Source organism: Pseudopipra pipra, chromosome 3 (genome assembly GCF_036250125.1).
Source record: "Pseudopipra pipra isolate bDixPip1 chromosome 3, bDixPip1.hap1, whole genome shotgun sequence".
Classification (NCBI taxonomy): Eukaryota; Metazoa; Chordata; class Aves; order Passeriformes; family Pipridae; genus Pseudopipra; species Pseudopipra pipra.
Genome location: NC_087551.1, coordinates 51,613,989 through 52,101,575, shown reverse-complemented (window position 1 = coordinate 52,101,575; position 487,587 = coordinate 51,613,989). Strand labels below are relative to the sequence as shown.

Here is a 487,587-nt window from a genome sequence, read left to right as displayed (position 1 = left end):
CCCCCCGATTCCCCGGCACGGCGGTCAGTGCGTCCGCCCCCGGAGAAGCTGCCCCGGCTTTGCTGCTGCTGCAGCGGCGGCGGGGCGTGGCGGGGCGCGGCCCCCCCGCGATGCGCGCAAGGACAGCGGGCTCCGGGGCACGGCGGGGGGGCTGGGCTGCAGCCTGGAGGCGGCGGTGGCGGAGCGGGCTGGGGAGCGCCGCAAGGATACGGCAACGCAACCCCCGCACACGCACCCGCGCTCCCGCCCTCTCCCCACCCCCGCACCTGCTTCCTCGCCGTGGGCCGGCGGGGCGGGGCGGTGTGTTGTGCTCGGTAACCAGGGAGCTGCGCCGGGCGCGCCGAGGTGCGGTGCGGTGCGGTGTTGCGCGGCGGGCGGAGGTAGGGGCGCGGCGGGGGCGCGCGGCTGGGGCGAGGGGGTCCTGGGGCTGCGGGTGTTCGGCGGGGGCCGCCGCCTCGGTGAGCCCAGGGTGAGCCCACGAGCCGCTGGACCGCGGCCGGGAAGGAGGGAGCCCCATGGGGCAGCTTCTGCCGGCTGCCCACCAGCCGCCTTCTCCTCCCCCCCAACGCCGAACTGTCTTGAGGTGAATTCGAAACTCGGTGCCGTGGTTTCGGAGTTTGTCCGTTTTCCGCGGTGGGTTTGAGGTTTTACCCTTTCGGAGTAGAGAACCCCGGCGGAGGGCTGTGGTGGTTCGCCTCCTGAAGTGAACGTACGTGTGTTTTGCAGAGCTACCCGGTTTTATGCTCAGTCACACACTGCAGGCCAAAACGTAGTTAATCAAGGGAGCTGTGACTATTCATGTGCGCTCCCGTGAAGCCAGTTTCAGGCTGGGTTGCTTTCAGTGATGATGCAAAAAGGACAAGTGCATCGCGACAGAGATGCATAGAGCCCATATGTTCCCTGGTTTGTGTGGTAACTTCCTAGAGGTAAGACCTGCTGAAATACTCACAGTCAAGGTTGTTACTAGGATTTTCACAACCATATTCATGAGGAAAAGTGCTTTTAAGGAATATTAGTAACTTGCCACAGAAGACTGAATTTTGCAAATTGATGAGGGAATACTTATGTAAATCATCTATGTGATGCTGAGGGAAACTCCAGTGCTCCTCACTGTAAGGGATTTATACCTATGTGACTTGTAGGAAAATAGCGTGTGGTGTTTCTGGCTGCTTGCCAGTACTTTTCAAGTGCGGAGCCTGTTGAACGACTCTTAACAGGCACGCGCTTTCTTGTAGTAGTACTAGTGATGGACTGTCTGCTCTCTATGATCTCTGATAACTAGTTCTGTGATTCCTGTGTGTACTTTTACATTTAAACAGATCCCAAGCTATAAATGCTGATGAGCTATGTTAAAATGTTGCCACTAGATAGAAAAAATCAGGGTGCTGTGTCATTAAACTGGTAAGCAGAAATTCTTTTTTGTTTGTTGTGTGCTGAATGGCATTAAAAAAACCCCTGATTTATGAGGTGCAGTGTTAAAATTTTGGAGTTACTCACTTTTTTTTTTCTCGTGGGAGTCAGGTAGTGTCATTTGGGATGTTTAACATACTCCTTTAGGCACCAATGTTTTCCCTTGGAAAAGGAGCTCTCCAGAATGAGCATGGTGCTGCATGTTGGAATAATTAAATTCTCATCTTGGAAAACTCTGCTAAATGTGAAAGCAGAAGGAATAATCCTTACACTTCCCTCCTGTTCTTTTAATTTCTGTTAATAATGTCTGCTTTAGTTTGTTTGTTTTATATTACCTTCAAGGATAATATATGTCAATAGCAATTCTGTGTTGCTGAGTATGAAATACCAATGGATAGGTATTAATAACAAATGAACCCTAATACATTTTTTCTTTTTTTTTGCAATTTTATTCTATTTTTACTTTGAGTTATTGTGATAAGTGTCAGTAGTGATTTGGACTGCTGCACATAATACAGACACAAGAATCTCATAATGACTATATACCTCCATGCAGCATTACTTTCTCTTTATTGAATATGAAAGTCCTCCAAGATATTTTTTTTTTGTGTGTGTACTTGACACCTTAGAAGCATCTTCCTGTGAACTTCACTAGAGCCATACTGAGTTACACAGTGTATCAGTGAGTACACTGCTCAAAGAAACTAACGCTTCCATACCAGGTCAGGGAGAGCAGAGGTGCTCAGGGAAAGAGGAACAACATCCTGTTAGTGTTTAAATGCATTTGGGGAGAGGGTAAGAGTTCCCGGCCCCGAGGAGGATCTTGCTGGGTGAAGCAGTGAACAAAGCATGAATCCCCGGAGAACTTCCAATGTCAACACAGTTAGAGTGATTGTTGGAGGTCTACAGAGCTTCGGTGGATCAAGCCCCAAGAGGCATACACATACATTCAACCTTCAGACAGATACCCCATTGATCCATCTCAGTTATGCTTTTTTAAAGGAAGTCAGTTGTGGCTCATTTTTTTTCTTATCAAGTAGCGTCTGTAGTTATTGCGAAAGTACGTATATCAAACATAAACATTTTTTTCCATACTTACTTGTTATCATGGTTAGTGACAAAACTTTAGAGTTTTTGTGTCTCCTTAGAGGTCACAAAACTTGTGTCTTCTTAGAGGTGCAGTGGTGTGCCTCTGTAGCAACTGGACTTTTGCCTTTGTTTCACCCAAAGGCACAGATGTAATGGGGAAGACAGTGGTGTTTCTGTCTCCATTCGTATGGCAGTTGTCTGCCCCGTGCTCACAAGTTATACTTAAGCTAGGTTTCTTGCTTGGGAAATGCGCGGGAATACCAAAGAATTGACGCTTACTTGCTTATCTCAAACTCGGTTTGACCCACCCTTTCCTGAGATGCCTCGGTGTTTTCTATTTTAGTGGGGGTTTTTTGTTTTGTTTTGTTTTGTTTTTTTTCTCCTACAGATGTACCTCTGCAAGGGTCTTTTGCTAAAGGTCATATTATGCCACAGAAATCCTAGGTGCCATATCAGTATTAAAACAGAAAAATCAGAATGATTCTCCTCCTGTTAACCAGCTTACACGTTAGATCTGGACTTCACTCTGTCCTATTCGCTTGTGTTTTGTGACCTCTGATCTTAATCGTGGCCTGTCTTTGTCTGTGAAGATCGTAAGCTCTCTGAGGCAAGGATTATATCCTGTGTTTGTAGAAGGTAATGAGCTACTGATCCCAGTCTGCTGCTATTACCAACAGCTATATAACTATAATATATTCCCACAGAACTTCAATAACAGGATTACTAAATTGTAGTATAAGAGGTCTAACTCTTTGTATCAGTGAGACTGAATGACCTTTCTTTGAATGTATCTAACAATGTATGTTCTGCCAATTCTTCTAAAAAATAGCAAGTCTCTGCCTTTTATTTTCTCCTAGAACACTTTGCATTTTCTGTTCAAATGACATTAAAGCTTTCAAGACAAGAATCACACCACTGGATTTTTGCCCATTCTCCCAAAAAACTAATAAAAACCAGACAATAAAATTCTCACTTGCTGAAATGCAAATACCTACATAGGTGTGTGCATTACTAGGATTCTGCAAATAATTTTTAAATACTAGAGTACAATTATAGGTAAAACATAGAAGATTGTTTTATTGTGCCATATATGCTGCAGATTTAAATGTCAGATGTGTAAATTTTCTTGATCTTCCAAAGTATTAATTGCTGTTGCAAGACCTTCAAACTTCTGGAGAATAAAAAACTTTTGTTCAGCTTCAAAACATGCTGAAGGATAACTAGATGAACCAAAATAATCTGGAGTTCCAGAAAGGATCCAGACGTCACTCTCTTCTTCCCCACACTTCCCAAAAAAAACAAATTTCAATACCCCCAGGTAGCTACTGCACATTTGAGTCAGTGTGGGGTTGAATGGTCTGTGAGAACACTGTGTTTCGGTGTTCCTGTTTCAATGCATTCTTTGTCAGAGGTCGTAATTTGTCTCTTCTTCCATCTTTTTCTATTCAAAAGCAATCCACATAGTAGAGAAAGGAAGCACAGAGTGATAATATGGGGATTCAACTATCGAAAACACCTTTCAGAGCCAAAATCACATTTTCCATGATCTTATGTGGTGCACACTTATGTCCTATTGGACTTGGGAAAGTTCCAGTATCCACTGAATTCTGCTGCATTGGGTTTAAGTGAACAACTACAGATTTGCAGTTCAACCATCAGAAACAATTACCAAAGAGACTCCTCTGTTGGCCTAGATTTTGGAAGATCAGTGAGGAGATACCACATTTTCTCTGAGGATAATATTAAGAATCATTTTGGATCACTCTACTCCATTTCTTTGTCCTAGCTCCTAATTTTAGTATATCCAGGAGGTGTTAACTGCATCTTGATAGATTATTCAAATAAGTTTACAAATGGATTCTCAATTCATAATCTACAAGTTATGTATATGCTGGAATGGATTTTATTGAGGTTTTTTTTCCACTTTTAACTTTTATTTTCACATGGTGCTGCTTCCACTTTTTATTGTGCCTTTGTCTATCAGAAATGTCTTCAGTGGAAAAATCAGTATAATATTAACTGAGGCAAATTAATCTCTTCTTGATTTTATTTTATACTTTCTTTTTACTTACTTGGCTAAGAACCATTTGCTTGCTGTCTTTATTTCTCAGATGGTCTTTCAGTAAGTCTTTCTTCATCCAGGTAGACAGCAAACACTATGGCAGTGCTCTTCACTTCTCATCCTTTGTTTCTGCCTGCTTATTTCTAAGTGATGGCTTTTCCAATTATGTCTGGAGCAGTTTTATTCTGCCCTGCATAGGTGTACAGCTGCTAGACCTTGGGAAAAAACTAGACTTTAAAGAAAACCCCAGCCTACTTCACTGTGCTTTTCAGTCTAATTGAGTTCTGTACTGATTTCTCTTTTATTTATTTTTTAAGCACTGTCTCTTTAGATCATCTTCTGACCTGCTTACATTGAATTATTCTTGCAATATTTTGGACTACATAAATCACTTCCTTAATCAGAGCTCCTTTCTATGATTAGCATTTTTTCCCACTATTAACTAAACCCCAACCTAAAATAACTGGTTCTGTGACTATTTGATATTTAAAAATGCAGTTATGACCTCCAGAATATTCTGGTTCCTACCTTTATGTGAATCATTTATTCCTGACTGGCATGAGGCTCACGCTGTCTCATAGGATTGCATCCGTTCTAGGAGCGTCTATCAACCTGGCTGCATTTCCAAGACCTTTTACATTTTGCAAACTAAACCTGTGCATTAAGTGGACTTCTTGCACTACAGTGATAAACCATGCTCAGAAATTCTTTTCCTGGAGTTTTTTTTTTTTTTGCTTGGTCAGTTCCATGCAACTGTTGCTTGCCAGGGAAGTCTGCCTCTTTGTTCACCCCAGCACTTGACCTTATTTCTGCTGTTCCTGAGATTTTGTAGTTATTGTAGTTATTCCACTGTATTTCTTATATCTATGTAACATCTGATTTGAAAATGACTTCTAGCTGCAGGAGTTCCTTGAATTTATTACTCTGCTTATCATCCTCTCAAATATCTCTTTTTGAAATGTCCTAGATTAGAAACAATCCTTTCACTGCCTGCCACCATTTCTTACTCTCATCAATATCTTATTATCTGTGTTTATTATTGTTTGTCTGGAGTTTCTTTATCTATTGTTGCTATAATGGGAGTTTATAGAAGTGTAAAATTGTATTTTCAGGTACAACCATGCTTTTACATCAGTAGCTTCTTCTCCTGGCTGCTATATGTGACATTAACCCAGTGTACTGGGAATCAAAGAATGGTTACAGTTGGAAGGGACCACTGGTGAGGTCATCTGGAATCTGCAGTTTGTACCAACATGAAGTACAGTTGGAGAATTGTTTACCCTTCTTTTGGTCAGGTTTACCTTCAGCCATGTTGTACGTCTTATATGTTGCCTGCACCTAGCAGATGTCTCTGTTTTTCTGGAACCATGCTGCTGACAGGCAGGTCTGTTTTTCTTTAGTATGTTTTATAAACTTTAAGAAATAAAAGATAAAATACAACCTGGTCTTGCCAGTGGTATTCTAGTTTTACCAACAAAAGAAAAATATATTAACTTTTTTAATTCAAAGTGCTCCTGAGCACAGTGTGAAAAAGAGGGATTACATGAGGAACTCAGAAAAGTTAACCCACAATAGATGTAGTGTTTTTCTTATCTCTTCTATAGAAGAGAAGAATCCCACTTTTCTGGCATTTGAAGAGAATTTGAAGCCAAATGGCTCTTATATGAGAGAAGAAGTTCACATTTCCTCTTTTCATCCTAAAACCAGAGTACCAGGTTATTAATATAAGAAAATGTTATCAGTGTATACTTTATCTGTTAAATCCAGATAAGTGGCAAATGTAATAAAAGATTTATCTAATTTATGTGCAAAACCATTCCATTTCACTCTCATGAAACTCATCTTCATTCCATGTATGTTTAGACCAAAAAAATTAGTAATTTATAATGTTGAATGCTAAAACGGGGAATAGCTTATGTAGTCCTTCAGGTTTATTTCAGGCTAAGATTTATTGAATTTAAGCCATGCACTTTTTAAAAGCTTGTGTATTTTGAAAACATATCCATCTGAAGACACATCTTTGTGTCTGACACTGAAACGGAAAAGTCATTCCATTTATTAAAAACTATTTTGTGTAGCAGCTATGCACATATTTAAAGATTTTAATGCTGTAGTCTCTCAGAAAAAAAACCCACGACTTTGTTGAAGGCTTTAACTACTTGTAGAAGTCATGAAAAATTTCCTCTCTGCATTACATTGAACACTTGACTATCCATGTAGGATTTTTTTTGTTCTGTGGAGCTGTAGATGTTGGCTGAAGACACATGGGAAGGGTGTATGAAGATTTGTTTCATCTATTCTGTTGATGTGTTGCTGTGCTGTCGCTGTGGTTTTCTGCCTGTGCACAGGAGAATCTTTCTTTCCTAACTTAGTGTCATCTTTAAAGGAGTTAATTTCCACTGCTTGCAAAGGAGATTTTGAATGAGGAGATATATTTAGAAATGCACGTTCTTCCTATGAAGCATATAATTTAATATCAGCTAAATAAATTATTAATTGCATGTCTTCCATTTATTGCTGCACAGTGACTCAGCCTGCTGTATGAGTAGATTGAACATATATCTTCATAACAATTTCTGAGATGCTTTTAACTTGGAGTTGGATCAGGATCTTCCACAGCTCCTCTAAATCTGCTCATGTGCAGCTCATTTACACCAGCTCCGTCAAGGTGTGAGTGGGCTGGTATTCTGATATTGTTTTTGCTATTAGCCAAAAACAATCAGACAAGGCATTTATAATACCCCTTATCCCTGCCCGAAAGTTAGTCTAGCAGCTTGCTATTAGAAGTTGCTGTACCTTCACAAGAGTGAGGTTCCTGCCTGTCAGAGTGCCTTTCCATGCTTGGGAAGTGGTGACTGATATGCATAGTCTCTGTGCACCCTGAGAAGGGTGTGGGGCAGAGCCTGGAAGGTGGGAAGGAGTAGGAAGGGAAGGAGGCCCCTGAAGGAGAGAGAAGACACACGTGGGAAGAGAGTGAGGATATGAGCATCCAGGTGTCATGTAAAGTGCAGGCATATGCAAAAAGAACAGTGTGTCTGGAGTAGGTATTAGTACCACTGTGGCCATGGCACGAAAGAGCACAGCCCAAGGACATGGATGGACTTTGTGGTCTGTTCTACACTGTCGTCCATGACAAGCGTGCTTCCCTCAGCTCCACCGATTTAAAGCCAACTTTGGTCTGTTAAGCTGAACAGCATTTACACATCCAAAATACAATGTAAATGTACAGTAAAAACATCAGTAAGAGGGAAAGCAGGAAGTTCCTTGGGTCAGGCATGGTTTGAAGGGTCAGAAAAGGAAATGTTGAAATGTAATTTCCTCTGGAAGCCCTTACATGTTGACACAGCTCCTTTGGGATATTTCATAGGGCCTAAAGCTATGTGACCTAAAGGCTTGTCTGCCTAATAATGGAAGATTATTCTTTGACGGACCTTGGGGCCAGGAAAAGAGGAATTTCACTCACATTTGTGATATTGATCAGCTGCCTAGCCTCTTGAATTTGGGATGGGCCCAGTGTGTGTGGTATGAATGCAACTATTCTTGGTGTGTATATACTCAGGTATTTCTTATCAGGGAAGCTGGTGCATACATACTCAACATGTACTTGTTCTTCAGAAGATAAGATGTTATTGATAAGTTATCTGAAGAATCTAATTTGATTTTTTTTTTTAGACCAACTTTATAGTCACGTAGTTACAAAAGTGTTATGTACGTGTAGCAGTTCTAGTTCACAGCTTTTGATGTTAAGTGACCCAAAATACAGCATCATCACACACTGGAAAAATTAATTTAAATACAATTTTATTTAATAATGAAATATGTGAATCTCAGTCTTTCAGATTAGACCACACTGGCCAGTGGAGTTAGGAATTATCCTGATCAATGAGTTTCTGTTATGTGTGCCTTCCTAGCATGGTGAAATAGAATGAGAGTTTTACAGCTTTTGCGTTTTACAAGTGGTTTAATTTTTCCTCTTTTATACTTAATATTATTTATGTTAAGAAGTATTATGGTATTGCTTTTAATAAGTGTAACATTATTGTTATTTCTAAAACAACATCCATGAGCATCCTCAGGAAAGGATTTATGTCTGGTGCATTGCCAATTGTGTTTAATGATTTGTTTTTGCAGCTTCATTCTGCTTGATGATTGCCAAGCAAGCTTTCAGCATTAATTGTATCTCTGGCTGGGGTGTACACTATGGGCAAAACATACCACTCTTTACCTGTTAAGATAACTATTAAGACTCAGACTTCTTAGTTTTGCAGAGCTGGTAAGTTTCCTCTAAACCCTGGTACTTTTCGTTCTCAGGTGCTGAGGTTGTTTGCCAGTGTTTTGCCCCGACCCTATGAGGGCCAGCATTGGACTGGAGGCGTCTGACTGCCCCAGGGATGCTGTGCCATGGCTGAGGGTTGAATGCTAAAAGGAAGCGGTCCAAGATCCTCATCTCACCGAGCTCCACAGCTGGGAGGGAGACTTCTCTCAGGGGAACTGGACTCGTGGCAAAGAGATCATGGCTTCATCCCGACTAGTGGCAAGATCTAGAGACATTGCCAATGTCATGCAACGTCTTCAAGGTAAGTGACTGACTTGGACTGGTGCTCTCTGCCATCTCCTTATAAATGGAGATTCCTATTTTTTACTGTACTCTGCAGTAAGGACAATTTTTCTGAAGTTTAGTAACCTTTCTAAACTTACCTACTGGAAAGTATTTCTAGCATATCTGAAGGGCTCTTATTATATGAGTCCTTTGGCATAGCATTAACAGTAGTGTTTAAAAGCAGTTGGTGTTATGAAGGTGGCTCCATAGGACAGGACACTGAACTGAAGATTATGAGACTTTGGGTCCATTTCTCCCACATTACCTGACTGTGCATCAGTTTTCTCATAGAAAAGATATTAGAAGTTATATCTATCTTTTTCTCAACTTTGAAGTCAATTGGTAGATCTTTTATGCTGATAAACTAGTATTTATTATTTTAGCAATAGTTACTGTCTCCAAATGAGAACAGTACTTTATTATATTGTTAATCATTGAAGAATTCAGAGCTCACTAAGCTTATTATTAGTGCTTAAGTTGAGGAGCTTTTAGATAAGACATCACAGGATGTCTTTGCACTGTTCATTGAGTATTCATTAAGTTTTTATGTTCTTATAATATAGCATTAATAAATAAATTTATTGTATTTTTTAGAAGTTACACACCTTACTGCTGCTGCTAAAAGCTTGCATTCGGAATGTTTTTGTTCAAATGATATTGACTAGAAACAAATTGTCAGTACTGCTGTAGGTTTCACTCCCGTTAACTTTTGAACTTATTCAGAAATACCTGACCTTTTACTTTCTTTAAGACCAGCTTCCATTGGTATCCTCTAAATCTGGAAACTTTATCTGCTTATGACTTTTCCTTCCATTAATTGTTTTTCAGTTTAGAATATCTGAACTCAGCTTCCCAACCACTAGCTACTACTAGCATCAATAATTTTCATATAGCCTCAGTAGATAAATGAAAGAATAAATAAATATACAGGGTCTGTCCTATTTAGACTTGCTAGAGCACTTGTACCAATTCCAATTCTTGATTTTCCTCAGCCATTTTTTTCTAATATATGGTATTTTTCCATGTTATTTTTATATGTGTCTGCTAATTCTTAGGCCACAGTCTTGGACAATGGTTGTTCAAAGTGCCCACAAACATAGAATGAGGAAATATTTCATTCTCAGAGAATTTGTGGATTAAGCATTAGGATAAGACAGGCCAGGTAGACTTGAATGAAAGACTGCAAGGGCACAGTGAAGCAGCCTTGCTCACGGAACAGGAAGGGGTCTTGGTACGCTGTGTGTTTATTCTGCAGTATGCTATATATTTGTGAGAAGTCATGTTCTTAATAGGAATTCCAGAAAAAATAAAAAGAGAGATATTTGAAGCAAGAAATTAAATAATTATGAAACTGTGAGACCTTCAAAGGAATATGAAGAAGTGCATAAGAGAAATGGCAGAGGTGCTCGAAGGTTATGGAGACATATGCAAAGGAAAGGATCAGGGAGCTGAGCTGTATTCAGGAGGGATTATCCAGGCTGGTACTCTGAAGCAATGTATAAGGAGGATGCCGCAGGAGGTATTTACAGAGCTTGAGAACTATTAATTATCTGACTGTTATGTATTAACTTTCTAAACATCTGTAAAGCTGTTGCTGACAAAATGGCTGTTTATTAGCATTTTGATTTTTTACACTTTTTTTTCCTTTTTATGTATTTTGTTCCGTTGAAATCTGATACATAGTCTCCTATATGGGTTTTTTTGTTTGGATTTTGGTTTGTTTTTTGGGGGTTTTTTTGGAAATTAGGCAAAAATAATTAAGTGAACTCTGAAGATATTTTAGAAGAAAATGTGGGAACTAAATGGAAATTTGGCATTACATGTTAATTTGAAGTCATAGCTGTAACTGGATTCTTTGCTTCTCAGATGAAATTAGCTCAGCTTGGTATTGATAGGATCTGAGTTTCACTGCAGAAGCAGTACTTCAATAAATCACCTGTGCCAATACTGGAGTGCTGGGAGCCTAAGTCTTTTTTTAGTCTGTAGTTCTGCATTATGGATGAGCAGGCAATCTGCACTGCGACTACCTTAGCCCTTGTTTAAGGTTGCTCTACCTTTTAGAAATGATAGTCAGCTGAAATAGGAGTAGATGGACACAGGAACGCAGAGATATTTCTTGACATGTTTGCATGACAGCCCAGAATCAGTGCAGTTGGAGCTGGGTGAGTAGCTCAAGGTGAGAGTGGAATTGACAGTATTCAAAGTGTAACAGGAATGGCAGTGTTTTGGGGGATCCTCACTCAGTGCCAAGCAGCAGTTGTGCTTTACACCACCTGTTTTTGTACCTGGCGGTAAGCTGCGGCAGGAGAGTTCTGCTTGTGTGATACTGTTAGACAGCTCTGCAAGATGTCAGTGCTGGAAATTCATTGGCATGTATAGCAAGCTGTACTCCCTCCTCCACACTGTTGTCTCATATTTGCCTCATGGGTTTCCAGTAAGTGTTTGTGGCGAGAGAGGGTAGGAAACACCAGCAAAATGCCACTCTTCACTGGAATTCTCAACACCAGTTTTGAAATCTCTGCTGTACATACTTTAGGTGAATGCAATTATATCCACTCTCCTAAAATCTGTTAGAAAGCAACAAAGTTGATTCTGTTGTTGGTTGGAGTTTTTTGTTTTGTTTTTTTTTTAATGAAAATTTTTCCAGACACTTCCCTTTGGTAATTTTGACACTTGCAATACACTCTGTACATGTAAAGAGTTTTTGAATAACACTGTATATGACTGGCTTAGAAATCCACTTGGGACAAACAACCATAAAGATGTGCAGTGTGCTGGGCAGTGGGGTTGTATGCAAGTGTATATAGAACCTGTCTTATCCCGTGGTGTCCAGGCAAAGACTTGCTGCAGTATAGCTCTCTCTGCTCAGAAGAATGGAAGATCTACTCCTTTTGTCTAGGCCAGGGAGAGCATAGGAGAGAGGTGGGCACTGAGGACAAGATTTACGATCTCTAACTTATTCATCCCTGTGATCCTAATAAAAATTGAGACACAGGGCTATTCATTATAGCTCAGTCTGCACTCAAGAGAGAAACAGGCCTCTCCAGAAGGAGTATAATCCTTTGTCATTTGAATTTTAATTAATAAGGGTATATTTTTTAAGCAAAAAAATCCTTCCTTTTATATTTTAATTCTGGGGATTTTACAACATATGTAATAGGCGCGGGTTGCAGAAAAGAGTGGCCTTACCACTTTAAATGGAGAGGGTGGAGGTGGTTCTGAGGAAAGGTTAATCATGATTGGGAAGATAGATATAAACCCATAGAAGTCATAGGTGCCCTCTGTCTCACTTTTTTTGCTAGACACATGCCCTTTGCTGCATCTAGCATCTTTCCACCAGCTTCTGCTGACTGCTTAGCCTTCCCTCAGTGCTTGCTGGAACAGTTTGACCCTGCTTGGTGTCTGGGGACTGCCAAGTCTGTCCTGCCTGAGTCAGGCAAACTGGGCTTTCAGGGACTGAAAGGGTGTTGTGACTACTACAGGAGCTAATGCAGCCTAAGTCAGACATTTCAGAAGGGTATAATTGATTTTCTTAAACTCCCTATCTCTCCTCATTGCTGCAGAGAGAGACAGAAGAATACAGAGAAAACATCTGTTTCATTGCTGAATTTAAGCATGAGGTGCCCAACCTCATGCTACTACAGAATGAACTGATGATATCCTTCCATGGAATTGTCTTTGCACAATTTATTCCTTGCTAGCACAGTTCTAGGTTTTGTACAATAGCTTATGTTTCCTAGTTGACTTGTTCATATTATAAGAGCACTCATAAACCCCAAGCAGAACTGATGTACATCATCAATATGAGTTATATTCCTGGGATTTTTTTTCGGATTACTCTGGAAATTAAAGCCAGTTGGCACAAAAGCACTGCTCCTTAGCCTACAGGAAGTGCAAGTTTCACTAGCATTATAAATGTACACTGAATACTTAAAGTATTTCTAATAGATACAAATATCAAAGCAAGGAGAGCTGGAAGACAATCTAGTAAACCTCTTATATCTTTGCAATCTCTGCCATGAAGAATTTCAGTCTTTTCCATTAGTGTGCACTGTTACAGGCAAACTGCAGTCATGCTCACGCTATTCTGAAATAAAATACAAAAAAGGAAAAAGGAGAAAAAAGAAAGAAAGTGCCCTGTTCCTCAGGACCTTGTCACTCCTGTATGCTGACTTGCTCTGACTACCTTGTAAGGTGATGTTGAACAGTCACTATAGCGTACTGTTACTACAGGCTTTTCTCATTCCCACTTTTCCCTCCTTCCGTTTTTTTCCTTACAATTTCTCATTTAATAGTTTGTGCTGAGTGGAGATTTTTATGACTATCATTGTGTTCGTTATTGGGTCATCATTTAGTCAAGCAGGATGCTTTTTTTCTTTTCTATAGTTGATCATAAATATTAAGTCTGCACTACAACCTAACATATATGCCACTCCAATTAGGCTACTGTGGTATAACTGATATTTTGAGACTGTTATCCACTTTAACCCCATTTATTAAAACCAGCTGTAGGATGTAGAAAGTACATCAATTTAAACAATATAGTGTTACAAAACAAGCACTTTGTTGTCTTAAAAAACCTCTACAAATGATACGGAAGCATAAAAAATTTCTTCTCAATCTTCCATTTGGTTCTGGGTTGTACCACTGCTCTTACTAAGCTCTTAAACTCACTTTAGATTGTGGGTATCTTGGGGTTTTGTAAACTCACTCTAGAGACCCTTCATCGTGTAGGAAAAGCTATGGTTGGAAAGCAAACAACATGGTCATGCATGAAGCCCCACTGTGCTGGAAAGGAGACATAATTCTTGTAACATTCATAAACTCCAAAACAGCTTTGATACAGGCAGGTCAAATTATCTTCAATTCCAGCCTTATTTTATGTAGAGTTACCTACAACTGAGTATCATCTGTACTTTTCATGCCTTCCTTGCATTAGCACTATTCACAGAATGCTGTGGGTTGGGTTTTCTTCCAGATTGTCCTTCCTTCCCATCCTCCCTACCCCCTCCACCCTTCCCCATAAGTTTTGGCTCTTCTTTTCCTTCCTTTGACATCCTAGCATTTCTTTTCCATACCAGTAGCCATTAACTAAACAGTACATTTTTTTTTGTTAATGTGTCCTTTCATTGGTGGTTTCCTTTGTTTTCTCTCTAAGTCAACAGTGACAAGAGCGACAGTTTAACATTAAGCTAAGCTGATTTAACAAATACCTGCTGCTAAAAGATGCATGCACGTTCCAAACTTTCCTTCCACCAGTGCTCTTCCTCCTCTTACCTTAGACCTGAACCAACTGAGAATTGGTTTGCAGAGGCTAGGTGAGCTCCTGGGAAAAGGTATGGTCGCCCCTTTCAGTGCCATTTACTGTTTAATTGATTGCAAAACCAAAGTGCAAGATCATGTTTGTAAATGTGACCAAAATTGAGAAGGTGTGCTTTATCAGGAAGGGCACGCTGCACATATTGCACAGTTGACTTTTACCGCCACATTACAAACACTACTCTGGTCAAGGTTTCCTTCTGTCCAGTTTGCTTGTCTATACTGGTTCCATGTGATCCTGCTGCTGCCTTTTCTATCTTTCACTATTTAAAATGTCCCAGTTCGATGCCTGCATCTTTCTTGGATTTAAAAGATTCTTGCATTACAGAAGATGCCAGGGTAAATTACTAGTCTCTTAGGTGAGCAAATCTTGTAACTGAAGCAATTCATTACTCATTGGCAGTGCTTTAAGGGAAGCACTTTTAACTCTATTGACTGGTATCCAAAACATAGCCACATAATAGCCAATGTGAAGAAAATTCCCTCTATCCTGGCTGAAACCAGCGAAAGACTGTATAACCTGAAGGCCAAGTAAATCCAAATGATTAATTGGTAATCGGAATAACATTACAGTCCACTTGTTACTTAACAAGAGGAATTCTAGTAGGATTCCAATCTCTTTTTTTATTATTTTTTCAGTGTGAGAAAATTTGAGTTAATACTATTTCAGAACAAAATATTGAAACATCAGGTTTATGCGTGAAGGTTAAGAAAGCTGGAAAAAAACTCCATCATATCTGAAAAGAAAATCATTAAAGGGTGAAAACAAAGATGAAAGAGATCAAGTGTTTTCATTTACTACAACAAAAACATATAAAAGGGTTAGTTTGCAGCTGGAGGTATTCAAGTTAAATATTAGTTTATATTTGATAAGGAAAATTGCTAAGGCAATCTGTAAAATCACCATTTTTAGAAGTAATTAATTTTGGTTTATGCGTATGCAAACAATTCCAGTGAGAATCCACTTCGGGTTTCTTCTGACCCAGGTATCTGTTGGTAATAATCTTATGTTTTGCTGGCAAAGATGCATTCTGAACTACCTGTAGGTATTGCAAAAACGTGGGGGAAAAGATACAATCAAAACACACATTTCACTAGTAACACAAGTAACTAAAGTATGAAGTGAATTTAGGTTTCATGTTTTATTAGAATATTTTGTCATATAGTTAGACTGTTTTGACATATAGAGCAGTAAGTATCTCAGTGGAAAGAACCATATGCTGGGGTTTTTTTAATTTTTTTTTTCACTGCAGTTAGCTTTCACTTTGTGTTCTCTTCAATGAGAACACAGTCCTGGGGCAGTATGTGCAATGCACAATGTATTTTAGTGAGTCATGATCCTATTTTTTTATTTTTAAAGGTTTTTTGTGGTTAATAAATTCCAAATTAGTGATTTAAAATGCATTTTAAAAAAACTTTTTAAAGTTAATATTGCTTCTCATAATTTAAAATTTTCTATTGCCTTTTAGCACAACATTAACAATGAAAATCAGCATATTCCTTAGTTCTTTTTTTTTCATGCTTGCCCTTTTGGTGATGACAGTACAGGTCCCACATGTTGGTTAAATAACCTGTGCTCCTCTTTCCACTTGGTTTTTGGTCAACCAGGAAAAAAAGCACTTAAGATCACACAGGTGTTATAAATTACAAACATGTATTTGCACTTGAGTTGCTAGTTAAGAAAAAATGAACATATTTTTCCAGTTTTTATCTGGAATAAGTTATATGTTTAGAGCAGAAAATGGTTGACATGGTAGTGTCTCAGAGATTGCTTTTGTTCGATTCTGGAGTAACACCGTTCAAAAACTGAAATTCTTCTCATATGCTACTCTTGAGAAACTGACAGGATTTGTTACACAAAATGTAGGAGGCAAAATGCAAAAATCTTCCTTGGATAATTTTATAGACAGTGGTTAAAAATTCTGCATCTTAAATACAGTGGATATCCAAAATGTGTCAGGCGAGTTGTATTTCCTACAAACCTGTCTTCAGTAGCTCCATGCTGCTCAGTATGATTTGACAAGTTCGTGTGTAAGCATCCACACTGCGGCTGTTTAATGTTGGTTGTGATGAAGCACTGTCTGAGGCTCAAAACCAGTTTTCGGTTGAGACTTTGTCTTAAAATAACATCTGCCATATTTGTAACTGGTGCGAAGAGGGTGATATTTCAGGAAGTCTAAATAGGAACAATTATGTGTCAATTTTGAGGGTTTACTGAAGATAAAGATTTTGAGAAGGAATTTATTATAGCGATGATTATTTTCAAGAGCACCCCCTCTATCCTGATAGGCTGTTAGACAGTTACTTTAGTAATAGCTTTGGGTTGAGGGTATCAGGAAGCAGAAAATCTTCAAAATATTACGATGTCAGATTTTTCTATGCAGGTTAGACAATTTGTCAGTTGTCTGTGACATCTAATTAATTTGCTGTTTCTATTACAGCATACTGTAGGCTTGAAAAAATTAAACTTAGTAACTTAGTACAATACATTATGGTGTATTATTAAATTTGAAAATAGCTTATTATCATCATCATAAATAACCCTCCCTTTTGGAATGCCACATCTGTTATGTTTTAACACTAGAAGAACCGAAAATTACAGGAGGACATGTTACTAATTAATAAGCATTAAAATGGTTTTGTAGAGGAACTATTGCTGATCATGATTGTATACTGATGCAGAGACTTCTGTAGTGTAAAGGCAAAATATTTCAGTGAGAAAGTTCTACTTTTTTTAAAGTTTTCCCATTATCACATTTTGCCTGTTTGTAGAAATCAGAAGCTTCACCCTCTTTATTTATCAAGATGCTAATATACTTCAGCGAATATACTTGCAGGTAGATAAAACACAGATAAAAAATCACACCTAAAAATTATTAGCAATTTATTCCACATACTTTTTTCTAGAATGCCATTTTTGTTTCACAGTTTAGGCTTCATTTGCTTAAAAATACCCTCATTTCTGTCACAAAGCTTCTCCTTGTGAGTCATATAACTGAATTCTAATTTTAGACTCACACGGAGGTTTTCTTGTTGGTAGTTGTATGTATCCAAGTGAATTGTCTATTACGGGGTGCAAGAAAATAGGCTACTTGTTCTGTCTTTCATCCAAGATGAGAAAGAGCCTTATGAGGGAAGTGTCAACAACTTATTAAGAATCCAATAGTCTATTGAAAAGAAAAGAAAAAAGAAAAAAGAAAAAAAGAAAAGAAAAAAGAAAAAAGAAAAGAAAAGAAAACCCACCGAAAAACTCCCTCTGGCTCTTGGGAATGTATGTCTCCATGGAAAACAAAAAAGAGATGTTTCAAATGTATTACATTTTACAAGGAGTTATAAGTGGTTACTGAATCACACTGCTAATTTTTATATTCAAATTCTAGTTGCTAGTATTTGGGTGTGTAAGTTATCAGAGCCTCTCCATGTATAACGTTCTTGCAGAAGGGATGTAAAGAAACTAGGGCTAACAGTAAAAGCTAGCCTCCGTCCTGTACATTGAATCAGATCCTGTTCATTTTAGGTTCTCAGTGATTATTTTAATTCAATATCAGATCTGTTAGGGAACTAGCAGAAAAGCAACTTGATGTTTCAGGATAAGTAGCCTCCAGGTACACATGGAAGGAGGAGTAGTGCTGAATTACTACACAGTGAGGGCAGTTCTTCTTGTCCTCTGGGTCAGCCCTAGCACAGCTTGCCTGGTGGCCAAGACCTTATACTGCAACCTGCTCTCCCTTCTCTCTCTGTTTTATCTGTCTTTCATGCCTTCCCTTGAGGAGTCATTGTTGTTAACATATAGCGTTGTGAAATATTTTTTTGAGTTTCATTATATGGAACATAAATATTAACATATTGACATGTAATTTGTGGAACTTCTTTTACTGTAATTTCACTAGATTTTATGTAATTACTATTCAGTATTTGTTACACAGTCATTTGTACTTTTAAGAGGATTATGCCCTCGCTGATGTACATTGGCTTAAGTGACTATGGAGAATGTATATAATCTCTTTATAACAGTGTTAGGCTTGTGACACAAACCTGAAAAACTTGTGAATCTGCAAGCTAAACACCATTGTATTCACCTAGAAAAGAGATACATCTGGAACCATCTTGTATCCACATGGCGATTGCTGCAGAACAGGAGTTACAATTTAGTTTACCCAAATGACTGAGTTTCTCTTTAGCTATGCCAGTATAATTCCCAGGGAAAATTCATCATCCCCTCACAGAGATGTTGAAGGCCTGTACAAACATGGTTGACCATTCTGATGCCTTCTGCACCTCACTCATATGGGCCAGCTCATGTATCTTGTGATAACTGCATAGGCTGTCATGGCCCCCCGTTGGCATACCTGGACAGGCACAGCTTTTCCAATATACAGTGTGGATTTCTTTAAGTCTTTACTTAAGGTGCTATTGCGAGAAAGCCGCTCACTTCCAGACCTTGTGAATGCAGCAGCTGTTCTGTAAAGGCTTTATCTTAAGCTCATTAAAACAAAGGAAAAATCTTCTTTCCATAAGGTGAATGGAATGAACTACAACAGCAATTGTACATGAAGAGTATTACTGTTAGCTTTCCGGTCTTGGAGAGCAAAAAACCCTTTAAATGCAAGATCACAGTATTCAAGATGATTTGAGGCCAAACCAGTGTAGCAAAGTGAAATATTTATCTGCTTATAGTGCCTTTTAGATTAAAAAAAAAAAAAAAAAAGGAAAAAGCGTGTTTAGGAATGGAGCTTGTAGTACTCAAACTTGTCTCTTTATAAAAAATTATGATTATTTGTAGAAAATTAATTTTTAGACTGTGCTTTTCCTCTCCCAAGGAAATTAAAGTAAATTATTATTAGAGTCGAGCTTGTATAAAGACCCAACTCTTTAGTCTGTTTATTTTGTCCAGAGTTGTTTTATTGTCTCATTTGCCTAGACATCCCTAGGCTTTACTAGGTCCATGAGGTGCAGCCATTCCCAGTTCTGAGACTGCAAACTGATACTTGCTTAGTAGACAGTTGCAAATACAGCCTATTTTTCTCTCGACTCCTGTTAATAACAGCAACAAAACCCCCTGAGTAGTCCAGAAACACCATGTGGTTTTCAGGAGAGAGAATGGAGAATCAGCATCACCAGTTACAACAGTTATGAGCTACTAATCCAGAAGCTGTACCAGCCCAGTCATTCTCTGCTGGTAGCTGGATTGGCTGCATACTTGAGTGCTGTTTTGCAACCTGGATGTTCCTATTCCATTCACTCACAGGTGAACCTGATGTCACTTGTTACGGTGAGGACAAGAAATACCTTTTAATGGAAGTCACAAAGCTTGTGCTCCCATCCAAATGAGGAGAAGAGGTGTTCGGGAATTGACCCTTCCCTCAGATTTGTAGCCCAGCTGGCCTTTTTCGCCCAGTGAAGTGCATTGTCAGAGAAGCTCAGGCCATGGTGGGGTAGGATGAGGTGATTTTTAAAGCAGACAAAAGTCAAGTTTGTGGACAGAAGAGACAGAGGTGAGACTATCCAAAGATCAATCACAAATCGGTGGAAAAACAAATGTCGTCAAACCATTGTGTTATTAGAAGTTTCTGGGCATAAAGTTTTGTTAGTAGATGTGAGTTGCAGTAATAAAACATGAATGATCATACTCTGGCTTGAGACTGATTAGACAGGACATAAGTCTAATTAACTTGGATTTCTGGCTGGTTTGCATTACTGAAATTGGGCATTGCAGGAAGAATAAGATTTGAAAAGACATTCGAATAAAAAGCCTTGAATCTTTTTGTGAAGCTTCTGCTTTCTGCTTCCCAAAGAGACAGAAGTTTATTATGTTGTGGGGTTTTTTTGTTGTTTGGTTGTTTTTTTTTCTGGCTGACTGACTCAGGAGCAGAAAACTGCTGCTTCTGCATCGCAGTGTATCATAGAAAGGAGTTTAGTTGTATAATCTGCTTTCTTGGTCTTGCTTTCCAGAATGGCCTTTTGTTTGGTCACTTTGGTGAGCTTGTACACAGCCTTGTTGCATAATTCTTCTTCTTTCATAATCCTGAGCCTGCCTTTTCATTTATGTGGTTACTAAGAAAACTAGAGGTGTAGCCAGCTGCCAGAAGTGATTTGAATAAATAAAAGGAATCATGAACAGTTAATTTTTGTGTTTACGTCTGGTTTCTAAGAGACTAATAGTACATGCTTACTGCCTCTGTGTATTTTTATTTGAGATCTTGGGCACATTTAAATCTTGTGTTCCCTGGGGACACTTGTGTCTGCACAAAAATAATTACACTTTGTATTTATATTTATCAGTAAGAAGTCATCAGGTTTGAGTAGGAAATTACATCCATTTATGAATGAGATAAAATAACGGTATGTCATTGTGCTAATTCTTACGAAGTACTCAAGGTGGTTTTGATTTTATTTATTTAATTTTTTTTGCTGGGCTTTAGAAAAGGGTATGCAAATGTGTAATGAAGTAACACATTTTGACCTGTGAGGGAGGTAAGAACAGTTAGTATCACTTTCCAGATTGGAAGTGAAACAGAGAAAAGCCTCATTCTCACCAACTCCTATGAAAGTGTAGGATACAACATGGCCTTAACTGCAGTCAGGAAGAATAAATCAGTTCCCAAAACTAATGAGCTGGTGAAGTACAAGTTTGGTTCTACAAATCAGGTCCACGTGTATCTACCAATAGAAATCAGGTCCACATGTACCTGCCGTTAGTTATTACTAGTTATTTCTGTTTATTATTAATAGCTGGGTGTTCCTATTGGAGGGCCAAAATAGTGGGAACTGTGTTAGCAGGAATAGGAAGTACTTTAAAATTTGGCTAAAAAATTGTGACTTACACTTTCACAGAATGTTTGAAGAATCACACTGTGAGTTTCACCAGTATATTTTCTTCAAGTTTTTACAACATTATATGTTAGTAACCAAACATTGAAATTTTATAGGCTGCAGCTGTTTAAGACAAAGGCATGACAATGTCATGTGTTCTCCGACTGAAATACTAATTGCCAGCAGATTTGTATTTTGAATGAGATCAAATCTGGAATCTATGTTCAGTGGTGTAATTAATTAACGTAACATTACTGCCAGTGGTTAGGGTGTTCAGGTTATTCTCGCAAGCTTCTGATGAAGTTTAAAAATATCAAGTTGAATTATAGTATTCTCACAGGTAATGAAAAAAAAAGAGATATAAAGAGATTTAAACAAAAATGTGCATTGCACTTTCTTTGTAGGGAAGGAAAAGATTGGAGTTGATTGATCAAAATTCTGGACACTTAGCTAGTTCTTGTTGCCAAAGGAAAAACTGTAAAGCACAGAAATCAGAGCTGAGTGGAAGATTAAATGGCCTTAAAGAGAAAAAGCCCATTTCACCAAAAAAAAAAAAAAAAAAAAAAAAAAAAAAAAATAATCTTGTGATGCTTTCCTTGCGTCTACCAGCAAGACCAACTTGTAATGAAAAGTTAGGTAGAAAGCTTTGAATAATTTATTTTCAAGGAAACAGAACAAACTAACACATAGGAATACACATAGAAGTGAAAGAAAAAGGGAAAGTAAAGTGAGAGGAACCCATATCAGCTTCTGATAGGTAGAAATGTTGAAAAGAAAAATACTGGGAGAAGGAGATTGGATATTGAGAACAGCAATAATGTTGCCTTGAGAAACAAAAATGGAGAGAAGCTGCTTTACATATCTGAGCATAAAAATTACCATGGCGAGAGTTTTAACTGTGTTATTGTTTGTGAACTATCTCAATCTCAATCAACATCTAAAAGCATATTTGCCCTAAAGTTTGGTTTTATTCTAGTAGTTTGTTGCGGAGGCACTGTACAATATCTGCTAGCAAAAGTCATATCTGCATTCCTCTGAGGATCTACTTCAGGGAAAAATCAAACCTAATTTTCTGACTGTGGCCTTGGTATTCTGTTTCAAAATCCTTAAATACAAAAATGAGATATCTTTCATCTAAACTAATAATTTTAGTTCAGAGTTTAATCAAAATGTCTATACCATCATTACTTGCTTGCTCCCTCTCAGGATTTGACTGTTTGCTAATTACTAGGTTACAGGTAGATGCTGAGTCGTGTTTCCCTGATCCTGCAGCATTCTCTTGCACTTGCTCTGGCAACAAGAGCTGTCTGTTAGTCTATTATAAAGAACTGCCTCCATTTCTTCTCTCTTCCTGATAAATGGATCTTGTTTTCTAGGTGATTACTTCAGTTTCCGAATAATTTAAAGCCCTGAGTCCATGTAATTAGACTGGTTTCTTACTAGTCCATTGTTACCTTCTGGTTTTCTCTAGCTTCGATTGCAAAAGTCTGTTACTTGGATTCCTTTGCACTTTAAAAACTTCCAATTTAATTACATCTTTTACTAATAATTAGCTTAAATGAGAGCAAGTTATTTTAACATTATCTGTATTTCAACGTTTTTCACCTTTTTGCTGCAGTATCAGAAAGAATTAAAAGCTTGTTAATAGCTGATTTGCATATAATTAAGAATGTGCAGTGATTATCGGTTTGCATTTATTTATGGGCATTATCCTCTAGATTTATGGGCATTGTCTGGCATAGAAACATTTGTACCTGAGATGCTGAGAAATAAAGACACAACTCAATAGCTTGACACTGAAAGCCATATGCTGCATTTGCATGACCTCTTTCACAGTGCTACAGGATGCTGATCATCTGTTCTCCAGAAGTCTTTTTTCTTCCTGTGACTGGACAGAATTGGTGGCTGATTGCCAGCAATGCTGGTCATAAGCTGCTTTGGCAGGGGAAATTGTCTCCTTTCCCACACATAGAAAAAGCAAAACCAAAGAAAAAAAAACCCTTCAGAATGAGACTGAGATAAATCTAGTACTAAAAAGTCACTACTGCAAGTGAATCCTAAGCTTAACATTTTTAAGTTCAGTAGGTCTCTATAATCACAGTGAGGACTGACTGTAACTAGTAAAGACAAAATCAGATTAAGTTGTTGGGTAGTGATATAATGTATAATCTAGCAATCTGATTTCTCTAGTTTCCCTTTTTTTCACCCATCCGTCAAAATTGAAAGAATATATACATCTGAACCGAAAATCAAATACATTTTGAAAATACAGTCTGTATACTAGCATAAGCCTCTTACTTGCTCTAAAGAAAACATTCATACCTTGAAGCCCATGTGTTGCCCTTAAGGAAGAACTTAGGTAGGCTGAGACAGATGTTTTTGGAGAATTTAGCACAGAATGGACAAGATAAGACTGTGGCCTAAACTGAAAGAATTCATAATTGTGAAGCCAGAAGACTCTGTGATCACCTTGTCGTGATCACCTTGTCACGGTCACCTACGTAATTTCAGAATTCAGTCCTGAGTGATGGTGTGTCTCATGTGACCACATAAAAGTAAGAAGTGGAGTGGAAAAAGGCACAGGGAATCTCTTCTCTATTTGCAAATATTAGCAGGTTGATTAACTTTATACTGAAGTGTATGTGTGTCTGTCTGTGTGTGTGTGTGTGAAAAAGGGAACACCTAAGGACATAATAGGGGAAGTTGTCTAGATGAGTAAGTTCCCCTTACCTCTTCTGATAAGCAGTTTGCATTTTGCAAGTCAAGATTACCTAACAAAGTAAATTTACAGAAATAGTTGTAGTTTCTCTGTTCAAAGCACCTCTCAACATGGGACTCACTGAAGTCCAGATTTAACGAAATCATACTGTAGTAGAAGGGGTTTGAGAGTATGATTTCATGTTTCGGAGCTCGCTGTTTTAGGGGCTGCGTGCATTCCTGCTTGTTGGCAGGAGTTTGTATGCATGGGAATCAGGAAGAGATCACTTGTTTACCCTCTGCTAATCATGTTTCAGAGCATCTTGAATACTGAAATTTGGATATGATATGCAGTATGATACACTAATCCTAATTTTTGTACTGATTTCTGATAATATAAATGCTGTGTGCCCCTGCACACTTATTTCAACAAGTCTTGGGCTCCTGGTGGCCACTTTCAGTTCTTCAGTCTGGATCTAACATCTTTAGCAGTACGAAGCTGGAGATTTGGTCTAACAAATTCACATGTAAATCTATACAAACATAAAATAAAATACAAACATAATACAAACAAATAGAAACATAATAAAGCAACAGGCACAGATATTTCAAGTCCAGTTGATCAAATTATTATCTAAACTAAAAATGTTTACTGCATCCCGCACATAAAATAACAGTACTTAATGGAGCATGTCATTATTTAATTGGCAGAGCCTGAACACAGAGAATGTAGAAGTGCTGTGATATGATGTTCAAAGTATTAGAACTAATTGAAACATCCTTTTTTTCTTTTTAGAAAGTAGAGCTCTGCTGACAAGAAACAGAAATATATTCATACCAAATCATAGAAGTTTATTGCAATTGTATGATCCCCATTACCATCTTTTTTACGTTTCTCCAAATTTTTAAGACATTTATCTTTACAACATTCCTGCTTGGAAGGCAAACCACCTTCTCCTACATCTGTGGAGTAAAGACACTCAAGACCTGCTTACAAATACAGGAGATGAAGGCAGTAGCTAAGCACTGGTAGCTGCAGATTTCCATGGTTTTCTGTAATTATTATGTAATAATTATGACTGATAAATAAACAGGACGGACACATTTCTGTATTCACCCTGCATTTCTGTCATATAGTAATGTGCATGGCATATCATTTAAAAAAACCCAACCAAACAAAAATACTAGGAAGTGACACACGATAAAGAGCCTAAGAGCCTCGAAAGAGATCATAAACACTTAACTGTGGAAAAGGCACCGACCCTTCTCCTGCTTTAATGAGAGTTGTAACTGAGGTCATAGCTGGCCTTTCCAGTCCCTGCTGTGCTCCACCCATACGTTGTTTTCATGAAGAACTTGAAATCGTGACAAAAACACCAGAAGGAAATCATGCTTGTGTTGAATTTATGTTTGGATTTTTGTTTGTTTTCTTGAAAGGAGTTTGTTCTTCAGATGATGGTTATTTTTAGTGCTTATGAAACCAAAAGACAACGAACGCTGAATGAAGCCAGGAAAGCTGTGAGCAAATATAGTATTGGTGAAAACTCGTAGACCAGTATGACTCAGTCGCCTTCGTCCTAAGCACCACCAATTCTGCCTGTTGGCTTCTTTTAGAACAAAACTATCCTGTTGTTTGAAGATTGTGGTGTAGGTCTTTCTACAGTTAGATCATACATTGCTGTCTTCTGTGACTTAAGGCCCGTGTAACTGTGCCTCTCTGCCTCTGTTTAAAAATACCAAATTCTGTCCTATTCGAGAACCTTATTTTCTGTATGCATTGACAAAATTAAGCCTCAAGATAATTCAATGGAGCTACTGAGTTCTTATAGCATTTTTAAAATATTTTATGTCATACTAAACAGTCTTAAATTGTTTATTTTTTATACTAGCCTGATATAATTTAGGCTTCATAGCTGCTTTAAAGTTCTCAGTATGAAACTTTTCTCTGAAACCTGAAGAGAGCAGAAAACATTAGAGCATTACAAAAGTGCTGCCAACTCTGATGGTAATGTTAGGTTCTTCAGATTAGTGGGAACTGGCAAAAAAAATGGACAAATTCCAGCATGGAAGAATCAGAGGAATTAGGTGTGCAGTGGCAACCTGCTCCAGCATTGGTTAGCTACTGGGTTCAGTGACCGTGGTGCAATTTCTGTAGGCTGTATTTACCTTCAAAGGATTGACAGTCTTAACTAAACTGTGAAGTATGTATATACAGGCTTCTGTTTCTGTAATTTTTAACTAGAGGTGGTCTGAAAACATGTTCATCAAATTATTTGTGCTATCAATTATGCAATTAGGAGCTGTAGATTAAAAAATAAGTTTTCACTCAAAGAATCTAATCTGAATTTTTAAACTGTAAGTAAATTCACCAGATGACTTTGGAGATGTAGTAGAACACACCGTCTTTCAAGAATTTTATTGAACTGATGAATGACATAGATTCCTTATATTTGTGAGCTTTAGGGAAAGGTAATTTCAAAAGGATTTTCAAAGCTGAGAGTCTCAACTGCTTGATACTGTGTGATGAGTCAACCATTTGAGGTAGGGATTAGCAGTCTGAAAGCAAAGCAAAGCAAGTGAAATAAACTATATGAAAGATGATTGTCATAAATGGCAGTGTAGGAAACACTGACAATTAAAAAATGTATGGAGAACCTTGTTTGTTTGGATTTTTAAAATGTTTTTTTTGAAATTACAAAATACCAGAGAAGGTACCAGTTAAGGAAACCACATTGTTGACGAGGTTGCTGAAGAAAATTATTTTAGCTGCGTACCACATCCAACAAAATGCAAAAGGGAAGGTGGGTTTGTATAGGTGAGTAGATAGACCAAGCATGGATGTATGTATTGTCTGTGGGGGAAGAAAGAATATCTTTGGTATTTTAAGGTGGTGTGAAGATAAGGATGATAGTGCAGAATGAAGAAAAAAAATATATAGTATAGCCAAGTGACTTCTCTCTTCTGAGAAGCTTAGCTGTAGTCGTGAGGAACTAATATGCTGTCTTCATTCTGCTGCAACTAGAACATTGTAGAACTTCCTTCAAAGAGCTTTGCTTTTTCCACCTTGAAAGCTTTGAAAATGTTGGAAGTGAGGAATGTACACTTCCTTCACAATTTTGAATGATAGTTACCTTTTCACCTCTGACCTCATTTGTGCTGCAATGCAGGTTATTTTAGTGCAGTAGTTTCCTTGCCATAGTTCCTCAGACTACTTGAAGCAGCCTCTGCTCAAGCAGCAGTTATTTATAAGGGTGACCGCTTGACCTGCATGGCCCTGCTAAATCAGCCTGCCATGGTGTGCTACTGCTCTGCCCTGAAATAGAAAGACTGGAATAGTCTTCAGGATGCCCTCATTACCTCTACCTACAGAGTGCATGTGTCTGTCGTCCAGCTGGTGGGAAGACCAATCCACACTGTTTATCTAGCAAAATTCAGCACACTTTATTCAGAAAAGTGAAAATCTAAATATCACTGTTTCTTTTGTTTGTTTGTTGTTTGTGTGTTTGCTTTTTTAATAAGGTATATGTTAGCAGAAAATAATGCCTGGGATCTGGCAGCACTTTCACTGACACTCTTGGCCACATGTCCATGTGTGTGGATGTGCCTCTGGTAGGGGCCTCTCCAAGGGACAACTGTTGAGGCTGTTCTACAAATCTTTGACACCTACTTGTCCTGGCCTGCATTAGAATTTAGGAGATGCTCTGTGAGGGCACTTCTCCGGACTCTAAAATTTTTCTGGAGGATGGGATGTATGAGTGGCTTGACAATTGCTGCAAAGTTCTGAAGGTGGGACATCCTACAGGAGAATCCTGCCACCCAGACCAAGTCACAGATGATTATTTAATAGTTATTTAAGCTCAGACTTATTAATTCCAATTCTACATAATATTCAAAGAAGGTTAGTTTTAAGTAGTAACACCAAAATAATAGGTGAGACTCTCACTCTGATGAGCAATATTCTTTACTGTGAATTAGCTATGAATGGTAGTGTTTCTGCATTTACATTTAAAAAATTGTAAATATCAACAAACTGGTTAATATAAAACATCAAGAGAAGGTAATTTATGTAACTTATGGTCCCAAATCTCTGCATTGCTATTTGGACAGTGTTGTTCCTTGGCAACACTTTTCTAGTATTCTGTTTTTTTGGACTTGTTACTGAATCATTTGTGTTTCTCTAGATTTTCTTTATAATACTGTCAGCACAGTGTGTGGTTTGTTCAGGGGAATTTGAAAACTGGATTATTTCCTCTGGGAAGCAAACTGTTATTAATTAATCCAAATCTTTAATTAATATTATCAGATCAAGTTTTCATTTGTAAATTATAATTTTAAATTTTTAATTCTTGCCAGTAGATTTTGAAGGGAAAGATTCTTTCATATAAAGCAAAATTTAAGTTTGCATTTTTCCAATATGCTTCGGCATTGTTGAAATAAATCCAAGGAAGTATTTGTATTAATAAGAAGTGAATTTAAAGAATTATTTGTAACAGGACAAAAGAGGATATTTTGCTTGAAAATCTTGGCTTATCTATGTCTACATTAAATTATAGGTGAAAGATGCTTATGACTTGTACTTTCAGTGACACAAGTCCCGCCAAGCAAGCCATATACAAGTATAACGGTTTCACAATAATGATAATCATAATTGAAACTCTCTCTCAGGGAGGTCATGTAACAGGATTGGTGGAGAAATTCCTACTGTGTGAAAAAGCAGTGACAGAGCAGATAGCTGAGAAATACAGTTAAGACATGGCACTTTGTTCCAATGAGCAGGATTCAAAAGTGGGACCCCAGAATTGTGGTTAGGAATTAAGGACATGTGGAATACTCTGTCACGGAGGAGATGCTGGTAAATTTCTAAGCCACATGGGGAAATTAGAAAGGGAGTATGTACAACACGGCGTGACCCTAAAGAACACGGAGCTCAAGCTGGAGAAACCTCAGGTGGGGTAAGTGGGTGTAGGGACCAGATTTCAGTTGGTAAGAGCAATCAGTGAAGAAAAGGAGTGTAATTTCAGCCAAGTGGCAAAGTGGGATGATGTATGGCATTTGGGGAAACCCTCTGTTCAGGTTCACAGCTCAGGCATTGGCTTACAAGGCTTATCCTGGCTCTCAGTTCTCATTTGGTGGTAGAATCTGACTGCTGAGGTAGAACCCAAAAAAGGCTGATTACACAAAGAGCTGTTACACATTTATTTGTTCTGGTTTTATTCTTCGTGCAGGAAACCACATTTCCAAATGGAGATTTAGGGTGCCTTTCCCCTCCGCCCCCAGTATTGAAATTCTGTTTGTCTATTAAGTATTGTTAGCACTGAAATGACCACGAAAATAGTTATATCTTTTGCAAATTAACATGTGCATGTGCACACTTACGTTGGTTGTGCATTCATCTATACATGCATGAACACGTGCATGTAAGCTGAAGGGTATTACCCAGGAGCACTGGCAGAGACACTGTCATATGTCATTATTCTTCTCTAAAATGCTATTTGCTGTGGGGGATGAAGAGAAGCTGTAATGAGATAGTTTGTTTTGTAGGCACACACGCGACTCTGGTAATCATATATTTAAATGGGGGATAATTTCAAGGTTACTTAGCCTAGCTGCAATACTTTTGACTGGTATATATCTGACTATTTATTTTTTAAAGGCTACATTTTTAACTTGGATCCCTGAAGTGGTATCTGTAATGCTGTACCTAAATAAAACGGGCCACATTTTCAGAAATTAAGAGTACCTTCAGCTCCATTTGACATTACTGAGATTCCTTTGCTTCTCTAATAGTAAAACATAAAGGTAGATGCAAGGACCCATCATATACTCCACAGTAGCATTAAAATACTAAAGTTGTTTAATATCCTCTGCCTCTCAGATTGTCTTCATGCAGTATTATATTGATTCATCAGGAAGACAGACCAGTTTTGACCTTGATAGAATGTGACAGCATGTTAGGACTCTGCATTATTTTAGTCTCAAAACTACTAAAACCCATCATTTTGCATTCCCCGTTTCTGTGTGAAAGCTTAAGTAGTTTTAATTGCTGCAGCAATTGTCTATCTGTTTGTTTATTCTTTTGCTGGTTTTTGTAAGAGCACACACCCAAAATCCGTGGATATCATCCAACTTGGCTGAGACTTAGAGACACCAGATAGATAATTTTCCACATTCAGTTGTTCATGTTTCCTAGTTTGTCTGTTCAGAATTATTTTTTTAACACATTCTTAAGTTGTGAAGCTCTACTATTTTCTGACCCAGGGAGATAGCATATATCTAAAAGTTTTGAATTAGATTTTAAAAAAATACACAAAGCCAAACATAGTAACTTTTCCCTTGCCCAAGCCTGTTCCTTCTAAGGAAGAACTCTAAATGTTTTCAAGCATTAGCAAAACTTCTTGTTAAAATTTACTTTGAAGGCTGTATTTGTAATGACATTGACATTGTGGTTTGTTTTTTTTTAATGCTATATTGTATATTTATTTCCTGGGCTTTAGTGTCATTTAAAACACAATTAAAAAAAGAAAAAGCTGTAATTTGTGCTGCTCCTGATAAACAAGTGTTAATCCATTTCTGTGTTTGCTCTCTACCCTCCCCATTTTCTGTCTGTTTTTCCAATGTTTGACTGCATTATGCTTTACCTAATGCAAGAACTTACATAAGGATGGAAATAACCTCAGTCAGGGTAAGTCGGCATTGCTCCATTTCACTTGAGCAGGGCACTCAGGAGCTGTCTTGTATCGTTATGCACATGCAGTTAAAGCCGTCAGCCCCTGTGTTAAAGATCGACCCTTCAAGCAGGCACTAGGTGTTTTGTCTGTGTCCATATGGCAAGTACCAAATGTTTGTGTTGCTAGGGCATAATGTTAACAAGCATCCTAAAAATATAAATATGAATTGGAAATAGGGATTTTCTATAGGCACTCCACTAAGCTAAACACACTGTATTAAGGCCACTAAAGAGCATAATACAGTGGGTTGGTGTCCTAGAAATGACTGGGGCTTCTGCATACAGGATTATCTGCAGTTTGCATCAGTCAGTAATGACACCTGTCTGGGCCTGCACTCTGGAAAGGTCTCAGCAAAGCACTCAGGGGAAGTTTCAGAACTAACCACTTCCTCTCTGATCTCCTCAGTCATGTTGCTCTCCCTGTCCCTACCCTTCCCCTGTCCCTGTTGATATCCCTTGCTCTATGGTGCTGCATCTGGGGACAGGAAAGAATAAAGTGACGTTACCAGATTAAATTCTGATTTTGCATTCATTGAAAAGCACTTCCTTGCAGATCTGCTGGTATAGAAAGCCTAACTTAATGATTCTGAAAAGGTTTATATTCCCTGAAGCATGAATCCCATGGACTCATCATCTTTGTTATACATGCCCAAGTAAAAATCGGTGTGCACACTTTATACAAGTGTGTAAATCCATAGACATTCCTATATTTTTATGGGGAGGTTTTTTGTTTTGTTTTGGTGTTTTGGTTTTTTTTTTTTTTTAATATGTGAGGTATTCAAAACACTCATGAATTTACACCTAGTTCTCTGGGTCTAGAAAACCTAAAACTATGGTATGTATTTTTGGCAAATGCCTCTTTTTCTGGGATGTGGATATAGTCCAAAATCTCCAATTTGGTTATTTCTCTGCAGTTTGATTGCTTACATTTCCCAAACCAAAGGGAGATCACTTGTCTGAAAACCAGAATTAAATTGACATGAAAGCAGATTATGGACCTCAAACATTTCCCATTGCATGAATAGTGGAATGTGTAAAGACATAGCAGGAATACAATGACAAATGATAGATTTTTAGAGAAGTCAGGTTTTGAAGAACATTATATTCTGCAGAATGCTTATTCTTATTCTCTGGTGTCCAGAACAACATATATTTTCATTTATTTCACTGATAGAATTGTAAAATATCCTGAGTTGGAAGGGACCCATAAGTACCGTCAAAGTCTAACTCCTGGCCTGGCACAGGACAGCCCAAAGAATCACATCATGAGCCTGAGAGCTTTGTCCAAATGCTTCTCGAACTCTGGTAGACTTGGTGCTGGGACCGCTTCCCTGGGGAGCCTATTCCAGTTCGCGATCACCCTCTGGGTGAAGAACCTTTTTCTAATATGCAACCTAAGCCTTCCCTGGCACAACTTCAGGCCGTTCCCTCTGTTCCTGTCACTGGTCATCACAGAGAAGAGATCAGTGCCTGCCCCTCCTTTTCCCCTCATGAGGAAGTTGTAGACTGCAATGAGGTCTCCACTCAGTCTCCTCCAGGCTGAACAAGCGAAGTGACCTCAGCTGCTCCTCGTATGGCTTCCCCTCCAGACCATTTACCATCTTTGTAGCCCTCCCTTGGATCTCTTATAGCTTTATACCTTCCTTGTGTTGTGGGACCCAAACCTGCACACAATACTCAAGGTGAGGCCACCCCAGTGCAGAGCAGAGTGGGACAATCCCCTCCCTCGACCGGCTGGCGATGCTTTGCCTGATGCCCCCCAGGACACGGTTGGCCCTCCTGGCTGCCAGGGCACTGCTGACTCATATTCAACTTGCCATTGACCAAGACCCCAAGGTCCCTTTTTGTAGTGCTTCTCTTCAGCCTCTCATTCCTGAGTCTGTATGTACATCCAGGGTTGCCTCATCCCAGTTGCAGAATCTGTCACTTTCCCTTGTTGAACTTAATATAATTGGTCATTCCCCAGCCCTCTAATTTGTCTGGGCCTCTCTGCCTTTGAGGGTATCACCAGCTCTTCCAGATTTAGTATCAATGTCCAACTTACACTGAAGTCCTGCATCCAAGTAATTTATGAAGATGTTGAAGAGCACTGGGCCTAAGATGTTCCAAAGCATTGAAAAAATTATAATGAAAGATGGAATTGCAGTCTAGGGCTAATGCACTTTGGCAGGTGTTCAGCTAAGGGTCTTCATACTGATGTCATATTTTTTTTAGCTCTAGAATGTCTAGAGTTTCTATCATCAACATGTACTTAAAAGACCATTGTCAGACTTTGATTACAGAGTGGCCAGATCTCATAATATTTGATGCTTCTTGTATTCAATTATTAGCAAAATACTAAAATAAAGCACTTAAGTCATCTTCTACCTTCATGGCTGAAGAGGAAGGCCTAAAAATTAGGTGCCTTGGGAGTATGAGTCCAGAAGGTAAAGATATCAATATCATTAAAAAAAAAAATGGCTCTGGTGTGGACCCTGCATGGGAGAATCTAAGAAACTTCTCTCATTCAGTCTGCCTCAAATGTGAACCTTTCTGTGGAAGCCGCTTGAGCTGATTATCAGATAGAGAAGTTCCATCACACTTTTGACTTGGGACTGCTTGGGGTTATGCTCATCTGACCTCATTATAAGTAACTGGGGCTGATCTGAAAACCATGGAATTTGGGAATAAGATATGTTTTCTGAAATGGGTCACTCAGGTAATGCTTTTACTCAAACTCCTTGAATAATTACCTTAATTATTTTTGTACTAATTGTGTTAATACTTTAATAGCAGTTGCCTACAAAAGTACTGGTGCAGTGGTTTTATTTTACACTATAAAGGTGACAGTGTTGTCCTCCATTTGCTGAGAGCCTAAAGGGCCCACTCCTTTCTCTTAGCCCTAATGACAATTGGTCTTCAGAGTATCGGCATATGTTTGCTTGCAGAATCACTCTTAATACTCTTCCTCAGTGTAAAAAATTAACCAGTAAGTTTGGACTAGTCTAGAGTAGTAATGGGAAACTGAATTTTTCACAGCATTTCGCTATTGAGTGCTCTCCAGATAGGACACAGGCTGTACCCGCTGAAGTTAATAAATGCTTCTTGGACTTGGATCAAGGACTTTAATTCTTCAATGTCTTTCAAGAAAGTGTAACTCCTTTGCCAAAACAATTAGAAAATACTGTGGTATTCAGCTATCAGCTTTTGAGCTTTTGAGATCAAGATACTAGGTTCTAGCATGTAACCATTTCCGTTTCTGTTTTTCTACTTTCCTGGTACAAAATAATATCAATAGTCAAACATCTATGCCAAAGATGTAAAAGCAAAGTGAGCTAAAAACACATTAAACAGTTTGTTGTAATGCTGTAAATGTTACGTCCCATTAAGCAGCTGAGTGAAATATTTGAGCTCTGTATGCTGTGGCAGACATGTTTGGGCTTGTTTGTTGACCAGGCAGCATTTATTTTTTTTACTGTGTCATAGATAAGAAATATTGCTTTTCTAGACTATAGGAATAATTCACAATTAAGAGGTGCAATATTTAAATGCAAACATTGTCATCATTAAAAAAATCATATCCAATTTGATACAGGAAGAGTTTGTATAAGCATGGTGTGAAACACAGGACTGAACTGGTGAGAAGGAATTCAGGTCTTGCTGTTAGTTCTCTGCCAGACTTCCCTTGAGGAGGCTGACGGTGTTTGATTCCTCCTGGGGCCAGCTCCGAGCTTCTCCCAGTGCCCAGCGCTTTTGCCAGCTCTGCCACCAAGTCCAGCCACTGCTTGGTCTCTCCATGCTGTGCTCCCTGGACTCCATGCTCAGGGTACTGCTAAAAATTAATTACTTTTAGGAGGATTTACTAGAGGTCACTCAAAGAAGTTACTTGATCTGTGTGCTTTGTCTGGAGTATGGCTTCCCTTCATGAGTGAGGGGTCTGTTTCACTAACTAGAAAACCATAATGATAATAAAAAAGCAAGTAGCAAAGTTTAGAGGTGGGAGAAATTCACTCTGTAATACATTTCTTTGTTAATGGGATTTTTTTCTTGGGATATGATTTCCTGCTAATCAGTAATATCTAAATGCTGTAATATTGTCTTGTTTTTCTTGGCAAAAATAATAGTTACATTGAAATTAGGAAAACTTAATACCTGAACTGTTGATAATACCACATAATATGAATTTGCATAAGCAATTTTTTCCCCTGACATTATGTGAGTATTTAGATATTTATTGGTTCAAAATGGCCTGAGGCCTCTTCTTCAGTGGACATGCACAAAGCAGAATAGGCATCTGACTTCTTAGGGCTGCACAGACCTGGCTTTTTTCCTGAAACAGTTATCTTCAGTAGAGATGATCCATAGGCCAGGTACATATGCTTAAGACAACCAGCAAAGGAGCTGAAAAAATTCCTTTTTCTTCTGTTTGAATATGTGTTAACAGATAAATGCCAGCTATTTCTCCTGTCCTTGTCATAAGGACAGTAAGAAGCAAATGTTGTTCCTGTATTGCAAGGTTGTGTTTAAAATGAGTTTTATCTGTTGCTGCAGCCCAGTAGGAAATACCTATCAGTGTTGTAAATTAGGGTCACTTGTGTTCATAAGCCAACACCACAGTTGCATCTCAGTTACAGCATATGGTTATGTGCTCTATTTCTAACAGGGAATGAATTTCAGCTCTTGTCCTATCCTTCCTGTTGCCATTGCATCCTTCTGTACCAGCAGTGTGCACAATGCTTCTTAACACCTCTTGAGAAAGTCATGAATTTAACAGGAGTGCAGTTGGCATACATAAAATAAAGGCAACACATTTCTGAACAGGAACAAGGTCACCACTGTGCTGCTGCCTTTGCCTGTGCCAGAGTCTTGAAAACCCAAGCTGGAGCTTCTGCTTCCCCTGTGGAGTCAGTATAGTGGCTACTGCTGTGGGAACAGAAGGGACGTGAATCTTTAGAAGCCACGGTTTCTGCTCTGACTTTGTACAGGGGAGACAGCTTTACTGTAATGTATCTTAACTGTTAGGATACTTTGCCTAAAACCCCAGATCTTAGTGTGTTTTGAAAAGTGGATTTGAAACTTATAATAGGTAAATGTTTGGAGGTGGTAATTTTTGATTAACTGAAGTTAAAACCTTTCACCAAGTTCATCATCATTGTCGTGATATTCTGATCTACAGCACAGTCTTCACATTTTGCTGTTTGGTATTTAGTTACCTTTAGGCAAAATTGACAAGTGCTCTTAGGAGTCCTGAAGGGCCTCAGGGGTTTTGTTTACTTATTCTGAAATTCAGATACTTCATGTTTGTGTGGGTTCTCATGATAATTTTGTTTTGCTGTTTAAGGAATACAATAGAAGCATCCTAGGGGGGATCAAATGGAAAAAAGACTGATTAAAGAACGGTAAAGTTTAAATCTGTGTGGCCTGTTTTTCCTTTCATTTAGATTGACTTTACAACTGAGTTAGACCTCAACCTGTATAACCTCATCTCAGTGTGGTTTTCATCATGCTCTAATTTACTCTCATGCAACCCTAATGATGTCAGTGGAATGGCTCAGTGTGAAATCACAGTCAGGCTGTGAGCTTTTAAGCTTTCTGGAAGGTAGACTCAGGTATGTCATGAAACAATGACACAGAAAAGGAAGAGATATATGCTAAATGTAACAAATAAAACAATAGTACCAAACAAGTGCAATATATAGGTTACATTTAAAACTTTTTTTTCTTTTTCATATTATGGTAACTACAAACAAAACAAAAAAAGGAAACATATCCTAGATATGGTAAAAAAAAACCACTAAGAACAAACCAAGATATTACTTTCTCAATAATTGCAAAGTTTTATTCAGTTGTTTTTACCCTATGTTTCAGTAATATGTATAAATTTTAAGGAAGATACTATGCTGCAAACTGTAGGCTGCTATTTTAAGGAAGATACTATGCTGCAAACTGTAGGCTGCTATTTAATCCTTCCATTTAAAAGTAAATTATGAAGTTTATTATAAAGTACGTGTAGAAGCTCGTGGGTGCTTGGTGCGGCCCAGCCCCGGCGCAGCCTGGCACGTGGGCGCTCGGCCGGCCCCGGGCGCAGAAAGGAGAGAGAGAGGGGGAGCTTTGCTGGCACGGACTGTGCCCTCGCAGGAGATGAGAGGGGGAGCCTTGGAGCACACAGAGGAGAAGGACAACTCTAAACCCAGGCAGATGGAGCTCGATTAGCCCTGTAAGGCCATCCATCTAAGAGAAGGTCACTCTAATCAAACCTATGTCCTGAGGACCTCCCTGCCACCGTCCAAGCTCGCTCGGCCCTGGCAGATGAACCTCAGGATTAAAGGATGGATTCAGTTCCACGCATACTGCTTCTCACCTAAAAATCCATTGTGCAGGCTTGAAGGCCTTACCCACATTTGCAAAGCCCTGTAGCGACATCTTCTACAAATGCAGTCTCACAAAGATCAAAAGACAAAGGCATATACACCTGCCTCCAAAGGTGTACCCAAATTAACTCTAGCATGCTGGAACATCAGAACCATGCTCGATTCTGCAGATAGCAGACGTCCTGAGCATTGGTCTGCCCTAATTGCCCATGGACTGTCACGTCTCAACATTGACATTGCCGTTCTCAGTGAAGTTCGCCTTCACGAGGAAGGCAGCCTCAGAGAACATGGTGCCGGTTACACACTGTTTTGGTCAGGTAAGCCCAGAACTGAAAAGCATCTCTCAGGAGTCGACTTCATGATTAAAAACTCTATTGTTCCTAAACTCAAAAATCTGCTGACAGGTCATTCTGACCGCATTATCTCCCTACGCCTTCCACTACGCAACAAGCAACACATTGTCCTCTTTAGTATATATGCCCCAACTCTCCAAGCTGACCCTGCTGAAAAAGATAAATTTTACACTGACCTATGCCGCCTTACCCAAAAGGTGCCTGCAGATGATAAGATCATTATCCTTGGTGATTTCAACGCCAGAGTAGGAAAGAATTTTGAAGCCTGGAAAGGATTATTAGGCAAGCATGGTGTTGGAAACTGCAACGATAATGGTCGACTTCTGCTAGAATTCTGTGCGGAGCAACAGCTCACCATCACTAATACTATCTTCCAGCAGAAAAACAGTCTGAAGACAACCTGAATGCATCCCAGATCCAAGCATTGGCACCTCATTGATTATGTCCTGGTGTGACAGAGAGATGTCCATGATGTCCACCATACCCGCGTGATGCCTAGTGCAGAATGCCAAACAGACCATCGGCTTGTGCGCTGTAAACTTAACCTCAATCTTAAATTCAAACCTAAAAGGGGCAGTATCCCAAGGAGGAAACTCCAAGTTAACAGTCTCCAATCAGCCACAGTGAGAAACAAATTCCAGGCTAATCTTCAAACTAGGCTCGAAAACCATTCCTTTGATTCAACAGATACCACTGCTAAAACACTTTGGCACCATATTAAAAAACAGCATCCTGCAGTCCTCTGAAGAATCCTTAAGGTTCTCCCTCAAAAAGAACAAGGACTGGTTCAATGAAAACAATCAAGAGAGCCAGAAATTGTTGAGGAAGAAGAGAACCACCCACCAAGCACACCTTGCACTGCCATCCTGTCACGTAAGAAAAGCAACCTTTCGTCTTGCATGCAGCAAGCTCCAACAGAAACTCTGTGACATCCAGAACAAGTGGTGGATCAATCTAGCTGAAAAAACACAATTATGCGCAGATACAGGTGATCACAGAGGCTTCTATGAAGCCCTGAAAACAGCATACAGGCTTACATACCAAGCCCAAAGTCCTCTACTCAGCACTGATGGTCAAACGCTTCTGACAGATAAAACCTCCATTCTGAATCGATGGTCTGAACACTTTCAGACTCTTTTCAGTACTAGCCATGTAGTTCAAGACTCAACAATTCAGTCCATCTCACAACAACTGGTGAAGTATGAATTGGATACTGCCCCCACTTTAGGAGAAACCCTGAAAGCCATACAGCAGGTGAAAATCGGCAAGGCAGCTGGGGTTGATGGAATTCCACCCGAAGTCTGGAAACATGGGGGCCTTGAACTCCATGATAAATTTCACAAGTTTGTGGTGCACTGTTGGGAACTAGGTGAGCTACCATCTGACCTTTGTGATGCAGTCATCATCACCTTATATAAGAAGAAAGGAATTAAATCAGACTGTTCAAATTACCGTGGTATTACTCTGCTCTCCGTTGCTGGCAAAATCCTGGCAAGAATACTCTTGAACAGACTAATACCCGCTATAGCAGAAGGAATTCTACCTGAAAGTCAGTGTGGTTTCAGAGCCAACAGGAGTACCACAGACATGGTATTTTTTCTCAGACAACTGCAAGAAAAGTGTAGGGAACAGAGCAAAGGTCTCTATGTAACCTTTGTTGACCTCACCAAGGCTTTTGATACTGTGAGCAGAAAAGGTCTATGGCAGATTCTGGAACACTTAGGTTGTCCCCCCAAGTTCCTTAAAATGATCATCTCACTCCAGAAGGATCAACACAGCCAAGTCAGATATGACGATGCACTTTCTGAGCCCTTTCTAATAACTAATGGTGTGAAACAAGGCTGCGTTCTTGCACCAACCCTATTCACAGTCTTTTTCAGCATGATGCTCCAAAGGGCCACAGAAGACCTCAAGGATCAGGACAGTATCTACATTTGATATCATACTGATGGAAGCCTTTTCAGCCTGAGGCAACTGAAGGCCCACACCAAGACCTTAAACCATCTTGTCCAGGAGCTGCTTTATGCTGATGACACCGCCCTTGTCGCCCACACAGAAGCAGCTCTGCAGCGTTTAACATCCTGCTTTGCAGACGCTGCTGAGCTCTTTGGGCTGAAGTCAGCTTAAAGAAGACAGAAGTTTTCTATCAACCTGCACTTCAGGAAGTCTTCCATCATCCCCATATCACCATTGGCGAATCAGAGCTCAAATCAGTCCAGAAGTTTAATTACCTAGGTAGCCTCATCTCCTCGGATGGTAAGATTGACGGAGAGATAGACAACAGGTTATCAAAGGCATATAGTGCTTTTGGAAAGCTCCATAAAAGAGTTTGGCGAAATAAACACTTGAAGAAAAGTACAAAGATCAGTGTTTACAGAGCCATAGTGCTGTCTACTCTCTTATATGGATCTGAATCATGGGTTATCTGCCGCCACCACCTGCGACTCCTAGAACTCTTCCATCAACACTGTCTCTGCACAATCCTAAACATCCACTGGTCAGATTATGTGACCAACACATCTGTTCTAGAACAAGCAGCAGTCACAAGTATTGAGGCCATGTTGCTGAGAACACAGCTGCGATGGGCAGGACACGTCTCAAGGATGAAGGACCATCGCCTCCCTAAGATCTTGCTTTATGGTGAACTTGCCACCAGCTGCCGCAAGAGAGGAGCCCCGAAGAGAAGATTCAAGGACTCCCTGAAACAACATCTCAACCTTGGCCATATTGATCACCATAACTGGTCTACTGTGGCCTCCAATCAGGAGGTCTGGAGACACACCATCTATAACGCTGCTGATGCTTTTGCGAAAGGACACAGGATCGCTCTCGAGGAGAAAAGACAACGCAGAAAGATTCATGCCTTGCAAAATATACCAGAGTCTTTCTGCTGTGCCTTTTGCAACCGAATGTGCCTGTCTCGTATTGGCTTATTTAACCACCAGCGCACTTGTAACAAATGTGGGTAGAGCCCTTCTCAAATCTTTGTTCGCAAAGCCTAGCCATGATGATGATGACACGTAGATGTTAATATCAGTGAATTTATCCACACTTTTATTTTGACTTTATTCAATGTTTCTGGCTACTTCTTAGAAGATACATACTTCTCACAAAGCATTGTATTTTTTGTGGTTCAGTAACAATATTTTTCATGCTAAATGAGTGCGATTAAGTGTGATATTACACAGTAATAAATTGTTTCTTTTGCCTCTACTGAGCACAAAGTAAAGCTTGTAAAGAGGATAAGAAAGTTGGGAGTCTGAAGTAATGTTTGTAACTCAGTTGAACATATCCTGAACCATATCCTGGACTGCATCAAAAGAAATGTATCCAGCAGGTTGGGGGAGGTGATTCTCCCCCCTCTACGCTGCCCTTGTGAGACCTCACCTGGAGTACTGCATCCAGCTCTTGGGTCCCTGACATAAGAAAGATATGGACCTGTTGGCACAAGTCCAGAGGAGGGCCATCAAATTGATTAGAGGGCTATAGCACCTCTCCTACGAAAACAAGCAGAGATAGTTGGAGCTGTTTAGTTTGGCAAGGAGAAGGCTCCAGGGAGACCTTACAACACCTCCTAGTACCTAAAGGGGAGCTACAAGAGATCTGTAGAGGCACTGTTTACAAGAGCATGTAGTGACAGGACAAGGGGGAATGCATTTAAGATGAAAGAGGGTAGATTTAGATTAGATATAAAGAAGAAATTCTTTACTGTGAGGGTGGTGAGGCACTGGAACAGGTTGCCTGGAGAAGTTGTGGACTCCCCATCCCAGGAGGTGTTCAAGGCCAGGCTGGATGGGGCTCTGAGCAGCCTGGTCTAGTGGAAGGTGTCCCTGCCCATGTCAGGGGTTTGGAATGAAATGATCTTTAAGGTCCTTTCCAACCATTCTTTGATTCTATGATTCTATGATATGTGTCCCAGAATCCTGGGGACTTGATTATCCAGAAAAGTCAACTGAGTGATGTCTTATATCTTCTCTGATCCTTGTCCTTCCTTAATGGATAGTAGGGAGTTAATGCAGCCAAGTTGTCACCACCAAGTCCACTAGATTAAACATATCCAATGAGTTTCTGTAGCACTTTTCTTGTGAAGGTAAAAGTGAAAGTCTGAGTTGTAATTCCATTCCCACTTAGAGGACCCACAGGCAATTTGGGAAGAAGTTTTTCCTCCACAGTGAACATTGATGGGCTCTACTGTTTTTTGTCCTACATATGCACGGAAGCCCTACAGCATGTAGATATTCTCTCTCAGTTCATGGGCTTACTATTTCTGTGCTTATGGATACAAACAGCATATTGTGCCCATTGGAACATGTATGGGTGTTATCATGCCGATTGCTAGTGTCTTCTGAACCTATATTTAGCTGCCTAGTCATTGCCATTGACAGCAATCAGCATATACTTGCACTGCTTGAGTGTTATAAAGATGTTTGAAACAAACAAACAAAAAAACCAAAACCAAGGACAAAGTACGTCAGCATTGATTTATTGATTTGACTTCATCTTAGGTTCCCTTAAACCAAAGATCAAATCTTCCATACTGTCCCAGCAGAATAAAATGGGTTTAGAGACTGGAAGCGCATTAGGGGTTTTCTTTTTATTAAGAATAGTGCAGTAAATTCCATGCTATTCTGCCTCCCCATTCTGCAGAGGAGTTGCATCAGGGCAACTGGAATAAATACAGACAGAGCCTTATAAAATGCATATTCAGCTTGCAGAGCTTCTCCTGAAGCTCATTGTCTGGTGTGAATGAGCTGAAAGAAGGGGGTTTTTTGTACTTGAAATGTTTTCATATTGTATTTTTCTGATTGAGTATGAATTGGATTAAGACAAAGATTTTTTTCTGGCAATTTGTGGCAAATCAAAATGCATGCACCTTACAGGTTCTACTTGAGACCAATGTTCTTGTTACATCCTTAACTACTAGCAGTGAAGTGTCAAGGGCTCTGAAAAGTACCTGTCAGGTTTTTCTGTACCAGGGCAGGAGATTGAGCACTGATGTTCCTGGCTGCAGGAACTATTAATTAGGATTATTTTGGAGCCTTACATTAGGTGAAAATTAGATGGACCTGAGAAATTTAAAACTTAGGAGATTCAATAAAATAGCACTTTCAACAGGAACTTTCTAAATGTGTGTAGTTGTGACTACTCTGGACAAGTACGGACAAGTGAACAATCTCATAGGTACACATGTATGCCACCATGGGGTGAATGAGCTCCTTAAAGGAGCATGACTATATGTGTTTTTCCAGTTATTGTGCACCTGTCAGATCTACTGAAGGAACTTCACTGCTCTTATTAGTTATTTTCAAAGTGTGATTTTGATTATCTCTGTGTCAGGAGGATATGTTCCGTAGGTTGATATGAAAATTCAAACTGTAAGGAAGTCTGTTTTTAAACTTCCAGCTTGGTCAGCTGGAGCTGGCTCAGAGCAGGTTGCTTAGGACTTTATCTCCATGGACCACGGAGCCTCATTGGGTGCCCTGATCCACTCCCTACAGTCCTCTGAGTGAGAAAGCATTTCCTTTCCTGAAACAATATCTCTTGTTTCAGCTTCTACCCATTCATCCTCCCACCATGCTAGTGAAGAAATACAGCCTCCCTGTAGCAGCCAGAGGGTTGCAGTTAGGTCCCCCTGAAACTATGCCTGCCGCAGGCTGAACCAGACACCATCCCTCAGCTTCTCCTTACAGGGCAAGTGATGCAAGACATGAATTCTGTATGGGTAAGGTCCCCTGCTTGAGATATTCACATTGCATGTTGTTATCTATATGCTAGTGCCTTAGTTTTAGAATTTTTAATAAAAACTCCAGATTGATTTCTTTCACTATCATTAGCAAGACATCCTTTCCCTTGAATGGAATGGAGTTTCCCTTCACTGTGTTTCAGATGTCTCTGGAAATATTCTGCAGTCATTCACTTATATAAAAGCTGTGATGAAAACTTGAAGAATTTTTTTGATTAAAAATATAAATAAGAAGTGCTGGGTTTAACAAGGAATATATTAAATGTGAACAGTGTTTAGTCACAGCATTGTTCTTGGGGAGATTTGAGATGCCACTGTCGTTTCGCATTTTATTGAATGTTTCTTTTTGTTGTGATGTTTGATGGGTTTTTGTTTCTGTTTTGTTTATTGAACAACCTGCTCTGAATATGCTTGTCATCTCTTCTTTTTATACCACTTCAATATACTTTTGGATACTGTAGTGGATTGACCCTGGCCAGATGCCAGGTACTCACTAAAGCCACTCTCTCACTCCCCTCTACAACTGAACAGAGGAGAGAGAGAAAAACAGCTAAGGATTCATGACTTGAGAGAACAGCTGGGAAAGGTCGCTTACTGATTACCTTCATGGGCAAAACAGACTCAAAGTGGGGATATTAATTAAATTTATTATTAATAGGATCAGAGCAAAAGAGTGAGAAGTAAAATAATGTTAAAAACACGTTCCCCCCACCCCTCCTTCCTTCCATGTTCTCCCTCCTCCCCCCCCAGCGGTGCAGGGGGACAGGGAATGGGAGTTTTGGTCGGTTGTTGTTTCTGCCACTGCTCAGGGAGTCTTTCCCCTGTTTCTGTGGGGTCCCTCCCATGCAAGACAGTCCTTGATGGGCCTCTCTGGTGTGAATCCATCCCACAGGCAACAGTTCTTCATGAAACTGCTGTCCCATGAGTCACTTCTCCATGGGGTGCAGTCCTTCACCAATGAGCTGTACTGACGTGGGTCCCCCACAGGGGCCGCAAGTCCTACTTGAGAAAAACCTACTCCAGTGTGGGCTCCTTTCTCCATGGGCTGCAGGTCCCCAGCAGGACCCTGCTCCATCCTGGGCATCTCACAGGGTCACAACCTCCTTCAGATATCCGCCTGCTCCAGCACGGGCTCCTCCATGGGCTGCAGGTGGGTCTCTGCACCCCAATGGTCCTCCATGGGCTGCAGGGGCACAGCTGCTCCACCAAGGTCTGCACCACAGGCTGCAGGGGCCACAGCTCCAGCACCTGGAGCACCTCCTGCTCCTCGTTCTGCACTGACCTTGGTGTCTACCTTGTTGTTCCCATGTTCTCACTTTGCTCTTCCCTGGATGGAACTCTTTTCTGCCCAACAACCTTCTGTTCTTAAATGTGTTACCACAGAGATGTTACTATTACTCCTAATTGGCTTGGCCTTGGCCAGCAGCAGGAAGCTCATCCTGGAGCTGGCTGGCATTGGCTCCATAAGACGGGGAAAGCTTTTGCCAGCTTCTAGCAGCCACCCCTGTGTCCTTCCCCCCCACCTCCCCTACCAAAACCCAGCCACATAAACCCACTACAGATATCCAGTGCAGGTGAAATTTCCTATCAGGAAGTACCTTTTTCTGTGTTTTCTTATATAGAAGAATACATCTGTCAAAATCAAGATCTAGGCAGTTTAATTAGAATTGGATTCCCACAGGGGAACAGAAACAAATTCTTGGTGTGAGCAGTTGTGGACTTGATGAGTCCAGCATATCTTCCAATTTTCAGGCTTCTTGCAAAAATATTATTTCTGGAAAAAAAAATTGATGCCAGGAGGTGGTAAGGGCAGGAGTTAATCCAGCAGGGCCCCGTAATAGCAAAACTTTGTGTGACAGGAAAATATTTTCTCTTTACTAATATATATGATATAAAATAATAATATGAAAAAAAAGTATAGCTTTATATTTTAGATGAGAAATTATGGCCAATCTGAAGTATAATCTCAATGACAAATGCTTATTTCTTTCACTGACAAAATTCTCACTAGTTTGCAGGATTAGGGTATGAATTATGACTAAGACCATGATTATGTTTAAGTAAATGATAAAGAAAATAATTTATTGCTAACAAACAAACAAACAAGCAACAAAACAAAAAAAGGAACAAATATAAAAGTATAGTAGCCTAGCAGGCCTTTTAAAAAATAATTGTCAGAAAGCAAAATTAGCATCTCACTTCTGTCTAAGGGGCAGCCACCATATATCATAAATGCTTGAAGTTAAGCCTCACTTGCCCCTGGCTATTAGATCTGAGGATGATTATTTGCTTGCAGACCACCACTGCCTCTCCCGTCATGGCAGCGTCACTCTGATTTTGATATATTATGAAGTCCATCATTTCTAAGACTTGGTTTTAGCTGATTGAATTTTTTTCATTCACATTATTAGCCATGGTTTCTTACAGTTTTCTCTTTTAAATGGTTGACCTTCAAGGATTTTTTTTTATTGTTTGGGGGTTTTTAATGAACTTGATTACCCCCCCATTATTTTTCATAGTATTTTTCTATCATGGAGAATAAATGTTACAAACATAGTACAAGAATTGCAAAGTCATGTGCATAATCACTAGTAGGGCTGTTGGGGAGAGAAAAACTGTAAATAATAAAAAAAACCCCATAGTTTATTAATTGCCAATTTTCCATTCATGGAAAAAAATGGAAGGGAGCATTTAGTTAAAACCTATGTGGTTATGCAATTAAAGACTGATCTTATCACATGAGTAGAAGGGGAGAAAATAAAGTTTGTACAGGCATGATTATATCTGGCACACGTAACTTCTGAGTTGTTCTGACAGTGACAGTAGTATCATATATTCCAGGACAGATGTTCCACAGCACAAGCAGATTCTGCCTGTTTCTTTCACTTTTCCAGATGCCAGTCAGCAGTTTTTCCCACCTTCTTGGTATATGCTCTCTAGATACTTCACACCTTTCTTCTTTCCTCCTCAGATTCCTCCCTTTAACCCAACTTTTGTCCCTTCTGTGTCTGAGACATAGAGCTAAATCTAGCCATCATCATGGGGATGGGAGGAAAATTGGGGATAAGTGTTGAGCATGCAGTTTCTTTGTAGGATTACTTGCAACTAAAGCAATTATAAGCAGTAAAAATTGATTTTTTTTCCCTATATTCCCCAAGTGGCAGTGTGTTGAGCCACTCTTTGTGGGAGCAATTTGTGTGCAGTCTGCTTAGTGTTTCATGAAGGTTATGAGGGTGGGTTGTTGGAGAGTCTAAGTGCTAAAATTTAAGTGTATGTGGGAATTTGAAAAGGCTTGTAATTTGGACAAATTAAGATAGACTTTTTCAGGAATAAGCAGAGCTCTGCTTCTTGCCAACTGTGTAACTCTGAAGGTCCTGTTTATTCATTCATGTATTGAGAAAAAAGTGAAGAAGCAGCCAATCTGAAATTAAGAGTCTTTGCATCACAAATAGCTTGTAGATAGATAGACAAAACATATTTCTATTTCCACTGGCTTGTTAAAGCATTGTTTGCTGTAAATCATAAGCTTGTTTGTAGTTCTTCGCTGTCTGTAGCACTTTATCAGTTTCTTTACTAGATTCTTTTATCTTCTGTGCTTGAGCAATTATACAGTCTTCCAGCCTTGATAGCACTTAGTTACCATAATAGAGATGTCAATGAATCAAGTTTTTACTCTTACTACTCAGTAGTACCAATGTTAGCTTTTCATTTCCGTAATTATGCTACTTTTAAAATGTTTTCTCTATTTGCGCTGTTAATTTTACATAGATAATTTCACCTCATTTGGAATTTCATGTTTTCGTGGTAGATGTACAGGACAGGTTGGAAAATAGGACTGAAAAAGTCTTGTAAGTAATTTATTATCTGCCTTTATATGGTACCAAACCAGTAAAATGCTGTTGACGTCCTGGGTGATCGCGTCAGAGCATTGGTCTTCCTTTCCTCGAAGTTCAGCCTAAATATATTAATATCCTGTCACAGCTTTCTACTCTGTTGCTTTTGCATGGTTTTTAATTTGAGTTTTTTCCTTTTCTGATGCTCATTCCTTTCCCTAATATATTTGCAAAGAGCAGTTACAATCTTTCTGAGGGTAATCAATCTACACAGTTTTAGTTTTCTCTTAGATAACTTTTCAGCCTATTGAACTCAGTATCTATTCCAGATGCTCACATTTTTTGAACATAGGTTGCCAGAACTCTGTATAATACTCCATGTGGGTTCTTGCTGTGTCTGGTACAATAATTTTTATTCTCCAGTTCAGCTGGGCACATATTACCTGATAGCATCATGAGATTCCATTTGCCTGTTGTCACACTAGTAGCGTACATCTTTCCTGTAGCAGAACTACAAAAGCATTTCTTCCTCTACATCTTGATTTCTATATGGTGAGTTTCAGGCTCACAGTGCAAGTTGATGTTACTCCCTGACTATATAGCCTTGTATTTGAAGCTGCTTAGTAATAGAAATCTTTTTTCAGTCTTCAGTCAGCTCCATTTTTTTAATTTTCAAGATATTCTGATTCTGTTGTAATTGTGTTTCCCAATATGAGTCACTGGCAAACTTTATAAGCACTGTTAAGATTTTCCTGTCCAAATTATGGGTGAAATATTAACGACTTAGGCTTAGACTAGTCTTTGAGGAACTCCAACCTTTCTTTTCCTACTTATATCATCATTTAAAGAAGCTCCTTCATCAAAGGAGCCCTGTTTTTGACTTCTGCACAGCAACTTGCTTTGTGAGTAGTTTTAGTGGTAGATAATGGAATAGCTCTCTGACTTAGGTACTGCTCAGTGTAAATATGTCAGAATTTGTTGCATATTAGGCAGTAGAGAAGTGTCACACTAAAGTGCCAGTGGTATAATTTTTTAAGCGAGGCACTTGTTTGGAGACACTTAGGAAAACAAAGGAAAACAGATGAAGGTATGAAACCATCGTAATGTGCCAAAGTATATTCAAGGCTTTTGTGAAGGCTGGCATTCAGAAACAGCAGATGGTTGTGACTTTGAGAGGAATAACCACATGATCTAAGGCTATGTTATATTTGTACAAGACTTCTCTTGGAAAACTGTATGCACATAGAGGTTGCATGAAGTTCTTCGCTTCTTCAGCACCTCCATAGATACCTGCCATCATCCTGTTTCTTGAATGTTTTAAGTATTTTTTTTGTTTTGAAAGGATATAATAGATTTTTTTAATCATTATGTTTAATTTTTGTTATTGAACAATGAAACATAAGAGTTAGAATTTCCTCAGAACTGAGTTTTTGTATGTGCTCATGTGTATTTTTATTTTACTACGTTTCACACATGGAAGAGCAATTAATTTGTAAGGTCCTGATTTGAACCTGAGTTTGAAGATATTTGATCACATGTATGATTTCATAAATATAGTGAAAAATTCTTAGACTGTTACAAGTAGCAGAACACATTTCTTACTAGTAATACAGAACAGTTTTCCATAAAATCGTAGAGCCAAAGAACAGGCAAGGCTTAAAGGGTCCTTGGACTTGTCTAAGCTTTTGGGGGGAAGGGAGCCTAGATGAGATTATGTTGTATCCTGTCAAATGGCGTTTTGAATATCCCTGAGGAAGTTGTTCCAATGAATGATTGTTCTTTACTGTAAAAAATCTATTCCTTATATCAAGATGAAACCTCTTCCAGGGCAACTTTTACCCACTACCCCTTGTCTTCTCCATATGATTTCATGTGAATGTAGAATCTCTGTTCTCTTTGTAGCCATCCTATAAGTGCTTAACCCTTCCATTTACTCTAATACTGAACCTATTGAGTTGAAAATAGTATGTGAAGAAACAATTCATCATTTAATTCTAAATGTATTTATAATTATCATGGCTCCAAGTATTCAAAAATAGAATCATAGAAGCACAGAATATCCGGAGTTGGGAGAGACTCACAAGGATCATCAAGTCCAGCTCCTGGCCCTGCACAACACAGCCCATGTGCCTGAGAGCATTGTCCAAACTCTTCTTGAACTCTGTCAGGCTTGGTGCTGTGAGCACTTCTCCGGGGAGCCTGTTCCAGTACCCAACCACCCTCTGGGCGATGAACCTTTTCCTAATATCTAACCTAAACCTCTCCTGACACAGCTTCATGTTGTTCTCTTGGGTCCTGTCACTGGTCACCACAGAGAAAAGATCAATGCCTGCCCCTCCTCTTTCCCTCACAAGGAAGTTGTAGGCTGCAATGGGGTCTCCCCTCAGTCTCCTCCAGGCTGAACAGACCAAGTGACCTCAGCCACTCCTTGTATGCTTCTCCTCTAGAGCCTTCACTATCTTCATAGCCCTCCCTTGGATGCTCTATAATAGCTTTATATCTTGTGTTGTGGCACCCAGAACTGTACACAGGACTCGAGGTGAGGCTGCACCAGCGCAGAATAGAGTGGGACAATCACCTCCGATGGTCAGCTGGTGATGCAATTACTATTACATTCTTTCCATTAGGTAGACTTTGATAGAGCTTCACGTCTACAACATGTGTAACTGTAATAAAAATTATCTCTAGAGTAAAACTGCCCATAGTTTCCATGGAACAAATAGAAGATTTTACATTTTTGTAAACCTTTAGTTAACTATTGTCATGTCACTGAACTTAGGCGTAAACAGAACTGAGATGTGATTGCAGAATGTCTTTCATGTAAGACAAGAATCATTATGTATATTTTGGTTCTCTGCATAGATTTATTTATAAATTACACGTGTTGCACCATTATATCCTGATTTAATCCATTGAACAGCGTGTGTCCAGTATGTCTCCATAAGTTTTGATTTCTTTCAGTAGATTCTGAGCTTTTTCATGTCCAAGTCAATTTTTCCACTGCTTTTAAGCTATTAAACTTATTGTAGGTATAGAAGAATAGTAATCTTACTACTGATAGTAGAAATTTGCTCCATGTGGTGCATTTGGTGCAGTGCATTTACATTTCTGTGCCTTATGAAAGAGAAACATTAAACATTCAAATTCAAATTAAATTCTGACATTTTTGCACAAAGTCTCTCCAGGTTGTAGTGCACAATGTTGTGAACAGTCCTGTTAATGTCATATAATATTAGCAAATCTGCTGCAAATTGGCGATGACTGTTACAGTAATTTGCCTACCTGACAAGGTTGGTTTCAGGAGAGCAAGACTATCCATTATTTTAGGAGTTCATGTAAGTGCCATACAGTGGATAAAAGCTGGAATCAGAACCTATGCTTTCCATTTTCAAAGATCTGCTGCCTTCAATCTGATCTCATAGGTGTTTGTTTATAACTGCTTGTTAAGTACCCTTTTTGCCAGTGGAATGACTGCTGAAAGCCCTTATTAACAAAGATACTTGTATACATACTGATGCTGATCTAGATAGATTTCAACATTGTTAAAGATCTTCTTTAAATGGTTTGATGTAAGTACCGCTTTTCTTTAAGTCTTCTGTTAAAAATTAGATTTCTTTTCAATAGAGCATGTTTTTTTTCAGTCTTACTTTATAAAAGCTCTAAGGGAATGGACCAGCAACACACAAAGGTTATTATACACAAGGTTTTCATGTCAACCGAAAGAATGGCTGCAAAATGTGTAAATGGCAACATGATGTTAGCTGCAGAACTGCAATGAACTGTAAAAAACCCAAAAAAATTGTTTAGGATATTTTTTTATTATGTCATTGCAGATGCTACTGTAGTAGGTAGGTTTTATAGACAAGATAATGATTTTTCATCAGTGTCTTTAAATGTTTAAGTCTTTATGAAAAAAATCATTCTTCAACTGATGTGCCTATTTATTAGCATAGATTGAAATATGAGTGCAATGTAGAATAATTGTTAATGAAATTTACTGGATTTTCTAGATTCCTATATGATTTGTCAACATCCAAACCATCTCTTAAAGTATAAAATTAAGGAAAATAAGTAATTATAAGGAAAATTGCAAAGTTGAGCCTGATCAGTTACATCAGGTAGTTTTTGCCTGAGGTATTCGTGCAGGAAAAGATATGTGTGTGAACATTTAAGTTCACTGTCACCCATGCCAAACTGGTGAATTAACAGACACCTGTAGAGCAGCAAATGTGGTGCTGAAGCCATTGCACATGATCAACTTGAATGTTGAGTATCCTGATTTTAGTTAATATCTTCTTCAGGGTGCTGCTTTTAAAAATGAAGCCTGTAATGGTTTTCTAACAGGTGTTGTTTTCATTTCTGACTGTATTCAGTTGAGTGCAGATACTATGAAAGTGAGTAATTGATGAGTAATATTTTTACATCGCATGGAGATCAAGACAGCAGTTAGTGGAGATGATGAGAATAATAGTGTGGCAGCACAAGAAGATACACAGTAAACATAAAATGCATGTATGTTCATTGATTAGTTCTGAATACATTCTGCTTATACATGTGGAGAAGAACAAAATGCAGCCTATTGAGGCAAAATACAGTGCTAAACAATTTAATTTCAGTTTGATTTTTTTAGTCACTCAAAACAGAAAAATAGGAGCAAGCATGCTGCAAAGATTGGGCACAAAAAATTTACATTTTAGGCATATCTTCCAACCCACTGTAGAAATCGTATTGTTCTCATTCATTTCTTTAAACACTAAGGGAAGCCTTCTGATCAAAGTGCAGTTATGGACAGCATGGTTGTGTCCTGACCGTGTCCTGGCTTCTAAGGATCAAGATCACTGTACTCTGTTCATGCTCTGTTCCTTTCTGTGAAAACCAGAGCACAGGAAAGTGGGGGATAGTGTGGGTCTGGATGAAGCAGGAACATTTGACATGTGCACATGAGAATATGGGCACAACAGGGCATTACTTTGGATTTAAGGACTGGAAGTCTCCCAAGCCCCACAGGATAAATGTATCTTGTGACAGTCTAACCGCTGCTGTGAGGTGGATCCAACAGCCTAAATTAAAGTACACACTCTCTGGTGCTGGCTAGATTTTTGGTTTTCCAGGTTTCAAAAATTTAAACTGCTTGCACAGTCCACAGCAAGTGCTTCCAGAGAGACTGATTGCTGATCATGCTTGCGATAAACTGATGGAGAACAAAAGAAAATACATTGATTTATTCAGTTTGTTCTTCATTCTAACCAGATATTTTTTAAATGCAACTTTCTTTGGGTGATAAATTCAATCATTCTTTATATCTTTTTAACTAGTGGGTGGACAGACACTTTCTCTCTCTTAGAAGTAAAGGAAATTGATAAGAAATGTGTAAAATCAAAATGCATATTTTGTAAATACATTTCAGTTAGACAGTAAAAGTAGAAAGTCGTCAGCAGCATGCTAGTTGCTGTCCAGCAGCACATGACACAGCAGACAGAGCTTCTGCATCTGTGAGCCTGCTTCTCCACACTTCAGTTTCCTGTAACTATTCCACAATAAATGTATGTGCGTGGGTTTTCTCTGTTTCCACTCCTCCAAATGACATAAAACCTTTGTCTCCCAAATGACTGTACTGAGGTTACCTCTAGATTGAGCAGTGGTATATGCTGGTGCGTCTGTTTTGGCACACTTGTCTGCACTTCTAGGTTGGTTTAGTGTATTCCTAAAGGCATCAAAAACCTGGAAGACAAAATGAAACAAAAAGCTCTGGTGTTTTTAAGGCAGACCTCTCAAAGCCAAAGAAAACAAAAAAAGGATCCTTAAAATGAGGAAATGTGAGGAACTTCAACTGAATTTTACTAAAGCAAAAAACAAAAAAAATCTCCACAATATTTGGTCACTGAGAATCAATCAAGATGTTTTTTTATTAGACTTGTGTGAACCGAGCTCTGTTGTGACTCTCACTCTGTGTATGAGCCTCCTCCTTGTGTTATCTTGCAGCAGAACTCTGTGTTTGCCATCCTGCACTGCAGCTGCCTTCCCACCATCCTATCCCCAAGCACCTAAGGCAAGAAGAGATGCTTGATGTGCCATCTGCTACTGCACAGTACACACCTATCAACATGATACTAGACATTTTAAAATGTATGCATGCTGCATATTCCATCAGCATATTCGTAACTGTCTGAAGATATATGGCTAGTTTTGTTCATTGATCAAAATAATTTGTTCTAAATGTTTTATAGTAAATATATCCAATTACATTTGTGGGGTTTTTTCGTAATCAGTTAAAAATGCAGTCTGTTGCTGATGCTTTAGTAGAGAAAATGTTTGTAATAATATGAAGATATTTCCAGCCAATTAAAGACAGACATTTGGTTAAATAATATGAAACTTTCTTGCAACATTTTTCACAAGCAAAATGATATTTTCAGAGTCATCATGTTTTACAGAAACTGAAATTTGAATTTGACCTGTATAACAGTAAATTTACAGTAATGGCATAATAGAAGTGGGCCTTTTTAATTCTCATTTCAGTAGTGTGTACTACTCTGTACATAACACATGAATCTCCACACATGGTGTTTCATATCTACCTTCATTTTACCAGAGGAAAAAAAAAATCTGTTAAATGCTCTGGTGCTCTGATTTAATGAAATTGAAAATACTGCACATTATCAGAAATTTGAGTATTTTTCAGGCTGATCTAGGTGCACTCCAGAAAATCTGTGGATCCTTACATATATTTCATCCCTCTTGTGAAAGAGTTCAAATATATTATTAAAAGCTGAGTGGCCTACATACCTGTTGAGATTCGTTGCTTGCTATTTCTTCTACTTTACTCTTTCAGGTGCAAAGCTGAAGGACATCTGTGTCTCAATAGAGTATGCAGTGATGAACCTAAGTGGTTGTTTTTAAAACCTGTTTTCTTTTATGTATATTACAACCTAGAGAAGGGTTATGCCATTCAGCTACTTTTATGGTTCCTGAGCATTATATTGTTACAAAAGCACTGGTGAGAAGGCTGCATCAGTTTTTACAGCCTTTCTGCTTTAGGATATCAGCAGTGTAGTTGCGTTGTCCCAGTCACTGGATGAATTATTCAAGCTCTTGACATCAGAGATTTCTGCTAGCGGATTGGCTGGTGCTCAGATAATATAATCTTTCCACAGGAAAACAGTGGAGAAGGATGATGGCAGTGAGATCAGCAGAACTGCTACTTCTAATACAGCTAGCCTTGTCTGGCTGTTGCATTTCTGCAAGAATATATAAAGATGTTTTTAAGGTTTGGCTTCATGTGAATTCTCTGATAAGAGACAGTGGAGGGATTTGTGTAAGAGGCCTGCATTTCCAGTGAAGGAAAGAAATTGGATCATTCTTGAAAAATTACTTCTGGCTATATTCTAAAGAAACGCTGCACATGACACAGGGTTAGCAGCCACAACAGCAGCAGCAGCAGCAGAGCAGCAGCAGCAGTGCTTATGTTTCGCTATAAAGGTGCTGTTGGCAGAAATGTTACATCGTTAAACGTGCTTCCTGAGTTCCTTCAGTACCTGCAGGGTAAGTGGTGCGAATACGGAGCTGGCAGTCCTTGCAAGTGGGGGGAGCATAAGCAATTGTGTGACACACGTCTTGTGGGTATAGATAAACAGTATCTCTGCAGAGAATTTACATCAGGTCAATGAAAAGAACATACTTGTTTCCAGGTAAATTTGTAAAAAGTGTATTTACAATGTAAAAGTGTATTTACAGTGTAAAATCAATGCACTACGTGTGTTATGTTCAGACATAGACTTTACAGTGATAAAATCTGTTCCTTTTTAAGCCTATTAAAAAAAAGGTGCTAAAACCAAGGAAACTTCATTGTTAGTAGTTGCAGTTGTGCTCATAAAGAATATATTGCTCACATAAATTGCCTTGAAACGGATTATTTCGAAAGGCTATTTCTGCTGTTTGTCAATATGACTGAAACGAGGTATGTCTTCTGCTGGTCTGTCTCTTCAGAAGCTGGAAGCTTGTTCTCTAATTTCCAGTTGTTGTTAGAAGGGTGTTTTGTAAATCACCAAGATGCACTGGAACTACAAATTGGGGTATCATTTTCACTCATTTCTTTGATGAGAAGTTTGACTTCTAAAGGCCCAGTGCATTTATTTTGGCATGCCATCATCATATCACGGTTGCTGGGGAATTTTAAATTACAGATGTGTGAATGAAAGCAGAGCTGGACTGATTCTGTGTGTGCTTGATCTCTATCCCTACACCTCCTCACACACAACCCAGTAGAAGTGTGCAAGTACTTCCATGGAAATTAATGTGGCTACCTATATATGTAAATGCAGAGCACAGCTCACATTTACTTTATATCATAAGGAAAACATCTTCATGGTTAGAGACCATACAGCGAGAAGTCTGTTTGCCACAATGTAGAAACAATTGTCACATACAAAGTCAAGACACCCCCCTGCCAAAAACAGTCAGTGTTGAATAAAGCACGATGCAGTATTTTTTGTGATATTTTTCATAAATTGCCTGTGAATGCAACAAGTAGATCCTAAGAATGTAATGAATGTTTAAAAATTATATAAGACAGCTTGCCCAATGATATTGAAGGAAAATAAAGAATGCAAACTTATTTTCTTAGGCATGAAGTGTGCTAATCTGGCAATAGATGCTGGAGAATGTATGTATGTTTTTTTGCTCTGGTATTTCTTATATGTGAGATGGCATTTAAATGTAAAGAAAATATCCCTGAGTTGTAATGCACAGACACTTTTTGGGGGGCTCATATATGGTCAGGCAGCCATCACTATTCCACTGAAGATAATATTTTGGCCTAAGAATTTTGTTTGGTGATTTGTATCTTTATGTAACCTCATTGTGAAGCAGCATTGCATGAGTGTGAATCTGGAGAATGCTGTGCAGTGCTGCACGAGTCACTAGCAAATGCAGTAACTAAAATTAGATATTGCATCTGTTGGTTTTGGGATAAGCACGTGTTGTTATAAAAAGTGAATATTTAACAGTAACTCAAGTACCCTTCCTAAATCTCCATTTGCGAAGCCTAGCCATGAAGAATGAAAATTTATTTGGATTTTCTGTTGGGAGAGCAGGTGCTCATTCAGAACTGGTGATAGTAATAACATGATTTGTTTTTCCATGAAATAGATACTCCCTTCTATTTTGGAAAAAAAAATATCCATATAAATACTTGAATGCCTCTGTTGCGAAATTATTCCATGTATCAAAACTGATTACCCACGAAGAAGGGACAGGACTTTGTGGATGGATTATAGTGCTGTGATTCTCTTCCCTCCCCAGCTATAACCCTTGCTGCTGAAGTTGGAGGAGCTCATTCAGGAACTATTTTTGTTTATGCATCTGGCAGCTGTCCCTCAGGGGCTATGTGACAATCAGTGAAATTCACTATAAATCAGGCAATTGCTTCAAGAAAGGAGTAAGGGAGGTAGTAAGTAGCATATAGAAACTGCCTGAATTAGCTAATGTCTCCTTCCTGGCAGGATCTCCTAGAGGACAAATAAGTTTGATAATGCAATTTAAAATCTTTAATTCAACATTCTAAACATTTTCAGATATACATGCTAGGAGTATTTTTTTCTAAGGCCCTAGCTGACTTTCAACATAAAAGCAACTTGACTGTCAGAGACATGGATTCTAGTTAAAAAGTACAGGGAAGTTCTAGGTGTTCACACCTTGGGTAAATATAGAATGGACTTAGAAGTCAAATTTGTTTTGGCATTCCAATTTGAAATCATGTCTAACTGATCATTGGCTTTTTAAGACTTGAACTTTGACATGAAACTCTTCAAATAATCAAGTATCAGAGCATTATTGTAATAATATGAAGTATTTGTTACAGGCAAAATTCACTGTCTCAAGAATATATAGTGGGAATATTATGCTTCAGTAAATCTGAAAGTATCCAGTGGTGTCTAATCAAACTGATTTCCTTTTATTTTCAGATGAGCAAGAGTCAGTCCAGAAAAGGACTTTCACGAAATGGATCAATACTCATCTGGCTAAGGTAATGCTTTCGAATTTATTTTTTTAATAATCAAACCTTTTTATCTATGCCTGTAGTGGCCCTGGAGTATAGAATATGTCAGATTTGTGTGAGCAATATTTCATAAACTTAAAAAGGAACCCCCATCATCTGTACAAGATTGAGGATGAATCTCAGCATGATAGTTATCAATTAGTCATGTTTTTTGAAAGTGTGGAAATATGTTTTCTGAGTCAGTCACAGCTGTAGGAAGTACTGGTGGGTCTGTGAAGTGGCCAGGACTTCCCTTGCACTCATATTCTGGCTTGTAACCCAAAAATTCAATATTTAGGCTATTCAATTTTTGTAAAATGTTCTTTTAGTTTTGATTGCTTCAAAAGAAACTGGAAATCTGTAACATCTCCATTGTCTGGAAGCATTTGAAATGTGATAAGGAAAAATCCTGGAAGGAGACCCACTTTTAGGCAGTATTGACTGCATCCTGCTCTCATCTTTGACCCAATAAAATATGGAGCATCTCTGTGTATGGTGTCTAGCAAGGAACACTGTGAAGTGCTGGGCTCACACTTACAGCAGAGAACATCCTGCACTACTGTCAGGTAGAGGAGCTGCAAGTGAAGGAGTACAGCTGAGCCTGGGGAAAGGTGATTTGAATTTTGTCTTTGTTTTTCTCCATTGATCAAGTGTGCTGAATTTGACTCAGTATATACATTTAAAATTAATAGTAATTTCATTTCAAGTTGGCTCTCTATTTCTTGGCTACTCTTAGAAAAGTTTGTGTTTCTTTCATTGCGATTTTTGACAATCTAGTAAAATTATTAATGGAAAAAGTAATAGGAGGAAATAAGAAAAAACTAAAAACTATAGTTAAAGTGTCTGTAACTCAACACCATGCTATCTGGAGAAATGTTCCATCATGAATGAATTTGAATATTTTCGAAAAAAAGTAGTGCATGAAACCTCAAAACCAGGAGAAATCAATATTTTCTAATAAAAGATTGATGGGGTTTACTGTAACAATTTGAAAGACAGATTTAGAGACAGCAAAGGAAAGGAAACTCTACTAAGGTAGAGTTGTCATCCTTACACTGTGTTGGTTGAGTAGAGCAAAGGAGGATTTAAAAAGGAGAAAGGATTTAAGAGGGAGATTTAAAAGGTTTTTGATGTTGTGAAGAGTAATGATTTGAAAGAAATGGAAATGCAAAACTGATTTGATTGTGTTAGGTACAACCAACGACAATTCATAGCTTGGGAATATAAAGCAGGGTGTGATTCTTTGTCAGGGTTTGCCATGAGTAAAAGATTCTTCCCTGCTTATCTTTAAAATCTTAATGTATGTTTTTGTTCTAAAAAGTCATGCTCTAATTGAAACAGAAACTAATTCAATAACCAAGTGTATCAAGTAGATTAAAACTATTTTTTTTGAGCTATTTAACTATAAAGTTAAGAATGGGTTTGAGAATATGGATACAAATAAATAAGAATGAGCAAAAATGCAATAAGACTACCAGTGAAATTTCTTCACTGAAAGGGTTGTCAAGCACTGGAACTGGCTGACTATGGAAGTGGTTGAGTCACCATCCCTGGAGGTATTTAAAAGACATGTAGATGTGGCCCTTGGGGAGTTGGTTCAGTGGTGGACATGGCAGTGTTATGTTAATGGTTGGACTTAATTTTAAAGCTATTTTCCAACCTATGTGGTTTTATGATTCTATGAATTGAATTTTATGAAAGGCAATAGGAGGAAGGTATGAATTTTTTATTCTCTTTTGCTCTTAGAATAGAATGCTACCTTTTTAAAATTCCTATTTCAAAGGTATATTTTTTACACAATCAGAAGACAGGTAAAGGACTTGGCATAAGCTAGTTACAGGACAACTTAAAGAAAGATGGAAATAAAACAGCCTTAGTGCAAGCTATGCCCTCACCCATAGGGGATGAGCACAGAGGAAAGAGCTGCAAGTATGATAACTAGCAGGTAGCGTAGTGCAGGTTTATTTTGGGTGAGCTGTTAGCACTAGGCTGCATCTGCCCCTCTGCTGTCTGTCTCCCTAACCCCAACTGTATCTGTTCTGTGATTCTGAGTACTAATCTGGTGAGAGTCATCGATTGGAAATCATCTCTCTTCTCTGCCAGCCACTTGCAGAATTCGGGACACAATCTATGAAATGAATGTGTTCTATCTTCTGGCCATCCTCTTTAATTTTTGTGCATCTATGCAGTTCTACTAATGATAAATGAGATATGCATGTGTAACAGGACGAGAAGTTTTCTAATTGCATATTATTTATTCATATTTCTCTACGGTTGTAGAACTGTCCTCCCTCCTCTCAGTCTCAGCCTTCAAAGCATAGATGTAATTTGAGTACGCTTCTGATTATATTTTAAAGCATCTTTTCAAAGTCTGAGTTTAAAATACAAAACAAATTCACGCCAAATATTTCAAAAGGAGACGTAACATGCATTCAAACCAGCAGTTACTTAAATATTTTTTGTTTCATTACCTATGCCAATTTTTTAGGTAGTGTATTAGATGAGTAAAGAAGATGAAAAACATGTCACTTTCTGAAACAGCAGAAGCATGTGCCTTTTATTGTCTTTTTCATCTTTGGTGAAAGTTTGGGGGAACAGTAGTTTCAAAGCTTTGGAACACAGATTGTAAATTGGTTTAACCCAATCAAATAACATTTTGTTCCCAGGTGTAGGGATAACTTAAGTGTTTGTACTCACCAAAGTATTGTTGTAAAGTCACTAAACAGAGTGAACAGCAATACTTACTGAAAGAAATTACTATTAATTTTGTGTGTGTTCATTGAGGGGATGCACACATAAACAAAAGCAGAGGATGGATATAAAATAAAAATAAGAATGGGTGAACATTTTTTGGTTATACTTAGGCAATGTTTATATAATACTGAATTAAACCTGAGAGCTAAAACTTACATTAAGGCATTTAAATTTGCAAAATTATATCTTTTATAGAAAAGAAAGGAGGGAAAAAGAAATGGGTATATCAAGACTTATGGCTCTCACACATAGTGCTGTGAATTGTGTTAGTTTGTTCTTACAATGTAACTTGGTCTTGCAAGAACCTCATCAGTTTTCATAAATTAACTAAGTGATGCTAATCCTTTTTGCTCTTTTGAAACATGAAAACAGAGGCTCCCAGTATCTGAGTCACTGACACAGAAAAGAAAATAAGCTGATGTCCATCTTGACTGCATGATGAGTAAAATTTGACTGGTAGTTTTTCTGCTTCAACAGTTACTATGTGTTTTCAACTAGTTTTGCATGTAACCTCTAATGTTAAACAGTGAATGCTAAATTTATTTGTGTGATGAAATTAATCATGTAAAACTTAGAGACCAAGTCTCTCTAACTTAGTAATAAAAATAGTCACTAACAGCAAGGAGTATGAAAACCTATATGCTTACGGATTTAGGAATTAAATTGTGGTGGAGAAGTGGGCCAGCTATTACAGAGTAATGGAAATTTCATGTTTTCCATGCTGTTCTCACATGTATTTCCCTACAGAGACAAATTCAGTAGTTACATAGATTTGTTCCTGTCTGAGCATGTGGATAGGTTTTCATACATTTCTTCAGCGGTTTTTGAATCATTATTTGAAAATTAATATAGCAAAAATAATTTTCAATGTTTACATTGGCATTCATTATGATGTTGATACTGCTATTTGTGTAGTAGAATTTATTCATTAGAGAAGTTAGGTACAGGGTGTAAGGAAAAGATTCCTGTAGCAAAGATGCAAATGAGAAAATAAATTCAAGAAAAAGTGTTGGAATAAAAGAGAGAAGCTTAGGAAACGTATGTTGGTTCAATATGTGAAGTTTGGATTTTACAAAACTTTTATTACTGTGTCAGAGGATGAATTTCTAGAGATTTCAGGTCTATTACAAATCTCTTTTTTTGAGGCTTGTCAGTTAAATATTTTTTATATGTACTAATGCTCAGTCCTTTAAGTCATTCAGAGTATTTCCTGAAGACTGCAGCAAATTAGACAAGTTGTAACAGCAAGAAGTTTAAGCAAAACATTTCCTCCTCAGTTCTCATTTATGATCAGTTTTAAATACAGTTACTTAAATAAATATTTAATATGGTGAAAACCAGGTTCAATAACCTTTAAGATTCATTCTCAATTAATTCATCTTCCTCCTACAGATCACATGAATTTACTGGTACTGAGTGCCTCCCTCTTTGTGACATGCCTGTTCCTAAGTATCATTGCACACTACTGGGATTGCATATGCTGCAATAAATGAGTGTTTAATAGAATTTGTGCAGTGCAGTATGTAACAGATCATTACTCTTATTTTGCTATTTTGCTTTCTTGACGAAACTTGCAAAAAACCAAAATCAAATACTGAGGCAACTGAAATCATAGTGTGGACCTGAGAAGTTGTAAACTTAATGTCTGACTGTTCACTGAAGTATATTCTGAGTTATGCTGAAGAATTTTGTTCAAGAATTTTATAATTGACAACTTTTCTTTAGTATTACAGGATTTTGAAAGGTTACTTCATATACTTTTTAAATGTTCTTTTTTCCTAGTTGAAAAATGACTTAATTAAATTCTTTGCAGAGGCTTTCCAACATTCAAAATTCAATGTATTAGGATCATATCAGTTGATGGCACTTCTAGGGCTATACGTTTACGTGCAAAAAGCCAAAATCTGGAGTACATTTTAAAATTACAATTTTTTGCTATTTTTAATTTTTTTTTTAAATTACAAAATTACAAAATTTTAAGTTAGTTTTCGTTCCCTGCTTTTACATATTTACAGTTAGTATTTTGGCAGTGCATTAAGGCAACTAAAAAGTATTCAATAGATGCTAACTGTATACAGTTTAAAAAAAACCCTTCAAAACCTTTCTTTTCTGGAGGCTAATAAATAAGCAGTGTACAGCTTCATTTTCTCCTTTCACTTCATTTGACATTTATGGATTCAAGCAGTAGGTATTTCCCCATTTCAGCAGAAGATAATGTATTGATCTCAGTGGAGGATCTGCTAGAAAAACAGTTAAGTACCTTAAGCCTGTGTAATCGTACATATACAATAAATAACTTGTATGAACTTCTCAGTATCAGCTAGTGTATGTATATCTTTCTGAATTGTATCAGCATGGGAAGTAAGATTGGTATCTATACTTATGTAAAAGAGGAATCTGTTCTTTTATATATGCCACTGAAAATATAACTCATTCCATACTTCTGAGAGTGACTGGAATCATAATAATAAGGTAAATTCTATGCTATGTGCCTCGAGTATTAAAAAATCCAAACAAGTGATTTATGAAACACAATGAGCATCTTATCTCCTTGTAATTTGGTGTTAACATATTCAGGGCAGTAAAAAACATTATTATATAAAGTGTGTTATGGAGAATGTTTTTGACAATCTGTATAAATAACTAATTTTCCCTCTTAGAGGAGTTTCATAGAAGAGATCTTGTGGCACAGGTGTTGTATCTACTTTCTGTTCCTGTTTTATTGGCTGTAAGGTATATGGTGTGTGCTGCTAAAACAGTGGCAGTGCTTGTAATTATGCAACCTTCCAGCAACAAAAAGTGCCCCCCACTACTGAGGCAGTTAGATAGGTGGTGAGATTTTTTTTTTAGGGTTTCACATCTTGTTGAATTAGGGTGGCAGCTGCAATAATCCTCTTGTCTTTATGGCTAAATTATTTTAGCACATAATTCTTCAGTGTTTTGTCATGTGGTAATACTGATAAAACCAAAGCTGCTCCAAACTTCAAATGGGAAATGATAACATAGAAGGTGAGGAAAATTAATTGCATTTATGTCAACTACCTGTGATTCAAGACTGGAAGAAATTAATCTTCAGTGACCTGTTTGCTCCACTGATTTCTTTAGTGCTATATTAAGGAAGAACATGATTACTATCTATTGCATTGCTAGGAATTAAAAAAGAACTATGACTAAATATACCCTTGTAATGAGTTGTAGTGCTGCTTTTTTTTATATACACAATTAAGACAGGACATTTTGATTTTGGGAGCTAGAAACCTTTACTTTCTCCTGATTTATTATAGCATTTTTAGCTTTTCAAGGGCGGTGTTTCATTTGTTAGGGTCATCTTTTCAAATCTCTGTTTCTACACAAGTCATTGGTAAGTTGCTGTACAAGCACCCTTTTTAACAAGTATCCCAAAAGCAAATTATTAAATCTAAAGTAGTTTCAAGAATTTTTTAGTCTCATTGTCATTTTAGTGAATTAGCAGGTATTATTATTATTGTAATAATTATTATCCTTAAAAGGTATATGAATGCTCACAAGCTCGTGGAGGGAAGAGCTATATGTCAGTTGGAGCAAGTTTAAACTTTTTATTTCTAAGAGACATTTTGTGATCATTAAAGTACTGACCAGCTGAGAGCAGTAGTTCCACAAACTGAGATGCATTTAAAAATACAGAGCTTTATGATGTGACCTTGCTATTTAAAATTTCTAAAAGATCATCTATTTACATATTTTTCAGTATCATCATTGTTGTGCTTGCAAATGTAAGGCATATGCTGAGCAATTTGTCTTGAGTAGGAGCTGACACGGTGCTAACAGCACCAGAAGCCTGCAAGGCCTGGAGGAGAGGAAATACAGCAACTCAGTGTAACAACTGTCAGCTGTGAGAAAGTAGCAGCACTGCTCAACCAGCTACGCTGCTCTAGGGATCTTTCCTTCTTACAGCTCCTCGTATTCCTCGGACTGAGAGAGTGAAATTTCTGTGACATACTTAACACTAGGGAAAATATGCTGATAGATTGAAATGTGACTGTAATAGATCTGTAAGTTTTGTGTTATTCTATAGACTCAGAGGCAGTTGGTGTGTTTCTTTGCTTGTTTCAGGGAGAAGGAGGTTTTTTCCATTGTATCATCAGTGGCAGAAAGCATCTAGTGTTACAGTCCTGTGCCAGAAATGTGAAGTAGTTAAACAATGTGGTGGCAAAGCAATGGTTAAAGGAGACGTTGGTGTTAAACATTATAAAACACAAAGAAGGGGACCAGCCACTCTCTTTGTGGTTCTGTTTGAAGGGAAAAGAGTTAGGATGTAATACTGGTGAGCCTTTATAATATCTGAAGTCTTCTCCCTTTCCAGCGCAATCCTCCCATGCTGGTGAATGATCTGTTTGAAGACATCAAAGATGGGGTAATGCTAATTGCCCTTTTGGAGGTTCTTTCAGGGCAGAAGTTGGTAAGAACTTCCTTCCTTCTAAATATACAAGATAGTTGCATATCTTCTCTAGGATATAATTTTCTAATAAGCTTCTGTATTTGAATCATGTAAAAAACCGTATTGCTACATAGGGAAACAAGTTTTTTACAGAATAGGCTATCTGGCTACAAAAATATTATTACAGATTATTACAAGCATTCTTGATTGTATGCATTTTTTTATTAATTTTGTCATAGTAGTTCATAAAAATTGCATATTTGTATTAGTCTTTGCAGTTCATCTAGATGTTACTACAATCAAGGTCTAAACTGCAAGCTATTTCTATATATCTTGAAAAAATGACAGTCTTTTCCTGTTAAATTTACAGCTTTATCTCAGAAAAAAAAATACTAGCCCCTCACATTTCATGGGGGCTTATATCCATTTGCCTTGACAGCTGCTTTGCTAATGTAAAGAACCTTAAATGATGCCAAATGACTTTTTGACAGCCAAGTTTTGTACAGAGGGGGGACAGTGTGTACGTGGCAAATAGGCTATCTCTCGGGAGCCAGGATAGTTTTCTCCATAGGAGAAAAACAAAAGGATTTTAGGCCACTTTCCCACACCAGCTTGCAGATCAGATGACAGCATCTGAAGGAGCAGTGCAACAGTCATCCAGCTTGCTCCAGGTGTTGCCAGTTTCCTTACATGCAGGCAATTTGCAAGTGCCCTCTTTTTCGTGTTTCACTTCCGTTTTGATTGCAGGTGAAACCCCAGATTAGGTAGTAAGTCAAACTACAAAAACGATTTTACTTTAAGATGGGAAAAAACTGTACTGTCAAAGGGTTTCTATTCTGTTGAAATATACTCATTTCTGTTTCTGTTAGTCTAATATAGAAAGCCTCCCTCTTGTGGCAAATCAGAAGTAGTAAAATAGGAAAGGAATTTCAACGATGGCACATGTTACAATGAAATTCATTGGATTGTATCCTGCCTATATTAATTAGGGTAAGATGAGAGATATTCCAGAACTGGAACAGTGTCTGGTGAATTTAAAGGTTGTATATACCAGCATATGACATCCTGTAGTAACTGCAAGAGTAATTTCAGAATCTATAGCAGGCCCATGTTAAACCCATTTGTAACATCATGAACAGGAATTTAAATCATAATAGTTTTGTATTTGCATTACAATATAAGATTCACTGGGGAATTTAATTCCACTGTAGCGTATTAGAAGCCTAGGATATGTTCTGTCTTTTTTTAGCCTACTTGTCTGAAGCAAAATTCATTTTTCAGTGGGAATTTGTGATAGCTGGTGTTTTAATTGCCATTAAGGTATTAGAGAGATGGGATGAAAATTCATAGGTAAAATATCTTCACTGCAGAATGATTTTTTAAAATAACAATCATTTTGACTTATACTTTGCAGGCAAAAATATTTCACTGAGGGAATTTTACCTTCTCTCAAATACACACACATATATATATATATAGGTATGTACATGCATATAAAAATAGTAGTAGCTTATTTTATATAAGAAAAACAGTTCTCTGATTTGATGATGTTTATGGACTGAAGCCAACAGCTTGCATCCTGAGGTTATTAAGACATACATAACTTTTTTATAATGGAAGTATCATGTTTATGTCCCCTATATGTGTCAGTCCTCCCTGTTGGTATATGCAGATATACAGTTTGACAATTTGACTGTTCCAAGGGGCATTTTTACATGTAAATCAGACTATGGTAGGTACTTAGGCATTGATGATAACCTGGAACTTCATTTTCAAATTGGCATAAAACTAATTGGAGTTTAATCTGTTCATTACCTTTAAGCCTTGTGAGCAGGGACGTCAGCTGAAGAGAATTCACTGGGTTGCCAACATTGGCACAGCTCTTAAGTTTCTAGAAGGAAGACGGGTAGGTATGGTAACACTTAGCCCTGATTTTCCTTTTTTTCCTTTGTTTCCTTAAAGGTATTATTTGTATGCACCCATCTGTTTTTTTTCTCCAAAATTTGAGCTATGTATGAAGCCTTCAGTTTCTGCAGTGCCTAAAATCCGCAGATCCAAAATTATAAGATCCAGCTCTAACATGTAACAATGTATAGGATGAAACTTGTGGGTTTTTTTTTAATTAATTAATAATGAATCATCTTGGATGGTCTTTTTTTTTTTTTTTTAAGTGATCTCCAGCTCCTCATGTTTTCTACTTCCCTCTTGCTGTTCTCAGCAAAGAATGAACTTTATTTCAGGAGAGACATTCATTTATAATTAAAAGAGTAGATTTCTGGACTTCACTAGGTTTGACATGCAAAAATCTGAAATGATAGATATGAAAATTTAGGACAGTATGACCCCCTAGTAGCTTGGCAGGTCTTCAGACTAAGTCCTGGATTTATTCTGTTGCAGCCAGTGCTGTGGCTGTGGAAAAGAAACAAAGTATTTTATAAACTTAGCAAAAGACAGAAAACCTAAAAATTCAGTGTGATCTAGGTATGAATATCAAATAAAAGCAGTCTACTTATGCCTTTTTTCCCTGACTTTTCTCTCTCTATTGTAACAACTTGCATCTGGATTTTGTAAATAGATTATAGGTATTTTGCTCCTCTAATTTCTGCATTTCAGTTCAATTTTTCTCAATGCAGATATCACACCTGATGAATTTTATGGCTCCACAGTGCGGTACACTGGCAGTTGTTGGGTTTTCGCTGTCTTTCCCTCTCTTTAACTCACTGACATCTTGAGCTAATTACATTTATGTTATGAGGGAAACAATCTTGGCAGATGTAGAAAGAAATCTAGAAGAGAACTTTTTAAAATTGAAAAATGTATAACCAAAGCAAAGGCGAGAATATTCCTGAACCAAAATTCAGCTTTAGCTCACCGTTTCACTGTTTCAAGAAGTATAGCCTGTTGATACAAACCATATCATATGCAGACCAATAGAGGAAGCTTAGATACAGAGATAACTGTTTCGTCTTGAGACCCGTATAACCTAAGGCAAGGCTGAGGTAAAGAGCAAAACACCCATACTTCCCTATTTACATGTCTCAACATGTTCGGTGACACACAGTTTAGTGACCCAAACTTTGAATGACCCATCTTAGATCCCAGAAATAACAGTGTTGCAACTAGGAAACTGACTCTCCCAAAAATCAAGGTAGATTGCCAGAAATGGAACACTGTGTTTTTGCTTCTGATATCTGAGTATTTTTGCCTGGACTTGTCTGAGTTACTTTTGTAGGTACATTGTATTAAGATGCCATATATTCTTCTAGAGGCAGTTGGAAATATGCAGGACGTCAGATATATCAGTGTAGTCCATAGCAGGTGGTCCATAGGTTGAATCCAGTCTGAAGGATTTATCTATCCAGCCAGTCTGTCACCCTTTTCCTCCCAGAGGAGGTGGGGATGCTTTTCAGACAACAAATGCCTCTTTAGAAACTGAATGCAGTCCCTGGACTGTACTCAAAGGTGAACAAATGCATATATGAGTGGCTGTGCACAGAGCTTTGGGAAGTGCCAGTAGGGTCTCCTTCCTCCATGGGCTTCCCCATAAATAAACTTTAAACTTTTTACACATTTAATCAACTTCCTATTTTCATTGTCAAAACAGCATTCTGCAAATACTCCTGTTATACTACAAACTGCAGCTCACAATTAACAGATATTATTCTGAGCCAAATTGGGTTTTTTGTCATTCTGAAAAGTTTATTTTTAATTTTGGATCCATTTTGATGGCATATAAGATAAAGGTAACACAATAACTAGAATAGATAGGCTATGCTTCTATGAACAGTAGCCTAATCAGAAGCTTTACCTGAGTCCCTGTAAATCTTTTGAACTGTAGTACATATTAAGAACCCTCACTTTCCAGAAAAAGAGAAGCTTTTGTTGGAATTGGTTCAGCTGAGACAATGAGGTATATTTTTCTTTAGGTAGATAATAGAAGATTTTTCTTACTGACTGGTAGAGAAACAAGTAGTGCTAATTTTCCTAGAGTTTTGTCCGATTTCTTGATGGAGGGGATTGGAAACCTGTGGGGATTTCTCCTCTGCCTCTTCCTAAGCAACCTGTGGAGATTTAATTCTGAAAAAAACTTTACAGCTCTGGACAACAATTTTTTTGTTTGCTCTTGACATTGTCTAGTGGTTTCCAGCTATTGGTTCAGAGAATTACAGTCTTTCCTCTGCTTTGGAGAGACAAATGAGGTCACCTAAAGCCATTGTCTGTCTTTTGCTTGGACTATTCTCCAAGTTTTTTCCATAACCTTTGTCCATGAGCAAGCTTGTAGTGCATGAACACTTTAGCAGTCATTCATATTTTTATCATGATTGATGGCTGACTCTTGGTTTTGCTGAGGAAATAACTACTAACCTATTTGCTAATTTTCCAGTACTATCTGTTTTATTCGTATTTCCTTGAGCGTTATCTATCTGTTAATTTCTCTTATATTCTTTATTCCCTCCTTTCCTACCTTTTATCTTATGAGCTTATTTTAGAGTGATATTTTATTTGGACTACAGATTAGCATTTGAGAGTTAAGAGTCGTGGAATCTGTTCCCATTTCTGTTGAAAAACTTAATTTGACCTTGGACAACTACTGCTTTCCCACTCTATTTTTAGAAGAGCTATAGTTAGGTTTGTCTTGCAAGGGAGCCTTAATCAGTGGTTGTGATGTCCTTTACAATAAAAGGTTCTCTGCTGGAGAACAGTGGCATTGTTTTTTCTGTTTTCTTTCTTTTATGCATTCCCCCTCCTTTTCTTTTTTAAATTTTTAGTCTTAAACTCACTTTTCTTTTTTCATTCCAAATGTATTAGAACTATATCAAGAAACCCCTGCTTAATTTAAAATCTGTTACGGAGTATATAATTTGCTCTCCTGATTAAATGTATTGGAAAATGCGGCAAAAAATGTGCTTTCTTCACATGATAAAATTAGATCAATGCATTTGTGTAATACGTAATAATTAAAAATTTATTTCCAAATCGTATTTTTCCCTTTGCTTTTCATGCTAGTCCATATACAGAGGATCTCCGGTTTGTACAATGTTTCTATCTAATTTTTATTGTTCTTTCCGCTTGATATTAAATATGTTTTCTACAAGTAATAGCGTGCAATGGTCTTAAAAATCTTTCATTGCCTATAGCTATGCTTGTCTGAAAAGTGAAATTGCATCATTCAATGATTGTGGTTTTTAATGAAGAAACTTTTTGATTGCAGAAATGTATTTAAGATATAAAACCTATTTGAAAGGCATTTCATAATTGTTATTCTTTTTGTGTGGTAATAACACATGTTTTCTTTCCTATATAGATTAAGCTTGTCAACATAAACTCAACTGATATCGCTGATGGCAGACCTTCTATTGTGCTTGGCTTGGTGTGGACCATAATTTTATATTTTCAGGTACTACGTTTCTTATACTTCAGTGTAGCTTGCTCAAATAATGGTTCAGATCATCACTTCATAGGAACTAGTGTAGTTCCAGTCTTTCACCATAGCTAAGTCACTTCATAATTAGCTGAGGATCTGCTCCTGAAAAAAGCAACAGTTGATAGTCAGAGTGTTTCACATTGAGTAAAATCAGATACTTGTCTTTAGAGTAGATTGGTCTTTGCCTAGAATGGAGTTCCTTCATCACTGAAACATATTCTTCTACTTTCTCTAAAGAATACAACAGAGCAAAAGAGGAAAAGAACAGAATTGTAGATTGTTGTTACAAGTATCTTTAGCAACCTCAGTGGTGACTGTGCTGTATGTCTAATTCCAGTGCACTTGGTGTCAGACAGTAATTATTGTCAAACTATACATGTAAAAATGGTGATTTCACTGGGAGATGCAGGTATTTGCAAGGATAAAATTTAGCTGCAAATGATGTAGATTGAGAGAGGGTTGCGTTTGTAGAGGAGAAATCATTTGCATTCTGTTGAAGCTAGGTGGGAGGGAAAACTGGCTTCCTAAATCCTGTGCATATGGGTTAACAAAGTGAGTCACTGCTCAACACTTAAAAAACCAACTAATTTTGTTGCTCTTCTTCTTGGAGTGCTTTGGCTCCCTTGTGATGTAACTTCCATGTCTCAGTCATGCTGTTCTCCTTAGCACCAACCACTGTGATGCCTTAATAGCTTAGATCTTAGAATAAAAGTTAGTCAGAATGATACTAACATTTTAATTTGTGGCTCTTTCAGATGAACAGAGAATAGTATGCTTCTCAGACTTATTGAAACTCTAGTTCTCTGAATCAGTTTTATTTGGGTCATTTTCTGAGCTTTTCTTTAATTGTCACGGGCAGATACATCATTTTAACATGAATGAAAGCAGAAATGCATCAGAGCTGTGGTTCTCATTGTGGCAGACTCATTCTGGGATGTGACTTTTGATTTTAGGTAGACAACATAGAAAATCTTGCAGCATCCTCTGGATATAGCTTTGTTATTTTAAAGAACTAAGTTAGTTGTTAGTTAAGTTAATGTTCTTAAAAGAGTTAATGATTTTCATTTGATGAAAGACATAACTGTCTTACACACTCGACAAGCACTATGAAAACACTTGCCTGCAGTTGCAGTACATTCACTATTTCTTGACAAGGTGCCTCTAAGAAAAACCCCAATTGAATTCATGCCAAAACAGTACAATAGTAAGTAATGAACTGTGCAGATGAGATCACTGAGGTCATTGCCATTCTTTAATTGAATGAGCTTCCTTGGAAATTAGTGGATTGTTTTATAATTTGAATTCAAGCTAAATGTAAGTCATTGTCTCCTATTTTGATGGTCATTTGTCATAATAGATAACATGACACACTTGCATATTGTTCTAGCTGTAGGGTGTCAAGTCAGTAATTGCTAAATGCCTTCTACTTCTGAATATAAGACCATCACCTGGGCACATACATTAGCAGTTTCGAAGCTCCTTTGATGTACAGCATGTTACTCATAGCTTCGGCCCAGCTTTGTTTTGACAGTTGTATTAGGAAATTGTTAAAGAAACGGGTGTGAATTAACTACAAAGAGTCCATTAACATTTTTTCCCTACAGATCGAAGAGCTTACCAGCAATCTCCCACAGCTGCAGTCGTTGTCTAGCAGCGCTTCTTCTGTGGAAAGTGTTGTCAGTTCAGAAACTGCAAGTCCCCCAAGCAAACGGAAGGTGGTAACCAAGGTCCAAGGAAGTGCCAGGAAGGCTTTATTAAAATGGTTACAGTACACAGCAGCAAAGTAAGTAACTTACAAATTAACTTATTTTATATCTTAAGTGCAAACTTTTTTCTCAGATTCTAAGCTCTCTCAGTCAGGGATCCTCCTTTTGCTCTGTAGTTATATAGTACCTTCCTATATATATATATATATATTTATATAGCACCTCACCATATTCTTTTAGACAACTGAGGCTGCTAAATGTTGCCACCATACAAGAATTAAGGAATAAGTAATGATTTCCATTAATTTTACAAGCAATCGTATTTTATAGTTTCTGACTAAAGAATGGGATTATCTCTGACAGAATGAGGAACTGAAGGGGAATGAGATGCCTGAATGACAATGTATTAGTCCTGATGCCAAAACACTCGATGTGACACTGCCAGTCCCACACTGACTTAGCATTCCTCAGTGAGAGCTTGTAGCACTAAATTCTGACACTTGCTGTTGAAAGGCAAGTGGTGAAAATTATCTCCTTCTGCAGTTTTTTGATACAAGGGACATAATATTACAAAAATTGCCCTGAATTGTCATTCTTTTTAATCCAAGTTATTTTTCAGTTATTTCTTGCTATCTCTTGTTAATTTGAGAATCTTCTAATTTATGTGGTAAGATTATCCCACATTTTTTTCTGCTGTCTGCTGCAATTTCCAGTTGTTAAGAAACAAAATGCAAATAGATTCATAAATGAAACTGTCAACTTTATTGGGAAGAGTAGATAAAATGTGTTGAAAGAATCCTAGTGGAAGAATGGTACACTTTGCCTAGTCCTGCTTCACATAGTAATTTGCAAGGGCTAGCTCCTTAAAGTCTCCTTAAAGTCAGTGAAAGCATTTCACTGATCCCAGTGAGCTTTGAATGAAACCTTCACTTCGTTACTGTTGCTGTGAACCTCCCAATGGCAAGAATATCTTAGTGCCTAAGTGTGTATATGAAATTATAGTATCATTCATGTTTTTGATATGAACATAAAGAAATTTGTGTTATATTTCCCACTAAACAACAGTGATGTCACTATTTATGCTTTCATTTAAAAAAAATAGCAGGTTAATGCAGGTTTGGTTTGGTTGGGGTTCTTTATGGGCTTTTTTGCGGGGGAGGGAGGGTTGTTTGTTTTTGGAGGGTTTTGGGGGGTTATGTACCTAATTGAACTGCAGTAGTTTTAATTCAATGAGATTTATAGGGAGTGAGAGAATAGTGAATGAAAGTGCGTACATCCACAGACTCCATGTGTGTCATACAAGAACTTTGAGAACCTTGGTGAACTTCATTTTTTCAAAATACCACTGACTTATTGCCACTACCAAGCCCACTGCGGACAAGTACAGCATGTATATGACAAATAACACTTGGATCTTAAGAGACAAAAATGAATTTATGTAGAGGATGGATGGAGCTGTAGTAGACCTGAATAGCATTACAGGAAAAACATATGGTTTAGGTTTAATGACGGGTAACCACTGGGTGGAGCATCACGTTTCCTCTCCTATTTCATCTAGTCCTGATGTTGTTGATAACTTCTTTTTTCTTTCATATTCTTTAGGCAGGTTGGAATTGAAATCAAAGATTTTGGACAAAGTTGGAGGAGTGGTGTTGCATTTCATTCTGTTATTCATGCTGTCCGCCCAGATTTAGTGGACATGGAGAAAGTGAAGGGAAGGTCAAATAGGGAAAACCTGGAAGAAGCCTTCGCACTTGCAGAAGCAGAACTAGGAATTCCAAGGCTCCTTGATCCAGAAGGTACCTAATGCATAGTTGAAAAAAGTTTGAACTACTTACATGGGTTCAGTCACATTTGCGAATTCACAGTGTTTAGAATTCAATTAGCACTTTGTGCCATTCAGCTAAAATTTTAATGTTCCCTGTTCTATGCTTGTCTAGATGTGGATGTTGAAAAGCCAGATGAAAAGTCTGTCATGACCTATGTAGCCCAGTTTTTGAAGTACTATCCCGATCCTCATCACACAGTGACTGATGTGCAGGAGAATGATGTAAGTTTCTATTTATCATGAAGGGGGGCTTTTGAGGTAATATAAATGCATTTTATAACTTTCTTATAGTTTATTATGTTTTCTTTTGATGAGCAGTTCAAGTGAAAAGCAAGTACAAAAAGAAAACTGGGAAAGATTAGCTCAAAATAAAGGCACCAGTGTTCCAGATGCTTACTAGTAGATGACGAAAATAAAATGGTGATCCTGCAGATATTTTTCTATTTTCAGGAATAGTAGTGCCAAAAAAGAACAAAAACATTTATTGTTGATAGTAGCAAACCAATGGATCCTAAAGTTCCTTGAGAAGTTTTCAAGCATAACACCAATGAGATTTCAATAATTTGTTACCTAAACCAATGTGTCATTTATGTTTCTGTCAGACAGCGTTTCTGAAAAAGAACAAGAATAGTCCAAGAAATTGCTTAGGTACAGTCTTTGGGCTTTCAGACTTGAGGGGTGTTTACAATTTTGACACATATTCCTTTCTGTTTACACCAACATTTGACTATTTGCTCTAAGGAATTGTTTACAATCATGTTATTTGCTTGGGATTTGTATATGTTCTAGTGCATTGGCTTTGCAGTGGTATGACTATACTCAGCAATGCCAAGTTATCATGACTCACTTCCTAGTCCTTATCATTTGCTTTCTTCATGACAAACACAGGAAACACTGCTGAGACAATCTGCTCAGCCCCAGCAAGAGAGAAAGAAGAAGCAATTTTTGTCTGTGTTTCTTTGCATTCCCTACAGAGAGAGAGAAGAGTTTTGAAAGGAGTGATTCTCCTTCCTTATGGCTATATGTGGCTAAGGTAGCTGTAGCTTTGCTGTTTAATTCTTGTGCCTGAGCACTGGAATTTTTCATTTTGCTGTCTGCAACATTGGTCTGAAGACATACGTGTGCCAGTGTCGCAGCATTCCACTGAGCAATGGGGCTGCTGAAGCAGACAGAGTGAGTACTGAAGCCTCATGCTGTGGCCTGTGGCAGGCTGAGGCAGTCTTGTCATCTCCATGCCGTGGCACACAGTGCAGTTTCTGTTTCAGTTTTGGCCAGGTCTGCTGCCTGTGCTGGCATTGGATTTTGAGGAACAACCTCACTACCTTATCCTGAACTTTATGTAGAGATGATGCAGAAGAATGCAGGACTCAGCCACTCTATGCTCTGCCTGCCTCTGGCTGTACCCACAGAGATGGTAGCCCAAGTTATGAAAGAGGAACTAATGAGTTTCATGCAGAATTCCAACTAAATTAGTAGGAAGCAAAACAACACAAGTCAATTTGACATGTGGACATGCTGATCTCAGAACCACTTCGTTTTCTTAGATATTGCTAAGGCATTCCACTAGCAATCCAGATAAATGTTGGTAAAACTGCTGATCTCTTGCATGTCACACTGTGGAAACCAGTAACTCTCAGATTCTGAGAAGAAAGTAAGAGTTTGACATTGCACTAAATTTTTAATGTCATCATTCTTTGTCATCTTCCTAGAGAAGGAACTGTAGTCCTTCTTACTGACCTGGAGTATCCATGTGCATCTTTACATTATTTGGTTTATTATTATTAGTTTTATTATTTAGGATAGGATTCATCCATCTTTAAAATCTGAAAACTAGGTATTTGCAGCATTCCACCTGTAGTCTTCAAGAGATAGACCCTTTCTGAGATGGCCTCTTTCTTAAGACAGTGTCCTAAATTATCTTCTGGAAGCTCGTATTGCAGAGCATTTCAACAGAGTTAAAAATGAGTCAGATTAATCCATTCCTTAGGTAATAATAGAATAAAATGTTGGCAGTTGATTAAAAAGAAATCCAGACATGCTTTTTGGTTTTGTGACCAGCATAATTCCCCTATTTTTAGCCTTTTTGTCTTCCTCCTGAAGTAGAGAGGAAATAAATAATGAAATATTTATCTCTCAATAGTAGAATCCAGGTACCTGGGAGAGATAACCTTACAAGATTCTTATCCCTTGAACTCTTGGGGTACTCTTAATTTCTTGTTTTCCAAAATTAAGGACTTCTAGGTTATATTCCACCTGACATGTGTTAAGTGCTTGCTGTAGAATGAGTTGGACAGTAGATGCTAGATACAACTGGTTTTATCTATCTGGCAGAAAGAACTGAAAGAGACTTTTTCAGTTGCAGATGCCTAAATTTAGTTAGAAGAATCCTGCTTCAGAGTGAAGTATGTCTGAGCGATTATTGACAGGGAGGAGGAGGGCAAGAGGAGATTTCTAACCCTCTTCTCCCACCCTCCAGCCAACTCAATTGCCACTGTGTTTCCTCAAGATGTGTTGTCCACCCAAATTCCTGTTCATCTTCCCTCCTGATTCAATGCTCAGTTTATAAAGAATTTGCATTGAAAGAATTGGAGTAATGATTGAAGCTTATCCCTTATTTGTGGTCAGAGAGAACAGTTATTTGCATGTGCATTTCCAGAATTAAAAGCTATCTAATATCTCATGCATGGACCAGCTATGAACATATGTGAACTTGTGTAGTCAACACATCTTAAAGAATCACAGTTACTCTAAGGTAAGTAACTATTTTTCCAGATAAAATAAATCATGTAGTGACAAGTAACCTGAAAATCAGGTCTAATATGAAAACTACTTCACTAGATATGATACAGGCACTTGAGCTTGCTAATAGTTTTGAGTACGTCTTGTATTCCTACATTTGTGGCTCTCATTGTTCTCTCTGGACTTTCTGCCTGCTTCGCTTTATTTTATTTTGCCTCTTTTTTTTTTTTCCCTGCTTCTCGTTTTCCCTGTTGTTTCTTATTGCTAGGAACTTCAAGCAATCTCAACTTTTGTCATTTCTTTTATGAAATTTAAGGTAAGGGTATATGCTCCAGAATAATTGCTTGAATTGGACCTCTCATGGTTGTTATATTTTTTCATCCTGCACTTGTATGACTTTAGATTTGGGGGTTTTTTATGTACGTTGGTTTGCTAGCCTTAAGTTAATCTTTCCAAAAAAGCAGATAGGTGACCATGATAAGTCTAAGTCTGCTTTCTTACATGAGCTGATCCTAGCAGCCTAATGCTTAACTTTGTGAATGACTTAACAGAAATATTATAGAAAAGCAATAACTTTCCTATAATAGAACTCAGACTGTGCTTTTGGTTTTCTTAAATATAGATATAAACCTGAAAAAGAATAGATTATGTCTTGATGTTTCTACACATCTAATCTCATTTTAGATTAGATGGATATTTTTGAATGTCTTTAGGTTTATAGAGTAGATACTAGAGTATGATTGTGTAAGTGGTATATGTGGACTGTGGGTTGGAAGGAGAGCATATTCATATGTAATTGCATGCTATACACCGCTCCTTTTTTTCACATAAATTAAGATATTTTAAAATATATACTTTTTAAATCATTTTGGACATTGAGACACTTACAATTTTCTGGTATTAACTGAGAGAAGTTCAGAAAGCTAACATGGAGTATATGAAATGAACATTCAGAGATGAAACTGGAAGACTGCAGAAGTGAATATATTATGAAATAAGTAACAGGTGTCACTGCAGTCAGTCAATACTGTTTTTAGTTTGACATGATACAATTAATTACCCATGTTCCACACTCGTGGGGTTTTTTTGGTTGGTATAGGGTTTTTTAAATATATATATAAAAATAGATTATTTTAAAGTACCTATGATCAAGGGTTCATCTCACATTATGTATATCTAACTAGTGATGCGCTGAAGTAAAGATTAATACTGATAGCAAAATTATTCCTATATTCTCAATCCATTCAAGTAAATTTGGGCATCTTTAATGGGACCTTATACCTTCTTAGCATTACACAACCTCAGGGCATTGCTTCTTAAGCTGGAGGAGATTTGAAGTGGCTAAAGCTCTGTTGATTTCCTTATCATAGTATAAATTTAACTATAAAGAAAGCGCACTCCCTCAAAGTATTTCTGATGTAAAGTCTTCCTCTTCTTATGTTCTGACAAGCAAGTAATTCAGAAGATAATCCTGTCATTTCTGACATCTTTATGCCAGCAGAGTTCCCCAATGTAAGAGGAATTTCTGAGCAGCAGCTGCAAAAATAGCTTTCTGAGCTCTTCCGTTGGTTTAGTCTGCTTTTACAGATAGTCATTAATAGCTCATCCCTGAAGGTGATACTTGGCTCAGCATTCCTCCTGCATCTGTGATACTGTTGTCAGTGAATGAGTTTCAGTAACAAATTTATGCATAAACTTTTTTAAAGGGACTTGATTTTCCCAGTACATATGCAATAGAGTAGCTCAATGTCCCTGAAAAACAGGTGACTTAAATTTTTTTAGATTTAAAAGTTAATATTTGGAAATTTCATCATGCCTGTGCCTGAGAATTTGAACAGCTCACCTGGTTTATAATTACATACTAGAGAACACAAAAAAGCACTCCTTTTCTGGTCCATGATTAAAATTATCATGATATTTTTAGCTCTTCAAACACTATAGTATTCTGTGTTATGTAATTTTCAAATTAACTGAGGCATATCAGTTAATAGACTAATGTTTTGGCTTTGAGCCTGGGCTGAAAATTTTCTTTGTAAAATTAAATTGTAGCCCCTTAATATACTGGAACTCATAAACACTTTTCTCTAATTCCCTTCTTTGATGTTCTTTGTCAGTTGAGTGCTCCAGTTCTGTTAATCTCTGAGAATCAGGGAATATTCATAGAAAGGCGTCAGGATAAATTAATACCTTAAAATGTTGCTTGGAAGTAGCATGCTGAGTGAGTCACAGGGTCTTAGATAAACTCAAATAAATGTTACCAGAGATCAATGATCCTCACGCCAGGGAAAGCTCAGATAGTTATAATTATTCTAGATAACTTTTGTTTGATGGTTTACGTTCTGATCTGTATGCTGCTTCAGATGTGCAGGCTTTAGAAAATAGTTTACATAGCTGTAAGGATGTCCTTTTGATATTTTTTACTTAGAGTAAGAACCACTAAGCCCTAATGAAAATCTTGTTTTAAGAATGATAGCTCTGTGGAGTGTTAATGACAAGTGCCTTGGTGTGTTTAAGTAAGTGAATCTTTTCTGTTAGTTACCCAAGCTGAGATTTTAAAGTGCTTTAGTATCAACCAAGGACCACAGAACCAAATTTGCAGGTGATAAGTGATGCACTGAACTGCAAACCTGTGAAAATGTATGAATGAATAAATAAATAAAATGCTTATCATGCATTGTTGCAGTGTCTTTAACAGCATTCAGTTAGACCATTACTGAAACACCTACATCTTCTAAAATTAAACAAAGTATGTCTAATTAACTCGTTTTAAAAAATTACAGAAGACTCAATGCCACCTGTTAACATTATCTTTTCACTTAGTGTTGGAGAAACAGTATATGATTTAAGAGAGATGAGGCTGTTCCTGTGTTCTTTACCTTCAGGTACCATAGAGGTATTCTTAATCCCAGTGATAGTCTATTTCAAAAAGATTTGGTCAGAGCCAGTTTCCGCCGTTATTGAATTTCCTGTGATGACAGGAACCTTACAAAATACTTATTTTGCTCAGATTACTGTATGAACAGTTGCTGGCACACTGATGCTCTTTCAAAGTCTTACCTTAAGGAGGTGCTTCTCAGCAATATGAATGTGAGCCATAGAGGAAATGACTGTTTTAGAAAACTAAACAGTGTTTTAGAAAACTAAATTTATAGTGTGAATTAAAAGTAATATATGCAACATTGGGACACACTTGTTCTCTTACTGAGGTTAAAAATATCTTACTGAAAGTTTTAGTTAGTAGGATTGTTACAAGATTTTCAGTCCATTAAGATGCATAATTTAGTATTGCCTTGATGGAGCTGGCAGCTAAATACTAATAGAAATCTCAGTGGTCTCACTAAAGCTATAGATTCTAAAGAATAGAGTAAATTTAATACCAAAGTTCTTTTTCTGATGGTGGAATGAGGTAAGATTCTCTCTTGTTATATTCTTGTTTGGACTGGACAATCTTAAAGGTCTTTTCCAACCTAAATGATTCTATTATTGTCCTCCTAGGAGAATAGTCCTGACTTTACTGTTTTTCTCAAAGAATCTTGGTGTTATTTTCCCACACACAGACCAGAAGAGTCATCTTCTTCTCTATATTTAAATGGTTTGAGAAGTTGGAAGTGCTAGGAATTCTGGCTTCTTGAGACATCATGTGCAGTCAAGGAAAGCCCAGTATCAGAAATATCTGGAGCAGGAAAGTGTCGTATCTATCCTATACTGTTTCTCAGGTGTCAGCTTTTGTGCGTCAGAAGCCAGGAGCATAAGTTATAGTGAACTTTGTTCCAGCACAACTGCTTAATACCTCACTGGAACTACCTGGCTATCAAGTTAACAGCTATATATATGTGACTTTTGCAACAATCAGTTGTGCAAATTCTGTCCAACCAAATACCAATGTTTTGAGTAGAAGATCAATAAGAGAATTAGTAGAAATACACTAAAGAAGGATTTCTTTCATATCTGAGGAACCTGTCCTTTCCTTGGCTGAAAGAGCAGTAGCTCTATGCTTTTTGACCTGTTAAGGGAAATTATATTTTATATGTTTGAGGGAGCTTTCAAAGAAAGGAATCATAACTAGCTCCTTTCCCAATTCAGGATCTTTTTTTAAAAGACAATACTTGGTTTCTTAAATATAGGGCAGTGACTATTTTTTTTTTGTCCTGTGGTCCAGTTTTCTCTCATATAATCCTTAAAATTTAATCACTCATTTTAGGTGATTAGCTTATATGATGGAATATTGCATTTGTTCACTGTAATAGGTCTGTTTCTGGCAAATTTTACAGGAGTATGGCTACTTCGGTTTCAAAAAGTAATTTCTGATTAACAGCCAACACACATGGTTCATTGGAAATCTGAGATGGACGCTTGTGTCCTACTTGATCAGACTGCTTACACAGTGCACAAAATACTCTCTGTTGTCTGCTAACCTTCACATACAACATGCTCACAAACTTGAGATTTCCTGTTAGTATTTTTCTGTTGACTGCCAAGTCACTTAATTCTGCAGAGAACTTTGCAGCCTTAAGAAGCAGCAGTGCCATGACAGACTGAAGTGTTAAAGGAAAACTGTAAAACAAATATGCTTTTCTTAAAAGCCATAAAATGGCATAGAAGCAAAAGAAACTGAATACAATTGGGTTTTCTATATTTCTTTTCATTTTACATGTAAAATATTTTGCTAACTTCTGACCTTGGGAACTTGATGTCAAGGATTGCCCTGGAGTTGCTCAGAAAATAATTTCTTTTTCAGCAATAACAGACCAGCAAATAAAATGTTAGTAAAAGATGAAAAAATCCTCTCCTGTCTCAGCTTAATAAACTTTTATTGAAAATTGACTTCGCAAATCTATGGAAGACTAAAATTAGTTATTAAGGTATATTAAAAGGACTTTGTGTTAATATATCAGATGAGAATTGCAAGTAATATCTTGGACTCTACATTGTCCCAGTTTGTCATGATTTCACCACTGCAAGACTCATGTGTAGTTGCTGAGTTCTCTTATACTCAGGAGTTGCTTTTCAGTTAGGTAAATGATAAGAAAATTGGGTCCACCAGCTTTCACTACAACTAATGACCTTGACTTGCTATAGAGATGTTAATTTCTGGACTATATCTGACACCTCTACTAATAGGCTGCAATGGGTTTTTTTTAATGTGTGATTGTACTACATCACAGAAGGAAGACAGACTGGTGCTGAGAGACCTAAAAGTGTGGGCAGAACAATTTGAAAGAGACATAGCCCGAGCACAGGTGGCAGAAACAAGCTTACAAGAGAAATATCAGGTAAGTAGCAGGGAAAATTGTGTATGATAACAAATTATTGCCATTATTATGTGTAAAAGTACTGCAGTATTTTATGCAATCTGTATATATGTGAGTCAATATATTGTTGTTTAAAGAAAAAAGGACACAAACTGTCTTGCCTTTATTGGTGGAGGAATTATAATGTCAGAATCAGCTTTGCTACGTAGGACAGTGCACAGATGGTTTGCCTAACACAGAGCTTTTCCTAGCAGTGTGAAGAAGAACTGTCCTAGTTAGAAGTGAGCATGTGTCTGTGCCATCCTTCCAGATCCTGCATGATTTAGCTCAGATAGGAGGTATGTCTGAAGTCTGGATGAAGTGACAGGTGGAAAGGACAGGGCTTAGAGCTTTGTTTTTATCCCATCTCTCAAAGGTTAATGTCTAAGTCAGCAATACAAATTTTGGCCTAAATTTTCTCCTGAAGCTTGACCATTCCTAAAAGCAGCCATTGTCCTAAGTAGCATTAATTCGATTTGCCAGTTTATCTGATAGGTTATTATTTCATTTCATATAGAGTTCAGGCATCTGATAACTGAAGGGAAATACAAAAGTCCTACCTATATATAAGTAATAAATATACAAGTAAGTGTGGAAGTTTAGTGCTACCCCTCTTCATGAAGGATTAGGACTTCTATCAGTACAAAATTGTCATAGGTTGTAGTACTCCATAAATGCTGAAGAATTTAACTCTTTGACTCTGTACTACATTGATGTGATTTTCTCTTTGCAGTCATTTAAGCATTTCAAAGTACAATATGAGGTAAAAAGGAAACAGATTGAACTTGCAACCCAGTCATTAAGGAAAGATGGGAAATTATCACTCGATCAAGCTATGGTGAAGCAAGCATGGGAAAGAGTTTCTTCCAGGGTAAGTTGAAAATTATTATGCTATGTATTTTTTTATTAAATGAAGGATGAGAATTTAAAATTGTTTAGACATCCTTTACTATTGATTTTATTAGGCATTGGGAACCTAAAAGTGGACTAAATTTCTAGCACTGCTGTATTATTTTGCATTTGTTTTGAGAATATTAACTGCACTGCCATCTTCAATATTGCTCAAAGATGGAATATAAACTTTAAGAAAAGGACTATACTTTGGGGTTTCCCTTTAATGAAAAAGTGTTAACCCTGCTTAGTGAAGTTCAAAACGTGGATAAAAAGAAAAGCATGCACAATGCCCCTTCCAAACCCAGTGTTCTAGTGCAAATTGCTAGTTATTTGAGAAATTCTAATATAACATTTTTTTTATATAACTAAAAAACTTTCTGTGTAGTACTGAATACTTTATGAATAAATGAGACTTTAATTCTATTTTTTACCTGTTTGCAATAGTAATAAATTAGTATTAGTATTTGTGATAGTAATTTTGTACAATTTAATGAAAATCCCTAGCAAGTTATATTATTTGTCCCAAATAAGAAGTTATTAAATCATTATTACTAGTGCATATTCATAGTGTATATATGTATTTTTTATGTCATATGTTTAACAGAGGATCTGTTTAAAAATATTCTGGAGTTCTCACATAATTTGCATTATGTTTTCACTCCCATAACTGGGATTGCCAATAAGACACTGTATTTTACTGCCATATTCTCGCCTCCACAGTCCTTTGAGATTCATTTGCACCTTACATATATAAAATATGTTCAAAATAGAGATAAAAAGATTTTATTCAGGAACATGAATTAAATTACATTGCTGGACAAAGGTCTTGCATCCCTTACTGCCTGTTAACTGTTGAAATTCCAGATCTTTAGCTTGTCAGTTGTTCCAGTTTATTTGTGGTCATTCTGTAACTCCATTTCCTATTCTGAAAGGGAAATATGTGAATCAACAAATCCTTACAGAGATCTTGTTGCCTGTGAGAATGCTATAATTTCCAAACTCATGTGGAGTAATGTATCTAGTTTTATGTCTCAAACACACTCTGTTATGTGGGGTTTTGGTCTTACAGTATAAAGTCCGATTTTCATCAATGTACGTTTTGCATAATTTAGCAAGGAAGTAATTTCGATCCTTTTACTTTTATTTCCTAGCTGCTTGATTGGCACATATACCTTGATAAATCTCTTCCTGCACCTCTGGGTACCATAGGTGCTTGGCTCTATAGAGCAGAGGCTGCTCTGAGGGAAGAAGTGACTGTTCAGCAAGCTCATGAGGAAACAGCAAATACAATACACAGGAAACTTGAACAACATAAGGTAGATGTACATGCATTCATTCTGTGTTGTTTCCACAGCTGTAAATGATCCATACTATGCAAAGATTATTTCTAGTTTCTGTGGGTTGTATCATCCTAATAGTGGCTAAAACCACGTGTCTTGTCATGATGACCTGAACCATGATATCTCTGTATCTTAAAAGCAGTATTCAAAATTGCTTTTGAATGTTTCTGCTTCCTTTATCTGAAAGCTACCAGGTATTAATATTTTAATTTCTATGTAAAATTCTGAAGGGAGCTCATAAGTTGGGTACATTGTTCAACCAGTAAGAACTTATTGGGTGAAACAGGAAAGAGGGAGAAAACCTACTAACTGTGTTGATATCACTGCAGGGGATATGCATGGAGGAGAGACAATTAGAATAAAATGTATTTTCATAGGGTTGTGATGACAGATAGCACGATAGCCATCTGTGATGGCAGATAGCATGCTGTGGTAAACAGGAAACTTTTCCAGATGAATTTAAATAGCTGTACCATTATTCTTTGCTGAGTCCAAGTTCTCATTTAAAATCAAAACTGTGAAGTTTGTCTGCATTTATGTAATATGTATGAGTAAAATATATTGGTGAAAAAATACATTGGTGACATGATAAAAGAAACTGAACCAGTAAATGAAAGGGAAGAGATGGTGTAGAGAAAGGCAGTACTTAGGCAGTAAGGCTGTATTGTTTTACATCTCTTTTTTTCTCTGTCACTACTATTTTAAAATTTGATTGTAAATTTGTTATTTTTTCTGTTTAGGGTGTGGATGGGGGTTTTGTATCAAAAAGTAATGTCGTATAATGAAAAGCCAAGAAGTTTCATGGTCATGTGATTACTTTTTGTTAGAACAATTTCAGCTCTTCTAACTTTAGAAATAGCTAATAAAGTTAAACAATATTAAAATCTGTGAGGAAGATACGGGTTTTTTCAGGGTCTAGTCTCTCATAATGTTGAATTTCACTAGCTTTGTTATTAACATCAACTGTTTAGGGATTCATAGGATTTGGCATTTGTTTTAAAAATAACATGTCAAATGCTCTTTTGTTCTTAGAGTGTGAACACTATAGACCTCCTTTGATACACTCATAAGAATGAAAAAAGAGTTTATCCTAAACTGTGTTTTATTTGCATCAGAAATGCTGTAGTGAGGAATTTTTGTGCCAACAAATAAACTTTGATTTAGGTTAATCTGTGCCAGGGGAGTTTTCCCATGAGAGTAGGATAGAAAAAGCTTCAAGAGAAGCATGTGTAATTATATCTGCTCCTGGAGTTTGTTTTGTTGCTCAGATTTGAATTGATGAATCCTAATGTGCTATTGGATAGTACCAGAAATGCATTAGTGTATTTTTTTCAGTCTTTGTTTCCTTGTTTCCTTGAGGTTTGTTTGTTTGTTTGTTACGGTTTTGTTCAGATGACATCATCTCTTTATCTTTGTTTCATCTGACAATGGGTTATTTTAGTGAACTTTACAGCCTATGGCCATTTTGAACTTAGTACAAAACGTACCAGCTTATTTGGACTAACCTCTTGGAATCAGGCAAGCACTTCAGTTTATTTTAGTTGATGTTGCAACAGCAATCCTGAAATCAAGGTCAATGTCTATGCTTGTTGAGGGTCATTTTACAGAGCAGAATTTAATTTTATGAGAACACTGTATATAACTTTTCATGGGCTTCTGGATGATGCTGGATGAAACTATGATTGGTTGTTAGGGGGGATGCATGTTAGGGGGATGGCAAGGTCTCAAATGCAGCTGAGATATTTGTTTCAAGTCTTTCCTTTATGTGAAACTATATTAGTCACAGGAGTTTTCACCGTGATAAAATCAGCACATCACTTGCATCTGAGAATGACTAGTTAATTTCTCTTCACAACAAGGTGTTGGCTGAAGTGGAAAACAATGAAAATGCAGGCAGGTTGATGGTGATAGTGGGGCCATTTGGTGAGCTGAGCTAGAGAATTACCATTGATTCCTCTTGTGCAAACACTGGATGATGGCTGGGGAGAAGCGCTTCCTTGGCACAGAGCAGTAAATAGACATGTATGATCAATACAGAAGCCTGCATTTTGTTCTCAGGTGAGAAAAGGGGAACCTTGTATTATCTCCTTTGCTAGCAGGCTTCTGAGCACTTTGTGCCAGTAGCTGTCCGTATGCAGTAAAATACCCACCATTCTATTCCTCTCAGCCGCTCACTGGGGACTTGACGTGTTATTGTTAACAGTATCTCTTCAAAGAGTGCTGCCAGTCATTCATTTTAATATGTAATCTCCAGGAAGCCGTTTGAAGCGGTGTTGCTTAGTTACAGTTGAAGTGTGCTCTGCTGTAAGGTTTTCGCTGGTACAATTCATATTGCAGGAATACAGGTCGCGTACCACATTCTGCATTTGTTCGTGCAATATTGAGAGAGAAATCCTGAAATCTTTTGATGGTGAGAGAGTGAAAAGTTTACTAAATATTGAACATGTACTTATGTAAGAAGCTAGAGATCTTCTGCCTATATATAGAGGAGTAGATTAGTTACTGAAAATTTTAATCTATATTTACTAAAGGTTAGTATCTGTTGGAAAGATGTAAAGAGAAATTTAGCAAGATTATGCTGTTGTGATGTGAGCTTATTAGCAGACTGCATTTTGGGGATTATTTAATACAGTTAAGAGTTTGTTAAACCTTTGCAGTGCATCCTCTGTTTTAAAATCTTCCATAATTGTTTAATGTAGCTGTAACAGAGCTTCACATAAGGGGTTCCCTGTGTAAATGTTCAAGTTGATGTAAATGCTTTTGTGGTATGCATAACCTTGCATGCAAATGTGCGAGCATGATCAAATAGTTAACTACACTGAGTCATCAGTGAAGGCTTAAAATTGTGCTTATTAGTTAGATAGCCTACTGTGAGCCTTTTCTCTACCTCCCCCCCCCTCAATTTCTCTCTCTTTCTTAAAATCAAATCAGGATCTGCTGAAAAACATAGATGGTCACAAAAAAGCATTCCATGAGATCCACAGGACCAGGTCTGTTAATGGAGTGCCTGTTCCACCTGACCAGTTAGAGGATATGGCAGACAGGTAAGGCTTTCAATCTGAAATTAAAAGCTTCTGTGCATGAAGAGGAGCCTATTTGCTTTTTAATCTGTTGATGTAGAAATTACAGTCTGCTTATGTTTCTCAGTGACTAACTGAGATGGATAGAAAAACCTCCTAGAATATATATAAATATATACTGAAAAACGTGATGCTTGATTGATGAAAATCAAAACAAGCTATGAATTTTGGATGGGAATACTTTGACTCTGTATTGATTCTGTTATTGCTTGTCCCTGGAAGAAGTGTTATATAACAACAGCCAGGATGCATGTGAAAAGAAAAAGAAAAATTACTCTGCAAAACTTAGTAACAGATGTAAACCAATGATTTCTATGAATAAACAGAAATATAATTAATTTGTTGTTCAAGAGCAGTCATCAGAATATCATCATACATAATTCAGTGTTTGTAGACTCTGAATAAGGTGAAAGATTAGAAAAATATTGGAACTGTAACTAAAGCTTTCAGTCTCTCCTGCAAAAATGAATATTGCTCTATTTTACTACAGTGTAATTTGTTTTATAGGTTTAATTTTGTTGTCTCCTCATCTGAGCTCCATCTGTTGAAAATGGAGTTTCTGGAACTGAAGTACCGTCTACTGTCACTCTTAGTCCTTGCAGAATCAAAGTTAAAATCATGGATTATCAAATATGGAAGGCGAGAGTCTGTGGAACTGCTTCTTCAAAATTATATCGTAAGTGGGGGTTGTTGTCTTTTTATAGTTATTTTTGAAATATTAATATTTAAGTTTTCTAGAAATGAATAAAAGAACACAAACAGAAATAAGATTTGCCAACCATCAACTTTATGATTGTATTCCTATGGAATATGTTTTGCGAGGTGAATCTGTCTTCCCCATAGAGGAACTTAAGTCAAAAGACTAAAAATTAAAATTATTCTCTTTGCACCATTTCTTAAGAAAGAGAAACAATGTCCCAAGTGCTAACTGTTTGATGATTAATTTAGCAAGCACATCTGGAGGTTCCAAATCCTAGAATTTTACTTACTTTATATAGCAATTCCAAAGAACTTAATTTCATCTTCTTTTACCACTGCAAAGATGTACTTTATAGTGACTATAGACAGTTTAAGAAATAGAGTAGGTTTTTGGCATGCATTCCCATACAGTACTTTTTTTTAAAGTCTTCCAAATGAATTTAAAAAAAGATGTTATTCTGTGTACCTCTGTCTGCTTGTTCAATATACTGTACCAATAGGGGAGTCATTTTATTCTTTTAAAGAATGTTTTTTTTCTTGTTCTACTCAACATTAGTATATTAAACCCATTAATTTATTTCTGTTCTGAAAAGAGATTGCTCCAGCCATATATCATGTTAAGAAACAGAAACTATTGACTTACAGGAGTTAATTGATAAGTTGTTTTCTCTCAGTCTCATGCTGCTGTATCTTTTTAAATTCACATGTGCAGTGCCAAGTGGTAGGTAGAAAGATACTACTGCTCCACTTCCATGTTAGGACGTGAGGGATTCTTTCAAAAGCAGGGCTGGTCTAAATACTTTTTTCCCTTCTATCTAATCCATACAGTGAAAATTGCATGGGAAAATTAAGTCTAGAAAGAATTCATACAGTTATAGAACCATTCAGAGCCGGGTCGATGTGTAGAGAAAATTATCGATGCCCCCACTGCTTTGGAAGGGAACTTCAAACTCAGTGAAGTTCCTCTACACAGGAAGAATTTCTCTGTCTAAACTTTAGCAGTTAGGGACAAATAAAAATCCAGGAGTTGGTTTACCCTTTTTTTTAGGCAGTCTTTGCAAAATTCAGATATTCCTTGAAATAGCTTAGTCTGCTAGAGTGATGTGCAATACCTAGGACTTACAGTCCATTTGTTTATTCTGTAAGACTGTCAAAAAAACCTACAAAAGTGACAAGGGATATAATAAGAAAATGGATAGCTTGAGGTTTGGATTGTTTTTTTACGTCACTTTCTTATTTTTTTGCTTTAAAATGAACATCAAGTTGTTAATTTGTATATTAATTTGCAGTTGCCACAATTATTCTTGTGATTCAAACCACTAATGCTGAGGTGGTCATTAGGGAAAGAAAATGTTTCCTTGTATCGTTTTTGAAACCACATAACATCAAAATGAGAAAATAGGGACAGGAAGATAAATATATCTCATTTTCATTCTTGATGGTCTTGATATCCGGGTCCTTCAATGTGTCCAATGATGGAAAGAGAATTTATTTGCTTTGATTTACCTGGCACCGTTTTTCTAGGACCAAGAGCCAAGTGTAACTCTTTCAGTAGATTAGGAGTCTTATGTAGGAAAGCTGTAGTCAGTACCTTATAGTCAGTGACTATATTAGTAGGAGATAAAAATGTAAGTCTGTTTGTCTGCCAAAGCAGACTGAGGAATGTCAGCATTCTAGGAACATGCGTAATTAGGATCTGAGTAGAACATATGCCCGGAAAATATTTATGTACTCTATCTTAAAAATAAAAGTGGTGTTTGTTACTTCATCTTATCTTCTTTTCACCCATCTGTCATATACCAGAAGTAAAGGTCAGCACAAATTGTACACCATCAGCCTGAAGAATATACTGTATTAAAGTCTCAGCTGTAATGGAGATACTAGGTAGAGTTGTCCATGGATTTTAACCCACAGAACTGTGTTTTGACATTGCTGTCTGAGCACTTTTCTATTGGGAAAGCTGTTTATTTTCTTCAAGGATTCTTGTCAGATGGGAGACAGTATTAATCAGTAAAAACATCTATATTTAATTTTTGAAAATATTTCCAGTAGCTCTTGAGGTCAGTGTTATATGAATCATTTTTACTCACATGAAGTCTAGGAGTTTTTAATTCAGTTTAAAATGTCTTGTGTGGGTTTGACAAAAGTGAAAGTCAGGAGTTTGTCACATAGTTCATGGTAAAGTATGTAGTTCTTTATACATGGCAGATTTTGTTTTAACAGGAGAGCAGAGAAAAATTCTGACTGTTCTTGACTTCTAGTTTCCTTGGTTATAAACACATTTCTAAATTACATACTAGATAACTGTGATAATTTGACATAGTAACTGTCAAAGGTTTTAAAATAGAAGACTTTTAGATATATGCTGGCTGGCAAATTATTTTTAAAACATTTTTTATGTTATATAATATGGGTTCATGAACACACAAAATCTAATTCTCCTCTTCAAAATTCATTGAACTTTTAACTTCATTTGAAACCTGGTTTTGCCAGTCACATTGGTCTATTTTTGCCTATTCTGGCATTCCAAAGCTTGTATAGACATATGTGGGGCACACATTCCTTAATTTTGTAATCTGCAGATGAGTAGGCTTGGAATGTAGTATAAGATACAAACCATTCCAAACTCAACCTTTCTCTCCCTTTTGTAACAGTGGTAATACAAGATACAATATGCTTGCATAATACAGAGCTGTAATTATATGTTGCATTTAAAGTAACATTTCTGAAAGACATTTAAAAAGGTCAGTGTCATTTGCCATGAGGAATAAAGAGGCATAAATATCATAGGCATAACTTTTTGACCAAAATTTTTTCAGATAATTTATTCATCACACTATAACACATTACACAGCTAAACCATTACTCAGAAAGGAAAAACACTGTGTCACGCTTTGGACAAACAGCATCTCTTTGTGCAGGGTTTCCATAATCTTATTTTTGCCAGTTGCAAAGGAGGTAAAGAAAAACTGAGGGATAAGGCAAATGTTTTTTATCTTTTTAAGTGTAACCCGTCTTTCTACAAAGGCTTAATACAAGAACAGTTTTTAAACTTTAACTGGGTTTGATTTTTGTGGTGACCTATATGAAGGAAATTTTCTCTTCTATTAGAATTATTTCACTTACATTTCAGAATAAAACAGTTCTCATTATGTAACTTGTAAGTTAATTACTCAGTTTCTGCACATTCTAGCTACCACATGCTGGTGAGTTTCAGCAAGTCAGCAGTTAGCAGCCTAAGAAGCCTTTACTTTCTGTGTGGAAAGTAAATAAATCTGTATTTGTAACAATATACTCTGCTGTAGCATTAATTTGAAAAGGTGAAATTTGTATACTATTTTATAATTATGATAATTTAAATATTATTTTATAGTGATGAAAAGATGAATGGAGAAATAAAGAAGTTAAAAGTTGTCATCACTATCCTGATGTAATTTCATGGAAATTATCCTTATTCTTAATACCTACCTTTATTTTGTCTGTTGTATTTTTTTTCTTTTCAGTCTGTTATTGAAAATAGTAAGTTCTTTGAGCAGTATGAAGTTACTTACCAGATCTTGAAAAGAGCAGCTGAAATGTATGCCAAAGCAAATGGCTCAGGTAAATGTCTATATTTCTTTTGTCACTGCAACAGCATTTTAATCTCTTTAGGTGTAAGTGTCCTCTAAAAAGGTCTCCTAATGCTTGTTTCGTCCATGCAGCAGAGCTGTTCAGCAACAGCAGCTGCAGGTCACCAGAGACTACAGCCTCTGGTAGCAATTTCACATATTCTATAACGTGTCACCTGGTCCAGAGCAGCCTGCCCTCCTGCTGTGAGATTTCCTCCTGCAGATTTCTGAATCTCCAGAGGGTGATCGTGTCCTGACTTCCTCATAGGAGAAGTCTATCATCCATGCTAACTTTTGGATTGTTTCAGTGTTGTTGATTTGGGCCAAAAGTGTGCCAGAGACCAAATTAGGAGTAGGGAAAATCATGTTCTGGTGCCTGGAAATGCTCCCTGGCTTGGCTTTATTTACTAGAAAAAGACAAATAGAGAGTTGATCCCAGTATCATTATAGTTGCAAAATTATCCTTTGATGTATTGAAGGTTCTTCATTAACTTTGAAAACCTATAAGAGGAACTCAAATGGTAGTTGAAGTATGGATATACATGATAAAAATGTGTAGCTGATTCAACAGCTGCCTTGTGTCATTCCTGAACATTGCTGAGTTCAGTCAGAATTTGAGGGCAATATTTGACCTAGATAATTACAGACACGGGGTCACTTTAATCTCTGCTGACAGTAATGTCTGTGGAGGATTGCTGCAGCTTCTAAAGGGGACAGAAAATGGATACCTTTGTTTGTTGAGAAATTTAAGTTGATAGTGATACCCAAATTTTACAAAAGTAAATATTTTTTACAAGATGTTCTTACAAAGAATAAGAGTCACAGATTTATTCAATGCTATTAATAAAATCCAATAACAAATTGCTTTCTAAAGGACAAGTGCTCACATATATGAGTTCAGCAATAGCAGTGAAAATTAGAGGACACCTTAGCTAAAAACTGTTTAAAATATCTATATTCTGTGTATTTTATGAAGTCTCAGCATTTCCTTGGTCCTTTTTCTTCTCTGTTTTTTTTCTTCTGGAATGAGGACACACTTGTTCCTTTATTGCAATGTGGAAAATATTAAAAATTAAATGGCAAAAATCACTAGCAGTTTAATTTCAAAGTTAATGGAAAAATTATCAGAATCTCATTCCATACTTTTCAATGCAGATATAATATGCATTTTTATATAATACATCTCTTATTTTATGCCTCTTTAAGGTAAGTTTATCCCCTGATTTATTTTCTTATGGATTTGAAATGAACACCACACGGAATATGTAGTGGGCCTGTTTTAATTTAGCATTCATTTTATGTACTTTTCTCAGTCTTTAATTCACAGGTTTAATTTCTCAGTCATGATTTTGCACTAAAATTGGGCTGTGAAGTGAACATAAGTATATAAAAGCCTACTAAATCAGAAGTTACAATAAAATATAATTCTCTGATGAGAATGGGCAATCATAACATGAAGTTAAGCTTTACAGTAATAATAATAACCAAAATAATCAATGTCTTTCCTGTATCTCAGTGGAAGAAGTTGAGAATGTGATGAAATTCATGAGTGATACGACAGCTCAGTGGAGGAACCTCTCAGTAGAGGTGAGAAGTGTAAGAAGCATGTTGGAAGAAGTAATTGCTAATTGGGACAGATACAGCAGCACTGTGGCAGGTCTGCAAGCTTGGCTGGAAGATGCTGAAAAAATGCTGAATCAGCCTGAACATTCTAAAAAGGTATGCACTAATAGCATATGTATCTGGTTATTTTGTAAATTAGGAAGTGGGATGTGTTTTTGCATTTACTTAGCTTGCTTTGTGAAATGTCATGCAAGAGCAAGAGATTTTTTCAGATTTTCTATACTGTCTTCATTCATCATAGGTATGTCAATGTTTGCTTGTATGGGATCTACGTAGATACACACAATGAAGGAAAGCATCATCTGTGATAACATGGTTAGAGTCATCTTTGACATGAATATAGGGCAGCAATATTGCTCAGAGATAAGAATGTTACATGATTCACTTAAAGGCAAATACAGCTCTTAACACCAAAGTGCACAGTCATGGCCTACCTATAAAGACACTTGAAGAAAATTATTTTTTCCACTGGTTTTTCTACCATGTAGATGACAGATTTCAACATTCATTGCCTTGCAATAATATTAATATGTATTGTTATGTTTGATGGGTAAGTAATTTTTCCTTACCTATTTCCCCAGCATTTTAAAAATCTTCAGACAAGTTGTTTTGGGAACCTGCGGTTATAAAGATATTTTTTCTATTTTCTTTTTCTGTAGAGTACTGAAGCACTAAGATTTGCATTTGTGAACCTTCAATAATGACCCAGATTAACTTGAATAGTCCTGCATTTAATAGGTGCTAAATTTGCACTCAATCCCAATATAGCAGATATATTGCTCTTAACACAAAAGTAGGGGTTTTGTAGGTTGTAAGATGACAAATTGACATCAGGTCAGGAATGAGCATTTCATGCTGTATAAAGGAAAAGTATAATTTTTGTTAAAGTTTGTTAGTTTAAACTGATGTAAAATAATGGAATACACTTTTAAAATAAAAAAAAACCTGTGAAAAGTAATAGTCTGCTATAATATAAATACAAAGAGTTATTACTGATCAGGAAGGATGATTTCACGTGATCAAGGTGATCCTAAATAGTGGTGTATGTTTTATGTGAGTAACTGGGCAGTGTTTAAAATTAAATACTCTTTCCATGAATATGAATAAAATCAAAGCATTTACGTCTCTGATCAGATTTATAACTTTATTGTTATATAACTTATATATATATGTTATATATACCCACAGGGTATATACTTGCTTCTGATTTCTAACATATCCAACAAGTAATTCTTACTATTCTGATAAAAAAGCCATGTTGAAAACCTTAGACGTGAATGCAGTATTCTTCCCAAAGTGCTAATTTCTTCTTAAAATTACGTTGGCTCCAAACTATTAAAGATTACTGAGTGGTACCAAAATCTGCCTATAGACTGAGATACATATTTTAGAAGTTACTTGTACCTTTAGTGTTGAATCTAGCACTTCACAACAATAATATTCACGTAGATAGTTCCAATTTAGCAGTTTTACTATTTGATTATTAGAATCAAAAGTAATTCTTATATTGGTTTGTACAATTAATAGTCTTACAGCCATCGGGAAAAGCAGATAAAATATGGTAACTACTGTTTGGAATATGGCAGAAAACATTTTTAAACATTTCAAAATATTTGTTCTGTAAATCCACAAATATATCAGTATATGATACGATACAAATATGATACAGAGTTTCTCGTTTGCAAACCTTACTGGTATTATTTAAACCCACTATATTCTATTCTAGGGAAAGGCCATAGTAGCCCTTTACCATGGTGTCATGCTTCTTCTTTTCATTATCTCTCATTTCAAGACCAGCACATACCACTGTTCTTTTTGGAAAAGAAGGTGGCCTGTTGGCTTTCTCATAGGCTTTTGTTTTCAGAAACATTACTGTGAACCTGTAGCAAAGATCTTGCAAAAAAAGATCTTGATTTTTCAAATTGCTCCTTCTACAACTGCTTTGTTTACTTGTAGTACCTCTTAAGCACTTTCCATAATAACCTCATTGTAACTGCACTCTCCCACACTTTTCTCACACATCTTTATCCAAAAGTTTTCAGAGAGCTTGTAGATCTCATGTAGGACTTCCTTAAAAAGAACTGCATTGTTTTAATTGAGCACGATACCTGCCAAACTTGTTTAAATTTTATACATGCTTTAGGTTGAGTCCTGAAATGTAGAGAATCCCCAGCAGAGTCTGAGGAAGGTAATGTTTTGTGGGAATAAGTGTGTGGGAGCAAGAATGTGAATAATTTACTCCATGTACTTTTTTCTTCTTGACCTCTAGTAAGCCTGACCATTGAATGGCTGACCAGTGCCAGATTCAGCAGACTTAATTTCTTTTGAATGTGCTCATAGAGGGTAGATTTTGCACAAAGCAAGGTATTTGCTCCACTGCAAGTGGAAGATTCAGACTGCAGATACAATTTACTGAAGTGGTTAAACTTACTCACCGATACATTGGTGCAGAGCACCTGTACACTACTGGTCTCAGCTTTAGGAATTGAAAACACTATGTATTGTTTTCAGATGCAACTGAAAAGTCAAATGGATGTATACTAGTCAGTTCTCTCTTCAAGACATTAGGCCAGTATGTATCCATTTGACCTTTTCAGTTGCATCTGAACTGTTTTTGCATGACAATACGGTTGGATAGGACTTTTTCACATCCACCCTTGAGCAAAGGATTGTGTGGGACTGTCACTGGCAGATGAACAGTCTTGGAAATTATAGGGTAGATCGATAGTCTATGGATCGATAGCAAAATGGATCACTGCCCCTTCCTAAGTCCTGAGGACTGAGGGTAGCAGGGACAAGCCAAAGCCATGTCAGAGAAGATGTGGACAATCATGAGATAGAGGTGTTTACTGGAGTCACAGAGCCTGCCTTAGGTATTGCCCATCCTCTTGAAGAGAGAAAAGGAAGGGAGGGAACTGGGCCTTGTCTTCTATACCAGTTTATGTGCATGTATCTGCCTGCAATATGTATGCAGTCTATTTAGACTGTCTCACTGGGACAGGGGGGGAAAAATAAGTGAGAACCGTTCATTTCACATGTGGGCTCATCTGCTCTGAGATAGGAGGGAGCAGTGATCAAGAATCAGTCTTCACAAGTCTTCTGGGAAGCTTCATGCGGTTCACAGCAGGGGAAGAACCCCTCTACAGCCTGTTTATGGCTCAGGTTACTATCAGCCCATGTTGTTTCAACACAAGACAGAAATTAGATGAGCCCTAACAGTGTTTTTAGTTATAGAGCTTTTTCTTAAGGAGGAGTTCCATTTGTTTAACTGAAACTACTCACCTGAGTAAAATGAGCTGTAAGTAAACTGGCAGTAATTTTTATTTCCACAGGTTATGTCCATAGACATTGAAATTCTACTATGGCATATTTGATGTGAAGAGCTGCAGAGGATAACTGTTCAAAGAGTTTTTATCAAGCCATTAGCTGGTGATTAATTTTGGTTTTGTGATTTAAGATAAAGACTAATTGAAAGGGTTTTGGAAAGATGTTCTCATTTTCTTCTTCAGGATTTCTTCCGACACTTACCTCATTGGATCCAACAGCACACAGCCATGAATGATGCTGGTAATTTTCTGATTGAAACATGTGATGAGACCATTTCCAGAGATCTTAAGCAGCAGCTTCTGTTACTAAATGGAAGATGGAGAGAATTGTTCATGCAAGTTAAACAGGTTAGTGATATTGCCCTTGTTAGTTTTAAATATTTACTTTGTCATTTCCATGCAAGCAGGACAGATTGCCTTACTAACAGGACTATAGTGCAACCTAATAAGGTGTCTAGCTGTTCATAATTATTTAAATCAGAAATGACTCCCTGACAATAGTTAATTTTATTGGGGGGTCTTCTTTATTTATCTTTTTGGTTATACAGCCATTTAGTGTTATTTTTTGACATTTTCAACTAGTATAAACTATAGTTTTTTGCTATGGTCACCTCTCTTGATGCAGAGAATGTTATTTTTACGTATCCTCTACTGTTCTTCAAAGAAAATGATTGATTTTTAGTAGCTATTGTTATTGTAAAAGCTCTGTAAAGCTAAACAGTGAAAATGGTGAAAATTATTATTTTAACTACTCTTTGATGAAAGTTGCATTCAATTATTGTACTGCGACAATAAGCAGATACAGTGTAAGTTAATTAACTAAATGTTTTCCCCAGATTAGTCAGACTTTACTTCTGTCTTACCCACAAGGAGGCACTGATAGCAAGCAAAAAAACCTACCCTTTATCTCATTAAAGCTATTCTACTGTTAAAAAAAGAATTGTTGTTTCTATATTTGGTCTTTAAAAAGCAAAGGGAAGATGTGAGCTTAATTACACTGGAGTATTTCACACTTCATAAACACATTAGAAAATATCTTTGCTGTAGTCAATGTGCATCTAATGATATTGTCCCCTTCTGGTGATTTTAAATCACCTATTTGAAGGCACTAGATCTGTTTTCCTTACCAGCATGACTATTTCGTATTCAGTCAAGTTAAATGGAAAAGGAAATAATGATTGCCTCTCTTTTATTATAACTTTTCCAGACAGTTGACTAGAATGTTCTCAAGCTTTATTTGCTGATGATATTTAGGGTGATTCACTTATGTAAATGCCTCTTCCCCAACTTATACAGCTTCTTTCTTTTGTTGGCTATATATTTTTTCACACTGGCTTTTCACCATTTCTGTCATACAGCTTTTTCCACTTTTTAAGACTTATGTTTCCCCTTCTTCCAGCCAGCATTTTGTTACTGAAATTTCCCTTTTCCTTCAGTTTTTCTAGGCTTTTCATGTTCTGTTCTCTTGGTTTAATTTTCAAAATTGGTATTTTAGGTAATGAGAAATTAATTGAATTGTTGATTCTAGGTTAGAAACAAATGAGAGTCTGGCACTCCCCACATGATCCAAACCTTAAAAAAGGCGGACCACTTGTATGCATGCTGTTCTTTTTAGTATCATCACTATCAAAATTAATGCACATGATTAGAATCTAAATAATTCAGCAGATCAGTTTCCATTAAATTATATTTCATTGAATATAATTTTTCAGCAAACAGTTGCACTGAAAACATGCTAATTCTTTAAGTAATTTCTTAATTGCCAGATATCTCATTTGGGGTGGTTATTTTTTTGATTGTTCCTTTTTGCTTTACATTTTTGTAGTATGCTCGAGCAGATGAACTGGACAAAATGAAGAAAGAATATGTGGATGGTGTTGCTCATTTGACAGCTTTTATTGATGGAAACAATAGGAAATTTTCAACCCCTGTAGAAATGTCCTTCCTTGATGTTAAAATGTTTGTACAAGAATTAGAAGTAAGTATCTTACTTTCATTTCTTTCTTTCTCGTTCATAAGAGAGAAACTTGTAACTATTTAACTCTGATAGCATAAAATTATTTTAGTATACATTTCCATTACTAATTTGTTTGTTTGTTTGTTTTTACCAGTGGTGCTTTTTTTTTGGTGTGGTTTTGGCTATAGCTAATATGAATCATTGTATTCTATGAGTGACATTTTTAGAGTAAATTTCAAAAATACTGCCCAACTAGATATTTTTTTTCTGTGTAGTTTCAAATGATATTCAGGTGAATTGACTGATACTCTTTGACTCGGTTCTCATGCATTTGAAACATGGCTCAGTATCCACTTAAAATCAGTGATGAAAATAATTGATAATTAGAATTTATATCTTTTATCAGTCTTGTATCTCCCATGAATGCATAAATACTGCTGTTGAAATATTTTTTGAACCACTTGTTTCAGAATACTAAGCAGAAATTGCCTGCAATGGAAGCTCAGTATAAAGCAGTTACAAGAACAGTGCAACTTGTTACAAAAGAAGTTTCCCAAGAGGAAGTGAATGAAATGCTGGGAACTTTGACACGGATCAAAGAGCAGCTGAGCAAGGTTGCAGAACAGTTTCTCTACTACATGTGTTGTTGACTGTTGAACTAATAAATAGTAAGCTCCTGTACATAAATGCTCACATATATGCATTTGAACAAATATATAGTTGTAACAACAGAGTGATTCAGCGTGGAGAACATGTTACTTCTCCTAGATGCTACGATTACCATTCTTAAATTTAATATTCTGTTCTTTAAGAAGTAATACAGGATCAGGATTGATCAATCTTTAAAAAGACTAGGTAGCAACTATATAAACCTACATGCAAAGGAAGTTATTATTTATTGAATTTTACAACTTTTTCAATATATTTTTTTAATGGTGAAAAGGTTAAGGAGTATTCCTGTGCCCTGCTGTATGAATGCCAGCGTCTGCTGTCTCCACTGGAAGAACTGGAGAAACAAATCACACATTTTTATGAATCTCTTGAAAAAGTCAATGAAATAATTTCTATCCTGGACCCTGAAGCACAACCCACAGCTGTTCTTAAACAAAAAGCCCAAGTAAGTTTCAGAAATATCTTACCAAGATCTGCTGCCTCTGAGTATTTGCAATTAGCTTTCTTAGGAATTTGGATTGCAACTCAGTAAGGTAAGCAAATGCTTCTTCATATTCAGGCAACAAATATAGCCTTATCCTAAAATCAGCTAGGCATATATACAAAGATTGAAACTCGTGTTCCCATCCTAGTGTCTTGATTTCAATCCAAGAAGTAAATATAAGACTTTTTTTTTAATCTAGGTGAAATTGGACTGAAGTATCAAAAAAAATTGATTTTTTTTTTTAATTAAGCAGATGAAATAATATAATCGGAAAATTCTCTAGGTTTTCTTGGACAATTATGAAAATTTCTTAGAAGTCTGGAAAAGTGATTTCTTTGAAGTGCACTACTTTTCTTCCTGACCAATAAACATTTCTCTCTGGAGAAATGCAGAGCTAGTCAGAATTCAGTTGGAAAGTTAAATAAAAATACAAGGATTTTGCATTGGAATTGGTGTTTATCCTTGTGTGTGTGTGGTATGTAGTCTAGAAATAGTTTCCTAAAATTGAGGTACACATTTCATTAGAGTTGGATTTGACAGGTAATATAAATAAATGAATTTTTTATAGGAAGCTGAAGTATTTCAAAGCCATTTAGAGCCCCTTGGGAAAAATAATGGAACAAAGAGATTTAATTTCATTTATATGTTTGTTTATATGTAAAAATTAGTTCAAGCCTGTAATGACTCTGGAGATTGGCCCAATAATTCAACAAGAAGGCTGTTCTCTTCCAGTGACTTCAAGCTTTGATTGTATTTCAGTAAAAATGATCTGGTGACCTTGAATCCAGCCAGTCCATTATTTTCCCGAGTAAATCATCTTCTGTTTATTAATACTGGGTGAATCACATTTCCAAACTGCAGGTTAAGGGACAGCTCCTATGAGCACTCCTCTCTTCTGTTTTCAAAGGTTAATCTGCCCCGGAGGGTCATAATAAAAAGACATGTTGCTTCTGGAGTTATTTACCAGCAAGGAACCAAAATCATACTGTTTATATGGAGAGTGCTGGTTTCTGCCTGATCAGAGAGTAAACCAAGATTTGTGCTAAGAAATAGAGTGCACCTTCAATGGCAGAATAGTTTCCTCACTGCAGGATTTTTAAACCATTTTTTTTAAGCCTGTGCTACTTCATGCATGTTTTCTTTTTTCTCTCTTTTTTTCTCATTACTTAATGGGATTTGTAATGAAATCTGAATTCCAAAAGCTGACATGAAAGATTAATTTTTTGAAAGGTGAGGAAGGTTAAGATCTCAACCTGCTACTGAGAGCTGTCATTCTTATGTCTATTGATTTCACTGCTTCCTGCTTCCAATTATATAATAAATATAGAAATCCCATAACATTAAATCGCAGAATAATGTATTGATCAACATTCTCTGGAACTGTCTGAAGGGCTTGGGTATCTGTCTGTGCCTTTTTTTTATAAATAGCTAGAGCTCTGTTTGGGTACAGACTTACCATACAAAGAGAAAGTCGTGTTGTCTGTGTTATTCCATATAATATTTTGTATAGTCTGTTTCTTATTGGTTCTTTGACCTCATCCCTTTTGTTCTTATTGTCAGAAACACCTTGTTATTTTACCAAACTTTTCTCTCCTTTGTTCCTGGCCAGGGTGTATATGTGTTTTTTTATTTCAGGATTTGGTAGCTTACCAAGAAAACTGCAAGAAAGATTTGTCCCTGATTGAGAGAAACAGTCAGAGTATCCTGCAGTGTGTGGCTTCCAGTGAAGTGTTACAGCATTTCCAGCAGTCAACGTTTCAGAAGAAAGTTACACAAGTTCAGATTACTTTTCAGGTAATAATATCATACCTTGGTGCATATTTTTTGAAGGTTTATTCATATGATCCATCCATTTTGTCACTCTATAGCTACTATGCTGGATAGCTCTCCTCTCTGGTGCCAAGTTATTAATTAAGGATTTGTCTGTATTAGGTGATAAGTGGTCAGGGGACTGACAGTCATGTTCTCCATGCAGTTATTCAGGGGTGAGCCTACCACAGAGGAAGCTGGGATTTAAGAGAGCTTTCATATGTCTCAGGCTCCTCATTCCTCCTTTGGAATGAGGAATCTGAAATCCTACTGTTAAAGGCTGCCCTGTCATTTTTTTTCCTAATTTTATTGTCTTGGCTAATTATTTGCTCCCATATTCCCATACATCCTGCTTCACACAAAACATGGAAGATGGAAACTCTTGAACATGCTACTGTTGCTGGTCCTTGTATTTACTCAGAAAATGTCACGGATTGTGAATCTAGAACGTTGCAAATATGTTGCATTCGTTAATATAAAGATGTATGCTTTGGGCTATATTCCCCCTTACCTGTAGAGCTCTATGTTATTATTATCACTTATTACTGATATTTTCAGGGCTATTCAGCCCCCATCTAGTCCCACTCTAATATGAAATTAATCATTACACATGGTGTGATTTTTGGGGTTGTCCTGTGCAGAATGAGGAGTTGAACTCAATCCTTGTGTGTCACTTCCAACTCAGTATATTCTATGATTTTATGGTTATCTTGGAGTCAGATCTCCAGACATTGGGTTCTGTTGTATTTGTTTTCAGGCAATTCTTGTTCAGTATAAAGGTATCTAAACTGTATTTTAAACTACAGAAAATCACCTATCAGTAAAGAGCTCTGAGAGGTGGATTACAAAATTTTTATGGTATTTGTGGGTTGTACCTAAAGATAAGTGGGGTTTGATTTGTAACAGAAATCATTATTTAAGTTTAGCTTATAGTAGAAAAATCAGATACAGTTGTAGCTGGGTAAATTTACCATGTTCAACATTAATTATTCTGTTCCTATAAAGTTGGATAGTGGTTTGTCTCTTTTTATGTTAGAAAATAAACCTATAAAATATGGTATAACCATACAAAATGTGACATACCTAGAGTTAAAATACTGGAAACTGGAAGTTTTTCATGTAAATAATATATTCCTATATAATTCTAATATTATGCATTTGTTTTTATCAGGAAACTTTAAAAAGATTTAGTAAGAAGTTTAAGTTGAGAATGACAGATTTGATTAGCTCGCTAATCAAAACTCACTACACTGGGGTTTGTAATCAGTGAGGATGATGAACTGTGTGTGTATAGTAAGCAGTTTTGGAACTGCCTTGCAGTGGTTAAACTGCTGAACTATTCAGTTCTCCTGGTAAGTTTTGTTACTTCCTTATGGAATTGTAACCACTGAATATGGAATTGTAAGCTCTGAATAATGCAATGCACTGGAACAGACTAAAACACAGAATAATGGAAGAGCTGTGTCTAAGGTTGCAAAACAAGAAGATTTCAGCAAATAAACTGCAAAATTTGCTGTCTTTCTTTTAAGCAGTTTTCTTCCTGGTTACTTATCCACCCTTCTAGTGTGATAATCTTACAAACTTATTCCAGGTCAGAAGACCTGTAGCATGGAAGTGGTTGGATCCATGGTTCAAACCACCTTCATGTCAAGTAACGTTAGGAGGAAGTAGTTTGATACTAGGAAAAATGAAATGGCAAGCTTTTGGCCAAATCAGGTGCTTTACATATGAAAGCAGGCTTTAGGAAAGAAACACACTAAAAATGGTAGAGGCATTCTGAAAGTATCAGAGACATCTATATTAGATATCTACTAATTTTGTTTTGAATGATGACATTAGCTCAAGCCTAAGTATTAAAAATTGTGAAAATGGGAGCAGGAGAGGGAGAAGCATGATGAAAAGCATATATTTAAAAGAGTGCCACAAATTAAATGCATGTTTTGTAAGATCATGGTACAAGAGAGCAAATAAAAATCAATGTGAAAGTGCCAGCTCATTTTCTTTGCTTGTAACTCAGAATATGGTCAGGAAAGCTGGTGAGTGGAGAAAAAACATAGAAGCAAATAGCCGTTTGATGAAGAAATTTGAGGAGTCTAGAGCAGAACTGGAGAAAGTAATACAGATTGCCAATTGTTGCTTAAAAGAAAAAGGAAATCCTGAAGAACTTCTCAGAAAACATAGCGTGAGTAAATTCTCTGACCTTCCTCATGGAAATCTTTGAGTGCATGACATACAAATGAAAAGCCTACTTAATTCTAAAATCGACGTGAGTTTCTTGCACGTGTAGAAGTTATACAGATTAGGTCAAACTAATGCTAAGATTGAAAAATGAAAAGGAATAATGATCATGGCTCTTACTGATGGATATAAGCAACCAGAAGGTGAAAAGACCCCATAGAAATTAGGGCAGGTTTTGTCAGTAGAATCATTGAGAGTTAGAATACTATATTTTGCCAGTCTCATGCATCCACTGCTCTTTTTTTCAGATTAATACCTGTGTCTGTATTATAACCATTACTTATGCACATAGCTTTAAAATGTATTCTTGTTAAAATACCATATCAGTGTACTGTATGAGAATATATTAATTTGCTGGACTTTAAATAGCTAGAAATAGTTATTTCCTTAGCTCAAATATAAATTCTTCAATGCAACAGAAGTAACTTTGAAACTTACAGTGTGTATTAGGAACTTTATGTTTTCAGGTTACCACATCAATAACCAGTTTCATCTTCTCACTTTCTCACTTTCTGCCTCAACTTCAGGAATTCTTTAACCAGTTGGATCAGAGAGTCCTAAATGCCTTTCTGAAAGCTTGTGACGAACTTACTGACATCCTCCCAGAACAAGAGCAACACAGCCTGCAGGAAGCTGTGAGAAAACTCCATAGGCAGTGGAAGGTTAGTGAATGGTCTCTGGAAATTGTAAATCTTAGTTTTGAAAAGTTTCTGCATGACCTACATATTGAAAAATAAAACCACTAAGTTGATTCTTTGTCTTCCTGTACAATTGGGAAAAAAAAGAAAAAAAATCTATTTTACAACATTAGATACAGCTACACCTACAAATAGCCTCTTGAAAAAGCACTGTTAAGTAAAGTGGTTAAGTGAAGTCAAGAAATGTGAGACATTAATTATAAAACCTTCATTTTCTCCCTACATATAACCATAATGATACCTGTGTTAAGAACATTTCTTGAGAATATATACTAGCTTTTCTTTATGCTGATGTTGGATGATTGCAATTACTTTCCCAACCAACCAAAAAAAATAATCTGTAAGAGGTCAGGCTATCAGTTTAAATTGTGTCTTCTGCCAAAGACTCTAAAAACTGAACAAACTTTGCTCATAAGCTATGGAATTTTTTGCCTGTAACAGCGTGTTGCTGGTCAAAGCTGGAGTGATGTATGACTGGTCTCTCACTAGCAGGCAAGCAGCAACCTCTGGAAACAATTGTGAATACTATTTTATACAGGAAATATTTGGCATATCTTGCCAAGAATGAAGATGTATCTGTAGTGTGTCTTATACATGCATGTTATATGTCTCAACTTATGACCTTATATCTAAGACATATTGGTAACAAAGTGAATACAGAGAAATCCCTATCTGTTCATGCACATATATGCCTAATTTTCTGTATTATCGGTTTTTAGATAATCTATTTGTAGTAACTTCACCCTGAGGTAATAGGAGTAGTGTTTTTTCTCTGTGCTTCCTTATTGCCCCGTGGGTGTGTAGGATCTTCAAACAGAAGCTCCATATCATTTGATCCACTTGAAGATTGAAGTACAGAAAAGCAAGTTCCTGGTCACAGTGGAGGAGTGCAAAGCTGAACTAGCTCGACAGAACAAGGTGTTATCAAGAGAAGGCAATGAAAGAATGATCAAGGAACACATGGTATGAATTATATGCTACCATGGGGGTGTTTACAGAAATAAATTTCGATGTCAATAATAAACTGAAATTCTGACCAACATTTAAGCCACTAAACACTTTGTGCCCAGCTTAGATCAGTTCTTGTCTTTAAAGATTTTTTTTTATCTTAGTAGTTTATAAAAAAAATATAGAGATATGCTTTGTTATTTCTGCAAGTTTGTAGTTTTATTGAATTTTCTGCTTTGTCTCCCATCAGTTGTTCTTCGGTGATAAGGGATCTTACCACCTGTGTGAGAAAAGGCTACAACGAATTGAAGAACTGTGCCAAAAACTGCCAGTTTCTGATCCAGTGAGGGGTACATTGGAAAGCAGCCAACGAGTCCTGAAGGATCTCAAATCCCAGATAGACAGCACATACATGAAGCTAACAGAGCACTCGGACACCTGGAAGGGCTATAAGAGCAGGTGTCAGCTCAATTGCTAGCTGGGTCTTGTAGAGCCTTATGCATGGTCACTCCTGTATATGTCATCATAGATCAATACCACGTAAAGAATGATACAGTGATGTTAGCTTCATGTAGAAAGTTATACTTTATGTAGTAATTTCACAGATTATAATGGGGCTTTGAGTGGATTTTATAATTTTTTGCTTACATTTGAGAGGTTACTATTTGGTGGTGGCAATTTTTGTCTAACTTTTTTCTTTTTTTTTTTTTTTTGCATTATATGATGTTTTATTTCAGATTTTCTGAATTGCAAAATTGGATTTCTTCAACAGAAAGAGAGCTGAAGAAGATAAAGGAAAGTGTTAATGATACTGCCAAATACAAGCAATGTAAAGCATCTGTTGGGGTGAGCCCTTGGTTTGTGTTCTAACAAAGCTATTGTCATCGCTACTGGGACTCTGGATAAAATTTTATTCTGAAGCTGTGCAACTGATTCACTGTGGAGATCGTAGTAGCTTTGCAGATTCCTGGTATTCTTAAAAACACTTCCAGGAGAAAGTTGCACATGCGGCAAAGTATGGCAGAAGTTCCTACTTTTAATAACTTAGAGAATGGCAGGTCCCTTTTCCTGTATATTTAGAACAGATAGAATAAATATTTGCCCCTCCTTCTATTCTATGCACAGTTAAAAGTGCTGTGCAAAGAAAAGCAAAAATTTCTGGATTGCAGATTTTTGAACCATCTTACATTTAATTACTTATTTAAGGAAATCTATAATAAAAATTCTCTTCTACAATAGTATAATGGGAAGGAAAAGATATTCTACCATTCACTTTTGCATTGGTGACTGGTAACAGAAGTGATAGAATACTTGAAGGTTGAGTTGGTTAGTTAAAATAGTTTTAGGCAATAATTTATTGTGTCACTTGGAACTCAGCTTGACCCTTCTTTCTTTCTTTTTATTGTCACATACTAGAAGCAAAAATAGGAATGTCACATACTGTAGATGTTTGTGAGCTGGTTATGAGGCTAACTGTGCAGAGAAATGTTGTTAGGATGACCTTGATAGAGCTTAAGCTTAAAGGGTACTTCTGCTCCAGAAGGTCTGATTTACTCGCACAGTTTCGCTGCTAGCAACATCTCATCAGCACTGCCACAAAGATATAATTGAACTACTAGGCGAAAGGAAGGGGGGGAAAGCTATTTAAGTGGAAAAAAGATACACAAAACTTTATATCACATGAAATTGTATATTTGGGAAAGTCAACAATTAAGATTTAAATTATAATTAAGAAATACGGTCATTATATAGAAAATATATATGTGATATCTGCCATTTATGTATATATTGTAAATAAAAATGTTAGTTTGTGAGGGAAAAGTACTCCACTATTACTTACTTACTTACTTACTAACTAGTAGTGGAGTCTGTGAAAGAAATACAAAAGCCTAGCTATTGACTGGGACAGAATCTGATAGGGTGTGCAAATAGAAAAATACTACATTTCTAGTGTTAAAAACAAAGTAGTACATTTAAATTACTAATCTTTGAACTGATTCCATGAATGCCAGTTATTAATTTTGTTTATTTGACAAAAATATGTTTTGATTTTTTCTGTAGGAAATTAGGAAGCATATTCACAAGCATGGAGAAAATCACAGCTGGCTGAAATCCAGACTTGCTGTTTTGACTGCAGTATGTCCTGAGTTGGAGGCCAAAGAGACAGAGGATGAGCTTTGTAAACTTTCCAGTGACTTCAAGGGACTCCTAGATTTGCTGGCTGAGGTACAGTATGAGACACACAAGAACTCTCCATTTACAGTGTTGCATGAAATGACATGCTTCACAAGCATAAGTTCTCTGCTATGCTTTTTAATTAAACTGCAAGCATTCAGCAAGAAAAAATTCATTTGTACTCCTTGGGTAGCAGGTAAAAAGTACTGACATTATTATAGTGGATCTTTTCCCTTTGCAGAATTAGAAAGTATCATAGTAAATGTTTCTCGAATCAAAATGTCCGTATTTCTAGTTTTTTAAAATCAGCTTGTAGTGAACATCGGCAAAACTGTGATGCACATCAGCTAGTGAATATAGAATTTTACTTCAATCTTAATTTATTTATCTTTTATGCTGAAATAATGCACTACTTTGAGGTAGTTTCTAGTCATTAAGGATGTGTATCATGCCCTGAACTTGCAGGAAAAGACTGCAGTTCTCTGAGGCCTGAATGATAATGAGATACTGTAACTGTGGAAATCATGGAAAATTTCTAACTCATACCAAGCAAAACATCCCAGAACCACTGAACCCCTGGTTTCTGTAGGCTCTCAGGGAACTTACTGCTTTACAGTTTATATAGTTAAAAGAAAAATCAGTTGAAACTTAGAGCAACTTGCACTTAGAAGGTGGAATAGACCCACAAAGAATTCAGGACAGAGAAAGAGTTCAGACTTCAAATTCTGCTGTTAATGTCTATTCTTTCAGAGGTCTTGTTAGGGTTCCAAATATATAAATGTTTTGTGTATTTATTGAAACTTGTCTAAACTTCTGTGGTCTGAAAACTGTGTTTGGGAAATTGGGGCAACCAATGTTGTGATTGCCAAGTGACTGCAAAAAAATTAAGATACTACCTTTTTTTTTTAGGTTTTATGGGTTTTTTAGTTGCTTTTGTTTTTCGTTTCCTCTAAGAGTCAGAACTATAGGGGAGTGCAAGTAATGGAGGTAATAAAAGAAAATAAGAGGTAGAATCTTATTTTGAATCTAAAAGCATAATCTAAATGGTACTCTATACTGTAGTTAAAAGACTGCTGATTCTTAAGAGTCTGAATACTATTTATTAAGTTTGGTAATCAGATGGATGATACTGTTTAGACAAGGACTGATACTGGGTATTTCCAGAGTTCAGCAATCGTTTAGGAGAGTAAGAACTAAACATTTATATGATAGGAAACTGAATGACTTGAATCTGAAGACTCTCCAAAGTGGAAAAAAGGAGAGGGCAGGGGAAAGGAGAAAGGGGAAAGGCATATATCCAGAATACTTTAATTAAAACCTTAAAACTTAGGAACTGTATGAGGAACAGAGCCTGTACTGAGAATCAGCCACCAGTAGTTAGCTGAATAATGCTAAGAGGGTAAAACATTCAGATATGTTCAATAGATATACCTTTTTCTTTATAAAATTCTGCAAGCTGAGACTGGATATTGCACCACATGCACATTGTGGTCCATGTAACCAGGGTAATAGGGCATTTTAATGTATTTGTGATTCACCAAAGCATTGCTCAAGACAGTCCAGATGGTAGGAAGATTTTTTGTGAGTTGAGTATCACAAGTGTTTAAGAATCTGGGTAAGCTTGCAAGGATAAGAAGAGTGTGTATTTTCTAAGTGATCACCAGTAAGCGGTTGTCACAGATAGGTGTTTGTCATATGGCAAAGGGAGTATGTTTAAACAAGACAAAGGTCTCCTCACGTTTTGAGTCTACAGACACTCTTTCAATGTAAAGGTAAAGGTGTCAAGAATGCTGGAGATAAAAATGGTTTGAATTTAAACAGTTTACTGTACTTTTTGAAAAAATATTCTAAATAATAAATGTACCCTTATAATACAGATGTGCCTTTCAACATGAAATACTTAAAGTTATCTGTAATTGTAGATTGAAAATACTTTAGGCGCTGTTGGAGACTGTGTCCAGTACAAAGAAGAAGTTAAAAGTGCAATTGAAGAGTTAATCAACAACTCTAGAGAAGTCCAAGCAGAGGCTGAAAAGATCCTGGACACAGAAAGTTTATTACAAGCTCAGCAACTACTGCTTCATCATCAGGTAGGACAATTGCTCATGTCCATATACTTTTTTTTTTTTAAAGGAAGAATTTATGTAATTAAAAAATTTTGTGATGTACGTTAGTATAACTTCGAAGAGTTGTAAAGGAAACAGTCTAACATGGCCTAGTATTCATTTCTTTTAAGGAAAAAGGTTTTCAGTATTTTTAAATGTTAATGCCTAAAGATGAGCTTATTTTTCAACTTTTATTTCGTACATTTTTTTAGGCACAAAACACCCGAAAAACAATCTTCATTACTTTAAATTTTGGGTAAATATACTCTGCAAATATATAGACTCTATCTTTTTACCATTTTAAAGCTTGCATTTCAGACTCAATCATGGGAAATTGGGTACAATTCTGGCTTTGGAAATTTCTCTACTTCAGCAGTTTGATGTGACCTCAACTCTAAATGCTGGAGAGAAGGTGTACCTCTAGCCTTATCTCCTTCTCTAGGTAGCTGCTGTTGTAACAGATAGGCCTCCATTCTGTAGGAGTAGAGCAGGAGGCTTTTTACACACTGATAATAGATCAAAACATCTACAAGCTACAATAATAATCAGTGATATGGCTTGCATACAGCAAGAATCATGGCCTTTAAGGCCAAATATGGGAAATTAAAACCTGCTCAAAGCTAATAAGAATAGGAAGAATTTACTGCCAATGTTTGGGCATGATTTAAGTGTTTTATATTAACATCTATTTCTGTAAGGTCAGTCATGGCTTACTGTCTGACCAAGCACTACCAAGTCTTACTTGTGTCTTACCTAAACACTTTGGAGTTTGTAAGCACTATTGTATGTGTTAAGGGTTGTATTCACTCTTCTAATACTCTACATTTCTTATTCATCTTAGGAGAGTTAGTAGAAATAGTTAACTTCTCATTGAGTTCTTTTTTTTTTTTTTGTGATATGAAATAGACTTTGGCACAGACCCAAAGATACACAGAGCAGAATTGAGCAGGGAACTGTGAGCTTACTTAGCAAGGCTGGCATAGGTCAGACAAGTTAGAAAGGAGAAAGGATGTAGTCTAAGGAGTTTCTGATAGTGCTACAAAGCAAAACACATCCAAGAAAGAGTTGCACAACTTAACCATTCCCCTGTTGCTCTCCCATAAGACTGACACATTGCACTGATCAATCTGAGGCTCCAACCTGTGCCTTAAGAAAGTGCAGAGTAGACCTGAATGTTTCTGGGCAGTCCTGAGAAATACATTCACTTGAGACTCCTGCTGTGATTGCACAACTGCTGTGACTTCTGCTTTCTCAAATATTTTTTTTGATAAATGGCCACACTGTCACTATTCTTCTCACATCTGTATGCCAGGAAAGGTGTATAGACAGTTTGGAAGCCTAGGCATATACTTGAAGAGTATATGAGACTCTGAAGAGTACTTGCCAGAGTTTATCCCTTTGTCTGTTACTCTCCTTGCATTCCCATGCAAAAACGGAAAGTGGTTGCATTGTGCTAATTTCCCAAAGGAGCTAAAAAGTCTAATCATTCCTGTTGGATGAATCCTTTTAGCAAAGGACAAGAAGACTCCGTGCAAAAAGGCAAGATGTGCAAAAGCAGATTTCCCAAGCCAAGAGGCTGCAGGTTGAAGGTGGACTGCCCAGCACAGTGCGAGAAGATTTGCAAAAATTGGAGGGAACATTGGAAAACATGCAGCAGACTATGGAGAAACGTGAAGAGCAACTGCAGGTGAGTCCTTTGCATATAGAAATAAAGCCCTATGCTCTATGCTTTCTTCTTTTTTTTTTTTTTTAATTCTTTTTTTATTATTATTATTCTTTTTTTTTTTTTAACTGAGTAAACCCCTCATTTTTTAAATGTAAAAAAACGTGAACTCAGTTTCTCACCTCTGACTGTTGGTCCTTGGGGTTTTCATGGTCAGCACCTCCATGAAAACTTCTTGAACCTGCTGTATACCTCATAATTAATAAAGAAACAGTATTTTGTTTGGAAATGTTTAGAAGTCCCAAATGATTCATAATTGTTATTTTAATTAATTTATCTGTGAATTAATTTTAGATGAAGGTCTTTCTCCTGGTTACTAAAGATGATGCCCTTTAATTCAGTGTCCTTAGGCTGGGTATTAGATTAATATCACATGATGTTGTGCAAATATAATCCTCACAACTACTGTGTGAAATACATGCCGTCATCCTAAATTTAAAGAAGGAAGGAAAAAGTCACAGAGAAATCTAATGGATTGTTTCAGCTTGTATAACTAATCACTGACTGCACTGGGATTAGAATTTATACCTTCTTGCACCCATATGTGATTTGCCCTTTGCATTTCTCTAAGCAGAATGGTAATCCACCTGTCCACTCTTCCATATAGATGTTTGGAGTCAAAAGTATTCCCCATGATAAAACACCAGATGAAAAACATAGAGCTCAAATAACTTCTTTATGTAAGCATTTATTATTGAAGCCCATGTTTTCTCTAAGGATTCCCATATATAATGCCTTAAGTTCTACTTCATAATCAAGAAGATAATTTTTAAGTTGTCATAATTCTTGTGACTGAGAATTAAATGCTGTATGTTAATCAAAATTCTGCATTATCAGAAAAGAGCAAATAAGTTCTTATGTGTGATTTTCCTGTGAGTAGGGATTTTCTTCTACTATAATTTATTTCATTAAAGAACTTGAAAATCCTTTTAGATATTTTAGACTATCTGTCACCATAAGCATAAGTCTCTGCATGTATTACGTCAGACTTCTTTAGGACATTCAAATATAAGATTTAAACATCGCTGGCACCTTAGAGAACAGAGTTTTTTAGCACAGCACAGTATCAATCAGTGAAAATTCAAGGGAAAAGTTTTATTTGGTTTAGAACATTTGCATCTGTTTAGTAGATGGCTTTTTTGGAGAAATTGTTTTATGTCAGGACTTTCTCTTTTTTCCTTCTTCAGTAACTTACAATGAAAAGTTTGTTTTCCCCCCTTTGATCTCTTTGTCTTTATGTTCCTGTTTTGGGTTTGTTTGTTTGTTTTCTTAGGTCACAATAAATAAATGGGAGCAGTTTGAAAGAGACAAAGAAACGGTAGTAAAATACCTCAATCAAGCAAGCTCTGTACTTGAACGTATCTTAAACTTTAGCAGTTTAGAGAGCCTCTCCTCAGAACTGGATCAGACAAAGGTATTTACTGTGTGAAATATAGGAGCTGAGATATCTTTCTTCTTTGCTTGTTGACATGTGCTGAGTGTATTGCCTTCAATCTTTGCATGGTTTTCCATTATGCTGGTGCAAACTGCATATAGAAATGAGAGACTGCATAAGCTGCTTAGATGTAAAAAGTCATTTGCTGAAAAAAATCATGAAGGATTACTCAAAGTCTGCATCTGAAGCACATGCATGAAAATTAAGATGATTCTGAGGACTTCCCACTTTGTGCTCAGTAATCATCTGTGATATTAAACCACTGTTGAGCACTTGCATATGAACATTAATATGGTGCACTTCGGCAAGGTTATGGAAAATGTGACAACTAGCACTGGTTTAGACCTGAGGAGAAAAAGGAGAGACTTCTACACTGTGGACATAATCCAGAATACGCCACTTGCAATTAGTGTTACAGAATTATCCCAGCCCATTTTATTTACTACTGGAGAAGTAATTCTGTTTTTCCTAAGTGCCATGCTTTTCACACTGCTATTTACCTTTAACAAATCCAATAGTAAATTACACATATCTTGGTTATGCTCAGCATCCATTGTTTTGGTGTATGGGTTTAACGTTTGTGAAAGAAAATAGTTGCTAAACAAAGGGAAAATACAAAATATGAGATACTGCAAAATCCACTTTGTAAATAGTAGGATCTAAAAATTAAATAAATATGCATACGATCTTCCACAATTCAAAAATAAATTTCTTGCAGAGCTATAGAATAAATTTTGATTTGTTAAGTTAAAAACTTTTGCATGTATAACTTCCCTTGATAAATTTAATTCAAGCTAGTTTGTTCAAATGAACTTTTCTTAAATGCAACATGAAAATAGCTTTCTTCAGAGATTGTTTTTAGATATTTACACATTCCAGATATACACGTAGGACACAGATACTCTTTTCCAACTGCAAACACTGAGGAAAAATACTTTCTGTATAAATATATGGAACTGTTTATAGTTGTATTAATACGACTTGCATCCTTACAGGAACTTTCTAAACAGACTGAAGCAATGGCAGTGCAGGCTGAGAATCTGGTGAAGAATTCTTCTGAGATACAGCTTGGTTCAAAGAACAAGCAGTCTCTTCAGCATCAGGCAAAATCAATCCAAGAACAAGTGAAAAAAGTGGAAGTTACTCTTGAAGAAGAGTATGTTCTTAACAAGTCCTAATATTTATTCTTCACTATAAGATTGTATCAGATTTCTAGAATACCTTGTCAGCATTTCATGTTGTCTCATCAGCTCCATCATTTCCAGCTTGCCCTGGCATAAAAACCAAGTTATAGTACCAAATATGTCAAAAGAGTGTGTGCAAATATTTTTTTTAATAATATATAGTTAATAGAAGTTAGTTACATTTAACCTGTCACTTATCTTTAAGTCCCAGTCTTGTAAAGAAGGGATAATTAAGCTCATTCTTGAGGTACTGGACTCTTTCAGAAAGAAAAAACTCAGTGCAAGTATGACAGCAGCACATTTACCCTATTTGCCTCAGTTTTCCGTATTCCACTTTCTCCTTAGGAGTGTCAAGAAGTGCCTTCATCTTAGCTGAATGCCCAATTATATTTCATAGGCAATATCAAAAGCTGCTTCTGCTGCTGCAAAATCGAAGGCATAATTTGCCAAATTTTGTTGAAAAATTAAAAGTTCAAACTCCAAGGGAAGCTTGTTAAATATTTGTAGCTTTTTGTATTCATAAAAATTTAATTCCTTCTCTCAAATAAGCAACGCAGTTACTCAACTTCAGTTGCTATTCTCCTTTTATCCATACATGCCTACATTTATATATATGTACGAAATTATTTTTTGCACATACTAGATCTGATACACAAGTAATAGATAGAATTAGCACATATATCTTGTCTTACTAGAATTACTCTGTAGAATAATTTGCTGTGTAAGTTTAAGCAGGTACCACCACCTCTATCTGAATATGAGCGAGGGCAATGCCCAAATTATTGGGATTTTTTTTCCCATATTGACCACTGCCATACTAATCTGATTTTAATTTAGTGCCATTTTCTTCCTGATGTAGAAGAACAGTTATAAGCCAGAATAACTAGCCTTTGCAGTAAATTGTTATCTAATTTTTTATATAATATTTTCTCCAGTATGACGTGCTACAGTGATTTGTGGTCAAATTCTACCATCTCTTACTGAATACCTTACTTTATACATAATTTTTTTCACTATTAGAGAGAAAACTAGTGTGATTTTTCAATCCAAGAAAATCACCCTTCCAACAATGAATATTTATTTTTTAAATGATGTCACCTATTTTTAAATGAAAGTCATCATTGATATATATACCCTTCCAATGTTGATATGAAATAATTTTAGGTGAATATATGCATTTTACAGGATATCTGTGGTAATGTGACAAATAATAAGAAATGAAATCCCTTCTGTAAAACATGCAAATATATACAACTCTCTGTAGTGAGTGTAGAGAACATATAATAAGTGTGTAAGGGTTATGTTTTAACTTGCATCACCAATAAAAATCTTGGACAAGTAATTTTAAGTGAAGGTATTCTAAATACATAAGGTACATACAATGCCAATGAACAGGAAAAGGAGTGAAAAGTTTAAGCAGCTCTTCACAGCAAGAACTTAGCACACCTGTTTTCCAAGGAGAACATGGACACCTGTGCAGTCTGTTTGGGATGATATTCTTTATAGTCTGCAGCTTTCCTAAAACTATCAGAAAAGCAGATACAAAAGTGAAGGATTTTCAGCAGTTATGTCACTCGTTTGGTCCCTTGGTTCTGACTTCCAGTTTTATTTCCTTGGGCTGGTCTTGAGTGAAGTATTTTTGCACATTGATTTCTTACAAGTAACTTGAATTTGCATACACTCTTATCAGTAAATGGCTGTTGACACTCCTAATTTTTTTTTTATTTTGAAAATAAATAAGAAAAAATAAAAATACTAATTTTTACATTTTTAGACTACATCTTTTCTTAAAGCTTCCTCTAGCTTTAATAAGGGGGGAAAAAAGTTAAAAACTTTTTGACATGGAATGGTTTTTAAGGCTATATTTAAAAGGAACATGTATTTTGAAATTTTGTAATATTCAAACTTTTATGGTGGAGTTTTAATATTTTCAGTGAAATAGAAAATGTGTGTTTTGCAAACTGTGTGCAGGGCCTACGTTAGTACTGGTTTCTTTACAATGACTTGAAAGGAGCAGAAACTTGTATACTGGAATTTAATGCTGTTAGGCCTTGTATAATGGTCTTAGACTTCTTACTGGTGACAAAAAAAAAAGGTGCTTTGCTTGCTATCTAAGACATAGAATAGTCAGTCATAATCTGTCTCTGTTTAACATACCTATAATGTATGTTTCAAAGAACATAAACCTATTAACTTTGAGGGAGTTGAGTCGCATCTGTTGTTCATTCTTTGGCTTGATATGAAATCATTGCAGCAGAAAACACAAACTTCCTGTAAGATGGGGAGATTGCTGTTATGAAAAAGCAAGATTAATAAAGCAGTCAAGCACTGGTGGCTATGTGTGCATCCACATTACACATTGTAATGATTCTGATCTAGGGACTAAATGATTAAAATCTATGCACTCAGTTATCTAAATATTTAGATTTCTGATATAATCATAATTCCATATTATTTCATAGAAATCCTATTGATGTTCCTTTTCCCTTCCCTTCCTGCAGTGAAGAGATTCTTGTACAGCTGATGAATAAAGCTGTACTTTCTTTTACCTTTTGGTGTCCCCACTGTGGCTCATATAACTGTTTGAATTTGGTGCACAGTCTAAGAGAGAACCAAGTTTGAATTTAGATACACAACTTGGTCCTCTAAAACCAGGAGTTTTTTAAAGATCCTCCTGTAGGTTGAATAAATTCCATTTTTATTTTAACAAGAATATGGGCAGCTTCATTATATTAAACTGTTTATTCTCTCTAATTAATTTGGTTAATTTTAGTATTAAAAGCATGGAAATGGTGAAAAACAAGTGGGATCATTTTGGCAATAATTATGAAGCTCTGTCCATCTGGATAGCTGAACAAGAAAAAGAACTGGAAACTTTGGAAACATCATCATCTCCTTTGGACATACAGATCAGCCAAATCAAGGTGATTAGTTCTTGTTACATTTAGCATTGAAAGCCCGTTTATCTGTCATTTTGCTAGAAGCCAATGGGAGAAGAGACATTTTACATGTTTCAAAACTACCATGATAATGTACCATTTTATACATGACTCTACCAAGCCGTAAGGTTTTACATAAACTAAAGGAAAATTCTTACAGGCTGCCTTCTCTTTCAGTGTTTAGTTTACATATATGAAGACTTCGTGTGTGTGGTTAAAAATATAATTTATGCTCTTCTTATTTTTTGAGTAATCTGAACTGATTTACAAAACAGCTGCATAAACACAAGGTTTGGGTTTTTTAAAACATATATTAGCTAGTGGCTATAGAACTTGATTTTAATCTTGCAAGCTAAACTTATAACTTGATCTATGTATCTTTTATGCTGAAATAATAAAGAAACTATTGCTCTTGGTAGCTTGAAAACCTACATACCATTTATTGCTATTATATTTAACTGTCGTGTGTATATACACTTGTCTGTGAACATTCCTGTAGATATAGACAAATAGTGATTTAGTTTCATATTACTAACTGAGATGCGTATTGTCTCCAAGCACTGCATTTCAAGGGCTGACTTCGTATCCTCCCTTTCATTTAAAATGTACCTTCTCTGAAACAGCATGTTTCTAAGGGTATAGGATTTCTCAGTACCTCATGCACGTTGCCATTTTCTCTAGTCTGTGACCCACTTGTGCTTCCTAAGGTGCACAGGTGTGCAGCTGCTTGCAGACCAGCTTGGCACTAAATATTTCCAAAGGATCCCTTAAGGCCCTTGTTTCATGTGATACAAACAATTTATCAAGAGACTTTCCTGTTCTTAATTTGTTCACAACTTTGCATACACAAAATAAATAAAATCTCTTGAGTTCATCATTGAAGAATAAAACAATGCTTGAGTTCTTGCTTCATCACCACAGCAGTTCAAAACCAGTTTCCTTGTGAAATAATGTGTATGCGCTTATTCCAGTGGCATACTTTGTCATGTTTTCTTGTTTTTCAGTAATTGATGGACAGGATTCCAATGTTTAAGACAGAAAATAAGTGCATCAAAGTATACTAATATTGCTTTACTCTAATTACTTGCATTGCTCTAAATGGAGCCCACTTAAGCCCTGCTAGCCTATTCCAGCCAACTTCCCAGAAAGGCCATTCCTTACTATACATACAGATAAGCAGTGATTTTTACACTACATTGAAAGTTTCTGAAAATTCCACCATAATTCTTACACATTGAAACACCATGAGAAAAAGAAAATGGTCAGCGGATGATGTTTATAAACATTGGGCTGCCCAGGGAAGTGGTGAATTCTCCGTCCCTGGAAGTTTTTAAGATGAGACTGGATGTGGCACTTAGTGCCATGGTCTAGTAACCATGGCAGTAGTGGATCAAGGGTTGGACTTGATGATCTCGGAGGTCCCTTCCAACCCAGCTAATTTTATGATTCTATGATCTGAGCGAACAGACATGAAGCAGAGGAAATCCTCCAGATAAGGCATTGGGGACGTCATTGTACCGCAGGTGAACAGATGAGCTTTATCAGTGACATGTGAAACAAGTCATCTAACCTCATGGACCTAGATGGAGGTCTACTTCAGCAGCATTGCTTTGTGCCTGCTTTTGAAGAATTTGTCATATTTTGTTGTAATTTTCCTGATGAGTTACTCTGTCACAACACCAATCAGCATACTTCATTCATAATTTCTAGTACATTTCTATCAGTAATGAGTATTGCAACATAAGGCAAATGAATAAAAAATTGTGTGTTCCTTGATATCTTTGGCTGACCAGATAAAAAACCTGGGGTCAGCTAAATGTAATGAACCTACATCTTAGTGGTAATATTCTGCTTTTGGTGACATTGATTGCAAAGCCCTGACGACTTCAGCAGAGCCAGATTTTCACCTACACATTTCTCCAAAATTCCTGTGGGACAAAATGATGGTTATCACAAGTAGTTACCATTAGTGGCAGACTCAGTGAGAGTTTGAAGGCCTCAATTATCCACCTTCTTTTATGTAACTGAGTGAATTTAACAGAATAGTGTAGGAGTGAGAAAGCACTGCCTCATTTGTATCTGCTGCATTGTTAGATAATGTCAGCTTCAGGGCTGCAAATCCAGTATTTTTCCTCAGCACCATATTCTCATGCAAAAAAGATATTTTATAATCTGAATTAATTCAGAATATATTGCATAAAGAGACACTATAAATTCTTATAGTACCACCTTTTTTTCTGACAATCACCCTGCTAATTTTTGACTGAATGTTGCAGTAAGCCAATTCTGAGCTTTCTAATGACAAGAAAGCTACTGTATTTTTATCACAATTATAACAGAAGTTGGGTACTTCCTCTGCTTTGAGAGTGCAATTTCAAGAAAGTTTTTGGTTGATTTCATATACATACATATCTTAACATTTTTATATCTGAGAATGCTATTGCCTATTTCAGTTTCAAAGAAAACTTTTGGCTCTTTCAGATTTCTCCCAATGAGTGTTTTCCATTACTTTTGAGAAGAACTCTGTGGACATGATACATTAACAGTAATTTTAAAAAAAACTGTTGTGAAAAAAAACTTTTTTCCAAGTTCATTGGTGCTTATTGAATAAATAGCCACTGAATGTGATACACTATAAGTTTATTTCTTGGGTGTTGTAGCTGCCAGGTTTTCTTCTAATTTGTAATAAAACCAAGTGCAAAATAATAGGAGACAGTTGCTGTCATGAAGGTGATAAAGCCATTGCTAATTTGCTAATTCGTATTTACTAGCTGATGTACAAGACAGATGAAAAGTACCAAAGACCATTATCACCCCTGTTTCATGGTTTCCTGTTTACATTGTAATGTGGTTCTTTATCTAACACTCTGCCTAAGGGCACACTCACCCCACCTTATCATCTAATTAAATTTATCCTTTATTATACCTTAGTATTTTAAATTAGAAAATTAAAACACTCTCAATTGTTTTTTAAATCATAGCTTGTTTTATTTTGTTAGTACTTGAAAACTTATTAAACGTAAGTAACCAACTGTTGGGGTTCAGCTCCTTAACAATATTTTTCAGTTACATTCACATTTTTTGATCTTCTATTTATTTTGAATCTTAAAGAGAATTGTGTATAACATTACTGTGAAGTAAGAGATGCTAAAAATATGAACTATCCTGTCTACTTAGAAAAATATGCACCTCAGCCAATTCTAATTGCTCTTTGTACACACTGTTTTTAGGGTAGGCTGTATTTTAAACCTCTGCCCGTGCTAGTTTCAAGAAGAAAAAGGATATTTACAGGCCATATTAAAGATTTTTGTTACAAGTTTTTTCAAGTGGTTAATGAACTCTCCTCATATATTTTTGATGAAAGATATTAGTAGCTCAAGTAATAAAAGTAATTGGAAAATATTATTCTGATAATTAAAACCCTATTTTTCTTCTTTTTATCTTTACTTTACATTTTAGGTTATTAATAAAGAGATAGATGGTAAAATAACTGGAATCTTAAAACTAGAAGAGGAAGCCGAGTATTTTTCCCAGTTTGTTACCTCTGGAGAACGTGCACATATTAAAGCCAAACTGACTCAGGTCAAAAGGTATTGGGAAGAGCTAAGAGATCATGCACAGAGACTGGAAGGAACAATCACAGGGAACGCATCAGCACAGCAGAAATATGAAGAAAGTCTTAAACAGGTAGACAATGCAAAATTTAATGGATTATTTGCAGCAATTTATAGAATTACTCTATATTTTTCAAAAATTGAGTATAAAATGTATATTATAATAAGATGGACTAAAATAAATAAGTAGATCTGAAAGTAATTGCAAGACCTAGATACATAAATTTGTGCTTTCAATTACTTAAAAGGCAGCTTTAGAAAGGTGCTGAAATATACACACTTAAAAATTATGCTGTCTTTTAGAAAACCTTAGTGATTCTCCTGCATATTGCACTATTGCACCACATCCACATTGCACTAATAAACCACATCCATACTTCTTACAAACACTGTAACTTCAATCTTGACTTGATTGGAGCTTGTAAGGAAAATAATTTAAATACTATTATTGTGCCAGTCAGGAGGAGCTGAGCACAGTTAGCATCTTTTAACTTCAAAAGACACTCAGCCCTACAAAGGCTTAGGATATAATATTCTCTTAGCACTAAGCATTTAAAAGATGTTATTTAAGGAATCATTTATGTAATTCCTGCTGGTTTTAAATTCTGGTTTGCCTTTTTTTCATAGGCGCAGCAGGCAGTGTCTGAATTTGAAGCTAAGCTGACTGAGCCTCTCACATCGTGCTCTTCAGCAGCAGCAACGTATGCAGCCCTTCAGGATTGCACGGTGAGCATGTGGCCAGCTAATCCCCTCACTGACTCTAGGGAAACGGTATCACACTGACCTCCTTACAGAAATGCCAGTAACCTTCAGACTGGGGGCTGCCTGATGCCACACAGTCCAGGGTGGAGGCAGAAGGAGGCAAGGGCTGCCTGCCTGAGTTAGGGAAGGCTTAAGTACTTCCTCAGCTATTTCTTGTCACCATTTCAGACAGGCCTCGAGAGTTTCTTCCCCAATCTAGAGAAAGGAAAGCCTAAAAGTATGACTTAATCCTTCAGGTTACTGTTTTTAATTTCATGCATCTAAAACATTATGAAAAATAAAAGATAATAAACAATTCTGTTAGATATTTTTCCTCTAAGACTTTCATGAAACTTGGATCTTGGTATAGGTAACTCTGTGATTTAAAAAATATATCCTTAGAAGTAGTTTTTCTTGGACAATGCGGAGACTGGACAGAGTTTCACTTTTATCTGTGATCCAGAAACCATGGCTGTTTGGACATTTGGTTCAGTCCATTACAAAAGGAAAACTAATATTGGATTCATATTCAAACTATAAATGATCCGTAATCTCAGGGAATTTGTCTATATTTTTGTCTATAAGTTCTGATGTGTTCTTCCCACAATAATCATTGCCTTTTTTTCTAAGAAATTATTATAAAAAATTTTACTCAGATTGTTCTTGCCGTAAAATACATGTAATTTCTTCTGAGCTTAGTGATAACTACTCGCAAAGCCTATATGCAAGGGAGACCTGACCTGTCTGCTTCAAACAAGCTTTATACTTGTTGAGGAAAAGTACTTTATATATGGAGAATTTATTCAGAAAGCACTTTTAGTCACCCTTGTTATTGGCTTTTAAACATTATGAATATGCTGAGTACACTATTGTAAAGTCTTGTTCTGCCTAGGGGATCATGATGGTTAAATGCCTTAATGGGAAATTATCAGAAGCTTTTTTCCTGTATAATTCACATTTCCTCCTATATATGATTTCTTGTATTTATAACTATTACTTTTGTTGTTACTATTGCACACCTGTGAATTGGAACTTTAGTGGTCTTAAATCTATTTCATTTTGTGCTTTTCTAACTCATTGCGCTACATTTCAATCATTTTCATATGGACAAGTTTCCCAACTTCCTAGAAATGGCAACACCCCAAAGTCTAGTCAGCATCTGGTGCCATTTGTATAAAAAATAACTTTAGCTGATACTGACAGAAGTTTCTAGTAACTGTTCGTTACTTCTCCTATGGCATGACATAGACTGCAAGTCTGGTAGTCCTCACATGTTGGAGTGTGGTTTTGTGTTTACTGGATATAAATTAAAGCAACTCTTAGACACTTTTTAAGGAATTTGGAGCTCTTTTCTGAATGTAGACCTCTGTGCTACATGGATGATGTTTTGTTGCATGCCCATTCAGATCTGACTCTGTTGTTGCCAAGTTTTTTTCTTTAGCACTGTTTTAGGAAAGTCTTCCCCACCACAAGCTAGTTCATTGATATGCTTGGAACACGTGTATATGAGATAGACCCGAGCAATATGTTAGCTAAGCAGTGACTTCATGATCTGATGGATGTAGCATTGCTTCAAACTTATGAGTAGGAGTACAGAATTTTTCCCGCTGTTGTTAGTAACTCTGTTTTTTATGTATGTGACTTCTTTTACATGTTCATTAGGACCTTTGTCATGCAGTGGAAAAACTGAGCAGCACTCTGGCCTCTCTCTCAGCCAGTGTCCGTAAGGTGGCCAACAAAGAAAAAGCTGCTCAGGAGGTCGCAGCATTACAGCAGAAATATGAAAAAGTGCTAGAAAATGTTAAAGAGAAACAGACCTTATTAGAGACTCTTCTGGCTCAGTGGCAGAAGTGAGTAAACTCTCACATCTGTTATGATGGACACAGAGACTGTGGTCACTGTGGGAGTGAGGGGATGACTTGGTAACCTGTGTTGTGATTTTGTTAGGCAGGAGAAGGAGCTCCCTGCCTTCCTGGCCTGGTTGGAGGGATGTGAAGCTACAGCCCAGCCTTCAGAGCAGTATGTTTCTGCTGATAGAGTTAAGCTGGAAAATGAACTGCAGTCACTGCAGGTATGTTTCAACTGAAATATTGTCCCCCTACATTTTCTGGTGTATTTCTGTGTCTTTTGAAGGATGGACTTGCTCAGTTATAGTCTGACAAGTCACTTGATTCTGGGCGTTGGAAATGTCTTAGAAAATATTACATTATCACTGTTGTTATTTCTCAAAGACAAGAATCACAGGAAGAATGTTACTTCTAACTATAATATGCCAGCTCAAGAAAAAAGAAAAATGCTCTGATGTATCCTATTATCTGTCAATGAAGAACAAGGGTCTGCTTGCCAGAGGATCCATTCTCTAGAGAAATTCCTTTGTTAGTCAATATTACATTTGTTTGATTTTTTTTGAATGTGAGAAAATTTGCTCAGATGAAAAAATACTCAGTTTTTGAAATCACAAAGAAATTCTGATTTCTGATTTTTTTAAAAAAACACAGGACTTTCATCCTGTTCTAAATTTCCTTGGATTTTTTGCCATTTGTTTTTAGAATAATATGAAGCAATTGGCCAAAGGTAGCATCTTTTATACCTTCCTTGAAGCCAAGTAGTCCATAATTTCAGTTTTAAATATTACTGAAGAAAAGCAAAACTCTTTTGCTTTGCTTTTTTTTTGGAGTTTTGAGGATGTTTTATGAGCCAATTTGCAACATTTCCTCACAATTCTATTAGTGCACACGAAATATGCTGCAAAATGTGGTCTTGATTTTAGCCACTGTCATCATACAGTAGAGCCATATGGAAAGATCACACTTTGTCCTAAAGGCAAAAAACTCAACTTTTATGAATCTCTACTGTTGCAGATTTATCTGTCTGAGAGGTGTTAAGTACATGCTTGTCCTAATAGACCTCTGCTCCTCCAAGAATTTGACTGTGCTCACTTACTTGTTTCAAAAGTACTGTACTGGAAATCTGTAGCTATCTTTTTATTATTTTTGTTATTTTGCATAATGCGATGCTCTTCTTAATCTAAAGGTTTTACCATCCACTGTTTTCCCAGGATTTGCAAGCAGATATTGTGTCCCATGCTTCAGTCTATGACAGCCTATTACAGTTAAATGAGTCGCTATTTCCAACAGCTTCGAACCAGTGTGTGAAAACAATAAAAGAAAAATTTGAAGAGCTGGATGAGAGGTGGAAAGCTTTGCCACAAACTGTTGATAAAAGGTTTGTGCTTCAGAGTGTTTTTTACATGTAAAGTAAGCAATATCCAGATGAGGAATCCCAATCCCAAAACATGTTTTTTACATATTACCATTAGGAAAACAAAGGTTTAGGATCGATACTGAACCCTGAACTCCCAGGAATGGGGGATTGCGAATCCCACGCTTTTATGATGCTGACTTTTTTGACATACGCTCTCCCTATTTTTTTGGTAAAAGAGTTCTGTTTGAAGGAGTGCAGGGCAGGAAATGAAGGTAATGTTGCATTTCCTCGGTTAAAATTTCCCAGGTAACTTCCAAAATCTCTTAATACCTACTCTTTATTTTTTCAGTTATATGCTTTATCTTGTACAAAGCCATACTATTGTATTCTTTAACCCCCTTTGAAGCTTTTATTTGCCATAAATGCTCAGTTGTTAGGCTCCTGGCTCATGATAAGCTCAGGAAAACTGTCTCTTTTTTTGAAACTATATGTTATCATATATTTAGATTTCAATCCATTTCATGATGAACACTTGTATTTTGCTATTTTTAATGTAGCTTAAATAATAAATCCTGATCAATGACATAATCTACTATTATCAGTATGATTGTTTTACAATATAATGATCTATATGTTGAAAATTAGGTAGAGAAATTTCTAAGAGAAATGAGAAGGTAAATTGCAAGGTCTTTTTTAAGGTCAAGGTTTAGAAACAGTTCTGCTGAGTACTCCTCTGGACACATCCTTCCTTTAAATTGTGTTCCTCTGAGCAGACTTGATCCTCACTTACTTCAGTGAAAGTTGAGCATGCAGTTCCTCACTCCCTGCCCAAATTCATAAGACTTTCACTTTATATTCAGTGTTGCAGATGGTAAGGCAAACAGAATTGCTCTGTCTGAAAATTAAAGTTAAGCTTTAATTCAGTGTTTAATTAAATATTTCACTGTTCTTTCTGATGGGACTAGCCCCATGAAGAAAAGGTGAAGAATGTACCTTGATTGTTTGGGGCACTTCTAACCGTTGATCTAAATGAAACCATGTAAACAGGGAAGAGCCAAATGTGCTTTCAGATGTTTTGTTATTCCCCAGTTAAGAAATCAACACAGGAGTAATCACATTCTCAAAATAAATTGACATTTCTTTCTTTCCTTGCATCTGGCATTGATTTTAATGCTGACCAGTCAGCTGTAGTTTTGATTACAGGTAGTGATTAATTTACATCAAGTGCTTTCATATTTACATCTGACATTCTATAGGATCAACTTCCTTCAATCTCTTGTTGCTGAGCATGGGCAGTTTGATGAGCTCCTGCTCATGTTTTCAGACTGGATTAAGCAATTTCTTGCTGAACTACAAGCCACTTCAGAGATAAACACAGCTGATCAACAACTAGCTGCATCTCACAATAAGGTAAACTTTTGGATGTAAATATTAAAGACAGAGGAATTGTACAGTGCATTCAGCTAAATACCCATCTAAAATTAGCAAGCAATTTATTTGTTTAAAGACCAGTATGCTCTTGCAGTCACATACAGATTTCTGTTATTTGACAAGTTTAAAGCAAAATTGTAACACTGAATTATTCCTACTGGAAACCCCTCGGTAGTACTTGTTTCAGTCCTAAATTTAGTACTAAAATGTTTCCTAAGCTCTTGATTGGAAGAAGAAACTAAGCCCCCTTTTCTTTCTTTCCCATAGAACCACTCAATGGAAGTTGAAAGTAAGAAACAGCAGTTACAAAGTCTGAAGGAACATGTAGATAAATTGTGTTCTTTCAGCAGCCCAGAGGACCAGCAGACATTGCAGGGAAAGACTGAAGATTGCTTTCAGATCTTCCAGGAGGCAAGTCAAATAACTAGCCAAAGACAAGAGACTCTGGATCAGCTGCGAGTTTTCCTAGAGCTCCAAAGGGCTGCATCAGGAGTGCTCCACCAGCTGAAGCAGACAGTGGAGAAAACAGGGAATATAGATAAAGCCAAATCTGAATTACTGGAGAAAGAACTCAGTGGTGTTATTCAAGATCTTAACAAGTTGGAATCTGTTGCCATCAGTTTGGATGGTTCCCTTACTAAGGCTCAATATCATCTGAAACACAGCATTTCTGGGCAGAGGACCTCCTGCAGGACGATGGTGGATAATCTGTGTGTGGAACTGGAGACAGTTCAAAACCTGCTGGGAACCAAACAAAGTGAGGCAGAAGCACTTGGAGCCTTGCAAAGATCTTTCAAGGAGCGTAGAGAACAGTTACTGAAGAGTATTGAAGATATTGAGGAAAAGGCTGACAAGGAGGGCCTGAAGGAGGCAACAATACAAGCCCTCCAGCAAAGGTAAAAACATTGGTACTTCCACTCTTTCTTGCAGTCTCTAAACCTTTCATGATGCATTGGAGGCATATGTGTGTTTTCTGCTTGGGTACTCCAAACATATGTATCTACTTAATAAAAATTTGTAAGTAAGGGAGCTATTTGGATGGAGGGAGAACATGCACAAAACGTTTAGGAAGTCCTAATCTTTTATATTGAAAGAACACTAATGAAAGTCTGTGTCTGAAAAATATATTTTGTCTGAATGAATCTAAGGTCTAAACAGCTATTAGAAATCCCACATAACATGACTATCTCTACTCTTACAGAACTGAAGACTGTGATGAAAGAATTGCAAACACTTACTATAATAAAGTATTAATCTAAATATCTGAGTATATTTCTAAGTGACTGTGTGAGGTGAAGGTACATGTATATGTCTGTGATTGTATAGTTGAATATGTATCAGAAAAATCATATTCTGAGCCTCCTGGTAGCAGAAAAGAACCTCAGATAACACTTTGTTTTTTGAAGATACTGTAGAAAATGTTAGAAAAAGGGAGCTTTATGCACAGTAACTCTAACAGCAACTGTTTCACTCTTTCTTCTTCCTTCTTTCTCTTGCAAAAAAAGTAAAGATGAATAAATTTGAAACCTGCTTTTTAATTTGCAGATTAAGGATCTTTAACCAGTTAGATGAAGAACTGAATTCTCACCAGCATGAACTCCAGTGGCTCATGGGCAAAGCAAAACAAATAACCCAAAAAGATATCACACTTGCTCCTGAGACTGACAAAGAGATAAATTGCTTAGAATCTCTGTGGAAGGACACCAAGAAAGTTATACATGAAAAGTAAGTAAATCTTTAGCTTAAGATGCCAAAAGAGAGGATGGGGGAAGAGACACAGTTATTACATGTCATATCTTCTTGCTATATTAGTCACAATAAAAACCAAGGCTTGTAGATAAAAACACATTGTAAAGAAGAATATTTGTACCAGCTGTACTCAAAGTATTAATAAAGCCATAAATAGGTTCTCAGTACAGGACTTGCAGATACACATACATGTCATCTCCTGTTATTGTTTACTCTTCTGAAAGGTAAAAAAATCTCTGAGATTTGATTATCACTCTAGCTGGCACATATTCTCCCTCTAGCACATATTTTCAGTCTCTATTGGATATATGTTTCTGATAATTCTATATTCAGTGGTCCTAAATAATTTTTAGATTGAAGTCTTTCTGTCTGCCCAAGAGACCAGGCTCATAATAATCATTAGTATATAATCAGTTACACTGATTATACATGATACATGATCAGATGATCAGTTTTATCAATGGAAGTTGATAAAAAGGAGATAAAAAAACTGTAGAAAGTTTTATCATACCATTTTCTTTGTCTTAACTGCCTCCTGATCATCTTTAAAGAAAACTAACAGTGTTTTCTCTGTCATATAGACAAAATTTTAGACCCTCCTGAATCTGCTTATTTTGGAGAGCTCTGTGGAGCATTCATAGAAGAGTCAGCTCCTAAAGCTATTACTCCTCTTTTTTGTCAATGTCATGTTTCCTGAATTTCTTTCGCTGACACTGTTCTACAACTAAACATATTCAAAGTATTAGTCTTCCTTCTCTCTCTTCGGTATAAACACCAGGAGTGGATTGAATAGGTTTTTTTATTTCTGTCCATTGCTTGAGCATAAATAGGCTTTTCTGGAGAGGGAATGGAAAAAAAACATTAGGCCTGTCTTTAGCAGACAGTTAATCCATTCTCTGTAAAATGACAGGTAAGTTCAATGTAATGTTTTAGTCCCAAAAGCACACGTGACAATTGAAGGACAAAATAGGCAGACTTTACTTGCGTGCTTCAGTCTTTATTTTTGCTTCTTTTTAACTAAAAAAACACTCCGTATTAAACAAGTTTTCAAAAAATGAGCATTATTTTAATATGCTTTCCAATCAAAAAGATGCTTAACTTAGGAACTGAGAAGTTTGAATTCCAGTTTCAGTCTTTTTTTTTTGCTGAAATCAGTTGCTTTGATATCTGATATATATGAGATGTGATTCACATACTGTCTCTTCAGTGAGATGTTTTGTGATTTTAAGATCCACAGTGATTTGTAAAACCAAAATATTAGGAGTTTCTTGGCTGCCCAAATCATGTTTAGCACTGCATCCTTGTTTTCCTGTGTGAATTGCTGTCATGTTCTCTATCCTTTAGAAACATGATAACAAGTGGTACTAACACAGCCTTTTCACACTACAGAAAGGAGCAGTCCTGCATTCTTATTGATCTGATGAAGGAATATCAGAGCTTGAAGTCAACAGTAATGAAAGTCATAGAGAGTGCTAACAGTGCTTCTGTGATCAAATCCATTTGGAAGGATCATGAAGATGTCAGGCGAACATTATCAAAGGTAATTATATATATTTTCCTTTGAAGGATGTAAATGATTTTTGAATCAGATGGATTTTTTTGTTTTGTTTGAAAGGTGCCCTTGACTTGTGTTTAAAGTTCCTTGAATTTACTGTCAAATCTTGTCACACTGACATTTGTCAGGGTTTAAATTTTACTGATTCTGGTGAGGAAAGAATATAGTCCTTTCAGCATTTTGGTGAGATCCATTCCTGTGTATTTTCATTGTTGCTGGTTTTGATTGTAACACCTGTAAGTGCAAAATGGTAATTTATATGGAAAACGTAAGTGGAAAATTATGGAAAGCTCTTTATATAAAATATGTTGACTATGAAAGGATAGTTCCAGTCAACATATTTTAATGTTTTTCTATATTGGGTAATTTTTGAAATAGATAAAAGGCCACAAAAGAACATCAATTGCACACATTTCAGATGTGTGCAATTTTTATGTGTCTCTTTCCCTCAGAGGACTTATTCCATGGGGTACTGGCCATTGAGCAGAGATAAGGAATTTGGATCCCTACATTCCATTCATTTCACTGGATCATATTTCAAAAATTCTAAATTCTGATGTTCAACAGCCTGTCAGGATAAACAGTTCTGAGTTGAATTCTTTCTGTTCTTTTGGAGGGAAATTTCATTTGGAAGCCTATTGAGCTCTTGTTTAAAAATCTTTCAGTCAGATCAGTACAAACCTCATTCTAAACTGTGCATATTTATGGCCTCTTTCTAACAGACATCTTAAGTAGAACAGAAAGCCAGAAGAGAGCTCATCAGTCTAACAAAGAAATTCATGTAACTTCCACATGATTCCTCTCCTTTGAGACTTGGGCTGCAGAGAATTCCATGCTACAACAGTGACCTGAAGGAATTGGAGTGCAATAAATATTTCTTTTCAGTGAGAGTGTTTTACAGATTTCCCTATGCCTAGGATTGCAAATTTAGTAGTCCTGAAGATTTTGTCTAATTCCTTTCTGAGCACATCTGTACTTTCATTTTCCAGAGTATCTAGTAATATCTGGTTCTAGAATATCTGGAATCTAGAGATTCCAGGATATCTAGTGTTCTCTAGAATATCTAGAATTTTCTGATTCTAAATTTAATTTGCAACACCCTCTGTTTACCCTGCTGTAATTCCAGAAGTGGTTAGTCAATGATGAAGACTTTATTTATTAAAAAAAAATCAAACTATATGATTATGCTCATGAGAAGACCATGTCAGTTGCTCCGTCTTTTGTGGAACAGTTAAATGGTTTGCTGAATGAGAATTGTCAAATCCATGACACAGGGCTAGGGATGAGTATCTGGAGAACTGGATTTTTCTTTCTTTCTTCATGGCTTCATTAAACAAGCAAATATTTATGTCCACAGCATGAAGCTGCCAGGAATGATCTGAGTGATAAACAAAAAGACCTGGATACTTTCACTAATAAAGGGAAACATTTGTTAGCGGAATTGAAAAGAGTGCATAACTGCGACTCCACTGCGGTAAAAACAGATATGAACTCTATGGTGGACAAATGGCTAGATGTAAGTGTCTGATGTTTATATGCTCCATATAGTTTTTATGTTTGGCTAAGGTTACAATATTCGTATTTTCTTAGGACCTTAGAGTGCAATTGTTTAGTAAAATTTACTTTGAAGTATATCTCAAAGGTTTAATCACAGGGATTTGGCATCCACTGTAAGCATAAAGTTGTGACATCAATTTGATATATTTTAAATGATGTCTTATAAAAATGTATGAATGTTACTAGTATAAATTTGCTCAGTGCATAGTTCTGAGATTAAATTTGGGTTGGATTCACACCTAATGTATACCAGCATTACTTTATTAAAGTAAATTGAACTAAATAAATTAGGCAATAAATTACATTAAGGTACACCATAAAAGATATGAATACATTGAGAAAGAAAATATTATAGCAGAGAAACATAATATAAAAGCTAGTCATAGAATCACAGATTGGTCTGAGTTGGAAGGGACCTTAAAGATCAACTAGTTCCAGCTCCCTTGCCATGGGCAGGGACACCTTCCACTAGACCAGATTGCTCAAAGCCCTATCCAACCTGACCTTGAACATTTCCAGGTATGGGTCATCTGCAGCTGTTCTGGACAACCTGTTGCAGTGTCTCACCACCCTTATAGTAAAGAATTTATTCGTAATATTTTATATTTTCATATTTATACTGCTTTATTAGCAAATTCCTACACTACATAAGAAAGATAAATGTAAAGTTTTTTAAAATATAAAGTTTATTTGAATATAAAACTCTCTCCCAGTAAAAATGTACAAATATTTAGAAACAGGTATGTTTTTTGTTAATTTTATGATCTGGGTAAATAAGTTGAAATTAGAATACAAAACTTAGAACTAAATCTAAGAAAATTATTTCACCCAGGCTTACTAATTATTTTTCATGCATTTGTCTTATAACTGGCTGCAAAGTCAAGAAATCTAAAATTAGTTTGTAAATGGTACTGATACATTCTTCTCTCCTAAAAGGTGTCGGAAAGAATTGAAGATAATATTGACCGACTCAGTATAAGCATGTCCCTATGGGATGACATCCTGAAAACTGGAGATGAATTAGATGGCTGGTCTAATAAGTACATTTCTCAACTGAATGAAGGCATCAACAACTTCAGTAACAGTCAGAGAATGGAGGTCCTCCTGAAAGACTTCCAGGTTCTTATCCATAAATCAGTGATAAAAATGTTCTGGACCAAAATCTCAATGTGAGGCACATAGATAAGAATGTGCTGTTGTAGACCATTGTGTTCTCTGTTCAAGTGGTGGTACCACTAACCCAACAGCCAGCTGAGGGCATTCCAGTCCTTTGTTTTGAAGGTGTTTGCTTCTGACAGAAACGAGAATGGCACATCCTACTAAATCTAAACTCCATAGTTATTTTGGTTCTAGGATTTACATTTGGTTCTAGACTGAACTCTGTTCCAGTAGAAACTAATGGAAATTTTAGACAACTTCAGCTGAATTTAATAAAAAAATAGTAGTTTCTAAAATCTTATCTAAGAAAGTAGATTTTCCAGACAATAAAAAAAGGTGTGCTAGAAGGCAAATTTTAATGTCAGGTTCTAACAATTTCAGTTAGATGATGACTTTTTTTCTGGATAGTGTTAAACTGTTTTAGAAATCTAGCCAGTGTTCAGGATGCATTCTGACTCTATTGGCTTAAAATGTAAATCAAATCAATCATAGAATGAGCCATATTCTACTTCATTTGAAATAAATGATGTCCTTAAGAAGATGCACAGTGAACACATTCAATTAGTATGATATAATATAAAATGTTAATAAATTAGTATTTTCCTCAGGACAAGCTTTGTCTAATGCTTTATAATTATGTAGCAATCAGACCACCTAAATTCATCGCTGTTAAAACTGATTGGGAGTAAAAGCAGACAGTACCCAAACAACAGGTGTACCTCATTTGCAGGAGGGCCAGAATAGCAGAAGGTGTGAGCACTGTGTGTACATTTGCAGTCACAGAATGCATGATCCATAATACTTTCTTTGCACTTTGTTTTGCAAAGGCAAGAGGAAAGGCAGTTCAGTAACAGAAAGGTCCTGCCCTTTCAGCAACCAGAAATAGATGAGCATGGACAGAAACAATCAGTGTACTTTTTACATGGCCAAATTCACTGTCCACTTTCTTGATTAGTCACCTAATATTATATCCTCCCTAACACAAAATACCCCCTGAGTGTCCTTTTGAGGCCACATGAACTTCTGCCATTCAGGGCAGATGTTAAATGCAGCAATTTAGTCCTGAAATCCACTGTCCAATCTTTTAATTGGAGTGATCTGCTTGAATTTTTTAGAAAAGCAAATTTGGGTAATAGGCTAGACACACCAATTGCTTGTCTGATACTTCAGAACTACAAATTATGGTATTCTCTTTGCTTTGCTATTATGTTTTTAATAAGTAGAATATTTCTTTATAACTTGGATCTACAAATACAGTAAATACATGGTCCAGATATTTCAGTGCATTTTTAAATTTTCTATTGATATTAAAATTTATTTCTGTGTCTAATTATTTTCCAAGAGCTCACTTGTAATAAAAATCAGAGACCACAAGTAGTATACTCTGCATGCCATTAAGTGTAATCTAACAACCCTAGAAGATTTTTTCAATCAAATAAACAATGACATTCCTATCTTTATTTTGCCAGTTATAACAAATTAAATCTGTTAGGGCATTTTAAATGCTAATAATGTGTGTGATTCTTTTAAAGGAGGGGAAAATTTCTTTGAGCTGAGTCTAGTAAAGAAAAAGAGATGGGAGATTTTTAGAGCAGAAAACTAATTGAACAACAGTGTTTTCCCCCTTATTGCTAAACTCTATTTACATTTTCTTTCATTTTTGAAACTGATGGAGCATCCTTCTGAAAGTCTGAAAGCTTCTTGTATTTTGGTATGAAAGTTTGACCACATCTCTTTTACAGTCTGAAGTCAAGGATAAAGAACTGAAGTTGGAGCAACTTATTTCCAAAATTTCAGAACTCAAAGAACTGACCCATAGTGAAGAGCCTCCTGCAGATCTCCAGGTAAAATAAAGATATTGGTAATCAAACATTGTGCTCAAATAACTGAGATGACATTCCTCCTGAAATTTCTGTTTCTCCTGCACTGCCTTTTTCTTTCAAGGTGACAGATCCAGCATTATTTATTTGTAGCATAACTATTCTTTGTTCATATTTCTTTAGGTAACTTTGGGCTTTTTGTATAAAAAATATGCCGTAAAGCATTGAACATTAGAGTTGTCGAAGTATTTTTTAACAAATTGAAATAGAAGACACAGTTTATAATGTTTATATTACATATATACATATGAGACAGACAGATTATATTCTCTACACTGCACAACATTAAGCCACATCATATGTGAGTACATACACAGTTTGCCTGCTTGAAAAATTTAAAATGCAGTAAAATATGTTCATTTGCTTTGTTAACTCAAAGGCATTTTTTAGTGGACTGGAATTAGTGCCCTGAACTAGCTCTTACAAGAGGGGGGTAAAAATAACAAACACGAAGATGAGCTTTTGAACTTTTGGCTAGGTACTTACTTTTTATGTTCTAGGGAAGTCATGAAACCAAAGTATGTTTGATTTCCAACAGAAATTGGTATTTTAAATTATAAACTGTTAATGTCAGAAATTTTAAAAGATAAGCTGACTTCTGCAATTCAGTAGGCAGGGAAATATCTTAGACATACCAGATATTAGTGGAATGTAATATAACACTGAAGCCTTGTCCACATTTTGCTGTGACCACACACATAAGCCTAAATTACCAATTAGATATAGTCAAGAACTCTATAGTATAAAGATGTGCAAGTAATATGGAAGTGTTTATTGTCTCCCAAATTGTTTACTTTACATGAGAAGTTCAGGTTTAATCATATGTTTCATAATAAATATCTGTCCACTTAGAGAGTGAAACTGAGAGCAAATTATTTTGCAGAATATTCATGTTAATGAACACACACACGTATTTCCAACTACTAAATATGATAAATTAAAAAAAGTGGATCGTACCTACAATAAAATAATTTTCGCTGATATACAAATGCAAATTTGAAAATAAAGCCTAAAAAAATAAATGAATAAAATAAATATCCATAGAAAACATAAATACCCAAATTATTTGCCTACATTAAGCGCTGAATAAGTAAACTACAGTATGATCAGCTCATATACTAAGAACATAACAATTCTTTAATAGAATGTTCTGTAAGTGCTCATTTAGGAGTCTTGGTAGTCTTGGTGAATGACAGGTTGACTATGAGCTGGCAGTGTGCCCTTGTGTCCAGGAGAGCCAAGGGTATCCTTTCGTTGTGAAGTGTGGCCAGCAGGTTGAGGGACGGGATCCTCCCCCTCTACTCAGCCCTAGTGAGGCCACATCTGGTGTTGTGTGTCCAGTTCTTGGCTCCTCAGTACATGAAAGACAAAGAGCTACTGGAGATACACATCCAGTGGATAGTCACAAAGATGATTTGGGGTCTAGAGCATCTCTCTTATGAGGAGAAACGGTGAGAGTTGGGCCTGTTTAGTCTAGAGAAGAGAAGACCGCAAGGGGATCTCATCAGTGCATATAAGTATCTCAAAGGCAGGTACCAAGAGGATAGTGCCAGACTCTTTTCAGTGGTGCGCAGTGACAGGATGAGGAGCAATGGCCATAAACTAAAGCACAAGTTCCACCTCAACACGAGGAAGAATTTCTTTACACTGAGGATGGCAGAGCACTGGAATAGACTGGCCAGGGAGGTCGTGGAGTCTCCCTCTCTGGAGACATTCAAAATTCACATGGAAAAGTCCGTGTCACCTCCTCTAGGTAACCCTGCCTTGGCAAGGGGGGTTGGATTAAATGATCTTCAGAGGTCCCTTCCACGCCTAATGAGTCTGTGATTCTGATTTATGTATAGTATCTTTTTATGGCTGATTTGATTTACTTTTATTAGTAATATGTGCACAGCTAACATCTAACTATAATTTCACATATTGCTGTCTTTAAAAAGGTTGATGGGCAATAGTCTAACTTATTTTTTGAATTGTCTTCAGTTTTCACCTGCCTTACACTGAGATACTTTAGGCCTCTCTGCTCTTAAAATTCACCAGTTGATCTTTTTTTTTATAGAGCTAGTTGAATTTACCTCATGTTCTGTATATATGGCAAATTAGTAAAGGAAAAAGATCAACTGTTTAATTTTTCAGAATTGGATAATAACTTCAACAGTTCGCAATCTGGCTTTTTATAGTCAGTATCCCTTCTTTGGATTACTGTATATCTAAAGACTGAATCCTAAATGGTTGACATTTTTTATTTCTGTAAATATCTTGAGTTACAGCTGTAAAAAGAGAAAAATCATTATGTGCCACTTTCCTACCTTCCATTTTGCCAATAAGCATTTACCATAATAAAAGTTTTTTTATTAAATGCTTTAATACCTAACATTTTGTTTTTAGTTTATAGAATCAGATTTGAGGCAGAAGTTGGAACATGCCAAAGAAATGTCAGAGACAGCAAAAGAGACCCTGAAAGATTTCAGTACTCAGAAGATGGAGTTACAGAAGTCGATTGGTCAGATGACAGACTGGTTAACACAAGTGGAAGAGATGCTGTTAAGCTGTGCACGTAAACTGGATCCTGAAGTTCTAAATAAAATAAAGGTTGGTGCTGAAGAAAATTAATATGCTTTTTCTTACGTAGTGATCTTTGGGTTTTTGATCAGAACTTTTGTTAAGCATTATACTTTAATTTTCATTTAGTAAAAAAATACATATCTCCTGCACAGCTTCTAGATTATTAGCAAATAATACAGTGATAGTTTTTAGGTAGTTCCACCAATGAACAAAAGTTCTGATTTATCAACTTTATACAAATCTTTTAGAAGATTGTAATGAATAATATGGACTTCGTTGTGACAAGAAGTGTTTTTGTTACATTGAACTTCTTAGTTATTACTCCAGGGTATTTGCAAGTCCATTGACTCCCTTGCAATATAAGTTATGAACTTACAACTCATCACAGTAAAAGATGCTAAATCAAACTCAATTTTAACAGAAACTTCTACATCAGAAGTCCTCCTTAGTCCTCATATATAGCAATTTTTTTGTCTGCAACCTAGGCTCTCTTGATTGCATACAATTATGCACATCATAACATGACAAATCATACGGAGATTTTTCTGAGTGAGAACATGTTATTGTTGATAGAGTAGCCAATTCACATTTAATTTTCAGACAAATGTTCCTTTTAAGTCAGATATAAAGTCCCTATCATTCAGAAATCCCACCAAATACCAGTGTCATATTGCATATCACATGTACTTTCAGACTTTGTTCAAAATAGCTATTGCTATTCAGTATGCCTTGAAATTTATTTATTTCTAATAGAGTAATAAATCATGAGAAACAACATTTTTTGCATTTCTATGGTGGCTCTTTAATTTCAAGGATTCATCTCACTTGGAAAATTCAGGAAAGGTGATCCATCATTGTGTCTGGGACTTGGAGGAAAGAACATATGGGAGGAGAAGAATGCTTGAGAAAAAGAGGGTTCTTTTGTTTCTTTACAAATATTGTACTTATGTTATAACTTTATTTTCAGGAAACACAAAAAGACCTTCAGCTTCAGCAAAGCAGCATTGACTCAATGCGTGAGAACCTCAACAGCCTCTGTCGCAAATACCATTCTGTAGAGCTGGAAACTCTTGGTGGCACTGTCACTTTATTGATAAAGAAGTTTGAAGCTGTGAATCTGCTCTGTTCCAGAACACAGGCCAGACTGCAAGAGTCCTTGGAAAAACATTTTCTCTGTGAGTCTTCAGGCTTGTTAGCCCACAGCCATGAATCATTCTGGAGTCTGCCAGAGTCTCCAGTGATTTCACTTGCAATGTCAACTTTATTTTTTGTATGGAGCCTTTCAAAAAGTCCAGTTACCAAATGTTCATCTGATAACGGCTGTGAAACAAAGCATTTGACATAAACAGAATTGAACTTTAACCATTGCATATATAATGTAGTAGGCATGTAACAATGTAACCATGTAATATGCATGAAAAGGCGCCTTTCCTCACTCTTAGTCTTCACTTCTTTTGTATAAGTACACTTTTATATTTGTCATAAAGAGATATAACCAAATGGAGGTGTTTATAGTGTAAAACTACCCATATGAAGTATTTTCTGGGCTCATTGGATAGTCAGTGGAGAAAAATAAGTAATTTTTAATCTTATTTATTAAGATATTATTAAGATATTAATCTAGATTATATCTTGCATAAAATTGGGACTGAAAAAGCCCATCTTTTCCTGTTGACTGCAAAGGGCAGCCTGGTGTGACTATTCAAATTTGGATATTTACAGTGGAAACATCTACCTTTTTGTGAAATTAATCTCACTCCCGATAGTTATTGAAGACAACAAGACTTATCTTGTTAGCTTTTACACACTGTTCCTGAAGGATAAAAGAGTTGCTTAAAACAGCTGTATAGTATTGTGAATAATGCTGTGTCTCACAAAAATATTCTATTCTCTATACTTCTTTATTAAATAAGATTCTGTGCAAGAATTCCAGGAATGGTTTTCTGGTGTGAAGGCTGCAGTGAAAGAATCATCTGACAGGTCTGGGGACAGCAAAACCATAGAGGCAAAGCTACACGACTTGCAGGTATAGTGAACAAATTAAAAAAAACACAGTAATTAGCAATTTAATATAGGTAACCAATTATATCTCTAAAATAATTTGTAGACACTAACATATTTATCGGTTTTGTTTTTAAAATTTTAATATAAGGGTTGTTCAAGGCAGCAATATGTACGGTAGAAGGAATACAGTGAAAACTGTTCACACTTCTGAGGGATCAGAATTTAATTTCTGGAAGGTTTATATGTAACTAAACCATTCTCGTTTCTGGTTTTTAATATTTTTTCCTTTTTTACCTTTTTTCTCTTCCTTTTTCAATTTTTCTTTACACTTATTTAATCAACACTTCAGATTAACACTGATATGTCAAACCTTATATGTATATATACTTTCAGTGAGACAGAACATAAATAGCAGACACCTACTGTAAACAGCCTTAATTCTTGAAATGTATAATGTCTTCAGGACATGATTAAACTATCCAGAGAAAACCATGACTACCTTGGGATCAAATAGGAAAATTGAGTGCTGTGAATTGTAGCATCACTTATTAAAATTTTATATGAACTATCTGCTTAGAATTGTTTCCATAGCTAGACATGGTTCTCATCTTGTTGGGGAAATCGGACCACTTCTCATAGAAGTATTGCTTATCTTTAGTTATCAAATCTTGCATGTTTAAACTAAATTCTTTCATTATACAGGGTGTGCTGGACTCTGTTAGTGAGGGACAGAACAAATTAGATGCTGCCTGCAAGGAAGGAGAAAATTTGTATGGTTGTTTACCCAAACCAGTTGTGAGCCGTATTCAGGAGCAAATAGCAAAGTCTAAGCAGAACTTCCAGGAGTTCCTCAACCAGTGTCTGAATGACAAGAAGGCCCTGGAAGCTTGTGCCTCACACCTGGAAAAGTAAGTAATACCAGTAGTCACAAATGGAGTGCATGAAATTGTCTGGCTGCAGAACTGTGGGGCAATATATGAAATTACTTCCAGTTGCTCTAGTCCTGTTTGCTTTTTTCTTTGGAAATGTTTAAGAGAAATTGAAGTTCTCTGATGAAAATGAAGCAAGAGGTCTTGCTCCAAGGGTATCGATTTGGTTAAAGAGTGGAGGATCAGGGTCGTATATGCAGAAGTTCTCTGTAGCTTATGCAACCCCAAATCAGCTGTTGGGATTTCAGTAATTTAAATGCCATTTCCCGGAAGGAAAAGGTGTGATAAGTGTTCAATTTCTGCATTGGAGTTTGAAGATAGTTTGCTTTTTATACAGCACGTGCCTGTTCTGTCCCATTCCAGATGGACATAATTACTAAGGAGCTAAGAAGAAAACACTCTTAAATTACTGCTTAGGGCTGGAATTATGGGAGTTAAAATATTTTCAGATCTAGCTAGATTCAAAACTCTTGCTAATTGAAAACAGTGTAGCAGTAATGGGTGAAACAGCAGGATGAGATTGTGCGCCTTCATTAAAGGAAAATGTTTTCAAACTTACAGCCAGAACTTGTTTTGCTGAGTTTCGAGCACTCCAGATTCCAGTTCTCTTCTGTTAGAGAAATTGAAAACACAATGCTTCAGCTGTTCTAAGTGTCAGTGCTGACAAAAAGCCCACTTTTACCCATTTTTCATTCTTAGACTGAATCATTATAAGAGTTTGGAAAAAACTTTCTTTTCGTCTGCTTTTATTGAATCTGGTAATAAGTAAAAGCACTGTCACTTTAAATCTTGGAGGCTTCTGTTCTGCCTGTAGTTCCCATGATTTTGCTGAACATTTTTAGAGAGTTGCTGAATATTTTTAGATTAGTAGTCACTGCAGAATTATGTTTTGTGTACAACTCTTATTCTCAACTTATGAAATGGATACCCAGTCTTGTGGATATTAACTTCTTACTAATTTTACTGCATTTGAGAAGTATTTTTAAGGGAGTATGTATCTGTTCCATAGCTTTGAAGATCAGTACAAGAAACTTGGCCTGTGGATGCATGACATGGAAGAAAGAATAAGCACAGAAGCATTAGGAGAGAGCAAGCAGCTTATTTCTGAGAAGAAAAAGGAGGTGCAAAAAGTGGAAAAATTCCTGGAAGAGTTGCTGAATTCAAGGTATATTGAAAGTACATTTTCTAAGATACTCTCACTTTTTCCTCTGCTAAAGCAATAGTAAAACTGAACTGTCTGTGAATAGAGGGTAAATCCAGATACTTCCAGTTTTAAGGAATTTCAACAAACTCCAATATTTTGTGTTGATACATTTCTTACTAAGAAAAGCTTATCATACTTCATTAATAAATGGAAACTGAAAAATATAATTTTAAAAAATAAATATTGAAAATATTGCTTTTATAAGCAATAGTGAAAATTACATTTATCATTATATCCATTTAAAAATTTTCTTTCCTTCTGTCCTGCAACACTCAGATCCAACCAGGTTAGCAGAATCCCCTTTCCATACAGCTGGCTTTATAAAAGAGCTCAAATAGCATCCACATTGGCTATGAAATCTTTCTAAAATTCAGAATTAGCTAATAGATGATGAAGTAATTGCTGTTTTGAGTACACAGTGGTTTTTTCAAATGCTTTTTTTATTATCAGGTTGCTGAAGATAGAACAGAAACAGTAGTCAGTTGTTCAAGCCTCACAGCATACTAAAAACAAACACTCCGTCACTCCCTATCCCCTTGAGACTGATGCAAGACATTTTGGTCTGAGGCAAATTCCCTGTAATCACCAGATATCAGGAAGGGTGATCAAGTAGATTGAGATGAGCTGAGGCTGTATAAAACCAGTTTTAATCCCTTTTACTAACCCTTGTACTGAACCCCAGAGTCAGTGTCTAATCCTGGAAAAATGGCCTAAGCTTTCCATCATGCCTTCCTACCTGTCAAAGACTGTAAACTTCTTAGAAGCTTTAGCAGGTGCAAAAAGGTAGCAGTTCATATATAACTGGAAAGTTTGACAGCTGAAAAGAAAATTAAGTTAGCTTTTAATTTAAATGTCTAACACAAAGATTTCAGCGTGATCATTCTGAGCTACAAAATCTTCATAAATGGCACTGCACAGAAGAAAAGATATTAATCAATACACACTGCTTATATTTGCTTTCAGTCCTTCCTAGATTATTTTTTCTGTTAATTATTAACTCTGTCACTAGTGAAGTAGGTGATTGTAACAGCAACCAATAATTTCTGATAGTTTCTATAATAATTTATGCTTTCTGAAACTGATTTCCACTCTCATTATTTTTTTTCAGGGAATCTTTTGATCAGTTGTCCCAAATGGCACAGACTTTAAATGAAGAAGGCCATGATGCAGGGAGGGAAGTGCGTCTGGCTTCTCAGCATCTCACCAATTATCAAAACATGGTCAAAAGTGTCAAGGAGAAGCTGCGAACTTGTCAGCTTGCACTCCAAGAGCATCTCACTCTGGAGGAGGCATCAGAGAGTATGTGGTCATGGGTGAAAGAGGTTCAAGATAAACTGGCATCATCACAGAGCACTTTTGGTAGCAAAGCCACACTGGAGAGACGACTGACACAAATTCAGGTAAATAAGGATCAAACTAGAGATTACACGTCAAGATTAATATTAGGCGTGAGCCATATCAGTGGAAAAGGTATATTTTTATATTTTATTCTTTTATAGTTATGAAGAAGAAGAATTTAGGGTGATCTTGATAAATTGGGATGGGAAGTATAAAAAACAGCATGAAGTTTAATGGAGATAGGTGCCAGGTATTACATTTCATAAGGAATAACGGACTATGAAAATGTATATTCAGGTCCCAAAAAGCTTTCTAATAGAGGAGAAGCCTTGGAATAATTGACAAAGAGAGTCTGTGGTGTGTCCATCACAGGAGGTCTTCAGGAAGAGGTTAGATAAACATGTATTAGGAAGATCATCAAGGTAGAAGATCCTGCCATGCTCTTTCTTGAGATTTCTTCTAGCTGCGTGATTCTGTCTTATTGTGCTGTGTTTGACCTCTTCATTATCTGCTGCAAGGTGAACAATATTTTAGGATGACCAATGCAGTAAAAAACCTGTATAACTGCGGGAAAAACTACTGGGTCACCTGCACATGGTAAGGTACAGGCACTGACAAAAAGAGGTGCCTAGAAATTCATACTGGTATGAGTATCAAGGATAAATGAGTTCAGAGAAGATGGTGTCCACTGTTTAAAGAATAACAGCTTTCATTTCTCATCAGGTTACATTTGATATTCTGACTCATTTTGCCTCACAGGAGATCCTCTTACTCAAAGGTGATGGTGAAGTTAAGCTGAACATGGCCATTGGAAAAGGAGAACAAGCACTTAAAAGCAGCAATGAAGAAGGACAAAAAGTGATACAAACCGAGCTAGAGACATTGAAGGATGTATGGAATGACATCATCAGTACCTCAGTGAACTGGCAAAGGTAAGATAAGACTGCTTGGAAAACACAGGTTTGCTGCCATGTTTGCTCACAGAGTGGTACCTCACTGCACGTAGAAGTACATTCATTCATTACTGGTACGTGAGGGGAAATTTACATTGTCAGAGAGAATCAAAATTGCCTGGGAAAAATACGTCCTTTAAAAAAAAAAAAAGATGAGTTGACCCTATCAGATGAATCAAATTTCTTATGAGATGGTACTTGATAGTAATTTAAAAATGAATAGAAATCACACAAATGCATACAGAGAAAAATCCGGAAAGGGCTTTCTTAGTTATTGAGCCTGTACTTGGGCAGGACCAAGAACATGTGACTGATATTTGCCTACCTCTTCCATACAAAACTCTAGGAAGGTTTCTCAATTCTGTTTTTCATTACTTTTTTTAATTAAAAAACAAAATCCTAATATCAACTACAAATAATCTTTCTTGCATATTAAGCTGATTTCATCTTGTTTTAACCTCAGTAGAAATGGGAAGTTTTTCTTACTGTCTATATGAGACTGTTTTATATATCTGAAGGCCTCTATCTTCTCTGTTCTAGATAGAGTGATGTTTCTCTGTACTAATACTTTCTGGACCTCTTTCATCTTTGTTTCTTATTCACTAGATTGAAGACTATCACTAGTTTGTCTACACTTTTCTTAAACTGCAATAACTGAAAGTGGGCTGCCCTCTTACTGTATTTGAGACCTTACTAATTCTGCATAGTGTATCAGTATTTTCCATTCCCTTCATGTAACACTCTTCCTAATCCTCTCCAGAATGAGATTTTCCTTTCTTCTCAATAGTATAATTTTGCTGAATTTTGTTTACTTTATCCTCTATCTTCAAATCCTTTTTCACAGTACTAAACCTAGGCAGTTATACCCAATTTTGTATTTGTAGATCTATCTGATTTCTCCTTCCTAAGTAAGCATTATTTTCACCATACAATTCTATCTTTTTAAAATTTCTTTTAAGAACATCTGACAATTAAATCCTGTCATCCAAACTAGTTGCAGCTGCTTCCTTGTTGCTGTCATTTGTAGGTTTTACAAGCACCCTCTATTCTATCATCCCAGGCATTACCGGATAGAAATGACTCTTGGTGAGCTTCTGTATGATCCTGCTTCCTTAGTTCTCTAATGAAAACTAAAAAAATCAGAAAGGTCACAAATCTGTATTTTAGATAATCTGAGTGCTAGGATATCTGGGTCCTAAATATCAATGGGGGGAGCCATGGTATGGATAAATTGGATTTTTGCAATTGAAAGTGGTGCCACTTTCTTAGTTACTCCAAAATTGTAACCGAATCGCACGTAGAAAATTATAATGGGCTGTCTTCAATATGTCACTCAAATTTCAGCCAATTTTTGTCATAAAATACTGTTTAGATTAAGTTCGATCCTTGCATTTTGAGTGAAATCCTTACCACACGCTTGACTATCACTGTGGAATGAGAATTACATTCCTCAGCATGGATCCCAGAGAAATACCATGACCTAGTATGAGAAGCAATATATGACAGGAGAATTTGTTATAAATTTTAAATGGTACTATAGATAATTGATTTATTTTTTCAAAACTTGGCTGATTATCTCCTAATTGACAATAATTTCATAGGCTGCTGGATATTTTATTACTCCAGTAATGCTCAGTATTTTACTTTGCTGTACAGACACTGAAATGTGCTTTTAATTAGTCTGAGACAGATAGATCGCTCATGTAACCTGAAATAGGGAAGCACTTGCATTAGGTTGTACCTAGTAGCCCAAAACCCACAGGAATTCTAGAATAACTAGGATGTCAATTAATATAGAAAACTAAAGCAAGATGCAGAAAAAAACATATTCTAAATATTATGCATGGCTACAGACTGTGTAACAAGGTATAAGCATACTCTTTTTTTTCAAAATGTTCAGAAGTTCTCATCTGCACTTTGTATGTTTCTTTTACTGTAAGCTGCCTAGATTCTGTTATTAGCCAGTGGAATGACTATCTGGAAAGGAAGAACCAGCTGGAACAGTGGTTAGAGAAATTGGATCACAAAGTGGAACAGCCTTTAGAACCACAGATTGGTCTGAAGGAGAAGTTTGCTCAGCTGGACCACTTCCAGGCTATTGTTTCTGAGATAGAGGATCACTCTGATGATTTACAGCAACTCATTGACAAAGCTGTGGAACTATATGAAAAAACGGGAGATGATTCTTTTGGAGATGCAGCTCAGGAAGAGCTAAAAACACAGTTTAATGACATCTCAACTGTGGCCAAGGTAAGATAAAGATCTCCATTTCAAATAAATGAAATGTTTAAACCTTTGTATATATAGCTAAAAATTTGATTTTTGTAATTTTTTAGTAACTAAAGGATTGACTGTGTTTGAATCATCTTGCCTCTATTATGGTTAAGTCTAGTAAAAAATTGGATACAGTTTAGTAAAATTCAATGGAATGCAAAAACTGTATTGGGAATTTAAATTTCTATGGTTATTATTTTTGAAAAGTGAAGGCCATATATTTTATTCCTAGTTTCATAAATACAGCAGTATTTCTGATATTCTTAAAGATTTATGTTCCTCTAACTCTTTTTCATTCATTCCTAGCACTTTTTTTTTACCTAGAAGGGGAAGAATGAAATGCCTTCCTGAGAGACAGAATAAAATGCTTCCCTGACATATTGTCAGAAAGAGAAATCCTATTGTCAAAAAGATAAATGCCCATATTTTGTGGTGTTTCAAGTCACTAAGCACTACACATGCTATACAGGTATTCTGTTTGGTTTCTAAGGAAAAAACTATGAGCTAACTGAGACCTTCTGCCAACCAGATGAGGACAGCAAAACTATTTGCCTCCATTCTCCCTTTCTACTGGTGCTACATTTTGGTGTGAGCAATGTGAACAGAGATGCATGGCTTTCTTTACTGAGGCTCTTTTACTTCCCTAGAAAGGCTATTTTGTTTGCAGTCGGGTGTATGTGGACGTTTTCTTACCCTGTTGTTCCACAAAATGCATTAAGATATAAAAGCTTTGAGGATTTACTTTAGATCATCTTTGTTTAGCTAGTAACCATCCATTGTCTAATTGATCCGATAGATTTTGAGAAATTATGATAATTATTTTCAGAGGGAACAGTGGGATTTATTAATCTAACTTAGTTTTTAAAAGCATCTGTTGAATGTTGAGTTAATCAAAGTTAAAAATAACTGAGTTTAACTTCTAGGTGGTTTAATTCAAAACTGTTTTCAAGACTCTTCAATCTAGATTAGAGTATCCACGCAGTAGTAAAAAGCTATTTGATTAGCTCACTTCACTTTTGCTTAGTTCTGATAAATACTCATTAGGGCTATCTCACAAGAATATAGCAGCAAATCTAGTCTGTCAGACCAAAGGCAAATCTAGGCCACTATACTCCTTCACCGTTTCATAGTAAGGTAAACTGACGCACTTTAAGCTTACATTAAAAAGATAAGATGGAGCCAGGAGGCAGTTGTATGTCTATGTCAAGGAAAGCATCCTCCAGGACTGCAGGGCAGGTAGCTGTGGACAGCTGCCACCCCTGATCTGATGGTCAAAATGGGACTCATCATCATAAAAACCTTTTGCACTTCTGACCACTGGAACTCCTCCTTTGTGGTCTTCCTGTGAGGCATCTCTATGACTCTGCTTAGCATTTGTAAATACTTGGTGCTTGTAAATATTCTAAATAAGAGCTGTGTTTCTGGTAGCAATGCTGCTTCCTGGGAGTACTCAGGGGTGATCTGCAAGACTCTCTCCAGAGTATATCAGGACAAAGGCCTGCCGGAGTTGCACAACTGCAGTATTGATATCTATTAAACAATACATTAGACTGTGTTAACTTTTGTGTTCATCTTCAGATGGCCTATGCTCCAGCAGAAAATGCTTGTCCAGACCAACCTGACCCAAACCTTGTGCAGTGTAGCGCTGTGTTCTGCTGCTACAAGCTGTACTCTATCCAGTATGCACACTATAAAGTCAAACCAGCCTTGCATACTTAAAGCCAGCATAGTATTTAAGTACTTTATTGGTCTTTTTTTTTTTTCCCATCTGAATGATAGGAGAAAATGAGGAAAGTGGAAGATATTGTGAAGGATCATTTGCTCTACCTTGATGCTGTGCATGAATTCACAGACTGGCTGCATTCTGCAAAGGAAGAGCTTCACCGCTGGTCAGATGCATCTGGAGATACACCAACTATACAGAAGAAGCTGGCCAAAATCAATGTAAGATAAGTTAGCTTTCTTCTGTAATTCAGACTCTATGCTCTAAAATAAGCCCGAGTCAAACACTTGTGGGATCTTCAGTTATCTGAAAGCAAGCTTTCTAAGCTGTGCTTTGTTTTTCACTCCCTTCCCTGTATTAACAGATGGAGTAAAAGTATAATCAGATTTGTTAGTCACAGCACACATGGAAACAATTTACCAGAGCTGAAGCCTAGTGGCATCACAGAAGAATGTTGCTTAGCTGATTAATGAAAATGCTTCTGTCCTTATCCCCAAATATGCTTTCTCCATTAGCAGAATTGTCTGAATCAAAGTCAGAAACAACCTTTTCTGCTTTGCATGAAATGGAGATGTGTAAAACAGCACAAGGATTGTCCTCCCCAAATATAGTAGAAATGTATGGGTTGCCTCTCTGTGTGTATTCTCCATAGCCTGCATCTGTTCTTTGGTATTTGAGTGCCTAAGCAGTTTTCTTATTCCTGAATGCAGCATTAAAGCAGACTGCATGTTTTGCTTGTGTCTAGTGTTTACTTTCAGATACTTATAACATTTTACTCTGCTCCTAAGCATGAGAGAGTGGGCCAGTGAACTTGAATGCTCTTTGAAGATTCAGGATCCCCAAAATCAACTTACAGATTTGTTGTACACTCTTGGGTAGTTTTTAGTCTCCTTTGTGCTCAAACTCCTGATCTTTTAAACAGGAAGGGGAGGAGATAGCAGTGTCTAGCTCATAAGACTAACAAGAGAAGAAATAACATCACTCTAGTATGCAGTGTTTGGGATGGTATTTATATTCTCCAGTTTCTTAAGCTGAGAGGCCTCCAAATTCCCTTGTACGAGATATGTGAGACTGAAAGAGGACACTGTAGAACAAATTCAGCTCTGGAAAAAAAAACTCAGAAAAAAAACTCGTGCAATCAGTTTTGGCGCACCACAGGTCACGGGCAGGCTGTAAACTGCAGTTACGTTTTTAAGACTGGTGCAAGCAGCTACACACCAGCCTTTCTTATTGAAAAGATCACAACAAAGTCGTCATGTTCCGAATCTCAGCCTAAAACGTTATTTTCAGCGTCTAAACCACGTGCATTCTTTCTCTCCAAAGCTTATGGCAGTTTCAGAATCGTTTAATCCATGCAAGGCCCGCACACCTCTATTGGGTTTTATTCCCCCCGGCCCCCGGCGGCGATTCCCAGAGTCGCGGCTCGGTGCGGGACGGGACGGGAGGAGACGGGACGCATCCCCCGGGCGGGCCCCCGTTCGCGGCCATGGCGATGGCGGCCCCCGGGTTACCATGGCAATGTCGCCCTGCAGGAGCTGGTGGAGTCCCGGCAGGCCGGCGCGGACCGGCTGTGCCGAGTGGAGACGCTGGCCCCCGCCGCGAAGCGCGGCACCACGGCCGGCGGGTGCCAGCTGCTGGCGGCCGAGATGCAGGCGCTGCAGGCGGACTGGCGGCAGTGGGAGGAGAGCGCCCGCCGCAGCCAGGGCGGCCTGCGGGACCTGCTGAGCCAGATGGCCCTGTCGGAGCGGGAGTTCGCGGCGCAGGCCGGGCGGCTGGAGGAGGCTGTGCAGCGGCTCGGCGGGCAGCTGGCCGCCTGGTCCCAGGGGCTGGTCCCCGCCGACAGCCGGCACACCGACGCCGAGGTCGTGGAGAGCTGGCGCAAGGAGAAAGTAAGGGCATGCTTCTTTTCCTAGCAGCTTTTTGGTTGTAAATGTATGGTCACTGTGGGCAGGAAACTTCCACCAAGCGGGGCTGTCAGGTAGAAATGTAATAAGATGTACTCGTGAGAGATATTTCCATGAAATCCCAACTATCCAAACTCTTTTTAAAACTGTGATCACAGTTTGCAGAAGACATTCTCCCCTTGGGCCTCTGCCGTACAAGGCTTAGCAAACGCTGCCTGGATTTTAGGTGTTAAAACCAGGGCTCGCCCCTGTGATAAAGCCAAGGAGCTGGCACACCGTCTCTGAGCCGCGCTTCCAAGCTGCTCAGTGTTTCAAGCTGGAATAGCACTTGATGGAGGAAATGTGAAGCATTTCCTAAAAGCCAAGTAAGCAACTGGAGCCATTTCTGACTTCAAGTTTGTTTGGAGTGTGTTGAGCTTATACTTTCCTTCTCTTGAAATATCCTTTACACTCTGCACGTTGAAATCTTATCCAATATTTAAAGAAGTTATTCTGTAAATTTGCTAATTGCTTTGCTTTGGAATGCAGTGGAATTTAGAGAAATAGAGGTTGTTTCTGTTTCTAATTGTCTTCTAGCAAAAATATTCCCCATGTATGTATCACACACACACTATATAAATATATACATATATTTGCAACAGGCAAGATGCTTCTTTGTATGTATCTCAGCTACAGTGAATCACAGATGTTGATGAAAGATACAGAGTATTTCCCTTACAGGGTAGTGTTGCAGTAAAGCAGTTTCAGTAAAGAGAGAAAGGTGTGTGATGCCTGCTTTCTGACCCCTTGACTGAAATCATATTCAAAAAAACCCCAGAACACCTTCTTTTTGAACTGAGATTATTAATCTTTTTCTCCAGTATCCAAAACAAGTTATTTCTGTGGCTTCCTCTTTCACAGAATTCCTTCACAGATTTATAGAAACCACTTGCTTGAATGCTTGTATGTATCCATAGGAGTAACAAAGCTGACATTAAGTTGCATCAAATAGTGGTACAAATATGCAAGTATATATGTTTTTGAAAAGGAAAGGAAGACATGGGATTGTCATCAACACACCAGGCATTTTTTACTTCATAAATGGAAAAGTACTAAATTCAAAAGATATTGCTTTTATTAGTAGTATATATAATATGTATGTACTGTAGCTCTATGTAACAGTTGTAAACTTTGGCTAATGAGGAAAATGCAGCAGCATCTCAAGATATAACTATGCACAGCACTACTATGTAATTTTATTTATAGTTAGAGGAAATGTGACAGTACTCCTTCCATTTCTGGACCCCAGGGATAGGCTCTATTGTGAACATAAAATAGCACTGCAGCTTTCCATTTCCATTGTTTCACAGTGATTCTGTTGCCATGTAAGCCAAGGCCACAAATTAAAAATGCATTTCCTAATTCTCAGAATTATCAAGCTCATTTGGTTACTGTGTTATACTCAAGCTCTGTTCCCTTAGGTATGTGCAACATAAGAGCAACAGATTTTGCACTTGGAATTCAGCAAATTATTTTGGTAATTGTCAGATTCAAAATTAAATCTAGGTGGCTGCAACAGTGTTATCACTCTTTCTGTATGGAAAAATGGCATAGTTAAATTTACCCTGTTTTGCAAGTTATTGTTCCTGTTTGTTAGTAGGTTATGCCTAAGGCTGTATGTCATCAGAATAACCTTTTAGTAGTTTTTGAGGTAGGTTATTTGAAACGGAAAAATTGTATTGAAACCAGGCAGTTTTAAGCCTATACTAGTGTTAAGACATGCTTTCTTTACCAAAAAAAGAGGTGTTTGCATTTCATTATGGTGATTCCTGCCCTAGGCAATTTGTGACATTCTGTGTGGTGTCCATTGTGTTGTTATTTCTAGTGCTTTCAAAAAATCCTTTAAGTAGTTTAACATAAAGTAACATAAGCAAAAAGTAGTTTGTTTAAGGGTTTTTTCTAAGCATCATTGCTATTACATAATTACTTAATTCAAATTCTGTGTTATATGGCATTGAAACAAACTGGCAGTGTGTAATGTAAAAGTGTCTTTTAATCGTGATTGAACAGATTGATGCTGTATGAGTGGCTCAAAGAAGATAAAATCCATAATATGAATAATGTTAGTCAGAGGAGTCCTGAAAAATCTGCTGCAGCAAAATATTTTTTCAGACTAACAATAATACATAGAAGTTTTTACACCTAATACATCTGAAATGTCTCTAGACTTAATTTTACAGGGCTTCCCTGTAATCTGTAGATGCAAACAGATTTCTGTAATGTTAATATAATCAAGCTGTTATTGGGGTCTAAAGCTCTGTTGTTCATAGCCAACACCCCCTTGTAGCTTCATTTTTTTCAAGATGGATAGTTGTGCTTTTTCTTCCTGACAGCTCAGTTACTACAAAAAAGCAATATATCTTTTATCTCTTTTTACTGGCTCAAAAACACGATATAGATCTTAAAAAATCAATGTCACAGTTTTGCAGACTTTTTCAGAAAAAGAGATATGAAGCAAGCACAAAGTTGCTTGTGAACAGCAGACACATGAGCTTAATCCGTGGTGCTTGCCCTTTTGCTGTTCTTACTAAGTCTGTTGATCAGCTTGCTAGACTCTTGCTAATGTTTCTTTTTACTTTTGTTTTGCATAAAGAGATATTTATTTATTGCAGAGTTAATATTTTACAGTGAAAAATCTGCTCAGTGAGCATTTTTATCTCTGTAACGTGGATTGTGATATTTTGTAAGCATTCTACATATGTTTTCAAGTGTATAATTTTTACTTTTCCTGGACATTCAGTATTATACTGATAGATTATTACAAATTGTTTACTATGTATATTTTCAAGCACCTTCATATATATATATATATATATATATATATGTATTCAGAAACGTAATCTGGGGACATCCCTATTTCCCACTTCCGGGTCCCTATTCAAATCTGTCTTCATTTTCATGTGATCTGTTTCTTAAGTTTATATTGTATGTTTTTTCCAGACTGGCACTTTAGCCAAACTAATCTGTACATGCCAAATGCTCTGGCCTGCCTGCACTGCAGAGTCTCTGCTGTTAATCTAAGAGGACTGTCTGAAGAATTTAGTTCCTAGTGAGGCAGGGAGCCAAGTCTGCACTGCTCATTATGCTGGAGTAGCTGGCAGGATTCTACAGTGGAGATGCTGTGGACATCAACAAGCACCGTTTTTGTTGGAATACTTATCACACCTCTCCAAGTGACGAAAGCAAAGCCAACAAAAGAGCTTTTTTTGTTGTTGTTGGCTTAGCTGTCTCCAAAGAAAGAGTCTTTCCAGTGCAGCAGTGACAGGCAGTAACCCAGTTACTCTCACAGGATTGTGAGCAGCTGTACTTTTACATTATGAAGTCATCTGTGAAAGAGTTGAAGCTGATAAAAAGCTATGGGTGTAAATTAACTTTCTGGATATGGCTCAAAACAGTTTTTATTGAACATGCTAAACTCAAGTCAACAGGCCAATTTTATTTATATAAACATATATCATTTGCTGTTCCCTAATTATTTGTACTTTCATATGTATGCAGCTAATTGACAAGAATATAGCTCATTTATTGAAATGAAATTTATATTTCAAAATGTGCTTTGAGAACATTTTGAGCTAAGAAAGTTGAGGCATCCAGAAGTTTTATCTCTAGAAACTCATAATTTCAAATAAGCTTCTCTAGATTTGACTGCTAAAATACTCTTGATAAATATGCATAGATCATAAATTAGTTCGAATTTAAACTCTGATAAATTTTGATTCAAAAGATGTATTTTTTTTTTACTCATGCTCACCAATATTCTTCATTTCTTTTGTTTTAACAGGAAACATTGGATGCTCTAGTAGAGTCTGAACATATTACAGATGAGATCAAAAGTCAGTTGAATGATCTTTGTAGATTTTCCAGGGATCTGAGTACTCATTCTTCAAAAGTTTCAGGATTGATTAAGGAGTATAACAGGTACACATTAATCTTGTTTATGTTTAATCCCATGTGTGTGTGGCAGGATGTGAGCCGTCTTTTAGGGAACCATTAATTAGAATTTTAGAATTAGAGGTATGCAGTGATTAGAATCATTATTTTAATTTTGGTGTCAACAGAATTTATAAAAAGTAGTAAGTTGGATTTTTTTTTGTTCTTTGGTTTTTTTTCCTTTAAGCCAGGCTATGCCACTAAACTCAGGTGAAACTAAATGTATGTCCATACCTGACCTATTTCAGAAAGAGTACTTGTAAAAAACTGAGAGGTAGCAGCATGTCTTATTTGTCTGAAGGAGGAACAAGCTCCACCACCTAGTTATATACTTTTCTTCATTTTGTCCTTCAGTTTACTTTTCCTTGAAACAGGAACTAGCTAGGAGAGGTAGCATTTGCTTGCTTTCTGTCTTTCTCTCAGGTCACTCTATCTAATTTACTTTGGAATGTGACACCTGCATTTCAGACACAAGATTCTGTTGTTTTTTGCAGGGGATTATAGCTTCTGCCTTCTGTAGCTGCAGAAGGAGGGTGTGATGTCTCAGATTGCTCTCTTTTAACATTGTGGACTTAACTGAGCCACAGAAATAATCACTGTGGTTCTGCACCCTGTCCCCATAGAGAGAAAAGGACTTGCAGAGTCTGTTCAGGCTTTGGTGCTCTGAGTCACTCTCTGGAAACACTTATACCTGTCATATCTGTGACAGTTATGTCCCAATTTACATGCTTCACTTTTAAGAACTGAAAGCTTCTAGTGGATTTCCTGGTGCTTCAGTTATGTGCATAAATTTGGTAGGAGGAATCCAGGTTAACCTAACCTTACCATTGTATTTCTGAGAACTAAATAATAGCATTGTCACCTAACAGAGTCCTACCTTTCCTCACTCCCTCCCTTGCTCTCTTCTTCTCCCCTGATGTGATAAACCCAGTCTCTGCCTGCAAGCTTCAAAAGGATGTCAGAGCAAAGAGCAGATCTTGCAGCAAAGATTTCGGATGGCTTTCAGGGATTTTCAGCAGTGGCTGGTCAATGCAAAAGTCACCACTGCCAAATGCTTTGATGTGCCTCAAAATATCAGTGAAGCTTCAGCAAGTCTGCAGAAAATACAGGTAACTCTATGACAGTAAAATGCTAGTCTAAGGAAGACCCAATGAATTTCATATGCAGCTCAGATTGGATTGTTTGATTAATTACTATTTTTTATTGATGTTGTTATTGTTAACACCGAAGGTGACTAATTGCAAGGAAATAAACACTCTTTTTCTTTACTAATCTATATTGTTTAGTTTAATTGTTGGGCTACCGTTTGTAAGTAATCTCTCATAGTTGCTTTGTAGTTCTGTCTGTTTCTTCTTTGCGATGGGAAAAATTATGTTTTAAGTGGGATACTACTCTAAAATCAGAATGATATCAGAATCGGGTCTTAGTATCTGGAATTATTTCACAGTTATGTGAATATTTTTCCTCATGTATGGAAGTGGAGCCCTTATGGTACAAGACCAGAGTTAAATTCTGTGCAGTGCAAGTGGGATTTAAAAAGTGTCTTTTTCACATAAAGCTAAAATAAGTCCAAACAATTCTGTAGAAAGGAGTGTCAACTGGAAATTTATTTTAATAAATCAATTGAAAGAAATACTTCTATTAATAGAATAGAGCTCTAATTTTAACTGAAAATAGCAAAATAAGAATTATATAATGCAACTGTTATCCCTTTAGTTAGACAGTGTAACAGAAGAAATTCATATCTGTTTCTCAGAAAATAGCAAAAGCCAAATCACTTCCTTCTCCTTTCGGTAAATTCACTTTCCTTTGCTAAAGTGGTTTACTTAAAAGAGCAAAAAATTATATATTAATATATCAAATATTTCACTTCAGCATAATGAGAATATATTCAGAGAAATTATCAGGGGGAAAAGTCCTGGTAATTTTTTACATTGAATATAAATGTTTTAGCAAAGTTGCAGGTTTTTTTCGACAGTGGTAAATTTTTTTTCTTTATCACTGTAGCCCCCTCATAGCATAAGACCTTACCTTGCTCTCCTTCTTCCTGAAAGGAAGATGAAATTTCATTATAGATGAAATAAACTTTTTTTGGACTGCTTTAGGACTTCTGGTGATGTCTTAGTAACCTATATAAACTTTTTTTTTTCTTGAAAGTTAATGTTCTGTCTGTTAGCACATTTGACATAATTAACTTATGAGGCAAGTATATCTTAAATTTTAATATAGCCAGAACTTAATCCATGTTATCTCAAAGCTAACAGACCCTTTGCATTCTCTACTAAGACCTCTAGTGTAACACAGAATCAGAACCTGACCTAGTAATTCTGGTATCAAGCCTGTTACTCTTGAGCGTGAATGTGACACCTGCATTTCAGACACAAGATTCTGTTGTTTTTTGCAGGGGATTATGATTATGGATATGAAACTATTTGTGTATTACATAATCATAATAGTAACAGTTTAAAATATTGCTGTTCAAGACTGCTAATTTCTTTTGAGTCCTAAGTGCTCACAAAGTTTTTTAGTAATTATAAAAACATTGTCCCAATAAACGAGAATTTAAAAATCTGTCTCTTTCCTTACATATCTGTATCATTCTTGCACATGCCCTTTTCCATACACTTCTTGCTCTCCAGTGTCATGCAAGATTTCTGTTAAAAAAGAATACTTTCAAACAGGGAAGATAAATTAAGGATACAGAGGTATAAACCACACAGATTGGACATTGCTCAGGATGTAAGCATCAGCCCACACCCCCACATGCTTGTGGGAAGGCCAGCATAGGCGGAGCTTACCCATGGGCAAGGCTTCAGTCCTGTGTGTGCCTCTGAGTGGGCCCCTGTGTTACCTCTGCCAGGATACTAGTTCGCTGAAATGAAACTTTTGTCGCTTTCTGTACCATGGATATTTAAAGTATAATAGCCAAGTAAATGACCAGTAACTGTCTCAGGAAATACAGAACATACAGGTGATCCTAGAGTCTTATATATACATTATTTAGACGTAGCATTTCTGGATTAAGTAGCTGTTATCTGTAAATCCAATCAATACAAGTAATATTGAAATAGAATATACTGAAAGATGTGTTAGCATGTTAACAAGTAGAAACAGTAAACTCTTATCCCTCATAAATTTTCTGGGACCTTGCCTTTATTGGGACCCAAAGTTCACCAATTAGCGTCTTTTATTACTATTTTTAGGAATTCTTATCGGAAAGTGAGAATGGGCAACAAAAGCTAAACCTGGTAGCATCCAAAGGAGAACTGCTGTGCTCTGTTTTACCAAAGGAAAAGGCTAAAGTTATCCAGGACAAATCTGCTACTGCTAAAGAAGATTGGAAAAATTTTATCACCACCCTCCACCAGAAGAAATCTACATTGGAGGTATTGAACCAGTGGGGAAAGACTGGATCTAAATTTCCTCTTTGCTTCTGTTTCAAACAGCATAGCTTAGATTTTGTGTATAGCTGTAAGTTTTTATGATGTGACAGAATTAATATGTAACTATTTTCAAGAAGTCTTATTCTTCTGCTTACACTTTACTTTTCTTTGCTTCTATTTTTATGACCTGAATCCACTTTGATTTAAGTGAAATGTTTTATGGAGAGGGCTGTTGTTCAGAATCAAAGCTGGCAACTGCTCAGATTCATCAGTCTCATCAAAGTGTACTGGGTTACTAAAACACGTTTTCTTTTTGAAGAAGTATTTCTGCACAGGTTTCTGACACCGTTGCTGATTGAATAGTCCCAGAACCGTGTGTAAATGTTGTCTTTCTTATTGCAAATAGGTGAAATGTACCTATTTATTTGAGGAACTTTTTAAATAAATGCCAGCACCTTTCTCTGTTCAGAACTCACAATTCAACCAGCTGATTGAGAATATCTTAAAATCATAATCTTTTTTAAGGTCCTAGGTTTTAATGTCGAAAGACCTTAACTGGAATTCCCTGCATAGCACAGGAGAATTAAAGTTCATAGGCATTCTTGTTCCAAACCAATGCTGCATAGACAGCTGAGAAGAAGTTTAAATACATTTAATGCGTTATACAAGAAAGCTCTTCAAAGAAAATTCTCGAGTAGCAAGGACTTACCTTTCTTCATATCAGGGTTACCATGGAAAGAGGATGTTCTTAGAGGTTAGTCTTTTTGAGTCAAACATTTCCCAGTCTCATAGGCTTAGTTTTTCATTCTGATGTTCAAGTGATAAGGGTATATCTAAAAAGAAAACTAAATATGTCTGGGGTTAAAAAATAAAATAACTAGGGCACAGGAGCTATGCTGTTCGGGACTCTATTCCATATGCATTATTTCTGATGTTCTTTTTTTAACTAATGCAGAAAAAGCCTACAAGAAAAATATGCAGACATTGAAGGAATGCCTACATACGCCTTTAAGGCACACATTTGTATGACCAAAATGTTACAGTATAACCAGAAGTGTTCCCCCAGATTGGGTTGAACTTAGTCAAACATCACCTAGAAATAGTGGCAGCCCACTTAAGGAGAGGTCAATGTGAATGACTGCAGTCAGATAACTCATATCCAAAATCAGCCTTTCTTCAGATTGCCTTAAGTTATGTTAGTTATGCTTAGATTGAGTCAAATCTCCTAAGATCTGTAAAGCTTTCCATTCAGAGGAAATTTGCTTCAGCCTCCCCTTAACCATGTAGTACATTGTTGCCTCTGTTTTGCTTTTTGAAAGTGTGCCCTCTCAGACTTTTATTTCAGTATCTATGGGATAGGAAGAGGCAGGGCTGATGTAATTTGTTTGAAGAGCTGTCTATAATTTGCCTGCAATTACGTATCCTTTTTGTGTACTTAATCTCTGTCTTGTGCATTAGTTATGTCCAGTGCACTGAGATTGTTCATAGATATTTGCATGTCTTCCCAGAACTTAAAGATCCAGATGAAGGACTTCGAAGCAACTGCTGAGCCTTTGCAGGAGTGGCTGACCTCAACTGAGAAGATAGTACAAGGAAGTAGCAGTCGGCTCCATGATCTTCCCTCCAAGAGGAGAGAACAGCAGAAGTTGCAGGTGACTTATAAGTGTGTTTACCACAGCCAGACTTTCCTGTCCCATCCTCCTGGCCTCATTGTTTCCTTACACAAGCTTCATCATTCTAGCATCCTGACCTCTAAATAAGATGAGAACTGGTTTCAAGGTTTGCTGTTGATGATCCTGTTCCATCAAGTTTTGCATCTCCACGTTTCTTTGACATACTGCTTCATTGTTGTAACCGTATGGCGTGCCTTTCTCAGCAAGCTTGGCATATGTCACTTCTATTTTTCATGGTGCCTTCACGCTTCTCTATTTCCAGCTTACTTGCACCCAGTCTTAATATTACCGTGCTTCTGCTTTACAGTCTGTCCTTGAGGAAATAAGCTGCCACGAGCATCAGCTCAACAGGCTAAAAGAGAAAGCTCAGCAGCTGTGGGAAGAACAAGCTGTCAGCAAAAGCTTTATGCGCAGAGTGTCTCAGTTGTCTTCTCAATATCTTACTCTAAGCAATCTGACAAAGGTAATGCACCCAGTGTATGTGCTTTTAAGCAATTCCTTTGATGTATGTAGGGAAAAATAAAGACTGAAATGTGAAACACTGCAGTTGTCTTGCTTGTCTGCTCTGTGGTGTCTGATCTATTCTGTCTTTCTCATTGACTTTTAGGAGTGGAAAGTAAGAACTGTCAACAAAATGTAACTGATTTTTTATTTTTTTATTTAAAAGTATGTTGATTAAGAAGTAAACCTCACCTGATTCTATAATAATCAGATTTGATTTTGATTATTTTAAGCATTGAAGACATTTTAGTTTTGTAATAAGTGGCACCTGAAAGGAGTATATTTCAAAAATGAGGGAAGGGTAGTTTTTTTAGAAAATACATAATGCAGAAAAGTTATTATTTCATCTCATCTATAATGATGATTATTTGCATTGTAAGTATCTTCATCTAAAAGTAATAGATTGGTCTTCTAGAAAAGATACCTCCTAGGCTGCTTTTGAAGATTCAAGGGCAGGCATAGGCCAAATTCTAAAGCATCAGGCCAAGAACCAAGAGTTTAACCTAACTGTCTTTTTTGAGTGGTACTTGACACACTTCATCACTTCTACCATCTCTATTGTGTAGAGAGATAAGAAGGCCTTCATATTAGGACTGTTACTTTTTGCAAAGTTCACGTCATGAAGGAGGCTTGATATGGAATTAGGCTTACAGTTGCTACAATAACAAGAATGATTAAGGGTATAGGGAATATTTTTTAGAATAACTATTCAATTCAGAAAGTATTTATGTTTGGGGTATTGCTACTTTTTTGATTTCTACATTTGCTGTGGAAATAACAATTATAAAGCATATCTGTGACTTCATAAAAATGATTGCATGCATGACCATAATAAATTTTCATGTCTGCAATGAAAATGAAGAAGCGAAATATGCATGAGTTACTAATACAAGCTTATGTGAACAGAACTTGTAGGAGATTACAGGATGAGAAGAAGGAGTCTAAGACAGAGGACAGATGATCCAGCCTGTGAGAGAAATCCTGAAATTCTTTGGGTAGCTGTGGAAGCTTGAGAAAGATCCCTTTCAGAAACTTCCTAAGCCTGTTACACTGACTTGACTTTACTTCTGTCACAGTGTGAAATACACTCTGCTGTGTATTCCTGTTCAGCTCAAGCCTTTTAGCAATGTAACTTGAGCATTTCTTTTTGATTTGTGTGAGTGTCAGTGATTTTTCAGAAGAATAGTTATACCAGTGGGAGTCATTGAGGAAAACAGGTCTGTCTTTTCCAAATATTAACAAAGTAACATAGGTGCAGTGGCATAGCTTCACAGGCTTAAGTCTTGCGCACTGGCAGATTTCGCAAGTTATCTTCCAGTGCAACACTGACACGGAGTTTAAATGTGATTTACCAGATGTTTAAGAAAAAACAAAACCAGAAAATTGAAGCTTTAAATTTAGAAAACAAAAAAAGTCATTTCTGAATTTTTCATTTGTATTTTATCTTTGGACAATGCATGCAAATTTCTGAGTATAGTTTAAGAGACTCATTCTGAAGTTCATAAGTAGATATGGGGAATAAACAATCTTTTAAATACTGTTGGTGCTAACTGCTATATGAATTGCAGGAGAAAATTTCCAGAATGGATAGGATTGTAGTAGAGCACCAGCAGTTCTCACACAGTGTCAAGGACCTCCAGGACTGGGTTGCTGATGCAGTTCACATGCTGGATTCCTACCGTCATCCCACTGCAGACAAGAGTGTTCTGGACAGCCGGATGTTAAAACTAGAGGTATGGAAGCAAGAATCCAAAACCTGCTCTTTTTAGATCTATAAGAAGAATACAAATATAAGATACTTAGTGGTTGTGTATTAATCTAATGATTGTTGTTCAGACACTGATTTTCAATGTATTGAAAAATAACTCCTTGTAGCAGAAAGAGCTCATTATTAGAACTTCTGTCTAAGAAGGATATAGAGACCTCTAAGAGAGAGAGAGCTGCATATATGAAAATTCTTAAAGTACTCAAAAGACATTGTATGGCTGCTGAAGGTTAAATGGATGAAATAGGGTATTCACTTCTGTTATTTTAATATATATTCCTAGATCTTACAGGTGATACAGTTGATTCAGAACACCTTTTCCTATCATTGCTTTTAAAATGGTGACTACAGTTAATAAAATACCATCTGTTGGTATCAGTGTACAATAATGTCTAAGAGCAGTATTTATAAAACAATACTTTTTATATTATTGATGTCTCAGATTTTGAGCTGAAAATTCTCCAAATTAGAAGAATACATCAAAAATCAAGAGACTGTAGCATAATACTAAAATTGTGTTTTGCCTTTTGTTTGTTGAGTCTTTTGGGTTCATGCTTTTAGGCTTTTCGTGAGTTTGCATAGTATTAGGAACTGTTAGTTTGCAACTGCACAGCTCCAGGAGCTAAGTCTCTAGGCTGACATTGCTGACAGCCCGCTAACTTTATTTGTTGATAACTTTAAGTTGCAAATAAATCCTAGATTGGTAGAAGTGTATTTTAGCCTTGTAGAAGAACTTTGTCATTACATCTTTTTTTCTCTGTGAGTATATCCTCCTGTTTTCCATCTAAATGACATTTCCTTTGGAATGTCAGCTTTTCCACCTGGCAGTACTTTCTCTGATACACTGTAAGTACCTGCACAGATTCCATGAAAACTTCGCTGTCAACTAATATTTTTTTTAATAGTCTGAACCTACCCTTTGAAAGTCACTTTTGCCTTGTCGAAGCCCAGCTGTGACCCCACTGTCCCTCTTCCAATTGACTGTACCAGCTGCTAAATATGCTCAGCTAATATTCCTTAAAGCCAGTTAGAATATTCATGACCAGTTAATGATAAAAATAAAATAATATCCACTCACTTTTTAGAGCCTGCTAGCAGTGAAACAAGAAAAAGAAATCCAAATGAAAATCATTCTGACAAGAGGAGAATCTGTTCTACAAAATACTTCTCTGGAGGGAGTACCAGTGATTGAAGGGCAGTTGCAGAACTTGAAGGACAGCTGGGCTTCTCTTCTATCTGCTTGTATCCAGTGCAAGAGGTAAAAATGGCATGAGATGCAGAATGACGCTTAGCAGCAAAGCACCGCCTAAACTTTTGAAAAGTAATTCCCACAATTTTATTATTACAAGAGTCAAAGTCGTGTAAAGTGACTGCATGTGCCAAACGCTGCAGGTCTAGAGGCCATAAGTGGCATATTCATTTGAAGTAGAAAAGGGGAGGAATCTAACCCTTATTGTCAATCTACTCTTAAAACTGTATTCCATGTTCATAATCTTGTTGTATATTTTACTTCGTGTTGCACTTGATGACGTGAAATCTCAGAAATAAGAAGATCTTGTCATGGACATTAATGGTTGCTCTGTCAAGATCCTATCTGCTTTTCCATTTGCTAGCATTTCACAGAACATACTGTTATAGCAGTGTCCAATAGTGACACTCCTAGTGATAGAATAAAAAAATATAGGGAAAAAATGTAGTCTTCTTTGATGGAGCATCAGTAGTTGCAAATATTTCAAGTTAAAAAACAATTCCAATTAAACATTGGAATGCAGTAACTTTGGAATGTATGCAAAGGGACAGAAAAATTCTGATTCTGCGTCTTATTTTTTCAGTTGCAATTATTTTACTAAATCTAGAATATATCAGCTAACTTACAAACCTCCTTAACATTCCAGGCTTGGAAAACTTAATTTCTCTTTATTAGCCAAACAATGCTCCTAGTTAAAACCTGTAGGATTTTAACAGACTGCTTAGTTTCTGATACATCTTTCTCATAATTATAGTCTACAATATCTTTATTTGACTATATCTCAGTGTTTTAATAGCATGGGAACCTCCACCATCACAACAAATATGTATTTTTTAATTACAGTCAACTGGAAGGAGCTCTATCCAAATGGACAAGTTACCAGGAAGATATTCATCAGTTTTCCAGATGGATGGATAAAGTAGAAGCAAGTATGAATGCTTCTGAAAGGCAGTATGCTGAACTGAGGGAAAAAACAGCTGCCCTCAGCAAAGCCAAGGTGTGTTTGACTTACAACAAACCAGCAACAAGCCCATGTCACCTTATAGGCAACAAAAAGCCTTTGTAACTGCGAGATTAATCCACGGTCTTGTTTTAATGCTACCCTTTGTGTGTTCTTCTCTCTCTATTTTGCAGCTACTCAGTGAAGAGGTGTTGAGTCACAACAGCCTGTTGGAGACCATTGAAGTGAAAGGAAGTGGGATGGCTGAGCATTACATTGCCCAGCTTGAACTCCAGGAACTTCAGGAGCGGTATAAATTCCTCAAAGAAAGAACAAGGGTACAGTTTTTCTTAATAGCACTCCTTGTTTAGTTGGCAAAAGGAAAAAGTGTTCTCCTTTATCATTTATTTTACAGTTAAATGAGGAGTAAGAGCTTAAATACAGCTGTAACAATGTAACAGAAAGCTATTAGGGCAATTAATAAATATGTCTTCAGGTACCACTGAGCTTCAGATCTTTTCAGAAAGGTTCTAAAAATCTGAAAAAAATCATCAAGGAGAATAGTCTGAGGTAGTCCATGTCAAAATTTTCATTGACTTCAGCACAGGTATGGCTTTAGCCATTGTGACTGAAAAGTTGAAAAAATCTTTGAACCTGTGATTCGTGTATGTTTGCAATAAATGTTACCAGTCAATCATGTGATTCACAGGCAGTTGACAACTACAGAGGCTTATTATTGAGCTCAAACCTTAATAGCAAGTAAACTGACTATAATGACACAAGCATGATAAATGCTACATTTACTGGTAAATATAGATATTGTATATCTGGAAAAGATTTGGGCACAGACAGATAAAGATCAGGATGGGTTTTAGTGTAAGATACAAGATAAAGAAGAAATAATAAAAGACCTGGTGGTAGATTTAAAGCTAGGTCATTGTCTCCAGTTAACCCAAATTCTTCTGTGATAATAAATAATGCTTAATGTATGCTCAGGCAGCCAACTTTTCTTCCGGACAGCAGTGTAGTAAAACTGAATTTTGTTGTCTCAATGATGCCTTTGTCATGTAGAAAGGGCCAAAATTCAGTTTTTCAAGCACATAATTGATTCACTGTTTTGTGGTCCTCTCTTCCACAACTGCATAGAATGCCATGCAAGAATCACAGAATATGCTGAGTTGACGGGAACCCACAAGGATCATTGAGTCCAACCCTTAGCCTACATGGGACCATCCTCAAGAGCCACACCATATGTCTCAGATATCTTCTTTTCTTTTGACCTTGTGTGAATAAAATTGCTCAGGTTTGCCAGAAAGATAAGTAAGTCCTTGGAAGTGCTAGTGAATACCCAGTACTCCTGTTAGCATGGGGATTCTCTAGCCATTACCTTTTTCTCTTGCACAAAGCTATACAGACTGCCTATATTTGCTCAGTTTGAGCAACAGCATGGGATCAATGACAAAAGGATGGTAGTTCACAGAGGCAAGAATTCTGTACCTCTTTCCTCATGCAGCAAGAAGCTTTTTTCTCTTGCCATCTGATATCCCAAATGATTGGTCTTTTCCATTCCCAGCTGTGGTGATGATCTAAAGTGTCAAGAGTACATTCAACACTTAGAAAGAAGTTCAAAGTTCAAAGCAAATAGCTGGAAAGTGAGGAATGTCAAATCCTTTAAAAAGCCTTAGGCCATGTGGGAAACCTGACAAGATTCCTGAAGGGTTTATGGTCCAAACCTGAGCAGACCAAGACCTGTGGTTCTGTGATTCCTGCAGTCACTGTCAAGAGGCAAGAGAACTGATCTCTCTTTCCACCTTCCCACTTCTGGGCATGGATAGGCCTTGTAGAAGATGGTCTTCTGACAATACTTCTGTTTTCTTCCTCTCTCCCATTAGACAGACCTGTTAGAAATAAAAGATAAAGCAGACAGTAGGTTCATGGCTGCTTTTTATGGAAGTGTTTATCTTCTTATGAGCCTGCTGCCCTCAGATGCAGCCTGTCTTGTCTCCCTCAGAACTCGACTCCTCATTCCCATAATTTCTTAGGGGGTGTGGATTACATATAATATATTTTTCTTGCACTTAGAAAGACTACTCTTGTGCTAATATATGACACCTTTCCTTCTGTACCCCAGATACGGTGCTGAGATGTGAAATTACTGTAACTTGCTCACCCACATACACAGAAGAATTGTAGTCTGTTTCTTACTGTGCTCTGTAGGAACTGCCCACAAAGAACTTGGGTAGTCTTCAAACCTAGGATGGTAGATATTCTTAAAAGAAATTCTTATTCCATGAGCAAAAAAAAAAGTCATGGAAAATGAAAAATGCAATTTCTAAGCTCATGTGCTTATTAATCAAAGAATCATAGAATATGCCAAATTGGAAGGGACCCACAAAGATCATCAAGTCCAACTCCTGGCCCTGCACAGGACCATTCCCAAGAGACACACCCTGTGCCCAAGGGTATTGTCCAAATGTTTCTTGAACTCTGTCAGCCTTGGTGCTGTGACCACTTCCCCGGGGAGCCTGTTCTAGTGCCCAAGCACCCTCTGGGTGAAGAACGTTTTTCTAATATCCAACCTAAACCTCCTCTGACACAACTTCAGGCCATTGCCTCGGGTCCTGTCACTGGTCACCAGAGAAAAGAGATCAGTGTCTGCCCCTCCTCTTCCCCTCACTTCAGCAAAGTTAATTTAAATTGATATAAAAATCAAGAAAGTCTCTTGCTATTAGAAACTAAGCTATTATTTAAAAGTAATCCCAGATCAAAACTAAAATCTCAGATGTCACAAATTTATGTGAAGAATCTTTTAGGATAAGTATCTGTAACCCTACAAGTGCCCCCTCTTTCCCTGTAATTGATTAAACCATCTTCAGAGTCAAAGTACTCTTGAATTCTAGGAAAGCTCAGCATCAGAGACAAACTTTTCCCCTTTATGGATTTCTGGGTTTTATGTTTTCTTGGTTTGTTGATACAATAAGATATGTATACATACGTGTAAATACTTTAACAAACAGGAAGCAGTAACAAAAGCTGAAGGACTTCTTACATTACATCAAGAGTACCAAAAAAATTTGAAGGCCTTTGAAGTATGGTTGGAGAAGGAAAAGGAAAAACTTGACTGTTTATCACATCTTGATGGTGATGCCCAGGAACAGGAGGCAACACTCCGAGATTTACAGGTACGTAATGTGTGACACTCTAAGTAAACCAAAGAAAAGAAGAGAAAAATCTTACTTGTAAAATAACAGAGTAATATTAATTGCCAAACAAAAATTGTATCGAGAACAACTTGCAATCACATAATTTGCTGCTCCGATTGGTTCCAGTAAAGTTAGTGGAAATATTGTTGCTCATTTCCAGAAAGATCAGGCCTTGAATGAAATCCCCAGACATACTAATGTTTTCTTGAAAGTATTGAATTTGTGTTGGATGTTGGTCTGTCTCTTCTTTTCCGTGTGTTTCATGAAATATCAAAATATTTTCATTGGCTTTTCATCTTTTATTGCTTACAGTACAGATGCACCTACTTTCAGGCAGTTCCATTCATGTAGGCTAGCTCCCATGGTGAGGTGGGAAGATTATTACTGAATCACTTTAGTGACACTGAAAGGTGAACCTATAGTACTTCAGTAATTCCCCAGTTATTATCTTAGGCTGACTTAAAATACTTTAATATCTGTTGCTGAAATCTGCACTTGAGATATGAAATGTTTCTTACTTTATTCCAGATACTGAGAAGGTCTTTGTATGATCAGGGACTCTGCATATATTTTTATTATTATAGTTTACTTTACAAAAATCCATTTTGAAAATCTGGATATATATCTCAAATGCAAACTAAGATAAAATACAATTTTTTTTTGTTAAGATAATTTCCTTGTTATGTTTTCTACTCAGATTGAATCTCTTTGTACTTTTAATTAAGTTCTAGAGTTCCGGACATGCCACATATGTCCGGAACAGGGTATCAAAATTATTTTGGAGTGTTGTCTCAAACATATGTTAAAATTAAGATGTTTGTTTATTTTGAAAGATTAAAGCCTCTGTTTTTAAACATATTCAGTTGTAGAATCAGTCTTATAGTTTGCTTGTCACATCTGGAAAGTTTCGAATTTAAGGCTGTGGTTAATGGGTTGCATCCATCCCGTGCTGGCTTGGGTAGCTAAGGTTTCAGAACTGACAAACTTAGCATGAAGGGAAAGAATTTAATGCATGCTTTATCAATAATTTTCTGCAGTTCACTTGTCAAAAATAGTGATATTTAGTTTGCTTTCTAAGTGAGCACACTGTCACTGGTGTTCTTAGAGATAAGACTATCTCCAATATATGTTTAACCATAGATAACTAAAGGGAATGCCTAGCTGTTTTAAGTAGAACTAAGGGGTTTTCTGCCATATGTGAATTAAAGGTGTTAATGTAGGGTATGTAACTGTAACTCTGCCTTTACAGGACATGCAGGTCCACTGCACAGAGGGACAAGCATTACTGAATGCTGCTGTCCATGCCAGAGAGGAAGTGATTCCCTGGGGCATTCCCCAGATAGAAGACAGAGTTCTGGAATCCTTACGGCAGGATTGGCAAGTTTATCAGTACAGGCTATCTGAAGCAAGAAGCCAATTAAATGCCACTGTGAGCAGACTGAGGTTAATGGAGAAAAAATTTCAGAAGGTTAATGACTGGTTAACAACGCTGGAGGAGAAAGTTGCTATCAGGACTGGCAGGCAGTCTGGAAGAGCAACAAAGGAGATGCAGCTTCAACAAATGAAGGTAAGGAATAGAGTTAATGGATTCCTTAAACAAAATAATTCGTTAGGTTCCCATGTCAATTCCTGGTTGCACTGTGAAAATGAGAGCAAGATTTGCAGTTTATTCTGAGGTGGTGCCTAAAATGATGGATCCGAGAGAGCTTTGTCCCTTCTGGATCCAGGTTCCTGCCACTTTACTGGTAGAGGTATGGCTATACCGATGTTGAGATCTTGCAGGGAGATCTGGAATTCATATGCTCTGTGGTATGTGAAGACGTAACTGAGTACAAAGATTGGTGCTGGAGTGGAAAAAATTTAATATGGTAGCAAGAGTAAAATGTGACCAACTGTGTTATGAAGTCTCCACTGTGTCGATGTAATAATTCTCCTTTAGTCACTGCAAGGAGAAGACATGGTTCTGAATAAACACAGGAAGCAGATTTGAAGAAGTTCAAGGTTACACTTTACAGCCACCTTTAAAACTTCAGGTGAATTCTATAGCAAGTCCAGGTTGCATTTCTATTATTATTTTGGGGGCGGGTGGGGGAAAGAAAAAAAACATTGAATTTGTTATAATGAAATACAGTCCGTATGGTATGAAAAAACTTCCAGCATATTTGTTACATTAGCCTTCATCAGATTCTGTTTAATTTTCCAGTTGTAAATGCATGTTTACAACCATGTATTTGTTTTCCTTTTCAATGATTTCCTGACCTGGTTACAAATAAATCCCTGCTGTGTTTAAGATGTTTGAATCAGTCATATACGCTTGCTAATTTCTTTGTCATAGAAGTGGCATGAAGACATTACAATCTACAAAGATGATGTAGAGGAAGTTGGGGTATTGGCTCAGCAAATACTAGAGGAAAGTCTCACTGCAAGTAGAATGGGAAGTCAGGCTACACAACTTACATCTCGCTACCAAACTCTTCTTCTTCATGTCTTGGTAAGTAATGAAAACTAATTTATTGTAACATCATACATTGTCAGTTAAGAAGCAAATATAAACAGACTTTTGTAATTAGACTATCAGAGTTTATTCATCATTGCAGAATCAATAACGTAACATTCACGTATATATTCATATATACACACACATAGATTTCATTGGATTAAGTGTATTATAGAAATATAATCAGGATATTCCAGTATAATGCCCTGTTACTATCTTTTTTGATAGTTTCAGTAGACAGATTCAGAATACAGTATGTTTGAATGCCAGTCAATCTCTAGAGAAATATTTTCAGGTTCTCACTGATACACACAGGTATGAAGAAAATTTGAATTGCTAAGGTACAGTCTTCAGGTCACTGTCAGTAGTAATTGCCTCATAGTACTGTAATCACAAATCACAATTCAAAGTTCAAAATGTAAGTACGTTTCCAGTGTTTAGAATTAACTCAGTTTTAACATTAATGATTGCCGTATGTACACCCTGACAAGACCCCTGTAAGAATGATCCACTATTTATGAAAGCACTCTAACCTAGGTGTTTACTCTTTGTATAACAGGTTTTATTAATAAATAGCGATTTATTGTTATCTTTAGCCAATAGCAATGATAAAAATCTGGGTGGTCCTTGTTTCTTCCCCCTACCTTCCATATTTGTTTGAAGGAGCAAATAAAGTTTCTGGAAGAAGAAATACGCTGCATGGAGGAGTCAGAATTGTCTTTTAGTGCTTACACAAATTGGTATGGAGCTACTAACAAGAACTTCAGAAATGTGATTACCAAATTTGACGTGGTTGATAAAACAGCACTGGAGAAAAAAGTGCAGAAACTAGAGGTACAGCTTTCTCAAATGCAATTTTTGTTTCTGTTCACCAAGAAGAGGCTATATTTTAACATACATCTTAAAAGTCACTTGAAATTCTGACTTGCCTAGAGAAGCTAATGGGATAAAGACCACACAGTGTAACACTTTCTGTTCTCCTGTCATATACACGTTAGATCACAGTTTGGCTGTTGAGGTTATAATAGTCCTAAATAATATAATCCTATCCTTCCATAAGGCTTGCATATGTGTTTTGTGTAGATTAAAGCTTAAAATAAATTCCCATTGCAAGTATATTTTTCTACCAGTATGCACTCTGGCGAGAAGTGCTTCCTATTTCTCCTCATTGAAACAGTAGTAAAACTCACATTTTATCTCATAGTTGTAGATGATCTTTTCGTATGTCCTGCAGCTTAAGCTGCTTAAACATAATACACTAGGGGAAGGCTTTCATCTATTCCAGAATTTGGAGTATGAATTCTCTCCTAAGGGCCCTCAGTTTCTCTGTTGTCTTCACAAGATGACTGCAGAACAGAAGTATTTGCTTTATCTGCTTCCTTCTAGCTTACCACACCTTAACTCCAGGCAATTTTGTAATGAAAAGTCCACTTAGTTTCCTTAGCAATTTCATCAGTGTCCTTAGCAAAATAAAAAAAATGGTGTTAGCCTCTAGATAATGGAATTTAATGAATTTAATCTACTTAATGAATTAAAAATAAAAATAAAAACAAGGCAAGAGTTTCCATACATCTTCTGTTAACCAACCTTTCCTTTACAGCTGCTATTGAGTGATATGGACATAGGCCACAGTTTACTGAAATCAGCCCGGGAAAAGGGGGAGCGAGCTATAAAATACATGGAAGAAAATGAAGTTGACCAGCTAAGAAAAGAAATTGGTGATCATGTGGAACAGCTTGAAGAGCTGGCAGGCTCCATCAGGAAAGAGCACATGACTTCAGAGAAGTGTCTTCAGCTGGTAAAAGAGTTCTCAGACAAGTACAAGGCACAGACTCAGTGGATCACAGATTACCAAGCCATCTTACATGCTCCAGTAGAGCCAAAGAGTGAACTCTATGAGAAGAAGGCCCAGTTGTCCAAATACAAGGTAAAAAGGGGTTATCTCATTGTACAATTGAATTGATTTTAACCTAGTGATTCTCAATAAATTCTCTGATCGGGTATCCAAGTTTCTTTATAGACACATCTCTGATCTGGGTGTCCTAGTCAGCATCAAAGTGAAAATGTGCGTGATAACTCTGTCTACAAACCAGACTGAGCCCCTGTGTTTGAAATGTGAACGTTCTAAAAGGGCTTGCACATCTGAAAATGTCCTGTTAGGGAGCAAAATTCTCATATGAGTACACATATAAATAATTGCATTGATCTCAGCTGAGTTAATTGGTGTTTCAGCAAAGATAGAAATCATTTGGTCTTTCTTCACTGCAGACATTGTCTCTGTTTACACTGGCTTAATCAGCTTTCTGGTTAAAGCTGGATATTCCAGCTCAACTGATATCTCAGACAGTCAGCTGCTATGACCTCTTATGTTTTTAGTTAGGATTTTTATGAAGTGTTTGGGGTTTTTTTTCCAGTCACAAAATGAGTAGAAAATTTGCCAGCAAACCCCATTTCTTCTCCTCATGATGTTTTTGTAAAATACTCCAGGATTACAGATGTTTCACGAAATGTGTACTGTGTCTGGCTGAGGTGGAGCTAACTCTCCTCATAGCAGCCCATATAATGCTGTGCTTTACATTTGTGGCTAGAAAGAATGGTGTTGACAGACAAATGTTTTGGTTATTGCTGAGCAGTACCTACAGGGCATCAAGGCTTTCTCTCTGAAGCTGCCCACTACCCCTTGCCAGCTTCCCTACTCAAAGTCATATGTCATAGCTGTGTGCTTGCTTCTTACATGTTTGAGGAGTTGGTATCTCACTGTCATTTGGCAGATGCTGGCATGTGCCATGCTGTCTGAGCCAGAGGTACAAGGATGTGACAGGTCAGATTGCTTACTCTTGAGAGTACAGTCGTAGGCACTCCTTTGCACACCATCTCATTAAGGGGATGACTTTGGTCATACTTTCCCACCTATTTTCAGAACTTTTCCCTCTGAACAAATTTTATCCCTAACATTTGCCCCTTCAGACATATTAACTCCTTTTGCTTCATCAGCTCCAGATTTTCAGCCATGCTGCTAGCCACTCACTAAAGGAGCAATTGTTTTTAGACGCATGCAGACTTGTCTCAGGACGTGGCTGAGAAACATAATCCTGTACTGATAAACAAAGGATGATATATACCATAATAGAGGACTGTGCTTCAGATCTGAGGAAAGTTAGTGAAATACATCTTCAGTGATCAGTAGATATATTTTAATTCTTGCTTGCATTGTAGTCCATACAACAGACTGTTCTGTCCCATGAACCTTCAGTGAAGTCAGTGGTTGAAAAGGGAGAGGCACTTTTTGACCTGGTGAATGATGTGACTCTAAAGAACAACATTCGAGACCTTCAGAGCAGTTACCAGGAACTCTGCAGCAAAATAAAGGTAAAAAGCCAGGAATAAGACTTCCAATTTGCTATATTTTTACCCCTCTTTAAGAAGTTAGTAAGCTATTTCATGCTGTCATGTCTGTACACAGAGCCAGCTACCTTTAATTACTTCTGGTGTTTTGTTATGGGGGGTTTTGGGGGTTTTTTTGTTTGTTTTTTTGGGGGGGGCAGACAGGAGCAACAAGCAATTTTTGAATATGGATAAAACTACCTCGATATATTTAACAAGAGTAACTGAAATGAATTTTAAGTGTGGCAGGTGAAGTCTTTGTACTTCGTAGCATTAGGGAGAAAGGTATCAGTGATTAGTCTGTACTATTGTTACTATAATTGCTTTTAATAGATTTCTAAATGCATTATTTCTTGAAGGGACAGATGTCCTTAAATTATACCATTTTCTCTTGTTTCTGCTTGATCTTCCACAACCCCTGTTTAATCTAGTTTAGTTGTTGAATAGAAGTCACTGAAGAACATAAACTGCAAGATGGATATAATTTAATTTGACAAGGATGTTATCAATTTACATTGATTCATTAGTCCATGTGCATGTAGTACTTTGAAAGACCTAATGCCTCCGAGGACGTCCTAAAGTATGATTATTCCTAAAGCTTTTAATAGGTTATACTCCTAACAAGGATAAGCTCTACAAACCATGTTAGTACATATGTTTGACCCAGGCACCTTTAACTTACCAATCCACCTACCAATAGGAGATGATTTTATTTTTTTCAGAGTTGACTTTTAGTTTAAAGACATGCTTCTGATCTCCACCACAAAATTGATATCTGTTGCATCAGATATAATGTTGATGGCTTAAATTTAGAGAAGGTTATGAAAACTCTTTCTTAAAGAGAATAAATACATTTTAACTCAATGTGTACATTCTTAATTTGCCTACCACAGTCACAGGCAATATGCATGTACAAAGGCTGTAAGTAGTAGGGACTCAACCAAAACATTTGGTAGGTCAAGTGCAATCTCTCAAAGAGCTTGTGATAACTGTAAGTAAACTTAATGTCAGGGTGAGAGTGTTCATTTTCTCAAAGTAAGGAGATCCTCAGTCTTCAAAGGATAGTATTTCATCTGGATTGAAAATACTACTTGGTACCACAGAGTTTATTCACAGAAATAATCCCTTTGATGTTTTCCTTTACAGTCAATCATATGAGAGTCCCTCACAGGAATATAAATTTAGATGACAACTCTTATTATGCTTTCAAGCTCTTGGTGGGTTTTGATTGGTTTGGGGTTTTTTAATTTCTTGTAATTTCCTGAATATTTAATTTAATTTTGATTATTGTGGACCTGCAGGCATGTGTTGAAACCTTAGAAGTGAGAGTAAAAGAACATGAGGATTACAATAGTGATTTGCAAGAAGGGGAGAAATGGTTGTTACATATGTCCAGCAGATTGGTCAGCCCTGACCTTGTGGAAAGCAACAATCTTGAAATAATCACTCAGCAACTAGCTAACCACAAGGTGGGTTTGCTATTGGTAATCTTCCTTCTTCCAGTAAAATAGAATTTTGCATCTTTGCTTCTCTGCCTCCACTCCAGAGCTCTGATTATTTGTCATTCACTTGTTTTCTTCAACTTACTGCTGTGTAAATAAGCGTCAGTGTCATTACCGCAGTTTAACAAATCTAGCTTGTTGTTAGGATCATTTTATGGATGAGACTGTATCTACACAAGAACTTTGATGTACTCTGATCTGAATTCTGTGTCAGTTTGTTGCTGAGACTTCCTGGGAAATAACCCCCAAAAAATCAGATTGGGGTCATTTTACTTCTAAGGTATTTTTTGGTCTGGAACTTCTGAGGTTAAAAAAAACTTCAATTTTTAATTTATTTTTTCATCTGTTAGGTTGTAGCATTTCCTCCATCGCTTTTATTCAAGGTATTGTTATGGTTGCTATTAGTGATTATCATTCAATACATCGATAGCCATTGCTTTCTGGAAGATAAAAGAAAGCAAAATCCAACCCTCCGCACCACTACCTGAAACTGAGATTCCAAGGGAAAATATTGAAATGTTTTAATGCTTTGTGATTAGTGTGCTATTCTTCAAGTAACCTCCTTAGATAAAAATTTGTCTGCACCAAAGTCAGTGGAAAGAACTGTCCACAGTGAAAGAGCTCATGGAATAAGATATGATTGAGCATGAGGTTTCATTCTCATTACTAGTCACAAGAGAAGGTGGAGGAGCCCTGGAGGGCATGCAACAGAGGAAGATTATTGGTAGTCTAGGGGCCTGACCATATAGTGTTTACACATTAGGACAGTGCTACTGATGTTTCTGTGGGATTCTTTACACAAAAATCTGTGTAAAGATTTTTGACAATGACTTTACAATGAGCATACACTCTAATAGCTTGACTATGACAATACATGTTATTTGCAAACTTTTTTTCCATATCTGAAGAGTATTTAGAGGAGGGGAAAAAAAAATTCTGCACCACAACATATTTCTTCAAAATTATTTTATCTGTTTTTTTAGGCTATCATGGAAGAAATTGCAGGATTTGAAGATTGTTTGAACAACCTTAAGAGTAAAGGTGATTACTTGATCAGTCAATGCGCAGAACATCTCCAAGCAAAGTTTAAGCAAAACATACAAAGCCATCTTCAGGGGACAAGGGACAGCTATTCTGCCATATGTAGCACAGCCCAAAGAGTAAGTCCTGTTTCAAAATAAATTTTTGTGCCATTTAAGAATAAAATGCCTTATTATTTCTGAGTACTTCTTTCTTTAAATAGTGAAAAACTCTTTCTACTGTTTTCTTTTAAACTGAGCCAGCAAGGTACTAATGTAGTGCTTTATCATTACTGTGCTACAGTTAATTTCTTGTGATCCAAATGTTGCCTTGCAGCCAGCAAAACTAGTTGCCTATCAGTTCTTACCTTGATCTCCCCACACCCTAACTACCTTCATGTCACACTAGCTTCTGAGCAGCTGCAGCAAAGAAATTAGAACTATTCCTACTTTAAAAACTAGGGAGAAAATTACACTCTTAGTGTCAGTAGTTTGCATACATACATAACAGGTCTCAAGTATGTGCAAGGAAATACTGTCTCTCTTATTAAAACCAGAATATACAGTTAAGAAGGGCTAGCTGGGTCATTCTGTTAAGCCAATTAGGAGATCAAGCCAGCAGTCAAAAAACAAACAAACACAAAAGCCCAAAACCAAACCAAGCAAACAAGCAAAAACTAAAACAAACAGAACCCCAAGACCAACCAACCAAACAAACAATCTCATACAAAATCAATGGCAAAATGTTGAACAGGAATGAAATAAGAGACCATGCTCTTCATTTGCATCTTTATTTTTTTCTTTCCAGAAGCTGTGCATTAGATATTGTCAATCTTCTTCACATATTAGCAAGAAGCGCGAGAGCTTAAGGAGCCTTCAGCCTTTGGTACTTTGTACAAGGGCTAAAATAACCCCAGTCTTCATAATTCTGTTTAATCTGTGGTTTTCAAGGTGGGAGAAGAGAGACAATGGTGGTATTTGAAGATGTTATAAACTTACAAAATGTTTGATTTAGGTGTACCAGACTTTGGAACATGAACTCCAGAAGCATGTTAATCATCAGGATACTCTACAACAGTGCCAGACTTGGCTATCTACAGTGCAGTCAGAGCTAAAGCCAACTACCTGGACACCTTTCAGCCTGGCAGATGCAGTTAAACAGGTAAAAGTTCAGCACTTGAAAAAGCTGAAAAATTATCCTTAATAAGGTGAGTTTAGATATGAGCTTTAAATTACTAGAAATTAGATATTCTCTAGCCTTCTCAGAAGGCTGAATAGCCTCACTTTTCATTCCCAGCTCCAAAATGAATAGCTGGGTGAAAAATAACTGTAGGTAAAAAAATTAAACAGGGCTTTTGGTAGCTCAGCTTAATGCTTAGAAATACATACCTGAAAAATGTTGTCTAATAGATAAACCTGCTCAGATACTGCACAGATGTGTTTAGCAGAGAGGTTGTGTCTTTTTGCTTATCCATTTGCCCATCTGTCTACCATGTTACTATATGAGACCTGGTTTCACAGTACCATCGACACAGAGTCAGTTATCAGGCTATTAAAACATTTTTCAGCCTAAGAGCATAGAATTGACTCTAGCCGATATTAAACATTAAGACTGGTTTTTTTGCTTCTTAATTATTTTTAGTAACAATGGGTTTTACACTGTATTTGTACCTTGTTTTTAAATTAAACTGGTATGGTGCTAAAAGTGCTGGAATTCAGAGCTGTCTCATCCAACATCTGACTTAATAAAGACCTTGAAATACTAGAGATGGAGATCCACAAGGGTAGGGGAAGCAGGGGATGACAGTGGGACCAGCAGGGCAGCACCTTCCCACTGAAGTGCAGAACTGCAGCTCAAAGATTAGGTGAGCAGAGTCCCTCTGATGTCATCCACCAGCTGGTGACCATCAGGCTGGGGGGTCTGTAGGGGTGAGGCCAATCCCAGGGGAAGGTAGCGAGTCAGGGCCGGAAGGCAAGGCCAGGAGGATCAGCCAGGCACAGATGCACCTGTGGCAATGAACTTGCCATATGCTGTGTGGAAAAAGTCCTGTCAGAGATGGACTGGTGAGGAAAACAGCTCTAACCCTATGGAAACAGAAGCTTTTACTGTAGTTTAAACATGTCTCAACATGTTTGTGTATTTTCTGCAGTGTCACTGTCTCCCTCTTCCCAACACCCCCCTGTGAAGCTATTGTCTCCCACCCAAGGTGTCCTGAGGTGTCCCATTGGTCCCCTGTTAACCCCTTCCTATTGGCTGTTGACCCCTTACCTGATGGTTTCTTTTGTGTGACCCTGAACTTGTGATTGGTCCCCTTTGACCCTCCTAAAAGCCTTATAAACCCAAACCCCACAATAAACTTTCTCTTTCGTCCGTCCCTCCCAGGTGGTCTGTGTGTGCTCCTTGCGGGGTCACCGGGCCACGTGCAGGGGTGGGGGGAAGGGCATACACCTCGCAGGTAATGGGGCAAGCAACCTAAGGCCTGGAGGTCTCCCCCAATATCCCCAATCCGCCGTATGCACCTATAGTGTAGCTCAGGTGAGTTCCACAGGTGTGTGGGAGACTGAGCTCAGCTTACCTGCATGGCTGCTGTATGCTTCTCCAGTGATCAGGTCCCAGCGGGACAGAGTCATAACTGGCCCTAAGCAGAAGACCCAAACCACAAGGAGAGGGAGATAGAGGTTGCAGAGAAGGGGGATAGAGGCTGCAGAGCCCTTTGGTGCACTGATGGCCCTGCTCTTCCCTGAGGATTAAGCACCTATTCCTGTGCATGACTGTTCTTAGTGGGAAAAATAGTTTCCCTCATTTAGGAAGAATTCCTTCAGACCTTCCAAAATGCCACATACTGCAGCCTCATATCCCTACAGCTCTTTGCTGGACTTGTGTCTGTTTGCTAGTATCTTTTTTATGAGGGAAGAGGGAAACTGGGCCAAATAAATTAGGGACAGCTGGACAAGTGTAAGTACAGGAGAATAATCACTTCCCGAAGCTTGTGCTCTGCATTCTTGCTAATACAGTCATTTGGGGTTGCCACAAGGGCACACTACTGTTTTGTTCAACTTTTTGCCCGCAAGGACCCACAGCAGGCCCTCTGCATTAGGTGATCTGTCACCTCTCCTCCCTGGGACTCTTATGTTATTGCCCTGCTTGTTAACATTCAGATAATAATTTTCTTTTAGGATGAGGGAAGTCTTCATAGGGAAAAGTCAGCTCCTATATGCAATGTTGAGAGCAAGAACTGTTAACAGTGTCATGTTGTCTCATCTTGCCAATCACAGATACTGGGAATGTTGGAAGGTTTTCAGAAGGTGTGGGAAAGTGTATTGTGAAGCTGAGCTAAATTCTTCATGATCTGTCAGACACTGGAGAATTTTATGGTTATAGGAATAGGCCACATTGATAATCCCATAAAGCCCTGCTTCCCATTCACATTGGGAAAGTCGGTCACCTTGTGTGTTTCTATCCAAAGCTTTATTTATAAAGAAATAAGTTAGCTAATACATATGTCTCTGAGTGCTTTGGTAATTAGATGATAATCAAACCTTTAAGGGTTACTCCTTTCCATAATTATAACATAGCAGCCTTACCTAATACAATAGTGTATACCTTTAACTTTATGGAAATAATAAGCTAAAGCAAAAATACTGAAATGCATGACTGTAATAAAATAAGGTATTATTTCCACAGTCTCAGAGTTTATTTGAGGATTGTCTTCCCCCAGGTTAAACATTTCCGGGCTCTGCAGGAGCAGGCCAACACATATTTGGATCTTCTGTGCTCCATGTGTGATCTGTCAGATGCCACAGTGAAGAGTACAGCAGCAGATATTCAACAAACAAAACAAACGGTACAAGATAACCACAGCAACTCGCTTTTAATCATGTTTAGAGCTTTAACAGCCCTGATCTGTTCCCTTTTAAAAAGGTCATATTGGGTAACAGTTTGCAGAAATATCATCTTACTTTCTTCTTAAGTATTTCTTTAGAAATAGTTTTCTCTTTATGCCTTTTTTTAAAAAAATTATTAAATACACATGTTGCCATCCTGGTGCTAATACAAAGACACACAACAAAGGCTGCTAAAGATATTTAGGCAATGTTACAAGATGTTGGTCTAAAGCCACAGAAATAACATTCTGTGGAAAAAAACCTGATCCAAATTATCTGTTTTCATAAAACACAATTCAGTATGTTCTTTTCCGTATTTTATTAAAGCTTAGACTGATGTTCATAATAGGGTATATGAATATATTAGGAAGATATTAATTATAATAATCATAAAAAAATTTTATGGTTCAATTCATAAATCAAGTGCATCTACTTCAGCATATTAATTTATAGAAGTGTACCTCAGTTTTAAGTTTTAAAGTTACTTAGTACTTGGTTTTAAAATAGAGCTATAAATTACTGGAAAAGAAACATTATGAGCATTCCTTTTGTTGGAAACATGAAAAATTTAGTTTCACTTACACAGACACACAGTTGAAATTTTGAAACTACTTCTGCCAAGAGTAAAAATCTAATACATGCAGTAACAGTATTCCATACCAGAGAAGCAAATTGTACAAATCCAGGTAATCCATAAAAGCATGGCAGTCTAAGTATTGAATAGCTGATAAGCATCCCAAACATCAGAATACGATTCCTCTTATTCTGATATATATTATTGATATGTAAAGCAGTGAAACATTTTAAGAAATCACAGATGGTAAAGTGCTGAGATATATTAAGCTGGTTGAGTGTCTAAACCTTAAAGGCACCCAACTGCTATATTTGGAGTGAAAGAAGCTGTGTCACTATTGGTGTAAGAGGATTGATGGGCTCAGATCCAGTAAGCATTCTTCTTGGCATTTTAGAAAAGACGTATAAGCAAAATAACTGGGCTAAGCAAATTAAATGGAAGTGTTTAGTTTAAGGTTTTATTTTGCAAATGTGAATGCATGTAGGGTACAGCCTGGCAGTATTCTTGGCATACAGTAGACTAAATTATACAGTTAATTTAAAGCTTTAACAGAGGACTGAGAACACTGAAATATGCAGAATCATAAATGTACTTGCTGCTCTCAAGGGTAATGATAATTAATTTCATTATTTTTGTTATCCCACAGCTTTCCTTTGATAGGTACAATTTTGTGACTTTTGAAGGTTAAGACTCTTTTTATGGATAATATTTACCCCTTCAGAATCTAGTGTAGAAATTGCTTTAAGTACAGTATTGTGCTCAGAGGAAAAATTATATTCCCCCTCCATTCTCCAAAAATAGACACTTTAAAGTATTCCTACTCTTCTTCATTTTTTTTCTTCTAGATCGAACAACAGATAAGACATTCACAGTATTTGTCTCAAGGTTGGGAAGAGATAAAACAATTGAAAGCTGAGCTCTGGATATATTTCCAGGATGTGGATCAACAACTACAGAATTTAAAAAGGAGACGGGCAGAATTGGAGCTAAACATTGCCCAGAATATGGTACTCAAGGTTAAGGTAAGGAGACTGGGTTAAGAACAGAAGGTAAGGAAGAAGTTCATCCTTTAGCTGATATTATTTTATGATATTATATGCGCATATTGCATACAATTGCTAATATGTTCTAAGCAAGAGCAGAAAAGAGTGTTTCGTTATTGATGTTACACGATGATTCAGCGAGCAGAAAACTGTTCTCTAGTGTTTTTCTGGCTTTGATTTTTTTAGCAATAGACATTTTTCAGGCTACTGTTCTGATTTGCCTTTACTTTTAGAGTACTAAATGCTGATCACAGTGGATCTGAAAATAAAATCTGCAAATCGGGCTTGCTAAATTCTTTGATTTCTGTACTTCTAAATAGTTAGGAGTATTTCAGAATTAGTCCAGGAAGCTTTTTGATGTTGCTGATCTCTGAGACTAGGTATGACAGAAACCCAGTTTAAATAATGAGACAAATGCCTTCAAATCTTCACTCATTCATTCCTGAAGAGAGAGTTTTTATGACCATCACAAACATCAGTAAAGTAACAAAAAGAAAGCAGATAATTTCTTTATTAAATGATTGAATACTTGGGTTTTGCATTTTTGGTCTAGACTTTGCTTGTATTCTTTTTCTGATAAGCCAGGAATTAGGTGAAAGGTAAATGGCACTTCCTCTTCATGTCTGTTGTACTCACATGTTTGAATAAAGTCATAGCCTTTGAAGATGCCTCAGTGCAATCTGGACTAAAAGCTGTTATACTAGCTATCATTAGAGCCCAGGGAGAAGAAAGAGTCTGCATTTCTTCACTATTTCAGTCAGGAACTTTGAATTATAATGAAAGGGTGACACCTGCTGTACTGTCAGATGTGGCACAATGTGTATTTTTCCCTATAATTTGCCCTGGTAAAGGAAGATGCCTAGTTCCATTTGAAGCAGTCATGAAGAGGAATGAGGCTGAGCTGGGCAGTAACATCTCTACTTCAGAAATCCTGCCAGCCTTTGGTGAAAACATATCTTCCCAACAAAGTGCTGGAGCTGGGAATTCTTGTTTAGTTACAGTTACTAGAATTTGGGAAAAGATTGTATTTGCCTTAGACAGCATGTAAGGGCTAAAAAAATATTTGATTAGCTTTATGTGTCAGTATATTGTATATTCTGCTTTTTGGGATCTCTCTGACTTCTTATTTGGTGAGAAATGTGTATGCAGATGAACTCCTTTAGTTATTAGTTATTAACTAAAATAACAATCATACCTCGGTAATCACTGCGTTTTTCTCAGTGACAGTGATAATGGTTGCTATTACAGAAGTAGGAGCAATACAAAGTATCGATGTGGAGGCTCACTGACTCATGGACTCTGCTTCTTATTTTTAGTCCATAATGAAAAAGGAAACGGAAAAAAAATAAGCTAGAAACAGAAACGGTACTGGTAATATGAATTTTTCTCGGGAGACTCAGACTATCTTGCATGTTTTAGTATATGGTGGGAGCTGTGCTAGTCTAGCAGCCTGGACAACAAGATGTGACTCAGTCGTGATTTCTGTTTATCACTGGCACTTGGAAGTTCCTCTGATTTGCTTTCACATCTATAACCAACTTGTGTTCACCTGACAAGATGGGGAGGAGGGTTAGGAGAGGAGAGAAGACACTTCTTCCAATTTACATTTGCCTGTGCAGATAATTAGTCCTTACACAATTTATTTATTTCAGAGTTTTTACTTAAATTCCACTTTGAGTATGTGCCATTATAGTGGTTTTTACTCATATCTATTTCAGGAATTCAGTCAGAAGTTACAGTCTAAGCAGTCAGCTCTTACCTCTATGACTGAGAAGATGAATAAGCTAACCCAAGGACAAGAATCACCTGAACACAAGGAAGTAGGAGAACTGAGCAACCAGTGGCTGGACCTCTGCCTTCAGGCACACAGTTTGCTCATGCAGAGGGAGGAGGATCTGCAGAGGACAAGAGATTACCATGATCGCATGAACGTAGTTGAAGTTTTCTTGGAAAAGCTCACAAAAGAGTGGGACAACCTAGCTAGGTAAAAAAGGAGTAGCATGCACAAAGCAAACATGCATATATGTTGAAAGAACTGTTTACAGAGTGTCTTTAAGTTGGAGCCACTAAAAATCTTTTTTTCTATGCTTAATTAAAAGCACTCCTCTCTTATTAATTATAAGGCAATTAATCACTTCAGTTGAAATGAAGAGAGTTTGAGAAGCCGAATCTTCAGTGTTTGTCTTTATGGCAAGTAGTGATTGATCCTATCTCAGGGTATAGTATTTCCTGATGTTTCAAGAATGCTGACTATTTCATTTGAATGCTTTTATTTGTCTTTACTGTGTTTCATCAGTTTTTCATTGTGATATTGTGTTATATCTATGAAACTATTAAAGCTTAGTTAGTACTGCTAAATGTTTGCAACTCCTTTGTATAGCATAAACACACCAGCTCTGTGTAAAATTGTGAGTCTAGTGCTGCTGCTATCACTATCATGGAACAAAATTCACTTCAATCTCAGTACTTCTTGTTGTTCGTATGTGCAATATAACCAGTATGCTCTGTAGTATTCATATAAATTTCCATGGTCAGACTAATGACCATACTGCAGATGAAAGGGAAAGGAATAAATTTGTTGAACTTTTTAATTAATATTCAAGACTATTACCTTCAAGTTATTCTGAAAACTGTAGGTCTTTATATCATATTGATTTCAGTATGTCATGGGATTATAATTAATCCTGAAGTCTTGTAAAAGTCTGTCCTGAAATAGGATCTAATAATTCATTTCTGTCCTGTCCATTTTGATTATAGATCTGATGCTGAAAGTACAAATGTGCACCTTGAAGCTTTGCAGAAATTGGCAATGGTGCTACAAGAAAGGAGATTTGCTCTGGAAGATTTCAAAGATCAGAAACAGAAGATGATAGAACATCTGAATCTTGATGACAAAGAATTAGTAAAGGAGCAATTCAGTCATTTTGAGCAACGCTGGACTCAGCTGGAGGACCTTGTCAAAAGGAAAATTCAAGTTTCTGTTTCAACTTTAGAAGAGCTCAATTTGGTGCATTCCAAATTTCATGAACTAATGGAATGGGCAGAGGAGCAGCAACCTAGTATCTCAGAGGCTCTTAAACAGAGCCCTCCACCAGATTTGGCTCAGAGTCTTCTCATGGATCATCTTACCATTTGCAGTGAGCTTGAAGCCAAACAGCTCGTTCTGAAGATGCTTGTGAAAGATGCTGACAGGGTGATGACCAATCTAGGGCTCAATGAAAGGCAAGAGCTGCAGAAAACAGTTTCTTGTGCACAGCACCATGTGGCTTGTCTCAGCGATTTGGTTGGCCAGAGGAGAAAACACCTGAATAAAGCACTGTCTGAAAAGACCCAGTTTCTCATGGCAGTCTTTCAGGCTACAAACCAAATTCACCAGCATGAGAAGAAGGTAATGTTTCCAGAACACATTTGTCTGTTGCCAGAAGATGTGAATAAACAGATCAGGACTTGTAAGAATACCCAGGCTAACCTGAAGGCCTATCAAAATGAGGTCACAGGGTTGTGGGCTCAAGGAAGGAATTTAATGAAAGAAGCAACAAATCAAGAAAAGAGTGAAGTGTTAGGTAAACTGCAAGAACTACAGAATGTGTATGACACTGTTTTACAAAAGTGTAACCAGAGATTGTTAGAACTGGAGAAAAATATTGTTTCCAGGAAATATTTCAAAGAAGACTTAGATAAAGCTTGCCATTGGCTAAAACAAGCTGATATTGTCACATTCCCAGAAGTCAATGTAATGAATTCTGACACTGAGCTATACAGCCAGCTGGCAAAGTATCAACAGATTCTTGAACAGTCTCCAGAATATGAAAACCTGCTACTTGCACTGCAAAGAGATGGTCAAGAAGTCCTACCATCACTTAATGAAGTGGATCATTCCTATCTGAATGAAAAACTTAACAGTCTCCCTCAGCAATTCAATATTGTCACTGCTCTGGCAAAAGAAAAATTATATAAAGTTCAGGAAGCAATTTATGCCAGAAAAGAGTATGCCTCTTTGATTGAGTTGACAAGTAAAGCTCTGACTGAGCTAGAAGATCAGTTTGTTAACATGGACAAAGCTCCAGCTGCTGTTTTAGCTAAAGAAGCTGTGTCACTCCAGCAGGCCTACAGAGATCTCTTAGGTGAAGTGATAAGCCTTGGTGCAGCAGTGGATGAACTGAACCAGAAGAAGGAGGCCTTTCGGAGCACTGGCCAGCCATGGCAACCAGATGAAATGTTAAAACTTGCCACACTATATCACAAGTTGAAAAGACAAATAGAACAGAAAATCAACCTGTTGGAAGACACAATAGAAGCATGCCAGGAACATGAGAAAATGTGTGTGCAGTTTGAGGCACAGCTCGAGGCAGTAAAAAGGGAGCGGTTTAAGGTAAACGAAGAAACGCTCCCAATAGAAGAAAAGTTGAAAATATACCATTCTCTGGTGGGCAGCTTGCAAGACTCAGGAAGTCTTCTGAAGCGAATAACTGAACATCTGGAAGCCCTTTCTCCTCAACTTGACTCATCTGCATATGAGACAACAAATCACCAAGTGCAGGCTTGGCAAGAGAAACTGAAGTCTTTGCATGCTGCCATTGTCGACACCGTAATGGAGTGTGAGAACAGACTTGTGCAAAGCATAGACTTCAAGACAGAAATCTGCCGCTCACTCGACTGGTTGAGATGGGTGAAAGCAGAACTTAATGGAACATTAAGTTTGGACTTCAAACTGCAGTGCATCCAGGAAGAAATCCGAAAGGTTCAAATACATCAGGAAGAAGTGCAGTCAAGCCTGAGAATAATGAATGCACTGAGCAATAAAGAGAAAGAGAGATATATGAAAGCAAAGGAGCTGATACCTGCTGACCTGGAAAACACTCTTGCTGAGCTGATGGAACTAGATGGTGAAGTTCAAGAAGCTATACATGTGAGACAGGTTAGTGCATCCTAAGTGTAGTTAGTTTCTCAGTCATGAAGCTGAAAAAGATGGCTCTATGGGTTGATGTTTGCAATCATTGTGAAAAGATTTATTTTAATAATCCTGTTGTTTCTTTTTTTTTAATGACACAGGCTGCTGTGATTTTATATTTGTGACCATCTGTATAATTTTCCCTTTTATTTCAGGCTACCTTGAATAAAGTATATAGCCTCTGCCAAAGATACTACCAAGTGATGCAGATAGCAAATGACTGGCTTGAAGATGCTCAGGAATTTCTACATTTAGCAAGAAATGGTTTCGATGTTGAGAATTCTGAGGAGAACCTAAGGAACCACATTGAATTTTTCAGCACAGAAAGTCAGTTCAATAATCATTTGAAAGAGTTACAGGGCCTTGTGTCTGAGATAGAGCCCTTTATACAAGCCACAGCAAGAGAAAAGCTGGTACAGAATGTAGCTGCATTGGAGGAAAAGGCCAAAGGGACAAAGCAAGAAGCCCAAACCCAGCAAGAGCAGTTACAAAGGTATATTCTTTCCTTTTTTTTCTTTCATTTTAAGATCACCTTATTGGTGATGGAAGAAAGAGATCACAACATTAACTGGAGTTTTGTAAATATTTTTGCTACTTATGAGAGAAGTGGATATTGGGATTCAGAGTTCTTGGATTCTGTTTTCTCCTCTGCCCCTAACTGACTAGTTGTGTGATCTTGAGGAAACTATAATATAATTATATTAAACTTGAAACAGCACTGAGAAGAAGAGTAGGGAATGACTGTCCCGTATTTCACCTGACACAAGACCTATGCAGAAACAAATGAAATTGAAGCAGAGATTTTGAACTAAAAGGAAGTACCTTTCCAATCAGAATAACTATTTTACTTATTATTCCTCAATGTTCTGGATTCTGCAAGCTTGGTTAGGTTTAATGTCACTGAGAAAATGTCATACAAGGATTATTAAATGCCCAGCTATGGTTTTTGGAAGGCATAGCTGAAAATCAGGAGCATATGGTTCTATGTATGCTCTTTCTCAATAATCTTTCTTTTTCTTGGAAAATACTGTGTAACAGCAAAACTAAGCAGTTACATGGAAAACTAGGTGCAACAATATTCCTTATTTTCAAATGGGTTTATATTGCATTGATTTGTTCTTTCTGGAACTGTATTTGTTTCAGATGTGCTTCTGAGTGGCAGGAGTACCAGACAGCAAGGCAGAAGGTTATTGAAGTGATGAACGAGGCTGAGAAAAAATTATCTGAATTCTCAGTAGCTAAAGCTGCTTCTTCTCATGAGGCAGAAGAGAAATTGCTAACACATAAGGTAAGGTACTGATAATTGCATGAAATCCTTTTCTTTTAAATGAATATAAATATATGTTACATAAGTCCCTATCTGTGGTAACACTAATTTCAATTTTTGCATCTTTTCCTGTAGCACTTATCTGTGTCATAGGACACCAAGGGGTGTTTAGTGTAGTGGAAAACACACATTTAATTTGTGGGGTGACAAAGACAGATACTTTTAATCACTGTTCAACTTCTCTGTCCATGTGCCTATGACTGTAGAGAAATGCAAAGAGTCAGGAGGTTCCTAAAAGCCTTGTATATATTAGCCCCAAAATTATGTACCCTACTCAGATCAATAGAAAGATCCATCTACTTTGGATCACACTGAACAGTTTTACTAGGACAGGAAGAGTTGGGGTTTGATATTAACTCTTGTTTAGTCTAAAAGCAAGAAATGTAACTTAAAAGAATTATTTTCTCTTCTTGTATTTAGGATACTAATCAGTTGCCTTAATATAGGCACTTAGACATGCTGCCAGGTTTCCAACTGTGTCTCTGAAATCAAGAATCTCCCCTAAGGGTAATATCATGTCTGCCAGCTTCATGAGAATATTCTCATATCCTTGGAAATGTAAAATGTCATTGAAGATAAACATGACATAAATGTACACTTAAACACCCGAATGGCTTCTTTCATTTTTGGAGTCTAGTAGAAGTCAGTCTTTGCTATGCTAAGGACCCTGAATGCTCATTTTCATCTCCTCAAGGGTCTGTCAGGGAAGAGAATATCTGATTACAGCAGATTTCTGCTGCTTCCGGAGGCTTGCATTTTGGACAAGTAGCTGTATCTAATATATTGCATATTAAAAATAAAGTGAGACCTAGCCATCTCACTCAGCATAGAGTACTTCTTTTTTGTCTTCATCGGATGGAAGTGGTTCATCTACCTGACTGTCGAATAGTAATGAGTTGTGTTGTAGTAAAGGAAAACAGTGCTTATTTTTGCTTTTTCAGACTCTTGTGTCCGTAGTGAATTCTTTCCATGAGAACATCACAGCCCTAGAAGAAAAGGCTTCGCAGCTGGAAAAAGTTAGCAATGATGCCAGTAAAGCATCTATAAGTAGATCCATGACAACAGTTTGGCAACGCTGGACACGGCTCCGAAATGCAGCCCAGGAACAAGAAAAAATTTTGGAAGATGCAGTGCAGGAGTGGAAGGGCTTTAATGATAAGGTAAATTCTAATCTTGGTAAATCCTCCTTTGTACATAGGTTTTCACTCATTATACTGCCTTATTAATCATCTTGTGGTAGAGAAAACTGATATCAGGAATAATACTGATTTGTTCTCCTCAGGTCAGAAAAACGCAGCTATGCAAGATCTAGGTGTAGAATCACTGCCTCCAAAGTTTGTACTGTTCTTCTGTATGCATACATCTATAATAAATTTAGAGATTTTTTTGGTTTCTGGTAGTTCTTCAGAATCTTCTCCTTTACGTTTCCCTTCCCCAGATGTTCTATTCTAGATTATGTCAACCTCTTTTTTAGTTTCTTCTTCTCTCTTCTTCTCTTCCTCCTCTCTTTCTTCTCTCTTTTTTCTCTTCTCTCTTTCTTCTTTTTTTCCTGAAGAGTATGAAGTTGTTGTTTCTAAGCATAAGCAGTGATGATGTTGCCTGTCACTGTTCATCAGTCACGTCTCTTTTTTTTCCCCTTATATTCTGCCTGACTCCTTTTATCCATCATCATCCATTATTTATGCCCAGATGGCAGGTTCTCTAGGAATGGGGATAATCGTTCTGTTAAATGTATGTGCCCTGGGGTAGAGATCCAGGTCCTATGGCAATTAATATAATAAGTGCTAAAAAATATAAGGAGACACTCATTTTAACTGGACAAAAAATGTGCCTTAGCAAGTCTGTGAAGAGTAAGGTCTAGCTAGCTGGACCTAGGACAGTAGAGCATAAATTTGTATCTGCTGTAGAGACTACTGCACAAACAGTTTTACAGAATCTAAATGTACAGCACTGGGTTGAACACCTTTTGGTGTCAGTTTTACTAGCTTCTTTTGTAATTTCATTATTGACAAGACTGTATCTCTTTCCATAGATTCAGAAAGCCACCACAGCAATAGATCAGCTACAAGGTCGCTTACCAGAGAGCTCAGTGGAAAAGTCATCCAAGACTGAGCTCCTGGAACTCCTGGATTACCATAGCAGTTTCCTTCTGGAGGTGGACCACCAGCTGTCATCTTTGGGCCTGCTCAAACAGCATGCTGTCAGCATGCTTCAGGATGTGGAAATAAGGCCTCCATCTCAGGAGGAACTACCAGTAATGCAGGAAATCAAAGCAATGCAAGATCGATGCCACAAGTAAGGCAATATTTTAAAAGATTCACTAGAAAAATGTTATCTTACAATTCATTAATAAGAGTTTATGTATCATTTTATATAATTAAAAATTATCATGCTTAAAATAAATATTAGTTACCATATTTAAAATAAGCATCAGTTTAATTTTGAATTATTTTAATTAATTTTGAAATATATTTTTGCCATTATTTTATTTCCATCAGCTGGAGTATATATTTTAGAATATCTACTTCTTGCCTTGCATATTACTAACTTGTGTAAAAGCTGCATAAACTGCATTAAAGTTATAACTGACTTTACACATTTACATTGCCTTTCACCATTAATGGTGACTATTTATGTCTTTGTATCCTAAGTTTTGATTAGTTTATTGCTTTGTTTCCCCTGTTTGAAGCACTTAGGTACCAAATGTAGGCATTGTATGAAATTTATAAGGAAATTTAGGGGAGTTGCAAACAAAGTATGTCTTAACATTTTACAAAGTGTATATGCAAGTGTTTATGAAAATCTAAAATGTCTCCCTTTCGTGTAGAAAACAGAAAGTTTTATACCAAGTTTCAGGACACATATTTACCTCGTAACTACACTGATGCCATTAACTGTATCTCTGCAGTGGGAAAAGGAAGAGAGATAGAGAATAAAAAACTGCAAATCCTCCACCATGGCTGTGCAAAATTCATCGTGTGCATGCATAAATGATCCCTCTAGGACAGGTGTAGATGCAAGCACTTTTATAATTCCATTCACTTAGAATTGGTTTCTATGAAACGTTAAGCAAACATAAATGTGGGAATATCAAAGTAAGATCCATGTCACATACATCAACAGTTGCAAGTAGTCCAGGAGTCACAGCAGTATCCTTTTTTAGAGGACATCCAAGTTCTTGAGAAAAGTGCAGAAATTCTGTCTTAGTGGAAGTGTGGAGATACGTCTCTGAATCAGAAATGGTGTTCAGATGTTTGATCCGTACCTTTCCCTAAGTATTCTGCCAATGCAAATTCCATCAATAGGAGTGGAATTTATCTCACATTATTTTACATTATAGATATCAACATCAGAATTGATTAAGTATCGCTCTCTAATTAATGTAGAGAAATAGACAAGTCTAAAATTAAGTTTTTCTGACCTGTTTTAGAAATTTCTTTTAGAAGAATGGTGAATTATCTGAATTCATGCCCTACATGAGTTCATGCTCTCATTTGTGCCTGTTTCCTCCACTGACAATAAGGGCAGTCGGTGGTGATAAGCTCAAATGTAGGGGTCTTTATTGTAAACGTTTGCATTTCTTCAAAAGAATTGCATACTTGATGTCCAAATACATAATACCAAAGAACAAACATAAAAATAAATTATTTATTTAAATTTATTTTACTGGATGTGAGGCCATCAATCATTATCTTTATTATTCAGCATTTTCTGACAAAGCAATATTTTTAGACATTGTTTAATTCTTCACAAATAATTATTGTTTCTTTGTTTCTGAAGTATGCAACAGAAAGTTAAAAAAGGTGTGAAGATGGCAAAACAGGAGCTGAAGGAACGTGAGGAGGTTGAAGCAGAGATTAATGTTGTGAACTCCTGGATCCAGGAAACAAAAGAATATTTATTAAGCCCTGATGTAGAAGTGGACACTCAACTTCAGGAGTTGCAGGTATCTTAAATTTGTCAATTCCTAAATTGCAATATTTATCTTCATTGTAATCTGTTAGTGAATGTTAATCGTTTCAAAACCACCACAAATTCAAATTAGATAATATTCGTGAGTTTTTGAGTAACCCAATAGACAAATTCATAAAGTATGAAGTAGGTGATGGACTGTAATATTTTATTTTAAGATATTTAAGAGATATTAAACTATTTGCATGTATGTAATTTTATGTACTAGTATATTGATTAGTAGTTTCTCCTCTCCTTCAAAGTGTGGGGGAACTATAGAATGTGAATGGACAGAATGTGACATTTCTATCTCAGGAATTTAGGTTTGAGAGGGAAGCAGCAAAGTAAACTGATTTCACTTGATGTTTTCTATGTACATGTGGTCACACAGGAACAGAGAACTGAACAGACAGTCATAACTGGAAATCCAGCAAATCCCAAGATAAAATTGTTTTCCTGAACCAGTTAAGAATTTGAAAACAATTAGCTTGTAATATCTGCATTTGCTAAGTTTACACAGATGTGTTTCTCCCATTGTTCTTGACAGTACTGTTTTTTTCTGTTGTTAGTCTCTCCTTGGTGAAGTTACTACTCATCGCCAGGCTGTTGAGAAAATGGCTGAACAACAACAGAATAAGTACCTGGGGCTTTATACCATTTTGCCTTCTGAACTCTCTCTTCATTTAGCAGAAGTTGGGCTGGCCCTTGTAACTGTACAGGATCAGGTACAGCACAGTAGATAAGTGCATAATGGATCTATATCCCTTCCTTAGGCTTTATAATTTGGTATTCATGTGTGGCCAAACTGTGGCAACATAGAATAGTTTTATTACCTTCATCCTTTAAATTAAACTAAGTTAAATGAAAGGTAATTTCCTTTAAGATGGAGGTTACTTCTGGTTACTGAATTTCATTCTTATTTTTGACAGATTCAAACTAAAGAAAGAGAAACTCAGCAAATCAAAACATTGAATCAAGAATTTGATCAGAAAATTCAGGGGATAGCAAATGAACTAAATGCCATTCTTTCCAAACTGAAAAAGAAGACAAATGATATAGCACAAGCTAAACTTGAACAAAAGGTAAGACAAGGCTTTCCTTATGTGGTTACACCATAAATTCTTCTGAATTGGGGCACTCATTTCATACAAAAGTTACTTGCAGAACACATTTTTTTAATGTAGTTCAACAGAAGAATGGACAGAAAAAAGGGTTGAGTAGTGAGATGTTTAAAATTATATTCTTTGCAAACTAGCCCATACAGGGACTTCAGTGAGAAACACAATTTTGAAGTAGCTGAGCGTAAAAGTCAGATGGACAAAATTTCATTGTTCCTTTTAAATAATGAGTATGACTACAATCTGGGAAACCCTATGGGTCCCCCAAAATGCTCCTTGTCCCAGTCTGTACTGAAAAGATCATTCCTTACAGTATACCTTTACTTTTGATTTACTTGCTCCTACATCAGGATCAAGCTATGAAAATGCAAGTTTCAAAGGAAAATGAAAGTTTGCATAACGCATTAATGACTAATTACATTTTTCTGAGTTTGTAAAGTTATATTTTAAGACATTAACGAAGCAGACCCCTTTTCCAATCAATAAAAATCCTTGTCATGGCAGTGTGTGCTGACTGTTCATTTCAGAAACTAACACAGAAAGATGCCTGAGAATAGTTAATGTCACACTGAAGTGACTCAGTCTTTGGCTGTGGTAGGGAAAATGGTTATCCGTTTCAGCCAGGAAGTCAGAGAAGAAAGAGTAACAGCACATATTTAAGAGATGACCAAACATCCTGCTGTTCTGCCTTCCTGCTTAAAAATGGAACAAACTATGGAGACTTTGGACAGGGTATAAAAGTTGCAAGTTGGACTAGAAATAATCAACTAGAAAGCTAACACTTCCTGGATCACTGATTTTATTGTTTTTCTGTCTAGATCCTCGGCGAAGAGTTGGACAGCTGCAATATAAAGCTGTTGGAATTAGATGCATCCGTCCAGGACTTTGCAGAGCAGAATGCACCACTGGCTAAGCAGCTGGCTAACAGGATAGGGAAACTCACTACATTGCACCAACAGACTATACGGCAGGCTGAGTACAGAGCAGCCAAGCTTAGTCAGGTATGATCGCGCCTACCTCCAGCTGTTTTCTTTCAGAAGCAGAAGGAGCATGCAAACTTCTCATTTATTTTCCTGTAGTTGTGCAAGAAGGGGCATTCCTTGGGACATCTGCCTGTTATTAGTCAGGGCTTGCATCACATCCCAGAGAGGTACAGACAGGTCATATCAGGAGGGTCGAATAATTCTGTGATGTAACTTTAACATCCTCTTGCATTAATAATCTGCTGGTTGATTCCTCTGGTGCCCAAAAAAGATGATAGACCTCACAAACAGTACCATGCCAGGAAATAGTATTTCACTGTGCTTTTCAGGGCCTCTGTTTTATCACTGTTACCAATATTTGCATCATTAAAAAGAAAAATGAAATAAATTTCTTTACTCTAGTCTCAATACACAGAGGGTGAATATAATTTGTAGGTTCGATAGAAAAGCCTATATACAAGGATTCTGATAATCCATAATATTTACGCAACATTTTGGCATTCATAACAGTATATCCTCTGTGGTTCGAAGTCTCTGAAATTCTTTCTCCTTTTTTCTTTTTCTTAATTGTTGTTATCCCAGAAGAAGTCTAGCTAAAAGCAAATAAATGGATTTTCTGTGGTTCTGCCATCAATACCCTGATAAATTAAGAGTTCTCCCTTCTGCATGCAACACTTCTCTAAAGCTTGAAAAAGAGCTATTCTTTTCAGTTTCCTCTGAAAAATTGTTTTTAAGAAGAGATAGAAAGTTACTATCAAAGTAGGAGTTCAGTCAGAGGTACTTTGTGAAGGGATTTACCATTAGGATATTTTTGTTCTGCACGAAGAAATCCACTCACCAAAAAAAAGATAGGTATGGCAAACTGCTTGCAAATACAGTTTGTTCACCTAGGATTTGATAAATTCTTTATGAAAAACAAATTCGTGAAAAGCAAGGAAATTATTCCTGCTGAGAAGAAAATGGGAACTTATGAGTACTTTGCTAAGTAGAAATTGGATGAATCACAAAACAGCTTTTGTCCTATATTCTGAAATAGTGCAACATTTCATTTGGAAATATGGAAGACTGAACGGACAAAGCAGATTGTAAAAAAAGGTGATTTGGAGGATGGTAACAGAAGGAGACAAATTAAAATAAGAAATGAAGTAGAGCAGCCTTGCACTGAGCCACAAACTGAACAAGAAGGTGTTTTGGAACTTACATGTGAGGCTGAAATACGCACAGGGAGTGTACCCTCTAGGGATATATTTGAGCATCAATGGCCTCTCCCAGTGTGACCTACATTCTTATAGTGCCTTTTTTCCCCAAAATAGATATGCTTATTACTGGAAGCAGATCTATTTTAACTCCATAAATACATAAGTAATTAAATTATATACAACAGTATGGAAAAGTTGTTTAAATGATCCCAACAGTAAATGAAATAAAATTAGTTTTATCACTTGCTAAGAACTGTACAAAATTACATCTTAGGCTTAAGAGAATTTTTCTTTCATATCCAGGCTGCTTCACACTTGGAAGAATACAACGAGATGCAGGAGTTCGTATTAAAATGGATTGAGAAAGCAAATATTCTAGTCCATGGTAGTATAACATGGAATTCTTCCTCTCAGCTTCGTGACCAGTGTAAAGCCTACCAGGTAATTATATGAGATATGAAATTTAAAAGCAGTGTATATACAAAGTTATTTTCAAAGCAATAGGGTTCTACTTTCTCTACCTTTTTTTGCCTCCTTTCCTTGAGGGAAAAAAAATTCAAAGTGCTAGATTTCTTCGACTGTTCCCCCAAGCTTTAAAAATGATTGATTGGTTTTGAACAATTGTTTTGAACACAGAAATTAAGATATATTGTGGGATAAAACTATGTGATTCAAAGTTGATCTCCATGTTTACTCAAGTACATTGGCTTCATAATAAGTTTTGGTTGAAAGGTTTGTCCATACACTGTGATTCTATCACACCAAATACCTTATTGCAGCTAATACTATAAAACTTTAGTTAATCAAACATGAGTTTCAGTTTGGGTTTTTTTTTTCTTTCTTCTTTATCCTAAATTGGAATAGCCTTTTTTTCTCATCTAATGAGTTTCATACCAAATATTCTCAAACTGCTACCTAATAGAGGAGTTTCTTCCAGTTGCTTCCTGGACATTTCACATCAGAGTGACTTGATGTCCCTGTGATGGTGCAATTTGTTTGGTGTGTGTCTGCACATGGAATGTGTGTGTGGGATCAGTGGACCATGTTGATAGGGTCCCAGCTTGCCTGGTGTTACATGACCATGTGAAATAAGTCAAAGCATCATAAGATACTAACGTCTCACTAATACCAAAATAAGACTGCATTAATCATGGTTTTTATATGTATGTTATTTAATTGTCAGCTGCATTCTCTTATGTTGGTGCAATGCAGTATGTCACACTTCGTGTTCTGAATAGGTACCTCCAGGCAATTTATCCTGAGGATAACTGGAGATAGAATTCCTGTTTTGATTTTGCTATGGCTTTTTCCCTGCTTTGAAATCTGATGAGGATACAGTTTAACCAGTGCCATTCTACGGAATACTTTGGCAGTGATGTTTTTAGGCAGCATTGAGGCTTCTGCCCTACTATAACACTGCACGTTATAGTATATAAAGCACTGCAAGTGCTTTCTTCTACTTTCTGTTAGGTACATCAGGCTTCCAGAACAAATCTTCTCCACAGATTGTGGATATTATATTTTTATACTGAAGTGTGTATAGCAAAACACTAAAATTAGTGTGTCGGTAAGTACAGCTGCTGAAGCTTCATGACTTAATCTTTTGTTTTCCTGTCTCCATAAGCTGAAGCACTTCAACATATATTCAGATTTAAGCATATTGCCTAAGTCTTACAGGAAATCAGTCGAACTTAATCATATTCCTACACATGGGTACAGATTGAGGAGTTTGCACAACAGGAATATACTGAAAAGATATGTGCCATTAAAGCTCTAATCTGGCATTCACTTTGCTCATATCTCCACCTAGACCATGCTTGATGAATCTGGAGAGATTCACAGTGATCTTGAGGCCATGAGCGAGAGGATTGATTATCTGGCAAGCGTGTACTGTACTGAAGGAATGTCTCAGCAAGTGCTGGAACTAGGGCGTCGGACAGAGCAATTACAGCAAGTTATCAAACTGCAGCTGCCAAATCTCCAAGATGCTGCCAAGGTAAATGAAAGCAGTTTTTTTAATGCTAGCTGGCAGCTAGGGTGGTGTGTGCATCATATTACAGAGATTAATAACAGTGAAGACTATACATGGTCTATAATGGGCATGATTGTGTTGTCTAAAGTTAGGTATCTTGTGCTGTTTGAGATACTGCCTTCAGGTGCTCTTTCAGAGGGGCACAATATTTTAGCAGGTCCTCTTATAACTGACCTTTCTGGATGGATGTATTTTGGATCATGGTGTGTCTCAAACAGGACTGAGTACCTATGTTTAGATACTTGAAATGTGTCTTTGCTGACAGTTATGTTCTACCATTTCCTTTATTTTATTCTTAAATGATATCTAAAGCCTGTTATCAATTCCTTCAGATAAGTACTGGACTAGACCAGGATTTCATAACGTAAGACCTTCCTCTGCAAGGGAGTGCAATGAAAAGAATGAATATGGGTTTTTGTGTCCCTGACATTTCTGTGCAGCTCTTCTGTATGGGATTGCTGTTAATGTAAATGTGTGTTATGCCTATGCAGTGCCTGAAGGCATGGTAAACTGGTGCAAGACACAAGGAAAAGAGTGGAAATATTTTCTACTTGTTCTTGCCTTCAGAGCAAGAAATTTCAATTTTATTTTTTCTTTAATTGATACAACAATCCAGGAAAAAAATTATATGTTAATGTTATAATTAATATATTTATAGAGATTCTTCTACTGTCACCTGCTACAGTTACACAATACTAAATAGGAAAATACCTAAAGGCAACTAAGAGAATAGGCTATTAGTTATAAGGACAATTGCAGCTAAGGTTAAAAATTTGACTTTTATTTCACAACATTTATAGGACATGGCAGAAAGCAGTCATAACAGTGTAACATAGAGGTTTTGAAAAATACTTCTTTCTATAACAAAAACATAAATCAATGAACCACAGTTTATGAGCTGAAGGATTTGCTTGGGTTTTTTTAATCATTTTTCATGAAACAAAACAGATATTTACGTATAAGTAAGCATAGTAGAAGTGAAACTTACTGACTTCAGTTCTCAGAGAAATATTGGAACAATTGAATAAACGATTTGTAAATTCTTACAGGAAAGCATGGAGATGAATAGAAGCGAACATAGATTTATGAAGAAATCATATCAAAAGTGTCCAATTTTACATGAAAGTAATACATCAATTTGTATATAATTACACAGTATATCATATGTCTTAACTTCAATAATGTTTCACATTATATTGTTATTATCAAAGTTAATAAGGTTATCTAGTTGAAAATACAATATGTAGGTATAAAGCTGGCTAGAAAACTTAGTGTTGTGTAATTATCAGTGATTGCAACCCAAAAGGTGAGAGACATCAAGAAGGGATTTATAGCTTTCTCCCTTGGACCTGGTACTATTCAACATTTTTAATTAATGAGTTGGATGCTGGTTTAGAGATTATGGCTTTTGGGATGCTTAGACAACACCATATATACAGGAAGTACCTGAAAAAAATTAGGCTACTGTTCAACAGAAACAGTGGTTGTTTAGACAGGAAGAACCAGGCATGTGTTTTGCTTCTGAATGAGGGACTACTGGCTTGACGCACCCTGTTGAAAGGTCGTAAGTTTAATAACAGGCTTCATGGAAAAATGAATGAATGGTGTAGAATTGTTGTAAAAAATCCATCACTATGCAGAAAATAAAGTATATAATTGTAAGGTATGCAAGTAGTCCTTTTGTTCTGCCTACTCATCACTAGCAAGGTTTCAGCAATGTCAAATTTTGCATTTGAAGAAAGATGTGGACTGACTGGATAAAGAGCAGAGGAGAGTTATGATTGTACCATGTGTATAAATTTGTAGAAAACATGCATGGAAAAGGGTTATCCTAACATATGATGTATTCAGAGAGGATAAAAATAATTTGTTCTTCATGTCTGTGGACATGAAGATAATGGGATTTTATTTACGTATTTTACTTACTAATGGGAGAGTAAGTAAAATATTGAAACTGCAATGAAAGGTGACTTCCCATTAGATTATCAGAAAAAAACTTTCTACAAAATTCCAGTACTGAAATAGTGGAATATGTTGCCTGTAGAGATAAGTGGGACTCCACTGCTAGTGGTTTTTAAAAACAGTCTAGACAGATGAGGCAGTTATGTCTTGTCTTATTACAGGAAATTGACTAGAGGACATCTTCAGTTCCTTTCTAGGCCTTGAATTCTATGAAATTAGTTTTATAAAGTATATGCTGTATTTGAGATTAAAAAAGTACTTAAAATAATAACTCTGCCTTTGCAATCTCTTCTTCTAGACTGTCATATAACTGGTGTTTTTATCCAATCTTTTAAACGTTTAAAATTAGTTGTTAAAAGTACGAATTAGTTTTCTCACTGTATATAAGGGGACCGTAGCTACAAAATCCAGACAGATATATTTATAGTGATTTATTTTTTTTCTTCTTATTGTTCTCTTATTCAAATGTGTTGTGTTACAGGACATGAGGAAATTTGAAGTTGAGCTGAGAGCCCTTCAGGCTTCTCTGGAGCAAGCCCAAGCCACATTGACCTCTCCAGAGCTTGGACATTTAAGCTTGAAAGAGCAACTTTCTCACAGACAGGTGAAAGACCAGGACCTCAAAATTAGCATTTGAGTAGTGTGAGCTTACACAAAGAATAATGAGTGTTGGTGAGAATGATTGCTGTGTTTCTTAGGTTGGTCACTCTTTCACAGTGTTGCCCCAAAATACTGCCAAGGAAATAAAGGACGGAACAGCAAGAATCATTCCCTTAAAGGGAGTAGTTGAAGTATGATCCTTTTTGCAATTCTGAGAAGCATGGATCCAATCCATTTAATCCATTTTAATAATAATAAAAAAGCCCAATTCTTATCTAGTGCTTGTGGTCAATGGGTTCTTAAAGTACTTTGAAAGGAACTCTGGAATGTTATCCCTGTTTTACAGATAGAGATGCAATGATTTAGTGTGTTGCTCTCTTTCCCCATTGTAATCTGGAGATCTAAGAGAAAATTAGTTACATTTTTATATGTTTAATTGAATTACCTCCATAAGATACTGCGTCTTTCTGTATTGCACTTGATCTACTGTGGAGATTTGTCAATTTGTTGATTTTGATCTCAGTCTCTTGACAAGTAAGGCAAGTTACAGCTTTCTGAGTTTCTTAAGAAATATTTTGTTCTGCAAGCTAATATGGAGATTTCACTGTCTCAGTCTGCCAGTGAAAACTGAATGTCAACAGGTTCACTGTAGGGATAAAATCTGCAGAAAAGCATATGGATGAAAGGTAAATTTGCACAGCTTTCCCTTTTCATGAAAATATACGGTCTTTATTCTGGGGACTTACAGCCAGATTTCAGAGTGTGGCCCTGAAGAGTGTAAGTGAAGCACATCACCCACCGTAAGAACGAAGGAATATGGAGTTTACACTAGTTTTTATGTGTATTCTCTGTCCTGGCTATAGCAGGTCTCACAGTATGAGTTTCTTTAGTAAAGAAGGGGGCTGTAGCCCCTTCCCTCCTGTTTCACCACACCAGAGAGAGTGTCTTGTAAAGTGCACAACTGGCATGCAGCCCCCAGGGTGCCTCTGGGTGCTGACTGCACAATAAAGGCACCCTTTGCCAGCAGTATGGGGCCTGATGGAGGAGAGGCCCCACCAGTGATGTCTGAGGAATAGGTCATTATACCAAATCTCTGGTTAGATTATCCACTGTATGTCATGTAACCACAGAAATAAAAAACAAAGCACAATCCTCTCTTCCATATGCACTTCAGACCCACTTTAGCTATCTCTCTGCATGTGGTATAGGGTAAGGGAGATAACCAGTCTCTCTATCCCTGTTTGCCTCATACATTGTCTAGCTGATTTATAGCTATGGAATTTAAAATCTTTTTCTAATGTGCTAAGGCTCTCTTCCTCAGCTTTGCCTTTTCCTTTTTGTTTTGTTTTGTTTTTCTTTTCTTATCTGTGAATACATTAAACTCCACAATGAAGATAAAAAGAATAGTGATCAAATCTGTTCTCCAGCTGTTGCATCATTTAGACCCTTCTCCTGCATATGAACAGACAGCTTGAATGGACATTGTGTATGGAATAGACACTATTACCAAAGGCATCCAGCTTGTGATAATTCAAAGAAAAAGGTTTCTGTGTAGCTGTATTCCTTTCTGTCTGATTGCCTTTTGAGTTTTACACAACATTTTCAGTCATGATTTGAGTTTTCAAAGGAAATCTGTGAACACAGTGGGATTCATTTGCTGGTTTGAATTTTCAGTCATGATTTGAGTTTTCAAAGGAAATCTGTGAACACAACGGGATTCATTTGCTGGTTTGAAAATGTGCTTCTGTGTCTCAGCAGGGGATTCCACTCAGATTTTAACATTAAAATATATGTATACATAATTGACTCCTATGCTACTTCGATTTGCGGATTTTCTAAATCTATTTTTTTCAAATCTGTTACAAGAAATATTTTTTACTTAGACACTTACAAATAGGTACTACTATGCTTTTTAATTAATTATTTTTATACCTAGTATGTGGAGGTTTTGCTTAACTGATATTTAAAAGAGTGCTCATTTCACAATGAGCAACTCCAGAGAAAGTGTGCTCTGATTATATTCAATTTAGAAAATAGATAACCAAATTTTTCTTTTATTGCATGAACTTATCATTATTTGTTTTCAGCTGTATGGAATGCTCTGGGAGTTCTGCAAAATTGGCTTATTGTGTCACTGACTTTGTTTCTAGCATCTGTTGTCTGAAATGGAGTCACTGAAGCCAAAAGTTCAGGCAGTACAAGACTGCCAGAGTGCCTTGAGGATTCCTGAAGAGGTGGTCACCGGCCTGCCAATATGCCATAGTGCCCTCCGGCTCCAGGAGGAGGCCAGCCGCCTGCAGCACACTGCCATTCAGCAGTGCAACATCATGCAGGCAAGTAACTCCATCCCATAAATTACTCAGAGTAACTTCAACACTGACATACAATTTGTGATAGAAACACAAAATTTCATATCTCTGTGTGTTCCTCTTTTCTGTAGTACCATTAGGAATTTCCTCAGTAAGTTTCATTCATTCCTGATTTTAACATTCATGATCATTTTAATTGTCATCTGACTCTCACCTTGGTTCTCTCTCTGATAGTGCTATGATTTTTGTACTGTTATAAGGATTGACTGGACAAATAGCTAATATATGATTGTATGCAGGTTAATTTTATAATATATATAATCAGTTAATAAAAGTAATACATCATTATAACATCAACTACTTCTAAAGATTGCATAAAAACTATTGAGTTAATTAAGTAACTTTCTAGTATAAAAATAATGATTTTTATTCTTTTTATTTAAAAATTTATATACATTTGTTTTCTGATTTTGGAATCATTCAACATCTATTAAATTTGCATTTTCATTTTTTCCTAAATATAAGTAAATTAGAGTGTTTTTTTTAATGTCTGGATTTATAATTAAACATGTAAAAGAATAGTATAAGCATTTCTTTACTCATATTTAGTGCTAGAAAAGTACATAGTGTGGCCTGGGGTACAACTACCAAATTTCAGGTTAGATAACAGAAGAGACTTTTGATGATTAAGGATAATTAATGATACTTACATAAAAGGCTGGATACAATGTCACACTGAAAGTTTAAAAAATGGGTTAGACAAACTGCTGGTGAATCTAAGATAGAAAGAACTGATACTATACTGGTAGAACAATGATCTGAATCAATCTTCGTAATCCTCTCCCAGTTGTATTTTCTGTAAAATCTAAGCTTTTCTTATTGTCTTTCAACTTCATAAACGAATGCTTGAAGTGAAAAAGCAGATGAAAATGCTTTGTAGCAAAACCATGAGACTTAAGTAATGCTATCTTTTTGTGGATATGTTTGATTCAGATACTTGTCGGAATTCAGAAGTTATAGCACCTTCTGTCAGAAAACTAAAACATCATATTATGTGAAGTGCTCTTTTGGGTAATAGTTAAATAATTGAAACCATTAAAATCATTACAGTTCACAATATTTATGAACAGACCTTTTCCTGACTATTCTCCTGCTTTGCTTATCAAGACATGAGTGCCAGATAGATGTAAATTTGCTCCACTTCAGGGGGTGAAATCAGTCATGCTTGGACTAAGTAAAAATTTATTTTCAATAAATAAAAAATTCAATATTTTTTTCCCTCTTTAGGAAGCAGTGGTTCAGTATGAGCAGTATGAGCAAGAAATGAAACATTTGCAGCAAATGATAGAGAGTGCCCATCGTGAGATCCAAGGCAAGCCAATAGCAACCAGCAATATCCAGGAACTTCAGGTCCAGATTTCACGTAATGAGGTATGAGAGCCAAAATGCATCAACATGGGCTCAATGGCAGCTCATTGACCCAAACAACTTTTCATGAGCAATGGTAATGTTAGCTGGGTAGGTTTTCAGACTTCCTCAAAACTGCTTGAGCAGATAGACTTAATACCAGATAGGAAACTTTTGCTATTGGTACAATGTGGAGAAATTTTTTGTTTATTCAGTTAGGTATGTCCTAATCTGTGGGAAAGATTGTGATAAACAAAAACATTGCATAACTTGACTGAGGAGTGTCCCAGAAGTCAATGTTGAGCAGTCAGGTCGTCTCTACTGTTTGGTGATCCACATGTATGTATGTATGCATATATATCCTAAAGTACTTGGTCATTTTCGTCCCAGTAACATCCCATGAAAGAACACCAAGGGACTTGAATCACAGGAAAACCACAATAGATTTGGAGGGAAATTGCACCATTCAGTCCAAAGATTATTTAAAGTCTTTGTTGGGAAGACTTTTATGCTGTGGAGTTGTGGGTCCTGCCCACAAACTCATTGGTCATCAGCCCTCAAATAAGCTAGGGTAGTCTCCATGCAGCCTTCTCACTGTGCTGCCTTGAGAGCTTCTGAGCCCCTTTCTCCTTCTCCTGTCTGTTGTGTATTTCTTGGGATAGAAAATGCACCACTGATCTCTGTGTGTCACTTATGGCACCAGATGGCACCATTTCTTTACCTTTGAATTAAAGCTGCCTGTCCTGTTGTGTAATATAACCTCATGGTATATGTGTTGTTCATTTTTTATCCAGTTGTTACAAAAGTTACTCAGTATAAATTCAAGAGCAGTTTGTGTAAACAAACATTTCCGGGGTTTTTTTAGTACTGAATTGATAATGCTACTATTCTCTATTCAAATGTTCAGAATCAGCAAATGCAGCAGAATTACTTCAGTGATACAGGGTAATATTGCTGGAGGAAGGAATGATGCTGCAGGCAGGAAGGAATTAAAAAGGGGCAACTTGAAGTTTCATCTGCATTTGAACAAGTTTAGTATCTAGAAGTTGTTCTAGACATCTGCAGGAAGACAGCAGCATTACTCTACTGCACATGTTGGGGTCAGCCAGAATGGACAGGTTTCATACTTGCAAGCTTTCCATGTTTAGGGGTAAGGAGTTTTGAAAGACTGAGATATGCGTATTTTTGGCTCAGATTTCATCTGCTAAATACCTGTGGAAAAGCATAACATGAAGTGGATATTATGAAACATATATTATGATACTACTTCAAAAAGAAAGTCTGTCAAGTTTGCTTGTTAAGTGTGTTATTAATCTAAAAAACTAACATTTACCAGATTCCCTGTTGAAGCCTCCATGAAAGAGAACTTAACATTTATAGTAGCTATATTTAGATTAAAATAAGAGGAAGAAAGTAGAAGGAAAGTACATCCTGATTTTTAGGAAGCTTGTATTACTGTGCATGTATCTAACTAGATACTATGCTTACTGACCCATGTTTCTCTAGAATTTAGAATTTCATATAAGAATGTGGGCAAGTATCTCCATGCTTGTGAACTATTTTAATGGATAATACAGTACCTCATAAGACATCGCTTTTGTAAGTTGCTTTTTTTTTTTTTTTGCAATCACATTTTTGCCTACTTTTCCTTTTCCTTGTTTTCGGTTGGAAGAGGTATTGTAGATACTTAATGCATTGGACATTAATACCACAAATGTCATTGCACCTCAGTAATGTTGATGGAGTTAAGTGAGTATACTGAATGACAATAATTTTCTGCTGAGCCTCAGATATGTCATTGATTTAGCATTAGTGAATGACTGGTATTTGCCAGACAGAGCAGATAACTATTCAATCTGCTAGACATTAAATTTGTGGTTTGATTTGATTGTAGCTTGGTTTTTGATTGTTTTAGTTGATGTTTTGTAATCAAGACCTTGCTTAGTCTCCAATGTAAGCCCTGGAGCACCAAGAGGTCCTTTTGTTACTAAAGTGACAGATAGGGACCAGGTGCCATTGAAACCCAAGCAGTCAAGTATCATCCTCAGTCTTCGTGCTGTTTCAATTTCTAACTCCGTATTTCTTGCTATGAATGTTCTGCACTGTAATTTTAAGGAAGTTGCGTGTTGGAAATGTTATACAACCAAAAAAATCTTTTAATTTTACCAGCCTGAAGCAGTAGTCTTATTTACTTTTGAAAAGATATTGTAGTAGTATATTATGCCTACTAGATCTTGCAACTTTTGTTGTTACTTTTCCTTAAAAACTTGTGTTTGTTGAAGAAATAAAAGCAGATATAAAAATAAAGCAGAAATATATATTTGAAGAAATAATCACTGATTTTACAGGCAAGCTTATAAAAGTGTTTTCACATTATAGATGAAAACTCTAACTTGTTACCGAGCCTCTAGGGAGCCAGGAAGAATAGCTTCAACAAAAATGTGAAACTCTTCCACCCTTTTTTATTTTAATTATAATAATTGAAAGCTTTGAAACTGGACACTGAATGAGGCAACAGTGCAGGGTAGGAGAGAAGACAAGACTCTTATGAATAGTCATAAGGCTTTTCATTTTCATCTTTCTTCTCTGACAAAACTTAAGCTTATGATGGTGTTTGGCCACTCAAATAGACCATTTCATAACTATAAACCCCTCAATATTTTAAAATATACTCTGCATTAAGCCAGATTCCCCAGCTCTTTTTAAAGAAAGGTTAGTCCTGTGTGCAGCTCAGCTTTTAACTCTGATTTACACAAAACCAAAATGAGATTAATATACGGCTTATCCAAACAGTGGCAAAAAGCAATCCAGTCTGCATTTAATCTTATTATGTGGCTGATTGTTCCTATCACATTTGATGCTGTTAGACCCTGTGAGTTATTGTTTGAACAATTCATTCTTTATGATGGGAGCTGAATGGGGCATTTTTTACAGTTGTGGTTACCACATGACCTCATTTCCATGGCATGTACTGTGCGGGGGAGCTTCATTTTCCTCAGATAAATGGAAGTAGAACAGGGGGAAAAAAATAGAGCAGGAAGAGGGAGAGGCATTCCCCGTTGCTGCAGTCTGAAGCTTATAGACATTGTCTCGGGTTCAGGCTGGATGCGAATGTGAGGTGTCCCTCCACCTCTCCCCTCTGCGGTTATCACGCTCACAGAGCCTCTCGCAGCCCTGTTCCGGTTTCGCTCCAAAGCTGTTGGCTCTGCGGTTTAGCTGTGCAGCCAGACGCAGTTCGGCTTGTTCCCTCTGCTATCAACATCCTGCTTGTCAGCGAGTGTGGCGGCTTATGCGGGGTTTCTGAGCGGCGGCGCTATGATGTTATTGGCTGGGCTTGGAGGGGAGAGCTTGACTTCGCCACCAAAGCTGACATGCTGCAGGTCCTGTGGCCTTTACAGACTGCCTCTGCAATAGGGAAAAAAAATGTTTCCTCAGGAACTGGCTCAGAAGATCAAAGGATACCAGGAGCAAATTGCTTCTTTGAATTCAAAGTGCAAGATGCTGACAATGAAAGCAAAACATGCCACCATGCTGCTGACAGTGACAGAAGTGGAGGGGCTGTCCGAGGGAATGGAGGAGCTGGATTCAGACCTGCTCCCAGCACACCCCACTCATCCCTCGGTGGTTATGGTAAGCAATGCGCTGTTCTCTGTACTGTTTATCTGACTGCTTGCTTTTGCATCATTATAACACTCCTGTGTAGCAAATTGCCACAGCTCACATCTACATCTGCTTTTGAAATGGCTGGAGTGTGGCAAACCAAGGGAAGTTGCAGCCTTCCTTTACTGTATTTTGCTTTATATGGGTTTTCAAGACTTGTTGATAAGGGATGAAGTTATTTAACAGAAAAATACATGAAAGTTTTCTGTAATTATGTGCAAATATTGGGCTTTTTTGTAACTATCAGCATGCAAGAGCAAATGCTAAGAAATTAATGAATTGCAGGAATAAGATAAAACCAGAATAAGTATTATTTAATAATATGTTGCAGTGTATAGGGTTTTCACACCATATTTTTAAAGCCCTTGTATTAAAATGTTGATGTGATAATTGACAGTATGCTGCTATATTCTCAGATGAGTGTGTTGAAAATGAAAGCTAAGTTCTGCCATAGGCAGAGTTGGCTTCACTTTGCTTTTGTTTGTTTCTTAATTGAGTCTCATTATAAACATACTGCTGATGCTACTGGGATTTTTGTCTGAGTGAAAATAGAGTGCAGATTTCAAGATTTATCACTGTATAACAGTGTTGGAGAGGGAAGAAGAATATGCTGCTACTGGATTGTGTGTATTCTGTATTTCAAGTCTGTTCCTTGTTCTAATTGGACCTGGATACTGAGGCAAATACTGAATTATTCTGTAGCTCTCCATAGTATTTCTGTATGCAGTGGTGATGGTACTAGAAGACATTTAGGCAACCCCAAATTTGTTATTATTGAGCTGCTTGCTACTCAATGTAGAGTTAGGGTACAGGAGGGCAGGTTCATACTGAAGTACAAGACTATTTATTCAACCACATTTCTAAATTGGTAAGTGTAGGAGCATGAAGCATGACTAAATAATGTCATGGTAATTCTGGCCTTGTGTTGTTTTGATCTCAGTCTAAGTCAAGCCTAAGTTGAGGTAACTGATTTTCTTCCTGTGCTCTGGGGTTGCTTTTCCTGTGGCAGATGACTGCTGGTCGCTGTCACACGCTGCTCTCCCCTGTCACTGAGGAATCTGGGGAGGAGGGAACCAACAGTGAGATTTCTTCTCCACCTGCCTGTCGCTCTCCTTCACCTGTGGCTAATACAGATGCTTCTGTTAACCAGGTACCTCCCTCTTGGCATTCATTTGCATTCATCTCATTCATACATGGTTCCATTGCACAGGTGGTTTATTTAATTATCTGAGATAATATTTACCTATAGCTCTAGCCAAACTGAACCTTCAGATTCTCGTTCAAAATGGATACAGATATTGACTTCTGAGTTTAAATTTTGTATAAATCTGGTGTTACAGCTATTAATTATTTTTAAAAGTAAATTTCAAGTGACAATTGCAAAGCTCTTCCATGTCACCAGCATTTTTTATTTAGAACCTAATTTTTATTTTTCAGTAGTACTCAATGGAATCTTGAATCCTGAGAAAAAATGCCTTTTTGTACTCCCCATAATGAAGCATTGAATTATGTCCATATACATTTATCTTATTGTACCATTGCCATTGTGGCTTTGAATTCACAGCTTGATATCTTCCACTGAATACCATTGCAGTTATTAACTTCCATGTGGTTTTTTCATGTATTGTTCATTCCAACGTTGTTCATTACCATTACAGTCTATTTTAAGTGCTAATGAGGCAGAACAGTGAAGTAACTGAAGTTAAATTTTAAATCAAAACTGAGGGCTTTGGCACTTCTAATAGCAACAAGTGTACATCAGCATTGATTAAAATGTAACCATTGAGCCAGCACGTTGAGCATCATGTACATGAAGGCACATGTTAAACTTTAGAGGTTTAGAAGTGAGCCTTAGGAGCCATCACCACCTCCACTCTTCTGGATTTTGTGGTTTATTGGTTGGTTTTGCATTTATGACTGCTTCAAAAGTTGACCACTGCAGACTTGAAGGGTAGAGTGTGTTGAGTTGCATTGCTGAGTAGAATTAGAGAAGTTTGCACAAGATGCCCATCGATTCTTTCCGCTAATTTCAGAAACGCATATGGTTCTGTAGAAGTTGCTAAATATAAATTATAAGACATAAGGATACTAAGGTAAGATAGTAAGAATGGTGACAAAATCTTCAACGGCACTACACAACTTTTCAAAAGAGTTTTATAATGAATGAGAAGGATTTTTCTAGTGTTCTGTCATTTTAGATAATCAGAAATTTCCCTGTAAAGTTTACTTACAGTAGAAAGGAAGTTATATATTTCAACACAGAAGTCTTATGACACCATTAATCTGTGAAGGAGTTAAAGGACTGAGAGCAGCTTGCTTGCTAACAAGCAAAGCGAACGTCCGTTCATTGCGTTTCTCTGTAAATGTAAAAGAAGTCAAACAGCTCCAATAACTCAGACAATAAGGAAAACACAGTGAAGATGCTGTTGCAGTGTGAGCTGACACCAAAATACAAGTTTTAGAATCTGTGATTTAATAGGGCAAAATTGAAAAAAAGATTATATCTTTCATTTAGCAGATTTTTGAGAGAGAGAAAATCAATGCTATTCTAATAATCTAAAAAGTTTACAGCTGAAGGTCTCTGCAGTGTGGTTAATGTTGAAATGAACTGCATGTACTAAACAAGTAGAAGAACATTCCAAAATGCAGTGGTTTACTTACGAAACGCTTAGGTTCACACTCACGTGAGATGAAAGCTAAAGAACCTATGAAACTGCCAGTGCTGATCATGATGAATGCCCAGGGAGACTTCAGGAAAGAAGGTTGGTTAAAAAAATAAATTCTAGAGATTAGTGAACTAGGAGCTCAAATGTAAGTTATGAATATTTTGTATTTCTACAGCAAATCAACAAAACTTTTGCTAAAATATTTTTAAAAGTAGCCAGTGTTAAAAGAAATAATTTCTCATAAGAAGATCGCCTGCAAACTACCAGAAAAACATGTGAACAGAAACTCTAGAAAGTAAAGAATCCCATGAATTTAGTCTTTGGAAAAAAATGTAAAGCTCTTATGAAGTGGGGATTGAGGAGGGGAAGGTTGGGAGTTACAACTGTTTTTTTGATTCATCCCAAATAATCTCTCCATAGTCTTTCATCATCTTTCCTATCATCTCTTAATGCTGAAATATAGCTAGTTTGAATTCAGACATCTATGCTCTGGTTTTATATTTCTAACAAGTAATGAAAGAGTATAAAAAAACCAATGCCAACTGCATATTAGTGAAATACTGGATTTATATATTGGAATAGATTAAAGCAAGACCACAAATACGAGAAGGTGACAGATCTAGTACTAGCTAACAATTGCCCAGGTTTGGTTTTGTTCTGAAGCTCCTCTAAAAATGGAGGGGGGGGGAATAAAAAGATGTTAACATTAGAAAGACTGAGGAATTTCATAGTATATAATATGTTGGCAATAGCTAGCAGTTCTGAAATGCTGTTTATTTTGATGTTTAACAAAATTAGACACTTCGTCTGTGCTGCAGTACTGAATGAGAATTCTATGGGGCTGAATCTTCTTATACTTTCCCAAAGATACATTTGATTGAAGTTTGGCACACTTAAAACTTGTTTTCCAGATGCACACTGCAGAGCAATTGAATTGAAAAAGCTGATGTGCTGGCACAAAGCCCTGTAGACCAGAGCTGATCCTGTGATTCAAGTCTTAAGCACTGGGTCACTGTTAAATGCTTTTCTATCTCTTGTACACAGCCTACTTAACGATTCTTTCTCCTTCCCCTATGAAAACTCATCTAGGGTGCAACAGCCCTTGTGATGTATCTTGTGAAATCTAAACACGCCCTTTGCCCTTGCATCCTAACAACAAAGCTTGACTACTGTTCATTGGCTAAATTTCACAAAACCAGCCATGAGATATTAGGGCATGTATAGGGGCAACAAAAGCTGTTACTTGTACGATCATCTGGATTTCTACTACCATCATGTGAAAGCTTTGCCAAAGAGAAATTGCCATGTTGCAATTGCCATGTTGCCAAAGAGAAATTGCCATGTTTCAGCTGCAGAAAGCAGCTGAAAAGACAGAGAAAGGAATTGCTTCTCCTGCTCCATGAAGTAAGCCCTTTATTCTGAAAACCATATTAAGAGGTCATAGAAGCACAGTTTTTCTATTGACCTTGACAGAGGACTAGCTAAGGGCTGGAGAGTAGCTGCAAGGCAAAATGAGGAGTTGCCCCCACTGGTGCAACTTTTCACTGTGACTTGGAAAGATCATTTCTGGTCAGAGTAAAAAATTCAGAAATTGCAGACCCTGTTGGGTCCTGGACATCATAACATTTTTATCATTAAATTTTTCAGTTATTGTCTTTGAAGAAGTACCTCATCTGACACTTTTGGACAGTTTGATGGGAGTGATCTGGTTTCTGTGCCCTTCCAGAGCTTGTTTGGTTTTGTTCACATACGGTCCTGTCACCAGTGAAAAAGAGCCTGGCTCTGTCTGCTTTGCATCCTCCCTTGAGGCAGCATTTTTCCCCTTCCAAATAATGTGGTGCTACCTGTCATACATGGTTTCAGTTTTAAATAATCTTTGTCATACTGCTTTCCTGACCTACGTATAGATACTGTACATGTTTTCTTAATTTTACATTTTCTGTAGATCTTTTTAGTTGTCATCTGCAACAGTTGAAGAGTGCCCCATACACTAAGTATAGAAGTTCTGGTGAGAAACAATTCCACTGTGAATTTTCAGTGGTGATTTGAACATCTAACCATTTCCTTAGCACTTTTGGTCCCTTTTTCCAGTATCTTTTATAAGGTAGTTGAGGCTACCTGTTTCGTTGAAGGCTTGTAATAAACTGATGCTTCATACTCTTTCTTACATCATTTACTAGTCCTTCAGCATATTCCTTTTAGGTTCTTCTGTTGCCTTCTCTATGATAGTGTTCATTATGGTGGTATTCTTTGCCACCTACAGTACCATAACCCACTGTCTTCTGTGATGGGATTTTTCCCAGGTGTAGTTGTGATGCTGGAACAACGCTCCCATTTGTAGCACTCCTTTCCCAGCCTTTCTGTGATTGTCCACAGTTGCCTTCTGCAACTCCTAGCTAATATGAACATGAATAAAATGCATCCAGAATCCTCATCATAGTGACCTTCCAAACCGTACTCAGTGTGTTACTACTAAATATTGATTTACTGTGTTATTCAGAGGTTTCCTGGTGGTTTGGGCTTTGCGGGCTTTATTTTAATGGACATATGCAATGGGGCAGTATGGAGGGGATAGTATTCAGTATCTTTCTCTTTTGAAAGTGCAATAATGTACTTCATGCTTGTAGGACATTGCTTATTACCAAGCCTTATCTGCTGAACAGTTGCAGACAGAAGCTGCTAGAATTCAACCCAGCACCTCAGCTACCCAGGAGTTTTATGAACCAGGCTTAGAATCAGCTGCTAGTGCTAAATTGGATGATTTGCAGCGTTCTTGGGAAACACTGAAAAATGTGGTAAGTTTTCATCTTGAGGGTTCAAAATAAGTGGCCACTTGTAAGGAATAAAATTCAAAGAACTGTCTCAGCTGATAATCTTCTCTGCACTTTTTGGTTTTCAGATGGTAATTAGAATTGTTATTTGTGATATTATATTATTTTTGTTAATTACTGGATGGACCTCCAGTAAGAAAAAATAAGTCATTAAAGCTGATAGTTGTCTTCAGAAATACTGGCTACTCCCAGACTATATTCCGTAACCTAACAGGGATATCCACTCATGCTGCATGAGTTGGCAGAAGAGGCCCCAGATCCAGTTTCTCCCAATACTGAGTCAACACATTTCTCCATAGTAGTGCAGCATAGTCATTCAGTAATGTATGAAAATGGTTGAAGTTTTGATCACATGCCATAAATTTTAATTCCTTGCAAAGGCACAGTAGCTGTAATGGGGTGTTAAGAACTATGTGTCTAGCGAATAGCGCGCATCCATGTTTGAGTGCATAAAATCTAAAATAAGGCACAAAATTGTGCCTAGGTTTTCCCTGCTTTATTAAAGTCCATTTTTTTCAGCATTTTTTTGGCCAATGATATTTAAACAGATAAATATTTTCAATATGGATGTTTTGCTTTATAATTTATACTTTTGAAAACTTGTTGCAAGTTTTTGGCTGTAGTCTCTTAAGTCTAGGGATACATGAATCAGACTAAAGAGAAAATCTTGTATTAGAGATCAGAATTTATACCTTCCCTTCTTCTTCAGATCAGTGAAAAGCAACGCACTCTCTATGAAGCTCTTGAGCGTCAACAGAAGTATCAGGACACACTCCAGTCTATATCCACAAAAATGGAGACCACCGAAATCAAACTAAATGAGAGTTTGGAACCAGCCAAAAGCCCGGAGAGCCAGATGGCTGAACATCAGGTAAAAACTTACACATGAGAAACAGAGGAAGAGTATGTATTACCTGTATATCTTTCATAGTAACATTCTTCATGACTGGATTCCTCAAAGACATGCATTAGTTATGTGAACCTTCTCTATTAGCTGTATGTTTTGCCTTTCTGGACTTCTGACTGTTCCAAAGAAGGTGTAACTGGGATTCTTTTAATAAGGAGCCTTTTAAGAAAAGTAGAATAGATCCTAAGAGTTTGTCCAATTGAAATTTTCAGCAAAATCTTTTGTGCAAGATTTTTTACAGTGACATCTACACATACTGTTCTTCAGCATCAGTGCTGAAGAATATTTATAATGTTTCCAAATGTACTAAGATCATAACCAATACTGATGCATTGTAAATTGATCGAAATACAATCTTTGCCTTGTTAAACAAAACAAACAAACCAAAGCACACAAAAATTCCCTACCAAGGGAAGTCATGAGTAATGGTGCTCTGAATAATAAGAGAATACTTTATCAAATAACCAATCTGACATATGTCTCTGTTGTAATTACTTAAGTCTTCTATCTGATAGCTTGAAACTATCTGGTGGGACCAGTTCTCATTTCAGTAGAAATTCCATGACTTAAAAAGGATAACACTTGGCTTTGTAGCAGTGTGATGTCCTATGCATCCAGTGTGTATATACTGTCAGATGTGAAAGTAAAGTACCTACTCGTAGGTATTGGTAGTACAGCATCCCTTTGTAGGTATCTTGAAAACTGATTTATAGGATAAGAATGAGAGTAGGGACTTATTTTACACCATGGAGTGAAACTTTAAATATTTACTTACATTGCTGGAGGTTCTTTGTCCAGTTAGTAAGTTTTAGGCTGGAAGCTAACTAATGTCCGTATTTTTCTCTCACAGACCCTCACTTACTTGTTCATTATCTTTACTGTGTCTACTAGAATACCCCGCAGATAATATGTTGGAAGAATAAATCTATATGTGTAATAGTTCCAAAATAATTCCTTCTTGTGATATGTTTGAAATTCAAGATAACAAATTAAATCCATATTTAAGTTATCATACTTTATACATGATCCTAGCTTAAGCCTCTAAAAGCAAGACTCAGTCCTTTGGAATTCTTTCTCTAGCAAACAAGCAGTGATACATTGCACTATTCTGTGTTCCTCATGCTCCTCTGGGATAGTCGTCTTGAATTTTATGTTAAATCTATGCCTCTTGAAATACTTTCTTCTCACTGATAAATGAATCAAATACGTTCTCTGCTCTCATTTCTAAATAGGCTTTGATGGATGAGATTTTAATGTTGCAAGAAGAAATCACTGAGCTTCAGACATCACTAGCCCAGGAACTTGTTTCAGAACCATTGGATGCAGAAGCTGCTGATCAGATGGCATTGCAGTCCACTCTCACAGTCTTGGTGGAACGAATGGCCACAATTCGAATGAAGGCATCAGGAAAACGACAGCTGTTAGAGGTACAAGGAAAAACATCACCAATGTTCTTAGTCACCATAAAAAAAATAATTTTCAGTTCTGCTCATTTCTCAGAATTCCTTTCACTAATAAGTTATCATTCTTTTTTTAGTGAGCCCCTCATCTTGATGCTAAGCGATAAGTAACCAGAAGGTACTACGAAACACACACGTGTTATATATTTTATATATACATATATATATGTGTGTGTATATATATGCATAAATGAAGTAATGAAGAGCAGATATTAAAAATCATGTTATCTACGGTAAAATTATGAGAAGTCACTTCTCCAAGCTGGGTAACAAGAGAAGAGGAAAAGCTTAAAACAAGCAATAAGACCTCTTCCAAATCGTTGCATTGTTGTCTACACTCATCTTCCCACTGATTTGCATGCAGACTTTTTTCATGGAAGATGACCCCCTTTATTTCTTTGCCTACCAGCTTTAGCAAAAATCCTTTAATACTAAGATGATTTTTAAAAAGTCCTTTACATACAGGAATGTTGCTGCATATATTATACAGGTGAGAAAATGCAGTCATTTTAAAGCTCCTTACAGTTCAGCTACTTTGAACACTGCAGGGCAGCTTTAAAGAACTGCAGCAGCGAATTCACAAACACAGCAACTACTGCCTTCTTAATTTCCAACATCAAGTGATTCAGAGAAATGGAGTGAGAATTGGCTCAATGGATCTAAGCTGTAGCGCTTAGTTGCCAGCTGGGGTTAAACCAAGACACTGGATTACAGGAGAGTCTCAGGGTACTTCAACTACTTTAGTTCCGCCCAGTCACCTGGGACAGTGAACAGGTCATTAGAAAATATCTTTGTAATTCTTAAAATAACGAAATTGCACCAATTTTTTCCTTCTCAGAAGAAAAATATTTTTTAATTAGAAATAAGGGGTTGGAAGTAGTATTGGGGATCTTACTTTCTATAGTTTTCACCCCATACAGGATCTAACAAACTTCTTGATAGTACTTAGGAGGAGATGCTAACTAACAATTTCAAGATAAAGCATGAGTCAAATAGATTGCACTTAACTATGGTTAGGATTCTGACAGCTACTTTGATACAATACCACGAGTATTCCCTAATAGTCCTGGTTAGGAAATCTGTAATGTATGTAGACAATATTTAGTAATTTAACCTGTCTACTTCATAGCTCTTATTTCACAAATAAAATCTTCCAGAACACCCCAGGAAAGTAAATGTAGAAATAAAGACAGAACAGGTAATGAACACATTTTGCCCTTGATGGTGTGGACTGGTAATATTGTTCTTTCTGTGGACGTAATTTAAATAACTAGAGCTTGAGAACTGTTTAGCTATGGATTATTTGAGACACTTAACAACTATCATTATACTTTAAATTATTCTGACATGTAATTTTTAATTTTCCTATTGAAATTGAGCATTCAGAAAAGCTGTGCAAACACTTCCCTGTGTGAGGAATTTGCCCTGTGCATTCAGGTCTGAATTTCCTTATAAAGTGTTGTAGGTTTACCCTGCCAGCAGCCAAACACCCACCCTCACTCCCTTCTCCTGTGAGATGGGTTAAAAATAGAAGACTCATGGGCGAAGATAATGACAGCTTAAACAGGGTAAGGAAAAGCTGTGCATGCAAGCAAGGAAAATTGAGGAATATATTCACTACTGCCCCAACAGCAGGCAGATGTTTAGTTGCTTTCCTGGAAAGCTCAGCATGTGTTGCTTGGGAAAACAAACACCATAAACACAAATGCCCTCCCTGCTTTTCACTGAGCTTTTATTGCTGAGCATAATCTCATATGGTATGGAATATCCCTTTGGTTAGTTCAGGTCTGCTGCCTTGGCTATGTCCTCTCCCAGCCTTTTGCTCACCCCCAGCCTACAGGCCTTTGTGAGGGGCAGTTAGAAAGAAAGCCTTAATGCTGTGCTAGCACTCTTTAGCAGTAGCCAAAACATTGCTGTGTTATCTGCACAGATTTAACCACAGACTGCAATGAAGTTAACCATCCCAGCCAGATCCAGTACAATTTTTTCCCCTTGTTCCATAACATTTGTAACATGCTTAGGTTTCGTATTATCTGATACATCTAAGTATCCTCTGACCATCCTATTTGTTTTCGTATTCCCAAAATCCCCTCTACTCTCTCCAGAGAGGCAGTATCTCTCTTGTATTCAGGACCCCAGACCTAGACACAGTAGTCCAAGTGTGGACTCACCGCTGTTAGGTAGAGGGGCAGGATCACCTCCCTCATCCTGATGGAAACACTCCTAATGCAGCCCTGGACGCTGCTCTCCTTCTTTTCCACAAAGGTCCAGTGCTGTTCAACTTGGTGTTCACCTGGACCCTCAGGTCCTTTACAGCCAAGCTGCTTTCCATCTGGTTAGCCTCCAGCATGTACTGGTGCATGAGGTTGTTCCCCTCCAGGTGCAGGACTTCACACTTCTCTTTGTTCCTGTCAACTCATTTCTATAGCCTTTTAGGGTCCATCTAGATGGCAGAACAACCATCTGTATATCAGCCACTCCTCCTGTTTTGTGTCACCAGCAAACTTGCTGACGCTCAGTACTGGCAGCTCACTAGACTTTGTGCCACCGATCACCACTCTCTGGGCCCAGCTGTTCAGCTAGTTTTCAAATTCATATGGAACAATTCAAGGGTGACTGAGACTTGCCGATCACTCGCTGTCTGTCTAATAGATGGACCGGCTGATGGGTGGACCCAGGGTGTCTGTGTTGCTGCAATGCTGACACTGCAGCAGCCATTGGAACTTAATGTTCTTCCACTGTCTGTGGCACAGGGATACTCTGAGAGGCCAGAGAAGGTAGACGACTCTTCAATCTTCATTTTACCCATGTGACTGTACCTAAGGCCCACTAGTACTCTCTTGGGTCCTTGAAGTACCCCTCTCATGCCTCTCTTGAGAGACAGTAAGACTATCTAACAGCCTGCTGCCAAAAAAGGCAAAGCTGCTCCCCTTCCCCTGCAGCCCACTCCCTAAGCAAACAGTGCTATGTTAATTGAGCAAACTGAATCAATGTGGAGGAAAACCCGAAGGAGAGCAGCAAGAGGAGGCTGAGAAGACTTCACCTTTATAAGGCTCCAATAGCAGAATTCTATTGAACTCTGAAGAAAGTAGAAATACAGTGACCGAACTGAAACAGAATTTCAGTCATCAGAAAAACAGGCCCATCAATTGAAAGCAGTATTTTGTAAAAAAAAGGTCTTACTATGGCTTTAAAACATTTTATAGCAACTGTGCAGAACAGAAAGGGAAAACTTTCTAAAAGTGATAGTTGTGGTTTATTTCTTTTTTGTGTCTCTAGGAAAAACTGAATGAGCAGCTGGAAGAACAGCGGCAAGAGCAGGCTCTTCAAAGGTACCGTTGTGAAGCTGATGAGCTTGACCACTGGCTACTCAATACCCGAGCAACACTGGACACTGCTCTGGTTACTGCTGAGGAACCTATGAACATGGAAGCACAGCTGGTAGACTGTCAGGTAAAAATGTTAAGACCATTATTGAGTGGAATGAGCCAGCATATTTGTGGAGCAGTTTCTGAGCTCCTTAGCACCTTTGTATGCTCAATTAGCTTCATCAAAGATTTGTGAAAAAAAATATAGTCTGTTCTTAATTTTTCATTAGAGATTTCAAACAGCGCTTTAGAAAGCACATGTGAACATAGCAGTAGGAAAACAAAATGTCTGACTGCAGAAAGATTTTAAGTTCTGCATCTTTCAGGTGTAATTTTTATTTAATTTTAAAGCCTTGTATTTGCTTCACTTTCTTTTTTGTTCCCTTCAAGCTGGATTGGTTGAACAGCTCGCTTGATAGGTATGACAACACCTGCAATGTACTTTCCTACTCTTCCTTTTCCGGCTGAAGTCATCACACTAGCAGTGGTGACTGGTATAGTGCTGTGTTCTCTTGAGGAATAATCCCTACACACATGCAAAAGTAAAGGATAATCATCAGTAACTACTGTTTTTATGGCTTTAATATTAATCAACTCAAATACCAAAACAACTGAGTTTCTGCAATAAGAGTAGCTGCAAATACTTTTATTAACAAGACTTGAATCAGTTATAACACCCAGGTTCTCAAATTAGTGAGAGTTTTCCATTTTTAAATAATTGTTTAGAACTGTATGATCATTATAATTAAAATTACAAGAGAGACAAGAGACAGATGGACAACAGATCCCTTTTTGTATCAGAGAGTGAGGATCTCAGCTATTTTAAGATAAATGGGAGTTAAGTTTCATATAAGTGATGAATTTTCACTAACAACACTACATTGTTGGAATTTTCAGTCTGCTCAGTCTCTTCATCACCCATCCTTGGGAGCTGTTTGTTGTATGTAGATAAACACTGTGAACTTAAACAAAGCTGTATTTTTTTAATATAATCTGTAAGAAACTCAAAAGGTATGGTTAACTTTGTGGAAAAGTTAATGCTGCAATTCTTTTGCTGGTTCTTAAAATCTTAATGCAGTAAGTTTTATTTTTTTTTCTACTTTTTAGAGATGTGTGCATCTTATCCTGCACACATTCCTTCAGGAAAAACATTTGTAAGCTCGTACTTGGCACTTACTATGGAAACAAAAACATTTGATGTCAGGCTTGGTTTTTGAGCAACACCTGTATGAGAGTTGAATCTGGAAGATCAAAATATGCACTATGTTTCTAATACGTGAGTGGTTAATGGAATGTCAGGAAAGTAGCTTTTGAGAATAAACATGCCAGAGATTTGTCACTTTAAGTCTCTCTTTAGACTAAAGAGGATTATATAGAAATCCTTAAGTCCGTCATGCACCAATCAGAAAGAGCAAATAGTGAGAAGAGAAGCTTATCAACACAGCCAGAGGAACACATAGGAGGAGGTAGGAAGCATTTGACTACATGTAAATGAAAGAAGAGGAAAGAAGTAACTCTAGCTGTGTGCTTTGTTTCTTCTCATTAATGGATGTCAGTCCAGCCTCTTAGCCACCCTTTAATGTGCAAATAAAGAACATCTCCTCTACAAGAAATTGTTTTTTTCCAAGTAACTTTTTAACCTCCTATTTTGAAAAAGATTGCAAACTGAAATGGCAAATGCAAACATTTGCAAGCATGTTCTGAAGAACTCTGAATGGGACTGGAAAGCAAAGCAATGATAATCTGACTTGTTCTTAGGTTGGCAACGGGTGAGGTAGGCCACTGGTCATCTTGCCAGAAAGCGTGACAGGTGCTAGAAAATGTATGAATTTGGTTCTTTGTTTTTGCTGCTGCAGAACATGTTGGTTGAAATAGAACAGAAGGTGGTAGCCTTGTCAGAGCTGTCTGTGCACAACGAGAATTTGCTTATGGAGGGAAAGGCTCACACCAAGGACGAGGCAGAGCAGCTGGCTATGAAGCTCAGGACACTGAAGGGCAGCCTTCTGGAACTGCAGAGAGTGCTCCATGACAAACAGATCAACATTCGGGTGAGTGACTCTTTCCAACTGGTTTCGTGGTAGGCAGGAGGTTGGGCTTTTCATAGTGGTTTTATGGAACTGCAAAAAGGAGTAAAAGTATTGCACTGATTTAGTTCAGGTTATTCATCTTTAGTTAGTAAATGGAATTGTACTCCAAACTAAAGGACTGCATAGAAAGCTGTAGTTTATCATTTTCAAGTTTACAGCACTACTTTATGGTAAAACTATCCTAACCTCACTATCTGCTCTGAAAGGATAATACTATAGTAGATAGATGATTAGCTTGGTCTGGATATACTCTATGCCTTTTCCCAGTCCCTTTAAGCTGTGTGTGCTCTGGGGCAGGATCACTCCCCCAACAAAAGAACAGTCCTAAATACATGCTTTCCTGAGTACAACACAGTGAACAGATAACATAAGATAAGGGAACATTTTTAAATATGGATAATACTTATTGGCATAATTATACCAAACAAAATATTATAGAAACAAAGGTTCATTTAACCTCAGTCTTCTCCTAGGTTTATATTTCTAGCAGCATGGGTCTGCTTGTTGCCGCTAATTGTATTTAACCGTTGCTTTTGGTCATTCTTTAGGTTAAACTAGCATGTGGAGAACCAAGTACATACAAGAAACCCAACCATGTAATGTGACTGACTGGTTGTGAATTTGCTTGCCCTGCTGTGACTCCCTCCCCCTCTTTTCTTTTACTTCTTTTCTGGGCTTTGCTGTGCAAATTAAACATGATAAGCTTCAAAGATTTCTAGCTTGTAATGCAGATTAAAGTCTACTGAGAGGTTAGCTTGAAAAGTCACTTGATGTGCTAAGAACTATTTTTAGTCCAAAGCAACTGCATAACTTTAGAACTTAACAGAGCTTCAGAAAAATAAAAAAAAAATAAAAAAGAAAGGAAAACCCCAGGTATTTGTTCCTATTGCCTCTAAGGTGAAGTAACTTTAATATTATTCTTGCATATTAAACCTCATGATTAGGCATGCAGTCACATGACACTATGTTCTAATATATTACCTGTGAAGTGAAAAGGCATCACAGACTTTTTTACTAAATTTTAAAATATTTTGAAAATTTTAAAAAGCAATGGTGTGATTTAGTTTACTGAAACTTTTAAAACAGATTTTTGGCTGGATTTTTAATATCTAAAATAGCAACAAAATGATTTCCAGATGTAGAAAAGGAATTGTTTAAGATGCTACATGATGCAAGACTCAAATTTGTGAAGAAAATAACATAGGCAGTAAAACATATTCTAATCTTCACTGAGCCATTTTTTTTCAAATGAGAAGTTCAATAATGTCATTTTCTAAACAATCAGGCAATGGAGAGCATCAGATGCCCCAAAACGCCCTAACTGTTTTCACTGCCTGTATTAACCGGGAGAAACATTTCAAGCTTATAGCACTGTTTTTCGTGCATGTAAAAAAGTCAGACTTATGCATGTCTCTAGATGTACTGATAACCTTGTAATTACCCAGAGGCATAGACCAGCCTGCACCCAAAGGAGAGATCCTCTCAGGTTGCACAGGAAGACCAAGAACCTTGTAAAAGCTGAGCTATATTTTCCTTAAAGCATATTTCAGCATACCTGTTATTCCTGTGGCAAAAGGATTTTTAGGAATTAGTGTGAGATTCTGCAACTTCCTTGCAGCAATTTCAGTTTTGCTTCTGAGTTTAGGTAATGAGTGTCACTAATGATATGGAAAAATGACTTGGAGACCAACTTCTTTATTCATAAAATAAAGCAGTGAAACTACTCAGAAACATGCTGGATCAGGAGAGTTCCAGTATCTGTCTCCAAAGGTATCACTTCAAAAGATAAATAAAATATTGCCTTGTTACTGTTTATTCTCTGATTTCGAGGCAATAAAACTAAATAGACTCTTTAAAAAACAAAGAATTACAATGGATTCTGCTGTAAAAAAAACAAACAAGATGCTGTTTCTTTAATTTTTATTACAAAGGATTTGTGGGGAGGAATGACTTCAGTTTCACAGGAAGAATTATACCTCATATAAGTTTGTATGATTCTGAAATTCTTTGAGAGATCAATTTCATTGCCATCTTCTTCAGGGATTTTCCATTTATTTCTGTACTAGAATAGATAGTTCCCAGGAATGAAGGGGTTCAAGCATATATTTCCCTGGCTATGTAAAGGGAATATAATACAGTTCCAGAATTCAAATAAAAGTGCAGCTGTATTTTTTCAAACTTATTTTCTTTGATTTGAGAATGATAAAGTCTGGCTCACAAATACTTTAGATCTGAAAAGTATGCACAGTAGCGTATTTGCAAAACCTCATTGCATCCACAAATGCCACAATCCCTTTTACGCTCTGCTATTGAAGGAACTGTGGGACTACTGTTTATTTGTCTTAGTATAATTCCAGAATTGTAGCTTCTCAGTCCTCTTCTCAAAGAAAAGGAGACTCAAAATCTAACTGAAATGAACCAGCCTGCCCAAGTGCAGTGAAGAACTAGATACTATTCTCTAAAGGAATTTACAAATTGAACAGCTATAGTCCCTAGAGTATATAAAATGAAACAGATTTTTTCCCTCCCAAAATTTACCGAAAGACTGTCTGTTTTCTAATTTTTAATAGAAAAAAAATTAGAATTCCAGACCCTCTTTAGCCCTCACATAATATTTACTTTGCCTAACCTGGTCTCCTGTAATGGAGACTATTAACTATGCCATCATAGTTAACACTTCAGCTACATCAGCTTTTCTAGAAACTTGTTGCTACAAGGTGAAGTAACACAGTTTACCTGCAAAACAAATCCTTAGTAAAACAGAGTTATTTCATAGAGCAAGGGCTAATGATTCTTTCCAGCTCCAGATACCTACTTGCTTGTGTTGCTTCTCTTACAGTTTATATCCTCTAACACTAATCAGTCCTTTCAACTCCAGTACATCCATCATCCCCCAAAATTGAACTCTTACACCTAACTTCTACTACTTAGCAAAACTCCTCTGTTTCAGTGCCTGGTGCCAGGGACACTGGTGGCAGAGGTCCATCTCAGTTGTTAGCACAAGGATCACTGGGTGAAGCAAGAGGAATTTCCTCTTGCTCCTTCCTGTTTGATTTAAGAGAAAGGTCCTCTGGAAGACAGAACGTGTGTTTGTTTTGGAGAGTCTGCTGTAATGTCTGAACCATTTGGCACTCCTAATCTATTGAGAATAAGAGCTGAATCGTGGGCAAAATATGAATCCTACAAAAATGAAATATATAGACAAGATGGGAGAGGAATTAAGCCCCAGCTTTAGATCTTGAAACTCAAAAAAAAAAAAAAAAAAAAAAGGTACAAACTCTGCAGTCATCCTCTCACTGCACGTAGTATTAAATAAATCCAGAGAGATGCGTACAACTAAGTAGCCAGACCTACAAATCTGTCTTTAACATAAGGCCAAGCATGTTAAAATCCCTACATCTGAATACATTGGCTGCTAAAATTGTTTAAACTTACAGCCAACATGTATTTTGGAAGTCAAGAAGTTGATAAAACAGTTTATGGAGCTATCAAGGCCTTTGTTCTTTTTTACTTTGCTTACACAGAAAGCCTATCTAATCACTCATGTTGGAAAAACATAACGATAGAAGTATAAATTGAAGAAACTGTTGCTTTTGCTGTGCTGTTCTGACATTCAGTGATTTGGTCTCTCTTACAATCTCTACTGTTTGTATCATATAATCTGCTGTTAACTGAGTGTGTTTCTTCCAACCATATATAGAGTTCTGTGCTTATTGGTAAATAAATTTAGACCAGAATGACAATCAGCATTTTCTCCTTTTCAGTCAGATGAAAAAATTGGCTTTAATTAAATTGAAAACTTGGCAAAAACAAACCATTGATTCCCTGCATTACCAGTTAAAGCAGCATCCTCCACTGCACATCAAGGCTGATTTTTAGAAGCAGAACAGTCTTCAGAAACATGGTCTCTGACCTCTGGTCGCTGATTCTGCTGAGTGCAGTGGTGCATGTTTATTTTTACATTTTTAGGGATTCTCTTCTTGCTAGTAAGCAAAAACCAGTAGAAGTTAGAAATCTAAAGTCATTGCTCACTTCAGAATTTATGAGAGCTAGCAGCTTGAGAGGTGGAAGGTGATTTTGAGTAGATGAGCTGGACCTGCCAGCTCTCTAACAATGTAAGAGATTTTTTGAAGTATTTATTTCTCTTTTTTAAAGCAGGGATCATTACAAGAAAAGGAGGAGAGTGATCTGGACTTCGTTTCCTCACAAAGCCCCAGTGTTCAAGAATGGCTGGCACAAGCAAGAACTACCCGCTCACAGCAACAGCAGAGTACCCTGCAGCAACAGAAAGTTGGTGTTTTGTATTTCTTTTACTCCTATCTTTAGATTGTGCTTAATACTATAGCTGAGCCATTCTTGTTAATATTTCCGCTGAAATATTATGTTTTATGATCTTTCTTACTCAGCGCTTTTTGTAATGATGCATCTGAGTTCACTGTCTTATATCTGTAACAGTCAGGCAGACCAGACATCCTGGGTGACCATGGTTGATTCACTGAGTCACTCTATACTTCTTGTGTCCAGCAGTAAAATAAATCAACCCTTAAAGTTACTCGAGAGATTATTAAAAGAGAGTATTAAAAGTAATAATTTTTGTTTTATAGAAGCAAAGATGCACACATCGCATGGTATATTGTTGCATGATATGCAGATATCTTCACTAGGATGGATTTCAGAAGCTGCATTGCATTAGTTAATTAGTTCAACAATACAGTTTATGTATACAACTTTTCTGTGTCCCTTGGTGGAGATTTTTGACTGCTTTTGGTGCTTAAGCAAGACATATCAGAAATAGCTCAGCTAACTTTGCATGACAGGTAAGCAGTGTAGACATATCCTTTCAAGGCAAAGACACTTCGTTTGAGATTTGTTCTTGTTTTTGTAACTTGCTATGCTAGGAGCTGGAACAAGAGCTGGAAGAGCAGAAGAATCTGCTTCGATCAGTTGCATGCCGTGGAGGAGAAATCCTAACACAGCAAGGTGCTACAGAAGGCCTGTGTATAAGGTGTGCTTTTATGTGTTGTTCTGAAAAGTAAATTTCTATGACTGGGCTTTGATATCCTAATGTTTATATCCCTCTTCTGCATATAATCCTCTAATTTTTGTTTCATCATTTTTATACAGCACCTAGGATGCTGGATTCCTGGCTTATAATTCGGGGGTCTGATTATATAGTTACACAAACTTTTGTGCTGATAGATCGCCTTCAACATTTAGAAATGCCTTTTATTCTTATTATCAAGCATCACACTAAAATTAAAAAGTAGTAGGACTCATTAGACAAGCAGTGGATCAGTTACTATAACTTTATGGACCACCATTGGTGTGTGTCACAACTATCTCTAAAACATTGGCATCTGCCATTGTAACCAGATCTTCCCAGATGGGATACTTATTGCTTAATTTTATTTTTCCTGCAATTAGTTAATATTTTTCTTTTTGAAGCCTTGTGTATTTTGAATTTCATCTCTGGTCTGTATCTTCTTACACACTTGCCCATTTGAGAGGAAGTAAATATCTATGAAAACCTCAGCTCTGCCCTAGAGAAAGCAGAAGAAAACTACTGCCTGCTACTGATGGTGACGTTCAGGAAGCAGGAAGGGCAAGGTCTTGGGAAAAGGAAACCAGGGTGAACATTACTAGTTCAAGAATCAAGGAGCAGTCAACCCTTCAGTTAAAATATTCCTTGGTGGATCTCAGTAATAAGGAGAAGCATCTTTGTGGCTCCTCCAGCATACCAAAGTCTAGAAAATGAAAGTAGTTCATGAAACAGCAGAAACAAGTTTTATGCACAGGGAATGTAAGCCATACTCAGCAAGTTCTTTTCCTCAGCATTTTTATTATTTAAGTGTGGATATTTTTAATTATAATGGCAGAAAGTACTTAACCAGTCTCCTTCTGTTTGAGGCTTCCTTCTGTCACATGATGGTATACTATAGAAACAAATAAAAAAAAATCAAACAGAAAGTACTGAATTTGATTCAGTGTTTACGCATATGCTTGTCTTGCATGTTACATTTTGAGAAAGGAGGTGAGGAAAGAGTCAGATTAAATATTTATTTTAATTCATGCTTAGAAGTAAAGCTTGTTTATAGATTACATTTCAATGTATATTCAGTCTGGTTTATTTTTTGGGGTTTTTTTTTAACTTAATAGGAGTACTTGCAACTCTAAACAGTTTCTTAGAAAGAAAGTACATTTCATTCCATCTGGCAAGAACTTCTTACTGTTCAAACCAGGCTTTGTCTTATTATCTGAAAGAGAAAAAAATAGACAAAACTCTAAAAAGTAGCACTTAATTTAAATGTTGAATTTTCTAATGGAAAGAGAAAATAAACACCTTAAATGATTATAACTTTTCTATTTGTTAAACCTTTATGCATCTTCTGATTCAGTGGAAAGCCTGATACACCTTCTGAGGAATTAGTCTTAGAAGGTGAGAAGCCATCATTTGAAGAACAGATGAAGAGGAAATGGGAAAGCCTAAATCAGGAATTCAGTACCAAGCAGAGACTGCTCCAGAAAGCTTTGGAAAAAGAACAGCTGGTAGCTATTTTGAATTTCTCTTTTCATTTTTTCTATAAAAGCGGTTGCACAAAAGGTACAATGTGTGCATATCTGATGCATTAAGGTGCTGTAGTTAATGCAGAGATATGGAACAATTTATTTTTGTGAAATCTTTAAAAACTTTTAAATATTGGCATTAGCACTGCTCTTGTTCAAAGTGATTTGAATTGCACTTCCATTCAGGTTAATGACCTAGAAAGGAAGAAAGAGCTCAGACAAAATGTTTATCTACTTATCTAACTCAGGATAATTCTGTAACAAATTATCCCTCTGGAATTGATCAGTCCTCTGGCAAGAGCTTAGAGAAAAAACTGTTATTTTCAGTTTGAATGTATTCGTTACATTCAATTCTTGATCTCAGTGGGTAAGGGATTTCAGCCCTCAAATTTTTACTGAAAGAAACAGGGATTAATCAACTAAATTGGGGGACAATCCAAGATGTATATTAGCATACATCCTCCATTTTATTTTTAATAGACCCAGACCCAGTATTCTATGCATAATACTCCATTAATCTGCTTTCAAAGTTCTAAATATCTTGTATTAATTCAACAGTAATTAATTATATTTTTGGTAAAAACTAGTAATTTAGTTTTAGCTCCTGTTGAGAAATCTTTTATTCAAGATATTCATGACACAAAACAGTTGTGGGAGGATCATGAGCATTAGCTGGTGATAGCCTCAGTCAGTAGAGAATCTTTTGCCCTCTATATGGTAGAAGCATCCTAATTAGTACTTTTCTCTCAGCAGCTTTATAGCAGACCGAACAGACTGATACCTGGAATGCCTTTGTATAAAGTGGAGAGACAGGATGAAGATAAATCCTCCATCTCACCAGTACTGGTTGAATTGAATCAGGCCTTTGAAGATGTCTCATCTGAGGTAATTTTCAATTGTCTTTACACCTGTCCTCCAGCAAAACCATGTGTACAGTGAAAACTCCTCTAGCTACCACCTGAAAATTCAGGCCTCTCCGAAATACTAGAAGTTAGAAAGAATATCTTCTACTCTGGACATCTCTTGTTTCCTTTTGCCCAGGCTGGACGGGTGGAGGAGACCCTGCATCTTGAACAGAAGCTGTATGACGGTGTCACAGCCACATCCATGTGGCTAGATGGTGTGGAAGAGCAGGTCTTTGTTGCTACAGCTCTGTTGCCAGAGGAAGAAACAGAAACATACCTCTGCAAGCAAGAGGTAAGGGATCCATGAATAGGACTTTCTTTCAATTGTCAGTAAGTGTGCATTTTATGTAGTGTTTAGAAAAAAAGTATTAGAATCCTGGTTAAGTGACATGTTGCTGACATAATCTCTATGTAATTGCGGTGTTCTGCTACTGGTAGAAGTAACTTTATTGACCGTGTAGAGAATGTTGTGGAAATTTTTCCTAGTCAGAAGAGAATTAAACATGGATTCTTTCTTTTGTTTAGCTTCTTTGCTAAGTATTAGCAAACACCATAATGTTGAAATTGAAACAAAGGGAAAAAGAGGGAGGAGTGCTCTGGATATAGAAACAGCACAAATTCATCAGCATTAATTGGGAGTGGGACAAGGGGGAAAGAATGGAATAGTGGGGAGACACAGAGGCAATAGGTGAATAACTATCTTAAACTAAAAGAGGATAGATTCAGACTAGATGCAAGCAAGAAATTTTTCACAAGAAGAGTGGTGAAATGCTAGAGCAGGTTGCCCAGAGAGGTGGTGGATGCCCCATCCCTGGAAACTTTCGAAGTCAGTCTGGACAGGGCTCTGAGCATCCTGATTTAGTTGAAGATGACACTATTTACTTCAGGGTGTTGGACTGGATGACCTTTAATCCGACACAAATGTTTCTATGATTTCACATCATTTTGTTCCAGCACTTGTTTTACTTGTAGAAGTCTGGAGTCTTTTTACTATCAGAGATTACTGCAGATGCAAAACTTTATCTAGTGTGTGTATACTAACAATGCAAAAAACTCAGTGCATCACAGCAAAATTTGTGCCTTCTTTCCAGAGTGTCTGACTGTCACTTTTGTTTTTCTACAAAATTAGTCTCTTGCCAAAGAAATCAAAGACATAACAGAAGAAGTGGATAAGAACAAGAGTTTATTTGCTCAGATATTTCCTGACCATAGTGATAATAGGGTTATCATAGAAGACACTTTGGATTGTCTCCTGAAAAGACTGACCTTACTGGAGTCAGTAGTAAATCAGAGATGCCATCAGATGAAAGGACGGATCCAGCAAATAGTCACGTTCAAGGTATGAGGTCCATTGGATGGAATTAACAGGGGTACATGTCAAATGGGACTATAAAGGCTGTCATTCTTAAAGCAATGAGAATTTTTGGTACCAAATCAAAAGAATAATGTTGGCACAGGTTTTTATTGAAAAATCAAACTACTCAGACTATGCAGAACTTGGCACCCAAGTAATTACTCAAAATTTAAACTTCTGCTAGAAGTCTTCTGCAACTCATGCTATTATTGTAAAGTGATCAATCATTTCAAGCTGTCTCATCCTGCTGACGTTACATCAAAGGAAGTCTGTACCGAGCCAAGCTGAAAAAAATGAAGATAAGTGAAGAAATTTGCACTTTCAGAAAACTTTTCAAACAGAGTTCAGAAGTGCTTTTATATCTTACTTTGTCTCTACCTTCTCTCCTGATATTATCATTATATAAAGCCTCCAGTATGATTTAGTTTTAATTAAAAAAACCCATAAATTACAAAAAAAAAAACAACTCAAGGAAAATAGATTCCTAGTGTCTTTAGGTTAGTGTCATCTTTTTATAGGTTATTACTATCGGATTTCTTTCCAAATTCCATAACTTTTTCTCTGCAGTCTACATTTTTTCAATTAAAAACCTTCCTTTGCTGAATAAAGCAAAGTCGATTAAAATCCTTTGCATTATTCTTGATGATATTTAGTATTTAAAATAATTAATGCATGTAAAAACCAATAAAAAATCAGTCATGCTCCTTATGTAATGCTGAAAGTCTCAGAAAAATGTGCTGATAATTTTCTATTGAGATGAATGCATGAAAAAGGTAATTGATTGTATCTTGGCAAAATTGTTAAGTAATATTTAATGTGTCCAGTCTGATAAGGTATTCTAAAAGTAGTAGCATGTAGTTAGCCCTGTAAAGTGTGGAAGCCTTGTTTACTTATTTGTTATATTCACTAAAGTTTGCAATGAAAAATGCTTCCCTTAAAAAGTAAAACCTAGCTTGTTTACAAGCATCTGTGGTAGAATTAACTGCACAAGAATAACATCTTTTTGTTAAATGAAGCTAATGACCATTAGTAATTAATTATCTAATAGGAAGGCAAAAGCAAAAGTGTGTTCACAGCATGTGTTTTGAATAGGAGTTGGTTTAGCTTTTAGCTCATATATATCCAGCTATGGATTTTCAGCCATGTTAAATGTTTTGCATTGGCTAATTATGATGCTTCCAATTTTTAATAGGTTTTATGCTACACTGCTGATTGTGTAACATTTTAATGCTTTAAACTTTTTGAAACATGCAATCTTTTTCAGTTGTTTTGTGCTGTGATAGGATATAATTTGTTCTTGGTTTTGTCTCCTGTAGAATGATCTGAAGCTCATGTTTACAACGGTGGCTGATAACAAATACTTAGTTCTACAGAAACTAGCAGAGGCAGCTGACAGACCAGAAACAGAACAAATGCAGGTATTATCACATGTCTGTTACCTGGGGAGAGGGGAAGAGGTAAAGTTTCTATCCGAAGTATTAATAGGTTCTAGAGAACAATTGTATTTTATGGGAGGAGAATATATGTATTCATGAAGTATATGAAAATCAGTATTTCCAAGAGTGTACTACACATGTTTATAAATAAATAAAACAAAAAGGCACAAAAAACAAGCCAACAAACAAAAAACCAAACAAAAAACCCCAACAAACAAAAAAAAACCCCAAACCTCCGAAAAGTGTCTTTCTTATCCCTCAACTGACCTAGTACCTAGTTATGCCTATACTGGGTATTTGAAAGAAAGAGAGAAAACATAATAAAAAAAAAAGGCCCAAATTTTTTCCTAAATTGTTTGGCTATTAAACTGTATTAAAAACCAAAGACACTTTCTTCTGCACTAGTTTATAGTGATATCTTGAATGTTACTCATTTTAATTTAAGGTAATAAGGAGCTTTTCTTTATCAGTAAAGGCTTGATGAATAATTAATTATTTATATGAAAAAGTATATCCTGTTTTCTTCTTTCTGTTTTGCCAGTCCAAAATGGATTAAGCATGCTAAGGGCTACTTTTTAAAGATGTTTCTTGTTACTCAGGGACTACTGATGTCTGATGCCAGCAGGTGAAAGAATGGAAGAGACTTACCCTTCAGCTAAACAGAAATACTGGTTTTTATATACTTGACATTCAAATTTTGAATCTATGTCTCCTGTGTGAATAAGAGAGGTGGCACTGTATCTTTCTTTTCTATCTTCCATGATGTGAAAGATTAGCAAAAATTTATCTCCTGTATGATTAATTTAACTAGAAACTAGGAAAACAATGTGGTAACAAAAGGAAGTGAATTTTTTTATTTCTGAAAATCTACCTTGTCTGATAAAACATTCAAACTTAAAAGCACTGCTGTTTGTTCAATGTGTGATTGGAAAAGTAGAAATAAGGCCCTTAACCAGCCAGGTAACTTAGTTGCATGGAGTGGAAGTTTAGGGGCTGTATTCTGCATACTCCATGTTACTGGGAGGCAGAAGTTCTACTTCACATGCATAGTTTAAGCATACTTGGATAAGCAGTTTCCAAGAAAGGGCCTTATCAAAGGACTTTAAGTACAGGAGCCTACCTCGTGCTTTGTAATAGTCTGCATGTGTTACTTCAGCAAAGACCTAGGAAAGCTTTGAAAAAACTTATCACCTGCATATACTTGCAAATACCAACTTGTGTTCCTAAACTGTAAGTTTTCCAAGTGCAAAAGGGGATGTACAAGTCTTTTTCCTTAACAGTAATTTTGGACTCATCCTTGTCCCAAAAGGGAACTATGACTCCTTGCTATCATACATATGTTGTGCAGCACTGGTTGTTTGCTTGGTGCTCAGATATGACAGGAATGAGTGTTAATAAAAAGAAAGCTTTAAAACAAGATGTTAGGGGAAAGAAAAGTCCTTTTGTGCCTGTACTATGTAATTAAAAGCATGGAACTTCACAGTGATGTTTGGTATAAAATAGTGTATGATACTAAAACATCTGGTTATTAAAAAATAATAATGACATATTTATTTAACTTTAAGAAACAAACTGGGCTCTCCCAACACATTTTCTTTATAGTATCCTTTAAAATTTCAGCACATTGAAGGACTGATTAGTACTTCAAGCAGAAAAGAATTTACCATATGGCAGCTACAATACTGCTACTAAAACTTCAAACTAAGCAATGTAATTTTCAAATACAGGTCATACTGCAGGCAGAAGAAGGTTTGAAGGAACTAGATGCTGGAATCAATGAATTAAAGAAGCGTATAGACAAACTACAGATTGACCAAGCTTCTGTACAAGAGTTGTCTAAGATCCAGGTATGGTTCATAAGTGCCATCCTAAATGTGTCTGATGATATCAATGGAAGGCTTCTTTTTATTGTTCATAAAGTAGTTTAGGAAAAGATATTTAAAACCATTTCAGTGTGTATAAAAAATTATGTTCTCTCTGATTCACCTAGTTTTTCTATTTTTGCCTCATTGGATTTTCCAACACCTCTGTTATTAGGAATATTAATTGGAAAAATCTACAAAAATATGTTTTCTGTCAGCTCTTGTTATCTCCTTTTTCAAACAGATAAAGTTAAGCAGGTAAACATAAATTTCTGCTGAAGGTTCATCCCTGTTCTCTCCAGCGTCTTATGATCTGCAGTTTAGTATTGCCTCACATCTGTCATTAAAAAAAACAGAGTGAAGGAGGATAGAGAGCTAAGTGTGACCTGAAACTAGAAATGTTCTACTTTTACTAGAACACCTTTCATGTAGATAATGTGGGCAATTGATCCAGAACTTCTATAAATCTGTTAAAACTCTTTTGTGAGCAGTTTTATGGTGATGTAGGGAATGCTTAAGGAAAGATCAAGGAGAAGATTTATGACTGAATTTTACCATTTGCAATGACATAACAATAAATTAGAAGCAAATGAAAGCTATGAAACTGGACCATAAACTTGTTAAGGACAATGGCATCAATTAAAAATGAATGACAAAGGATTTGTGGGAATAGGTCTTTTGCCCAGTTCTTTATCTTTTTGCTCTTACTGCCTCCTGCTGGTTTGGGGGTTTGTTTTTTCTGTTTTGGTTTGCTTTGCTTTTTGTTTGTTTGGTTTAGTTTGGTTTTTCTGTCGGTTTATGTGTCATTATGTGCCCCCTCCCCTTCATTTCAGTTTTTAGAAAAGTCTTCCTTTTGCTTTTTTTGACAGGTGTACTTCTCACAATTTTCTGTTTAAAGCTAGGAGAGCCAGCCTGCAGTGTGAGAGTGGGCACTTTGTTATACTGCTGGATGATCATAGAGATATTTTTGTTTATTAGTTTCTGAATGTCTTGTTTTGATCAAAAGTGTGGGCTTATTCTCACAGTCAGATGTATGTTCTCAGAGTACGATTCTCAAAACCAAAACAAGAAAAAAATCCTGTTCAGGTGAAGAAAAGCATCTGTAGGTTGTTCTCACTTTTATGGTCGAGGTATACAAGATGAGTAATAACATACAGGAATTGATGAGATTTTTTGTTTTGTCTTGTTTTGTAATTTGGCAGTATGAGAACACTGTGAAATACACACTGCACTTTTTCTACACAAAGTAGAAAACGTTCTATATAAAGTATATTGCTATTTTGGGCATAGTTTGGCTTTTACAGTAAGTTGTATGTATCTTGCTTGCTACCAGTAAGGTACTGGTAGCAACTGCAGGAGGAGGAAACATGTATGACTTCAAGGTGCCTATAGTTTGGATCCATGATGGAGTCCATCCAGTCCTCTTCATTATAAAAAGTAAAATGTAAACAGCATCTGCAGTGTGCAGTAGTCACTGTTTTTTGATGCCTTAAGCCCAATTACCCTGCTCCTTTGCTACTTACATTAAGTTTTTGGGATTCTTCTAATTTTGTTCCTGAATGCATGCAGTTGAAAGAGTTGCAGGTCTTGCTTATTTTTATTGTCTTTAAATGGTGAGCTGTTTATTTATCAGGGAAGTCAGTATATCTGCAAATCTTTTTTGAGCTGGAAATAGATATTATTCTGCTAGTATTCACAGAGGAGTACAGGGACAGTAAGATTGCCTCTAGGAAGACATGTAAGGTGTGAAATAAGAATCACCATTGCTGCCCTTTGCCCCCCAGGATAAGTATGATGAGCTGCTGATGATCATTGGATCCAGGCAAAGTGATCTGAATCAGAATATGGCTCTTAAGAGCCAGTATGAGCGGGCTTTACAGGACCTGGCTGACCTGGTAGAAACAGGCCAAGAAAAAATGGCTGGTGACCAGAAAATGATTGTTTCTTCTAAGGAAGAAGTTCGATTGCTGCTTGACAAACATAAGGTAAGAAACTGGGAACATATTTCAGGACTAATCATGAAGGTAAGCTTGTTGTTACAGTTTAACCCCAGCCAGCAACTAAATACCACACAACTGCTTTCTCACTTCCCCCTTCCTTCCCTGGGGAGAAGGAGAATCAGAAAGAAAAAGTAAACCTCGTGGGTTGAGATACGAACAGTTTAATAATTGAAACAAGATACAATATAATACTAATAACACTACTACTGATAATAATAATAGTTTTCCAAATATAATTGTAATGGAGAGAGAAATAAACACAAGAGAAATAAATGTGATGCACAATACAGTTGTTCACCACCTCCTGACCAATACCCAGCCTGTCCCCAAGCAGCAATCAGCAGCTCCCAGACAGCTCCCCTGAGTTTATATACTGAGCATAACGTTCTGTGGTATGGAATATCCCTTTGGCTAGTTCAGGTCAATTGTTCTGGCCATGCTCCCTCCCAGCTTCTCATGCATCTCCTCCCTGACAGAGCATGGGAAACTGAAAAGTCCGTGACTGAGGGTAGGTACTACTCAGCAACAACCAAAACATCAGTGTGTCATCAACATTATTCCGATAGTAAATCCAAAACACAGCTCTGTACCAGCTACTAAGAAGAAAATTAACTCTACCCCAGCTGAAACCAGGACACTTGTAAAGAGCAAATTGCTAACCTTTTGTTCCTAAAGATTCAGGAGCTTTTCAGAATGGTGGGCCGGACTTTATTTTAAATTGAAGTCAATGAACTGTTCTGACAGACTCAGTTTCAAATGCTTTGTTGAAGGTGAAGCCAGGTAAATTGCATTTTCTTCCTTATTCTAATAACAAGTTCCTAGTCTTGTCCTATCATGCTACATAGCAATTTCATCCACCACTCCATTTATTTTCAACAGAAATTTACATTTGCTAATAGCACCCACAAATATAACAAGGATTTTCCACATGTTTTTATTAGGCAGAATTTTTTGGGCGTGGTTGTCTGATTTATGCTATTTTTGTTTATGGAATCAGGGTCAGGATGGAATTTGTGTGGAAAGCATGACTGACTTCTTTCTTTGAAAAGACTATTGTCTTCTTTAAGTCGCCTACTGGACTATGCGAAATGTTGTGGAGTGAAAAATTTACCTTATTCTATGCCTGTAGATACTTAATTGTAATGCTTATGTCTTAAAATGTAACAATTGCACTTTCTCTTTTTTATTCTCCCTCTACCCTCACACCCAAATTTTTCAGGAATACTTTCAAGGGTTGGAGTCTCACATGATCCTAACAGAAACACTTTTTAGAAAGATGAGTAGCTTTGCTCTCTTAAAGGAAACTCAGTCACATTCAGAGCTAATGACACAAGCTTCAGCTATATTAAAGCTGGCTCATAAACGAGGTGTGGAACTGGAATACATTCTAGAGGTGAGAATTTCTGTGATCTTTTCTGTACTGCCATTCTGATTAACCACCAGGATATACTATAATGTTGATTTCCTGTGCTCGGACAGAATTGATGGACATTGGTCCCTTTTGTTATACACACAAGGCACTGATAGACTGTGTGCAATCTTTTCTGTTTAACTGTCGTGACCTTCAGGTGACACAAGTTGTTTTCATCTAAGTTTTAAGAGCTACTTAGCTTTAGCTAGTAAGGAAAGCATGACAGTTTTATCCATGTGTTCTAACCAAAAGTTGAGCTTGTTATAGAGATGGTGTCTTATTACAGGTTCGCTGGACATCTCTATTGTTATTTCTGTACTTTCACAACCATGCAGCTATAGGATTTCAGATCGAAAATACAAATAATAAAAATTCTAGATACTCAGATTCACCATATACATGGATAATTTGTTCTTGTAGACCTGGACGCATCTAGATGAAGATTACCAGGAACTTACCAGACAACTGGAATCTGTTGAAGGAAACATCCCCACTGTTGGTTTGGTGGAAGAGACAGAGGACAGGCTTAAAGACCGGATTACACTTTTTCAGGTTGGTGCTTTTCAGATGTTCTCTACAGAAAAGTTGGATAAAGGGGATCTCTGAAGGTCATCTAGTCCAGCCTCCCACTTGAAGCAGTACAGTTGTCATTGGCTGGAGCAGTAACAGCTTTGGAAACCTTGAAAGATGGAGATCCCACAGCTGACCAGGGGACCAATTGCAGTCCTGCACCACCACCTACTGAAAAGGTTTTCTATAATGCCCAATCTGTACCTTCAACTTTCAGCTTTGTCACCATTGTCCTTTTATTATTGTATGGCACTGGAGTATTGTATGGCACAGAGGAGCATTAACCTCTGTCATCTTTTTAATTCTACTTCAAATAGTTGTAGACCTTTGTTAGACTGGCCCTTAGCCTCCTGTTTGTCAATCTAAAGCAAGTGCACCTCCCTCAGCCTCTTTGCAGAGCGCATATGCTCTAGGTCCCTCAATAACTTAATAGTTCTTCACCAGACCCTGGCTACTTCCTTCTTCCTCAACTCATTGGGCAGTGGGGTTGAAGCACAATCAGATGGACTAGATGTGGCCTCATCAGCTCCATGAAGATGAGGATAATAAAGTAACTTCATTTGGTTGTTCACGGTCCTAATATAGGCCAGTGCTGTGGCTTGCCTCATTCACAATGTCTTGGTTATAGAAGATGTCAGGTTAAATACACTAGCCATTCCCTTCCTAACCTGCACTGAGAAACAGGGTTAGTCTGCCCAAGGTGCAGAATTTGCACTTCTTGAGCCTTCTAAGGTTTCTGCTGTCTCCAGCCTCAAGTTTAGTAAAGTATCTCTGGGCTATCTGCCATTTTTTGATCAAACACTCTTCCTAAATTACTATCATCCACAAATTTACTGTGGGAATGCTGTCTGCCATGATCCATGCTCTAAAGATGTTGAAGAGGTTTGGGATAAAGTATCTACAATCTCTGGAGTACTCTTCCCGTTGCAATCTTCCAGTCAGGCATCAAGCCTTTGATCACTAGTGTTTGAGACTAGTAATGCAGATCATTTTCAATCCACATACCAGTCCATTTATGCAGCCCAATTCTCTCCACTCCTAGAGGAGGGTCCTGTGGGAAATGGTCTGAAAGGCCATACTGAAGTCAGTCTCATCCACGGAGACAGTAATTTTGTCATAAAAGGCTATCAAGTTAGGGAATCCAAGCTGAATATTCCTGATTACCTTTTAGTCCTTTTTGTCCTTGAAAATGGATTTCAAGAGGATATGCTTCATGATCTTTCCAGAGAGCAAGGTGAGGCTGAACAACCTATGGTTCCTCGAGTTGCCTTCCTCCCCACATGCAACAAGTAACTTAAATATAGGTTTTCTACTGCACTCTGGTTTCTTTGGTCTAGTGTTCTATCTTTGTCTCCTTATATTAGACATTTTAGTTGGGGTTTGTTTTGTTCTCTTCTTTTGTTTTACAGAAAAATATCTGTCAAATTTGTCTTGAAAATTGACTTGCATACTCTGAATTTGTTATGTATATTGTTCTTTTACCAGACAGCTTTCTGTTTTTCCAATGGTATGAGGACAACTTAAGCAATCTATTGCATATGGGGGGTGTGCTATTTTGGTTTTGTTTAGTACTAGGTATTGTTTATTTTGGTTCTAGAGCTGGAGCAGAGGGAAAAAATGTGATGTGCCATGGTGGGTGACATTAGATATGCTACAAAATGCAATAGAAGGAAATTAAATATTGAGAAGGTGTGGTAGCAGAGACCTACAGAGCTGTCTAACCATCTCGTCTGTCATTACAGCATCTAAGGTCTAACCTGACTGAATACCAACCTAAATTATACCAAGTGCTAGATGATGGGAAGAGACTCCTTTTTTCTGTTAGCTGCTCAGATCTTGAAAGTCAGCTGAACCAACTAGGAGAACACTGGTTAAGTAACACCAGCAAAGTTACCAAGGAGCTTCACAGGCTGGAAACAATACTGAAGCACTGGACAAGGTAATGCTGATGTAATGGACAACATAAAGTTCTTCAGCTGTGCTCTTCAGGTCAAAGCCTTTTTGAACGCAGAACTATTAGATTCAACATTTTAAAGAAAGTACTCTGAGATGTGTCATAATTTGACTACTCTTCTGTTCCACAGAAGTGCTATTGTACTCTCTCATTTGTAATAAACACGTAGCAGATAAGAGCTGGTGGGAGGAAATCAGAAAATACCTTATTTAGATGACTAAGTTAGAAGCCCCATGTGTATATAGGTTGATGAGAAAAAGCGTATATGCTTTGCTGGATAGCATGAGTAGGCTCAGCATGTTCTGGTAGGGCTCTTGTGGGTCTGTGTCACTGCATGTATGGGAGGGCTTTAGCTACCTTTGCTAATGTTCACATGCTACTTTTGAAATGAATTTTCTAACTGGTATGCAAGATTTGTCTATTATTCATGCATCCAGGCTTATATAGAGACACTCTTGTTCTGTCATCTCATTAATTGCTTGGCATGTGAAACGAGATGGTTTCTGAAAAAAAAAAAATTAAGTTTCTGCTCTGATATACTTTGTGGTAAAGCTTTAGTAAGATTGAGCCTTCTAATGGAAATCAAAAATCTGTTTATGTGTGTCAGGTGGGATTACAGCTTGTCCAAAGAGATTTGTGACCTAGTTACTAGTCCTTCATTAAACTTAGTTTTTCCTAAGAGGCAAAATGAAGGCACTGTTAGAAATTGTGAGCATAATGGCTAAAATAAGAGCTTCCTGATATCATGCCTGTCTGTAAAATTAAATTATGTTTTCCTGAAATTTAATAAAGGAAAGAAAATATATTGATTTTAAATCTAGCATTCAGTATCTTTCTCTAATACATGGAGGAGAGGCTGCTCAGTTGGAGGCAGGAAGTGGCAATGACTGTTTTAGTCATCTTTAAATATCTTTACAGGTATCAAAGTGAATCAAATGAATTGACACAGTGGTTACAATCTGCAAAGGAGCGACTTGAGTTTTGGAGCCAGCAGTCTTTGACAGTTCCTCAGGAACTGGAAACAGTCCGAGACCACCTGAACTCCTTTTTGGTAAGTCATTCATGGACCTGGGACACCTATTTCTCTCCAATTACAAATAAACAGTTGATTAATCAGATGGTTATACTTTTTGTCATAATTGAAGTAATGAATATGGAAGAAAAATCTGTTTCGGTAGGTAAGCTGTCCTTCAAAATACTGGTGTGTGTTCACATTAAGCCCTCCTTTGCTATATGCAATGATTGTAAATTTTGATTATTCTGAATACAGAAAATGGTTTTGTGACTGAAAACAATTTGTCTTCTTACTTAGTCTGAAGTAGAGTCACTAAACACTTATAGAAAGTACATATTTTAAAGGGGAGGGATGATATTCTTAGCTTCCTGAGATAAAGCTTTATGTACTATAAAACAGTACTTGATTATTTGCACAAAAATGGTTCTGCTTACAGGAGTTTTCAAAAGAAGTGGATGCTAAATCATCACAGAAATCTTCTGTCCTGAGTACTGGGAACCAGCTCCTCAGGCTTAAGAAAGTAGATACAGCAGCATTGCGTGCAGGATTGTCCCACATTGAAACCCAGTGGACAGAGTTGCTCACACAAATCCCAGCAGTACAAGAGAAATTGCACCAGGTAAGAAAAACAGCAATGGCCTTTGATATTCCAGAAAATTCAGACAGTTGGCACTGCCTAGTTGCCTCCTTGCTCAATTTATTCATGTGAGGCATGATAGGAACAACATAATTTCTGTTTTATTGTGGGAAAGCTTACACATGCCTGCCTGCCCATACTGTCTGACACCAATTGGTTAATTTCAGACTTTCGCGACTACATTTGTGACATTTTAACCAAAGGACAGGTGAGGGTTTTATCAACGAGCTGGTATGCTTTCTGGAAAAAAGGAGTTCATATCCCTGTGCCCTGTCAGCTTTGGATGGTGCTTTTTTCAAATTGAATAGGTTCAAGTCTGTGAAAGACAAAATAGATCTAAAAACATTTTTTGTGATTTCTACTAGTATGTGTAGGAGTAAGAGGCTTTTGGTTGTGTAATTTTGGAGTTTTAATGCTGTAATACTGAAGTTAAAGAATTATACAGGTTGAAAAGTTGGTTTACTATTTAGTCGCTAGGAGATTATCAGTATCAGCTGTTGCTTCAGTTTATGACTTGGAATGGTCACAGAGTTATTAAAGACATTGTGATTTAGGGAGAGAGAGGAAGGGCAAAAAATGTTAACTGAGTCTATTATAGTAAACAAAATAATGTCATTCAGTAGTTCTCTTAATTGTCTTGCAATGCAAAATATATATGTCTACCTAAAAATGTCATAGAACACATTTCTGAGTAAATAAATGTAGGCAAGCAGTACTCTATCAAAAACTTACAGTGTGTCTTCTAAGAAAGAAAAAAAAGGTACTATTCAAAATTAGCCCATTTAGAAATCACCACACAAGAAGAGTAGTATGAAAATATTTTCCATGAGTCTATTCATTAGTCATTTGCAAAAACAGCAAAAATGTAGTTTAAAGTTGATCAGCTACATAAGCCCTGGCACAGAATTATGGAATGAGAATGCAGAACCTTTAGGAAGTCAGAAATAGAATCTTTGAGTTTGTCCAGTTTCTTTGTACAATGAAGAATGGAAATAAGAAGCCTTTAATATAATATTTTCTTATTAGGATACAAGCAGTTATACAATATACCTCCTCATAAAACATTTTTTCTTTTTTTTTTTCTTTTTATAACTTCAGTGATATGTTAGGGATGTAAAATAACATGATAAGAGCAGGTAAAGGAAATGTACTGTGGTAATACAAATGGAGGAGTTCTTATTAATTTTCTTCACAACATGAGTTTTAAGTCTGTTATCTCACCAGCTCCAGATGGACAAAATTCCTTCTCGCCATGCCATCACTGAAGTTATGAGCTGGATTTCCTTGATGGAAAATATCATTCAGCAGGATGAAGAAAATATAGAAAATATAGTAGGACAGAAAGTAATTCAGGATTACATCCAGAAGTACAAGGTACTGAATATTAATGTTATTGATTTTCCTTTTGAATTATCCCCATTAAATATATATACATATGGAAAATATAAGTGATTTATTTTGTGGGGGGGGATAAGCCTTACTTTGTGGATTGGTTAGAACTGTACACAAGTTAGAATTGGACAGTATTTGATACTGTGGAAAAGGAGCCAAAATTACTTTTACTCTACTGTTTACTTATGGCAGGAATATAATTTTAATTATACCTTAATTTCCAGGAAAATCCAAAGCAATATGCACATTATTAAACCTTATTAGATCTGTCTTTCATCCAAAAATCACAAAGCACTTTGCAAATTATATAAGTTGTTGTATGAATTCTCTGCATAACATCATCTTCTCCTCAAAGTGTAGCCAGTGCTTGAGTAAAAGGTGTCCAGTTGTTTACAGATCAAAATAATTTTGATCAGTTTCTGAAGCAAAAATGAAAGATGCTACACTTTGAGATAATTGTTGAGGAGTATATATATAACACAATTACACTTTTTTAACTAGATCAGTAGCACTCTTAGAATAGATCACACAGTGAATTTCTTCTCGAGGTCAGATTGGTTTCAATAGTCTCCTGAAAAATTGCTTTACTTCTTGGTTATTTATCTTCTTTTTATATTAGAATATTTTCCAGCTTATCTGGTTTTGTATTAAAAAAATTGAGACTAGATCATAAAATCATAGAATGGTTAGGATTGGAAGGGACCTTAGAGATCATCTAGTTCCAAGCCCTACACCAATGAGCAAGGATGCCACCCACTAAATCAGGTTACCCAGAGCCCCATCCCACCTAGCCTTGAACACTTCCACGGATGGGACATCCACAACTTTTCTGGGCTACCTGTTCCTGTGCCCTACCGCACTCTTGAATAAAGAACTCCTTCCTAACATCTAATTTAAATCTCACCTCTCTTAGTCTGAAACTATTCCTCCTTGTCCTGTCACTATCTGCCCATGTAAAAAGTCACTCTCCCTCTTTTTTATAAGCCTCTTTAGGTACTGGGAGGTTGTAATGAGGTCTCTCCAGACCCTTTTCTTCTCCAGGCTGAACAACCACCCCTCTTATCCTGTTTTAGGAGGTGTACTGCAGCCCTATCATCAGCTTAGTGGCACTCCTCTGGACCAACAGGTCCACATCTTTCTTGTACCAAGGGCCCCAGAATGGATGCAACACTCCAGGTGTGGTCTCATGAGAGCAGAGGGGGAAAATCACCTCCCTCTAACTGCTGGCCACTCCTCTTCAGATACAGCCCAGGATGTGGTTGGCCTTCTGGGCTGTGAGCGTACACTGTTGGGTCATATCCAGCTTTTCATCCATGAGAACCCCCAAAACGTTCTCTGCAGGGCTGCTCTCAATGAGTTCGTCTCCCAGTCTGTACTCATGCCTGGGATTTTCCTGACCCAGATGCAGCACCTTGCACTTGAACTTGTTGAACTTCATGGGGTTCTCATGGGTCAACTTCTCAAGTTTGTCCAGGTCCCCCTTCAGTTATGTCAACTGCACTGCTCAGCTTTGTGTTGTATGGAAACTTGCTGGGGATGTACTTGTTCTCACTGTCTGTGTCATTGATAAAGATATTAAAGAGCACTGGTCCCAAGACAGAGCCCTGAGGGACATCACTAATCACCAGCTTCTACCTGGACATAGAGCCATTGACCACAGCTCTCTGGCTGCATCCATCCAGCTAATTCCTTATCCATTGAATAGTCCGCCCTTCAAACCCATGTCTCTCCAATTTGGAGATAAGGATGTCATGTGGAACTGTGTCGAAAGCCTCACAGAAGTCTAGGTAGATGACATCAGTCATTCTTCTCTTGTTGACTGGTGCAGTCACTCCATAGAGGACCACCAGATTGATCAGGCACAATTTCCTCTTAGTAAAGTTGTTCTGGCTATCTTGCATATACCTCCTTTCCTTGTATGTGCCTTAACATTGGTCCCATGAGGATCTACTCCATGATCTTCCCAGACACAGAAGTGAGGCTAACTGGTCTGTAGTTCCCCAGGTCTTTCTTTCTTCTCTTTGTAATAGGAGCAATGTTCCCTTTTTCCAAGCAACAGAGACTTTGCCTGACCACCGTGACTTTTCAAATATGATGGAAAGTGACTCGGCAACAGCATTAGTCAGCTCCCTGAGGATCCTGGGATGCATCTCATCAGGTCCCATAGACTTAAACCTATTCAGCTTCATCAAGTGATCCTGAACCTGCTCTTCACTTACAGTGGGAGGGATTTTGTTTCTAATTTCTAATTAGTCAATTGCTAAAAAACCTTTTAGTTAAATTGTGATAAAGTTGTAATTTGTGAAAATTTTTCCTCTGTTTTGAAGGAAGGTGAGAAATTATGGTACTAATGTGCTGGGATTTCTTTTTCACTTCTTTTCTTCTAGGGTTTCAAGATAGATTTAAATTGCAAACAGTTGACTGTCGACTTTGTGAACCAATCGGTGCTACAAATCAGCAGCCAGGATGTCGAAAGTAAACGCAGCGACAAAACTGATTTTGCAGAGCAGCTCGGAGCCATGAACAGACGTTGGCAGATCCTTCAAGGCCTGATAACAGAAAAGGTAAAGAAAAAAATCTAGCTGCTTGGGAGCGAACTTTCAAAATACATAGAACTATAAGACTGTAGTGGTTGGAAGCCGCTGCAGGTCATCTAGTTCATTCTCCTGCTCAAACAGAGCTTGTTTTAAAGTTAGAAGAGATTGCACAGGGACTTCATTATCTGAGTTTTGAAAATCTCCAAGGAGAGATTCCACAGCGTCTCTGGGCAGCTTGTTCATGCTTAACCACTGATGGGGGATGAGTTTTTGTCTTGTTCTCAATCAGAATTTCCCATGTTGCAACTTGTAACTGTTATCTCTTCTCCTTTTACTGCATATCTCCAATAATTGCCTTCATCTTCCCTATGCCTCTCTATACGAGTGAACAGTACAGTGAGGTGATTCCTTTGCCTTCTTTTCCCTAGGCTGAATGAAGCCAGCCTCTCCTTGTATGTCTTGTGCTCCAGTCCCCTAACAACCTGAGTGGCCATACACAACTTCTTTAAATCTTTCCCTGCACTGAAGGTTCCAAAATTGGTTGTAAATGTTAAGGAGAAGGAAAGAACCACTGATCTTGACCTGCTGGGTGCACTCTCAGTAATCTAACCCAGGATAGTTGGCCTTCTTCTACACAAATGCACACAGCTGATTTACTGTGTTCAAGTTCTTGCTCATCATAGACCCAGGTCCTTTTCTTCTGTCCATCCTGCTGCCAGCCTGTGTTCCATGAGGTTATTTTGTCCCAGGTGCAGGACTTTACATTTGTCTTTGCTGAATTTCATGAGGCTTGGTGGACCTATTCCTCCATCTTGCTGACATTTCTCTGAATGGCAGCCCTACTCTCCAGCATATCAGCTACTTCTCCCAAATCATTGCCATCTGTGAACGTGCTAAAAGCACAGGTTATCGTGCCATGCAGTTTATTGATGAAGTTATTAAATAGTATCAACCACAGGACTGAGCCTGAAGATCTTGTAAATGACTGCCAGGTAGATGTTGAAATGTTTACCATGAACCTTTAAACCTGATGACTCTGGTCATGTCATTCATTTGTAGACCTCCCGTCTAGCCCATGTCTCCTCAGTTTTGCTACCATATGAGATACTGTATCAAAAGCCTTGCTTTTAAAAGCCAAGGTTAATTGTGTCTCCTGCTCTTCATTTGTCCACAGTGTCAATCATATCATCATAGCAGAGGCATTCAGTTGGGTCAGGCACAATTTACCCATGATAAGACCATGCTTTTTCCTTCCCCTTGTTCTTTGTGCCTGTGGAAATGACATCTGACAAGATTTGCAGTATATAATTTTTCCAGCCACCAACTACTTTCTGCAACCATCATGACCTTTTAAAGGTGATAGACAGCACCCTTGAAAAAAACATTGACAACCTTGAATGTGTCCTGCCTGGTTCTGTGGACTTTTATATGTCCAGATTACTTAGGTAGTCCCTAATTCTTTCCTCCTCTATCATGACTAGTACCTCTATGCCAAAATTTGTTGATTGGCATGAAGATCTGGGAAGCATATACTTTTTTTAAATTCTGAAAGCATTCAATTCCATGAAGGCACTGGTTAGCATTGGTCTTTACAGATTTATTTAATTGACACAACAGTAAAGATAATTGTATGACAAAATATATACTCAATTTTCTTTGCAGATCCAGCTGTTGGAAAACCTGCAGGAATCCTGGACAGAATTTGAAAATAATGTGCAATGCCTAAAAACTTGGTTTGAAACTCAAGAGAAGAAGCTGAAGCAGCAACAAAAAGTTGGTGACCAGGCTTCAGTACAGAATGCTTTGAAAGACTGTCAGGTAATTTTCCCTTATAAATAACAATGTTCTCTTTCCAAGAGTTAGAAACAACCCTTTATCCACGTGAAATTTTCATATTAGCAAAGTCAGTGACTGAACTCCTCTTTATTTCAGCAAGGGAGAGACTTCATTCCTAAAGTGCAAGCAATAAAAGAGGAGAAGGGAACAATAATATCCCACAGATGTTTAAAACCAACAAAAGTCATTAAGTCATTATTCTTTTTGCGTTGGACATTTCAAAATATACCAGGCGCACTGAACTAGAAGACTGTCAAAGGAATATGTTGCCATTTCTGTTTAGCCAGTCTTATGGAACTTGATGTCATGACCACTATGCTTGAATGTCCTTGAAACTTGTTTTTTCTGCCTTATCACTATCTTTCCTCCACCCCTGCCTTTTTCCATTCTTTTTCCACCTGGTATGTTCCACCTGACTATTCAAAGAAAAATGCTAGAATCTAAGGAAGCTTTATTCTTTCATTCAGAATGTGTTGGGAATCTTTCTCTTTTATTTTCCCCTCAAATATTTAACTATCCAGAAAAGGAAAGAGAATCACAATTACGATGGGCAAAGATGGGATGAGGCAAAGTGTAGCTATACATAAGGCACATAAGTTCAAAACCACCTCAGTTTTTCACATGAAATTCATACAGGGACAACACAGCAGTGAACAGGGTATCATAGTTGTCTCTGAATATCTTACTCAGAATAACATATATTTAATAGTAAGAAGCTTGCTTCTGGAGCTGTCAGGCTAGAGTTAAAGCTAATAAGTGTATAGGCAAAACAAATACTTTTGAATTTATAGACAAGGCCTCTGTACAGTATCAGGCGTCACATAATTTTTGTTCAAAAGTATTTTTTTCTACCAGACACCAAATAATAAATTTTACACCAGATCAAATGTGTAATTAAAACTCTGCCAGGACAACCATATGCCCAAAATCTTGGTGTTTTCATCCCCTTAAAAGGGAGTAGGAAGCATGTTTATCTTGGTGTGGCTGTCTTTCATGCATTTATTTAATTAATGGGACAAATATAATTTAGCATTTAGCTCTTCACAAACAGAAGAGCTGGAAATTTATTAAAATTTAATTCATAAAAGAATTTACTCTGTATTCACCAATATATTAAGCCTGTCTTTGTTTCTGTAAAGGCAAATAAGTGGTTAGGCCAGGTATGTTAGAGGTCAATTTTTTTTTTGTGAAACTCTTGACTTTAGTTTTCTAACTGGTTGAAGTGCTTAGGTTCAGTTCATGTATCTTTATGTTTTCAGCACAATAAACCCATACAACTGATGTAAGGGTAATTTAGCACAGCCTGACATAATCAGCAGTTTGTGCTTGGCCGGAGTTCAAAGCTGAATCTGATTTATCACCTCTAGGTTCCTTTTTGTCAGGGAAGTTAGCAAATACACTTGGGGAGTTAGTTATGAATGGCAAGACTTTGATCAGCAGACAAACACATTAAGAAAGAACTGTGTCAGACACTCCCAAATATCTAGTTCAACTAGTACAAAAGCTACAGTTTATTCATTAACTAATGTTGGCTACTGCTTAGGGTCGTAATAAGTGAAGTCAACCATTTTTCCCCATCACAGCTTAGAAACAATAATGCAACTTTAATTCGATTATGAGTTTTAAATGATGAATAAGGAAACCCTTTTCAAAGAGAACCAGAAATATTTTCTGTTCTTGGTGTTTGAAACTTTTGCCTGGCTTACATTCTGAATTTTGGAGCAACCTTGTACAAACTTAAATGCCTTTTTTTACTCCTTTTTTTACTGTCTTGAAAAGTCAGATTTATTATGTGCAACTTAGAAGAGTTTGCCTTGTTGTCAGCTGGTTAAAAAAAAGATGTGTTACTCTGGCTGTAGTCTGGAACAAGGTCATGGCTAGATGTTTGAAGAAATGTAAAATAATACAAAAGAAAAGGCTAAAAATAAACAGTGAAGCAAAAATGCTCTCACACATATGTGTATAGACAAAAGTGTGTTGTATCTGTACAGGGATAAATTCTGTAATAGCAAGTGTTTGCAAGACTAGGCACAATTTTCCTTCAAATACTGCCCCAACTATCTAAAATGTAAAGTCTGTTATGGCAATGTTTCACTTGTTGTTTTCTGGATTCATAGGGAGAGAAATTTATTTCGGTTTGCCCAGAGTTTTGTTGTATTCTTTTCTTTCCCTGGTGATCCATCTCTCTCAGTAAGAAGAGGCTCGCAGAAAATGACAATATAACCTGAGATCATGACATACTAGTTAATCTGGGGGTAACACAAAATTGCTGTCACCTCACACACTGCTTTCTATATCATACTGACAGGTAAACACAAATTTGTGCTGGCCTGAAGCCTACAAGCCATAATTCCCCACTCTGCTCAAACTAGGTGTTTATGCTACCTGAAGCTGCAGAGCTTCTGAGTACTGCAGAACTTTCTTGGATCTCCCTGCACCATGCTATGAAATTATATAGGTAGTTTCCTGGCTAGGAATGAGCTTATGGGAACGTGCTATATGACTCACAGTTGCTTATCTAGTCTTCTTGTCCTTCACTTTCTAGCTTCATTCTCATGGTATTAAGGCATGAGCAAAATGCTATCAAGCTCATTAATGCTTCTCAACAACAAGCGACCTTGAGGAAGAAAATTCCTGCAGTGTGTTGCTTGTTGTTGTTGGCTGGACTCCAGTGAACTTGTCATCTAGAAAAAGGGAAAGGCTTGCTGTCCTCAAGCAATAGACTTTACTGGGCCCCGGCAAAGGAATAAAGACTTCATGTGAGGAATCATGGCAAATTGACATCTTTCACTAGGAAGTCATTTTGTCATTTTCCTTGGGTGACAAAATTAATTTTTCTCCAGAGGCTTGAGTCAGCTTTGGACTAATTAAAAGGCCCTCTCAATGTTCTAGGACAAATTAAAACACACAGCGTTTTTCCTTCTACCAAGTGATTTCCCGAAGAGACCAAAGTCTGCTCTTCTGAAACCCATGGTAGTGAGCTTACTGTGTACCCTCCTTGCCACTCCAGTGATATTGAATTCCACCATTTCATGGTCACTGCAGCCCAGGCTGCTCTTGAGCTTAACATTCCCCACCTTCTCACCTCCATAATGGTGAGACCAAGGTACAGCATAGCTTCTGTTCTCATTGGCTCCTCTACCACTTGGAGAAGAAAATAATCATCAGTGCTTTCCAGGAACATTCTGGATTGCTTATGCCCTCCTGTGTTGTCTCTCCAACAGATATTGGGGTGGTTGAAGTCCCTCAGGAGGACCAGGGCTTGTTGGTGTGGGGCTGCTCCTGTCTGTTAAAAGAGGTTCTCATCTGCTTGATCTCCCTGGTTAGGTGGCCTGTAGCAGACCACCACTGTAATATCACCTGTCCCTGTTCTTCCTTTAATCCTGACCCGTAAATTCTTGGTCAGCTCCTCATACACCTGTGGGCAGAGCTCCATGCACTTCAGCTGGTCACTGACATAAAAAAGAAACACCTACTCCTCGCCTTCGCTGTTTGTCCTTCCTAAACAGCCTGTACTTCGATTCCAAGACTCCACTCATAGAAGCCATCCCATCATCTCTCAATGACAATAGCCCTGGGTGTGTTTGCCTAGAGGTAATTAAGTTGGGCCCTGCTGTCCTATTTTTAATGAGTTTGTACACTTACACGAGAGCAGAAGATTATACAAAACTTTTTTGTAGAAAGTAGAAGCATGTAGAAGCATGTAGGACATGCTTCTATTTAACAGCAAACTATTAGGCTTTAAAGGGAACATAAAATATTCAGTGGAATTGCTGATGAGTTATGAGGCCCTTGAGAATAAAAAGCCAAAATATGCAAACATGACTCCTATTTTTTAAACTAAGGAGCTTATGGGCTTCTTTTCTATATCAAGGTGTTATTTAGCCAATTAAACAAGCAAACATACTAAAATATCTTCTTTTTTTTTTTTTCAGGAATTAGAAGAATCAATAAGAACAAAGGAAAAAGAAGTGGAAAATATAGAACAGAGTGGTCTTTCTTTGGTACAGAACAAGAAAGAAGAAGTCTCTTCTGCTGTTATGAATACACTGCAAGAAATTAACCATTCCTGGGCCAATTTGGATCACATGGTAAAAGAATCATCAAGGGACAAATTATAGCTCCAGGAATAAGGCCTGGAGGGAGAATTAGCAGTTGTAGCTAGTGGATTTCTTCTGTGTTGTAGGGGAGGAGATTCTGAATTGTGTCCCTCTTCCCATCTATCCATCCATCATTCCCCGAGTTTGTGTGTGCACTCCAAATAAGATGGGTATAATATTTCATGTTTCAAGGATGCTTTTAATTTTTGTAATTGAAGCTTTTTAGATGTTTCCTGATATTTAGTGTAAAAGTACCAAATTATCTGTAAGGAACTACCTTTTCAAGCCCACAGGTCTCACTGAATAAGGAAGAGATCAGCATTAGTTGTCAACATCCAAAGTTTGATCAACATCAGTCTGCCTTCTCATGAGGAATATAGTCTTGGTGGTAGCTCTCTGCTGACTTCCATAGACTGATTTGCCTGTCTTAGGGATGTGTGTTTCATAGTCTTTAGCAATTCCCCTTGATCCTGCTTTGAACCAAAGTGAAATGAATTTTGATATCTTCTCAGTCCCTGCCATCCAACCTTTATAACATCAACAGAACTTTATGCTGTACCCAGTGTAAGCCCCACTGATGGTTGTGCAAAATCTTCATTCTCAATAGGTTTAAGATCAGAAATGTAGAACAAGAAGCATGTGAGATCAAAAGGAAGAAAATAATTTTAACAAATCCCAAATATCTTGAATGCTTTTCATTTACTTTTGTTTTTATTCGTCCCTCCTCCTAGGTTAGCCAACTGAAGATATTGTTGCAATCTGTTCTTGATCAGTGGAGCATTTACAAAGTGGCTTATGAAGAACTGAATAGTTACCTGACTGAAGCCAGATATTCTTTGTCCCGTTTTTATCTTCTTACTGGTTCTTTGGAAGCTGTGAAAGTCCAGGTTGATAACCTTCAGGTAAGAAGAATTAATTTTGTCTGAAATGACATGGATGCAGATAACTACACATTTTGGTTCATAAGAAGTGGAAGTATAGACACACTGGCACATTGAAATCGCATGATGTTAAGAGAACACATTACAAAACAGCCACTGTATTTATCATTTTGGAGAAAAATAAAGTTGGGATGGTTGTTTATTTTTTAGATTTTTGATGCTGTTCTTTATAATTTTGAACCATACCATCAAATTATTAAAAGTTTTTAGGTCATACTAATGACCATTAAGACTAAAGTTTCTGATGCTACTTCATCAGGCTTCTGAGCTACAGGAGCATATTGAGATCACGTTTTTAACTTGCCCTTCAACATTACAGTAGATTGATGATCAAGGAAAATATTGTTCCAAAAGTTAAGATACTCACATGTTCAAATAATTTACCCCTGTAAGAAAATCATACAAGGAAATTCCTATTATAAAATTATAAATTAATATTAATGGCAATAAACTAATTAGATATTCAAATTTTTGTTCTATTACATAAAAAAACTTTTATTTCAGAGAAAGTTGTCATCTTTAAAATAAAAAAAAATTGTATAAACATTTCCAGATGTCTAAAGTAGAAGAAATTATGTTCTTACTGTATTCTGTTCTTCCATTTAGTATTTACTATCAAATTTACATTTACAGTATAATTTAAATATTTGTGTGATTTGAAGTTCAGACATATGTAAATTTTCTAAGCATGAACAGCACTTTTCAAATGAAGATTTAAAGAGAATCCAGTAATGGACTTTACAGCCAGTCTTCTAGATTTTAATTTTTTGTGTGTTAGAGAGGAGTCAATAAAACAATAGGTACAGAAAATTACTTTTTTTGCTAAGATTGTAACTAAACTTGGGCTGAGATTTGCTGGGCTGTTCAAACTGTAATAATATGCATAAAAATATTTAATGTTGAAAAAAGAGCATTTGCACAGAGTCAGAGAATAGGTAAGTTTGGAAGGGACTACAGTGGGTCCCCTGGTCCAACCTCCCTGCTCAGGCAGGGTCATCTAGATCACATGGCACAGGATCATGTCCTTGAATATCTCCAGCGAGGGAGATTCCACAACCTCTGTGATCAACCTTTTCTAGTGCATGGTCACCCACATAGTAAAGAAGTTCTTCTTCATGTTCTGGTGGAACTTCCTGTGCATCAGTTTCTGTCCATTGCCTTGTCCTATTGCTCAGCACCACCAAGAATAGCCTGGCTCCATCCTCTTGGCACCCCGCCTTTAGATGTTTATACATATTGATGAGATCCCCTCTAAGTCATCTCTTCTCAAGGCTTAACAGGCCCAACTCCTTTAGGCTTTTCTCATAAGAGAGGTGCTCCAGTCCCACAGTCATCCTTGTTGCCCTCCACTGGACAAGACACACTTCCCTGACAGACACACTTTAGAATGATAACTGCAAGAGCGAGAACCTTATTTTCAGAATAAAGCTTTTTTTATGTTGTTATTTTTTTCATCTTCTTCTAAACAGGAAAATGTTATTTAATTAATTTTCTTATATCTGTTAGTTTTTATTTCTGAATCAGTTCATGGACTTAGTCATTTTATACAAAAGTACTTGTTTAGAATAATTTCTTTTAGAAGATCTTTACATTTTGCGAAAATACAAGGTTAAAACTTTTTGATACATTTGATATAAAATCAAATTAACTACAATCTTTATATTAAACAGCCTTTTATATATATGAAACACATGAAATCAACTTTTGCATTCATAATCTGTATGATGCAATTGATACACACTATTTTGAAATGTTTCTACATTACGGAATTGTAATACCTCATGGTTTGGTTTTCTTTTGTTATTATTCTGCTTTAGAGCCTACAAGATGAATTGGAAAAACAAGAAAATAGCTTACAGAAGTTTGGTTCTGTGACCAATGAATTGTTGAAAGAATGTCAACCACCAGTGACTGAAACACTTACCAGTACTTTGAAAGAAGTGAATATGAGGTAGAAAATGTCTGTGTGTTAAACTTTAATTTCAGTAGCAAATCTGTGTTTGTCCATTGACCCAGTTTTCCATCATTTTTATTTCTGTTATATTTTATTATTTTATTTTCTGGGGGGCTTGAGGGGCTTTTTGGAACAGGCAGGACTGGAGTAGGACTCTTATTTACTTATTTCATATTAAATGGAACATTATCTTCTCCAGCTAAGCACTTGGACATTACTGTCAGTAGTTTTGCTTCATGCATGACTGCCAAACAAGATTTATAAATACAATGCTGGAAAATAATACTGCACTTAAAATTTGAAAATTGTGTCTGAATATGTTGTTTGCAATGCATGCATCAGGTTCCCCGGATTTTAGATTGCTATTTGTAGTTGTAGGAAGGGCATGATAGGCAAGAATGTCTAAGCTCCTCACCAGTACCTTGGCAAACAGCTTCCCCAACTTTGAATTCAGGCAAGAATCGGTGTAAGGGTTTACTCAGAGAAGCTACAGAAAGGGAGGATCCAAAAGAAAAAACTGGTTTTGTGGAAGGCTCAGGGTTTTTTGAAGACAGAATCATGCCAAAATTATTTTAATCTCTGTTCTGTTCTGTTCTGTTCTGTTCTAGAGTCTGGAAGTGGAGAGAGGGATTATTCACCCCATTTCAAAAAAGATACTGTAGGAATTAACATTTTCAGTGATGACTGATGAAGTTTTTGCTTTAAAAACTTTGGTTTTGATCACATAAAGATAATTGAAAAATATTCTGATTTTCTTTAGTAAGGAAACAATGAGGCAGTTTGATAAATACCAGCACATTTGAGAAAGTATGTGTTTCTGGTTGTCATTAAAGCCAAAAATTCAATGGGGGATTAGATGTTTAATTGGATAATAAAGATACAAAGATTTTTAATATGTCTGAGAGTATTTTAAAAGCAAGTTCTAGGGAGCTTTATGACTTTAAATTTTCTGTCAGGGTTTGGGTGGAAATTGCAGCAGCATAAATGGTTCCTTGTTTACACTTCTTCTGGGCCTCTTAGGCCCTTGCAGGAATCTGGTACTAGCAGTGCATGGTTGGGCATAGATGCTCTGTGCAGTGAAGCGAAGTGTACTACATGGAAATAGGAGGAGGTTCACTTCAAAAGGTGTGCTGCAGCTCTGACCTCAAGCATTAATAAATGTACCACAGATGTGGTACCACAGGAGCCAAATGTACCATAGATCAGACCCGCTGTGACAAATCAGAACAGACTGTCAACATATTTCTTGGTTGGTTTTTTTCACTGAATGTCCGGATCTTGATTGTTACCAAATTTCTCAAAAGCCAAAAGACCATGGGAAACAGCAGAGAGGAAGAGGGACAGGGATAGTTGTTGTGGAGTCCCAAGCTTCGATCATTCATCCAGTCTCTTCACCAGGTGGAACAACCTTCTGCAGGAGACTGCAGAGCGACTGCGTGCCAGCAGAGCCCTCCTTCAGCTGTGGCAGAGGTACAAGGACTGTTACCAGCAGTGCTCTTCCACAGTCCGTCAGCGAGAAGACCAGACCAATGAACTCCTGAAGACTGCAACCAGCAAAGACATCACTGATGATGAAGTTACCACTTGGATTCAGGACTGCAATGTATGTTCAGTTAAGCTTTGCAGTTTTTCTCAGTTTTGGGCTAAAAAAATCTTGAGAGGTTCTCTATTACTAAACTCTATTCTTGGTATTTTGGAAACGTGCATTACAAACATATTTCACTTTATTGATGCATCTCAGGCACAAGAGAGACAGCTTTAAATCTGCTACCCAAATCTCATGAGTTTCTCTGACTTTTGATCCCTCCATTAGTTGTTGTGGTGTTTCAGAAGCTCTTATCTGAAGTCTTTTCTCTGGAGAAGATGGATAAATTATATAATTTCAGTCAGTTTTAAGTCTCTGCTTAATGAAGGGATTCTTTCTTGGTAAAATATCTCAATTAAATCTTTAGAGTTCTTTATAATAGACAGAAACATAAAATCTTTGACTGTATTCCCACTAATCAAGACTTTTCACTTTTTGTGAATGAAAAGAATTTGGGAATGTCTTTATCCTTCCTTATGGAAGGACACCATTGACCCTGAAACCTTGAGGTTCTTCCATTTTCAAGACAATCTCAAGATAGCAAAATAGTTTATCTCCTCTCTGTGCTTACATTTTGGTTCTTTTGAGTTTAAGTTAATGTTAAGTGTCATTAACCAAAAAAATAAAATACTAATTGTCTCAATGTAAGCCAAATACTTGCAACAAGAAAACATGTTAGTGTTTGAAAAATAAAGTGATCTTTTGGAGCATTTGCTACTATGGTCAGGCACCATGGACTGGCAATTCAAATTGTTCAGTTCACATAATTTCTTAATTTCTTTATGTCCCTTTCTTTAACCATTATGTTAGGCCATTTATAAAAGTTATTTTTTCAGCTCTCCTGGTAAATCATAACAGGAAAAAAAAGGGAGTTCTAGTCCTGAATCAGTTCCCAGTGAGGGCTGCCACTGGGACTGTCATGCCAGTAGATTCAAAAGGTTTCTTTCAAAAAAAGCTCGAAAGTAGCTGAGCAGTGTCTTCCTTATGTTCCTTTCTGTACAGGTACTTTGACATGTCTTTTTTATTATGCATCTCATACAGAGTGTAACTGGACACATTGACATTGAAATGCAGTAGTAAATGTAAGTTTTTGATGATTTAATGACATCAACAGTGTCAGGTTAACTATTCATATCTTTCTTCAATGTGTTCCACAGGATGTGCTCATGGATTTGAAAACAGCACAGGAGTCACTGGTTGTTCTTCAGGATCTGGGGGAGGAGCTGAAAAGCCAGGTGGAGGCTTCAGCAGCAGCAGCTATACAGTCTGATCATCTTTCTCTGAAGCAGAATCTGTCAACCCTAGAACAGGCTCTCCGCAAGCAACAGGCTGTACTTCAGGTATGCAGACAATATTTACAATCTGTGATTCTGATCATCCTGTGGTACCTGAAAACACATAAATTAGCTAAAACTGCCTGGGAAAAGAGGATGGTGTTACCTGTTCATCAGAATTTCCTAGGCTTCCTTGGAAGCCAAAGCTGAGAGTAGAAAATATGCTCAAGTCTAGCATAAAGACCTTGTAAGAAGGTCCAAATTCTCTGAAGAGAATAGCAGACCTCGTGCAGGAAAATGTCTGTCTGGAATGCCAAGGTCACCATGCTTTCTGCAGACAACAATAGTGCTAACAGCTGGATCCACACCTACTTCTCCCCTGAAGACAACCTCTCTTCCCAGCTAGTTCTTCATCAGTAAAACAAATGAGAGATTCTGAATATTTGTGTAGAATTGATTTTTGTGGCCAGACTGACACCTACCATTTGTGTCAAAGCTCATTCAGTAGCTTGTGTCACTAGGGCCTAAAGAGCAAAAAAGGAGTGGAAGAATGTATTCCATAGCAAACTGTATGGTTGAAAAAGCAGCAGAGGTAGTGACTTCTGTTTGAGAGACAAGAGGATTTACCCAAGAAGTCCAACGTTGTTTGAAATGTCCTTATCACTGTACTGTGATGAGACAAAACATGATAGAAGGTTTTAATTTAAAAATGCAATAAGAGTGACTAGTTCTCTCTGCTAACAATAAATTAAGCATTGGATTTAGTTTCATAAAAGAAAGCTAGAGCAGGTTATCTATTTCAAGGTAAGGAGGTATTTATGCACTTTGTTGAAATATTGCCTTTTCGCTATGATCAAAAATGCACTATTTTAACCTAAAAAAAAAACCCAATAATTCCACAGTCAGCAAGCAAAGCAGCAGTTGCAATTGCTCCTAGCCTATTCAGCTATTTGCAAGTCTGAATGAGAATAACTAGGAGTGTGATGTCAGTAGTGATGCTGTGGAGCCAAAGTTCTTAAACTGTGGGTCCTTTTCTGTTTAAGGCTGGAGTTCTGGACTATCAAGCCTTTGCCAAGAACCTGGAAGTCCTTGAGACCTGGATAACAGAAGCAGAAGAAATGTTGAAAGAACAGGATCCCAGTCACTCATCTGATCTCTCAGCAATAAAGAGTAGAATGGAGCAACTCAAGGTGACAAATAAATGTGGGAAGTGTTGGTTTGGTTTTTTTCTGTTGGCCTGGTTACTTGTAGTACAGGGTATGCACAGATATCATACATGTATTCCATGTATAGTAAAGGACTATCACTCATGCAAAATGTAAGACTGAGAACTTAGAAGTTCGATGGCAGTCAAGGAGTGATTGTCCATGGTACTTTGCCCCAAGTAAAGATGAAAAGAATAGTCAAACTGTTCAGAATAAAATTAATATCAGATCAAAATGGGAATGGGAATGTCAGCAGTTCTTGGGGACTTCCTTCATCGTGTTTTCTCTCAACTTTTTTTGAATTTATGCAATTCCCGTCTCAATGATATTTCATTTAGGAATGAAGTAATTTATACGTTTTGCGTAACTTGATATACTGAAGAAACATTCCTACTGTGTACCGTGTGATCTCAATTTGAAGTCTTTCACTCTATCTTTTGTGGGGCTTCTTTTTTCCATCTCTTTCTTACAGAGGCCATATCAGGAAGTTTCTGAACTCTGCCATCTATGCTGCTTTTGTTGGTTTAATCTTCCATTATTTTTCTGTCAGGATTAACTAGACAGAATTCCACTTTGGACATGCTGAAAAGCGGGGCATTTTCTTAATTGGATTTTTCTGTGCTGCAAAACAAAAACTAAAAATAAAAAATTTACTAATTTTAATGGGAATTTACCTGCCTAGCATTCAGGCTAAGAAAGAAGGAAAAAGGCTCACATATTTTGACAGTGTAAACATATGGCTTCAAACACTAGCCTACTTTTGCAGCTCTGAGCCATAAATCCTCAATTCAGCAAAACACTTCAGTGCAGTTTGAGTATATTTCTCTGCAAACATTTAAATATGAACATAAGTCTTCTCTTAGTCTGGGACCAGAAGCTGAAAACTGGAAATGCAATTTTTGCATGGCATAGGGATTGCTTACCACTGGGTGGCAACCAAGGCAGTTCTAAATTTAACTGAGTGCTAGTTCATAATTTTGAAGTCTGTAATAGTGTAATTCCTGAACTTCCCAGCTATCACTCTTTTTGTTGCAGAGTCAGATGTTGAAGTTCAGCAGCATGACCCCAGATTTGGACCGTCTTAATGAGCTGGGTTACAGGCTTCCTCTGAATGATAAAGAAATCAAAAGGATGCAGAATCTGAACAGACATTGGTCTCTGATCTCATCTCAGACTACGGAGAGATTCAGGTTGGGATAGATAAAGATTGTTCTATAGTTTTCTTAGGTTACAAGAGTTACAAAGTGTACCTTTTGCAAAATATAGAAAATGTTTCGGGTATTTCATTAAGCAAATTTCCTTTTCTTTGATGTACTTATAAGTAAGGAGCAAAGCCATTGAACAGAGATGTTGGTTTTGCCACAAATTAACAGGCTTTGAAATGAGGAAGGCTGCTATTTTTGAAACTGTTGACTAAATAAATTGAATGAGGCAGCTAAGTGGGAAAAGTGTTACCACCTGATTTGGAATTTTGCTGGAAAAGTTATTGCAAGACCTTTAACACTTGTGTGTTGTTAACACTGAGAGGAGGAGACCTTACCTGAATCCATCTTTCTTTCTTTTAGTAAGCTGCAGTCTTTCTTGCTGCAGCAGCAGACCTTCTTGGAGAAATGTGAGACTTGGATGGATTTATTGGTTCAGACTGAACAGAAGTTGGCAGCAGAGATTTCAGGAAACTACCAAAGCCTTTTAGAGCAACAGAGGGCACACGAGGCAAGTCATCATGTGTATTTATACATAACTACAATACATACTTTTTATACATAAATGGAATGCACATTCCTTTTTTGAGTAATATAATAGCATACCTTGAATTGAATTACATTTGCCTGCACCATCTGATGATACCTTAACTTAAAAACAGAAGCATGAACATATGTCAACAATACCCAGTTTTGGGGAGGACTTGAGTATCTGTCTGCATTTGTGTATAATATATCACTATGCCTATGAGTGCTTGTCCCCTACATTTAGTCTACTTCAAATTGGTTTGTACCAAGGAAATCAAAGTTTTTGTTGGTCCACCTGTAAAAACATAACAATTCTCATGCCATTTGGTTCTTTGTCTTCAGACATAAACTGGAGAAAATCTCTATTACAGTTTATTCTGATTTTATTTATTTGTTACTAAATTGTCAATGCATATAGCATTTGAAGAGCATGTTAAAGAAAAACTTTTTTGTCAAATACTGAGTTATGTAAGTAACCATGGGCCTCCATTTGGTAACATTTCCTTGGAGAACAAACTGATTTGGTTTGGCGTGCTGCATTTGTCTATTTGTAACAAATCAAGAACTAGCACAGCTTTTGCTGCAGGGAAAGATTGGTTCAGAATTTTTACTAGAGGATGCCTTTATGATCCTAATTGAAGTCAAGAGATGCACATTTTTTCTCTACCCATATTGTTACTGCCAAGAATCCTTGTAAAGATCAAGTAAAAGAAGTCAATTTTCATACCAGAGCTCCCATGTGGCCACAGCAGTTTCAGTTCCCACAACTTTTTCAGCTGACCTCCCCCCAGACTCAGGCCAGATTACAGGAAGAGTTACGGTCTTCCCCCCCTTTTATCTCACAGCATAGTGTTTGAATGAGTGTCCAATAGCAGAAAGTAATTCAAAACATTTTTTTCTTACTTTGGCATACAGTTGCATTAGCATTTAACTGCCTTTGTTTTTACAAATGTCATCTATTTCATTTCCTCATTGCTTCTAGTATTAAGTGGACAGTGTCTTTCTAAGTTGAAACATCTCAGATCTTTGAGATTTGAATGTCCAGAAATCATTACTAAGTGGATAACTTTCTACTGTTGCTGTGTCTAATTGTAGCTATAGTTTTTTGAAAGGAGGTAAGGCAATCTTCCTGTGTTCAACTGTCTTGAGATCTCATCTTAATTCTCTCCTAAAATCTTGATCTGAGCAGTTAGCTCAGATGAGTGTTACTCAGTCACTCTGTTGAAGCCCTTTTTATTACAACTATAAAATCATCTCTCAGAATTAAGAGAATTAATATTTGATTTTCAAAATACTGCAATTCATCCTAAAAAAATGTAAACTGCCTTTTTTTTTCCCCACGAATTTTGGATTATTTATAATCTAATTGTATTTAGTACACAAAACACCGTGTACTTTGCAGTGCTTCGTCATAGTCAAAAAGAAATTTTTTTCCACTCCTTATGACTATACGGGGTCAAATCTCAACTTCTCGAGATGCATTTCTGCATTGTTTCACTTTGTGTTTTTTGAAAAATAATGAGAAAATATTCTGTTTCCACCTGAATTCCCAGAATGGATGTTGAAACTCTTCCAGCTCTATTATCAGCTTTCCAGTGCTGACTCATAAGTACTGGTGTTTACTCGACAAAGACCCCAACCACCTCAGTGGCCTCATTTAAAAATAGCCTCCCACTGAAATGTACAAACCAGCAGTGTGGAGGTGATAGCTTTTTCAAATATCATGCACTAACACTAGCATCTGCATCAGTCTGTCAGGATGATATTTTAATCCTTTCTGTGCAGTTCTCTAGTACGTGATACATTGCTTGGGACTCCTGTGCAGTGGGAATGCACCAAGACAAGCATTTGACGAAGTGCTGGCAGGGAAGGGGAAGGAAGTTCATTGCCAACTCAATTACTGAATTTTTTTTTCAGTGTGCTGATGTTGTGCATTTCAACACCTACCTTCTTTTCCTTCTCCTTTGAATTCGTATTTCAGTAATCTGCATATGAGAATAAATTTGGGTGACAAGTGGTCCCAGGTAACAGATTATCGCTCTTATGTACAGAGAGTGTACATGCGGAAAGCAAGAGGATGTTGAAAGAAATGTCTCTACTTTTGTGTAGGACTTGAATATCACCACTCTAAGCAGAGTTCCTCATGCTTGATAAGCTTTTATTTCACCCTTTTAAAAAAGTATTAAAATTTTCATTTTTGGAAGATTTGGTTTTGCTGTTTTTTTGTTCTTTGTGGGGTTTTTTTTTATTGGTTTTATTTTTGTGATGGGAGGTGTTTAACCAGTTGTAACCAGTTGAGTTCTGTTTAGTCTTGATCTGTCAACAATGCTGGTGGATGCTGTTGCCTCCTTTACTTCATCTCCCCTAACTTGACAGAAATAGACGTGACAGGGAGAAAAATTTCTCCCCTCTTGCTCAGCTTTCTGAACTTCTCAACCCCAAATTATTGTGGCTTCATTCTTGAGATAATACAGCATTTAGTTTCCCTCTAATTCAGGCTCAGTCATTCATAAGTACCAAGGTATTCAAAGGACAATATCAAATATTTCTGCAAGGAAATCAGACAACACTATTTCTTTCTATGGGAAAATTTATGACCTAACATTTTCAGAATTAATTTAGTGATTCAGAGAGGCAAAATTTCATTTTGAAAAATTGCTGCATCGTCTAGAAGTCCTAAACTTCATACCATGTGCTTAAGGGATTTAATTGTACAGGTGCCAGTGGGTATTTTGCCAGCAGTGGCAGATGCAGGGATTGGTACAATCACGATCTGAGCTGGCTGATGGGAAGCCATATAACAGAAGTGTAGTCTAGAACTGAAGAATAGTGGCTCTTAGTTCAGGCAAGGGTGAACTATCAACTGCAAATGCCATTGCTAACTAAAGGAAAAGCTCATACCTCATATCTCAAGCTTCATACCAGTATAATTTTTCTTTGAATCTCTCTGTAAAGCTTTTGAACATGGAGTGGGTCCAGTCCATAACTGATGCCTGTGTGTACCTGCATGAACATAAGAATATTCCCAAAGAACTTTATCTAGCAACATGGTCTGTTACTAAAAGGAAAGATGTTTTTAAAAATAAACATAAGTAGCCTATCAACTTAAGTAATCTTTGCTTTAGTAGTACTTAGTTATTTTTTTGTCTTAAGTAATATATAAGTAATAAGGGAGTTTTAAAAATATTGTAGAAGTTTAGTATGCCTGATGGGGAAAATTGGAAGTGGAAAATTTCTAGCTCCTGTACATGGCTGACCATTTCTTTAAGGTTCTGTTGGCAATGTAAACATGTATTTAAAGTTTGTATAACATTATCACACATGGTCTGGGCATAAATTCAATCTAACAAGGCAAAGGGTTATAATATTCTTAAACATGTGAAAAAATAAATATACCTTTCTGTCCATGCACAAAATACCCTATATGGATTTTTTTGTAAATAATAATGTCAATCACTAAATTCTACTCAGAAACATAAAACCAAGCTCATGTTGATATCATTTAACTTTATAATGGGGGTCTCAAGGAACTAGTAATTACCGTAAGCAGCAGGTAACTCTAAAAATGAGATTTTTAAATTTGTTTTAACATCCTTGTCTCCTGTACAACAGCTATTCCAGGCAGAGATGTTCAGCCGCCAGCAGATTTTGCATTCAATTATCTCTGATGGGCAGCTCCTCCTAGAACAAGGACAGGTGGATGACAGGTAGACATTCCTGTGTTGTTGCTGCTGCTAGTTATGTGAAGTAACACCTAGACTAGAGAGAGACTTCCAATCAGAGAAGGTAGCAGATGTCAGTGTTCAGATCATGCTCTTCTGAAATAGAAGTTACTATTACTGGGTTAAGCTATTAATTAGTCAGATCTTAAGACAGTAATCTTTCGGATGCTATAGAGTATGTGAATGTATTTGAGAATACAACAACCCTGAGATTTGTCTGGAATTTTCAAGCATGTTACATATATGTCTACTTTGATGTACTTTCAAAATGTCACTTTCACGAAAGGAGCCTGCAGTGATAGATTTAGTGGGTTAAACTTGATTTATGCCAGGTGGGGATTTGCCTCCACCAGGAGAATTCCCTACTGCCATTTAAGAACACCTGCAGCCTTAATGTAACGGATTATGAATTCATTACTGCCTGATATTTTATTTTAAATGCTTGTGATCAAATGAATGATAATCAGTGCAACACCAGTGGGTTCACACTTGTGCATATGCATTGACTTTGCTAAGGTCCTAATACAAGGTGAACTGTTTGTTGGAGTGTGAGAATTTTGTTAATGCTTTGTGTATCTTATGGCTCCTTTGAACTCAATAGCAAATCTGGGGGCAAAATGTGAAATCTCCATGATTTACAATAAATTTGACTCATCCAAACTGGCAAAACCTGTGAGGGGTTTTTTGTGTATTTCTGGGGAGAAGTAGAAGAGTTTTATGTGTTAAAGGTTTGGAGTTTTTAAAGTCTCAATAATTGCATCCCTTTAATTCTCCCAGTACATAAAGTGTGAAGTTCTTATCCTCAGTCAGCTATCATGAGGCTTCAGAGCTTTTCTCTTAGTGTTTCAGCCAGACATCTTCCCTTTCCCATCAGTTAATTTCATTATACAAATGCATCCAATTATGAAGGTTACTATGTATTTTTATTTGTAATTTATGTATTTCTGATAGGGATGAATTTAATATGAAGCTGACTCTTCTAAGTAATCAATGGCAAGGAGTAATTCGCCGGGCACAGCAGAGGAGGGGGATCATTGACAGCCAGATTCATCAGTGGCAGCGCTACAGGGAGATGGTAGAGAAGCTGCGCAAGTGGCTGATGGAGATGTCCCGTCAGCCGGTGACTGGGCTGGGCAACGTTCCTATCCCATTGCAGCAAGCAAGAGCACTACTGGATGAAGTGCAGGTCTGTCCACTGTGTTCGAAGAAAACAGAAAAAATCTCTGCCTTTTTTACAGTCTTGATCATTTAAAACATTCTTTAAAATGTCTTAGATTCAGCTTATCTGCTTTGCAGAAAGCAACATTGGATGTTAGTTCTTCTTTGGAGCTAGCGTAATATCCGAAGTGGTAGTGTGATGGAAGCAAAGTTGGAGTTCACAAAAAATATATAATTGAGAACTTTCTGGGCCCTTGCTCTCAAGCCTTGTTTGCTTCTGTTTTTTGCTTTGTAACCAGTGTCACACTGAAACTGTCTTGAAAAAAAAAATAATGTCCTGTTTGAGGAATGTATTCTAGCTAACAGAAAAGGATTCTTTGAGTGTCCATCTTCGTGCGAGGTTAACACTATCTATTTATCGATTCAGTGTCTTCAAGTTTTTAGCTGGAAGATGGATATAATAATAAAGCTTATAAGCATAATAGACTCTAGAGGAATTCAATCTCTTTAAGAGCAATCAATATACTGATATTAGTGGAGAGAAAGAAGCCTTTCGTGTCTTTATCTCCTTGGAGAAGTTTTCTGTAGTAAATGATTGTGAAAATGTTAGGGTAAACCATTTGGGCCATAGCTCATGCTTAAGACGAGGTGTGCAACCAATGAAGTATGGGCTTGAGAATGAATAACTGAATTGCTAATTATAATTAAAAAGACAAAGCTGACAGAAAACTATTAATATTTTTAGCTTAAAGAAAAAGTTCTCCTAAGGCAACAAGGGAGTTACATCCTCACTGTGGAAGCTGGGAAGCAACTGCTGCTCTCTGCTGACAGTGGAGCTGAGGCAGTCCTGCAGACAGAGCTTACTGAAATTCAGGAGCGCTGGAAGATAGCTAGCTCCCAACTGGAGCAGCAAAAGAAACAGCTTGCTTTACTACTGAAAGTAAGTGTGCAATTTCTTCTGTACTTCTTCAGCAAGTTTATGTTTTCTCACTGTGAGCCCTGGTAAAGAAAAGCATTCTCAGTGGACAAGCACAAATACAGAAACTGCATATATGCTACGAGCTAACAATTTCCCTTCACCACCTCTGAAACTAGGAGTGGTAATACTTCATATAAGTAGGCTTATGTTAATTGACATATTTTAATTGATATTTCCAGAACACTGCCAATAAAGTATATTACTACCAGCCCTATTTTCAACATAGGCCAAAAATTTATTTTATTTTGCACAATGCTGTTTAATTTTTATACATATTTTTATTGAGTTTGAGTGGCAAAGTTTTTGTAGCAGGAAACTACAGGAACGACTTCTGTGAGAAGCTGCCAGAAGCTTCCCCTGTGTCTGATGGAGCCAATGCCAGCCAGCTTTATCATGGACCCACCACTGGTGAAGGCTGAGCCCAACGGTGATGGTGTAGCACCTCTGGGATAACATATTTAGGAAGGTGAAAAAAAAAAGTTACTGTGCAGAAGTAATTGCAGCTGGAGAGAGGAGTGAGACAATGTGACAGGAGCAACTTTGCAGACACCATGGTGACTGAAGAAGGAGGGGGAGGAGATGCTGCAGGCACCAGAGCAGAGATTACCCTGCAGCCGTGATGGAGACATGGAGGTCCTCAGTGGAGCAGAGGTCCACCTGCAGCCCATAGAGGACCCACATCAGAGCAGGTGGATGCCCAAAAGTGGCTGTGACCCATTGTGAAGCCCATACTGGAGCAATTATGCTGGCAGGACTTTTGACCTCATACAGGACCCACACTGGCACATTCTTTTCCTGAAGGACTGCACCCCATGGAAGGGACCCACGCTGGAACAGTTTGTGAAGAACTCACAGAAAAGTTCATGGAGAACCGCCTCCTGTGGGAGGGACCCCATGCTGGAGCAGGGCAGGAGTGTTAAGAGTATGACAGACTATTGTCAATTAGATCATATTATTTAATCCAGAGAGAAAAAAGAAGACAGCGAAGAGAGAGTTTTTTTGCAAGACCTTTTGTTTGTAATTCATCATCCTGAAAATGATCATGAAATACTGGCATAGATTGGAAAAAAAAGGAATGAGAGAATTACACAAGCAGTGATGGAAGAATATCTTGAAACAGAAGACTAAGTTTTTTTCAATACGATACAATATTTAATGCAAGTTCTGTATGTTCTGGTATTCTTTGTGAGTTGTGACTGGCTTATTAGGGATCCTTCTGTCTCAATATAAAGCTTTAACAAGCAGATGAGGCAGGCAAAACCATACTGCCACATTATGGTTAGTATAGTTTTATTGCATTGGACACATTAAAAACTTTGGAAAGTATACAAACACTAAACCTGGGTGTAGCTGCTAGAATCCTGATGTAGCAAAGATACTACAGGTGCTTCAATTTGCCCTGAATTTGCAGTTTCCCCAACCACTTTTTTCTCCCCAAATATTAATGCACCTTCATGAAGTTCTTTTCAAAGAACAGTGGTGTGTTTAATACAGGCATTCAAGAAAGGAAGTGGAAAATAATTTTAGCAGGGAGAGGCTTCCCTGAAGGGATGGAGCTTGATCTAGACAGCATTTCAATAACAGGAGACTTGTGTATTTGTACTAGCAGAGACCTATACAAAAAAAAATTTGACATAGTTCTGCATATGACTCAAACTCTGAGACTTCAGTATTATTTAAAGGGAGATTTCAAGACATGTTTTTATTAGGCAAATCCACTGACATAAATATAACCCAGACCAGAATTGAAGTCTCATAAATTTTCTGCTTTCAGGACTGGGAAAAATGTGAAAAGGACATAGGGGACTCCCTGGAGAAGCTAAGATCATTCAAAAAAAAACTTTCTCAGCCATTGCCAGATCACCATGATGAATTGCATGCAGAGCAGATTCGTTGCAAGGTAAAGCACTTCTCTGTTGACTGTAGTCTCTGCCTTTGTGCAGTAACCTCTTCCATTGTTAATTGAGCAAACCAGTCAACCAGTCCCGTGACAAGAAACTATCCATGTAATATATGGACAGCATAATACCACAGTGATCTCACCATAATGCAAACCCCACAGGGTAGATATAGATCTGATCAAAGTAATACCGGAACAGGATCTGAAAAGTACTGTGGAAGGACTGTATACCAGTATGTTTTTATTATAGAAATTCTAACTCAAAATTTAAACTCATGGTATCAAAACTCTTGCCTTAGTGCTTTTTATTTGAGGTGAGGTTACTGCGGAGTATTTTAAACAATGCTTTTAGGCTATATTATTTGCATTTTAGGAATGAATCACAACTTGAAAATATTTTCTATACATAGAAGTCCAAACCAATACTTGGAATTCCCAAATACCTTTGAACCTTAGAGAGTTGAGGAGTTTCTTAGTTTGTGGGTATTTGTTACAAGCCTGATGTATCATTCAGTATTGCGGAGTTAATTCCCTCATAACTCTGAAAATATTGGTACCTTTGGGATTTATATTTCCTTTTTCTTTGAAACGAGGCTTAAACAATCTGCTTGAAATGGTAGGTCTGCTCAGATAGGACTTAAATTAGTGATATAAGACTGCTTATGTTCATGTTTCATTAACACATTCAAATTTTTATTTGTTACTGGTCCTTTTTCCTTATGTTCTTCTTTTAAGGAGTTAGAGAATGCTGTTGAAGGCTGGACAGATGACCTTGCACACCTCTCTCTGCTGAAGGAGACTCTGTCTGTATATATCAGTGCAGATGATATCTCAATCCTCAGTGAGCGTATAGAGCTCCTGCACAGACAGTGGGAGGAGCTGTGCCACCAGGCAAGTACAGTATGAGCACTGATATGAGTAGTATGCAGGCTACAGAAGTGTTGGAAGAAAAATTGAATGCAAGTAGCAGCTTTTAGAAAAGATGCATGTAGGCACACTTAAATTCAAAGATGAATTCTTTCTGAATCAGGGGAAACATTCATTGAAATGTTCCTGTAGTTACTGCTAGTGTTTCTGGATCTCTTGAGCTTTATAATGGCAGTGAAGGCATATTTAAGCAACCTTGAAAAATCAACAAAAAGGTCACACTGTGAGCTATGGGACTTGGCATGGCTGTCTGGGAAAAACACAGAAATAAAACAGTTATACTTTGCTTTCATGGAAGACCTGTGCTCAGAAAGCATGTCTCCTCCCTATTCAACATTGCTCTGTTGTACCTTCAGTTCTGCTGATAGCTTCTGCTTCATCAGGCATTGGTGTCTGCATTTCTGTTAGTCTTAGGGTGACTTGCTTGCCTGCAAAATGAACTGAGAAGTATTGTTTTATTTGTTCAGGTGCATCATGCTATTAGTATGCTTCTGACCTCTGTTTTGCACTCCAGGTAGTGGAGCCTTCCTCACACAGCTTTTCAGATTATCCTAATGTTATTTCTGTGGTTTTCAGTAGAGGTTGCAGTTCAGATATGGTGAGGCTAACTTTGAAATAGCTACTTCATGTAAAATACCTGTGAAGGCTTCAAAAGCACCTCCAAAGTAGGAAAAATGCTTCACAGTTAACAGCACAGAACATGTTATGTGTTAGCAGCATTTGAATGAGCCAGTGTAGATACATCTAAGTTATGCTGTCACTGCGTGTATGTTAATAGTAAAAGAAGGAACCAAGTAAAGAATTTTAATCTTACTTTTGTGCATGCTGAGTGTTTCACTTCATTCAACTGCTGCTTATTTCCGGAAAGCTGTCGTCAAGCTCAGAACCACAAAAAGGAAATGCAAGATCATGTGTTTGCCCCTGTTAAACCTAACACAGTAGTTAAAGAACACATCACTTTTGTTTATGAAAGGGCAGATGCTTCATCTGAAGAGTCTTCGTCTTTTCAGGTGAAATTCCGATATAAAGTCAGAAACAACCTAGATTACAATGGGGAGGAAAGGAAGTAAGTAGTTTTACCGATGTCTTAAACTGGAGAGATGACTGCTGCACACCCTCTGCTGCTCTTTTGATTTCAGTGTCCATGTTTGTCTTTTATTATTTGTAGTCTGAGATGGTACCACAATTATGGCAATTTCTAAAACACAACAATGTTGTCTTTCCTTCTGTACCAACTAGAGCATTAGCCTGTTTGATATTTTATGCCTATTCTTTCCTGTCAGGCACACTTCAGTCCTTTGGAATCTCTCGAGGTGCCATGCCTATCCATGAGAAATAGTCATCTGTGAAATGAATGTATTGGGACTCAAGTAGAAAGTTGCTTATGCAAAATAAAGTGTACCTTTGATTTAGCTTTGTACTCGTGCTCATGCACAAATTACAGACTTTTGGAGTTTGGCCTATGCTATATGTATATCTTTTTTTTTGTTTGAATTGCTTTGGTGAAGCATTTATAATTTCATTTTTGTGTAATCTCTTAGACTAAAAAGAAACTTAGCATACTTTATAAAGTTTAATAAGTGAGCAAAAATTGTAAGAAAATTTAATTTTTATCTTCTAATGAAACCTTTGGGTTAGAGACATTAGAAAACAAGATATTTACAGACTACTGAGCATAACACTTGGGTGCCTCTCTGTGCACAGGATGTAACTAACAGGAAATCTGAGATCAACGCTTACCCCTAAACTTACAGACAGTCAGACAAAGTTTTTGCAGTACAACTCCAGTTTGTTTTAATGGCAAGTAAGTTGCTGGAACACTTTTGCAGGGCTAGAGGAGTTCACATTGAGGTACAAAGTGTTTTAAGCATGTCTTAAATGCATTTACTTTTTTTGGTCTTATTTACTCTTTCAAATGGTTTAAGGTCTCCTTACGTCGACAACAAGTTAGTGAGAGACTGAATGAGTGGGCTGTCTTCAGTGAGAAAAACAAGGAGCTCTGTGAGTGGCTGACACAAATGGAAAGTAAGGTGTCTCAAAATGGCGACATCCTCATAGAAGAAATGATTGAGAAACTTAAAAAGGTATGGTGTACCCTTGCATAACGTTCTTTAACTGCTTACTTGTTTTGTGTTGCAAGGAGGATACTGAATTAGCTGAAATAGGGGTTTTACCTTACCCTGATGTATTCCAGTGTTTGTGTTCTTCTCTCGCTCTGCAGCATTTTTCCTGTCTTTCTTGAGATAGGACCTCCTAGAATACCAGAAAATTAAGTGAATGCAGAGTCAGAGGCATCTGAATGCTTTACTAAGTGTTCAATCAGAATTGCCTGTAAAGAGTTTAACTATAGCAGATATATTTATAGAAGACATTGTGTTTTGTTTTCAATTGGGTGGTTTTTTCATTCTTCTGATAGTTATTTTTGTTTATACATCTAATATATAAGAGGTTGTCTCTCCACTGTACAAATCAACAAAAAAACAACATTCACTTGTATTTTTGAATCATTCCTTTAGTAGTGTAGAGCAGAGTATATTCAGAATAAGTACTCTGTTTCGGATTGCTCTTTACTGTCCAGGATTATCAAGAGGAAATTGCTATAGCCCAGAAGAACAAAATCCAGCTTCAGCAAATGGGAGAGAGACTTGCTAAAGCCAGCCATGAGAGTAAAGCATCAGAGATTGAATACAAACTTGGCAAGATTAATGACAGGTGGCAGCATCTTCTAGATCTTATTGCAGCCAGGTAAAACCGTTGTTTTGTTTCTAAGTGTTAAGTGGGACAGATTAATATGCTGGATGTAATGCACTTAAAATCTTTTCTTTTTCGTCATTAACTGTGAAATTAATTCATTCTTAACCATCAACACATTTCTGTGAAATTCACCTTCCTGTTTTACTTTTTAGTACACTAAATAGTTTCTTCAAGAAGAGTTGATTAAAAACTTTATGTGCTAGAATGATATGGTGATGATGGTAGGTTGACAGTTGGACTTGATGGTCTTAAAGGTCTTTTCCAACCTTAATGATTCTATGTTTCTATGATATAGGATCAGTTGCAGTCAGATTTAGTGAGCCTTGCACTAGTACCATCTTACTTTAGATGGTGCTTAAAACTGGATGCAAATACAGTTTTTTTCTAAAAAATTCTTGGCAGAGGAATCAAAACATTGCATTTGTAGTTTTGGATTTCAAGAAGAGCAGTTCCAAACTTAAGTTTTCTGCCTGATTATTTTTTCACTGGTGGAGAAGAGTAACTGCTGGTAGATGTATGCACACTGGGCTTAAAAATTCTTTTTATTCAAGGTCAAAAGTATTGTAGCAATTTTCACAACTTAAAAAAAGACAGGACTGTTGTTTGATGTTTGAAGAAACTGGTTTATTTGTTTCAACACTTTCTGTTGAGCTGTGCTACAGCCTCCCTTCCATTACCAACAATAATTTTGTCCCAGTTTTGCATTTCATAAATTGTATATATACTTCATGTGCTTTATAGTTCACAATTCTGTGATGTAAGGACATATGCATTAGTAATACTTTAGCCCTGTTAGCAGCAAAAGGGTTTGTTTAGTTTCATCGTCTTTTTTTGTCTGTTCTTTTTTCGTATGGTTTTACTGCATTCCTGCTCTGAAATCTGTAAGCATGGGAGCAGTAAATTTTATGTAAGCAGAAGCATTCTGGTGGCTCCAGCTCCTTTAATAGTAGTTCATTTTAAAATAATGAACGCTGTTTATTTCTTACAGAACAATTCAGTTAGGAAGTGTTGCATTACGGTCAAGGAGCCTGCTGATTTCAGAGGATGTGATGCAACACCAGTTGTTAAACTTAAAATATATTTAATATATATTTTATGTTTCTCTTTTGAAATGCCTACTCAGAGAAGTGTTCAAATAATAACCTTCAGGAAGTTTCTAGTGAAAAGTGCTTGCATTCAGAAACTGCAAAACACATCTTTAAAATATCTGTGTTGTCTATTCCATGTTAGAGATAAGTGCCCTCTGTAGGGGAATAGGTGAGGGTTCAGGATTCTGCATCATTCTTGAGTGGGGAGATACAAACTGCAATAATTCTACACTTAACTTTCTCATTCTGTTATCATGAAGTGTCAAGTCCTAGTTCTAAACTAGTATATGTAGAATATTTATTTACTTTTAATTCCAGATAATTTCAACTTACCCTTCTCAACTCACATGCTCAACACTGTTGTGGGCAATTAAACGCATAACTCTTTCCATTCCAATGCTCACAGAAGTGAAAAAACCTCTGCAAGGTTTCCTGAAGTTGGGAAATAACTGATGGAGAGGTTTGGTGCTAGGTTGTGAAAATTTCAGTTCAACTGTAGCTTAGGCCAGAAGCCATTAAAAGCCTAAGCTGCTAACTAATGTATGTACAAAGTGCTTGTACATACTTGTACATCCCCCAAGATAGTTTTTAGAAGGCTCCAGAGACTCTTTAGACTATGTTCTTGGAGTTTGGAATGTATTCTATAGCATGATTTTGGCTGCATTCTGCTAGTAGATGCAGACTAGTTGTCCTGGCGTTGAGAATAAAATATATCTTTTCACGTTCTGGATGCCTGACAGCATTAATAAATTATTAGAGCCTGCAGACTTTTCTGCAGTGCTACAGTAATCCCTTGCCTAGAGAATTTTTTTTAGTGTTTTGTTTCCTACAGCTGTGAACTAATAGAAAGCGCTCTGTGAAAATGGTTTAATAGTTTTTTACTGTGGTAATACATATCTAGTCTGAATCTTTACCTGTTGATCTTGTGCTGTGTGGTGAAACTCCTCCAATTACCTACAAAAGCATCTTTCTTTTCTTTGTTACATTCTGTTTCCTTATCTGCTTTTTTTGAATTGCCTCTCCATTCTGAGCAGGTCTGTAACTACAGAAGTGACAGCTGCAGAAGGGTAGTTGTATTTCTGCATCAGAGACTTCTGTTTCGTCCCTTCTAGAGCATTTTCATCCTTTCAGATGAATTTTTCTGATATATTAACCAGGTGAAAAAAAGGTCACAGTTGTTTACAGCCAGAAAGCAATGCTATTGCTGCAACTGCTCAGGCTTTGCAAAGAAGGATGTGTTTTCATCGTTTCCCCTACCACTCACGGTCCACATTCCTGGAGATCAAGTCTGGCACATGTTGATGAATGCAAGTTTTATTTAGAAACATGACCAGTTGTCACCATCCAGTCTCATGTTATCAAGCAACGGCTGCTAATATTTGTTTGCCGTGAAACATTTTCTGTACAGAACTCACCAGCAAAGAGCAGTGTGTCCCCTTTCCTGCCCCCCACCCAAAGAATAGTGTTTGCAGGCTTTGGAAGTTCTTCTTTTTTAATGCTGGAAAATTTCATGGTTGTGGCAGACGACTTGCGTGCTCTGAGGATGGCGGAGGACAGCAGTGTGGATTCAGATCTCCCAGACTGTAACTGTGATATCACAAGGCAGGGAGCTATTTTTGTTTGCTTTTGATTAATACGATTCTTTCTGAAGTCTTGGTTTGCTGGGAAACTAATTGAAAATTTGATGCATAGAAATAACTACTATAGCTATAAATTACTGGTTTTCTGCTCAGTTTAAAAACAGTTGACAGTGATAACAGCATATCTTGTTTTACATCCTGGAATGATTTTTTGATACTAATGGAGACTTAGAACTAGTAAAATCTCCTAGCTGTCTGAAAGAAACCATGGAGTGATGTTACTGCTGTTTTTAAATACAAGAGCATGTATACACATGAGAAAAATCAGACTTTATATTTGTCTGCTTGCTGTTTGTGTCATCAAAGGGGCATGACTAGAAGCAAAATGCAGAGAAGGAAAGAGGCTGTAAAAGAAAGTATTTCAGACTTAACTTATCAAAGCATGTCTGTTCTGTACATATTAACTACTGTTTTGTAACTGCAGGTACTACTTGAACTCCTCTTGGATTTTTGATTCAGCTTCAGAAATTTTGCTGTTGTTCAGAATTCTAGAAATTCACTCTTTGAAAGAGGAAACTGTGACTGGAGTAATAAATGTAACTGGCAGTACTGGTGTTCTGCTATGTAGTAGTGCTGTACTTTGGACAATAACTCTTCTTTAATCATAAATAGATTGTTTTTAAATTGATTTTTTCAAAACTGATTTTAATAGTGCAACATTTTTCACTATTTCAAAGAGTGTTTCTTAAAACTTTGTCTCCAGTGCCAAGTAGATATTTTAAAAAAGAAACCTTTTCTACTTTCTACTATCTACTGTGGAGACTTAGCTAACATGCTCTTACTGACTTTTTTCATGTTGCTTTTAAAGTTTAATATTTGTAAGCAGCTGTCTAAATGACTAATGCAGTAGCTATGAGTTCTATATGATGAATTTTTCTGTATTTACAGGGTTGTTCCTGTTTAAATTTAAAGGGAATCTAAGACTGTCTACTTTAGGACTGGTTTTATTATATACATTATATACATGCTTAATTTTAGCTCCAAGTTGTTTTCCCACTGACTTTTCTTACTGTAGAATAATAGATATTATTAATAGACATTTTAAACTTATTACTTTCTTGGGGAAATTGAGGTATATTAATTGGAACATGAAAACATAACCATCATAAGCCCATTCAAATTTTTAGATGAGTTTTCAACAGTAAACTGTAAAAAAAAAAATTAATTCTGCAGTATTTTACTTCCTGAGAATCTTAAATATTTGTAAAATGTAGCAGGACTCGGGGGTGTGTTTTATAAAAAACAATCTTTAAACCAACCATGTTGTGGGTCCAACCCCTTGACTTTAGCATAGAATATTCATTATCAAGAAAAGGAGTTATCTCAAGTCTTTCACAGTTACATGCATAGTGCTGCAACAAAAGCATAACATGATTATTGGAATAATTAGCATTTTAAACATAATCATGTAAATCAAATCTCAAAAGGTAAAAATTACACATGGCTAGGAATCCCAGATACCTGATTTAGAATTTGACCTTTGTATCTCAAACATGCTTTTAAAGCATAGGCAACTTGCTTGCTGACGTTCAGAAAGAAAGCTCTTAGACATGATGGATTACGTCTATTATTTGATCGTGGATATGTTTTCAGAGTAGCTAGAGGCATAGCACTGTACTGCAGTTCAGTCAAAAAAAATAAGCTCATCAGACTCCAATAAGCACTTGTTTATTTGCTTCTATTTGTACCATGGGCAAGGAACCTGTTATGTTAAACTCGGTACGAAAAAAAACTTGTTAATGGTAGATGGGGGAGGGGAAGGGGGAGGTGGGCAGGAAGGAAGTTGTAGGGTTTGGGTTTGGTTGGAGTGTTCTTTTAGTATGTTACACTTTTTTTCTTTTTCTCTCTAGAGTAACTTAGTTACTTAGTTAACTCTTAGTAACTTAAGTATCTTTCATGTGACTGAAAATAGCTGTAGTTGGGCTAGGCTTGTTTTTTTGTTCTGGCAGTGATTTAGTCCCATGCAGTCTGCCTAAAGCAGAGGGCACTTTCTAAATGATGGACCCTTTATCAGTTGTTGCAGGCAAAATGTAGATAAAATCCAGCACAGATTGCAGAACCACAGAATTGCAAAAAAGAAAATCCTGCTCCACAGTTAGGGCTTGCAAATGATAGAGAGACATTGCTTCTCCACAGGGTGGACGTGACTCATTGTTCCCTTTCCCACTCCAGCATGCCTGCAAAGGATTGGTGGCATCCAGCCTTGAAAATCTAAGCAGAAAATGGGCAGGATTTCACTCCTGTTAAATAATGTCAGAGATTGAATAGCTGTTTGTGGGTTCCAGAAGGCTGATAACCAACCTTCTTGCTCACCCTATGAAAAAGTTGCAGTTGGTTCAAACCCAAAAAACACTGTATGTAGAACCAAGGAGATGATGCCCCCAAACACTGGGTGTTCTCCTACTATCTCCCCTGTGTTTTGGGATAGCCTGATAATGGGGACTGAGGCAGTCTGTCAGCACAATTGAATTGACTTCAGTCTCTTCATAGAGAGATTTTCAGATTATCCAGATTTTTTTCCAGTTACCAGGATTATTTTTTTTCTGGATCACAACCCTACAGCTCTTGGTCATGAGAGTCTGGCAAAGAAGCTGCATTTAAACTGTTCTTAAGAGTTTTCAGCACTAAAGAACCAGTTTGACTATCTGTGAGCTAAAGAGAGTGCTAGAAAGAGATGAAAATTTGAAAGATTTAGTTTATATTTTTTTAAGATGACATTAAAATCTCTGAGATTATCTTAGTGGTCAGCTGCAACTGCTGCTTTAAATGTGAAAACACTTGATAAATTTTCTGGGTGGTATTGTGGAAAAAAAATGAATTGCTTTGTTGGAATTATAGGATAGTTAGGTGGCATTTTGTTTGTTGGACGAATCTGGCAATCCTGTATTTTTCAACCTGATTTGGTCAGTCTATTCCCATCTACACTCACCTTAAAACCTTTCTGATACTGAAACACTGAAGTAGAAGAGCAATAGGAGCATAGAAGGGAACATTACTCAAGGTTTGTTTGTGGTACCATATAAACAGGGTGGAGAAAAAAGGAAAGCTTAGAAAAAATTTCTAAGTCCACTAATGATGCATTTTACATAACATGGGGATAGGAAGGAGAGAATTACTGACTTTTGCAGTTCAAAGTGACTGAAGGAAAAAATTCTGAGATACGATAAGGATTTAGTCAAATATATTCACTTCCCAAGCTTGAATAAAAAACAAAACAAAACAAAAAAAAAACCACAAACAAACAAAACTATGTAATTTTTCCTGGCCATTTTTGTTCCAGGGTCAGGATCTCAAGAAAAATACTAGTTGGAAATCACCATGCAGTTCCATTCCAATTTCATCTGTTTAAATCTGAAATAATCCAATCAAACCAACTCAAAGTAGCCCTTGAGATTCAGGAATTCTCCCTAAGTTCTCAGCTGGATGTCTAAAATTTATTTATTCAAGGACAAGTCTTCACCGTGGAACAGGTTGCCCAGAGAGGTTGCCCAGATAATGCCCTATCCCTGGGAATGTTCAAGGTCAGGCTGGATGGGGCTCTGAAAAATCTGATCTAGTTGAAGATGTCCCTGCTCATTGCAGAGTGGGTGGACTAGATGACTTTTAAAGGTCCCTTCCAACCCAGATGCTCTGTGATATGTAGTTCAGTGTTTTCATTGGGGTGAAAAAGGCCTCAGTTCACTCAGTACATTCCCCCACCAGTACTGATTAAATGGGTAAGTTATTTGTACTCTAAGAAGAACAGTTATTGTCTGTTGGTCAAATACACAACTAAATTACTTTGGTTGTTTTGGAGGGGTTTGATGTGTGTGAGTTCATTAAAAAAAAAAAGAAAACTTTTCTTAACAAATATTTAAGTTAACTGATAAAGGCACATAAGCTATGAATGCAGGATGATATGCACATATAGTAATATACTTCTGTTACACAATAAAGGAAGACTTCACAACAGAATTTGCCATGTAAGTGAAGTTTCTCTGAAAACCTCCTGAAATGTATGCTGTGAAAATTTTTCCTTAGGGTGTACTTATGCTGCTATTTTTTTTTCTTTACAGGGTAAAGAAATTGAAGGAGACCCTTGTTGCAGTGCAGCAGCTGGATAAAAACATGAGTAGCCTGAGATCTTGGCTTGCCCACATTGAGTCAGAGCTGTCCAAACCTATCGTCTATGAAACCTGTGACTCTGAGGAGATACAAAGGAAGCTAAATGAGCAGCAGGTAAAATACAACACACTTATCAGGTGAACAATGACATGGGGGAGAGCCAGAGTGTCCTTGGGCTGTCCATACCCAGCTCAATGCTGAGAGGGCATGAGGCAAAGTACTTAAATATCAAGGCAAGTGGTACTTACTGTGTCACTTATAGAGCCTTCTGCTGGCTTGACATCGAATCCACCAGGAGCTGATTGACATTTCCAAGAAAGGTAAGGCACCAACAGATGTAACCTGAGCAAGTTATGGCAATTGTTTTTTCCTTTGGGGCTTGTGATTTTTGTTTGTTTGAATTGTCTGTTCCCAGAGGCAAAACTGACACCTATTAGACCTTGCAAATTTTGCACATGCTTGAAAATTACTGGTTTCAGCAACCTAACTCAGTTTTATTTTGCAGCTTGTTTGAGAATCATTTTGCACGCAAAGATGCATGAGCTATACATGCGGAGTTAAAATTGGTTGGTTTATAGTACATAAAGCCTTTATGCAGTGCTAGAATAAAATGTGCAGAAAAATCTGAAGTCAACCAGTTTTTGGCATTGAAACTAATGTTACTTCTAAGATGATTTACTATACTTTCTCTTTCCTGTTCCACTTCACTGCCCAGTGCAGTTTTACCTAGAAGCACATTGCTGGAGAGAACTGTTGTTCTGTTGTGTTCCTGTTGGTTATTTATTGGCAAAATTACTTTTCTGGTGCCTCACTGGAGACTGATTTACTACATGGCTGTGCAGAATTGCTTATATATATTCTATATGGAATTTATGTAGGGATAATAATTTATAATACACAAGCATCACTAATGAGTGGTGTTTCTGAGACAATAAAGTGCTGGGAAGGGCTAAACATTGCTATCAACAAAGTAGATACCTGAGATTTTTAGCTAGCATCCCTATGCAGGCATCCCATAATTTGTTAAAACCACTTCTTATGGAACTTTTTTTGGGCACAGAGACTGGTATATCTCTACCTTCTGCTGTTTCCTTGTGGTGACAGCATGCAGTGACATTCTGAAGAGTTGACAGTGGTTTAATTTGAATTCTAAATGGGAGAAATAGCAGTGAATCTTATCCTGGGAGGATGCCATATTTGGGAATTTGATGATTTGATAATAACACTACAAGCCATAGTTATAATAATAATTTTAAAAACCCACCTGCCTTCAATGTATGGCAGCCAGTATTTTTATTACTCAGAGGCTATATCACTATCCACCATATATCAGAAGGCCACTTCCTCATTTTGTTCCTTCTTTCTTCTTCTGTTAGTGATCTTATGTTCTTTTTCATGTTTAATCTTCCACTGAGGTCATGTTGTCTTCCAGTTGTTCATATGAAAAATTAGGTTAAAAATATTATATTGTGAAAGAGGAGGGCCAAATTCCATTTATGTGACTCCATTATCTACTTCTCAGCATTTACTTCAACCAAACATCAGCTTTGCAGGTTGCTGGTCTCTAGTGAGATTAAAAATACAGTTGAATCTGGATATCCTGGGGAAGGTAGGGTCACTTCAATGCAGTATTCTCCTAGGGTCACAAATTCAGTTTTAAGGATTGCTTGTTTCTTTATTTTCCCAATCTGCTACCACTTCAAATGTGAAAAAAATGGTGTTTGCTTCTGGGTAAATAAAGTAAAAAAAAAAAAATTGTATATGGGTGACAGCAGTGCATAAAAGTGATGCTCCTTTGTGAACTAACCCAAAGGTTTAATGTTTTCTAATAAACATAGAAAATTTTGAAATCTGGGAAATAAATATAAAGGTTCTTTTGGTGAATAAAAAAAGTTTAATCCTTAGGAATGCTCAGGACCCACAACTGGCAGTTCTCAGTACTGCTTTACTCTAAAACATCAGGTAACGTGTTATCTGAACCTACTTAACCTCAAGTCTCTTAGCTGTCTGGAGTGTGTGTTTCATAAAGTATTACATCTGATTATAGTATCCACCCTTCATAATGTTTCAGGGTGGATAGAAAGAAGAATAAGCACTATGACTTAACAATGGAAGTATTTTTCAGGCAAGTGAAAGTGAAAGGCCATCCTTGAGACAGAAAACGTGATTTTCCACTTGATAGTCTCATGTAGATGTTTACACAATAGATTTCTGTTTCATAGATGAGAATATGAAAAAATTACTTCACTGAGTGCAAACCTAGTTATTACAAACAACCAAATCAAATGGTTGATATAGGTTGACCTTGCTCCATTTCAGTTTTTCTGAGGTTTTTACATTCGACATTTACATCTCATTTCCTGCTGGAAGGCATTTTCAGATCATACTACTAGTTGTAAGAAAAGTTCCTCTAGTTAGACCTTAAATGTGTGTAGACACAATATACTGACTATGTATTTCTCTTTGCATGTCATAGTTTACTTCCACTGCAAAATTATAAAGAGATGTTTACTCATCCTCAAGCTGCCAAGTTCTTGTTCTCCTAAATAAAATTCGACATATTTAGTTGTCCTAATAGTTCTTTTCTTCATCTGAATCAGAAGTGAGCGTAGTATTCTAGATGCAATATAGCACTTTCCCACATAGTTTCATTAGTATTTCTTTTTCACTCTTGGAATTATGTTGTCTTGGCTTTATTATTGTCCATACTTATTTTTTCCACCTAATATTCTGATGACTCATTGCAAATGTAGACAGAAGTCAAACAGAGTTTCTTTTCAATGCGCTGATCCAACAGCAACAACCAATTAGTTTTGTGACTTGTCTTAACATGAATCTGGAGTTCAAAGCTGAAGTTGAAATATTACTTTGAGATGAAATATTATCATCAATGTAGAACGAGCCATTGCAACCAAGAAACCAACAGGAAAAATAGTAGTGATCACATACAGTAAGTGCTAAAGCAGAGTGAGTGCATTTTCTTTAGGTGTCTGGAATTTTCCATTTCCAATGAAAATGCTACGGAACTGGAAAGTTGAAGGAAGAAAAATCTCCTACTACACATGCCCTGTTCAACACATGCTGCTGCCAGTCTCCATGTCAAATATGCCATTTTGCAGCTAGCTCACTTGGGGAAGAGTAGGTTCACAAAGGATCCCTCACGTATTTTCTTCTCACACTTTTCTTACTAACTTCTGCTTTACATTCTCTGTGATAATGGGAGAGAGCTGGGAATAATTCTACCATTTATTGGTGATGTTGATTAAATGTGTGTGAAAGATGCTCAGCTGAGCATGCAGAGCTCTGGCAGTTTGTACCAGGTAATGGTTTGGTGTTTGTACTCCCTTGGGAGAGCTGTGCATGCTGCCAGATTCTCCTGGCCTAATTGATAACATTGCAACACCACTTGCATAGTCTCTTAATTGGTATTTATCAGATGTTTTTCTTCTGTTTGCAAGCTTTTTCCTCTTTTTTTAAAATAAGTAGAAGAGAAATGCATTTATTCATGTTTTGAAATTTCTCTGAAGAACTAATTTCTTCACCTACAGGAACTTCAGAGGGACATAGAGAAACACAGCACTGGAGTGGCATCTGTTCTCAATCTGTGTGAAGTACTTCTTCATGACTGTGATGCTTGTGCCACAGAAGCAGAGTGTGACTCTATCCAGCAGGCTACACGCAATCTGGACAGAAGATGGAGGAACATTTGTGCAATGTCAATGGAAAGGCGACTTAAGTAAGTCTAAAATGCCAATAAGTTAGTATTTCCTTCCACTGGCAGAAATACAGGGTGATATGTATGTTATATGGTTGTAGTGCTGAATAAAAGAGTGTAGGGGTCAGTAAAAGATCATATATACTGTATAAAAGCCAATAGCTTCTATGCTGGGGGTCTGGGGGGAACCCCAAAATTTTGGGTTGCACATGCATTATAGGAGGTACAGATAAAAATCATCAAATGTCGCTCGGAAGTCCTTTGATAGAATGATGTGATATTTCCCATGCTTCACAGGAATGAGAGAGAAACTAGAGAAAGCTTAGATGATAGCACAAAGTCCAAGAGATTTAGAAAACATGACCTAAAAGGGAGGCTGTAACACTTTAGTTTGCCCTAGAACTACTGAGATTGATGGGGAAACTAGTTATCGAATGGGTGGAATGTTATTCCAGGTATTAGGGGTTTCATGTACCTAATGTTCCTCAACAGTTTCTGTTATGTCTGGTTTTGTTTATTTGGAAGAAATCTGGAACTGAATACTCATATGAAGTTTCCTCGCCTGCCCACCGTAGCTGTGCTGAGCAAGTGAGGGCCATAGCACCCATGAATCTTGGGCGTAGTCTGGTTTACTGCACATGCTTAGACCATCTGCAGGCTGCATGCCCATCATATCAAGAAGATTCATTGTTTTATATTGCCATATCAGATAGCATGGGTGATTCCAACAGCAGTAATGCTGTAGGCTAGATTAGGCCAGTGCTGTGTACTGTGTGCTGACTAGTAATAACACATGGTTACAGGTTTAAACTCCTGTATTTATTATCATTGTAAATTATTAATCTTATTTCTTTGATGTTTACGTAGTTATATAAACAACTCCAGGTAGAATTTATGACTTTTCAAAATGCTAAATTAAGCTTTTTATGATCTTTGGTTTTGTGGAGTATTCTTAAGGCGTTTAGTAAATTTTTTCTTTACTTTATGTGAAACATTCATTGCTTTTAAGTTGTGTTGCTCCATATCCATAGATTGATATCTTTAAGTCATTTTATATTATTGCCATGAATAGAATATTATTGCCATTGTTTTGCCATATTTGCCATTTGCCATATTATTGCCATTATTATTTATATTATTGTCATTGTATAGAATATATATATAGATACAGCTTATTAGTTCTATTTTTGAATATATATGAGTTCTTCATACCTTTGTGTCCAACAAATCAATTCAGAACTATTTTAAGTTAATGTGGAACAATGCATTGAACTTTATTTTACCTTCTTACAGTGTAGACATTATGCTTTAGCTGATTTGTACTGAACTATCAGTATTTAGGATCTGTATTGTGCTAGAAACAATTATTCCCATTAAAAAGCAACTTTCCAGATGTCAAAATTCCACTTAAACATATCATCAACAAAGCATAAATTTTGCATAGATCAGGTGCTTTTTAGTCCTGCATGTCTAAGATTTGGGAAATATGTTCTACTGTGAAATAACCTGTCCCAAAAATGATTCTGTTATTTTAATTCAAGTGATGCTGATCTTCTTGGTGTTTTACAGTCTCAGTATTAAGCCCATTTGATTTCAGTGTCAAGTGTTTGCCACTGTTTTTACATATTCCCTTGAAGTCAAAATGGTTTTTTTAAAACATTAACTTTTGGAGTTTTTAAAATAAAAATATGTTTACAGTGTATATTGAGAGAAAGCATTTTACCACTAGTTGGTAAATGAAAAAAAAAAAGTTTATGTCCCTTTGCAATGCATAATTATGCCAACTTTAAAATATATGCTGCAACTTCTTTGGCATTTCTGCAGTTTAAGGTAGTGTGGATTTCTGATCTCTAAAATACTGGCTTAGGTACCTACAATGGGACTGTATTTCAGAAGTTATTTAACATGTGCTCAGCTTTTAGAACTCTTATTACAAACATTACTTTTTTTATACTGATTCCAAAATTAGATGCATTAAAAAAAAAAAAAATGCCTTCATCTTATTCTAGCTCAGTCTGGAATGAGACAGCCTTCCCTGTGGTCTGTTTATAGCCTGGATGTCTGAGTTAGCTTAATAGTCAGTTATTGTCTGGTGCAGCGTTAGTTTGCTGTTTTAGATGATTGGTTAAAGTTCTGTAAGTCAACTGGCCATCAGTCCAAGCATTCCCTGATTTTCTATTATCTGTTGCAGAATTGAAGAGACCTGGAGGCTGTGGCAGAAATTTTTGGATGACTACTCTAGATTTGAAGACTGGTTAAAAGTCTCTGAGAGGACAGCTGCTTTCCCAAGCTCCTCTGGTGTGCTTTACACTGTTGCTAAGGAAGAACTGAAGAAATTTGAGGTGATTTATAATGGTTGAAATTTAATACCTACTGATCACATTGCAGCAGCCAGCTGGTGTTCTTCCTTCCCATAACCAAGTCACTCAGCAGAGACGCTATATTAATATGGTGGAGTTGATGATTTTGTAGCTGCCTTCAGTGTCAGGTTTCTAGAATGAAAAAACAGTGGAAGGTGGCAACTGGAAATGCTAATAAATCTGTTCACTCTCCCTTACTGTTTGTTCACCAAAGCTAGATTTCTCACCTTTTTTATTTCTGCAACTTTTTAATATGTCGAGACAGTAGGTGCTCCAGAGCCGTTATAAATCTTCCTTCACCAAATACAACTTCAAATGCATGCTGCATGTTTTATCTTTTGCTTTGATTTTATGCCCCTCTTCTTTCTATAACTCTCTGAACTTTTTTTGTATAATGCACAATAACCCCCTTTTAGATCCTTACACCTGAAATTTATGTTCATGCAAATACTGTTACATGTCCACATGGTGTCCCCTTGTGACTTAAAAGTGCATACTTCAAAACTGACAAACTGTCACTTTGGTCAGTGTTCAGGAGCTTGTTCCATAGCTCTATTGTATATATTATGTTGTGATGGCTTGTCTTATAATCACAGTGGATTGTATACCTATGTGTAAAGCATACATGTCTTATGGCTAGTCACAGGTGAAAATCATTTGCTTGGATTCATATTGGCAAAGAGTATATCAAGATGAGAGAGAAAAATAGAACAAATTATTTAGGCAGTTCTGTAAACAGTCAGGTGCTGTAAAGTATTTGCCATGAAGAAGAAATGTGAGTTTTAAACAATGTCTAAGACCAGATACTTTTTGGTTTAACAATTAATTCAAAAACATAAACTGTGAAGTACTGATTCAAGTTTTGTAATTGACATTCACATTCACATTTCTGAATTTACTGGCCAGGTTTTGTTGTTAAACAGACTTCACTATGCCAGACTTCATTATGGTGAGTCAGGTTACCATAGTATTAAAATATTTGCTTCCTGGACACAAGTACTCTGCCTCAGACCTCTTTCCCTTTGTCCCTTCATTGAGTGATCAGGATCTAAATCTCTTGTTTAGCAAGTCTCTGTCTGAGAAGCAGTACCAAAAGCATATTGACTCTTTGATTTGACTTTGCCCAAAGTCTGTTTCATCGAACCTCAACTGTCATGGTGACCTTTCCTCTCCAGCAGAATTGTGAACGTTTTTGCTCTCAGCAAGAACTAGATGTGAAGAGAAGAATGTAACCTCTCCGTCCATGTAGTTTGGTTCTTTCTCTTTTTTCCTTCTTTTTTTTTTCCTGAGCTCCTACTTTCTGTGCCTACCAAATACCAGGAATGGAAGCTAGAAAATTGTGGTTTTCAAATGCAGCAGAATTCAGCGACTTCGTCGTGAAGTCAGTATAAAGTCAGCCATTTGTAGATACTAACAGAAGCAGGTTTCTGCTTTAATCAGACATTTTTTTCTAATTTTGTTTTCCTCTCCATATCTGCACTTGAATTAAAAAAAACCAACAACACAACAACAAAAAAAGATGTCATCGGACCATATGAGAACCTTTCAGTTCCTGAGCACAGAGGTCAGAAATGGCTCTCACTGACTTCACTGTATGAAGTCAAACTCCTTCCTCTCCAGTAGTTTATGGAGAAATGAAAAGAGGTTACAGGAAGGAATGCAACAGATAAATTCTTGTGTAGCTGAGATGAAGAAATGGAAAGCAAATGAACAGCTGTTCTGTTGCTGGAAGAGGCTTAGTAACAGGTGAAACAACAACTGCACACTTTTAGATTTCATGATCCTAGTAAATACAGTCAGATTTGTGCCTCTAATATAGGAATCCTTGTGCAATTTTAAGTTAATTCAGTTCTACTGAGCATTTCACTCCAATTGCAAGCCCATTTGCTCATTTTTGGCTCTTCTCTACCCAATTTGATGGCCATTTAGTGAAGATAATTGTTATATTGAAAGAACTCTACAGACTTCGATCTTTTTTCCAACCAGTGTCTTTACTTTCCTCTCTAGTAATACAGCAGAAATGTGCTTATTTAATTTTTAGCTTTGAATGATACAATATGAAGAGTATATATTTTTATATAGAAAACTCATATGTAATTAAAATTTATGTACTGAAGTATATTACCTATCACACCTCTACAGTCCTTATTAAGGGAAATGTCTAGTTTTGGGAGAGATTGACTGTTTATTTACATTGTGAGGAATATCAAAGAGCAAGTTTTGTAGAACTACAATGGAATCCAAACCCTGCTTGTATCAGAAGAGAGCTGGTTTAGTCTATGTTTTTAAGTCTTCCTTTGATTGATTGCTTTTCTATTTCTGTGATAAGATAAAAACAAGTAGATTTTTGAAAAATAGTATTCATCTTTTATTATTATGATTTTTAAGGGATTAATTCAGACCTTTCTCTACAAGGTGCTTTCTCCAAGCTTTGTGATTGTGTGCTGATTTAAAAGTAAAGCAGTGGAAGAAATGATCCCAGCTCCAGAGAGGTTACAAGTCAGAATTACTTAGAAAAAAAGGATTACAATGAATACAATGATACAGGGAAAACTGGTTTTAACCCAAAAAGACAGATGTATAACCCCACACCGTGGGACAAGAACAGAACAGCACTCCTGTGCTGAGCACCACGTGTCCCCCCTGGGGACAAAGTAAAAGGAAAGGAAAGCTGTTGGTCTGGATGATGGTCGCAGTTCTGTCTAAGTGATGATCACAGTCTTGTCAAGAGTGGCAGTCGCAGCCCCGTTGAAGTTCTAGTCCTCCTCTGGATCCAACAAATGGTACCAGAAGTCCCAAAACCCCAAGATTATATATGCTCAGGTTCAGGTGGGGATGTCCAGTACCTCCCCCAGGTCAGGGAATTTCACAATGGGTGATTTAACTCTGTCAGTCATGGAATATTTTTGTAGTCTTTGATGGTCTTCCTATTATGCCAGTCCAGTATGGCCCATTAGCAGAGATGACCCCTCAGAATGGTTGTGAAGGTGGAATGCCTCCCTGGAGAGGAGTTATCATAGCTGAATCATTGGTGTGAAGGCAAAGAAACACAACTCACAGAGTTCTTTAATACCCAGCTTGTAGCCTGAGGTGTCAGGTGTGCCCTGGGCAGCTGCTGCAAATGATCCATTATTAACAGTCCATCAGAAATGACATAGAGTGTGTAGAATACACAGTTTTGGTTATACCCACATACTGATAAACTGGTCCTGGCCCCTCTAACTAGGACAGATTGCTAGTCACAACATGAAACTCATGGGCTAAATCACCTATGCACCCTAGCTGCATGACTGAGGCTCTTAAAATAGCATCAAAAGTAGATGATGCCAACATTTGCCCAGACATAAGTTGGCATGAATATTCATGCAATTTTCTTTCCATTAATATTTTAAGACAAAACTTATTTCACAGAGTCACAGAATATGCTGAGTTGGAAGAGACCCACAAGGATCATCAAGTGCAACTCCTGGCCCTGCATAGGACCATCCCCAAGAGTCACACCGTGTGCCCAAGAGTATCATCCAAATGCTTCTTGAATTCTGTCAGGCTTGGTGCTGTGAACACTTCACTCAGGAGCCTGTTTCAGTATCCAGCCACCCTCTGAGTGAAGAACCTTTTTTGTAATATCCAACCTAAACCTCCCCTGACATAACTTCAGGCCATTCCCTCAGGTTCTGCCACTGATCACCACAGAGTAGTGCCTGCTGTAGCTCTTCCCCTCATGAGGAAGTTGTAGACTGCAATGAGGTCTCCCCTCATTCTCCTCCAGGTTCTGAACAGACCAGGTGAGCTCAGCCGCTCCTCATCTGGCTTCCCCTCAAGGCCCTTCACCATCTTTGTTGCCCTCCTTTGGACACTCTCTAACAGCTTAATATCTTTCTTATACTGTGGTGCCCAAAACTGCACACAGTATTCAAGGTGAGGCTGCCCCAGTGCAGAGCAGAGCAGGACAATCCCCTCCCTCACCCAGCTGGCGATGCTTTGCCTGATGCCCCCCAGGACATGGTTGGCCCTCCTGGCTGCCAGGGCACTGTTGGCTCATATTCAACTTGCCACTGACCAGGACCCACGGGTCCCTTTTCTGTGGCATTGCCTTCTAGCATCTCATTCCCCAACCTGTATGTACATCCAGGGTTGCTCCATCTCAGTTGCAGAATCCGGCACTCCCCTTGTTGAATTTATATACCAGTATACTGAAGATAAAGAGATTATTCATTCAACACAATTTTTCAGTGTTTTTGGTAAAACACAGAATAAACAATTGCTCAAATCTCTTCAATGTTTGCATTTCAGTAAATTCCGTATGTGTAAAGAAATCCGATGAAGCCACAGGAATCTTGGATTTCTATTCCTTTTTCTAAAAAAGAAGTGTCATTTTCATTGTTTGTATTTCTATTCTGAAATACAAAGGCATATGATTGAGTAGAAAGAAGGAGGGGTTTTTGTGCTTATTTTGCCTTTGTAGTGGGTGTTCATGTTGTAATTTCTCGTTCAGTGAACTATGTCAGTTCTATAAACTTTTTTCTGGTTGCGTTTCTTTGGTTTGTTGGGATTTGGGTTTTTTGGGGTTTTTTTGTGCCAATTTTATCAGAAGGCAGTATCCCTATAGGGTAGCCCTCCGGACATGTCTGCAACTAGTGAACTTTATCAGCTTTACACAGATCAGAGTGTCGAATTAGGGTCAAAATAAAGCAAGAGACCTATATATGTACCCTGATTTCAGTAATTAAAAATCCAATGGTGTCTTTTGTTCATATTGCTTTAGGCCTTCCAGAGACAAGTGCATGAAAGTCTGACTCAGCTGGAACTGATCAACAAACAATATCGACGCCTGGCCAGAGAGAACCGCACTGACTCTGACTGCAGCCTCAAACAGATGGTTCACGAGGGGAACCAGAGATGGGACAATTTACAAAAGCGAGTTACCTCCATCCTGCGCAGACTAAAAGTATTTTTCCATTTTTAAGATTTCAATTTCACTACTATAGTTATGAATTAAGGGTACTTCAGAAGCTTTCAGTTTAATGCATCTGCAGTCGAGGGATTTTGAGGGGATTTCTACCTTTGGAAGAGGAAGGAAATTTATCAGTTCACTTTGTCTGGGGTAACTAAAGCATAGTGTGTAGGGAAATGCTTGGTGATCTGAAACACCATCTTCTTCACAGAAGATGACTTTCAAAGGTCAGCTAATTGCAGCTGAAGATGATGTTACTGAAAAGGGAACCTTAGAAAGCATGTAGGAAATGAAAGAAGATGGTGTACTGGGTTTAAATTAGGCTTGATGGGAACAAAAGCCATTTCCCCACTATTGCTGGGGGTTTTCGTGTTGTTTGGTCATTTCATGCTACTCCATTTTCCACCCTCCAGCATTTTATCAGCCAACGTGAGGAGTTTGAAACAGCACGCGATAGCATCCTGGTATGGCTAACAGAGATGGACCTGCAGCTGACCAACATTGAGCATTTCTCAGAGTGTGATGTCCAAGCAAAGATAAAGCAACTTAAGGTAAACAATCGAGTAGTTATAGAAGGAGGGATGAAAGAAGGGATAAAAACATGCCATGGTGCAAAAGGAATTTAAGAAACATTATCCAGAAATGCAGCCTGATATGGTTCCTTTACTTGCAGGCTGAGACTGCAACCTCAGGAGTTATGGGCTATGTCAGGTTTCAGTATGTACTTTTCTGTCAGCATAGAAAATCCTTGAGCTGTGAAAAATGTAAAAAGAAAAGCCAAGGGTGATAGTCTGATAGTCTCCATTCCCTCATCAGAAGAGGGAATGTTAATAAAAATTTTTTATGTTAAGTATCCACTGTTGCTGATATCTAGTAATTACTACATTTGTCAACCATTTTGGCATCAGAAAAGTAATAATCTGGAGAGAAAAATACCAAATGTCACATTATCCAAAATTCCAGTGTTTTACATTTAGCATCTGTGTTCATTCTCGACATTTGGTCGTGGGCATGGCTTGTTTAGTCTTTCCAAATGCAGCAAGTGAGGAATGAGATGGTAAACCATGAAGTATCACTGGTTTTGGCTTGAAAGACTGTGGAATGCTAAATTTAATTGCTCATAGTTGCTCATGACAGAATATTTGGAACAATCCCTGTTTGTTACCCACACCATTCTTTCTGTAAAACTCTTAAGACTTGTATTCTTAATTACCCAGGTTGTTGTCATGTTGCTTTTGTTGATAAAGCACGGGCTTTTCTTTTACTCAGGCTTTCCAGCAAGAAATTTCACTGAACAACAGCAAAATTGAGCAAATAATTGTGCAAGGGGAGCAACTCATTGAGAAAAGTGAGCCCCTGGATGCAGCAGTCATTGAAGAAGAATTAGATGAGCTGCGTCGTTACTGTCAAGAGGTCTTTGGACGTGTGGAACGCTATCACAAGAAACTTATCTGCCTTCCTGTGTGTATATTTAGATATGTATTTATTTGTTTGGTTTGTTACCATTTTACAAATGTGAGAATGAGGAGAGAGAAAAATCTTGAAATGAACTAACATAAAACTTGCATAACTTTCCGAAAGTCTTGTGGTTAAATTTTGTTATGACCCTGACCGTCTGCCTCCCTTCATTACATGCTATTTGTTTTTTCTTCAGAGAGCAAACTCACCAGATCTGCAATTTCTGTAAATCATAGTGAAAATCCATGCAAATTGGAGATTTATAAAACTTTATTCCTGTGGGTAGCAGTGTGGTACTGGTAATAGAAACATCTCTCTGCACTGTCAGATAGTTTGATGGGCAGCTTTGTGAGTTTGAGGTTTTTTTTAAAAGACAATGATAAAGTTATTCTCCCCATCAGAAGAGATGGAAATTTATCTCCAGAACTGAACACACAGATGAAAAACTGGGAGGAAAACAATTTTTGGTAGCTAAAGTCCAACTGAAAGAAAGGAACAAAATGCAGGGGTTTCAAAATATGAAAGAGCATAGTGAGAGCAGTGCTCATGATAAAGATCACTTATGCTTTCTATGAAGTGATTCCAGAGCTTTTTCTAACTTGATATTTCCCTTGCAGTTACATCAGTAAAAGTCTGAAGTATTTGCCTGATGTGAGACTTTATGGTGCCTTAAGTAATTAAAATGAGCTGGCACTTTGATCTTTTCCGTTGCTTTTTTTTTTAGCACAGCTTAAAAATAATGAAGGGAAAGGGAAAAAGAAGGTAAAATGAAAACCACATCGTATGATTGTCACCTATTGCTGCTTTATTTCACTGACCCAGACTGACCATGCAGTGCCTGTGCACGTTTCATTGATTGGTTCTGTTTGCATTATGCTCTAGCTAACAGATGACGAACATGACCTCTCTGACAGAGAGGTAGATCTGGATGAATCAGCAGATCTCTCTGACATACGCTGGCATGACAAATCTGCGGACAGCGTTCTCTCCCCGCACCCCTCTTCCAACCTTTCACTGCCTCTTTCTCAGCCTGTGAGAAGTGAGCGATCAGGGAGAGATACCCCTGCGAGTGTGGACTCCATTCCCCTGGAGTGGGATCATGACTATGACCTTAGCAGAGACCTGGAGACAGCTGTTTCACGGGCACTGCACTCTGAAGAAGATGGAGGACAAGAAAAGGACTTCTACCTGAGAGGAGCAGCTGGTATAGCAGGTATGGTAGCAAACTGTGTGTTCTGTTTTCTCCAAGTAAAAAGAAGGAAATATTGCGTGTGAGATTTCTTGGCCAAGATTCTCATGGAAAAGTATTTTAAATAGCCCCTGATGACTTTAAATAGCATTTCCTAAGTGATCTCAGTGGCCTTCTGGCCTTAGACACAGTGATGGGGTTTCCTGGATGATGACAGCCCTGGAAAATGGCAAAGGCATGTATGATATCACAGGGAATTGGCTGTGTATTTAGGCTTGTGGCCTGCCAGATGGGATATGTCATCTGTAACAGCACTGCATCCTAAATTATTCTGACTAGATGAAACTATACTGGATATGGCAAGAAGTGCAGAACAAACTGATGAAGAAATGATGTGGGAGAGATCCACAGATGAAATCGTCAAGTATTTAAGTAAAATCTTAACTCAGTCCTTACCCAGGCAAGACTCCAGCAACTGAGTGTTTAGTCTGAGGTGGGATCTTGGGTCTTGCTCTTCCATGCAGAAATCCTTTCTAAATGTGTGCTTTGTGTAATAAATCTTAACAAGTGAAAGTGCCAAGATGCAGCTAGTAGTGGGGGAAGACATACTAGAGTATTATACTCTGATCTTGTGGCTGCCTTTGCTTTCCAGGTCATTGCTCTGAAAAGAGTTAGGTTTGCCTGGATATTGACTTTGTAGCAGCCTTCATGTGTTTCAGTCTTCATCTTTTTCCTTCTCCAGAGAGGATGTTTGCATTTATATATTCCATCCTATGAAAAGGACTCCTGCTGTAAGGAGACAGCCATTGCTGACCCGTCAATTTAAACTGTGCTTTTATTTTTTCAGATGTAGAGATCCCTGAAACTCTTGAGGCCTATGTAACACTCACAGAAAATGCCCTCAGAAATACCTCTGGTAGGCATCCTAAAAGACTAAGCATAGCCAGATACAAATACCACAGTGCAAAAGCATAACTTCTTTCTCTTCTCTTGACATCTTCTATCTTTTCACAACTTACAATATAAATATTTCTTACATGGCAGCATTGACGTCTTAACGTAGAATTATCCTGCTTTACTACTGCGCTCAAAGGTATCATTAGGTGCATGGATGAAACAATGATGCTTGAAGCCCTCCCACCTTGGCTAATTGGACTAAACTGATCTGACTAGTCTTTATTCTCTGGGGTCTCTCAATGGGACTTAATACATTGTTACATCTCTGAGAGAAGAGTATTTTCTATAAAGATTAAGGCTGAAGGAAAAGTTATAGAGCAAATCCTAATTTTTCAGGTTTGCATTTATTTTTTTTAACACAGCCACAGCTTGGATTATCATGTAGATACACACTTTTAGGTTAGTTGTAGTTTCCTGTGATAAAAATGTGAAGTTGAGGTACTCTAGTCCAGTGTCTTTATCATAGTCTTGTATATTGGAAAATTATTTCTTTTCTCATTGTATTTTTACACAAGATTAAACCTATTGTTTCATTTTTTTAGATGCACTTGCAAATACATTTTCTCATGATTTCACAGTTCTCCTCTTTCAAATTTTTACTTCATTGCAAATCTGAAATAGCAAACATTGAAGTCTTAGCATCTGTGACACAAGCCTCAGGTCCACTGTCCATTTTTATGAATTCCCCAAATTAGTGAAATAATATTATAATTGATTAAGAGTATAAGTAATACCAATACTTATGGAAAATGTATTTAGTTTTCTGACCTGTGAACATTTTGAAAGTAGTGAGGGAAAAGCCATATTGAGCACTTTGTCCTGTCCATTTGGGGTGAGGCGGTGTTTATATAACAGAAATATTAATCATCCAAGAGGTTCCATTTTCTTTAATTAGATGGACAGAAGGCTCTCCTTTTCAATGCATGTTTTTAATTGTGTCTGTATGAATAAATACAAACCGTCTTTGTAAACAGATGGAAATCAGGCACAGTGATAGAATATGGATAAGTGGGATCTCATGTGGTCCTCTAGGCTGCAGCCTGCTTCACATTAGAGTTATCTGTAGCTAGTTCATATCACAGAATTCAGCTGACCTCTATAAGGAAAATACAAGTTAGTCCTGCTTCAAAAATATAGGTATAAGTTCCAAATGGCTTGAATGAATAATACCATCTTGCAGATATGTTAAGCATAGTCTTTGTCAAATACCTAATTGGAAAAATACTATACATTTTGCTGCTTAATGTGGTTGCCTAAATCAGTTATTGACTACTTGCTGCAGGCCTTCAAGATGTCCAGCCATCTAAGGATTTTGAGAATATGATTATAACAGCATCACTTAACATTTGTATGCCGCTTTTAATCTTTAATATTGTATACCAATAGGATCCTTTCATGGAAATCGAAATTCCGTTGTTTTTTAGTGGAGAAAGGTAATACAAAGAGAAATGAAGATAAATTTTCTCACAGATTTAGATCATACAAATGGGCATTTGTGTTACAAGGTTTTATTTGAGAATGTTTGTGGAAGGGAGCAAGGTGTTTTCAAAAATCAGTGAGGTTAGAGTATGCTTTGCTGAGAACTTTCCCCTTAAAAGAAGGTGAGGCATTCAATATGGGGAAAAAGTCCCTTCAGAATAATTTACAAGCCTGCTTTAAACTGTGGACTCTTTGATAGTATGCTTATGGCAATCCCGTTCACTGGTGTAGTCCGCTGAAGGTTGCTAACACCCTCTAACGTAACTAGTTACCACTTCGCTTTGACGTTGTACCACTCATACTACTGCAGCCACGTTTCTCCTTTACTGTCTAATCCAGATAGTATTCCTGATATCTGTTTTGCTTGGGCAAAGAAAAGAAAAACCTTTAGAAAAATTTGGGTGACAGTCACTCTTTTTGGTTTTGATACAGGAGAACCTGGAGCCCTGGAAGCACGTATCCGACAGCTGGACAAGGCCTTAGACACCAGTCGTTTCCAAATACAGCAAACAGAAAACATCATCCGCAGCAAAACACCTACAGGACCAGAACTCGATTCCACTTACAAAGGATATGTGCGTGTATTTTGGAGCATAAGTCAAATATGCACTTTAAGCTTAGCTTTGCTATTGAAAGAAATATAGCTGTTTCAACAAAGCAATTAACTATAACTGCTTCTCAAATTTACTCATGGTTACTACCCTTAAGCACATGCTAGTGTTGTTAATGTTATTAGTGTGTTTACAATATCATGAGATTACAGGAGTGTGACTCTAAGGAATTTATTTTCTTATTACATTTTTGCAGATGTCCAAAAGTACTTCCTCACATGTTTTTGTCCATCTGATGATGATGTCCTTGTTTGAAATTCATCTGCTTTTAAAAGCAGGTTTTATAGCTTCAGGCACAGTATTCATCTTGCTAATGAATTATAAACATGCATCATGTAAGCAAGGTTGCATATGTGGAATCTGTAATTAAAAAGCTTTCTCAGAGAGGTTTCTTGGAAGAAGAATCTTTCTATAAGTCATTCAAATAATTTTAGTACAGACAGAATTTAAAAATTAGCGACTTGGATGCATAGTAATATTTCCACATTTAGATTAATTTTCTTTATTGCATCTTCTAGTGTTTTTGCTAGAGTGTCTTAACATTTAGAAAAGATGACACCTTAAGACATCCAGTACGATTTGGCATAGTTGCATGAGTTATTTCTGTTTAGTCTGAACTTGGACTTTAAACCTTTATCTTCTCCATATACATTTTTTTAATAGTATCAGGACAAATTGTTAAAGTAATAGTTTTTTCTCCTCACACTTAAACTTACTTTTGGAAATTTCTGGAAGTTGCACTGTAATTTGCATTGTCCATGCAATTAGTTCTGTACAGTGCATATTGAAAAGGGATTTTTTGTTTATTAACACAGATGAAACTACTAGGTGAGTGCAGTGGAAGCATAGACTCAGTAAGAAGGCTTGGAAATAAACTGAAGGAGGAAGAAGAAAAATTATCAGGACTTATTAACATGAACAGTACTGAAACACAAACAGCTGGTAAGTAACATGTAGTTCATTTGATGAAAAGCAATTTTGAAAAGAAGCAAACATGCAAAGTTTTTTTAAGTAAACACTTGGTATTATTTACTGACATATATATTTACATGACTGTCTGTTACCATGTTCTGTTTAACATCTTTATTAGGAATAGTAAGGAATAGTAAGTATTCTTGTATATGCCCTATAAAAAGATTAGACATAGAAGTTCATTTTAAGAACCTCTTCATATCATAAGGCATAACCCTAAGCCTTTCAGAAAGTCCCTGTGGATGCAATGCATTTTTCTTGTAAGTTTTCTGATGAAAAATGTTGCTTACATTGTTGTACAAAACACGTAAGTCAGCATTTATTTCCTCTGATAATAACTTTCACTTCTAAGATTATTTGCCTACAGTTAAGAAATTTATTTTACTGTCACTTGACAAATTTTAAACATCAGCTGTAGAACAAGAGGTATTGCATTGTAAAAATATGGATTTATTCCAGAGACTGTAAAGGCATCATCTCCATTCCTAGCTTGGCAAGATATGCTACCCATGCAGTCTCTTTTATTTTGCTGTGAGTTTGGGTTTTTTTTTAAATTTTAAGTTGATGGAATGATGTAATTGTCCTTCTGCCACAGCATTTCAAGATAACTAATAGCAGAAATAGCCCCTAATTTATTTCTTTTTAGTGCAGGTGTTTATCCAATGCAGCAGCAGTAGCTTAGGCAAATATAGTGAGGTATGAGCATTAAATTATGATACGCACAAATACCAATGAAAATAATAATAAATATTTGTGGTTAGTTAGACATATTTGAATGTCTTGTCCAGTTTGCACTTACACTAATTTATGATGTCTTTTTTATTGCCAGCATAAGCTGTTTTAGAGACCTGCATGTATCAACTTATTTATGTTCATAGAAGTCTGACATTAGAAAGTGATAAAATTGCCTGATGACTAGAATCATCCAGGTTCTTCACTCTTTCTCTCAAACATCACTTTCTTCAATCTCACTTAGTTTTATTCAACTGATGCAATTGTGTGTGTGTGTAGCTAGTGCCTTTTTTTTTTTTTTTTTTTTTTTTTTGCTTTTATTGAATTTGACGTTTGTCATTCCAGGTGTAATTGAAAGATGGGAATTAATCCAGGCTCAAGCTCTAAGCAAGGAGCTGAGGATGAAGCAGAACCTTCAGCAATGGCAGCAGTTCAACTCTGACCTTAATAGCATCTGGGCTTGGCTGGGAGAAACTGAAGAGGAACTGGAGAAGCTTTGCCACCTTGATCTCAGTACTGACATACAGACTATTGAGCTCAGAATTAAAAAACTAAAAGTGAGTTTTATTTCTCTTTTGCATGAGTTGCCTTGTAAACCTCAGTGCAACAGGTATGTTGAAGAGGTTGCCAATAATTGCAGCTGGTTTGCTCCACATAGCAAGCTGCTGCTGATAAATAAAATAACTGGAAAAGCGATTTTCTGATTCACCTTTTGGCAGAAAAATGTACCACTGTCAATCCAAATGAAGTTTTGAAATAGTAATTCAGTGGAATTCTATAATTCCATAATGTACCAATAACTCCTGATGTCAGCCAACCCGATGAAATAAAAAAAAACAAACAAAAAACGTGCCAAGTTAAATCAATTCTCTTCTACTCAAACTGGTAACAAAATGTCTACTTCAAAAGAAATGCGTCACTGGGACATAATACTTTGTGTGGAGGAAGGTGAAAGTGTCCAAAGGGGTTGTAGCCTACCCAGTGTTACCAGTACAACATAGGAAAAATTTGATGTCACTTTGCAACATTCCTTTTTCTTCTCCTGTCATCTCAGGTTCATCAGAATCTGAATGCTACCTTTTTCATCTCGTATATTTTATAGCTATAAAGATCTTCATACATGGTGGTCCACAACTTCACATTCAGTTACTAGTATCTTATAAGCATGGGCACAAAAATATGGGACCCAGTGTCAAAATGCACTGTGCTTCATGGTAGGAATGAGGTGACCAGATAGTAAAGATCACTGCTTCCAGCAGTGATCCATCTAAAGCATATTAGTGTAATCCAAATATAGCTGCCATAAGTACTACAAAGGTCACTGTGACATCGTTCTTTTACGTAAATGCTGTAAAGTAGTTGGAAAAGGGGGCATTTCATAAGAATTCTGTTATCTCACCCACTCTTTGAAAGCCCATTACTACCCTCCAAACAGAAAGAGGTGGAGTTTCTTTTGTGCTTTCCAGTGTAAACAAGTCAGTTTATATACAAGTTGTGCTTCTATAAATTGAAGTTGTTTATACTCCTTGCATGTTTTCTTTTCTCTCAGTAAAAGCTTTTATTTTAAAATACTGTTGACAGCAGTTTCCACTTGAAAACATGTTGGTTTTTATGTTTATCAACAAAACTGAGACATGAGGGCAAAAGTTTTATTATGAGCTAAAGTACAGTTGTCTTACATGTCTTTAAATTTTGCTTGACCTACTCTGTCTTTAAAATATCTGAAACGTGAGCCAGACCTTTAAAATTCAACTATGACTTCAGGCCTTTAAGACTTTACAAGTTTAATTGGCTTGCTCTTGTTTATGCTCACAGTAAAATTTTAGTAGATGTTAAAGAATGAACATTTGCAGAGTCACAGAGTGAGCACAGAAATCTCATATCCAGAGTAAAGAAACTCTTACAGTAAGGTACCTTTCTGCAGCTGCTGATGGCAAATCATTGCGTTCTTGTGGTGCCTTCTCTACTTGTTTTTTTCTGAAAGTCACATGTTTTACCAGTTTCCATTGCTTCCTCCCTTGTCCCACTTTCTCTTATCATCAAGGAGCTGCAGAAAGCAATTGATAACCGCAAAGCAATCGTCTTATCCATCAATCTGTGCAGCTCAGAGTTCACTCAGTCTGACAGTGAAGAGAGCAAGAAGCTTCAAGAACGCCTGTCTCAGATGAACATGCGCTGGGAGCACGTATGCAGTATGATCGAAGAGTGGCGCAACTCATTGCAGGCTGCGTTAATGCAGTGCCAGGTCTGTACTGTGCTTATTTTAAGTTGTCATTATCCCACATATTGAAAATATAAACCATTTTGTTACCTGCTCATTTTCCAGTCTGAAACTTACCCCTGTAAGCCAAAATACGTCTTCTGCATTTGTTTTTCTGAAAAATACACCTGCACTATGTGAAACATGTATTTCCAGCCCAAGATTTTCTAAATATGTTCTCTCTGGAATAATACTCTAGTATTTTACTGTACACTTCCTTTTAACTTATTTAGCTAGTTGGACCTATCAGAGGATAAATTAGAAACCTGAATTCGACTGGAATATTTTGCTACCCTGTTAAAATTATCACTCATTGCTTGCAGGATTTCCATGAACTGAGCCATAGTTTGCTGCTTTGGTTGGAAAATATTGACAGAAGAAAAAATGAGATTGTGCCCATCAATCCAAACCTGGACTCAGAAATGCTGCAGGATCATCATAGACTTTTGCTGGTAGGAAAATAATCACCCCTTTTTCTCCCAAAACACATCACCAAGAAAAACACCTAATCAGATTTATCTTTCTCTTGAGGGTTAGCACTGTACGTTGCATGCTAACACAGAGCTGTGGGACCAGTGTCAGTAACCAACTTAACTTTGGAAGGAAACACCACTCACTTCCATTATTGGCACAACTCATGATTTTAAATCTCGGGGAACTGTTAAGTTGCTGTATATCTTCCTGTCAGATTAGGAATTTATATACCTTCTCTTTGCTTTCCATTTCATTAATTTCAAGCGTTTGGCTTTGTGAGTTCTAGTTTTTTAGGGTTTTTTTTAACTGCTATTAAAAAAATGTGATGCTTGCCTTGGCAACAGCAAATCAGACGTGAACTGCTGGAGTCTCAGTTGAAGGTGGCGTCACTGCAAGATATGTCTTGCCAATTGCTAGTCAATGCTGAAGGCAAGGATTGTCTGGAAGCCAAAGAAAAGGTACATGTCATTGGAAACAGACTGAAGCTCCTCTTGAAAGAGGTCATACGTCATATTAAAGACCTAGAGAAAGTTCTAGACATTTCAAGTAGTCAACTGGTAAGTCACATCTTTTTCTTCTTTGCTGTTTGTTGGGCACATTCCCCACTGTTTTGACTGTCTTTCTCTGATCAGTGCTGTTGGCTGCTCTGTTTCAGTTGTTTGCAGTACTTACCAAGATTGTAAACATTTAATCTTGAATATCATAAAGTTATCTTACACTTCAGAATGTAAATATCTCTTGTGATATGGTGGGGATTTTCAATTTGGTAATTTTTCTATTTTGTGTAGCAATAATTATTGAATATATTGGTTTGTTTCTCCTGCTATTACTGAATCAGTCAACTGGCAAAGTATATGAGATAATTTTTCTAGTTGCAGTACTGAAAATTAGAGCATGTCAGTTGTTATTGGAAAGGAAGATAATGCTAACTCTGTCAAAGAGAGAAAAAAAGCATAAAATAAATTCTGTATTAGGATAAGAAGTCTGTAATATATGTCTCCTAAGCTTTGAGCTATACTCCAGATCTTTTCAAATTGTCATGCATCTTAGGATATTTCGGAGGGAGTTCCACATCTTTGCCAGCAGTAGCAGATGCAATGATTTCAGGGTTTTCCTTTAGTTTTTTTGAAAGTCTTGGATTAGCAGAGTGCATAAAGCATGAGAACTCATCTCTTCCGTCCTTCTAACGGATTTCTGCCTGTTAATTAAAGTCTTGGTGGTACCAACCTCTTCTTGTAATTAAAAGGCCAGTAAAGAACAACTTTTTCCTCTTTATGGACTTTGGTGGAAAATGTGTCACCTAAAAAATTAAGTTTTAACTACCTGTTTGCTTTTCCTTCAGGGCTGACAGAGAAAACATGTACATGTAATGCCTTAGTCTTTTAAAATTTGTAACAAAATTTAGCTTATTTGCCTTAATTTATTTTATTTGCCTTGGAAATAACTTGGAAATAACTCTGCTGGGATTTCACCGGGGTAAAATTTTTAGTTTGCTTACCTCAACAGCTAGTTGCTGTATTTTTGAACTGCATTCCCTCTGAACTTTAGGAATTGTCCTCATGGTCCTCTGATGAATTAGACACATCAGGCTCAGTGAGTCCTGTATCTGCAAGAAGCACTCCAAGCAGACAGAGAACGGTAATTTCATGTCATATATTTTCTTCCACCACCTTGATGGGACCTCAGATGTCTACAGTAGTTCTAGCCAGCTGGGAGTCACCCCTTCTCACTTGTTAGGAAAGGAAATGGCATAAACCAAAACCAAAACACAGCTGCTTTCCCCAACCCTGCTGCATATCCCATCCTGCATGAAATCAGAAGTCGTAAATACTATCTGAAACCAGGGCTGTCAGTGTGGTTGGTTTACCATGGTATGGCATGTCGTGTCTCTTGTATTTTGCTCTAGTGATGGCAGCACCCCAAAGTCTGGTCTTGTCTGGTATAATCAGTCCTCCATTTCTGTTTGGCCTTCTCTTCAGAGCTGCTTCATCAAGAATCTCAATAAGTTTTTTTGTCGTTTCTGATGCAGGTTGCAGACGGTCTTATTGAGACTTTGGATGAATGGCTAAGTAGAGCTGAAGGGCATAAAACATTATTCAAAACAGCTAGTTGCACAGGACCTAACCAATGGCTATGATGGCAACTCTGGAGTTGCCCATTTACATCGCTGGCACAAAATTCAAGAAATATAGCAATACATGCCTAGTACTTAACACTTCCATACTCTGAGCCCAAATTGGAACTGCAATTATTTTGTCTTTTTCTGCAATTCTATTGGTTGATTACTTTGCTTTTTTCCTTAGTTCTTAAAACAATCAGGTTGGTTTTGTTTTGTTTTGTTTTTCCATTTGCACTTTTTTGTAAAGCTTCTGAGTTCTGTCTTGATAAATTTATCACTCTTGAAATTGATTTATTTTTTGGATTTTTTGTTTACATTCACTAGTTTCCTTTTAGATGCTAGTATGAGAATGTAAAGGAATACTGGCTTTTCAAAAGAAAAAAGAATATACATCTTAACATTTTATTTCAGAGGTCAATGTTTTTGTCTTTTAAATTTAAAGTTAAATAATTAATAAAAGCTCTGATATCACAGATGTAACTTAAGGATGCCTGACCATTACAGGAAATGGAGAAGTATTTTACCATAAAATCTTTGTCTAAAGAGTATGTAGAATTATGATAGCTTTCATTTTAACATTTTAATAAGGATTTGTCTGTCTCTAATTTTTTAGTGTTTACGTATGTAATTACATTTTTTGTTGGGTTTTTTTTGTCCATAATATATAGCAAAATTTCATTTTTGTCCATAATGTGTAGCTAAGTTGTATGATTCCTTGAGTCTAGTTTTCAAACTTCTAGATTTTGCACCCACAATCTTGAACACTGAAGCGATACTGTTTGGAATTTCATTGCCAAATATACTGATGCTAAATAAATAAATATTAATACAAAAAATATAGTCTGAATTATAAACATCTAACTGCATTGAATATTCCAGCATATAGTTATGAGTGCAGGAATGCACATACAGTTATTTGGCCTTCAAAATTGTGGGGTGGAGGAGAGGCCAGACCTGTCAAAGGAGGCCCTTGGACCTTTTTTCCTTGAGAATATTAATTTTGTACATATGCATTTTGAAATATATATATTTTCAAATACTCAATAAGATTTTCTCTATTTCATATTACAAATTATTTGAGCTAAATTTTTAGTGATGTCTTTTTAAATCCGGAGCTACTGTTCCATAAACATAATGACTATACTGTTATTTTTGAGTTCACTGGATATGGTCCAATAATTTTCATACTCATAGGTGCAAAGAAAAGCCAGTTTCCTTGGTTCATGGGTATTGGTCACTTCATTTGAGTCTTTTTTTTTTTTTTTTTATGTTTCCTTTGCTGCACTTTTAATTTAGTTTCATCAGTAGCTTGTCTTTATTTGCCTGGACTGAACATTCTTCTTTCTTTACCCCCTGTTCATTGCAAACAGCCACGGGGCAAATGTAGTCTCTCACAGCCTGGACCCTCTGTCAGCAGTCCACATAGCAGGTACCTTATTCTCCTGGTTTCCGCACTCTGTTCTAGAACACCAAGAGGATGATGGAAATTGGCCGTGATTCCTCTCAGTCCACACCATCGGGTGGTCAGGACTTAAACAAGTGAAAATTTCCCTTTTGTTGATAGTTTGACAAAAGGGGCTCTCAATTACTTCAAATTCTTTGTTAAATAGAAATATGGGCTAATCCTTGGACACCTACAGCTTTTGCTTCACAGAAGTTAATCAACATTTATTTTTTATATGCCTGATCAGGGTGAGTGTGTGTTTACAGTCATGACATTTAATGATTATTTTATTTTGGCGTGATTTAACAGAAATGCCAGTAGGTTCATGGCAAACACTTTTTATCATCCTCTTTACCTCTAAATATTAAATTAAGGGAGGTTATAGGCCAATGCCATATTCTAGAATTCACAAAACCCACAGATCTGGATGAGATATACTAACATCCTTTTCTTTATTTCTTTTTTTTTTTCCCCTGAAACGTTTCGTTCAGTTTGTGGGTTTTCAATACTTCAGACTCAAAATTAAAAGTCAGAATTTGAGGTTTCTGAGATTTGGGATCACTTTCTCTCCCCTCCTAAGATGACCGCAATATAACATGCTAACATTGCCATGACTTGCCAAGTGCTTGCATCCATGTGTTGCTCCGTGAGGAGCACTGCCCCATCTCTCTCTGACCAGTAGAGAGCAGGCTTGCTGCTACAGCTTTTTGCTTTCCACCGTGTCTCCAGCAACCTGTCATCTCTGCAGCTAACAATGCTTCTGCATTCTTGTTGTTGTCAGTGTGATGTGTGTACCTTCGCTCTTTCACTGATCAGTTTACTAGCCTCTAGAATTACGAAGTTAAAATATATTTGTTCTTATTAAATCTAATAATAAATCTCATTTAACCTAAATCTCATTTATTCTCTGCATATTAAAAACTACCTAATCTGTTTTTTGAAGAAGTCCAATTAAAGTGAAAGCTTTAAAGAAGGGGACGCTACACTTAATAGTGATTGAGCAATAAACAAGCAGACAAAAAAATACCTTAAGATTTTTTTTATGAGCAAAATCAAGAATTTATTCAGCAAAGTTATTCTCAAATATAAATGAAGTAAAGAGTAAAACTACTTATCATGTAGATATTTACATAAACACTTTAAAAAAAGTTTGCTTTACAGGTGTAGTTAGTGACTGTGAGTAAAGTGGCATAGTTGCAAAACCACATGACAGATAGAACAAATAGAGTATCTTTTACTGCTTCCACTGACACTAAGAAGCTGCCTATTTTTAGGTTGCTTTTTTTTTTCCTTTGAAACATAGGGAAACCACACAGAAAACAGGGGATGTGTATAAACTCCACCTTCCTTTCTGATGGAGGAAAATGATTATTCAGTTCCAGTCTGCTATGAGACTCGGCATTTTGTTTCTTGTGGGGAGGGGAAAAAGGGAGGAGAGGGCCTTTACTCTGCAGCCATTAACATCTAAGAGGAGTGGAAGCTGTCTTTGACAGATCAGCATGCTTGCACTAGCACCGTTGTCCTCAAGAAACATATTGTGTGTGCTTTTCCACTCTCCTGTGTAATCAAACCACTTCTGCCAACCTTCTGAGGTTTCTGGTTGTAGATGTGAGCCACTGGCTCGAAGAGCAGCTAGCAGTGCTTTGCAGCTTTGAGATCAGCCTCTGTTCTAGCAGTGGCATTGGTGCGGCACCTTCCAGATCAAGTCTTTCCAGCACTGTTTATTAACACATCTTGTAGCAGTACAACACAATGTTCAATTTGTCATTTAGACAGGCATGGAATACGAATGAGTCACTGCTGAATAGGAAACTTAATCAAATGCGCAAGCCAGACAGGTTGTGGTTGATGTATAATGTGGTTTTAACTGATAATGCGGTACAAGCTGTCACTATGTTCTTTAATATTTTGACATGCCTCTGATCAGAGTACCTTGTGTTTTGATCTTGCACTGGATCAGCAAACCCTGTTAGAGTTCAGTATAAAGGAGAAATAAAGTTAATCTTAAAAGGTCTATCACACAAGAGGTTGTGAAGGAAAATTCATCTAAAAAATTAGAGAGACCATGTTTTCAGGTATAACAAGTGTGATATCATTTTGCCTTCTCCATCACAGCAAGAAGACAAGCATACATAGTGTGATGCTAAGCAAGGTAAGCTTAGCAAGGTAAGCTTAAGTACAAGCTTAAACAAGATATTATATTGTGGTTTTAAGTAAAATTTCATCCAAGAGGTATTAGTAATCATGTGCTAGGTGGGAAAAGCAAATCCAAAAAGCGACTCATCTTTCCTCACCAGTTTAGTAGAGCTGTCATAAGTGTAAACCTGAATCTGTGCCTGTGCATTTTTTTTAAGTGATTAAAATGTTAGAAGATTAAAATAGCGGTTCAGTTTGCTCAGAGTCTCTTTTGAGCAGCTCTGTTAAAATCTTGGTGCCATAGTGCCAGCCTCCATTTCCTGCTCTCCCCAAGCCTCCCCAAATGGCTAGTGGATCTTTAAAGGTCACTTGCTGTTCCTGGAGCAGACCAAGCCCAGCATTCTCTGGGTCTTTGCCCATAAAATGGCAGTCATTGCCACACAGTAGCTCAAATACGTGTTTTGGGCTTGGCTTGCCATGTTTTTTTCTCACAGTTATCTCCCATACTCTCACTGAGACCTGGTTACTTAGACTTCATGTTTAACTGTTCTTGAGATAGACGTATTCATCTTCTTTGCAGGGTAAGCCAGGTCTAAAGTTGGGGTGATGTGATGCTGAGATCTAGGGAGAAAATTGAGGTCTCGAAGTGAGAATGCAGCCAAATAAGGATATTCCTGCAAATTTTCTTAGGTCACCAAGAGGACTCACTGCCTGCTCCTGTGGGCGTAGCATCACACTTTCTCCTTCAAAACTCCACTCTTCTAAAATTCAAGGGAGCAAAAATTTCAGTAGAGGTTGCTATCAAATTTAATTTCTCTGATTTTCTGGAAGAACAATCATTTCCACCTGGAAAATATCCATGGCTACTAGATGTAGTAGTTTGGTTTTGTGCCAACATTATCCCTTCTTTTATTTTAACAATAGTTCACCCTTTTTTCTGTCTGTTCTGCACTATTATATAAAAGGCAGTTTTAGTGTCTCTTGGGTGATATATCAGTAAGCTCAGCTCTTCATAAGATAAATACTCCATTTTTTTACATCTTTAAGCTTTTGTAAGTTTGAATTCATCTTCCAGAAGTATGCTAACCAAAATGATACAAACTGTTCCAGGTGAGATCTGATTAGGGCCTTATAGAACATCTTTAAAACAACTCCTCTGATCTTCTGGAAAGCTTGAACTGAAATATATTCTAAAATTTCTTTTTTCCCTTTTCACAGCTATTCAAAAGCCACATTATTGATTTCTGACTATCCTGCGTTAAAAAACTCTTACATCTCTTCATTATCTTTAGAGTATGAACTTCCAAATTTATATCAGAAGTTTTTATTGCTACCTTATGTACTATAATCTTAAACTCCTTGAGCTACTTCTTGAACCTATTGGATTCATCCACTTTTTTTTCTGTTCAAGAAGCCAATCCTCTTTGGTATTTGCAAAGACCTTCAGCATCTGTCATCATACAGATGAAATTTACTGTTCTTATATTTTGTGCAATAGTCTTTTCATAAAGATATTAAATTAAAACTCATTCTTGATTAACTCCAGTAATAACATCCTACTAGCCCAGCAGTGCCTCTTTCAATATAAGCCTGTTGTCTGCATTCAATTAGTCACTTACCATTAAACTTCCTTTATTTATTCCTATCAGCTTCACTTGAATGATAAATTCCTTTTTGAAAATTTTTCAGATACATACTGCAATACAGATAGGTTACTTCAACCATATATTCCTAGGGAAAAAAATATCAATCATCTTTAAAAGAAGGTTCTCCTCTGAGCTGAAATTAAAGTTCACTTTGACCATTCTATCTGTAGCCTGATAAATTAGCTTCTCCTCTCTTGAAATGCTTAGAAAATAGTTGAAAAGAGTTCCAATATCACTTGCTTTACAAACTCCAAAAGTAAGGGTAACTACTGCTTGCACTTAGGTTAATATTTGAGATTTCTTGACATGAAGAAGATTACTGTTAGCTAGGTCTGCAGCTGTGCTTCTCTCTTGTCTAGTTAGTAGGAATTGTGTACGGAGTGAGTAGCAGATGGCCTTCCTTCCTTCCTTCCTTACAGTGTGACAAATGGAGGAGCAGTCAGAAGAGAGACAGCTAAAGAGGCAAGCTCAAGGAGAAGAAATTACATTTTTCTCTGAAGTGGCATACAGTACTTCAGCTTTCCCTTCTCCTGCTAGACTAAATAGGAGTTCTAGTCCTTAAGAATAGTGAATCTTTTTTATTAACGATGTATATTTTTAACCATCTCTGCTTACCAAATCCATTAAACACTCTAAGCTGAGCCATTCCATTTTTCAGCCAATTATGTAGATTACAGAGGCAGTCGTACCTGCAATAAACACAGGCAGTACAGCACTCAGCCTTTTTATAACTCCCCCTCTAAAAGTGTTTTTGTAATGTTTCATTATTTGCTTGTTTAATTGTTTCCATGCAGCGCTGTTCTTCAATACCCTACTTCACTGCCGAAAAAGTGCTTTGACATGAATTGTTTTAATTTTTGAAAGAAAGTTTATGTTCCTTGTTGAGTTCAGCCATGCAGCTTAAACATACCATTCTTTCTTCTTTTTTTGGTAAAGCACAAAGTAAAAAGTGCTGGACTGTGCTGCTAAAGTCATAATCAAAAGAAAAGAAAAATTACGTGCTAACTTTATCTGCCCCCTTTTGATTCCACTTTTTGGAAATTCACCTTTTGACACCCAGTGTTGCCCCAGAATAACTCTGAGGCAGTGAAGAAAATTGAGACTTCACTCTTTATCAAACAGCAGTTACCAACTGCAGAAATCTGGCCTTTTTTTCATTGAGATTAACAACATTTATACAATGATAGCCTTATAAATAGGTAGACTGTGCAATCAAATGCTTGGAAGGTAATTAAGCACTCCTTGTTCCCTTTGTTCCTACCTCAGTCCATTAACTTTCTGTCTTGGCATTCTCCGACAGTGGAAGTCCTGATCTAATTGAACTTTAATATGGAATGCTCTGATGCTGTTAAATGTGCCATATCCTTTCAATATGTTCTTTACAATACATGATCTTACGTTATGTGATAAGCAGCTTTCCATCTGGGCTACAATAGCATGGATTGAAACAACACAAGGTACGATATTTTGATCATCACTCCTTCCTGGGCTATTCAGTTCAAGTTAATAATTTAGCATACCTGAGTGTTTATCTCTTGGTCATCTGAACTTTACCAAATCTGTCTGGCTTTTTGGAAGTCTTCTCTATGGGGTGCTACACATATATAAACAAGAAAAGAAGTAATTCTTTTCTGAGCATGTGGCAAGGGGATCCCTGCTAAGCCTGGTATTGTTTTGAAGAGGATATTTTCATTTTTGAATGCTTCCTCACACAGATTCAAATTTAATTCTGGGAGATAGGATTAAAAGAAGAAGGGGAAGGCAAGGAAGCACTAAGGAACCATCACTCCCTACGTGCTTCACTGGGGATCTCCCACTCCACGTTATGAGCATTTTTATCTCTTAAACTCTAGGAAACCATAGGTTTTCTGAGGCCTTATAATCATATGAACCATGTGAACATTTTATAGCAACACATCTGAGGCAAAATTTGTGACATAATGTCTTAAATTAAGAGTTCTTGAAGCAAGTTACTTGAAGGTTCTGAGTTCTTCCACTTTTGGCTAGTGCTAAAATACAGTACGTTTCCATGTACATTGAGACCATCAGATTTTATCTTTCATGCTTGCTCTTTTCAGTCATTCGCTTATCTCAAAACCTGTCATCTGTATATTAGAGCTCTTGACAGTTTCAGCCAAAAGAAAAATATGAAATTTATGTCTTTATCCTTCATTAAAATAATAGATTGGATTTTTGTGCTTTATTTGAAGTGTCCCTTTGAAAATATTTGAGTTAAATCTCTACTGCCTCATAGACATATGATAGACATGTGCCATTTCAAGTCAGATCCATTGACACAAGGGAGAAAATCACTTGGAAGCTGATGGTGTCAAATCAGTTGAGCAGATAGATTTTAACTGCTGATTCCATGCAAGATTCAAAATACAATGTACTTTGTAGAGAATGAGTCCCCATTACCTGCATATTGGTGTATTAATTGACTGAAGACTGATGTAACTGAATCTCAATGCATTATACAATATACATAGACAAATGTAGAAACTCCTGCAAACCAAATGGAACTGCCATTTTAAAAAACAAGGCTTCATTTTTAGACAGCATGTACTGAACACATATGACAGGTATGGCCCACTTCTATTTTCACCTTCTCTATAGCACAGTGCTTTAAGTGGAGAGTCTTCCTCATAATTAATGAAGGGGCTATGGGGTCACAAAGCCCATTCTGTTGTGATCATTTCGTGTTTTCCTACCCACTCTAGAAATATAGGGTCTCTTAAGAGTGTTAGAAAATGGCACGTGCTGTGAAAAATACCTCTGAAGTTGTCAATCAAAGTCTGTACAAATTTTATAAACCAGCCTTCAGGGAAGGTTGAATGCTCAAGGACAACCTCTGCTGCAGTAATGTTTTAGTGTATTCACCTATCTTCTCTTCTCAGGTCCACAAGAGGTGGCTCAGGTTCCTCCCCTTCTGAGGCTGGGCCAGCGTGGTGGCGCCCATCCTTCTTCCTCAGAGTCCTCAGAGCTGCTCTGCCACTTCAGCTCCTCTTGCTGCTCCTGATCGGGCTGGCTTGCCTGGTGCCAATGACCGAGGAGGACTACAGCTGTGCTATGGCAAACAACTTTGCCCGCTCTTTCCACCCCATGCTAAAATACATGAACGGTCCTCCTCCATTGTGAAGGAGACCTGTGAGACAGCGGGAGACTTGCTGGAGTGCTAGCTGGGAGGCAAGATGGTTTTAAAGGGTGACAGCATTCAGTGTGGCAGCTTTACCTGTCTGCTGTAGCAACCATTGTGCCCGTATTTTTCTCTGCTGGCACTCAGCTAGTAACGCATCAGTGTATCAGTATCAAACTGCACAACGTATTACCTGAGTAGCATCATTTCAATACTCACATCCTGGGTACTAAGAAGGATGTGATCTGTGCAAGGGAAATGTCCTTCTGTGCAGAATTTGGGATCTTTTAGCCACTTTATATCCAGGTCATTGCCCTGTACTATGCATAGCCAAGGACTTGATACTGTAGATCCTTTCCTGTGTGCTGCCCGTTAGCCAGTCTTTGTTAAATACCCTCTCAGTATCTACAGTATACAAAATAACCAATGCTAAAGAGATTTTAGAGCATTTGTAACATACAGTTTTAAAGATTCTTGTATGGCAATGTATTATTCCCTGTGATTTCTGTTTCAGGCATGATGTTCTAACTTTTGCTTTGGATGCACAAGGTGTAAATCTGAGAAGCACTTTTTTAAGGTTTAAAAAAATGGATGTAATAAATAAGATCGTAAAAGTTTTTATGAGGAAAAATGTTGAATGTCAAGTTGAAAAACAAAGAACATATTTATGTATGTACAGTTTGCTAAGCCAAGTTTTGTTTGTATTGATTTCTTTGCATATATTATAGATACCATAAAATATTTTGTCTACGTGCTTTTTAATGACAACTATGGAAACCTCTAAGTTTAGAATGAGATATGTATGGTATAAAAAAAATAGAAGACACACATATGCTGCACTTCTAAAGAGAATTAAAAAATGCTGTAACAAATTAATGGTATTAGGTATATGTTTGAATGAGAAAATCTGGAAAACTTGACACAGGTAGAATACATGTGAGAGTATGACATTAGAAGTTGTGCTAATATTGAAAACTGTCCATGTTTTGAATTAATGATTCATCACTTCAGGTTTTTCTTTTTTTCAAGCTGCTTCTTCCCCTGTGTTGTTTCTCTGTGTCTGTGTGTTTATGTATGTGCTCGTGTGCAACCTTTGGCAATTGAGTGTACTGGAAACTTCATAATATTCTCCATAGCAGCTTAATACCAAGATAGATGTTTGTGTTTTACTAATAGTTAGTCTAGTGGAATATGACCAAAACATAAGCATAAATAGCAATAAAACAGACAAATTGAAGACTCATAAATTTTCCAGAAATACTGAAAAAAACTTGCAGTCTGCGCAGTGGCACTTTGCCCAGCTTATCAGTCAGAACTCTGCCAAAACAAGATTCTTTTCAATTATGAAAAAAAATATAGAACAATGTTTAAGTTGCTGCTCTTTAATAAGTTTGGGGTTTTTGAAGCCACAACACAAAGTGTGAATTTTTCTTTTGACTTAAATATTTTTACTTAGAATATGTTGGCCTGCATAACAGAAATAAAAAAGCCAGAAGAAAACAGAAGCACATTAGTTGCTTTTACATAGAATTAGTTTTCTGGGATGTCATTGTTTGAGTTGTTATGAGGACAGGGTGGTCAGAGGTAGAGTACCACAAGCTGAACTCCAGCATTTGGAAGAGCCAAAATAAAGCTTCCTTTTCAGATAAGCGTAACATTAACATTTTCATGAAAAAGATTTTTTATGTTCACAAAGTGTCTTCACTGTCTGAACCCAAGTCTGGATTGACACAAGTATGTGTTCTTTTCAAGGCTGAGTTTCCTTCATTGCTGTTCAGAAACTATTCTAGGCTAGATTAGTATCCATAATCACTGATTCTGAGTAGACAAAGATAAGGAACACATATTTGGGCTACAAGGATGGGCTGTTGCTTGCAACAGGCCTGACATACTGCATAAAACTGACCCCTCCTCTCTTTTCTGATACTGTTCTCTTTGGTGACATAACTCAATGAGTGGTAATCGATGCATGTATGTGAATAATTCAGTAGGTTACTAGACCTGTTAGTCCAGGTCTGTGCATGTTTTAGACATCCTTTCATCAGCCAGTCCCTAGGTTTGGTGGTTAATTTTTTGTTGAAATATATTTTTGTTTTCTTTTAAAAGAAAACACTGTAAAGAACAAAAAGACTAATTTAGGGAGAAATAAGGATCTCAGCCTGACTTTGTCTTCCATTTTCCAGCCAACTATTGGTGTTCTCATGGAAGTAGATGTTATCTAAAGTGCGCTAGATAGCTATGAGTATAAACTTAGGGAATAAAAGTCTGTTGAAGGAACCAGGTAAAAAGTCACTGGTGAGGCCTGTATTCATTTCTTGTACTGTGTAAAAACTGAGGGAGAGGCAGGGAGGTTTGAAAGGAGTTGGTTAGGAGGGAGAGGAAAGTACAAGGAAGAGCGGTCAATTTGAATGATGTTTGGATGATGTCTGTCTGTGCTAAGCCTGCAACCCAACATCTACCCTCTTTCTGAAACACATTACCTACTTGGGCTCTGCAAACATGAGGGGCTGATTTCTTGTAATGTGCCTTGGGCTTGGCTGCAAGGCATGAGGAAAGGCAGTACAAGAGCTGCCTAACTCTGGATCTGTGTTGAGGGCATGTGCTTGAGCACAGAGAAAGTAGACTCTGCATCTTGGAGAGCTCTGGTCATTACTACATTGTATTTGTTCCTATTTTCTACTGTAAATAGATGCAGTAGGTTCTGTAGAGGTACAATCATCCCAGCAGCTTGACACACCTTGCAACTCTGAACCTTGCTTATTGGCCTGTAGTCACCTCCAGCTAGTGGGTGTTTAAAAGCATAATGGAAACTGATTGCTTGGTGACTCCAGACCACGCGTTAATATCAAGCATTATCTCATTATGCTTATATTGATAAGAATAAAAGACCACGAGGACAGTTTGCTCTGAACTTACTGCATCTGTTTGTGGAGCTTCATTTGTGGACCGTGGTTTACCAAATCTGAAGGCAGGCTGCAAAGTGATATTTAGAGACATCTGAGTGGTACGAGTACAAATGATCTGAAGTTGGCAGAACTAGTATGTCCTTATTCCTCATAGCTGTGAGCATGATGATACCCATTACCTATACCCCACTCTGTTCCAGCAGTGATAATAGCTTCTTTCTGCTACAGATTGGTAGTTTCTTGCCACTGGTTTGCCACCTTTCCAGCTTTGCTGCAAATGCTGTGAACACTTGCAGTATCACGTTCTCCTTCCTTAGAACTTTTTCCTGCAGCTGGTTATTGAACAAGAACAAAGCCGCTGGGATTGTCTTATGAGCAATCATCCCTGGCCCTCGGTTTTGTGCTATTTGTGGTTGAGAAATCTGTTTACATCTGATAGTATCTCTCAACATGTTTATCATCATCATGTGCATCTGAGAGTGTGTGTGTGTGTGAATGTGTTCAAAGGCATAACAGAAACTGGTTGCTCACAGCCTTCAAACTACAGATGCTATCAAGATGTAGCAACTGTAGGAGGATTCTGGGAAATAAGAGCAGAGTCAAACAGAAGAAGTGCAGATTCTTAAGCAAGAGAAGAGACCACTGATCTTCTCATTTTCCTGCACTTGTCATATTTTATTTGGTGTTTAAAGCAATGGCTTATGGAAAAGAAAAGAGCAGAAAATGCCACAGTGAGGTTTCGTTTAAGCTGGATGGTCTGGTTATAAAATTTTTCAACTCTTGAAGCAGTCAAATGAACAATTAATCTAAAACAATGTTTGCTTAAGTTCAGAAGTAAGGGAGGGGGTGGAGGGAGGACGTCATTTGTCTTCTGGCTTGTCTGTATTATAGGCACAGAATTCCCTACATAAGGGAACTAGTCTAAGTACTGGGTGTTTTTAACCTTGGCAGCATGTTGTGAAATGCACTACAGCCAGCTGAATTCTGTTGTTGTTGCACTCTTTGGCCATTATTAGACCTAGAGAGACATAGGTGTCAAACCTATATTTGGGAGAAGTTATGCTTGTTTTAAGAATATTAAGAACATTTGAATGTTCTAATAATATTCCTCAATAAATAAATAAATAGGTATAATTTAGAGAATTAATGTGTCTTCCCAGAAAGCCATAGATAAAAATCTGTGAAACAAGATAAAATGAAATTAATAACTGAAAATTTGTCATAGGCTAAGACCTACTAAAAGATAGAAATCTGAATTATGTTAAATGAATGATCTAAAAGCAGATAGGAACTGAAAGCTGCAACATCTGTTGTTTGGTGCTGCTTAATATATCATTCCAGAAATGAACTGGTCAAAACTGCTTTGTTCAGTAGGAATCTATTTAAAGACGTGAGACATGGCAAATGGATTTGACCACAGTGAGGTCTGAATAAAACACTGGCACATCTAATTTTTGGAAGAGAGAGGATGCTTTAGGAAAGTATTGTCCAGTTCTTGTATCAGAGGTGTTCTTGGTCAGGAGAGAGGTGCACCACAGAGCTCTTTTGGTCAGGGCTCATGCAGATGTGGATGTAGTTTGCACAAAGGTTACTCATGTCAGGCTCTGCATTTTCAGGCATGTTGTAATTTCTGAGGGACTGTTATTATGGATGTTGTAATTGTGGTTTTTTCCATTCCATTGTTTTTAGAAAAGATGTTTTTAAAAAACAACTGGAAGCTACCAGAGTAGACTTTTTTATGTAAGGCTGTGAAAGAAGTGGGACATTCATGTCTGTAGTATTCTCTTTATAAACAACTCAAACATTGTTTATGAGATTCTCCTGACCATGGAGCTGTAGGTTAAAACACATGGTTGCAATTTTGACTCCTTTGCTAAACTTGAAGCATTGTGCAGGCAGGTATGCAGACCATGGGGGCATGGGAGAACATGCTTTCATACAAATACCTAAACTTTCAAGCCCTAATACAAATACCTAAACTTTCAAGCCCTAATGTGACTCTCACTGCAAAATGGGCAACACCTTTTGCTTATCTCTGCAGTATAACATACTTGTTCACCTTTCCATGGATGACACAAGTTCTGAAGAGGTGAGTGAAAAATAAAAAGAAATCTGTCAAGAAGCAAATCTTTATGTCTTAGAGAGTAGCATTTATTCTTTATGTGTAGAGGACCTAAATATCTTACAGTCCCAAATGCCTTGCAAAATCTGGATAAAAAATGCCTGAAAGCACAACCTTTCCTCAAAAGCACATTTTTCATCTGTTTAAAATGTTAACATTCTGAAGTTGTGCGCAAATGTGTAGGAATGGAAAACAGCAGGAGATAAATTTTACATCACCTGTATGCCTGCAGAAATGAAGACATTAGCAGAATGACACCTAAATCCTGCAGCACACAGATCTTAAATGGACGTGAGAGCTAGTTAGCCTTGCTCCTGCTGAGATAAGTGCCAAATGTTATTATTTTGATGGTCAATTTTCCTGAAGACTTCATGACCATTTTTCGCTTGAGTTTCTGTGTCTGCAGGATGCCACAGTGAATGGTAGTAATTGAAGCCTGGCTGGGCATAAGAAAAAGTATGTATGCAGTGCCCTTCCCTGGGCATTCTTTCTCTGTGAGCACACTGATGAGTGCTATTTTACATGTTTGGATTTTCCTCTTCTCTTTGCTGCGTGGGTGGTGGAGACAAGCAGTGTAATGCAGGGGAAAGAGATGTAAGAATTTTCCAGCATAAGAAACAGCTGCTTCATGGAGCTTTTAATGTTGCAGTATCTGGACGGAGAATATTTTTTTTTAAAATTCTGTCATTTAATTTTGAGGAGTAAGCATGGCCAAAAGGCTTTTAACAAGGGATGGTGCTCTGTTGACTGAGAACACCAAGTTGAAGCCTATGTCATTGCAACAGTTGAAGCTGTTGTCTTTGCATAACAAAATTATTGTCTCTACAAACAAAAAAGCAGTCAAATATGTTCTTTGATGATGCCTTAACCATGTCATACTTTTCTAATTAGTTAATTAGAATAAAATATGCTGGAACAAGGCAGTCATCACTTACATGTCAGGAAGGAGGGAAAGGAGGAGTGCGGGGGAGCCCAATGTATACAGCTGTGTGTGTATACATGGGCTTCCTCATGGGAGTAGGCAGCTGTTCTGCAAGATGTTGTTTATGTAGTGATGGAAACGAGAGTGATGAGCCCCATAAAGGTGAGCCAGGAGTTTTAGCTACAAGAGTTCTGCATTGAAATAGAAAGGCATGTCCTTGCCCTATCACTTTGCAAATTACTTCATCCAACAGACAGAAGAAATCAGGAATGAAGCTGGAGTCCCAGATGACCCCTGACTATGGAAAAGTGCCCAGTTCCTGGCTGCAGAGGCCCTTTTGAGGGCCAGAGGTTCAAAAGGGCCAGAGGTTCCTCCTTTGGGTGTATGAGCAAGGTGACATCTCACCCACTTTCTCCTATCACAGGAGACACATCATGGGAGGAAATGAAGAAAAGGGAAACAGAGTCTTTTCAGCTGTGCCCACTGACAGGGCAAAAGGCAATGGGCACAAATTAAAGCACATGAAATTCCATCTGAGCACAGCGAAAACATTTTTCAATGTGCAGATGGTCAAACACTGGAAAAGGCTGCCCAGAGAGGTAGTAGAGTCTCCTTTTTTGGCTGTGGACATGGCCCTGCACAATTGTCTACCCAGCTCTGAGCCAGGAATTGGAGTAGACAGTCTCCAGCGGTTGCATTCCCAGGTCACTGCACTGTGATACTTGTGCAGTCACACTGTGCTCCAGAAAGAGATGGGCAAAAGAATGCATAATCTCAGGTAATGTGCAATTCTTTGCTTATTCATTTACTCATTCAAATTGTTACAGTTTTTGCAGATGTAAATATGTTCAGACTTTAGCTGTTTTGTTTTTAATTTAGGAGTGTCAGGTTTTTGATTTTGCAGGAGTATTCTGCTATCTAGCTGCTTTTTGGGATTAAATCTGTGAGTTCAGTATCATGTAGCAGCTGTCATCCTAAGCCACGTCTCCATGAACCGTAAGAGCTCATTTGGTCCTTTGGTTAAAAAAATGTGTAAAGCCATTAAATAGTGTCATACTTTGAATCAGAATTGAAAATGATTTTATTATTTTGAGCACATGTACATGTGCAATTAGTTCCTATTACTCTGACTCATCCATTGTGGCCAAAGAAGCAACTCTCAATCAAGCTTTTTGTCACAGAAGCATGTTGCAAAACAGTATTACGATTTGGAAGCATTGTTCAGTTCTACTCAGCACTTATAAATCCCAACAGTCCCTAACTTTCTTTTGAAGTCTGAGTCTCCAAAGTCTATTTGCTTTCATATTTGACAAGCTATAGAGTAAGGTTTCAGATGGACAAAGTATATTGCCTATCTTGTCTTCATCATTGAGATAATAGTTAAGAATTAAGATAATAATCTTAATTTTTTTTTCCTTTTAAGTGCAGTGAAACATCACATAAAAACCAAAGAGCTTTTACATATATATTTCCCATGTGGAACCAGTATGGCACAGAAAATAGATGAAAAAAAACACCATAGGGACTATATTCTCTCTATTTTACTGAATATATATATTATGAGCATTGAAATAGCTACATATGCAAATGTTATAGATTAGTGGTTTGATATAATTTTGAGAGTATTTTACAGGATAGAGTTAAGTTCAATGTGTTTTTATGTCAATAAAAGTATCTGTTATTTCTTTTCACCCCATTCCTGACAGCTTAGTCAAAACATTTTTTTCCCCCCGAGGAGTAGGCTTCACTTGGGAAGGAAGTACTATTTACCTTGATATTACCAACTCATGGTAAGTGGCAGCCAACTACAGAAAGATAAGTTTTCACGGTTTGTCTCTTCCGCTATAATCTATTTCAAAAGCCAAAATAAGGAACATAAAATAGTAAGAACATTAAAGCATATAAAGTACCAAGTACTTAGGTGGCTTCCCTGCTGTCATTAGGAATACTAGGCCTAGCATGTTGTCGACCCTACGTATGGCCACTCTCTGATGCTTTTTGGGAAAAATGAAGGAACTAATCAAGAAATAGTTTTCACTTTCACTTAGATGCACAGAAACAGACAAATTCTATTTCTGTAAAAGCAGTGTACCATTTTGCTGCCTACTGGAAAACAATAAGCAGAGAAGCATATTTTTAAAACTATGAAAAAGATAACTAATGAAACAGTGTGTTCTGGTTAATTCTTTATTTTCAACATCAAATACACTGATAAAAATCTTGCACCAATAAGGTAGCTTACTGGATTTTTTTATTTGGACTTTTTTAGAACTTTTTTTAGGTGCAAAACAAAAAATACCTCACCAGAACAAAGACATCAATAATTTCATAGGCATCAGTGAAAGAACAGAATACTTCAACAAATACATTATGGCAGCTGAGCCTATTCCAAAGAACTTTCCATTGATAGACTACATAGTGCACACAAAAGCATTAGCTTTATAGTACATACAAGAAGGTGATACATAAAGTGGCTTGATAACGCAAGTCTTGTGACCAGCAGTCTATCCCTTCATTTTTCAATGGGCACTTTCTGAAGAAACAGACTTGTAGGCACACAGGATTACAGAGCATACTAATTTGCAAGATGGCAGCATATTTTTTTATTTATTTTTATGTTTGTTTCTTTAGGCACATTAGAATGCAAAAGAATTTTATCTTTTTTTAACACAGTGCAAAACCGAATACCCTTTATGGGCAACAATCACTTTGAAAACAACTTTCAGGACAAAAGGCTATCTACATTAGAAGGATGAAAGGGAATTATGAGTAGAAAGGGTAGGACATTAATATTAGGGAAATATTAACTTAAAACTCTCAATTCAAACTCTCATCAATTTGAGATCATGCTAATATTGCAGGTGACAGCAAGGACTGTTTTGTATTATGATACTGTCATTAACATCACCTTGTATTACATGTGTTGAATTTCTATCTGTAAAACCATATCACAGTTGTAGATAGCATTGAAAACAGCCATTTCATTATTCAAAAATAAGAAATGTACTTCATGTATGTTCAGCTGAGAATACCTTACATCCAAAATCCCAGTAGTTGTAGGTTGAGTTGCGCTCTAATTTTAAAGCAGGATATACACAAAAGAGGCTTGCTGTGTTCTTACCAAAGCCTGTGAAAAGACTAAAGCCCTAGTGAGGCAGAATTTTTACTTTTTTGGTACCTTGTTTATTTTTAAACATTTGGCATAGCTCTTAAGGAATCAGTTGGCATCAATTGAAATAGATGGATGCTCCAGTACAAACTCTGGCTTGGATGAAGGGGATGGTTTGGGTGTTTTTTGGTTGTTTGGTTTTTATTTTCAATTTGAGGTCTAGTGACTTTTTTGCAATACCCCTGGGAGCTCAGTTTAGATTATTTATTTAATTACATTTTTAAATTATTAAACCCCTCAGTGTACAGAAGGAGAAAAATCACCAAGTGATGTCACTGAAACATAATAGTAAATTTACCACAAACGCACACCAAGAAACTTTCATTAAACTATTTTACCCCAGTATAAATCTTACTGCCCCAACTGGGAGTTTTACCTGAGACAAAGTCTATGACATCAAGACATGGCTCGAACCACTATAAACCAGAGTGGCTTTCACATATTGGAAACTCAGACACCATGAAGTGCTACACATCTCCCTATCTCCTCTCCTGCCTCACAAGCTTTTTTGTAATAATTCAGTAACATCCATGTTCTCAAGCACGTTCATCTGGTCTATTTCTGTTTGGCTTTTGCTGGTATTACATTGCCTATGTTTCTAGAGGGTTTTTTTTTTTTTGGTTTTTGATGTTTTTGTTTTTTTTAAAAAATCCATGTATAAACATTACAAAATAATTCTTTCGGTAGCTGTCCAGAGGCATCACTATGAATGTTTTGGTAAAAGCATAATTAGCTGCCTTGAAAAGTTTTCTTTCAACTTTTTTTTTTTTTACATGCTATGTATTTTTATTTAATATCCAGCACCAGGTATTCAGGTAGTACTGGTTTGTCAGCTGCAAATATAAAGTATATATATGTATATATATGTATATATACACACACATAAAATAGCATCTTGTGAAATAACAATTACCAAATGTCAGGCACAATTGTTTGCATACACAAGAACATAATTCAGAACTACATATGAAAAAAGTTGCCATTTTTGTATCATAGACTTTCTTTAATCAGTTGAATAGCTACATTCAGCTGTCTGATACGTAGACAATCATCTTTATAGATAACTCTGGGAAGGTTACTATATTCATTAAGGTGCTCTTCAATTAAAATCTCATGAACAAGTTAATGACATGGATCCTGAAACTGCCCCAATGTAAATGAATGTATTACTGGGACTCATTCTTTCTAGGTTGCCCTTCGCCATTTTCACCACAAACACGGGCGGACTGGTTGAAGTTAAATTGCTTCCTTGCAAGGACCGAGCCTAGGAAAGCATTCATAGTTAGGACTGTGAGTGACTGATATTATTGTGTATGTTCCAAGACACATTATAGACTGTAAAAGTACATGCCCTATGTAGGTATCATCAGAATCTGACCCTCTGTTGTGAATTGCTCTCCAGGAACTAACTCTTTTCCTCTAGGACAAATTTACACTTGAATCGATGTAGTGGACTGTTCTGGGATGTAGGAAGGGGGGTGTTCATTTAAACCAATTTGCCTTCCAGCTTATGAGCTTGATCTGTGTGTTCTGTTGTAGAGAACACCAAGTTTCACGTACAGTATTTAAAGAGCAGCTCTAACACACACTGGGCTACAAGTGAATGAAGACGGTGTAAGCACATAAATTTAACTACAGGGATTCCTGTGCTCCATTCAGATCTTAGCCTGCACTCATTTCAAGGCATTCATGGTTTTTCTAACACATTTGAGAAACAGCTACTAAATAAACCCAAAATGTCCATCTTCTTTCATGGCATTTAGGACCCTTCCGAAAGCCCTTAGGTACCAAATTAACACACACACACACACACGCACTTTTACTGAATACATAAAAAGACAAAACTTTCAGCACTTTCAGGAAAAAAAGACACTATGCATCAATAAAAAGCCTATTAACTTACAGTGACTGTATCACATATTTAGGCTTGTAGAGTTTTTGAGGAATCTTCTCAAATGTAGGTAGCATCTAGCTTTAGACTTCTAAACTGTGCATATCCTCAGATATGTACATGAAACTATTATAGACATCATTATGTACATTCATTAAAGAATTCTTGACTTGGAGCACAAACTCATCCTATGCCTTGCTGCCTTCACAATTGCTATGTAGCTTCATCTCACTGCACAAAGACTCTGCTTGTGTGACAGGGAGCATAATCAGATATAGGCACTCCTGAACAGCATTCGTTGCACTATTTCCTATATTTAGTTACTACAGGATATTCCAATCAACATAATCTAATATAAAGATTTCAACTATAGCAGTAAAAGAAGCATCCATGAACCCTTTCTCTAGCATTGTGTCCAGCTGCTGTGGAGCAGCCTACACACATGCTATGAAACATCCTCACTGGCAGGGTGGTTGCTTCCAACCAGCTATTGGAATAGTCTCTAGTCTGTGCTAACTCCCAAACTGCACCTGTCAACCACAAGTGCAGATAGCACAGGCAAAATATATCACCAGACTAGTAAAATATCCCTAGCATATGTAATAATCACATTCCAGTACCCAGCAACGTTCCCTGACATGTTTAATTTTCTAACATAGAGGCAATCAAACAACAGCACCAACTCCTAGTTTGGATAGCACATCATATATATTTCTTCAGTCTCTCTCCTTTATGTCTTGTTGAAACTCTTGATGTGAGTGGACCTTTTGTATATTTACAGTTTGTCTGAGGAATCAAACTAATCCTTAGGAATATGCTTGTGAGTTACAGACATGCATGGAGAAAGACAGATTTATCTTCCTGGACATGCAGTCCCAGAGACTTCACCATGTCTGAGGCTCATTGCCCAGTTCTGGTGTTGCAGGTGAGCTGGCTCTTAACAGTGCTTTCAAAGCATACCACAACAAGAGCCAAAGACATCCTCACCCCTTGCTTTGTAGCACAGCAAAGCACAGGACAGGGGGATATTTTTTCATAAATAGTACTGGATCCTGTAGGTGTGTGAAGACCTTCTTTTAAAGACCTGATGATTTTTGTAATCATCTCATCTGATTCAAGAGCGATTATCTATGTTATCACTGTTTGCCACACTGCCCTGGACTTACACTGTTGAGCAACAGAACAATTTAGCTTTCTAGGATCAGACAAGATAGGATGCATGCAATGCAATTCATCTAGAGGATATGGTAAGGGTACCTAAAAGTTTGGTCAGAATGAGCTTGAGATGGAGTTGTCTGCTGATGTAAGCCAGCAAGGTAAAGCATTATTCTCAGACAGAGGTTTCTTTCTACTGTAGGAAGAAAAGAGGCAGGAATCTAACTACCAAGGCAGTCCCTAGCAGTGCAGTTTCACTACAACACACTAAGATGCCAGACAACTTTCTATTTACACCCCCCAAAATCTCATCCAGAATCTCTACCAAATTGCTTAAAAGTTTCAAGCAAGTAAAGGATTAAACGAGCTCAGGATTTTGGGTGGATATCAACAAAGGCTACCACTCATGAAAATTCCAATATGCATGAGTGGTATCCCCTATCAATTTAAAGTAAAATTAATGTACGGTTTAGATTAGGACTTATCAAACTTACGTGCAAAATTAAATAAAAACACTGCAAATTTTAAATCAAGTTAGCCTGACAGTCCTTGCTAGCTGTCCACAGCAATGAAATGTCTTCCATTTAGGATAAGCAATCAGTTTAGGTAACCGCTTGACAAACACTCAAATGAAAAATACAGGTGCTGCTGTCACTGGAGTGTTTTCAAAGGTGGCACTATAGACAAAATGAAGCATGAGCTAGGTAGAATGCTGCTGGGTTTCTCATACCATTATATATTCTGACTTCTGCTTATATTGTATTCTGCATATTCTCCTCTTCTTTGCTGTTTACATAAAAAGACTGCAAGGAATGAGATGAAGCTGATGCAGTTGTCAGCTGGCTCTGGTTCTCCTCTTCCATTGGGGCAGCATTCCTGGCTGTTGGGGCATGCAGTCGGTGAGCGTCCAGCATCTCCAGCAAGAGATCATAGAGTGGAACTACATTCTTACACTTCATATTGTACAGGTGCTCCATTCCTTTGTTGCTGTAATCAAACAACAGTTACTTTCCAAATATGCTACGGGGGGAAAAAAACAAAAAAGCTACCGGCTAATAATATTTGTTAGTTTATATAAATTCTATCTTGTACAAAACAACTAACTTAACAGTGCATTTGCTGTACACGCCTGCTACAGTAAAGCAGAAGGCAACAGCTTCAAAGAACATTGCAGGCTGCAAATGGTCAAGTTGCCTTCCAAAGATGTCTCTTTTGCTCTTCTTTGCCTAAAAGGTAGCCCAGGGCACATGGACTTATAACTTAGCCACTGTGACTAAGTGAGTGGGATGAATCTCGCCGTTCCAGTAAAAAAATAATGTTTTCTTTCCTAGAAAATAAGCTCTATCAATTTATTAGCAAAAGCTCGCTTGCAATAGTATCCATTCACAAAACTACGTAACAACAATTAACTTTACTGAGCATCTGGAATTTCCTTAATTGTACAAATTCTTCTTAGAGGGGGAAAAAAAAAGAAGGAAGATTAACACAAGGACAAAGAAACTCCACAAAATGACGCAAATATAAAAAACACAAGCACACACCCCCTGACTTTTTCCTGAAGAGCTGAATATCAGTCCAGGAAGTAAAATCTTCATGTTTCAGCTTTAGTAGCTATGATGTGGTGCTTACTCTGATTTAAATTTTATTAGCTGAAATAATGAAAACTAAAATCTATGTAACAGCATCTTCTGTGCCTTCATAATAATAAAATATATACCACATCTTTGTATAGACTTGTCATGCCACTGAGCAGCTACCTTAAGAGGTAATTACATTTGGGATAATAATTGCTGCAACTATTAAATTTCTCAGACAGCTCTCCTCTGATTAGCAAAAGACATGGTCCTCTAGATTGAAATTCAGTAGTTCTGCATTTATCCTCATCCATACAGTGAACATAATGACCCTAATCTCTTTTCTAGAGTGATTTGCAATCAAGGAACTTGTGAAAATTGGCTACGTTTTCACAAAAGTAGTAGTTTTATTAAGTCTTAGACTAAAGTTTGCAGAGCTAGGCTACTGCTGCATTAGTATTCTACTTGGTACTTTTCAAACACCTGTGTTCGGGTCTGTTAGAACAGGTCCAGATCCAAGGGCTGAAGCACCTCTCCCATGAAGACAGGCTGAAAAAATTGAGGTGGTTCAGCTTGGAAAAGAGAACGCTCTGAGGAGACCTTATAGCACCTTCCAGAACCTAATGGCCTACAAGAGAACTGGAGAGGCACTTCTTACAAGAGCATGTAGTGACAGTACAAGGGGGAATGGCTTTAAAGAGGGCAAGTTTAAATTAGATGTTAGGAAGAAATTCTTTACAGAGGACGGTGAGGCACTGGAACAGGTTGCCCAGAGAAGTTGTGGATTCCCCAACCTGGCAGTGTTCAAGGCCAGGTTGGATGGGGCTCTGAGCAACCCCAGGGGAGTTGGAACTAGATGATCTTTAAGGTCCCTTCCAACCCAGAACCATTTTATGATTCTATAATTCTAAAACACACATAAGTTTAAAAACAGATACTGCTTTCAGCACTGTCAAAACAAGAAGCAGAGGAAAAGACTTGAAGAAACAAATGGGGAAAATATTTACTCCTTTCACACTATACTCCAACGAAGAGTTTTGCACACATGTTCTGTACAACTGTATGGAAAGCTTTTTTTTTTTTTTGCACTCCCACCTGTGAAGGAAAAGTATGCATGTGCATTTGTGACACCTCCCTTGCCTGGGCTTGGCACAGAGGAGTGTGACTTGGTGCTTGCTCTCACCTCATGTGTCTGATGTGAGAGAGGATGAGGAGGAGCTGAGCCAGTCGTCTGTGTTGCTGCTGCAGAGAAAGACCTGACTTAGCCATTAAGTGAATCAGAGTGTCTGTGATTTTGTCCAGGACACGGTGAATATAGTCTTTTTCTTCTAGAGATTTCAAGGTGCTGGAAAGAAAAGTGTACACACCTGGAGTAGGAAGGAGAAAGAAAACAAACAAACCACAGACAAAAATTACTTTGATGGAGTCAGACTTGCCCAAGGCACACCTCGTGGCTTGTCTCTTAAGCTGTGTTAAACCATGGGACCTGGCTGTGTGCCAGCTTTCCTGCTTGCCAGCCAGGTCACTGGTTTGAATGACTCTGGAGCATGGATTTAATCACTGTGGGCAAAGCAGGAGGAGGAATATGATGCCTCTTCTCTGCCTGGATCCATCCAAGGTCTGGACCAAGTGGTAGATGACACCTGCAGTTAGACCTAACCTTGGCTATGCTCTTCTCTCAGTCACTTGGCTCTGAAACTTTGAGGAGATGCTGTTCCCCTTGAGAATTCTGCAATACTTACCAACAAACCCAAGCCTTCAGCAGTTTTTGCCATTTTCTATGTTGTTTAACATTTGATTTTTACTGATTTGCTAGTCAATCTAGGACTAAATAATTACCACATTACCACAAAACGTAAACAAATTCAGGGTTTATTTAGGCATGCTCACCTCAACAAAATCCTCCCAACCAAGTAAGAGCCTTGAAAGGTGTGTTACTTCACCTGCAACCCGACTCTCTTTTAAAAACCATGTCAAATTAACCTGTGCAAATTTAGCTGTTTTGAATTGCTTACTTCTGAAATTGAGCAGCCTCAAGGTTTGGACCAGATGGAAATTTTCCTAGAGGACAAAACACCTTGAAACTCCCCTTCCAACAGCTCCTAAATCTCCTATAAAACACTCTAACCCCATCACAAGAGCTTTTGCCAGTAGTAGTTCCTGGGATCATGAAGCACATCTGCTTTCTAAATGGGAAATTGTAAACTATTTTGAGGTGTTTTATCTTGATTTTTTTCTGGACAATATCACACAGCCAATGTGAATCAGGTCACAACAACACTGTACTGCCAAAAGGCAGATGCTGCATTCAGCATCAGTTTTAAATCTATTGGACTGAGCCAATAACTCTAAACAGGTCATATTACCATAATCCAGTCCTGAGGCACCAGGATGTATGCACAGTAATACAATAAAACTGGCTTCATCATATTGTGTTCATTGTTCTGTGTCTATAACAAAATTGACAAATCCTGTGCTTTGGCCCCTCTGTATCAGCTCACAGAGCCAAGAAGAAATCTGAATTTTGTCCTTGGAAAAAAATGGTTTCTGGAATTACGTTTCATTTTGCTTTTCTTTAAAACATCATAGATAGTGCAATATGCAATGCAGTTAGCAATACTAATAAAAAAAGACACACACACTAGCATACACATGTAGACAGACATATACCTTCTAGCTTGTTTTATTGTTCATAGCCTGGGGACCATACCATTGGATTTGAAGATGAGAATATTTTGCCATGCATATGAGCAGTTGGAGGAACTGAGATTTTTTTTTTACCATCTTCTTGACCTACTTCACCTCCCAAAATCATCTGGGTGTTTCAAGGACATGACACCTAGAACTACTGTAACCTGCAAGTAGTTTTTATGACATTGGGTCTTCTGTACTAAAAATAAATTTAAATTTATGTTTGTGAAAGTCATTGTGAGTGTCCCTGGGAGAGAGTGAGTAAGAAACTGGTTTGAAAAAAAATGAAAGGATAACTCAAACACAGCACAACTTCTTAAAATCATCAGCTAGAGTTCTTAATTTTGATAATGAGTATTTCTTCAAATTTGATATAGATAGATAGTACCTCTTTTCTCACAAAGCTTTTTATAGCTATTATTACTTTTACTGAAATGAATTCACCAAAGAGAAACAGCTCCTGGGGCTTTTCTCAGCTTAGCCTTTCTCAGCTGACTCCGAACCACCCTCATATATGCCTATTGACAGTACTAGGCTTGATAGCTTAGCAGGTACCTGTAGGGGTAAGATTCTTAAATATTACTGACAAAACACAATCCACTAGAAGAAACATTAATCTCATAAACCCACAGTGCCTTCAGACCAGCTTACTTCAGTTACAGAAAGCTATTGTGCTCTTGTATCAGTACCCCATAATTCCATACCATTGAAACCATCAAAAGAAAAAAATCTTTTAGAAGGAACTGTTTCTCACCTAGGTCTAGTCCAGAAGCTATTAAAAACCATAAATCAAATAAAACACTCCCAAATAACTGTAGAGAATTCAGGCAATTGCCAGTCAATAACTGCCAAGGAAAATGATGTTTGGTTTTCCTTTCTGCACCCCTGCATTGATTGCTCCTGCCCCAGGCCACTGGCCAGAGATTTCCCCAAAAGAAATACTGGCTATCTTTCACTCACATAACACACAGAAGCAGTTTTTGAACCAGAATTCAGAAAACTCCCCTAGCAAAGTTAAATTTAACAGTCTCAAAGCTCTTCCCAGGCCTAAATTGAATAGCTGCCAGGTTGTTTTCCAATTCTTTCTGTAGGTCAGTACTGTAAAACATACAACAGAGAAAACACCACTCTGCAAACAAGAAAGGCCTGTTGGTCCATGCCCATAACACATACCTATACACAGAACAGGATCCCTCAGGGACTGCAGTGCTACCATGACAGCTCTTGGCATACAGTGATATAATTTGCCCTCAACATCTTTTCTGTCACAATAAACCCCAGTCTAAAATATCTTTACATTTAGAGTTCAGGCTCACAAAAAAATACCCAAGGCTCTGCTTCTTCCACTATGCCCCATCGGTCTGAATCCTTAGCAAGCCAGGCTGAGCTATAAGAAAATTCATCTCTGTGATCATTCAGCCTCCAAAATAAAGAAATAATAAAAAGTACAATTTTACAGGAACTGAAAAAATCAGAACAAAAGAATAACAAGTGGTTACATGGAACAATGTATCAGGAGGTCTACAGAATGCATTAAATCAGCCAAACCTTTCCATCTCTTTGGACTAAACAGCTAACTAATTAGGTAAACAGTGCTGGTAAGGCAAACATGACCTGCTTCTTCATGTCCAAAATGAAATCCTGTTGCTTTGCCACATAGCACCACTTCTCCTTTCAGATACACTCACAAGTGAAACATCTGGCATCATGTTGCCCTTTCATGTTTCTAATACTTATTTTCCAGTATTGAGAAAGAGCCTTTTAATATTGAGCTAAATGTGGTTTTCAAAAATACAATTTTGCTTTTTAGTCAAAAGATTTATTGCTGCAGCTTTAGAGGAGGACCTTCTGGTTTGTTATTTAGCTAGACACAATGCTGTCCTTGTTACAGACATGCTGTCACCTTAATATCTCAGGAAAAATTTTGAAGTAGCGTAAATGTATACTCTGGTTTATAAACAAAACCTTCGATCCTTTCCACATAGACTGAGTAAAACTAAAAAAAAAATCACTTGCTTTTGCCCAAGATCATGTGACAAAGGAATGTAAAGATATTAAACAGCCTTGAATGATGTTGCAAAAAAAATAAAATAAATATCCAACAAAAGCAATGAACAACACTACTTCATGTGAAGAGACTAACAGATGTCCAAGGATTTAATAATGAAATGTTTTTGTACACTCAGTGAATTAAATCCACACAAAGCTTTAGAATGGAAATGCAGACTGCTTTTAAAAATTACACACAGCATAATTAGTCCAATTTGTTTAATTAGTCTACTTGTAGAAATCATTTTGAGATCTGCTGGTTTAATTTTATGCATATATAACACAGACAAAATAAGGAGCAGAAGTTCATTGTGTCTTTATCTGCTGCTTCTTTAGTAGAAGAATTGTGAATATTTACATATGCATTCACAGAATAAAATCAGGCTAAGGTAGGCTTGGAGGTCATCTACTTCATCCTCCTGCTCCAATAGTGGTAACTTCAGGATTAGATCAAGCTGCCTGGAGCTTTGTCCCTCTGAGTTCTAAGTATGTCCAAGGACTGAGATCCTACCATCTTTCTGGCTAACCTGTTCCAGTGCTAAACCTCTCACTGGGTAGGGTATTTGCTCTGTTCATCTGGTCAGGGTCTCCCTTGCTGTGGTTCATCTAAATTTCAGATTGACCTTTCATCCTGCACCTCTGAGAAGAGTCTGGCCCTGGCTTCTCCATAACCTGTTCATCAACTGAAGGCTGCACTTAGACGCTCCCTTAGCCTTCCCTTTTCCAGGATGAAGGAACCCAGCTCCCTTAGCCATGTGCTTCAGGGTACAGAATGTTTCATACATGTCCAGCACTTTATATAAGGAGGCTGGCTACATTCTGTGAAGTAAAGCATCTCCATAAGACATTTTAGAGCATATATGCCAAACACAATTTACACAACTCTTAACACATATCCCAAATTATGCTACTTATCTCTGTATTGCAGTCTAGCCTCCTAATTTGGGCATTTAAAGGGTCTAGCAGTCAGAAATTCATATCCACATTCCCACTACCTAGTAGTTAACCCCTCAGATGGTTATAAAATTAGTTTGTTATAAGAATGCAAAAACTGAAATGTAAAATTAATTACGTTTGTGCATAAAGACAGTGACAAGCAATACAGACATACATTCTATGGCCATAGATATATATAGATTGAGTTTACGGTGTACTTAGAAATACTGCAGTGAGGGCAGTCTGTAAGCCAGCATTGTGTAACAATGCTATAGATTGCTTTCATCATGATCCTGTAACAGCTCAACTGAACCATGTCATCTGACCTATCACTGTCAAGACTTTCATAAAAATACCAGACTTCTGAGCAGCTATAAACTTTCATTTAATGCAAAAAAAAAAGCCACAATCAAAATCAGATCATTCATCACATCTTCAGATAAACCCTGATCCTCTGCCATGAAGAGTAGCACAGATTTGAACCTGCTGAATAGGAACATTGAAGGAATGAAGATCTAACATCTCCTAGCTGCACTCAGTGGTCCCATCTCTGTCAATGCGCAGAAGGAAATTTGCCTTTGGTTATCATTGACTTCACTGGCGATATATTTTATCATTATTACAATTTTTCTTTAGGGGAATCTTGAAACAAAAAATCCCATTAACAAAGTGAGATGTGCTTATGAAGGGTAGCTGGTGATTTCTGGCAGAGCTTTGTCTAAATAACAAATTTAGTTTTCTGGATCAATACTAAATACACAAGAATTTTTCAACAGCATGACTTAAATTTTTCACATTCAAGACATTATTGTCTAATATGTTTCATTCAAACTTCCAATTCTATTTTTTCTAATTGAAATTTAACATTTTTATAAATCAGTTACATATTCTATACTTACTTAAGAAGTTAATTACCTTTGAACATATTAGCTAAAATTCTGGAGGAACATCACTTTCCAGGAAGAATATTTAACTCTAGGAAATATTCTGTTATAACTATCAGGGCAATAAAAGCAAAATAAAATGTCAAACAGTAATTACAGTTGTCGCACCCTGACAACCAAGATAAAAACAACACCCCTTTATTCCTAATATGCCAGGTGCTTGCCTCAGGTATTACTTTTTCGTAATTGGTGACAACCACAACAAATCCTGAACTACATTAATACCTCATAGAACTTAAATAAAACATTTTTATATTAGATTTTTTAAACACGTAATTTTGCTAGAACTTTGAGGAGACCACATCCAAGTTTCCATAAGAAATTTCCATAAGAAGTGCTTCATCAATAAAGCAAAGTCTGCTGCGTTTACAGTTAGGCTCTGCTGGGATTTACCTGGATTTGTTTTTCCTGCAACTTGGGCAAGAGATCTGATAGACAACTGGATAAAAAGGACATACAGCCCTCCACATGTGTTTTGTCTTGAGGGTCGTACCATCTACAAGTTCAAACCCAAAAGGAAAGGGGAGAAAACGTGGGTAAATCCTCAGCATTTGGAAACTCTGGCATCTTTAGTCATTAGGTAACAACTTATACAGAGAATGGTGTCTAAAATTTTTTTTGGTGCATACATTATTATTTTACATGTCTCTAATTTGATGAGAACACTGTGGGTCTCATTTCTGCATTTGAAAATAAATTGTTTGTGGTTTTTTTCTCATTTCAAACAGAAAAGCGTCCTCTGGTGTGCAACAGAAATTTTCTGTTACATGCTTTGACTTAAATTTGCTTGTTTCAATCATCTGATGTAAAATTCAAGTCAGCTAACCTTCCATATTTATATTTTTACCTATACGTACACTTGTTATCTAGTCACCTATTTTTGAAGTGTACTTCAGAATGAGACTTAAAGCCAAAAAAAATATTTATTAACCATTAAGGAAGTGGAAGGCAATGACATCCATTTTAGATGCCTATAATTTAATATAAACTAAACTCTGATAAACTCAGTCACATTTTTGCCCTTATTTCCTTTCAGTTTTCCATCACTAATTAAGTAAGGTGTAGATTTACACCTTTGGATGACCTAAGTGTGGTTCCAGCTACTCCAGTGTCTTGTAACCGAAGTTTTAAGGCTTGCCAGCATTTAGTTCCAAACACTGCTCTGATTACGGCCCACATCAGCTCTATACAGTGTGTCAGCTGTTCACTGCATTAATTTGCTGGGTCCCATCTATATCACTGAACAGGCTGAACTGCTTCCACCCCTGCCTGACGGTCCTGCCTGCACCTATGTTGACAGCCCCCTTTCAATTGCCGCTCTCTCAAAATGAAAACACTATTAACAACAAGCAGCATTCAAACACATGCAGAAGCAGCCACAATTACCCGAGTGACAGCAAAGCACACTGCTTACCGGAATTGAGCAGGATGATGGACTTAAGGCACACGAATTCCTCCCCTTGAAGGTTCATCATGCGAAACCGAGCAGCAGTAGCCAGCAGCATGTCAAAGATTTCCACCATGCCCTCCACACATTTCCCTTGATTCCTGTGTGAATACAGTCCATAAGGAAAAAAAAAAACAGTGTCTCTTTAGGTAAAGTACTTTAGGTGAAGTTAGATACCTATCTTGAGGTATTCATGGGTGCAGGAATGACTTAGAAATTTCTGCTTTATTTTCAGAGTTAGGCAGCAGATCCAGCTCAACTGAAATCAGTGGGAGCTGCAGGAGCTCAGCATATTTGAAATACAGGTTTCTAATCAAATACTTTTATTATCTAGGTTATTTGTCAACCAACAAACCTATTTGAAGTAGTAATCTCCAGTTCTCCTAAATTGCCTCCTACCTTTCTAACATAAGCTGATAATATTATCACATCTTAACAGCTATGTGTTTAGTTGATAGGAAGACCTACCTAGGAAGCCCTAGATAACTTTCCTGGAGGACAAATTAAGCAATAGATTTGAAAATTATCCTTATCCCACCATCATGCTGTTGTCTTTGTGCACTCTAAAAACAAGACAGCAAAAGCTTGTTTCCTGCAAAGTGTCAGAATGTATTCTCAGAAGAATCCTTAACACTTGGCTATTGGGAAATGTTTAGGAAAGTTAGAGCAGTTGAATTAAAGGTCTTAAATTACTGCATAAAAGTACTATGTGCATTAACTTTAGTAGGTCTCCAGAATCACAGTATCATCCGGGCTGGAAGACAATTCAGGATGTCTTTAGTCCAACCTCCCAGTCAAAGCAGATCAGTTTACTCAAGGCTTTATGAAATTCTGGTCTTGAAAATCTCCAAGGATGGAGAATGTACAACCCGTCTCAGCTTAATTATTTTCATCATCATGTTTTTTTCCTCTCCTATATCCAGTCAGAACCTCCTCTGATTCAATTTATGACTCCTGTTTCTCAGTCTCTCGTCAGGCACATTAATAAAGATCTTTGATAACCTCCTTTTAGATTTTAGGTTAAGCAGATTTAAAAGCCCCTCCTTCTCCAGACTGGACAAATCCACTTCTCCCAGCCACAAGGCATAGAGTTGTGCCTTGGTGGCTCTCCACTATGTTTGCTAAAGTTTATCAATGTCTTTCCTGTAATAAGCAGCACAAAGCTGGATGTGGTATTCCAGATATGTTCTAATGAGTGCCAAATAAAAACAAGATAGTCTCTTCCCTTGTTATACTGCTTACGCTACCACTGATAGTGGTAGCAGCACCAGGGCTATTCCACTGTATGTAGGAATAAGAACCTGGATTTTATTTAAGTCTTGGGGAAAACCTAGATATCAATGTCTTTTACAGAAGCACAGGATCTAGCAAAAATTAATAGTGAAGGGTGCTTAGGTGAAGGGAACAGGTACTCAAGGATTCAATCGATGTTCTCATCAAACTTTTCATTCAAAGGGAAATGCCCGAGTAAGACAGATGCAGCCATCAAAACAAAGCCTGTATATTTGTTATCTGTCTGTCTTCTTGTATCATGATAGTTCATTTGATGACAAGGAACTGCCAAGAACAGATGGGATCCACAAGACTAAGAGAGGAAATGTCAGTAACTTGTTGAGGAAGCCTCTAAACAAGGCTTGTCACAAGATGTGTTCCTAAGCCTAAAGGCAGGTTAGGGAACAGGGGAGGTATCATTGAGAGAAAGCTGCGGTGGACAACTTTCACACCCCCAGTTAGAAGGAAGGACATTCACAGACTTGACTCAAATGCCTGTGCTCTGACACAGAAGGAGAACAGTACATCTATACACAGACTTCAAAACAATAATGATCCTTATATACATTTATGCACAATTATATATATTTATATAAATTATTCTATATAAGCTAGTTCTATTAACAGACATTGATGAAAAATAATAATTAAAAATCTGGTTTAAAGTGATTTGCATCTAGAGTTAGCCACAGAATACCAGAGCTGCTAATACTGGTAGGTTATCTGAAAATCATCTAGTTCAATGGCCTTGCTCAGGCCCATATCTTGTTGAATTTTTAGTATCTCCAAGGACTGAGACCCCAAAACCTCTTCTCCTGTCACTGAGATGAATCTTCCACTGTCTCCTTTACCTCCCCCTTCCATCAGGTATTTATACACATTAATCAGATCTGAGTCTTCTCAGCCTCTCCTTATAGGGGATATGTTCCATATGTTCCAGTCCATTAATCATTTTTGTCACCCTTCACTGGCCTCACTCCAGTATGTGCATGTCTGTCTTGTACTGGGTAGCTCAGAATTGGACACAGCACTCCAGATTTGCATCAGCAAGGCTGAGCAGTGAGTAAGTATCACCTACCTTTAGCTGCTGCTAATGCTTTTCCTAATGCAGTCTGCGAGGGGAGCATTGCTGGCTCAGAAAGCATCCAGCTGTGATGAATTCCCCAAAAAAATTATTCCCCCATCATGTTGTTCTGCAGACATTTCTGTATTTCTGTGCATGCACATGCTTAGGAAGGTTTACCACCTTGTTGATTATGTCTCTCCTGTACACATCATCCTGGTTTAAAGGTCCCTCACCACGTTGGCCAGTCTGTGGAAATTATTCTTGTGCCCCACTTTATGATGCTGATCCCATCTCCCCCTAAACATCCTTGATCCTCAGAGCAAGTTGCATGATTAAAAACGTTGAATCCCCATTCCTGACACCAGCTATGCAACCACCTGCTGATCAACAGCATATGTCCATTCTGCCTCAAGCCCTTTCTCCTTAGTGGCCCCAGAGGACTGGACCACCTGGGCTTCCATCCTTTTGACCTCTGCCCTCAGAGCCAAGTAGTCTTTCCTGACTAGATCAACAGAGAATCATCCACCTAGGCAGACAGAGCAAGAGTAGTACACTATACATTTCAGCATTGGTGAATCAGGTCTGAAACATATAAACAATTAGCAACTAAGTATCTTTATTTTTTTTTTTTAAATATAATGTGAAATGGATCCACAAATATGTCAGACAGGAAAAATCCCTAAAATGCTGCTATAATAATTATAAGAAAACTAATATTATTTTTTGGTCACATTTGACACGTTTAGATTAGAAAATTATTATGAAGGCTCTCCATTAGGGAAAAATTCTCTTCATATCAGAAATGCAAAGAAAGTTTAATTTTGGAATTAAACAGCATCCTAATACAATGTGACCTAGAACTAGGGCCTGAGTTTCTGAGGTCAGAGTGACTAGATGAACAAGCATTCTTAAAAGTTATGCAGGGACTATCTTGAATCCAGAAATTATTTCATTTTCTCTGAAAAATTCTATCCTGTGCCTACAAATTCCCCAAGGGACCTTCTTCTATCAGCTGAAAATTTTGAAGATGATAACAAGAGGGGTTTCTTTGTTTCTTTTTTTTTTTTTTTTTCAGTGTTCATCACTTTAAGCACTACCCAGAACCTCCCCAGACTCTGGAAGTGTCTTCCTGATTTACATTTTGGTTGTTTGAGTTACAGAGTTACAGTTACAGAATTGGGTAGTCTTTAAATTTTGCTCAAACATGCAGTAAAGATATGACAAAAAGACATTTATTTTTCGTTGTTTTAACATTTATAATTCTGTCTCTTTTATTTTTTTTTCATTCTATGGGGTCTACAATATAATAATACATCTCAAAATCCAACCATAAAGTGAAAGATGAAATTTAATTATTTCAACATACTACCTAACTCTGTACAAGTTAATCCATTCAGTTCTATCAAGTAAGTAGCCTGATGATAAGACAATTGTTTGAGTTGGGTTTTCAGGATGGAATCTATTGCTATTAAAGATGTGATGAAAATTAAATACACAATTGTTTTTCAAATTTATTTTGAAGTGCAAATTTGGACATACTTATTGCCTATGGGCTTTTCCCCTTTGAAATAAATACAAGCAGAAGGTCAATAGAGAGTCATTCTGAATCAAGCACCTGTGATTCCTTTGCTTCCATTTTTCTAATAAGTCAATGGTAATTAATACATTCACAATTACACAGTACCAAATGAAATGTTGTGCATTTTATTCAAGTGATGGGCAAGTGTGATGCCCTCAGATATTTGGAGCATTTTACAAGTTGAAGGACAAGCAAAACATATTCATATTTCATCTTGATATTCTTCTATTGTATCTAATTTTCTGTCTATCAAAACATCTGCATAAATAACTTAAAAGATTCTTTTCAGATGTAGTGAGAAACTTTCAGAAAAAAAGCCACAAAAGCAATAAATTATTCTGCCACTCTGTCATACAGGGAATGCTGTAATACTTTTTGCTATTCATGCTAGCTGCAGTTTAAAGAGATCCATGGCCTTCTGCCATTGCTTATTATGAAAGTCAGTAAAAGGAAAATTCTTCAATTTTTATTCGTAGACAATGAAAAATCTCCATCAAGCACTGGAGGAGGATGAGAAGAAGTTCCCAAATTAAAAACAACCCTGAAAAACAGACTAGCTTTCTCTGTAAAATGAAGGGAATAACCTGATAGAAACATGGAAATACTGACTGCATTTAACCGAAATTTTAAAAGTCCCTAGACAGATTTCTTGCTGCAAGACATTTTTTACAATCATGACAAGAAAATAACATTAGAAAACAACATGAGGAGAGCCGTACTGTCTCATATCAAAGGTATGTTTAGCTATGGGTTAAGCATATGGGCACTTGGATCTGCTGATTTTGAGTGACTACCTCTAGTCCTAGATTGGAAGAGATAATAACTTGTGGATTACCACACATCTTCTCAACGTGATCATGACTTTATGCAACTCCTATCATCTTATTTTTTCCCTTCTTCTAATGAGTATCCCAAGCAGAGAAGTTAGTTTATTTAGTTACTCTTTGGAGCAAAGCTTGTATCTCTATTTGATTGCCCATGCAACACCTCTGGGTACCTCTTCTATTCTTTTAATATTCCTGTTAAGGAAAATCAGAAAGGCAGAGTTTTCCAAGTACAGATGCAGCACAGAACTAAACAGAGGAATAACAATGCTCTGTATTATTTCAATTTCCTGTTGACTCTTGGGGGGAAAGAAAATTGCAGTCTCTACTTCTAAACTGCTGTCAAGCAAAGAACTGCTGGTTCCATAGAAGTGATTGCTGTTAACAGTGAGAGACAAAGATCAACTGGAATGCTGAATAGGAAGATTAGGATTATTCTTCTCGTATATGCATCAGTTCACATTTGTCTACATAAAATTTGGAACTTGTTTAATACTTTTTGGTTACCAAACAAGATCTCCCACATCTACTTGCTTGTTATTTTTTTTAAAAGGACTTCAATGTATTCATGGCTTCCTCTTGCAAAATGCATGGTGACTCTTTATAACTATGTCATATTTATTCACATTTCAGAAAATTTTCTTCTTTAGATGGCATCCCATCAGTTTTCTTACAGTGGTCACCAGGCTTAATGGGCAGAAGTTCCACCCACCTTTTTAAAAATGCAGCATTGCATTTCCCATTTTGCTGATACTGAGCATTTCAGATGAGAAGTCATCCACCTCAGTCAGCAAGTAAGCTATTTCCATCACAAGCTTCTTTAAAATTATGTTTGATATCTTTTTTGATGATCTGGGTGAGGAGATTGAGTCCACTGTCAGCAAATCTGCAGATGATGCCAAGTTGGAGAGGAGTGTCAATCTGCTGGAGGGTAGGAGGGCTCTGCAGAGGGACCTGGACAGGATGGATAGATGGGCTGAATCCAATGGTATGATGTTCAACAAGGCCAAGTGCCGGGTCCTGCACTTTGGCCACAACAACCCCATGCAGTGCTACAGGCTGGGCACAGAGTGGCTGGACAGCAGCCAGGCAGAAAGGGACCTGGGAGTTTGGATTGACAGGAAGCTGAACATGAGCCAGCAGTGTGCCCAGGTGGCCAAGAAGGCCAATGGCATCCTGGCCTCTATCAGGAACAGTGTGGCCAGCCGGGCCAGGGAAGTGATTCTGCCCCTCTACTCAGCACTAGTTAGGCCATACCTTGAGTACCGTGTCCAGTTCTGGGCCCCTCAGTTTAGGAAGGACAGTGAGGTGCTGGAGAGTGTTCAAAGAAGTGCAACTAGGCTGGTGAAGGGACTGGAGCACAAGCCCTATGAGGAGCAGCTGAGGGAGCTGGGGTTGTTCAGCCTGGAGAAGAGCAGGCTCAGAGGTGACCTCATCACTCTCTACGACTACCTGAAAGGATGTTGTAGCCAGGTGGGGGTTGGTCTCTTCTCCCAGGCAACCAGCAGTAGGACAAGAGGGCATGGTCTTAAGCTATGCCAGGGGAGGTTTAGGTTAGACATTAGGAAGAAGTTCTTTACAGAGAGACTGATCAGACATTGCACTGCCCAGAGAGGTGGTGGATTCACTGTCCCTGGAGGTATTTAAGAAGAGACTGGATGTGGCACTTAGTGCCATGGTCTAATTGACAAGGTGGTGTTGGGTCATAGGTTGGACTCGATGATCTCAGAGGTCTTTTCCAACCTAGTTGATTCTGTGATTCTATGATATTTAGAGCCTTTGAGTAACCTATGAACAGCATGATACCTGAATGCAACGAATCCTTTAAAAATATAATAAAATATGACTTTCTTATTCCTGAAGAAACACCACATTTTCTTCAAAATTATAAACAGCCTTTTGTCAGGCCTGACAAATATCAGCCCTGGTCTAATGACATTTTTAAAGTCTGGTTCTTGGGAACCCTCCAGACAGGAAACATCTGGTTTGTCCCACCAGAAACCTAAACCTTCTACTTCTAAATTTGCCTTATACAATATACTCACTTTCAAAAACAGAATACAAAAGACTTACATTTATCCTGGGCTTTCTTTGATTTTATCAGGTACTGTACATTAATTGCAAGTACCGTGAGTGTGCCATTTTATTTCCTGACTGAGCCTGTTTTTCTAATCTATAATTATTGTCATTTGAGCATTTTTAATAGCATCAGTTGTACACTGTAAAAATGTACCAGTTATGTGTAATTGGCAGACTGTTAAAATTCCTGATTTTGAACCAAGACTCAAGTGCCTGCATAGTACATTAACAGAATAAGAAAGAGTGCATTACCCCACAAAATACACTGTCTGATTACAATGCAGAGTGGGAACAGAAAGAGATAATGTGAGGATATTCATCCACAGAGATGACAGCAATCTACACATACTGGCAGCTTAATTGTTGAGTAGTTATTTTTTATAGGCAAAGCAAAATTTTCAGAAGGAACTTAGAATTAATAACAAAGGGCTGCTTTACAGATATTTTCAAGGGGTCTTCCAACTGTGAACTGTTGCATAGGAAAATTAAAGAGGTATATATTTGAAAATGTAACAAGTAGGCTCTCATGGAATATGAAAAGACAGTCTCTAAAAGATCTTCAGAGACAAGATAAGCATATGTGTAGTATGACCCAAGTAGGAGGAGTGAGCTGGGAGAAAAAAAATCACTTTTATTCAAAAAAGAGCACAGTTAGAATGTTATTTTTATGGTGTTTCAGACAGATATTAACAAGATAAGACTCTACTTATCTAGCCAAAAGATAAAAAAGTTGCAAAATAAGATTTGATGTGACCTGAGCTTTATGTATAAATGAACAAATTAAAATTATTACCTATCTTCCAAGATTGTTAACAGAAAGATTCTGTTAGAATCAGGAGAAGCCTGAATGTGAAAAATGAAAGGGATGTCCAAATCAGAGAGATGTCTGCCACTGAAAGGTCAGAGAGATAGAGAGGCATGAACAAAATATGGTAAAGCTCCATATTAACAATACTGAATTTCCACTAAATACAGAAAAACACACGTTAGAGACAGATCTGGGTTTTACCATCTGCAGTTGGTGACAGGCTTCTAGACACTAGCTAAGTTAACATTTGCAAATGCTGTTAACCACAGATTCTTTTTCATTATTTAGATCCCTATTACAGGGAAAGTGTGATGTGGTTTCAGGACAGAATGCAGTGGATGAAAACACTGAAACCTGTGAAGAACATGCTGAAGAGTAAGGAGAGAAGAACAGATCAAAAGAAATTATACTACAGCATTCATCTTTTCCATTATTGTAGCCATTCAATCAGATTATTTCATTATTTAGATCAACAAAGCTCAACTGGAACTGAAGCTGGCCAGAAATGTGGGGGACAATGAAAAGAGCTTTTTCAAATACGTTAATGGCAAGAGGCAGTACAGAAATATAATTGGCTCATTACAGGATGAGGATGGTCACCTCACAAACAGGGACAGAGACAAGGCAGAGGTGTTCAACACTTTCTTTGTCTCTGTCTTCAACACAGATGATGGACCAAGGGGGTTTCAGTGCCCTGAGCTGGTGGACCATGACTGTGAGAATTATCAGCTCCCAGTCAATCCTGAAACTGTGTGGGATCTGCTGCTCCAGCTGGATCCCTGCAAATCTATGAGGCCTGATGGGATTCATCCAAGAATCCTCAAAGACCTAGCTGATGTCATAACGAAACCTCTCTCAATGATTTTTGAGAGGTCTTGGGGATCCAGATAGGTCCCAGCTGGCTGAAAGACAGCAAATGTTGTCCCAATTTTCAAGAAGAGCAAGAAGGAGGACTTTGGAAACTACAGGCCTGTCGGTCTCACTTCAGTGCCTGGTAAAGTTACAGAGAAGATTATTCAGGAAATATTGAAAAACATCTGAAATACAACACAGTCATTGGTCACTGCCAGCACAGCTTCATGAAAGTCCTGCTTACCAAAACTGATTTCCTCCTATGACAAGGTAACCCACCTAGTTGATCAAGGGAAGCCAGCTGATGTAATCTTTTTAGATTTCAGCAAAGCTTTCAGTGATGTCTTTCACGGGATCCTTCTGGACAAGATGTCCAGCACACAGCTGGATAAACACATCATGTGGTGGATGAGCAACTGGCTCATGGAGCAAGCATGGAGAGTAATAGTGAATGGGGTAACATCAGACTGGTAAGGCCTTGTTCTTTCAACATCCTCATAAATGACTTGAATGTAGGACTGGAAGGGACACTAAGCAAGTTTGCAGATGACACAAAACTGGGAGGAGCTGTTGACTCCCTTGAAGGCAGGGAGGCCCTGCAGAGAGATCCCGACAGATCAGAGGAATGAGCAATGACCAGCCATATAAAGCTCAACAAGAGGAAGTGCTGGACCTGGAATGGGACAACCCTGGATGTTCCTACGCATGGGGGAATGAGATGCTGGAAAGCAGTGCCACAGAAAAGGGACCTGGGGGTCCTGGTCGATGGCAAGTTGAATGTGAGTCAGCAGTGCCCTGGCAGCCAGGAGGGCCAACCATGTCCGGGGGGGCATCAGGCAAAGCATCGCCAGCCGGGCAAGGGAGGGGATTGTCTCGCTCTGCTCTGCACTGGTGTGGCCTCAGCTTGAATATTGCGTGCAGTTTTGGGCACCACAATATAAAGAAGTTATTAAGCTCTTAGAGAGTGCCCAAAGGAGGGCAACAAATATGGTGAAGGGCTTTGAGGGGAAGCCATATGAGGAGTGGCTGAGGTCACTTAGTTTGTTGTCTGGACAAGAGGAGACTGAGAGGAGATCTCATTGCAGTCTACAACTTCCTCATGAGGGGAAGAGCAAGGGCGGGCACTGATCTCTTCTCTGTGGTGACCAGTGACAGAACCAGAAGGAATGGCCTGAAGTTGTGTTCTTCACCCAGAGGGTAGTTGAGCACAGGAGCAGGCTCCCCAGGGAAGTAGTCACAGCACCAATTCTGATGGAGTTCAAGGAATGTTTGCACGATACTCTTGGGCACATGGCATGACTCTTGCGGATGGTCCTGTGCAGGGTCAGGAGTTGAACTTGATGAACTTTGTGGGTCCCTTCAAACTTGGTCCATTCTGTGATTTTGTTATTCTATGATTCTATGAATTTTGATACTACTGTGGTATTTGCCCAAACACTTGAGGCAGTTGAAGGACTCCATCGAGTTAAACAGGCTTTGAATCAATGACTGTCCTGCCCTCTCAAACTCAACAAACAATACACTTTTGCCCTACAACATTCACAAAAGGCAATTTGCCTAAGTCAAATTAGCACAACAAAATATTGTTAGCATTAATTAACTAGTAAATCAACAATTATTTTACTAGTTAGCATATCAGTGCTCTCTAGAGTCAAGTAATTTATTATTCTATTTTCTCCAAATATCCCTACCAATTAGAGTGAGGCAAGCATATGATGACTTAGAAACATGATTCTTATTATTTGAAAATTAGAAAATGTAATAGATCTACATTTTTAGAAAGTCTTGCTTGAAAGTCAGAAAACATTTTTGAGCTCTAAAGTAATATGTGGTTCCAGTTGCATGCAGTTGTTTCCTTTAATCCAACAGAGTTGAATTAAAACTGTGTGAATCAACTGCTCAAACTCCATTTTACTCATAGCATGGGGATTTTTAATTGAGGAAGACCAAATTTTCAAGTGTTTCTCTGGCTATGTTTTCTTAGCTAAGATGAGGAAAAATTATATTCTGGCTATGTCTGATCTTCAATTTTCATTTTTTTCTTACAGCTTTCTCTTCATTTTTCAGGTTTTTCTCTCTGTATTGTGTAATGTGAAACAACTGTCTTGGTCTTTGGAAATTATATTGCAACTTACAGTAGTTTTCAATAAAACACTACACTTATATTCCTAAAGTAGTACATTTTACTTCTTATGTTCACTTAAAATTATTTTAAAACTGTTGTTTTGGGGTTTTTTTGTGAAAACTATATTTACATTTAGATGAGCAGATATTTTCTGTACATAAAATGAGAATGTATTTTATACATATCTATAGTTCTGTAGCTCAGAGACCACGTGCTTACACAAACAGAATAGAGTTTTTCCTAATAAATACTTCTCTATACTATAAAATATTATATTTTATACTGTTAGGCATTATCAATTTTATTTTACTAAAGCAGTAAAAATAAAGAGCGGACAGGGGAATCAAAGGACTAACACCGCACAAAGGCAACCACAAAAACTCAGCACCCCGCAGTTAAGAGAGCAAGTTGATCAAAAGACATATTTCTGCTATTAAGCATTTTGATTAATTTACACAGCTAATGGTTGCAGTAGCTGGAGGCACTGTCCTTGACCTTCTTTTGCCACCCCTCTGCTGTATCTCACTTCCCCTGCAGATACATGATGCGATCAGAAGCTTGCCCAGCTCTTATCTGCCTCACTGTACTACTCTGTCTTCTCAGCTCAGCTCTTCCTCCACTCCCAAATTGCCACAGGATGCCAAACTCTGCCCTGAAGTGATCAGTGTGCACACATAAGCTCTCTCCTTCCAACTCTGCTGTGTGGGCAGTAGCCTTCAATTAAGAAGAGTACCAATAGCTAAGATGACTACATCCTAACTAACTTTTTCTGAAAATTTTAACTGAAATATTTTCATGAAATTTTTCCCATGACTAAGCAAAAGAGAACTTGAGTTTGCATTAAGATATCTAGAAAATATGTTTTAAATTATCAGTCTTTCTTCTTTTATTGTGAAGACTGCCAGCTAAAATTACAGGATATTCTTGTACAGCAGAGATGCATATTTTTCTCTCTCAGAAATACCCAAAGTATATTAGCAAGACTGGCTAGAAAAGGCTTAGGGAAGCAAGCAGGTATGTGTTTGATATATTTGACTCCAGTTTTCACGGAAAAATATCCAAAACTTAATGTTTTCTCTATAAATAAATAAGATTGCAATTGAGACTAAGGATTTTCATGCAAAATTTTGGCTGGCTGCTTGGATAAATCCATTCTAACTAAGAAAAACTAGGAAGATTTTAGGTAAGCTAAAATAAGTATCTGAATTAAAGTGATTAGTGTTGAGTATTTAATTTTAATTTTAATTAGTTTTGCAGCAAACAATACAGATTATAGGAGGCATTTACTGCTGCCTTTGAAAGAAAGCACTTCAACCAGCAGATGAATTTCAGATGTGTTACTTGTCTAATAAATGACCAGCATCACATTCCAGAGCATTTCCACATTTTTCAGAGTTCCTTTTCCAGTTTCACTTACTATAAGCCTGCTTGAACATGAAGTACTGTCAAACCGTAGTATTGGTGAGATGATTATGAGCTAAAAATTAATCTGATTGCAGTAGCAATAAATTAATGTAAATAATTCACAGCAACATGCAGACTGACCTGTCCAGTAATAGGTTAGGTGCAAATAAAAGCTTTCCTGGGTGTTCCATGGAGCGCCAGACTAAGCCGATCATCAGTATCTCTAACCAAGCACATTCCAGTAGATGAACCTGATCATGGAGTGTTAAATCCACAAATCCTGAAAGAATAAATAGGAGACAGTAAAAACACTCCAGGTTTTGTAAGTGGAACAACATTATTCAGAAAACAAAGTTAAAAAGTGCATTAAAGTTGGATAACCAAAAAGAGCAATAAAAGAGACATTTTTTCTCTTTTCATTTTGGGCTGAGTTTTGTCTATTACTAGATCCATCCTAATAATTATTCCATCCTACAGAACAGTCAGTATTTTCTGACACTCTTTGTGTCCCAGCTGTACCCTTTGCCAAAAGCAGAGCAAGAGCCAGGACAGCATCTCTATCCCCACACCTATTGCCAGTGGCCTGGGAAGCCAGGTGCACACTGTAGAAAGGGGCATCTCTCCACCTCAGTGCCATGTTGCTTGGGGCATGATGGAGGTAAAATAGAAAAATGCCTTACAAAATTAAATGACAGCTCTAATTAGCTGTCACCCAATTTTCCTGGTGGAATGCTGTTTTATAGACTCATGAACAATTCATCATACTGCAAGTGCTGTACTTGTGTGGAAGAGGGCCTAGATATAGCATTTCAAATAAACTAGTAAGCAAATGCTGATCACTGCATTCAGAATTCACTGATGAAACACTTGTTTATATTTCTATTGGTATATAGCACCTGGAGGAAGGACGTGACCTCTCTTACTCTGTATTTAAACACTGGAAACAATGAATGCAAAATTAAGAGATTGCTTATAACAATACTAAAAAATACTAATATGAAAGAATAATGATGAAGGTAGATATGAAAACATAATCACAGTGGTCCTTCCTGTGTTCATTACATGGAGCAGATTGTATTATTCTCTATTTGAGTTCCTCACTTTTCGTGAATGTTACCTTCAATCCAAAGGGGAGATTGCACAGTTCAATTCATTAACCTTGCATAACTAATTCCTTGAAATTAGAAGGAACTTCCTAAATTGAAATGTGTAGAAGTTCCCTTAAAAGAGATCTTATTTATCTTTTTCTCAGTGTTATGAGTGTAAGACATTATTATATAAATTTTGCCATATTTTTTCTTATTTGGTAATTATTATTTACACTAGTCTTTAGAATAGAGGTTAGAGGGTAAACTACCTTACCAGTCCAGTAAATGGTAGGATTTTCCTTCTGTGTTTGTCCTCTCTAGAGGTATATACTAAATCAGGTATATTTGAGGAATATACCCGATATACTCTCAAGTGCTATCTTGAGAAGGAAGAAAAAAGGCACATGTTTTTAAAGATAAGTGTTGTGCTATGAAATATATTTTTCAAATAACAAAGAGGTAGAGAAGAAAAAAAATACAGTTCACAATAACTTTAAAAATACTGTTATGTTTGGTAAAACAGTTGTTGATATAATTATTTTTAATGAAAATATCTGAGAACTAATCAATCTATTCACAATCATTCAAAAAAAGGAAATAGCTTTGACATATCTGAAATAAAACCCACCTATCAATCATTAGAAGTGAATTTAGACAGTTACATTACCTGCTGTTCTTATGAAAGTGGTAACAATAGGAGAAAAAATAATTGCCTTTTCCTGTATTTCCCCTTTATTACCAATACAATTTTCAGACTTCAAAGACTGATGGAATGGCATTTGTCTGAGTCACCAAACAGCCTGAACAATAGAGCTGAAACTTAAAAGAGCAACACTCTTAAGAACAAAGCATTGGTTACAGCACTCGAACAAAATTGGCAGAAAAGAAACTGTCAGTATATGGAGAACAAATAATAACCCCCATGTTTCCTTTTAAGTATTACCTTAGTACGACAACAAATAATAATGAAGTGTTTTTTCCTACGCTTGAAGAGTATGACAGAAATGCAGGGACACAGATCCAGGTGTGGTGTCTGAAGTTTGCGATCAGTGCCTTACAAGTCAGTTATATTGCCATCATTTCACATGGCTGCATACTTTCCTGCAACAGATTGTTTTGATTGTTGCAGAAAAACTGAGCTTGTTACAACAGTGGCAATTCACTTTCCTTAAAACTCTGCGTATTCTACAATATTCTGGACACCAAAATGCTTTGCTTTGTCTCCACACTGTCTCAGTCTTTATTTTTGTTACGCTTATTCTCAAACCCCTTTTAAGTCCTTTTTATTAGTTCTATTTTTCCCATCCCCACAGATGAAATTCAGATTGCACTGAGGCCAAGTAATCTGCACAAAAACTAAAGAGAGAAAGCAAAAAATAAAGCTAATAAATTACCTCACTAATACTGTAGAGCAGTGATGTTTTGTTGGCCTGCTGAGAATAGAAATACACTACCTGACATCTTTTAAAGTAGTTGAATGTGAATACTTTGCATTAAAAGTCCTAAAATATTAATGTTGTCTAGAATTTTAACTCCAATATCATAGAATCATAGAATCAGCTGGGTTGGAAGGGACCTCTGAGATCATCAAGTCCAACTCTTGATCCACTACCGCCGTGGTTACTAGACCATGGCACTAGACCATGGCACCTTTCAGCAAAGTTAAGAAAATTTCAAAAACCTAGGAATGGACAGAAAAATTATTGGGGTCCATAGTTCAAAGAATTAAATGACCACTAAACCTGACATCTACCTTGGGTATCAAAGCTAACACAAACTTTGATTAATGCAGGTTTAGAAGTCTGTATTATAATAATACATATTAACTGTAGTTCATAGAAAAAACTTATCAAATTGCCTTGATGGCTTTTTTACATGACATTTTTAGTTTATTATCTTGCTGTAGATAAAACTAGTGAGTTAGTTTAGTTGATAAAACTAAACATCTTGCCCAGAGAAGCTGTGGATGCCCCATCCTTGGAAGTGTTCAAGGCCAGGCTGGACAGGACTTTGAACAAGCCAGCCTAGTGGAAGGCACCTCTGCCCATTGCAGGGGGGTTGGATCAAGATGATCTTTAAGGTCCCTTCCAACTCAAACCACTCAATGATTCTATGAAATAATAGTTTTGAGGAAACTGAGTTCTATGAGACATTTGATTTTGTAAAAACATACAACACATTAAATGAATGAAAATATTTTAAATTACATATCTCAGTATGGCAAAAGGGTAATAATAAATTGAAGTGTTCCTAAAGAAAGGATATACAGTTCACCTCTCTACCACAGACAATTTTTTAATGATGACATGGAAAAAACAGAACTCATAATTCAGATTTCCTGTTGGCATGTGGGAAATAATGCAAAAGCAGGTTGATAATGTAAGCAATGTAAATCACTCACTAGCTTCATCATAAATTTAAACCGAGAACATTCAACATATTCACAAGACAAAGTTATGATATAACTATACAGTAGCAGTTATGAAAAGGAGATAGAAATGATGGAGAAATATCAGTTCAGTTCGAGCTACATCTAATGGAGACACTGAACTTTATAAAAATCCAGGGAGAGCATAAGAAAGTTGAATTACCTCAGTGTTACCTGAATCTGGTAACCATCCTTCAAGTGGGATGAGAAGTTGGACAGAATGGTAGAGAAACATCAAAATGAATAAAGCATTGAAAAATACGCCCTCTAGTGAGGAATAAAAGGAATTTAGTTACTCTTTGTGAAGCTAAATAGTCTAGAGGGGTTAAAGGGGGGACAGCAATGGGTAAATATCCAAAGAAAAAGAGAACAGCATTACAAAAAGTAATAAGATAACACACAGAAGCTCATGCTGGAAACTAAATCTGCTCCAAGTCAGACTACAAAAGAGGGGCTATTGTTAACAACAAAAGTTGTTATTATCTAAGCAACATATTAAGTTTCCATGAATTTTCTATCATTAGAAACATTAATCAAGATTTAATTATTATTTTTAAGACAAAGTCTTGTTCAAGCAAGTTAATTCAGAATAATGTCACAGAAGGTTAAATTAAACTATGAATAAATCATTAATCACTTCATCATTTAGAGCAACTTTAATGTTGCTGAAATTATGTGTAGATGTGCACAGCATTCTCAAATATCGGTGTTCTTTTAATGTTGGCAAGTTTTGAAAAGTATTCAAAAAGTATTTTTTAATTCTAAATTTTTGGTGACCTGCGCTTTAAGGAAGAAGAAAGACATTCACTTCACTGTTGATAAATTAATTAATTGCAGTTTGGATGTAACCTATATCTGACTCTATACACCAGATTGACCAATTGCACGACATTATGAGGCATATCAAAATCCTCATGTGGCCAAAGCCCACAAGACCTAGATTGTCACTAATCTATTCATCTATCATATGCTTGGCAGGAGAAAGACACTTACAGAATAAAGCCATGGCTAGACCATCTTTTTTTTCAAATAAAGATAAATTAACAGCATTTTCAAGTGATTACCAACAACAAACACAATGATCGTTCCACAAACTCTTGTATGAATAAGGAAATCTGAGCTTCTGAAAAGCCAGAATGGTCTTCAGAGTACTCAGCTAGGAGTAGGTAGCAAATACAATTATGTGTAGAACACAAAATTGTAATTTCCAAATTAAACAGACTATCCTTTCTAATATAAAGCAGCAGTCTGTGCTGCTTCAGTGACAATATGATATAAATCTCTTCTCTTTTGGACAATGAGACAGCACAAAGCAGCAGTGGGTCCATGGAGGAGAAGCTATTAAAAGCCCTGTTGTGGCAAGCATGGCTCTCTAGGGATGGCATTAGATTTGGGAATCCAAAATTGTATGATCCTACCATCCTAAAAAAATGAAGGCAGTAATCATTTACAATAGGTATGAGCAAATCTCTTTGTAACGTGGAAGTCTGGGTAGCTGCCCAAGAGCAACACAAGGACTGCTGGAAATAATATTCAATAAAGCTTACAAACCTGAGAAGAGAGAAGTGATTTATGCAATAAATTGCTTGATTGCAGTAAGGAACAACAGAAAGCTCAGATGATTTTCATTTATTGCTACTGTTAGCATACATTTTGACCCCTGAAGTCCTCTGAAATAACCACTACCTACATATGCATTTGTGTATATATATATATATACATATGCATGTAAAATCATATAATTTTGAAATTAATAAATTCATCATTTGCCTCAGTGACTTTTGACCAAATAAGCGGCTTTCTGTTTTATCAGAAACAATTTCTCTAGCAATTACCATTCTCTGAGACCCAATAGCCAGCATCACTGCAGATTCAATCCTACAACAGTAAGCCCTCCAGTGGGTCCTTACTACCTTTTGGAAATCATCATCACAATTTTGCAGCTTCTACTCATACTCATAAGACACAACTACAGGGTGTTCAAACTGTTCAAAATCAGTCACATAGAGGTGAAGACAAATGATAGAGAAACCTTTTTACATCTGATCCAACTCTAATCCAACCTATATGTTTATACTATATCTCTTAATTAACATGATGGATACCTAAAATATAAATGTCAGCCAATTTTTGCAAGACAGTAAACAACATTGTGCCATAAAGAATGACTCTGTGTCCAGATGTTTTGAAGGAAAGTAAAGTAAAAGCAATAAATAGTTTTAAAAGCAATAGTGAAGCTCCATCTAGCAAAGTACCCATTTACAACAGCAATTGATACCACATGCTTATGGCAAAACTTGCAGCAGGAGAAACATATGCTTCTACAGGAAGTTTTCTCAGGCTCCAGAAATACGTGGTTTGGACTTGCAGAGCCAAAGATGGTCTTTTTGTGTTATCCTGCTCACCTTTGAAACAATCTTGTCCTTCCTTGGAGCATTTTCCAGTTAAACTATGTTCTTTCAGAGACAGTGAGACTAGAACTGCACAGGTTTTCAGTCTGCCCTTGTCCTCATCACATTAGTCAATAACATCCATAATTTTTATCACCAATATTCACACCCTTTTTTTCCAGCTAACTTATTAGTAAGCTGAACAACATATGCCTAACTATTGATCTTCAAAGGTTCTCTCTTTCCTAAATGTCCTGCCTGCTTGCCTGTAAAGTCTTTAACTTGATAGTAACATGAAAATCTTTAGTATTTCCTCTAGCAAAAAAAAGGATGTTATACTACGCAAAATGTTGTGGGAAATCAGAACACTCCTACATTGTGTGTTTTAAATCTGCACAGACAGACAACTATTTTTTTCTGTCTTACTGCAGTGTTTTGAAAAGTGGCAACAACCACAGAAAAAGGCTGTTATTTACAATTCAGTACAGTATCTCAATTATGTGATGGTCACGTAATAGGCAACATTTGGAACAAAACACTAATTAGGTTGGCAAAGGCAGGAGGAAAGTAGTGGTGGGTGCTGCAAAATAATTGCTAGCAACCATCCAATAAAACAACCAAATTAAGAGAGGTTCGTATAGAGAAAAATATCTAAGTGGATGAAAGGCAAACAGCAAAATAATTCCTACGGCAAGTTCTGTTCTCAAAAAACAGCCACAAAGAGGAAAAACAGCATCTGTTCCTCATAACCTAAAGCACATTGGAGGACCAATACCTCAGTCACCACTGTTTGATTAAGTGGTGAGATCTGTTCCTGCTGTAATGCCACAAGCTTGGTGTCCAACCTCTCCACTTTAAGCAGAGTGGTGAGACAGCATCTAGGCATTTATCTAGCACATAAGATGATGTTTTGTTCTGAAATTGCATGGATCACTCAGCCTCTGCAACCCTGCAGGCTGAGCCCTGAAACCTCTTAATTTAAGAGGTGGTTAAAACCCACACCTTGACTACAGCCTTGCCGGTACACAACAACGGCAGAGCAAAACAGAATCCAAAGACAAGTGAATCAGAGAATCAAAACCACTGTTTTCCTTGAGCCTTGGTATTCACACAGCTATTTCTATAATGCTACTTATTCTTAATTCTTTCAACAGACCTTCAGACCAAAATTATAAGACACTTATTAAATTCTCCCTCCTGAGGGCACTTACAGTGTGACGTATTGTCATATTGGCTTAATTGTTTACACACCACCACTGTTTTAAATCAAGACTTATTTTGAAGACTGAAGATTAAAGATCTCTAAACCTCAACATTTTCAATCCAAATATTTTGCTAAAAGAGTAGTCTCGTTATTTCAATATTTTTTAAAGGGACATTGCTTTTGTTTCTGTAAATGCAGTCAGAAAAAAATTAGCTACAATTTACTGAGTTCCTGGGAGGAAAGTTTGAAAGGCAAACATAAAGCAAGTGGCATAGTTGTAAGAGCCTCTAACTACTTTGTCTGCTTTTTCACAATTCTCTATTTTTCCTGCCTGTATAATTATAATATAGCAGAACACCAATCCGAACTCACACATTGTCTTGTCTAAGTGTAAACAGTCTGTCAGAAATTAAATGAATTGAGATCAGGGAGAACAGCATCTGCTCTTAATTACTGTTAATTCCTTTTAAAAATTACATTTGCCATTTTCAGCCCTAATGGTTTTAAACTTCTTTCAAAAAAAAAAAATATTGCAATTTACAGGTGTAAATTTAATATAGGTTAGGAATGTTTGGGGTTTTGGGCAAAACCCAAGAAGTCAGAAGGATGATGAGGTTCTGCTTTCACAGTCTGTATTCATACTGAAAGTCAAGATCAAGCAAGCTTTTACTCTTCTCCTCTACCAGAGGTTTCCATCCTCCTTGAACTGGCCTAATGAGACCTGCCTTACAGTTTGGCATATGGACCACCCCAATCAAACACCCTACCTGACACTGTTCCCAGAGCAGGATGCTGCAGGGATGTCACATTTGTGACTTTTATTTCAGATCCCATTTCTAGGAGCTGGTCTGATCTGCTTCCACTTAAAAGCTGCACCATGATGACTCCAAAAAGTATTTCTCAGATAAATGAGAACCACTTCAACTGCTTTCCAGGAATATGTAAAGTTATCAAAACTTCACTCAATGCTTTCTGCTTACACAAAAAGTGTATACTTTTTCAGACCTGTCCAGTCCATATCTTTTCAGGACGAGGAGTCTAAAATTTTCCTGAGGCCAATCCTGGTCCAAGTAGCCAATGCTAACTCAATACTTTACACTAAGCCCAATTTGGTTTTAGGGCCCTGGAAACACTTCAGAGGTAGTGACAGACAATTGCTACTGATCAGAGACAGTCTCTTCTCCAGGCAAACCCTTGCTACATTTTTATGAAGTACTGATGCCTTGCCTGAGAGAAACATGAGAATTCTCCACCACACCACCAGCTTGGCTGGTAATGTTCCTAGGGAGATGGACTATGTGCTGGACTGAAGGTCTGCAGGAACATCCAGCCTGGGAGCCAGCCCTTAGCTGTGAGTTTTGGGGAAAGTAAGTTCTCCCTGAACACCAGCACAAGCGAATTATTCTGTAGGATTTATTTGACTGCCTGAAGAAGATGCGTCCCATGCTGTTGGATGGTCAGGCTGTGTGTCCAAAGCTCAAGACTTCTTCCTCACTGTGCTCTCCCAGGCGCAGACACAGACTGGAGATGAGACAAGCTGGGTAGTGTTGTAGCTCAAGCCCATGGCTGACTCAGGAAACAATCTCAGTGAAGCTAAGTGCTGTCAAGTCCTGACTTTCTCGCATATGTCACTGTGTCTGCCTTGACTCAAACACAGGGGTTTTTTTGCAACAATTTCACTTGGTTAACCAAAGATTATTCCAGAAAGTGCATTAGCAGTACCAGTTAACACAAATACATAGAGGCCTTCCATCAGGGAACATAATAAAAGTAATTGGCACTCACATAACACTTTACATTTTCAAAGGGCAGTAAAACCATTAAGTATTATTGAATGTATTTTATAGATAGAACACAGAGAGGTTAAGTGCCTCATTCAGGAGGAGGCAGGATTAGGACAGAGGTGTCTCACATTCTCTCATCCTTTCAGCCTCAAAAATCTTTGGTTTGGAGAAGCTTCCTTGAGTTCAAGTGCAAGTTCTGTTTCTTGCAAATCAGTAAAAAGCAAAAAAAAACCCCAAACCTGAAGCAACTGAACTTTTTTCATACAGAAAAAGGAAAGAAAGCCTTACCAAGCTGGAGTTGGGGGGGGAGGGAATTGTTTAGATGCAAGCAGAAAACCTGTATGCAGGAAATTATACAAGTATTAACTCTTAATCGGTCTTAAAACACTCACTAATGTAGGCAAGGCAACTACCTCCATAAAACAAATCTTGGACCTAAGTTTTCTTACACCTCTAAACAAGCAGTTTTAAAAGTTATTAAAACAAGAACAAATCTTGCTAATCATAATAATTATAACAACTACTACTGTATAAGATTATTGCAAGTGAAGGCTGCCTGCCAGTTGGTTAGTGAAAGTTTATTATACTTGTTTCGTAAAGCAAGAAGGGAGACATACATATATTTTCTGTACAGAAAACAAGCACTTCAACTGATCAACAAAAGGTGATGTTTGTTATTACATGCAAAATTCCTACAGCACTATACAGCAGTTATTTAAAGCATGTTAATGATCATTCATCCCTGGACTGTAATTGAGATTTCTGATACTTGAGGTACCCTTTGACAACAGTAAAATGCTACTTTATGGCTCCTTTACCACTGAGAGCTGTGCCATTTCTCAGGGGGTTCAGGCTTGCAAATAAAAAGCACAGAATGCTATCTGCATACCGAGAATGGAACAATAGCAGCTGCTCCCTTTGATTTTGAGTGTAGGAATGGCCCATCACCTTCATGTGAAGGCTTTTCATTGAAGGGTGTCCTCCGAATTTTTCCCTGCCCAGGTGAAGAAGGATACTACACAAAATTTATTATCTGCCGACTAAAAGAGATAGTATGAAGTAATACATCTTTTCTTTATTGTCTCTGCAACAGTTAATTACAAGACATTAAACCTATACCAGTACTCAGGCCAATTTATAACAGTACTCAGGCCAGTTGCAAGTTGTTTAGAGGAGGGTTACTGGGATTTGTCATTTTTTTTAAGAGGTCACAGCTATGCAAAATGTTTTCCATCAAAAGCAGCTCCAGCTAAAATAATTTCTGTGGCTGGTTATGCATTCTTGACTGACTTTTATGAACTCAAAAGACATGCTCATAAATACAAGCTGTCTTCTCTACTTCATTCTTTCCCCTTCTGCCCTTCCCCACTCCATGAGGGCTGTCACACTTCTGGTCTCTTCTGCTGGTTTAAGTGTTCAGACAACTGATGAAATAAACGGTTAAGAAGGAAGAGCATGAAAGGTGAGCAACGGGCAGCAGAGGTGCACCGACCACCTCAGATGGTTTACACTTTGTGTAAATCTACCCTAAGACTTGAGGTCACATCCAGCACAGCTTGGATTTTTTTTATATATATATACTGCTGCATCCAAGAGAATATTAGGTTTTCAGCATTTGTTTGACCTTCAAAGTACCAGGCTGTGTTCCAATCACAACCTAAACCAAATATAAGTTATGGTTTTGTGGCTGTCAAAAAAAATCACTTGAGGCAAAAGGTCTCATTAAGCAATCACTCTTTGAGCAATCTGTTTAAGCAATCACAGTTTTTAAGCAAACTGGAGGGGGAAAATGAAGCCGACACAGGCAAACTCTTTCACAGCTTTTTAAAGGACCCCAGCATGCTCCTGAGAGGTTTCAAATGGTTGCTTTAATACACAATTATTAGGGGAAAATTTTAAAACAAAACATCAAAGGCTTCCCAGTTGTTTTCCTCTTTTACAGAGAGCACTTACATGCTTTTCTTACATCCTCTTACTAATTTTATACGCACTTGATTGGATGGGACAGTACCCTAACAGTATCAGCAAAAGCAGCAAGCCGCATGGTGGTCCATATGGAGCCTGTGTCTGGAGCTGGCTTGGGCAGCATTGCATGCCTGGCTTTCACTACAGCCTTGGGAGACAGACTTTGCTAGAGGAAGAGATCCTGAAAGACCTCAGGATGGATAAAGGCAGTGCAGATATGTCACATGGTCTAGTGGTAGTATAAGGGGCAGAATAAGGATGGCAAGTGAACAAAAGTAGGTTAAAGTAAGCCTGGAAACCTATTCTACCACAGGCTACTCTACCACATTTCTACTTCTCTGCATCTCACTTTTTCTACAAATGTTAGGGTATAAAAATATTTCCATCGTTCCATTTTTTATCCTGTTTGTTCCTTTAATTATAACAGCTATATGAAAGACTTAAAGATCATCATAACACAATTAAGAACATTTCAGAAAAGAGATAAAATTATATTTGCAAGGTAATACAATCAATGGCCAGCTTCAGCCACATTTGTAAATTAATATTAGTTATTTATTGAAGGAATTAGAAGCTGAAATTAAGGATTATTAACTCTATTCGTTCTGAATGTCCCTAAAATCCTGGTTTCATACTTTTGATATTCCTAATACTTCAGTTTAATTCTTTAAGAATTCAAGTTTCACTGTTTCAACTTATATCTCCATTCATGTCTGGAAGCTTGAGAAATGTCACTTTTTAATTTAACACTTTCTTTGACTACAACAACTTTCGCATGACGAAACTGGGAGAGTTATGGTCTCCCCTTCTTTATTCATAAAATCCAGTGAACAAGGCACTAAGCTTTTTGTTCCACAATCTCTTCCATCCCAGGATCTACTGTCTTCACCACTGAACCAATTAACATTCATTGCAGTAGCATCTGGAACTAGCAGAAAAGAGGATTATTTTGCAACCCAAGGAAAAGAGGGAAAAACTGTCAAGTCTGTAGTGAACTAGAAGATTAAAACTGCTTCAAGACTACAAATAGAAATTGCTCAGAACATAATGTGCTGTACCCAAGAAATGAGGCATAACTTCAGAGTTCATGGTCTGGTCATTCTTTACAGTCACTAGGAAATAAAACTAGCTTGACTAAGGCACCTGCATCCATTTTATTTCTCCAGATTGTTCACTTCTGGCGAAGTCTTATTCCTGTCTATTGCACTTGCAGACGAATAATAGACATTATATATCTATAGTTTAGCATTCATTACACTGGCTGGTACCTGCATCAAAACAGAAACACAAGCACATATAAATGAGATTCAAAGGTTTCTTTTCCCTTCTATTCTTTTCACCCCTACATGGCTGGTTTTGAACAGAACCCAATCTCTGAAAAAATTATCCAAGAAATTCTAAGGACACATCAAAGAGAAGAAAGACAGCAAAATTAATTGCTGCAATTTCCTTTAGCCACTATAACAAGAAGAGTATTTTAGCAGTTGTGTAGGAGTGTCATCATAAGACAGAGCAAAGGAATATTTTACAGGGAAAGCAAGACACTGGAATGCAGCTGGCCATTTATATTAACTTTCTTGTCCAAGTTATCAAGCAGCATGTTTCCACAAAACACATCATTGTCTTAAGCCCCTTTTGTTGCACACTCTCCTTCGATGGGTAAGAAACCCAAGGCAGATTTCAGCATCTGCAAAGCCTCAGGCACCCTCAGGAAACTGTTACATGTTGCATGGTCTGGGCTCAGGTGTGCATACAAAACACAGGTGTTGCACTTGTGGAACAATGACCTTGACTCAAGGTCCTGTACAGCCTGCCGAGACATCTGCTGAAGCTAGAGCTAGTTGGAAGCACTCTGACAGTGCATTTTATGTTGGAAAGTGACAGGCTGACAAGTTTAAAACACTCTGGAGAACTTCAGATTTCACAAAATGAAAATAAACAAATAAAAGAAGCTGGTTTCTATCTGTCCCTCTCAGCTACCTCATCTTGGTTTTCAGCACTCTACTAGGCATCTATTCCTACTCAGCATTGAGAAAAGTACCTAAATTTCTAGGAAATACAGGACTCTTTTTTTCCAAAATCGTTTTCATTTTAAACAGGTGACTAAAATATTTGAAATCTTACTGGTCTACTCTATCATGTTTAATGAAATGTTTAATTTCACCCAAAAAAGTTATTACCTAGCAAAAAGGTCCAAAAATTTCATTTTACATTAAGTGAAAATGTTTATTTTTTGTTGTTTGTACCTTCCATGAAACAAAGAAACTAATTAGTCACACAACTATGATGGAGACATCTGGAAAAGCTTTGGAACAGTGCACAAGCTCATCCACAGTGACTGGACCTATAAATTCTATTTATCATCCTTTGCCAGGACTAGAAAGTTGTATGGAATTCCATCACATTAAAAAAAAATCACTTTAATATCTTCTAATAACTATAGCAGCAGAAATTAAATATTAGAAGAAAAAATAAAACTTAAAATTCAGAAAGTTTTTCCTGGAATTTTAATTTTATATTTTTTCCAACTCATAAAAAAGGGGTAGTTTTCATCCTCCCTATTTCAGAGACATTTAAATCGATTTTGTTTTTCTTTTCTCTTTTGCCTGTTTTGAGATGTAAATTTGATAGACTCCTCATGATGAGAAGAAACCTTTATCTTGAATCATAAATAGAGTCCCTTCACGCAGTTCAGATAGAGACTAGGAGACTATTTTATGAATAGTATCACTGTACTGACCCTCAAAGCACAGTTTGGATCATATATAGAAGGCTGGGGGTTCCAATCCTCAGAGGCAGAGGAGGTGTGTTTGGTGTGGGAGCCCTGAGGGAGCAAATATCACCTGAGTGTTACCCAAATGATCTTGCCCACTTTTGATGATAACCAGAAGTTTATGGGTTCTTGTTATATACTTCTGCAGCTCATATATGTTTATATGCTCCCATAGCTACAGTGTTGCCACTAGAAAAGTTACCAAGACGAGACAAAGCCAGGCAGTAACTGCAATATGGACACAACCATAATAGGTCACACAGAATTGATGTTGCACTATGATGGTGAAAGATGAACTTATAAAGAACTGGAAAAGAGACAGAAAACATGAAGGAACAATGTGGTTAAAACTTGTCAAGCAGATGCCACAGCACTCTAACCTTTGATATGCTAAATATGACTATTAATGATCAGACAGCCCAGGCAAACAATGAAGTAGCAAACTATGAAGATGATAGAAAATAATTTAACTTAATCAGAACAAATAAAACAGGAATTTCAGGAAATCTCAGAGAAATGAATCACCTCCTAACTGTTTGTGCTAAGTCTGGAAACAACCTAAATCTTAAGCATTTCCAGGCTGCATTTTTGCACATATAGAAAATTAAAGTGTGAACTGAAGAAGAGGAATGCACCAGGAAATTCAAAAACAAGCATAAGAATCTTAACATTATTGTCTTGCACGCACACACACATAAAAGTAAATCTGAGTGTAAAATAAAGCATCGGAACACTTAAATATAGTCCTACCCATATTAAACATTAACTATTACCAAGCTACTCAGAGACTTGGAAGCCTAGAGACCCAGTGTCAGGCCAGAAGCTTTTTAAGAGGGAAAACAGCTCATCAACATTATACTGAACTACCTCTGATGTCCCATTACTGAATTATTTCAGTCTTCCACCTACATGAAATCAGCACTTTAAAGTTATTCCACATTATCTGTAGATAAAATAACTCATGGAAAGCTGGTAACAGTTATTCCCTGTCAGCTGAAGAAAAGCAGACCTGAATTCATCAGACTGCAGTAATGGATTTTTACCAAAATATCTCAGAAGCCCTATTACTGACAAATAAGGCACAAAAAGCCTCATCTGGAGTCTAAAGAAAAGAGCACTCTGACTGCACTGTCTACTGAAATAAGGCAGTAAGGGAAATGAATTTATTTTGCCTGGCACTGTCTCATTCAGATGTTCAAATGTCAATGTCTGTTTGAACCCTTGATTAGAAGTGGCCCCTTAAAAAAAAAAAAAAAAAAACACCAACCAAACCAACACACAAAAAAAAAAAAACAGAACAAAAACCTGTAACATAGACTTGAACAAAGGTAAAAAATAGACATGAAAGAGAACTGAGAAACATAATTGCTTTCAAACAAATGGCATAGTTTAATATACGACATTATTTCAGACTTAGTTATAACTAATTTTTCTGTAGACATACTCAGTGGTATCAACAATCACCTCTCAGGATAGATTTGCATAACATCTGGTAAAGTAGTATGTAAAACTTCTGTAAAAGATAAGCCTTTTTTTTTAAGAAGAGAGGCATACTGGCAAGGAGCATAATGAGCATTATAAAAAAAATAGCGAATTTAATTTATACTTATGCCTGTAGCCTAAGAATCTTCAAATAAGGCAGGGATGTTGGGGGGAGGAAGATTGTTTCACAACAAGGATATTCAATGTGCTTCACAGTTTGCCCATGCAGTAGATAAGGTGCTGAGATAACTGTTTAGAAATGGATGCGCTGTGGCAAAATTAACAAGGAGGCATTGGCACCATTAGTGCTTCCCTGTGGTAAAGCAACAATCTTCCCAAAAGGCTCGTATAAAGGAACGTAACCCTACATGTTTACCTGGGGGAAAAAGGTGCATTTAGTATTCATATCGGAGTCAATGATTCTCCATAGCTGTCTGTATATGAATACCAAGCGTGGGAAAAAAAATGAAGTCACAAGTAGCATTGATAAATATGCTGGATTTTCATGGGTAGCTCTTCTGTGTCAGCTGAGAACCTCTCTATGTATACTGTTTTTAAAATGTGTGAGATGTTAACCAATTAATACTAGTGTTTAATTCCACCATCACCAAATAAAATATACTAGAGCTTTCATTTTGCACAGACATTGCAAAATCCCACCCTACAGAAGACTAAAAATCAACTGCTGATTCCAAAAAGGTTGTCAAATGCTTCTGTCACTTCAGGTCACTATTTACTAGCTGTACAGTGCAAATTTGGCCCCAAGAACTTCCAGAAGAATTTACTGCTTTCCTGAAAGACAAAGACAGAAGAACAACTTCTAAAAAATATGCACTAGAATCAGCAACAAACCAGTCAGCCTTTGCCTCCTGAGAAGTAAAGTATCTTGTATCCCAGGGATTCAAGGAAACCAAAGATCCTCTGTCAACTAGGATGCATCTTGAGTGAGGAGTAAATTACCATGCTACCTCTTCATTATGACTCTCCAACCCCTTACAGCTGTGGCATAGCATTACAGAATATTTTACAGATTAAGCAGGAATATACAAAGTAGGAGCTAAAGAACATCTATTTAGGCAAACAGGATAAAGGCTGTAAATGGTGCCAGTAACTGGAATATTCTTGTCCTTTGTACAGAGAGACTGGAAAAGATCACTCTGTAGAAGTAAAGAGAAATTAAATTAGAAAAAGACTTGTGCTAGAACTGTATGTTACTTTTGGCAGTATGACATGAATCTTTCTAGCACCATCATATTAATATTTGCCTGTATACTGCCATCCTCGCATTTCAATTGCCTCAACTATTTTGCCAAGAACTGGACTGGGGTACTCACACAAGTTATAGGCAAGCCAAAATACACACACGCAAAAGATTTTTAATCCAGCTAAATCCCTTTACTTGCATAACACAGGGGGAAGCAGAAAGGTAGGAATTGCAACTGGAATAAATACTTGTGAAATTACAATCTCACAAAGTGTGTCCTACAAGTGTATGTGATATTCATAAGAAATACTACCTTTTTAGCAATGAAAGGAGATTTCTTAAATTGGTCAGACATGTAATACTACTATAATAATTTATATTATTATGGCAATATTGAAATTTTAGGTCTATTCCAGTCAGATACCATTCAGTGTTTTAGTAAACACTTGGTTCCCATGCCAGCAGCCCATATAGCCACTTCCCTATTTGCAGACATGTTCTCTGAGGGACAGCAGCTGTTGCAGAAGATGCTTCATCAAGCTATTGATAAGATTTATTATTCTCTGGGGGAATTTTAATTAGTCTACTCTGCCACTTTCCCTATCTTTATGAATCAAAGTAAACGAAGATTTCTTGAATTTTGGTTTTCCAAATCACCTCAAACACTCCAGAATGTAATTTAACAAGGAACACAACATTTTTAGTCTGTAAGTGAGATTTTGAATGGTACTTTTCCCCTTTTCTATATATTAACCTTGATTCTGGGTCTTACGACTTCCTACTGGATTAACTGAAAGAAGTTCCAAACCAAAAATCTCAGGCCACAGTGAAAAAAATCACTGAAAATTCTGTCAATATGCATTCTCTTTTTCAGAGTTCAGTCTGCTCAGAAGGAATACCAGATACCTGAGAGATTCACTGGGTATCCCTGACACCTTGAGAAGTGCTTCTCTCGGGTGGGGGAAGGGACATGGACACTGAGTCAAAGTCAAGATCTTGATTCCTCCCTCCTGTTTCCAAGGCTCCTCAAAAGGCTTAAGAAACTTTAGGTCTAGACCCAAAGTCTAACCACAGTGATAAATATGATAAATATTTCATTTCCATATCCCTGCTTAGGACTGTGGCAGACACCCACATTTCTTACAAGGAATAGAACTTTCCATAAGGAAGACAGAAGGCAATATTTCCTTATGGCCACTCTTAGCTGAGAACAAACTCAAGCCAATCACATATTTCTCATTTCCTATTTCACTGTGGGATATTTTGTAACTGCTTTCACAAGTTTAAATTTGCAGCCATCCCTAACTAACACACAGACAAAACAAAATACTCTTTACACACATAGTTCATTTCCTGGAGAGATAATCAAAGAAAACAAATGAGCTGCATAACAGATGTGTCATATAATGCACCACTGCAGCAGTACAGAAAGGGTAAGAGTCCATCCAGAAGTCACCTGCAATAAATCTTTCCTAATTATTTCTATGTAACTTAAAAACTCCTATATATCTGAGATTTTAGTGAATAACTCACTTGAACAGAAAAATAATACAGATTATATTAAAATAATCTGTGGAATAACCAGCTGGAATTACAGCTGATCATGCTCAGAAATATAGTACTGGAGAGGAACTAAAAGAATTAGGCTGAAGTTATTGAACATCAAGCAAAAAAGGGCAATTTGTGTGAATTATGTGAACAGGGAACAATGGGTATGTGCACATGCACATACATATCGCATCGGTGCTTTCCAACAATCGCGTATTCTTTTTGTAAATTATTTTAAGAAATAAATAAATCAGGAGGGATTGTTACTTACTGTTTACTTAGAGTGGAAATTAACGAGCGTTTCTTGGAAAGCTCCAGGGTTTGACATAGCTGAAGACTCTAGGATAGATATATTCATCCAAGAGTGTAAATTATTCATTAGCTAAAGAAAAATAGCAGGAAATGTTTTTTATAAAAGGATCATATCTTTTAGAAATAAAATATTACAGTTTAAGTATTTAATTTCCTTAAGTTTTGGCTAAAAATATTAAGATTGTTACTGTGCATGTTAATTTTTGCCTCTTCATTTGCCAAGACCAATAGAATTTCATCTTCAAACACTTACTATCAAACAAACTTGTATGCTATTGAATGCCTAGTGAACTCCAATATGTAAGTAGTTCTTGTGAAAAGAATGTTAGCTCCTTCTTACCTGTTTGCTGTTATTTTTGGTGCTATTTTTCAGTAAAAGTATTTGTCAGTATAAGTCAAACAGGTAAAGAAGATTACTCACAGTTAAGTAAACTTTGGTTAATGATGGTATTTTTTCTTTGAGACAGTTTGTTGGGAAGCCCCAAAATTCAAAACTTTGGAATTCAAATATTTCTTACGCTGAAAAGGCCTGAATAGGATCGGCCTTGTAATAGCACTGTGGGTCTGGATTTTAAAACCACAGTGTGATTCTATGATTCTATGTGTAGTAATCTTAACAAATGTATTTGGATATGTGCATACTTGTAGAAAAAAAGGCTTATAGGTTCAGTTTGTCTTCAGATTTAAATTTAAATTTCAGCACATACTCATTCAGGAATATTTAGATGGAAAAATGTATTCACACTGTAAAAAAGGCAGTTTTCTAAAAAAATCACCTAGAGTAGAACAGAATTATTGTGCTGAGCTAATAAATGGATGGGTTTGGATGCCTGTATTAATTGTTTTTCAAGCTATTCATTTCCACAAAGAAAGAAAGAAACTAAGACATCTCTGGGAAAACAAATGTTATAGTACTTAAAAGTAAATACTGGGTTCCAATTGTTATTGATCTATTGGACAAATGTTATGATGAATGTTGTTAGCTATATTTCCTTTTCTCTAAATATATGGAACACTTTATCTCAAAAAAAAAAAAAAATTGGATTTTCACAGCATGTTACACACATTCACCTCCATTTTAATAGAAACTTATTTACTTAAAAGAAAGGCCATGGCGATTTTTTGGTTCTGGGCACAGAGAACAACTACAGTTATGCAACATAAATAAAACACAGTAATTTTCATTCTATGTTTGTAAACTTGTATCCTATTAGGGATTTCCTAGATTCAAAGAGGCTAGAAAGTTGGATAACAGGCTTGATTCAATAGCTTTTGGCAGTCACCTCTCTATACAATGTAACTGTGAATGAGAGGACAATTTAGCATTCACTATGAGTTACTCTGATGTTGGTTTTCTTAAATATTAGAAATAATTACTGACACTGATCATGGTTTTTCATGCATATGAGGTAAAGCTTTTAATTGTGGCCACAGAATGTTGCTGAAAGGGATAAGAGCAGATGCACCTGCATAATGGCATCAGCACCTGACATCCTCTTCAGAATCTCTTTCTTCTTCTGGATAACAAAATAAAACATGCAAAGCTACAGAATTAGGTTTAGGAGTTTGCAAAAAATCTAATAAGAATAAACAAAAAAATTATGAAATGTTGCAAGATAAGTATTAGAAAACCCTCAAGGATATACTTCTGAGCTTGTTCAAAGGCTTTCTAAGGAAATATTCTAAGTGGTTCCCTAACTACTTTGTCTTTCCCAACTCTGTTTCCCTTGACTGAAATTTTATGCAAATAAAATGATCCTGTTTGAATATATTTTTTTAATCCCTACTGCCAGGAAACAGCTGGGTAAAGAGTGGGACATAAAGCTCAAAGACTATGGCTTGGAAGATGAAATGGTAGAGGATATTAAGTAGACCACATCTCAAGGCTCTTCCTGTGGCAATGGGAGCAGGCAACAACCAGACCCTTCCACTTGGAAAAGCCCCTGAACAAATTACTGGCCTCCAGTAGGCATGCTAAGAATGAGTAAGAAGCCCAGGATTGAGTTGTTGAATTTACTGTTGGCTAATGTGACTGATTGATAGCATCTTCTTTCTCTGGTCCTCTTGCACGTGTTCTTTACTTTTCTCACAGTTGGAGTCTCCCTGATGCTGGTCAGCTTGCTCTGATGCATTTATCTCCCCTTCTTTATCCCTAACTCTAAGGACTCCCTAGAGTTTGAAAAACATTGCATTAGTGCACTTCTTAAATTTCCAATACCAGAGTTGTAATTCAGACCCTGATACCTTTTTTTCTCTTGCTATCATTTTCGTCCAGTTTTCAGCTAGTGAAACCACTGCCTGTATTTTTGTTCCCATAGATACCTGCAAGTAAAGTTTATATTCCTTTCCAAGCACTTCTGCTGAACTGTTCCTTCTCAGTTTTGGCTTTTCCTGTCTGACTCAAGTTCCTGGTGCATATAACATCTCCCGGTCCTTTAGAATCAGCACCTCTACCCCAGTCTCTCAAAAGCAAACCACTGTTTCACATTGTTTCATTCTTTTCTCTCATTAGAAGTGCTCTACAGGAGGGAAATATACCTCATCATTTTTCAAAACTAAAAGACAATTACATAGATAATAAAAAAGCTAATTATAAGAGTGGGTTTTTCTCATACAGCACCAAGAAGATAGAGGAGGACAGGAAAGGGTGCTTGTTTGGTTTTAGAAATAGAAACATTAGAGAATAAAGATGCTTTACAGACTACAAAACACAGCGATAAAAAGCTTTAATTTCAATGATTTTTAACTCTGCTGTCCTGCATAATCACGCTATTGCATGATACCTCTCAGACTGGTGTTCAAATTCAAATGGCGATTGCCTTTTTTCACTACAAAGGTTGATTCTTATCTCTTACATTCACAATAATTAATTGAAACTTCACAGAAATTAAATTAGTAAAAAGAGGCCATAAAGTAAGATGAGGATGCTTGTTACCATTTCTCTTTTGCTTACAGATTTGCTTCCTGTTTTTCACCTAAGAAGCCAAGGGAGTAGAGAGTATCACTTCAGTAGATTAAAGAGATAAGCAAAGGGGTGGGTTTTTAATAACATTTTAGAAATCTCCACAGCAAGCCAGTTAGGCAATGGAGAAGAGTCTATAAAACAGATATCTTGGAAGGGTTATTAAAAATTATTACACAAATTGCAATCCATTCCTTTTTTAAGCTAAGTGTAAATTATTGCCAGGAGGATCACTACACTTAGAAGCTCTGTAACCTATCCTGCACCTAAAGAGTTATAAACACATACCACTCTCATACAAGACTTCTTTCCTTCCACCTTTTTTGTTTTTTTTTTTTTTTAGTTTGGTGTCACTGAAGTGCAGTGTAAAATTGTGGCTATTGTTGGCCTCTTTACACACTGTTCCTAATTTGACAAACAGAGCAGTTTAGAAGGTCAAATAGGAAAACAATATCTTAAGAAAATAGCAACTTTTGTGGCTTTGAAATACAAAAAAACCAAACAAACAGAAAAAAACCAGTTCCAAAATCTTTATCTCCTCGGTTCATGAAGCCATAAAATAAGTACAGCACTGTGATCACTGCAAAACTTCAAAGCCTGTATGCCCAGTGTACCATTTTAGGGCTATTAAGTTGTACAGCTACTGTACTTGTAGCAAATAGTTACACAAGATTGTAGCAGCAAAGCCAAAGATTTCACCCTTGGAACAAAACTCCCTTAAAGCTATACTCTCTACCATAGGCTCACGGTATAAGCTCATAATGTCTCTTATCAACCATCTTCAAGAGATTCTACATAAAGAAATTATTGATGATAACACTGAAAATGACATCTTCATTTAGAAAATCCAGTACTCCAAATATGATATTGAACTATATACACAGTAAATGAATAACGAAATACAATAAGTTAATTCCTTTGACATACCAGCATTTCTGTAGAAAAGCAAAGTAATGGTTTTTCTCATTGCATCAGACCATGATGAAAATTCACTAAACTAAAAAACCTCATTCTGAAGGTGGTACTATATCCCCCAGATATTATGTAAACCAAGAACATAGGAGACCATATCTTTCAGGAATATATGATTCAAAAATGACCAGAAGGTTTATTCATCTATGCTGATACATTTGATTTTTAGCGATTTGTCCCAATTAAATGTTAAAAGGCTCAATTTATACGTGTATGTAAAGTCTAGCCCATCACAATATGCTTTCACCCACCTCATGTACAGCTGCCAGATATTCCAGCTGGCTGGAATAATCAGAAGGCACAATCAGTGTCTTTCAGAGGCCATCTGGGAGGACTTTGGCCAAAATCCCCATTAGGCCATATAAAGAGTAAGTCCTGTGGGGCATCCTGGGAATTTTTGTGTATGTCATAGGACACTGTACAAGATTTTTGTTCATGTAATATGGCAAACCCACTTGTATTAGTGGCCAAGGTTTCAAAGGAAAATTAAAACAAGCTTTTATGCACTTGTCATATTATGAATTGCATTATCATGGGGAAATGTGGTTATAACCACAGATAAAAATCATGTTATATTTAAATATTGATGATATTTTTTTAGGCTACAAATAAGAAGCTTCCCCAAGTTCTCTCTTCCCCAGAAATTCGTTAACACCACCAAGATTGCAGACCCAATTTAAGCAAGTTTGAACTAATCCTAAACTAGTTGCAATAAACACTTAGAACAGTTCTCACCTTCCCAATCAGGGCATGTCTGCAAAGGTATCTCATTTTGAAGATTGTCCTCAGCATGCCCTAGTAACAGATCTCTGCCTACATTATACTACACAGTCCATCATAAATTACTATTCATTAGTCCATTTTGTAGAATAGTTTCAGTCTTATCCAGTACATCTAACTAGCTGTTTCTTCTTCCATGGCCATCTAATTATATCCTCAGAAAGACTGTTGACCAAAAACTATTCTTTAAAGCCTACACAGCAAAATAAACTACAAACATGCCCCTGCAAGTCTCTACACTTATTTTTAAGCTGTTATTTTTTAGATTTTTTTCTGCTCAGTTGATATCAATTTTTTCCTTCCTCAACAAACATGCTTTCAACTCAGCCACTGGTACAGATTTTGCTCCTTGCCTTCCTACAGAAAAGTGCTTGTGTGTAGGTAAATGAACTTATGAAATGCTTTCAAGGCTTGAGAAGTGTGCATAGGAGAGGCTGTTGCCCGCAACTGCCTTTTTTCTACTGGCAAAAAGCACACTCGCTTTTTAGAAAAAAGGATGGTTTTATCCTTGATTCTGAAGCCTGAAACCTTAGTAAATTAGCTGTGAAAATAACTGAGTGAAATCCCACAACACTGTTGCACAAAATACTTCACCTAACAGAGAAAAGTTATTCAGTTCCTCCGTTTATGCATAAAGTATACAAAAATTCTCTCTGATTAAGCAGTATTGCTTAATTCCTAGTAATAATGGAGTATTCCAAGGCAACATATTTGGAGGGGAAAATGTGACCTATGTTGGCACACACATTTCCTTATTGTACATTTATTGCCAGTACATTCCAGCAGAAGGAAAATTTGACAAGCAAAGATCCTGTCTTTGAAAGTTGATCTGTACTTCTAAAATTTAATATCAGTAACACAGTACACTCAACTTTTTCTAAGGACCAGATGAGAGATTAAAAAATATATATATATTTAAGCACCTAGATCCAAATTTCCTACTCTGAGGAGCCCCAAATTTGGAGGTAAGTAAACAATTGGCCCTGATTTCTTTTAAATCAACATTCTAAAACACTTTAATTTCTGCTTTTGTTCATGCATACCATTCTCCAGGCCACAACACCAAGAATCAGCTAGGTGTCCAGCACTTTCAGAATCCCCAAATTCTTTATTCTTTCTCTCCTGCTCTAGGACTTTCCTTTGGTATAACTGTTCGTACAGTGCCTAATAGATCAAACTATCACCGGAAAGGTATTTTGGGGTTTTATTTTTTTACCAAAGTTCAGCAGTTTTATATCAAACCTCCCCTGTTAGAATACTTATTAATGCATATACATAGAGTCATTGGGCTTGGTTTCTCCTTATGAGCTATTTTGACAATTAACAGGCAACTTAAATGTAAAATGCATTAGATATAAACAAATAGCTGATAACCTTATACATTTGATTTTCTGATGTCAGAGGTTTGCTTACCAGTCAGTTTTTTGATCATCACCAGTTGTAACTGTCTTGTGACAAGCAGTTTCAGAGAGAACTCTGAATAAAAGCCAGATCTGAATTCTCTGACAGTGTTACTTTGTGTCTAAACACATTTCTGTTAATTCCACTATCAAAATCAAAAGTCACGGAAGTCAATTTTTCCAGTTGGAAGACATAATGAATTTAGAATGTGATATATTCATGCTGAATGTAAACTATTTATTTTAACAGACTTAGACTAATTATATCTCTAAAAATCAGTAGAAAAGTAATTTCAATTTACCAGTTTTGGTGGTGAATATTTTTAACACTATGGACACAAGTTCTTTTTTAAAAAGCATTTTTGTAAAGGCATGATCCAAAACAGACCTCAATTAACAGTGGAATCTGCCTTTGACTTGAACAGACTGAAGATCTGGCTTAACCACTGTGACTTTGTCAAGAATAAAATTCTCAGGTGATTTTTTATAAGATACAATGAAAAATGAAACACACACAAGTTCTCACTGGTCATAGCTGGAGCCCACAAAGTGACATGTGAAAAGTGGTTAAAATGGAACACTTGAGGACTGCAAAAGACAAGGTTATTAATTTACCAGGAACAGTCTTGCCAAATTTAAATGAAGGAAAAGAGAAAAATGGCATAACCTGGGTGTAATTCTGTTGAGGTAATGCACTATGTGAGTGAGAGCTCTGGTAGTCTTCTCTAACATCCCTTCATAAAGCAGCTACATAATTTTAATTAAGTAAGTGACTATAGCAAAAACTTAAGAGATCAGGATCCCAGTGAATTATGAAGTATAAATTACCATGTATGCCAGTCTTTTTGCCAAGATAAAGGTACAACACATGCAATAAATTTCTAATAAACCTTTAAATCTTATCTAATGGAAAGTAGTCATGTAAACTGAAATTTTAAAAGGCGATGAACTTTAAATAGAAAACTACTCCCTCATTTCATTTATATCAATTAATTGAACCACATGAATGAATACGTAACATACGTTCAACCAAAAATGTTACATATTTCCCACAATTTTGTAATTCCTTTTGAGAAAAGAGGGAACCATGATGCACCAAAATGATAAAAGATAAAAACATTTCTTTCTAGTAGGAAAAATATTTATTACAAAAATTGCTATTCTGGATCTGTTTTTCAGATGCAAAATTAATGAAAGGTCTGTAATTTATAGTCAAAAATATAAAATGGGGATGAAATAATTAATACTAATCCTTATGGGCTTATTAGTGATGCTGAATTTATATCTTACATTACAGATATAAGAGTAACCCCTTTTTTCCAGAAGAGATCAAAATAGTTAACATAATTTTATAAGATCAAATTGACTAGATTTGACAAGTAATTTGACTAATAATCTCTTTCTACCTTTAATTTTGCTGAGTGTTATCTGAAAAAAAAAGTATTTTCAAAGAATGGCCCAACATTATACAGTGTGGGGAAATACCTTTTCTTGAATCAATCTTTCTTCAATAGTCATTTACATTCCACTATAGTATTTTATCAACCAATATAACATAAAATTCGTTTAATATTGTAAATTTTGTTAATGTATTTAAACTTAAATGAACAATTTTCATTAAATAATAGGTAGTGGGAAAATCCGTATGCCTTTTTTCTTTTGGTTTGTCATCTAGAGGCTTTTATAGTCCACTGGGGCTTTTGTTTTTCCTTACCTGGAACTCTTTTTGCCCAGTTGATCATGTGCACTAATTCTCTGTCTGCAAGGTTGGTCAACAGGGTCATCATAGAGGCTTCATTGAATGGTCTATTTGGGTCATATTCAGAATAAACTAGTGGTGGCTCAGCTTCCAGCAAGGCACTGACCATCTGTTCTGCCGTCAGGGATAGGGCCGGACTGTTCTTCTTGTTATGTTTAACCACCAGTGGACTCGCCCAAAGGGTGGAAGCTCGCAGCTCTGTTGAAGAAGCCTCCCCATTTCTGGAATCCTGCTCCTCTCTTTGACGTTTTTGCTTCATCACTCGTCCACCTCTGCGGTCTTTCCGGATTCCTAGAGATACACAAGAATATAATGAACCTCTTTCCTTGAACTTATGTATGATGTACACTTGGCTTTAGTCAGCAGCAGCTGCTGTTAGACCCAGGTAGCATTGATTCTTGCTTTATTTTCTGAAGACTTCCTCCTATATACGGAATCTTACATCAGTGGGTGGAGAGAAAAACTACTTTTAAAAGTATAGTGTCAGGAACTCCTTCCTAAAATTCAGATCAGTTGGACTTACACAGAACTCTAGACTAGTGACACTGTATACAGTTGCCTTAGCCCAAGAAAGGAAGTCAGTAACTGGGAATAAACAAATATTTTTTTACAACTCAAAACTTCAAAGTATGTCCCAACCTCTAGCAGACAATTACTCTATAAATGATCAATGATAAATTAGTGCTGTTGGTGGACCAAATGGATCACAGAAGTAGCTCTCAGAAACTAAAGTCACTATTTTAATCAAACATCATCCTATTACTGAGTCTGTGATCTTCATGATTATATAAAAATAATCGAAAAAGTTCCCATTATAAGATGAGCTTATACAGCAATAAATAATGTCATATAACCAGATAAACAGAAATAAGAGAAAGAGAGATAACTGCAACCTCAGAACCTAATGTGGGAGGACCTACTATCAAAGGCTGAAACAACCACAACAAACTTTGTCATTACTGTACATTTCTGAAATGTGCTTTGCACTGTATGACCTTGAACCTTAGGATATTATCAAGTCAGCCATACCAGTTTCAACAACATCAGACCTTACAGTAGAACAAAATCTCCCTTTGTGGAAAGGTTACAAGAAAAATATAATGATAAAGCCCACGTGCACTCCAACCATAAAGGGAAGATTAAGTCTGCCTCCAAGTGGAGGAGTTACAGGCATTTTAAGACTAAGTCAAAAACTTAAATCCATCAGCAGGTAGAGACAAAAGAAGGACAACCAAGCAATAAGGAAAGCACACAAGCAATTGAGCTATGAGGAGAAGGCAGCTTATGATGGGGCTTATTCTGGAGTTCTCATGCAATATGAAAAGGCAGCACAGTTTGAAAAGCAAGATAAGTATCTACAGAGAAGAGAGACACTAATCAATCAAGAAATAGGAAAACATTTAAAACAAAACCAAAACAAAACCAAACAAACCAAAAAAAAACAGCTTCGAGAACTGCTGACATTTGCAAGCCTTCAGTACAGGTCTTTCTGATGGTTAGGGAGAGGGAAATACAACCTTAGCTCAGCTCTTTTCACATCTCAAAAATTTAAACCTTTAGAATCCCAGTCTTTGCTAGCGACATAGCAGCATTTTCATCTCACATACAACATGCCTTCATATAAGTGTTGGGTCATATCAGCAGGTGTCCTTTCCCAATCTCAAAGAAACAGGGAGAATCTTTAGATCTGTGTTCCTCTTTCTTCAACTATGGTGAGATTTTCACTGAATTAGTACTTGAAGGTTAAGCTTTTGATGTCTAAGTCATTCAAAATCTAGTAGGTTTCATGATTCTATTCTATTAATCTATTCAGATAAAGCAAGTTCAATAAATCTTTCATTACCCCTATTATTTAAGCTCTTACATTTTCCCATTCACTAAACTACTTGTAAGCCAAAACTCTCAAGTACATTGCTGTTGCTATTTTTCATTCAGCAATACCAATCTTTCCTATCACTAAACAGTTTTTACTAAGGAGAGGAAGGGGAGATTATTGTTATTAAGAAAAAATGCAAGACTTATTTTGGCAAAAAGCCACGCTACAGATATTCTCATTGGTAGCTTACTTCCTCACAAAATTCAACAGTACGCATGCTCTATCCGTAACAGATATTTTTGTAGTATGATTTTATAAATATAATGTTTTTGTATTAAAATTGCCCTGTGAAACATGAAGACATAATCATGTGAACAAAACTACATGATTCATAGAAACTAAAGCTTTCTCACACTCCAAATTTTACTACTGCTCATCTAGCAATTTTCTTTCAAAGAGGGAGTATCCTCGGGGTCTGTACCGTTCAATATACTCATAAATATGAAAATGGACAGACATAATACAGAAACTAGAACTTGGGGTTAGAATAATATTATAAAAACATCAGATAAGTTAGTTTAGAAAGTAAATAGAAGGTTAGAAATTACTAGGAGGGAGTACAGAGCAGCTTCATAAATTACAGATTTTATTAACTCATGAGGCACACTACGATGAACACTACATGCAGTTCTGCTCTTTCCAAATTAAAAAGAGACATAAAATAAATGAAAAAGGGATAAGAGAAAGACAAATAAGATTATTTGAAGTGTGAAACAACTTTGGTGTGAGAAATAGCTAAATTGAATATTTCTGCTTGGTCTGCAAGCAAGACTACAAAATCAGCAGTAGCAAGAAGACAAATAAGGTACAAAACATTAATGTTTCTCTTCTAATACAAGATGGTATCAAATGAAAATAACCTGTGCAAGGTCAGCACAGACAACAAGAGATTCTCTTTGTCACCATGCAGAAAAAATAAAACTGAAAGTGTGAGTAAATTAAAGGTAATATATTTAGAAATCTATTGGTCAAATTTGATGGAGAACAGAATCCATTAAGGGTTAATATGTATAAACAGGGCATTTTTGGTGTAAGGTAGGCACAGGATGCCATGGCATAGATTACTGGAAGATCAGAGGGTTTTTGGTTTTGCTTTTTACTTAGTCCAGGCCTGCCTTGTTAGGTAAAAAAAGGATGCGATGAGGATTTTACATAACAAAGGGAAAGTGACAAAAGCAAGTGCATTTAGCTGTCTACAAATCAACCAGATGCTAACAACCTTTGAACCTGAGACTCCACAGTTCTGCTCCTTGTCAGAAGATCCCAGATAAGAGACGTTTGACACTTCTATATACATGCACAGCCTTGCAATAGTAATAGCCTATAATTTTGTTAGTTTGTCAAAGGTTTTCAAATGTGCTTGGAATCACCTTCTCTTCTAAATGAAATTGTTGCTCTTCAAGACCAACTTATCTCATCAGAATTCCACTGAAAATTGTCAGAGAGAAGAAATCTCTAGTGTTTTGCTTGACATTTAGCTTGACAATGAAAGACTAAATGTATATGATAAGTACAAGATATTATAAATAAGAAGGTACCCTTCAGAGAGGGAGAGAGTCATTTGCCCAGTTCATGATCAGAGTATTAAGAGAGAATGCACAGAACAGGCCATGGTAGAAATGCCATGTGAATCCTTTAGACAAGTGTTCGCAAAGGAAGAAACCAGATTTTTCTATGCCAGAAACCTACCTTTCTGAAACTGAAGTTAGGGTTGAAGAAGCCAGAAATCCAAAAGCCTCTCTTCAAATGTCCTAATATGGGAAGGATTTACTAAAATGCTGGAGAAGATCTCTGGGGCTCAGTCCAACTCACTTTGGTGTCATTGCTGCCACTGCCAATAGTAAGGGACTCCAAAAGGAAAACAGTGTGAACAAGCCAACAGTTCCCTTACAGGTACAAACCTGAGTGCCTAAGCACAACCGGCTTTGGAGTCCAAAGGGTGGGTGCAAGCTCCTAATGACCTCTTATGGTAATTTCACTTTACAGATAGGTCTCATTAGGTACATCTCTGCTGAATTCAATAGCTTTATAATGCTTCATTGGGAATAAAACAAAATCCTACTATTTCCTCTGAAACATAAGGTCATTGTAGCTGTTGTACATAAGTAGAAGTCAATAATATAATTACATTTTTGATAGATTAATAACACATTGCTGAAGCTATGACTGCAATGCAGGTTCAAATACTGTAATGTATCTCAGCCTGATGGTCCTTCCAAGGTGATTTTGAGACCTTTGAGATTTTGAGAACTTTTCTCCTTGATTCTCTCTATATAAATATTTTATTTGGTTACAGAAAAGTAACACCACTTTCCAAATTCAGGCCTAATAAATACTTCTTTTGAATATGATTCAGACAATCACCCCTTTATTTTATATCCATTTGTCTTTTAGAAAATCAACCAGAAATGTAAATCGAGCTGAAAACCCAGGTGGGTTGACAATTACTTCAAATGAGAAACATTGTCTGAAATCTTCTAAAACATTAATCAGAATTTAATGTCTAACCTCAAACAGGTCTGCCTCAAGTGACAGTGTTTAATAGCCTGGCTTCTGACGAGGATATCTAGACACTCAATACTATAAATATATAATAGATTTGTGTTCAGTCTTTTTGCAATCTTTTCTACCCGAGTGAATGACTGACGTATGTCTATTTATGTGAGTGTTTTTTTCAAAAAATATCTCTCATCCTTTTCCAAAGTGGGGCTCTTTTCTCCTCTATAATCAGGACTACCTCTTATTAGAAATAGAGTGGCCACAGTGGGGGCTTGGATTCAGATATTCTGATTCAATTTCTGGCTCTGCCACCACTTTTCTCAGTGATCAAGTCACACTACATATCACAGTGCCCCAGAACTCCTATCAACTAAAATGCAGATCATAAAACTGATCTTCCATGTTAAAGTTTTTAAAGACCTGGTGACAAAAAAAATTGCTGTGAACAAGCAGGCAAATGTCACTTGAGGTCTCTAATGACTATTCATAATCCATATTTTGAAAACCAATGATCTACTAAACAAACATGAAGGTGCAAAACATGATTCATCCTAATCTGTATTTTGGCATTCAATATTTGGCAGTCACAGTGCATGTTTTAAAGCACCTAAGGACATGCAGAAGTGAAGCAAGAGAAGTTTAATTAACCCATCATTCAAATCAGTGCTGAAACTCCTGCACAAATCATAGTAAGTTTTGGTTACAGTCAGTATGGTAACAGTCCCATTTCTAGGCAATATTTACAAGGAGGTTCAGGGATCAAAATAAAACCCTTTCAGGAACATTCTTTACCTATACCTCAGCCATGATTTGGGAAAGCCAGTAGTTTTAGGAGTATCATTCCATTGGTATAAATCTCGAAGACAGCAAGAAATTTTAGAAATTAATTAAATTAATTGGGTATTGAAGGTATTTGACCTGATATACAGGACTGAGTGCTAGAACCGAACTGTAAATGCCTAGCCAAGAGAAGCAACAGAACCATAGAATTACAGAATGGTACAATGGTTTGGGTTGGAGGGGACCTTAAAGATTATCTAGTTCCAACACCCCTGCCATGGGCAGAGACACCTTTTACTAGACCATGTTATTCAAAGCTCCATCCAACCCGGCCTGGAACACTTCCAGGGATGGAGCAACTTCTCTGAGCAACCTCCCTCATAGTGAAGAAGCTCTTCCTACTATCTAACCTAAATCTACCTTCTTTCAGTTTGAAGCGATTCCACCTTATCCTATCACTAAATGCCCTTGTAAAAAGTCCCTCTCCAGCTCTCTTGTAGCTCTAGTACTCTAGGAATTACTCAAGCTCAGTAAGAAGACACCAGCTGTTCAGACCTACATAGGCTTGCTCAAAACGAGTGAATGCACAGTGACACCCTGAGGTACCTGTAGTATGAACAAGTGGCAGACAGAACTGGAGACACACCAAAGACCCCAGATTTAATTTAAAATTAATTAGTAATTTATATGGAGACTGCTTCATTGCTATATCTACTCCCAAAAAATATCATGAATAAAATAACTCCTAAGTAGGAATTTTTAAGAATGAAAAGGCCAAAAAGAAAATGTAAACAAGTATACAGATATAATCAGCTTTAAAATCTCAATAGTGTTCAATAGTAAAACATTAGAAATTCTGCAATATCATTCTTATTTTTTATATATTAATTATAGCATGTAAATAAGCATAAGACAGTTTGTCTGATTTCCACTTCCCATTTTGGGACTGTAAAGGTCTTAAACAACCATGTATAAATTCAGTGTTGAATCTCCTTTGAATAGGTGGCCTAAAAAAAGACCTCCTGGAGTTCCTTCTAGCACAGATGGTTCTGTGAAGTGGAATAGGAACAAAAAGTATTTTTGGCTAAGGTGTTCACAACAGTGCCCCCCTTTTGGGGGGCAAAACAGTGGAACACTATATTTTGGGGCAATTCAATGTCACATAAAGGGGGGAAAAAGTTCCACCAAAAAATCTGGTTTCAATTCCATCTTTTTTTCCACTGTAAACTGCTGTAAACTCACAAAACTGTGCTTCAAATGTTGCTAGAACACATGTTTTCAGCCCATCAATTACAACTTTAAAAAGTACATTTCCTCTTACGTTTATCAGGCCCCACCTACACAGTTATTTGGCTGAGTACAGAAGAGTATGTCTAATAGATATCATAAAGTTTCTCCTCAAAAAAACCAGAATTGTTTCACATCCATAATCCATTTTCATTCATTCACTAATTTCTCTGTATAATATTTAATTGAAGATAATTACATGGAAAACTAGAAGGCCTTGAGCTCTTCCAGTGGTTGCACCGGACATCAATTTACCTCTACTTTTGAAAATTATTTTAATAACTCTCTAGCCTTTTTTCATGATTAAATATAGCATTCAGCAAGGAAGCATAGTTCTCTCCATTTAAAGACAAAAATTAGCAAGGTCCTTCTCTGAGAGGATGGAAAATTTGTCAAATGTTTTTCTCTTTTCCCTGTAAAAATTTATCTTAAACTTCAGCAAGACTGTCACACTGAACCAGATTGAATTCCATGTGATTGCACTGGAGAATGTAAGAGAAAAGCCTAAAGACCCCAGTGTCTAGGACTTAATGAAAGTTTCTACAGTCACCTGGCATGTGGTTACAGCACCCTGTTACAGCAAACACAGACTCTTATTCCCTGAGCTATACCACAGTGATCTCTGAAATATTCTCAGACACTTTGTGAGAGCAACACTGAAGGATGTAGGCTTCAAGTGCACTGCAATTCTGGACTTTCATTATCACAAGAATCAACCCTCAGAATCTTCTCTCTACAACATGAAATTTCAGGTTGTCCAAAGACAGTACATACCCCTGGTTGTATATGTAATGGCCATCTTGATCTAGCACATGAGCACTCAAATCCTTGATGGCCACATTTCACATGACTTCAGATTAGGAAGCTATCAGCATTCGATAACTGAAAGAATTACACAGATGGCTAAACATAGACTATCTTGCAAATAACTGATTTTTCATTAAGGATCTAGCATTTAACATTCTGGCACACTTTTTCCATAGCCACTAATCCCACTAATACTGTGTTGTTCAGATCACACAGAATATTCAGTGATTAATCTGACTTGTCACACGTTGAAAGGAGGGGACGAATGTATCATGCTAATAACTAGAAACCCCCATTCACGTACCACACTATAAAAACACTTAATTAATAAATAGCAATAAAAATAAGGTACTTCTGGTTTCATAAAATTAGGTTCTTTGGAGCCAAGTCATCAGAAAGTCATTAAACCAATGAAGAAATGGAAAACTAGGTCCATATCGGAGCAGAGATCACCTGCAGCATACACATGGTTGGAGCTTCAGGGTTGCAACTGTTGTAACGACTCCATTTGGACGATGGGAGTCCCCCCATCACGTGAAATAGTAAGTTGGAATATAGTTTTCCAAACCAGAAGAGAAAAAGCTTCAAGAAGGCATCAGTAGGTCATAATAAAAACAAGGCTACTCTTTCCTGCTACCTAACAGAAGAGGGACATGACAAGGACCTTTGTTCTATGTGTCCACTTTATCATCACTTACGAACAGGGGAGCACACACTAAATAATAATATATAATTTTAAGGTCTTCTGGGCTTATTCAGAGAGTGAAGCATTTGGATAAAATATAACAGCTATAAATTATGCCTCGGATGCTGACTGCATCAGCAGAGATTCTGGCAGCCTAACTGTCTCTTGAAGAAGCACAGTTACAAACTTGCAAATGTAAGAGGAGAGAAAGAAAATAACTCTTCAGTACTGAAAGGAGTTTTTAAAAGATGTAAGAACAGTGGAACAAAAAAAAAAAAATCAATAAAATTTCCACAGAAACTCATAAATAAATGTTCCTACCATACAGCTCAAGAGCCACCTGAAGCCTGCGTCTTTTCTAAATGAAGCCCCAAAAATCTATTTCAGTTGTGTCCACTCTACTAAAAATTATAACTTTTCTATGCTATTTTGTAACCTTGTATGAGAAAAGCATCAGCAACCATAGTCTATATCCTATGTTTAGAGTTATCAGAGACATTAAATCAAGATTTTGTCTACCTTCCCCCACATTTACTGAAACTCAATAATTAATATGAGTTATTACTCAGAAGTTAAATGACAGATAAAAATCACAGGTTAGCAACTTTGTCAATGTGTTAAGAAACCGCAGCTAACTTAGTGCAGAAGTAAAACTGAGATTATATTTAGAGAAAATAAATATTACAGCTGTTTTCCACTATATCTAGAAGGCATATCATCATAATCAAATTGTGGAGATAGACATAGAAGTGAGATAAGATACAACTGAATATTCAAATGTGTGACAGAATTAATGCTTAAGAAAAAGGCAAATCCTTCAATATGGACAAGAAGAAATTATTTACATTAAAAGATTCAATCACAAGAACTATGAATTATTAGAGAATTTTGTGAACCTTGAGTTAACCAGAGTTACATGATATGTGTGTTGAAGAAAAGTGTTATTATAAGATATCTCTTAAAACACAAAAGCTTAAGAGATCTCCTCAGAGAAAACAACAACAACAAAAGAAATTTAACGGTTATCACTTTAAAGTTAACCAGACAGCATAACAAGCCAGAGAGAGTTAAAGAAGTGTTTGGATCCTACTCTCTGGCACCTGGTGTGACACTTGGGGATGGTCCCGTGCAGGGCTAAAGGTTGGACTTGATGATCCTTGTGAGTCCCTTCCAACTCAGTATATTCTGAGATTCTGCAATCTTCATCTAAGAGAAGTGTGACAATTATAAAGGTCTACCTTTAGAAGAAAAGTTTTTCTTTCCATCACATCTATTCAGACAATAGGGGATCAGTAATGACTCCAGAAGGATCTTGAATACTTTAGTTCATCTACTTTGACTTTCCCCTCTTTGAATACTTCATCTGCAGGCGTGCCAGATTTATTACATGCAACTGAGGAATCTCAAGAATTTTTTCCAAGACTCCATAAGATAAATATTTTTAAATTCTCGTCTATAAACCAATGATTACTTCAGTGCATTATTCTATAGGAGCAGACACAACTTATGCTGATCCTGATTTTCTTGTGTTTAAATTGTGAGTTGAGTTCCTTAAAAAAAAAAAAAACAAAAAAACAAAAAACAATCCACAATCAAAAAGCCCACAACAGCCAGTTGCTGCAGTGACCATAGAAATCTTACAGCAATGTAAAAGGAAAGAAAGAAATCCAGAGGACTTTTCTCAAGTGAGGGCCACTGTATGAAATAAAAATTCCAGAACATCTATATTTCAAAGAAATTTGGACAGAATTACAGTCTTTTTTTTGGACTACTTTAATGTACATGATAATAGTTGAGGATTCTTCACAATTTTTATATGAGTAAAACAATTACATGTGGAACAGTCAAAAACCTATTACAACGTGCATCTTAGAGAAGAGATATGAAAAACTGGTACAGTGGATCACTAATTAAATACATGTAAGCATAATTGGATGTAAATGTGCCAAGTGAAAAATGTAATATCATCAACATAAATCATAATTATATATCCTAACTATAATCTGCCATATGTACAAAGGTCAAAGCCAAAGGTGCATGGCAAATTTATGTATGGGATTTTCTGATTTTAGTTTGCCTTATCTGAAACTCTACCTTCTCCAGATCATAGCTGTGATACTAATTACATATATTTTACTTTAAAGAGTTCTGGCCGTATATACCAGGATGTTAAGACAGAAAAAGAAAAATGTCTGGACCAATACACTAAATCTCATGAAAAAAATCAAGTGTTAGAATTAAAAAGAGACTTTACATGCTCTTCCTGCTTGCTCCCAAAACTGAGATTAACAAAATCAGTCTCAGCCGTTTACTAATCTTTGAGTTAGAAAAATGCAGATGCAACCTCAAAATGCATCAACAACTCACCAGTTATCCTTTACTTTTTCCCCTTTGCTTTTTCTCCCAAGATTCCCAGACTTGACCTACCTTGACTGGACTTAGAAATAATCTTTTGTTGAGAAAAGGACAAACATGATGAGCTACTTCTCTCTCTTGCTCCAGATTTTTTGTGACATAAGTAAGCATTAGGTGTGCCAGAGAAAGGGAGAGCCAGTCTGTAATTTAGTTAGCTCTTTTCACACTAAAGACATAGGATCTAATCCCTTCTCTTCTGAGCACTTTGCTAATTTTTTCCTATAGATATAAGTTTCAATACAGCTACTGATTACTCTTCATTAATAAAAGCAATCTGATATTTTTAGTAGGCTACAACAAGGTCTTCTTTTGCTTTCCAGTGACTATGAAATGTTATGATTACCTGTTCTTTAACGTTCTTAATTCCTAGGAGCATGGCATTTTCAAAAGGATTAAAAAGAGCAGACTTCTGTCTGCTTCTGACAAACATAAGGTACTATAACACAGAGGAGAAAGGAAGGTATCATGATCGATCCAAAACTATGTTACAAAAGAACTCTTCTATCTAGGAAGACAACATAGTGATTTTTCAGCATTGTCATGTATTTCTAATTTTGCATCCAAAAGTTAAACATACAGACATATGTTAAATGCGCAGAAATGAAGTAACTTAGTGGTATTCCACGTCAGCCTAAGCATTCAGTGCCCGATTCTTCTTCTCTGACATCATTATTACATAAGTATGTTCCAAGAAAGTGGCATTTAACTCAGTTTTTATGAAACAATCCTTTAATATGGTTGGATTAAATTAACTCATATCTAAAATATGTGTACAGTACTGGAACTGAGGAATTTACTTTCCCTTCCAGTATTCACAGAACAAGTATTACACATTCGGAAGTTTATTTTAATGAATATGGACTAATTGGAGCCTACCAATGCTCTTCACACTGAACTACAAAATGCTGCAAAATCTTGTGTTAACTTACATTCATCAGAATCTGAAGTTTACCATGGGAGACCAACAAAATAATGAGTTAAAAATAATAACAGAAGAATTCTAATTTCATTGAAGTCAATGTTCCTATTATTTCAGATGCAAATTCGGGCAAGATAATATGGTATTGGAGAGTTTTTAATTTTTTATTTAATCACTCTTTGATGTAATACACTTCAGCTCAATAAAATCAGTTACTTCCTCCTTTAGTTAAAAAACAGAACAACTGCCCAATGAAGTCGAAAGACAGGAAGGCAGACAGCAATGCTGCAGATTTGTTGATGGCTGTGTACATACCACCTTTCATCATTCCCACTTCATAGCATTTTCTCAGTCGACAAGCCTGGCAACTCTTTCTTCTGTTCTTGTCAATGGTGCACTGGTTAGTAGCAGGACACATGTAGTCATTGTGCCCTGCAAAAATAGAGGGAAAGTAAGGACATGGTTATACCCAGACACAACAAAACAGACTGTAATAGTCCCTTGTTTTTCACTGAGTATTTAGTACATCATCTAACACCTTAGGAAGAAGATAGGGTTACCATCATAACCTGTCATAGAAGTATTGATACAGATTGTGAACCAACATCTCTTCACCACACATTTATTCACAAGTTCTTTAAAAGTAAAAACACAAATTAAAACTTCTGTGGGCTAATTAAAATAATGAACAATTGAAGCAGTCATGAAAGAGGATAGATTAATATGAACAAGTGCCTTGAATTTCTTGCTTTTAGCCTAAGAAATACAATGCCATCTGGTTGTGCGTGCATGTTGATGTTTAACCAATAGACTGCACAAAATGAGGTTTATAAAATTTAAAAGGTCTATGCACATAAGATTTTATCTACCACAGTCTGGGGCAGTTAAGGAACAAACAAAAACATAAAATAGAAGCAACAACTGTTAATTAATTAATTTTACCTCTTGGATAAATATCACTAATTCCAACTGCATGTCTGATATATGCAAAAACTTTTAGTCATGACAAGTTCTAAAATTACCGTATGCTGAAACCAAGCTTGTTACTGGTATCTTTTCCTTCAGAGCTCCTCTTCCTCATTTATTAGTCTCCACATCTCAATATTAGTAACAAGGATTTTTAGCATACCATAATTTGTTACTCCCAACAAACCTCTATTCTAATTTGCTTTTAAAAATGTGTGCTTAATCTGCTACAAAATTATTTTCCAACCATAGACAAAAGTTTAGCAAGGACGAAAAAGACTTCAAAATTATCTCATCAGTGCTCTGTATTCATCTGAACACAGCTAAGGTACAGCACACAACAAGAAGAACAACAAAAAAAATATTGCAGAACTGTTTGTTCTTTCTTTCAGGTCGAGGGATCAGCTTGAGGTAGAGTGGAGGTTTGAAAGAGGCCTTGGTCTAATCAAATCATCTATCCTTCACTACAAATTAGAAAATAAAGTAAAAATTACTATCCGATTACACCAGGAACATCTGCTCTCTAATGCTGCATAACTGGGATCTCATAAAAATAAGTAGCCAAACTGTAAAATTATTAATAGGGGGACAGCTGACTACACACTCACTCCAACAGACAGAATTATTATATTTTAGGTCTATTGGACAGAATAGTATAATTCTGGAAAAATATGTACCCACATGCTTCACTCCAGGACTGAGGTAAAAAGGCACAACTGAAACACCACCTCAATGCAGCATGAAAGACCATTTTAATTTTCAGTTCCTCTGGTGGGATACAGACTATTCTATATCTGATTCAAAACTTCACATGTAAGGAAAATAAAATCAAGTCAGAAAGAAAACAGCCTCAACCACGTATGCATTATCTACAGGGAAAAGAAGCAGAAAAAGAAAGCCATGTTTTTAAGAAAATGCACTTTTACTGGGTCATACTAAACAGCAGCAAAAGATTGTAGCACCTGACCTCAATCGCCAGCCTTGTTTCATAAGCCAAGCTCAGAAATAGCATGAGATAAAGATGGAAAACTTTAATTACTCTTTTTAAAAGCAAAGAAAAACTTTGGCAGAGTAGCTAATCTTCTTCCTAGTGAAGTTAAAAGGTAAATTCACATGGTGAATGACTGCAGGCTTTGAAAACAGCAAATAATTTAGAACATCATTTAGGTCTCTCTAAAATAAGTAGATAAATGTTCCCACTTAGGTCAAAGATGAACACATGCTTAGTGCCTTTGCTGGACTGGCTGATGCTCATAATGTTCAAATCTCCAAAGAAAAAAAAAGAAGCGACTATGCAAAAACCAAAAATCAAGTAGAATCAATATCAGCAGGACGGCCATCCTTTTTTGCTGTGCTTATGTAGGTGATAATCTTCTCCTTTGCTCTGAATCTATATTTCCTTATGCAAACTTCGTTTGGAAATAGGCACCTGGTTTGCAGAATAGTGCATAAAATCATCCTATTTTTAATAGAGCTACAGTTCCTACATTCATATCATCATATTTTTCCATTTGAAGAGTTTTATCTTGAATTTACAATTTTAAGGCTATCATAATTAGTGTGTTTGCATATGCATGATTTGCTGTCTAGACAATCCACTGTTCTTTCAAAGTGCTTGATAGACTTCACAGAATAAAGACTGTAAAATTTGGCTGCAAAAAAAGGAATATATTAGGATATATTGGGTCATATTAATAGAACAAGAGCAATTAACACAGAATTATTTTTTTCTTAAATGTGTAAACATTTGCCATGTTATATTCTAATAAATGTCAAGATTAGCTGGAGGGAATGGTAAGCTTAAGCAGTACAAAAGTTGTACAAAAAAAATGAACTAAAGAAATCAATATGCTGGTGTGTCAGCTTTAGAATGCTTAATGACAACTTTACAAAGCCAATAAAGGAACATTTTTGTCACGTGAATTTTGTGTGACACCTAAACTGAGATGGTTGCATTGACTCATCCTGTATTTTGAAAAAGTCAGTAATAATTATTATCCTTTTACTAATATGCACTTTGCCTTTAATTATTCTTTTATTTTCAATCCTCAAGGCACACATATTTCTTAAACCATTCTTTATCTATCTGCATAAGGCTACCAGGTTAGCCATTACCTTTGGAAGCACCAGATCCTTCTGTGGTGCTATTCTGTGAAATTAGCAACGTTTTCATACATGTCAGCTAGGATGAAAGGAAGGCTAGAGTGTAGATTTTATCCACACCTTAAGGTGCCAAGCAAGTGACAAGTGGGAAGACTGCAGTTGAAAAAATAAATCTTGAAAAGAATAGCCTCACTAGTAAGTGGAAGGTTTACCTTAACAGCAAAAAGAAAAAAAAAAGACATTGCATATGCTAACCCAGTAAAAGCAAATGTTGAATGAATTAAAATAAAAATCTACACCAATTTTAAGTTAAAGTGCTCCAACAAAACTGCACTGATTAGTTTTAAAATCCCTCTCTTTCCTAACAGATTTCAGAGCCGAACAGAAGGTTATGCCTAATTCCTTTATAAGCACAGACACTTAAATTCACAGCTTAATTACCCTCAGACAAGGTCTCTGGAGTTGGAACTTGGGTTCTCTTAGCAGCTACCCAGGACTGTCGAGGAGATTAATCTTCTTTCTGGTTTTAAACTAGCAACACATTAGTGCATGTGACAGTAAGGAAAAGGGCCTAGAAGACTGTAAAATATACTTCATTTGCATCCAGTGTGGAAGTCCTCCTTTTGCACATACCTCAGAAAGAAAGATTATGAGATATCCTGAGTTGGAAGGGACCCACAAGGATCATCAAGTCCAACTTTGGGCCCTGCCCAGGACCATCCCCAAGAATCACACCATGTGGCCTGAGAGCGTTGACACACATTAATCACAAAACTACTGAAGAATGAGAAAGGAGGAAAGATTAAAATCTATATACTCTGTATTATGTCCTTCAACTATGTCATGTAGCTTCCACACTGTGTTTGCCTTCTAATGTCTTCATGTATGCATAGCACTGCTCACATGTGCAGTTAATTCAAGCCAAAAGATTATGATACTAACCTTTCCTTAAACCTTTCCATATACTAACAGGAAAAATGAAGAAGGAAGGAGAACGGGCATTGCATGAGGATACCAAACCTGCTGTCATCTGACCAGTATAATACTGCATGAACTTATATATTGAGAAAGGACGACCTATAAAAAGTCACTATTTAACTTTATAAATCTATAAATATAAAATTATATTTTCTACTCCAGCAGATAATTTTGAAGTTTATATTACTGGCCTTAGTCCTAAAATTTCAATTGGTGCTTCACTACTACTTCAGGATTATGATACCATGTGCAAAGTCTACTTCTACCACAATTCCACTCCAATGTTTCTAATTTTAGACAAGGTAACAAAATAGAAAGTATGTTTTTTCTTCATGACAAATAAAAAAAGATGAAAATACAGATCCGATCTCTACAAAATCTGGCAAGGAGTGTAACATCAAGTTTCTATTTCCCTAGCTAATAAATCACAATTGTTTTAAATCCTTGGCACATGATTAAAACAACAGCTGTGTTAAAGGGAAAAGCTCCCACAATGTATTACTCACAACCATCTCAGTATGATCCCTCCAGAGACAAAAAGCATTTTCAGAGAGAGCTGTAGGCAAGTCATGGCCATCTTATTCCCATAGACTTTGAATGAATCTCTTGTATTTTTAGCTTCCCAGATAATTTGAGCTAAAATGGGAAGGGGTAGAATTCTACTACAGAAAACTCCCACAACTAATATAAAGAGGCCAAGAAGTTAAAGGTATTGCAAATTACTCCTGTGCACTTAAAATACAACCCTTATCAACAAGAAAATTAATATAAGTGCATTTTTATTCCAGTTATAACAACAGGTTTGGATCTTCAGTACCTGAATGGTTCCTGGTATAATGTATTTTTCAAGGAGCTGTAATGTAGTTATCCTCAGAGTACCCTTGCAAAGAAATTGCAAGTATTTTTATTTTACTGGGGAGAAGAGGGGTGTGATAAAGGATTCTCACTGCACAGAGCATGCAGTGGACACAGGCATTTCTAAGCACAGTGACTTCTCTGCATTGAAGTCTGTGTAACTGAAACTTCAGTACAGTCAACTGCTGGTTTGTTAAATTATTATACTACTCTTCGATATCAGTATTTTGACCAGAAAAAGACCATTTTCTGCCTATGTACTGCTTTCTCATGTAAAGTAAAACTAGTTATTCTCTTCTTTAATTTACTGATATATATCTGTGATCCTTGATTTTGCTTGCTCATACCATAATACCATCCATGCTCTACAGAAGAGAAGGGTCAACTAACACATCTTAATCTCTTGTCCTGCATATGTCTAGCCACATTTTAAAGTGGGGAATAGCTGTGTTATTTGTAACAAAGGAAGCCCAACTACTTCAACAATTTGTCATTAAACTCATTAAATTCATTAAAATCAAATCTTTGAGAGAAATACATAATCTTATTCAAAAGATTCAGGCAATAAATTTAACTGCATCTGCTACTAAATTATACCAGCAGTTAATTGCCACTCAAGTTCTTTTACAGTAATTCCAAACTAGCACACATGCTTAAATAAAGCTTGTTAATAATCTCCTTTTGGAAATAAATTATGTCATGCACTTCCAGTACATTTATCATTTTAGTTACTTGACACAGTTTTCTCTAGCTTGATTTCCACTTTTCAAAAGTGACTGCAATGGACAACTCAACCTACAGAAAGTCTGAAAGCCTGTGGGAGTGAAACTTATGAAGCCATTTTAAATTAATAATCCCACCTGAGTTAAAGGAGGTTACAAAAACATATTTCCTGTCACAGTCTCTAAAATGAAGTGCTTTCCTGCTGGACAAAAAATACATGTTCTATTGTAATTTTTAAATGTAAAGCTCTTTTTTTCTTCTGTTGAGAGGCTCAGCCCTGAGCTAGGAATAATGTGAGTTTCCAAATGAAATATCCATTAAACACTTGCAACATGCAATATTGTTTAAGATATTTTTGTTCCTTGATATGGCACAACAGTCATATTCTAGAGGAAATAAAACTCCATTATAGATGATAATACAGGATACATTAAGTACAGATTCTAAATGCTAGAAATTTTGTCTAGGAGGTGGGAAAAGCTTTGGACCTGGCGGTACAAGAACCAGTGATCATTTATAAAATCAGATAAAAATCAGTGAGAGTTCTCTACTCTCTGGTAACGTGTGTTGCCCAACTTCAGAAAGGTTTTCAACATTGCCTGGGGTAGCATTTCATACGTCAGTTAGGAAAATATAGTTTAGATGATTTCAGAAAATCAGTCTCAGGGAAGAACTATCAGAGTTCACTGTTACAGTGGAAACTGATATTGAATGAGGTTCCATAGTGTCTGTCCCGAATCCAGTTCTATAAAGTGTTTTCCTTACTGATAGGTATTTATCTGGAGTATTAATACTATTAAATGTTATTCATTTGTAAATGACATTTATATGTGTTAGAAGAACAGAGAAAAAACCAGACTACTCTGCTAGACAGAGAAATAAATTGCAGTAGACTACAGAATAAGAATTACAAATTATCTTGGCAAACTGTAGATAGCACATGGGAAAAAAACAGCATAAAAGTAATGACTGGTACAAACCTCTGCATTAAAATGGGAATAATCAGATTCACAAAACAAGATAGAAAATAAGTGGTTTCTTCTCCAGAAAAGTATGCTTGAGTTGATTCTGCATCACACCTTGATTATTGATTATGAAGAGTGTGATGCTTTTGTAAATAAGGCAAACATTACAATGTGATGCACGTAGACAAATACCACCAGCTGGGCTTGTAAGGTAATCCTAGTGCTCTGTTCAGTACTTGTAAAACACCATATAGAAGAAAATCATATTTAAAAAAAAAAAAAAAGAAAACAGTACAAAGTGGAGAATCTCCAAAGCAGAGCAACTAGAAGATTAGAAGTTTAGGAAACTGAACCTATAAGAAAATGTTGAATAAACTCTGCTTCTTTGGGTTAGGCAAAACAGAATAGGGGTTTTTTTCAAGTGTGATAGCAATCTTCTATGCTTTAAAGGCTGTTGCAGAAGGAAAGAGAACATTTGTTTTCTGTGGTATGACTGACAGGAAAATAAGCAATGAGCTTATTTACTGCAGGTTACTGCAGTATTCCTGCAGGTTACTGCAGGAAGGAAGATTCAACTTTCATAGTAGCCTTCAAAGATAAGGAGAAAAAACATTGGATCAAGCTACAGGTTTTAAGAAGCAGTTCAATAAACATACAAAGGAATTGGCAGCAGTTGATCCTATCACAGAACAGAAAGATGGACTAGAGCTCAAGGTCCACTGCAACCCTATGACTCTCTTAGGCAATGAAAAATGAGGAAGTATCTTGGATACATCTTAAGTCACTACTTTATCCATTCTGAACACTGCACTTAAAACTCATTAGAAAATTACCACATTCAAAACTGTCTTACTAGGAAAAAAGAGGTATTGACTCTTACCTTTCAATAGCACCCTAATTTCTGAAACAAGATCATCATCAATTAGAGTGCTGAAATTTAAAATGCAAATTAGGGGACAATGATCAGAGCACATCCCTTAACTCAAGGGACACTGGAGAAAAACTACTAAACCCATAAAAATAAATAAAAAGAAGTTCCAGAGAAATCTGGCTAATCGTGAGTGGCTAAACCCAGGTGAACTTTCCAAATACACATTTTCTAGCCTTCAAACTTCCAACAGTCTCCTAGCACTCCAACTGTAACCATGAGTTTCCCACCCTGAGACTAGATACCCATCTGCATCCCCCTCTTAGTTGGCTGCTAGTCTCACTTAGGTCCATATTCTGTAGTTTGGCTGACAACTCATAGTACCAATGTACAAGCAGTCTTAGTAGGGAGTTTCTGCCTTCTTGGCTGCAGGATCTGAGCTGTTATAAAACAGATTACAAAAATGCCATCAAAATAAAAGACAATAATGGAAAATTAAAGGGAAGACCTCAGAAATCTCCCAAATTGACAATTGCTGCACTGCACCATTACCTAAACACCCACTTATTAGGCATATTTTACCAGTAAAATTCTCACCAACTAAGATGAAAATATGTATATATTACCACCCCTCTTCACATTACATACTTTCAACAAAGTACAGCTCTATCACTGTGAAATTCAAACAACTGATAACACTTGAAGCTGACTGCCAAAACTCTCCTCCTTGATGGTCAGAAGGCATAAGTGGTAATTAAAAATCCATGTTCAAGCCACAAAAGTAAAATACTTCCAGCTTCAAGAATTCCTACACTTTGAAGATCATTATATCTTGGTGATCAAGACATTAAAGGCAGGCCTCTGGAATCCCTCAGCATGGGAATCTGATTCTCAGATGCCAACCTGTTCTTGCCATCCATTCTCAGGTGCCAATCTGTTCTCGCTGGACTGGTAATGCCTCCCATGATTTAGTAATTTTTAGCTGAATATTTGTGAAATATACCTAATTTTTGTCTGAGTATACAGCTGTAAACAAAGGCAGAGAAGATGCACCTGGAAAACATCAGAAGGGCTTATGAAGAGGAAATGGAACTGAGGATTTCTAAAATACTTCAGCACTTCTGAATTCAAGAAACTCTCCAATGTAAGGAGTTACCCCTGGTTTGTTCTGAATCCCTTGTGTTCCCACTGGGGGCTCACAGCCCCCCATATGTTGGATGCACCCCAGAGATAGTATGAGTAATTCCTTCCTGGCTTGTACATTTTGGTGGCTATCCAAAAAAACAAGAAAATTATAAGGGAGAAAGAATGCGTGAGTCACAAGGGGATTTTTAATTTGTAAATGGCATTTGTGAGGCTGATGTTGAAATACATCATCCAGTTCTGCAATCCAAATTTTAAACAGGCTGTTATGGGTGTGGGGCGGAATCAGAAAAGGTAGAAAGATAAAGGACTCAGAAAATAGAAATATATACAGCAGGAAACTGAAACATTTTAGTTCACTAGTGATATCAAGATGATTTGATTGTAATGACTTAATTTATAAGAACTTCCCACAGGAGAAAGATAGTAGTTACTACATCTCGTTCATGGATGTGATGTAAAAGCCAAAGTAATACACCCTAGAAGTATAATTTTTTAGCAGATGGAAGGAAAAATTATTAGAATAAGCCTCCATTGTAAGAAAGTTCTTGAGCCCATAGATAATGGCTGGGGCATCTTGTAAACTACTCAATTCCATCAAGTTACTGTGCTCTGTAGATGGATAGCATATAAAGTTTATATTGAGAGAAGAACAGACTAAATTATCTAAAAGCCCTTTTTGTTCTTAAAATCCATAAATATTTTAGTAGAGAAGTACAGTGTGCTGTGATGTGATTGCTTGTTATGCTTCTGGAATCAAGTCACTTGACCAAGCACACTCCTGAAGGCTACATATGCTGAGTGAACAATAAAGCACTCTTCTATCACCAAGTAATATGGTATTCTTGATGTCATATGACCTTTCTTTCCCATGAAAGATTTTACAATGATATCCACCTGCACTGAGATTTCTCAAAACAAGCTCCCAAATCACTTCTGGGACATAAACTAGCAAAATAGACTGACATAGGCAGTTTCAGGAGGGAGTTGAAGTTTTCTACCAACCATCTGTTGTTTAAACAAAACTGAAAATTTGCACATATAGAGACAGTTGCTAATTCAAGTCACCTTTTAAGCTTTAACTCTTTGACAACAGAGAAAAACATCTTAGCATTTAAAATTCACTAAATATTACCAGACATATTCCAGTTCCCCTGGAAAAAAATGAAGCTACCTATCTTCACCTCAGGTAAGTTCCAATGCAGATGTGAGTTTTCACAAAATTTAAGTATATACTTATGCAGGTAAGTATAGATACCTCAGATATCACTAACAGATACACAAAGGAAATTGATTACCACATATAGCTTGTTCATGTCTATCCTTACTTTTTCCTGTGGTTCTAACTAAAAACTATATAGAATGTTTGACTACAGTCTTTCAGGGACATCAAAATTCATTATAGCAATTTTCCTATGAAATCTCTGCTGAAAAGTATTGAAATGATCAATCACCTCAGCACCTATATATGTATTGAGAAATACAGGTAAGCAAAGAATAAGAGCTGTGCAGTTATCTTGCATTTGAAGAAAGACACACTATAAACAAAATCAAAAATCTTTGCTGGAAGCATTACTTTTGTTCATACAAACAAGTCCTGTGAACCTCAATACTGTTTAATCATATGATTTCCAGAAAATTTTTTCTGATTTTTTTAGGAATGTACAACATATATACAAAGCAGTATATATAATAAATCACAAATATATACAACAATATGTAGTCCACATACACTTCTATATATACACCTACATATAAGTAGCATTCATTCCTAGCTATCTGATCACAATCTATTTAAAATTACTATCATCTGCAAGGTAAATGTATATTTTTACATCTCTTCTCAATCAAAAAATTACTGTCATTTTCATAAATTGGATATATGTCCAATGACAACGTGTAATTGCTGAAATAGCAATTGGAGATCTCGTCCAAATCCAGAAGAAAATTCAAAACATACTTAGTTCATCAAGACTGGGTATCTATGACTTTAAAAGTTCCTCAGAGGACCTTTCATACCACCTGTGATCAAGTGATCAGAATTCTCTCATAAGTACCCATATTCTTGAATCATTTCATTTATAATACTGGATGTCATTTTTACAGTAACTGTTAATCACGAGGGAGGTGGATCAATGGGAAAAAGTATAGAGGAGTTTAACAAATGGGATCAGAAGTCTAGAAAGCATGTTCTACTGAAAGAACTTGGTTTGTTTAGTCTGAAATAAGAGAAGACTGAGGAAAGATATGATAACAGTCTCAACTATGTAAAAGGTTGTTGTAATAAGCCTTATTCATGCCCACAAGGGATAGGGCAAGAAGCAAGGAGCTTAACATAGAGAAAACACGACTTAAAGATAAAGAAAGGCATTTTATGGGATACTGGAAACTTAAGCTTTAAAAATTAAAAGCCTGACTACTTAAAAATTATGATAAGTAGATAAACGTAGCAAGAAGTAAATTTACTAACTAGGCTTTACTGTAGCTCAAATAGATGACAGCTCCATTGTGGTGGACCACATTTGTCCATATGGAGAGCAGGGCAAAACCACCAAGTGCTGACAGCAGAACCATAGAGCTCAATGAAACAATCAGATTATTTTCTTCTTCCATAATGACCAAAAGCTGAAGATCTGTGCTCTACAATTACTTTGTAAGTCTTACTTTTGCTTAAGACTATTTCAGTTTCCACTTTGTTGTGACTTAGTTCAGTTCAAGCACAAGGACAGAATTTCAAAAGTGTAAGAATAATTCTGATTTGGTCAAGGGAATTGAAAACTAAAAATAACAAAAAACACATTAAGGGAGCTGTTCTCCTGACATCGCAAGTTAAAGTAAATTACTGTGATGTTAAGAGAAAAGCATTTCACCCTTTCTTCCTCTAGTGTTATTTATTATTAACCTCTGGTTCTAACCACTTGCTTTTTTAAAAAATCATTTCACTGTGTCTGAACAAGCAGAAATATGAGTAACTATTAACTTATCACTGACATTTAAATAATTCCATCAATCTCTACCCTGAAGCCAGTCTTTCACTTCTTTCTTTAAGGCAGGAAAAATTCTGAGCTGAATGCTTGAGGTCTTATTTAACTCAACTCAGTGCTAGTCATGCAACAAAATAGGCAATAATCACACCTTGCAATATGAGGTAAAAACTGTTCCTCACTATGTTTACTTCAGAAAAGGAGCAACAGGAATTTCTGTGCCCATATATCACCTGGAGATTTAAAAAACTATAGAAACCTACGTAAAGCACAGCAGTTTACCAATTTTCTGTTTGAAAGGAAGAAATCTCTTACTTTCTTCTCCAAAATAAAACTTAGATACTGAACAGTACCTGCATTTTCAGTAGAATTATAATTACTTCTCACTCAATTTAAGAAATGTCGAACAAAGTAAAAAAAAGCATTAATTCCACAGAAGGATAGCCATTTGAATAAAGAATTATCCTTGTCACGGTAATTCACACTGTTTTTGTGAGATGCCCTTTACTCCACTTACATTTTTAGCCATGACAAGACCATGTACTAAACCAATCTGTGTATAGTTCAAAGCCCTGCTTTGTTGACAGACACAACTGCTATTTCATCAGTCCTTTTCAATATTGGTTCTCAAAAGACATCTAACGTCTTCAAGGAGTTGAGATTTGAACTGAACCATCTGACTAATGGAGCATTAAATTAAGATTAATAAATCAACCAGCAGGAATTTATCATCTGACAGGGAATTTTCAAAAAATTTCTTTGGATAAGAATATGATCACAAAGGAGAGATACGCATAGCCTGTAAGAGTGGTCATCCTCATCCAATATGGATTTTGAAATTCGATTTTTCACTGCCTCCATGGTCAGATATACCTAAAGAAAGGACAACACAGAGAAGTTTTCCTTTCCTTCATCGATGTTGGACTAAATAATAACCCATTATTTACCTGATAGAAGCGTTCACCAAATACAGAGCTAAAAGTATATGGGAGAGCACAGCAACTGCTAATGAAAACCCAATAAATGCCATTATCCTGGGCTCAGGCTGCAATCTCAAGTAGCTTCAGTTTCCTCAAGAGTAAAGAATAAAGGCGACTCACTTGAATAGTTTATTACCTTGAATACTCCTTTTGAAGAAAGCTTTGCATCCCTCGCAAGACCAGACCCCATAATGGTAGCCTGAAGCGTAGTCGTTGCAGACAGCACAGTACCGGGTTTCTTTGGAGGACTCCATGGACAGGCTCCCTTTGTCATTGGTACTGGACATCCTCTCCCGGATGCTGTGGCGTCTGTTATCAGAGCTTGGCCTGTTGATAGCAAAAAAACAAACAAACAAACAAAAAAACAAGGACAGTTCTTTCAGGAAGGTTAAGACTCAACAGGTGGAAAAAAGAAAAAAAAAGTTTTTATCACCCTCTCTCCTTTTCTAGTTGGAAAGGTGCAGAATCAGTAAGATACAGGGGAATTTCTCACAAATCAACCTGAAATTACTGGCCATTGTACCTTGAAAAAATTAAAAGCTATTAGATAAATTAATCAGTTTTTCTCTAGGCATTACAAAGGAATAAGAAAAACCAGCATTATTTTGTGTACCTGCTCCTGCCCAAGGATTTTAACATGACTGCAATATCAGCAGCTAGTCTGAGAATATGAGTCAAAAATCACTTAATGATTGCACTTGAATTAGCTTAACTATTAACTTAAATTATTATATTATATACACTTAAATTATTAACCAAGCTATTTTCAAGTGTTATTCCCCAACTAGAGATGCAAACATTACTTAAATTGTCAAGACTAATACTGCATAAAACAGTCCCTATTCTCATTACGATACCACTTTCATAAAAATTAAGAAGGGGTTTTAGCACAAAAAAAAGTCAGGAGGTATTAAAAATTGTTGCCAAAGAATTTTTGTTTCAATGATACATGTTACTACACATGTATTACACTTATTAGACATACTAGACATGCATGACAGAACCCACACGTGCAGTATGCTGCTGAATGAAAACCAAACAAATCAACAGTGTAAGCGACAATGAATTCACTTCTAGTGAACCTGGTAAGAGGTTATTACAGGTAGCTGCTGCAGGTATGGTATACAGTATTCAAAAAGGTAAGAGGATGTGAAATTACCAAGGGAACCAGCAATGAACTCTGGGATTGCCCCTGGAAGGCAAACAATTCTTGCAAAACATGCTTTACAATAAGAATCTGCACCACAGATTGTCCATGAGACAAATACCACTGGGTGTGACGGCACTAGACAAGCTAAAGCATGAAGAATCCTACTGTTTACAGTAATTACCCACTTTGCCATGTATGCTTTAATTGCTCATTAGTAAACAGGTGGCTCATATCTCCCTAGAGTCCCAACATTTCCTCAAACACATTCTAGTTTTGAGCCTAGGAGACTCTCTTTTGATTTCTTCCTACATACCTAATTTTGCCTTAGTCCCTTCTTCAGCGCAGCAAAACTTCCTGTGTTTTGATGAACCAGGACATTTCACACCAAGCACATCTTCCTGCTTCAAACCTGTGTTCCCCAGCAGCTTTCTGATTTCTCTAGGTATGTCTAACTATCCTCTCTCATCTAGCCTAAGTACCTTGACACCTGCTGCAGTACAACTCAACACCCAAAAGCTTTCTACCAGCCAAAAGCACCTTGACACTCTCACATGTTCTCTCAGCCAGACCCTTGAGACGTTGTATATATAATTTCTGTTCCCGAATATGATATTAATGCAAAGCTATTCAGTGAAAACATATCAATTAGAGAAACAGGAGGCTTTACCATGTTAGATAGCAGAAACTGCTGCTGGCATATTCAGGAAAACTGCATTTTTTAAACCAAACATTCTTTGCCAAGACTTATACATCAACTAATATTGAAAATTTATTTAAATATTTATTTTTTTAATTGGGACTGCGGAGAAGTGAAGAAACTGTAAATGGTGAAGCTCTGACATGGCACAACTCCTGCTTTTTAGTGAGACAGGAAAACTGGCCTCTCTGTTAGCCAACACAGGGAAAACAGACAGCACCCTCTCTGTTAGCCAACACAGGGTCTGCCACACCAGGGATCAGAGGCAGACCGGGAAGCAGTGCTGTTGCTCACACCTGCCCGTAATCCCCGTGTGTTTCATATTTCACTGAGGTCTCCACTGGACTCCTGCACACAAACTTGTTACATTGAAAGAGCACTATAACTCTGTTAACACAGACCTTCACAAAGCAAAATGAATCTAAAGATGACGTTGCTGGCTTCCCACCCCCAGAATCACTGCCACTCAAGCACCATTTGGGCAACGTTTTGCAAACTAGCCCTGCAGAGTCAGCACATTCAGGCTTTGGTGAACCACAGTGAAAAGCACACTAAAACACCCCTACCCTTCTTCCCCAGAAATAACATCCTGCCACATCTTTGCATTTATAAAGTGGGAATAAAAGCTGATAATAAAGTCTACTAATTATTAGAGTAGGTGAGGAAGAAGCCTTTTTGTGAAAAGAGTATCCCCATAACACAGAGATTGCTAAATCAAAATAATATCAGATTTCATCCAGAAATCAATTGCTAGTTAGTGTACATCACAGACCACTGATGCTGTGTTCTGACAAAAAATAACAGTCTGCTCTTTATTCTCTTTTCACTTAGGTTCCAACAGTTAGTCTTCTGAAGAACCTAGTACAACAACATAACCCAGCTTTAATAACGTTGGCAAGATCATCATTCCCAAAATACAATCACAGAACCTTTTCGACAATTTCCTTTGTAATCTATGCAAAAAATAACAAACAACAACAAAAAGACCAAAAGTTCTTGTCAACTATGTTACTAAAGAAAAATGCAAACCAAAAAGTCCAGTTAAAACCCTCTCTCCAAGGCCCTCACCAAAACAGAACAGATTAGAAAGCAAAAAACTCTCAGAATTTACTGCTCATTTCCAATTGTTATAACACAGTGGACATAAAATGGAAAGTGTTTGGAACCTACAGAGCAGCACAAACTAGTCTTCCACAGTCACTTTCATGTTTTTCCACTTATGTCACGCTGAGCCCGCTCTTCAATAAATGTGTTAGCAAACAAGACACCTCTACTTTATACATTCACTCATAATTTGTAACTGTGAATGAGCCAAGAGTTCACTAACCCCATGCTGACTGCAAGACAAAAAGAAAGTGTACATAACAGAATTAAAATTTTGTAATGTAAACTAAGTTTTTTTACATCAAGGTAATCTGATGGCAGGCAGGATGAATTTAGGATAGCTCACAGTATACAATCCACCCAACACTGAGGTAAGGTCCTATTTATTCACAACCCCAGAAATAAAGAGAGTTCATAGTAGGAGGGCTTAAGGGAAAAGTTATTTAAGCAGTTAGAGGAGGCACCTTGAGAAATTCTAGTTTTCTGAATTTATTTTCATAAACTTTCAGAAACTTTAATTTGCAGATGCTAAATCTTTTTTACTAGAATGGAAGGAAGTTCCCAGTGTAAGAACCTCAAAACCAAAGGCCATTTCAAATGCAGTCAAGGTCTAGCACAAATACTCTTATTATAATACCATTCTACCTTCCAATATGAGATTACCCGGCTGTTAGAATGTGAATTTCCATATGGGGTAAAATATTTATGAAGGATTATTTGAATAGAATTAAGTGCTTGAAAATACTTACAAGACATCTTAAGACGTACTGCAATAGCAATGATCAAGTACATAAATAAACAGAAAACTGCCAAGTACATTACAGATCTCAAAACTGTACTCTCAGAAAGTAGCTCCAGTGAATCTGAAAAAAAATTATATGCCATTCAAATGAAAGCGTTGTCTTAAAAAAAAAAAAAGATCCCCAAATGTCTAGGGTTGTATTTAAGCTAAATACAACTTGACAATGGAGATAGTAAGCCTTATATGGAGTTGTATATCAAATGGACTGGGTATTTTAGGCTAGATAGAACTTTGGGAGGTAGCCACATGCCGATCCACCATTGGCAGTAGATGGGCTACAGCAATGAGGGTGGGTTCCAGCAACATGAGTGGAAGCCAGCATTGCTCCTTGGCTGATACCAGTGATAAAGATCAGCTAGGGCTCACCCTGGGACCTGATTGCCAGTGATTTCTGATCCATGGCTGTGAACACATTCAACTCACACAGCTAAACTCTGTTCCTCATCAAACCAGGATGGTTTCATCTATGCTGCTGAAGAAGAACCCTTGCACACCTCCTGCCTGAACCACGCCTTGGGAGAGGGTCACTTAGCCTGGCCAAACTGTGCCTGGAAGCATGAAGCTATTTAGCAGTGAGAGCCATCACGCTGATGTTTGTACTCACGCCCTGGCCTTGTTTAAGTAACAAATATACATGCAGGCCTTTCTTGCCCCACTAGCCTCAGTTTATTCCCTGATCATCAGCAAGTTAATGTTTCTGGGTGCCAGATCAAAACCAAGAGTAATAAGAATTTCACTCAGAAAATTACTATGTCCCTTCCAGTTTAGTGCCTATGTCACTAAACGTGATTTAAGTTCATCTACAATTCTACCTGGGATAAACATAGCTGTGAAATTTTGACACTCCTGGGTGAAAATAACCTCTAGGATGAGAAAGAGCTGCCTGTACTTTATACCTCTAAATGGACTGCCTGGACAGCTCCTTCTCTTCTCTTTCCCACATCCTTGACAGCTCCCTGTGCCTTCACAAGTCTTTCCACCAAGGGAAATACAGAGTAGAACTAGAAAGGCCAGCAGAGCAGAGCTGCACAGTAGCTTCCTTGACACTTGCAACAAGGCAGGATGAGACCTTCCTGCTGGAGAAAAGCTCCTCTAGTCACTTCATATCATTCATTTCCTGGATTTGATTCATATCTTCTCCTTCAGGGTGAGTGCAGGGACACCTCAACAGGACTACCTGCACAGAAAACACTAAGCTGATGTAGCAAATAGATGAGGTGAGGAAATACTGACATAAAGGAATGAGAAGAGATTATGAAAAATTACTTTAAAAATTACTGGATTAGTCCAGAGAAGTGTGTCTATGCATGGTCACTGTGCGGTCCATGACACCTCCAGCCACATTTCCTGGAAGTTGGATTAATGGGAGGGAAATTCCTCGTTCATGTATCTAATACCTGAATTTGGAAGTTTTCAACACTTCTCTCTCCCATGTGGTTATATATGAGCTAATAATTTTGCAGCTGGCCACCTTGACAACACAGCAGTTTGCCCAACTTTCTGAAAAATGTGGAAGCTTTTTTGGAGATGGCAGGGGAGTGAGGGAAGGGATTTAAAGAAGATAGAACTTAATCTATTTCTCATTTCAATGGGTCTAAAATTTAAATTCATACAAAGACATTTTTGGCATAAATACTGAGAAATTGGTTCTCTTTCATTCTGCTTCTCAGTGTTACTGGAATCTAAACTGCAACTCACAGCGCTATTCTGTCTTTGACGTTTTTTTCCCCTGACTGTTCAGTGTCTGGTGCCTTACTATCAGCACACTATCTGAATTCAGAATTAACTTCCTTCCAGTATTTCCATGCCACTATAGCAATTTAGCAGCTGACAAGTGTTAATGAATGTATTTTTCCAATGCTCTTCTGCATTGAAAGGATAAAAAATGGACTGAGAGAGAGTAAGGTCAAAAGTATATACTGAGTTATGGGCAACCTGAGTTTTTAAGTACTCACCATTAACTAGCATTTTGAACGTTCAGAGTGCTACTTTCCTTGTCTGCAATTGCAAGGGTAAATGTTCAACACTTACATGAATCAGACTGTAGGACTACCATTCTGCACAAAGAAAATTACAATACAACAAAAGAATACTTGTGAAGAGTTTGATTTAAATGATTTTTGAACTTTACAGAAGCATCTGTGGCAGAATTAGACAGAGAATTTAGTTCTTCAGGCCAGCAATCACCTGTGTCCATATAATAATACTTGAAATTTTTGCCTCTTTCTTTTTTTTAGTTCCCAGCCTTTGCAAGAAATGAGTAGAGAATTTATATATTTCACTATATAAGCATGACACATTCCAGACTTGATCCTTTTTGTATATTGGAAGAGCAGCCCACTTAAGACAACATTATAAATATGGAAATAATTATTATAATAATAATAATCACAAAGGCAGAAAGGGACCAAATAAGATTTGCGCAGGTCACCTTGGCTTGGGTTTATTAAAACTACAAGTTTGCAAATAATGTTTTTTCTGCATGTAGCTTCTCATCTTCTAAAGAGGACATCTAGGAAAACAAAAATTTTAGCCTTCTGCCTCATAGTCACAGACAGCAGAGCTGGGTCGTGGTGGACCTCTCACTGTCTCACCTGCCTTTACACAGCACGTGATAGCAGATCACTCTCATTCCCCAGCAGCAGAGAAAGGATGCCAGTGATACCTGCTAACTGCTGTAGTGATGCTACAAGTCCTTTATTCTATTCCAGTTTAGGAGAAGAAGCAAAAGCTAGTAAGTACACAGAGGCTGCTGTCACTGCTGTCGGTGGCATGACTGCTCTGTCCTCCTCTTCTTTGTCAGCTGCTCTCATTTGGCCCATCCAGCCCCTCTTTTCCCATTCTTACACTTAACTTCATCTTCAAGCTTTTCCTTCCAGTCTCAGTCTCCCTGTCCAGAAAGGACAAACTCCCCTCCTCTGATGCCTGACCTGAGTCTGCTTGGCTACTTCTCTCATGCCTAGACTTCCTGTAGGCATTTCATCCAAAGTTCTCTTTCTCCCTCTATCACTACTCATTTTCTTCATGAGGAAGGTTCCACTCTTCTGCCCTCTGCACTCCCAGCGACTCAGTCTGCCATGATTACTTAGCTGCTGTTAATCTTGATATATAATCCTTTTTTCCTTTGATCTGACCCACCAGTTGCACAACCAAATACTGAGATTTGTAACTAAGGAAGATTTGACGGACCTTAGTGTTGCCATTTCTTGACCACATATAGCTTGCTAATCATAGAAGGACATAACTATGTATATTTTACCAAGGCTGAATCTAAAATTTCTGCAATATTGTGATGAGAAGCTTATTATAAGTGCTATGAACTATCAACAAGAAAAATTATTAAGTTCCAAGTCAGTCCAAATAGAATTAAAATATAGTAAAAAAAACCTCAAATTAATACATATTTCTTTATAATACTTTTAAAGCTATGAAATTTCATTTATGTATAGGGTCTTGCCTTATATGGTTTGTAATTCTCTCTTTCCTCCTCTGGAATGGGACTGCTACTGTTAGAAGGTAAGCCTTCATCACATCACCACCCCCCCATAGCCTGATGTTCTGTGTAGCAGGACACTTTTCCCATGGGATACAATGAAGGCCAGTAACACATCTTTGAAGAACCAATTGAGAGACACCATGCAAGCCATAAGACTTGATAAATGCCACAATATTTTGTGCCAGAATTTCACTTCTGAAACAAGAAAAAGCATTGTCCTATTATTAATATTTTGAAGACTACTTAAATCAGCACAGAAATCTAGTTTCTTTAAAGTTCAAGTTCAGAAGAGAAAATTTCTCTCTTACAATTTTCAAAGAAAAAACATTTACTGTAGGATTTTCATTTTGCAGAAATCCCGATTTTAAGAATATTTGACAGAAAGATATTCAAACAGCAAAACTTTACTTTTCATGCAATACACATTCACAAATAAAAAGCCATGTCTATAATAAGCAAAAAGAATGTACAGATACATCCATAGGTACTATTTTGCCATGTTATGTAGGAGAAGTTGCTGCGATCTCAACACAGTAGTCAAACTGCTCTGCAGTCCCAGTGTGACATCAACAGACCCACAGAAATTACACAGTCTGCAACCACTATATACTAGCATTCAGCACAGACAGAGCATTGCTTAAAAGACTGTATATCTAGACTTGCCAGGCAGGAACTTTTTTTAACTTGCTCTTACAACATTTCCAATGATTAAGCATCTCTCTGTGAACTGTTTGCCACTTCACTACCTAATGGCCAGCCTAAGTCTTCTCTGCTGGAAATTAGGCTCATTTGCCCTCAGCTTTTTCCAGTTAACCCAGAGAACAACTCAGATGCTGCTCTCTTTGTACACATTTTCCCTTTGAAAGATTCCTGCATGCCACCTCTTTGCCTCATGCCTTTCTCAGTCTCTTCTCTAATTCTCCTGCCCTCTTGCTGCTCTTGTAAGGACTTTGCTTGCCTCTTAGTGAGCACAAAAATCTGAGAGACTTTGCCAATCTCTCCCAAAAAAGCATATTGACCTGTTCATATATTTTTCTGTTCATAGAATAAAATTTGCCTTTTCTGCAGAAGATTAGTCTGTTGACTTGTATTTAGCTTAGGATCTTCTCTACCACTTAGACTATTTTTTTTTCTGCAGTCCTTTTTCCTTCTTAGTAATTCCCCAGTTATCGAACTTGTGCATTAGTTTTCTCCTTCCCAAAGGCTGGATTCTGCACTGACCCTTAGTGAATTTGAGAAATATTTAATGTTTCAAATTCTATTGTGGTAAGCGGCACTAGAGAAATGTTCTCTTACATACATTTCAAGTGACTCATTTACAAATTTCTGTTGCCTAAAACAACTGGCAGATAACTTTCAGTTATTTAAAAATTAATGGTACTGTCTGATCTTTGGAGTAAAACCTCTGCAAATTATTGTTCTGATGTATCTTTTGAATCCCTGCTCAGTGGATGATCCTCCTTGAGGAAATACATCAGTGGAATAAATATTTTGATCCAATTCCCCAGGATCCAAAATAATGACCAGCCAACTTGCTCAGGGTTTATCTGCCCATTTCTACCTCTTGCCAGGTACAGATTTGCCTGGGCACTATCTGCCCCTGACACCAACCCTCACTCCCAACGATTCTGCTATATGAAGAGTTATATAATCCGAGGAACCTCATTCTGCATGCTAACGTGGAAGAAAAACCTACTGACAGACAAAGTGCCTCTGGGCACTGCATAGATACAATTTACTGGCAGCAATACAGAGTTGGTGTGTGGTTGTGTGGCTCTGGGGAGAGATGCAACAGGGGCCTGAGTGTGGCAATCAGCTGTGCCACAAGTGTGCCAAAGTGGAGGGCTCAGCAGGCAAACACTGGAAGCACATCTCACTTTAGTGTAAACAATCTGAGAAATAAAATACGTTTGAAAAGCTGAAAGCAGGAACAAACAAAAAGGCCAGCTTCAGCTAACAATCTCTGGTGTACATTTTACAGTTTTAGAAATATCTAGTCACTTCGTCTCTACTAAGGTTATACTAAGCCTTGAAGACTCCGCTGAAAAGTTGGAACCCTGCAATTCTTACAGGAGTTTCAGGATTATAATATGGCTTTTGTGAAAAGGTTAAAGTTTAGCCTTTCATAACATATACAGAAGTCTTTTATCCAGGTTTCACTGTTCCTAGTAAATATTCTTTAGGGTTACCCAGTCACTAGGCTCCTTTTTTTTTTCTTTTTTTTTCATGTTCAGATAAATTAGCACAATCCAACCATCTGGAAGGAAAAGGTTAAGTGCACTCAATAGATTGGAAAAGGGTATTTCAGGAAGTGCTGTCAGATTCTTACACTTACCTCCAGACTATTTCAAAGGTAAGTGCCAGCAAAAACACAGGAATCAGCCATAAATCTTTCCTTACTATGCCTTTATATTACTTTTATGTGCTCATGTGTTCCTTTTATACTTGGGCAAGCCCTCTTTCCAAATATTTCAGATGCACACATTAAGTTTAAGCAATTATTCATAGCTTCATTAAACTCCTCGGAAAATCTTTCAACGGCCAACATTAAACAAGATATTTTTAAAGAGAAATACTTGCAATATTTAAATTTTCTCCTTAACATCAACCTCAAAAAATTGCTAAATAGGAATGCAGTTTGTATAACAAATTGATACCATTGTTTCAAAAACTCCAACCTAATCAATCTAGGATTTCAAATGACATTTTTTCAGAATGAAATCTTAAACTGAAAATATAACTTTAAGTGGTATGCTGTATTTGCAAATGAACTTTTGAAACAAAACACTGGCACAGCCACATATGGTCACAACAAAGAAATCAGACGGCTCTAGGCCACAGTAAAATAAACCCTGGTGAAATAAAAGACTACTTAAAGTAGTCACCAAAGTTCATCAAAGTGCATGCAGACCTCTTAAACCAGCGAGAGAAGAGACAAAAATGTTTTCCCAAACAGAAACACCCAGGTCACATACAAGCAACTCTGTACCAGCTGCCAGCAAGAATACAGAAAAAAAAAGGCTAGCCATGGGTGCTAAGCCTAAAGACATGATATGGGCAGTAGAGAAAGAACAAGGCATTTGGGAAGATTTGACACCTGCATGTAAAAACGCTTGTGTATTTGCCCCAGAAAATATGATTTATCTGCAGCTCCTTGTTCTTGTCCCAAACCAGAAATCCCTAAGAAAAGAGCCTCTGCAGTTCCTTGGACTAACAGGTACACAATTTAGGGCTCAGTGAAAGAAAAAAGTAGTTCCTAAACATACAGACCCATTTGTGCTTAAGCCAATTTCATCAAAGCAAACTATGTAAACATAAATTATGTAAATTTATGCTAAAATTATGGAGAATATTATTCTGTTAGTTATTGAAAAACACTTGAAGGACAACACAGTCATTGGTCACAGCCAGCACAACTTCATGAGAGGAAAGTCCTGCTTATCAAACCTGATTTCCTTTTATGACAAGGTAACCCACCTAACTGATCAAAGGAACCTAGCTGATGTAACCTTTTTGGATTTCAGTAAAGTTTTCAATACTGTCTCTCACAGGACCCTTCTGGACAAAATGTCCAGCACACAGCTGCATAAACACATCATGTGGTGGGTAAGCAATTGGCTCATGAGTCAAACCCAGAGGGTAATAGTGAATGGAGTAACATCAGACTGGTGGCCTGTCACTAGTGGAGTTCTGCAGGGCTCCTGCAGAGAGACCTCAACAAATTAGAGGACTGGGCAAATCACCAACTGCACAAAGTTTAACAAGGGCAAGTGCCATATTCTGCACGTGGGATGGGACAACCCTGGTTATTTGTACAGACTGGGGAATGAGAAGCTGGAAAGAAGTGCCATGGAAAGTTACGTGGGGCTCCTGGTCAATGGAAAGTTGAATCTGAGTCAGCAGTGCCCTGGCATCCAGGAGGAACAACCGTGTCCTGGGGGCCATCAGGTAAAGCATCACCAGCGGTCAAGGGAGGGGATCCTCCCGCTCTGCTCTGCACTGGTGCAACCTCACCTTGAATATTGTGGGCAGCTTTGGGTACCTTATAAAGCTAGGACACAACTAAGAAGTAGGACACATGGTATTGACAGACTCCACTGCTGTGTTCCTAACTCTAGCATGTGTATCTCCTAGTTTCCTGTTTATGAATATTCACAGAATGAATTGGCATGCAAAGTTGAATTCATCACTTTCCACAAGTATGAGTCAATTACTTTGCTGGAGCAATATTTCCCCACAAACTACCAAGATTTTGTAAGGCATCTTATTTCTGTGTATCCATCTTGCCTCCATTTTGACTGAAAGGACAAACTAAAGCATGCTACTGTAAGGTCTCCATTTTCCCTAAAAGGGTCCAGACTGCTCAAGACTGAAACTTTGCATAATCCGTTACTAATTTTTATTAACAGAGGAAGGGAAGTATATAACAGCTACAAAGAACAGGTATTCTGTTAGCCTGACAGCATCTGAGTGATGTGACCATTTTTAGCAGCCCATCCCTGCAGGTGAAATGCGGTCCTTGTATGCCGTGACTGGTCCCATACTGGTGCAGTACGACGTGTTTTCAGACTGGCTATTTGTTTGCCTTCTGTCATGCTTTTTTCACCTGCCCTTTGATCGATTACACTTGGCCATGGGCTTCTCCCCCATCTGTTACACTTGTTATACTTTCAAGTCATGTTTGAATTTCTGGGATGCATATTCCTCGTACATGGGGATCAGCTTGACACACAGTGACATGAAATATAGCTGATCTATTACATTTATCATAGAAGATCTCCAGAAACTGAAAATTACATAAGCTAGAAATATCATAGAATCATAGAATGATTGGGGAAGGGACCTTAAAGATCACCTAGCTCCAACTTCCCTTGGGGAAGGGAAACCTTCAACTAGCCCAGGTCGTTCAGAGCCCTATCCGGCCTGGTTTTGAACACCATCAGAGATGGGGAGTTCAGAACTGTGTAAGAAATAGTAAAAATTAGAACCTGAATTGATTGTTATATAAAGGTTACAATTTGAGACACCCCTGCCGAACTGATTTTCAAAATTTCTTAGATCCTACAGCTCTCTTTTCCCCCAAGGACAGCAGTAAATGTTCAGCATTTCTCTAAGTAAGTCTTAGACATCACTTCTGAAAATTTAGTGTTAAAGGCTACAAAGGCTGTCATTTTTCTTCATGTCCAAAAAGTAGAAACTGTAAACTGCTGCCGAACAGGCAGTCTTGCTCTCCATTTATTTCTGACCACAGACATTGAGGTCCAGAGTAGCAAACTAATCATAGAATCATAGAATAGATTGAGTTGGAAAAGACCTCCAAGATCATCAAGTCCAACCCTTGATCCAACTCCAATTCCTATATCATGGCACTAAGGGCCACGTCCAATCTCTTTTTAAAAACCTCCAGGGATGGTGAATCCACCACCTCTCTGGGTAGGTCGTTCCAATGCCTGATAACCCTCTCTGTAAAGAATTTCTTCCTAACATCTAACCTAAACCTCCCCTGGCAGAGCTTAAGACCATGTCCCCTTGTCCTATTGTTGGTTGCCTGGGAGAAGAGACCAATCCCCACCTGGCTATAACCTCCCTTCAGGTAGTTGAAGAGAGTGATGAGGTCGCCTCTAAGCCTTCTCTTCTCCAGACTAAACAACCCCAGCTCCCTCAGCCTCTCCTCATAGGACTTGTGCTCCAGTCCCTTCACCAGCCTCTTTGCTCTTCTCTGGACCCGCTCCAGCACCTCAATATCCTTCCTGAACTGAGGGGCCCAGAGCTGAACACAATACTCAAGGTGTGGCCTCACCAATGCAGAGTACAGGGGAAGGATCACTTCCCTGCTCCTGCTGGCCACACTGTTCCTGATAGAGGCCAGGATGCCATTGGCCTTCTTGGCCACCGGGGCACACTGCTGGCTCATGTTCAGCCTCCTGTCGATCAGCACCCCCAGGTCCCTTTCTGCCTGGCTGCTCTCCAGCCACTCTGTCCCCAGCCTGTAGTGCTGCAGGGGGTTGTTGTGGCCAAAGTGCAGGACCCGGCACTTGGCCTTGTTGAACTTCATTCCATTGGAGTCAGCCCATCTCTCAAGTCTATCCAGATCCCTCTGCAGAGCCCTCCTGCCTTCCGGCAGGTTGACACTCCCTCCCAACTTGGTGTCATCTGCAAATTTGCTGATGATGGACTCAATCCCCTCATCTAAATCATCGATAAAGATGTTAAAAAGGACTGGGCCCAGCACTGACCCCTGGGGAACACCACTGGTGACCGGCCGCCAACTGGATGCAGCTCCATTCACCAGCACTCTCTGGGCCCGGCCCTCGAGCCAGTTCCTGACCCAGCACAGAGTGCCCCTGTCCAAGCCGTGGGCTGCCAGCTTTTCCAGGAGTATGCTGTGGGAGACGGTGTCAAAGGCTTTGCTGAAGTCCAGATAGACCACATCCACAGCCTTCCCCTCATCCACCAGGTGGGTCACCTGATCGTAAAAGGAGATCAGGTTGGTCAAACAGGATCTGCCCCTCCTAAACCCATGTTGGCTGGGTCTGATCCCTTGTCCATCCTGTAGCTGCTGTGTGATTTCACACAGGATAATCTGCTCCATAACCCTGCCAGGCTCCGAGGTCAGGCTGACAGGCCTGTAGTTACCAGGGTCAGCCTTGCAGCCTTTTTTATGGATTGGGGTGATATTTGCCAACTTCCAGTCATATGGGACCTCCCCAGTGAGCCAGGATTGTTGGAAGATGATGGAGAGCGGCTTGGCAAGCTCTTCTGCCAGCTCCCTCATTACCCTAGGATGGATCCCGTCTGGTCCCATACCAGGGACCAGGATTCAGATGACTCAGTAAGTCACTAACTATTTCCTCCTGGAATACAAGGGGACTATTTGGTTTCCTATCTCTGTCTACCAGCTCCAGAGGCCAGTTGCCTTGAGGGCCACCTGTCCTACTGGTAAAAACTGAGGCAAAGTAGATGTTAAGTACCTCAGCCTTCTCCTCATCTCTATTAACTATGTTTCCCTCCAAGTCCCTCAAAGAATGGAGGTTTTCTTTGCCCCTCCTTTTGTTATTAATGTATTTATAGAAGGACTTTTGTTATCCCTAACAGAAGTGTCTAATTTAACTTCAAATTGCACTTTTGTATCCCTGATTTTCTTTCTGCATGATACAGCTGTCTTCCTGAATTCTTCGGAAGTAGCCAGCCCTTTCTTCCACAGTCGGTAAACTCTCTTTTTGTCCCTGATTTCCTTCAGAATCTCCCTGTTTAACCAAGCTGGTTGTCTTCCCCGCCGGCTTGCCTTTTGGCACACTGGTACGGCCTGTTCCTGTGCACTCAAAACTTCCTGCTTGAAGCACATCCATCCCTCCTGGACCCCCTTGTTTTCAAGGGTTGTTTCCCAGGGTATGCTCTGGACTAGACTTCTGAATAGGTCAAAATCTGCCCTCCGAAAGTCCAGCATAGAGGTTTTATTGTTGTTTCTCCTTGAATCTCTGAGTATTGAAAATTCTATTATTTCACGGTCACTATTTCCCAGGCAGCCTTCAACCACTACATCTTCCATCAGCCCCTCTCTGTTTGTAAACAACAGGTCTAGCGGGGCCTTACCCCTGGTAGGTTCATTTACCAGTTGATGAAGGAAATTGTCCTCTATACACTCCAGGAAATTCCTAGACTGCCTCTTCTCTGCAGTATTGAGCTCCCAGCAGATATCCGGCAGGTTAAAGTCACCCACAAGGACAAGGGCTGACGATTTCAAGACATCCGCCAGCTGCTTGTAGAATATTTCATCCCCTTCATCATCCTGGTTGGGCGGTCTGTAACAGACACCCACAAGGATGTCAGCCTTGTTGGCCTTCCCCCTGATTCTGGTCCACAGGCACTCAACCTTATCGTTGCTGATCTCAAGTTCAACAGAGTCAAGAGACTCTCTAACATATAAAGCCACCCCTCCACCTCTCCTACCCTGCCTGTTCTTTCTGAAGAGCTTGTAGCCATCCATGGCAACACTCCAGTCATATGAGTCATCCCACCACGTTTCTGTGATGGCGACTACATCATAGCCTTCCTGTTGCACAATGGCTTCCAGCTCCTCTTGTTTGTTGCCCATACTGCGTGCATTAGTGTACATGCACTTCAGGTAGGCTGTTGATTTAATTCTTAACTCAGGCTTTCCATCCTTAGGCTGATCACTGGAGAGCCCGGTTTCAACCCCTTCCCCCTTTAAACCTACTTTAAAGCCCTCCTGATCAGCCTTGCTAACTTATGGGTACAGTCCTCTTCTTCTTCCTAGAAAGATGAATCCCATCTGATTTTAAGAAACTAGGTACCATGGAGTTTGCCCCATGGTCAAAGAAACCAAAATTTTGACGGCGGCACCAATCCTTCAGCCATCTGTTGAGGAGTTGGGCTTTTTTACTCCACTCTTTGTTTAACTCCTCATCCATCCCAGATAGTACAGGAACTGAGGCAAATATCACCTGTGCTCCTGTCCCGTGAACTGACCGACCCAGTGCTTTGAAGTCTTTTTTAATTATCCTGGCACTTCTTCGATTTATGTCCTCACTGCCAGCCTGGACTACCACCAGTGGATAATAGTCTGAGGGCTGAATTAACTCAGGAAGTCTCTTACTAATATCCCTCACCCTGGCCCCAGGAAGGCAGCATACTTCTCTCTGGGATGGGTCTGGGCGACAAATAGGGCCCTCAGTTCCCCTCAGAAGGGAGTCACCGACTACAACTACCCTTCTTTTTTTCTTTATACCTGTGGTTGTAATCCGACTATTAGACAGGGCCGAACCAGGAGGCTCTCCAGAGAGATCTTCTTGGCTGTCCTCTACCTGACTGTCTGGGTCCAGGGACTCATATCTATTCTTCAAGGGTACCCTGGGGGGTGATAGGGGTCGAGAGAGAGTTCTTTTACCTCTCCCATTAGGGACCTGTTTCTATTCCCCCCCATCAATTTGGTCTGCTCCATCTGCCTTATGACAGGAGGGGCAGGGCTTCACCGTCTCCTGTTTGATTTCCTTAGGGTTCAAAAGGGTTTGACTCCACCAGTCAATTTCCTTTTCACTCTCCCTAATGCACCTTAATCTCTCTACCTCTTCCTTAAGTTTTGCTACCAGGCACAGCAAGTCACTTACCTGCTCGCATTGTACACAGCTACCTCCTACACCATCCTCCAGTACCAACGTCAGGCTCAGACACTCAGCACACCCAGAGACCTGGGTGGCTGCATCCTTCTTCGAGGGGAGTGTCTGAGCAGACACACTCCTAGTATTAACAGCAGTAATGGCTTTTGTTTTTTTGGAAACCATTGCTAGCTTTAAACAGCACACTCACCTACAAGAAGTGGGAGCTGGTTGATCCCTGCCTGCTTGAAATGCCTTGAAATTGCTGTGCCACACCCCTGTTAGTCTGCTCCTGTGGGAGCTCAGGCTCCTAGAGGCTCTTATATAGCCTCCCCTATCACCTGCTAACGAGCCTGACCCACCTCCCACTCACCTTAATCGGTTCCGAGGAGGAGCCAAGCCTGGGCAGCACAAAGTCACAAGACTTGAGACAGGGTAGGATGCCAGAAAATGCAGGGTGAAGAAAGAAGGAATCCAACTGCATGATCACACTAGCTTACTAATCCAGCCACAGGAATTGTGACCAGAAACGTGACAGGGGAAAGAAAAGCTCCTTCAGTGACATCTTTCAATTGATCAGACTAATGGTTACATTACAACAGAATAAAGTATTAAAATAGCAGATTGAAAAACCGGACTGGATTCTGCTCCTCATTCCTCTGTATCTTCTCTTTCCCACTTGTAGAATGCAAATCTTTCTCCATGTGCAGGTGCCTCAGTCATCAGTAATCACCAAATAGTAAATAGTAAGTTTTATATATCCAAATTATCTAAATTATCCCAAAGTAGTTAAATTATTTATTCACAGAATGTTCACAGATAAACTTGCATATGCTATGTAATCAATAGTAAGCAAAGAGAATGCTCATGAAATGCAGAAAATACACTGATGTAGCCAACTGCACATAACATATGTTTGCAACACTGCTTTTTGACACATATTTTGGGTAAATTATGCAACAGTGTGTGAGAAATTAGATCTGTGAGAAATATATCCACTTGCCTTTTGTGTTGGTGATAATTTTTTTTTCAAGACACTAAGAAGTTGTATTTTGTTTTGGCATCTATTTGTGTCATTTTTTATTCCTCACAGCAACAGAGAATAAGTTCAAGTGCTTCAGAGGTGCCACCTCATTAATCTTCTCACTTTTTATTGTTGGTAGACTGTAATTGCTTCCTGGTCTTTAAATTACAAAGGAAGGAAAAAGTATAGCAGAGATACAAATTAATTCAGAATTAAATGTACAGTATTATGGACACAACAGGTGCACTCCTGTCATGACATTTAAAAATACATCACCTGTTCACATGGGAGACACTTAATACCAATCTACTAGACACAAGGAACTCCTGCTGAATATTTATTTTCCAGATACGCACGCTTCTCACAAGTGAAAGGTTTCAACTTCTCTTTGTTGCATAATACTCTTTAATGGCTAACTTCTGCAAAAAGATCATCTATTTACACATTTCTAGCCAAAACATTCTCTGTTGCATACAGCTGAATGTTGGAAGTGGATGTTGCACTAAGCTTGGCACAGCAAACCTATTAACCCACCATGGTCCAGTCCAAGCCTCGACTGGAAAGCAGCAACTCAGTGGAGATGAGGCTGGCAGTTGCTGGCAGTGCATCCCTCACCTCTGCTCTGGGAAGAGTTAGAAGCAAGTTAGAAGAAACATCAGGTTCTCATCCAGGCTTATTGTGGTATAAATATGGCCAAAATTAATGCTTGATTTTCAAATAGTCCATATATTCAAAAGTATATCTGTGTAAGGTGAAGCTCCAGGTCCTGCACTTGGGTTGCAACAGCCCCATGCATCACTACAGGCTCGGGGAAGAGTGGCTTGAGAGGTGTTCAGCACACAGGGACTTGGGGGTGCTGGCTGACAGCTGGCTGAACATGAGCCAGCAATGTTCAAAGAAGGCGGCCAAAAAGGGCAATGGCATCCTGGCTTGTATCACAAACACTGTGGCCAGCAGGCCTCATCCACTGTACTCAGCACTGGTGAGGCCACACCTCAAATCATGTGTCCAGTTGTGGGCCACTCACTTCAAAAAGGACATTGAGGTGCTGGAGTGAGTCCAAGAAAGGGCAACAAATCTGGCAAAGAGTCTGGAGCATAAGTCTTATGAGGAGCAGCTAAGGGAACTGAGGTTGTTTAGTTTGAGAAGACTCTCTACAGCTACCAGAAAGGAGGTTTTACTGAAGTGGGGATCAGTTTCTTCTGCCATGTCTCAAGTGAAAGTAGAAGAGGAAACCACCTTAAGTTGTGTCAGGGAAGGTTCAGATGAGATATTAAAAGAAAAAGTTCACTGAAAGGGTGGTTAGGCATTGAAATAAGTTGCCCAAGGAAGTGGTGAAATCACTGTCTCAAGTGTTCAAGTGGTGTCTGGATGTGGCACTCGTGGATATGGTTTAGATGTGATTATGGTCGTGCTAGGTTGGTGGTTGGATGAGATGATCTTGAAGGTCTCTTCCAACCTTGATCATTCTGTGATTCTGTGATATCAAAAGTGTTCTAGAAGACAAACAGGAAGATATTTCAATTATCTCCCATAAGACTCTGTTCTTTGGTTTACTTCTGGTTTAGCTTTAATTTTGTTCTAACTTAAATATTTTGAAACATCAGTAACAGTTCTAAAATTGTACTGTCCTTCTTCATATGTTTTCATCTAGCACCTCAGGTATTTACTTTTTAATTCAAGCATGAGGCATTAGATATTCAAGCTTGAAACCATAGTCACTTGATTTCACATACATATTTATAAAGATTTGTAGATCACAGAGCTAAAGAATTCTAACCAAAATCTGTCTGTTCCCAAATCCAGAATCCAAAACCAGTTTCAATCACATTATATTGGAAAGATAAGCCAATAGCGCAGAGATTCTAAATGAAAATATCTTAAATGTTTCTTCCTTCTCCAGCCTCAACACTGCTCCACAAATCAGAATGGGAACTGCTACATAAGACATATTTTTAATTCCTGTTTCACTTGCTGATAACCCTGACAACCTTGCTGGAGAACCCTTTGCATTCCTACTCAAGAGCTCAGCTCCTTTCCAGCTCCACACTCTGGAGCACACATCCCATAAGAATTGAACAGTGCAAGTGTACCCACAGCAGCAGGCTTGGAAAGGTAAGTACACCCATAGTGCAAAAGAGAAGGCTTGCTGCTGCACATGCTAGTGAGACAGGAGATGAAAAAATGACATAGGAGAGATAAAGAGTATTCTATCCCTCTGCAAATGGCAATTTCGAGTTTAGCACCAAGATTCCTAATGCAATATTTTATTTCTCCCTTAAAATCCATCGATTCTCCTCAAAAATACTCTGTAGTAACTACAAAGATGTAATAAGGTAGCCTTGCTAAATTAATGAATCACAATAGTTCAACCTTTTGTTATAGATGCTCTCATCATTACAAATTCATTTGGTCAAAAATACAGTTGAATTGGGCTTACAGATTATATCTATGAAAAATCATATTTAATAGTAATTACCCTAGTGGGGTGATAATTCCATTCAGTATTAGACTTCAGCTAACAATATGAGAATTAATATCTGATCATCTGACTATCTGAATTTGTACTGAACTTCAAACCTACCTCAGGATCTCTGATTGCAGGGACAAATTAATGTTTTCTACCTCATCTTGTACAAGCCTCATTCCTTCTATATAGCAGTTGTGTATATGTCTAATAGTAGAAACAGCACCTCATACCTTCAGAACATCCAAGGATTAAACAAACAAAGAAAATAGCTTGAAAGTGCTGAGAGTACCAAAATGGGAATCTAAGGAACAGAAGTAGCTCTTCAATGGATTGTTCCCCACGACAGCTTTAGTGTAGTGCCTAACACAGACAAAAAACCCCCAACCTGGACAGCATGCACCAGTCATTTCCCAGTTGCAGAAATACCAATTCTGAACATTTCTGATTCCCAAGTAATGATTCACAGCATGCAATAAATGAAACCTCCATTCCTTGACTATGCTGACATGACTTAGGTTCACTAAAAAGCTAGTGATTTTAGATTTATTAAGCACTTTTTCATTAGATAGATATTTCTTTTTTTATTTCTACTTAGCATATTTTAGTTAGACTAATTTATGTTTCGCATTACACTTTTCAAGGAGTCTCAGTTCTCACAAAACCAGTTTTGAATATCTCTCAAACTTAGAGAGATAAAGTTGCAATGAAAACTCTGATTTTGAATCTGGGATTCAGGATTAGCCATAGGACAGAGATCTTGTTCTTATTTTTTAAAATTTCTCCCTCAATGCCATCAGAAAAGGATCAAGTAGTTCCCCAGATACGTATCTGGGGAATTTCTCCAGGACGAGGAGAATTTGCCCAAGTAATCTGGTAACAAATTGACCCTAAAAAAGACCACCTCCAGACTCCATCCGTTTTAGGCTGCTACATGACTTAAACATGGCTCTCGTCAGAATTTATGAAGTCTTGTTCTCACTTATTTCTTACCACATCTCTCCTGTAATAAACAAGACAAATCATTTTGCTCTTCTCTTCTGATTTTTAGTCCTGGAAAAACCTGGAAGGACCACACAAAGTGGGGCCAGTCTTTTAGTCAATGCAGCTTTCGGGTTGCTTATCTTTTCGAGACAGATCCACATTTGTTGACAATAAAGTGAATTAGAGAGAGAGGCAACAAGTCATTTATAAGTCAGAAAATGGGTCATACATGAAAACAGCTTGAAGCTATTAATACCTAAAGCTGCCATTTAAAAATAGAGAAGCTGGTGCTAGCTATACAGCAATGTTTTAGAACTTCTTGAAAAGGCAGTCTTTGGCCTAAGTAATTTTCTTAAATGTTTTTTGGGGAAAAAAGGGGGGGTTGGAGGGGTACAGACAGCATTTAACATTTGCTTAGGTTTTTGTACCACAATGCATCCCTCTTCAGTGCTTCACTGAAATAAGACCAGCAAAATCCTTCACCTTAAATAAAGAATACAATGAGCTGAGGGTCATATCTGAGAATTCATGTCAGAAGCAAATTAACTCCTTGATTCTGTGCAGTCATCCCTTATCTACCTATGAAATAAACAAATGCTAGGTAGCTGAACATACAATTCCATATAAGGACTCAAGTGCAAATATATTGATGCTCTATTCCTTCTGAGAAATATTCTGGGTATGTATGTTTAACAAGCCTGTAAACAATTTTTGTTCCGTTTCAGATACTCTATTTAGTAATACCAATGCTAGTTTCCAAAACCGTATTCACTGACGGAGCACCTACTCAACAGTTTGGTTCTTTCCACCCTTACTCATATGTTGCCTTCTGTCTTATTCAAGCCTGCTCTGAAAAGAGTCTTGTCAACTTTTCACATGTGATTTTCAAGGGCACTCTTTATTATTACAGATGGGCCCTTCAGAGACACCAGTAAACGTTTGCTCATAGAAGTCCTGTATGATAAAGCAGCAGTATTTTCATTTCACATGTTAAGACATTAGGCAGAGAGAGGGAAAGATCTATGCACACAAATTTAGTTCTGGCATGTTTCAGCTTTGGGAAGGCTGCTGTTATGATCTTACTGATGTAACTTTATTTTCTCTAAGCACATGAGAAATACCAAGGCTTTAAGGAACTTAAACAACCAAAATCCAGTCAGTCCTTCTGAGTGGCAGCTGGTGTTTCAGGAGTGATGGAAGCTTATATCTACAGCATCAGCATCTGTTACTTGGGCCATTACTGATCCAACAACTGGGCTAACCCACTGCTTTCTGGGTAAATCTGTAACAGACGGCAACAAAATTCAAGAGTTGCACATTTCTGTTAGGAGGAAAATTGTTCTACATGGGACCAGCTTCATATTTCCTGTTTCTCCCTGTCAGCCTTTTTATTTCTCCATGTTTTGCAACACATACTTTATCTGTTTCAGTCCTGTTTATAGCCCATCCCCAGTTCAAGTCTCGTTCCCTGAGAACCTTTAAATACCACAATTTTTCTCCAGCTCAGATGTCTTCTAGAGGTTCTCCTTCAGCTTACTTTTCTAATTCACTCCAAACTCTTGCAGGAACTTATACATGATCTATTTTCTACTACTAGAGTACTCCCTCTTTTCTTCATCCATGCTCTGTCTGACAGCTCACAATAGCCTGCTACTGCACCTCACCAGAGATTCAAGTTTCTACCTTATCAGATCTATCAGACTTCTTCACTCTCCCCATTCTGTTCTTCATTGAGACCACCTTTATTTTCTCCTCAGTCTGTCTTCCCATACTGTAAGCTCAGGTTTTTTCTGCATTTTGTTGATGTGACTTTTGCCAAAGACAGAAGAAGCAGAAAGACACTAAAATCACAAGGGAGACCAATTTTATGAATCACAGTGAAGTGAGATATGGGCTGCATAGATGAACTAAAAGGTGGGTGGAAAATGACTGGACTGCTAGTCTCAAAAGATTTTTATCAACTGTTCAAATTTGGCCAGGTCACAGCAGCATTCATGTGCAATCAGTAGAGGTGAATATTTCATTAACAATAGGGATGAAGGGACAAACTACACCCCTAGCAAGTTAATGACAGATACCAAACTGGCAGGCAGGGGGTATTCAGAGTGATGGATATACTGCAGAGCAAAGCTGCCAGTAAGATGGACCTCAAAAGGCTGGAGAAATGGCCCAGCAGGATTCTCCCGGAAAATGCAGAGCAATGCACCTGGGATGGAATACCCTCCTGCAGAAATACAGGAGGGGCTGGGCTGTACTAATACAAACATCTAAGGAGGCTGAGAGAGAGCTTGTTCCTCTACTTGGCAGTTGTAAACCTGCTTCTAGTTGAGGCTTTCAAGCTGAAGAGAGCCTTTGACAAACTGGAGCACATCCAGTGGATAGCCACTAAGATTAGGAGGAGGCTGGAACAAATGGCATATGAGGAGATGCTGAGAGAACAGAATTTGTTCAGTCTTTCAAAGAGAAGGCTAAGGCACGATTTATTGCTGTCTTTCAACAGTACAGTGGAAGACTTTGAAGAAGACAGAGTCACACCATGAAAGGACAGCAGGCATCTGACACATCTCTGGACAAAGAATATTCTGATTATACATTAGGAAAACATCTTTCACAGCGAGAGTGATTCGGCACTGTAACAGATTGCCTTGGGTGGATGTGGAGCCACCAATCCTGGGTATCTACAAAACACAACTGGATAAGGGCCCAAGAAGTCTGATCTAACTATGAAGTGAGCCTTGCTTTTACCAAGACGTTGGCCAGATAATCCTCAAAGTTACTCTCCCCTTCAAACTTAAATTACTCTGTATCTCTCATCTCTCGGTAAGTTGCCTCTGCACACAGCAATAATTGCAGAGAAACTCCTGTTGAAAAGACATGTAGCTGTGCGATGAAGCAACCTCACACATTTTGGATGCGCTTGCAATCAGGTCAATATAGAATCACTGAGAAAGAATGGATGGTACCTGAAATTTCATGTAATTTAGCTATGAAATTCAAACAAATTCCCACTGAGAATAGTGAGATGTTTCAAGAGTTTGTAGCTTAAATTTGAGTAGAATTTCTTGGGGAAATAAAGAAAAAAAGAATCCTGATTTGACGGCATTCCTCCAATAGCAAGTATCAGAGCTTATATCTATAATACAATGGTGTCTAGTATGTCCAGTGAAAAAGTTTGGGGGTTTTTTCCATGAGTATGGCAAAATTTTCTTTTCCCTTCCCAATACTCAGAAAGTTGAGCCATTTTTGTCAAAATGTATTAAAAAAATTTTACCTGAGACAATCATCTAACATGGAAAATATAAGCCAAAACCAGACAATGTAAGTAACCAAAAAAGAGAGGAACCTAAGCAGACTTAATAATAAGCAGTGTTACTAGAACTGTCTGTAAATAAAGTTGAGTTTTACTTCCAGGTGTATAAAATTTTCTCTGCAGAATTGGATTTATTTCCACTTTGTTTGGCTTCTTTTCTTGACTGAATCAAGAAAAAATAGTAACTTAACTTGTTGACATGCAACCTGCGTCAGCAATGTTTGACTCCTTAAACTGCAATGTATCTGGCAGATATTCTTTCAGCTGAACTGGTTCTGATATTGTTGCTATTAAACATTCAGCTATGTTATTTTATATGGGTTTATACCTCACGACCTTTCTCCATGAACATAATTAGTATGCTCTGAGACGTTAAATATTCTGCTGAACCACCATTTTCAAGATTTGCATGCTTTATATCTAGTCATTACCCCCGTAGATTAAAATTAGGATTATATTTCTCATAGCATGGCAAGACAAAGCTAACATATTTTTCAATGCATAAATTCTAGATATCCAAACCACACAAAACTATTGCAAGGTAATAAATCTGCTACAGTGGCTTGCATGTTGGCACCATACATATTTTTCCTTGCTTGTGTTTATCAATATGGCTGAAGGAGGGGTATCATTTTACTGCAGAATGGAAGCAAACTGACAAAGCTGTTCTTTGACATATTAGTTCCCCAAAGATATCTAGATTTGTAGTACACTCTCAGCCATAGTATTCTTTGCTACCACTACAGTTTCCTGGAAACAAGGATTCTGTGATATGTAATTTGAAACAGGGATCTTACTGTGAAATTCAAGTTGTAACTAGTAACTAAAGCAGGGGACACTTATTAGAATCAATTTCCTTTAGACATCAACTGATAAAAGTTATTCAATAATTACTAGATACTGCTTGATCAGGATGGATCAGCAAAAGAAATGTTTTAATACTGTTTGCTAGCTTTATAAGTTGAAAACAGAGATGGCAGAGTATTATTATTTTTGCCAAAGATCAGATTTTATAGTACTTATCTTGAATAGTAAATTAAATGACAATTTTTAGAGTTATCATCTCCTAAACTTCCATCTGTTTACAGGTCAACTTGAAGAGGAAAAAAGAGTAAGTTCTTAAACATTGGAATATGTTAATGGGAGCTGGAATGCATGAAGCTCCACCTGGGGTTGGATGAGGAGCCAACTGCAAGCATATATATATCAGGATTAAAGGGAGGGCAGGGACAGGTGACATTACAGTGGGGGTCTGGTACAGGCTGCCTTATCGTGAAGGTCCGGAGGAGGACCACAAGGATGATCAGAAGAATGGAGCACCTCTCCTATGAAGACATGTTGAGAAAGTTGTGTCTGTTCAGCCTGGAGAAGGGGAGGCCCCAGTGAGACCTTATAGCAGCCTTCCAGTACTTAAAGGGGGCTTAAGCAAGGCTGGAGAGGGATTTTTTACCCTCTGTAGTGATGGGACAAGGAGTGTATGGCTTCAGACTGAGAGCAGGTTTAGATCGGATATTAGGTGGAAATTCTTCACTATGAGAGTGGTGAGGCACTGGAACAGGTTGTCCGGAGAAGCTGTGGATGCCTCATCCCTGGAAGTGTTCAGGGCCAGGTTGGATGGAGCTCTGAGTAACCTGATCTAGTGAAAGGTGTCCCTGCCCATCCCAGGTGACTTGGAACTAGGAGGTCACTTCCATCCCAAACTTTCCAATGATTCTACAATCTTTCAATGATTTTTAATTAATAGATCTTGTCTCACAAGCCTGAATTACATTTAAAGGAAAAAAAATAGAAGGGAAATAGCAAGAAAGCAGTAGGCATTACATATTCCAATTTTAACAGGCCTATATGCAAAAAACAGTGGAGGATATTTGGGAAGTATAATATGAGTTTACCAACCTTGTGATTTAAGATTTGGGTCTAAATTTTATGCTGCATTTTCTTCTGCAGCCGCTCCTTTCTGCACAGCATCTTCCTAACTATTTTTATTTAGCATGAGCTGAGACTTTTCCTATGTTGCAGTAAATTTTCCTTCCCCTTTCTTCCTAGCTTTGATGTACTTTCTAATATCCTAGAAAGTTTTTCATAGTCATCTTTTAGCAACACGAATCAGTACTGAAGTAGTCTGCAGTGATCAAAGCAGTGTTTCTGCATGATAGCAAGTAATAAAATAAGAGGGAGAGAAGATTGGAAATAGTAATCAAATTGGACATTTGCAATGCAGATTGCTGAGGTACTGGAAAAATCTTCAAAGGATGAATACAGCTTTTCCCTAGAACATCAGTTAAAAACAGTTTCCTTAACTGGACAGGATGATCAACATGAAAAAAACCCGTTGCTTATGAATGAAAAGTGAAATGCATGGACTCAAAATGCAGCCTGGTGCTGCCTAGATGCTCAGTGGTCCGTCATCCTCAAAGGGAAAGAAAGCTCTTCCCTGTAGCATTCAACAGTTACTTTGCACAGATTCTGCTGCCTGGGTTCTGTGAAGGTCATTTTTGGCAGCTGGCAGCATTGTGAGACAGCAGCACATGGTAACAGAATGTGACATATTCCTCCCATGTTACCTAATTTGAGATGGACTGCACGCACTCTTGAGCAGTTGTAGGAAATGCAGTGAATGTGAGGTGGTTACATGCACAGTTGTCACTGTTGGTCACCAACTGCTTATTTAAGAAGTCCTCTTAGTTACCTCTGACTTTCAATCTTTACTGTTTTTTTTCACTTTTACTAATGGAGTGAAAGGAGGGGGACAGTGATGGAGGGGAGGCATCTTTTCTTATTTCTTATTTCTTATTTATATATATGTTGGCTGTTGTGTCCTTGGTTAAGACTGCAGTGGTTGGAAGACCTCTGCAATTGCTATGTACATGTATCACATAGGATTTGCATTTAGGACAGTCATATTTAAGCTCTGTGTTTTCTTAGGACCATATTTCCTTTTTCTAATAAAGAGTTAAAATAAAAAACCCAGATTACTTCTGAATCCAATATTGTTATCAACATCTTATCAAGGAAGAAGATTATCCTGCAGATTTATGATCTTCTTGTCTCTAACAGGTATCACTCATGCATTCATAGTCTTGCACAAGACAATTTTGAGTCAGATGAAATAAGAAGCCTCCCAGCAACTGGAATCTGAGCTTGGCAGAAAAGCAGAAGTGCCTTGCCTTGCCAGTGTCACATTGATCAGGGTTCCTAACAAGCTGTGGTAAATTATGACCTTCTACAAGTCACTGGAAAGGCCACTCGGCCTCAGACATGACTTCTCTCTGTACGGCAAATTTTATGAACAATCCCCCTAATGAATGCAATGAAAGCAGCACTTTAAATGAGAATGTTGAAGGACAGTATCATCGCTCTACTCTCGGTTCTGATGCCTGAACAGATAACAGAAAAATCCCTGTAGACAGACCAGGGAGCTCAGTGTTTCATTGTCAATAATATCAAACTACAAAAATTGCCAAAATCTCAATTTGTTAGAAAATGTGGATGCACTTCAGTTGCAGGGCTCTTCTCTGTGTTTGTTTGGAGCTATGCCTTAAATCTGGTCAGCCTATCTTGTTGGTTTAATAAAAAATGCTGGCATTTGATGTTCACTTTGCAATTGCTGAAGGAACTGGTGCCAGCAACTAATGCTTTCCATATCAGAGCAGATATGGCCAGCAGTGTTTGTTGTTTCAATAGCCTCAGAGCAAGAGTGATCAAGGCCAGTGACACAGAGTCAATTCCCCGTCTCCCTCTCAAGGGACATTCTGCAGTGTCTATGTGAAAGGAGATTACAGATGATGACTGGTTTGGTTCTTTACAGGAGATGTATGGGTGGGATTAATTTCACATAACTTTGGATACCACTGGGCATCCATCTTCATACAGTAGGTATCTGTACCAGAATGTAGCCATCTTTTATAATATAGAGCCTAATGCACCTGGTCTATTTTAATCAGGTGCCTTAGAAAGTGAGAAGGTGTGTTCACAGTGTCTCTTTCTCTCTGTGTCTCCACAGATTATGAAGGGAGTCCACGTGAAGGTTTGATGCTGTTGTCAATGCTGTATGCTACTTGAGGTGTTACAGGTGATTACCCTCACTGACACCCATCTCCTACTCCAAAAAGATATAGCTACACAGTAGGTCCTGTGTCATACCTGCTGGACCCATCTGACCTCTCAAATGGTACCAGATGCCTAAGGAATAGAAAAATTAATACAGACCTAGGTGTCTACGTTTAATCAGATGAACCCCATTCACATGGTCTATCTGAACAACCATGGTTTTAGCCACAAATTTCAAATTCACATGGAAAAGACTCAGTTTATGGAGCACTTTCTAGGTCTGTGATTTATGCAAAAAATGTAATTGCTAAAGAACTGAAGAAAGTTTTCTTCAATAGAAAGAGAGTGCGAGATCCATCTCCCTGCCTTGGCAGAAAGGAGGATAATGAGGAAGTATAAACGCTCCTTTACTCCTTTCCACCACTATCTGCCCTTAATCGAGGGGCTCCTCAACATTGTGGGTTGGTGACTTCATGGTGCAAGCACACTTGGAGCAGGATCCACATCAGCACATTCTCTAAGAAGGGCTGCAGAAACACCAAAGTTGGTTTGTACAAGTCCCTCATAATTGTAATGTGTGAGCATCTCAGAACATTTAATGGGTTTATCTTTACAACATTTCCATAAAATAGGAAACTATGGGTGAGATAACTCCATGTTTTCTTGTCTCTCTCATTATAGTCATCTATTGCTGTAAAATTGTCAGAGATATCATCACAAGCCCTGAAAACAGGAACACTCCGAGTGTTCAAGAAACTGCCTGAACACTTCAACTGTTCAAGAGAGGACATCAGAGCAGACTGATGCTTTAGAGAAAAATAAGCAAAAACCAAACCAAACCAAACCACTAAATTACATCATACTCCATGTTATGGAATACTTCATGCTACATTTAAAAAAATTATCTTTGAACTTTGCATTCATTTTAACACTTTTAATTTTAAAATTTGGAAAAATACTTCTTTGTTTAGAACTCAACATGAACAGCTAGAAAGATTCATAATCAAACAAGGTTTAAAAAGTATATATTAGGTTAAGTAACTATTTTTTGGACTGATGGATTTATAAATTACAACAGAAGAGGGATCAATCTACATTTGTAATCTTTCTCAATTTTAGCAAGCATTAAAATTAAAACTGAGATCATATTGACTATAACAGCACAGTTAAAATTATTCAGAGTCAATTTCAGAATTATAATTGTGACTAATGCTAAATAAATATTATATTAATCTAAACATAGATCCTGAGTAACTAGAAGATACTCACAAACTAGCCACTAAAAGTGAGGGAGCAATTCTCCTGTTATTTCTGTTTGTACACTGATTTGCCAGCCTCTGTCACTCACTACAGACGGATAGATAACTTCCTCATCAGGGAGCTGGTAGGTGCAGTCCATTTTTACAAGGGTTTTTTGGCCGAATTTGGAAGCAGCACCAAACACAGGCTACAAAGAGCCTTAAATATATGCACAATTTTACTTCAGATCTGAGAAGTGTAAAATCTGCGATGACACAGGAATGTCATACACTGGCAGAGCAATAAGGACTCATCTTTGCTGTTGCTTGTAGGAATTTACTGAGGTAAATTAGCTACTGAAAGGCTAATTTGGTTTTTCCCTGAGTGGATAAAAACTTGCCGAAAAGAACAAGGAAATAACCACAAATTACTAGAACTCAAATTTACTAGTTAAGAAAAAAAGAAATATTTCCACTAATTTACTGTAGTAGTCATGAGTACAAGATTTCCTGTAATAATAATCAACCACTAGTCAGCATTTAATAATATAAAAAACACTACTAAAAATTATCAGTAAAATATTAGTGAGATTTGACATTGTCAGATAAGGAAAAGGTATTTTAGTTTGGCTACCTATTAAAAAACAGTCACAAGATCAGACATAAAAGGGATCTAGATAAAAACAGCACAATTTAATTAAGCTCCTCTTTTTTTTCCTCTTCTCAAATTCTGATGCCTCACTATTTGAGACTACAGAAAGGAGATTTATATATTTCTTGCGTTCTTTACAAAATCATTCTTTTTATGTGTATCATTATGTTCTTCAGCTAGATGTAGAAGCCTGTTATTATCTTGCAAAAGAGACAAAGCTTTTTGGAAAAGTAAACAGTATTTGAAAGAGATAAAATAGAACTTCAGAATTAATAGACAAGTCACTATACACATATTAATACACATCTGTCTATAGGCAGTATGATTTTGAACACTTATTAACAAAATCAAATGACTTTAAAAGTTTTCCTTATCACATACAGTATTTTTTTAGTTTTGTGACTAAAGATTTTTAACATTTTAGCCAAGTATTAAACAGAATATAATTTCAGCTCCAACCTACAATGTTTATTTATTGTCCTAGCTACTTGTATGCAGCACTTGCATGTCAAATTCAGAGTATAACAGGGTGATGTAATGCAAATATTTCTGCCCTAAAAGCCAAACAGCACAATTCAGTTACACAGAAAGGTACATGAGAGTGGCAGAGGAGTCTTTCTGGGTCTCAGGTTACATGACTTATAAAAGCAGGCAGTCATATCATAAACTGATCATGATCCACTTAAAATTTTGCTGCGGCTTTTGGTTTTAGAATTTTTGCATTTGCCACTCCTACTGGTCAGTTGTTCCAGAGATTTACCATTTTGGTAGTCTATCTTCCCACCTCTAGCATCAATGTATTCATTGCCAGATTACACTGCCCTGTGCTCTCTTTTCTCCTATAACCCAACTGAACCGACGAGATTAGTCAAATAAATAAAGTAAATTAGAAGTTTTTTAAAGAACTTGTTCTTAAATCCCATGGCTACATATTTAAATATTTCCCAGGCACTGAACACCTATTCAAATTATTTTTGACAGACTGTTGGTGATTGGACTTGTGCCAAAACACAAGAATAAAGACCCAGTATTTGATGTTGTAAGGGTAATAACTTTGTAAATACAATCTCACAAAAATGAAAAGAAAAAGAGTCAAGTTTTTATCAATTTAATTCCAACATAACTATGCCTGTTCACAAAAGATAATCACAGCAAGTGTTTTGAAACAAATTTCTTATTACCACATAAGATGTGCTTTACAGAATTATGGCTGGAAGGGGCCATTAAATCATTACCATAGCACTATGCAGACAAACCTCCTGGCATATCCAAGATCATAAATTCACCTAATTACTGCTGCATTAAGCCTCAGCAATTGTATATTGCTAACACACATTTCCAAGGGTGAAACACAACCTTGTTCAGAAATGTCCAGAAATGGGGAATACAGCACTGGCCTTACATGTTTGCTCCGGGAGTTAAACTAAAAAAGTACTTTAATTTTATTTTGAAGGGTCTCACCTCAAATCATTGCTTAAAAATTGAAAGGACACTACTTCCATAGTTCAACTTGTATTTCAAGGTGGTTCTCTGGTTTGAATCCTCCTGCAGTAAAATATCTGACTGTAGAACATTTTCTGCTTGTGTATTTCAACTTCACAAACTCACTACTCCACTGTTTACATATCTTATGTCACTTATACACTTTTCACCACAGGTTTGCACTGGACAGTCATGTAAAAAAAGCCTTTTAATCTAGTGCAAAGTGAAGTTTCACTCTCAAGTCACTGCTAACCATTCAAGATCTTTATGTTCTGACATGTATTAATTCTTCCAGGATTTGGTTGCACTAAAATGAATTTTGTTTGAACCAATTCAGCTAACAGGTCACTGTATTAGATAGTTTGACGTACCCATTATCTATCATTTCACCAGTCGTTATTCCATCTGCTCCCCAAAACTGATTAATCATTTGCAAAAAGTGTAATCATCATCTGTTTTTTGGGACCAGATTCCACTGCCGGATTCTTATTCAGGCTGAGTTAGACTGTCTTTAAGAATGTATGTTGCTTTGTACAGTAACATGTTATATTGTGCAAATAAGTCTGGCAGAGTCTGGACCTCAATATGGACAAAATGACTTGCTTTTATATTTTCTGAGTTGCTCCATTTCCAGCAAACTCACTTGTCAACAGAGACCAACAGAGTTCAGGAAAAAAAATTACGTCTCAGTGTTCACTCTGATTCACTGAAGCCCAGTATAATAAGCTGATGCAAAACTATTCTATAAACACTGCACAAAACATTAATAGTGTGGGTATTGGTGTGTATGACTTTTGTAGGTTTTTTTGAAGCTATAGTTCTATGAGTTTCTACCACTTACTTCAAAATAGATGTGATTGTTTTCACCAGAGACAATAAATATTTAAACCAAGTAAATTTATTTCCACTCTCCTTCAAAGATACTTCTATCTTTTGATTCCAGACAAAAGACAGCACACACACAAAAAAAAATTAAACAAAATAAACCACCTGCTATTGAGGCACAAAAATCCTTTGAAAAGCAGCATGCCAGATTTGCAGCTAAAATATATCACCCTCCAATGAAAAATGCATGTTAATATGTACACAGGTCTTTGGATAGCTCAGGAAGGTGGCTACTGACTGGAATACTGTCACTGAGTTAACTCTAACAGTTTGATTATGAAGGATGCCGTGCTTCTGAACGACTTCCTATATAAGCCACTTCTCACACCTTAAAGGAAGCCAAAGGAGAAAAATACTCTTACTACCAGTTAAGAGCTGAACAAACAACCACTCACACCCAGAAATGTGTGATGGTGGAAGTCTTTTTAGTATATTTCAGGCAATATTCTAATATATTACAATACTGAGATTGTTTGCAGTTCTTTAATCAATTATGATTGCATGTTTTCCCAGGTAACATTTATACTCATTATGTGATTTGTTACTCATTTAGGTTACAGCTTTCAAAATTTACAGCTTACAGTCACAGTGTGCTTTGAATGACAGTTTTGTTTTATTCTATGCTATTTCCTATGGTCTAGATATCATTGATGATTCAATTAAATCACATGGTCCTTTATACAAAAAAGAGCATAACAGATTTCCAGATTCTAATTTTCCTAGTTCATCTGCTTAAATAAGAAAGACAAATTATCCATAGCATTTACCTGTAGAAGGCTGGAGGAGCAGCTTCCCTCATTCCAAAGCTGCCCTGATCGTTTTCAAGGTAATAGGGTACCTGTTGGCTGTGATGATGGATGAAGGGTGAGAGCTGGGGTGCCGTTTGCAAGAACACCACCGGGCTTGGTGGGACACTGTTCAGTGAGTGAAATCCTGCCAAACTGCTGGACCCAAAAGATTCAGAAGTAGGGGCGTAACTGAGCGTAGTAGAGCTGTACACTGGAGCTGTAGTACCAAAATCATAGGTAGCTCCTTCTGGGTAGTTAAAAACTCCTGTCTTGTTGGTCTCCACGTACATGTCGCTGAGCGATCTTTCCAGGGGAATCTTCAGCTGAGGTCTGCTCAGTGTCTCCAGTTCAGTTCCTTGAATCTGGTGCAGCAGGGTAACTCCAGAGGTTTTGGTGTGAAGGGTCATGGTCAGTGCTAATGGCAGTGAGCAAGGAACATATCTGCTTTTACTGTCAACAGTGAGATCGGCAGCTGGCAGTCCACCTAAAAAAAATACCAGAACCTATTCTGAGGCTCAGCAGAAATCATAATAAAGCAGCACTACACAGGTATTCCTCTAATCTCAGCAAGGAGGAGGATACAAACAGAGAGCGAGCACTGAAAATGCACATTCTCTCTCTCTTTCTCCCTCCCTCTCCCTCTCTCTAACTTTTAGGAACTCCTCATCTGCACTAATATGCACTACAAGGTATTGGCTGCAAGCCAGGAACTCTTGCCTTGTGCCGACATTGGTTTAAACATCACTTCAGAAACAATTAGTTTTGGAGTTATACCAAATAATTGTCCCTCTAAATGTTACTTAATTCTTACTAATCGTTTAATTTTTCACTTCAGGGTACAGCGCTTTGCAGCAGCTAGCGGTAAAGAACACTTCAACCAGGAGGAATAGCCCAGTGTCAGGCAGATTACTGCCTTTTTTCCTTAGCAGGCTCCAATCTATCTGTGCTTATCTCTCCTCCTGTTTGATTCATTTTCATGTTTGTTAGAAATATGTAATGTGTACATTGCCACGACCCTGGGTAGGACTATGCTGTAACCGAGATAGGGCAAAGCAGAATGTGTGTGTGCAAGTGCGCGCGTCTGTGTGTCTGTGTGTGTGTCCGTAACAAGCCTCAGTCAATAAAGCTAGCTAACAAAATTGAAGAGTGTATGACATTTATGCACAAGAAAAGATTCATAATATAATTTCATCAGCAATAGCAACTCGCAGTTACTAGAGTATAACAGTAACATTAAAAAGAGAGAAAAAGCTTTAGACTAGCCTAGAAAACTATGTCTGCTTCTTTTTAGGCTGTAAAATGATGAAATAAACATCACTCAGATTTTGCCACAGTTAGGAAATAATTATTTGATTTCATGACACATGAATTGAATACAGGAAATTCTTTTTCCTAGTCCTGTGAACAAAACATCAGCAAACTTGAATTTTGAAATCAGACTAGACAATCAAGTAACCTAAAATAATCAAAATAACCGGCTTTAAAATAAACTGAGCTGCTTCTCAAAGTTATATTTAGAAATAAAAAAAAAAGGAAGAGCAAGAACATAATGAAAAGGTGTGGCATGCATGCTTCATCTTGCAATCTCATTCCATACAATTTTAGCTTCGCACAAACCAGTTCTACTGAACGAGCTAAATGAAAACCTCCAGAAACTGTTTCAAGCTCTCTAGCTTTATTGCTGTGGTCTGTGGTTCAGTCAATTAAACAGGTTAATGCCAACCCTAAATGCATTAATACATGGCCTCTAGTTAGTATGCTTTGAATACCAGCAAAGTCCATGCTATACTTAAACAACTCCACAGTTATTTGGCTCAACCTTCAAAAAAACCAAAAAACTGAAAAAATGAATATGCAGCTTGCTAAAAGCTTAAAGAAAAGTTTACTAAAACTTGTTTCATTTTGGTAATAATACTATGTTTTCAGAACTTCTACTAAAATAGCCAAAGTTATTTATATTTGCAAGATTATTCTGAAGCAATATACATTTTTACCTTTGCAGTCACACAGCTAAGACAGCAGCACATACATAACTATGTACTTGATCTGTTTCCTCATCCCACCAGCCACCCTCCCTACCCTGTTCAAATTTCAGATCGTAGACTTTGATCAAAGAGATAAGCTTGTTTAAATAACACTGGACTAAACATGTTCCCAGTTAAAAAAATAATAATCAGACAATCATACCCAGCAGTTCAGAAAGTCTTCGAAGGGTTATTCTGAAAGTATGCCAGACGGTGTGAGAGAAAAAAAAAGAGAATGTGTGCATGTTCTCTTAGAGTGGGCGACCGTGCATCTGCAGAGACTCACAAAGCAGCAAGTAAGCAAAGCTCTCAACCACCAGGCTGCAGGGCTACACAGGCTGAAATGAATGGCAGTTACAAGTTTAAGTCAGCCACTCTTACACATTTCATTTCATGCTTCGTAATACATAGAAGAAACATTTTCTCTTATTAAGCTGCATAAGCTGAGAATTAATGGGACTCTGCCTGCCATAAGAAGCATACACTTCTATAGTGTGCTACAAAATAGACTTTAAATTTTTATCTAGCATTATCTAACATGCATGATATGTTAGAATTACTACACTGACATGCAATAAAATGCTCCAGCATAACAGCAATGCAGAAGACGGAAGATAGAAGTGTGCAAACAGAGAGCTGACTTCTGAGTGTGTCCTATGCAACCTTAGTGCTCCTTGCATGCAATTTTTAAAAACCTCATTACTTATTTTTGGGGCACAGTATGTTTTCAGGGAAACAAATATTTCAAGTTTCCATCACATGCAAGCAGCATTAAACGCACTATAGGGTTAACTTGAACCACCATCACTACTGCTCCCTACCATTTAAACTAGGGATCCTATGAGCAGCTTTTCACAAGCCACAGTCCTCTCACTAAAAGGGCTCATCAATAGATAGCTGCAGTACCTGTGCAGCACACAGCCTGGTACACATTTCAAAACAAAAAAATGTGAATACCACCAACAAGATCTTGGGGACTGGCTGAGAACCTCTGTGATACCATCCTGTAATGTCTGGCTTACTTTTCCTGTAGAAGAAAAATGAGAGAGCAAGAATGGGCAAGCTGAGGTTGGGGGTTAATCAAGGCAAATCCCATGAAGAAGTTGAATTTTTTATTTTTGCATACTGAAAGATATGCATGTTTTTATTCTGCTTACTATATATGGGATTTTTAGATATAAAAAGCCTATGAAATGCAACAAATTATTAGAGGGGTTTTTTTCTTGTCGTATGTGATATAAACCATGCCGCTTGCTCCAAATTAACACACACTGCTACTTCACCCTGTTTCAGAGATGGCATTAGATGCATCTGTCTGTGGACTCACCCTCCAGAAAAATGAGATCTAGGTTTCTAAAACTTGGTAGTAGTGCTTAAAGGTCAGGACTTACTTCACCATCCAATTTGATCACTCTGATCTATTGCATATCAGATTTTACATGTTCTAGAATATGACAATATTGCAATATGGAAATGAGTACAGCATATAGCAATAACAGTTGGTGCTTTTTAGCACAAAGTTTATGCAAAGATTTGGTTTTGCTAAATCCCACTTCATGTATGCCTTTAAAACTGTGCAGATCTCATACAGAAGGGCTCATTCATTGTTTTGGTTTTTTTAAATCCCATGTAGTAACAAGAGAGAGTAAATAAAAACATGAATTGGCTGCAGCATCTTCATTTCTAGTCCTAGACAAATGTGTTCAAAAATACTTAGTCAATGGCAAATCTACCTTCTTGGATCTGGTAATTTCTCCACCAATGTGCACTCAGCTGCAGACAAGCTGCCCTATGTATTTCTCTTACCTTAATGAAGGTCTAATATTGTTTTGGAGTTACTGATCACATACTACGGGACAAAGTCGTCTATCGTAGACACGTAAAAGTAGAGAGAGCACAACTGGTTCTAAAAATTCTGAAGATTTGCTAAATTTATATCAGGCATAGATTGGGGTGTTTACTATATTTCTGAAGTTTGAGAGTATGCAAATAAAATCTGACTTCGATCCATCCAAATTTATGCATACACAAGAAGGAAAGAGAACAGTATTTAAGGAAAACTGAAGAAATAGGAGGGAGCAGTCCACTGTGACCGAGGAGCACTACAGACATGTTAGCAAGGAAGGTCAAAGCAGAAATTGCATCTTCATACACAGAGATTTTTACTGAGAATTAGTTGAGGTGAAAACAGTGAGGATTCAGACACTACTCTTCTCACGGAAATGAGAAATTTATAGATTAGATAAATGAAAGTGGCTGATTAAATCCTTTGTTCCCTTTTTTTAAATGGCAACCTTTCTGTTTTCCTTTTCTAGATTGGCCAGAGTTCCAGTGCCCAACTCAGATTTTCCAGAGTATGGAATTTACTCTAAATTACACTGATAAAATGCCTAATGTAGTAACATTAAAACTAAATCACATTTCTACTGCTCTGTGGTTAAATTAGCATCATTTATAGCCGAAAAATATTTAGATAAGTTTCTAAAGGCAAATTTTGTTTATTATAATTCATTGATGAACAGTTTGCTTCTAATTTACTTTTTTTTAATTTGTTGACAGACAACTAGAGTGATCAGATTAAGTAGGCAGACTTAATCTGCTAAACTGCACAGTGCATTGTGGCGCAACTGGACCATCAGTCCAACACTTCAAAACCAGAACATAATTTAAAAAAAAACAAAAGTAGCCTACTTCCACTGGCAGCAAATATTGTGGCATCAGCAAAGTGGTCTGGGAAACAGAAAAAAGGAAAGAATAGATAATAAAAAAATATCAAAAAGTATTACTTTAACTTATCTAAATAACTGGAAGGAAGATGGGGAATTTCCAGTGCCATGAGCATCAGCAATTTGCTATTGACTACAAGTCCTGAAAGCCAGTCAGGGCTGTAACAATAGGAATAGATATATTTAAAAAAAAAAAAAAAAAAAAAAGAAAGAAAGAAAGGGCCTGAACATATTTTGTGTTTTGGACAAGATAAAACAGCAGTTTGAGGGAAAAGAAGATTAAAACAAAAATACTATACAAAGACTATTAAAATTATAGGCAAATTAAAAGATAGCAAAACTCTATCCTGTAACAGGCATTTTTCAGCACTAGCTTTAGTAAGTATAGCAACAAAAAATGGCAAACTCAGAACTTAAAACACATACTATAAATTTTCCATAAACCTGCTGACAGTGAGAGACCATAAACTTCGTCGCTTTTGTTCCACAGCTATAAAGATAGAAGCTTTTTTTAGCTGCTGCAATTAAGACTCTATTGCACATAGCAGGAGGAACATTATGTTTTTCCAAGATTCCACAGTAACATTACAGAGAAATTGTGTTGTCTTTACTCCAGTGAGGAAACTCCTCAAGATAGACAGCTGGAGAACAGCACCACCTACCCCACAGCTTTATAAATCTCTGGGGAAAAAAAAAATTTTAAAAAATTAAAGCCCTTGATACCACTAGGCAAACAAGAAGCATTCTTAAAAATTCCTCAGGCTCTAAGGAGAGATAAGTTCTTCATGTTGTTATTGGGAGTTTTTAACATTTAGAGTTTTATAAGTTGATACAAAGATGTATACTTCTTTTTTCTCCTACTCCCAAAAAACTTACCAAAATTAGTCATGGCACCAAAAGGCTAGGCCTAACTTTTCTAATCCCAAATTTTTGGTTTAAGTTGGTTTTACAACTAAAAGGGGAGCTTCTTCTTTTCCATGTCAGATGTAAGTAGGGACTTTGAAAACATTTGATCAAAACAGTTCTTATTCCAAACAGGGAACTGTGGAATACAATTATTCCACACATATTTTTTCAATTTACAACATTTAAATATATCTTCAATTTTATCTATATTTTTTGTGAAAAACACATTATATACTTTGAAATTATCTGTGTAAACAAGAGAAAAATTAGGCTTGGATGTTGGCATAGCTTTTTGGTAAAGTATTTAATGCTTTAAATTTTAAGACTTTGTTTAGAGCTATTTGTGATGCTATAAGACTTTAGCCAATGAGGTGGAAACTTCATGCATCAGTGATGAGCTCAGACATAATAATTTGGAAGCATCTGAGCTAATTGGGAGAAAATTTTTTGCTTTTCCCTCCTTAGCAACTTCTAGAAACTCTTTTTTGAAACAGGAAATCCTTTTGCTGCAGCAAATGAGGAGCAGGAACTTTGAATCTGGCAGGGACCTGACACTGTGTGTCACAGAACTGCCTTTTCCTGTTCCTCTGAAACTCCATCCACATTTGGCCAATTTTTCTACTGTTGAAAAAATTGCAAGTTTTTTAGAGTTAAGATTTCTAAAAGCTCTTTCCTGCCTAAGCACGCTCTCTCCTCTTTCAGATCTTAGTCCTGACTTGGCACAAAACTTCCCAAAAGAGTGACATGCTACAGTCCAAACTAGAACAGCTACAGAAAGTTATCCCCATTCATTACTCTTCTAGGGCAGAGTAGGAGTCTGGGCTTAAATGCAGATAACTGTGCCAGTTATAAGACTGAAGTCCAGTCCCTAGATGTACAGACTGAATTTCCTGAAACCAAAATGGGAAAACTGCATGTAGAAATGTACTCTCTTCTAAAGGAGTAGAAGACATGCTGTAATATAACTAGTTTGTGCATTTTTCCAGTTTTTTGCACCTAAGATGGGAGAGGAAAAGACTTAATAATTCTGCCCAACTCATACAGAATAAATTACTTACTACATACATAAAATGGGCCAAAATACCTGAGTACTCTGGACAAACTCAAAAGATATTAGCAAATACTGATATTTCAAAGAGTTAGCATATGTTTTCAGGGATGCGAAAAATCAAAGGAAAAAGACATTTCTTGGCTTTCCCACACAAACTTTGAACTACTTCTGAACAAAGATATTCATTGGTAGAAAAACAATACCATGATTTCAGTTTAAGCAACATTCCCTGCTTACTAACAAACACAACATCCTAAGAGAACACTTCTCATGGATCTAACTTCATACAAAAACAAGAACGAGCTCTGAAGCGCAAAATGGGAGCTTAGTATGCCATGTTTATAGTAATTTTTTCCGTTTATATCAGAGAAAAATTGAATGTAGATGGGCATCACATTTGGTAACCTCCGGCCAACTGGGACCTCCCCAGTTACCCAGGACTGCTGATAAATGACAGAAAGTGGATTGGTGAGCACTACTGTCAGTTCTCTCAGTACCCTAGGGTGGATCCCATTGAGCCCCACAGACTTGAGTATGTCTTACAAGGCTAAACGAGCTCCATCTGCTCGGGTTTGGAGTTAGAGTTGTCCTTCTCCTAGGAAGACTGCCAGAAGGCTGGCAGGCTCATCCTGCCCATGGATATATTATATCCAACCCTGCGGTTTTGACCTGTCTGGCATGGGAGACCCTGCCAAAGGCACGTACCATCTCCAGCATAGCTCGCAACCGTGAAGGGGTACACAGGCTTCTTTCCACTAAAGCAGATTGGGGCAAGCCATTCACCCCCTACTTTTCTGCCACCCATCGATGCTCAATCTCAGGGAAATACGCAGGAACATCCCTCTGTCCTGACCATTCATTCAAAACGCAGTAAATATATCCAAAACATACCGAACCTGGGCAGCAGCCACAGGTGAGCCAAAAACAAACCGTTCCAGCCCCCACACCCACCCAGGGCTTGGGTACTTCCCAAGGTTCCAGCCCGGCCAAGACCCCCCAATCCCCCAGATGAACCCTCTATCCACCCTGACCTTATCCTCCCCCCACCGTGTTACCACAGATCTTCCCACGCGCTGCTCACCTACGACACACCATAAACTCCATACGGGACTGCCCTGCCCGGCCTCCTGCCAGCCCAAGGACCCCCAAGGCCCACACCCAACATCCCACCCCTCCCCCAAACCAGACCACCAAAGCTCGGTGTGCTCTGAAGTTCTCCCTCTCCTCTCCCATGAGGGCGCAGTCCTCGCCGGCGAAGCTCCCCCTCTCCTTTCTCCCCGCCGGGGCCACCCAGGGCCACGCGCTCACGGCGCACGCCAGGAGGGGCTACATAGTGCAGCAGGTCACTGACCAATTCCCCTTGGATTATGGGGGCTTCACTCTGCTCCCCATCCCTTGTCTTCCAGCTCAGGGGGCTGACTACTGGGTAATAGTGAAGACAACTTACTACTAAAGACTGAAGGAAAGAAGGCATTAAGTAACTCAGCCTTTTCCTCATCCTTTGTTTCCTACCTGCATCTAATAAAAGAAGGAGATGTCTCCTTTTGCTGCTAATGTATTTATAGAAACATCTTTTATTGTCATTTATGGCAGCAGGCAGATTAAACTCTACTTGGTCTTTGGCACTTCTAATTTTCTCCCTGCATAAATTCATGATACCCTTGTAGTCTTCCTGAGGTCTGGAGACCCCAAGCTGGTCAGAATATGTAAGGACAGCCTCAGGTGGCTCAGTGAGACTTTACTGCTATCTACAACCATCTGAGCAAAGAGTACAGAAAATACAGATACAAAAACTTCTTGGAGGCGCACAGTGACAGTCCAAGGGGCAACAGGACACAAGTTGGGCCATGGGAAATTCTGATTAGATATTAAGTATAATTTTTTACCTTAAGAGTGGTTAAATACTAGAAGAGGCTGTCCATAGACACTGGAACTCCCTGTCCTTTGAGGATGAGACTCAACTTTGAGTTCTAGATTCAACTGAATGAGTCCCTGAGTAGCCTGATTAAACCTTCTTTGAGCAGAGGTTTGGACTAGATTATTTCTTGACATCCTTTCCAATTTATTCTATGATTCTATGGACCTAATAAACGGATTTGCAACAAAATACTCAGAAGAGATTAATTACTTTGATGATGATAGCCTATTTCCCCCTTTCCCACAGGGTTTCAACCTTTCTGCTGCTCTTTTGTCAAGAAATCTGCCTTTATTAATCAGTCTGCTATACTCCCTATATTAGTCAGGAATTAAAGAAGCTCTATGGGTAAATTAAATCTTCCCCTTAATTTATCTACTTATTGGTCCGAACAGTGTATTAGTCTCTGTTCCCTACAATAATTCGAGTTAGGAAAAAAAGCAATTCTATTGGCCTCACTATACCTTCTCAGCATTTCAGTAAATTATTCCAGTCCTTGCCCAAAACATCTTTGCTGCCCATTGCCTCAGGAATGGGCCCACCTGTTCTCAGCCATCAATGACACACCTATGTTTGAACACTCACAGAAACTGCAGCAATAAATAATCAGACATATTTTGTGGCTTCCACAAAACAAAATCAGCTGTCTTTTTATATGGAGATAGCTGTCTCCATCAAAAGACTCATTCCAAAGTGTCCTTCCATGGGCCTAGTTCCCTGTGTCAATGTTTTTCCATATATACATACATACGATGCAGGGACATGTACAATAAAGTGACCAGAGTGTCCAAGTGTTTAGAAAGTAGAGCCTAACCCCAAAGAGAAGAAATTGTAAAATCAATATGATGACATGACCTAGTTTCTTCACTCATTACTCTTCAGTAATGGTATGCAAATATACTATATTTGGTTTTAACATATACACATTTCATTCCTAGAAGCTGATCCTCCAATTGAAAGGCCTTTGTGATGAGACTAACCCTGTCACCTCAAACAGCTATACTTATTGTGACCCTGGATAAATCTTCACTCAAATGGCTTGGAAAAGTCTTAGTGCTTTCAGAATCCCATTTTTATCTACCAGATACTGAGAGCAGAAGTGCTTCTGAGCGATTCTTTGCTGGCACTGGTCATCTATCTGGCACATAACTAGAAAAAAAGATCTTGAAATGAATCCTTGTAAGTAATTTTCTGATATGTTTGCATTTTTTATTTGAAAATGTGATAGGGATTGTATTAAATACATGGTCCTAAACAAGACTGTCCTATATATCTTCTGTGATAATTTGAATCAGTTGTTGTCTTCAGGGGAACTGATCACATTGAAGTAAGTTACGAGTTTAAGTGCTTTTCTGGATCAGGGCCTAAACGTCTGATCCTTACTCACACATCAACTCCAACCATTAGAGAAGTCCAAAATTAACAGTCACAGAGGTTATATCTCATTCTTTGGGAATAACTTGCATACTTTAAAAAATTCTGGTTCTGTGATGTATCGTCCTTACTCCCGAGAATTTTTAAAACTGACTTAACAAGCCTACAAGCGTGATCAGTGGAACCTGAACCAACCGCCAACGTAAAACATTTAGTTCTATAAGGGTTATTATTTGTACTCAGGAGCACCTAAGATCACCATCAGAAATTAGGTTCTCGTTGTGCTTAGTACAATGTATACTTAGAACAAAGAATGTTTACTTAATAGCGCAGATTGGAATATCCAGGCTTATACTAGTGACTGAAAACAGTACCCTTAAAGAACAAGTGTCTCCATTTCTTCACGAAATTCAAATAGACTTGACAATGTATCTCCAGCTTCCATTTCAAGGTTGCATTTTTTAATAAAACTGAAGTCTGCTTTCTCAACTCTAAAGCTTTAGTTCAAGCTATCAAACAATTCAACATTTTGAAATGCAACAAACCTATGCAGAACAAATGAATTAGCACTAACAGCAACTGTTCACAAAAAATCAAGGAGTTGCAAAGTAAGCAACCACAGAGGACTCTCACAAACTAATCATAATGTAACTGAAGCATCAATATATATGCTACAGCTGCTAAAGCCTTCAGGTCTTGCCAGAACAATCATGAGCAACAGCAAAATCATACAACCTCAGTGTTGTCTAACCAGTCAAACAGAAAATGGTGACACAATCATCAGCAGAACACTGTCTTAAGGAGATGGGAAATAAAACCCATCCAAAAAAAAAAAAGAAAAGAAGAAAAGAAAAAGAAAACCGGTGTAGGAAAAAACCTAGGCTTCTCATTGGACAAAGCTTTCAAAGTCACTTCTAAGCTTCTGTAGAAAGACAAAAATGCATTGTCATCTGTCAAGCGGAACAAATAGGACCTTAGTTGATTCAGTAACAGTTGTGCTCTCTTGGCTGATATTAGCTTGTTTAAGGCAGGGAAGATCAAAGGAAGTAACTGGATGCCAACAGAAGGGAAAAAAAAAAGGTCAAAGTTATTTATTATTTCAGCATTCCCCTATCTTTATTTATTCTTCCACCATTTTCATTGTTTTGTGCAACAAGATGGAGGTCTTCCTGAAACACAGCAGTCAATAATTTAATTCTTCTGTATTCTTTCACAATACGGGCTCTTCTGTAAGTTCAGAAGTCCATCAGAGCAATAGGTTTCCCATCCATAAGGGTGTGTGAAATATATAGTTGCATACTCATTTAGCACAATGGTGTGCAAGCCACAGAAGTTATTATTAATAATTAGAAAACCAGAAAGAATGAACAGCAATCACTGGCATTAGAAATGTCAAATATAAGGTTATTGTTATTTGCTTTGATTTCAAACTATAGAAAAAACAGAATTTATATTAACTAGTTGCCATTTTTCCAGGAAAGTGAGGTTACAGCTGCAAAACATTTAAAAGCTGCAAACACTGCTATCCATAGACTTTTTGCACCTGTGGTAAATGAACCTAAATTTTCAAGTGATTTTTTTTTTTCCTGGAGAAATACCAATAAATTTAATTTCTTATTGTGTAACTAAGATATAGATTATTCCTAATAATTCCTGAATGAGATCTTGCCATAATCAAAACCTCAGCAATTCATCACTTGTGCAACACAACAGAGAGAAAGGGCAAATCTGTACTATGCAAAGACAACTGATACATAGACTCCCAAGCCACATTTATGCCACATTCTCTGAGTTGAGAAATGTGGAGAAAGAGTGCTGCTAGCACAGTGCCATGCTCTGGAAGGTTAACCAGACAGCATACTGCTAATACAGTTACAATGCGTTCTATACCGAGTTACTCTGTACTGTGTCATATATGAACTGATTCAGGCTGTGATATTGCACGATTCTTTCTACCACATTTCTTCAAATAGGATAAGTACACTTAGAAAGGCCTCTTGACAAGAAATAAAAATGTTCAGTAATGTAGATTCTATTGATTCTTCTTCCTTGAGTACAGACAGCTCTGCCATCATTAGAGCTATATGGACTGGTGACACATTACAGCCTAGAATCAATGTGGTGACTTTGTGAATGGCACCAGGAAAGCTGGAGCCCCTACAAGGAGCTCAGCATGCAGAAGCCAGTGTCAGCCACCCTCATCAGAGGTGGTTGAGCAATGAAGAGGTGACAATGAAGATGCTGAAAGCATCTTCCTCAGGAAAGTACTGCCTTTAATAAGCTATCGGTCAGGAAAGCTCAAAGCTGTTCCTATTCTAGTGAAAACAGGACATACCTGCAGACTCTCTTCAATTGTACTATTAACTGTTGTAACATTCCATGAGATAAGTTTGGCATGTGCCAAACAGCACTACCCTAAACTATTCCTGAGCTTGAGATGTTAAAATTACAGAACTGTTACTACTATTTATTTTGCATTAATCCACCACTTTGTGGAAACTATTAGTGCAGATGCAAGCTATTGCAGGACAATTGGTCCAGCAGCCTAGGAATAATCTTGGGTGTATTTGATTTATGTTTATAGCTAAAGCTCCTGGCTTTTAGGTTTGATACAAAAGACTGGTTTGCAACCTGCTTGTTAGGTGACAGTTCAAAAGCAATGCAGAATGCAAAAACCTGGGCATGCCTCATTCCCAGCAGCTTCAGCATGACTTGAGTGTACACAGTGAGTAGTTGGGCACTTCTGACCTGAAATGGTCAAAGGAGCATTTGGAAGGCACAGAGGAAACATATGCCTGCTTCAGTGCTCAGGGAATTTGCCTTTCTGAAAGCCAGCCTGTAAAGTCAATCTTTCATGCTTGTCAGGGTTCTAAAAAGAATAGTTTTCAAGTACAGCTCAAGTGATTTAGCAGTGAAATGTTGACAAAACTGGTTATATCCTTCCTCCTGCCTTTGCATTCCTGCTTCTTTCCATGCTTCCCATTGGAGACTGACATTAGCAAAAAGTTTTTATTGTTTTAGAAAGGTATCACACTGGTGCAACTCTTGAGCCAGATTAGGAGAAACTGCAGGAGCACGAGGCCAGAATGAAGAGGGAGACCACCTTGTTCAACTGCAGCAAGCCCTTAGATTAATTTAACAGTGCACTCAAGGAAAACAAGCCGAAGCAGAAAGGATGTAAACTGTCAAAGGTATATTTGTCCACCACACATTTCCACTGGTCATGATGAAACTGAATCAAATACACCATGGATTGCACATATCTATTACACAGCTTATTTATTTTCTATTATCTGTATTATACTATGCTGTCCTTAGTAAAAAAAATTTGTTTTAACTAAAGATTCATTGTCTGCAAAAGAAAAAGTGGTCTCTGCTTAAGATCAAGTAGTATTTTGCTTTTCACAAGTTTTATGACGAAGTTTGGTTCACTTTTTTCCACATTTCTATGCAAAAAACCAAGAGCAAGAGAAACTAATTAAGAGGAACCTCTGAATATTTGTAATAAGCCAATGTTTACAAAAATTATATAAATAACTACTACTAAAATTATTTGACTCCACAATGACACTGAGTCCTGATTTTTCTTTTACTAGAAGAGAAATATTTAATTAGAATACATAATATTCTTTTTTTTAAGTGAAATAAATATACAGTTAATATTTATAACTAAAAATTACAGGTTGTGTGACAGATCAAAAACTGTTCATCCATAGTGTTAAGAATGTTAAGACTTTTTTGTTCAGTTAAATGTAGTTTCCATAGGATTTAAAAGGTTGCTAGAGACAAAATACTAGGACTAACAGATCAGCACTTTGCTCTAATATAGCAGTAACCCCTGTTTGCCTGTGTTTGGGTTTTTCAGAGAAAGACTGAACATCACTAGATCAAATTGCAAGAATATTTATTATCATACTATCATTGAAAGCCTACATCTACTATAGAAGAAGAAAAACGCTTGCCCTTGCTTTCTACTATCATATGATCACTTCTCATTAACCAGAAGAGTTCCATACCGGTAATATGAACTCTGGTCTGCAAAATCTGCATAGCAGGCATAGCACCCTGCTATGCCATAGCACCCATAGCATGTGACTACTCACACAAATCCCCACATTTCAGTCTTTAGATATTAAAAAAATGCTAGGATCTATTTTTGTATGTAATCTAGGTCCTGACACATAATAACATAAATAAATAAAACATTTGAAAGAATGTGCAAGTGACTATTTCCATTCAAAATTTTATCCCTCAATATTCATAATTCTAGTTGGGATGAAATTTAATTTGTGTTCTCTCATAAACATTTCAGTGAACCATTTTTGAGAGACTGATCCACTGAATGACTGTGTGTGGTTCTGAAACATATTTACTGAGAAAAAGGAATTACGAGCAAGTATAGAACAGGTGTTTTTCTTAAGCTTATACCATAAATCAGTTTTATCAGTTTTAGAAATGAGACAGGAGTTATGTTCATTCCTATTATGTAATTTGACTATGCTTAGCAATACTACAGCAATTTCAAGTAAAGTGTAGATGCTGTGTGTGCACAGAGACTGCAATGGTTGTCAAGCTGTATTTTGGGCAGTATACAAAAATTGTTGCTCATCAGTCCACAACATATGTTGAACACTGATGACTCGTAAAGACATCTCCAACTTCACAGTGTGGAATCCATGTTCCAAAAATTTCCAGCATATAACTTTACCAGTGGGAATTTTTGTTCAATGACTTCAGACACAACTTATTTTCCCAGGCAGTTCAACCCACTGTTCCCTACGTAGTATTCTTAACTTGCTGTTCATTGCTCAGGATCAAATAACACAAAACACACTTTTATGCAAAATAAAAACACCATGAAAAATCTACACCTGCTCTGTGACAAAACAAATATATGCTGAATGCAGATGGCTATTTATTTTATCTGAAGTATCCAAACTCCATAGAACCACGCCTGATAAAACTGAATGAACTTTATTTAAACTGAAAAAGTGACAATTTTGCATGATGAGCCTGACTTTGTTTTCACTTAAATCAATGAATAAACAATCCCTATAAAATTAATCAGATTATCCTCTGATAAATTTTCAACAATATGGCCCTTCTTATTTAAAGGGGGAAAAATCCACTGCTAGGGATTTCTGCTTCGAAATGTTGATTCTGAGGAAATATAGGAGCAAATGCTGTTACACACCCTCACTGACAGAATTAGCAGTTGATTTTTGACAAGAATCTCTCAGTGATTACTAATACTTATGAATTCAAGAAAAAAAACAAACATAAAGAATACTGTAGCAACAATGTCTGAACTCCAGCAAAGCTGAATGGTTTTTCTTTTCTCAAGTGCAGTTTCTGTTTTGAAGAATTAAACTGTCATTTATTTTAACCTTCCAGATATCATCCATAATTACCAGGGATATGCTGTAACACTTCTACCTATGAATGACACATTTCACTCTCATGGATGGAAGTGTACAAAGGAAAACAAAATAACCTTACAATTTTAAACACATTATAGATTTTACAGAGCAGTGACAAAGTGTATTCACTTGCACTTCATGCTCTCTTCCTTTAAGAGATACAGCAACTTCACAATCACATTTGACAAAACAAAACAGGCTTTCTATCAAAAGTCATCAAGTTTCAAGAGAAGACTTAGAGGCAAGAACTACCTCATCCTATAGTATTTTATTTACTTCTACCTAAGTACGTTAAAAAACATCAACCTGGAGTTAATTGCTTAAAAAAAATTACAGCTACAAACACTGTAATAAGTAAACCAGGGTCTGATGCTCAGATAACACAATACAAAAATACTGATTTTAGGTAAAGCCTTCAAACGATAATTTTTTCAGCCTTTCTAAAAAACCCCATACGCTGATCTTGCAATAGCATTCACAAGTCAACACAGCTGACCTACACAGAACATGAGACACAAGTAGTTGAGCCATTTACTTCGTATTTTGTTACCTAATAGCTTCATGTCACCAGCTTCCTTTCTCCTAAGCCAAAGCAGCTCCATTAAGACATCCTTTCTGATTGAAACTACAGCACAACCAAATTAAAGTGCAAAGTATTTTCTCAAGTAAAGTTTTATAAGCTCACGTTGCTTAAAAACATGACCCACGTTGCTTAAAAACATGACCTGGAGAGAAGAAATCAAAAGAGAACACTGTGAACAATTCCAGTATGAAAATTTAGATAGTATAATCTCATCTCAAAGAATGAAGCACATGTAACATTGTGGAAACCAGCCTCCAAAAGGAGAGGTTACTGCCTTTGAGACAGAAATGGAGCACCAATTTTGATAAACATTGAGGCCTGATCATCTCCCAGAAGCTGAAATCTTGAAAATACTGGTAAGGTCATCGTCTCTTCAAATAAATAGAGAGATGCATATCTGCAGCTAAGTGGTTAGTAATGCCTGTCACTGCATCATCTCATTTGTTTTCCAGAATCTTTGAATTCCACATGAATTCCTTTTTTAATTCTAGCTACATACTCAAATCTTGCTATATTTACAGCCTGTCACTAGGTAATTAAATATTACGCCAACAGAAAAATTAATCAATTGAATAACCTGCATTTTAAAGAAAACCAGAAGTCAGAATCTTTAGATGTGAACAGTTACAAAACAACATAACATTTTTGTACGTGTAACACATCTAGAGCACTTTGAACACATGAAAATATCGCTAAATACTCTTACATTTCCAATATCTAAATATGTACAAACAAAATTTTTATTTTCTTCAGTTCTGGATCAGCTTAAATTGCCAAAATAAAATTTCTGAATCTTTTGGCTTTGCTACATCAGTACCTGGTACTGACAAAAAGCCTGAAGAAATTAGTGAGGAGAGCCAAACAGCATGGGTGACTCTGTCAACACATCTTAGACTAATAGTTAGGCCAATCTGTAAAAGCTTTTTTCACAGAATCATGAAATATTCTGAGTTGGAATGGACTTTGTTTTATTTATTTCCAAATATTCTTGAAAAAACTTCTGAACTGTATGCTTGTGTATAATGCCAGGTCAAATTAGCAGTCCCTGCTTTTGGGATACAGAAGTTCCTTCAGACCCACAGCAAAATACCACACACTTCATATAGTTAATAATCTGTTACACATAATACCTAAGTCCTTTTGAATGCAATTCAGTAGCCTAAATATAGCCATTTCACATCATTTGGGTCACTCTGGGATACCCAAGACACTACATGAGGCAGGCATATATATCTACAGAGGAGACGTACGATCTTTGGAGCAGCCATGTGTGGGCAACTAGCAGTTACATCTCATGGGCAATTGTGCTTACACTGATCAGCACATTGATATTTGATTCTCCCTTCAGCCTGTACAAACTGGTTTTATCTGTAACAATCTTTGTCAGGGAATCTCACAAATACCTACTACAAAGGAAATTACTTCCTTCTGCTTGTTCTGAACTTAATTTGTTGGACTTTCACTGCATGGTCTAGGCATCATTCTCTTTCTGGAAAAACAGAAAAACTGGAAAAACTTAGTCCCTATGCAATCTCTTCATTAAATCCAAAAAGACCCTTCAAATCAACTCTGAAGACCCCTGGAGGAACCTAAACATCTCCCTGCTTTATCTGAAAAATTATTGCTTTTCTCCTTTGGTACAGCTCTGAAGCCATTCTCCCTTAGCAACTGGGTTCCCAGTTTCCTGACTCAGGCAGGCTGGGATACACAGAAGAGGCAAAACAGCATTAAAATTCTCTGTGGACAATTTGGAAGGAGTGCTCTGAGCACATCTAACACAGCAATACACTAAAGGAAAGCTTAACAAAAGTTTGTTGCTTACTTTATTTTACTTTATTGTTTTATTTTTAGGTGATGAAAGTATGAATACAAGGAAGACTGCATTCTGGTGGTTAGAAATTTCACCAGGCAAAATGAAAACTTGCATTTTGGTCCTGCTCCCAGAACTATTTGTGATTTATTCAAAGCCCGCTTTCATATAAAACTCACAAAATAAGTTTTAGATGAAGACTGAAATGCCCAACCTAAACAATACAGGAAGACAAATGATTTCTCCTGAGGTCTATTTAAGCTCAAACAGCTTCATGCAAAGTATACATGCTAGGAGAGTCCACAGCACCAAGAGAGAACAGCAGGCTCAGAAACCTGCTGGGGCAAGGTCCATAGCCATCCCTTGGCAGAATTAGGCAAAGTTTCTGCCTGTGAAAGAGACAAAATCTGGAAAAATTGCTCATTAAATCACTAGATCAAAACTGTTAAATACAAAACAAGATTTATACTTCTGATAACTCTCTCTGAACCCATCCTTCCTTGAACACAGAGTCAAGTGTGAGGTCAAAGAAAGAGAGTTTCCGTATTCTCATTATGGTCCTGGAGGAAATGCCATTAACACATGCAAAACATAGAAAGGTAACTACAAAGTGTTCTCTTATTTTCTGGGTAGAGGGGTTAAGGTGTTGCTTTTACATGAATTATGGTTTTCCAACTGAAAAACAGAAACTATTTTTCACCAGAATGTTTACCCTTGCTAATGATTTTCTTCCTGCCCAATTTCCAACTAATGGTTATTTTAATGCCTAAACTACCAGGATAACTTTAATATTTTGAAGAGTGATTAAAACAAATGAATTCTCAAGTGAATCTGCCACATCACCCAGCTTAACTTAGTTTTATATATATGCCTGTAATTGCATGGTTGATATATCACAGAAGTACTCTGGTGCTGTAATGCCATGAAAAGCAACGGCTAGCTTGCTCCTAGTTTGTTTACTTATCCTCACTAAAGAAGGCTACAGCAATGAATAAAAAAACATTCATCCATGACCCTTCTGTGTCTGACACATCCAAAATTTTTCACTTCTCTGTGTGCCAGTCTCATACATATCCTGTAAGTGCATAATGCCTCGGTCACACACTCAGTCTTACCACACAATTTATACACTAGCACTAGACAGTGTTCTCAAAACACTTATAAACATTAAACGTGATTAACATTTTAGCTTATGCAACACAAGGAAGTTCCAGGGTTTGTCCAATATATACCATGTCAGTAACAGAGCAGGACAAAACCTAGAAAAGAGAGATCATGGTCTCCAGTTTCTTGGCCTAAGTGTGTTTTCTCATTGAATATCATCCATCAATAAAGTGTATGACTCAAAGGCTACTACTACATAGAACATAACTTCACAGGATCCAAAATTCTAAGAAATCTGAAACTGAAATAAGGCAACTTTTGAAAGCTAGAAACTATTCAATTGATAATCCTGCTAGCCAATTGTGCAATCATATGTTTGCTGCTCAGAGGTGGTAAATGCTTCCTGTTAAACACAGATTGCTTGAAGCATGGGAGAAGTGCACTATAGCCCAGGCATCTGTCCTAGCGTTTCACTGGAGGATGTGTAGCTGAACCATATGAAACTGCACTGAGAAGGGGTAGGATTAGTCAAAATAGTCTGAAGGCCACTGTAAGTGGTTTAATAAATTAATAAATAAATAAATATTTTACCCTAAGACATGTTTTCCAATTGTGCTATGTTCTTCTTGTAGCTACATAGCAGCAGCAGTCATTTTCCATAGAGGAATCCTCCTAGTACACTGAAAGAGCCCCAGGCAAACTACCATATACAATATTCATTATTCTGAATTCACAAGGGAAAAAAAAAAATGTATGGAGTTAAAAATAATACTTTATTGTTTGGCAATTTTTACAAAATATCTTCTGCCTATATTCTAGATAAAACTTTAAATTATTAATCGTAATTGGCTTTTCTAAGTACAGACAAAATTATCTAAAGATATGCAAATCACTGACATCAGTCTGTTGCCACAGCTTTCAGCCACTCTGGGAGACACCACGGTGTTCAATGGCTCTGCAACCAATTCAGATAACATTTTCTACAATGCCAATTGGATTAAGTGATTCAACACAAAAAATGTTGAATACTTGCCTTCCCTAATGTGCCTAGGGATTCCAGAAGAAATACTATTTTGAGAACAAAACTGAATGTTTAAAAAACTTCATCTAGACATAGGTTAATCTGACCATACTATTTCATCATAAAAATATACCTATTGCAAGATCAAATCCATTTCTACTTTATTATAATTTAGTAGCATTGTGGTTACTCAGGTGCTAATTAAAATCTGGCTGTACTGTTTAAACCCCATCTGTTCTCTCCTCCTCTCTTACCCTGCTGGGAGATGGGTTGGAATATTCATAGCCACAAGACTAAATCATGTCCTGTAAAGACGCGTATCTGATTAATACAAGAGGAGATGCAGGAAAACATAAAGTTTTATTGCTATTGTGTAATGATATGAACACAGTTCAGCAAAATCTTTATGAATGTGAAAATTCTTTAAAGCTGTTATAAAGGTTTGAAAAACAGAGATCCTGTACCCTCTTAAGACTTTACAGATTTCAAGTGATTTTTGTTCCTGTTTTTCAACTTTTCAACATTCTTCTAAAATTATAGACAAATGAAACAGTATTTTCTGTGCTGGTATGCTTCAAGCACCCTTCTCAATCATTCATGCTGTTTCCCTGTTTCAACATCCAAGGATTACATTAGTTCTTTTTGTCACAGTATTGCACAGGCAGATCATGGTTGCTTGATTCCCTCAATGCTCTTTCCACAGACAGTGTTTTCACTATCCAGGACATGAAACATGTTAAGAATTGTGGCTTGGTGCTGCATGGGTGACATGAGTCCCAGCACTATGTGGTACAGATGCGATTTTGAGTTAGTTCATTGGTGTGGTCCACAAGGACAATATGAGAAGCATTTGAAGCAGATGGATCATTGTAAAGTCCAGTACAAATTTACATGGAACAATACTGCTGTTGCTCCAAAATATCTAAATGAATGAAAAGTTTTTTGCAGTCAAATTAAATCCTACCGGAAAAGGGACAAAAACAGCATTTCTGATCAGGTTGAACACACTTCTCTACAAATAAGTTTGCCTTTACTTGATTATGAGTCACTGTAGATAGGTAAATTGATTGTCACACTCCTTTCCTGGCTTAACCCACTAAGTCTCTGAAGAGTTTGCTGGTTTTTAATTTGAAGAAAATAATAAAGTATTCTTGTCACAATGACTAGGAGAGAATTAATTGAAACATGCACAGATTTGCCCAGAATTAATGTTTTCAACAAACAAAGTAGTGCATCACTGCTATGATGCCCCTGCAATCAGCATTTATGATAGAGCATTATGGTTAGTGGCAAAATTCAGTGTTGCAAATGGAAAGCATAAGTGAAACAGAGCATTGCTATAAGCTGATTCATTCTAATCCCATTGAAGACTGCAGTAGTTTGGCTTCAAACTTAAATTAGAACATTTTAAAACCTTAAATATGAAAACTAAGAAACAACTCTGGAGCTAGTGAAGTTAGTTATAAAAGCAGTACAGATGAATTAGAAAGGGAGCGGTCTTTAGAAAAATTGCAAAAGGGAGGCATTTTTGTAACAGCAAATAGAAACTGGCACTCACTGAATATAAATCATAATCACTACGATTTGAAATACAAATTTGGGGGGGGAGAGAAAACCCCAATAAAACAAAAAATGAACAATTTTTAAAAACCCCTCAGATACATTTAATTATCCACTCAGAATAACCGTGAAACAGTTGTTCTAGGATAAAATCCCATGTTATTTAAGCCAAATCAGAATAAGGTAAATTTTCAAGGGTTAGAAGGAATTAAGTGAGGAAGATCACTAATTAAAAACTTTTAATTAATTACTGAAGACAGCAAGTATTTCAGTTAGATTTCCTAGTGCATCCAAATTCACAAAAAATACAATGTAGTAGAATGTTCTCTGGGTGATCCACGGTAGGAAAGCAATGAAGCAGAAAGTGGTATGCCCTGTGGAGGAGTAGGGTTGTAAATTTTAAAAAAAGGCAATAAGCTGAGCTATTTTGTATAGGAAAATGGGCAATTATCCAAATTAGGAATAGGTAGATATAAATTACCTGTACTTACCTTTGATTTCACCACTGGAAAAGCTGTCTTGGAGTATTTAGTCTTAGGATATTGTTATCACAGTGTATTGCAGAAAATTTGAATGTCACAAAGATGTATTTTAAAATCAATGTAAGGACAGAAAAATTTTATAAAATTTGAGAAATCATTTTAGGACTTAGCTATCAAACTCTAAGTGCTATGGCTCTACCAGTTGTATCTTCAAATGCCACTCGATGTTAACACTCTTTTGGACAGGAAGGGAGGGGCTAAGTGATATATAATTACTTATTAACCATAAGTCTGGTTTGTAAAAGGAACCTCCTATATACAGAATAAGTAAATTTTGACCTCTTAAGAATAGTGGTCTGAGGCAACAGCAAATTTGAAGTAAAAAACCCTTAGTGAATACATAATAAAACATATCCGGTTCCACTGCTTACAAAAGAGAAAGGAAATACAAAGAGAGCATAAAAACACAGACTTCATAGAGGTGGGTAGTCACCCAAACTATTTGGATCTGTGCCAAGAAGCTGGAATGAAACAGGGATAAAGAATATGAATTGTACAGATTCAGAACTGTTGAGTGAGCAATGAAATTAGAAAGCTTTATGTTTTGTGCATTAGATGACCATTGATCTGAAAATGGTTGATGCCTATGCTTTTTCTCACTCAACACTCTCAGTGGGTTTTGGCAGATGCTTCTGCCCAATGACAACGGTGAATTAACATCATGTATAGTATCACTTGTAAGAGTGTTTTTTACCAGTGAATACAGTTTTGAAATTGCCTCTTTAACGTAAACAAACTTCTGAATTCTGGAGCACAGTAGTAATGACACTTGTTAGCAGAAATTTCGACTTAGGTCAGAGGAAAATAGGGTAGACATCCATAGCTCTTACGAGAAAGATAACCGGCACATGTGTACTTGCCTAACTGTCCTCTTACAAACAAAGTCTCTCAGGTAGAAATTGCCATGTGAGACCCTGGAACTTCTCTCCTCTGAAACAAGATTTCCCCTTCATTCTCACAGTTCACAAGTGGAGTCATTAACACAGAAGAAAAACTACAAAATATGTCCTCCACTCACAGATGTTGGCCTAGAGCACCCTTTCCACAACAATACTATTATTCTTATTCACAAAGCTCTAACATTTCAGATTATTTAAAGAACAGTACTATGAATCTTACACAGAGAGAGGTCTAGTCTAGCAGTATATCTTATTTCTCTGTCACTATATTTTGGGCAGCATCATGTACTGAATCTTTTCCTTCATTTCAAAATTAGGCAGTTCTGCCATCTTCCTTGACTACCATCACTAAAACCTGGCATTCAACTTGCCATTCCTTATTTGTCTTTCAGGCCACCCCTTATTCACACTGCTAATAATATGCTGGAAGAGAAAGATACTGATGCTAACTCAGGAAGCCTCTGAGCTGCAAACTGCTGGATACTGGAGGAGCATTCTTGGGAAATATTATCATAAATTGATTCTATTCTTAAATCCTTAAATATGCATCCCCTTTTACCACTGCTGAAGACAGGACGTTGTGCTACACAAACATGTGATGTGACCCAGTGTAGCCATTCTTTTGTTCTTGGAGTTCATTCAAATCAAACTGCTTAGCCTTATATACTGCCTAACTTCTGTTGAGGTGAAATAAAATCACTTTGATCTCATAGATTAGAGAACAGAAAGTTACAAGCAGACTGCATCTCACCTATGTGAGAAAACTAGTTTAGAAATGCTCTACATCCACAGATGAAAATACACAGGGAAAAACTGTTTTTTAAAAGCTGAGTATACAGGCAAGAATTAGCAAGCCTATACGACATATTTTTAACTAGTTTATCAAAACCAGAGGAATCTCAAACTAGTGGGGAACATGCCATAAAGTCATTCATAAAATTCAGTCTTGCAGATATACTCTTGTAAACACTCTTCAGAGCACAGGAAGAGCCTTTCTTCTAGCTTCTTATATTGTAGAAACCTGACATGTTCACATGAAGTCTTGAGCCATTTCCTAAAAGCAAGCGTAAAGAAATTCTTCTGGAAACCTCTAAAAGCTGCAAACTACTTTCAAGTGATTATTTCCAGGAACTAAAAAGTTTTACAAAACTTGCACACAATCATAAATGGCAGAAACAACGCCACAAAAGCAAGAGTATCTGTCAATACAGACACAATTTCTGAGGGTCCAGCTAAACCTAGACTTGATTACAGTAACTCATTTCCACAGCTACAGGTGACAGGTAGCCCAAAGTGACCCACGGTCATAATGACATTCTCACATTCAAGAGGAGAGAAGACATAACTGCCTCATGTTTGCAAACAGTGCTGAACACTATGATTAAAATTAAACAAGGGCAAGTGTTAAGAGAAATCAAATCAGGTGCATAACAATACCCAGTTATATGAGCCCTCAAGCACAGAAAAGCAAAATGGCAACCTGTCATGAAAGTTGCCTTTATACAGCTTAACAGGACAGACACAGATCCAAACTGGGGTCTGCCCTGTCCCATGCCATGGGACAGGGCAGATGTACAACTGAAAGGGCAGATGTAGCCCAAAAAGGTTCCTGCAAAATCCACACCTACTTCCCCTTTTGCAGTTATTTAGATAAACTTTCATGTTATATTCACTACCGTGATTTCTGGATATCTGTGCTGATCCAGCCATATTTTACTTCTCTCTCAAGTGCTTTCTGTTCTAAATTTCTCTTCCCGCGTCTGATATTTCTGCATATTATATTTTTCCCAAACATTCAGCAGCATGTTCCTAACCCACAGTAAAAAAGGGGGAAGGGAGCAAAGGATAAGAAATAATACAGGAGTTATACCTTCTCCCTGGAAAATAAGAAATCACTGCATCACTTATATGAAAGCAAACAAGGAATTGGATTGAGAAAAACATCTGACCACAGATACCCTTCCCACAGATAACTCTAACACACAGTTAAGTGCGTGCAGCACACAGCAAACTTTCCACGATCCCACACTTTCTCACAATATGGACTCATGTAAATTCCTTCCCATTAATCGGGAAGTCCTACCCTAAAATCAGGAATGCACATATTATTTGCACGAGTAAGAGTGGTGAAAATGGAGTTAAAAATAGATCCATTTTTCCACCTATTCCTGCAAAATATCTAGTTGTATAACTACCCATAATTCCGAAAGAAGCTTAGGCAAATTATTTTCACATGTGAGACCTAAGAATCATGAAAAAAGAAGACAGTCACTATGTACCAGGAGGTATTGAAGCATTAAGGTGAATAGACTGTAGGCAATACTAGCAATATTGCCAAGAAACCTTATAGGATTACTGTCACTATTTGGTTACTAAAGGTTATCAAAGGAAAGAGACAGTTGTTATTTACTTCTAGCTTTTAAATTGATCAAGTTAAATAACTAAGAAAAGTTAAATAGGAATCAAGTTAGCTTTTGGTGATGTAATTCCATTTTCTCTCTGTAGCGTTCTTCTGACCTTGTTTGCCTACATAGCCAGCTTTCGTTTTACTCTTCAGATCCTTTGTCAGCTTCTTCTCTTTCCTAAATTATCATAGTCCTCTCTGAACTGTGGTAAAATCTCAGGTATTCATGCAGCAATAGGATGATGTTACCAGTAAAAAGTTTCTAACAGTATAAATGTAGGAAAAGAAGAGACCCTTTCAGAATGAGAAGACCTGTGCTGAACAGTGGGCTATCACTTTCCTGCAAGATACTAAAAGGTGACTGGACATTTGCTGTCCATGCATGTTAGAAAAGCATAGGGGGGAAAAATGGTTTTAACATCCTTTCCAAGCCAGGGATCCATGGAAAATCAGAGCAGTATTTCTGACAAACAAGGTGGTTAGGAAACACTCGTATGGTTTATGCAGATAATGCACGATCCCAAGGAATAGCTGAACTGAGCCAAAGAAAAATGTGGATTCCTATGAAACCTGTCGAGGACCAGGATTTCAATGGTGGCATTCTCTGAATGCCTACAGTATTCTGCTCAGAATCAGAATGAAAAATGGAGTACCAAGATTTGTACCCACATCAGAATATGGCAGAAAAAACCAAGGTTCAGATTTATGAGAAATTAGGGCTGCTTCCTCAAAACAATGGAGCCTTTAGCTGAAGAAAGCAGGAACCAATCAACTGCTGCTAAAACTAAGAAAGAAGATTATGAGTAAGCTTTGAAACAAAAAAAAGCAAGAAAATACCAATGTGGGAAAAGACACAGCAAATGAGGTAACACCTCTGTTAGAGATGACGATGAGAAAATTCAATGCAATTGGTTATCAGAGGACGGAAGCCGTCTAACAGGCAACAGCAAACAAGCTGTGACTTTAAAGAGAGTGCCAAGAGAACAAAAAAGTTGGCACACATGCTTCCATGTGCATACTGGAAGGCATAAGAAATATGATGACAGAATGGCCATGTCTAGCCCTTAATGAAAGCATAGACACCCTGGGCATATTGGAAACTAGTGAATCACCCCTGATGCTAGGATACAAAATACACAGGAAAAAAGTAGAGCAACCAACTCTTTCAGAAGCAAATAGAGTACCTTTGTATGTTAGAGACCCTAATGAAAACAAATAGATGAGCTAAGTTCCTCAAAAAGTAGCATAGGCTCTATAGAGATTGAAATATCAAGTTTAGGCAGGAAGGGATGAATGTGAGTCTACTAGTTGGAATGATGACATAGTTTCTGATATGCTTAGGGACATGAGGCAACACATGCAGAAAATGTGTTAATAATGTCAGCTTTTACCTATCTCTATGTAGGTATAGAAAATGTATCAGGCTATAATACAATGAGCAAATAAATCACACCATTTATTATTTTTTCATTGAGCAAATAGTTAGGTAGTCCAAGATAAAAGATGTAAAAGACTTAATTCAAAAATCTTGCACAGTGAAACAGTCCACCTAGGACTGGAACCATAGCATGCCCAGATACGTCATCTCTGCAGAGGTATGAAACTCTAAATACCCACCACAATGTCCTCAGCCCCAAAAGGACATAAAAATAAAGTCAGATTAAAAGCCCACAGGAGCAGCTGAGATAATTAAATCCTTAGAAGTGCCTTCTTGAGGATACCATCACAGGAACACAGCCACTTAAGGAAAGTTTTGAGAAAAGGCAGTGGGACGTCAGCAAGGAAAGGAAGTAGACTGGATACAAGAAGACAAAATTCCAAAGGCTGAAACTGTATCTAAAGGAAGAAAACAGAAAGCCTGATGAGCTCTGGGAGATTAAGTGCAAGCACACAATAAGGCAGGCCGAAAAAGTGTCTGAGAAACAACTAAAGAAACAAAACTAACACCACATTTTTCTTGAGACACATCAGGAGCAGAAGCCCATCAAGGTGTCTGTAAGGCCATCTGAAAATCAGAGCACAAAAACCAGCAAGCAGAGCAAGAACAGTTCTTTGCAGAAGTACATGTAAGTAACTAGGGACTTTTTAAAGGAAATACAAATTTGCTTTGTGAGCAACTCAGAAGATCTACCTGAAGTGCAGTTGAGTGTAGAATACACTATAGAAAGATTTGACAAAGTGAATACAAACAAATAGCCAGAATCAGATTATATTCACCCACAATATCTAAAGGAACTCCAGAATGAAGTAATTAATTTATAATGACTGATGGACTCTCAAATCTGACTTCATACATTATGATTGGCAAATGCCCTACAAAGAACTCTACCACAAATTTATGTTTTTTCTATACCTGGAATACCAGTTGCAGTTTTGGTCCCTTCCTCCTAAGTAGTATATGGAAGGACAGAAAAGGTTTAAGATAACCAAGGATGACCAAAGGTCTGGAGAACATGCATAATGTTTCCTTTGTATGAGGGGTGAAGGATAAAGTAAACTGGGATTGTGCTCTGAAAAACAGGCACCATAGAGGGAATATGACAGAAGTCAACCATATCATGAATGACACGGAGAAAATGGGTGGGTTTTGACTGTTTACCAGTACAAGAACTACAGGGCATCAAACGAAACCACTAACAACCAGGCTCAAAACAACAAGAGATAATTCTTCTTATGACAGAGAACTCATTGCTAAAGTATTTTCCAGATGTTCTAGGTTCACTTAGATTCTAAGGGAAACATAGAAAACTTAGTGTATCAAGCCACTAAAGTTCACTGGCTCTGGAAATTCCTAAATTAAGGCAGAAAGTATCAGAGGGAGCATACGCATTTGCTTTTCCTGCTTTCATGATTCTTACCTTTCTCCCTGCTAGCAACATAGTTGGGCTAAAAGGAAGGGAAAGTGCATTCTCATCATCTGTTTTTGAGCTTTTTGAGAAGCAGGGGTTCCAGCACATGTGTAGAAAGAAGCCACAACACATCTTTCATGTATTCAGTGTGTCTTATTCCACAGGCTTCCAATTACTGCTGTGTGCCCTAATTAGGCTGTGCTGTTCATAATATGCAAATAGCTAAGGTCTGTCCAGATGTCGCACAGTTTCAGTACAAAACAGGAAAGGGGAAAGAGCACAAAAGTGCCTTTTTTTTTCAACAGCACTTGGTTAAGATTCAGCACATTGTCTTGGAATGTTAACAGGCAAATACTATCATGTGCAGAGAATCATTCCAAATTCATATCTGTTTATGCAAATCCTATCAAGCACAAATGTTTAGATAACTAAAAGTCCTTCTAATAAACCTAATTATTTCCCTCAAGTGCTCTGAACAGTAGTGATACACATGAAATAGTTGTATCCTGTTACATACTGTAATTCTTACCATTTCATACAGTTATGCATCTGGCTCTAACAAAACATTATTATTGATTTAAGAAACATTATAGAACTGCATTATAGAAATTCTAGTGACACTGCCAGTAACTGAGGTTGTGCAAGAGCTCTTTTCATATTTTCAGTTTCTTACAACAGTTTGGGCTAAAATTTATTGCACTGATTTACTGTGCTGTACACAGGATGAATTTTTCCATGGATGATCTGTAATGTTCCCAAGGACAACGCTGAGAAAAGTGCATCATTTTGCCTGCATTAAAACATCCATTGTCCTTTTACTGACCATTTCAAATACTTGTGTATTATTTAGCAGAGTTTGAGTTGTATGTCAGGAGGGTCTTCAGCTTCTCCATGAAATTCTGCTTAATTTTGGCTAAATTAGATTGTTATTATCAGCTAAAAACTCAATCCAAGAAGAAAATTATTCTTGAATCTCATTCCACATCTTTTAAGAACATCTACATTCATATCGACTTTCAGCTTAGTTACTAACGTTGCCTTTTAACTTAATAGCACTATCCATTACCTGAAGATTACAGACCTTGATTCAGAGTATTGTCATATCCCTAATACCGCTTCCAAATCTCTTCTTTTCAAATCACAGTTTATATATTTTGCTCATCTTCTAGTTCAAACCAATTTTCTATCACACGTGACCCAAACAAGAATTATATAAAATATAATACAGAATCTTATACAATTGCATAGATATTTCCCTATACACTAGGCTATAAGAGTTACTGAGGAGAAGGGACCTTGAGAGATTCATTAGTCCAACCCGCTTAGGCCTGTGATAAGCAAAATTTTTCATATCTCCACAGGTGGAGATCCACAACCTCTCTGGGCAGCCTGTTCCAATGCTTGACCACCCTCACAGGAAGAAAAGTTTTTTCCTATGTTTAAGTTGAATTTCCTGTGTTTGAGTTTGTGTCCATTGCCTCTTGTCCTTGTACACCACTGAGAAGAGTCTGGCTCCATCTTCTTTATGTCTACATAATATTCGTATATACCTGCCTCCCATCAAGGTACTTATACACACTGACGAGATGTGTACTCAGACTTCTCTCCAGGCTCAACAGACACAGCTCCTTCTGTCTTCAATGTCCCGGTCCCTGAATCATCTTTGTGGCCCTTTGCTGGACCAACTCCAGTATATCTCTTTTTTGTACTTTGCAACATCCACTGAAGCACCTGAGCATATTGTCTTGATTACTGCAACATTAATAGTATCCATTCACAACCATCCAATTATCAACTACTATATTGAGGTATGCCTACATACACAAACATACCTAAGTATACCTGACTTCAAGTATTCTTTATTTGCTGTCAGGCAGGGAAATCTCATTTTATAGAGACAATTGACAATATATCTTGCTAAGTACACTGCCTTTCAGTTTATACCATTACAATTCAGTTTTATAGTAAACTGTACAGTTCAATTACTACAGACCTTAATCTTTGGGGATTTTAATCTTCACCAATTTAGTTAATACATTTCCTGTGATTTTCCCCCAAATGCTTCAACTAATGTTGATCAAACCAATTGGGTTTTCTTAGTCTGGAAAACCTGTTATCAAGGAAATAATATGATTACTGTGGCCCAATCAACTTTTGGTAGATCAGTGTTTTACTTTATCTCATTTTCTCTTTACCACCTAGTTTTTAATCCCTCTTTCCTTCAAAATGTGGTCCAAAGCTTAGCATACAACTGAAGACAGATTGTAGTTAACCACTCATCATTTTTCTTTACAATTTACAGATACTGTCTTTGCCTTATATGGCACTATATATATATGTATATATATAATAAATACATTTTAAATTTAAATATATATATATACATCAAATATTTATGCTTATATATACATATAGTAAACACACAACATTAAATTACTTATATGGATATATACACAGCATATATAATCAAAATGTTTACAACTTGACAGATGATAAAAATATCAGCTTTGAAATCTCAAGAATAATATCTCTCAAATTATTTCATAATCCTAGTTTAAATACAATCAGTTGTAAGTTTTAAATTCTAACTTCCTGTGTAAATTAGAGATGAAGTTGAGACTGACACTTAAGCCTCAGCATTAGATATGAATATTTAAAGTGCTTTACAATGCTAAGTGTTGAGAAAAATAAGGTCCCAAAAGCCTCTAATTTCTACTAATCTAATTTTTATCCCACCCACGATCTCTAAAATAGAAATAATACTGCTCTCTTTTCCTTATTGATTGTGAAGTAATTATATTAAATCAGCAAAATACTTATAGAAAATAAATAAATTTACTAAGTTTCCATAATATTTTAATAGCAATATTTAAGAGAAAGACCTTACCACATATTACACAATGATGATGAAACATGGAATAAGTGCTTATCAGTTATGTCTCTTGCATTTTATGCGAGAAAAAGAGATTTTATAAGAAATATCATGCAATCATGTACTTAGAATTCTATCCTATACTACGCATAAACAATAAAGCTGAACTAAGAACGAAATAGCAGTTCTAACAAATTTTTCAGTCTTCATATTTTTGCTCTGAAGTTCAGTACTTTTCTGGTAAACACATAACTGAAAACGTAATTAAAAGCACCTTTCTAATTAGCAGTAAGTAATCAAGTATCTATGCATATTTTGCTTTTGTTTTACTAAAATACAGTTTCACAGCTGAGGTAATACTTCAATGTCAATGGAGAAAACACATTGTTTACCAGGCAACATGCTGAACATGTGCCAACAGACAGCGTTTGACACTCTAAGGAGTGTTGTGATATGTGCCATTATCAAGTTCAATGACCAAAAAAAAAAATCTTTTCTTATTCTCCTACAAAAAAAATTCAAAAAATAAACATAAAGAGGAAGGAAAGCAAAGTTTATAGAATACCCCAACCCCAAAGACTTAAGAAAATAATGTTTTCAAAATCTCACCACTGTGAAATCAACATAAAACCACACATAAATGTATACATATATTGTATTTACACATATTTTTAAATGTGGGTTTTATCTGGTAAATATAATATTTCTCTCCCATTTCATTTCATGCTGAAAGTTCTTTCCCCTAGGAAAAGAAATCATATTACCAGTATAAGGTTCATCATCTCCCGGGGTAAACTTTCAGGCCTGAGCCCCATTTATCCATTCCTTTACTCAGCTAGGATGCATATACATACAAATTATACTAGAAATCAGTGCAGGCACATGTACACACTCCTTCCATCACTGAAACAATTTCTTTCAGAATTAAAACACTCAGAATTCAGAAGAGCAAAATAAAAATTTACATCAGGTTTCGTGAGCTCTCTATACTGACCACTAAACCAACACAGATTATAATGAATATACCTATAGCACCCCCTGGCCTCCAGAATATAGGGAGCTGATGCAAAAATTGAGACTGTAATTCTTCCAGAGAATTCCTCAGGAACATAATGAGAATTGTCACTGTGTCACCCTTTTTGTCTCTACAGAAGAACTCTGCAAAATGACTTCTCTGGAGATTGAAGTCCATAATATGCACTCATACAAAATGTAGGGGAGAATACTCTCCAGAGACAGAGATCCTACTACGCACAGTTGACTATTCTTCCACTTCTTAATTACAGAATCACAGAACACGTTGAGTTGGAAGGGATCCATCAGGATTCTGAAGTCCAACCCTTAGCCCTGCACAGGACCATCCCCAAAAGTCACACCATGTGCCCTAGAATATTGTCCAAATGCTTCTTGAACTCTGTCAGGCCTGGTGCTGTGACCACTTCCCTGGGGAGCCTGTTCCAGTGCCCAACCACCCTCTGGGTGAAGAATCTTTTTCTCATATCCAGCCTAAACCTCCCCTGACACTAAACCTCCTCTTCTCCAGGCTGAACAGACCAAGTGACCTCAGTCACTCCTCATACAGTTTCCCCCCAAGGTCCTCCACCATCTTTGTTGCCCTCCTTTGGACACTCTCTAATAGCCTGATATCTTTCTTATATTGTGGTGCCCCAAACTGCACACAATATTCAAAGTGAGGCCACACCAGTGCAGAGCAGAGCAAGACAATCCCCTCCCTTGACTGGCTGCTGATGCTTTGCCTGATACTCCCTAGGACATGGTTGGCCCTCCTGGCTGCCAGGGCACTGCTGACTCATATTCTGCTTGCTGTCAACCAGGATCCCCAGACCCCTTTCCATGGCATTGCCTTCCAGCATCTCATTCCTCCAGTCTGTAGGAAAATCCAGGGTTGCAGAATACGGCACTTCCCCAAGTTGAACTTCATGTGGTTGATGATTGCCCAGCCTTCTAATTTGTCGAGGTCTCTCTGCAGGGCCTTCCTGCCTTTAAGGGAGTCAAGAGCTCCTCCTAGTTCTATGTCATCTGCAAACTTGCTTAGTATCCTTTCCAGTCCTGTGTCCAAGTCACTTATGAAGATGTTGAAGAGCACAGGGACTAAGATTGAGCCCTGCAGAACCCCTCCAGTGGCAGGTCAGCAGTCTGATGGTACCTCATTCACTATTACCCCATTACGATTTCTGTGCTTGACCCATGAGCCCATTGCTTACCTACAACATGATGTGTTTATCCAGCTGTGGATAAAAATTTTGTCCAGAAGGATCCTGTGAAAGACAGTAGTGAAAGCTTTACTGAAATCCAAAAAGATTACATCAACAGGCTTCCCTTGATCAACTAGGTGATCAAGGAAATCAGGTTTGATAAGCAGGTCTTTCCTCTCATGAAGCTGTGCTGGCTGCGACCAGTGACTGCGTTGTCTTTCAGGTGTTTTTAAATACTTCCTGGAACAATCTTCTCCATTACTTTTTACCAGGCACTGAAGTGAGACTGACAGGCCTGTAGTTTCCAGGGTCCTCCTTCTTGCCCTTCTTGATAATTGTGACTGCATTCGCCAGCTTCCAGTCAGCTGGAACCTCTATGGATTCCCCAAGACCTCTTGAAAATCATTGAGAGAGGGTTTGAGATGACATCAGCAGCTCTTTGAGGATTCTGGGATGAATCCCATCAGGCCCCATAGGGATCCAGCTGGAGCAGCAGATCCCACACAGTTTCAGGGTTGACTGGGAGCTGATCATTCTCACAGTCATGGTCCTCCAGCTCAGGGCAGTGATACCCCCGTGGTCCATCATCTGCATTGAAGACAGAGGCAAAGAAAGCATTAAACACCTCTGCCTTGTCTCTGTCCCTGTTTGTGAGGTGACCATCCTAATCCTGTAACAGGCCAATGGTATTTCTATACTACCCAAGGTAAACAATATACTTGAAAAACTCTTTCTATTGTCCCCCACATTTCTGGCAGCTTCAACTCCAGCTGAGGTTTGGCTGCACGAATTTTCTCCCTACAGCTGCAAGCAGCATCTCTGAATTCTTCCCATGTCATTTGACCGCAGGTTCCACTGCACATACATCTTCTTTTTTTGCCTTATTTCCAAGAGGAGATTCCTGTTCAGTTAAGCAGACTTCTGCCTTGTTTTCTTGAGTTCCAACATTTGGGAATTCCCTGAGCAGCCTGAAGTCTGCTCTCCTCATGTCCAGACTTGAGGTTTTGATGGCACTTTTCCTCCTGTCAACGCAGATTTTAAACTTGATCACCTTGTAGTTGCTGTAGCCCAGACAGCGACAATCACCACTTTGCTCACGAGGTTGCAATAACAACATTGGAAAAAACAAATAAGGAATCTGTGGATCCCCCCAATACACACTATTAAATATTCAGGATAATAGAAGGAAGAGTGGAACTAAAAATCAAAATGCTTTGAGAAGTTAATTCTGTTTCTGATTCATCCACAGTGACACTACAGAAAGCATTGCTTTTTTTTTTTCCCCCATTAGTAAAAGATGTTGCTAAGGGTACCCAGCCAAACAAACAGGCAAGAGAAGGGGGGGGGGGAGTGGAACAAACAAGCAAAAATGGCTGGAAATAAAAAAAAATCACAAGGTATGCAGAGGATGCTTCCATCTGAGAAGATTGACACAAAAGCTGCTTTGCAAACAACTAGAAATCTTTTAAAAGGTAGACAGCCTTTTAAAGACAACAGTAAACTGAAGACATAATGTTAAAACATTCAAGGATGTGTCTATTAACAGAACAGCTGTGCCCAGTAATACTCATACAACAAGGCTTCACATTACTATAGCACTACCAGCATGAAAATGTCAAGAAATTTGTCAATATTCATTAACTAATGACATATCACACTCATCTAGCACTACCACTGCCTAAGTCAGAAATCACAATGAGGAAGGCTCCTGGGAATTCCCCAGTTGTCAGTAGAGCCAGAATTAGTGAGGGGTCAGTGGGGCATGAGTAGAGAACAAGAGCTAGGCACAACCTGTGCATGTGAAAAGGATCCAGGAAAATTCACTTTCTAGTCCTGTGCTTCAGTCAGAAAATCTATCTTCTTCCTATGCACTGCTCACTTCCATAAATTATAATCTAGTACAATGAGGGGTATCCGAGCGGATTTTCTAATAGTAATCTCTGCCTTGAAAGCTACCTAGAGAATTACATCTTTTCCAATGGCTAATTATGCCCTCTTAAATATTTGCACTTTTTTTTCCAAGCTTTTGACCTTAATGTATTTTCATCTGATATCTCAAGGATATTTCTATTATGAAACTATTATTCATATACAGATATTAATAAACCACAATCATTTATAAGGCTGATTGCCTTTCGCTAATACTAAGTCAGATGTTCTCCTGGAGTTCTCCAACAACTTAAGGGTTGGTTTAATCCACAGCACCAGACTACAGCTTTTCCAAAGCAAAATCCCCTAAAGCACATACAGTGTGCAGGTGAGGTTCCTCAGCACCAGCTGTCTTTGCTTACTGGACCTGCTGCTGTCCCACTGCACTACTTGTGCAATGTGGACCAATCACCCTGTATGTGGCCAAAACTAAATTGACCAAATTGCCCAGATTACCCTAGACCAACATCTTTTTTAACAGTGTTTTGCCCTCTGCAAACTTTGAGCAACACTTTGAAATTTCCTCACAAAACAGTTTTTATTTTGTGCCTTCATTGAAACAGAGAAGTTCCCTTGTTGAAAATAGAAGTTGTGGATGCCCCGACTCTGGCAGTGTTCTCAGCTAGGTTGGATAGGGCTTTGACTAACCTCATCTAGTGACAGGTGTTCCTGTCCACATCAGGGTGGTTGGAACTAGATAATTTTTAAGGTCTCTTCCAATCCAAAACATTCTATGAAATATTTTCTCTACTCTCAATAGTGAAACATGCTTCTTCCATTTTTTCACTTTTGTATTCTTGTTATTTTCAACTTTCTAGTTGCAGCAGGCTCACTTAGAAGAAATATATAAAGCAAGCATGTGTCTCGTTTGTCAGATTTTACAAATACTTCAGGTCTTCGTATACCAAAACATTCAGCCTCCAGCTATCTTTATATTAAACAAGCCATTATGGAATTTTTAAAAAGTGATTCAGGTAAAAGATGACACCCTCTTCTCTACCCACAGAAGAATAATCTCAAAAAAAGCTCCTGTGTATGAGTTCAACCATCTTTACTGTTTTCCAAACTCATATGCTTTTGCAGGAAAAATTCTATTGAAAGGTGCCAGGGCAACGCTTTAATAACCTGAGTAAAACACACAGAAATCTACACTGAATGCAAATTTGAGAAACAAAGATAATTTGGATATAGCAATACTTTTCAGAGCAAAAGTTAAATAAAGTTTCAGGTCTGAAAGGAAAGATTTTGAGGGGACAGTATGGGTATAAGAGCCTGCCCTGGTTCCAGCCAGGACAGGTTTAATTTTTGTAGTAGTCAAGAAGGGGCATGGCTAGGACCCAGAGGTTATTCTATACCACCTCATGTCATTTTCTGGGGAGGGGAAGGCCTACCTTTCATGGTCAGCATAGAATGATAGAGGGAGCGGTTGGGTACTGCATATTGTTGGGGGATTTCCGTGTGAATCATTCATTTCCTGTACCCTCTGTCATTAGTATTGTTGCTGTTATTGTGCCTTTTCTTATCTCACTGTTGTTTCCAGTAATTTGTTCTTATCTCAAACCATGATTTTCAGCTTTTGTGCCTCCAATTCTCCTCTCCATCCCTCTCCATGCTTCCACAGGGGCACATGGTTTGGAGAGTCTCAGTGGGAGCACTAACTTGGGGTGTACTATTCCTAAACCAGGACAGAGCCAAGCAGTCTCTCTCCAAAACTAACTTCTTGATAAATGACATTAGCTCTGTGCTAATAGCATCTTCATTACAGAGAAGAACACTTGAATATGAATGGAGGGGGGGTGTGCACACAGGTATATATACACGAATATATTCATTATAGAATGAAGCCTAAGTTTTTCACAGTACTTCTTCAGACTCAAAGAAAGCGGTTGTTCTCCAAAGAAAAAAACAAGTTACTTCAAAGGTAATTAAAAAAACTGCAGCTTTGTGATTCACTTCTTTCACACAGATTTTGTGGCAGTTTGACTTACTTTGAAGTGAGAATAAGCTGCAGAAATTGAAGGCTCTTAAATTGTACTGAATTATGCTTTTGACTTTTGTACTATCTGAAAACAATTTTGCAACCAAAACCATGAAATTAATCCAAGTTTCCTAAACTATTCAACACTGAGAAAATAGTCAGAAACTTCTCCAACATCTGAAGATTTCACTGTTCTGGCTATGCTTCTCCTCCCTGCTCAGGACAATATGTGCAAACCTTCCTGCCACTCACAAGAGCTGTGGATGTGATGGAGCTGGTAGCTGCAGGTTCTACGGAGACCTCCCAACAATCTCTGCCTTCAGCAGACCCTCTAAGTGAGAGGAGCAAGGGCTATCCATGAAGCACACATGAAGGGAGCTACCACACAGGACAGACAGTGCAGTCTTGGTCAGAACTGTCACCAGCTGAGAAGGTGCAGAGAACATGGAGGGACAGTGATGAGCATAGAGCCTGGACAAAAGGATATAGAGAGCAAAAAATAAAACAGATGTCAATGAGAAGGAAACAAGCAAGAGGGAAAAGAGCAGGGACTATCAGCCAGTAGAAAGCCCATCCTTCAAAAGGACCAAAGAGTTTCCTCCTGAACCACTCATGGAGTGGTAACTGAAACTTTATGTTGAAGGGAAATAGTGTGGAAACACATAACTAACAGTGCTGCAGCCTGTGGACTACACCTTACAGCAAAGCTGAATTTGCCTTCCAGCCTGAGTCAAGCCAGAGCAGGTACCACACCATCTTTATAGCAACGCTGCGAGCAGTTCAGCTCAGCCAGTGGTGAATTCTTCCTCCATTTCCCCCTGCTTTCAGGACAAGGAAGGCTCCAAGACAAGCAATATTACTTCAAGTTTTCTTCATAAGCATTTACTTTGTTACATTCTGCAGAAAGGATGGGTTTGCCAGCAGACTGCAAGAAATCCTTCACCAGGATGGAGGAGGCCCATGTGTCTTCTTTAGCCTTCACATTGCCTTATAAACCAACCCAAACACAAAGCAAAACATGACACAGACAGGGGAGGTTCCTCTACCTCATAGGCTGACACATCTAGATCAACTAAGATAACAAAGTTGTTGTTTCAAATACATGCCATCAACAGAATGGAAAATCAACTTTCCTGTTCTGTTTACCAAGCAATAGTGAAGATTGCTGAAACCAAACAATCATGTTCTTTTATTACTATTTTATTTTAATTAAGTACTTCCAGAACAGGGTAATATCCTTCAAAGGTAGAAAACGACTTAGAGAAGTTATTTTGCTATTTCAACTTGACAGTCATTTTAGGATGAACAGAACAGCTCTGTTATGAGGATGGGAGGGAAGAAGGGATGGGGGAGAAAAGAAAGAGCGAGGGAAAACAGAAGCAAAATAAGCTTTCATCAAATAGGAAATAATGTCAATGTTCTCATTTACCAGATAGGATAAGATTCATGGCTTAATGCTCATGAGTGTCAATGACTTTTCAAGCATCTATGAACTCAGACAATGCAGAAGAGTGAAAGCACTTTGTATCAGCTCTTTATTTCACCTGTACTATTTCTTTATGTTCCCACTGACTGCTTTTTCTAACATACCAGTGTCAACAGTTCCATGAAGGTAAAAGGAACAGGCTACAAAAACTTTACCAATCAATGTATCCACAGAGTTTTCTTAATTCCAATATTATAATTCAGAAGTTATAGGAGAAATAAGAAAAAAAAAAAGGTGTTAGTGACTGCATTCCTAATGATTCTAGTGGTACATATCTCTTCAACAGAACAAATACTTCCTCAAGGTAGGCTGTTTTAATACTAATATGACACTGTAAATGAATACGGTGTCAAGAACTGTAACTTTCGTAATGTGAGTCATTCTCCAGAGCCATAAACTGTGGGGAGAAATGCAAAAGACTGAAAAATGAGGACTGGGAAGAAGAGAAGCCAAAAAAGGAAACTGCATGAGAGATGTGGGATGTGTAGACAAGGTAAGGAAACAATATAAAAAGAAGAATGAGTGATAAGAAAGCAAAACTCAAGATAAAAGTGGTCATAAAAAAAGAAAGCAGCAGAAACTAGGGCCTAAATCCAGAAAAGCTCTTATGTTCTTAATTTCAAGTATGTTACTAAATATATGAAGCACACTAGAAATAAAGTTAGCGATACATGTTGAAAGACAGAAATTTACAATCAAGGAAAGAAAAGTAAAAAATCAAAGAGCAATAATATACAAAGAAAGAAGAAAAGAGTTTGGCAGAAGACTACAGTGAAACTAAACACAGGATGTGAGCCATCCTTTTCATAGGGTGCTTTCTTCTGGGTTTTCAGTGTTAAAGAATCTGTGGATACCTTAAAAATCATACAAAGTAATTTCTCAAATCAAAATGTGCTAGAATCAACTTAGGGAAATTACACATAATTTGATAAAAGAAGAAGAGATAATAATTTAACAAAAAAAGTTTACAATCACGGAGATGCAACTGATTAACAATTTGACTGCAACAAGTTGTAAATGTTTGAAGTTCAAATCATATATATATATATGATTTCTCATTTTAAAGGGGCAGTTTCACAGGTATGAAAGCAACAAGAATTAAAATCAATTGAGAGCAAACATTTGCCTAGAGAGTATGAAAGGTAATTGAAAAAATTTTAAGCATACTTTACTGGCTCCTGGCAAAAATGTAAGCTATTATTTGAAGCAGATCTTCAAAAAAACCCTCAAGCTGCTGCTTTAATGAGCACAATAAAAGACAAAATATAACTCTGACAGACTGAATGTAAAAATGCAATAAGCCAAGCCAAAAAAAAAAAAAAAAAGTTTGAGAAGTAACTTGCAAGGGTTTGGGTTTTTTTTATGTTAGGGTACTAAGGGTGAGGGCCAACCATGATGAGTTGGAAAAGGATTTCACAATATAAAGGATGGGAAGAAATAGCAGCTGGGACTCAATAAAGATTTGAAGATTGAAGAGTATATTAAACAAATTATGGCTAAAATTTTGACTCACTTAGACCAAAAAAAACCCCAAAACAAACAAACAAAAAAACCCCCCACAAATATGAGAGGAAAGCTGAATAGTCCTTATAAATACCTTAGGCATAAACATCAAGACCTAAAAGCTATTTAAGACAAAGAAAGAAAGTTAGCACTGCAAATAAATTTACTATGGAAATTACAAGCTTCTCATCTGACAGAGCAGTGAAGCTCTAGATCAGCCTGTTCATGAGAGGAAAAACAGCCTAACTGGGCTTTGAGATAAATGTGGATAAGCACCGTGAACAAATTACATGATCTGGTTGCTATGACAGCTCAGTACTGGGTTAGCCATCCAACCTAGACTTGATTCAACAAATGAGACTATTGCAAAAACTTACCAGAATGAATCAGATACACTATGGGTTGTGTCTTTGCAGAAGCAAGTCCTAATGCATTATCTATACAGAAATAAGTTTCTGCTTAATTCAAAATGTTTCTGCTTCTCTTTAGATCAAGAGAGGTGAACTGCTTTGTGTGCAGGAAGCCCTGAAGTCACATACACTAGACTTCAATCACTAGAGACATAATTAGATTGAAAGGGGTTTTCTTGAGAGAAAGAACGTTCCACTTATATCCAAAATGTCTGTTTCTCCCTCTGATTATGTTTCTATAACAGCAGAGGTGACTCTCAAGCCTGAAAGTCCAGCCTTAGGAAAGTTATTTCTCTTGTCAGAGCAGATACAGTGCTGAGACAAATTAGTGACTGGCTAGTGAGCTAGACCAGGGAAGGAAATTGGTTAATAAAAATAATCTGTATCTATGTTATCGGCTTTGTACACAGTAGTACTGAGGTTTTATTGGCCTGGTTTGTAGAGCAGCTGGGATGTACAAAAACCAAATTCCTTTTGGGGTAAACTGAAATCCCTGCTCCAAAAGTGTGCCAAACACAAACTGACTCCCCACAGGGATGTTAGGCTCTGAACATAAGACTGGTTCTTTGGGCACTCTCAAGCTATGTGCCTGGCATTATATGCCAACTAGAACAACAGGCCCTCACTGTCCCACCACAGACATTTACAGGGATGGACGCCAATGTCTGGAAATCTACCAGGAAGGCCATGCCAGGAGATCAATGCATAACAGGCATGGTCCTACCCCACTCCTGATATCCAAAAGGGAGGACTTAAGCCAACCCAGTATTAAGCAGAACCAGAAGACACACTATTTTACATTGGCAGCAGGTTGGGTTGGAAGGTTGGCTAACACCAACGCATCTGATATGGGCTCAATTCATAACATATACATTTACCCAGCACAAAAATTTTACCTTGAACATAATGAGATGTACAATGTTTTGTCTGGTTTTCAATCCTTTAAGTTATCAAAGATCAAATTTGCCAAACAGTTTGTCTTACTTGCCTTAGTGTAATCCCTGAGGGGGGAAAAAATTAGTTGCTTTTGTCTACTGCTTGTTTAAAAGAGAAAAAATATCATAATTGACTCAACATCTAATTCATGAAGTTTCTTGAGTCTCTCTTGACTCAGCTTTCTCTGGATTTTTCTGTTTCATTTTTAAAGGCATTTCTACAAGTACGTCCTTCACGTTGCTAGGTTTCAAGAGAAAAGAAATAAAGGAAGAAAACAAATCAATATTTTTTTAAAAGACAGGTTTTTGTCAAAAGTGCAAAAGGAATTATGGAAGTAATCTTCTGTTACATATGTGTCAACCTTCCTTTTTCTCTAAATTTATTTTTCCATTGTTTGTGATGGACACTGTGCATACAAAACTGTGCCAGTGAGCATGAGTAATGTGGTGGGTTCACCTTGGCTGAACTCCTGGTGCCCACCCAGCCGCTCTCCCAGCGGTGCCCTTCCCAGACGGACAAGGGAGAGAGTAAGGTGGGAAAAGAAAACACCACAAATCGTGGGTTGCGATAACGCAGTTTATATTTATGCAAAAAGAAAGCAAAACCAGCATCCGCGTGCACAAAGCAGAAGCTCGCAGTTAAATCTCTACTTTCCATAAGCAGCGATGGTCGGCCACTTCTCTGAGAGGCAGGGCTTCAACACACGTAATGGTGGTCAGCAGGCAGCCATCAGAGATAAGGAGTGCCTCCACTCCTGCTCCTTGCCTCAGCTTTCATATCTGGGTTGATGTCGTATGGTATGGAATATCCCCTTGGTCAGTGTGGGTCAGCTGGCCTACTTGTGTCCCCTCTCAGGATCTCGCCCTGGATTGAAAAATGAATGTTGCAGTGCTGTGCTCAGCAGTAGCCAAAACATAGGTGTGTTATCAACACTCCTCTAGCTACCAATGCAGAGCACGGCATTGTGAGGGCTGCTATGGGGAAATAAGTTCTGGCTCAGCCAGACCCACCACAAGTAAACACTTTATTAAGAGAAAGACTATCCAATAAAAAATTAGCTTTTAATGAAATAATTATGAGCTCACTCGATTCATATGACAAAATCTGATTTAATTTCATTTTCCAATGCCCTCCAGCTTTAAAGTCTGTGCATGTATATGTATGAGCAAGCTTTTGTGCATCTAGCAACTAGGCATTAGCATGTTTTATCTCCAACATTCTGTCAGGACAGGAAAAGTGTGATAGGAGGAGAGGGTCAACTTGCTGCTCACCAGTCCCATCTCCCTCCTCAACACACTTCCTGGAAAGGGCTCAAAGGGCTGGCTGTGCATGTGTGACCAAAATGGTGGGAAAAATCTAGTTTACTTAAGAGGCTGCATGAGGTTAGGTATAAAGGAAAGCACATTGGGCCCCCTTGCTCTCTTTTTTTTCTCTTTATCTTTCATTCTCATTGTTTACCCCAGGTCCGGACCATTCACACAGCAGACCAACAGGGGATCTAAGGACTGATGATATTCTTTGTTCTCTCTCTCCCTTTTCTGTCTTTATTTTTCTCCTCCCTTGCTTTGCCTGGGCAAAGCATGGCTTTCACTCTGTACTCTACCTACTGAAGTAGGGAGTGGGAGTGGGGAGCTTGTGGAAGTGTTTTGTGGCTTGTGAACCAGCACCCTTGAGAAGTTTGTTGTGGGATGAGAACTTACTGCCATGTACTATACAAAATCCAAGAGCTTGTTAGCCACCATTTTTTAGAAAGAATTTAAGGGCTTGTTAGTCAACTGTCTAAAACGGGCTGGTTGCCGGAGTTAAGGCAACTAACTCTGGCACAAGAGTTTCCTGACTCATGGTCTGGCATCTTCACAGATATTCACAGAATGTTCTGAGTTGGAAGGGACCCACAAAGATCATCAAGCCCAACTCTTAAGTGAATGGCCTGTATGGAGATTGAACCCACAACCTTGGCATGATTAGCACCATGCTCTAACCAACTGAGCCAACCCACTCCCCCAACTGGTCATTGTTCAGCCTGGTGAGAATTTACAACAAACATTGCACCCCTACCAATGGGTCATGGCACCGGTACACCAACATATACAGAAATATCATCAGAAGGCAGTCATGTTTGTTACAAAGCAACTGCTCAAGTGGATATTGCAACACATATGACAAATTAGGACAAGAAACAAACCCACAAGATATGTGCCCAGCTTAAATTACAATAAGTGTAGGTTGACAGAACAATCAGACTGGCTGGGACAGTGTCACTTCTTTCTCTTGTGCCATCGGCCTTCTAATGAGCACATGAAATTAAGAGTTCAGGGTTGCTTTCATATCTGAAGGTGTCCAAGCAAGATATCAATGCCTGTACAGAAAGCACCCTCCAGATAAAGACAGAGGAGGATAATACAAGCAGAAATTGAATGATTTCTTGGGATAGTGGGGATACAGCTTGGCAACAGTTGTGGATATATTTGCCTACCGGCCTCAGCACAGTCTGAGATTAATGGTATTTTGGAATGAATAAGCAGGTTGTTGATTTATAACAATATAACAACATGAACCCACAAATACCATTCAAGTCCATCACCTCAAAATTGGTGATGCTAATAAAATGAGACCCAGCTATGAAATGCGTCCCACTGTATAACTGCAAAACAAAATCTCAATTACCTTATTTGTGAAAGCAGAACCAGTTTATCTCCACTTGAAGAATACAGGAGGCAAAACTATAGGCAGTTACACGTAAGTTACCCACCAAGCTCCAGAGAACAAACAAAATCTAAAGAAGATTTAGTTTTCTGTTTGTTTGGATTTCAAACCAAGTGCTTCGAAAAAATTCAGATCTGACCAATTTTGGCTTTATGGTGCTTATGTTTAGCTGCCATAGACGATATAAGGACTGAATAGACAGTTACAATAGTCCCCAAGCTAATTTAGCAAATCTAACCCGTAACTGCTGTGCTATTGAAAGCCATAAAAACTGTCAATGAAAGCTATTTAGAAATGAATAGACACAAAACTAGTAGTTCTATATAGAATTGTAATTAGACTCTTTAAAAAACAAAATATTTGAAACGTATCTACATAATTCCAGCCTTGTTTCATTGCAGATTATTCTCCTTTAACTATTCCATTTCTTAAAATAACCAAACACAAATTATATTTTTAGTATCTATAGAACTTTGCACTAAAACTATCGTTTCTATCTGCACATTAATAAAAATATAGAAAAATACCACAAAAAATATTTTCAAGATCAAATATTACTTACACTTTAAAAAATATGCAAGTTTTATCATTTAGATTTTAGACCGTACTTCAGTGGTGAACTGACAATATTCTGGTTTTTTGTCTGCAGTAAGTAATTGTCTTGTTCAGGAAAAGATACTGTGTCTAAATTCCAATTACACTATTGAGCCAGAAATGGAAATAGCCATCTGAGTCACTGAGTCCTTCCTACCAAACCTTCAACTCCTGCAGCCAACTCCCTGAGACTGTTGTAAATAGGGACATGTCTTAGCCTACCCCTCTATTGGAAGACTGCACCCATCTACATTTCCAGCTCCAGTCTGAATTTATTAACGGTCACACCTGTTTGGTTCTATGTTGGCAATAACTTTCAGGACAAGTGTTCAAGTCTCATAAAGATAAACAAAATTTTAGCAGAACCATCACCTATACCATTATGGAAGAAAAAGATTTTAAATAATCTTTTTGAAACACAAGTTAAGATATTAGTTTTTGCCATTTTTATTTAAAATTATATCCATATGATAGTGTGAAAGATATTAAATGAAAACTCTACACTTTTCCTGTGCATTTTATGCTGTTATATATATATATAAAAAAATTTTAAAATTCTATTTTCTCTTTTCACTACTTTTGTACTTTCATTTCCTACTAAATGATCTCGTGTTTCCTTGCCACTCATCAGGCCTCAAGAGTACAACTCCACATACTGTGTATGAGACTGGGGCTTAATGCTTTTCCATAGCCTCTCAAGTTTTCTCCCAGGAGGTTTACTTCTTCCTTCCTTCCTTCCTTCCTTCCTTCCATAAACCCTGGCATGGCCTGTGCAAGCTCCTGCACTGCTTCCTCAGCTTCTGGAGATTCCACAGTGAGATTCAAGTAGAGCAGCAAGACATGTGCAGGAACTCAGTCCACATTGGCTCTGTCTCGTCACTTTCTACTTACACTTCTCCCACAGTACTCTCATTAATTTTATTCTTAATTTTCTCATTCTCTTTCCCCCAGTGTCTCCCCCTACCACTGTGCTACACTGTGGTGCCTCAGGAGGCAGCAGAAAAAAGACATGGGATTAGAGACTGCTGCCAGAAGTAACTTCGAGTAGCTGAGAGAAAGAGGTGAAAGAAGTCCTACACACAGTCCGCTATCGCTTGCTCGGAGGTGACATTTCAGGTGGCATGTATTAGGCAATGCCAGCAAGACAAGCACGGCCATCGCTCCAAACAAATGGTTAATAACTGAATAATAACTGAACTGAGGCAGCAAAACGACAAGGTCTAAAATACAAGAGTGGAAGTCCAAGATTAAAGTCTACACATGACTTCCGATTTCCCCCTAAAGTAGTGGTGCTGTCTACCACTCCAAATGGTGGCGGGGAAATTCTCAGAGACTAACAGGATTGCTGTGGCTGGGAAAGACCTCAGGGCCCCCATCATCTAGTACAATCCTCTGCTCAAGCAGGGTCACCCACAGCAGGTTACTCAGAGTCATAGTTGAGTCCAATTGAGTTCTGAAAACCTCTGACAGTGGACACTCCACAACCTCTCTGGAAACCTGCACCACTGGTTGACTGTCCTCACAGTACAGTTTTTTACTGAATGTATTCCCTCTTTTTATTATGTTATGTTCTTTTTCAGAAACAAAGATGACAGATGAGCATGAATGAAGCAAATAAGCCAGTAGACAAAACAAAACAAAACCATACAACCATGCAAAGAAGAGACAGAAGTGATAAAACAGATCCTCTAATTTTAGTCATTGTATTTTACCAAGTGCCATTCTCTGGTTACCACAGAAATTGGCACAATTCTTAAGCTGGAGACTTGTGCTCACAAGTCCAAGCATTAAGTTGTGGGAAGCAACAGGGAACCCAGCTCTGAGGTGCAGTCTCAAAATTCCCATTATGTGTGCAACAGTACTGTGTAAACTCATGAAGCAAAGGCAAATAGGCCACACTGGGTTAGTAATGGGATTATAATCTAATGAATAAACTTCTTTTTTTTTAAATCAGTATAAACGACCTTCAGTTTTGCACTTGCTTCACTTTATCATCAAAACCAACCACGCAAACCTTTAAACAAAAGTTCTGAAAGACTGGCTCATAAGTTTCATCCAGTTTGCACAAGGATTGCTTTTTCTAATTGTTTTCTGTTTCTGAGTCAGATATTTACACATAGATTCTGTTGCGCTTCTGACACTGCAGCAATTCAACAAACACAGAATTTGGGACTTCTCTTTTTCAGCACCAGTGATGATGGGAGGAACTGTGCCAAACACCTAACATGCCCTTTGGTAACCATTAAGTAAAATTTCTCTGTTCAAAAGTAATGTGGGGCAGGGGGGAAAGAGAAGAAAGATTTCCAACAGTCCTTCATTTAATGCCTGGTCATTAGGATATAGATCAGCAACACAAAGAAAATAAAGAAAAGTGCAGTAATGGCCTCGGCACCTTAAAGTGATGTGATATGGGGTCCAGGCTATAGGTCATGAAAGGAAATCAGAAGATTCCAGCTTATTTCATTACACCTTTTTTCCAAGGCATATCACTTAGGGACACAAATTTAAAATAAGCTTAGAAATACTTAAAAGATAACTCCAAAATGTAAAATGAGACTCCAAAGGAAGCACACGTAGTTTATAAGAATGAAAAATAAAAACAAATAAAATAAAAACAAAAGCCAAACCCCCACAATTAAACAGAAATTAAGTAAAACATACCTATTTCCTACTATGGGGGAAAATGATTTCTGAAAAATCATTTTTATCCAATTAAAAAAATATATAGTTAAATTAGACAAAACCATTACTCAGTAGTAATTACCAGGTAAATTTTAACAACTGAGTTCTGAGCCTGTGTTAAAAAATAGATAAGACTCTTACTTTGTACCAGGAAGCACCCCTACGATAAAATTATAAATCTCACTAAATACATTATTTCAACATCATACGCTCTAAGTATTGCTCAGCACCAGCTGAGATCAAAATACAGTATTTCCCTTCATTCATACCAGAAAAATAATACACTGCCTTCGGTACATGACTGCCCTTTAATTGAAAGAAGTCCTTTCCCCATTATGTCTCAGCCAATTGGTAAAAGCATCAGCTTGTGAGTGCAGATAATCTTGTTTACTATTTTCCTTATACCTAAATGATCGGTTTTGACTAAGGAGCTGGGGGAGGAGGAGGGGGTCATATCATTCTTTCTCAACGGCAGCACAGGATTTTTGGCACTGTCTATAGCACATGTTAAATAAAGTACTACTACACCTGAAATATTCACCTTAAAACATACTTTAATCAACACTTGCAATGCCTTTGGTCTGTTTTCTGTCACTTTTTTAGGCTTCTTAACGACACTGCAGGACACAGGAAAAAGGGAACATAGTAAGAAAGTAACATTTGAAAGAGGAAAAAATAAATCCGAACCAAAACACCTAACTTCTAAGCATTTCCACAGGTATTCCTAGGTGTGCCCAGCAAAGGTTCAGGGTAAAAGCAGCATTTAAAATTGAGTGTGAGGGACAGAAACTGCAAAAACCAAGAGGTTTTTTCTGACTTACATTGCTCCCAGCAGGCTGTTGCCATTCCCTCTGCGGGGCTCTCACTGGCCAGGGGGATCACATGACACCGGGAACCAAAATAGAAAAGTCTTGGGAGCAAGGAAGCTGAACCAGAAACACATTTACCAGAAAAGACATATTGCAGGCACAATAACACACCCTTAGGAGCAAAAGGTGATAAACTTAGATGGGAACTTAGGCTGTGCTGAAAAATGGATAATGCCTTGAACTTTGCAATCCGGCATCGGCTACCCTTTCAATACACGGGAAGTGTTCTCTGCCATAAATCTCAGCCCATGTCTGTACATAAGTAAACCTGTTAACTGCTCTAGTAAATCTCAATAAATTACCAGACCTTAAAAGTATATAAGATTTATGAAATTTAAAAATAAATCTATCGCAGTTTAAAAATAAACTCCCACCATTGGAACCACTTTCATTTTCAGGCTAAGGTTTCTAGTAGTTTGTTTGTAGAGAGGAAGCAATTTTTTAAAAAGCATATGCTCTTAAGATAATCGGGCAAGCTGTAAACACATTTTGAAGATTGCTTTCAACTTTATCATAAGTAAAAAATATGGTTGCATACTTTGTAAAACATGCACCATAAAACTGCAGTTATAAAAAGAGAGAAGGTGTAAAGAATCTGAAGCAAAAGCTGAACAGATGAGTTAGTGACCAAATGCAAGTTCTGTATGACAATAAAATATATTCTGATTTTAAGGTTTCTGTTTAGTTATCCCTCTTAGAACAGCAGCTCTTCCTGCTTTGTAAAGCTTATAGAAAAGAGGTTCCAGCAAAATATCAGTCTTAGGATTACAGGAGATACATGTTACAAAAGGTAACAAGCATTTTCTTGTTTCTAGTGAATGTGAGGACAGTTATTGTAGAAAGAGAGTTTACTGAAAAATGCAAACATCAGTAGAGAAACTGTGACCAAGGAAAAGAGAAATATGCTGCATATTTTAACAGGACAAGGACAGGAAACAATTTCTTGTTATAATCCTTAAATGCAATCACCCTCACCTTGCAGTCATAAGGCAAAAATATTCAAAATCCCACCCTTTCAATGCAAATGGCTCACAAGGACTTCTGGATAAACACAGGAGTAGAGACTCCAATGCAAAATCCTACATAGCAGGCTCCCACTCCACAAGAAAAATTAAAATAATATGAATATGAGCCAAGAAACCAACTTATTCTCCTTTAGTTGAAAGGGGGAAAAAAATCCAAAGGTAATTTTTATCAACAGAACAATCTCAGATTAGTTTTCCCAAAAAGAAATGTACAACTGTATCAAAATATATGCACCATTAGAGAATATCTTCAATCAAGATAGATACTTTGATATTAAAAAAAATTATCTGTTTTATTCTGCAGGATATACCTCACCGTGAAAAATTCATTTTGGATAAGTCCACATAAACATGATAGCATAAAAAGACCCTTTGTATCTTCCCCATTCTTATTAACAGTGGTGAAACTTGAACATTGACTCAAAGGAGTAGTAGTATAGAAGAATACACCAGAGCTGTTGCCATTGGTTATTTAAATACAAAGAAAACCTTTTTAAAACTACTAAATCTGAAATATTTGGTGGGGGTTTTTCCTGAAAAAATACTTTTTGAAATGCATAGTACATATTACTGTGTACATGCTTCCAAGTATTCTACCAGATACATGACTTTTATCACTGTGGTCTTAGGAAAAGCATTACACAACTTAAATTGTGCCATTTTGCAGGTAATGTGGCAAACTTGAAGTGGATGGAAGCTTTCCACTGATGTCAGTAAGAGACGTACTGGGACACCAAAATAAATACACACAACAATGTGTCAATGTGTCAACAATTCTATCATAGCTCTTAAAAAAAATTACTACAGTAAATCATCTTCAGCTACATCCTGACCATTGATTTTAGAAACCTGTATGAAAAATCATCTCTTGGGTCAATTTTAAATGTAACAATAGCATGCTTTACTATATTTCAGAGAAGTTCTAGGTAAGTGCTAATGTCTTTCTCAGTGTTCTCACTCTACATCCAAAACATACTGCAAATCATCTCTGAGGCCAAACACACAGCTTATTTTATATGCTTTGTGTCCTATTTCTCCCTATTTTATTTATCATTTGGAATTATGAAAGCTGCAAAACACATAGGGTGGAGGCTATGCTACAATATTCCACCATAGGTAAATCAATGGGCTGAGAATGTAATCCTATGGAAAACAAACCTAGGCAAAGACAGTGAACTAAATGGCTAAAGGAATGCCAAATTAGGGAAATAAATGCACCTTTGTGGGATAAAAGCATAGTAGGGAGGAAGTACACCATCCACCAGACAGAGTTCAAAGCCTTGGGTGAAAATAGAGAGCATGTCAATGTATGCTGGACCTTAATACAGAGTGAGGAATACTTGGAACACAGTAGAACAGCTGTTTATACAGTTGTAACCAGGGCATCCATATTATTCCACATGCCTGTTTCCCCCAATTTTCTTAACACTGATATGTATATAATAATAAAGTTGTTTACATTGAAAAAATATCTTAACAATCATCAACTCCAACTATTAACCCCGCACTCCCAAGTCCACCACTAAAACATGTTCCTCAGTGCCACACCTACACATCTTTTAAATACCTCCAGGAATGGGGACTCAACCACTTCCCTGGGCAGCCTGTTCCAGTGTTTGACAACCCTTTTGGTGAAGAAATTTGTCCTAATATTCAACCTGAACCTCCCCTGGTACAGCTGAAGGCCATTTCTTCTCATCTTGTCACTTGTTACTAGGGAGAACACACTGACTGCCACCTCTCTACACCCTCCTTTCAGGAAGTTGTAGGCAGTGATAAGGTCCCCCCTCAGTCTCCTTTTCTCCAGATTAAACACTCCTAGCTCCCTCAGCCACTCCTCACAAGACTTGTGCTTTGGACCCTTCACCAGTTCCATAACCTTAACCCTAACTCAGTACTTAGTAGCCAATTTCTTAAATCAGCATTCATCAAATGAGCAATTTGATAAATATTGCATTTCAATACTCCACTTATTTTTTCAGATACTGTCCAATATGTATTTATTAGTTTATCAAATTTCTACTGTAAGTATATTTGGAACAAACACTAATATGTTGACCTGCCCTGATATTACATTATTATTTTCAAAAAAAAAAAAAAAAAATCAATTCATAGATAGTTAAAGAATACTATTAAAAGCAGTGTGCAGAACAGTTTTACAAATTTAAATTGCTAGAAACATATATCCCTATTTTACCTTCTTGTCGGGTAGCATAATTCTTGAGACAGAAGAAATCAAGTCATTTTTTTCAAGCTGTGGGCTCACTTATATCTCGGACTGACTAAATTGAACCAATTCTCTGAGATAGTCTCTTCATAAATTAATAGAATACTGAAGAAGTAAAATAGCAGGGCCAGCAAGTTATTTCATGCCCATGGATAAACACAGTATTTGGACCCTTTTTTATTTGCAATACTAATATATCCTCAAAATAGTTTTACTTCACCACCCCCTAAAAATTTAATTCTTACTGCTATCACCAAGTTCCCATATGTCCTAGAGGGACATTTTTACGTACAGTTAGTGAGAAATTTTGATATAAATATACAGAAATAGATTAATAATATGTTCATCCTTCCCTATGCACTTAATTTAGAGCAAAAATCTACTATACATTTTAGTGTTAACATCCAAACAGGAATAAATAATATCACTCTTTCTTAATCTCTCCTGTGTATAAATGTAATCCACAGCCATTTGAACAAACTGTAGTAATCCTTGTGCTAAAATAGGCCTTTAAGAGCCTAAACATAATCCTCTGTATATGATGGCCTCCCTAATTTATTTGAATTCACCACACATATCTCTGCAAATTTACTAGTGTGTGGTGATACACCTGATCTAAACACTAACATTTGCTCACAAACCATTCTCCTGGAAAACTCCATCCTCATGTAAGATATTTAAATTAGTGACCTTCTATGATTGAAGATACCAAGTAGTGATATAAAACAAAGAGATCATATCCCTACCTCCTGGGGAAAAAAATTATCCAATATGTTCTAAAGGAATAATGAAACATAACTCTCCTATTCTGGGGATGACTGCTTCTACTGAAGACTTTTTTCTCCCTAGCAGATAAAACAATTCACAATAGAAATGCTATCACTTATTGACTAATTTTGTGCTTTAAGAAGAGAATGGAAATAGAATATAATTCTTAATCTGTTTGCATAAATAATAACACTTTATACATCTAAGACACCTTTCAGTCAGTATTCTCAGTAGAAAAGCCAGTTTTATGCAGAGAAATAGCAAAAAGTAGGGAAATGTCAGGCTATATAGTATTATCCACTACCTGCTGTGCCAGCCATCAGTATGTCACAATTACAATCTATTCTACCAAACTGTTGCAAAGACTGGAGATCTACAATTCTTTTGTTTGCTTGTTTGTTTTGAAGAAGGCTACCAGGTTCTTTTTCAATTTAAAAAAAGTCAAAATATGTATATGCCATATTTTAAATGTAGCTGAGACGTTAGGTTGTTTTGACACAATGTAACTTGAACAACTGTTTTGTTGTAGTAACTCATGCAAATTCAATCTCTTTAATAAGGAAAGTCCTTACTTACTTCTTTTCTGTCACCTAATATTAATCAATTTAGAGTCTGTACAACTGGAATTTAGCCTTTAATGCAGGACTAAAACTGTACGTTCAGAAAAATATAATCAAAAGAGTATGCACCAAACAACTACATATCTAAGTAGGTGGACAGGGTCAAGAGCATGGAAACTTTTATAGAAAACCTGGAACAGATTTATTCAAATAAAACATCCTTGCAATAAACTTAGGTTCTTGCTTAGGTTCTTGCTTGATCATCAGCAATCAAATACATTATTTAGGCCTCGTATTTCCCATATGCTATTCAATAACATTTGCGTTGTCATCATTATCATCATCTGTTCAAGAAAGGTCAGGATTTACATGAACATATGAAGTTCTAGAGACATAATATTAGAAATTGTTTAAATCAAATGGTTAAACAAATTCATATCCTTGTTACAGCTGTTGAGCATTAAGAGAGACAAAGTACATTCAAGTCAGCAGGCAGTTTCCCTTCTCCTTCCAACACTCTTTTTAATGGTCTCAAGAGTACCCAGAAGCTCTTAACACACATTTTTCTGTTCCCCAACACCAAGATCATTAGTGCTTAATAGAAAATATGGAAATAATAGAATATTTTAAATATATATATATATATGAAATATATTTTTATATATTTATAAATATTTTAAATATATATTCTAAATATAGAAAAAATAGAAAATAACAGAAAAAAACCAATACGAATATGTATTGGTTTTAGCAGAGGTATCTAAGTAGGTGAATCACCATGATTTACATTGCCTGGGTTTCCCTTCTGAAGTGTCCAGTGAGCGAGTATTTCTTTTTCTTTAAACTGCCAAAACTTTAATTCAAACCAATTTTAATTCAAACCAATTTTAATTCAAACCAATTTTAATTCAAAACTTTTCATAACATTAAACTGATGTCCCAGGAAAGAGAGTCCTATTTGATTTAGCAAATTTGGAAATCACTTTACCATGAATGGACAAATCCCCAAGGCCTACCCAATTCATAACTAGACAAATTAGTACTTCAGAATCTGAGTACACAATCAGGCAAAGACAAAATAGATCCTATTTTCATACAGTTATAAACACACAATGCGTGGAAGGGATACAGGAGAGAATGTCTACAAAGCTAACCAAGTTAGGGCTTCATTAACATTCAAAGAATATGTGATCTAACAGGGAATTCTCCATTTCTAAAAAGCATTACGGAAAAAATTAGAGATTGTTTTGATTAAAACCCTGCCTACAATTGCAGGAAAAGAGACCAGTTTAAGATTGTAGACAAAGATGATCCAGCTTCATTAAATTCTCTGCCATCTTTATGTACATCTATCTTTCTGATATTAGGAACTGTCTGAAGTCATAGAACTCAAACCTGCCCTGTTGAGCTCCTGAAAAAACAGCTGTTGTTGTTATGAGCGACAGACTAGTAATAATTTGAGGTCTTTTCAGCTGATTCAATACCTCCAAGTTAATATGGGCCTATTTATTATGACTAAAGTATATGAATTTTTTGGCTATTATAACAAAGTATAATGAACCACTATATTTTTTCTCCAATTTTCTAACAAGGAAGGAGAAGAAACAAAATAAAAAAGTCGTCTGTTTCTAATGATAAAGAAGAGGAAATTATAGCCCAAAAGATGAAAGATTTGTAAAGGGATAAGAAAATTATATAAAGAGGTTCTAAGAGATATAATAAAAAATCTCAGTTAGAGTAGGCATCAGAATTCCAAGTTAAACTACAGGAATAGTAGCCCACACAAGCCACTGAATCATTAAGGGAAAACCAATACACAAGTAATTTTGAAATTCAAAGAACCATCACATTTTATTACCTGCCCTTTTGTATTGGTAGCACATTTTAATAACAGAGTTCACTCCAATTTGGTAGCTACTTCTTGAAAAATTCTTAGTGAAGTCAAGGGAAAACAGACATGTACAAGTAATTATTTCTTTTTATGATTTGGTGTGGAATGGAGGCGAACAGAAAGAGAAGAGGAAAGATCAAGAGAAATAGCAAAGGTCTGGACTACACATTTGGTAGGAGGAATTTAGAGAAAAGTAAAAGTAATATCCCTTCTCTCTTCTGTCCTCATTCTTCCAGCTTTTCATTTAAATATGACCACCACATGGAAATGCTGAAATGTTTGGGTGCAAGAAGAAGCTATCAATAGATTATCAAAAACATTTTGTTTGACAGAAAGGAAGTGGCTACTATAAAATATTTGAAAAGGGAAAGCATTTACTATTAGATATCATTAAAGACATTTCAAAATGAAAGCTTATTTTCTATCAAAATATCAAAATTTTTAATCATGAATATAACAAAACAGACAGTTAATGATGTTTCATAATCCTTACTTCATTACAAAATTTAACCAGAAAAAAAATTGATGGGATAGGGATGAATTTTATAAATATATTTTGAGATTGACAATGGGCTTTTTTGACATGAATTTTATCCCTTTCTAAATGTACTATCTAACTAACCCTAGGGACAATGTGAATGTAAATCAGGCACAGAATTAAACCATTTAATACTACATGCACACTATTTCAACACACATGCAGTTAACCTAGAACCATGTGCAGCATGATCCTTGCAGAAGCTATGTTGCAGTTAGAAAATAAACTCAAATTGCTCCAGAAATACAGCAGCACATTAGTAGTAAAGCTCATCTAACTTAAATTGCATATTTAGGAAAAGGAAATTGTCACTAGTCATTAATGTCAACAGCTAGATCAAAAGGAATTTCTAATACTGTTATCATTGTTTAACTTAGCCTCTACAGGGTCAATATTGAGAGGGCAGAATCTATTTAAAATGAACAATAGTTTGAGGTTCCAAAATAATATGATGAAAACAAATACACCAACAGACAGCACAGCTTCAAGCATGTAGCATAACCTTCAGTGTGTAGCAGAAAAAACCACTGGATTTAATTATTTTGATTATCACAGAACTATCAGACTTATAAATGGTTATTTACCTGCTTATGGGTTGTATGGGAGCTCCTGAACTCTTATTTCTTTCCCAGCATTAGTGGTAGTGCTGCCAGCTCTTTTGTCCTTACAGAGAGGGCAGGATTGGTGTAGCAGACAGGACACCTCACCCACCTGGGCACTTTCTCTGTTCCTGGAGAGGTTGAGTTCAAAAGCAACCTGTGCCTCCTTCCATTGGCATGAGCCCTCTTATGGAAGTCAGATGTTAAAGGAGAAGAAAAGATATGCAGATAGGGAACAGTAAGAGGATTTATGGGGAAATAAAGAGTGGTGCCTGACTTTTCTATGGAGGAACTGAGAAAACTGTAAAAAAGGAAAGCTCCCTCTTCTGCTTCCAAAACTTTATTCATATTTCCTGAATAGGAATTTTACTAGCTGATACATTCATTATCTCTCACTACTTGCTTATGTCCTCTTTAAAAGGAGGGGATGAACTGTGACACACACTTGCATCCATGTGCGCAGTACACAGGTTAATCTGCAACTTGCCAAGACAAACAACCAAACTCCACCCTGCCCCTGAACACAGAGATTCCTGTGACTTCTGTGAGGAAAAATAGGAAATGCATACTGTCATCCAGAAACACAGCTGAGGCAACAACCTTTCTCCTAAGTGGGATGAGGAACCAAATGTACAGCAGGAACCAAATAGGCAGCCGGGAAACAGCAAACATCCACATTTGTGAATCTTCAGACAGCACAGCACTGCTAGTCTAATCTGCACCACATCTGTTTGCCAGCACAGGCAACCATGAATATTAAAAAACCTCTCAACCCAGCACTCCGTGTCCTATGAAACAATATCTGAAACCTTTAAGACATAGGTGAGAAAACCTAAAAGCACAAAAGTTTCTCTCTAGCCAGTTGAAGGCAACAGAGCAAACTCCCATAAGTAGTCTCCCATTGGTTGAGTCAAACCCTATTTGTAATGATTAGATTTGGCCAGTATACTGGCAGTCTAATGTGCCATGAAATGCTTCTGCCACATCCTTCCTCTTGATAGTCTGAAGCTATTGTAGCTACTGAACTATTTAATCCATTTTCCCCTTTGAAGATCAGGCAAAATTAATTATCAACTGAGCTTTACACACATCCCCATGTCTTAGTGCATAGTTCCCATGATACCTCTGGAAGCAGTGCTGGAGAGCAAACCCTGTCCCCCATATTCATTGCAATAAGGGCCATCAGGCAGTAGAAAGGACAAGACATGGATCAGACAACTGCCCAGTAGCAAGTCTCCAACACCATCTATAAGCAGATGTCTAAGGATGAGGGGGAACAGGTGGGTGTCCATGACATTTCTCCCCACACTTAGCCAATATCCAGCTATTTCCATATATGGAGGAGGCTTCCTGAGCCAGATGCAGCTTCTATAAACCACAAGAAAATACATCTATGTTTTTGGGAAAGGTTATTCAAGGCACAGGAACCCTCTAAGCTCTAGCTTAACATGCTGTATTTTCAGTAAACACATTCTTGAGAAAAATCTACAAGAAGCCAAAACCTAACAGAGAAACCAGAAAGATAAATAAAACAAGGATCTTCTGTCCTGTACTCAATCCTACTTTACAGAACAATTTGGCAGAAACAATCAGCAAATTTATCCTAAAAAGCACTCTATATTTAAATACATATTTAAACAACTTTTTCTATTAAAGAAGGGGGGGGAAATCCAACACCTCCCTGTTTATAAAACAGGATATAAGAAACTGAACTGCTATAATTTTTAATATAGGGGTTTTTTTTAAAAAATTACCACTTTCTCATTTTCAGATTCTCTAAAAATATCAAAGAACAATATTTTGAGACTTCAAAAAAAATAAAAAGGAACACACTGACAGATTTACAGGGACATGCAAACTGATTTCTAAATTTATGGGACTGACGCTCTTTAAGTTGCATGAAGAAATGAATGCTTCTTTAACATGCAAGCCAAGAACATTCCTTGAATCTTGCACCCTAAGTAATGGCTGCTGAAGGAAAATAAAAAATCCTTGTTCTTCGTTTGTCCTTCTGTGTCTGAAATAAAAATGATTTCAAGGGAGAGGGAAAGTGTATTAAGCTTATTAAATACTAGTAGGTTAATTCACACTACATGAACATAACAGCCACCTTGCTCCAAGTTTGTTATGCATCTTTATGCATGCAGCAATCCCATCAGGCTGCTGAGGGATAAACTGATTCAGTGAAGCACAATTCTGGCAAATTTACTCAATCAACAGCAACCCTGACACACATATCTTTACAGGAATCTGTCAGAAGTAGTGAATGCTTTGATGGCATGCCACTTTAACCATAACACTGCCCTTTCACTGAAATCTTTTTTCTCAAATTCAATTACCTGCTTTTCACAACTAACCCTGTAACAAAATTGCCTGAAGGCTTCTCAGAAACACAGGCAAGTGAGCTTTGCAAGAAGGATAAGTGTGTAGCCAGAAGTGCAGAGAGAGAGGGGGGAAAGAAAAAGAAGAGGCTTATGTAGAGCCCTAAATAGCCAGCCTTGCTGCTTCTTGGCTGCCAAAATATCCAGGTGAGCCTGGTCAGCACCAGCTGCAAGATCTTCCTCCAATAATAGGCTTGGCCCACTCAGGTATTCCCTCTCTTATTGGTGGCTGTGGCAGCTAGAGCAGCTATCCTGCCTTTGCAGGGCTCTGGCACTGGCAAAACAAGGAGTGAGACTCACTTGGAGGTCTGCACTGAAATCTAATGCTAAACTCTACTGAAAAGGTAAAAACTTAAGAAAACTTAAACTCATAGAAAATCTGAGGGGGAAAAAAAATAGAGAAAAGGGAACTGTTAAGTGAGCCCTTGTGTGACCTTACCTGTGAAAGTCAGCTACAGAGTTCAGGCACACTGCAGTTACTGAGACATAATCTCAGAGGTTCTGACCTATTTCTCTAGACAAACTGTTACTCCACATACAAGTAAGCTGCCCAGTCTTATGATCTAACTCATGCAGAATTCAGAAATACTGTCTTTGAAATCTTAATTAGTGTAGTAGTAATAGGCTCTTTCTCCAATACTACCATACTTCCTATGTCAGACAAGCCAAACGGCTAAAAAAGAGCAAGATGTATGCACCTTACCAAGCACTGTTAGATTATGTAATTCTATCCTTATGCCCTGTTTTCTTCCCTTCAAGCATATTTCTTACCTTAAAACAAAATCTTCATTCTTCCATATTCACAATATTTGAGTGGTTTTTCCCCCAGAATTGTCATCCCATGTGACTGTCAGTCCTACATATCCAAAAGTCTTGTCTTATTTCAGAAAAGGTATGGCCTAGGGTTTGTGGGTTTGTTTGGGTGGGGGGGTTTTGGGGGGTGGGAGGAGGCAGGGTGCTTTTTTTTTTCTACCATTTGGACAAAATTTTCTAATTTATCTCTGCATTTGTGAAGAACAGAATTTCATCTTAAAGAGAAGAGGAACATACTGTAATCCCATTGCTTTGACTTTTTTTAATTAACAAAGTTACTATATTGTGTAACTTGCAATAAAAGCCTGAGGCAGCTCACAAGGCACAGCCTCCATGTCTGCCACTTGTCAGAAGTCCTATCTTCCTTCCAGTTCCTGCACATCCCTTCTCAAGCTCATTCCCAAATAGCACTCCTTAAGCCCCTCATCCACTTACTTTTCTCTTCCTCACCTTTCCTCTTTGTTTCTTTCCAACCCATACCATTGCTCATATTTTCTCCATAATCGCAGTATGGAGAATTGGCCAGTCTTTGCTCATTGCTCATCTGCCCTAACCTAAGCTGTCTCTTTTACCCTCCAGGAGTGGGCAAAGCACACCCCATAAGTCCTTGCCCTCAGTCTCCACAGCACATATGTCTGCCTGCTCCCCCCCGAACCAGCAAATCCTTCCAGCCCTCTGCCACCACTCGCCACTCACATTACTGAGGGCAGAGGCCATTCCTGGTTCATCCAGGATCATTATAGAGCAGACCACCTTCAGTGCCATCACACTACCTGTCCAAGACAACCAAGTGATCAGGCCCAGCCTGCACGGGTTTATGAAAGGGAGGTTCTGCTTAACCAACCTGGTCTCCTATGACAAGGTGACCTGCTTAGTGGATGAAGGAAAAGCTGTGGATGTCATCTATCTGAACTACAGTAAAGCCTTTGACACTGTCTCCCACAGCATTCTCCTGAAGAAACTGGCTTGTTCATGGTGTGGATGGGTGCACTGTTGCCTGGGTTAAAAATTGGCTGGATAGTTGGGCCCCAAGGGTGGTGGTGAATGGAGTTACATCCAGCTGGAGGCTGGTCATGAGTGGTGTTCCCCAAGGCTCAGTGTTGTGGCCAGTCCTGTCTAATATCTTCATCAATGATCTGGACAAGAAGATCCAAGTGCACTCTCAGTCAGTTTGCAGACAACAAGCTGGGTAGGAGTTTTGATCTGCTGGAGGGTAGGAAGGCTATGCAGAGGGATCTGGACAGGCTGGATCAGTAGGCTGAAACCAATTGTATGAGGTTCAACAAGGTCAAGTGCTGGGTCCTGCATCTGGGTCACAACAACTCCATGCAGTGCTACAGGCCTGGGGATGAGTGGCTGGAAAGGCACACAGCAGAAAAGGACCTGGGGGTTCTGGTTGATGGCCAGCTGAACATGATCCAGCAGTGTGTCAAGATGGGAAAGGAGGCCAATGGCATCCCGGTCTGTATCAAAAACAGTGTGGCCAGCAGAACAAAGGCAATGATCAACCCTCTCTACTTGGCACTGGTGAGGTCACACGTTGAGTACTGCGTCCAGTTTTGAGTGCCTCACTAAAAGAAAGACATTAAGATGCTGGAGCATGTCTAGAGAAGTGCAAAGGAGCTGGTGAAGAGTCTGAAGCACAAGCCTTAGGAGGAGCAGCTGAGAGAGCTAAGAGTGTTTAGGCTGGAGAAAAGGAGGATGAGGGGTGACCTTATCATTGCCTACAACTACCTACAACTACAGCCTCGAGGCTGTAGCCAGGTACACAGTTGGTCTGTTCTTCTGTGTAACAAGCCATAGGACAAGAGGAAATGGCCTCAAGATGCACCAGGGGAGGTTTAGATTGGATATTAGGAAAAATTTCTTCACCAAAAGGGTTATCAAGCACTGCGACAGGCTGCACAGGGAACTGGTTGAGTCACTATCCCTGGAGGTATTTAAAAGACATTTAGAAGTGGCCCTTAGGGATTTGGTTTAGTGGTGGACTTAGCAGTGCTGGGATAACAGTTGGACTCAATGGTCTTAAAGGTCTTCTCCAGCCTAAATGATTCTGTGATCCTACCCCCTTGGCAAGGCAGGCAGCCCAGACCCCTTGTACCTCTGATGCCCACCAGAAGCTTTGTCTTCTCATTCCTGGACCTGTAGACAGCAATTCTGCACTTGCTTCCTCTCACATTTGGGCTAACATCCCAAGGAGAGAGCATTTCAAGACAGATCCCAAAGCACTGTAGTAGAGAGCTTTTCTGGGTTTCACAAGGGACAAGGAACTCCTCCTGCATGGATGTGAAGCCCTCAGTGGGGAGAAAAGACAAAACATGAGCTGCTTGAAAATTTACTAAGTGTGCAGTGCTGTCTAGTATAAGAGCCTGGATAATCTTAGAGATTACTTTAAATTTACTCAATCATTTTTTATTTATTTTAATTTTAGTTAAAGGGCTTAATTTTAGTTAGCAATTAAGTGTTAGACTGCACATCAGCAAGGATGTCCAAAGCAAAGCTGACACCCAGGCCTGAGTAATATGAAGGATAAGAGTTTTCTCTACCGTCTCCAAAAAAAAAATAGGGTGACACAGGGACAAGGAAGAGGAAAAGGAAGAGGAATTAAAGCAATGAAAAGAATTCTGTTTACTTTAAGCTAATGGCCAAACATCTCTGAGAAATGTGCCAGGATTTTAGATTAACCAGAAATGAGAATGAACTGAAATAGAAAAAAGAAAAAATCAATGTTTGTTCTGTGCTCCTCCTCTTCCTTCCACTCTTCTAGGAGCACTAGAAAATAGTGACAAAGAGGAAAGAATTAATTGCATGAAGAGGAAGTGCAGAGAAGTGCAGAAAGAAGGAAAACCCTATGGGTTACTGCCAGATTTAAGGACATTTATTTTTGCTTGCTTTCCAAACGTAACTGGAGATGATAAAATCGATAACTAGGAAAAAAAAGAACAGCTTAGGAGGAAAAGCAGAATGCTATGTTTGCATAACTGATAACAACAAAGATTTTTCAAATCCATTAGTCGTTGAGGATAATGTTAAACAACACCTATTAGAGACAAACACTTGATAGATTGTACTGTATGACACTATTTGAGCTATCCAAAACAATCTTTGCTTTCCTAATCCAACAGCAGAGCAGTTCCAAAAGACACTTGTCACTTCTTGGCATGTCTCATAAAATTTCCACAGTGATCTGGGCACATTGCAGTGATCTGAACAAACCTATTCATTGAAGTAGGAGAAGTAAAATCTCAGAGGACAGCATTTGTAGAGGATTTAAAGACTGGTCATTAAACACAGACTTGGATCACTTCTCAGATGTTAGTACTGTGGGTTTATTGAAAGCCAGTGCAAAGCATCTAGGAATGTAGGTCAACTGTGGTTGAAGGCAAGATGAAAATAATGGCTGAAAAGGTTCAAGCCACCCTGCGTAGCTTCTGTCACCAGCCATAGTGGTGTTAAAACATCCACTATCATAGCCAAGCTTGCTCTTCAACTCACACCACTTGAACAGCATGAATCCACTACATATGCTTCTGGCATTTTAGCTACAACCTCCAGGATAATGACCCTCTACCCAGCAAGGCAGCTAAAACTGCAGGAATCAGCTGCATCGATCCATCCTAAAGCTCACACTGGATCTCAGCTTCCCCAAGAGCACAGGACCACTTTTTCTCCCCAAGATTACAGACATTCTGGTTCTCTGGTTATGCAACTAGAAAGAAAAGCCTGCTGGAAAGTAGGAGGTAAGTGGTCATTTTATAACATCTGTACAGAATTGTAGAAAATGAACCCCATAGCAAATTCTAAGCATTATCTTGTAGAGAAGAGCTATCAATCTTTACCAGAACTTATTAATATCTAGGGAGATACTGGAAGAAAGGATAAAAATAAGTGAATTACTTCTTTACAAAGAAAGAAAAAACGCAAGAGAGTGTTTCTGGTAATCTTCCTGTAAATTTGTATTTATTGTTAAACAACAAATGGAACAAATACTAAAAAATTATTTGCTGCCTAGCAATAAGTTTATGTGAATCAAACAGTATTAAATTATAGAAGAAAAAGCTCACCAGAAATCCGTGGCCCTTTCCAAAAAAACAATTATTAAATTACTAAAAGAAGTGAATTACTATGTGGCAGTAAGAACAGCATTAGACTTCTCATAAAAATCATAACTTAAAAATTAATTCCAGCTGACCTGGATAGCAGTATTGCCAAATTCAGTGAAGTTATCTATAGTTACATTGCTATAACCATTTAACATTTGCAAAGGACAGAGAATTGGATAATAATGTAATAGAGTAAGCTTTAAACATGCTTTACTTAACATCCACAAGATGAAAAAGGCAACCTATATGTTTAGATATTGCATTAATGCCCTTCCAGCCTTATAAAAAAAAATTCTTTAAACCCTCTGTCAATGGGCACATGCTGCAGTTTTCCACCTGCATAGTGATGTTCCTCCTTGGACCCTATGAGCCATGCACTAACCTCTTGACATACTAACCTCTTGCTGGCAAAAATATCTTTAATTCTCCAGTCACCTTCCGTTTGCCTTTAGTTTAAAGATGATTCAGCCCAGCTTGTCCATGGTTACCACTGACTCACCACAAACTCAGTCAATGTTCCCAGTAGAAAACAATAGGGGATGAAAAGAAAAAAGAAAAATAAGAAAAAAGCAGGACAGGATCCTATACTACCTCTAGAGGGGACAGCATGCACCTGACAGCACTGACTGCACCCTGCATTGTGTGCCCCGGCACACAAAGGGGTGCAAGAAGGGAAGGACTGGCCACTGAGCTATAAGGGAAATACCTTGCTGAGAGTATATCTTCTGGACCAGCTGAATAATGTCCACTGAAAATCTATGCTATTGTGATTCCTTGAAGAAATTAGCTAACCCAAGAATTGCAAAATCAAGAGGCATCTACCTCTTTCACTGCATGGTCTGAGCTGCCTTCTCTACAGCTGAAGCACTGCTTCTCTGATGAGCTGTGAGCTTGTAGGAGGAAGGATTTGATCCTGTGAAACATGTAGAAACAAACTGAAAAAATGCTGCATTATTTTGCAGATTTCTGCAATGGGGCAGTATTCTTTTAAGGGCTTTGAGACATGGAAACATTATACGAATTTGGGGAACACCATTTTGTCATAAAAATATTGACAAGGAGAATTCCCCGATGGAAGACAAAGAAAAAAACAAACAAAACAAACAAACAAACAAAATTTAAAACAAAGGTGCCTTTGTTGGCATGGGTGGCCTACAAGGAAAGATATAAAATATCACATGGAGTGAAAATAAAAGGAAAAGAGGAATGATCCTTATGAATTAATGAAGTATTCCTAACTCAGAAGAAGAAGTCTTCCAAAGTAGTCATCAGTCAATGTCGTGGGATTTCCAGCTCTTGGACACATCAGACACATTAAAATAATCAAATTTATGGAAAATATGCCATCTAAAGTAGCTTTCCATCTGTTTACTTTCTGTTCTGTTCAGAACAGTATTATGTTACTCCTTAATCGAAGAATTCTGTACAGGCAGGATTAAAGCATAACTTGTACTGAAGCTCTGTAAAGCAGCTTTGCTATTTCTAGGACCTCGAGTTCTAAATTTGAAAGCTCCCACAACCTCCACATAATGATGAACAATCTTCCTCTTATCTGATTGCTGAGGAATAGGCATCCTGAGCTCTGCGTTTTGTCCTGAATTTAAAAATAACCTTTTTTCCACAATTTCTGTCCTAATATTCTACCTTGCATTGTATGGCAGGCCCAATCTCTTAATCCTTTATGCCAGACAGAAAAAAAGGCTGCTCCTTCGAATGATTTACTGTCCTCCTGGAGTTTTCACTGACAGAAAGATTACTTTGTCTGGATTTTTTTAAAGAATCTTTGTATGCAACTCCTCCATATCCATGAACAAGCTTAAGGAGCGCAGACAAATGCTTTAAAGCACTATCTGTTTTCCAAGGTCTGAAACACAGATGT

The 487,587-nt window shown here is 37.4% G+C and overlaps 2 protein-coding genes across 23 annotated transcripts; one reads left to right on the top strand and one right to left on the bottom strand.

The window, feature by feature from the left end:
• The first annotated feature begins 246 nt into the window (after positions 1–246).
• SYNE1 (spectrin repeat containing nuclear envelope protein 1) lies at positions 247–306,362 on the top strand. 22 transcript variants are annotated; one of them, XM_064649158.1, is made up of 146 exons: positions 247–345; positions 8,873–9,138; positions 56,959–57,020; positions 64,129–64,224; positions 66,026–66,109; positions 69,211–69,231; positions 69,509–69,601; positions 71,233–71,411; positions 72,937–73,133; positions 73,275–73,384; positions 81,067–81,174; positions 81,926–82,063; positions 83,238–83,402; positions 86,358–86,470; positions 87,014–87,182; positions 90,709–90,805; positions 92,330–92,532; positions 95,946–96,110; positions 97,588–97,740; positions 98,190–98,333; positions 98,663–98,836; positions 100,511–100,669; positions 102,702–102,866; positions 103,450–103,584; positions 104,425–104,583; positions 104,819–105,027; positions 105,306–105,414; positions 106,630–106,794; positions 108,666–108,833; positions 110,359–110,535; positions 111,845–111,985; positions 113,002–113,162; positions 115,964–116,114; positions 119,589–119,816; positions 120,371–120,469; positions 122,147–122,334; positions 122,432–122,555; positions 123,543–123,709; positions 124,945–125,098; positions 125,387–126,015; positions 126,665–126,844; positions 128,258–128,408; positions 129,781–129,939; positions 130,917–131,099; positions 132,881–132,982; positions 135,404–135,607; positions 136,548–136,755; positions 137,494–137,606; positions 138,287–138,492; positions 139,523–139,678; positions 140,826–141,117; positions 141,815–141,987; positions 143,949–144,258; positions 146,062–146,226; positions 147,538–147,894; positions 151,730–151,866; positions 152,810–152,987; positions 155,082–155,264; positions 156,770–156,913; positions 157,242–157,397; positions 159,004–159,168; positions 160,286–160,458; positions 161,293–161,446; positions 161,584–161,727; positions 164,407–164,571; positions 165,842–166,159; positions 166,928–167,083; positions 167,753–167,923; positions 168,690–169,016; positions 170,306–170,458; positions 171,775–171,942; positions 172,959–173,135; positions 174,010–174,156; positions 176,714–176,839; positions 178,299–178,475; positions 180,215–180,480; positions 181,254–183,414; positions 183,603–183,940; positions 184,591–184,735; positions 185,716–185,934; positions 186,807–187,069; positions 188,555–188,720; positions 189,295–189,450; positions 189,655–189,807; positions 190,662–190,844; positions 192,329–192,466; positions 193,836–194,021; positions 196,501–196,623; positions 198,770–198,952; positions 200,216–200,359; positions 203,771–203,965; positions 205,005–205,145; positions 209,289–209,456; positions 210,202–210,363; positions 211,632–211,826; positions 215,139–215,312; positions 217,084–217,275; positions 221,470–221,604; positions 222,213–222,319; positions 223,710–223,860; positions 224,629–224,763; positions 224,920–225,075; positions 225,913–226,122; positions 227,454–227,555; positions 229,301–229,420; positions 231,220–231,420; positions 232,655–232,828; positions 233,267–233,398; positions 235,159–235,355; positions 236,289–236,421; positions 236,822–237,004; positions 238,247–238,396; positions 240,802–240,978; positions 242,614–242,769; positions 246,723–246,878; positions 247,619–247,789; positions 249,646–249,779; positions 251,169–251,385; positions 252,525–252,707; positions 253,685–253,831; positions 254,882–255,036; positions 255,412–255,559; positions 259,189–259,283; positions 260,250–260,484; positions 261,202–261,396; positions 263,210–263,335; positions 264,071–264,226; positions 266,188–266,346; positions 266,841–267,007; positions 273,800–273,962; positions 277,397–277,584; positions 279,755–279,905; positions 284,689–284,871; positions 285,291–285,428; positions 286,147–286,338; positions 287,218–287,548; positions 288,372–288,440; positions 290,393–290,535; positions 291,387–291,513; positions 292,621–292,832; positions 294,320–294,520; positions 294,859–294,987; positions 295,354–295,566; positions 296,558–296,647; positions 298,499–298,557; positions 305,252–306,362. In XM_064649158.1, exons 2-146 carry the CDS (start codon positions 9,075–9,077, stop codon positions 305,490–305,492), a joined length of 26,445 nt encoding a protein of 8,814 aa, XP_064505228.1. In that variant the 5' UTR covers positions 247–345; positions 8,873–9,074; the 3' UTR covers positions 305,493–306,362. The 22 variants fall into 22 exon arrangements, with proteins under 22 accessions (XP_064505228.1, XP_064505242.1, XP_064505230.1 ...); XM_064649160.1 differs by lacking the exons at positions 247–345; positions 8,873–9,138 and adding an exon at positions 54,206–54,538 and having other exon boundaries at positions 209,325–209,456; XM_064649156.1 differs by lacking the exons at positions 247–345; positions 8,873–9,138 and adding an exon at positions 54,206–54,538 and having other exon boundaries at positions 254,888–255,036.
• A 10,099-nt stretch (positions 306,363–316,461) lies between these two features.
• ESR1 (estrogen receptor 1) lies at positions 316,462–470,875 on the bottom strand. Its single transcript, XM_064649177.1, is given in 10 exon segments — positions 316,462–318,428; positions 318,431–318,642; positions 320,413–320,596; positions 327,264–327,397; positions 339,447–339,585; positions 365,312–365,647; positions 376,940–377,056; positions 389,326–389,516; positions 422,414–422,918; positions 470,756–470,875. Coding segments are annotated over 10 exon segments (1,884 nt in total). The 5' UTR covers positions 470,781–470,875; the 3' UTR covers positions 316,462–318,387.
• Between the last annotated feature and the right edge of the window lie 16,712 nt (positions 470,876–487,587).

Excerpts from the sequence above, each read along its gene's own strand:
- SYNE1 (XM_064649153.1), top strand. The coding sequence starts at position 54,460 with ATGTTTCGCTATAAAGGTGCTGTTGGCAGAAATGTTACATCGTTAAAC. Across the intron at positions 139,679-140,825 it reads GAAGAGTTGCTGAATTCAAG|GGAATCTTTTGATCAGTTGT; the intron begins GTATATTGAAAG and ends ATTTTTTTTCAG. Across the intron at positions 267,008-273,799 it reads CTAGATCTTATTGCAGCCAG|GGTAAAGAAATTGAAGGAGA; the intron begins GTAAAACCGTTG and ends TTTTCTTTACAG.